Raw genomic sequence first — 576,716 nt, forward strand, 5'->3', positions numbered from 1 at the left:
CTGAGGTGACAGCTATTTTTTATATCATTTCATGTGCAATGGCTGCAACAATCATCTTAAAGGATATAAATTAATTAGTTTATCTTTTTACCTTAACTAATTCGTTGCACGAAATTGCTCCAATACAAATGGCTATAGTTTTAAGCCATTATTTAATTCCTCTCCGCTAGTTTTGTATATGCATATGAACATTTTATTAATTATTAAAAAAAAAAACCATGAGTGTTTTGAAAATTTGAATCCTTCTTGTGATGGTAGAAATAATTTTTTGCAAACGTTTTCCTTGGATATAATAAGTTTTTCCACAAAAAATTCGCCACGCACCATGTACTAATTAGTTATTATGCCAGCAGCTTCTTTTGTTGTGGGACTCGAGGAGCTTCCTCCCATTTAGGAATATGAGGGTTTCTTGGAGAAGTAGAATTGAGAATTTCGTATTCCATAAGCTCCCAGCGAAAGCATGTGCCTAATTTTAATTTTGTAACTGAATAGAATTCTTGTAGCTGGAGAATTAAACGAGGTTTAAGCATTAGTTAATTATGTTGTCTTCATTACCTAACTTCTGAAAAACGTCTAACTGAAATAGAAGTTTAAGTGAAGATGTGATCTTGTGAATTAAGAAGTTAGTTAGTTAGTCTATGAGTTATTTGAATACGTATTTTTGAAAAATTATGAAAAAATTGCGATTGCTTTAAAATGTTCTTCTGTGTATAGATTGGAAATATTTCAAATGTATGAGTAGCTATGATGTATTCAATAGGAAAAGAAACTTCAAACAGTTATTATGAGTTTTAACCTCACTTTTTGTCTCTCAACCACTGTTGATAATTTTTAAGCTTTCTCAAGCCCATCGCTTTGCTATAAAGTCCCGAAAAAGTACCAAATTTAAATGGAATTGTGGTTTCAATTGCGAACCCTGCCATTCTTCTATGAAGTAGCCTATGTGTATCATATGTTGCACAGGATGAGCTCTCCATTAATACAGTTTCAAGATTTTGTCACACTATGCAAAATAAACCATGTGAGTTTTTAGTGTGAATGATAAGGGTGATTGTTATAAAAACTCATAAAATTGTACTTCCGTTTCAGGAGTTATAAGGATCTCAAATATCGGATAAATATGGCACTTGAAACGGGAACTGGTCCAGTGTTTAATCGGGCAACCGTAACATAGCACGGGTCGAAACGAATCGAGGTTAAAAGACTAAAACCATTCGTTTGCGTACAACCCATGAAGATAAAGAGTGCATAACTCACACTTGATGGTGATCTGTGGAAAAACTAGTCCCCCCTATTCCTATTACGCAGCAACGAGTTATCAATTTCTCAAATCGTAACAACTGAAGGCACTACCGATTTTTAAAACATATAATCTTATATATCGTATTTTTTATATATAATAACTCGGTTTTGTAAAGCAAACCGAGCGAGGAATGTGAGACTTAAGATAAAGGTGGGTGGTGAAAAACTTGAGCAGGTTGAGCAGTTCAACTATTTAGGCAGTACGTTAGAGGAAAACGGATACAGTACTAAGGACATTAAGAAGAGGATTGCATTAGCAAATGAGGCGTTCATGAACAGGAAGGAGCTTCTGAGAGGATCGTTATGTAAGACTTAAAAGAAAAGGTTAGTGAAGAATTATATGTGGAGTGTAGCGCTCTACGGTGCGGAAACGTGGACATTGAGGAAAGACGACGAGAGAAGATTGGAGGCATTCGAGATGTGGGTATGGAGAAGAATGGAGAGGGTGAAATGGACGGAGACGAAAAGGAACGACGAAGTGCTGGATATGGTTGGCGAGGAGAGGCATCTTTTAGATGAGATTCAGAGGAGACAAAAGGTATGGATGGAGTTAGTGCTTAGCGGGGAGGGGATGTTGAAAAAGGTGTTAGAGGGTAGAATCTAGATTTAAACATTCAACTAAATGAAGGAACACATCTTTTTGATATTTACTGAAAACCCACCTCCACCAACGTTACCATTCCCGCGGACTCATGCCACCCCTTCCAACACAAGACAGCAGCGTTCCATCATTTAATCAATAGACTCATCAAAATTCCTCTAAATAAACAGAACTACAACAAGGAATGGAAAAGCATTCAACACATTGCAAAGGTTAATGGCTATCAACCAGCAGTAATTGACAACATCCTCAAAAAAGTGCGGAAGAAACAGGCCTTATCAATCCTCTCTCTCCCCCATCAACACCCCAAAAAATTGGTGCAGGATTCCCTTCCTAGGGAAAATTTCTCATTCCGTTACCTCTTGCTTCCCGAAAGAAAGATACAGAATCGCCTATTACACCCCCTCAACTCTCAAAATATTGCTGCCCAACTGCAAAGATCGCTTCCCACCAGAAAGAAGAAGTGGTATTTACTGCCTTAAGTGCGACGATTGTGGCATGAAATACATCGGCAGAACGGAGAGAAGTGTTAATATCAGAGTTAGTGAGCATCGCAACTGCTTCAAAAAGAAGAAAGATCAATCCAACTTCGCCAATCATTTAATAGATGGCAAACACAATAGTGATTTTAAGCCGGATATCCTACACTCAGAAGGAAACAGGAGGAGACTCGATGCCCTGGAAACGTTGGAGATTATACAACATTTAAAGAACAACACCCCCCTTGCCAACGAACAAGTGCTCCCCTCCCACTCCCCTCTCTTTTCCATCCCCATCAATGAACTCCTACAGTGACAACCTTTAAATTTTCAAGTGCCTATCCACCTGTGTGCCGTTAAACTTTCCAAGAACGAATACTAAGCAGTGCCTTTACCAAATTCCCCCAGTGACCCATGTCCTTCGGGGAAATCATTAACCCATACCAGCACCTTCCACAGCCGGATTCAACGACCTCCGATAGACTATTGTGATTTAGAAAACTCAATGTACCCTGCTAATCCTCTCTTTCTTCCCCAACACCGCCACCATCTTTAGCTCTCGTCTCCTCACCCACTTTAACCCCGCCCTCCCCTAGCTGGTCAGATCCTCACAGGAAAAACTCTCGTCCCAAATCAAGGCCCTTTCCCCCTTGCCCCCACCCTCTCTCCCTATTTCAGTCCGTGTTTAACCCTCACCCCCGCTTTTTCAACCAGTCCTTTTCCTTTCCAATAGATGTCCTCACAGTCACTTGTGTACTTTGTGTATAAATGTATGATGCATGCAAGATCAGTCACCTGACGATGTAACCAAGTTACGAAACCCGGGTCGTGCCCATAATTAAATAACAGTGAACCTTACAAAGTTTTATTTCCTTACTTCCAATATGGAGAGGTTTCACAAAGTAAAGCCTGAAGTTATTAGTTATACCATATTACTCGCTCCCACCACCAATAAGTACGACGAAAACCTTTAACAACATCTTGTTCGGTAGTGCTATTCTCTTTATCGTGTATAGAATTGCTTTATTTCCTCTTCAAGTTCATTCCCTACTGCAAATTTTGTTGAAATGAGACTCGCTCTTAATCAATGAATCTTTCCTGTTGTCACTCGATAGATCTTGGGTCTTCCATCATTGCTTTTGTCGTGAGAAATACCTGTGGTCTCCACAGCAGACTCTGGAGGAAAGGGTGAAGAGAAAAGAATGTGTTGCCGCCACCCCGGTTCATGCCCTTACACAATCTCTCAGGCGTCCCCTGATAACTGTGTGACAAGAAAACTTTTTCCTTTCTGCTTGCGAAATAAAAACGAGATGGAGGTAGATTCGCACTCGCTCATAGCGGCGCACTTCACATCTCGAGTGTTTGTCTCTCTCCTTCATCTCGATTGCCTGGGCGGAGACAAGTGCGGTGGCGAAAGGAGGTGGGCGAAGAGAGAAAGACCGCGGCAAGATAACCAACAAACCTCCCTGCTTGCACAACAACAGCACCTCGGTGAACTGTAGTGATGATATCTCGTCGTCACGTCCATGCTGCCTTTACATTTAATAGATATCCTATCACTCTTATTGCATCAAATACAATATCAATCTAATGCGATAATCGTCCGACCATACCTTGAATATGTAGCTAGAATATGGAATCCGGTGCAGAAAGACCTAATCCGTGAAATGAATAAAATACAAAGGAAAGCTGCGCGATTCGTCAAAAACGGGGCTGAGATTGCTTGAGAAATTGCGAATAAATATCTTTAGGAGTGCCACGGAGAACATAATCTTAGAGCCCCACTATATTTACCGGTCCGAAAGAAGCGATAAATTTAGAGAGAGATTTTGCTGAACGGATAGATATGGGAATTTGATTTTTTCCCGAACCATAAGTGACTTTAATGAATTTTAGTCGTAATTTTGTTTGAGCATTTGCTTTTTATATGTAGACGGTTGGTGTGCTAACACTCCTTGCCACACGCCTATTTAGGCGGCATTCGGGGTAGCATATAGATGTAGATGAAATATAAATTTCCAAGGCTTCACAGAGTCAGAGACGATTTTATAAAATGACATTTACCACTTCGTGTATGAATCCATTTCAGGTTTGACTTGGTGGAAGTTCGTTATACCCATATAAAAATAAAATGGTCATTTCATCAATTTAATTCAAAAGTCAACTACCGACCATGGTTTTACATATTACGTCATTTTCAAGGTTGAACTTGTAAATGACACAATATGATGAAACAATAGTCGGTAGTCGATTTTTGAATAAAAGTGTGGAAATTACTATTGCAGTTTCGCCATGAATAGTGCTTCTTATCTTGATATATTTTGACCACACTGATTTCATAAAAATATTTTGGAATTTGCATGTATCACAGGGCGTAGTAGATATTGTATTTAAATAAAGCCAGTCACTTAAAATTAGATTCTTCTAGAAATTAATCACGCGATAGCCACCGTTGAGGTGTACCTTTACGAAGTCACCCCTAAGTGCACGTGAAGTTCGAAAATTCCATCCAAGAAATATCATTTGCCTTGATAGAGATAATTTACTTTTTTCTTATGTTAAATCTTTTACTCATTTATGAGCACGTTCGTACTTTTCTCTTCTTCAGTTTTTTGAGCGTGTTATTTTCTCATTTAAACCCGTTTCTGTCCTAAGTAAGGTCCAAGTTTTTCATTATATCATGGATAATGAGATTTGCTGCTCAAAATCTCGGTTTCTGTTGAAGTCAATTTTCAATTCCATTTGCAGTCCTATTTTTTACGCATAGGATTACATCAATATGCGGGAGTTTGCATTATTTTCCATTAAAATGCAGTTTTCAGAATTTTTTTCGAGAATCTCGCTTAGTGAACGAAAATTGGCAGAGTTAAGAAATAAGGAACTCTTTTCTCGATTTTTTTTGCTGTATTTTTTCGTGTTGAGGTGGAACCTCCTTCAGGTGAAGCATCACACAGTATCGACCGGGCATGTTTCGTCTCAATGTTCTTGCTATTGATTGTTTAAAAATTCTGTCAAAATTTACCTTTCAATCCAAATTAGAAACTTTCTTCTTTGAGACGGTCAAAAAGTAGAATTTGCATATTTGAAGTTAGGGTAATTGTGAACCAGGGTAGAACTAAACCCTGACTACTTGAAGATAATGGAATAATCTTTGGTGAACCAACAAGTAGGGAAATCAGATTACTCGAGTAGATGTGATTTACTTCTTAAAAAATGCCATACCAAGGCTTGAGGCAGGTGTTAGGCTACCAGCCATTTACTTGTAAGAGAATAGAAAAAAGAAAAAATATTAGGTGGGCCTTACAAGAGTTATTTGAGTTCAGTATCTACCACATAGCTTTTACTCAAGTTGCTAATTGTACGGAAAGAGAGCGAATTCCTCAACATATTCTTTCGGAAAAATCTCTCTTACTCGATTTTTTCTTATACACTCTGAAGGAGATCTCTAGACTGCTCTTTAGTTTATGCCCATTACTGTTTACGCTCTTCACGTCTACCTATTTGGAGGACTCAGTCTTCGGTACATTTCCTCCAACTCTCGTGTGAACTCAAGCGATGGCGGTAAATAGACCTCCCGCGGTGACCTCAAGTCAGACCATAAGTTAACAAACTGGCGGACCCGAGGAGTCTCGTCCTATCTCGGCGATTTCAGAGCGCCCTCCATAGGCGAAACCACGAATCCTTGGACGGGACGCTGGAAACTGTGTCAGTGGAGGTAGGAATCTGCGGAATTACTGCTCGTTCCTACGCCAGCCCCTGTCGGCTGTTAATGGACCAGAATGCTCACTGAACACACATGGGCTCTCTTCCGTGAATGTTCGATTGTTTTGGTAACCACGGGGCGTTGCATTGCTGCAAGCATCGTTGCCTGTCCAAACTGAACTCATTGTTTTAAGGAGCCTGATAATATTTTTGACAGAATTTTATTTCCAGCGCTGTATTTATGAAGAATCGGCCAATTTAGTGGAATTTAGGATGTTTACCAGTAAAAAGTTCGGATAAATACTTCTTTTTGGAAGCTATTGACCCAAAAATTTCCGTTAAAAACTTCATAAAAAATTATGGAGTAGGTCGTCCTGTGAATAGAGTATGTGCACGTTTTTGGGAAGTGATCCTAAAAAAAAATTTAAACCTCTATTAGTCTAAATTCCGAGTCTAGGAATACAGAGGTACTTTTTAAGTGAGATATTCATTACTAAAATTTGCAAAATTAATGATGCGCTGAAACACCAGTCGGCCATATTCTCAAGGCTGTGACGTAATTTTGTTCGATGTGTTCTCAGGCATACCTTGTTCTTTAGGGTGAGCCCCTCTACAGCGTATACTGAGTTTGGAAAGAAGCCATGGAATGGCTTATGAACTAGATTAAAAGTGTGTACATGCCATCATATACTTCTTTTAACTCATTTATTTCTCGGTTACGCTGACGACAAGACTCTATCAACTTTTCTACCTTGAACTACCTAATCGTATTTCTTACTCCTCGGTTCTCGCATTTGCTTTCGTTTGCAGATTTATAGAGACATTAAAATTAAGAGACACTGAAACAGTGATGATCCTTGAAAATGGTACGACTTAATTCGTGAAAACTAAGTCACTAATAAGTAACTAACTATCTTAGTAACAGTACCCGTACTACTAACTAAAAAACGGAAAATTAATTTTCGATAAATAGTGATAGTTTGGGTATTCAAAATGTAATTTAATTCCAGACACAGTGATGCTAATATTTTCCAAATCGGATGTGAAATGAGCTCATTATTAGTTATCACAAGTCGGGACTAGTTTTTGGAAATGCACCGCGCGCAGGGATTCCTCGCTTAATGGATAGTCATAACAAGACACTTGTACCTTGAAAACCTATAAACTTATGCTGTGAAGAAATGTAAAATGAACCAATTTTAAATTGTAATAACAAATGCTTCGTGAAGCATTTGAAACCGAATGAATGAAAAGTAATCGTCTGATCTAACTATCAAACATTTGATTTCCAGCCCAAGAGATTTCCATTATTCATCCGGACCAAGTTTTCAATAATATTATTTTTAGATATACCTCACAAATGCTATTCATAAACCTCAACCAAGCAAATGTATATCTGACTGACATATCCCTGTTAGCGAAATGAAAATAACTTGTAGAAACATTGAGATAATCAGAACTCTGCTTTTGAATACATTGATTCTACGAAAGAACAAATACGTCGATAAAAGTGCGTTTTTTGAAGAAATTAAGACCAGATAACTGCTTAGACTGGACCAAAATGTAACTTCAGTTATTTGTGCTTACGTTTCAAACCTTAAATAGCCCAGAAGAAGAAGAACCCAGCTCAGTAGCGGCAAATAAATAACTATCTATAATAAATAACTATTATTCATATATATTATCCAGTCACCACGGGCCATAACTGAATATGGAAAATTATTTTTTTCGCGAGTCAGTAAGTTCAATGATAATAGAATAGAAAATAGTTAAATAGATAAATTAAATTAGATTATGATCGGTATTTGAAATGATAATAATACAAATATCGATAGTTATCTGCGTACCGGCACTTTTACTTCCGTAAACCTTCGAATCGTGCTAACGAACTTTTGGCCAATTACCTACTATAAACAATCTTACTTAAATCACTCAGATGTAATTTCCGATGAGGTTTCCCGTCGATTGCTCTTTATTATGAATGAGGCAACACAACAAAAAAGCTCCAGTTCAACATTAAAACTTCGTGCCGAGGCATGTAGGTATAGTGCAACATAATCAGCACGGTCAATCATTGAAGCATCCACCTTCGGGATATTATTTGAAGAAACCTTCACGAAACCATATCCATGATAAGCACTTAAACGTATTACCCTTTACACAGATCAGATCCACCAACTTTTTCCAATGCACACGTAGTTATTGTATCGTAAACACGATCATAACACGATAAACACCTTGCACGCTGATGAGATAGAACAGAATGACGTCACATACCGAGGAGCCAATAGATGAGCGTTTTCATCTGCCCAATATCGTTGCGAAAACAATGCATATTAAATATTAATAATTAAACAAACTAAGCAAAAATTAATGCTGTTAATCGAAAGTAATGATATTTACGAAGCACTTAATCGAATAAAATGCATTTCAATCGTATTCCTCCCGGTTGCACATGCTCTATTGAGGAGTGACATTTGAATAAAGTGAACGTTTTTTATACCCACTGTGCTGGAGAGGAGGGAGGTAATGAAAAAAGGAATGTTGTAAAATGAAGCCAAAATTTTGTGACTCTATTTCGCCTTTTATATTTTCAAGTCTACTCAAGATTTTGCCGATTTCGCACATAGACTTACATAGCTTTGACTCTGTGTATCTTTTAATTAGATAGCTATCTTTAGGCTCTAGTTGCAGCAAATACCTTCGCTGGTGCCGTTTTGCAAAGTCATACTTTTTTTACTTTGGAGGGTTAAAAAATTCCATTTTTATTTGATTAAGCACGGGGTAAAAAGCCTTCTCATCACTGCTGTAGATATCTCGCCTGTGTTGCTTTCTTTTAGAATGGTGTCAACGTTTTGCACGTTTACAACGTAGATAGAGCACCCAAGTATCCTTGAAAGTAACAGGCTTGACTTGACTAGGGTTTGATTTTACCTGGCACCGGATTAGACCACAATCCGGTCCACTTTTCCCCCGGGCCAGGGGTCCCATTGAAGAGTATAAAGCAGACGACGTAATTAATTATTAACCGTACAGCATACTTTTATTTCTGTCAATGGGTGTTTTAAAGATTTAATTAATATTGATAAAGTGAAAATTGTTTAGCAAATTGAAATGCAGCTCGCTTAAACAGAAACCCAATATGGATTGGATGCGTCATTAACGTGTCTAGCATTAAGTTTATGTTTGGGTATATTGTTTTGAGGAATCGAAGGATGAAATTTTGTGCATGTTTTTATGCATCGCCTAATATGAAAGACAAATTCATTCAAATGCATTCATATCCTAAGCAAACTTAGAGTGTCAGATTTAAAACTTTTTCGGACTGTCCTTTTTTTTATCACCATTTCATATTAATTACGTAATTATTTCCGAAAAATACGTTGGAAGCTTATACAAGCATAAGTCTCTGATTCATCTTTAAGTTAATAGCTTTTAAGTACGAAAAAAATATAACGTTATCTTAATTTTGGTTGCGGTACTCTAATTGCGGCTTTCTATTATCCCAATTATGGTCTGCTTCTCCATTAATTTTGGTAAAAAAGTAGCTAAATGATTCTTGCAATTGCTGTCAAACCTCAGTGACACAGATGGATGACTCACGCAGTTCATATTTCTGTGCTGCATACGTAAGGCGTGATTCAGTTTCGAAGTAAATTTCGTTCAAAGGAACGAAATGGCTTCGTGAGAGCTGCTGTTACTTGGAACATCAGTTACCACTCTCTTTGGATTTCACGGAATGCAGACGGAAACAAAGGCAATGCATCCTAGTCGAGGTAGTCACGCGTACCGCCGTCATATGTGGGTCTGAGCATCGCTTTATGATGTGCTATTAGCCTCAGAGGGTCCGTGATGCACGCGCTTTTGTAATTTGGGATGCAAAGTAGCGGCATATTCGTGCTAAATGTGATGCGCGCGTCAAGAAGCCTACCCATTTACGCCAAGGAATGACACACCTTCATATGAGGCCACCATAATGATGCATAGTGTCTGTAGGCATCAAAATATATATAGTGTCATGTAATTTAAATTATTTTAATAAAGAATTACTCGGTTTATATATTTAGTAAATCTCTCTCGCGCTACCTTGGTTTGACAAGGTTCTAACTGACCATCAGCTGGTTTTGAGAACTATATCCACTATATACACTAGTAATTATTACTTTAAGAAAATATGTTATTTATTTTATTTTTTTACAGGTTTATATGAGTAATAAAATAAGTAAAATGCCGTTAGAACCTTGTCACACCAAATATTGGTTTTTTCTCCTTGCAGTTGGAACTTTGTCACTGTTCTAAATCTGTTATTATTTTACATAGAGGAATGAAACCGGTGCAACACATAGAGAAACATAAACTTAGTTATCTTCAGTGAAAACACCAAATTTTGCAAAAATGTCAGTTAGAACCTTGTCTAACCAAGATAGCGCTCGGTTACTCTAAATAACACCAACTAGTCCCTTGGATAACGACTTCATAAGGCTGTTATATTTATTTGGAGAAGAAAAACTTTGAAATATTCAGGCGAACTTCAAAAGCCTCATTGTAACGACCAAAATCTCCACGCGTAATGTAACCATCACATGCAGATTCAATCTACCCAATTCCTTGTTGGAAATTGGATGAAAAAAGTAGCGGAGGGGGGTTTATCCGCGGATTTTGGTAAAGTCCCCGGATAAAACCAGGTTTGGGTTGATAAGTTTTACTGCGGTATTCACAAAAGGTTTTCATTTATCCTCAATGGAAAAACCTTGGCTCTATCCTTCTGGAATCCCTAACATGCCACATGTTGCCGATGAAGTCAGTAAGTCTTATCATCAAAGACTTGGACCGCATCAAACATCGCACCTCTCCTCTCTCTTCTGCAATCACCTAGTCTTGTAATATACATAATTCGTCCGTTTTACAACCTATGTCACCGGATCCATGTTGTTCACATCCGAGGTCTTTCTTTGCCGTTCTACCCTTTCACTTGTCCCATAGGATAATTTTCAACAGAGAGTCGTGCCTCATGGTTTGAATGATTAAGTTGTCCTCTCTTCTATCCTAGATTTTCAGAAGACCTCCCTTCTCAGAATTTCCAGGTTATTAATGCAATCCAACCATTTGATCTTCATCATTTTTTTGTAGCTTCGCATTTCGAAAGCCTTCAACCTTCACTTCTCTGTTGCTGTATTCGTCCTTGCGGATTTGGCCAATTGGGTTGTTGCATTTTATTCTCAATGGCTTACCTTTCCTCTTATTCTTTGTTGGGTTTCTATATGTAGATCGTATCGTTTTCGCCATTTTTCTGATATATCTCATACAACGCCGCGTTTGCTCTGAACAATAGACGATGCCGGTAGTAGCATTCATGGGAAATCATTTTGGTTTCAATGAAAAATACTTTTCTGTTGATTGAAGCTGTATTGATCGTGTTAAAAGGTTTAGTAAAAGTCATGGAAATTTTTTAATCTTGGTCTGAAAAATTATGAAAATTGACAAAGGAAAACCTTATAACCCTGTAATGAACGGCTGCTGTATGAAAATGAATTTTGATACTTCGTTGACTACTTTTTAAACGCCAATCGTTCTCTTTCGATATTCTCTCCAAGAAAGAAGGGCTTAACACATCACCAACCTAAGCATTTGGCTTAATTGGATTCGTTAGCGTTGAAGGAATTGCAGTTTTGGTTTTTTAACTTGCAATGATGAAATTAAGACGTATCTCCCTCTCTAGATCCCTTTGATATTCGTTATTATTCTGCAGTAAATGAATACCCTACATGAGAATCGTAATTTATTAACTCATTCCCGTTACGCTCTATGATTTCCCTTACCTGACGAGGAAAATATCCTCACATGCTTGCCTTTTTCTGGCGAATCGGTATAAGGAGTGATGATGTCTTCTTCGTATATGCGATGCCAGGATGAGAGGCGCCTACGAGCAATCCTATCACCCGGATGAGCTCCAGACTTTCTCTCTCGATTGCTTCGATTCGTCAAGGAAAGTCCCCACCTGATCCCCTGACTCAACCCATCCCCACGTGCTTTCGCTCATCTCCGGCGGACTTGGACCGCAAATGTTGCAATCCAATGTGGTTGCGATAAAGACGGAGGGATACCTCCCATGCATGTCTACCAGTGGCAGATCCAGGATAGGGGAAATAGGGATTGAGAAGAATAGAGTACGGTAGAGGTATGACATGGAATGGTATGGTAATTGGAGGGGGCTGCCAACAGCTAAGGTCATTTGCGTCATGAGGGAAGGGTATGGAAGGAAGGATGGAGAGAAACCCGGCGTCGGCATTAGCCTGCTCTTAACTGAAGGAGCAAAGGGGACCACGGCTCAACGTCCCGACGGATGGAGTATTGCGCTTGAAATGTCCTACACATAAAATTCAAGGAGGGGTAGTGCAGTCTCTGAAAATTCACTGCCACCTCCGGGATTTGAATCCGAGCCCGCCGGGTGGGAAGCCAACACAAGCCACCACACCAACCCGATCCCCAGAGGGGGCTAGCTGGAGGGCCCAAGGTGTAATTTCCCGGCAGTAGTGGGGGACCGAACAAAATTAACATTTTATGTAGTGTAAATTGGATACCCCTCTCTGGATCCGCCAGTGATCTCTACAGATAATTTTAAATAGCAAAAACATTGGTTGTATCGCTGATATCACCACATCTGTTTGATTGTATCATCCCGCATCCGTACTCGCATTTTGAGGAGATAGAAGTGGAGGTGAAGATAGAGGAAGAGGTAGAGATGGAGTGTGAGGTAGAGGTAGTATCGCATAGTAAAGAGGTTCACGCACGCAGCTTTCACACAGCCTCGACCACGAGCTAGTCTTCCACTGTGCGGCATCTAGTATAAAGGTTAATTCGTCAGTTGTAACATTTTTTAAATGCTAAAAAATAATAATGATGATAGTGACGACATATCATCAGCATGTTAATGGTGGCTGATTGGTGTGTTCAGTAATCGCGAATTCAGCGCTCATCCCATAAATCAACTGCGGCAAGATTTGGGAGAATATCACCATCTGCATTTGCAACCAAAGGAATACCCAGACAAATTTCAGGAATATATGAGGATGCCAATAGAAACGGGCCTTGAACGCACTAATCACGGAGAAGCCTCCCGATATAATTTATGACACACCGCTCAAAAAGACAGATTCGTTTATCTTTGAAAGCGGTCTCGCGCGACCTCGTGGTGAACCGTGAGGTACACCTCTACTTCGACCTGCTCACTGTGTGCGCCCATAACATGCAATGCATTTGTGCTACCTCGAGGTACTGCGACCTCTACCTCTACCTTTACGTCTACCTCTTACCTCCTCACTATGCGAATACCCAAGCGTTTCTGTGTGCCATCTACAGAGTTTTTCTTCGGATCCCTACGTGCATTGTAGTTTGGAGAGAGGAAATTCGACTGAAGTGTCAAAAACACTCAACTAATCGCCTAATTTTTGAAGTGGTCACGTGTTTATTTATTTTTTATAATATTTAAAATGACAAATGTTATAAAAATGATAAATCAATTTTCTAAAAGATATTTCAAGTATTTTCAATTATTTGGCATAAGATATGAAAACATACGAAAATTGCTTTGTTAATTTTATAGTCCGAAGACATTTAAGGTAGCGATGAAGGTTTTTAAGAAATGCTCTCTGGTTTACTGCCGGGTTGATAACAGGTAGTAAAGGCTGCTTGGGTGTTCCAACAGGTTATCTCCTCCATGGCTGACGTTTCGGGTATGAGTCGTACTCCATCCTTAGGGATGAATGTCGTGGCTCAAGTCTTTATCAGAAAGTATTTTTCAGTAAGAACACGTTCTAAGCCACGAATTTCAGACCTGAGGATTGAGTACGACTCGTACCCAGAAACGTCGGTAACCATGAATGAGATAAACCGGTGGAGTACCCGTGGAGCTTTCACTAGAAGCATACACCGGGAAAGCATCAAATCATTTTTCGCATCGACAACACTATGCCCTCTAACGTTTTACACTTTTGTGGTCGTCATGAAAGTCTTTGAGAATTACTTTCTGGTTTACAGCCAGGATTGATAGTGCGCACTACATCTTCTAGCGTTTCGAATTTTGAGTGTGGCACCGTCATTAAGGAATAAAGTGCCGAGGGTAAAGTTCAATATCGGTCTGAAATTTATCCTTAGATCCCTTTTTAAGATTAACCCCTGAGCATCGATCGCCGGGCATCAAGCCGCAGTTCAATGATGGTGATAGAATTGGAAGTTTTCCAGCATAATGTATTAGTTAAAAAAAGGTGTGTGACTGTTTTTACGCCGTTTGATGCATTGATTTATCTGGGGTAGAAAATCCGGAGCCTAATAAAGGATGCATAAAATGACGTCACGAAAATCTCGAGACGGTTCTTGTCAGTTGGTAACTACTTCTAAACGAGCAGAATTTGTAGTCCATCATTTAATTAACGGTTTTGGATGTCTATCCACAATTTCAAGAAATTATTCAGGCAATATTTTTCACGACCAAAGAATATTATATATCTTGGACAAATAATGTCTATATGCATAAGGTTACTTATTTAATATTTGCACATGTAATTTATCTCTGCATTCCGACAATTTTAACTAACTTTTACGAAGGTTGTAAAAATAATACATATTGCTTTCACGCTTGGCATTAAAAGCCAGCGTCCAGATGTTCTTTACGCATCAAGAAATATAGCTATTTGTTATGAAGTTACATCATTTACGGATGTTAGCAGAGTTAGCCAAACTCGCACTACCCGCTATCTCTCTCAAAATTGATATTCATTCTTGAATTTATATTTTTAATTATAATGCACTGGCCCGCATGTTTCGATGGCATACGCTTTTTCTTCTAGATTTTGTTCTAAATTTGATGTGTTCCGTGGTTATTTTAGATGTAGAGGTAATTTTTATTTTTACGGGGACTCTCAGTGGCTACACTGTGTGCCATTTTAATGCTTAGGTGCCCCCAAACTTATTTCCGATACTTAAAAACTGATATCAAATTGACCCAAGACTGTAGTCAGGAAAAAAAAACTTTTCGAAGAGTTTATTCGGAGGACGAATGAATATTGAGGTAGCTCCATTTGGAGTGGATACACCAGATACAGTTGATCCTATGCATTTCGAGTGGGGCTAGAAAACCCCCGACCGCTACTCTTCATTAAAATTTCTGAGAAACATAATCATCACATTTCATGTTCTAATTCACGGGAGATAAGTTGTCATACAAAATCCGAATACGATTGTGATTTAAGGTACATCATCACCTTTGTCGACAGGCAACAAGTCCATTGTTGTCATAGATGAATTAATGATTACTCTTGCCTACCTAAGAGTACATTTTTTCATAAGAGAATGATGAGAGTACATAGAATGATGTAGTTACATTTTAATCACTGTTGGATAATCTTTAAGGAGTTCTTTTGTATAGAAATTCCTTGGCGTAATCATTAAAAATACTTGATTTTTTGCAATGGTTTTCTGCCTGTAATACGTTGTGTTGGGATGTAGTAAAAAATCGCTTCATTCAGAGTGTTTCCATTTATGGATGAAGCGATTCGCTAATTTCTTAAACGTGAACTCAGGCTCATCTCTGTGGTCCTTTCCCAACTAACCAATCACGAAGTTATCCTCGGCACTCTTCTTGCCTGCGGTCACCAAGGATTTGATCGATGCCCATCACCTTTAAATCATTCCTTCGCATGCTCCAGCATTGATTTGAGCGGACTAGATCAGTTGGTGGGGTTGCCTGCCACCTAAACCACTCACCGCTCATTCCGAAGGGCCTCTGCCTCCCGCCGCTGAATAAACAGATGATCGATAAAAGACTCGCTTCCGCAATTAGCCAGGCGAGAAGGGGACAATCCGCCCGAGGGAAAGAGAGGCGAAATGCCTTGGAAACCGAGCGGGGTTCCCGCAGCTCAAATGCCGCGCTCCCTCGCAACAGCTCTACGGATATGATCGCTGGCGATATCTTCGAATTCCCCAAGTGGATACGCGCTGAATTTAGGTATTATATGTATGATGAAGAGTGAAGTCTAGTGTCTACTATGTCCGTTATATAGTCACAACTAGGTAACTTGATGCTTGGCTTCACATATATCGCAGTTAAATTTAATGGCATTAAAATTTTTGACCAGAATTAACAGTATGAGAACAAGCACTTTTGTCGAAATCAGCATTTTCCTTGGGAATGAATGGATTGGATTAGGAATGCATGATAATAGATTTTTCAATTTCAGTCGAAGCCGCGTGAGCAGAAGCGGAATATCGCTCTTTTTTGTGTTTACTCTTAGGTCTAGCAATGAATCATTTTAGGCTCTAATGCGTAAGAAATGCATCATGGGCATCAACTCAAGAAGGAATTTCTTAGGCATCAACATGGAAAGGTTTTTTTCCTTCTCCATCCCTGCGCTGACCAACATGATACTTTGAAAATGTACTATGCAAATTTGATGAAAGATATCGTCAACAATATCTATGCTGAAAGCTTCAGTTATTTAATTTCAGCTACAGTGAATAATTTCTTTATTCAGGAGCAGTGGATCTTGAGGGATTTAACTCCGTAACTCTACCGTTTCCCACGGCAATTTGGTAACCGGCAACTGTCATAAGTACCCAGCCTGACATTTCATGACATTTAGAGTGATTTTCCACTTCAGAAAGCATACTTTAGATGCTATTATTCTCGTAATTACATAAAGACGTGAGATTAGTTATACGAAGCATGGTGGGCAAACTTAAAAGGTATTAATTAATTATTATCGAATAAATTAAATAACATCACCTTATCTGGATATAAGAGGGTTAATTAACTAGTTACGGTCATTGATGATGGTGAATAGAAATACTAGATTTTAATTGAAATGCATTGGTGTATAAGCATTCGTAGTTAACTTAGGACGCTTACTTCTGTTACTTATTTCATTAGTAAATGGCATGATAAAATGCTTGTACCCCATGTGTTAGTAGTTGAGCATGATTAATTGATATTGCGGCTATTATTTAGCAATACAAAACTTTTAAATAAATTAACGAGTCTGTCGAAAATAATGTTTTATCACAATGAAGGAGTCGATATTACCCACGGGAGTATTATTTCTCTTAGATACGGCGCTTTTAAGGAAATTTATTTGATTAAACTCAAGCGTAGGTAAAATATCTAAAATATCTATGCTATTGTTGTCACTAATGTATGGTTTTTGGTTTAAATACATTTTTATTATTAGTGACGAACGAAGCATAATTTTAATGGTACCACAACTAACCTTTCTTTTTTGATGCACTTATCAGTTTCCTATTTCTGGTTCATTCGAGTAGACTTTTCAAGCATAGGAATGTGCATTAAAGAAGAATGGAAGACTAGAATACGAGATTCATCGAGCGAGATGGTTAAAGGGGGAAGCATCGATAAAACGGATTTGATGTGAAATGGGCTCCAAGACACTCGGCGCGATCACTTCTATAAAACAATGAGTCCACACTGCAGACTTCTATGCAGCCGTTACTTGATCCTAGGGCACAGATTTGGCGTCAAAGTATGTGTCTATTATAGTCTAATGAATTAAGCGAACTTATAGGCAACTGCAGTCGATAAGGGGGGTGAAATGATTAGAATTCATGGTAAAAGTGATGAATAATTTTGAATTGATATCTGAGCGTATATAATAAAACTGGTAAATATTTAACTATTCATTATTTAATGGACTTGCTAAGCAAACATTCCCTCAGTTTGCACTGAGTTGCTAACATTTTTATTAATTAGATTAATTTTATTGAAGAATACCAATGTTTTTCTCCTTCCATTGATACAAATTATCCAAATTACTCCCAGATCAGTTCATTCCTCCAAATATCTTAAATGAAACTTTAAATATGTTGTATACAATAAAATAACCTGTTTTTACCTGTCATTCTGCTGCCGCTGAAATTTGCAAACGCGCAAAAAATAAGTTTGTAAATACCATTGCTCAAAAGAATTTTGGACGCCGAAGCTTTTATTGAAGAGGTGTAGGGCATAGAAGGCTGGATGTTAAATTTTGTTGAATTGAAAAATAGATCAATTATAAATATAATATCCTCGGCATCATTGGTTACACAGCTTTAAAGATACATGTACTTGGTTGCTATTATGGATCAAAATATTTACCTTAGTTCTCATATTAATAAAATCATCAGCAAGATAAATTATACACTTTGCAAATTCAATTGCATGCACAGGATTATCACCATGATAATTATGAAACTCTTTAAAATTAACTTAATTACGGAACACCATTAGGAAGCTGACTATGGCTTTGTAACCGTGCTAAGTGACTGATCTTTGTATGAAAAAAGCATTTTTTTATTCTGGAAGAAATATAAATTTTTATGATATTAATATTACTTCAAATAAAGATAGTAGAAGTAGATGGATGATTTTTAAATATCTTTTACTGCATTAAAATATTTTTTTTGAACTGGTGCAAAAATCAGATTTATTGAAAAATTGAAATAGCTGTAAGAGCAGTATAAAATATATGGTTACAATGCAGTGCTACACTCATAGGAAAAAAGACCTGTAATAACGTGCACGAAAAACGTTTAATGAACTGCCATATAGTTATACATTTTTAAGAAATCAATGAAGAGGTCAAAATAAAAATAAAATATCCTCTGCTTGGAGAAGAAAAAAAAATTCAAATAAATATTATGGTTGACAAGTAAAATTACTGTTGTGGTATTATAGCTGTAAATAATAATTTTGTCCTTGCTGATAACGCAGAGATGAGTAGTCCATCGGGATATGTACTAATTGTAAGCCATATTGATTCTATTATCTCAATGTGTTTATTCAATTCTTGGAATTTTACTTATTCCTATATTGTGGAAGGCATAATGCTCTTTGCGTTCTTCTATATGGGCTAATTATCACGAACATTGAGAAAATTATTTAAATGACTATTATATTAGATATATTTCGAGGAAATTAACTTTTGACTCGCTTGAGGATAAATTGTACATTTTAGTATTAATTTTACTTGAAATATAATTGATAGATATTTAATATTGTGGATTAACATGAAATAGGTCAGTAATTTTGCTGAAGGATTTTCTCTTCGCTGATACGGGAATTCATTTAAATGACCGTTGCGCACAAAGACCATTATTATGGATGAGAAGCTCAAGAGCAAAGCCGATATTGTAGCTAAAGGGAAAGAGGAGAATTTAAAAGGGTAAAAGCGGATGATTAGGATGGAAGAAGGTCAAGTGGATTCAACTGAAACTGGCGGGAGGAGGGCAATTATTTAGGAAACTGATAAAAGGTGGATTATCTTATCTTTGACTTTCAAAACCGAAGGAAATTTAATGATTGAGAAAAGAGGTAATTGGTAGAAATGTATGCATCTCTTACTAAAGGGATTCCATTTCAAATGCCCAAAATTGTGCGTATCATAACTATTAATGGAAGTTTTTTCATGCTAGTTATCCAAATCCAATTGCCAAGTTTACTAGAATAGGTAACTCTGTTTGCGATAAAAGTTGTTACAAGGCGTAATTCCGCCATATTATTCTTTCCCTATTTACTTAAAGAGTAGTTAACTAATGGCAATTGCACAATGAATGATCTTATCAGTCCCAATAATAGAATTAGTCTTTCAATGCTGTTTTCTTTTAACATCTTTTTCAATCAATTTTATGCTGCAATAGTTTCCTAGTATTTAGATTTATGCAACCAATTTCATGCAAGCAGATTTTCTAAGGTTGGTGACCATGCAACATTAACTTCTCTTTACACTCATACAGGTGACTTTTCACCTTTTACGTATATAGCACTACACGGGCATTTAAAATAAAAATAAGATTGGCACTCGGAGTATGGTATCGAAATCGACTGAGGTCTCAAGGTTTCAAAGGAATCTTTCGTTAAATTTGGGCAATTATTACGACAACCATTATTTGGTGACGCAGAGTGCAACGTGTTCAACATAAGGTTGGATACTTACTTCAGCTCCAAGCCCTATGATCTTAAGGCATGGGATGTGGAGTTAATGGCCTTAAATGTGATACTTAAATTTTGCCCTTCTACCTTTCTTTTAAATGGAAATTAAACCTGCTCGAATTTAGAATTTCCTTTTAACCACTGGTCCTCCAGAGACCCCGGTTTATGAACGCTACTATTCCAAAACTCGTAATACGAGGTGTATGTTCAATTATCTATTTTATTTTAGACCTTCTTTAGGCCCAGCGCACACGGAGCGACTATTTTGTAACCTCAATTGGGAATCAGTTGCGTCTGCAACCGGTTTGCAACTGAAACAAAACTTTTGTCCGCACACGGCTGTAATGACAAAGGGCTGGTTGTAAATCAGTTTCGTCCATTGTGCAATCAGTGAAGTGTTTATTTAGTGCGTTACGTGTTGTTTTTTTTAGCCCTTGCCTTGGAAGTCAGTGCTTACTATCATAGGCGGATCTAGGGGGGAGGCACGGGGGCACGTGCCCCCCCCCAGACCCTTAAAAATATGCAAGATTTTCACTATAATTGCGTTCGTTTTGTATTACGAGGTATCTTTGTGCCCCCCCCCCCCAGAACAAAATCCTGGATACGGCCTTGCTTGTGCCCCCCCCCCCCAGAAAGAAATCCTGGATCTGCCCCTGCTTACTATAACTGAGTCAGGCGAAGATGACGCTGTGAACTATTATCAATACCAAAGACGTTAGATAGTTTGTATTTGTTCAGGAATTCATGCTTCTCTACTGCTCCAACGAGCTTCATGTTCACTTCTTGATCATTCATTCTGAGATCGACACTATACGGCCGTCAAAATACCACCAAAACACCACGTGGTCTCGTGCAACTGAAGCCTGCAACGCAACTGCAACCGCGGGCCCACGGTTGCATGTGACTGGTTTCAGACTGATTTGAGATCGTCAAAAACCAGTCGCGTCGTGTGCGCCTCCCCACTCAAATACATTGTCGAGGTCACAAAACAGTTGCGCGCGCAACTGGTTGGCAACGGTAATTGTAAAACAGTCACACCGTGTGCGCTGGGCCTTAAGGATATCATTTAACTTTGCTTGTTTTTGGCAATACTTTTTAATTGCAATTTAAAGCCAAGAGACACCTTGAAATGCATCACTTCCCTCAGGTCATTATGTTTGTAGGAATCTCACAATTCTTCACCAATTTAATATAAATTTATTTTTTTAAATTTTTATATTAATGCAATAACATTATAAAACAATCCTTTAGCTGAACTAGGTTTTCATCATCAATTTATCTTTTTTCGTGTTCAATGATATTAATTTTATTCTCAAAAATTAGTTTTATTTTCAATGAAAAATTTTATATTTTATTTAACCTGCGTTTTTCCTATTGTTACTCACTTAACATCGCGGGTTTTGGAATACAATCGTATTAAAAAAAATAGATTTCTGGTTGGACCTACATAAATGGCGTAGTCGAAATGAGCCATTGATCAAGGTCATAAACTCACTCCATAATAGGCTCATATTACTCAAAGACCTAGCCAGTGATATTAATTTATATTGTATAATCTCCGTCAATCACCGAGATGGCTTTAAAATATCATATTTACCTTTATTAACCCAGTTTTTATTCCTCATAACAGTGTTTTAAAGTTGGAAAAATTATTAGAAAGGAACGTCGAGGGATTATAATCACGCTTACACATAATGAAACCGCCGATGTCATATTTTTGTGTTTTATTTCTCTTGGTCACTTCGTGTTAATGACTCGCTTGATGCACTCAATCACTTTTATTTTTCAATTTGCATGCAAATTCGAGAACGCTGACTTTCACTGCACGAAATATTTTTCATAGCAATAAAATAAGCTCAGAATAGCGCTTCACCTCTCTCAACAATTCGCGCTGTGTATGTAATTAAAAGCGCTCCATTCTCTCAACAATTTTTGTTACATATTTTCGCGAAGTTTCCTCTGATTGGATGAGGCTCGTGCATTAATTTTGTTATTGTTGTCAAATTTGTTCCTTCTTGATTAATGAAAAGGCTTATTTTTCCCTTTTTTTCATCCGTCGCGTCGCCTACTTTTGGAGCTATTTCCGGCGATATAACGGCGGACATGACCCTTTCGTTGATAAGTCGGTAATGTCGCGAATTCATGCCGAAGGTTTCATTACTTCTCAGCTACTCCTCGATCTGTGGAATGGGTCTTGGTGATAAAAAAATGTTATCCATGCGTGAAATAAATATCGGCAATTGATTTAAGAGATGAAAAAAATTGAATCGTCAGAATGTGTCCTTTTACGATGCCTAATTTGATCCCTAAATACTAATCCCAAGTGCTACTTGAAGTCAAACATTGGGAGCGAGAATGATTCCCAACAATGAAGCGTTGACATGGTAAAGGTAGTAGGTCAGAAAAAATAGAAATTCGTTGTACATGCAAATGGCAATGCCATGGACAAGCTAGAAAGTCAATTGGCACAATATATATCAGTTCCAACGATCGACTAAGTTTGTACACCAGTGTACGTTTCACAATTTTGGCAAACCACTTTCTTATAAAATCGTATCCGGCTCGATTTTGTGGAAGTTCTTTATATCCATGATAAAAAGAAGAACACAATGGTAATTCCCACACATTTAATGTCACAACTCAGCAACCGACCATGGTTTCAACACGTAAGTGTCATTTTCAAGGTGAAAAATCCAGTACTCTCTCGGTATATATACCCAGGCCAAGGTAGGAGGTGGGGGCATGTGGAATTAGGTGTGGGGGAGTGGGAGGGGTGTTGGTCAGACTGGAAGAAGGTTCAAAGACAGAGTGAAGGAACATAGAAGAAGTTTTATATACAATGACGGGAAATCTTGTTTCGCTAATCATTTATGCCTCTGTAACCATTTTAGCAATTTTGACACACATATTTTACATTGTATTGACAAAGGGCTTACACTAGATTTTATGGAAAAATTCGAAATTGCCAATAGCCCGGATGGACTTTGTAATGATGTTTTATTTTGTACTGACTCTCCTTTGTTAAAATACATCCCCATGACGTCAAAACCCTGACCTTCACTTCGATCCACGCGATGTATGTTTTCGTCCTTCACTCACTTGTTCACCTAAACCGTTTCCCCTCCCACTCCCCCACACCTAATTCCATATGCCCCTACCTCCTACCTTGGCCTGGGTATATATACCGAGAGAGTACTGGATTTTTCACCTTGAAAATGACACTTACGTGTTGAAACCATGGTCAGTTGCTGAGTTGTGACATTAAATGTGTGGGAATTACCATTGTGTTCTTCTTTTTATCATGAAACCTTTCTTTCTTCTCCTGTATATTCACATTTAGTGACTTACTGTATTTCCCATGCAAGCGCTTCAATCATACTCTGATAATACTCATAACCTTTAATTAGCTCGTTTATATTTCATTTTTATTGCTAATGTCAGGGAGATAATATTCTTGGAGATAAGATTGTACCTATTGTAAGAGAAAAGAGTGAGTTATTTGGCATCATTAAGTGGATCATTTTGCTTATATCAAAAGAGATCGTATTACTCAAAAATGATCGTATATACTTAAAATCGTCTAGTATCAAAAGAGATCGTGTTATTGCACGATATCTTTTGAAAGTTTTTCTAAATTTCTAAATTTCCCAGGGGCTTCTAATGTAGGAAGTCGTGTAGAAATGTTCAGGAGACGTAGAAGAAACCGCGGAGTTCGTATGGGCTTAATCCTTCTTCTGGAAGAGACATGATACCTAATATTTGGAGACATGTTGCATGGTAATTTGCGCTTGTTTCTGCTCAGGCTGGGAGTGAGATATTTGCGCAGAGCGGAGGAGAGTGACGGGAGAGAGTCTGCGCGAAGGTGTATATTTGTTGGAGAAGGGCGAGCCGCAAATGCTACAGTAATTAATCGGAAGCTGCTGAAATTCGAAAGGGATATTAAAATTTGACATTTGGTCATTGAATGCGGAAACAAATTTTCCTTTTTTTCGTTCCTCAATGAGAATAAATTTTTAGGAAATGAAGAAAAAATTGTTATTGAATATCGAAACCACAGAAATATCTTTTATGAAATATACTTTTTGCTTTGAATAATGCATTATAAAATTAAACGGAATTATTGTTTTGCTAGGTTTGAATAAGTGTTTTTGTGTGTGTCTCTGGCAGTGTTATTATTCGTTATCATCATCATTTGCCAGCAGTTCGAGGATTAGTGTGACTCAGCTATCGACTCAGTAGTTCTTTCTACAAGCTTATTTTTAGCAATAAGATAGTCTTTTGTTTTATACCCTTCACCATCTGTTTTATCTACTTCATCCAACACCCTTCTAAAACGTTCTTCCCTTTCTTTGGCCCTTCAACCATCTTTTTCATCACATTATCGCATCTTATGTAGTCATTGCTAGGGAAAGAATTTTTTTCTCAAATCCCTGCATCTTATGCTAATATTGCATGTTGGCGTATTATTGGTTTTTCCTGGAATCCCGTTCCACTTGGACATTGACGATGAGAATTCTCCAGAAATCGGCTGACGGAACTTAGCCAATCATCGCCGGTAAAAGGTCCATGCCACCTCACCCCAAGGCCTCGAACCCTCAAGGAAGCAAGACCTCTCCTAATTTTCCCCTCCTCGATGTTACTCCCACTCGTGCCATACCTTCTCTTGCGATGCAACCCGGTTTTTAACTGGTGGTCAAACACGATTCAAGCAGAGTAAGTATAAGTATGTGTTTCTGCAGAGAGTAATCAACAAGCGGTAGCAGTTAAATTGTATTGTTATATATGAAAAAAGATTTGCAAACTTACCTCAATTGGTTAAAATACTTTAATGATCATAATAATGTGGCAATGAGGCTAAGATAGAATGAAGGAATGCAGATACAAAGGAAGACAGATAGATGACGGAATGCCAAAAAAAGTTAGACAACAATAATTGTACCAGTGTGCTCTTAAAACAGAGTTACCTATTTTTATTTAATCCTAGTGCGGGCGCGCTGGCGTATAAAGTATGCCAATCTTCGAAAACTAAGGATTTCAGCATTATACGTACATTCTGGTCTAGAGTGGCCTCGTTTATTCTTACAACGTACTTTGACTGTCTGTAGTACGAGTTTTCAAAGCTTTAAGTATTATAACTAATTTATTTTTAGATTGGCAAGAGGAACCGACACTTGTGGCATATAAAGTACGCCGCCCGACTGGCCGTGTACCTCATGCTTCGCTTTTCTTGAATGGCCCCAGGCATTCTTATAAAGAAGTTTTGACTGTCTATAGTGTGAGTTTTTAAAGCATAAAGTATTGTAGCAAAGTTTTTTTTCGGCAAGAGGAACCCGTCACCCGTGGTGCATAAATTACGCCGCGCAACCGGCCGTGTACCGCCTGTACCACCTGAGTACCTATATATCTGCATCACCTATAAATGTACAAGCTTGAACTAATTTCTACAAATAAAGATAAATTTTCACAAAAATCAAGTGTTAAAAATAAGTCACATACGGGTGTATGCCGCGTGTCGTGATGGAGAAAGCCCCGACGTTTCGCGACCGACTGCTGGTCACTTTTTCAAGGGAATAATGAATTATATGTGACTAATTTTTAATCATCATGAGCCGCGAAAGTTTCAATCAAGAAAATCAAGTGTTATCATATAAATGCATGTATCGTGGACTAAGTAAGCCACGCGCTCGGTCGTGTAAAAATATCGGGCGCGCCCGCTCGAGGGTTAAAATCCAATGTGTTTGGAAGAGAGACATAGAACTAATGCTATGGATACTTTATTTGGTTTTACTCCAGGCCAGGGTTTTCGCGCTATCGTGGTTTTAATTGCATTCTCTTCAGAGCATGGTAATAACTTCATAAAAAAGTCAGCACATTTATTAGACGGATACAGAGAGGGCGTGGAGATCACATGGATGCAAATGACGTTGGAAGAGTTCAACCTGGACGGTAATTGAACCGCGGATCCTCCAGTAATGTTTAGAGCAACATCTTATGAAAGTGCGTTTGAGATGTTGCGCGAGAGTTGATGCATATTTTTTTCCTGCTTGGGAAATCAAGTTTCACTTTCTGGAGTTATACGAAACGTTTGTTATAAAAGTCGATTTTTTGGGTATCAGGTCGTGTAAGGCTGGATTAAAAGGCAACAGATTCGCCCACTCCTGGAGACTTACTCAAATATTGGGCTTCTAGAAAAGCGATACCTACTTCTACCTATGATGATTTGGGAAGCCATTGAAATCATGAAGAACATTATGAACTCTAACCATGAAGTTAAGTAGAGAGGAAAGTTATAACCTGCCAACAGAAATATAGGCCAGCGAATTGGTCTTTAATATAGCAATCACGAAAAAATAACCAGTATAACTAAACATCTCGTTTAGGCTTTGGTGGATATTTCATGTCCACGCATGGAAACAATCAGCGATACCTACCGGAATGTCTGCGCGAATTTGTGCTTTTTATGATGGCCATGGGGTCAATGACGCAAGGTCAGTGTTCGCGAACATTCTACGTTTCGAACGGGGAAGCATCGAGCTGTTTGCAAATCATATCCCATATTTCTTTGTCGGTCGGAGCTAAATTAGAGAAGGGACGTTCGAAAAAATCTCAGCATCGTCTTAAGCGCGGTAATATATCTCGTGAACTTTTCCGTTTCTTTATTCTCTCGCGTCGGAGAAACGATGATCGTGATGTGGGCTTCTCCTCCCTAGATGGGCGACTCTCTTTCCTTTGCTTTGAGATTGATTGTGCATAATATTTCGAGAGGAAATGAGTTCGCTGCGCACGGCCATGCGGCATAAAGGAGGGAGAATGGTAAGGTTGACGAAACGAGTGAAGAAAAACATTCGAAGGGTTATTGGACACTTCCTGCTTGCGGAATTTGTAACAAATTACGAAAAAACGCAGTTTCGTTCCGCATAATTTTTTTAATTTGTAATTTACACATGGTACCTATGATATATAAATGCAAAAAGCGACCTCATAACTTCTGACAGGATTTTAGTCCGGCATGGAAATTTGAGGCAGGTATAGATTCGACTAAAAATAAATGCAATCAAAATAGCCTTGGTGTAACGCTACATTCATATCTCGTCTATTTCCAAGACATCATGGTTTTCTGCATTTTAAGCAGTAAGGTATTCTACCGTTGAATAATACTACTTCTTGTCGTATGAATTCCTTAATCCTAAGTTTTCTTTATAGAATTTTTCTTTGCTCTTCTTCCGCTCCTTCTCTTGATTTTTGCAGAGTAAGATGCATGAATAATCGAATCATAGGTATATAATAACTGGATATTTGAAATATCAACTGTTATATAAGCTTGGTCCTAGAGTAAATGTGCATTTGAATGCGTTATTGTTTCTTATTAACCTCTCGAAGCTGTCGTAAGTAATCACTGTTTTTGTCACTCTGGGAAATGCTGATGAGGAATTTTGCGAGACGATATTTTAGGCTTGCGTTAAGTCGATGAAATGAGCATTGGATTATAAATTTGTGTCGAAAGGGTCTCAGCGTTTTGAATCTTGGAGATTAACCTGTTTAATTTCAACTCTTCGGGACTTGAAAGCAACGATTTGATCCTTATAATTCCCTTCTCACGCCCACTCGTTCGATTTCATCTCGTTAGCTTGTGATGGGAAAGAGAAGAATGTAAACACACGAAGGAAAAGCGACTTCCCTAGATATTTTTTCTGGAATTATGGCCTTTTTGGCATTCGTTAGTGAATGGGCACTTGATTGTCTCACCATGGTTCCCCTTTACTGACCCGAATCATTTGATTTGAACAGTGAAAAAAGCTATAAGGTTGGCATAGTAAGCTGTACACATCCCAAGAATAGCCTCAAATTAAGGTATCTCTTCTATTTATCGGGGAAATAATTTTAGAATGAATTATTTCTCCCCTTAAATATCCAAATTAATTAATTGCAATAAAAGTTAGAAGGTATATATCGCTAAATTATGTAAGCTGTGAAATTTTTATAGTTTCTTCACTGCAGCAAATCGCGTACTAATATTTAAACAGCATACATGTTTGCTATAATTCCCTTTACTTACAATGGCTTTTACTTTCCACAAGTACCTTTTCCCTCTTCAACCTTTTCCATACCTCCTCCCGCAGAAATTTATTCCAGTTAATATTCCCAGCAATATAGCAAAACTGCATGCATATTAAATCTACGTATAAGAAATACTTGCTCAGGCTTCACTTATGGGAGAAAATTAATGTATTTGGAAATGATCTTTCTTAGTAGAGTTCCACAGATTGCTTTGTAATTTATAACCTTATTATTCATTCTTGAAGACATTGATAATGACTTAAGAGATTTAAACCGTATGTTGCTATATTGGAAACCTTCCGTGGAACATTGATAAAATTATTTCCAAATACTGTAGTCACCCTGTTAAATTACGCAGTGTGGTTGTATTTTTTTATAAAGGCATTATAAAAGAGCTATTTGGTGTTTTAAAGGTGGCTCCTTTTCATCATACGGGACAGCTTACCAGCGATAGCTCGCTTATATCACTGCGGATTATTTACTAGTCTCTCAATCTAATGGCTCAATAATTACCGTTTTAAAATATAGTTTTAAAGATGGTCCTTTTTCATTACACGGAAGAGCGTACCGATCGCTGGCTCGCTTGGATCACTGCGGAAGATTTACTGGTCTTTCAAAGTATTGGCTCTATAATTACCGTTCTGTCTCTATGCGATGCAGTTCATCTACCCCTTTTTGACTCTTCCGGCAGTCTAACGTGTCGGACGGGTTGCGGATAGGAATCTCTCCAATGGCGTTAACCGCTCACCCACGCGCATAACGGGGCGATGGAGGAGGGAGGGCCGGAGAAGAATGTGAGGAACGCGACGGAGCCGCGTGGCAAAGTGTTCCACGCCCACACTTCGGTGCGAAGCCTTTAACACGTCTCCTGCAGTATCCCCGGAATGGTATTAAGGCCCTCGGCTCGTTCTGGATGCCCCGGGCTTCTCATTCGAGAATGACAAGATATGCTTAATCCTCGGCCATGATGAACTATGTTGGCTCTTTCACATTTTTTTTAAATAGCCAACTATTATAGAGTTTAAAAAATAAATGGTCTTGTATTTTCCGTTTCTCGATCCAATTTTACTATTTTTTGGGACAATCGCGTTGAAAAATCAATGGCCCTTTTCATGTAATGTGTTGACGTCAGGAACTTCTGCCCTGTGGGTCGCAACTATTTCTCGGCCTCGCGTATTGGTATCGATTGGTTTGTTTTAGTTTATACTCTTTTGAGCAATTCCCTCCCTCAATGAGCTGCTCTCCCTGAGCGAGATGTTGAACCAGGAATCCATGAACGTCACCAGCTCATTAAAAGTGGGCTAAAAAGTTTACGTATTTTTATTTTAACTTCTGATAGAATGACTCAATGAGGATTTCATTTGTATTTATAATTTATCTTTATTTTAAGGACCGAATTCCTTTAATTAATCGCGATTTTAGATGTAAGTGAACGACCCCGAGAGAGGACATGGAAGGATACGCCCCATCGAACAACCTCCGTCGGTACCTTGGAAACAACCAATGTGCATTCACGCAACTATAGTATCCCAGGCCTACCTCTTTGTGCCGAAGTTTTAAAACTCGTCCGAATATTAGTGCTCAGTGACAAAAATCTATTGCATTGCAAATAACGTCACAAATATTTTTCGTGAAAATCACCTCTTATTCACTAAAGCGTCTTTCCCGATTCGTTATCGCTCTCAATGTTGAGAAATGATCATATCTCGGTAATCAATGTGCATTCAAACGATGGTTAAGGACTACCGCGGTACGGTCCATGGTTACGACCGCGTACACAGCTTTTGGATGCACGGTATTTGCTGGCCTAGTTAATGTTAACAATTGCCATTCAATCAAAATCCAAACGTGGCGTAACAACTACTGTTATTGGCCGAGTGTTATAATTGGATTTAACACCTACGGTGGATTTGACACCTATGATACGGTAGAAAAAGGATGGGACTTCCCATCCCGTGAGTCTTCGTGGAAAATGATCTCGTGAAATATTTATTTTTACATCACCTTCAGAGCAATCACTGGAACAAATACTCAAAATGGATAGAGGAAGAAATAATAGTGTTTTGCAGGCTTATGCTGTCGATCTCCTCCTCCTCATACCCAGTCACCCACCTACTGTAATCATGTGCAGGAAATTCCCTAAATGTCAAGTTTACGTTGCAAGAGAAACTCGGTAACCAACGCGCATTCAAACAATGGTTATGGGCTATCGGCGCTTCACTGAGTTTTTCGGGTTCACTAAGCTTATTCAAGGTCGTGTCATTCTTCCTTAACAGTTTATAATAGGATGTTTTTCGTATATTTGCGGGCGTATCCCTTCCGAATCCCGTATTTTCTCTTCGCACATATCTCTACACCTCCGTGGGTTCCTATTTAATTTATAACGTGTCTGTAGTCATTGTGGAAAACCATTAGGTGGTTCCCTGAATACATATTATGTGGGCAAAAGTAAATACCAAACTAACAATACTGTATAATGCTATTCCAAATTTCGTTTCCGTCCCTCTTTTCTCTTTAATTTCCATTCTCGGCTCTTTCTCTCTCGTCAGACCGTAACTCCAGGGGCATTTATTCTCCTGGGAGACTAGATCGCGATGCGTGCTAAAGTCGAGGAAAAAACATTCGAACGATTTTAAGCTAGGTTTTTTGCTTACATTCGTTTATTTCAGGAGTATTTAGTTTATCTTCGCTGCCCACTATCTACCGTTAAACGTTGCATTTAAAAAAAATTGCTTGCTAATTTCTAATTATGGGCACACAATGCCACATGGTTGCAAGTTCGTGCCCATAGCGTCACATTCTATAAGCTAAAGTCAGGATTTAAACAGTAGGGCACGCTCCCTGCCTACCTTTGGGTGTTCACTATAGACATTGTTCATGCATATGCATGTGTCATGACGTACCCACCCAAGGAAATACATAGAAGAGGTTTTAGATCTCTATTGCCTTTTCGACCGATTTGTAATCGGTTTTCAAAAATTCCCGCCGGGTGTTGATCAATGCAGTGCGATACATTAAATTCTTTATTAAATAACAATTCATTGAAAAGAGTGTTTGCATTCGCTAGGAATGGAATTAAAAAGTTATGAATGTGTTAGATCATATCATCACGGAAATTAAATTAATTAAATTTTGGTATTTAGTCTTAATTATGTATAGATTATTTCTTTGTGAAATTCGGATCGATATGCCCGTAGGCAATGTGAGTGGCAACGTCTGTATTATCATTTAAAAATTAGCGGTTGATAGCAGATTTAGAGTCCGAGTGGATTATTCTCTCTGGTAATATTCGTGAGCATACCTAAACGTGGTCAACTGAATGTGCACTGGAGGTGTGAAAATTCTACAGGAAAAAAAACCATTGCCTCCTGCTAATTCTACTGGCAAGGCATCTTCTTTCTCAGGCGGCAGAAAAACGACTTCGTCCTCTAAAGCCAACAAAGCTCAGCTATTGAAAGAGAGCGGTGGGCGTTACGTTTAATCCATGTACTATATTTTTGTGCATGAGGTCAATAATGCTCAATTAAATCTGCTCCCCGTAGTTATTCTTTATTCTATGTTGTACGTTATTCGATTTAAAAAAATAATTTGCTTTTAATTTTCACTTTAGTTTCAATTTGATTGAATGTATCATCTTTTCTTATTTTAACATAAACTCACGAGTCTTATTAGTAAATCAAAAGTTACTTGCGAATATCAAAAAATGTCAGTTCACTATCGGTCTCATCACGTATTGTATCACATTCAAAAATTATGCATTGAAACCGGGCGAGAAGTGGAATGAAAATGTAAGTGGAAAATTACGATTAATTTTTAATTTATCAATATTTCAGAATCCTACCAGTTTCATCCCAAAAATACTCTCTATTAGTTGCTGTACCTACTGTTCGTGACACAGGGATGTGTTAATGCGTGGTCTACGATGCGTAAACTCCGTTCGACCATTCGAAATCCATCGTTTTGAGTTCCATTTCCTGACCACAGCAATACGATTCATACCGAAGGCTTTCGTTTCGATCACTCCTATTTTTTTTAGCCTTAATTGACGTGTGTACGGCCGTAGAATCGAGGCTAACTTGATAATCTTTCATCCCTTGACCGCACTGAAAATTTTACTCGTTCTCGGTTATGCCATCTCGTGGCAGCCCTCCCGAAATCTAATTTTCAACGGCCAATGCCTGCTATGCCCGCGGCTCACAGACTTAACTTGATAATCTTCCATAACCCGCGTCGGCCTTGAGTATTTAGTTCCCGCTTCTCGTTGGACTGCTTGTCACTTATCTCCTTGGTTTTTGCCCAACGATAGTCTATTCTTCTCAATAGAATTGGCGTTAGGATATCTTCGTGACTTCGTAACGTGATCCTCTTTCGCAGGTACTTCATTTGACGCAACTGCCTAGACTCTCCTTTGGAGTTGAAGAATTGATGAAAGCTTTGCTATTCACAGCCTTTAAAAGTGGCATGACCTGACTCGCTATATTTTATCATAAAAAATCCTATTTCTTTCCATAATTGGAAACAATCGAGGAATTTATCGCCGCATTTCTTCATAAAACCAATTTTTACCAAGGAGTTTTATGAAATCGACTTTATGATTTCACAGCTATAGAAGCTATAGCTATTTTGGTCAGTGGAATATTTCACTAGATTGTCTGGATCGTTGTGACTATTGAAGGTGAAAAAAAGGTTTTAAACGAGGCCTTAAACTCATACTATCGTCAGCGTATTCTAAAAATTATTGTATTTAAATCACTGGAGCTCAAAGTTTTGTATCCACTAGATGGTAATATATCCCAAATGATGTTATTTTCTCTTCTACAAGTTCTCCGTTTAATCTTAATGCTTTAAAGAATAAAAATTTCAAATAGGTCTCTTATAAATTGTATATAAAATTGTTGGCGACTTACAGCGGTTTAAATACTTTCATAGGGTTACTTATAAACAACGGAACTCAATTACTAAATTCAAATTAAATTACCAACCTTTAATCAATGGTCAGACGCTGATTAGTAGAATCACTGAATCATGTGAACAAGAAATCATTAGAATCAACCTTCGAATTTTGTGAAAAAATAAAAGCGGATTTATTTGTACAAAAATATTTTATAAAACAATTTCTTTTGCCGTACTGAACAAGTGCTCTTTAAAAGAAGCATAGAAAATGCAAGGAAAATTTATTTCCCCTAAATTTAAATGCTTTTTAGCTTTTTAGCTAGAGTCGGTTAAAATTAGCGTGCCATGTTTAGAAGCTAGAAAAAAATTTAAAAAGCGTAAATTTAATTACATTTTGATCACATGCTGCGACATGAGTCTAAAGAGAAGCCAAAATCCGGAAGTGATCGACGCATTCCGCCATATTAGGCCTTGAAACCGTTCCTACAATTTAGTTGGGTGGTCTGAGCCATGCTCAAAATAGTAGGGAGAGAATCGGTATGCTTGTAGATAGAGCTGGTCCTACAAAGGAAGAGGTTCGTTTAAAAAAAACTTGGAGGTTGACTTCCCCCTAGTTACGCGTCATACAGGAAGAGTCGTTCCTCTAGGAACGTCTAAAAAAAGAGCCCTTGGTATTTAAAACCTCGATATTTTAGCAAACGACTTTACTCGATCCGTCAATTCTAGATTCAACTTTTGTTCAGCGTTATTTGCTCAATGATGATCACAGTGGGAGACCGGTTCACCGCCACTGATCTTCTGTGTATTCCATCTTCTTTTAAAGAAAACAGGGCAGAGGCCCTTCCTGAAGTCATAGTTCTACTTCTCATCATTGTTTCGCCCGCCACGAGAGCAGACTCGACCGTGTTTGCCCCCTCCGTAGCATCCACCCACGCGGACCCTCCCCCCGGATTCGTGAGAGAGGTTGTTGGGGGACGAGGAGGGGGGCGGAGGACTCGCCCTAAGTGGCCTGAAGTGCTGGAGGGGGTGGGGGGCTGTTTTGGCTAGTGGGGGATAGGGGCGGGAGGACTGCTGAGGAAAAGCAAAGCAAACAAAGGACGGGAAAGGTTATCTTTGTCTCTCTTTCGCACTCATCGCTTCCTCATGGTTTTCCACGTTGTCATGGAATCCACTTTCCATACTCACCGTGATTCTTTTTCTAAATTCTCCTTCTTCAGTTCCCGTACATTCTCATTGTAGCCTCCTTCCCGTAGTACAATGTTGCGCTCTCAACTTTGCTGTCCGAAATAAAGTTCTCTGCTCCGTAAACTCCGTAGAATACCTTTGAGGCTGTTTAAAGCTCCGAATTATTTCTACTTAAATTATGTGAACATTCATCGAGTAAAAAATATGCATTTTAAGTAAATGTATTTTCACTAATTTTTTAACATAGCATGTAGTAGATTTATCTAATTTTCACAGTGGGATAGTTCAGGATACGTAGATCACCTCTCACTGAAATAGGTTCTTCTTGCTAAAGTTTTTCATCGTAATGCAATTCATTGTATCTTTATCTTCTATTGTGACCCAGATATGTTCTAAGACTAATTGCTGGGCTGATGAAAGGCAAGTTCTGGCGTCATTTAGATCGAAGGTCTGAAGTTTTTCACGAATAATCTTGGGCGGAAGAAGTTGTTCACCTATTTAATTAGCGTTTTATAATCCATAGTTAACTGAACGTGGACTACTTCGGCTTGGAGGGGGGTAGAGGGAGGGCTGAGGAGGAAAAGTGAACCAAACAATGCACCGACAATGTTATCTTTGTGTCTCTTTCACTTTGTCTCCCTTCCTAGTGGTCTTCCTCGTTGTCATGAAATTCCCTTTTCTCTCTGCGATTCTTTACCTAAATTCTTCTTTCCCTATTCCAAAACCTCTCCATTGAAACCTCTTTTGATTGCTGTCCTCTGGTTTTCGCTCTGCGAAATTAGGGACTCTGCTCGGTAAATATATTTTACCCATTTAAAGTGAAAATATTTTCAAGTTTTTTGGTTTTATCATGGTGGAATTGCTCAATATTCATAATATATATGTTTTTCCAAAAGGTTTTCATCTTGATCTAATTATTTGAACCCTGTCTTTCTTTTGATGGCTTTCATTTGTTCGGAGGCGAATTTGTAAACGGATGAAAGGGATTTATTGGCTCAAATCGGCGCAAAAGTTATCCTTTGCGTTTTATCACAGAAGAGTTTCACGCTATAGGAACGCAAAATAGTGGAACATGTTTTGAGACTATACCTTAATTATTATTTTGAAAGGTATTTTCGCAAAATCTTGTGTGGAAGAAGTTACTTGACTGTTCTGTGGATGGATTGTAACGCACAGTGAATTGCTGCTGCTTTTTTCCATCCTTAGACCAGTGAAGGTGAAGATATTTTGCATTACACGAAAGGAACCATTGATTACCTTCTTTATTGTCTTCTTAATTTACTAAAACTCGAAATAATCTAATGGATACGATAAACATGTAATCTCCGATATTTTTTAATTCCTTTAAGGATATGATTTTGCGGGTTTAGCTCCGGACAGAGCTGGAACTAAGGAATTGCCCGTTTTGACTTACTTGCCGCACATAACAGGTAGCTTGGTCAATAATATTTATCTCCTTTATTCATACCCCGGCTTCACAAAGGCTATAGGATTCCGCGCAAGTTTTGAGAAGCTATTCTCAATTTGTTTTTCTGAAAAAACTTTCTTCCATCAACGTTTTCTTATCATACGATCATTTCTAGATGCCCATTTATTCTTTCCTGTTCATCTCCAGGAAATAAATTATGACAATTTTCTTATCCCATTAGAATTCTATTGAATAGCAATGAAATAATTTAATTTCAAGTGAATTTTATGCCCAATTTGATGAAAGTCCATTTTTATATAGATTACCAACACTTAGGCCGATTACTTTGCACAAAACGTATGCCAGCGTTATTCTTCTTTCTTAGCGTTAGAAGTCGACTGACATTCATTACATACTTCTTCAGGTCTTTATTTATTGTAATTTTTTCTTTGCTTTTTTACTGTTCGTGATTTAAAACGCTTCACGTACAATTTCTCGCGATATTATTTCCATTTTCAACATTTATTCAAAAAAGGTTTTAGACATTTTTACGTCTCCCTTCTGAGCTGGATATTGAGAATTTTTTTATCTATCTTGGAGTGAATCCCCCTGTCTTTGAATTGGCCATCGGCGGTCTTGTGTTCTACTAAGTTCTGTGTTACGTGGTAATGGAGGGCTATGAACACTCTGATGGCCGCTCATGTCGCTCCATGGGAGTGTATAAATATTACATAACAGGATAACTTGTCTATAATAATTTTGTTTGCCTATCTCGTAACTAATTTAGTTCACACAGGGACCTATCAAAACTGATTATCTGGGATTTTTTCCATTACTCATTAGTTTATAACCATGTGGTCTTAAATGTAAAAATGTAATATATTTAGTGACATATTGTGGAGAAAAATTTCCTCTAGCAGATTAACAGTATATTGAATTTGAAATCGTCGTCGTTCACAATGCTAGTTCGGAATAACTTTCTGAATTTGAGTCCAACTGCACAACAATTCCACGTGTGAATATATGCAGAATTATTGCTATTTTCCTCCTCCTCCGTCGACCACAACCTTTACCCTTCTCACACTCGCATTTTCGCCCGAAAGTCCCCGAGGAGCCTGCCTCATCAGCGTGCCTCCCCCTTCCTCCTGTATTTTTCTCCAGCTCCATGCCATCACCTCCCCAGCCACGTGGCCCGCACTCCCGTTCCTTCTCTTTTCGTCGTATTTTTGGAAGCAAACCCCTCCGCTACCCTCGCCAGGACGTCTCCACAACCCTCACCCCCACTTAGTCTCTCGGCGTCACATGTCACTCACCCCCACCCCCGGCCCCTTTCCCTGGAAGGGAGAACATCCTCCCTCGATTCTCCTATACTTCTCTTCCTCCTCCTAAGGCCTCAAACTTTTTCTCTCTTTGAGCCCAAGAAACTATTTTATTTGCCTATGGCCAAGCCTAAACTTTTGTTTGCCTCAGTGCTTTATTCAACCCTTGGTCAGGCGCAATATGCCCATTAAGTATGCAACGAAAACAAAACGTGATCGACTCTAAAGAAATTGCTCTTATATCTGAATTTAAACTAATAAATATGAATATTAGGACTATCTAACCTTCCTACGATGTCCTTGGCGTCGAGCGTCAATCCTTTAAACTTACTTAAGGCGAAGTCATACGTTAACCTTTTAGGTATTGAGGTAATGCCAATTTCTACGATTTTTTCCACAATTTTCCATAAAGTTGCAAGAAAATATAGATAATTTAGTGGATTTTGACAGTCTCTAGAAATTGAGAACATATATCATTCCATATATAATGCATTTAAATGCTATTAAAAAGTAAAATTAAATGTAAACTGATATGCAAAGTGGTCTGTTTAAATACATTTCAAATCAAAGATAATTGGTTGTAAAATTTGATCTTGAAAATCTCAGGACAATTTATTTTGACTAATTCCAGTCAGGCAGCATTTTTACCCTTTGACTTCTGGCTTTTTCCATCTATCACAGCATTCCTTTGTCCGCGTCATTTTTCTACCATGTGTTGCTATCCCTTTCTTTTATATCCTAGGTTGACAGAGGTATATTTCTCTTGTTGAATGGATTTCTATATCATCTAAAAACATGAGAAGGGCATATCAGTAGTATCACACTAAAAATCGTTCTCTACCAATTAACTACAACACCAATTCCAAGAACAGCATCACCCTGTACCGTTTACTTACGCAAAAATAAGGGAGGGGTGGTAGGTGATGTATTTTTAACTAATATTAATAAAGTGCATAGATATAGCCTAGAGTGTAGCTGTTGCTATCTAGTCACAGTCAAGTCAAAAGACTTCATGGTTAAATATTCATGGTTAAATAAAAACAAAGTACTATTCCACAACCTTATATTTTTGCAGTCTACTAGTTTCAACGTTACAACGTCATTATCAAGACTAACTGAGAAAAGCATACAACATCCAGCCTTATTTATCCAACAATAGTGTGAGGGAAGGAGGAGGGGGGGAACTAAATGAGGAGGAGCATTGAGCATTGTTGGTTGGATAGGAGGTTCAAAACAAAAAGTATAAAAGTCAAAAGACCCCTAATTAGTTAATGCATGCTTAGTGCTTATCTATTTGCGGTTAACTGGTAATTAAAATAACAAAAGATGCATTGTATGTGATAATTTATTTCTTATGCTCGGATATGTTTGTTTTTTTTTTGGCAATTAATATGTAACCCAGGGTAGATATATGCAACTACACTCACAGTTTTAGGGTTGCATTACCCAATAGAGGGTAATAACAAAATGTTCTGTTAAATTCTGGAAAGTGAAAAACTTACACATAAATTCATTTTTTTTTAATAATTAAAAATTGTTTTTTTTTAATATACGGAATTACTAAATATTTTAAATTTCAATATGTTTTATGAGTCACGCCCGAGACAATGAATTATTCAATTGAACTCTTCCCGAGAGAAATATTCTTCGCGGTGATGGCATTCTAATATCTTTCCTGCACTCTACGTCTTCAAAGGAGAATTTCTTTCGAAAAAGCAGTGTCCACGAAAAAAATTTAGGAAATATCAAGGTCACCGTCGTAAACAGGCCAAAATCCCTTGGATGCGAATAAAATTTCGCGTACTCACGATTACTATCAAAAGCAGCCTAAAATCCTTGCGAAAAGTGCTCCCGCCACGGTCCCATGCTAAAGACCTCGCTAATGATTCCATTCCTGCGTCTACACTCCCTGGGGACACTGATTCACTTTGAATACGAGACCCTGGAATGGCCATAGGAGCTTGGCAAAGTCCATTTTCTTTCATCGCAGATTTCAGTGGGCGGCAGATGCACGGGTCAGTGCTCGCGAATGGAATTCCTTTTTCCCGCTGAATATATTCTCTCTCCCGTAGCAAAAATTTCTCCGCTGCACGTCCTACGAGGGCATGTAAAACTAATATTTTACCCATTCCTTTTCTCGCGGTCTTTCTTTCAAGGCTAAGTCTCTAACGAAAAGCCGTGCAAATCCCGGGCCAGTATTTTTTTCCGCTGAATTTTCATTGAGGCCAGGGGATATCGCCTTACGCTAAAGAAGACGCCTACGGAATACTTATATTAAAAAAAAACTGTATTTATCCTTTCGCGATGTTTAAGGATCACTTTCATTCTCTCACAGTGTTTTAAATGAAAAATTGACTGTATTGCAGAATTATTTCAAAGTTTTGGTGTGGATTCATTAGCTCAGAAATTAGAAGTGTCATAGAAATGTCCCTAAATACCCTAATTTATTGATTAAAAAAATAATTAGTCATGACAGCGTCAAAGATGACTTGGAGCTGGATATGATCACGGTAATGTATGTATGTTAAAGAAAGAGGAGTAAATCCAGAAGTTGGCCGAACTAGCAGCAATCGTGAAGTCATGTCAATGCATTTCTATGTTATGGCAACGAAAATTGTGCAGGGGTTATAGTTCCCGATGAGTTTTCAGCATTTCGTCTTCAAAATTTATGCATCGCAAGTGAATTAAACATAATCCATTCAATTTGAATGTACCCGGATACGCTTTGTAGTGGTAATACCTCGATGTGTTTTCCTGATCATGATAAAATATTAACATGGTAGACATGTTTACAAAATCTGATTTTTTACTCCAATTATCAATCAGTCACCTCTATCATGCTCACAAAAATATGTGAATTTCGCAAAATGCAATTTAGTCCTTGCTTTGGCATAGCTCGCTGAAACTTGAATTAGGTAATTAATACTTATGTAGAATAAGTAATGTGTTTCTTCTAGTTATCAATCTAATTATTAATGATAATTATTGCTAATACATATAATAAATATTTGAATAATGATTCATCAATTATTAAAATTTATAGTATAATAGTCTATTGTTTAAATTTTCTGCTGAAGTATACCTATTTTCTATTTCTAACTGAGTATTTTTCTAACCTTCCCTGACACAAGTAGTTTTCTCATGCTGAAGTTGTTCGATCCTTCAAATTTTTTTTGTTGATAAATTTCATTTTTGAAAATTTATGCCGTCTATTATTCTGATAGACTAGTATATCAGGCATTTAATATTCCAAAATGCTCACTTTCTTCGATTATTCCTTAACTATGTTTTCCGGATATGGCGATAAAATTCGCTTATCTCGTTTTCTCCTTAGATCCCCAGGCCTCAATGATCTTTTATGTGTTATAGGACTGAGCTAGTTCTTTGATTTTATAGCATGGTCTAGTTTAGTTTCTCAGTGTAATGATCACTCAATCGCTGTTTATTTGTGAGTAATAAACGAAGAAAACTAGAACTTTGCGGTGTTTCATTAAGGGGCTTATACAGGCAAAAGCAAAGAGTCCAAGAAAAGCAACAATATGCTTCTCGAAAGGATCCTTGACTCAGAAGACAAACTTAAGCCATTAAACTTTTCTTTAATTACGAAATCAAAACATTCTTTCATTAAGAATCTTTGTCGTTACGTAGGTAATAAAATAACAGTGTCGGACAAAACTAAGCTTGCATTTATTTAATTATCGATATTTAGCCTTACTTTTGCGCTGCGATAGTCTTTTGATATCACACTATCACATTCGTTTCCCTTTTCTCGCATTACTCTGCTCGTCTTTAATTTATTGCCATCTAATTTTCCAGATAGTATTCAGACTACTCTATAGTTCCTCAAAGTATTTCCCCAAAGTTTAATATTATTTCAATCTTAGCTTTTGATCAAGTCAAGTTTTTTCTATAGCTATTGTATTCTTTAGATAAATTGCACATTGAATTACGTGTAATGTAAATTTTACGTGAAGTAAACAGCTTGATTAGCATTTTAAATTTTAATTTCAAGTCATATTGTATCAAAAAACTATTGGAATTTTTTAATTTTCGTCTTCTTTTGCTACGTCACATTTTCGGACATCGTTCTCAAACCGATGGAAACAGAAAAGGAAGCTATAAAAATTTAACCGTGTTAATTACCGAAGATTGTAATCAGCGCATGATAAAAGCAGTTTCTTCGTTACATTACGTGGAATTACGGAGCTAATGTTTTTCTTTTGATGCCGTTAAAAATAAGCATTACGACTACGCGTGCTTTGATTTGATATTGGAGTAACATGTTGCAGGGTCTTATATTTTGAATAGATAAGGTTTTCCGTGGCCACATTTTTCGGTTGAATTTCAGCTGCCAATGATATTCAAGAATTGAAATCTCTGATATACTTACCCAAGCTCCCCTTTAAGAGTCCGTCTAGTCCTTCCACGAGGCACCTTGGAGAACTCGCTTGACCGATTTACAGAATTCCAACGCGGTCCGAAAATGTTTCCGCCCGATGTGTTTTCTGGCATCGGTCCTCTGTACGATGCCAGAAAACACATCAGATGCTGTAATGAACCTAAAATACTCGTGTGAATTCTTTTAGCTTGATACATTTTTTGGGAATTAAATCCGACAAACTCCAAAGGAAGCATAATGTGTGGTTAGGCAAGCAGGTAAATAATAATTTTGTACAGCGGCGCGGAAATATGTATCTATCTTGTCTTCCCATCGGGTAAATGGTAGAATAGGGATTCCTTGTCAGGCTTGAATAGGCTCCAGTACTAAATACGTGGGAGTGGAGTTAGAAGAATGAATATCTTCAGGATTGCACCATTTATAACCTATGTACTATCTAAAATTGCAGTATTTCGACGATTTCGAGGTGAATATCAAGGTAGCCCAAGTTACCGTGACGAGACTTTATGACAAAATGGTATAAAGTTCTCAGGAATCAGTCGTTGTCAATTTAAACAAAACTTAATTGCAGAGTAATTATGAAAATTCGATCGTTTGTGTAAAAGCTTTCTCGTTTCATTAACGTTCTTTATCCATGATTATTTTTGAATTATTTTTGACTGCGTGTTTAACCATTTTTCTGTTCCTTATTTAAATTCCATTTAACCATTATCTTTCACCAGTAATTGCGATTAAAGGCGTTTGCAAAACTTTTGTTCAATTTTTAAAGATCATTGACTGGTTAAGTTTAAAATAGACGTTCTTATCGGAGTGGCGTTGACATTCGGTTTTAATTTCGTGCATGGCAAATCACGCTCGTCAGATACACTGCTGTTTATTCCGCTTGAATGCGCATGCTTACGTTTATTTAGCTTCTTGAATTCTTGTATGGACGTGATTCATAAAAGAGAAACGCCAGCAAAATATTCATTCACATAATATTTCATTATTTTATTCATTTCCCAGAATATTGACAGTTTTACTCTGTCATGGAACGCTGAATGTCCCCCTTCTGTTTGATACATTTGTCTTTCCCTCTTTAATTTTGTATTTGGCTAATTTGAAGTCAGTGTCAAAAGTATCATTAATTTATCCTAACCCATTACACAGTTGTGACCTTCTGTTCGCACTTAATTACTTGCTTAACTTTTGGCAGAAATACCAAACGAGCTGACACTATAGCGAACTTTTTCTTGCAAGCGTAAATGCTATCGTATGGGGAGATGTTTGGTATGCCCATTTGATTTTTAGATTCACTCCATCCCAGGGATAACAGTGTTCATGGGAAAGGAGATAAATCGTCCTATAAATCCCTGGAAGGAAGATGGAGACTGAACCTGTCAGCGTTCATCGTCTCGAGTGGCATTATATTCGCGTCCGTCCAAGGGTTGCCAGGAAAAAAAGTGAAATGACAATGCGCATATTTTAAGTGATGACTGCGTCGTTTTCCCCCCAGCTTCTTAATGCCTTTGTGCTCATTATTTTAGTTCAAGGGCGATTTTTTTAGGCTATGATGAACCCCCAAGGTCACGTCAATGACCTCTCGTTTAGAGATTCTTTAACGCCATCCTTTTATGCTTGGAAATAAGCTTCATGAAGTACCGTAGGCAGTGTGCCATAGTTAGAGTTGAAAGTGGATGAATTCAGCCGTTTAAGTTACAATATTATCGAATTTTAAACTGGCTTTGAATATTTTCGACTTATTTCGATTCGAATCAACTGATTTTGAATATTTTGTGACCAATATTGATTCTCCTGTCGCATGAATGTCTATCAGGATTTCCCTGGCTAAATACACGCGTTGGATATAAAATGCGTACTTACTTTTTATGCTAATAACTTTCAAATGCATTTTCAAGAAATGTTTCTTTATCTATGCTCAAAGTAAAAGTAAATAATTTTTGAAAATTAACTCTGATGTGCTTCACCGTGAATATATCTGTGAAAAATATCTGGTCTGATTTATCCTCCCTTTTAACACTTTCTCATCCAGAGCTGCTTCTAGGAGAAGTTAAATTTCAAGTCTTCACATTTTAGAAATTTGAAAATGTTCTACTAAGCCATTATTATTGAGGCAGGTAGATGTTTCACCATTTAACTTTAAAGCACAAAAGAACACGCAGTTTATATCTTTCCTGTATTTAGTTGAAATTCTATGCATTTTTTATGTAACTTAGAAGGAACATTTGGTTAAAATGGTTTAAGCTTTGCGACAGATCAACCACGTTTGTGTTATAAGCCTTCCTTTTCTTGGCTCCTCTTAGCTCCGAGATACTCTTCTCCACCCTTTATCAACCTCATAGGCCATCCTCTTCGATGTTCTTGCATATATCCCTCGCTCTGTTCCTCAGTCACTCAACCGTCGTCTCCCTCTCGCTGAATTCTCTATCCTCTCTTTTCCCATACTGAATATTTCCGTCCGCTTTCTCTTTAACTTATGAATGCACCAGTTGGGCGCATTAGGGCTCTCCGCAGGAATCGCTTACTCCCTTCCCTTTCCCCGCAAACGCATCAAATCCCTCCTTTCTCTTGTCTTCACCCAATGCTGTCTAGTCTTTACTCCCTCCCTTGGCGACAGTTGCCAAGTAGGCGGGACCTCTCCCGCCAATTATTCCTCCTTCGTAACTTCAGTCTTTTCTCCTGTGAAGCACAGACTGGGTAACATTTTTAGGCTTGTCTTTCATCAATCTTTTTCGTTTTTAGGTACTTCTTTATTTTACGTAATATTTTAGCTGCCGTCGCTTTTATAATAATTATTCACTTCATCTCGTAGAATGTCTCGCTCTAGGTATATGCCACATTTTGTACGTGAATATTGCGACGGATACGGCCGAAAAATATTATCGAATCCCAGCGTAAACAAAGTAGATTCGGTTTTCTGCGTGGTGGAATTTGACATATTCAAGTACTTCAGTGAGAAAACCATGCAGGGAAAAAACTCCAGGGGGTATATCTAGTGTCGTGAATGTTAGTCTTATAATGTTACCAAAAATCTGCCGAAAAGAGTAGGTTGCATGTACCCACATTAGTTTAATTATGCGTATAGATGTTTGAACTTAAAATGATCAATTATAAATCAATGAAGTTTATGTTAAGCTATTCACTCCGCATCAGCAGTTGCCAATACGTTTCCGGAATCTCGTATGTATATTAAAATTTTTAGCACCGTATTGACTATAATTGGAAAGGAAATGGTTTAACGAAATATAATATCAGATGAAATTATGAACTTTAAACAAATGTTTGTGTATCTATTATAAATAATAGTTTTCAATGAGAGCCACTATTTTTTTCTCAGCTGAACCTCAGCTTAACTAGTTGGTAATCGGAAACTCATTATGGCAATGCAGGAGAACCCATCTCCTTAAACCATAGTTTCTAGTCACCATATTTGTAATTAATGTTCTGTTTTGATCAACATGGAGACTATACCACGAGTTAAGCTAATATTGACATCATTGATGTGACAATTCCTGCACTTAGTAACAGAGACGGCTTATGATGCAGCTCCGTCCTTTTAAGTTAATTCATCCTTGAGGTGCCAGTTTTTTCGCCCGCATTCATTTGGCAGTAATCCACCTTTTTAACTCAAACTTTGTAAGCCGGCCGAACACATATGAGCGCGCAAATTGCTTTTTATTTAAGGAATTTCTCACCGGTTTCATCTCTTTTCCTCGCTCCTCGCTCCTTATTTTCCTCCGTTCCATTTCATTTTCCGCTTCTTCTCTACCTTCCAATTAGTGAACCACCTTGGTATCTCCCTGGATGAAAAATTTTGGGGAGGGAGGGTAGGAAGGTGGATTAGCTGGGGTAGGATGGTAGTTGACCCCCCCACATGTGGGCATCCCTTGCCCCCACTCTCGCCTCTTCACCTCGCATAACATCTCCGTTACCGAATCATCCAATCCATAAATCCTTTCTCCTCCTCATCCCTTTCCCTGTCTGACTCGACGTGGTGGAATTCCCTCCAAACCGAAATCAGTTTCTGGTGCGCCAGCTGTTCACCTCTATTATGGCGCATGCCAAATCTTTCATCAATCACTTTTTCGGCGATTATTGCTTCATTAAGAACTCGAAATGCACAATCTATTGAATATTGCCGTCATTGTGAGCATGAATATAAATAGCCCAGAAGTATTTTTTTAATTTTTACCTCTGTGTTATTCCATTAGCATTCTTGCTCGTATTCAAAAGGTTTGGCATCAAAAGGAACACAGAATTTCGTCCTTTTTTTTTAATCTCTCTTTCATGCTTAGCGATGATCATATTCATTTACCTTTAGTAACTCTGTGCAGTACTAATTTTTCACTCCAAAAGATATGCAACTCTTGTTCAAACGATGCAAATCGTTCGTAAGGATACGTCGAATTGCCTTTTCTTTGTAGATTCTATGAAAATAGAAAACCATTAAGGTCCTTCTTGCAGCGAGATCGGTTTCCGGAGTGAAAGCCTTCCCGAACTTTTGCGCGAAACTTTCTTTTATTTTCATCCCATTTCATGAGCCAAATTTGTAGGAATATTCGTGTTTTGAAAGGTGGAATAATTTCACGGATAAACGCTCTGAAATTTTATGCCTTTCACCTTTTCATTTCTCTTTGATAAATACTGTCATTTCAAATATTCACCTAAATTTCAGCTTTACACCTAAAGCAATTAGCCAAATAGCTATCCCTTTTTTGTTTCTAGACAGCAGTCAAAGTTCTTGAATGGATATGATAGATTTCACCTTTAAATATTTAAGTGGTGGCTTGAAATCAATTACGGAGAAAGGTAGCTCCATATTTTTTTATTTTTAATGTAAAGTAACAGCAAAATTTTCAAATAATTCTATAAAATAATATTTAATTTCAGTATCTGCAGAGTAGAGGCAACAAGCATGAAATTGTATTTCCGTCAATATTTTGAGAAAACGTTTTTTTGCAACATGGTAATATAGTCTCTGTAGCCGACTTTTACTTGTAACTTAGAGGTAAAAAGGATGATTTTACACGTTTTTAAATTCTTCGGGTAGACTCCTTTGCTTAAAACGATATTTTTATGACGCGAGAATTTATAAATTTAGTGGTTTTTGCTCTACTGGCCATTCAATGTGTAATATCATAGAGTAGAATTTTGTAGCAGACTTTAGTGTCAATTTAGTAGTAAGTGTTTGTATCCCTTTAATCTAAACTAATTTTATCTCTATATTAAGCGTTAATTTGTCGTTTCATCACTCATATTCATGCGCATATAACGCACTTTTGAAGTAATCACTACCCTTAAGGAGGCAATTATTTCAACATATTTACAATTACCTTATTGTGCTGCATAATCTATTCGGAATCCTTGAGCGTCGTATTAATGTATTTGTAAATATGCCTTCAGTACGCCTTCAAACGTTCACCCTTTTCAAACCAGTTGCCAATAGGCCATAAATTGGGACATATAATATGCGGTACATACTTTTTATTCCCAACCAAATTGGGAAAAAATGCCTGGGAAGAATAACATGGGGATATTCCTCTCTTTTCTGTCCTTTTTCAGTTTAGAAGTCCATCTGATTCTCTTCATATTATCTTTGTATATATGTTGATAAAATCCTTTATGGTGAAGATGCTTCGTAATCCATCCTTTGCTCCTAATCCATCCAACTAAGTTTCTTATCTCATTATCTTCCGCATGTTGCTCATGCTCGCCTTCTTCAGGAATATGTCCGCTTTCTATCTCAATATCTCGGGAATATCTCACGCCACGACTCCTTCATTCTCACCCTCTATCCTTTCGAGCGTCCATGGCAACGGCTGCCACCAGCCACTTATCCTTCTCCTCCTCACCGTCAGCTAACCTCCTGTCATCTCTCCACTGGTAATTACTCACCTCTGAACAAACGCCTCGCTCCCGAAGCTGTCCCTCCTCACCTTACTGCACTCTTCCTTCTGTCCAGCTGAACCTTCTTGCCCTCGCCCCTTCTCCTTCTTCTCTTGTCCTGCTTGATCTGCCTTCCTGAACCACTGGCACCCAGGGGTCTCTCCTCTTCATTTTCTTCCTTCTTCTTCCGTCTTCGAACCCCAACGAACTCGAAGTTCAATAAAAAAAACCTGCCTAATCTGTATCTTCATTTTGCTGCATGCCTCGAAATTATTTTTTACCCTGAAAGCCTTTTTTGGACGCAGGCAAGTTTAAATACGCAATGTATACCGTGTTGCATGCAGCATTGTTCTATATGTAACTAGTGGTATTTGCTCTTACTGACTATGCAGAAAACACTAGGCGAACACAGCGAACATATTTAGCCGACAGACCTAAGTGCATACATATTAGTTTGTACAATTAGGTCGCTGTTGAACGTAAAAAATAAGTTACTTTCAACATGAAAACATGCTTGCGAATTCCTATTAAGTTTTTTACGGAGCTGAAATTTATTTTTACTTTGAGTAAAGGAATTTTATGGTGCTGTGAATTAAAGCTATTCCCATCCATTTGGTGATAGCTCCCTCAGCTTGCGTTTCTGGAAAGAGAATTTGAGGGAAAGATTAAAGATTGTGTTTGAAGGAAAGGATGAAAAAGAAACACATGAAAAGAATTTTGAGTCGCAATCATCTTTTAAAAGCCTTTATTATTATCGCTTTCATGGAAATATTGAATGTTCTAAAATCGTTAGCTTTTAGAGATTTCAGCTTCCCTAATTTTAATAGATGAAAACGCAACAAAGATTTTGAGGAAGTTTCTTAGTTAATCGACAATTAGCTGCATTTATGGTAATATTATCGAAATTAAAATCTCGGGTGCAATGAGTTACTCATTGTTAATCAAGTTAGTTTGCCATTATTTAGGATTAAATATTTTTCATGAATCATCTCAGAAAAGTTTCTGGAAGTATGAGATACTATTTTAACATACGTAAACAAAGGAACGATCCTCATGCGTAGGTAAAGGGTGCTTGTTGCTCGGGTCAAGAGCCATAATCAGAAATTTCATTGGCCAAAGTTCGTTGAAAAGTGTTCAGAATATCATGCTTAAATAATCTATGATCATTTCGTGTGCTCTTTACATTTTACGCAATGGATAAATGGTGATTTAAGTGCAATTCTCAACGACGTCTAATACCAAGATGATAATTTGTACTGCCCAGTGGAGTGTAGGCGGTACTTTCAGGGTGCAAGCAGAAAGCCATGTTTTCAGTCATTACATTTTGATATCGTTGACTACATTTCACAAGCATAGATTTCTAACTACCTTTCGCTGATAGATGCTCTAAGGCTCTCTCTAATGCTTTAAGGCGTTACCGGGTACTCTTGAGGTGAGCACTGCAGTTGCGAACGGAGTTTCCTTATTTCAGGAAGAACTCATTCCACGTTTCTTGTAGTTCTTTTCCAACACTTTCTGATTTCTCTATCCTCATTTTTTCATTTCTCCTTTTTAATCCCGCCCTCATTTCCCACGCTGCCTCATCTCACGCCTTTCCGTTTCATTCGGCTCAACGGTGGCTCTCTCCCTCCTCCCGTCCTCCTCTTATCCCCTCCACTGTTACCAACCCTCACTCTCTCCGCGTGACGCACGAAAATTAATGAAATGTAAGAGGTGAGCAGTTTTGATTGGGTTACACTCAACGAAAAAATAATTGTCAAGAGAGGGTTTTTCATACGAACAGTAAGAAGTACGGCTAACTAAATGATGCTTTAAACAGCGCTAGAAAAAATTATGAGAATATAAAATACGCGAAAAATTTGAAAATAGATTCGAATTTTAAATAAGCACTAATTATTCCTGCCGTCCTGATGAGTTCACAGGTAGATGCCAATTTTATTCCCTTCTGATCTTCATATCATGGTAGCTTAGATATGGAAACTTTTCCTTCGAGACCAGTGCTATGACCTGAAGCAATAATTTCCCTGGTATTGAATGTCACTTTGATGGTGTCGACAGATTATATCTAAGAAGGTGGAAAAGAATTATATTTTTAAATTCAAGGAAGCGTGAATACCGTGACTACTTCATCAAAAATTTAGGCATAAAAATTCGTGAATAGGCTTCTTTCATCTTTACGTGTCTTCGCAGGTTTCTAAATCACCAGTACTACTAAATCACGAGTATAACCAGTAAAAGTGTTCCTTTTATTTGCGATAGGTTTTATAGGCACTTTGAAGGTCTTTTAGAATTGAGTTTGAATAATCGCAAAAGAATATCATTATGAGAAATAGAAATATCAGCAAATTTTATCGGAAAACTTTCGACAAAAAATTGTTGAGATGAGGGAGACATTGGAGAATATTACATTCGAAGGTAATTATTCTGGGTTGTTCATAGCTCTAAAAAAACGTTATGAAATTTTATGAGGTCTTATAATTGATTCCTTTCCCTTGGGCTACAACCTTGTCGCGGTGGAAAGGCTTGCGCGTTCCTATGACGTATATGCGTGTTTCGTGGATTTTGAAAAGCGTTTGATAGGGTGAACTGGGTGAAGTTAATGGATATTCTCAAGAGAATAGGTGTAGATTGGAGGGATAGACGACTGATTTGTAACCTGTATATGGCCCAGACTGCGCAAGTGAGGATAGCGGACGGAGAATCTGGGTGGGCAAGCATTGGCCGAGGTGTGAGGCAAGGCTGTCCTCTATCGCCGCTGCTCTTTAACGTGTACGCTGAAGAGATGGTAAGGGGAGCGTGGGATGAGTTAGAAGCTGGGATAAAAGTTGGAGGAATGATTTTCAAATCAGTGAGATTCGCGGATGTTCAGGCGCTGATTAGCCAGTCAGCGAGGGGGCTTCAGGCTCTAGTGGATGCGTTATACGAACGTTGCGAGGAGTATGGGATGAGGATTAATCACAAGAAAACTAAGGTTATGCGGTTTTGTAAAGCATCACGAGCGAGGAATGTGAGACTTAAGATAAAGGTAGGTGGTGAAAAACTTGAGCAGGTTGAGCAATTCAACTATTTAGGCAGTACGTTAGGGGAAAACGGATACAGTAGTAAGGACATCAGGAAGAGAATAGCATTAGCGAAGGAGGCGTTCATGAACAGGAAGGAGCTTCTGAGAGGATCGTTATGTAAGAGTTTAAAGAAAAGGTTAGTGAAGAGTTTGATTTGGAGTTTGGTCTCTACGGTGCGGAAACGTGGACACTGAGGAAAGAAGACGAGAGAAGATTGGAGGCATTCGAGATGTGGGTATGGAGAAGAATGGAGAGGGTGAAATGGACGGAGAGGAAAAGGAACGACGAAGTGCTGGATATGGTTGGCGAGGAGAGGCAGCTTTTAGATGAGATACGCAGGAGACAGAAGGTATGGATGGAGCTAGTGCTTAGCGGTGAGGGGATGTTGAAAATGGTGTTGGAGGGTAGAATGTTAGGGAAACGAGGGAGGGGAAGGAAAAGAATAGGATATTTAGATAGATTGAAAGAGAGTAGGCCTTACTGTGAATTTAATAAGGCAGTGCTGGATGGATAGGGAGGCTCCCAGATCACCTCTCGAATACTCCATGGAAACCTACCTTAATCGGTAGAATACTATAATAATAATAATATAATTGATTGAACTAATTGTACGAAAAGGAATAACTGGCGGTACTGCGTGGTAATTTTTATCGCTCAAGTTGACGTAATATTTAGTATAAATATTGGTAATTCATAGATGTAAATAAGCAGTAATAAATAGTATCGGTATTATTTAAAAATTTAAATGCTAAAATTTGTTGAATGTCAAAGAATAAACCTGGTTCTCACTGCCCAGGTTTTAATTTTGCTAATTTAAATTAAGATAAATGGTAAGAACGTTACTACTTCTTCCAGATTTCATGCATAGCAGTTCGCCAAAGCAGTGCAAAATAATTTTTTCGCATGCGTTCTTTAGTGAAACAATTCTTAGTCTTATTCAACCAATCAAATTCATTCTCCTTTCCTTTAATTAAGAGCTCGTAAATAATTTTTTAAAGGTGTTTGGACTTTGTTTCGAACAAATAAATTTTCTCCAATTTTTACCATCGCAATCCAGTTATACGTTCTTGTGTGCACCCTCTTCCTTCCCTTGGCACAAACCCTCCCTCTTATTCTCCATGACGCGCGAGAATTAATGAATTGAAAGGAGTGAGCAGTTTTGATAGGAAAACACTCGAGGGGAAAACAATTATTGCGATGAGAGAAACATTGGAGGAAAATTTGTCGGAGGAAAGTGTGCTCGTAAAAAGAGAGAGGAGGGGGGTGAATATTTATTTATTTTTTAAAAAGCAAGGCTCTTCGTAGAGAGTGACGGTGCGTTTAAGAGTGATTCAAGTGTTATTCGTCGTCTCTCCTCTTCTACCCATCCTCGTGTCCTTTCATTCACGTTTTCTCTCGCGTCCTTCCACGTGATTTCTTTCCTTCAATCCTTTACATCCATCCCTTCCTCCACTTGTTTTTTAAGCCTGAAGCCAACTCCTCCAAACCATCCTTCCAGACTCCTCCTTCAATTTTAACAACGCCCTCTCTCCTCATCCTCGCGTTCCCCGTCTCACCTCCAGCCCACGTCCTCCACTTCGAAACACCCCAAGCGCCTCCTCGTCCTCATTTGTTCTCCCGCACTTCCAACCCGATGGAGGGCGCGCGCGTTCCTGTCTCTCCCTCCTCATTTTTAAATGAATGCCTCATTTCATTCCCTCTCTTATGAGGAATATTTCGTAATTTTATTTTTTTATTTTGATATTTATATACTTATAACTTGTGATTTGTTTCGTTTCGTTTTCAAAAAACTCAGTCATTGCTCAACGGTTTATTCAACTCCATTGCGTGTATCCCTCCGAAAAGTTTATGTCTGTTTCACCCATTTTCTTCCTTTCTTGGGTCCAGGTTTTCTTTAAAAATGAGTACCATCTAAATTTCGAGATTAAATTCCATACTTTGAGAATAATTTTTTGTCATGAGGGATCTGTCTTGGGGAGATCCGCTTTGATCGTCCCATGTGATAATGCAGGCGTGAATAATATCATTGAACACAGGATATTTTAAAATTTCCCTTGAAATTAACTGAAAATTAGTTCGAGTAGTTTCTGTGGCTTAGTAATTATAGTGGGAAATCTGTCAGGTATGAGATCCTCAATGAAGCCTCTACATAGTCCCTGTCTATGTGTCTCTCAATCAATGAAACTTTGGGAAATGGTTGTTTATCTTAAATGGAAATCTGGGACATATTGATGATATGATGGCATGGCGGTAAAATGTAAATACATTACTATTGGTTTAACTTGGTAAAATGGACGCAAAAATTGATGAAATCATTCTCTTGAAAGTGTGAGGATTTACTACAACCCGAATTCTTTATTAGCGGATGAAAAAATTGTTGTATTTGGCGTAAATTTATTAATTCCTTCAATTTATGCCTCGATGGCACATCCTGAGCATTTAGATTTGCAGAGTTGAATACACATTACGATATGCAGGTTCTCTGCTCAGTCTGTTTTGAGAAAAATTTCTTCGTTTAATTTGATGGTTTCCTAGGGATCTTTCGCATTCAGTCTTGGTGGTAAGGCTTCTATTTACTTTATTTGTACAGCTACTGTAATATTTAACGGAATGGAATCCTAAGAACACATCCTGAGGGCAATTTTATGTTCATATCGTAGACTTGAATCACGGTGTCAAATTCACTTATATGAAGAGTGATCATTTTGCATATTGAGAAGAAATGAAAAGAGGAAAATACACGCAGTTGAGAGTTGTTTGTCAAAATGTTTTTTCGTTTTACATGCAAACTCAGCTTAACCGAATGATTACCCGGAGAATCAAAATGGAACCCTCCTAGCCACGCATCGGATATAGTTTTTATTGAATAATCGTTAACTAAATACATAAAATATATTTTCTGCACCAGAAAAATGACTTACTTTAAGTCGTGGAGTAAGATGGGGAGTCGTCCATTCTCTTGGGGAAAACTGACATTTCAAAAATATAAATTCTGTAATACTTTTCTCTAAATTTGTCACCATAATTTAACAACCTCCCAATTACTACCCCCCAAATTTGATAAATGTTTCTCTGGTTGTATTTTAGGAGTACAGCTGTTGTGGTCTTCCATTCTCGGAACATATCTCTCTTATTTTCCAATTAATTTTGCTTACATCTTTGTTCCCCTCCGAGAATTAGCTGTACCTGCTAATCCTTTCTGCGATTCAATTTCTCGTTTGTGACCAAAAGAAGTCAATCTCCTTGATTTCCTCGCTTGAAACTTGAACTCCTCTTTCTTTAACAAGGAAACCACCACATAGCCTGCCTTACTCTTTATTGGTCATTCTACGCTGAAATTCCTCTCGCTTCTATTTCTCCGAGTCATTGCAGAGCATGCTCTTTCAAAAGCAGTGTCTTCTTGGCGTGCTACTCGGACAACATTTGGATGCTTCACGCAACCGAAGAAAGAATTCCGTGTCTCAACACCGGCATATTGACTATTTCCTCTCTGGCGTGCAAGAAGATGAGGAAAGAGCCGACAAAGTTCGACCAGATCATCACCCCGGTCTTTTTTATCTCCAAAAATGTTAAAGGAGAGGATTTTCCAGTCGGCCAGCAGATGTGCTGTTACCCACCGCCTATTTAAATGATTTTTTTAGAAAGTGGCCACTCTCGACGCTAAACAGAGCAATCTAAATTTCATGGGGAAATAAACTAGAACCAAGGACTGTTAGCAATAATTTTTATTTGAGATGATATGGGTTATCAAGTCAATAACTTTTTCATGAAATTCATCTCAAAGTAAATCCTCAATTGCGAGCATCGGGAATAAATCTACTCTCACCGCCACACTGCGGAAATTATTAACCTATTGAAACCATCATAAACCTATTGAAAAGCGATTCTATTTGGTAGCTTCTTCAGGACAGAATGGGGTCTCCTCTGTCCAGTTTCTTTTGTTAAATACCCACTGAGTCATGTCTTTATTTACTCAGGTGTGAGTTAGTGGCATTCTCTCATGTGTGGAAAATATACTGGAAAAAAAAAACTAGTTCGCAGCCATATAACCTTAAAGGTCATTCTAATCCATATTAACCAATTAGATTAATATAATCAGAAGATTTCTCATATTTCCTCATGTTACTATCCATCATGGTGAATATGCTTCCCCAATCAAAAAAAAAATACATATACTATAAGCATAAAAGAAAAAACATTTCGTGTTATCTGCCATGGAACTATTAGCGGAATTTATTCAGCATTTACCTGCGTGGGTTAGAATGCGGGTTTAAATGAATTAATTTTGGGATATTGTGGTGTAGTATTTGCGTTTGGCACCATTGGTCGCAGTGCTGTTATTGGGTTAACAATCAAGGTTTATACTCCAAGAACCAAAGTGTATAAAATTTTAATTAAAACTCCAAAATATTCTCTTCTAACTGTGATTCGTCCACCGGCAGGCAAAAAAGCAGCCTCTCCATGTTTATTGCTTGGAAATTGCATGTGAAAATTCGAAGTGTTATTCAGTCTCTTATAAAGATTGGAAATATTCCTATTACCTCCAGAAAATTTGGCATTATGACAAAAAGGCGGATATAGATTTCGTTAATCCTAATAGTCTTGAAAGCCTATAACCCCACCTTATAGCCGAATTGATTTTGAGTAATTATCATACAATGATGTAATTTTATATTAATGACCTTACTTTTTTATGAAAATAGCGGTGATTTTCTGTCACATATCTGGATTAGTACCTACTAGAATAAAAATATAGACATTGAAAAATCTACATTATATGAGCCCTTAATTTAAATTTTCAACGTCGATGGATATGGTGTATGATGTTGAAGTGTTTTACAGCAGAATACGGTTAGGTATTTATTTAGGTTTTGCATTTGTGAACCTACACTTTAACCTTCCGTTGGTTCTGATGCGGCAGACATATTGTGAAAGCTTTATTATTATTTTTCTCAGCGACTTTGCGGTAAAATCTCATGCTTCCCCTTATAGCTGTTTATTTTTACATGCATTATTCAGCCTTTCCACTTACTTTATCTGCCCTCGCAATGGGAAGGTACACAAGTTTGACTCTTAGAAGCTCAATGTGTCGCAGCTCGTCACTGTCTCAACTCGTCTCAAGGAATGTATTTTCAATAGAAATTAATGTAAATAGTATGCCTATTATATACTATACATAGTTTACTTTTCGCCATTTTATTTAATAATTCCCAGGCAGAAGTAAACTTAAACCACCCTAAAGTGCGTTAAAATAGCATTCCAATTTGGAAAGGAGCACATTTGACGCTGCTAGGAGTTGGATAATAAGGACGCATATCTCTTTTTTAATCAGTAATTTTTATGATGACGGATGGCTCGTTTAAAAACTGTCATCTTCAAATTTTCAGGGTTTATAAATTACACAGCTCTCAACATTCTTTTGTATCTTTCCTATGGTATGGTATGGTATTTGGAGGAGGCGACCGACAGCTGAGGTCATTTTCGCCATGAGGGAAAGGGTAGGAAAGGAAGGGTGGAGAGAAACCTGGCGTCGGCATTAGCCTGCTCTTAACGAAAGGCGCCAAGGGAACCACGGCTTAACGTCCCATCCGACGGACGGAGTGTTGCGCTTGAGATGTCCTCCACATAACACTCAAGCAGGTATCGGGCAGTCTCTGAAAATTCTCTGCCGCTGCCGGGATTTGAACCCGGGCCCACCGGGTGGGAAGCCAATAGTCTAGCAACCACACCAACCCGATCCCCGTGTCTTTCTTACTTAATATTTATTCTTAAATATATCTTTCTTATATAAAAAGTACAAAAAATATTAAACAGGTTAAACTATACTTATCCTGAAAATTTCAAGGTGATAAAACTGTTTTTTTTTGTTGCGGATAATCCATCGCTAAAACTGACCAGTCGAGAGGGAGTGATGAGTCCACTTAAAGGAATTGTTACCAATCACCTAGAACATCGTGGGAGGGCTACATCATCCCCGAAACGTCTATGTTCCTTACTTTATAATGAGAAACATAGGCAATAATCATATTTTACTAGTGCGTTCCAAGAAAGGTTATTGCGCCTAAACTCAGCGTTTCAAATATTACGTCTGTGGGATGGTTAAGTGCGAGAATGGAAGGGAAGGGGTGGAAGCTGAGTAAGATGAGCCGCAGTTGGACCGGCAAGGCAAGGACACTAACCTCATGCGTACCTTCTGCGTGTGTGTGTGTGTGTGTGTGTGTGTGTACGTTTTAATACGCATTTGTGCGGCCCCTCGTCATTTTCCCCCATGCACTCATTCCCACTCTTTTAATTAATTCTCGCTCCTCGTTCACTTCTCGCGGTGGAAGATGAACGCCAACATGTTCCTCTTCATACTTTCTCTTCCACTATCCTTACGCTTCTGCCGCTCTCAATTTCATTCGCATTATTCATCTCTATATCAATCCTTTTCTTTCGGATTTTTTACTTACTCATCCATTTATGTATGATTTCGCTACACTAAGGCATTTTCAAAAGCGCCAGTAATCAAGTTAAGTTGATGTTGAGTTCACTCGATGACGTAGAACAATCCCATATAAAACGTCTCGAACGATATCTCACGGAAGAGGCTTAAGAGTGTTACTCGTATTGCTGACTTCATTACAATGGCTATAAATGCACATTCGATGTTCATGTTTTTATGCAGAAATCTATCTTCGTAGGAGGTAATTGGTAAATTGTCATATGAGATCGTTTTCTTCAGCTATCAAGTGAAATCGAAGTAAAGTTGACTTTATTATTGACAATTTTGAGAACATATTAAATGTTCTTCCCTTTGAAATTCAAATTACGCTGGAAACCAACTATAGTACATAATAAATTATATTACATAGCATTAATTGAAATTTTCCTGCCGTTTTTTGTTTCAAGTTTTGTTCTTTCTTCAACTCTTACCTTGGACCTGATATTAACCTTACTCTGTCTTGAGGTATTTTTTTTATTTTGGTTGCTTCTTTCTTGCTGCTTTTCGACAAATGAAAAGAAGGTGTATATTATCTCATCGGCCAAACAACTTTTTATTGCATATACATTTCATCCTTTTTAACTGAGGAAATGGAGGCTGATTTAAATAGCCTTTTCGAGGGGTTGATTCGTTCCCTTCGCTCTTCTAATCCGCATCTTGATAGAGTTTTAGAGGAATTAAACTCATTTAATTTGTTAGAGGATAGGAATTTAAGTTTTGTACTTTATTTTTGCAATAGGCGACATTATTTGCTATTTCGTTTAGAGGGTTTTATCAAATTTATTTAGCATAATTTTTTATGAACTTAGTTACTGCTTTGTGTACCTAATTCGCGCCACGGTCAAGGTAGATGTGCATAGATTATTTCCACTTTCACCCTTAAGTACCGACTATTTTCTCTCGTTTAAATAAATTTCTAAGGGATTTTGGTAAAAACATTCAGAATTTTAGTAACAAACGAAGTCAAACTGTTAATTTTTGGGTACATACGTTCATAAATGCAAGGGAGTTTTCGTTAGAAATCACGGTTTTCAAACTGCAACTAGGCCCTAACCAAGTTTGTGATTCAGTATTCTGTCTCATAATGCGCTTTCAAATAGCGTGTTGTACGCTCTAAAACTTTCCCAATGTACTTAGACCTTCTTAGACTTCACTTATAGTTCAGTCTAAGAAGTCCTACGAAACTATAATGCTACAACGGTGATGGCGTTCTCAGGCAGCTGGAAGGCCTTTGATATTTTATTTCCCTACTTAATCCTGCCCACACGTATCCCACATAAGACCATATAATATCTAATGAGCATTAATTTTCTTTATTTATTCCATGTCCTTCACTTGCGAAAAAGTGTAATTGAGTTTTAATTTAGTAATTTCGTACGAAATGAGCAAGCAATATTTCACGTGCTTAACAGACTTAAAAACTCGACCCATTAACGGTTAAAATATAAATAAATCTGTCTTGTTATTATGCGTGGTATCTATTACAGTTTTGTGCATCATATTTAAGTTAATACAATTTTTTCGTCTTTTGAGAGTTTAAATGTGAATTTTTAATGATAAGGGCTTTGAATCTGGGCTGGATGAAGGGCACTTGTGAATCAAGATTTGATGGTTATATAAAAAAATGCATCATAACTTTCAATAACAAATTTCAATATGCTCTTGTTTCATAAATTCAATACCTACGATAACCATGTTCTATTTTCTTTTCTGTATTTTCAGATTCAACGTCCGTGAAATTGCTTTCAAGAATCTATTTAAAGATAAGCAGATGGAAGAGCAATAATGTTTATCTGAGGAGTTCGTATGGGTTATGTGGTAAAAGTTTATCAACAGTGGTGAATGATACCATAGCGTTCGTCACCGTACGTGATTCTTTCTTCTAAGAAGTGAGAGGGAGGCCTTAAGTGTATCCGTGAGCTCACCCACCTCCATAAACCTCTCGGGCCCGAACCAGTCGAGCGAGGGCCTCTCCCGGCGGAGTGCCCTTCCGTTCCATGGGCGACCCTTGGCCGACCGCCGGGAGATCCTTCCGCCGTATGAAATGTACGGGGCGGTGGCCCACGGTGGTGGAGGAGGTGGCGGAGGGGTTGGGGGTCGGAGGCGGAGCAGCACCGCCGCGGGGACAAAAGCCGTGGCCGTGGTCCCTCCGAGGGCCAGCGTCACCCAGCCCACCACCCCCACCAACCCTTTGGGGCCCGTCACGTCCCCACAAGGCCCTCCTCCCGCTCCGCCCATCATCAATGTGGTCCCTCGATCCTCCACGCCATCCTCCTCGAGGTCTTCGTCGCGGTCTTCTTCGACCATCGCGGCCGAACCTCCTGCCCACCACCGCCAGCGGATGGGAAGCAGTCGGAGAGACTCGCTATTTCCGTTCGCACAGCGTTCCGGAAGGAGGGAGTCGGTGGCCGTGAGGCTGTTCACGTACGTCAAACACCAATTCAGCCAAGACAAGGGTGAGTGAACGACGAAGGAATACACTATTATAGCATGTTACTGATGATTTCAGTCTAAACTGTGTGAAACCTTTCCACCATGGCAAATGGAAGAATATACTTTGTTAGGTTTTCCAATATATCAACATGACGATGGATCTTTGCCATGGAACCCAAGTCATGCTTTTTCAAATATATCAGTAAACCTAACAAAGTTTATTTTTTGATTTTCCATGCTATTATAACGTCTGACTAATAGCTGTTTTATGCTGATATGTTTTATGTATCGGTGGAATATCGTTTGAATATATACGAGTGTTGTGGTGCCAAGGTGTTGTTTAGATCTGGAGGAGGGTATTGTTAATGCTGTTGGTTCCATTCGTGAACAATGCAACGAGGCAGTTATTTTTAAAAATTTCCGAAATTTACCATCGTGAAGCATCTAATTGGTACCATGTCATATTTAGAGGCAACGTATGGACTCTTTTCCACGGACTCGTGTGGTCCTGTTCCTGACATTCCCTTGAATTTGAATTATTGGTAGATACATGAATAAGTATGAAGGAATGATATTTTTTTATTGACGTCACTTTTTCAAAATATTTAGTGCTCAAATACTCTACCGTTTTTGTATTTTCATATATGAATGTATGTTTATGATTTTTCTGATTTTGCAAGGAGGGAATATTTACATGACTATTTAATGGCTCTAATGGAAGCCATTGGTTGCAGAAGCCCATTTGATTTAATGATTCCAACTTGCTCCTAATGGCTCGTAGCTCCCGTGCCGTCAAACTCAGTCTCTTCATATATTCTCGATCAATTGATCGAATAACAGCGAAGTACGTCTCATACCCGTTTAGGTCGCCAAGTGCTAAGAATATTGACCAGTGATTAATTTTTTATTTCCCTTCCACATTCTTAATGCCACAAATTGAAGGAATCGATGTGCATATGAACAAATTTTAACAAAATGAAGTAAACCTTAATATTAAGTATATTTATATTGCAGGACTGCGTGAATGAGTAAAATAAAGATAATTGGGACTAATCTGAGCTGAAGCAGCAACTGCAGCGTATGAAAGAATGTGTTATTAAGACTAAACGAATTCATGAGTAGAATATATTCCTGCATTGTCATTATTTCTTTATCTCTGTCTAGTGAAGTTGTTTGACTATATAAAAATGTTTACTTTTATATAGTTTATGCATTTATTTTCATTTAAAAGTACCCTATCCGGTAAGATAACTAATAAGACGGTATGTACATAAGTTTTTGTACATGTTTGCCGAAGCATTAAATTCCACATTTCCACAGATATATATATTCCTATATTATTGTATAATATTATCTATTATATATTGTACTATATTATCGTACTGATTCGGTTATGTCAGCCGTGGATGTAGGCAAACAATGTTACTTGATATTGATGCGGGTTGTATCAAGATGTGCGAAGGCGCTTCTTATTGAAACCTCTCGTGAGGATCGCGCAGCCTACTTTTATTTGACAGTAAACCTTATGTATCCCATGGATAACTCCATTAAATAGCGAATCAGTGGCTATAGTTTGATGGATCTGAAAGTCGTTTGAATTTCTCTCTTTGCAAGAATTGAAAATATATTAACTCCATATGCAGAACGGCAATAGTGGGCGCCATTCGAATTCTGGATTCCACTGCGCATCAAGACTGGTTCCTTAAAACTCATTTTTGTAGTTCCTCCGTAGTAGAAATTGCATTTAAGGAGAAGAGGGTAACATGGAAAGGATTTACCTATCTCTTAAACATTTCCGAGGGTTCTAAACCCTTTCACCCCAGCAAATTTTCTAATGAAATATGAGTTCTTAGTGGGATTTGCTTAAGAATAATTGTCACCTGAAAAAAAAATTGTATTTGAACCTAATTCCATTACTGTATGTCATCCTGACATCATCAAAAAATTTTATCCAAATACTGCTCTGCTTGAGCTGCATTTTCAATAATTTCCAATGATGATAAACAATTGATAGAATTTTTTAGTGTCCCCTAATTAATTTTTTTGAAATTTTTACAATAGGACGCGTATATTGCAATAGAATTTAAGCTGATAGAAAATTTTCCAAACTTTTGATATTTACATTCAAACTTCAATGAAGTTTTTACTAATTGCTCCTCGATATCTTAACACTCACTCTGAGGCATGTTAATGAGTTATCAAAGTATGGGTAATCTCCTTAAAAAACTAGCATCTATGAAGTAGTTTGAATAATATGAGCATGGAATAAGATAGTTATAAATCAAGCCATTAAAGTTTTAAGGAATGTTTTCGCTGAGAAAATATTTGAGTCATATTTTTATATATAATAGCATGCAGACCCATACATTCAAGTCGTTAATCAGTAACTACATAATGGCCAAGCCATAGTTACCTTAGTTTCCCATAACTACCAGAGTTACTAATAGTTAATAACTTCGTTTTTCGCGATTATAGCGTCAAAAAAGGTGTCTTCGCCTGTTGACAGGTCAATAGAATGGAATTGAATACTTAGAGATACCACAGCTTTTATTGAAACTCTACTGGAACTTAAAGAAGCAAGAATTCTTTTTTGAAGCTATCACAAGATACTTCGTACTTTTTCAGAATTTCAGAAATTTGGCGTGTATTTTTCATCTGGCTTATCTGAAACTAATTCTATTGCTTTCATTCAGCGAGAGAGTCATCGAATAAAGTTGCTTTGAGTTCTAAAATCACTTTATTTCATTGACATCAATATTTTCAGGTTGGTCATAGCTTATTGCTTAAAATATTCAGCATTGCTTCTTTCGGTATTCATTGACTCTTGCCGCACACCAATATATTGAGACAATTTTAAGAAAGCACTAGGCAGGGATCATGATTAAACCACTGACTATTTCTCTTAAAATAGAAATAATTTCGCGGTATTTAACAATACAATGCTTCTTCTGGTTTTTCTGAAGCCGTGCTCCGGTCTGCTCTCATTTTTATGCGTTAGTCACGCCGTTAACATTTATTCATTGGATTGTTTGTGATTGCTTTTCTGATGTTTTGTAGATGCTGAACATGTTTTTGTCGCTGGGTAAATTTGTGACTACGATTTAATGTGAGCTAAAATAATTTAATATTATAGTTTTTTATTATGTTGCCTCTTTCGGTTTTTATTTTAAACGTTCTTCCGCATTATGCATCTATATTTTCCTTAATAATTCAGATATAGATTTAGGCTAACTAGTTTATATCCTTATCCATCAATCTCACGTGAAGTTTCATTAATTTTAAATATTCTCAGTTTCAGACCCTTGAGAAGGAAACGCTTTCTGCATTTAGGTGCATCTTAGGTAGATGGATATTCAATGATTTTCGTAATAAATGTTTTATATATTCCAGATTATTTTAGTTTTAGTAATATACTGGAATAATTTTCAAGGGTACAAAACGCATCTACCTATTTCCACTGTAGTTCATGTCACCATGTATCAGGAGAAAAAGTGTCTACTGTGTTTTATGTGAGCTCTTCTTCGCACAATTTGGAAGGATGGCTTTCAATTAACTTTTTATGCCTTAACAATTACGTCATAGTTAATCATTTCAGTCGCTTTCTCTCATTTCTTACCTCTCGCCAGAATCCTGTTTTGTTTACTGTTATGCGCTCGTATCTGAGCAGGTATTAGAGGGAGTCCGTCCGGGCATTGTTAATCGCTTTACTTATTGTGCGTGCGCGATTTCAGGATTTTCCGGATCCCACGCTTGAGAGCTCACTGGCAAAAAAACATTAATTTCCCCGGGAAGGTCTCTCCCCTCTCCCTGCTTCCAGTCTGCGAGAGGGTTTTGAACTGTTTTGCAGGATCTACAGCAGGAAAGGTTTTCACCGGGCAATTTTGGCAAACAGCAAAAGGGGTGGGAAGGCAGATTTACGTTTCATTTCCAGTTTCCCGCCATCAAGTGACGTAAGGGTTTTATCCTCTTCATAACCAAGGGATACGGGTGCGATGCGAGCAGCCAGCTGAAATTGACTTCGGTGTTTTTTTTTTAACGATTTCGATCCCAGCTGTTAAGCTCACACTCAGGCGAGAGACGAAGAAATATATCCTCTTTGAATGGTATGTGGGAAATATATTTGGCAACAATGCCGCTAGATTGAATATCTTCTTGGTAATGCTGAGTAAATTATAAATATACATTATGAACTGGCGTAAGTCGATTCTCATTTTATAAATATAACTTAATGAAGCGAAACAAATCTCGTGTATAATTTCAATCAATCTGAAAATACTTCTTTTCGAATGAAAGCCACGTTGATGTAAAATATAAATTTGTACCCAGATTTTTATGAGGCATCTTACAAGTAATTTTTTCATAAAATGGAGACTTTTTCTCTATTCTACAATGGTATTGAATATCTGATTGAATATTAAATCAATGCGACAAATTTTTATGCATCTTCCGGTATCCAAGTTCATTGAGTTTAAGTGGCAAACTGAATTAAATAGATAGTACTTGATTAGTATTCTCAGTTTCGCAGATTTGTTAGAGTTATTTATTAATAAAGTAAAATCATTAATTAAATTATTGGAATCGTTTCTGAATTTAATGGCGCCATAACTTTTTGCGAAGGAAAGGATAAGCCTTCTTTTTGATAGCTTGATTCTTAAAGCCAAATAATATTGTATATTGTATTTTGAAGAAAGGCCATTTATAATTAGATGATTTTTAAATTTATTGGATTTACGGATATCAATTGATTATTTTAAAAGCGTATACATTTTTCAAATTGAATATAAATTTGAAATGTAAAATTTTATTTATCAAATTTAGAACGGAATAATGATTTTGGCAAACATCGCATGATATGAATAATAAATTCATTGTTGTGAACATGAATCCGTTGTTACAATAGATTCGTAAGACTTTCTGAACAGATAAGTAGAAAGTGCATCTAATTTATATTTTTTGAATTTACAGATGAGCGTTTCATTCTTAACTTTTTATAATTTTTTGCCTGCTATCCAGTTTTCATCTAACATCATCGTGTCTTATAATGATTGCCCCATTGAGTGATCTTTATCTCTACTCGTGACCTTTACCTCTTCTCTGCAAGTATTCCATGGTTTTTCTTTTTATTTTTACTTCAAAGTGTAAATATTTGGTAAAAGAGCTCTACTCAGGATGAAATTTGTGTGGCACATTAATAATTTTGCACTCTCTAGTGATAACGTTCATTGCACTCTCTAGTAATGTTTTAAATTTAAGTTTAAAGATTTATTTATCTTGAAAATAGCAATCCCAATATTTTTTTGGTGGCGGGATGATAGTTATCATTTGATCGTGAACCGTAATCTATTGCTTTTATCGTAATGGTTATTGTTTGAAAGGTAATAAATCTAAATTATATCGTTAAGCCTTGCAAAATGATAAAATCTCGTGTTCAATGATGGACTCACCGATTGATGGACATTAATTAGCTTGGTTTAAATATTCAAAAATAATAGAAAAGAGTAATTATTCTTCCTATATTTGACCATTCGTCACCCTGAATTTTGGGTATGTGTATTGCGCCTAGCCAATTATCAAAAGCCATGGATAATATTTTAGAATAGTTACTGTCCGAAAGCTCAATCCTTGCCTTATGGTAGCATAACAGATTTTTTTCTACGTGAGGGTAAACTTTTCGGAAGCAATTAATCAGGTTTATTAGTTATATTTTAATATGTGCTTCATAACGATAGAAACGGTTTGTAAATAATATAATAATAAATACTTCCCTTGACTAACTGACTTATATCGTACAGATTGATGTAATTATCCTTATGTATATACGATCTCAGAAAAATTACCTAATGATCAAATTTTAACATCCGGAGCATTTTATTAGAGGAATTTTGCTGGCTTTAGTTGATTCTTATCTTTGATTTTATCGTAATATTTGTAGTTGGAATAAACTGTGTACAATTGCTACCTCTAAAACAGTATTTCGTTGCTATTATCCGTGTAGAGGTTCCATATGGGTTTCCATATGATGCATGATGGCAGACACACCAAAAAGTAAAGGAATTGGCAGTGAATTAAGAGAAATTATTTTATCTCGTTTCCTTTTTGAGAAAACTAAATTAAACCTGGGCTTGCTATTTTAGGGGCGTAGATAGGAAGTAAAGCTAAGTGGGTTTTAGACTCACCTTATACTGGAGGGTTTAGGGAGTATGGAGTACCCGCCAGGGTAAGCGGGAGGTGCGGGAGACCTCCCCCAGAAAGACAAATGGTTCAAAATGGTAAATTTTACGGCTTCTAACGAGATCTGCACATAACTCAATTGCTTCCTTAAAAATAAGCGCCAAAGTTTGAGCAGTCTCTTTTCCAGCCTCATTTAACTTCTTTTTCACCGTCATTGCAGACTTAATCGCTGCCAAAAGATCATGATTTTCTTTCTGCAAATACATACATAAAGGAATTTAAATAATTCTGTAAATTTCAGTGATAACACAAACTCAATAACGAAGAGGCTGACCAAAAAGTCACATTTCTCAATAACGAACTGAAGAAGCTGAGCTTTGCTAGCTGTTTTTGATTCGGTTTTCATTTCATCCAGCGCTCTCAGCATAGGGTGGATTAATTCCACAAAAGAATCCACCCTTCCCCACCCTCTCGACCCACAAGCTGTCCAAATCGGTTCTGTGAATAGTTATATTTAAAGTCACCCGACCCCCTAATATTAGTTAAAAAATTGCGACATTAAAATATAAGAAAAATCTCTAAGCTCTGAAGGAGGGGGTTTGTCCCCTAAACTGTCCTCGCTGCGCTATTGAGCCATTGATTACGTATTAGAATGAAAAAAAGCAAGCCGTAACTATGTTATATTTCTGCGTAGTTACTATAAGGTTACTAGCTGACCCGGCGAACTTCGTAACGCCTAACAATCAATGAACTTACAGTTTAGTTACACCTTTTATAAATCAAGAGCGGCTATACCGTTTTTAATCATGTTTAATTTATTATAATAACATAAGGATACAGATTCAATAAAACTTCGTATATGAGTATCAAAATTCCCTGTCAGAAAGACATTTTCTTTATTGAATCTACATAGGGTGGATCGGAGCACGTTTACGCGGATTTTTTTCGATGAATTTTCTTACGTTTTATCTTAAGAAATTTTGGGCATTGTGGTTTTATAAAACAGGTAATGAAATAAAAATTATACGGAATCAGTTGTTGGCTATTTGCATTATTAACCGTAAAAAAAAGTTTTTAGGTCCAAGTCCGTTGCGTAAACTTGACCCATTCACGACAGGAACACGGAAATTACCGTTGTCAACAATTGCTTGGAGGTTTGTTTACTAACACGGTGGTGAAGAGTCAACTCGAGCTGGGCTTAAAATTAGCTCGAATTAAATTTTTAAAATGCAATTTCAATATTTTGAATATATTTAGTAATTAAAATGTTAAATTGTTACGAATTTCAGTTATTAAATTGGTAAAAATAAAACAAATAATCCAATTTATAATTTTGACCGAATAATCAATTGTTGTTGCGTTACTAACTCCTAAAAACATATTGTAAGAAAGAGATGAATTAATTTTGTGAAATTATCCTTTTTTAATGTCCTATATGTTATCCGGAGCTGAGACGAATCCAAAGAACCTAATATCATTAAAATCAGTGCAGCCGTTCTCGAGTTATAAGTGTTCTAACTAAAACGATTTTCGACTTTCTTTTATATATATTTTGATTTTTTAACGAAATTTATCACTACCCATTACCTCTGAGTTCAAAGCCAAACCGTTTCAACTGCGCTGAAAGTTCGAATGAAGCATAGTGTCTTCGCAGTGCTTTGCTGCACACACGTACAATTCGGACGTCGGAGTCGACAGCTGTCGATTTTTAAGTATATTTACGTTTACCGATATTATGTTCACTCACCTACTCCCGGAATATGATATTATATTTTGAGTTCCATTACGTCTACGCTTCCACTATGTCGCATTGATGCTTTTTAGATATCTAGTAATATCTATATGGCTTAAGTAGATAAACTAATTTCATATAGCATTTGAAATTTCTGTTCATACATAGGGTACATTTCAGCAAATCAGATCTACTCGCATTGTTGCATTAATCGTAGTTTAGCGTACATGATAGTGAACTTCTACAGTGATAATTTACATGTTTATTATTCATAGTGGTAGGATTCTTTCTAAACTCAATTATTCGTGGCTGTTGCATGAACTGACATTGATAGTTATAAAATGGTATATACTGGACAAAAAACTAATCTTAAATTAAACTCAAAGGCCTGGGGAAGGCATCTACCGCGGAGATTTTATTCACCTAGATAAGCTTATGCCAAATAAATAGTTTATGAACGGGTTTATTTCCTCTAGAATTATTTTCATTGCAGATTTTTATTGATGCCCTATCAAACCATAGATTACATAACGGTGTAAATTCTTTTGGCATGGGTCTCATTTTCTTGTCACAGGTGAGGTCATATTATTTGTAATAATTTTCATATCTTAGCTCTTATTTTCAACTTTGCCATAGATTATGTTCTTCACTTTCACTCATTACTTATGTATAGTATTTTTTCTCATTATTTAAGGAAGTCAAATTCATACTTTTGACTATTTTAAGTGCATATAGTGGGGAATTAAAGGTGCAAAGTCGCATGGAAACATTTCGACTTTCGCGGACTCAGTTCACCGCTTCGTAACTTCCAGTTAGTTGCTCCAAGACCTAGCAGGTGGCAGCAGGTGCCTCGAATTCTTGCGGTACCACTTCGATCAATGACTCCGAGGTGGCTCTCTTGCCATAATTTTTCTAGAATCGCGATGAGTTGGCATGAAGTTTAATGTTTCTTATGCTTGCAAGAATAAATTTTTGCCACATATTACAGGTTTTTTTGCATGACGTCATTTTTAATTGCACAATCCTATTTTTGTTTGTTTTTTTTATTATTTTTTTACGAATTATGTTACGTAATAGTTGTGTTAAGTATCAATATTTTCATTGCGAATAATATTATTGCAATACCGTTGATAAATATGGCACCGGCAAATAACTATTTAAAAAATTTACTTATAAGCTGCCACCTCCATTACCATCGCATCGCAGAAGCCTTCGCACCAATTTAATTATGATATTAAATGGAGGGACATTTAATGGATTTTTTACACATCGTATATTTATTGAAATCTTAGCTGTAAATTAAGCCATAAATAATGGTTAAAGCAATTTGGATGGTAAAATAAAAGGAATTATACGATTCAAGGGACGCTTTTTTTGCAAAAATGCGAAAAAATTGCAATACGCAGAGAAACGCACCAATATTTTTCCGAATTAAGGTCTCGCAGTATTTCATTTTGAGCACATATATACCAGTACAGAAATTCTCATCGAAACTAAAGCCCTAAGGAACAAATGTTTCTTTAATTGAGGTGGAATGACCCAACGGGCTCCTTTTTGCTTAGAAAACGAACGTTTCGGACTAGTTATGTGTCAGCAATACATTTTTTAGTTCAAATAAGGGGAATTGATGTAATTATCTTCTATAGTTGCTAAAAACAGCGGTTGAAATATACGGTTATCGTTTTCTCTTATAAAAACCGTACTCAATAGGGGTTTTGGAAAAGGTGAATTAATGGTTCGCGTTTAGCTGCCCTGGGTCTTAATATTTTGTTACGGTTTATAAAATGATAGGTAATTATTATTATTTATTTTCTCTTGTATTCTTGACCTTGTTTAATAAATTTCTTGGAGTTTTAGGTCATTGATCTAAAACTCCAAGAAATATTATTAAATGTAATAAAATGATAGGTACAGCCTCGTTTTCATCCCATTTATTGACACAAACATTGCATTCAACGGTTGGATGTTCATATTTGCAGCTTACAACTTCTCCGACGTAATTGCATTTGTTGTTGATGAGAAGGTACCCTAGGGAAATACGCCAACAATAATAATTCACCATAACAATAATTACTTGGGTTAGCCCGAATTCGAACCTAAATCTCCAAAATGCCGGACGGGGATGCTAATATTTACATCATCACGCCATTTTTTTCCTAGGCGAATCTCAGTCTGGATTTACCGAACGAGGTCCTATGCGGTGCTTTTTATTCTAAGCATTTCATGTAGGTAAGTATGCAGCAGTCCAGCAAGCAGTTCATGTAAGTGCAGAGAAGTTGAAATTACCAATTAAATCATAATTATGGTTAGATTCGTGAGGACAAATGTCTATACGTGAATTATTCGCAGTTCAGCCCTCTATTCTAAAATATAAGCTAATTGAAGAAAGATTCCGTGCTTTCCGGCGAATAGCCTTTGTGAAGAGTTCTCGGGATCGCCACCCGGGTCAGGAACTCCATAACTGCCGACGTTTCGATGTCCGACTCGGCCATCGTCCTCAGGGCTGTGAGCTAATTGAATGGAAGTTTTTTCATATTTTTCTCCTTTTTAGATCAGAAAATTTTTATAATATTCCGATGAAGCAGAAATAATTCGAATGCCATTAGGTTCTTTATAAGATCCTTCTAAATACTTTTGACTTCGAATTATGCGCTCTTTACTGATTTTTTCGTATTTTGTTGGACATTCTTCTTTTATTCATTCATTATTTGGTGGTATCTTCAGTGTGTCTCAGATAAATCAACACAAGCTCCTCAATCGCCTAAGGGAAATCAAGATAACTCAGCATTTGTACATTTATTCACGTAATTAATCATTCTTTCAAATGATAAGTTTATGGAATTCTAATGTCTCTTATTTGAATAAAATATAATATTTATATTCTTTATTCTCTCACCAGCATAATATTTCTCTTAGCGTTAATAAATTATTCAGTCCCCTTAATTGCATGGTAGGAGTTGGTAGGTGTTGCATTGGTAGGTGTTATGTCCTTCTGATTCAATGACTCTGAAAGTGTGCGTAGCAAGGTTTCCGGGTTGACCTCCGCGTCGATTCATCTTCAAGACGACAGTTTCGCCGGCGTTGCAGCTAGCTCTTGAAGATGAATCGACGCGGAGGTCAACCCGGAAACCTTGCTACGCATGCTGCACCACCCCGCGAAAGTCTCCATCAACGACTCCGAAAGTGGTTGCTTGAGTTTATCACATATCTGCTGTGAATGACATCCCCTTTCACACGTGTTTTGAGGTGGCTCGTGGGTTTTTATTCTAAGCATTCTAGGTAAGTATGCAGCAGTCCAGCAAGCAGTTCATGTAAGTGCAGAGAAGTTGAAATTACCAATAAAATCATAATTATGGTTAGATTATTTATTCCTATCAACAATTACGGAAGAATTGTTGTAATCATTTTGACTTTTAACCCCACATTGTTTAGGAACAGTCTCCAAATGCTTTTTAAACTGCTTTGAGTGGTGATGTGAATCCGAGCGCACAGCTACCTACCTTGTTTGTCTTTCGTCTCCACGTCCTCCGCACCTTTCCGCTGCGTATTGTGTTCTACTGTTCATTTTGACGGTATGCGGTGATCTAAAACGAAACCATTATTTATACAAAGGTTATCTCTATGAAGTAACTCCCTTATCGCTCAAACCTGCATTCTTTGTAATTTTCATTTCTGGAATGATTTCAAAGCTGGCTACCTTGGTTACTCAAATTTATTTCATTTAATGTACCACGTATGCTAGTTTTATAGTCGGTATATGCTATTCGGTATAACTGCCTTTATATCTTTTTTGTGAGTCATTTAAAATTCCAATGGCCATATTTATACAATCATCTCGGGATCTCCCTAGGGTATGCTTTTCCAAGTTAGCAGGTGGACATGAGACGACGTTTATTTCTGATTTTCGCGCAAAAGGTGTATGTGCGTGAAGGTGTAACCTTTATTCAAGTAATTAATCTCTGAGTTAAATAAAAAAGACATCTGGACCAGATCAGCAGGGTAGGTCTTTACGCTTAAATTTTACATTTTGAATTACTCCGCTTAACTCACTAATTATAAAAAATATAGGCTTGGAGTAATGGTCAGGGTAATGAAATACAAAAATGTTTGCCGACGTTTCCATATTTTCTTATATCTTCAACAGGGCTATGAATAATGGTTAAAATAAATTATTACATGAAGGAATACATGAATATGAAATATTACATATCTATACTCCAAGACTATCACATATTATTATTATTATTATAGTATTCTACCGATTAAGGTAGGTTTCCATGGAGTATTTGAGAAGCGATCTGGGAGCCTCCCTTTCCTTCCAGCACTGCCTTCTTTAATTCACTGTAAGGCCTACTCTCTTTCAATCTATCTAAAAAACCTATTCTTTTCCTTCCCCTCCCTCGTTTCCCCAACATTCTACCCTCCAACACCATTTTCAGCATCCCCTCACCACTAAGCACTAACTCCATCCATACCTTCTGTCTCCTGCGTATCTCATCTAAAAGCTGCCTCTCCTCGCCAACCATATCCAGCACTTCGTCGTTCCTTTTCCTCTCCGTCCATTTCACCCTCTCCATTCTTCTCCATACCCACATCTCGAATGCCTCCAATCTTCTCTCGTCTTCTTTACTCAGTGTCCACGTTTCCGCACCGTAGAGAGCTACACTCCAAATCAAACTCTTCACTAACCTTTTCTTTAAACTCTTACACAACGATCCTCTCAGAAGCTCCTTCCTGTTCATGAACGCCTCCTTCGCTAATGCTATTCTCTTCCTGATGTCCTTACTACTGTATCCGTTTTCCTCTAACGTACTGCCTAAATAGTTGAATTGCTCAACCTGCTCTAGTTTTTCACCATCCACCTTTATCTTGAGTCTCACATTCCTCGCTCGTGATGCTTTACTAAACCGCATAACCTTAGTTTTCTTGTGATTAATCCTCATCCCATACTCCTCGCAACGTTCGTATAACGCATCCACTAGAGCCTGAAGCCCCCTCGCTGACTGGCTGATCAACGCTTGGTCATCCGCGAATCTCACTGATTTGAACATCATTCCTCCCACTTTTATCCCAGCTTCTAACTCATCCCACGCTTCCCTTACCATCTCTTCAGCGTACACGTTAAAGAGCAGCGGCGATAGAGGACAGCCTTGCCTCACACCACGGCCAATGCTTGCCCACCCAGATTCTCCGTCCGCTACCCTCACTTGCGCAGTCTGGGCCATAAACAGATTACGAATTAGTCGTCTATCCCTCCAATCTACACCTATTCTCTTGAGAATATCCATTAGCTTCACCCAGTTCACCCTATCAAACGCTTTCTCAAAATCCACGAAACACACATATACGTCCTGGTCATATTCAAGCCTCCTCTCCACGAGGGACCTCATTATTGCTATTGCATCACGAGTTGACTTCCCTTTTCTGAAACCAAACTGATCTTCGCCCAAATATTCGTTTGCCCTCGCCTCCATTCGTCTGTTCAATATCCTCAGTACCACTTTCGCCGCATGCGATATTAGGCTGATAATCCTATAATCTCCGCATTCCATAGCTTTCTTCTTCTTCGGAAGCGGAATTAAAACCGTCTTCACGAAATCTTCCGGCCAACATCCCTCTTCGTAGATCCGGCGTATTAGTTCGAAAAACCTACTCTTACCTTCCTTCCCTTGATTCTTCAGAAGCTCACACGGGATATTGTCCACGCCTACTGCTTTCCTAGCCTTCATATCACGAAGTGCTCTCTCTATTTCCGAATCTAATATCCCCGGCCCAAGATTGTCCTCCTCCACTGCACTTTCCTCCTCTAGAGTCAATCTCTCTGGTCTGTTCATTCCGTCATACAGGTCCTCCACGTATTCCTTCCACCTACCCTGTACCTCTGCTCGCTCGGTTAGCATCCTCCCATCCTTAGCCTTAATTTTAGACATGGTTTGTCCTCTTTTGCCGCCCGATAGCGACTTAACTTTGGCGTACAACGCGCCTACTTCTCCATCCTTCTGGAACTTTTCCATTTCCTCGCACTGCCCTTTCCACCAAGCCTCCCTTGCCCTCTTAGTTTCACGTCGTAATCGATTATTCAATTCCCTATACATTCTTTTGCCCTGTTCTGTGTCCACGTTCTTCCACTTCCTTCTCTCCTCCATTTCTTTTACCATTGCCTCCGTTATCCACGGCTTCTTTATCCTTCTACTGTCCACGTAGCCAATTGACTTCTCCGCCGCTTTGACTATTCCCGTTTTAATATCTCCCCTTTTAATATTCCCATCTTTCCTCAACAGTCTTGGTGCTGTCAATGTCCCGCATACTAATGTCCACTAGTTCCTGATATTCTCTCCTCATGCTCCCTTTCAGGGCTTCTACGTTCCATTTCTTCGTCTTCCTAACTCTTATAAGTCTTTTGAATCTTACGTTGCATTTCATGAGCACTAGATTGTGGTCCGAATCCGCATCCGCTGCAGGGAAGCTGCGCGAGTTTTTCACACTATTCCTAAACCCCTGTCTTACCATAATGTAGTCTATTTGATATCTCTCCGCATCCCCTGGACTTTTCCACGTGTACCTTCGCCCTTTATGATGATTGAACCACGTGTTTGTGATGAATAATTTGTTTCTCCTACAAAATTCTGCTGCTTTCTCTCCCCTGTCGTTCCGTTTTCCTAGACCAAAATCTCCTATTTCGTTTCCATCCCTGCCTTCCCCGACTGAGGCGTTCCAGTCCCCCATTACTACCAGATTTTTCGTACCCGGTGTGTCTCTAATTATTTCCTCGAGCTGTTCATACACCTCATCTACTTCTTCCTCCCTATGATTGCTAGTGGGCATGTAAACTTGGACCACCACAAGGTTGGTGGGCCGCGCCTCAATTTCTACCACCAGAATCATATCGCTTACCTGGTCTATACCTACCACACGCTTACCCATCTTCCCGTTTAGTACTAAAGCTACCCCCCGCTGGCTTTCTTCCCCTCCACTATATATAACCCTATACCCATCACTCCAATAGTCCCCCCCATCCCTCCACCTCACCTCGCATAATCCTAAGATGTCTATCCTCCCTTTATTCATTTCCCTTTTGATATTTTCTAATTTCCCCGCCCTCATCATAGTCCTCATATTCCACGTCCCTACATTTACAGCCGACTTCTTCTTCTCCATCTTCTTGGTCTTCTTTTCTTCTTTCATCATTGCTGCTGCTGCTGCTGATGGTGATGATGATAAGTCTCTGCAAGGATTTCGCATGTTGGCGACCCCGAGGACCTTGCCGACCTCGTTGCCGTGCCCGACACCCGCTCTTTGCGGACGGGTCCCGGGCGATGAGATTCCGAGGCTCTTTTGGTTGTACACCATGTGTTCAGGGAAGACATAGTTGGTAGGGTTTCCCACTTCCATTCCAACAGTGTTTTTTACGTGACACCATCATGTGGACTACTTTTCGTCTGGCTCCTACCCTTCGACCTATCTGGCATGGGTGGCCCTACCGGGAATAATTTAGAATTAATCCCGCCAGTGCAGCTCTAGGGGTCATAGGAACGCGCAAGCCTTTCCACACTGACAAGGTTGTAGCCCAAGGGAAAGGACTGTCACATATATTATTACAAAAAGGTTTTTTTCTGTCATCCCGTATATGGTTTGTTAATATTGCACCTACACTTTTAAATGGAGTATGATTTTACGTTGTATCAACTCAATCTAAAATTTCACTATCTACAAATTGATTTGACTTATTTTTTTTACACCGGCCTCGTAAGGAAATTACAGTCTCAAATTCAAGGTTCACAATTCACCAAAAAATTTTACTTTAAAGTTTGGAATTTTACATGTCGATTACTTGCACGAGGTACATCGATTCCAGGCATATTTTTCATTCTAAACTTCAGAAAAGGTGTAAAAAACAAGTATAAATAGAGTGCACAGTAATACACCTTCTCTACTTAAAACTCAATTTCACGGTTTCCATAGTATACTTCCCTGATTTCCGAAAATTTCGCATAGGTTACCTAGTATTATTTATTATACATATTGAGGTCATTAAAAAACACAACTTTTTAACTCAATAATGAACCTAAGTTTCTTCTCATTTTTCTCTCCCAATTTCTTTGACTACGATCCCCCAGTGACGCTCCAACTTAACCCCTCCGTTTAAAATCTTAACATCACTAACGCCAAGACTATCAAAGGTACTCTCCTCATATGTCAAAATTCGTTGTTCATTTTTCGGTTCGATACCTACTTCTTAGCCGTTCTTCCCCTATCCCAGCCTATGAGTGTAAAAAAGGTATTAACAACACAACAGATAGTACCCATACTGGAAGAAATTGATTCTTCAAGGCCCTACTCTTTACTGGACAAGTTTAGGGATTGAGTAGTTAGGAATTGTCTTGAAGGGAGGTCATGAAGTAAGTGAGAGCATAAAATTAACAAAATTACACTAGAAAACATAAAACTCACACACATGTACAGGTGGACTCACTCACCTAACAGAATTCTTTTGGGAACTAATTTCCGCGTGGGTGTGAAGCTGACGCCAGTGACACCACTAAAAATACCGCACCAATAAAAATGCTGTTTCTGCGCTGATTATCCGTTTTAAACTTATATAACAATCCTAGGTGAAATGAAAATGTAGACTATCATCGAATTTTTTTCCATTTTTTTAAATGTAGAGTATATTAGCATTGATTTCTGCATTGATTTTTCGTAGACAGAAATTCCCAAAAGACTATTGTTCTAACTGGAATGCTTGGGAAGTCCTGGAATGTTTTTAGGTTAAAAATAAACTCTTTTTACGCTTAGCGCGCCAAATGGAAGAGAAGATTCGGACGCTAGCGTCAGGGGTCACGTCTGTCGGAGCGAAACTGAAATACGAATAACAAATGACTCTGTGAAGTGTATTTTTTCCCTCCCCTGCCAACGTGTTGCAGTGACGCATTGCGACTTGCCATTTAAAGGGATAGGCTAAATGGAATTTGCTTCGGCATCTACTCGTGGTTCAGCTCTACTCATCCAAAAAGGGAATTCAATATTTGAATATGTCTCCACTGAGTAATGATTCCAATGGCCATATGAATATTGATACCTTTTTTAGGGTAAATGATCTTCAAATTGATCTAAGTATTAGCTGTTTCATTTTATTAGATTACACTCTCAGGGAAAATTTTCGAAACCATAATATCATTCAAAATAATATTTTCTTCAAACTTACGCGCGCAGAAAATACGAATATTGGAAGTTGTCGATTGATCCTGAACTTTGAATCTCAATGAACGAAGTTACTGAAGTCCTAATATTTCTTTAATATTCCCATTAAGATACTTTTAAGATAACTTTACGAGAGATAACTTGGAATAATTTTCGTGCCACAATGCTGCTAGAATTTATTTTGTTTTTACACTATTGATGAGAATAATTTTAACTATATGAGAAGCGTGTTTCAAATCATGGTAAACATCACTTCTATCACTCGACATAACTTATGAGAATTATTTTTTCTCTGTGATAAGCTCAAACCAGTTTGATATCATGAACATATTTCTCAAAATTTGCCGGTGTCTCCAAAGCCATAATTTTAATGAGGTTAAACCGTAAAATTTCCTTTCATTGCATAAATTGATACTTTCAAAAATTTATTAAGCTTAACAGTGTCCTGAGCTCAAAGACCGTGAAAATAAATTTTTCATTGCGAGTAAAAATATTGTCTTGAATTTTTTTTTACCACAAAAATGAAGAATTCAACGCATTTTGTCCATTTTTGGCGTGCTATATTATCTTTTTAAGGTCACCACCCCAAAATCTGAGCTGTTCTAAAGCGAGGGAGAGCAGGAATTGCGTATTAATTATACTCGTGAACTCCGTAATTACTAACTGCGGACCCAAGGGTGAAGGGTGAGAATCATGGACCCAACGCTCGCGAGCTCGTTAAAATTTCCTCTCCCGAGTCCCCACTGTAAGGAGTTGTGTGGCTATGTGTGTATCTCCTACGGAACGCCAGGAAACGAAGCGGTGTATGTACCCGAGCTTTGCGTTGGAAGACGTGGACGGAGTGATCGCCAAGGAACGGGTGTATCTCCCGCCACTGGGAAGCGAACAAAAGCAGTCCACTGCCACTTTGCTTCGTTCCGGCGGTTCCGGCGTATGAATTCGTGTTCATGCAGGTACATAGTATACATTCGTGTCTGCCGCCACTTTGACGCCTGAAAAGGTTTCTCTCGCGCACCGCGACAGTCGTTTATTTAAGAAGCGTGAACAAGGCTAGGAAAGAAATCCGTGGCTGTCTTGGTAAGTGCGGCTTTTGAGGTAACGGAGCAGCAAATTCAACTGCAATCTTTAGACGAATATTTCGTAGGATTTGCTCCTTGGTGTTGGATTGTTGGCCACGTGGGACCAGTAATGAATTCAGTTGCTTTATCATGTGACTTCCTCCCTCACTACTGGTATTTTTTTCTCTCTTTTCGTCTATTCCTCACAGAAAACGTGGACTATCATCTTGAAATTTCCAGAGTTAGTAGAGTAAACTTTATTCAAGATATTACTGTATATTCAATGCTGAAATTACTATTGATAAAATACTGTGATAAGAAATATTCAAATTCGTTTTACAAAAAAATATTACCGAGAGTCTACTTATTGATACGCGTAAATTCAAAGACAATCGAGCGTTTTATGCGAAAATACGTCATCAAAAAATTGGTTTCGCTGGAGTAATGTGTTTTCCTCAGTCAAATATCGGGAGCGTGATAGATTATTGGGTAGACAGCATGACGGCCAGGTAAAAGGTCCATGGATCAAACCCCGAATGAATCCGTTGGATACCCCAAAAAAAATCCTAGAAGAGAGAGGTGGCCCACGGAAAGAAACTGCCCCCCCCACCCCACCCTGAATGTTTAAATTTCACCCTCCTCTTGTTTATTCGATGATTAGCTCAACTCTCATCTATTTAAACCAACCTCCTGGTTGAATTTTTGATTGAGGGAGTAAGGCATTTGTATCGTTTTATGCGCTTCTTGGTGTTGGAATGCAGGGGGGTTTTACTAGTGCTTACTACAATTCCAAAGGTCGAGTTACACAGTACATTAACTCGTTTGAGTCAGTTTCTAAATATATGAACCATTTTGGTGAAAGAGAACGGGAAATGTGCGATTGCATGACCTAAATTAGCACAGGCTCAATTTTTAGCTCAGGCGCACAAGGTTGCACGGAGCATTTTTGCGTTCATTCACGCGTTTATACATTTAGGCATTAGCTCGTACAGGTTAATGAACCGTGTTAATAGGCCTTAAGATTAATGAACTGCAGCTCTCCCTTTCCCAAGCCAATTCCTTCAGATACCTGATGCTCCTCGTTGCTGTGAACTTCTTAATATATCCTAAGTACTTTTTCCAGGCCTTCATGAGTAAATTATCTCACGGTTTTCCACACTTATGTGTTGGATTTTATTACATAGCCAAGCTACTGGCAGGAATGGCAAGTGAAACGAAACGAAAATGGTTTGTTTAGAACCGGAGGGAAACGATAACACGATGCCTGGATTTAATTTGGTTCCCGCACGAAATTAAAATCACCAAGGAGTTTAGTTTCGACACAGGACGAAACTTTTCTCCTGGGAACGAAACTAAATTAATCAAAACTCCGCTGTTCATAGTTAAGTTTCAATGTCAGAGGTTGAGTGGAGGGGATTAGAGGGAATAATTTCCACCCATTACGTTTGAAATACATGTAGAGAGGCTAAAGTATTGAGCTTAAAAATGGAATGGCCAGTTTTCGTTCACCGTTCTCCCGTTAGTGGTAAAAATATGAGTTCCTCATGCATGTAATGGCGGTAGGCGCAACCTCTACTTCAGTCAACCATACTTCGTACTCGGTGTGAATGTCGAAACTAAACTGTTCGAAGGTGAAGCAAGTGGTCACTTTGGTGTGAAACATAAGCTGTGTTTCGTTTCGACCCAGAGTTTTAGTTTAGTTTCGACCCGAAGTAGTTTTGACTCCGATTTTGTTTCGACCCTGAGTTTAGCTCCCCGAGTTTGAACCCATTTCGTTTCTACATTTCACTCCCGGGAACGAAACTATTGAAATTTTACTGGTTTTAGTCTTTCGTTTATTTTCAATAACCATCCCTTGCTATAGAGCCCTAATCTGATATGTGGTACACCACTGTCACCTTTCTCTTCCTTTTCTACTACACATCGTTTCTTGTCCCATTCGAACATTTTACTTCCAGCACCGCCCGCCTTACCAGATTTCGAAAGCTTCAAGTTTTTTTTCTGGTTAGCCTTGCCAAGTATCCAAGTTCCTTATCCATATACCACATTCAACATAAATGTCTCCATTCTAATGTTCTTGGGGCAAAATAGCTGGCTCTGATGCCATGAATGCCGTCATGAAGGATAGGAGGTTGAAGTTGATGCAAAAAGTAAGAAAGGTGAGATGCTCGAGTGAGGAGCCCACCACACCTCATTTGCATCCGGAGTGGTTTAGACTTGGAGAAATTCGAGAGTTCGATGATCACGATATGGTGTTCAAACTCCAATTTCCTTCGCGGCGGCGACGAAGCTTAGCTTCTGCCGGGAAATCAGTTGAGCCTCGCGAGTGCTTTCCGGAGTGGGTGTCAAGCAAATGGGTCTCCGGTGGAGAGGCTGAAATTTGACGAAATTCTAGTAACACCGCGGCTTCACTGAGCACGGAGATAAATATTTTACCGCGTAAAATCCTGGGAACATTTATAAAATTCATTATTCTATGCTGGCGGAAATTGCATTTCGCCTAATAGGGATGTCATAATATTTGCATAACTGTCAAACATGACCATCCTCATAAATCGATATTTTTGATTGGAGGTCAGGTAGTAAGGTAAATTATTATATATGAGGTTAATTCATATTCCGTTGGGGTTAAGTTCACTAACCACATTGATAATCTTTCTTGTACGGTTCCCTATTTAGTATCATGATGATTAACACGCTTCCATAGAAATTTTTAATTTTCGCATAAATTCAGATGTTATTTCTCACTTTTGTATGTTCGGAATCTATTCATCTTGTCTTATAATATCAGATATTTTATTGTGCTCTAGACAAAGTATGTATAAAGCTGGATTATAAATATTGTATTCTGTGTTTAGATACAAAATCTTACTGCTGTTTCAGTAATGTGCCCCTCTTGTCGGAGTTTTATTAAGTCACGTCAAATTGAAATAAAACATATTAACTTGAAGTAAGAGTGAAATTTTCATCGTAAGTAGTGGAATATTCGCAATGCGTGTGCTATTGCATTTGTGTTCCTAAAATAGTGTATGCCATTCGCTATTCTGCGGGTATTTCTTTGGATAGCATTATATGCTCTTTATGGAAATAATTATTCCCTCCTCGAAAAAACCGTTTATGTGAAAATTTTCCGTTAGTATTAATTTCTAAATTCTTATGACAGATGTAAAAATTACGGTTTTAGTGTATGTATCTTTGTACAAAGTCATTGTTATTCCCTCACATTTTCAGCATGAAACTTGCTAATAATTTTTACTATATTATGGTCAAATTAGTTCGTAATAATGCTAAAAAAAACAGGTATCTAGAAGGATACGCGATAGCACTTAGCTTAGCTGCGTTTGTGTTGCCATGAAGAAAGGGCAAATAATGGTTTAGGAATATTATGAACCCTTTAAGCAAAAAACTTGTTACCAGGTTTAAAAAATATATGTATACCCATGTGTTCCCAAATGAGGTTTTTCAGAAGGTACTGTCTGCAAGTTGATATGAAAGTTGTTATATACTGTATTAACCTACTTGTTGAAAGAAGAAAAGCTACGAAAATAATATGCTTTCTTTTATCTCATACTTTTTTACATTTTCAGAATTTCAAATGTTCTTCGTATTACTCTAGTGTAAGTATTAGTGATACGAGAGCGCTGTTTTCATTTAGCGCTATGATATTTGTGTGCTGTTGGATTCCATTCACCTTCTGCGTAAGCTTTATTCTCAGACGTGCCTTCATTCGAACAGGAAATTTGGGAAACCCTCTTGTGAAGTACAATATGTGTTTATTGCTTGTACCAAACGCAAAGTCCATTTCTGATTCAAAAACAGAATACGAAAAAATGAATCAGTGGAATAACCCGAAAAGAAGCGGATATATCCGCATTCTAGGTGCGTTACAACTGTTTATTGATTGCCATAGCAATTGAGGGTTACGTCTGCGATTCTAGAAAACTTATAAAGATGGTGCTCAGCTTCAGCGAATCCTTTCACTTGATCGCTTTCAATAACTCATTTCGCCGTTGCCATATCGTGAATATTTATGCCTGCTGTCTGCGATAAATTCTTTCATAGAAGGGGACTGTTATGTATAACGTGCAGTTTATGAGATTTTTTGCTTCCTCGAGATCCTCAGTGCCACATACTTCCAATACGATGTCATATTTTTTCATGAATTTATATTATAAGGCGATGAAGGTAGGGATATATAACGAAAGAGCGAAAAATTCAGGGATTGAATATCCAATGGTGAGAGTAACTAAAGGCAATAAAATATGTGCAAAATACGCTATTAAATATTTTAATGCCTGAGAGATATTGGAAAGGCAATGAGAAGAAACAATTTGATTTTTACAATATGAGGATGGCATGAGAAGAAGCTTGAGAGAATTCGATGTTCTCTCTTACGAAACGAAAAAAGTTTAGCATCAAAATAAGTGCCCTCAGCAAACGCTGTGGACGCTGATTGACGAGTTCTATTTTGGGCGTGTTTATTTTCAGATGGGTTGTCGACGTTTTGAAAATATCTAAAAAATTACAGTTAATATCCTTAATATTACAGCAAGTGGCAATTATAGATAGCGTTCGAAGAGTAATTTACCAATAATATCTTCTCAAAGTCACAATTTCCAAATTAAAACATTAGAGTTTAGTATATTCACAAAATTTCCATTCAGAAACAGCATAAAAGAAACTTAGAAGAAGCAACGTCTGATAATTCATCCATACGCCATTCTTATCGACTCTCGTGAGCATTTGCAAAAACATTTGGGTATTTTTTACTTTCTATATTTTTTTTTATTTTCAATCTTGAGTGGATGCCCTTTTTGCATTGATTACCTTAGGATATTGGATATTTTAAAACCATATCTGGCGAACGGTGCACATTATAAAATTTACCCTGATCGACACTTGCGCGAGTAATTAAAAAAAACAATAAAGGTACGAACTTACATCTTTGTATTAAGTTTTTAGGCATATGCGTTATTGAATACGAATTAGGTGACAATTTTTGGTAAATCCAATTGTTACGTCGCCATGGCGAGTTCTAACTGAGATAAATGAACTTCCAGTAATTTATTCTTATGTGGCCTGATTTGTTTTTGCACTTGACAGAATGCCATACATTAAGAAAGAAAAAATATTTGTAAAATTGGTAAAGATTTTTAATAACGTTGTAGATGTGGCATTTCTTAAAAGTATATATTGCATACTATGTCTTCCAAGAGTGGCTATATTTTGCCTCCTCTTCTAGCTTCGCGGGGCTAATATCATGGGGTTTATCGTCGGGAATAGTATCCATTTTGAGTGCAACTTTCCGTTAATTATTTTTGTTACACATTCATATCAAGCATTAAATATATTTGTTGAGGAGAAAGGGATTCCGCTGAAAAGAACTCCAAGTAGAGGAGCAAACAGTACGTATTCTAAGAAAATCCAGTTCATGAGATAACAGCGTTTGTAGTCATCGATTTCGTGAACGCTAGGGAAAGGAAATCGGTTGGTAGGTATGCATTACCACAGACCGGTATGGATAAGCGATATGAGGTTGGGAACCTTGGATGTAAAGTCCCTCTCCTAGTTTCCGCGAGTGAGCGGAGATGAGCGTTCCTGGAGATTGAGGACGGAATCGGAGGTAATGGAGCGAACCGCGAGAATTGCGCTTCTATTGTGCGCCGTGTAGATGTGCCTCTTGGATAGCAATTGGCACGACAGCCGTCCTTTAGCAATTAAAGGCTGTTTGGGGTGAATATCTAGCCACTCTGCCGTTAGTGTTTTGCGCGACATCCCCAATAAGAACTTCAAAGGTCTCGTTAATGATAACTCCTTGTGAGGAAGAGATCCTGGAGGTAGTTTGTGTTCCGGAACCTTATGAACTCCTCAGATTCGCACACGATGGCAAGTGTCTTTTCTATCCTCATCATTATAACTCATTGGGGCAAATTGGGAAGTGAATGCTCGTACTAAAGATGGCTCGCTCCTCATCTTTAAAGTAAGGAATCATAAAAATTATAACGATGGAATTTCTTTGATTAAAATTTCTTTGCGTGACTATACGGGGGTAAGGATTCTCGTATAGTAATGCGGCTTTTGAGTGAGCGACGTCAAAGGTAGATTTAGCGCGCCGTGGGATTCTAGCTCCGTTTAATGTGTTTCCATTTGACCTACTTCTATTCTAATCAATCGAATCAGAGACCTTGTGAATGTCTTAAGGCATAAAAAATATTCGCAACAAAGAAAATGGTTCCCGGTGATAGCTAGAATTTGGGTTTTCGTAATAATTTAATTAATGTTTCTATTCCCTATTATCTCTACTGTATTTAATATCGCTATTAATTAGAGATACTTCCACTATTTTGACATGTTCTTCTGATGGAAAAGCTCTTGGTGATGTTTTTTGCTGCTATTCTGTTTTCTTGTTAAACTCTCATCCTTGCGTTGAAGGCTTCTTTCATTTAAATATCCCCCGTCTTTCTTATGTGTGATTGAAGCCCTAGGATTTGTGTTCTTGACGGCTATATTTACCCTTTTCTCGTGCCAGTTATTTCGTATTTAAGCCACTTTACCTTTTTGCTCTGCCCCGAGTATCGTTACAAAACAGGTATTGCGCGAATTAGGATACGAACTGCTGGAGACTCGGGTACTGCGTGCAAGGCTTGAGAAATATTGAACAGATATCTTCCGCAATGACTCGGAGATTATAATTGTAAAGTATCACCCTAAAATCCGATTATTATTATTGTAGTATTCTACCGATTAAGGTAGGTTTCCATGGAGCACTAAAGAAGTAGTCTAGGAGCTTTCCTTTCCTTCCAGCACTGCCTTCATCAATTCACTGTAAGGCGTACTCCCTTTCAATCTATCTAAAAATCCTATTCTTTTCCTTCCCCTCCCTCGTTTCCCTAACATTCTACCCTCTAACACCTTTTTCAACATCCCCTTTCCGCTAAGTACTCGCTGCATCCATACCTTCTGTCTCCTCCGTATCTCATCTAAAAGTTGCCTCTCCTCACCCGCCATGTCCAGCACTTCGTCGTTCCTCCTCCTCTCTGTCCCTTTTACCTTCTCCATTCTTTTACTTACCACATCTCGATTCCCTCCAATCTTATTTCTTCCTCCTTCCTCTGTGTCCACGTTTGCGCACCGTAGAGAGCTACACTCCAAATCAAACTCTTCACTAACCTTTTCTTTAAACTCTTGCATAACGATCCTCTCAGAAGCTCCTTCCTGTTCATGAACGCCTCCTTTGCTAGTGCAATTCGCTTCCTGATGTCCTTGCTACTGTGTCCGTTTTCCTCTAATATGCTGCCCAAATAGTTAAATTTCTCTACCTGCTCAAGTCTTTCCCCACCTACTTTTATCTTGAGTCTCACATTCCTCGCTCGCGATACTCTGCAAAATTGCAATACCTTAGTCTTCTTGTGATTAATACTCATCCCATACTCCTCGGACCGCTCGTATAACGCATCCACTAGAGCCTGTAGTCCCCTCACTGACTGGCTAATCAGCTCCTGATCATCCGCGAACGTTACCGATTTCAACATCATCCCTCCCACCTTCACTCCAGCTTCCAACTTGTTCCACGATTCTCTTACCATCTCCTCAGCGTATACGTTAAAAACCGGAGGCGATAGAGGACAGCCTTGCCTGACACCTCGGCCAACATAAGATTTAACACTTTCCCGGCGAACAACATGTAAAAACTCTTCTCGAAATACCGCGCGGGTTAGATTATATGAGAGCACCGACGTTTCGGTAGCGAGTCGGTACCCGAAACGTCGGCGCTCTCATATAATCTAACCCGCGCGGTATCCCGAGAAGAGTTTTTACACCTCGGCCAATGCTTGCCCACCCAGATTCTCCGTCCGCTACCGACAACTTGCGCAGTCTGGGCCATATACAGTTTACCAATCAGTCGTGAATCCCTCCAATCTACTCCTATTCTATTGAAAATATCCATTAGAAACTATAAATTTTGTTGAATGCATATGTGTAGGAACCATAAACTAATTAAGTGAACGACAAGTTGAACTCTACTCAATCGCAGTCAAATCACTGCGGGTGCGAACATTGGCGGCGTTGATAGTTTTCAGTTGATACTCTAGGTCATATTAATATGGCCGGGAGCAGTTATCACATACGCAGACTTATTTTATGCCTTTCCACCATATGCATTTCTAGTGGGGGAGCTATAACACTGCGCGGGAGAAAAATGGTAGTGTAGAAAGAAGTATAAGTGATGAAGTGTATTTTAAGAACGCCATTAATGCTTAAATAATTTTTTAGTTTTTTAGTTACATGTGTCTAGATTATAATAAAATAATATGTTAGGCCTAGATCATATTTAAATAATGTGTTCATATTATACTTAAATGATGAATTTTTTTACAAATTCAGTGTCTCACGCAAAGTCTTACGTTTAAAATAGGCCATGAATTATGAATTTACGACAGCTTGGCATTGAAATTGACGGAGTTGTATGATTATGAGCACATTATGGAGTAAAAATGCGTAAAATGAAAATTCTCAGCTAAAGGTTTTGCCAAATCGACTCGGAATATTTAGCTTGAGGCAGAAGTAGGCCTATGCAGAAATATTCAACGAAATAGACGTTAGAATGAGACCTTAAGTGACGCGTTTGTTGAATTGATATTGGAATGGCCCATGGGCAGAGTTGTAAACGGAAATTATTGGGGAGGAAGTTAACATAAAACGTTCGGGGCGATTTAGCAGTATCGCTGGAACTAAATGAAGTCAGATTTTAAATGGAGGAGGTAAGTGGTCTTCCATACATTTTGGTACCTTTGAATTTACCACACTTACAATGGAGCACAAGAGATATTTATGATGCCGTAATGAAAATCACAACCGGAGGATATCGTAATTTATGTCATTCAATTTAGCGCGAGAAGATTCTTATTAATATTTTGAACTACTTACTCGAGTTCCCAGTGAGTTTCCGGTGACAATCAAATGCCTTAACCAATATTTCGCGCCGTAGTTTGTGCTATTGAGGCTAACTCTAATTCATTCCTTGTCAAGATTAAGATATTGATATGCAAGCGACCTGAGTTGGAATTGGGTGCAGTCCACTCCACAAAAGCTTCCGAGCTGTAAATTTTATAGTAAAACAAGGGTAAATTTGACAGAGGCAATAAAAACATTAATTATTCTCGTTCTATATCGGCGTGGCTGCACAAATGTGAATGCATTGTCCACACCCGGCACATTTTTATGAGGTCATTTGAGGAGAAATGGCATTTTGTGCCGAATTTATGACGGAAATACGGATTGCGTACGTACCTAAGTTTAATAAAAGCATCGTCAAAAGTTCTATAAAATTTTCCCTATTTCTGAAATTTCCTTGCCTTGACAATATTTCTTCTTTATTGTTTATATGTGCTTGATTTTTCGCTTTACTCTTATTAAAGTACGCGTTTCATATTATTCTGGAGAATAAATTCCTCACTGATATCAATTTTCATTCGTTTGGGCTGATCTAAGTGCTCCTTTTATTCCAAAATATTCTTGAAATTTAACTCTGGAAATCATGACTTTGAAAGTACTTCATTTTAAAATGATAAAAAATGCTGGTTATGACATCGAGTATCAAATATATGAGAGTGCTTATGAATAATTCGCCATTGCCTTTCACCCAAATGTATTTCAAAACATCGTCTTACATGGTTAGGTACCTTCTAATATTAATTTAACTTTTCTTTAATATTGCTTATGATAATTAAGAACCAGCGAAATTCATCCAGGTAAAGGCCTTTAATTAATCAACTAGGGGTGAATTTTCTCTCAAATTTATTTTTGACAATTTAAAATGTAACAAGGATGTAATTAAACTTTTTTTTTAAACATCGTTCCATTAAAATGTGTACCGCATAAAAATTTTTATCCTTCCCCTTAAGTTGAAATGTATATCATGATTACGTCATTACATGCGCATATGATAAATTTAAAATGTACGGAAAGAAATATATTTTATCCACTATCCCCTTCACTCATGTGCATAACCTTTAATAAGATTATTCAGTACATTAAGAGGAAGGTAATCCACCTCGCATTTCATTGGTTTAAGTTATCAACTTTATCCAGATGGCGCAATCATTTGATACATATTATTTTCGATAATACTCTTTCACTCTGCAGTGGCGCAAAAACGAGATACTTATTTTTTGGCGTTTATTTTTAGTGATGCAGTAAAATAATCGCGTAAAGGGCCTGAGTTTCCGTAATCGGAGAAAATCGGTCGGCAGTTAGGAGCCCGAGTATGGAATTCGCCCGAGGGCTATCGCGCGCAGCCGAATGGCTTTTCTTCTGACCGGATCGCCATCGATGTGGCTTTTTTTATTTTGCAGCAATGCCGTCCAGCTTTCACAGATTTTAGGAGAAAAATCAATGATGTCGACTGGACACGGGCAGGAAAACTAGAATTTTATTGGTATATGACCAAAGACTTAGTTCATGATTTTTCCTTTGCATTTGAATGCGAGCATTATTGACAGGGCCTCGGTAATTGCTCATTGTCATTTTTTACTGCATGATTTATTCCCTTAGGAATGTATCTGTATCATTCATAATTACCTAACCGTGAACTCAGTCATATAGCGCTTCAATCCTTAAGTTTGCATTGATTGTTGAGGGTACGTGTCTCACCTGAATAAGCCGCGGTCATGATTCTTTTAGAGTATAAGGGAGGAGTGGATGGGGGGGTGCTGGAAAGGAACTGGTCCTCCTGTCCTGAATCATTATCAATCATCTCACCCTTGGTTGGTCGAGGATGAGCTGTACCTGTACCATTCAAGGATTCGGGTTGAAATACTGAGTGAGCATCTATTCAGACTAGAATCGCCATAGACTAAAACGCGGAATTGGAGAATGAATTGAGCTCGAAGATACTTCTATGAGAAGTAGAGCAATTCGATAGCCTCTATTTCATTTACCGACTTATCTCCTGACATACTTGCTGCATTTCTTTTATAATATTCAACGTAAATTTAAACTATTCGAGTCACTTCCTGTGCTACATATCATCACTTTGTGGAAATTTTGATCGCAAAGGTTTATCAACTGCCTTAAAGCAATGAAATTTTATCTCCTTAGAGTTATTTCCCGGATACTAGCTCGTCATATGCGAGTTTTTATTTAACAAAACTAGAGCTTTGCCCAATGGCTATTAAGGACATTTTCAGCTATCGTAAGAGCTATAAGTAGCTTTGCTTGATATTGAAATTTATTAGTCAATGTTTTCTTAGTGGTTAAAAAGTTATTCTTACTATTTAGAAAGTTAAATATTCCGGTTTATTCGCTCATACTCCATGGATGAAAGAGTCCCATCAACTCTAAATTTATTGATTTTCCGTGTATTTCTTTCCACTATTGGTGGTTTCGTAATGCAATTAGTTTAATTCGCTTGTTCGAAGCCTGTTATCGAGTTCGTTGTTTTCATTTGCATGCTTTTTCTTCAGTTATTTATGAATCCAAATTTTATGACTACAAGGAGCCATTTTTAATGCCTATAGTGTAAAAGAATGAAATGGTGTTGCCTGAATTTTTATAGTTGGTGCTCTTAATTCATGTGTGACGTAATGGAGCGTTGCTGAGAAAATTTATTTTGGAGATTTTTCCCTGTTCCTTGATTTCGTATGACAGCATACCTTCTGGGACAAAGTGATAGCTGCTATTTGCACATAAATTCGCGGTGTAATATTTTGTGTATTCGCGTTTACTTTTTCCACTGTGCGTTTCTTTTTTTTTTTTCGTTTTTTAGGTGCTAGAAGCTGAACTAATATCTCAGAAATGGAGCTTGTCTGCCCACTAAGTGCTGTAAAAATGCTCGTCTTTTTTTGTAAATCTCAACAGAAGGTCAAAGTAAAAGGATGTATCGTAATTCCAGTTAGACTAAATTTTAGTCAATTTGCTAATTTTAAGTTAAGAACAGCGGCTTAGGGATGAAATCAAGGCGCTATTTATATTATAAATTATTAGAATCATTGCATTTACTACGTTCTCTTCTTGGTTTGAGGTAATATATATATCCATACTATTTGGTTTTAAATCACTTGGCCTCTCAAATAATAATTAGGAATTTTTAATTAAGCATCTTCCTTTGATAGGAAAAATCTCATGATTGAAGTAAAATTATTTGGAATGTGTAAGTGTATTAACTCCCATTTTCTGTGTGGTAAGAGTGGAGTAAATTGGTTCTATACCTACTTTCTGTGTGTGACTTGCGTGGATTAATCTAATTTTACGAGACGTGTTGTCTATGTGGCATTCTATTGCCACTTGCACTTACACCATCACATCTAAAAATGTATGTTATTGAGAAAAATGTTGTATAATATGTATTCATCGCAGATTTATCAATAATATTTATTTTCTAACTAATATATTCAGGCTTTACTTTGTGAAACCTCTCCATATTGGATGTAAGGAAATAAAACTTTGTAAGGTTCACTGTTATTTAATTATGGGCACGACCCGGGTTTCGTAACTTGGTTACATCGTCAGGTGACTGATCTTGCATGCATCATACATTTATACACAAAGTACACAAGTGACAGTGAGGACATCTATCGGAAAGGAAAAGTACTGGTTGAAAGGGCGGGGGTGAGGGTTAAACACGGAATGGAATAGTGAGAGGGGGGGGGGTAAAGGGAAAAAGGGGCAGCCTTGATTTGGGACGAGGGTTTTTCCTGTGAGGATAGGTATCTGACCAGCCAGGGGAGGACGGGGTTAAAATGGGTGAGGAGACGAGAGCTAAAGAAGGTGGCGGTGTTGGGGAAAAAAAGAGGATTAGCGGGGTACATTGAGTTTTCTAAATCACAATAGTCTATGGAAGGTCGTTGAGTCCGGCTGTGGAAGTTGCTGGTATGGGTTAATGATTTCCCCGAAGGACATGGGTCACTGGGGGAATTTTGGTAAAAGCACTGCGTAGTATTCGTTCTTGGAAATTTTAACGGCACACAGGTGGATAGGCACTTGAAAATTTAAATGTCCTCACTATCACTTGTGTACTTTGTGTATAAATGTATGATGCATGCAAGATCAGTCACCTGACGATGTAACCAAGTTACGAAACCCGGGTCGTGCCCATAATTAAATAACAGTGAACCTTACAAAGTTTTATTTCCTTACTTCCAATATTTATTTTCAATTAAAAAATGAAAAATTCTCTGTTGGGAAGCATGTAGAAATAACAGTTTTCGTGATATTAATTAGGAAACGTCGACCATTAACCTTGACGTATATAATTTTAGCTCCCTTCGAGCTGATTTATCTACGGACAATATTGATTTCTTCCACTCGCGTCAATTCTGTGAATTCGTGTTTATTTATTTACAAGCGCTGCGAGACTTGAGCGATTCTTGTTGGGATAAATATTTGTTATCGTCTGGCGATTTATATCTGAATCCATTAACGTTCTCTTTCCCTCCCAAATTAACTCGCGGGACTCACCAATCGCCGCCCAATAACGGCCAACAAAACCCCTTCCACCTTTATTCTCCCGCCTCCCCATCCACTCCCAACCCCCTTCCCATGTCCGGCGATATCGCCACCCTGTGTCCGTGTCCTCCCGCAGTAATCCCTTTTTTGCGCCTTTGCCCTCGTGCCTTTTGACCTCCCGTGGCCTTCGCGTCCCAAACTCCCTCGTCGTTCCATATTCCGGGCTCTCCCAAGACGCATTTTTTCCATCTTATCTCATATGTTAATTGTATTTCAATGCCTATCCTACGTTTCGCTCGTAGTCAGTACAGTCAGCGATGGCATAAAAGTGCATACTCTCATCCTAGTGACTACCCTTGACAACTTCAGACATAATTGCCACGTTTTTGCCTGAAAACATCTCTATTTCGCGTCATTTATTTCATGCATGGCGTAAAATGAGGTGGCGTGTGGCGGGTTGCCTACCCCACAAAACTACTTTCAGGGACAGGATAAAAGGTCATTTTCTCGATAATTTAAAGCAATAGAACTGACAAATTTGGTCTAAAATATCAAGGGCAGATCAATGTTACACTACATTGGAAAATTTGGTCTAAAATATCAAGGGCAGATCAATGTTACATTACATTGGAAAATTTGAGTGCTTGCTAAAGCCAGATTTAAATTATTTACATTTTTAACGTTTTTAGTTAAAAATTTCGAAATTTCAAGACAAAATGATGAACAGAAGATATTAACCGATTTTGAAAAAAAATCATACCTGTAAAACCCACCCGGGTACGCAACTTTTTCCGGGTATTACGATACGCTCCGAAAAAAAGTGGCAAAACGAGGCACCCTATTGTCTATGTTCCCTGAAAGAAATCCCTTCTCGTGTCTTCTTAATTTGGCGTAAATTGGTATGGCTAAATATATTTATAGCAAACTTTGCCTATTCCACACTGCTTTTTAAGGTATGATCCCGACCAGTTTGAGCCGTGTCATTATCTGAAGGAAATACTTAAATGTATTTCCTTTACAAAACAAAGCTATGTGGAAAGAAACTCCTATCAATAGGTAAATATGAGCAAGTGAGGATAGGGAAAAGACTAGTATTTATAGGACTCTTTTTCTTACTTTAACTATGCAAAATCTTGTAGCATATTATTTTGAGTTTGATAATAGTCCTTTTAGATACACAAAATCTGTTAGGAAAAATGACAACACGAATTTGTTCTTGCGATGCCCTGCTAACTCTCTTCGTTCATGATGCCTTAGCCACGGGTGACAGGAATGTTCAAGTTGACGCTACATAAAACCCTTCACAAAGGCCTTCGATAGTGTTTCGCGTTCATAGCTGATTCAACAGTCGGAATCATACGGTATAGATAAGCAGGTAATATTATTTTACAAAGTTTCCTTGTTAATCAATTGGCTAGGATTGAATCATTTATAACTCATGGTTTAAGTCCTTAAATTGAAATGAAAATATGATTGAAGAGGAATATTTGTCAGATTGCATTGAATTCATTCTTTTCATTCATTTGACTTTGCTTTCACTTACTCGCACCTGGCAAGAGAAATATTTCTAATAATATTTGGTTGATAACATATGGGTCTTAGTTTCCTTCTCTCCGCTATGCCAGATAGCATTTTACTGCTTCAAGCAAAGCAATAACACGGAGAATATGGCTCAAGTCTATACATTTAAGCTCTCCGTTGCTTGCAGACGAAAGTATGACGGTACCGTTCGAGTTTTAGGCTTTGCTGTTATCTTTAGCTGCACAGCGTATTGGATTTTCAAAGACATAAATGCCTTTGCAATTCTGAGGGAATAAAACTTGAAGAGTGCGACTGAGCTTAATCCAAAAGGAATATGTATTAACCGATATACGTTTTAAGGTTGTGGTTTGCAATTTTGCTTCGGCATGGCTTTGCACTACGAGAAATACTTAAAATTTCCCGCGCATGTGAAGTCTATAAAAGCGTTCGTGCTAAGAGAAAACAAAAAACCAATATAGAAGTGGTGGCCGCCGTAAAAAAATGGGACAGTGTTTTATTCCGTTCAGCAAAAGTAACATTTTCGAAGAAGAGTAAAAAAATTGATATTATTTTATACCGCATATAATGCACAGACATGGGCTGATAGTAATAAGGTCAATTTTTGACGTTCTTGGTAAAATAACAACTTTTAGATGAAGACCATCCTTACGTGGTCATGAGGAAATGCTTAACAATTTTGATGACACTCTAGGTAAACAATTTTCAAGCATACTTCAGTTTTTAGCTTATTTATAATTCATACTGAAATATCACTTACGAGGTATATATATATTAATAGTATTTGATTTATGCACCTATATAAATTTAAAGGGATGAGTAATTGAAATATAATACATTTCCTGTAATTGATAGCTTTCCAGCAGAAATCGTCTTTTAAATCGGGTTTTAGTAAAATTTTATCTTAAATATTTAAAATATGGTGAGATAGTCGATTCAGGGTATCAGAGAACAATAAAGAAAAATATTCTTGAAACCGCAGTTGGAGACACTTTTTTTTAGTTAGGGACGTTAGTGATGCTGTCATGAATCTATGGATAAAATTGGAGAAGAATTTTTCTGGAGACTGCAGGAGACCATTTTTCAATCATTCCATTCCCACCTCTTTGTAGGTTTTAGCGAGGTTAGGTTAGGTTGAATGAGGTGTTTCGGTCGTTTTTTTTTTCTAATAACTTAAGTTAATGCAAAACTAGAGTTTTTCTCTCTAAAGCAAAAAAGTACGGGATGCTGTTGTATTTATTTTTCCCTGAATTCATTTGATGGTGTTTTTTATCATTTTGATAATACTTTTTATTTATATTATTATTTTTATTGAGTAATGGAGGACTCTGAATGATAAAAACACCGAAGCATCAAGGCGATAACGTCAGCTTGGCCCTACTCCGCCAGGAACATTCGAAGGGAAGAAGTAGTAACCGCACGGTTGAGAATAGGGCATTGCACTTTGATTCATACCTTTCTCTTTACTGAAGATAAGCAATCCCCTCAGTGTGATGAATGTAGGTGCCCTTTAAGTATCCGACATATTCTGACAGAATGTGACAGATACCGTGACGTGCGGATACGGTTAAATATAGGGGGAGACCTTGAATCCCGTCTAGAAGACCAACCTACTAATTTAAATAGTACAGTTATGTTTCTCAAGGAAATGGGTTTGTTTAACGATATTTAAAAGTTCCTGTCTGTTTTATGTAAATAAATTGTGCAGTGACGATCCCTTTATTATACGGTTTGACTCATATGATTGAGTGGTGGTGCAGGATGACGTACCCGTCGACGCATCCTAACGCTCAATTCTACTACTACTGCTTTTTATTCATCAACATGAAGCTTCTTTAATAAACTATTCATCGTTACAACTAAAATAAATGCCCACTGCCCTGTCGAAAAGGAAGCGTTCGGGGAAGTGTCCGGGTAGTGTTGCGGGAGTGTTCAGGAAGCGTTTAACGGTACGTGAACGCTTCCCGGCAGCTTCCCGAACACTTCCTCAACACTACCTGACTGTCGACCCTTCGCTTGCCGAACACTTCCTCGCCACTTCGTGGTTGAAACACTTCCCGGACGTTTCCCCGACACTCCCGGAACGCTTCCGAAGCGTGGGAAACACTTCCTCGACGCTCGCTGGACGTTTCCCCGACACTCGACCGCGACCGTTGTCGACACTCCCCGAACGCTTCCGAAACACTTCCGCGGAAGCGTTCCAAGTGGGCCATAATCTGCTTCCCGAACACTTCCGCGACACCTCCTCAACGCTACCCCAACACTTGCCCGCCACTTCCCGAACACTCCGTCCGACGCTTCCCCAACACTTCCTCAACACTTCCGTTTCGCCTGGGTGTTCTTTCCACACTTTGTTTAATACTCTAAAACCGGTTTCAACATGTTCTACGTCATTCTTAAGCGCATCTGCCACCATGATCCGAACCATTGAGAATAACGTGGAACACGGTGAAACCGGTTGCCGAGTAATCTAAATGTGGAAAGTACAAAGTGCCTCTTTCTTTTAGCATGTATGACTTCCACAAAGTTAATCAATTCACCCACCACCACTTCATCTTCGTTACAAGTTAGGACACTAACTTGCGTGGCATTTGCGATAACTAAAAGAATCCACCCTCACCCGTGTCTTTCTATTTGAAATAAATTTAGATTGTCGCCCCAAAAAATAGTGCTAGCCTTTCAGAATTTTCACGGAACAAGAGCGATCTCTTATTTTTCCAATATGAAAATTTAACCCGGTAACACCTGAATTAAAAATTTCGCCAGAACTTTTTCGTAATATTCAATTTTAAAATCTGATTGATTAGATGCTAATTTTATACTTTTAGCACAAACAATCTTGAAGATACAGCCTGGTACAATTTGGTACCGTTAGGCCCCTTAAGGGATCAAAAAGTATAAATGCAAATGCAGAAAATGTTAAATATTTTCTATTTTTCACAAGAAGAAAGATTCATTCATCATTCATCCAAAATTACTCAAAAATGTCAAATCTTGCTTCAAAAAGCAAACTTATCTGAAAAACGTAATTATAAACATGGTTATTAGTTTAAAACTTTCAAAATCCCAAACAAATTACAATAAATAGCAAAAAAGGTTCGTTTAGTATTGCACTACCAGCTGGTACCATACGGTACCGCTAGGCGTTAACGGGTTAAGTAGAGGCAGGAGTGGTGGTGGTGAGCCTATATGGATGTATGAAAGGATCGACCCAAAGAATTTGCACGATGCCAAAATTTCCCTGGAAAGTAGATGTCCTTTTCGGGGAACTCCTTCCCCATTCCCACTCCAACTCGTCCTCCTCGACTACCCTAAAGTTACGGTCCTCTTGAAAGTTCATTCGCTCAAGTCGCCCGAAGGGTCCGAAGCCCCTCACACCGAAAAAAACATCATCCAGAACCATCGGGAACACAGGGCACTCGGCTTCGGCGTATTGTCCCCATATGTCTCCCCTTTCTCCCTCCCTGCCGATGGAGCCCTCACGGACGAGTGAACTCAGGCCTCACCGAGCCCCTGGCAGTGTGTTTCCCTTCCTAATCGAAGGATAAAACCGCAGACCCTAGGAGGCGAATATGGGGATTCGGGGAGGGTGAAGGGTATGAGAAATCCTCCCTTCGTAAAAATGTTTCAGCGTCCGAAAATGAGATGGGAAATAAGAGGGGAGGGGTCCTGTTGGCTTCATCCCTCCCCTGTGTCCTGCATCCTTTAAACTTTTCCAGCTCGCCTCCGTCCGCGCCATATTGCGAGATAACACGCCTCGTATTTTTTTCCACTGCCCCTGCTCTGTTCTGCCATACTGCTTCTCTTCATAAGCCATGTCTTCACCGCTTCGCCTTGAGGGCCACGGGTAGGAATTCGTTTCGAGACGGAATTGAGAGAACGGACTATCTTTTTGCCTATTGAGGGTAAAAGAAGCTGGAGTGCTGTGTGTGCGCCTGAAACCCAGTTATTTAGACCTCACTCTTGTTGGAGAAACTGAGACGTCTTGTCGTTGAAAATTTTATTATTTTTTTTGGAAAGTTCGCAAACTTTTTGAAAACGCGCATGCAATATGCATTGAATTCGGGATTTCTGCAGTGATATCCGTGAGGGTCGGTCTCTTGCAGATGTCATTCAAACGCGCTTCCTATTATTTTAGAAGACTGCATAATTGGTTTATATTTGAAGACGCCTTTGCTTGCTAATGCATACCTGTATTCAAATAAAAAATGTTTCCATTTCATTTCAATGTAATTGATGGAGAGTATGATAGGTTATATTGCCATTACGCCTTCTGTGTTTCCCCTATACTTCATCAGTTATGAATCCATGAGTCTTCTCGGCCTTCGCGGTATAGGCGGATTTAAGAGGGGCAGGTGTTTAAAAGACGCTTAAAAAATATACAACATTTTTAATACGGCTGCCATTACGTTTTTTTGTTCTGTGTACTACGGAGCCTCAATTATTTTGGTTCCATATTAATCACTTTCGTATTAAAATAAAGAGAATATTCCGTACAGTAATTGTTTTATTTTTTTTTAATCTCAAATATTAGAAGATCGTTTGCCTGCCACGCCTTTGTGCCCCCCTCAGAAAAAATCCTAGATCCGGCCTTGCTTTGCGGTAAATAGTAATACGTCATTTCATAAGCATTACCCTTTATAATGTCCACTCTTTCAATAGGTTTCTTTATACAGGATTCCGTAAATTTCCACCCTCTACATATCCATTATGTATATTTTATGTCTTTATTTTGTATTTTATAAGGTTAATTTTTTTCAGTATAGGTTTCCAGTGTAGGTACTTTATAGGAAATGCAAGAATGGAACTTTAATACGGTGAAAATATAGTTTTGTTGTGATCTCCTACTTCTCGAATAAAACGTGCCAATGATAATGTTGCTTTATTCAGGGGTATAGCGGCAAAATGGATGCAGCGTGCCTTCATGGAGTCACCCACAAATAAACCTAATGTGTGAAAATTCCTCAGGGGGAAAATTTTCATTTGCCATTTTACTTAACCGGTATTCGAACCCGAGTTCGAGTAAAATTTTACTTCTCCAAAAATTATATCCATTCTCAGTGAATTGATGCCACCGAATATGGGAGTAAAACTATTGCATCAGCTATAATATAGTTTTAAATATATTTGGCCTAGGGTTTCTTAAATTCTTAATGTGCCTCAGAAGGCTGACGCCATTTTTATTATCATCTTCATTCCAATGCCTTTGTACCCTAACGCCACGAGATATTTTATTTTTCTGACGTAAATGATATTTTATTTCGATTCTTTTCAACGTCCATGTTTTTTTTAAATACAATATTAGGTGCAGTCTTATGCATGAAAATGACGCACCTTTTAAGCCTATTGCAGGCTTTTTAACATGCTTATGACCATTTTGTTAGGTTTATAATGCGATGGCTAGTTTTCTTAGATGTGGAACAACATTCTCTTTTCAACTACCCTGGAATAGAAATCGTAATTATAATGAAAGTTACATCAAAGTTATCTGCTTTTATTTTATGTACTTAATTCAATCTATGTTGATCATCCGTAAGGCATGATGCAGTTTATAGTTTCAAAAATGGTACGATATCTAGTAAAAATGTAACACCTGCGAAAAACTATATATATTCCCAAAGAGTATTTTAAGTATTTCTAATATAATATGATAATATATATAATCTATAATAATAGGCCTAAGAGCTGTTTGTGGATTGTACTCAATGAAGAAATGAAACGGATAGCATTCGATTTGTTTCTATCCATAACAAGTTTTGCATCTTTAAGGGCTACCGTGAAACAGTGAAGTATCAATTTGAGGTTCAAAATGTGATAGATATTTTTAAGTTTTACCTAGTACCATGTTATAACGAATACTATATCAGGCCTTCATAATTTGATACTTAAGAGCAGGCTTTTTTATGAGGTGTCATTCCTATGTTATGTTTTCGTCAAGAGTGAAAATAAATTCAAGTATTAGCTGCTTCAATATGTTGCAGCTTTTTTACAAATATCTACTTATTGATTTCTATGCCTGTATTTCTGTAAAGTGTGCAGTTTTTGGAGATTATATGTTATAGAATATGCTTCTTTCTACTTCCCGCTCCTATCTTCTGGTATGTTGCATATTCCTCACGGTAATTGCGTTTCATTTTCCTCTGTAGGAGGCCTGGTTGCGAGTCTAATCATCGAAGAGTTTTTATTTAAAGTGCCCGCAAAGAGAAAAATCCCCAAATTCTATTTTTTATAACCGGGCCAGTGAAGTTGCCCATCCTGCCTTGATTCCTTCTCTTCTTGTCTTCTCCAAAACTCATATTCAACTCATCTCAGTCATTTTTTCCCGCCTGCCATTTCCTCAACCACCCAACAGCATCATCTACTCCTCCTACTCTCAGCGTCGTCTCCCATTATTCTCCATCAGTCATAGTACCGTTGCAATAGTTGGAGTCTTAACTATTGGAGTGCTTTGTCCTTCGTGGATACTTGTCGTCAAACGCTCGAAAGAAAGAATATTCACTGTCAAAATTATTTACTACAAAATAAACACGTTCCATGTACAATCATGTGGTTTTAGACGCCGTAAATTGTTTCAAACCGTTTTTATTCTGCATTTATACCGCTGAGGTGTCCTTTGTAACGAGTTAAAATGGAGTAATTTATCCACATTATGCTATGGATTCTCTTTTTTCGTCATATATACCTTAGTTAATGGCCTCGACGTCTCATGCAACGTACAATGGAAGGATAATTTTAATGTAATCTATCGGCGCCATTTTTTCGCGTATTTTACTTAATTATGGAATTAGTAAACACGAATAAATTTGCAGAAAAGTTTCTCGGGTTTTCCACCGGTTGATGTCGTCCATGTCTTTGGGAGACATGGACGACATCAACCGGTGGAAAACCCGAGAAACTTTTCTGCAACTGATACGCCGGGAAAACCTAAAATCATACGAATAAATTTCATTAAAGAATTTTCAAAATAGAACGAATAGTTAGAAAAAGGCAAGGTTAAATGTTTCACTATTTATTGGCGTATTTATTAAAGAATTATTTGACAACACCGATTGAATAAGTACATATACCTCTCTGCTCTCCCCTTTTCTATTGCCCCCAATCAAAGCAGTATTTGTTCGTGTAAATTTGTAATTTACTCGGGCACTTTTATTTGCAACTTATTGCGCAGTTAATTGAATTTTAATAGAAGATCGTATATTATTGGAGCTGCATGAATTATCGCATAAAATATCATAAATAAATTATCACTGAAGTGGTTACTGTGGCCCAAGTTTTTGCGTTATAAATTTCCTATGTAGCTTACCCATTTGTACAGTTATTTTGTGCAAACCATGTCAATAATGATTTTCTCTAGTTTGCAGCATAATATGATATAAGTCAATAAAGTATGTTAGCCTTTGCCCTTAAAATAGAATTGATGAAATAGTATTTTTATGCATTTAAATGGAATCGCCTAGGACTCTCAAGTCGTGTTAGATTTACACCTTATATGCGATGACATAAAACACATTTTATCGCCAAGCTCGGCGTTAGCGCTGGAATGGGATTCATCTTTTGGTGGTGGCGTCTTGGAATCTCATATTCTCTCGCGTTGTCATTGCTGATGGACAGCAAGGGCCTATCACCTATCGCCATTGAAGGTCGCTAAAAATGCCAATGAAAATTTAAGAGATTGGGTAACGTAGTGGTCTCGGAAGTGTTTCGATAAAGGCAAAGGTGTGTGGTTCGATTCCCGGTCCTGGGGTATATTTTTCTCAGGGAAAATAATGTGGATTACACCGCCATTCACGCAGTTTGAAGTAATCCTTAAAATTTTGATATATTGGGACATTTCTTGTGCTTTTGGGAACAAATATTGCCCTTAACTATATTTTCTCAAAAAAAAGTTCATTTAAGGTGAACATTTAACGGGTATTGTTTTATATCTTGTCTGTAATTTCGTTATAGTAACTGGACATCCGTATGGATGCCCAGGCCTTTCTTTTACTGACCTTTTCACCTTTTCTTTCATTTACTGACCCACTGATGACACTTAAGCTTTCATCATCGTGCTATTTGATGATGATAGAGATTGTAGAATTCATTACAGTCACATTCTCTACGATATTTTTCCGTGGCTATCAGGAGAACTTCTCCATTTTATACAATATGCAGCTCAAAAGAAAAGTGGTCAAAATGACCCCATCCCGTTCTTAAAAGCTCAGATGCAAGCTTTAGCTTGAGTTTATAAAATAAATAAAAAATATGAAAATATTTTGAGGAAAATTGCTTCAAAGTCTGAAATTATACTGAAATACCACCGATTCGTCAGTATATTCGTGCAGAAATGAAGGCTCCCTTTCTTCTAAATGTTAGAGAGAAAATAATTTTCTTTATATCATTTATAAGAATATTAACATATTCTGTTTGAAATTTAGAAAAAAAGTATTTTATAACTATCGTTGTTTATACCTGGTATACCTGCCGTGGCGCCAAGGGAGCGCTTTCCGTTTTGCCCATTTTGACACGTGATCTGACACCCCCATATGAGTGCAAGAATGGAAGTTCCACAGTTTTCCTTTCCTCCCTCGCTTAACATTAAATAACGTCTTTCTTTTTTTTTTTTGCTTTCCACGTTTCCCCAGTGCAACGCATTTCCCACCCCCTATCGCGGCAAGCCGTTCGTTCCCGTGATCCCCCGCGGCTCTCTCTGCGATCCATACAGCTCCGTCCACAGTGCTCTCGTTACTTCTTTTCAAAAACACTTTTTGACACGTTCAACTGTCTCCTCACCGTGGACGTACTATCTGAAGTTTTTCTCGCTCCTTGCAAATATATATCACTCCGTTGACAACTTTTTGCCCGTGAATTACTGCGTTTACATCACAACCGGAGGGGAAAATGCGGAATATATATTTTTTTAGTCTCTAGACCTCGGTGTTTCTACCTTAATCTGCATCTTATGCACGCTACGCATACTCCTATTTATGCCCTGTTTGTAATTTTTATCTTCTAATTTCAAATTCATGGTGTTACCCCAAGGCCGTCCGTTGCCAACTGGGTTTGCTCGCTCCCTGAATTTCACTTAGGCGTTGCCGTGGAGCGAGGGAATTAATTCCTAGATCTCCATGCACGGTTTGTGCCTCTGTATTTGTTCGTGTATGATTAATGCCTCTCCCGAGGACTTAACACCTTAGTGCTGTTTAAAGAATTGTATACCATTATGTCGTGGAGCGGAAGACTTCCCTCGTTCATCCGATTCCAAGAATTTTCTCCCACATAAAATGATCTTTCCTGTTCTGTCTTTTGGTTATCGCTGCAGGTAAATATATTTAAATGTGAAGTATCATTTCTATATCTCGATTAACTCAGAGCTACATTATGCTTAAATTTGTATTCGTTAATGTGTGGGTATAAATCCTGTCTTCATTGAGGTACGCTTTCGTATTCAACTGAATATTCAAAAGGATTATTTCATACTAATCCCATTGATTGTCCATTTTTATTGTTTTTCTTTACGCCTGCATCTTGAATAGAAAGCATACATTTAAGCATTAATTAATACAATTATCTTTCCAAATGTTTTACGAATTTGAAAAAATCTTTTTTTAAATTTTAATCACCGAACTAAGCATTGTTTTATTCATTGTATCGAAATCGTTATGATCGGAGTATAAAAATGGTTCAGTTTTACGACTTAATGTATTTAGATGTCTGCTTCAGGGAGTAATCCTGGTTCCATTCAATTTGGAGCTCTTATACACACGGTACAAAATGTAAATACATTTTTTATACCAAGATCACGGACTGAGACTGCTGGAGTTATTTTAAAAAAACATTATTAGTGATATTTTGCGTATTCTTGGTAAAAATTGTTACTAACTGGATTTAAAAATTAAAAGTACTACTGGTAGTTAGGGTCTGTTTGACTTCGGCCGATGTAATATGAATTTAGTAGGATGTACGCTAAAAGTCGGTCAATGGTAAGCTTTGAATATTAGACTCCTTCCCAAGGCTCAGTTCATATTCAGTTGGATATGGAAGAGAATACATCAATAGAAACAAACTTTATGCGAAAATCCCTCTTCGTTACGAATATCATAAGGGAAGCGTTATCTCTTTTTTTCACTTATTTTCTACTGATTAAGCATATAATAAACGATTTAATTCACTTTTGGTCGTACACAATTTATTAAAAAGCTATGATAGCCCCAGACAGGATATTTCTTCGCATTATTAACAGATCTTTTGAACTGAAACCATTGGTGGGAAGTCAAAAATTCGATCCGATAACTTACCCTATTAGCATAGCGCATGAACGTGTCTATATCTTTCATTTTTTTAATAACAGTATTCTCCTTAAGTTAGATAGAGGAATCAGTATGTTTGCAATTCCAATGATTAATACGATTGTAAAATTTTTAATCAGATTTCATAAGAATAATACCTACATAATTAAATTTTTATCCTGTTTCCGTGTTTTATATTAGAGAATGGCTTGTCTACTGTATTCCGTTCCATGTTGTTATAAGATGACCTGGTACTATAATAATTTAAATAGACTTCAAATATGCAAGATATTTGCGTTGGTATGAGTGGCTAAAATGAAGGATATAGCTTCAAATATACTTTTTCCTGAAGCAATAACGGTAATGCTAATCATACCAACATTAATACTTTCATATATTTCCATTCCTGCAAATTAAACTGCCTTCACTTCGTTTCCTCTATCTTCAGCGACTGGGTTCAAATTATTTGTTGTCACATATGCCTCACTGTCATGGCGATGTAAAAGGGAGGGGGAAAATTTCTTTTCCTAATAAAATACTACTCTTATGAAAGCAGGCTCATGCGATTCAGCTACTGCGGGACTGTTTTTGACTTTATGTTTGATATTTAATTAGCTACAGGGGAACGAAGGATAGACTTTCAAGAACATTCGCGAACTATTCAACTCCAATGGAAAAGTTCGCATATCATTGGATCACCATAATTGAAACTCGGCTCATGACGGCGTTAACGTAAAACTCTGGGATCACTTAAAAGAGCTAATATTTTCCCGATGGCACCCTTATCCCAATGCGGCAGTCTGTGAGTAATCATCACCCAATTTCAAGGTTAGGTATACCAAGATCGTCTGCTTTGCCGGTCTTCATGGGATAATTACTATCTTCATGGGATTTTTTTCTAATACATTGAATAAATTAATTGCATATCCTCGGATTTTCACTCTCTAAAGCGAGAAATTCTACCATTGTAATTATTAAAACTATATTTTATATTTCCGTTTTCCCCTTAGTTTTGGAGAATCGAGGTCATGATAGATGCCCCAGAGTTGGCTAGTACTATACAAAAATCATCCGCATTTAGCAAAATATGTATATTAAAGGATACAGGATTATTAAAACTTTTCTGTTTACTTCGTTGAACTTGACATTTAGTAGGCGAAAAATTTTCAGGATTATGAAATACTCTATATCTTGTGAGCATATAATCTTTTACGTCATATTCGGTACGCATTTTTTGTATTGTATAATTAAAATGGATTAAAAACGATTTTTTTCTGTTTATGATTACCAAAGTATTGTTTAGCTTAAATATATCTTCTTTGCGGATCAAATTTAAGGTTTTTTTACTTAACCAAGATAGATTGGGTTGAGAACTCTTTAACTAACTAACTTGAGAACTCTTCTTGTTTCTTCCGTTTGTTATGCATGTAAAATGTTTCAAAATATCTCTCATACCTAACACTTATTGATGGTCAAGTGATTTTTCATTAATGGGTTGGCAAATATAAGCGAAAGGGGACGTAAACCATATACATAAGGAAACATATTAAAATAAATGCATTGATTTTCCCTGAAATATAGAATTTTAAGTCTTGGTTTAACTGCTGCAAGGATAGAATCATCGTCCTCTTCCATATTTTATTTTCGTGCAAGGTCATAGTTTCCATAACTTTGCCCAGGGCCTGGCAAACATTCAACCGAGGATTCAGGGATTCCCCACCCTTTCCGCTTATTTCATCGATACATCTCTCTGGGACGATGTCCCTCTGGAAAAATATGATCTTGTCGTCTGGCGTGGAGGAGCGTGTTGTTGCTGAGGGACACTTCATTAACTGCGTTGTATTTTCGCTGCGGCGTCAGCGCAGGGCTTGGGAAAGGATATGAGTCTCGCGTGGTGCGGTCACTCTGGGTGGAAATATCAGCTGCCTGTAGCATGCTCCTCTCGCAATGGTTCGAGCCGCAGGAAAAAATATACATTCCTCCCCTCGCATTGATTTCTGCAAGCATTCTGGTTTATTTTAACTGGGTAGTAAATGCGGACTCTCTTAACTTTTGTCGTTTAATGCTGCTAATACCATTCAAAATATTCCCATAGAATTTGAAGCATGCCGTTTAAATTCATTAATTCGTTGCAAAATAGAGTCGATAATGAATTAAACCCATTGTGTTTTGCAGACTTTGGCATGAGTCTCTAAAGATGAAAATAAAAAGATACTATTTGGTGTTTTTAATTGAAAAAATACACACATTTTTCTAATTTAAATTATTTTTCTTGTTTTATTTAAATATTATTTAGATATTTATCTCTTCAAAGTTATTTATTTTTCGCGTTTGTTTACCTCACCGTAATTTCCAATTTAGGGTTCCAACATTGACGTTGACCATTAATCGAACATTCTGGTTTCCTTGGAATCCGATTTAAATTTTTTTTACGACGCTTTCGCTAGCTGATAGTGCTCTTTTTTATATCAATTGTGCTATTATATTCAAAATTATGAATCCACTCCAATAAAATTTTCGTACATACAAATCATGAGCATCCACTTACAAACCCGCCCACGAATTTGGCTAAATTTTTTACCTTAAATGCCCGTTAAATTTGGTTTGTCGGCAATAAATGAAACTATCAAATTAGGTTAAGCCGTAAACTACAGGTATATTACCACGATACGGATGACGCTGGCATTAGATGCTATATTAAATCGTGTTACTCAAAGAGGAAATTCAAAGACATGTGATCCATAAAAGACATAATTTCGATTTAATATTCAATAACAATAATGTTTTAGCCAAAAATTTCAGTAAAAAACTCCTCAAGACAATATATTTTACAGACACATTAATGCGCACTATTTTCCATCAAATGTTTGAACTCACAGCAAAGAAGAAAAAAAATGTTGGCTTTGAGTCGCCGGGATCGATTCTTTTATATATTTATTTTAGTGCTTTTTCACTTAAAACAATTATTGACTCAAATGAACGATTATTAAATATTCCGAAAGGCGAAGTTGAATTTGATTAGGCTACTTATTAACATTTTAAGTTACGTTAGATTATGGTCATATTTTTATAATATCATTAGTAAATAAATTGAAATACTATTGAAAAAGATATTTTCTCTAAAATTTGTAATTTATTCAATATGTAATTCAATATGTAGCTTCGCTAATATCATCGTACCATGTGACTCTAAGCCCACTTGATTGAAAGCATTCAATTTACTCATTATTCTAATCTCACTATTTACAATTCTCGTATATTGTTTTTTAAAGCATAGGCAAGTACTTCATATCTGTGTTTGTTTCATCGAGCTGATCTTTTAGATCTTGGTCTACGTATCGTTTCACGAATTCGAAATTTTTGTTGCTATTCCAGTTCTTCGCAATCTAAAAAAGACATTGAAATTCGATGAATCGTCATCGAACTTTATATGTATTGCGAATTGAAATCGGGATGTGATTCCTGTTTGATATTGTTTCGAACCGAAATTCGACTGACTTGAAAGTGTTACGGCGATGCACCCAATAAATACTTCGCATGCTTTGTCTTCGATGTATCGGAACTTTCATCTCATATTGAACTCCATGTAGAGGACCTTTTCCCTTCTGTGTCGAAGTATAGCTCTTCTACGGTCGGGAGCATCTCCGTGAGATTTCCTTTGTCGCCCCAGGGGGCGTTTCTCTGAGTTCCTTTTCACGGTCTCCGCTCACTCCATCCCTTTCAAACGCCCTCTCGCCCCGTATTTCGGCTTTCTACGTCTTTCCACGCTAGAGTTCTTACGCATTCGTCGCCACCAACGCGGTGCACACCCTTTTAACTCTTTTCGTCATCCGCGTGAGTACTGCGGTCATATTGCGATCAACATGTTTTCGCTTTTCGGACGAAATTATTTTAAGTTCCGCGCCAGCAAGTATTCTTTATAGAATTCACTCCGTTGTGCATTGGTCTTATGTATTGGATTTTTCATCTTAGCGCAATGTACGACTGGCTGATTCATCAATGCATATATTTATATCGTATTGTTCAAAATTTTTATCTTGATTTGAAAGCATTTTTTCGTGTGGTGCAGAAAAGATTAGCATCGCGTATGATACCTTCTTTTCTCAATAATACTTTCTCATATTATAATACTATACATAATGATTTTCAGTCACTAATTTTTATTGAAATTTCCCACGTATACGTCACCAGCACCGTCGAGTTAGAAGGTGAATAGGAAGAGGAGTTGTTATAAATTATTTGCGCGAATTCCTAAAAATCATTTTCCTTAAAAGATAACATTTCCGTAGAAATTCAAAGAAATTAAAATGATTATTTCTCCGCTGCTTTCTTCCCAATATAGACAAATATTTTTTATTATTTTATTCGGTCATGGGAATTCCCAAGGTGGAAACAATTGTAAATTACATTTTAAGCGACGTATCATCTCAATTGATATGGTCATTCCGGATAAAATATTTTTAAGAACTTGTCAATTTTTCATAGGTATACTTACGTATGTTGCCTATTACCATTAACTATATATACTGTAGAGATGTATTTTAATAGATAGCGAGCACTTGCGTGGACGAGGGAGGTACAGAAGATGGGTAAATTTTCATTTAATTATAAAAGTGCATTGCTAGATATGGTGGAGTACAATAAATAAAAATTTATGTCAGCGTATTGAAAGAAGTGAACATATAATACAGATTGCTATTGCCAATTTGTAATCAGTATTTGAGCGATATCATTAAAAGAAATTTTAGGTGCGCCTCAATGTTAGTCAGCTGTCATAAATGTTTACCAAGGTGACTGACGTATTGATTAATATTCGTATATTTCAGGACACATCTTGATGCTGGGCCTAATTTCTGGACGAGACCGAAAACATATTAGAGTCGATTTTTCTCGGGTTTTCAATCATATTCTGCTCATATTTCTAAGCTAAACAAAAAATGAGCAATCGCTTTGAGGGTGAAACATATTTTTAGCTAATAAATGTGTTTTATCTGACTATTTCTTCCAGAATTCAGATTAGGCAATGATTTTTTTAATTTTAAGGCTTGCTATTCAGGTCATAAGTCTGGATATTCAGGTCATGGTCTCTCCCATCGTTTATATTCATTAAGATTTCGTCGATGTTTATGATTTTTTTAAGAATATATGGTTCAACTCAAAATATTAAGGCAAATTTAGTTGGCCGGTATATTTTTTTACCGAGCGGCACGCAGTGAACGCAATGGAATCCTGTCGCGAATGAAACTAGGTCACCGTGTTTGCGAGGCGTGTAATAAAGCATGATTAAAAAGTCCGGATCTAAATCCTAATTCTATTTATCCGTATTAGTTGTCTGGCATGTTGCCGTTGCCTTATTTCGTGGGCATCTATTGGTTCAAGTACAATTAAAATGCTAATATGGCCTCGGAATCGGCATAGCAGATATAAATTATTGGTCGCGATCTGCTCAATGATCAAAATACTGGCTTAACCACTTCTTAAAGTTTCTTTGCATCGAGAATCATCATTTCTTGAACATTCAAATTCGTCGTTGCGTCCTATAAAAGCCCCTTAAGAATTTGAAGTGCAAAGAAATGATTGGTATTTCATGCATGGACTAGTTACTTTAATTTTTTATTGTAAACTTTGGTGCAAATATCTTTATATAGATGTCGTTCCAATGATTAATGTTCCTGAAAGTGCATCAACGCTCAACAATGAATGTATTTTTAATTCCAATATCTGTTGACACAGCAAAATTTGCGAACAGTATTTTGGCTCATCCAATAGTCCAGTTTGCTAAAATCTTAGCTGGTAAAACATTTTATTTATTTTATTTATTTCCATCACCCCATAAACAGCACAGTTACGGGCTTTACAATGGGGAATTAACAATTAACAATGGAGGATATTCACACTCGACCATGACCTGGGTAAGAGTAACTTACTCTGGCGGGACTCGAACCCGCGACACTCGGTTTGGCAGTCGAGAACTTTACCCCGCCGCCACCGAAATGTTTATATAAACCATATCTCCTGTTCTAAAATAACTGTAAAATTATTTATGTAAACCTTTGAGCACCTCTGATTGTCAGTTATTATATTATCGATTCATGGCACAGATTGCACAGGTGAGGATACCCGACCGAGAAACATGTTGAGCAGGCATTGGCCGAGGGGTGAGAAGCTGGTAATCGTCCTACCTGTTTAACGTATGTATATTCGAAGGAGAACATAAGGGAGGCGTGGGATGAATGAAAAATGTTGGCTTATGAGGAGGGAATGATTTTTAAATCAGTTAGGTTCACGGGATGGTCAGGCATTGTTTTTGTCAGTCAGTGAGATGGTTGTTTGAGCCAATTGGCAAACGGTACGAGGAAAATGGAATCAAAATGATCAAAATTATGCGGTTTTGTGAAGAAGGCTTTAGATAAAAGGAGGTGGCCACAAACTTGAGCGTATTAGGAGAAAACGGAAAAATTAAATATTACGGAAAGAGATTTACGTTTGCAAAGAAGAGGGTTTATGGCAAAGTGCTAATAAGAGTGTCGCAATTAAAGAGTATAAGGAATATACTGGTGAAGAATGAAGCGCTTTTCGTTGTGCGGAAATTTGGAAGCTGAGAAAAGTGGACAACAGAAGACCTAATGCCTTTTAGATGTGGGCGTGGATGAGAGTGGAGAAGATTAGGTGGACGATAAAGAGGAGGAATGTAGTGTGTAAAAGCTGGTAACGGTAGTCGTGAATACTTTTAGGCAAAAATATTTCCTTATTTCGTATTTATTATAGTGTACGTAACGTTTTTAATCCTCTTTCTTGCATAAATATCTATAGAGAGATTGAAATAAGATTAATAACCACATGCACGTATTACCTGGGTATCGTTTTTATCGAAAATTGATTATTTGATATAGGGTTCTGGCTCTCCAAATTTTAAAATAGACGGAAATCGTTTACCATATGCCTCTATGGCAAAATGATCCAACAAATTGTGGTTGTAATGTTTTACTAACTTCATGTACCTACATATATTTTTTTCTGATTATCTAAAGCCCCTATTATTATGAAAAAGTGTAGAAAGTGGAAACAGTTATTGAAGTAATTTTTTACAAGAGGATGTGAAAATGCTATTTCAATTGGTTAAATAATTGAGGTTACAGGTAGAGTTGGGTATCTTTGATTATATGATTTCAAAGAGTGTTTAAATTTTTGTGATTCATTAAGAAATCAATTGAATTTGTGGCGTTTTGAACGTATAGGACTTTTGGCCTTGGGGAATGTACGCCGTGGGTGCATGTAATGATCTTCATTAGATTTTCAGGGTAAATACTGGATAATACGGATATTAATTATGTGCTCTTTCAAGAGGAGTATTTCAATTTGATGTATAATACGACATCAACGTAGGCCATTTCGAGAGATAAATTGGATGTATTAAGATTTTGTTTTCAGTCCTATTCAGAATATTATTTTTCTTAGCTCCTGCAATTATGATATTACTCGGTTAAAAACAGAAGTTGGCTCATAATGGAATGAAAAAACTTTGTAAATTTCACATGAATTTTCACATGAAATTTACAAAGTTTTTTCATTCCATTATGAGGCAATTTCACGAAGTTACGCCGCAAACCATTCAACAGAAGTTGGCCATGATAGAGCTGAAATAATTTGAATTCAGATGGCCATACATTACGTATCAACGTTTGGAATGCAGATTTTTGATTTTCGAAGAAATACGGAAGGCACTAGGCCCTCAATATTTGCACATAGTGAAGTCACTGATGCCAACTGGTGGAAGAAAAGGCTTTCAGCACGCGTGCTGGTTATAATGAAATGAGGACGATAAGAAAAAATCGTGAGAGAAACCCATTTTCTAGATTACCATTGGTATTTGACCCATTTATCTGATCTTCCGCGGATAGACTCTTAATACGTCAGAATAGAAAGACTATAATGGCAGGTTTGTTCGTGACCTCTCACCGTTCTGAGGTGGCAGTGGCATGTGCGGGATATTAAAAAAAAATCAGCGAGACTTTCCCCATTCATTAACAGGTTATGGCCTTGAGATTCAGTGTTTTCGTCTTAGCATACATGCATAGAACATAGGGTAGTTTTTTCATTTCTTTAAGGATTCTTAGCGGTTTTTAAAGGTAGTTAAGTGCCTTATCTTCAAATAAATATGTTTGTCTCGTGGACGTAAACAAGCCATGTGATCTCAACTCATTTTTACTCAACCATTCAGCAAGACATTTTCAAGGGTGAAGCACCTCAGGCGATGCATGGCGCTAAAAACTATCATGATCCATAAATCAGCAATGAGGATGGATATTACTGATTTTCAGTAAATCATGGATTAGAAATAACTCTTCACCTTCTTCGTCTATTTTAATTGCTGGTTACTTTGAATGATGGAATCAAGCCTTTGTTCACTAGTTAACTCCTCCCCAAGTTCACTAAAACAGGGTTTATAGTATTAGCACCATTTTTTTCATAAAGAATCATCTTTAATACATAATATATATGAAAAATCCCAAGCACATAGAAAAGAGGAGCGAAGAATTTAAGGATATACGAAGTAATTCTTAAGTACAGTCTAACAGCCTAAAGAGATTTGAGTGAGTCGAGTGCGAAGTTAAATTATACTTACTACCTCATTTTATGCTTTGCTCTAACTGCTTTTGAATAAAGATAAAATTGTGATCCTCTTAAGGAGGTGATTAGGTTTTGTGGATTTTACGTGAAAGTCATTATCTTTATTATATATATATTTTTTTATTTTTATATCACGAGATGTGGGTCAAATGTAAATATTATTTATTTTTTCAAACTTTGCCTACGTTTCGGACATTATATTTGTCCATCCTCAGGGCTATAAAAATGATAATGTATGATACAAAATTAGTTAAATACAGGCAATTTTACAGTTGTTATACATTAAAATACATGGAAATACATATTCAAAATTTACCTTTAAGTCTGATGTTGTTTTTATTTATTTACAATTTGGTTGCTTGGATTTCTTTCTTTGTTGGTTATGTCATTTATTAAATTATGATAAATTTTGCTAAGGTAAGTAATGTCTGTTCTTTTATTGCAGCTTTTTTTATTTCTGGATATGTGGTACATTTCTTTGAATAATCTTTTTGATAAAACTGGTTCTGTATCTAAAATTTTGGCCTCTTCGAATTATCTTTATTCCAAAAGAAACATGGCTAGTTAGGTTGACGTGATCCACTGGATAATGTGAAAACATATATGCTAACTAAACTGAATACCATTGACTGCGAGAATGAATGTTGAGATCAAGTCGCGGTGGAACTTTAAAAATTGTCTACGGACATGTTAATGGTAAAAATTGTAAGTAAAACTAGACCAAACAAAAATGGCATTACATAAAATGAATTCCCATTTAACAGGTTGGTTAGTTTTCACATATGCATCGTGCTTCTTCATGGGGCGAAGGACGATAGGGCATCTTAGGATGGAATAAATAAAGATCAATTGATTTATTTACCCAGAATTCGAGCAAACCATTCAATTCTTTGTTTAGCTACTTAGCTATTAGCTATTTATGATGCATACTTCATCAACCGCGTTTGCTTATGCATTTTAATTTACTGAATTAGCTTTTATAATTAAGTTCATGCTGAAATTCAAGCAATTCAAAGAAATATACACGGATTAGCCATCAAAGCTTCTTTATATAATCACTCGCAATGTGCACTTTAAGTGAAAAACTTAAAGAGTGGAAAAAATCCGGTCAGCGGTAATTAATTTTCCAGTGATGAATTTTCGACATTCCTGTAAGAGGAAATTCATTACTTTCTAAGTACCTACACTTGGTGTAACTTTCAGGATATTTTCGATTAATATAATTATTGGGATATATTATATTCGAGTATACATTACATTGGAGAGTATATCCACCTTCACGTAGCGCACGTAACGTAGGAATTCTAGGGCAATGGAAGGTGAAAGGAATTATCTAGGTCGGTAATGCTGGTGGAGTCTCTTTACACACTTATGATCTCTATTATACCTTCCAAGTGTTCCCGTGTCTTCATCATTGTAGTGGTTCTTCCTGTATTTTAGACTGATCCCTTAGCATCGCCCCCTCTGGACCGTAGGGGTCGCACAATAGGCTTTATGCGCAGGACTCCTCGGTAACACAATGAGTAAGTGAAAACCACTGTTTCATCTCGACATCATATGGACCGAAATCAGATCAATAAACTCAGTATTTACAGGAGCATTATCAGATTAACGTTGGAAGTCCTGCTTCCAGCTTGTTCAACAATTTAAATTGCGAAAATTATGATTTTTTTTGCTAAAACGAAGAGTACATTCTGAAGAGTTCAAAGCTAATGCGAATGGTTTTATGCTAGGGCTTCAGGAGATAAAACACGGAATATATTGATAAATTAATAAAATTATGCGTTTATAACATCGTTTTCCTATCCAAAACTTATCTGTTTAAGGAAATAAATACATTAAACGTAATTATCAGTTTAAGTAACAAACAGCATAAAATATGCATGAGATTGAAAACTCAAAGATCTGACTGGAATTTTAAGTAGAATTCGTGTGATTATTTCAGCATGTAACCTGTTTGACGAACGGTTGGTTAAAATTTCATAAATTAAACTTTTTCTAACTCTTCTTAAATATAATAAAAATATGTTTCCTAAGCTAATGATTACCAAAATGAATACACTCTGTGAAGGAGTGTATACATCACGTGCTAGCGTGATTATTCGTTTGTGAAGTCATAAGAGGCATTAATAGCTGAGCAGTTTATTCTAAAAAAATATTGGCTTCAACATTTCAAAGCCCTTGAAAGCACAGTCTCATTATATGTGTACAAGTTTAATTATTTTTTCAGAAGTTTAAAGGAATTATTATTGCTTACTCGGAAAATATTATCCTCTATAATCTTTCATATTTTATACTCTAGGGGTTGCTGGAAATTAATTTAATGTCATTTATTAGGCCTTTTCTCAACCAATACATAAGCAAAATGAAGTCTTGAATTTTTATCCGTCAGATTAGTAGCAACGTATCAATCTCAAACTTTTAATGAGCCTAATTCCTTTCCTGGAAGTATGAAGTAATTAAAACTTCTTTTGCCACCATAATCATTCTAAGGGTGAAGTTGGAAGCAAGAATATAATTATTTTATATGTTCCTTTCCCATAATTCTCTGCAACCTTCTGGTAACCATTCGATGCGCAAAAATGTCACCAAGGTGGTGTAGCATCTTCCATAATGCAGGTTAGCGTAATAACGTTATAATTTAAACTTATTTATCTCTACCCTTGAGTTTCCAACCGTTTTTTTTCTGGCTCTTATTATTCCTTAATTCTACGAGCTCTTTTTTTTATCAAAACCCGCTACAGTTATAACACATTACTAGAATTTTGGTTAAAATAACGATTTCACTTATAATGTGTATTATGTCTCACGAGCTTAATTGATTGGCAAATAAAGTTGTTGTATCCATGAAATCCCCAGGAATTGACGTTCAATATTGGGTAAATTTTTGTAATTAGAATCACGGTATTGATTTTTTTTCGTTGATTTTCGACTTCCCCGTGCATAGCACAAAGTTATTATTACACGACACAAACATTCATGGCCTGGATGGGGTTAACCTACTCAGGTGGGATTCGAACCGACGACCTGAGGTTTGGCAGGCGAGAACTTTATCCCACCGCCTCTGAGGCCAGCTGATAAGTTCAGGGTAAAGGTATATCTAATTAAAGCTATTTAAGTATGCATACATTTCGTGTTAATTGCGGATGAGGAATAATTAAAGTCGTCGGCATATTTGCATAGTACCGTAGTCGTGTACTTTACCTGTTAACTTCCACCCCTATTATACTGGATTTTCTTATGAGCGCCAATTAGAGTGAATAAAATCTAGATTTCTGTAAGTTATATGACTCTGTTTCCCTCTTGTTATTCGCATTTCCTAAGTAAAACTTTTTTCCATGCTTAAAAATTCAATTTTGCATTAATTTTGGGTTGTAAATTACGCCTTCCCTCTCACTTGGGTTCTTATTAAAATACAAACCAAGAAACAGTAGCAGCTGAATGGCTATAAAATTATACAACTTAGCATACCTTTTCACTCAGAGTAGAGGAAAACCCCATCCTCAAATAAACACACGTGGTGAAGTAAGGGGCAAATCAAAAAAGTTTTTCGAGAGAAACTAGAGAATTCTTCATGTTTTACTCTGTTGTATTGATATATAGACTCCTTCGCTGAATTCAGCGAACCGTAGTATTTAGGTTTCCATTCCCGGTCTAGTCGCCTTAATTATGACTGTAAATTATTTCACTAGGTGATTGAAATTGTCACCTTTCTCCACAGCCAACCTCAGGGAATTAGAATCACATAAGTAACACACAGTGTACATTTGGTGAATTATATTTATGGATTTTAAGAGTATTTTTATAGAATAATTAACTTTCACTGACTCAGTGATTTAACCGTACGGTTGGCTTGGATAGATAAGGGTAAGGCTCACCCAATACTAGCTACAAGCGTGTGTGACCACGTATTCATGGTAGTTGGAGGTCATTTCCCTGGCCTACCGCGTACTTCTTTGGGAGTGTCGAAAGGCTTCACCGGGGATATTTTTTCCAATTGAAACTAAATAAAATAAATCTAATTACGAATAATTTTGGAAACGCATGTATAAATAGTTTGAAGATTGCAGTCGGTAGTTTTCATGGACTTTATTGTCTTCTTATTGCTTAGATTAGAACTACTCGAAATCAGTTGACAGTAATGTAATGTGTGACTTGGCACTGCGACTTATTATGATGTATTTGTGGAGGTTGTAAGGCCGTATCTGTAACATTTAGATAAAATATTTCAAGTGGTTTCCGATAATCCGCTTTCTCGCTTATCAGAAATTGTTCCCACTCATTCCTTTAAGGATAGGCGTCTGTCTTCTTGTCTGGAATTGATATTGCCACCTAGTGTATTGGACGAAATACCATAACACGCGAGAGATAAGGGTCAGAAATACATAAGTGACGGGGAGTCGGAAAGGTGTGTATTCAGCGTGCCCTTCCATCCCGACCGTCAGTAGTGTCTTGATCCGTCCCCCTTACCTCCCCTCCTCTCTTTCCCCTCCTCCACCATACGCTCACCCCTCCTCCTCCTCCTCTCCGGCTTATTCTACGTCCCCGTACCATTCAACAGTTTGTTCCTGACTATCGTGCGCTGCGGAGAGTATATTCGCCTTTCTAAACTCTTCATCTTCGCTGGCCTCTCAAATCCTCCCCCGCGGTTCGATCGTTGGTTTCTCTTGGATACGAAGACCAGCAACTCCTCGCCAAGTCCATCGTTTCAATTCACCTCGATTCCGAGCCTGAATAAATATTTCCATTTCTTTTCAACGTGCTACTTGCCCAGCCCCCTTCATCTATCTACAATTTTAAGGAGAAGACATCATTTTTTGTGCAAGGATCAGGAAAGAGTACATCCAAATTCGCTAACGAGAGCACCTCATGGAGGTATATTTCGTTGACGATGGACCTACATCATCAGCTTTTTTCGTGATTCGGTAACTTCGATTTGGTCTTCTGAACAAGTGGAAGATTCTACGGAGAAGAGGCATTGTTGTGCATCAGAATCAGACGTAAAGGTGGGGATTTTGGCGTGTAACAGGAGAGAAGAGCTGCCAGTACTTACCGCAAAGTTAACGACCTTTTCAGCCATAAACTTCTCATTCGGGTGCAATCCATCCCGCTTCGCACATTCTGCCACACGCCGTGACAAGAATCGTTCTCTTTTCAGTGCTCTAGAACATTAAATCTACCCAGTTTTTAACCTTTTATAGTCGGGAAGAGCAGGCGAGAAGTTACCTGAAGTTGTCATGTTTATATTTCCCACTGAAGGAAAGCTAGGTTAAGGAAGACAAAGAACGTCTCCTCCTACGGATTGGTAAAGATTTTTTTATCAAATTTGTCTACGTAATATTTCTTTTTCACTTTTCATAAGCTCTTTTTACATTCAGTTTGCTTGGATATTTCAAATGAGAATGCTTGCAGCAAGTGTGCTTGGTTTGGCTTACTAAAATTTTAGAACCGCTTCTAGGCGTGAAATATGCTTTCATCTTTTTTGACCTAGAAAAGTGATCTCTTCGCATGGGAGAAGAAAATGTTTTATTTTCCTGTTGCTCTGGTCGCAACGTTTTGCAATTAGTTATTCTTGAGCTATTTTTTAATCAAAAATTATGTGGCAAATTTAAAGAACGCCTAAGTTATCAAAACAGAGTGGTACTGAGCAAAAAAGTGAAGTATTCATAAAACAGAGATCTTAAGTACGTTGTAAGTTGTACGTTTAAGTTCGTACAGAGTAATTTGATTTCCAATGCTGTATTTTTAACTACGAGATTAACTATTATAGGGATTAAAATCTATCGTAAAGAGGTCTGACAAATTTCATGATGAAATTAATTTTCGATGAAAATTGAACTCTCTAGTGATACTTTTTTATGCTTACTTTTATATTTTATATCATCAGTTCTATCTATATTTACGGTCGTTTGGGATAAGCATGGTATGACTATTTGTGTTTTTTATGAAGCTTTTGTTCCCTATTTTTATTTGCGCTCTCTTACATATTCGAAACAATTCCACTTTCGTGTGATCTTTTTCCCTATTTTTCCATATCCATACAGTTAGTATACATGCCTCCCTATCTCTGTACAATTTCAAGTCTCTATGCCGGCAAAGGTGGAAGACGTAAAAATTTCCCGACGAATCAGAGCGACTTAATTTATGGGCCGAACCCGCTGGAACCCTGCGACCCTAAACAACATCCTGGCTCCGTTTTCCCTCCATTCTTCTTTCCTTCTCGTTTCGGTCTTTATCCCTTTTTCCAGTTCGACTGGCTGCTTTAACCCTTTTTCGGGTCGACATTATCCCTTCTCCGACCCATCCCATACCCAACCCTCTGCATTTTTCTCTGTTTTTCCTCCCATTCCCTATCACTCTATCTTTCCACCCTTATCCCCTGATCAGTTCCAGATCGAGAGAGGAAGGGAGAAAGGGGCTTGACCGTAAGTCTCGCGCACAGCAACTTAACATGGCTCAAATTAACTTTGTGGAATCGTGTTCGGGTTTACCACATGGCCAATCTAAAAAAGGATCGTGATAGCCTAGTGGGCAGAGAACTTGGCGGTTGATCAATGGGTCCTTTGCTCAAATCTTGGTTGAAGCCCTCAAACTTCTCAAATTAAATTCTTCAAAGTGCAAGGAGTCCCAGAGAAAAAACTTGCTCATCTAACCAGTGTATATGAAGTAACATGCCTCTGGCTGTGATTGGAATAACTTCTACCCTTACCTATCTTTCCAACCTTCGACTTGGCTTCGACTGAGCAACCAGGTTCTCGTACAGCTGTCGACGTTTTGCCAGCCAATTCGGCTTCCATTCTAAGGGTTGTTAGCCATGAATTTTAGTTTCATTTTTCGAATTTTAGTCCGCCCAACCCAACTTTCATAACTGAGTCACATTGTCAGGTAAATGATGTTGATATCCTGTACATACCAAAATCAAGTGCGGATGGAAGAAAGAGGTGAAGGGTGAGAATTATGAGTTTAGAAGAAGTTAAAATTTATGTCAGGTTAGAGGAAAATTTTCGTATTATTAATACAGTAAATTTTAAAAAGTGTCATTTTTAGTTTCCACTATGGAAGGTTTTTCATACAGTGTAGCCTTAAATTGTCTGTTATAATGTAACTTCAATCAAGGTAAATGCAGATCTACAGTAAATATTAAGAATTTAATTTCCTATCACCGAATGGAGAGTGTTTCACATCATTTTTACGGATTTGGATGGGAGCCTCAAAAGACTCGCAGACTGCGTATTGGGTTTTGAATTCTTTGAGCAACTAAAAACAAGTACATCTCACATTTACGAGTTAAAAATTATCGTAGAACTGAAACATATTTGCAATTACAAAATCAACGATAATATTAGATACTTTAATACGATAATAGAGATGCTTTACTGAAAGAACAGACAGGTATAGGAATTTATTTTCTCCCTCTAACAGTTAATAAATTGTTCTCATGTTTAATTCGGGCACTAAAATTGCTAGTGAAGACAACTATTTGTTTTAGAATTTCACTATAAATTCTATTGTCAAATATATAATACAGGAATGAAAGAAAAACCAAAGGCAAATAAAGAGATTCACCTAAAACTGTTTGGGGCTAGCAGAGAGCATAACCAATCTTTCAAAAAAATTATGTTGGAGGCCGCGATGGATGAAGCCTGCGTGCTAGTCTTAGATTCCTTGAGCAATGAAGAAAAGATATCTTTTAAAATGACACGGTGAACGTCTTATTGAACCTCTCTATATTTCTAGGTCTGATTAAAAAGATGAAATGACAGCTATATTTTGCCGAGCGTGTATTTATATAAATCCATTTTTTTCCCGACAAATCAAAGACACAGTAAAGACTGGGTCCTTCCCTACCAATCCTATATGACAAAAACGACCTAAGCTGTCGTTCACGTATTTCTTTGAAACGATAAAATCACAAATGTATTTTGCCTAGCGGGTTTGTATAGAAATTCGTTCTCCCCCGGCCAATAACAGACAGAAATAAATGCTGGGTTCTTCTACTCTTACGTTTTTCTACCTCTCGCCTACCCGTCTCGTTTGAAAATAACACCTAAGCTGTCAGTCATCTATTCCATTTGCCTGCATATGCTATATTTTGAATTGTAATAAGTTTCGCTACACCAATTGTAGTGAAAGAGCTGCTCACAAAATCGTGCGGGAGGGTGTAGGCAGAGAGTATGGCCTGCGTGAAAGGGGTAAGGGTGAGGAGATATGTTGGGGAAGGTCTGATCCTTGCGCCTGACCCATTTCTCCCAGCCGGTGGAACAGCTCCCCCTTCCCAACTCCGAGCCCCCACCCTCTCTATCCCTCATCCCACCACTGCCTCTCTAGATCCTTCATCCCCCTCCCCTCCAACAGCGTATCCCATGTCTCCTCATCCAATTTTTTTCCGGCCCCCTCCATCGCGCAATTATCTCACGCCATCCATTTGTTTTCTTCCCATTTCCTCGTCCATTTTCCTCCGCCGCTGACTCTGTTTACTGAGCTTAGGTTCCATACTCGTTCACATTTTCGAGAAAGATCAGCAACCAGAAAATGTTTCTTGACTTTCTGTCAGAATATTTTAGATTGTTTTATATCGGGAAGTGTTGATGCTTGAGTCAGTTAGAGAAGGAAGAAGATGCTGGGTGGTGGGGAAGGGGAAATAAAATTACGCATTAAATGGAGATGACAATTTAGTTTTCGACGAATGCAGTGTTGAAGAAAAAATACTCCATTATACATAATCCTGATAAAGTTATAAGATAATATTGAAACGTCGGCAAACATTTTACATTTCATTTCCCTGACCTGCACTCCAAGGCAATATTAATTGCTATGTATAACTTGGTCATGATGAAAAAATCTATTTAGAAAAAATGGAGTAATAAGATATTTGTCAACCATTCATCTAAAAGGTGTATCATTGATCAGTCATGACGAAATCATATAAAACCGTGCCTTGTGTCTTTTGAATGTCTTTCATTGAATATTTTTAGCGTACGCCTCTTCCACTTGACCTGCCCTGCATTCCAACTCACAGTGATTAGTTCAGGTAGTAATCAATAGTGATTAGTTTAGGTAGAACATCCCTTGTATTGAAGAATCTTATTATTTTAAATTTATACTTGTAGAGGAGATAGAAAAGTGCATTTCCACCTTTTGTACAATTTACCACGAATTTGTATAATGATAATCAAGTATTTTACTTAGAAAAACGAAATTTGCGTGAAAAGTCATATTTTCTCGCTATTTTATCGGGTATCAGGTAACTTCTCCCGTAGGGCATTTTAGACGATCCTCAAACCTTGATAGTATCTCATTTCTTTATTCAACTTTGCTCCTAGAAGGCATTTAGGATGCGGACATTTCTACGATGTCTTAGTATATTAACTGAATGGCGGGAGATGAATTTTATTGGTTAAGATGAATCGTACATAAATGATATAAGACATAATGCGTAATTCTATTGACTTCATAATTATGTAAATTTCAACAGGAAGCACCTCTTTTTATACACATCAGTCGATCATAAGGTACCCTCAGAGCAATGATGATACCCATGGAATGTTTTTCCATTAAATGGTAGAACACTTCAAGCTTAAACTTGAGTTCACTATTATGGAATTCAGGACAAAGGGGCGGAAGCACGAAATATTCTTTGGAAGTGAAAGATGCTGTCCTATAATATGGTGCTAATACCCGTGGTATAGTACGTCATTTCGAGCATTGGAACATCCGAATTTTCGGCATACTCCTGCTTGAAATTCATAGGCGGCCTGATGGGTTTGGCTATGAATGCAGACTGGACATTATTTTAGATACTTCTGCAGAGGTGGCTAGAGCTACTCGACCGAGCTTCTCCAAGACTTAAGATAAATCAGCCAGACTACAGAGCTTTTTTGCGCTTGAAAATTGATCTAGTAAACGATTGGTTAGTCAATCTGAAAATCCATGCACTTACGTGCATTCTTAGTTATAATATTTTAAGTTGAGTTACAGTTAAAGGTATTAAAAATGAAATTATGTGACAAATTGTTATTCCTTTAAAATTTGAATTCCCTGGAAATTTGCGTCTGCAAATTTTTAAATTTTTATTGAAATCACCAGGATGATATTATCTATTATCCCGTAATCCAAATACCGAAATAAACATGCCGTCTAATGGTTCGCCTACCGACTAATGTTCTTGAAATCCTCACGTAGTGATAATGAAGCCTGTGACATTACGACCTAAGGAGACGAACTTTGACCATCAAGAGATAGTGAAGGCAACTTATCGAGGAAACATTAAGACGAAATTGATGTAGACTCTCCCAAAATAGGACTTAACTGATGATTAGCAAAATAAAGCGTCGCTTTGCAGTGTGTCATAACGATATTCTATAGATAGATAGAAGTATTTGGGTCGCCTTCATAAGTGTTCTGTGTTCCTAAGTGAAGGTATTAGCTTTGAATAGAATGAACGAGAAATTTCAAGTGAATTGTTTTATCCCAAAGGGATAGGGGGCGTTCCATTCCCTGAGTCAATTGTGCCCTTTGAGGTTATTTGTTTGGGGTCATCCCCTTGGTCATACTTTATCTCCAGTACCTTCGGTCAGCATCCAAACAATCTACTAACTAGCTTAATACGCTCAACTCCTATCCCTATAAAATCATTCAAAATTTGGCAATGATAGGGCACTATTAAAAGGTGCTGAATAGGTTATGAGACCGCAATGAACTTGTTTACCATTATTTTTTCAATTTTGGATTGTGATAGAGTTTACCAGACTCGTGGCAGGGTGGTGAAGTCTTCGCCAGCCAAACATTAGGTCGGGAGTTCAAATTGCGCCAGGACAGGCTGCCCCTATCCAGAGCATGGTCGTTTGCTTGCATTAAAATTGTTAACATATTGAAGATCCCAATTTAAAAGGCCAAATACAGCTGTTTTCAGTGGTATGGGAACTAATATGGAATAATAAAAAAATAAACAGGCCCACATCTTTCCGTTTTTATATTCATCGCCTACTTCTCCAGCTATTCGCTGCAAAAAACCCCCGACCCTTTCGCAGATAAGTTGATGACGTAAGTCACCCAAACAGCGGCTTACCGCTTTTCCACTGCTCCTCGGAATCGCGCATCGATTTCTCGTGAGTCTTGCTTTTTAAAACTATAATGAGCCATTATTTCCGTTAATGATTGCGTTTCTCCGAACGAATCAATGAGTTAAAACTCCAATATGACTTCGCCAAATCATGGAATATGGGGGTTCTCCCTCGTATTTTTTTCGTTTTTATTTTTTTGTGAAAATAGCCGAATTAGGAAGAATTTTTTTGGCATGTTTTTCCCTCTCCTCTTCAGAATTATTAGTATAAATTACGATTTCATGTCTCTGTGAATGACCTCAATAATCGATCATTACTTTCTGAATGACTTAAGGCCAGGTTACACGTTAAATTAACCCGTACGAGTTAATGTCTAAATGTATGTACGCGTGAATGAACGCCAAAATGCACCGTGTAACCACCTAATCTGTGTGAATGCATGCACAGAAAACCTATTATAATTTGGTTCATGCATTTATACATGTTCCATTCCGGTCCACGAAAATCATTCATGCAAACATACATCAAATCGTACGGGTACCGCATAACGTGGCGTAAAGCAGCTGAAGGAAGTTCGGTTTTTTGAGAAAAGAGAAGATTGAGGCAAGGCGTCGTTGGTGCGGTGAAAAAGCTGTGATTTACATCGAATAACATAATTGCAGCACTTACACTCGCGATTATTCTCCTCTTTCGATCGTAACCTTGCCACATCCCATTAGTTAGCAATAGTTATTGACAAATATTGTTAGATCGTGATGAGGACCTCAAAAATCTATAGATTACTTTGAGAAAAACGTCCTGATGCGGAACTACTAATACTATTAATTGATCTATTAGAATTGATGTAGAAAACCGCTGATTGAAGTGCAGAGTAAAAAACAAGTATTCTATTAAAAATTCGCCGCTAGTCTTCAATGAAAATTATATCTGTCAGACGTGGGATATAGATAATAAGTCATTATTTTATCCTTGAAAGTTAATAACTTGCGCTGAACTTAGTGTTTCCTTGCATTCGACCATCTTCCTTAGATTTTCAGCTACCTTACCCAGCTATAATTGTCACCATCCATCATTGTCTACTCTTTTCCTCACCCAGTTATTTTTACCTCTTCCTTGTTCGTTATTTTTTGTCTGACCTTCGCAGTTTTCCTTTATTCCAGCATTTTTCTATTTATAAGTTTCTAAAATTATTCACCACCTTTCCTCAATGTTTATTAAACTTACTAGGTTTACAAATCGAGGATTGGAGAGCCATAGGCTTGCAGCTGTGTCATAATCTTACTTGATCCATCTCACTTTCCTAATAGGAATATAAGGCCGTCCTTTGACGAAGCAGATAATTTGGGATATTTGAGTACATGCCGATATCAAATTTTTAACGATATTAGTATAAAGTCTCGTTTTTTGTCATTTCCATTTTTATTTTAGCCACATTTATCTTTACCGCTTATGATTAAAAGTTTATTACGTCAAAAATAATTATGAACTTTTGTAAATATCAGACATAGGTATTAGTCCAACTGAGGAAGTGAGTTCAATACGAAATAAGGTCAGAAGGGAGGGGTTGATGCTGTTGAAATGGCGTGTTCAATAAGCCTTCCTCGACCTGTAGACGGTCTATAAAATTATCGAAAATTTTTTTGCAATTTGTTGTGAGGAGGAAAACCCCTTTCTTTTACCCTTCCGTTAATCTGACCATGCGTGCCCTGCTCTGGATACTACCTCATTTTTTAAAAAAATATATAAAAAGGTAAAATCGCGAACTTCGACGAGGACAAAACGGTCATTTGAGTGCTCACCCAAATGGAAGGACTTGTTTTTTCGCTATCCTCACTATATTCCTGCATATCCGTGCGGCTGTTTTGTTTCCCTTGGGCATCTCAATTCGCCGTGTGCACTCTTCGGTCGTAACGCTCTGGCATTGATTGCCTCCGATCGCAGCGTTTCCTTGCAGCTTCGATGCACGAGCGATTTATGCATTCCTCCCTCAATCCCCGTTCCCAGTCACTGCATGTTTTGCGGCCTCTATGCCGACGAGGCACTCTCAACTCCGCCGTCGTTCCCGCGTCCCCTACCTGGCCTCCCCCGAGCTGGTTTCTCAATTTCCTTAATTGATGTTTTATGCGACAGGATCTTTGAAGGGCTCAGCCGTATATTTTCTTAACCGTCTTGAGTGATCCTGTTCTATGAGCTGAGTTTTTTCCCTTCGAGTAATTTCAACTAGTTTTTCTGTGGACTATTTCCTCTTGTAATGGTATAATATTAGCGGTTAAGACATAATTTCCTGGAGACGCTCTAAAGCCAATTAAACCTCAGTTATTTTTTAAATGCCTCCTCATTATTAATCATTAAGCTGGGAAATAATTTATGTATTTTTACAAGAGTGAAATGACTAAAATGAAGAGACATAGTGGGTAATATTTTTTTATGTCTTTGATGAGAATACTTCGATGATTTTATTTTCCATCCGTTGTTAAAGGTTCCTGCTATCATTCAAAATATATTTTAATACCCACCAGATTATTTTTGAGCAGAATCTATCTCGTTGTTTTTATGCTTTCAATGATTTGTACATAAAATAGCCGAGAATTTGCGGGTTGGTGTAATTATTCTTTTAAAGCCTTAAACGTTTAAGGCTATCACCAACTGTGACTTTATTCAAAGCCGCAATTTATTAAAAATTCACCAATCGAGTCTTGGGCGATTGTTGTATGGCTTTTGCAAATTCAGTGCGAACCTAATGCGATAAAATTAATTTTTGCCAATACCCATCCAATAATTGCTAGATACTCAGCCCTTTGGTTGAAATTAAATGACAATGCATTTTGAGCTGAAACGTCACTATTTTTTTTAAATATTTGCGTCAAGTGTGGATGGCGCTGGAAGCTCAGCATGATTTTAAAATAGTTTACAGTCAATTTATACTTACCTGAGAATGATCCAGTATATCTTCTGATCCATATAAAGTTTGGTCAGTGCTTTGCGTTCTCCAATATTTATAGGATCAAGTTCTTATCGTGACTTCAATAGCTTGATTTATTATCCTTGCTTTTATCAGTCTAGTAAGCGATCTATCCTGACGAATTTGTGAGCAACAATGGACCATGTAGCGAAATACTCCCTAGTGATACCTCTGTGTAGAATATAGAGAATCTGGAACAGTGACTGGACCGCAGATTCTCTCGTCATGCGCCAAACGAGCTGACTGTATGGTGCGTAGATACCGACTCGTATGTCTTGATGTTTCTGATCTTTGTCAATGGGATACGAAACAAGCTCTCATAGAATGAAGCACTTAGTCCTGACAAGATATGTTGAACAAAGAGAGTCAAGGATCATTATGCTTTCCGTTGACAAGGTACATGTTTAGCTTCGTAAACCGAGCTAGTGGTCCTCCTAGCGTAAACTTTAAGTCGATATTGTCTCGTATGAATACTAGGTCACATCAATTTATTTTATAGGTTAATATTTAGCCATGATCAATCATTCTAAGGGGATCAGCGATGTCCCAACGTAGTGTCGTGTCACTGATAATTCAGAGACTCAACAAACAGTGCCCATTTTGAACTGCTTCACAGTCGAATTTGATGACTTCCAGCAATTAATGCATGACATACTTTTGCGACATTTTAAGTTATGTATTATGTACTTGAAGCATGCATTATTTCGCTATGTTTGCAACATGATGCGTGTACTTGTCGTTTGCTCTCAAAATTTGATAGCTGGGCATATTCATTAGCTTTTTTTCTTTATAACCTTTTCCTACACTGCCTCATAATTTTCAACCACTTGTCCAGTATGCAGTCTTTTTCAGGTCAATGACCGGCCATTGGGCCTTTATGTTGATTTTCTCATTCCTTTAAGCATTGTTTTTTCTTTCCATGACTATCAATCCGAATATCTTGAAAATGTGGAAAACAAGAATCTTGATAATCAAAATTGGGTTGATGTAGGCCAAGGGAAAGCACTAAATAAGTTTTGAAGGTGACATCGATCGCAGATATCTCCCCCTGATCCTGTCTGAATTCATCGCAATCTCCCAGTTTATTCCACCTAAGTGATTTAATTTTAAAATGGATTATCTGTTTTCAAAATTTCAAGTTTGAGTAATTTATCTGTAGCTTTTTTCTGTTACAAACTTAAGTGAATTATGTAAGCGTTGTTTCGTAACTTGACTATTTTCGACTACTCATTCCAAATAACGGCAGAAAGTTAATGCACTCGTAAAATTGAACGCTTGTACTGAGATTGACTTATAATTTTGCTTGCTGTTGATCATTTACGTTGAAGGATGGCTGATGTTGTACTAGATATAGAACTTGAGGGGCAAGATTCGCATTAAAATTAACATTTATTCAACTATTTACTCGCTAAAATTATTCACTTACTATATTAATCAACTAAGATAAACACAATACTGATTTTTCGTTAATTTTTAGAAATTTTTACCTCGGGAACAAAGCCTAGAAAGAAAGAAAGCGCATGAAAGATAATTATTTATTATGAGTGGGATTTTTGAGCCACTGACTTCTAGCCTCTTTTGACCAATAACTCTACTATATCCTCTGTAGTTTCACTCAACTAATGGTCTGATGCAACAAATGAGTTTTTATCTATCGTAGATAACTATAACCTTTTCATTGCAGATTTTATATTGTGCTAAGTGAATTACGAAGTACCAGTATTTGGGATTAATAATTGTAAAATAACTGCATTGCAAAATCAGGTTTTCAATTATTATCGTACTTTTATAGAATCAAAGTTCACCAACTCAAGGGTAAAATTTTCGTTTTCGAATGTATCAGAGTCCAAACATATTAAAATTTCTTCTAAGTTAAAATATAGTAGCTAACTGCGGAGAATATTGGTAGAAGAATCAATCAATGAAACGCAGGCATTACCCTATTTAGTTACTCTGTACATCGAGGCTATTCTACAGAGTGCAGGGAATTCTACGTAGTGCAGGGAATAGCTTATATAACCTTATATGTTTTGGTTAAATTATTCCCTGTAAAAAATACAGGGAATAACATATCCTACTCACAGATGGAAAATTACTCCTGTGACTCATGATCAAAATCCACGGGACTCATGAAAAGCAAATTTATAACGATGCGACTCCAGAACAAATCCTGTCGATTCAAATATATATCGATTCATTCGGGGTCGAAGTACCCCGTTGCTCAAATCTTTTGAATCGAATTATATCGAGTCTAATTTATTTCGATTCAATTTTTCAGAATTACAAAGGCGAAAAAACTCAAACGTAATGCCTTCGTTGTGCAATAAAATTAGAAACTAAGCGAATTATCGTTTTATTTTATTCTATTCATCGGATCATTACATGGAAGTTCAATGTCTATGTTAACAATCTTATCTTGGCCTATCCCGGTTATCCTGGCCTGGTGAGTTTGATGGTGAAGAATAGCTTTGCCGCCTCACATGTTTTGACTTAAAATTATCTACTGGAGGTCTTTTAGTGCTGTTAGCTTGTATTACTTCACTTTTTATTGCTGTTTCAGATCCTCTAAAATGGATGTCGTGGATTGTTCATAAATTTTTCTAACTATTCACGCTGTCTTTGAATAATGGTTTTTATCTCTAGAAACATGGTAATTCTAGAATGATTTAAATGTAACTGCGTTCCAATTTAACTTTTAATTTTTATGGTTTCATTCCTACAGTGTTTAGTTAGAGAGAAAAATTAAAATATCATTCCGATAAGTCATTATTTCAATCAGTTGATCTCTCAGAAAATCATATACTAATCGTGCTAAAATTTGGAGAAGAAGCCTGCTGCTACAAATAATTTGTCTCTTACTATTTAGTAAAATTCCGATTGGCTGCTCATCGTATTACCAAATCATAGCGTATCCTTGTGAGATTTATCTGATACCTTAGCCTGCCCATAGTCCTAATCTGCAGCAATATTTACGCTTCTCCTCACCAGCATGCGGCGGTCGTGTTTTGATCGCAGGGAGACTGCGGATCCACAGATGCACTCAACGGCCTCGCTTGTCTCTCTATGTGCTTCCATCATCCAAAGAGCTCTCTCTCTCTTCGTGTCTGCCTGTGGTTAGCAGGCGAACGAAAACAACCAATCAATCAGTTATCTCTCCTCCGCATGTCGGTCTTACCCTTCCCTTTCCTTTCCTGCTTCAACCACTTGTCCTCATTTTTCATTGCCCTGTCTGGTTAGTAGTCTAGGAGGTTTCGTATTGGAACTTTTAACTGAGTGTACCGAGTTCAAATCTAGTCGAAGCCTCTAAATATTCTCTCAAAAATCAACAATGAGATTTCTACTCTTCAAAAGTTCCTTCGCACTTCATTCACTATGAGTGTTATCCATGTCCGAGAATGGTAAATTCTATATTAGACGGAGAATATTTGTCCAGATAGTGAGGGAAAGACAAAATATAATTAATAGTTACAATGAAAGGGAGTAGGACTTCTTATGAACTGCAAATAGACATCAAACGCGGGAGGGGAGACTGGCATACACAACTCGTATAACGCTCCTGTTAAACCTACCAAGCCGTTAGAGCATCTTTTAATGCTTAAACTATATAATATATGGTTGAATTTTCTAAGTATGATTATTATGATATCAGTATGATTTATTCCTCTTAACCATTCTAATGGAATCTTTAGAGTACTTTCAGCATTTTTTATATGTTCGCATCCCTAAAATAAGTACTGAAACCGTAAGCTTTATTTATGTCATATCTTAGGTTCCCATGCTTGCAGGTAAAGGCTGCTCTCCCTTCCCGTAGTATGTGGTTATCCTGACTTAAGAAACAAATACATAATCCCTCACTATATAGTAGTTTACTCCATTTTATAAATCAGAATCGATTGCTTTAAATGCATTTTAACATGTTTAAAATAACTAAGTAAATTCCATTTGAGTTGGAAATACGATAAATGTAATAGAATTGTTCCGAGAAATTTTAACCATGATTATTTGGTTTTTAATAGTTATTCTACCGGGAAAGTAAGGCGAGCGAGTTATTTTCCGAAAGATTAGCATCCATTGAGCATTTCGTCGGCTTGGAACCCCGTGAAGTATTTATGCCTACTTTATCAATGAATGAATGACTAACAAATAATTTGGTTTCTGCAAACGATTCCTGGTTTAGTTATAAATCAACCGTCACATTTAGCACAGCATCTACCCATATGCTTCCGTCTAATAGAGTTTGAACATCCCTTATCTGATTAACACACGTTCTGTCCACCATCTATTTCCCGTATATTATACAACAGTATCCTCCTTTTCCCCGCTTCTTCTTCCGTTTTTCTTTCTTGCTTTAAAACTGCTCCACACCCCACGCCCACATCTCGAATACCACCAGCGTATTTTCATTATTCTTCCTTGACGAATATCACACACGCACCTTGTCTACATTTATAAATTTTAGAAATTTATAGCTGCGATTTTAGGCTGATGATTGTAATTACTCCGTGTTTTTATGTAATTTGCTATCACCATTTTGATTTATCAATGAAAGTATTTTTACTTGTTGCGAGAAACTCCCTTAGTTAAACAAATCGTAAGTGGGTTTGGGTAGATTAGGATAGATCGATTCGATTGTAAAGGAGTTTACTTTGTGATAAGTCTTCGTAAAAAGATAGGGGCAGAATGAATAATGGAAAAAGTAATAGGAATAGCCGTGGTAAAGATATGACTCATGAAAAGCGTGGTAACGATAGTGCACACTCCGCAGGAAGCTCATAACCTTCAAATTTAGACCAGTGCCTACTCAATTTAGATTTATTTCTCCTTACCATTGTAGCAGAATGTTATCGGACAAATTGATAAAAAATATTGGTTGGATAGAGTATCTTAAGAATAAGGGTAACGTGACTGTAAGCTTTTTCATATATACCTACGCTTTCGCAGAATGATAAACCGCAGCGATGACGTTGAAAGAAGGCTATGGATTGATTTTTCTTATTTTTTTTCTTTAACTCGGGCGAGAGTTGGGCCCCCATTTCTCTGCGGGTAAACAAGACGCCAAAATGCTCAAAGTCTTTTCCCTCGTGAAATATCAATGCGGATTGATCGCGTGGGTGTGAGATATGTGTTCATTTATACTTGTTTTCGGATTTTTGGGGATTGTGGGTAAAATAAATGAGGACTGCGGCGCCAATTCTCTCAACCATACATGGTCTGTCGCTCTATGCTCCCAATATCTTCCCGAAATCGCCTCAATCCCTTCCGCACACTTCCTCACCCCACTCCCTCTTGGTGTAACTCAATACTATATCGCTGTGCTGCTGGAGAGTGTTAGTGTTTGGGTTCGGGGGTGTTGGGTAAAGCTTAAAGTCGCGAACCCCGCCATTTGTTCCATTATCGTTTTCCGCCCCCCTCCTTGCTTCCGCCACCAATCTCCGCGCTCTGATGTTAGAGTGGCCAAGTGCTGCTAAAGTGTCTCTGTGGGGAGGTTGAATGTGAGTAACTTCCTTATCCCCTATTCTCTGATCCGATATTCTCTGAGCAATCTCCATTCTAAGAACCGTAATCCTTCAGTGATATTTGAAACTTTTCTGCGGTATCTTTTCAGGAAGAACTGACATAGATGCAGAATGGTTCTTGGAATTCCGTCCGTGTGAGGTGTTTCTTGCGTCACGACATGATGTCTTCATGTAAATGAATAAATACTTAGTAGACTGTTATGGTGTGAGCCTCTCACGGATTAGGAAGAGGAGGCCATTGATCATCGAGGGCCCTTGCCTCGAAATAGAGTTTGTGTGTTAATAAAAGAGTCCGTTTCACTACTTATAGCACACGATTTAAGTCCATTCTCAGTAGTGTATGGAATGCACTCAAAAAAAGAAACCTTTCAGTGCACCTCTTGCAGTGCCCAGCGATTGCATAATAAGAGTCATTCGTGGTAATATTTATTAATTTTTCTATATGGTGATTATTTTCTATCACTATTATACCTGTTATCCACATATAAAAGTGAATGAGACCATATTGCATCCACGCGCTTGCCGCGTCGCCGTACTTTCCGCCGCCGCGGGCCAGAACCGGAGTCGACCGCACGCTCGAAAAAACGATTTAAAATTCGGGTTTGCAAGTTGGTGCAAGGTTTTACTTTAGATTCACAATATAGAAGCTTCAAATAACGACATGATATAAGTTACTTAGTGTAAGTTAATGATAATACCTACTTTTTCTCTACGTTTATGTAAAAAAAGGGCTAAAAACAGGCTCCGCCATTTTGTTATATATCTATGGTTATTGATGAAACAAAATCTTTAAAAACCCTTCATATGAAATAAAAAGAAGTGTCAATTAAGATGGCATAACAGTTTTGTCGATAAAACTATTTATGAAACCACTGCACGAGGATAAAGTCGGCAATTTTCAGAAAAAATCGAGGGTCGTCGTTTTTCGCTAAATTTGTTCAACTTTGACCTCACATATATTGTTAACGTGAAAACATAGGAAAGAAATAATCTGGAAAGAAATGCACAATTTATTTGAGAATATGTATGCGAAGTTTCAACTTCCTAGCTCAAAAAAATTGATTTTGAGGTTTTGGCCAGCTTTTTTTGATTCTAGCCCACTGAGCGACGTCTAGGATGCCTAGGATACCGTTCGTGTAGCTCGCAGCATAGCAGCTATATTTTCAGGGATCGGTGCGCCATTGCGTGGTTTTCCTCTATAAGTTATTTTCATAATGTCCATTATTCTTGTATTCCCTGCCTCGTATTTTCATAATGTCCATTATTCTTGTATTGTAATTTTCTTTTGAGATTTTATTCCATAGCTTTGGGTTATAGTGTGCTGAGCGATTTCCGGCTTTGCAGAATGGCACAAAGATCAATGTCGTTCAGGTTCTTCAATTCTTGTCACTATGATCTCATAGACCTCCTCATTATAGACTTCACCGTACTTGAATGGAATTTGGAACATGCAATGGACCTTTAAATCAATGGAATATTAGCGCGAATCGACTGGATTATAACTTTTTTGAGCGGTATATGCATGATGCATCAGCGGTCATTCTCCAGTATTGGAATATATTCTCAGATATGGTGGAGACAAGACCTCAATAATTTTTTAATACGTTGTTTTATAAATGCGATGCTCAAAAAACTTAAAGTCCCTATTACTACTGCCTTAGGCTCGCCTTCAGTTGTGAGTGTGATTATTTTAATTCTACAATCAGTTAGGAATTACTTCCCATATCATGGGCACTTAAGGCCTATGTTTCTTTAACTTAATCTGCGCAACGCTGGACACTTTGGATGAGCTATTTTCCTGCAGCCCATTCATCTTGATAATGCTCTCGTCTCACTCCTCGTTTCGAATGGTTAAAATTTGCGCGTGATTAAAGTTCCTTCTCGATCGCAATGAGTGTTTTTAATGATATTTATTTATCCATTTCATGAAAATCGTTTATAGTTTAACCAACAAAAATTTGAAAGAAACTGGATGGTTTGATTCCAAACAAAAAACGTAACAATCAAAACTAAAATGTGCACCGAAATAAATATTGCGTTAGCGGAGTAGAGTCCTGGGGCTAAAGTGGAAAGTTTAAAGTGGAACTCTTAACAGCCTACACTGGCGTCTAACCTCTCTTCTCTCGGGGAAGCCACTTGTAGTTCTGCAGAATATGAGAATCTGTGTGGCCATTTCTTTGGCAAGCGACTTGGGTTTAATTAGTCCAAGTTGATCCCTGTAAACGGCACACAAAAGTGGCCGCATCAAGGAAGCTGGCTAAAAACTATAACTAATTGGTATGTTCAATAATGCCTTCTCGGTTTGGGTCGCGTCACCTAGAAGTGATATTTCTAAAAAAAACGTACCTAGGTTAGTGGTGAGAAAACAATTCTAAGCTCCTTCGGAAACGTAGTTTTTTATTCTGATATTTACTAATTATAGCATTGAATCGGGACAGCCTCCATAAATAAATTCTTTAGCATCCCACCTAAAACTTTATTTCCCCAGGTTGTCTTATTTTATTACTTTTTATTTCAATGTGTATGTCAATGCATAAAATGCTCTTTATAATTTAAAAATGGTCCATACTTTTTTATTGTTTATTTTTACAAAAATGTCTCGTATCTTGTCTGTGGTAGAAAGATTATTGATGAGCTCTTAAAATCTGTGGATGAATTGCCTGGGTGTATAATATGATTTATTTATTATTCCTTACGTCCTACTTAGTTTATTCAGCGAAGTATTAAACAGTTACACTTCTGTCATTTTGGAATTTAATATACTGGATGATGCGTACTTACATATTCGCCCAGATAATAACTGATTACACTCTACGTGACAAATTTTATTGTTCAAATGATCCGTTTTCCTTGATCTTTCCAAGTTAGGGAAAACTAAGGTAATTTGGAATGTTCATTTATATGGATGTAAGGACTAGTTTAAATTCATTTACTCAATTGTAAATAGATGCAAACACAAACACAGATGTACTATGAACTTCATACAACTCAGGTTTGATATCCTTCTGCGTCAACCCTTTAAAAACAAGTGTTTGATCACCGCAAGAAACTTACTTTTAACCATTTTTATAAACAAATGAAAGTTGCTGACTACAATTAGTAATAAAAATGAACTATGGGATGAATAAATATGAAGCTGTTACAGCTGACTATTCTCGCGTGCTGCATTCTGGTTGACATTAATTTTTTATAATAAGAGGTAAATTTCTTGGAGATTCTAAGGACTTACTCAACGACCCTCGAAGTTTCCCGGGACACATTGAATTACAGTATAAATACAGTATTGATACGCACTCCCCAGGCTTAATACCATCGTTGCCACAATAAAGCTACCGGTATCTATTAGCTGCACTGGTCGCATGAAATTAGCGTCATTATGCAGGCCGCCACGGATTCGAGACCCCTACACCGAAGTTACCAAAATATACACTATGCAAGAAGATTTCGTTGAAGATTGATTGGTTACCTGCACCTGGCGATAATTCTTGCTGCTTATCTTGGTTTGAATTTAGAGACCATTTTCTTATTCATGTTCATTATTTTAACTCCGCGGAACTTGAAATATCTTTTTTTTATCACGCCATAAATTTACGCTGCGCATTTTAATTGAGTGATAGACTTGAAAAACGGTATCTTGTGGGATTTAAAAGAAATACGATTTTACCGTGGTGTGCGGTTATGGGATTGAAAAGTATAATCTCTTCCAAGTTTAAGATAAATGATTTATCCATGTGGATTTTTTATGACTTAAAAAAAACGATTATGCTCTTTTTTAGTATCCGACCTTGATGCTTTCTCACCATCACCTTCTTGGACTTAAAATGTGTTATGTCAAAAGAATGCATAATATTTCCTCCTTCACCTTCTAATCTTCCCTTATCATCATCTCCCTTATCATCACCTCAGTGGTTTTTTCTCTTCCTCTCCTTGCCTGAGTTGCCTCTCTTGTAACACACACACACACACTGGGTTCCAACTCTTGCACGCTTAATCCTTATCGCTTTCTGAAACAGCCCCGGCAGTTCACAAGAGAGGGGAGGTGGTCTAAGAGGAGGAAGGGGAGTAGAAGGCCCGCGGAGTCTGGGCCTGTGCCAGGATTTATCCCTCCCCTGCCCCTTTCCTTTGACCCCACCTCGTCTAACGCCGCCAAAAACCCTTCCAATTTGCTACCCCCCGCTCCTCCCCTCCCACCTTCCCTCGCAGTCCGGCCTTACCATTGTTCCGCGCAAAATTCATTACCCTCAGCAACGTAACCTCGCCGTAAACCACCTTCTCCGCCCAGTATCTCTCTCTCTCTCCCCGTACGATTCATATCCGTTTGCCGGTTCCTGCTGGTCTCTCGTCGCCGTCCCAAGATGCACTGCTGTCGGTCCCAATGCAGTCACTGAATCACTGTCTCCCTTCTTTCTAACTGTATCTCACCGCCCCAATTCATTTATTAACAGTTGGCAGACCGCGGAGTTTGGAACTCTGTCATCGGAACGGTACTTTCCCGAATTTCGCTCAAACTAAGGCAGGTGAGAGGTTGATGGGTGGGCGGCGTTTGTAGCCCCATCTATACCCTGGATAATTTTGTTTGAGAGAGGTTGATGTTTGATCCCCGTGTCTTACTCGAGTCTTAAATATTTCTTCTCCCATCTTTTTCTGCGACAACTTGTACTTATGAGCGATTCAATGGTGTGATTTCATGGTCTTTCTCTATCTGTGTTGGCAGGGGCGGATCGAGGATTTTTTCTTTGGGGGCACGAGGGTCTGACAGGTCATCTGATATTCGAGATTAAAAAAAAAACACAGCAATTACCGTAGAAAATATTATTTTTATTTTAATGTGAAAGTTAGGAATATTATATTTAATGATCGAGGCTTCGTAACACACAAAATAAAACGAACGTAATGATAACAGCATTAAAAATCTTTTATATTTTTTAAGCGTATGGAGGGGGGCTCATGCCGCCGTACCTCTCCTAAATCCGCCTATGTGTGTTGGATATAATCCCTTTCGCTATTTGTGAGCGCAACTAGATCTGCACCTTGCCCTTGGAGGTTGCGTGGAAACTAGATGCAATTATAAATTGGACTTTATATCCACTACACTAAACCAGTACATCATATGCTATATTCTTACTTAATACCTGTTTCATTTTCTATATATATATATATAAGTAAAATGTATGTGATAAATGATTTAGTGACAGCCAATGTTTTTAATTACCATTCACAGAATAGGCTCTGGGAATTTCGATCAACAATATCTATATATGACCGCGGAATTCGGCTGTAAAGACAAAATATGCTCTCATTGAACGTCGAATCGAAGTTTTAATACCTAGCGAAAAGATATGCCTACGAATCTTATCTTGGCGTTCCGGTCCATTTAAGAGCTTGAATCTGGATAGGAAGGGGACACTGATGGAGCGATTCAATTCTCTTCATTTTCCGAATCGCTCCTCGTTCCCGATATCTATTCATTCGGCCCAAAGGATCCGGAAGGAGGAATGCCAAAGGAACCGCTTCTGGCCCGCTAGCTCGCCAAAAGCACGAGGCGTGTCCCTCGCACCATCCATAATTATGCCTCTCCGTCTCCCATTGCGAAAAAATCCTCCACATTCTCTTCTCATAAAATAGGTACATCCTCGCCATACTCCCAGGACTGATATCTTTCTGTTCGATTGAGCATTACAATTCTGAGGCGTGCGTGGAATGTGGTCGGATAGCTAAAAGGCAATTTTAGGAGTATTAAAATATATTAATAGGTTTATCGATCGATTATGCATCTTCATACCGTCTTCCAAACTTTTTGCAATTCTAATTTCCGATCCATCTGTTTTTCACCGTATTATTTGATATATTCGACATCGTTGCGATATGTTACTTAAAATTCAATCAAGGATATGTATTATCGTTTAAATATTCTATATGCATTTGTGATCTCTGCACTATGTCGAAGAAAATCTTTTGGGAACTTTGTGCCAGCTAAAACGCAATTTCTGTTGCCTAAAATATTTTAGTAGGTTTATGTGTATTAGGTCACTATTGCTTCTTCGTACCGTTAGCCTAACTTTTTGCAATTTTAATTTTATTTCATCTGGTTTGTGCCGTATGATTTAATCTTGGGACCCATTTTTTTCCAGCTCTTGCCTTTTGCCTTTCCATTCTCATCCACCTTACATTTTTTAGGGTCTACGGGGCCTTTCCTTGGCAGCGTAGCAAAAATTTTGCTAACAGAGTGCTTTTGCAGAAAATTACGAGCAAGTAGCGAATTTGCTGAAAAATTGTGACGCATCAGTAGACATAACATTGGTTAAGCAATTATTTTACCGTAATTAACCATCTGGTACTATTGCGAGGCTAGTAACTCCGGATGCATTAGCATTCTAAACATATGCACACATATTTGCGGCATGTTAATTGAAATTGAATCAAGGGTACGCACTATCGTTTCCAAAATTCTATGTGCATTGGTGATCCATGCACCTTGGGGAATATTACGCCACAAAATTCATCATTCAATTCAATAGTGGGTGAAAGAAGAGCGTAATAGGATATTTAATTCTGTCTCAAACATCATTAAAGTTACCTCTTTCACGTCATCATAGGAGGGTTAAGTCCGTAATTGCGTCTTCTTCGCACTAAATTTGAGAGCAGTCTGGAAAATGGTCTAGATCAAAATACTTATGCATTTTATCCTTTCAATGTCATTTTAAAAGTGCTCCATTGATCAATCAATCCTTGGCGGAAGGAAATCGGGGGGCATAAAAGAGACTGGCTGCCAGCCATCCCTTTTTGCGCCCGTTTATCGGGATAGTTCTCTCAAGAGGGTGCAACTGCTCTAAAAGCGATAGGCGACCTCAATTGAGGCGTTAAATAGGATGAAGGCGAATGTCCGTCCAGCATTGAATCTTATCACTGTTTAGGTGTAGGATAAATCCCTCAACGAACGATATTGGCAATGAAACTACACCATGTCCATCTTCATCCCAAAATGCCACAGAGTAAAATGAAAGGGCTTCACCAATTATGTATTAGCCATTTTATTCTAATTTTGAAAACGCCATGGCCCTCCGGACCTTGCCGGTTACTTATAATACTTTAACTCATTTGATGTAATGGATTAAGTATTTAATCTAATTATTCGTTGAAAATTTATTTGAGTTGCAATTGAATGCCATTGAATAGTAATACATGTATTGTTATCCTTCGTAATATTTCACTGAATAAGCATTTCAGGCATTTATAAAACACTCTTAATTGGAAATTATTACTTTTCCCTTCAAGTATCAATAGATAAGAAAACTATAAAAACTTGCAAAGGAAAGGGAGGTCCATGCAAAGGAAACTTTCAAGATATTAAGGAACCGAAATTGCAAGCGTTGTGTTCTTTTATATATGTTCCAGCTTTAAAAATTGCACTGTTTTTTTGTAAGTGCACGAAGAACTGTTGATAGAGTCTTTTTTTTTGGAGACTTGAATGTCTTTTCTTCATTGCGTAGCCAGGTTATATTCTCTGATCAGCATGCCTTTTTTCATTCAAGGGTGCATTGAAAAGATTAGGCCATAGATATGAAAATGATTCAGCGGATGATGAAGGTTGTACTGTTTAGAGGATTTAAGCAATTCCGACATTTGTAATAGGCAACTATAAAAATATTATGTTTTTGGCACTTAGCACATACCTAAGTTGTCAGTGACTTATCCTGTCTAACGTGGAAAAAGATTCAAAAATTGAAAATCCTGGTGCCTTTATCATGGCAAGTTGTTATATTGTTGGTGGAGATAAAATAAATAGAAATAGGTGGTGTTTTTGTTGGTATACTAACCATAAAATATTTTAAGAGTCTAAATATATCTTACCTTAATTTTTTGTTTACCCCTCCTTCTAAATAGTAAATTTCTGAATTAACTATCGCTTCGTGTACTTAGTTATTTCATCAGCAACTACAAATAAGTATTTATCCAACTGTCCCCTAGATAGGTTAAGAGGTTAATGGTTATTCGTAGTTATTCGAGAAAGTAGTTCCTTCAGAAATATATCCTGTGTGACCAAATGTGTTTCCCTTTTACATAGTGTGTGATCTCCCTCATTATTTCGTCTCATGTTTAAGGTTAGAGGACCAATCGGGTCTACGTCTGTTTCTAAACGTTCTAAATGAGGCCGTAGCATGTCAAAATTTCGTCGATTGGTTCATGGTATTCACGTAATGGGCCAATCTCTCATCCTACTGGACAAACCTGAACCTCAGATTAGGTTCAAATCAGTTGATCTGTCGCGCCAATTCTATACTGAAACTAGTGATCTCATGTTTATAATGTGACTGCTCCCATTGTGATTAGATTTCAAGGGAGACTTTTGGCGCACTAATGCCTTAAGATTTTGTCATCTTTATGCTATAACTGCTTCCAAATAATTGGAATTCCAATACTTTTTGTCTCCTGAATGTCGACTAATTTCCTTCGATCAATAGAATTATAATTTCGATTGTCATCGACCTATCGCATCTTTAGTTCTTTTACTTTTTGGGGATTTTATAAATTTGTTTTGGAAATGGATTGTTATATGGTATTTTTTACCGGTTAGGGTAGGATTACATATAACAGAGTACTGGTGGACTGACGAGAAATAGAGAGATGCGACTAGGCAGAGAAATGGAATGTAGTGCTAAGAGCGCCTCCATTGGCATATGAGGGAAATTCGTCAGTAGACAGAAAAAAGCAACAAGGAGCCACAATGAAGCATACGCATTCACAAAACACGACAATGCATGAAGCTACAATGTGACGATAAAACTCTTCTATTTTGATTTTCATTAGAGACGTGTTCTGGGTTCGAGAGCGTTTTTCTTGATGTGATTTGCTTGGCTTTTAGGTGAACAGCATGGGATTTTGAAGGGCCGTAAATTTAATTCTCGCTGAGCGTTTGAAGGCTTTGGCCGAATTAAAGTAATGGCTCAATCCCTTTATTTCTATGGTGAGTATCCTAGCCAGGATTAAATCGATTCGATGAAGGCACCGTTTTCAAGTGGCCTAGCAGAGGGACAGTGGGAGAAGGGAAGCTCAGGTTAGAAGGGGGAGCGAACGATTTAATGAATTTGCTGAGTTAGGCGTTGCTGGAAGTATTTTTTCACTTACTTGAGGGATAAGGTTCGAGAGAGGCGAACGTTTAATTCAATTCACTACCTTAGATTTCCACGGCACATAATGACTAAGCTGAAACAATGACATAATTTTGTTTTCCATTGAAATGCTGTTAAGTTAATTGAATCTTTCCTGAGTGACTTTATCGGATGCTTTTGAGAAAATAGAGTTTTTGAGAATTTTCGATGCTGTTGTAATTAAATGATTTTTTAACGGTATGCATTGTTTATATCAATATACACAATGAATTCAATTATTCTAAGAGCACGGTGTTTTACAAAGCATTCCACTAAATTGCTCGGCTAACTTGAGGGTATAAAAACTCCGTGCCTATTCGGATAATAGAAATGCTGAAAATTTTGTGTACGTTTTTTATTGTTGCCACTGCTTTTGAGAGTTTAAGTAAATTACGACTATCGTAGTATTTTTTCCTGCAACATATAATCAGTAATGTGAATAATTAAACTGAATAAAATCACCTTTATGATTATACATTTAAAAAAATATTTTTAATATATTTTATCGAGTAACCTTTTAGAGCTTTTGCTCGTGTGTTGCAGCTATCGCCTTGAATACTTGCAAGTAGTACCTAACTCATCTTTTATGAGTCTATACTTCTGTATTTTTTATGTGATAAATCCTGTGGAAAACGCCAAATTTATTTGATTGAATATTAACTTGATTTACCATTTGTAATGGGTAGAATGGAGAGAAACCTGGTGGCACAACTTTCGTGTTTCAGATGAGGTAAGTAACGAAGGGCTTATCTGAAGGGCGAATGGTTTACCATTGCTTGGAAATTTGTGCTGTAAAGGATAACATGTTAATCAACTATATGCATTTATAGGGATTAGCCGATTCGTTCTATCAACTCATCGATTCGAATTTTTACCAATACTTTTTGGCCTTAGGTGGTTTGACGTTCTCATGCAATGTGCAAATACGTGGTGAATTTAATGTAGCTATCTAAATAAGCCCGAATGCATTTTGCAAAATCATGCGATTACAGTAAAATTTATTCTATATTATTTAATAATTACTGATTTAAACCTTCACAAGTACTGAGGAAACACTATCTTTGAGAACAGAAACTTTAACTGGATTAAAAAGTACATTAAAATTCCAATAATTTAATGGCTTAAGTTTACTTTCCTAGCACGTGAAATGTTTCCTAGAGGAATAGCATAGCTTTTAAATAACGTATATATAAACAGGCTACCAAAGACTGATAAATAAGTAAGAGTCAATAAAATACGTTCAAATCTTAAAACGTGCATCTTAAATGTTAGTTTTTAGAGTGCATCTGTGACAGTAATCGATAAAACCGTGACTTTCTAGGGTGTTTACATGGTGTAAACTTCCATATTTGCCACTTTTCAAGATAAATTATAGTTGATAACGACACTTCATACATTTTATAAGAGAACATTTTTGTAATTCTTATGACCTCTTGATAATGATATACGTAGTTTTTATTTGCGCTTTGGCGCGAAACATTCGTGTTTCCTGAGGACTGGGTATGGCCACGCATATATATCTGTTAGTCTTAGTTCCCTAAATACACTTCAGCTACAAGGACTGTCATTGAAGTACCTCTCTGCTCTACTAAAGTTCTAATTGAAGTTATTCCTGGCCTTTGTACTCATTCAAAATACGGACTCTATAGTAGTTAGCAGATTTTTTCATAGATATACTACGTTGGCGTCGGCCTTTCTGGGCGTATTTAAACGAGTACATGCCGCACTTTTATGTTTACCTGAAAGCACGAATTATTTACTGAGACGCATATATACTCTTTACTTATTTACTTACTCTGAATCCTCTGCGATGATCAAAAGGTCTCAAAGAGCGCGGGTTTTAATGACGCAATTGCTTTTCATTCCCTCCTTTGCTGTAATATGGGAGACATTTCCCTTTTGAATTTCAATTAGACCATAGCATCCATTTGCTCTCGCACAATATACCGTTTATTATTCCCTTCTCATGCTTGTGTCTAGATATTATTTTCAAGAAGAATGGACCATGAATGTTTTGCACGTAGTGGAGTTTGTCATATCCACGGAAATATCATACGATACTGGGTATTTTTACTGATAAAACCAGAGTGTTAATTGCAAAGACTCATTATCCGCTGCAGCAACCGGATACTATTACCAATGTGTTAATGTGTTAGACATATCAACAAATCCCCGATGTAAATATGAAAATCCTCTCATTTGGGCGGAGATAAAGAGCTATACTTACTACATTTTCATAATATTCAACATCGTCTCCTTTCATGGATAGAAAATGCGAATGAATGTGTGTGAAGTGCCATTGGAAAAAATATGAAAGCTCAATGAAAATTATGGAGTGAGTCTCTTTTTCCACCCGCGACCGGTTAATTTGCGATGTAAGTTTTCCTGCTGCGAGTTCACGTGGCGTTCTTTGCGAGGATCTCTTTGTCTTGAAGGGATGCATTCTCTCAACCTCCTTCTTTTCCACCCCATAAGTGCTTTCTTTCCCTCACGAGAGTTCACCGTTAAACTCCACCGAGCCGAGCCGGTCGTTCCAACTGTCCCATGCATTTTCCTTATTAAATCATTCAACAAGTCGCTTCCTCCAGGCGTGCTGCCATTTTTTGCCTCTGCGTCGCTAAGCATCCGAGGCACAGCGGGATAGAGAGAGAGAGAGAGAGAGGGAGGGAGGAGGATGCGTCAAGGCTGACAATCTCAAATGCGCCTAACCGCAGTCTTGAGCTGCTACCTCGCCTCCTGCTTGCAAAAAAAAGGAAAAAGAAAAGTAGTATGTCTCTCAGCCTGCGGTTAAGGGGCGCGACCGTTTGCTCTGGATTTGTCAAAATGCTTTATGGGAGCATCTCTCTCTTGCTGGAACAGACGCTTTTTGTGCCTCCTTGGTGATGGAGTGTGCGCTAACGTACCCTCCTGATCTGACTTGCCTCGCGATAATTGTTTCCGATTCAACGAAATGTGTCTTTATGAATCCACTAATTGCGATTCTTTTGGTTGAATGTATATTTATTATGGTTATAAACGTAAAATGACAATTAAATAACATTAAATAATTGGGAACCCTTTTCCTTTTGAATATACTTCTTTGATTTGAGTGTAAATGTATTTAATTGAATAATCAATGTATTTCCCTTTCACGAGAAAAATGTTTTTTAGGCAACAAAGTTCACCAAGTACCACCAATACTCTGTAATTTACTCCATCATTGAGTCACCCAAAGGCCTTCAATGCCACTATAGTCCAAATAAGCAATAGTTTCACTTTGGCATCGTCATTTTTTTCATTGGATTATTTTAAAGTTTAAGATGATACGAGCGACGGAATTTCTTCATAAGTTATTAGATCATGCATATAGTAACCTATTTGTAGCATATAAAACGCTAGGGATTTATTTGCGTTCAACTAATTGGCAAAGAAAACGTTGCTCAATCTTACATAATTTACTCATCAATTCTTCTTTCTTATTCTTCATCAATTCTTTCATTCTTAATTTTATCTATAATGTTTATCGTAGAATCAGTACTTTACATAAAAATGTTTATTTTCCTTAAACTATCGTGGATATTACCGATAAGTTCTTAGGTAATTCTATTGAAGCTGCTTATATACTTCAGTAAAATTCAAATAAGGAATATTCATTGTAAAAAGGACTCAGCTTGCTCTTCTTCTGCCTCTTCAAACGTATAACCACTCGCCACTATTTCATAACATTTTAACTATATCTATTAATCTATATTTAATGGTACTAACTCATGATTAGATAATAGCAATAGCTCGTTTTTATTCTTATAAAAGTTTTCGTATAGTGATTAAATTATAAAATGATACGGAGCATTTATGCTTAAGGAAGGCGTTCTTTAAACAAAGTGGGGCATGCTACTATTTAGTAAGTAATGTAAGTTAGTTCACTTTGACTCTGATCTCTACTTGGCTGAGGACATACTTATCCATGGAAGTCTTTCTAAGTCCAACGCTTTCTTTAATATCCTCATTTTTTCTGGGTGGAAATCCTTTATTCAAGGAGTTATATAAGTTAAAAATTTGGTATTTATTCTTTCGAATCAAGGTTTCGTTACATAGTAAAGTTAACATGGTAGACACCACAGAGAAATTGAGTTGTACATACTTATTGGGTTACATTTTTGCTGTTATAGTATTCTAACGATTAAGGTAGGTTTCCATGGAGTACTAAAGAAGTAATCTGGGATCCTCCCTTTCCTTCCAGCACTGCCTTCTTCAATTCACTGTAAGGCCTACTTCCTTTCAATCTATCTGAAAATCCTATTCTTTTCCTTCCCCTCCCTCGTTTCCCTAACATTCTACCCTCTAACACCATTTTCAACATCCCCTCCCCGCTAAGCACTAACTCGATCCATACCTTCTGTCTCCTCCGTATCTCATCTAAAAGATGCCTCTCCTCATCCACCATGTCCAGCAAGCACTTCATCATTCCTCTTCTTGTCCGTCCATTTAACCTCCTCCATTCTTCTCCATACATGCCGGCCTCGGTGGCGGTGGGGTAAAGTCCTCGCCTGCCAAACCGTAGGTCGTGGGTTCGAATCCCGCCTGGGTAGGTGATCCCTATCCAGGGCATGGATGTTAGTGTTGTACTTTGTTAATATTGGAAACCCTCGTTGTATAAGGCCGTTATGTGCTGTTTACGGGGAATGTGATAAATAAATAAATAAATATAAATAAATAAAATACCCACATCTCGAATGCCTCCAATCTTCTCTCGTCCTCCAATTGCAAAAACAATTTAATTTTTGAAGTTATGAATAACCATTGAATTGTGCCAATTTGGTGCCCATCCTGCATCAGGACCGAGGTGATGGAATTTTCCATACTAAAAGGTATACTTGCAATTTTTTTAACGGTTTTCTAATTTATCAGTGTAGAATGTTTTATTTTGACTTATATTTTTCATTTATTATTTTTTCGCACCGTTTTTAGCACCTATTCTCTTAAGTTGGGTTACATATATGTTGAAAAATACATATTGGGTGAAATTGGAGTGAGAGGAAGAAATTTGAGGCGCTGCAGGGGGTGGTGGTAAGAGGAGGCAGCGGTTGAGCTCGCTGCTTGGATTTAGGCCTCACCCTGGATGGGAGAAGGGTTGGATCAGCGAGTAGGAAAGTGAAGGGGGAGGGGAGCGAAAGGAATATATGTGGTCATTAACCCATTATAACCCAGTGCTGCTTCTAAGTAACATCAAAAATGTACAGATTTTTAGCTCTATTCAGGAAAGATATGAACTTAGCATTCTTTTATGCTTTAAAGTTTCATCTCGAAACATGTATCTGCTACAATAATTATGATTGAGTAGAAAATTTTCACACTCTTAGAATGAGTTAGAATTTACAAGAAGAAATTTAATTTCTCCTTGAAGTAGCTCTGGGTTAGAAAGGATTAAAGAGGTCACAGTAGGTTAAAATTTCCAACTTCTCCATGGCGTCTAATCTGCGTACATTTTTCTCCTTTTTTATCGTTTCTTAGCCTCGTCATTTCACTCCTTAGTCACGCCTCCCATTTTCACTTTCCTTCGCCCTCTCTTTTCCCAAGTCAGTGCCACAGGGATTGTGATTATAAAGGATGTACAGTATTCATAAGAGGTTTTTGGTTTTTTAATCGGGTGCGTACCAATGGCCGAATTTTATACCCAAAATGAAAATATTTAAATTCGTATGATCTGGGTTCACTAAGAATCAAAAATAAATATAAATTGGTCAGAATGGTTTGCATATTGGAAAAATAGGCACCTGTAATTTATTATTGATATTTAGCATTCTGATCAAGTCGTTTTTTTCATTAGATTAATACCTCAAGTCATTCATAGATGTGGTTCTACCCTTTGATATATGATAATTTCGCAATCTCCAATGAATTATCTTGCTACATACACAGGATTTTGAATTGCGGGTTTTTATATTCCATTAGATCCTACGTACCAGCGTATTTATGGCAATTCATAAGTTTACCAGTGTCTGTTAAATGATGATTTAATGAAACGACTGATATTTAGTGTAAATTATATCCATAGCGGATTTTGCTTCCTGATGAAGACGGTAATTCTCAAATGGGCACCAATGGGCAAAGGACGTGAAAGATGATGAATGGTGATGGGTTCTCTTCCGTTTACTGGTCTAATTTGCTGCCTTGACTCCGTCGTCATGAACAGAATGAAAGACGACTACAATATTCGCATTCCTGTGTTCTGCACGTGCTGATCTATGCGAAATGCGTTTTAGGCTCAACTCACACTAATTATCATTATTTCACGAAAGTGTAATTCGTGTGCACATTATTATTTCACTACTTAATTGTTCTCTTGATACTTGTTTAAACTCACCGAAAAATCCGAGGATCGAATAGTAATCTATTCCTAAAGAAAATCATGAGGTTTAATGGGGTCTGGACTAGCTAGTAACATTCTGCAAACGCATGTACGAACAATTACTGAGTGTTAAAATATGCTCTGTCACGTGACTAATGTAAGGGATGTGCGTCACTTCTAGTTTTCGTTGCGTTTGTAAATGATTATAATATTTGAATAGTGAAAGTTGAATCCAAAATTGTGGAACCCGTGAACTATTTTAATGTTGAAACAATTTCGCGTGTTAATAAATTATATCAGAAATTCTCCCTCGTAAAGCTTTGAAAAAATGTCAAGGATGAGGTACGTTATTTAAGCTTACGCTCGGTAACGATGTTATTGAGTAGGTATTCCTTTTGTAGGGCTGGGTACGTACTGTTTACTTTCCACTCGTCTCTGCTAATGACGCAAGCGAGATGACGCCTCGGGGAAAATTTTTGGAAGGCTCATCCAACGCGTCATTTTAAATCATATCACTACGTAACAACTCTCCTTCTTGGAAACTCATTACTGTTTAAAACGTTTAATTCTTTCTGCGCATACATGATGCTTCAGAAAGCAGCGCTTATAAACGGTGTTGGATAATACTGCACGCTTCTCTCTGAAGATTCTTTTTCAAATCAATTGAAAGATTAATTAACTTATCATGTGTTTTAAAAACTTAATCTATTAGCTTAAAAGTAGAAAAAATCGGTATTTGAAGTTAACTCTTCGAAGTTTTTTAATGGATTTAACACTTAAAAAGGCCTGTTGACTGCGTCTATAATACCACTACCCGACTACTATTTCGTGAATTATTGGATTTATATCATAGATTGAAGTTTCATTTTTATAAGTCTATATTTAAGATACAGACATAAAGATATAGAACCAAACTAGCACTTTCCAATCACGTACAACACTGATAAAGATGTTTAAAGGACAAAATTTGTCGTGAAAATTATTCTCGTCGACCAAAAATAATACTCTAAAATTCCAATTTTCTCTTATAAAGTGGAATGATGCCATATTTTTACCATTCGGAATGGATTATTTTAACTTTAATTCACTGAAGAAATTTTTTTAGAATTAAAATATAAACCATGATCAGAATTTAATTTTTAAGTAGATATGACGGCTGTTTGCACCTATAATTTTTTATTTATTTCAATAAGTCCATTAAAGGCCTCTCAAATCATCTGGTTTGCTTCCAACTACTTTGCATCTGTGTTGAGTTGAAATTCGGCCGCATGCTGGTCATTACCCCTCGCTTATTTCGAGTATTCTGATTTTGATACATCCGCGTTTAAATTTTCCCGAAATGTTCTCGCTGATTTTTTCGTGCAGCTTTAAGGTTGCAAGGGTATATTTTATTCCGAAGAATCATATCCTACTTCGCAGAAATATTGCTGTTGGTAAATGTGCTGGATATTGACTTCGTGGAAAACAAGACGTCCATTGCACGCTTAACTGGGAATTGACTAGATGGAGTATGGTAGGTATGGTATTTGGAGGAGGCGACCGACAGCTGAGGTCATTAGGCCGAATGAGTTGGTACGGATGACGAAGTACTTTTTGTTTATTTAAGTGAATATTTTTCTTTTGATATAATCTTCTGTATTATATTCGGACGAAATTTATTCTATGTAATTTTGGCTAATTCATTCCACCATTTTAAGTTATTTCCCTCAGAGAAAATTCATGTTTGGTTGATGAAAAAAAGGAAGGTGTGTTGATTTAAATCGAAGTTACCAATGGGTAGATAGTAATTAGTTACTGGAGTTTACCCACTTTTGGTGCCTAGATCCATTAATTGAAACTATTGTTGAATAATATGTACTTATATAAATACAATTTTTCCCCTATTTTAAAGGCGTTTATGAGGAGAAGTTCCGTTGTGGCTATAATTTAATAAAAAAGTCTTATTGTCAAACAATTTCCTCAAGAATAGAGCTCAAGCTAATGATTGTGCTATGTTCAAAATATGATAAAAATATCATAGAATGGGGACATATTCATAGTGTTTTTTTTAATGGAACCTTACATCATTCTCAATGGATGAGATTGAATTGCAGACAATACGGCTCATCTGCTTTCATTTTCCTGGTGACGCCGTAATCCCTTCAAAGATTATTCTCCAAAATTATGTTATTTAAACGTAGCAGTTATTTTTTAATGTAAAGGTTAGTTTCATATCTTTTGATGCGAGACGGTTCACCTATAACATATATTGATAGAAAAACTATGCTAACTATAGATTAAAATAGCCGGAATTTGAGGAGTATCGTAATATCGGATATACTCATATTCCTCTGAAGATATATTAAGCGCCTTAGAAGTATTTTATGGTGAAAATAAAGACAATCTGAAACCAGACTGTAGACATGAGAGCTCTACTTTTCCATTTTCCAAGTGAGTTAGCTAATTTATGTTCCACTTTTTTACTCCATTCATGCTGAGGTTTGCAAGTAAGCTCATTGTTGCCAACCATGTAATTCTATTTTATTGTCCCAGATGCGATTCCCTACTTGTTGGCGCTAAGACAGTGGTGCAATTTTATGAATAGAAACTGTTATTGATAATAAATTGATTATTATAATAAGCCGGACCCATCTCTCAAAAGTATTGCATTTTAAATGCTGAAATATGAAACTAGATACTAATTAATAATATATTTGTCCATATCCGCAAACATATATATATGTTTATATTATAATGATTAAATTGATAACATCTGATACTTTTTGGCTTGTTAAAAAGTTTCACCTTGCCTATGTCACAGAATAGAGACCTCAGTATTCTGTGCCTATGTAATTCAAGTATGACGAAAATTATTTCATTAAAACTACCTCCGAGCTAAATTCCCTTCATCATTGTGTGCACCTAGCTGAACATTCTTTGCTTACTCAGTATGTATTTATCATGAAGTTTAGAGCAACATGTTTATCCCTTTGTTTGCTTCGACTAAATAAAGTTTTTTTTATGCCGGAGCTGTTTCATGGGTACACAGTACTCAAGCCTTGCGAATTTCGTTCCGCGCGCTCTCATTTATATTTTTCATATGTTTTGTTACGCCCCAGATGGTAAGTAAATAGCTATTTGAGAGTATTTGAACGTCATTTGGAGGAATTTGGCCTCGAAAAGGCAACATACATAATATTTAATAAGGCATATTGCAAATTAACAACTCATTTTTTATGGAATAGTTACACCAATATCTGAATTTAATTACACGAAGTTAAATTTTTGTTGCGTAAATGTTCTTCGCATGTTGAGACCCGGATACGTTTTTCATTTTGCTATTGAAAACAAATTCTTTAAAAACATCTTTAGTCACATAAAATTATTTTACCTATCCTACATTATGTACAAACTTCGAATTTATTATCGAAAAATGAAATGTGGTCTTTCTGGTCGCAGTTTTATGCCAGAATTTGATACAATTTTATTCATAACTCTTCTCTATAAGGATTGTTATGGCTTATAAGGTTTTGATTGCATATCAATATCATAATAGTGACTATAGTATAAGTTTGGTATATTTATTTGTCAACTTTACGACGTAAAAATATGTTAAAAGTAAAAGTGACAATTCAGCAAAATCACGGCGTGGATAATAAAAAAAAATCGAAAATGGAAATCCTTCCAAGAATATCACCATCTTATTTCATATTTTTAATATTTTTTACGTAATTATTATCATTATTATTATTTGTATTTTCAGTGTGAATTATTATTCCTTGTATCGTCAATGCTGTAAATTTACTGTCTAACAACCTATTATTTTATTATCCTATGGCTATTGTTCCGCTAACCATAAAGATGGCAAAAAAATCTATGGATACGTTGGCTACTCTCTCATATTCAAATTTATTCATGAGTCATACCTCCACAACTGGCCATAGTTCATGTATGAGCCAGCCGTTGTAAACAGTATAATAAATGTTTATTTAAGTAATAAGAGTTTAATACACCTGATTTAATTCCCTTTAACAGAGTAAATCGCCTATTTAAAACAAGCTTCTTTGATGGGGATTTTAATATCTTACGACTGAAACACTCTTTTAGCTAATCAATTAGTTTCTTGCCTGGGGTGTGCTATTGCAACTCTACTGAATATCCTGCCTCACCAATGCGTGTTCCACTGACCCTATCTCTCCTTTCCCCTCTCAGTACTGGTCATTGCTTGTTATTGCCACTCGTACTGGACACGTGGAACAGGATAGTGGGGCTTAATCCCTCGCAGTGCTCTGCCTCTGTCGTAATTTCGCGATTTCGACTCTCTTCTCTGCAGTCGGAAATATCCCTCTTCAGTCCGTTATTACAAGCTGGCCTTCATATGGAGGGCGCCAGCTATGGACGCTACTGCGTCCCAATATCGCGGACAAATGGACACAATATTGGGCTATCATCGCATTATCGCTGTCATTGGTTGCTCCATCTATTCTACGAGGTTACCATTCTTGGGTCTAAAAAATCTTAGGATAGTCGGAAATAATGTCCGTGTATATGAATATTAATTTAATTAACAATTCATTTAATATATACGAAATATTTCTGCGTAATATTTTTTGTGAATCACGATTATACTCGCTGCACGAGTTATACTTCTTTTATTTCAAAATATCTTCTTTCGGTATTCCTTTTTGTAATAACTTATCCATAGGACTCTTTTCCTGCGTAGAAATATAGCATGAATTTTTGCGGAAGTGTTTGGACTTTAAACATAGGTTGGAATCAATTAAAAGGGTTTAAAAGATGCACGGGATAAAAAGTCCACAACAAAAAGGAAATATTAATCATTTAGCCAATCTCCCATAATTTCAAAATAAAAAGTGCGAGAGTTGCAACCCCCTTTTCTTTAGTTAGCGACGTCAAATGACATTCGGCCGATAAACTCTTTCAGAGTGAACCGCTTATTTAAGGAAGGAATCCCTCGCGGGTGCGCAAACAAATGGGGAGTACGTGACGTCGATGGGTGAGGTCCAGGAGTAGCTGAGAGGCGATAACAAGCTGTCGGTGACGTCATCAACTCATATGCGAGGGCCGCCGATTTTTTGCTCGAGAGTTAGGTGAGATATTGAGAAACGAAAGTATACCAGACTCTTGGTTTTTCAAACTCTATCACAATCGAAGAAAAATGGCGAACTAACTTATTAATTAACTAGCTTCGTGAAGGAAAGTGATCCACATATTACTCCAACCTTTCTAAATCTCCGTCCCAAACTTTACCTCTGAAGTTCATTCTCTACTCTTCCGGTATCTGAACTTCCCATCCTACCCATCTTCTCATTCCCGTCAAAGCCACTCCGCCCCTTCGTTCCTCGTTTTGGCGCCGGCGCCACACGACTGGCGTATCGAGTTTGGACCTAAATACCAACCTAGGTCGCTGTTCTGCCGCTGGGTGGTAGCACCATCGCCCTTGCGGCGAACGAGACTGCTTGACTCGTCGCGCTATCTGGAGGACTAATCCGTCCCCACCTGGCAAGACTTCTGCGGAGACGAGTTGTGATATCCACGGCATCACCACGAGTAAGGGGCTATGATGGAAACTGTAAGGGCGGGAAGAGATTGGTGAAAAATTAGAGATATAGAAGCCAGTGGTCAAGTTTTATGGGCCTGGTGATAACTCGCCGCGTGATGTCGTCGTTATGGTTATCTTCATCAAATAGAATCCTCTGTTATTCATTTTGAACCAATGTTAAAACGGTGTGTCCTTAAATTTTGATACATGATCCGTAATTTTAAAATTGACTATTTTGAAGCCGTTATTAGTATCAGGGGTGCAGCCAGGAATTAAAGCTGGAGGGGGTTTAGGTGCACTAATACCGGGGTATGAGGTGGTGTGGAATACCCACCAGGATAAGCGATAGGTGCGAGATTATTAAATTGCGGAATTTTAAGATAAACGGTTCAAAATGGTGAGTTTTACGGCTTTCTCAGGGATATTTTATTAATCCTTACACTATTCTATTCTATTAGTAATATCAATCCAATTAAGAATAATGGCTTAAACTTAAAAAAATTTCTGAGCTCTGGGGGGGGGGGGTTTAGCCCCAAAAACCCCCCCCTCACTGCGCCACTGAATAGTATATACATGTCGTATTAAATGTCTCATATAATACAACTTTCTCATATAGTACTTAAATGATGGATAAAATTCCTTAAAATTAATTACCTACATTGGTATGACGAAAAAAATCAGTATCTTCCGTAAGTATAGGTTTTTTATTTGTGAGCATTTTCATAATATGACGCCTTTGGCTATTAATTTATTCTTACATTTTCCTATACACAGCGGCCTTATAGTGGAAATTTTATAAAGTGAATTATTGTGTTTAAGGTAATTTTCTAATGTGCATCTTCAATGAGACATGTTGGCAACTCGACGAACACAATATTAATAAAATAAATTGCTTATAAATACCCATTAATCCTCAACCCGGGCGTATATTTCTTGGAATATTGGAATTTATGACTCTAGTAAATATACTGGTAAAGAAATTTCGTAAATAGTGATGGTATTGGGCACATTGTATATTACATTAATTATGTGTGGTTCGTGTAGTCAATTTAACAGAATTTCATTAAACTTGAAAGTAAAAATAAATCTATTTTGCTTGTGAATGAAACACTAGTTGGTACCTATTCTTTGGCTGGTAATTTTTTCTTTGCTTTAATTGAGGAAAACCATGACTTGCTTTTTACTTTCATGTCACGTCATTGTAAATTATTACTTTTTATACTCGTAAAAGGTATAGTTTTCCTTAGGTTTTTTTCATTCGAAGGATTGGTTTCATGTTGGATAGAACTATGTTTGCAGATATACTACATTTATTCAGATTCAGAAATTTGTGCTTTCGAGTTTCGAACAAAAAATTCATGCGCTTACAAAACCGATAATTTTCTAGAGTAAAAAACGGATGAATTTTTTCTGTGACTCTACTATTACCATGTCCATGATATAAAAAAAAAACTTTCCTCACTTTAGTAGAATCATTTTTTAAGAAATATTCTGGTTATTTTTAACCAAGAAATATTTTTATTTCCGTAAATTTTAATTTTTTATTATTTATTATATGCTTTGTTTTTCCTTTAAGGGTTTACAGAGTAACTTACTGGATTCATGCAGAATGGAGGTGCGATAAAGCGTAACAGGATATGTTTTTGACGAATATATATTTTCCCTGGCCAAGTCAATATTCCCGTTAACCTACTACCGTGCAAACCTGTGAGCATCAGAAAATATTTTTAAAAGGTAACTATTTCACTTTTATTTTCTGATTTCTTAATTTCTTCATTTTTTTATTTATTTCCATTATCGATGTTTTATACTGTTTAATACTTATTTCTCTTTCTTATTATTTTAATATTTTTTCATCAATGCCAACGAATAGTTTTTTATAATTATTCTGACGGCTATGTTTGGTTTCATTATGGATCAGTGTTTGCGATTACATTTATTCTACACATTACTTGGTAACAATATTTTTAAAGATCTTAATTAAGATAATGATATTAAGATATTTGATGAATGAAAAAAACGTTATTAGCCACAAAATATAAAGGGTTAATATATGTTTTGGAATCACGTTTTTGCCATATTTTTTACCATTGATCAAGGCAGAATGAAATAACCTAGCTTAATTATTAATAGCCGAAGATTGTCATAAGGGAGAGTGAAAAATAAAGTAAATGAGAGGAAAATAAGTACATGATGTTCCTTAGTTAAAAATGTACAAACAAAAAAGGTTAATATGGAAATAAACGATTCCATTACACTTGGAGTTTGATTGAATGAGAGTGAGTATATTTGGGGACATTTTTCGTTATTTATGTGCTCTCAAACTTAAAATCACTTATTTTTATTGAAGAATTGAGACACATCTTCGTTTCTCCGAAGTATTATCTACGAACCACTGGCTACAGGCCTCATTATGTATAGCATATTTCATTATATTTAGCATATTTTAACATATAGCATATAACTCGTAATGTTTCGGAATACGAGCGAAAACGAATTCCATTTTCTGCTCCAAAATTTCCCTAAGTACGCGGGTGTTATTCTTTTCTCTTTTTAATTGGTGAAAACCTCAATGTACGGATGAATTGACCGCATAGTACATGTAAAATAATTGAAAATAAACAAAGGAATGTTTATTTTTAATTCTCGAAGATTTGGGCCCATATTCTATCCTGGGGCTACTAACTCTTTGTTATTTATTCTGCAGCCGCCTTCTCTCTTACAAAAGAGTTTCTTCCCTTGCCTTCACACACGCGCGAGTTTTCTTTTTTCCTTCAGAGACGGATCCTCTGCAGTAAAATTTTCCGTGCCACTTTGAGAGAAAAAATTCTTAGCACTTGACCTCTGACTTCTGCTGCTTCTTTCCTTTGCTCGCGGAGTTGAGCGAAGAGGAAGCCTGCGCTCAAGCTATGTTCATTTTTTCCTTTATTCCTCCCGCTACGCTGTACCATTCGTTATCTCTGTTCTCTTCTCCGTGCCTTACTCACCTTCCTCCTTTCTTTTGGTCTTCCCACTTTTTTGTTGTGTTTCCCGACTCGGTTGAATTCTATTCTTTTCTCACCCCGAAGGAGAGCGAGAACCGAATTCTCATCTTAACCGCTCAAATTTCAAGTATGATTTATATTCCCCGACCCGAGCGTGTCATCTGGTTCCTAGCGTTTCGGCAAGGTCTTCTGAGACTGCAAACTGAAGACGCAAGGCTTTAACTCGATTGCAGTTTAGCGTGGAAACGGTGCGCCGTTTCTGCACTTCCTTTGTTTGTCAGACGATTCGGGGTACTATATTTCGGCCCTGGTCGCTTTGTGTTCCCTGAAGTAGTTTGCCTCTGAATGCACCGTTGACTCAGAAATCCGAATTAACACCGTCTCAAATAAAATGACTTTTTACATTCAAATACCATCTTATTTTAAATAATTTTTGGAACGCTATTTCAGCTCCCCGAACATCCATCCATCAATGCCTTTGTTGATTTTACGTGAACTTCTTTTTATATTCAAATCCTCGTGGAGAGACAGCTAAAACTGCTGGCTAAAACATATTAATGTTTATTATTATATATTATACGAACATCATCAAGCAAATAGGCAAAAATAAATTAAGACTTCAACAAAACTTATGAATTTTAATTCTGTCTTCTCGCAATTTTAATTCTGTCTTCTCCTATTAATATGAAAAAATATCGAAGTAGATGGCCTTAGAAATAACACCAAAGATGAGATCGTCTTCAGTAAAGTTAGAGTAAATATATGATAAAATATGAACTATCACTACCAATCCCCTTTATCTTGCAATCCCTAACAATCCAATTATCTCGTTTTAAATTTAATTCAAATCCCGCACTTGGTTTATTTTATATCTTACGCATTTATTTTAATTCAATACTGAAGTAATTTTAATCGTATGCTCTGACCATATATATTTGTGCGCCTGAAGCTCTTCGTAAAATAATTGAAAGTGATATATATGTATCAAGTTTGCAGTGGTGCCTTTGATTATAAATTATGTTCTACCAGTTCTTAAAGTTCACTTCGAGAGCCTTATTACGGCTAGGCGTGGCTGCATTGGTGGATCGTTCGGTGTTCATTTCTTAAAATGCCTTCATTCTGGCATATTTGTTTTTGAAAACCAACACGCTACATGTGCGTAAATCCGACGGAAAATATGACTGATCTGAGTCGCAATGCATTGCTAATTATGGCGCATTACATTGCACTATTACACAAAGGCATGTGAATCACTGTTCTCCAAAGACATGGGTGGCAATAACTGTCACTATAAATCTGTTCTAAATGCCATTTGGCTCTAGTCCTGCAACACTGGCTATGCCTAATGAGCCAAAATAGACTTCGGAGCATTGAGCGGCTAGTAATTCATCTTATTCACGCTCTTATCTGAAGAAAATATGGACTTTTCTCGTACTTATAAGAAGTAATATTTAAGTCTTGAAATCGTTATTTGTTCGATATAAATGTACCTGCAAGTTAATGTTATCCCGGTTTTGAATTTTTTATGTCTACGCTGACCACTAAAAGAATATAACATTGCATCAGCTATTTTTCGAGACATTAATTTTTATTTTGAGTTTAAGTGAATACCCATTCGGAATTCTTTTTTACTGCCTTCCGTTGTAACATAGCATTATTTTTTCTATCAATTCTACTCAACCGTCATTTTAAACTTGTTTTATTTTTTCCCTCCATTCTGTGGAATTTCTGAAATATTCCAAAATGTAATATGCTCTGGCTTTTCGAATATTTTTTTTTGGATTTCAATAATACTGAATTAAACACATATCCGTACTTTAAAAAGGTGCACGCTATGTGGTATCGTTCAGAGTTCGAAATTTTTACGAGGCAGAATCATAAATTTATGCGTATTTTCAATTAATTTTGGGTCACCTACGAATTTATTGCATTTTTCAGAGCCGTACTCGTTTCCTGCTTCATTTGGTATTGTTATTATTTATTATTATCCCAGAGTTATTTCATATTTGCCCTTATCCGGATGCCCGTTTAATTATATATGTGCTCTGCAATGCACCACGCCGGCAGTCAGACAATGGCGCGTGTCACGGTGTTGCGCCGTTTGGTGCGAGCAGATTCAATGCGGACGTTAATTGGGCTAATCACTCCCCTTCCATCCCTTCGGCTGGAATTTCGCCCGTGTCGTTTAAACATCCGTCGTTCGACGGCGGATAGCACATTCTGACAAAAGACCGGCGTTTATGAATTACATATGACCAAGTATGCGAGCGGTATTTTCATAAATGCGGTTCATTTGTTTCGCCAGAGTTGAGCGCGTAGTCCTCATTGCCCGCAGTGAAAATAAATTCCTCTCCTCTGGCAGGAATATTCGTAAATTCTTTCGAATGATAAATTTGCTCGCAACTAGTGTAATGGCTCAGCTTCATGCCATGCACATAATTATCGTATTTTTGTTTGCAGCTGTTATGTACCTGTCTAATTTTCCTGAATTTGTTATCAATTTGGCATAATTATCTGTCACATTCATGTGTCATAAAGTTATTGAAGATTATAGATTAGAAATGCCCACTTAGAAATTCGAATTTACGTAGAATAGAATAAAAATTTAGATTTATTTTTTTACTCAGCATTCAATTTTTCAAAATTGATAATATCACTATTTGAAGGAAGAGTTCTCGGGTTTCCAGCCGGGTCCAAGGGTTTTTCTGCACCGACGTTTCGAAGGCTAAGTCGGCCATCGTCTTATAGCCTTCGAAACGTCGGTGCAGAAAAACCCTTGGACCCGGCTGGAAACCCGAAAACTCTTCCTCCAGTCTATTCGCCGGGAAAACCTTAGATCCTTCAATATCACTATTTAATCGTAGAAGAGGAGAGAGATGATGGTCTGATGATGAAAAAGAGGACGTTTATCAAAGCGTCATCATTTACACCACTCATTACCCGTTGCGAGGTTCAAAAAAGGTTTTTGAATTAACTTCCGCTTAAAAATCTTGATACCTTAAAGAAAGCTCAATACCTGCTTAGAATATTTAAAAGCCATTCTTACAAATGAACCAAATGTGTTCCATTTTTGAATTCAAATCATATAAGTTTATTCTGATGTTTATGAAACAAGTTTGTGGAATGTCAACCTGTGAGCAACTCATGGTAGCTTTTTCGCAAACGTGACCCGTAAAATTATGTATATTAGCTGTTACTCCTTCCTGGAAATTTTCTCGCATTTTTTTCATTATAATTAATAATCACTGGAATAAATTTAATACATCACTATCATGGGTTATTTTAGTTTTACTGGCAAACCTAAACATTTGGAAAACGAAAATTTATATCGCAAGTATTCTCGATATGGGATATAAAATTTTTCATCCTTACTGAATCATTTCAGTAATTTGGCAATATTTTGCTATTAGCTACTACAGCTGCTACTGAAAATTTTTTGATAGAATTTGTACGCAAGTTTCCGTCTAATTCTACTCTGTAAAAAAAGAAAAGGCTGTCTCATGTAAAAATTGTAATAGATGTATACAGTTAGGATGGAGTATAAGTGGAAATATATCTAATCAGGTGGTGAATTATAAATTATCGTGATATCAAATTCGGTTTCGAAGATTAATTAATTAGTTAACGATGTAGGATAATTCGATTTTGCCATTTATACTCAATTTTTTTCATCATCATGGGCTCAGGTGGTTTGATTTTACTTTTTCGCCATAGCTAAGTGGGATTATATTGAGTAGATGAGACTGAATTCGACCACTCATTAAAAATAATAGTTCAGGAGTTTTAATCCCATTCGGTGGATAGAGTGATTGTACAAGTCTATTTATTGTCCTCAGATTATTAGTCTTGGCCGGGATACGTACAAGTAGAATGAATACCTTTGAAGAAATGTCTCGCCGAAGTTTGAACAGATGAGTATAGTGATTTAAAAATGATCTGCGGAAAAGACAAAAAATTTACCTAAAACCTGTGAGATTTCAAAAGGTAAACGGACAATTTTGGCATGTTATTTCCTTCAAGTGTATCCAACGTTCTGCATAGTCATGCGCTCTGTGATTCTCTTTAAATGTGTTCCATTCAATATTTTTCAAATTTGAAAAAAAAAATTGGTTAAGAGATTCCCAGATATATTGGGGTATTTTAAATTCTTGACTTTTTGGATAAAAATCTCGCTATAAATACATATAGTGGTAGCTTACCCTTAAAGCTTCAATTTGATGATGCCATGTAATTCTCTCTTTTGTGTTCAGAATTTTTTCTCTCACTGTCGGTATAAAAAGACATTTTTGTGGCATTATGAACTTCCAGATTTTTCCCGAACAATTACTTTTTTCATCCAGTTTTACCATTTTTTCCTCTTTAATTATAATCCAATCATTTTAACTATATAACATTAAATTGAAGTGCTAGGCCATTTGATAATGAGTTAATTTTTTTAGTTTTGACAACTCTTCATGAATCTTGCGTAATGATATATGCTATTTTGTGAACACATGAGAAAAAATGTTATCATATCTAGAAAGCCATTTTCAAAATTTTCGGCACATTCACCGATCCTTCTACCCGAACGAATATAGATAGCTTTCTTCTGGAAGGAATTTTTGAATCAGTGTCTTGGGCGATTATTAATTTATATAGGCTGAGACACAAATCTGCAGATCAAGCGCTGTTATTATTCTTCCTCAGAGGATTATTTCATCTGTTGCTTCACATGCTATACATCATCCTACTTTTTATGATATGCCATCTGAAATCGATATTTTTTTGATTGAAAACAAATTGCTTTCGGGAATATGAATACATTTATCCTTTCGTACAGAGTCATCCATCATTTTGTGTTGACAAGCTTTTAGCATTTTCATCAAAGGTGTGTTTTCCATTTTGTGTCGATTTGCTCAAAGATCAATTGACCTCAGTTCCGGACCATGTCAACCTATGCATTCACGCAATATCGTTTTGAAACACTTTTATTGAAATTTATGAGGTTTTTGTCTCGAAAAATAAAGCAAGTTTTAAACTATATTTGTGTGCTTAGGCGTACGACTGAAAACATTACACATTAAACAATTTCTACTTATATTCTTACATGTGTAAATCTCGTGAAGTTTTTTAATGGCGATTCAAGTGTGCAATGCAAATTAGTTTTTCCTTACGCTGATTCTAAATGTAGAAAAATATTTTTAAATTGTGCACATTCATTAATTTTCGACTTCAAAGCATTTAATATTTTCTTGTCTTATCGGGGAATGCCATTTTTTATAACTTTTACTTATTACGATACAATTACTCGTTTTCAAAACACTGGAATGTTTTTTTGCGAGACGGGATATTGGTTTATTGAAGTGTTTTTTAATATAAGATCTCATCTATGGCCTACCGCCTTTGAAATGTGAACTTTGTTAAATACTCATAAATTATCTATGCTAGCTTATTTTTGCAATCAAGTCAGCGTAGAGTTAAACTATTGGGTCGGAAAACCTGTCCTGAGCAGTGAGCACGCCTATTGTGTAGTAGGATGAACATTGACGAGAAAAAAACGTGGACCAGTCCCGAAAACCTCGAATTAATAACTAATAAAAATTGTACGCATAGCATATATTAAAAGTGAAAAATCTGCTTTGAAAAAGCGATCTCCGAGAGCGGAACGTAGGCTCTCCGGACCGCTTCGTAAGCTGCTACGCTATTCAGGTTCTTTAATTTATGTGTATTAGGAATCATGGTTAGAATTTATCTAATGGCAATCAATACAAACTTCGTCGTCTCCCGTTCAATAGAATGGTTTGTATGTACCTACCCAATAGGTTCACGCATATTAATTTCGTCAGATCTAAGCTACTACATAGCCCCCATTGACCATTCCGCGTTTCAATAGGATTTCCTTATCGTACACCTTGCCAAACATCCTTCGCCATCTTTTCTGTCCGTCTCATCAAGTTGTCAGATTCATTTCCTATCCGCAACACAATCTATCCCTCCACTCATCTTAATAAGCGTGACTTCATTGGCAGCGCGGCATTTGAAATGCGTCCCTTTGGAATTGATTATTCTCGACCAATTGATTATACTAGGGAAAATCGTATCTCGGGAAAAATTATTTTATTACCCTTTTTAATGGCTTAACCCAGGCTTATTGCTCAGGATTTCTAAATACGGGATTCCAATATTCGCATTTTCATGTGGGCTTCTGTTGCAGTAATCGTCTAGGCATATGAAAATTTTTAATACAACTCGAATATATATAGCTACTTTCCCAAAACACTGATATTTTTGTTTATCAAGTGAGTCATGATGCCTAATAGAAAAATACTGGCTCGTATTTGCGTTACTCTTTGTGTTATGAGAAAATGAATGCAATCGAAGTTAAATCAGGCCAGCTACGTTGAAATGGCATCACAGCCGCAAACATAGCGTCTTAATGCTTGAGTTTGAGATTGAGCGAAGTTTATGGAAAGCTGGTTTTCGATGAGAAGGAAAGCTAATTTTTATGCATAACATGGCGATAAATATGGAAATTTGTATTTTTTCTTAGTAATACCTACACTGATAAAATTCCGTGAAGCCTGGCCAGCATAATTTGTTATCTCCTTTCACCTGTTGGTTAAGTCAGTCAGCTAATTGTAAGCCATAAGCAAAAGTGTTTTACCATTGTTACTACATTTAACTCGGAAATGTACGTAAGATATGTATTTTTCGCATTTCAATAATGGATTACGAATAAAAATTATACCACATGATGTATACGGTGTCCATATTTTGTACAGGTAACCGCAGAAATTGATGAGAGATATAACTACAGCCCCACTCCCATTTGTTCATTCAATTCTTCACGAACGCCAGTTGTTAATCTATGATCTGAAATAAGGTGTTTTTAATTAGCTCAGTTCTGTATTATTTCTAAAACCTATGTATTCATATGGAATTGCTAGAGATATGTATCGAAGCCGTTATGTGATATGACTTTGGAAAGACAGAGCTTGAACGAGACTGGAAGGAAAGAGCATCGTACGGGTATGAATGGGCCGACGAGAGGAAGACTATGAAATGAATTACATTACGAGGCAAAACCTGTGAACTGAGGACTTCAAAGGTATGAAATAAATAGGCCTTTAATATCTCTTCACAACATTAATTGGTTATAGTTTGTCCAGAAGGATAATATAAAAAAATTGGAAACTTGGTGAAGAGTTAGGTATGAATGATTTTAATGAGAAGTTATGTTTTATAAAGTTATTTCTAGCCTGAAATTTCTCAATTTAATATTCTTAAGCTTATTAAATGGGTGAATTTTCAAAAAATTGCTCTTCTAATAGACTTTTAAGTTTTCCCGCTCTGGAAACCAACTAAAAACAAAGTGTGAAGATCCAGCAAACTCAATTCAAATTGAATGTACTGGACGTGCATCGGCTTCTCCACCTTTTCTTTTTAATTATTATTTTTTTGATGTAGGAAATGTTAATATATACCTAACTTGTAGCTCCATTATAGGTATATATACTGTATATTATGTATTAGAAAAATTTACATATTATAAAAATAAAATTTGAAAGAATGCATTAGAAAAGCAGTATACTTAAACCTTTTATTTTAGAAATTATATGTTATAAAAATTGATCGAAAAGGAGTAGATGAATCAGGACTCTCCAGACGTCACCAACTCATTACGAATGGGCAGCAACTTTGACGTTTTCTTGTTTTAAAACTTAAAAAGAAATAAATTAATGGTAGCATTCTTCTTTCCGCCATAAATTACCTTCTCCTTCCATCTTCTTGATTCTTTTGATGAATTACGGCCACAGGTCTGGGTGAACTACACCATAGTTTCTTTCCTTTCTTTCTTCTTAGCCTTTCTGACGTGTTTTTGCGCCCTCTTGACGCGTTTTTTGACAGCCATTCGAGTCTGTCTTCTACATTGTTGAACCTACTTGCTGCTTCCAATCTGCATTGGAAAGTGTAATTTATCAACGGTGAAATCTTTTTCTTTTATTTCGTCTGCAGCGTGGCATGGCTGCTTTGGGCCCCGTTGGCGATAGCGGTTCCGCTCGTCCTCCTGCTATGGGCGCTAGACCGGAAATTGTTTCCTATAGCGATTGATCTTCATCTGTCACAGCTGTCATCGAGCGCTGTTTATTTTGTTATTGCTTCCTCGCCTTGGCCTCTTCCATTTAATTTTATTTTAAAAGTTTCTTTTTTTTTATTCTAGCGCGTCGGAAAAATCGATGGAAACGCGTGCGTTGCATCGCGAGCCCCGCCTCCTCTGACACACGGACGGCCAAAGAGCATGCGCCCAACGACAGCACACCAAGTCCTCTTCCGCTGGTGCCCTCAATGCCACACGCGAACATGAATATATACATGCATACAACCAAGGAGACTAGATTGAGGAGGTACCAGTCCGCCCTGCAGGAGCTCATGTTGACACTCGGGCGACATTTTAATCGTTTGTCAAAAACGTCCGCACAGAGGCAATGAGTGAAGGGCGATCCATATATTCTCCATACTGAGTGTTTCAGGAGCTTCGCTGATGGCATACCGAACTGAATTTAACGGGGAAATACCTGATTTAAAATTAAGACTTTACATAAAAATTTATTTATTTGTGATGATATTACATGCTAAATTAATATATTTTCACTGCATATTCATCGTGGGTGAAAATGCTCTGTCACAAATAGTGTTTCAATAGTAATCTGCAATACTTCAGAAGGTGGCGGGGAGAAAATTTTCAGAATTTGTTTCCTTTAAACATGGGGTGTTAACTCATTAACCAAAACTAACGTAAATGGCCGCTTGGAGTCATTGTGACCAGAGTTGAGTTTATTGCGATTTACAAATATTTTTCTAAATATATTGGTGACATTTTACTGCTACTCACTAAGTAAGTTTTTCAAATAATTTGAATTTGAAAATTGTGCAGATTATGCCTTGAGATAGAGATAATTTTTTGCTAAGTGAATGGTGGCCTATTTTTTTTATGCAATAAACCGTACGTGAATGCGAACATCCCAGTGAAGTCATTGATCTCCAGTTCCTCACTAGTGTGCTTAGCTGAATCTTTATCGGTGATAAAATTCATTAAGAATTTTCTGATAAGTATAAATTAAAATTTTTAAAATTATTATTCTTAGCTTGACCTCTGAAATTCCATCACTTAGCAATTCCAATTACAGATCTAAAAATTTTGAGAATTATCCTCGGCCCAAGTGTGGTCTGACATCCCTAAAACCTATGAAAATATCGTAAAATATAATTCACCGCTAAATTGGATTACTTGAGTCGATAAGATAAATATATGACTACGCTCACATTTTGGTAGAATTCCAGCCGTACCTTTTGACGGGACTTGAGGAAGTAAACATTCCATATGGGCGTTTAATGAAGTGTCCCCTGGAGTTCGCGCGTTTCGAAGTTCTGATCTCGGCTTAGTGTTTTGAAAATGGATTATTGAATTCAGCCGCCAACTCAGTTTCTGCTTCGCCTTCGTTTGAATTTGAGGCGATAAAGCGATGTGGTCGGAGGAAAAGATTTAGCAAAATCTAAATACTTGAATGCTTACGGCTTGTTCGAAATTCAGAAAATTCAATTTAGCAAAGGTCAAGGTTTGCGTTTTCATTTTTCACTACGTGGCTTCAAGTTTAGGTATTGAGTACCTCCGTTAGTTCTAGCACCGGAATGTGGATCGGGAAGAACTTACTTCCAACTGCCCATGCTGCAATAAAATAGAACTCTTCGGTCATTTTGATTTTCATTCTTTCCTTCATGCACGGCAATAAAATAATTGGTATCCCTTTTAGTTTGAAAGAATCAATCAACGTGGACTGTGGTGACTCCCTGCCAAAACGAATAGAGGCACACTGCATTGTTTAAAATGTCTCAATCATTGACCATGGTCATAATTGAACCTTAAAGCGTTCAATACAGCTATCGGATTTAGTTTTGTGTCTAAATTTCACTAGAATCCGTTGCTTAAATGGAAAATTGCTTATTGAGGAATATTCTGAGTCCAGTTATCGTGTTTTTTCCTATCTAACTTTTGTTTGGTTTTACGTAAAAGTGTTAATGGCAGATTTTACCCCTCTCCTTACTCCTTCTCCTCGTATTCCTCCTTCAAACCGTATACATTTTAAAATTCTAAATTATAGTTTCACTCTACTGCTTATTTGGCTCTCGTTGAAAATCATTTCATAACCTTGAGTTTAAGATAGTTACTACGTAATCTGAGATGGAATATCCTTAGCATTTGAGACTAAACTGTGTTTATGATATTCAGGCTGTTGAATGACGGTTTTCTCAAACAAATTTTTGTTTAAAGACCTCTGTATTATTCTCCTTAGTGAAGGAGTGGCGTTTGAAACAAATGACACCAAATTATTCGGAAGAAATGTATTCATTGACTGTTTCTTGTGTCTTTTAAGTGACTCCGTATGTTATCTTTGTATTCATTGAAGTACATTTAATCAAATGTTTCTATGAGGCAAGAAATTGTAAAATCATATCAATTCCAGTGAATTTTCCATAAATTACAGTCACTTGATGCATGGCTATTTGTCATTTTGTCTCACATAACCCGAAATATCTTGGCCGTCTGGCATTAGGAATGAAATTGTCTCCCATGAGTAGCAGGGAGAAACTCTACTGCATTTTCTGAATGGTGAATCTCTCATCATACATAATATCCTGGGGCACCATTTTGCTCTGTTATAAAGCAGGTTGTGGGAATGTGGAGATACTAATTAATTCTATCACCGCTGTTTGGACTTTTCACAGCGTACCCTCAAAGCGTCATAAAAGGAGCGTGTCCGGGGGTATTTCTCAAATTCCATGTTTTTACAGGGAACGCGGATAGTTGCCAAGGCAAGCCACGAGAAAATTCTCTTTAGTAGGATTGTGTCCCGTTAATTTTCAAATTTAATAAAGTAATAGCCAAATAGAAAGGAGAATTTTGAGCTCTATGGCCTACTTTGTGGAAATCCGATTCAAATGGAATAATTATCTCCCCCCTTTTTTCCTTGCCTATTTAAGCTAGTTGGTCCATCCGCCCTAAATATGTTAGGTAGCCCTAGATTTTTTATTATGTATGTGTGGGTGTGTATATGTGAACATAATCAGGTATCCTTAACACGGTACTTTCAACCCTAGTAGGGCATGTGGTGCAGAAAATGTTGGGAACAAAACAGCAGTGAACAATAAACTCATAACTTTACAATTGATTTGTTAAAGGCCGCATTGCATTGGACCATTTTTGTGATATTAATTAAGCCGTAAAAGCTCACTTCCCTATCTATAATTGGATGCATTAAATTGACAGCAGAATCGAAAGAAAAATCTCCCGAGAAGTACGGAGAAGTAATGCATCATGCCATGAACATGGGAATAAGAATCATACGACATTTTAAAAACCGGCACGAAAGAGGGAGGTATGGAGAATTTTAATATATAGAAACCCAATCGTGTCTGTATCAACTATTAATTAATGAGTGCCATTGAAGCAAAGTTCTGTTTTATGTAATTAAAAGTTTTATATACGTCGCAGTTAATCTGATAGGTTTTATTGCATCAACGAAATCCTGAGCGTCATTAGTCTGCTCGGGAATTAGAGTTGCTAGAGTTACGAGTACGGGATGTCTAGAAACCTGGCGAAAGAGGTGCAATTAACGGGTTCGCTACTAGCGACGTTCCGTTGGATGGCGTATCAGTGTGTGGGGAGGATAGGGCGAGCGGTAGAGGCGTGCTAAATTAGTTGTAGCCGTGATTGCGTGGAGCGTGTATATATATACGCTAGGGAGCTTGTGAACAGCGCTTAGAGAATGGCGATGCTAGAGAAGGATGTGGTGTAGATGATTGGGTCTCGCCGCTGCGATGCACATATAGGAAAGCGCTCACGGAATCCTTCATCCTAGATACAACAGCCTCCAAACTTCCTCGCTACCAACTACCTTTTAAGTCTCCCATGCCCCCCCCCCCTTTATCTCCTATCGGAAAGAACGAAACTGGGTCATTAGCTGTACGCTCATTACATTCACGAACGATCACACGCGGATAGTGTACTCTGTTGCCAAGCAAAGGAGTGGGCTCGATGCGTACGACCTTGGAGGCGGTAACGAATTTGGGATGGTGACTGGAGGAGGGTGGATTGACAAGGTGTTAGACGAGTTACGTTTGAAAAATACCTTATCTTAGTTACTTTCTTCTTCTGGCAGAGACAAGGGGGTATCATTAGTGTCTGATTAGAGGATCCAAAATGTCAAAAGATGGGCACAAGTAAGGGTAAGAAAATTGCTTGAAGAAATGATCACGTGCTTTGACGGGAATTAAAGATAGTGTCCCCCAAATTAATGCTAAATACCCTTCTATTTAAGGTAATGAGATATCTTTTTCCTTCAAAGAACAGTTTTTCTGTTGTCTTGGTAGCTTAAATGTAGCAACTAACGCTAATTCTAGGGAACCGGCCTCGATTTCTCGTTGGGATAAATTATTTTTTCACCGCGAGAATTTTGCACTATGCGTGCTTTTGTGGGTCACTACATATAGTACATTGCTAAAACCCCGTTTTTATATGTATGTTTGAATAAGGCAATATAAAGTTATAGTTACCCTTACCATGTTAATAAATGCTATTGGGTCCTTCTATAAAACTAATCTCTAGATTGTCTCATGTTTAAATAATCGAAGACCGTCCATTATGAAAAAGTCTTAAGTTTTGAATATGCTAGCTCTAGATGTATCCTATGGAAGCAATGATAAAGCTACGTATCCCTATTTACTTGATCACGTGTATTTTTAACGGAGCAGGTTATTTTCTTGGAATTATTTGAAGTTAGGGAATTTAATAATTTCCACCCGCATTAAAGTCAACTTTCAATAAAATACTACACCAATAAACTCAGATTTGATGGTAATATATTATATTTAACACTAAAATGACTTTAATAAGATTAAGGTAGATTTACACGTTGCATTTTATGAATCACCCCACATTTTCCTTCGCCCCTAATTGAACCTATCGCTTCGATACTCGTTTGGACTGATTCAGTTCCTTTCTTTTGCCTTAAAATTTTACTCTTTTCCGTCTCAGATTACCTAACATTAATCCCTCTGACGAGTTCTTTTTGCATCACCTGCCCGCTTTTTGTTCGATCCATCCAAACCTTCCGTCTCCTCCGAATCTCATCTGATAGTTTATTCGCCCACAATGTCCAGCATGTTATCATTTGCCTTTTTCTACGTCCACTGCAACTTCCACATTCTCCTTTACAATATTGGGCAAAGCTACTTTAGGCTGTTATCAGTCTCTTTTAAGGCCATTTTGAAAACTAAGTGGATATTGCTTTATTTTGCTGTACATTATACAAATAACTTGTTTCATGTACAGCAAAATGTGCAGTAAGTAAGCTAAAGTAAGAACATGTTAACGCAGTCACGCGCAATGGTGCAAGGTTATACCGATATATGAAGGATAAAATTTGGTATGAAGAAATCATTTGTATTAGCTGGGTTTCGCGCCCGGATATTCTGATTACCTGTATACACATAGGCCGGTAAACCCAATCTGAGATTCACCCAGGAAGAAGATGGCTTTGAGGTGCAACTGGCAGCATTTGTGACTTGTAATCGCGATATTCGAGTTCGAATCCCGGTTAAGCCAAATGATTTTTTCATGGCGAATTTTATCCTTGGTGTAAATTTTATTTAGTCCTGAAAATTACGCTGTTTTCGAAAGCAGTCAGAAATACCAAAAGTTTTTGGGAACTGTTGTAGTGCATTTTTTTAGTCATATTTAATTAACTTTAATTACCTTCAAAATTTTCATCTTAATCAGACACCTATATGTCATATCTTATAACAATCTGCAACAAAATCTAGGAAACCACCACTCCCATCTTTTCTCCCACCATTCATATTTCCGCTTTTTTACAACCAAACAATTCCTGGTTTTTGTAATGTTTTTTACGTGCTTAATGGTCACAAACTTCCTTGTGCTGTCAATACTGTAAAGTCATTAAAATTTTAAGTGTGGTAGTAGACAAAAAAATGCGACCTGAAACACTAGGAAGAATGTCCAGTTTGAATAACGTAGTTATTATTCTTAAAGGTTTATGTCACAATTATGGAAGATAGAGCAAAGATATTTAATATTTAGAGGATCATTAATATTTTCTCTAAGACTTTAGATGAAAATTAGGGGATAAATTCCCTTTTGAAATTGGAATCCATTTTTGACAGCATTGGAACGTCAAGGGATCTGATTCTGTAAAAGAGCCACTAGACTATTGGAAAAGAAAGAAGCCTTTGATTCAATTCTCTTTGTTCGATTACTGCTTGAAAATGCAATTAATAATCGTATCTTTGTTACAATAGCGATGATTCTGCGCTTCAACTACGTTTTTCAAAGCCCATTTGGATTTTCAAGTTTTATTCTGAAACGGTATTCTTGCGAAAATTCCTAATGAAGCCCATTCTTATCCCAGGCACTGCACATTTTGGCTATATTTTTTAGTGAATGCATCCCTTTCACAGTCAACCCTGAGATTCTTTTTAGGTGCTTTAGCATCACTATGACTATGCTCAGTAATAATTGTAGACCAGGAGCTCACATTTTCGGCCCATGGACTTAATTATTTTAATACCAGAGTGCGGTAAGTTATCGTATCTGAAGTTTTTTTTGTTCAGTTTTTAAAGCTGCCAAACAGTAGCTATTTCATTGGTATTCTTAATATTTTTATTTAATTTTTTTCTAAATTAATATTTTTTTCTCGAAAAAATTATCATTTTTGATAACCTGTTACGAGAGCCAGTGTAACATTCCATTTCAGCTCAACCTTCTTTCGCAATGAGCTATATCATTTGCTTCTTATGACAACTCACTCTTATAATTTCTTTTTTAGCTTTAAAAATGATGTAGTAACGAATTCTCCCACTGGATTCAAAACAAGTAGCCTTAGATCTAGATGGTTAATACTGTCTTTCCTATACACAGGGCTTAAGTTGGTGTTACAACTGTTCGCTTCAGTTATGTACTTATGATATATAGATATAAGGATATATATTCATAAATATTCGTCTATCTGTATGTCCCTTTTCACGGTAGTTTTTCGATCAGTTTATCTAATTCTTGCCTCCTTACACCAAACAAAGGATATTTTGCCAAGAATAGATGAATATTTTTACGCTTGAAAAAAACTTTAAGTGAAGCTATCGGTGGATAAATACTCCTGAAAACAATTTATTAATTTGGTGTAATACGCCAGATGAACTAATGGATGAACACATATTTTCTTGTCACATAACTGAATATATCTCCACGGTGAGACGAGCCATTGACCCCCTTGGAAACCTGACCTAGACCCGCCTGCCTCGTTATCGTTACCCTACCGTTTTCTTAAAGACCTCACTAGGTCTACAATCGTGGGAGGGAAATGGAGATGCGTGCATTATTTTCGCCTCCATTTCGGCCGAATGGCGGGAAAATTTTCAAACCCTGTTTTGTACCTCCTGTGTGCCCTTTCCATCTCCTTATTTGCTTTTTTCCTCTTTCGTTCCGGAATATTCCCTTCATCTGCGCCACCTCCCTTTCTTTTATCCGCTCCCTTTCTTCATTCTGATTTGATCAGTATCTCTCTGACTTCCTCCCCTAATTCCACCTCCGCCCTGTATCTCCTCTTTCAAACGGAAAAGCGAATTAAGAGAATTAGACTCGATTACGCCATCGAATTGTATTGTCTCTCTCGAGTCAAGTCACAAAGGATCCAGTATCGAATCCATCCTCTGTCTTTGTCTCAAAGCTGCCTTCGCTGACAGGCTACATTTTCCTCCTCGTGGGCTGCAGTCCGTTGAGGTACCTCGGCAATTTAAAACTGAAACAAAACAAGGCGATATGCGCAAGCACTTTGCCAGATTGGCAAAGCCACTTGTTTAAGCTAGATTTTTAGCATATTATTCATCTACTTACTTACAATCATCACTTGGATTTTTATCTATTTTGTGTCAAATATTGTTAGCGAAAAACGCCAAAGAGTATAATTTTAATGCTTGCATGAAAGTAACTATTTTTTGTTGAATTGACCTTCCTTTTTCGTGCTGTTGAATCTATAATGTGGCATATCTAACTTCTGGAGCGGTCCCATTTGTAATTTATCCGATTAAGACGTCTCTATATCAAGTTGTTCTCATAGTTAAAGGACGAGGAAATGCTTTAAACCTCAGCATTATTTTCGCTACATTTAAGCATCAGTTTTTTGCATTTTTGTTGCATTTTCTTTACTAATGTTTTTTCGGTTGTAATCATTCATTCTTTGCGTCTGATCAATATTTTTCACGTGAACTTTATTGCGTCACAATTATCGGAAGAATTTACATTTACTTGAAATTTCGGGATAAGTTTTCTTTTTTATATATTACTTTATTTACAATATTTAATAATTTTTGATAATTGACACTTGACTTTATAATATTTGATAAATTATTCCTAATTCTAAAGTTTCAATGACTTTCAGTGAATGGTTTTAATACAAATGATCTCTAGGAGTGACATATATTTAATTCACAGCGTACCTCTTCTTTACCCTTTCCTGGATTAAAGCACTGAAATTCGGTATGTTAAAGCTAAATAGAGTGAGTTGACATTTTATGGGGTGAAATACAGCGCGTCGTTGGCATCAAGTTACGAATGCACCTAAAGACTTGCCTGGTACTGAAATTAATTCAGGATCTCTCCAGTTTTTTTGCGTTTTGCTTCCGTAAATGTAAATTTACTTCTTTTGCGGTGGACTAGCACCAGAAAGAGATAAATGGAGTTTGTGTAATTGCAAGAAGGAATGAAAGGGCTTCTGTGTCGGCAGTATATAGAGAAGTAGAAATATGAATAGGATCTCAGAAAGGCCGGACGGTTTGTCAAGAAGAGTAGATCTCGACAAAAGTTACTTAAAAAATTGAGACCGAGGGTTGATTCAGAGTGTTCCATAGCCAATCCAATCAGAAATCAAAGTATACGATGTGTCACACTGATGAAAAGGGATTATAAACTCGTTGCATGGGCCAGGAGATGGATATTTATTATTGTGACACGGACATTATATGATTCTACTCTGGATCTAAGATGGGATATCTATAATATTTAAGCCTCTATAGTAGAAATTTTGTTTTTAATTTTAGTTATTTCCACCTGCTGCATCATATAACCATGCCCCCCTCTATATGCAAGATTAGGATAGATATGAGATGTTCATAAGAATATTAAAAGCAATGAATTAGGGATAAATTTGAGACTGTAATTGAGTATTTTTGACAATTAACTTTCGTTTTTAATGTAAAAACCTTGAATTATTATCCTAATACAAGTTATTCCTATGGATACCTGCCGACTCATCCTTACTTCTTAACTAAACACTACATTTCCCTACGTATGATGAGAAATAAAAAGCTAGAGAATTTTTGGTGTGTAGAAATTAGCTAGATGTAAGTGTGAATAATTGGATGTGTGTGATAAAAATGATTTCGTGAGCGTAATAGATATTTTCATTCAACGCTGTGGTGCCTTCACGAACATCTGGGTGTGAGAGCGGATCTCCTTGCTGCGGAAACGTGAAAATTCGTTATTTTCGCCGCAGTACGACGTGAATGTGTGCCTTTATTTTAATTTTGTGTCACTTTCACGCGAAAATACCTGCCCGTTTAATTGGGTTCCCGTTTACACTGGTGCGCGCTCCATCCTTATTTAAGTGGCTAAATATGTGGCCACTTTTTATCTCTTTTCCGTATCCCGTCTCGCATTGTTCGGGTTATGTCCTGTACTACTACTTCCTCTACTTCTCCTCTCCCTGTCACATCGCCGTGTGCCCGGGGGTCCTCACCCTCCTCCCTCCGGTCCCCCCCCCCGGCAACTCACTGTGTCCGCGCGGATTTCCTCCCTCCCCTCGCTTCGGGTTGAAGTGTGGCCAAGTGCCTCCGCTGCATCGATTGCGAGGACGACGAGTGAGGCTTTACTCGTTTCCCATACTCTCTTCATTTCCTTCACTCCTGTTTCCACTTCCTCCATTTGCGAAAATATACTAGTAAAATATCACAACTCTTAGTAGTTGCATCTCTCTTGCTCGACCAATTTGTGCTTACCTCAGAGATAGGGGACAGATCTATCGTCTAAAATGTGGTTTCAAATATGATCTACTGGATGTTGGTGGTGGTTCTCGGGTATTGCTGTGTAGGTAACATTTTCACTCAACGCTTCACTCCTCCTACTGGAAGCGTTATCAAGAGATAAAAGTGTAAATGATATTGATAAAAGAAGCTGTGAAAGTCTTCATACGAAAATGATCTACTGGAGTATTCCCGTTGATGGTAATGTTGAATTTTGAGAATTGACAAATTATATTTTCAAAGAGTTGATTCAAAGAGATACCCATTGTACTTTATCCAGTTGAGATCTCCCTACACCAAGTTGTTCTCATAGCGAAAGACCGAGGACAAGTTTAAAATCGCTGCATCATTCTCATTTATTCGACATCAATTTTCCACATTTTTTGTTTCATTTTCTTCGCTTATTTAATTTAGTTTGTAATCAGACGATTTGCAAAATTTATGTAGTCATACAATCATATTTAATTTGTCGTCAATAAATATTTTAAGAAGAAATTCGTATAATTTTTAACTTTGTTATAATGAAAATATTTACAAAATTTCTCCTGACTCTACCTGTGTGTTATAAAACTACTTTTTCAGAAAATAATTTCATTTGAAAGAAACTGATATAAACTAGCGCGAGAATTCGGAAGGGTAAACATTGAGAGGGTGCGCTTCTCCCGTTAGACCGCCTTTCCACCCCTGATGAATGAAAAGTTACGCATCGCATTGAGTTTTACAGGATACATAGTGTATAGAGCCTTATCAATAAATGTTGCATATCTAATAATGTCTAGTAATGTTTGTCTCGTTTGTTTTCTCGAGTTAATATTTTACTCTTGAGATAGATTTGAATATCAACAAGTACATATATACGACGATGCTGGTATTCAGAATTAAAAACATATACCTTTCAGAGACACCTCGTGGGTAAAAACTAATACTAGAGTTAAAGAAGTTGTAAATGAATTTTTGTGGCTGTGGAAAGAAAGGTCTTCAATCGGAGTTCGAATTTTTTACGTTTTATTTTTCTCATGTAAATACAATAGATTTAAAAATGTTATCTCCATGTAAGGGAAGAGAACTTGGAAATTCATGTAACGTTTACATTTATATTGATAAGGTATCCCGTATTTTCCAAAATTGACTTTGCGTTTGATTGAAATTATGCATACGCTGTGTTAAAGGAGAATTCTTCTGAGTGTGACTCAAGTAGTTCTGCTGCAGGGTATTCATTTTTTATCTGTATTATACTATGCATTTTACTCTGCACTCTAATACTCTGAATTTCCTGAAAATTCTGCTGATAATAGCCTTAGAAGGTAGCTAGTAAACTATAAATATGACAGGAAAAATGACATAATATAGTTGGTCAAGCCGGATCGATGTTTTCTCATGAGGGGATTCAACCAAATACGAAAAACATTCATTTCTGAAGAATATTGTAAAATATTATATACTAATTTTACTTGTGCGACTAACGGAAAGGAAATTTGGAATTTTCACGCTAAGTATTTTGGATATCAGAATTTTTTCTTGCGCTTAAAAGACAAGGGTATTCTGAGCATAGAAAAATTCGTATTTCCAATAGAATATGAAAACAGTTAAGATAATTCAAACTTAAAAAAAAATATATATATATACAGTTAAGATAGTTTTCATCATGTGAGTAAAACTTTGAAACACCGCTAAAAAGCTTTATCTTAATTTATTAAAAAATGAATGCTGCCATTGATGTCAAATCACATTACACCGAAATAGGGCAAAGTTCGGCTCATAATGTGTTTGATTTTAACAATGTTTGCCTTAAGTTGTCCAGCTTGTGAACACATATTTTAATTTTTAGAGTCAGTTGATTATGCTAAATCATGACCCCTATTAAAAAAAAAATTGAAAAGTGATAATTTTTAGTTTTTCTCTCTATCTACTTAAAGCATACATTTGTACCACAACGCATTTAATCGATTTTCAGTGCTCTCAAAAATGGAAATTGATGTATTTCTAGAACTGAAATACATATTTGTCACAAATCAGCGTAAAAAATGGAATAGCATTGTAAATTTTGAAATTCTAAAACAGAAAGTAAATTCGCTTCGCTAATCCATTTTTCACCTTTCCTTCCCATTTTAATTTCTCTTGCTTCTTGTCGGTCTTATGGCATGGTACGCTGGCATAGGTGCTTAAGTTGATAGAGAAATATGATTATTGTAACATATTAAAAATCTCTTTGGAGGTGGGATAACAGTATTGTATATTTTTCGTTGGGGATGGACAATTTTTTCAAGGTGTCATGATAATATTTATACAACAACCTTAAATGATAGTTTTATTGGAAATAAATCCGCATTTGAGATTTGACACCCGTCTCTATTATACAAATCTCTATTTCTATTTTTAATGATTCTAATACTTAATATTTCTATAACATGATTTATTGAGAATATTTACATATTTTACTAGATAAACTTTGAAATTCCATTGCATTTATTTATTCTCTTGTAGTTGAAAAATGTACTCTCTAGAATCATGATTGGAATTCGTCTCCCTGCCGCTAGAAATCGCTTTGTGATAGATTTCCCCTCTATCAATCAAATTTCGAACTTTTCTATTGAGCGCATAACTTTCTTTGGCCCAAGTAATCGTGGTGAGCCGTGAGTCATTTGCAGAGATTTATTACGGCTATGATGGAGATTTTTTTGGTACATCGATCAATAATGTTACTCTTTCTCAATAACTCTGTTAGTTCAACCTGCCTCCTTCAGGCAGCTCTCTGGTTGCCTCTTTCATTTCCTTCTGCCTTTGAATTTATTTTTCAATTGTCCTTTATCCGTAAAAATAATCAAATACATGAATTCAACGAGGGCAATCCACAAAACAATATTATTCGAACCTCTAAGAAATTATTTATTTGCCACTTGATCATTTATTAAGAATCAGATCATTGCAGTGATATTTATAATATTATTGGATAGAATAATAACAGTTTAAACTCGTGCATTCAACTTCGAGTGATATAACCGCCAATAAATAACTAATTTTCATTAGAGTCATTTTTATCTCCTTACTTCTCTGGCAAATATACGAATCAGAAATTACTTACAGCTTGACATGGCTTTATATTCAGTGGCTTTATTTTTTATTGCCTCAGTCACAAATTTATCTTTCAGTCTCCTTTATAGATTATACACAACTTCAATAGCAAAATCACCCATGTCTTGATGCCTTTGTGCCTTCCCTCTAAATTTTGATCTCCAATTCGCTGCCTCTGTTGGTTTCTATATCACCTATCGGTATTATTCTATGATTAGGTTTCTGTTTATATTTCTCTATACATCACGACTTTTTCCTTATTCTAAAAATCCTTTTCCTTCGCTCTCCAGCTATGAAACGGATTGAATGACAGAATACACTTTCATGTAAGATGTTCTAGCTGCCCTTTTTCCTTTTTGAATGAATAAATGTCTTATTTGAGTGTTTATACAGTAGTTTCTGAGTTTTAGATTCAACTTCTGTATTCAAAACATTTATCGACATTATATATTCATCAATAGTTTGAGAAATGTTGCTTACAATTAGATTATGAGCAACAGCTATATTGCAAGAAAATCTTATGCATTTTGAATAGCTCTGCTCTTTTTCATCAGCATAAATTATGGTATTTAAAGAATTAATTTAAAAAATGCATGCTGCCAACGTTTCTTTCTTGGGTTTATAAGAGATTTTTGGTTTTAATGAAAGGATTTGGATATCCCTTCATTTTCCGTAGTGAAATGTGATATTATTTAAATATATTCACTGCCATGGTTGTGTTTCTACAACTCGCAAAGTTTTGCTGATACTTTGTATAGGCATTGCATGTCATGAATCCTCTTCAGCCGTATTGTGAGCTACTTCAAATGCCTTTTTTTTTTAATTTGTCGATAATTATGAGCCATGATTTTCGAGGATTGCACAAAATTTTAAATAGCGAGCCGATGTTATGTGTTTTGGCCTAAAATGGCTTCTTAGATGACCTGGGCATTATGCAGTTTTATGTAAGGCTATATGAAACAGTTTATATGAATACTAAGGCTATGGAATTTCATAGAAGAACATTTTTCTCCTCATAGATGTTAAAACGAGTCGATAAACTAAGTGACGTCTTGTTTCCGAAAAATGCATCGCAGATTGTACGATTTAATAACTAATTTCTAACTAAATAGCCAAGGGAAAATTAAGTGTAGAGACTGTGGAGGCTAGAGCGTGTGCTTTTTGAAGGTCAGAGTCCAAATTTTAACCTTCAAATGTGGCAAAAATGCTCCTCTGATTGATTCAGAGGTCCTAAAACGGCGTCACAGCGCTGACGGATGACAAAGATGCTTGCAATATAATTGTGTATTTTTTTTATTTTTGGTGCGAAGAGGGTTGCAAGTACGTGAAGCTAATTGCAGTACTTCATAAATAAAATATTTGGTATTCCTCCTTGTCCTTTTTTATTCTATTTTCACCAGTCTATTTTCATTTTTTTAATCCTAGCGCTCTCAGAATCTTTAACTTCTCGCTGTGGCTTTGCCCTAACTCTGCAAGTAATGAGGAAGGTAACAAAACAAGACGAAATAAATTTAAAGAAAAGAAGAGCACTCCGTTTTTCGGAGTGTACTCCCACAGGATCGCCTGCTTCCTCTTTTGTGTACTACTCACTCGTCGCTGTGGTAACGAGGGCGCACTAAAAATAACGCACGCTGCCAGGGAAACCGGAATGACAAAAGTCACCGCCTTCACGCGACTTCACTATTTTCATCGCGGCTAAACCATTGTTTTTATACACAAATTCGACACCTCATATGTCAAACTTTAAATCAAACTTGGTTAATAAAAGCTTTTAGAGAATAAATAGGTCATGTTTCTCTCAATAACGTCGATCATGATTTGAGCACAAGTTTCCACCCACCTTTTCTCTTTTCTTTTGTCTCTCAGTTCTCACTTTTAACCCACTCTTTTCATGGAGTTAAAAAAATTGACATTTGCACAAAAATTTGGAACAGTTATTTCAAAGTAATTAAGCAGTTCGAACTTTTAAATCCGGACAGTAGAGTTCGGAGTTTAAATCTCGCTCTTTGTTCACCCAATTGAAATTTTAACGAAGGTGTTTTCTGCTCGTGAAAACTTCGATAGTAGCTAATTTAAGGTGTCACAGGGGAAGATACACTTCTTCCTCTAGTTAAAGTGGATTTTTTCACTTCAATGGCGTAATTTGTGATGAAACTTATCGTATTTACCTTCGGGTTAAACAACTGAAAAGAGCGATGGAGTACAGAATTCTAAAGGAAATATCGAGTTACTGATGAGAATCGTTTTTCGCATGAGTCACTGGTTATTGTGTTTTATCTTCATGATTTAGATTTTTTGAATTTCATTTATATTGCATAGATATCTTGAATATCCATGCTGTTTTTCCCGCTTTGTCAATTGCTCGACTGTCAAAGTTCATTGCTTCATCGTGGCCTTATTACCCGCATTCTTTTTTCTAATATTCTTGATTGTTAACGTCATTTATATGTAATAGTTCTTCACCTACTTTCATCTTTGTACATCAATTATAATGATCCTGTCAAGCACTACTTCGGACGAACAGAGACGTTTCACACCTTTTGCCCGAATTAGTCTAGGAACCGTTAGTTGCTTGGAGGCTACGTAATATGCTTAGATGACTTGAGCTATTAAGAACAAATATACTTCAGAATGATACGGAGAACATTATTTTAGACCCTCACTTAAGCTCTAATACAAGGGAGAGATTTTTCTGAAGTCAAGTGTACATCAAATAGTTTTTCCCCCCAACAACAAAGGGCTTTCGTATATGCTTGATGAGACTCAGTATTCATAGACACATATCTCCATCGCGATTCCCTTTTACTTGACCTTACGTTTAACCTTATGACTTACCCTACCCCCATTAAATGATAACTTGTGGGGTAGTATGTAGATGTAATGAAATAATTTCTTGTTTCGGAGAAAATGATTAACTAGTTAGTAATTCCTATTTTCACTCATTATTTATTCTTAACATAATATAATCTTCTTTGCGTTACCATTAAATTTACTTCGGGGAAGTAGAGAGAAATGACAGGGAAAATTTTCAGAGGAGAAGCAAGCTTTGCATGTGTTTTTATTTACGCGCCGTTACTTTTTCTGGATGAACTGGTGCCACTGTCGTCATACCAAACAGAGATGCAAATTTTGGGTCGAATGCCAAGAGGTGATAATCCGTTGGGTGGGTACGATGTTTGTCCTGGCAAAAATGCAGTAGTAACCCTTAATATCCTCGTAGTTTGGATTCATAAATGTGTCTACTGACGAATAGCATGGAACTCTATCTTTTCCTAAAGGCTATCCCAAACCCTTCACTACCCATGTTCTCAATTCAGAATCGGTCCAATGTTGAATACCATGAGACATCAATAGTCCTTTTTTGAAATATGTAATGGAATTCACTGTATAATAAAACTCTTAATATTGTAAGGATTGATAGATTTCTCATTTACTCGGGAGTTATTCAAACATAATTGAACTTTACAAAGGCTACGAAGCGTATTTCCCTGCTATTCGCTAATGTCTACTGTGCCTTTTGAGTTCATTTAGCAACGTACTGATATTGATGGCTGACGAAATAATTGAAAATCTGTGAACTCCACAAAACTTTCTGTTTGGAAAACCGAACGCAGGAATGTTGAAACCAATCGAGGTATGCTAAAAAAGAAGTTGTGTGTAATTTAAAATGTTTTGCTCGATTCATACAGTCATGCGTTTGAAGTTCCTTAAAGTTTACTTGAAAAAAATTGAGGAATAACGAATATCCTTTTGAAAATTCATAACTTTTGCTCTTTTGATTTAATTTTCCATTCATAAGAGATGAATGAAACTTTTATGAAATTATAAGTACATTGAAAAGTCTGAATTGAAGTCTTAACGTTGTCTGTTATGATGCGTAATTGATGACGTTATGACATTCATTGATAAGTCTTATGTTTTTCTGGTATTTTTTTATTTGACTTTGTTAAGGGGACTCGGTGTGGGTATTTTGAATTTCATCTTGGTATCTTGATTTTTGGAACCATGTATGTGCGTGATGTTTGGCAATAGTCTCATAGTTCACCTTTTTACCCTTTCTTATCGGAAGGGAATTTCAAAACAAAATTCCCAAGAGTCGGATTCATCGGATGGAAAATGAATAACTCGATCGCCTACTTTTATTGGCGTTCCGATACTCAGAACACGCGTTTGGTGAAGTTTGGCAAGAAAAAACGCCGTAGGTTAAAATCTAATCGATGATCTCAAATGGGAACCCAAGGTCAAAGTAAGTTGTGTCAATAAAGGTAGATATTTTCTTTTACCTTTCCTCCCGCTATCTTCGGAGAACATTCTCATGGAGTGAATTTTTTTCGTTGTGTTTTCTCGATATGATCCATTAACTCAGTACAGATATGAATTTCAAGTCTCGGATCGATATGGAATGAGTTTTTGATCACCTAGGTTGTTCATTCCTGATTGGAGGTCAAAAAACCGTTCCCCTTTAACGTTATATATTTTATATTTTGCGGCCACATCTTCTTATTGAATGATGTGTTCATGGCGGTGGTGTAACAACGGGGGGAGGGGGTTTCCGGGTCCCCCCCCTTTGGGACTCTAAAATATTTTCTTCATCCAAGTAATATACTTTATTTTAATAAATATTCGTACAAAATTACTGTTCTTGAGTCCTAAAAATAACGTTTTCAACATCAAAAATCCCAAACTTTTCGGGATAAAACCCCTTTTGCCTTATTGTGCTTTCCATACACTCTTGGAAGGGTGCCGATATCTCCGATGACCCCCCATTTCAAAATCCTGTCTACTCCACTGGTCCTTGGTTCCACGAGTTGAACTAATGACTTACGATGGCCGCCAGCCCTTCTCAAAGCCTACTAGTATGGTTAAGACATTAACTGCAAAGAAATGTTCACTGTAGGGATTTCCTGTAACTCCTCATTATCATTCAGGTAAACGAAAGATTAGTTTATTATTTAAGTGATTACATGCGCAGACCAATCCACCATATTTTTTCTGAAAAAACGCATCCATTATAAGACGTAATCAAGCTTTTACGAGCATAAGGTGAGAATTTGTTTACATCACCATGTATCCATTCCAATACATATTCCAGTTCTTATCTCGTTTTGAGAAGATGACATATATTGACTTATTTGTTTACTGCTGTCAATAATAGTTCCCGGGTAAGTTTTCTCATTATGAAGTATATACTGTAGCTATTGTCATCGTCAGCATAAGGCGCAAGCCAAATTTATGTATACTCCCCGAATTCACAAGTAGCAATCAAGAAACTACCCCTACTTGTGGAAAATGTCAAAGCCTAAATGCTTACCCCTGAAAATTTATTGATTTTCTTATTAGAAATAAAATCAACTTATATTCGTTATCTTCTATGTATTTTGAGATAAAAATGTCTAAAACCCTTCATGAGCATACCAATAAATATGGGCGAAAATATGTTTGTGAACAAGTCCTTCATTTTCGGCAATCGCCAGCAAAAATCATACTCCATCCTCTTATGTATCAGTAAGATTCTCAAATTCAACAATCATTAATCAACGAAATTCTAGATGAAAAGAAGGATTAACCAATTTTAAAATATATTTATCACGATATTGTGACACTGGCAATTATATCGCTATGCTCACCTTTTCGCATTTTTTTCTATACATTTATTAATCATAAAATGAACTAGTCTTAACGCCTTTGGTAGGATATTTTTATTTGGCTTATAAATCATTCATGGGTTGTCAGATACATTTCAGTACGCATTTCCTAACCTGAATAGTTTTTACTTAGCCATAGAGTTTCTCAATGCCTCGCAATCGTTTTTATTAAATTTCCTTTTTTGATCAAAATCATCCTTTTGGTAAAGCGGAAAGTCTACTGATTCCCACTCCAAATATTTCCGAAATATGAATCGTTTGCTTATGATATGTTCATAGCAGACTTTTAGTACTCAACGACCTGTATATTAAAAATCTCTTAGATGTTCCACTGGTTTTCTACTTGGAGTGATATTTCTATATCTCTCCATGTGATGAATGGATTTTTTGCTGAAATGAGCGATTATAAAAATTAATAAAAAAATAATATTAATCATAAAAAAGTTTTTATGAGATACATTACAAAAGAATAGTTTTTCATTTTATCTCGATCTATATGTTGAGCACTTCCATTGGAATAGCTTGGAAATAATAATTTTCATTTGATATATTAATTTTCTTTTTCTGAAATTACCTCTTATCCTAAATAAATTGAATTTTTTACCCCCTTGCCTTGTTTCTTTCCCTACGTGTACACTGTATCCAAGTGATGTAACGCTTTAATTTGATTTTTGAAAAATAAATTAATTTTTGTTTGTCATCAAAGTTTTGACTTCCCTTCCATTTCGTTGATTCAAATTTTTATGTCTTATAATTGCCAAAAATTTACTTCGCATTAACTGTTTTGAATGACCACTTTATATTAACTTATAGGTGTGTAGGTTATGTGATTTCCGAGGTAATTTTGAATGAAACCTTTTGCAAGCGTCATTTTACATTAAATAGTGATTAGCATTTTAATCACCTTGTTATTTTTATGCATCCCTTCTCATTAGCTTCATCGCTAGACCCTGTTAATTCATCACTAACCCTATTTATTCATCGCGGGTTTTATGGATGCGATGATCTCATCCCTACATCTCTAGATGAATTAATCCACCTACATCTCCACATTCTACCCACAGTTGCTAATTTCCCTACAAAGTTACGAAATCCACTTTTTAATTATTAAACTTGCCATGAATTCCTGAAGCTACCAAGGCTTGATTCATGAGTGCAGCAGGATTAAATTAATGACTCTTTTTTCCTTCAATTTTCACCGTCGCTAAAAATTCATTTGAAATGCATTTGTTAGTGAAAAGGACTCGTATGCTCGGTGAGCGAAAATAAAAATGATGAGTGTTAGACCTTTCGCAGGACCTCAGCTTTTATCAAGAATAATGGAAATCGGAGGTCTACCAGTGGCTTAAAATTTGAAACAAATAATAAATATTCAAGTATATTCTCACATTTACATATGATTCAATCTCATTTAATGAACGTTATTACGTAGTTCTCCACGAAAACTGTATTTTTTCACCATGAATTGATGTCTTAACGACGAGAGTTGAATATTGCTGATATTCCATGCTGGTAACGTTTAACTTGACCTCTATAGCATTTGTTGAAGAACTTTTTGTTTATTTTGTGAAAAATAGATTCATACTACGCGTCTGGCTGTCAAATCATATATTAATCATGTTTCACAAATAAATGTATAGAAGATATTTAATGAAAATTAAAGTATTACACCGGTTTAGGTAGGTTGATATGGAGCGTATTGCAAGTCTCGACCTGTTCCCTTAAATAAAAAAATATTACAAATGATCGACACCAAAGCCGAAAATTATAACCTCCTTTTTTTCTATAATCGGTATTACTCAGGATATTAGCCGTCAATAAAAAGTGTTTAAGTATTTGTACATTAAAAAACTGAATCTTTAGTAGGCAAAGAATTCAAAGAAAGATGAACAAACGTTGCTTTCTAGCAGGTGTGCAAAGAAAGAGGTCTTCTCATGTTTATTCCTTTTCAACCCTTTTTCCTTGTTTGACGTTTCCGTGCTCAGTATTTACAATCCTATGTGTTGTGCTTGTTATCGTCCCAGGTTCCCATCGAAACCGATAAACGGTCACGATCATTTCAAGTTTCTCTTGGCATGGGGGTTCTCCAAAAAATTTCTTCCCTCAGCTTATCCTCACATTTCTACATCCACCTCTCTAATTATCTCCGGTTTTACCGAAAGTAAAATATCATTCTGCTCCACATTCATGCCTTTTTTCTAGTCATCTTTCTTATTTTACTGAGCTTGTCGGCAATTTATGGTGATAAACAGCTCAAAACGAGCCAATTTAGAAAAATAGGTATGGTCGTTCATTATTTTGTCTTTCATTTGCACTCGCTTCTTAATATCGGGTGTTTGCCGCATATAATACAGAGTCCTTGATTCTTTCCTTGTTTTCTGTGTCTACGAATACTTACACATTACGCGATAGTTAAATACTTTCCCACATCTCTGTACGTTGGACATGAGTCATTAGTGGAAACCATGTTTCAGTGTATTGTGTTGAATAGGGGTATATGACAGTTGGTACACTATTCCCCAGGTCAGCGGCTGTCTCATTAATGCGAAATCTATAATAAATATTCATAATATGATGAAATGCAGCAAAGTACACTCATTGAGTTATTAATAATATAGTAATTATATTATTACAGCCTACCCTTCGAGCTTTCAATAGAGACCATTCCACCAAAAGAGAGATCTACTTACAGAGGGAAGTTTATATAGGAGCAAAGAAACGATTTATTAGAACCTACATTGGGAGTATGCTCCTATACGAAAGTGAGGCATGGACAATGACAGGCGGAGAAAGTAAAGATAGAGGCCTTCGAAATATGGTGCTACAGAAGAATGATGAGAATCAAATGGATCCACCGAGTTAGTAATGAGGAAGTCCTAAGAAGAGTAGGAGTGATGAGAAGCCTCATGAAAACCTTAATAAGAAGACGGTACAAACTTATGAAGCAACCACATCTTGAGACATGACGGACTGAAGAAGATAATTTTCGGAGGACAAGAGGATGGCAAGAACGAAAAATTAAGTATACGGACAAAATATATGGAACAAATAAAGAAGGATGTGAAAGAGAAGAAATACTAAGGGGTGAAAAGATTAGCTGATCAGAGAATTGAGTTAAGAGCTGCGTTAAAAAATTTGGATTGTTGATCTGTGATACTAATATTATTACATGTTTATTAAACAACAACATTATCAAAATATCGTGCTCAATTTATTTGAAATTCATTGAGTAAATTAATTTATGGTTATCTCAGCCTCTACGCGTTAGAGTGACGCATAAATTGTAAGAAATCAACTTTCGTCTTCTGTTTCGCTTCTGAGTATCGTGATCATTTCGTTCCAATCTTAGTATTTGTTTAATTTACCAATCATAAATTAATGTTATTAAAATATTGAAAATCATATATTTACCTCTTTTTACTTCCTATTTTTATTATTTTTACATTTTCCATAAATACTCCTCAACTACTCCATGCTGTTTCAACTTCTAGCCTATTTTCAAGTTTTTTCATCAGTCTTCTTCTCAGCGGCATTTTTATTAACTAACTCTCCTTATTTTGTAAAAAGGGTAATAATTTTGATCTTTTCTCCAATATTAGCCTTTCCCTCCCACAAATCAGATTCTTTTATCTGTTTTTCTCCAACAACTGTCTTACATTTGTAAGAGGGTATACCCTGTACAAATGAAACATAGTTGGATTGTAAACTAACTTTCTAAACATCTATATGATTTCAGCCTTAATTGTCTTTGGATTATCTCTTTAATGAATATTTTGACGCATTTAATTTAGTTTTCCATTAACAGATCAATACAGCTATAAATTTCCTGCATAAATTGATACGTAATATAAACATTTCGTATAAATTTCCTGCAGGAAATGATACATAGTATAAATATTTCCCTCTTCTGCGTGTCTCGTGACCCGGATATAAAGCATTAAAGAGGTATTGCAGTCACCGTGGCAACTGATTTTAATCGGATGAGAAGTTTCTTCTTTTATTTTATCTTTTTCCACGCCTCTATCCTTCTTTTTGTCTTCTCTTCTCTTGATATTCCTTTTCTCTCCCTTTTCAGAAACCTCCCCCCCCTTACCCCGTTTCCTTCACCTTACCTCCATCTCTGTCTCTTGACTCATCCTTATTCATTATTCATTGCTCTCAGTATCTTGTCTTTTTTTCACTATTTTTTCAGTAGCCCACCGACTTTCTCCCGTCTGTTTATACCCTCTTTTCTCCTCCTCCTTCACTGTCTGCCGCTCTTGCTGGGTGTAGGTGAGAGGAGGCAGGCAGTTGCCAATCCCTACTCCTCCTTGTTCTTTTCGTCTGGCAGCGTGCTTTCCGTCTTTCACCGCTCGTCTGACATCCAACCTCCTTGTCAATCTCGGTCCCTATCCCTATCTCTCCTATTATCCTTGTTATTTCTTTTCTCGTGGCGTCCCTGGTCCTTTTCTTGATTGTACCTTTATCCTTTACATGTCTGCCCGCCACCCCCAATCCGGGGCTGGGCAAAATACAGGCCGAGGAGTATTTTAAATAAAAAATACCACTCCGAATGTACCGGGTGTTTCTAAATGAATATCGGGGTTTAAACGTTTTCTAACATTTATTACATTTAACTTACAGCTATGTATCATACAGCAAATGTTAGAGTTACTCGAATAGTTTTCTATGTTAGCCCACAAATGTTGAATGTGTGCTGTGTTCGTCATATGGCACACATCAAGACGAAATGCGAGTTCGTCCCAAGCGCCTCTCGAGTAATTGTTGCAACAGCTCCCTCAATCATGTTTGGAATGGTCAGCTTGCAGTGGAGGCACGGATTTTATTACCACCTGGAGAATCACAACCGAACTTAGTATGGAACACACGTTGTACAGTAACTACAGATTCTATTTTTTTCAAAATGTAAAAGACATAAATCTTACTGTTCATTGGTCGCCATCTTCGCTACTAGCGCTTTCTAACGGATTGCGGCAGAAAAAGTGAGTGCACATGCTCATTGTTGCCAACAAAAAAACTGTTTGAGTTGCTCTTTTATTTGATGTATCATTCACCGCTGTAAGTTTAGTGTAATAAATATTATAAAGAGTGAAAACTCCGATATTCATTTATAAACACCCTGTATTTGAAATTAAAAAAATCCCTAAAAATGCATTTGAAATACTAAATACAATTGACTCGGGTGTTTGAAAAACAAACTAAAAAATAGTTTTTTAAATATCTTTTAAAATACAAAATACATTTGTATGGAAACTAAGAGATATTAAGAAAATATAACTTGCCTTGGCACGTTATGGGTATTTGAAAACACGAAGAAAATTATTCTAACGAAAGCTATGTAATTTCTAAAGCATAATGCTACAGAAGGTTTATCAGAGCTACTTCAAAAGTATTTCACAAATGTATTTTTTATTTTAGAATGGGAAAATACCGAAAATCTCTATTTGGAATACAAAATTTAAGATAAATTCAGGTTGTATATTTGAAATACCAAATACAAATTACAAATATATTTCAAATACGTGTCTTAAAATAATTGAATTTAAATTTTCCGCCAAGCCCTGCCCCCATCTAACTCTAGCCTCGTACTTATGCCATCTTTATCTCAAGTATCTTTGGACTTCCTTTAATAGAACCTTTTTGATTTCCATCTGTTCCACGATTGTGTTTTATTAAGCTTTGGTTTAGCGGATAATTGCATGATATGTTTGAACCCTTGGAACTAGTCTTAAACCCGTACGTTACCATCGACGCCGGGTTTTCATCAACCCTTTAGTATCGGGTTACCATATTTTACCTTACTTTTAGTAAAGAATATACGTCAACCATTGCTCAATTCTTAACTTTTATTTGACTCATAACCTCAATACTATTAAAAAGATCACATAAAGCATTTGTAGCAAATTAATGATGATTGAAAAATACGTAATTATAGGACGAGCTGAAATGTTTAGTATTTTTTGTAACAGAATAGTTTATTGCATAAATGCATGAATAAAATTGCTTTCTTTGAAAGTTAAAACATAAGCAAAAAAAGAATAGTATCACATATTTATGTAAAGTACAATGTCATACAGTTTTACAAAAATACAAGAAAAACCTTCATCCTCTCATAAATTACAACTCAAAACTCGTTTTTTAGTCCCGCTTAACCATATTGGCATGTCAGCAGGTTCCATATTGTTTAAATAAAAGTTAAATCCATTCGTTTGGTTGTAGTCATAATGCAAAAAAATTAAAATATTTTTCCAAAGTTTACTTTCCGAGAGTAATAATGAGTTGGAGTTCCTCCGAACGATGTGTTAATTCCTGAAGAATTCGTTAAGTAAAATTACTCAACATAATTGTGCGAGTATGTCTTCGATATTTAATCATTTACGGCTTCAAAATTTCAAAAAATTATATTTTTGTACACGTATTATGTGCTTTCAGTCTTTTCAGCCACGTCAAGCATCAATCCTCCATGTCAAACTCTACCTACCTCTCCTTTAATCCTTTTCCTCCCTTTTTTCCTGGTACTTTTTTAAACGCATTCCCTCTCTAGACTCCCCTCCTACCTTTTCGTGCAGAACAGTTTCCCTTAGCCTGGTCTCGTCTACTGGCTGATGTCTACACGCCCTCCTTATTCTAAGACTCTATAGACCTGCATTTGAGGTGCCCATTTCCTCGACAATAGGATGATTACTTCAAATTTCATGCAAAATATAAAACCGTGATGTAAGAAACTTGACCCATGCGAAGAAAATATCACGAAAACTGATTTTACTGCCAATGGAAAAGCATTCACCAGTATTCATATAAATGTTCAGTTAATGATTTAGTGAATAAAATGTTGCATATTATTAGGATAATATTATTTCTATGAAGTAAAATGTTGATTTTTCCAATATTTAATTGTCTATTACTATTATTTTGCTTGTCATTACTACTAATTCATAATTCACGTAATTTTTTGTTTTTTTCAACCATGTTTTAGTTTTGAGGATTATTTTTATAATGAAATGTATTATCAGGACATGCTAGATACCAATGTTGTAAAGAAGTGCGGTAAAACCTATTGCAGTACAAATCTTTTAACCTATTTTTTAGCCATAGTTAAATATTCATTCAGTTTCTACCATAAATATGTGCTAATAGGCACTTTATTTCTCATGTAGAGTAATGTTCTACTTTTCAGTTTCATTACTCGAAGAGGAACTTAAGGATTCGAGCGATATTCACATCAAAGCTATAGTTGGCATAAGGAATTCTAATTATATCCCGGAGGAATGCCTCCAGTTGGATTCCCTTTGCAGTTTTTTACACCATTAATCTTGTCTTTTCAAGTGATCGCAGCCGTAGACTTATAGCTTTATTGATTTTTATCGTGATTCTCCCAAGTTCACGCACCTAGAAAGACGTGAACTAGGTCAGACGAGTTTTATATCCTTCTTCTTTTAACGATTGTGTATGCTTACAATTCAAATCCACTTGAAATTATTCTTGGATGTTGATAATATGTCTTGCAGATTTTAGTTTGCTTTAGGAAATAATCCTCCAGCTCATTAACAAAATCCTGGCGAGTAAAGTAAGTATAATGAACTTATAAACATGATCTAACCTAGTTAGGAAGGAATGCAGTTAGGACAGAAGTAAGTATTGTAATAATTATCGGGCCCTACTAAAGGGAATAGAAGGGCATGAGACCATAAGATGTGATTTTTTACTACATTGAATTCCCTCGGTATTCGAAGCACTATTTAGAAAAGACGAAAACTGTGTATGGGCTCCTAATATATTTAAAACGCATCTGCGTAGTCATCTGGCATAGAATGGCATTATCAAAGCTGGGCAACTTGGTAACAGTGTACGCTTAATATGATCTCGAGTTAGTGAAATCTAACAACTGTTTGTGGCTGTGGTAGGAGCAATGTGGAAATGACTATTCGATGTTCGCTTAAATCTAAATAAATTATAAGGAAGGTGGAACAAGATGAAAGGAAAAAATAAAGAAGGAAGAAAATAATACGAGCAGTAGACGCTAGATGCGGTGTTTTGTTGTGCAATTGAGGTACGCAGTGTAGATTTTACATAAATCGGCCAAGATGCGTTTTTTGATCAATGTACTGAGTATTTTTTTAGGTTCTTGAGGAGTTTCATATGAGTAGTGAGCTACTATGGTATCGTTTCCTAAACCTCATGCATTAGCATCTCGTTATCATGTTAATTTGGTGTGAAGTATTCATTTTTAAAACCATATCTGTGTCATTATCTTAGCCGTGGATTTTAACAGTGGAGTGCATTTCTACATTTATGAAAGATTTCTATCCCACGCCGCTGAGAGATTTCTATCGCACGCCCATGGCGAGCCAAATGCGGGCGCATTTAATTTTTTCCTCTGAGTGGATAAAATTTGAATATATACTGTGAGGAAAATTAATTATATCAATTAGCTGCAAAAGTTGAAAAATAGAGACTAATTTCATTGCTCACCAAGTAGCTAAAAACTCTGTCACAATGAGCAATTTTAAGTAAAGGAAAGGACAGAAAGGGAATTGATTTTATGGATAGAATGAGAAGGGTTATATTTTATTGCAAATTAAAGTGAGCGACAGACGGGGGTTATTTTTTAAATATTACTTCAAAAACCTACCGTAACCGGCAACATTCTTTATTAGCAAGTGTAGTTTACTAATTGAAGTCTTCCTAGCCCAATATAATTGTAGTATTGTATTCTAGCATGCAAATTACGATTATGTCGAAATTATCAACTACATATATAGCACTGCATACATTATATCGAATAGAGTATGTATGAATCATTTGTACAGGTATAAATACTCAATTCATTCGATATTGCCTGAACGGTGGCTTTCGAGAGGCTCCTGAGAATTTCAAGTCGGCGCGCTACGAAATGAGGTGGCAGAGTGGGAATTCTGTACCTTACGCCCGACGCTCCTCGTGTGTTCCCACACTCAGCGGGAAACCAAGGCAACTCGCAGAGCACGCCCGCGTCTCCACGGCAACCCACGCCTCCCGTCTCTCCCCCTTCCCCTTCCCCATCTGCTTCATATTCAGCCAAGTCTCGGAGCGCTCCGCTGTTTGAGAAACGATTGAAAATGCTCGGGAAATCACAGGTGTATAGCATTCCGCTTTTCATCGTTCGATCCTTACGACTGGCGTGAGCTCGTAAAAAATGATGCGTCGCGGAGATGATATTCAAACTCACGTGGCCCTACTCTCCTGCTTTGCCGTAGAAGGCTTCGTGTATATTTTTTGATACTTCATCCTGCGATGCGAAGAAACTTCGATATTCCGCGAGACGCTGGAATGGGAATCGCTGTGTTCATTTTTTTAGTTACCTACATACTGGTTTCTACTCTATTCAGAGGTTTTAGCCTCCCTCAGGACCACCTCATGTTGCTATAGCGCATTCATTGCATGAGATACTGAGGTGGCTAAAAAATATTAAGCCCAAAAATCTCCGTTAGACCAGTGCAATTGAAAAGGTGTGTTTTATGAGCATTTAAAGTCATATAATTTTTATCAATCATAGATATTCCGCCTTCGTGCATCCCTCAAAATCACACACAGTGAGGAAATATATCACTAGGCTTCATTCAATTTAGCTTTCCTTCCATTCCAGTACTTTGCTCTATACGTAACGTGCGGTGACGACTAGCCTGAAATATAAACTGGTGAACTGGAAAACAACAGAATTGCTCTCTAGTTGAAAACGTTAGTAAATTGGCTAAATTAATGGCTAAGCTCGATTGTAACGTCACCCTTAAACGGCAGGAATAACTATAACATCTAAAAAAAAGTGACTCGGCGTTAATTGCTGATAAATAGGTACTTCTTTACTGTTAGTGATGCTTTATTTTAGCCTTCCCATGTATGCAACTAAATTCAAGGCATTTCTCGTGTAGCGCAATTTTAGAAGTTGCAATATCCGTTTCATGGTCCAGTGTTCCATCTCCGAAATTTACGGTGATGATGGTACCTCCAGCTAATATTTTTCAGTGCTCCTTAATTCAGATAAAGTATGGCAAGCCATTTATTTGTATATGATATCCTCATCTAATAATTGTAATTATGTGATGCACTTGCAAGTCATAGAATCTGACATATGAGTTCAAGCTTTGTCCTTCACTGTATTCATACTGATGGATATAGAGTATCAACATCACCTCTCATTAACAGTATACTTGCAGCATCAGCATATGGGACTTAATCAAGTTCATATTTAATTATCACGGATAGAGGATCATATGTTTTCCTGAAATCGTGCTAAAACGTATGAGTCACATGGGTAAAATATTGTTGTTGTTTTTTGTTTCCGCTCTTAACTCTTCATATTTTATATGCTGCCTTTATATATGCTGCCTTTATATTCTTGATATATTGCCATTTAGTGAGTAAATAGTGCTTATTATTACGCCAAAATTCGGCATCATAGATGCCTCTTTTCGTCATGCCTTCGCCTCATAGTTATGAGGAACATAAAATTTAGTTTTTACATTTGCTTTAATCATTCTGTACTTGCCGTGAGCGATGAAGCTCTCATGAATTTACCATCCCCCCCTTTTCGTTGTGGACTTCTTCAACACGAAGCAGCTGTCCATCTCTTGTCTGCCACAGTTCTTCCCTACCTTTCAGAACTCATGCTGGTAGGTTGTGCATCCATGGCAGCTTTGTATATCAATGTCAGTCTCCCTTTCCTCTTGACTCTTTGAAATTCATTCCTCGTCTTATTTCATCAAGTCCCATCGTTCAACGCTTTTCTGATCATAGTGTCAAAGTCTGAATCATAACACCGCTCATAGACTTTTATGTGCATTTGTTCATGCTGATTAGTGGGATGGGTTTGTCTGAACTTCTCGCAATATTTTATTTTTTCCACTCGGTTTTTAAATAGGGATTTGACATGGAGTATTTTGTCTTCCAACCGAGTCTTTGTTTTGTATATACCTTAATCTTACTTAAATACCAACTAGCCATTAAGCATCTTACGGATTTAGACATATATTCTTGGTTGTTCCTGATTACACCCATTAGCTCTAGATACTTTCTTGTGATTGATTGCATTGAGTGTACTCTTTTATCTTTGATCTGCGTGTAATGGTCGCGTTTTGATGAAATATTTAATCACTGTTTTTTTTCGGTCAACGTGTAAGCGTTTTAAACATTTTATGCCTCGGACTGACTTTGCTATGCCTTTTTGATCTATTCTGCGAAATTATTTCTATTTTTCTCCTATGATTAATTGTTCTAGCATTTGCTTATGGAACAGGCTTAACTTTCACGTTTAACTATATTATCTATTGGCACTACCTGCCATTTTTAGTAGTCTCTTTCCAATAAAAAGTATCATCCATAAATCCTAAATGCCTTCAGTTTCCTGCAAGAAGTACCATTTCCTTTTTTATTATTCCTTTATTTTAGTTAACACCAGAATATGTCATTAACCGTGGAAACCATGCCCCTGATTTAAATAAATAAGTTCGTGATGGAAAAACAAAGTTTAAGTTTTTTTATTCAAGATGTTCGGTATCAGACTATTTCATTGATGCCGGGGAGAATATTTATTCTTACAGATTTCATAATGCAGCCTCACGGTATTGAAAGCATATGAAGAAAATAACTATTTGGCTGTTAAAATATCCTAAAAGCTACCTAATAGATGCACCGTAGTAGATCTTTCATGAATTTTCATCTCCGAGCAGCCCTTTACGGAGGTTAGTTTAGTTATAAGACTGAATTCACGGCATATCGATGCGTTTTTAATTGAAATTTAGTCTTCTGTGATTATTGTTTCTTTTTGACTTATATCCTAGCATTTTATGGTGGATCTCCATCAACGCCATTAATCTATTATGGTCTCAGTCGCGTAACTACCAACCCTCTTCGATGTGGTAGCCTATAGAGGGGTTCTGCCATCGATGTAATTTAGGCAATCATGCGGGAATTATAGGTTGTCTCATCGTTTGAGGATCTCCTCGGTGTAATAGGACTACACCCCTTATTTCCGGGTCGCGAGCTACCCGTCTCTGACCTCGGATACCTGCCTATTAAGGCGTTTATTAGTTTATCGAGTGGTGATTCGGATACGCTTTTATGGATGAGAATAATTCATTAAATTATCGATATCTTGGCAAACGGAATTACCGTTTTGCCCACCATTTGACCTTGCATCGCTGTCAGTTACCATCAGCTTAGTGATTATGGTGGGGGTTTATTAATTTCTAATCGGTAGCATTTAAGCATATCATAATAAAAAAAGTGTGTAAAAATTATCTTAATTCGATGAAAGAGCTTTCCTACCTATCCAAAAATGTTAACTAAACCGGAAATATTTTTGCGAATAAGAATATTTAAGTAAATACACCTATTTTTATCTATTTTACTCTTTAATATGTATGCTCATCGTGCTTTTTATGTAATGTTTGCGGAATAAGCTACATTTAATTTAAAATGATATTATGTCTTAAATTTCATCATTTTAGTATTAAAAGAATGGGTTCCAATCAAGTGTGAATGCCTATACGTTGGAACAGAAGTGTCAATATTGTTCAGTGGAACTTTATCTCATGGGAAAGAAGCGCTATTTTTAAAAGTCATTTTTCATTCCCTGGTACTATATTTTACTGCTCTCCACTCACACTCAAACGGTCGAGTCTAGCACGAAATTTGCATTAGGTGAGGGAAAGCATTTGAAACCTGGGAAGCTATGGAGCGCTCTGATGAACGGAAAAGAGATTTTGTATTTTTTCGTGTTTGCTTTGATTAATGGATTTATGCTGACGAGCGATCGTTTTAAATTTATCGAATTTTTTTGTATACGTGGTGTATGAAGCCATTAATATCTCTGGCCATCGAAATCTGCTGACTTAGTGCTGATGTGTTTGCTTTCTCTTGCATTCCACCATTCATCTCGCAATTTTTCATGTTTTTACACTCGGCTGAGCAATGATGGCAAAGTAAATTCTAGATCCACCCCTGCTCTGAGGCTTCATATGATTTCTCAAAGCCCCCACGCTCTAGCGTTTCAAATCTTTTCTCCCCTCCGCTGGCTTTTCAATTTTTCTGAGAGAGAACTGGGAATATTTCTTTTTTCAATATTTCAATTTGTAAAATTACATTTTCCGGAAAATACCCAATTTTTTAAAGTGCACTTGAATACACATAGAAAAAAATGCATCACATTTATCAGCGCCTTATTCACCATTTTTATGCGACGGTATTGACTTGCACCATACATTTATTGTGGAATTAGGCTGATTCACATAAAATGGGCCACTCTAGAGAGAGAAAATGATATTTTTGGGACGTTGGTGGATCCATCTTCAGCAGAAGCCGAAATAGGAATTAGCCTCCGTCTTCTTTCTCCCTAAATACGTGGTTAAGGTGAGAAGATGAAATGGGTTAATTACTTTGCTCTTTTTTGGCAAATGAATAGGAATTTAGTGTGTATACGTAGATTCTATTTTATTTTTTGGTTGTGGGTCAGATTTTGTAGTATACAAAACTACTACATCGCATCGAAATATTATTATCATTTATAAGTGACTCCACATTTGGTCTGAAAAATAATGGCTTAGGTTAAAAGATTATTTAACGGTTACAATTGCAAACGCCTCCTATTTATTCATGAAATATCGGCTGGATGTAAAATTTTCGTTGAAAATCTTTTTATTTTATTAACTAAGTTAATCTTTCTTGCTAAAATTTATATTAGTTAAAACCAAACGAAGAGAACAATCAAAATCCACTCCTCTTTAATTTCCACGGTTTTGGAGCATCATGTTCTACGGCTGAAAATTTAGAAATTAATATTTATTTAGCAATGTTGTTGTATGTTCACAGGTTTTAAATGTATGTTCAAAGTATAATCATTTTACTATTTATTATTTAAAATCACATTTTCAGTAAGTTAAATGACAAAATCGTCTACTACTAAACCAACTTTGAGCTAATATAAGTCACTTGCAAAATTTACGCAATTGAATTCGAAGGTAGCCAAGAGTCTTATCTGGGAAGATTTTTGCAATGCTGATCATATTGTGTTAAAATGATATCTATTTTTTCTTGCAATAAGGTTCTTCCCATTTGGTGAGTCTTGGTTCAAATCCCGGCAATGAAAGAGATTTTTCAGAGACTGTCCGATCCCTACTTGAGAGCGTTGTGGCGGGATCTTCAAGTACAACAGTTCGTCCGTCGAATTTCCTGGGGGGGACCGACTAGCACGTCTAACTAGCCGTCTACTAATCGCTACGATTGGGCACCGAAAGGCTTATTACGGAAACAATCGCTATTTTTAGGCGCCTTTCGTAAAAAGAAGGCTATTCCAACTCTAGATTTCTCTTCGCCATTCTTTCCTTTTCGTTGTCGATGGCATAAGTTTCGGTCGTTTCCTTTGAACACATACCCAATTAACTTTAAGCCAGCTCGGTAATGTTGTTGAATTAAATCTTTTGTAATTTAAATGTAATAGTTGTGATTTTCCTACCCTTTCTCAAACGCGGTCCTCGGCGTAGGAATGGAAGTCGTATTATTCCTTTTTTGTGGATCGTTCGACCGGTCTGGGCATAGGGTATAGTAAAAGAGAGTATCCGTGAAAGTGAAATGTGCCCATTCAAAGAGGAGCATAGAATAAAATCATGATTGGCATCAAAGTGGAAGCACGTTTGACGGTAAAGGAAGGCTGGTCAACTTCAAAATTTATGGAGGGGATTCATCAAACGACTGCTGTAATCGATCACTGTTGATTTTTGTTTCGGTGCTTATTTTGGCGCTTTGAACTCGACATTTCTTGTGGAGTTACATTTATTTAAACTTTATCTATGGAAAAACTATGTTTTTTCCCAGCCGAAAGGGAATTAAATATTATAATGAAAAATTAAGGTGCACTTTTCTCTAATTTTTCTCAAAGTTAAAAATTAGTCATCCATTTTGAATTGGTTTCAGTGAAGTACGAAGCATTCAACCAGTTTTCATCAACTTTCGAAAAACTTATCAGCAAATGTCGAACCATGTCTGTTCACCTGTAAAACATTGCTACAAAATTGAACGTGATTTTTAGATTATCTTTTATGATGTTCTTGTATGCATCATCAATGAAATGCAAGCAAATATAAGTAGTATATATTTACTCGTTGTATCGAAGAAATAATCCGATCTGAACCATATTGGGTAATGATAAATTTTTGACCCATCCAGAGAGCAACTTTCAAACGACACATATTTTTGACGTTGTGGCAAAGATGATCTTGAATTTAAATGGGAAAATATTTTATGTAATTATACTTGGCGACGTAGCTAATGATTTGTGTCTCAAAAGTTTCCTTAATTTGGCATAGAGAATGTTTACTCGAGCTCGTTCAAACTATAGATATGTAATGAGGCAGTCCAACGCAACTTATCTCAATTTCTTTCTTAACACCCAATCTCTATAACGACATTTCGGCATTTGATATGAAGATAGTTCTGTTGTTTGAATGTTTTAAGACTTCAACGTCTATACTACAGCATCTCCACTTACAACCAACTCTCGTCTGCTCCACATCTCCTTAGTTCGCTAAATCTCTAAAGGTAGTTTTAAATGCCCCGGCATAGGGAAAGGATTTTCCGAATATTTTGTACACCGGAACTCCTACACTCACATATGGACACCTTTTTTGGTATACTTCTTCTTTCAACATTTGTCTTTTGTCCTATCTCTAACTTTCAGAATGAATGCTAACTTCTAAAACTAGAACTAATAAGTTGCTACACTAAATGGGACCGCAAAAATGGTAATATTAGCAGAGATACAAAATACAGAGAGGGAAAATAGATAAAGTACATATGCATAGCTTCGGAAGGTGCTGACTCATAGAGCTACCGTGGTTGGGGAAAATTGTCTTAAAATATCCGTATAATCGTATAAGTATTATTGATTACGCAAATGTTTTTTTAACAATCACGCTTAGTTACTTTTTAATCTTGAAATGTTGCATTTTTTAATCATGGAGCTTACCAACTCAATCTAATATTCCCCTAGATTTTCTCTTATTATAGTGGCTACCACACAAAGATAAAGCGGACGGATACCTTGAGATACGTAGTATAAAATGTTACATCTCGGTCAATGTAGGAGTGAAACCCGCTCCAAACATTGGGATTGTTTTTTTATTGAACGGAAATAAGGTTTTTCCACTTCTATTGGGGAAGACAGTCATTTTACAACTTCATTTCTACGTTGAGATGAACATACTATTTCTTCTCCCATCTCACTCGCGTTGCCAAAGCTACACGAAAATGGACCAGAACCATTGGTCGACCTATTATCAACAGACGCAAATAAAGGTCACTACATTCGTTCCGCTGCCATCTCACTCGTAAAAACCCTTTTTCATTGGATTCCCACGAGCCCCTTGCTTGTACGGGAACGCCGGGCCTGAATTGCTTTCTCTCGCAATTTTGAGGAATGCCCCCAGTACGTTCCCGTGTGGGAAATGACAGGCTGTCATTCACACTTGCGTCTTTCCTTATCGGCCGCAAAACAAGACTACGAGTCACTTCTCCTTTATTCTATCATCGAATGGATAAATTTTATTAGATATGCGCTCGTGTAGCAAATTAATTCCCGGATAAGGACGAATGCCAACATTTAAGTTCATGGAACACGATTTACTTGGTTCCTTACTTTCATACGAAATCTTGATTTTGCTAAAATCTCCATCCTGACTCATTCTCTCTAAAATCTTCATCACAAATTCTTTCGAATTGAACCAGTGACTTCTTAACTTTATTGATTTTGGGAAGCCTTTCGTTTTAACTACCATAATCAGTTTCTTATAGCAATGATTCATGCCTACGCTACGAAAAGTAATTGAGTGTGAGTGTAGTTACTATTTTCTGCTTGCGTCATTAATTAATAAGGCGATCTTAAATTTTGAGTGACTATTGCTTAAGTCCAACATCAGTTTGAACTCACTTTATCTGCTGTTTTAAATGTGCCATCTGCGGATTTTTGGTCAGTTAAAATTGTCTGTTAATCTTACAAATACTTAATTTAATTTTCTTTAACATAAGTGATTTTACTATCAGCATCGAGTCCAATTTTGTGCGTCAATCGCTGCCCAAACTAGTGTTTCCCTCTGGCGGCCCGTTGACAAAGTGGCCTGCAATTCGCCTGAGGCGGTTATGTTACTGGAATTGCTGGGGCGTTTATAGGTGGTTGGGGTGATTATTGGGACATTATGGAGGAGTGGAGAGGAGGGAAGCTCATCTCGCCTTGTGCCGAGAGCACTTGGCACGGAGGCACTAACGCGGGGAATACGCTAATGCTGCCCTCTTGTGCCAATATGTAAGGATCGGCATGAGTGAACGCGACGGGTCATGTTTGGCGGGAGGAGAGCTTGGTAATTTGCGATGATCCCTCTCTCGAGGTAAAGTGAAGATGAGCCAATGTTGGGGAACGCTACGATCAATCGATTGTGGCCGCAAATTTCTGCGGCGGTAGGCTTGATTGTATATTTCCTCAATTGGATAGTTCTCACACGCCTTTTTGTTTCCGCATCAATTTTCGTTCCCGTGGGAATTCTCGCCAATTTCCAATCGATTATGGGGGATGGATTATCTGCTCCGTTACTAACACCCATTTTATTCTTGTAGGGAAATATTGCAACCATCCTAATTTAATTTGCGCATTTAGCTCTAACCCGCTAGTTTTCTTCTTAAGGCACCTATCATCGTTTTGTTTTCCGGGCGCAGATGCCTTAAGATAGCCTGGACACCTATGGTTAGCGAAAATATTTCAGAAAAAAGGAATAATAAAAATTCCGCTTTTAGTGGGAAATAAAATACCAAAATTCGATGTTTCTTTAATTTTTATATTGAATGTTTACTAAATAGTATTACCTAATGTGCCAGGAGCAACGCTTGACACAATGATTTGATAAAATCCTTATCGTCATGACGTCGGAGATTATTAAGTTCCCGGTCCTGACTCCAGTGCTTTGACGATGCGTATTTCAGTATAGCACACAGTGCACCGTCGGCCGGATGGGCTTTATGTTTTTCCTGTTAGCGCCTTTCATTTAGGGCAGTCGAATGATGACCCAAGGTGTATGGGGGGATATAAGTGGGGGTTAAAGGTCCGGCAGTAGCGGGGGTCGGAAAAAATTACCATTCTATCTAGAGTAAATTGGATACCCAAGGGGGAGGGGGGCTATAGCCCCATTAGCACCCCGTATAGATCCACGGAGAGACCTGCTTACAGCGGGAAACTTAAATATGGAAGTAAAGAAACAATTTATAAGAACCTACATCTGGAGTATGCTCCTATACGGAAACAGGCATGGACAATGACCGCAGCGGAGAAAGCAAGGATAGAGGCCTTTGAAATGTGGTGCTACAGAAGAATGATGAAAATCAAATGGATCGACCGAGTTAGTAACGAGGAAGTCCTAAGAAGGGTAGGAGAGAAGAGAAGCCTCATGAAAACCTTAATAAGAAGACGGAACAACCTTATAGGCCACATCTTGAGACATGATGGCCTGTTGAAGACAATCGTCGAAGGGCAAGTGGAAGGCAAGAATGGAAAAGGAAGAACTCAAACAAACTATATGGAACAAGTAAAGAGAGATGTGAAAGAGAAGAAATACGTAGGTTTGAAAAGATTAGCTGATAGGAGAATAGAGTGGAGAGCTGCGTCAAACCAATCCTAGGATTGTTGACCAATGATGATGATAGATCCACCACTGCATTAGCATTTATATGGTTGCGTTGAGTATAAATGCTCTTCCTCTCCGTGGAACTATATGCATAAAGCCGTAGAACTTGATTGAATGATTTTTACGTGTCAGTTGAATTTTATAGCCGAACGGTGACCTCCATGAAGTACCTATCTATGCCCCTCCTTGGTTTCGAGTGTCGTTTTTCGAAGGGACTTAAAATAGGAAATGCTGAAGGAACTCAAAATGGAAATAAGATACTCAATAAAATATTTCCTTCATTCACTCTCCCAGTTCCAGTTAATTGCTCTTTCAGATATCCTATGCCAACTTCCATGATATATTTGAACCCTCTTTCCTCACTGGGGCTAGTCGTTAGAGTTATAAAAATATGACTAAGCCATAAGATCGACTTGAATAGCCTAGCTAATAGAATGATGAGGAAGCAGATATTCGTGAGCGTATATTCCCGTCTATGTTTCAATATCGGCCATTGGTGTGCTTCCGATCCCATGGATTTAAAACGATTTTGGAAGCAATCCGCCAGGCAGTAACTTCATCCGATACTTCCATCCGTTCCATCTCATGCTTCCGTTCATTAAAATTTGGGAGATTTTCGATTATCCGGCTGCGTTCAGCCATTGACCCGAACTGCCTTTGATGAGTCACCTACTGATCTTTAGGATTGCGTAGAGAATGAACTCTCTTTCTCTCCGTGGAACTTGTTGTACAAAGCCATAGAATTTGGAGGAATGATATCCACCGTTACCTCTTTTGGTTGAAATTCACAATTCCCAGGCGCAGTTTATTTTCCTGAATTTTAGTGGAAACTTGTTTCTATGTTTTGCTGTCAGTGTGGAATCTATCATTTTAGCCACGTTTATGTCTTCCTTTCTTTTTGCCATGAAGCAATTTTGATCAAAGGAAAAGATAGGCTTTATACCTGATAAATCTTTTCATAGTTTGTGTTATTTCAAAATTATATTTTCATATTAAGTCTCTTGTTTTTTTGATGCCTAAGTTTTCCAGTCGGAGAGGGGTGAAAGCCCTTTTAAATAATCTCCAAAATATCATGGCTTTCCATTACAGGGAAAGAGCTTACAGGGAAGTTTGGAAACTTTGTTTCATGAATTATGGCGGAACAATCTTTCCTCCTTCACAATGTCTTCTTCCGCTTATACCTGAGCTTCTCGTATTTTGTTTTGATTCCCAGAGGCTATTGCCCACCTGAGGCACCGTTATTATTCTCTCTCCCACTTTTCCACGTCTTCCCTTTATTCAGATCTCCTATTATCTTGAAAATTTCGTTTTTCCATAGAAAACTAATCAATTAATATTCTCGTGTGGCATTCGGTACCGAGTACCAGAAAACCTTGAAATTATATTTTTAAATGAAAAAAACATTAGTGTTTGCACCGCTAGAAATCTGATCAAAGGATTTTGTGTTCACATCCAGGGTGCACAGTCTGCAAACTCCCCAAAAATATTTGTTCTGAATAAAGCACTTAAATTTTTTTTCACATTTCACAGATTTTTTGTCGATTAAATCTTAAATCTTCCTTTCTTAGTGGATTACATTCTTTTGATTTTAAATTACTAATGAATAAATAAAAGTGTCAATAATTACCGTGGGTGTGAGAGTAGAAAAGATTCAGAAAAACTATAACATCGAAATGTGTTTTCTCATTTTTACTTTTTGAGCATTTGATGAATTTTCTCATAACATAAATTTACAAATTTGGAAGGTGAAGGAGGTAGTCAATTAATTTTCCGCTTGAGTTGCTCACAAAATCCAGTGGACTACTTACGTTGGCGAGGGAGCCATATCCTTGATTTCAGTTAGAAATTGCATTGATAAATGTGATTTGTTTCACAAGGATCCTCTTTTTCTCTTTTACCGTTCTTTGCATTTTTGGGTTCATTCTTGACTCACGTCTATTTTTGTTGAGATCTATCTTTGAATGTATCACCATGTGAAGTCGTCATCAGTAAAAAAAACGATACCCACCGAATGCAACGAATAACTCCGTTAAAAAAAGCGTTGTGATTTGTGTTTTGCCTTTTAATGCTGAAAGTACTTTTCCATGGAGTCGTAAAACCTTACCGTGAAATGAGATTTAAATGGATCCCAGGTCATGTCTTTTTATCTCCTGTTCTTTAATCACTTGCGGTTAGTTGCAGTTCAAATTAGCTAACCATAAGTAGATTATACAACAATCGGAGCGAGATTCACTATTTTTCGCCAACTTATTGTTATGTTTTTTTCTATAAGTTGATGCCCGCTAATAATTTCTATATAAATCTATCCAACTATCGTTGTAATATCTACATCATAAACCCCCAGTGGGTTTAGGACAGTGGTTTAGGCTATTATGCAATATGTGAAGGGTTGAACATTAATCTACTCTAATTTGGTATTTAATATTTTATTAAATTTTTTATGCATTCATAAAATATTTATGCAAGCAACTGAATAACAACAACATAAAGAATGCTAATAATATATACCATAGACAACATCAAATGTATTTATTAATGGCAAACAACTTTGGTGCTTGGAACCTACTAGTGGTTAGAAAGCCAGTTGATGATGAAAATATTTCTCCAGATTCTATTTAAGGAGTATTACGTGGATGGATGCCAACCTTCACTACGCTATTTGTCGACTGAATAAATTTAAGGATATAACGGCTTACTTGGTATCAGCAGCATTCTTGTATCAATTTATGGAGAAGACATTGGCGGAATCATTTAGCAGCCTTTCACAGTACCATCATCGCCGGAAGGAATATATTTATCAAAGAGCTACGCTGAGGGCAGAAGATGTTTTGTGAAAGCGTTCACGTACACTAAGAATATAAGTCTCCCCGCAACGAGTGTATAATTCATCACTTGGGCAAGCATTGGGCTTCTCTTTTCCTCCTCCTCCTATCCTGTTAGATCGATAGATCGAATCGTCACGTGCTTCAACTTCTCTCTCGCTCCCTTCATGCATTTACCACTCTCAGGGATGCCAGGACTCACCCGATGCCGAATCCACACGCATCCCTTCCCAACGCTTAGCTTTCCACAGTTGTCGCATCATTTCCTAGATCCTCGAGAACGAGTAAAGAATTTAATATACATATTTTATGTTTAATAAAATTTTTTCGGCTATGCCACCGCGTCAATTTTTGTGTGGCCCCAACGTTTCCAGACGGATGCTGGTCGCTTTCTCAAGGGATTCTGGTGAGGTAGGAATTTATATCCATATATAGAAGGTATCCGTCTCAGGCGGTGGAGGGAGGAGAGCGGGTTGTTTGTAGTTGTTGATAGTTTTTCCGGATTACGGATTGCCAAGTGTGACTTATTTTAAGGTCGATGACCCTCTTCTCCTCTTTAGGTATTCCCACCTCATCAGAATCCCTTGAGAAAGCGACCGGCATCGGTCGGTAAACGTTGGGGCGACCCAAAAATTGACGCGGTGACATAGCCAAAATGCTTTTATTTAACATGACAAGCACCCGTGAAAGTTTTACCAAAGAATTTAATACATTTTTTCAAGCAGGGGCGGATCCAGGATTTCTTTCTGGGGAGGGGGACAAGCAAGACCTTATCCAGGATTTTGTTCTGGGGGGGGCACAAGAATACATCGTTATACAAAAGGAACGCAATGATAATAGGACCGTATTAAAACATTTTGCATATTTTTTAAGAGTTTAGGGGGGGGGGCACGTGCTCCCGTGCCCCCCCTAGATCTGTCTATGAGTTCAACAGTATTTGAAATTTATAATGCAACATAACAAGTGTGACAATGATAAAAATAAATTGTCTGATTACCATGATAACCCGATTTCTACCTCCTAAGGGCGCGTATGGTGATAATTGAATTCCATTCGTGAGGAACATTAAGAAGAAAATAATATTTAAATAGGTATTCTTCAATATTTGGTAATTCACCAGTTATTTTATTTATTCCCATACCACCGAAAACAAACATGTATGGCCTTGTACATCGGGATCTTCGACATGTTAACAATTGTAAGGTACACGAGCAACAATGCCCAGGAAATCGACATCCCGCAACATCTTGTTTTGGCAGAAGAGGGTTTTTTGGCAGGCCGCCGCCACCGAGGCCGGCAAGTTGGGTGAAAACAACAGCAAGGCATGTGGTTTTTGTGCCCAGTGTTCGATCTTATCCTGCGCCATCCTTCTGCTCCATAGTGTAGTACCTGCTCTTGAATCATCGCCCGTTTTACTGCGATTAGTCATTCTAGATCCATCGTGCACGACTTTTAAGTATATTTACTTTGGTTTTAGTTTAACTCCCTGAGCACCTTGAATTGATAGTCCAACTCAGACAATGAAATCCTCGCTTGATTTACCTTAAAAGTGTGACCATATAAAAGAAAAAGTGATTAATTTTCTGAAGAAGACATTCAACGGAAGAAAAATACTGCAGATGTCATTTTCTACTTAAAATTATATTAAATTCCGGGAGGGCAGGTAGTTGTCATCAAATTATCTTCTTATTTTACGGAATGGGAATCCGAATTGAAAATCTGCAATTACGGCCGACCTTCATATTTTTTCCATTACCAATGGAAAATGGAATTGATTAGTGTGAAAGTAATCGATTTCAGGGAAGCCTTCTGATCATTAATCACATCCAATAGGCAGGTTTGGGTTCAATTATTGCTAAACGATTTAATTAAGGCTGAGTAAGGCCCATTGGATGATATCATTTCCAGGGCATGGATTTTATGAAATCAATTCAATATTTGTAAAATTTTCTTCGACAAATTTATTGTCCTTCGGCAATTTTACCCATAATAATAATAATGCTGGGTATGATTTTTATTCCTGTATTTTCTCCTAAATATGACTAGATATTAATGCATGTATATCATCAAATTGCCAAAAATACTTCTTTAGAGTAGTTGACTGCTTAGCAGTGCTTCCTTTAGGGTGTGGATATTCGTACAGCTACTCTTTATTTTTGAAAGTTTCGTTGCGGGAATGCAGCGTTCTTATTCACTATTTAATTGTTACTTCCTTATTTATGTTGCTGCATGTTTGCATTCACGTTGCACGCTGTGTTCCCATGCCTGTGGCTCAGAAACTTTTCTTATTGGGGCCAAGAACTAAACCTTTTAAGACATTTTTCTCGGAATGTATTAAGTATTTGTAAGCAATCAAGAACCGGGTATAGTCCAACCACAAGATATTCATTTATTATCGAGGGTTTTTACTTAATTCTCCAATTCTTTCTACTGCTTCCCCCTTCTACCCAACGATACTTGGATGTGATCAATTAACATCTTCCAATTCTTGGTTTTACGTGGTTAAATGATTCTCATGCTAAAAATATCTCTAAAGTAATGATCTCGATATATCAATTTGGAAAAATATAATCCTGTGCGACAAGAATGACCTTGTTGGAGGTCAATACACAGTCTGTAGTTCAATATCTTGTGTATTGACTATATCAAGTGATGGATTTACTTACCAAGGTACAGCAACTTACTCTATTTCGTTTCTCTCCACTTTTGTGTTGACCTTTAGTGCTGGAGAAGAGTGAGAACTTAGGAAAGGGTAAAGAGACTGCATTAAATGATTATCTGGTTCGGAGAAAGATTCAACATTCAACGTGGGGAAGGAAGGTAAAGATAAAGAGAAAGAAAGCATACGGATACAGGAATAAGGAACGAAACGGGTATTCAAGGCTGTTGCACTTCCCTAAGGAGTTGTTATGGTTACACCATTAATACGAAGGTGAAGAGGAGGGAAAGTGAAAGTATCGAATAAGGAAGACAGTGCCGGAGTGTTTAGCTATTTTCGTATATCTCCGGGTGGAAGGCTGAACTTAGTCTTCCTGTGTGACGGTGTTTGCTTCTTGTGTTTGATTGTGGAACTGTTGCCTGAGTACGCAAGAGTCTGAAGTTTTAAGAAAGCCTGGGTTCCTAGGATCAGTGGTACTGGAACTCTTATTGATCTTTACACCCAGTTCTTCAAAGAGAAGGAGGTAAAGGATCCGTTAGAGCAGTTCTTCAAGAAAATTTGCATTGGCGATGGTCGGTGGAAAGAAGAAAGGTGAGTGTTGGTTAGGAACTATCATATCTACTTGTAATTTTTCCCATAAGTCTTATTATATTCATAAAACCGATTCATCTAGCTATTCCCGGAAACAATTATATTTGTGCAGTTATAAATGATTTTCAGTGCTCCTGATCGATTGGTATTTTAGACTTCAATGTTCTTGATCTCTTGAAACCGACGCCAGCGTCTTTGAAGGACTGCTTTCATTTATAAACTTCGTTGTTTTTATTAGTGAAGAATCATCTAATTTTTGATGCTGGCGATTTGCTGTTCTTGATGGCAGGGCAAGAAGTCTATCTATGGAGTTATTAATTCGTTATCGCTCGCTGCGATATCGGAAAAAGCTTTAATCGAAAAAATAAGGTGCTAAACTTTATGCTTAAGGAATATCAAGCAAAGATATTTCCCTTTCTTCCATTTATACAGAAAACTTGTTTAATAGAAGGTGGTGTAGATTAATTTCAACAGCTCGTCTCAAACGTTATTACCTTAGTGAATTTGCTTTTGGAATTGTAATATGTATTGATGACTTTCTGGCTATACAGATATTCGAAAGATATAGTTAATCGAAAAAAGAAATGTTTTTTTTTAGCATCTTTGTGAGATTGAGATTTAATATAGAAAATAAACTCTCTTTACATTTTCATGGCTAATGTGAAAAAATATTTTGGATCCTTGAGTTTGAAATCGAAATTTTTCTAGTGAACGATTTTAACTTTTCAAAATTACTTTATGTGCGTATTATTCAGGCTCTCTTCAGATATGTAAAGCTACAGAAAATATATTCTCCCTCATTCTAACATCAAATGGATAAATTTTGCTGGATATGCGCTCGTATTATTTATATCTATATTCTTTCAAATGCAATGAATTAGGGAAGCATGAATTCCGCACTGGAAAATTTTGTACGACGAAATCGTGAGATACCTTTCCTCGTTCCTCCTGTTATGTATCATTTGTCTAGGTCAAAGTGTTGGCAAAAAATTTGGAAGGTCACAAATGCAATCTTTTATTTGGATAGTTAAACTGAGAAATGAAGGAATTTTCGGTGTTTTGGGTGTACTTCACTCGTTTTAACAGGTGTCTAAAGTATAATAGGAGTCAAATACAACTTCACATGAAATTCGACCCTGTACCAACCTTCGAGGTTCCTTCCAAAAATATGGAATGCATTGTGTGGGTTATCTTTCCTCTCTGCGCACAGAACTCGCACATTTTAACGGTGGATAAGGTCGTGTGTGGAGGCTTTTGAAGTCTCGTGGAGACCTGCATTCGCAGTCAGGCGTTGCTTGCACTGGAGCTTCGAGACAATCGTCCCGCATGTCGGCGCGCGTTTTGATTTTGTAAGCTGACGTGGGAATAGCGCGCGTTTGCAGCCAGAAACAAACATTGCACCGCTTTGCTTTCCGATTATGCGACGGAGCGATGTATAAGCGCGGCCTCGGGGTGCACCGTTGCGTCTGCCCGGGCAAAACTTGGCTCCGAAGACAAGAGAGTGAAAATGTGGGAGGGCGCGAATTATATGCCCTTACTTGCATGTTTGGACCTTTGCCAAAATCCCTACGGACCCTCAGTTTGCGGTTTTATGCTCAAGTTCTAGACTTGCTACCTCAACGCCACACCTTCTGAAAAAATCCTTCGTGCCATTTCTTTCTCGCTTCGGTATTCATTACTGAGTTGGCCTGATTTGCAATTCAAGCTTTGTTACACGGAGAATAGTGGAGAGAGGGCTCGAAGGTTTTCAAAGTGTTGAACTGGTCGTGGGATTACAACGCAGACTTTGGAGCCACCATGGGCGCGCTCTCATGAACGCTGAGTAGCCGCCCAAAGGAATATATGGTGGCGTCTTTGGTTTTGAAGTTCGGAGGAGAGTAACACCGTCCAGAAAAAAGTGACAATAGTTGAAACCCGTTCTATCTTGTTTATCTATAAATTTTCTTTGTATTGATTGCCTTAATTCGAGGACATCATGCTTAAGAAGGAGACAAGAAAATGTTACGTCTCATCTCGGCACGAAGTGAAAATTACGCTAATTTAAATTACCAATTTAAAATTCCAGGTATTTTCTGTAATCAGATTCATATTAGGGTTGATGGAAGGGATGCGGAAGTAATTAATTCCTCCCTAATGGTTGAAAATTCCCCTAAAATTACCAATATGTTGAAAACATAATTCTGTAATAAAATTGGCCAATATGATTACAGTAGCCCTTTTGACATGAAATGGTCAATGTAAACATTTTTGCCTCATGCCGAGATGCTCAGCTAAGCTTTGCAGATAGCAGAAAACACTAAATGTTTAATTTACTGAGTAGTTTCATTGACATTTTGTCAGCTGTCGTTTGTGCTAAACCTTGAGGCGCTATTTATAAAGTTGAAAATAATTTTCAGATGCATAAATTTATGATTTGAAAAAATGGAAGTATGACTTAAAGTCTTAGTTAAAAATGCAAAAATACTCTGGTTATAAAGTTTAGTATTTGCTTTATTGCATATTTTTTACGTATTAACCGTTTTTCTGCGGAGAATACCTGAGAAATGGCCCGATATCAAAGGGTTGAATTGTTTAATGGGATTTCAATGCACATCTATCATGAAAGCGTGGCAGTGTTTTACGAACTGAAGCCTGATTTACCTTTAATTATTTTTAATTGATCGCCATAATTAAGGGGATGAGATATCAAGGGGTATATAAGTGATTATTTTTTCTGAGAAAAGCTAAGTACACAAATCAATAGAATATATACACAAAAACTTGGCGATCAAAGGTTATGAGTAAGCCTTCGTTTTAAGCTGAAATTGAGTGAAAAAGCAAATGCACTAACTATGCAATAATGCAATGCAACTAATGCAATAACTAGCCGATCTCGTTAGTTTTCTTTACCAAATTTCTGTACCGAACTCTGTTTAGAAAAATAATTACTCGTACCCTTAGCTTCTCTCAACCTGAATTCAAAGACAGCATTTTCCCGACTGGGGAAAGGAAATTTTGATTCTTCAACTCAGTACGGAGTAAAAAATACGAGGCTTTAATTTCGTTGTATTAAATACATAAGGTATTTTCTGGTTTCAAATATTTTTTTCATGTCAAAGTTGAAGCATGGGATACTAAAAAAATATTTCTCTTTATCCGTTGAAAACTCTTGTAATAAGTTGCCAGTTTGTATATAATTCTATTTTATTTTTTTTGGGTATTACAACGTTTATTACATGATTAAAATGGTGGAGATACAGTTAACCAATTCTGCGACTCTGAACCCTATGTTTTCGTCATGTTCGCGACGAAAGTATTGGAGGACTCATGCAGGGACTTTTTTTGCAGGAATGGCGTTGATTGTGGCCTGTGATGCATTGTGCTTTTGGCATCTCGCGATGAGATACACCTCTCCCGACTCTTTAACCAGCAACGCATGAGCAAACTCCTTTGTTACTCGACCACTCCTCTGCCAAACAAGATCCCGGGAAGTCTCAACTCCGTCATGGACTGTGCACCGGGGAGGAGCCCCATATGCGTGTGCCCGCGACTGTCACTTGTTTTTCCTCGTTATGACAGCGACGCTGTGGTTGCCACGACTATGGATCGTCGTGACATTCCTCTGTGAATTTCATGATAGTGCGCTCGCTAGCTTTTCTATCTCCGTTTGGAGATAAGTTAGATGTGGAGTCAGAGATTATATACTCGTAAATGCTGGCAAGCATGAAGTTATGCTTCAGACGGCCCGACGAGGCACGGAGTTATATGCGAACGTTTCTTTGTGACAAAAGAAAAACAAGGCTTTCCAAACTATGGACAATTTTTAACGTCGGCGATGTTTTATTTTTCAATATATTTTGTGAAATCTCATGCGGAGCGGACTACCCTTTATTTCCACGGACATCCGCATATCCTCTTTATATTTCCTAGTCCATTAATAAATTGCCTCTTGGTGACTCGCTTCCCCGTTGCTAATCGTAACCTAGTACTGCCATTAGTCCTGAATTATAGCTGGAAACCTAGAATAGCTCTGTTTGTGCTCCTTCTAAAGCATTTGAAAACTTTTCTGAGTGCTCTAAATTGGACAATTCTCGTAAATATAAAGCGCTAGAACCCATTTACCAAAGCTACAGCAAACAATTGGTATTTGACAGCGCTAACATATTCTAATTTAAACTGAATTTTGAGTTTAACAGTAAGAGAGATAGAAATGCGGCCTATGAAAAGAATTATATCTTAAAAGGAAAACATTAGGTCTACTAGATCGTGTAACTTCATTTTTAACCGGTTACATTTTCCATAGTGAGTTCGTTGAAGGTATTAACAGCGTCAAGAAAAATCCTAAATCCTCGTGTATTTATAAGAGAGGAAACGAAACTATGTCCTTCATGTGAACGTTATGAAGGCAGTAATTTTTACCACCTATAAATTCTCGAACTTCTCACCACTAAGCTGATAAAGCGATCATTTTTTTCCCAATTTGTGGCTATATTTCTTTCCGATATCTCTGAGGAAATAATCGACTCTTTTTTGCCTCCATATGCTCCATTGGATTAGATTATTTGGAAGTGATGGCTGTAATAGACGATCAAAAAAATATCCAGTTATTAAGGGTAAACTTTGCGTTAAATGAGCAATTTGCGAGTATTCCGAAAAAGTTACGACGCCATAAAGCATTCGTCCATTGGGCTGAATTCGATGCGTATATGTACATGAGCATTTATATATCAAGGGTTCGCAAAAAAAATCGTAAAGATGTCGGGGATGCACAAGAATTCAATTACACCCATGGAAAGGGGGGGATACGGTTTTGCTGAAGGCGAGATCCATTCTAAAAGTCTTTTGGATCCCTTCCAAAGACTCGTAAATCCTGATAAATCACCACTCGAGCAGTATTAAAATGGCCCCGCGATCTCCGTAATCTGGTCGCTTTCGCTGAAAGGATTTATCGCCTCGGCAAACTTTACCCCCATTTTAATATGTTTTGGAACCCTGTTTAAATGTATACGCGTTGAGAATACGAGGATACGTGAATATAAATGGGTGTCGTCCCGGATAAGTTTCATTGAGTAATTATTTGTGTGTATTTGGCTTTTAGCTTTCTGCAATCTAGTGACATTCCAATATGAAGCATTGCTTAGATTTATGTATAGCTGTGTTTGTGTATTTTTGTCTTAATTGTGGGAGTCCGTTGATCAGATAGGCATACGTACGATGGAAAGGAAGATCACTTTTAACCATTAATTGATATAAGATTCATCAGTATGAAATTTCGTAGGAATTTGCAAACCTTTGACCGACATATAACAGGAAATTATTTATGCATACCTAAGTAATTCTGTTAGATATGGATGCTGAATGAAGAACTTTTCCTCGAAGAGTGAAATCAAAGCCAAAAATCGAATTTGATTGGAATTTCTAACCCGGATCTCTCAGTTGAGCAAGCTGCCAATTTATACCGCTAAGACGTCATTATTGGAAGCGAATTTCGGAGAGAACTGGACATGCTGTAGTTGGTCTTGGTCTCACACATTAGCCCAGGCGATGAATACGCGCAATTGAGCGACTTACGTAGGAATTAACCCATCGCAGAAGCTCATGAATTTTGAATGGCGTTTTTAAATCACCGTTTCCGCAAATTACTATGCATGCAGCATAATATATTCTATTACGTAAACATCTAAGGAAGAAATATGATAATGGAATCCTTTGATTTGACCTTGATTGGGATTCGTAGCTCAATATCTATGTTCTGCTACCAACAGTTGCACCTTTTTGCGTTCTTGATTGCGTGCGAACTGAGTCACATATCAATGCGATGCCTCAGTCTATAAGAATAAAGTGATTATAGGCCTTATAACTCATTAACCCTTTTTCTGTATGTTAACGGTTTTGAAATCCGCGATGTGTAAATGATATTGAGGTTCCGGCTATTGAGAGTGTTCGTATTTTAGGGCATCAGTTTTCCCCGCACGGTTCAATTAACTAGCGCCATGTTTTTTTTTACCCAACTTTACTGAAGGATTACATTCCACTTTATTAAGAGCGAGAAATTAAAAAATATATTATCCTGGAAATTTCTCTTCCGTGCGTCCTTTTCTTCCTTTCACGTTTGTCCTTAAGCTATTCATCATTTTGTTTTAAATATGAGTGCTATTATGTAAGCCTGGGAGCGGAATGGAATGTTAGACGGCTTGGAAAGAGCAGAGTAAGAGAGGAGATTTGAAGGTTTACTTTACAATTCTGTTATAAATGCGTCTCTTTAAAAGAGAAATGAGTACATGCCATGCGGTTTTTACAAGGAGAAACTATTTTAGTGTCACAGAACTGTAGCGATGTTTGATATTCAATCATATTACTCACTGTAATTTCATAATAATTTCATTGGGGAAATGAAAGATCATGTAAGTGCAGCTGAAATTGTAATATATCGATACCGCGGAAAACGGAAAGCTATAAAGTAATATGATCCTGTACAACTAAGTTTTTAATTGGAAAACAAAATTCTAACGGGGTTTTTATTGGTCACGTAAAAATTACATGGCGTCATTGGGGTCACTGAATAGCAGCCAGGGTAGTGAAGTGCTGCAAGTTGCTGACGTTGATTGGAAAGTGGCGAGGGACGAAAATTTTGTGTTTCCTCACCCATATCTGAGAAAGAGTGAATCAGTTTGAAATGTCACCCTCCAATGCTTGAATATGTGGTCGCTCTTAGTAACTCAGATTTTCAATTTGAAGTTGGTTTGGATAAATGAGGGTAGATCTCGCCCCATTATAAGCTACATCAGTTTAAATAAAATTCTTAGAAAACGTAAGATATTTTATTTCTTTAGAAAGTTTATTTAATGAAATCCGGGCTGATGGCTGCTATTTTTCCTATGGTCTCCTTATTCCCACTAGGATTCTTTTTCGGAGGTGTACAAAGGATTCACCCAAAATCCAGTGTTGGGTGAATCCTTTGCATTTGAACCCAAAATCCAGTCAGTAGCAAAAAAAATACCTTTTTGTTTATCATACTGCGAGAAAAGGTAGTAATGCATCATCATTGCACTGATACATATCTTATTTCATTTCATTTATAAATAAATATGAATGATCACATTCGTATTCGCCCTCCTTCCTTTTTTGCATCGATGCAACAGGAAGAACTATCTATGTATTTCAAAATTTACTGCAAGCTTCTCACACTAAACGGTAATTACAAGCCTACCAAAGCCGCGGATATAGAATATGCATTGCTAAGTAAAATTCGTCCAGCCAATTCCTAGATCCAAACTGAATAACTACCTGAGGGAGTTTCTGCAATCATCTCACATTTTTCAATGAATGCAACTCCAACCGAAGCGGCAGATGAAGACTACGCATTCCCATACGTGACATTCGTGCAGCTAATTCCAGAAATGAAATTCAAAAATTAAAGTTCCTTCGCGATTTCGTGCATTTTCGTACACTTCACTTCCACCAAAATCATCCACTCACTCAGCACGGGGATTTATTTCGGGCAAAACCTCGATGTTGCAGGTGTTTTGTGTGTGTGTGTGTGCGTGTGTTTCCTTGTCTCATTTCCTCGTTGCAGGTGGAGGAACCCATCTCCGAAATGGAGCTGCGGCCCTCGCTTCCTCTCCTCTGTAATCTCTTAATTTCCGCTCCCACTTTGTTTCGCCCAAAGACGCACTCTCGCAAACATTTTAACCCTCAACGGTCCGATTCGGAAACACTTCCTTCTCATGAGGGGAGAATAAGATTCCCCGACTGTCATGAAACGTTTGTTGTTCTATTCCTCTGAACTTGCATAGTGACAATTACAATCCTAGGATCGGTATACTACTTACAGCATGTATTTACCCATTCGTACTCGTCGCCGACTTAAGTTTCGAAGCCTATTTTGTTCAACTCAAGAGTCACTACGACCCGTAGTACGATCTTATAAAAAGGCAGACGATGAATAAATTTCCATCTTGAAGGACGCCTTGTTTTAAGCATTTCAAAATGTTTAAATAATGCCGATTAAGGATGGGTTATGGACTTGATTCCTTTGATACCCGCCGCTACATGGCTAATTTACAAGGAGAAGGATGGGATTACAACTTTCAAGGGATACATACAGGCAAAGTTTTTAGAAGAATGACTAGTCGATTCATCTATTAGATTACGATTATAGATTACTTTCAGGGCTTTTGTAAGTGCAGCTTCATGGTATCACGACATGACTTCGGTGTGTCATACTGAAACCAACACTTTCCTATTTCATATTTCTTCCCCTCTTTATGAGCTTAAATTTTACTATCTCTACAGTGGTCCGCGAGGCCGGAGTCATTCATGATGCGCTAGTCACCTATGTAGCTACCGTAGGGTTGGCACAACTCCTTTAATTTTCCTCCGACTAGTTTGATATTCCCCCGATACATATAATAGGCATTGCACTCTTTACTGTTAGTTCAATCTGCCCTTCATTTTGTTTCTCGCATATTGTTTGGATAGCTGGAGTCCCCAGTGTAGTAGGTCAAATACTAGTTGATGATATCCTTCAAGCACATCTTCATCAAACATAACTGCATTCATTTCAATAGGCAAGTCCATTCTTAAAATCAAGTGTTGCATTAAACAGGCGATTCCCGCTATTCTGTTACGCTGCAGTTTTATCACTGAATTTTTTACCAGGGTATTTCTTGGTGAATGTAAGCGGACGGTAACTTGTGCCGTTTTTTATTTGGCCTACTAGGGAAACATATCTCAAATTACCTAAGCAGTTTTTTTATTCACATGCAAGTTTTCAAGTTAATCAATTGTCCGGTAATCTAGGTAATGGCAGAAGTAGCGGCTTAATTGACTTCGAGCGAAAAAACATCGGTTCCTGATAGCTGTTCATTGCATGATTCTGTATTTTTTAAGCGGAAAAAAAAACTCTAAATGGAATCTGCAATCAGTTGAAATTGCGGCTCTCTTGTACTCGTAAGCAAAGTAGTTCAATGGGAAGTAATCCAAATATAGCTGGTATGCGATCAATGGATTTGTGGGAAACATTGTTGGCTTAAGAGTGACGTCATTTGCCATGTGACCCATGGGATTAACTTGCAAAAACCTTGGAATTCAGTGACGTATACGAAGTTTGGGATAAAATTTGGCTTTTCGGGATTTTATCTTTATATTATTTTATGTCGACCGATTTAGCGAAGCATTTAGTTAATTAATTTTAACCGTTATTAGCAAGTGCAGCTTCGTATCGGTTAGCAAGGGTGGATCCAGGATTTTTTATGGGGGAGGAACTAGGGTGATACAGGCAAACGAACTTCTCATACTTGAGATTAAAAATAGATGCAACAATTACTTCACGAAATATCCCATTTATTTTAATATGAATGTTATTAATATGAAATTATATGATTAAGGCTCTGTTATGGAAAAAACAAAACGAACCTAATGATTACCGTTTTAAAAATTTTGTCGATTTTTTAAGCGTCTGGGGAGTACGTGCCCCTGTGCCCCTCTATCCCTCACCCTAAATCCGCCTATGACGGTTAGGAATAAAATGTGAGCGCGATGAATAGAAACTGTCTGAATATTATTGATTTCTTATGCATTTTAATCTACTAGACAATTAAAAAAGTAAGTTCTGTCAGGTGAAAAATTAGTATTAGTGAGCATTGGGTTTTAGGCCATGGTTATTTAGCGATTACACACACTGAATTTAATGTGTAAACTCCCATTAACGATAATATCATTTCGATTTTGACATTTTTTTGTCTCTAGAATGGTTTTATTATATATTTTGGGATTGAAGTCCTGTATGGTAATTTAAACACAAATTAGTACGATTTGTTGCATTTTACAACCTTGCGAAGTATCTTCGAGTCTTTGAATAATTTAGTCGGAAGTCTTACAGAATATGGACACTCAAGAGTACTAATTTAGTGACCGAACTTGATAAATATCTGCACCGAGACCTGGAGGTAATATTTTGGAATGGAATGGCTTCGTTAAGGTTCCATATTACTTTAATAAAGTGTGTATCCTAAATGTGTGTATCCAGTAATCCTTGTTTCTTATAATCGACTAAAAATTAGAAGAGAAAGTAGTGTTTCAAAATAAAACATAATCATTTGACATTAGGCCTGGCAATTTTTACCTCATTCACCTCATTTAGAGTCATTTTCTCAAATCAATCTTAATTCAATAAATTCTAAAGAACAATCTAATTTCGACGATATGGGTAACTGTAGTACATAGGGATAGTTTGATGTTATCTTGCTACTTTTCTCTTTTTATGCCCTAACTCATTTAAATTGGATCCGAAAACTCTAAGGCTATGGTATGTTGCTAGAAAAAATTTATAATTTTCATTTTAGTGTACAAGGATTTCATTTCTATTAATTTTAAACTCTTTCAAACAAGATTGATTACCCTATTGTCAGTGTTATCAATAAAATATGATTATTTGCATCCCCATATCTAAACCTTGACGTGCACTTAAATGCTTGAAAAAATATTTCTCTGTATGACAAGCGATTTTATCCCTGCTTCACAAATCAGAATCGCCACCAAAAGGTGGGTCACATCTGACTCCGTCGGTATTCATGTGAGAGCGTTTTTCTTAATATTTTTGCTGTGATAGGTCATTATCTCCTATCATCCAAATAGTGCAATGTGAAATTAAGTCAACGACTAAAAATTAAATACCTTGTTTTAAATTAGGTCAATAAATCATTCGCGAGGGGAATGGCCTTAGCGGAATCTCTTATCCATTTCCCCATAATCTAAAAGACTCACAATAATGAATGAGATAATTAATACATATTGTTATGTAAAATATAATGGAATGCCGATGATTAAATTATTCTAATCTAACCTTACATTAAATATTGGCCCCCACCACTATTATTGATCCATAATCTTAAGTTAGTACTAAACAGAGTACGTGGAAAAGATAGGATGCAATTCACCCGGATGTATGAAATGGATGTCAGTGAACTGTACTGACAGTTGCGATTGCTTCTTGTCACCAGGGCGACGCTTTGAATTGAGGCCATACTTATGTCAATAGTTGTTAATGGTAGTCCCTTCAGGGATGAATGTTACATTGTGGCCCAAAATCCACACCCCGCTGGAAATGATGATTTCTATACGCCACTGTGTGCCATTGAAGGGTATCGCGAGACAATATTTTACCCTTTAATGTAATACGTCAAGCTAATGCTTTTCCACGAAAAAATTGTCTATAAATCTGTACCTCGGAGATATAAGGCACTATGTCCGTTTTCATAATTTTTCAGTAGTCCAGTTTTAAGTTTTTTTATTTAACCAGTAATTATTGTAAGGTTAGGTTACTATAATAGTAACATCGTGATATAAAAATTTAGTAAAATTTTTAACTAGCCTTCTAGTAATTACTATTTTATGTTTTTTTTAAATCTAATGCTGCTCTCCTGAAAATTTAGGAAAACGGACGCATTATCCTTTACCTCCGAGGTAGAGAAATATAAACTGTCTTTTAGGATGCAAAACTCTACTAGGTGAAAAGTGATGTATTTCTTACTCTTTCAACATTCTACTCCCTTTTCTGACCCTCCTTATCGCTCACTGAAAGTTTCCTTTCGGAATACCACTTCCTTTTTTGAGAGGGAAAAAAGGATATCGTTAATGCTGGTGCCGTTTTTATTCCGGCTTAGCGTTCAAATGAACGAGAAGACCGCACGCAGGAAGGCGAAGCCGAGGAGATTATGGGGCAATGGAAGAGAGATTCCTCCGCGGACTCGTTAAGTATTGAAAAGTTTATCGCGTCCATTCCCGCCTCCCTTCCCCCCCCCCTCCTCAACCCCCAACTCCCTCTTCCTGCTTCCGTCGACTGCGAGAAACGGCGTTCATTTTTTTCCACTTTTTCTACTCAAGGTATCGGTCCTCTTGGATCCGAATCGGCTTTGCCGCCGTTTGCCTCCCTTACCGCTGCGACATCCACTACATATTCCGCTACCTTCTTCCTTCAAACCTATCCTTACTTTCAAGGAGACGTAATAGCTTCGGACTCATTGAGAATAGTGCATGTTTTAGCGCTGTTTTAGGACTTATTTCATTTAATATCCTTCTTAGCTTATGTTTATTCTATTCTTACATAATCTATCGATTCTTCTCATATGCTGTTTTTGTGAAGCATCGATCATATAATGTATAAAATTCGGCTTGAGATTCTGGAATTTTATCATGAAATAATTACTCCTTTACCCTTCTCTCTTTTTATTTTGACGCATCAAATCTTTTTTTCTGCGAAGCATCGTGATCGGAAATCTAGTGAAAATATCATGGCATCCCAAAGCACTGCATAGAACAAGTGACTTTTTAGTAAAAAGTTTTTACACAGTCGCGCATGCCTGAGATTCACTTTGAAAGAGAATAGCTTGGTGGTGTGACTGGAAGTATTTCTGACCGACAATCGAAAGATGCGGGCTCTAATGGTGGCTACGCCAAATTATTTTTTCATGTCGAATCTCATCCTTTGAGCGTAACTACATATTTTGGCATAATTTACCATTTTGGCAAATTGCCTTCAAGTGATATTATAACGCATCTAATTGTAAGTTACTTTGCGTAGATTCACAAAAATAAGAACAAAACTTTGAAACGAATTTATATACAATATTTCTTACCTTGTCTGTCTCATAAATAAGGCAAAGGATAAGAACCAATGTATCCTTTGTTTAAATTTTCTCCTTCTGCCATCTACCAAAGAAGTCCTCATAAGTTTCTATAGTTAATAACTTTTCTTGTCGTTTAGTGGGTGTACCAGAGTGAACTGCTGAAGAATCTGGCGAGGATGGTATAAGAAGGTTTTACAAAATGTTACGCAGATTTTTGAGAATGGGTCTTGACCGCAGGATTCGGTGACAACAGTTTCAATACCGCAACTCAAAAATAAGTGAGCTGTAGAATTCCGAACACTAGTTTTGCACGCGGCGTAAGTGTAAGTAAGCCTCTAGAAAATATACGCAAAAGTAAGAAGATTTGGATGGAGCGAGTTCTGAGCCGGGAGGGTATGTTGAAAACAGTGTTTGAGGAAATAATGCTGAATGAAGGAAGAATAAGATTCTTTAGATAAAATAAATGAACCAAATATAAGATTTTTTAGGTATAATACATAAACCTATTATACGTTTTTTGATGAAATGAAAGAGATGAGATCCTATTGTGAATTGAAAATGGTAAATCAAGCAGGTAGTGGAGACTGACGGAATATTTCGCAAATACTTCATGAAAACCTACCGTAATGGGTAACCACGCTAACATTTTTTCCCTTTTCGCTTTGGCGGGCATATAGCGAGGAAGTATTTCTAATCACCCACCCATATTTGAGGTCAGGGTTCGGGGCTTGAGGGAAAATCCAATGCGGGAGGGAAAAGGCAAAGAGTAAGGCGCCTATGACCTACCCTTTGACGTCATTTTGTTCTTGAATTATTTCGTCGAGGATAAGAGGCGTCGGTGGTCCAGGGAGATGATGTGTGCGAGTCCGTGTTCGCGATCGTGTGTATTCTGTAGTACCAACCGATCTTTTTTTTGGACCGGGAGAGGTCGGATCGACTCGGAGTAGGAGCAAGTCGTCTGGATAAGGAAGGGAGGAGGAATTTGGTTTGTGCGTGAAGGCAAGGTGTGCCCTTGTCCAGAAAGGATTCACGTGAATTATGAAGGCGGCATCCCTTTTCGGAGCTCTCCCTCCTCCTCGCCGGTCAGATCGTGTATTTGTGATGCGGTCACGGTCTTCGGGCCGGACGGTCGACTATCCCCGCACCCTTCAGTTTGCTCCTCGGCTCTCCCCTGCTCTGTACCCCTTCCATCAGTCTCCCATCAATGCTACCCTCTCCACTGCATCGCGAGAACGGACATTTTTCAAATATTTATTCGGTCTTATCTTAGCGGCACACTCCGGGCCATCTTGAGAGGCCAGGCCTTGGAGTAATTTTTTCAAGGGTTATAGAGATGAATTTTGCAATGTCCTCTTAAGGGGCTTATAGTAAATAGCACAGCGATAATACCTCACTATATGCCCACCAAAGGGAAAAAAAAGAAAAAATGGATAACATTAATACCATAAAAATATGTATACCATACATAAGTGGATTGACCGTTAATTACGTGAGGTGACATTGACGATTTTTGGACCCCAACTCTCCAGTAGTGAGAAGTCGTGAGATTTAACTCTACCCCTTCTAATCTCACGTTAGTTTGTAACAGGTTACAGGTATACTCACGGTAATGATGCTGTAGAGTTAAAACGCGTCGTGCTCCATAAAAATTCAGAGTGGTCATTGCAAAATCTTTTCTTTATTAATCCTCTTAACTTGTTCCACAACATCACGCCTGACACCGTTGAATCAAAATTTTTCATGCTATATTTTGTTCATAACTCTTATCCGTGTATTTTACTAGTTGATAGCTGTTAAATTAATACTTCATTCCTATTAAAATGTTTATTTCTGAAAAGTACGCTTTGCTTGTCCTACCTTGCCTTCAAGTCTACACATATCTAAGATTACTTACGCTATGGGATTCACAGGAAGACTCTAACCCATTTTCCCCCATTCAATGAAATTAAAAATTTGTTATCAAATCTTTGTTTTTTTAACGATTTAATTTGATAATATTATTTGATGGATTAAAGTTGACCCTATCTTGGGTTTTTGGTTGTCGACCATGTCTTTAACCTACATAGACAATTTATTTGCAAATTTCGTTTGTAAATAATGGTACATATAAGGCAATCCCTTAATTAGAAATGCAGTGAAATCATGGCCTTGAGAACTTGATTTTGTGTGGTGCAAATCTTCAACCATTATTTCATTTACTCTTCAATTATCAAGTAGATATTATTATTATCACTGCCCTCTTCATACCATCTCGAGAATTCGACCAGAGTTTTTGTCGCATAGTAAAATGTTCAGCCTGATTTTTTTTACATGTCTCCATTCTATTTTTTCACCTTGTTGATATCAGGGTAATTCACAGAAAATCGGTGGAAACTAACCTACATAGGTTATTTCAGAGTTGAATTAAACTATTTAAATGCTTCTGTCGTATTTTTGTGACATCAACTTACACATTTCTCACCAGATACTTAGGTCACCTCGGCTACAAGGTACTTACACAGTGTACTCACCCAATTATCTTCCATCCTGTGGTATTGTTATTTGATCATAAAATTTATTCAAATCATGAATTGTGAGTATCATAAATGATGTTTTTTTTACTGTAGAAAAGTGAATTTGACTTCTTCTTTGACGATAATATACTTAAAATAATGTTTCTTGAGCTCTATATTTTGTTATTATCTAGCTGAGGGGTTCTGGTTGGTGGTCACTTACATAGTGGGCCAAGGTTCAAGGCTCAGCCTTGGCATAGTGATTTAACGCTTGATTGCTTTGTGTAGGACATTTCAGGTTAAGCAGGTCGTCCGTCGGATGGGATGGTAAGCCTTGGTCCCCATAGCAATTTTCATTGATTGCAGCCTAATGCCAACGACAGATTTCTCTACACCATTTTCTTCCTCTCCTTCTCTAAGACGTACATGGCTTGAGCTTCTTGTTACGTTTCAGTTTCTTAGTTTCTTGTCATAACATCATCTACCAATTTATATAATCATCGTCTTCATATGAACCTTCTAATGAGACTTTAAATGTTCCTCTTTTAAATTGAAGGACCCCCACAAGTGTCCTTATCTTTTTTTTGAAATTTTCTGCGTGACATATCATCGAATTAGATTCAATTCCAGATCTCATTTTTTCAATTAGTCTAAGACAATTACCGCTAAATAGGTACTATAAGGGTTAGGCTTATTTCTGTGTTATATTTGTAAGAAAACATGGATCCCTGTCTATCTACCAAATACTGCTCTTCTTTATACATGCACCAAGTACGACATCGTCGTCATCCAAAATCTTTTCAACTCCTCTTCAGTTTGTTATCTTGTGAAACAGCCAGTCTCTTTAAATACCACCTACAGAAAGTAGGGGGTGCGTGTTGGACATAAGGTAGAGTTTTAGGGTAATGATTGAGGGGTATCCGGTTCGATTCCAGGGTGGATATATCTTTTTTAATATAAACATCTTTTGAGTACGTAGTGGCACAGGATAAGACTCCTTCTAACGTCAGTGTGCGACACGCACCTGAGGCTACTCCGGTGAAAACTTTACCCTCTCTTAGCCCAACCAGCCCAAAGGGCAGTATTGATTATCAGTGAATAGTTGAGCCCAAGGATGAATACTTGTTTGCCCGAAATTTCTGAATTTAAGTCGCTGTTTTTATTTGCCCGATCTTATTAACCCATGATCCCACGATATTGGCCTTATTCTCCAGCGTAGTTGTGCTGAGAGTAAGTATGGAAGGCTTTACGGCAAATTGGAATCCGTTCTCATTTGAATATATGCATCGATAGCTTCGGGAATAGTTTGCAGGATTAGGAGCTTACATTTCAGAGGTTGCAGAGTCGAGAGCGCTCTAGCTGTAAATCTCAATTACCATGGAGCCCCAAGCCTTCCGTGTCCTTTGCAAATGCATCCAATTACTGCGTATGGGTACCAGTGACTTCCATAAATTGAGCCAGCTATGCGATGCGCCCTTACCTGCCGGGCATTTTGTGTCTTCATAGTTTAGCATGAAATACCGCCGCACATTCCCGGGTTTCTAGGATCAACGAGGACACCAAGCGTGTAAGAAATAGTTAGACAGATGATTTATTTGTGCAGGAAATAACTCTTAGACTACCTAAAAGCATATTTTTACAGCTTTTCCTGATTTCAGGTTTAAAGAATGTAATTTACAGAGAAAAATACTACAAATTCAATATTTAAAAACAATTGACGTGTTAGTAAACATTAAAAAAAAAAATTAGTGAAATTGTGTTCTGTTAATAATTACTTATCCGACTGGAGGTTATGTAAAAAATTAGGCCTTGGGCCCATATTTTGCTTGTCCAATTACGATATGTCTTGTTAGCGTTAAGTGTAGCATGATGGAGCCGTAATCCTCGCAGAAGGTTATTTGAAAGTTATAATACACCAAAGCTGTTTAGAATAACATTTATTGTTAGTTAAACTCCTCCCCTATAACAATAATAATCCATTTGCTCCTGTTTTATACTATAGAATTTTTTTTATAAATTACAAAACTGACCTTAAGTGTACTTTAATAATGCTTAAACTGAGCCTCTAATTGGCGAAAGTGAATTTTTTCCAATGACGGAAAATCCAAATGCCAAGATGGAATTTGTATTTCCGATCATTGGACATATTCAGTGTACTCTGAATAATAGCTAGCCAGCCACTGGATTAATTCTTTAGAACTGTAGTGAGTATACAGCTCTTTGTGACAAGGCTGACATTATCTTGTTTAACTCAACGTGAAAAATTTTTTATGATTCCTGTCAATCAAAGAACTTGCGTTAACTTGTCATATTCCACTGTAGCATATTCGTTAAATGTAATTACATGTAGCAAGATAACATTAAAGGGTGTTCGCGTATCAGTCAGACATTTGTGCTGTCTGAAATGCGAAGCCGCTTCTCACAGAAATTTTGGCTTGTGCTACACTTCTAAGCCATCTGAGTTTCCTCATGAGTGGATTTTATTGGTCATCCGAGCACCGTAGTTATGAGCAATATTTTAGCAGCATTGAGGTAAGGAATATATAAATTTCCCTAAATGGTTCATAAATCATTATTTTTCTTTTGAGATGATACTGTATTTATGTAACGCTGATTATTTCTCGCAAGAGAAAAGGAGCAGCCTCACCATGTATGTGTAGATTGTATGTAAGTAGAAAATGCTTGAATTACGTCTTGTATAGAGTAAACGTTACCCTGACAATGAATTAGAGGCCGGTGGCATTTAAACGGCTTGGCAAGATTTTTTTTCACTTGAAAGTGAAAACGCCCTATTCTCGTGACCATGACGCATCGTGGTTAATAATTTCATCCCTCAATTTTGCAGTAAGTTTGAAAATCGGAAGCTGCACGTTCTAAAAGGTGGGCTGGGATAGTGAATGCATGAAGCCGATCTCTGCTGATCTCTGCTCCGTCGGCCGCGAATAAAATTTCGTGTGGTTTTGGTCGTCCATATTTAATCGGTCCCCTGATTATTTATTTAAAATGCGGCTTTCAGGTGCTCGACCGCTTGTAAATCTCTGTCCGGTGGCGCTGAAACGTGTGCTTTCAACGAATGTCGACGCCATGACAGGCTAACAGGGAAATATCATTGCTGTATGTAGTAGAAAGGATATGAGTTTATAGTTCAGAAGCTGAAAAATCAAATTCCTAGGATATTAAAATTATTTTGTTACGTTCCACGCAGAAATTAATTTTTCGACTATGGTTTATGCGCAATTCTGTAACTATTTGGGGTCAAAAGCATGAAATGCCACAAATCTTAACTTGGAGAGATTATAGTGAGAAAGACCATGTGTACTTTGTAGTCCTCGTTAGGAGTGTGGGTAGGGTGAGGGAGAGCGATTGAAAATAAAGGCGAACTCGAAAGCAAGGAGGGCTATGACTTTAGTGTATTGAACTTGAGTTGAATACATAAGGAGGTACAGTGCAATAATTTTTATCTTGCAATTTACAACTCCGTGACCATTCGAATTTTTTTTTTTAATGGAGAGATATTTTATATATTAGCAAAAGCGGTGTGTACGCATTAAATTTCAACTCTGGAAACTGAACGCGACAAAAAAACCTTGTTCGGTAAACCCTGCTTGAAATATGCCTTGGGAGAAGGTGGGATGGTGTAATTTGTAACATATCTGTCGGTTGCAAGCCTAATAATTTTTTAATAGAAAATTGCATCCTTGATGTAAGTAAAAAATTGAATTTTTGATTTTCAGGCACTGTGCGAAAATAATTAAGCTAGAAACAAGTCTCAAATGAACTTATTGAAAGATATTTTATCTGAAGGGCATTCACCTCTTCTGAAATTTTAGCATCATTAAATATCTTTGACTTGTTCTTTGCTTTTTCGACATCGCTAACCATGGTATTACAGTCTCCTTCCTTTTCCCAACCCGTAACAAGGGCTGTTCACCACCCATGGCCTTTTTCCCCCCTTTGACCGTTCAACTTTAAGGGTTCATGAGAAATTGTCCTCTATGTTTCCTGCACGTTGATGGTGACATAATTTTGTCGACACGATGTTCGGAAATCATGTGTCAGTTTCTGTGATACCAAGTGATTTTTATTTTTCCATTTCGATGTTCCGCAAAATAAAGCCTCCAACGCTAAACAATCAAAGCTTTTTTACATCCTTATCGTATTGATGAATTTCCCTGCCTCGGCAGCAATGGGCTGCAATTAAAGATTGTGCATTATTTATGCTATGTCGGCGTCGATCTATTGTAATACGATCTCGGTTAGTGATTCGTGCCATGCTTTATTCCAGCTTTACACAATGGGGCATTCATCGCAATATATAGCTGGCTTATATTGATGGCGCATTGCGAGCTAAATAACTGGGTCAAACTTGAAGCACGACTAATGAATAGTAAGTAATATTTACCTTCTCGATAGGACCAATATAAAATGCGAAGGAAAAACGCAGGCCGCCATTTGGATAAGAAAATTGTGTAAATTAGAATTTTTCAATAAACGTTTTATTTGATGAAATATCTTCATGGCTTATTTTTGTTTTTAATCAACCTTTTTGTGGACTTTTCAATGTATTTAAAAAAATAATATATTTGCCAAATAACAACTTCCATGCGCAATTTTAGAGATATTTAGTACTTCAAAGCCCTTACCTCAGTATTCATTATGATTCATCATTTACTTGCGGTGTAAAGACCTTAATATTTTAATAACAAAAAAAGTTTTCATAAATAATTATTACTCATGGATCATAAGTGGCTATTCAATGAAGCGCCCTAAATTTTATCTCCCTTGCAATTGGAGGTGTTTCATTTTTTTCTCCCCTGAAGGTAAACTATATTTTGTCCATATCGTCCCTGTTATGAAAAATGTTGCAATTAATGTGGGAGGAAATGTATAAAAGAGGATGATGGAATTTTAGAACTGTGAATTTTTTGAAGCTTTGAACAGTGAAATTTTTAAGCTGTGAACGTAACTATTACTTTTGAAGAGTGATATATATTATTTACATGAGGTTTTACATTCTTTTTGTTAAGAAAACCTCACCTGCAAACCATAATCGCGTAATCAAGTTCAAAGAACCCTCTTGCTATGAGATTTCGGCTACATGTTTCAAGCCTCATTTTTATTCCGGTGTCCAATTAGTTACTTTCGAAAAGATTTTAATTCAGTATGAACGTTATGTTTAGACTTCAGTGTTAACATCAAAATGTTGAAACCTGAATTTTTCAAACGAACTCATGTCCGCTCTCACAGCTTTCCATAAAAGACACTATTTTGAGGAAAAGCTTGGTCTCAGATTCGATGAATGCGAGAATTGAAACACGTAACTTCATTCCTAAGAATAATGTATTTTTATCACTACCAGAACACCGCGGTGAGCTTTTGTTTGCATTCAGCGCCTCTCACGCCTGGATGTAGAACGACCATTCCAGGTTTTATTTTTATTTCCTTTTGTCCCCGCGACTAAAATCGATGTATCGGGGTTGATTTCACCCACTGTATTTTTTTTATTTTTCCGAATATTCTCACGTTTCTTCTTTGTTCCTTCCATTCCGGACCCTCATTAAAAACTGCCCGAGGCGACTGGGCAGTTCCTTCATCCTCAGAACGCGTGGACTTTATGGAGCTTACCTTTGATACGAATGTCTCCTTAACAACCCATGCTTTTCAACCCACCGGTGGGTCATCCTATTTCAGCGCTTTCATTCACTTCCAGTGATTCAGTGTTCGGTGCTAAGGACCGCTGTCAAAGAGGTTGGCAAAATAAATGCCGTTTCAGTAGTTTTTATGTACTAATATTAAATACTGAACCGTTTTGAACCATATCTCCCATATGCTAAAACGTCGATACTTTGTTATAAGCACGGTGCTATGAGGAGGATTATGAAATTCTGATGAAGTGGGTGGTCACTTGAAAGAAAATAAATTCCCCAAGGCCGTACTCTTTGCTGGGCAAAGGTGGGGGTGGGAAGTTACAATGCTGACAGTGGGGTATTACACGAAAATTAAGCTAAAACACTATGAAACAAAGCAATCGCACAGCTCACTCACTCACCTAGATCTTTCTTTCACCGAGTAGATCTTTCTTGGGCACTTACAACCCTTCTACCCATCTCTAACTTCCGTGTGTTTGACGGTCACTGTCGTAAGCTAGAGCTTCACAAACCTGTGTGAGTGAGTGCGTGTGTCCCACGCAGACATTTGTTCCCTTGAGCAAATACACGAGGTGCGTGAGTGTGAGCGTGATTGTCCTGTGTGTGTAATTGAGACCTACGCGGTAATTTGTTCCTTAGAACAAATCTGCTAGGTGAGTGAGTGAGCTGCGCGATTGTTTTGTTTCATAGTGTTTTAGCTTAATTTTCGTGTATAACCCCACTGTCAGCCTTGTAACTTCCCAACCCCCATCTTTGCCCAGCAAAGAGTACGCCGTTGAGGAATTTATTTTCTTTCAACTGTTCAACGGCCGTAGATCGTTCAATCACCTATATGGGTAGTCACTTGCCAAGACTTAAGTATTTTAGCGGTAAAGATAGGTTAGCATGGATCATTTCCGACAATCTTCTAATGACAATAGTTTTGAAAATAAGACAGGAAATGCTTCCAATAAACGTGTGAGAGACACTGGTTGAACTGGTTAAATAAAAATTATTCTTAATGTATCGATTATATAAAATTCCATAATTACCATTCTCTCAGAATTACGGGGGGCGGTTGAATGAACGAATAAGAGTCTAAATTGCAAAACACTTTTTTGAAACTATTACATACTTTATTGAGACGCGCATTTTTCCGTCTGAAAGCCCCCGGAAGCCTATCAGACCTCGCTGATGTCTAACATCCTGCGGCATGAGATGCGAATTGATGATGAAATCTTCCGACCGTGTAATCTGATCGCCCAAGCATGAGGCAATATACCGCAACTTCCGACGAAGGCGCGCTTGTTGAATATCATATCACATCACGCGGAGCGAAGGTCCGTCTCTTCTCCGGCCAATCCCCTTGCCGCTACGAAATGGAAAGAAGGCGTTTAGGGCGGAGGAACTTCACCTGAAGTTGCCGGAAGTTAATACCCGGCCTTACCCGCAACGGTTCAAAATACGCTTAGGTTGACGACAAAGGATGTTCTCGGTGTGCGAAGGCATTACGGCTTTTGATGAAATTCGGCTCTTCTTTTACTTTTGGATGGAAGCGACTGGCTTACGATGCGTTCCACAACACAAGAGATAAAATAGGGCGATCAAAAAAGGCCATTAAAAAGCAATATAGGTCTTAAAACTTGTCTTATTTTTTATTGTCCTGAAACACCGTGTTAACTCTCCAGTTGTTTGCACAGCAATGATGTGTGCTACCGTCGAAATTTCATCCCTTATTTTTTATTTAATTATTTGAAACTTATTTCACTATTCCAATTGTTTTCTCAGTCGTAGGTTCTAATTTATTTTAAAGAATTATCTTTTTTATAATGGCTGCTATTAAAATCTATGACGTATACTGATACAAATACTTTTTAGCGTGAAATGGGTAGTTAATAACACCTCGCTTCCAGGCTACACCAGTGCACATTTAGGGTGATTTATCTCAGCCCATTCTTAGAACATTCTTTTCGCGATTGTTCTTGTTAATCACGGTAAAAATATTTTAAACAGAAACATTTGTTGAAAAACATTACGTTTTTGGATTATAGACCGATTGGTTTTCTTATTGTATGTATGTATTCAATCTCTTTTTGGCGAGAGTCATTGTATGAGACAAGGGTAACGTGAAATATGAAAAACATTTATATTTTACTGTGTTGAAAAATTAAAATTTTGAAAGTGCTGGCATTGGTCAACAAGGTTTTATTTACATGGAGTCAGCCATTTTAGATTTGATTGTTTTTCACGCTTGATTCCAATACTGTGGGCGTCTTACCCCATCCTAATGCCTTCCGAAAAGACCTTCGTCGAAAATTTCCCATTATGCAGGCATTAACGTGAAGAAGAGATGAGAAGAACTTTCATACTCCTGAAAACTTATAACGGAAGTTATAATGACGTCCCTATTAGAGGAAGGTAGTCGCTCTTTTCTCTACCCTTGTTTCCAATGTGAACAGGGTAATTTCGATACTCATAATTTAGCAGTTACAAAGTGTAGAGTCGAAATCTGGCCTTGTTCATGTTTTCCAGAGTATACTTACGAGAGATATTATGACAGAAATTAATAACAGTGAATGTGTCATTTTTGCTAATTTTAATAACATTTAAACGATCTTGGGATGACACCACGCTTAGCAGTTTGAAGCCAATAAAAAAAAACATTTTACATTTCTCTGGCTAAGATAGTATGTTTGATAACGGAAATGGTATTTTTGCTTGCTCATGTTGCTTTTTTAATGAATGGCCAAAATATTTTCTTATGTCTATTTCTATGTACTGCAATTACCTAATTTTCCACTGATAGTGAAATTTAGTTTATGAAAGTTATTGAAGCCCTAAATGCTTGTAAGACATTAGTATTAAAACACCCTGTTTTATCCTCATCACATATTAATGAGTTCAATGTTAAAGTTCAAGTTCCTCTACAGGGAAACAGCCTTGCAGCCTAATGAGCAAGGATTGTGCCCATGTAAATTTGCCTGATTTGCAATTTTGTATCCAAAGTCACTTAATACCCATCTGAATAATTTCACCGTACTTGATATCAATTGACAGGTTCTGCTATCGAGAATATTCTTTGATAGTTATCGTCACCACTATCCTCAGCCTCATTTAGGAATTCATTTCAAGTTAAGTGCTGGCGAGATGTTGAGAGAGTCATTTTGTTGCTGGAATTAAGGTTATCGTTCAAATTTTAAGTAAATTCTCCTATAAAGGACTAACAAATTACAAGGCTGACTGAATCATTTCAACGGATCAATTAAGTGATCAAATTTTTTGTTAGGCTGCAAGGCTGTAATGCATTACAAGATAGAAAACTCGTGGAATAGATATCCTTTTATCACATGTTTCCCTGTTGGTAGCATTGAAATAATTGACATGTAATGAGGACAAAACAGGGGTTATTCTCTGTTTCTGATGGTTCTGGTGCTTCAACTTATCATTAGTCATTCAAAAACTAAATAGGAAAGTCAAATCTTATTTGCTAATTATCAATGGTATCTTAGTTGACGTGTTTACAATTAAGATTTATATTGATTTATGGGGTGCTTCATAAACTGATTCAAAAGTTTTAAAAGTACAGATATACAGCGCGAATTCTCGCTTTTACTCAGAAATGTTCAGAAATATTTTTTGTAAATGTAATCCTACAATAAAGAAACGGATTGCAATAAAGTCAGGAATCTTAAACATGACTTCAGAAATAAAAATCGATGTTACATGAGAATAATTAACTACCAGGGGAAAAAATAACCAAGGACTTATATTATTAAATGCTTTTGAAAAACCATAGTTATTTAGTCTTAAAACTTGCTTACTTGGCACGTTTAGGAGGAAATAATGTTCAGGCGAGTGAAGATTAAACGCATTTTTCGAAGACATTCTAAAATTAAATTCATTACGATTGATAAGGGCAGGTATCATTTGTAAATGTTTATCAATTTTTTCCTATTCAAGTATTCTATTATAATGTATCAAAACCGCAGTCCAATAGTTTTATGGTTATAATTTGATATAAGTTTGCCAGAGCAGACTGATTCTGTGCCACATTTCAATGAACTACAGTGCTATTTTTACTTTAAATGAAATAAAATAACTATGTTTTATTCCACACTTTATTTTAAATCGTACGACCGGTTTCAACACTTAGTGTTATCATCAGGTACAATTAGATGGGTGGCACGCTCTTAAATAGGTAAACGTGGGTGGAAGGGGGGGGGGGGGCGGATCAAAAAAGGGGGGGCGGGTGGGAAGGAACCTTTTGAGAACCCCTCCTCCCTTTATCCCCCCCTTTCTTCCTTGTCGTTTATCCCATGCAAGCGAGCCCAAGGCCTCCCCCACTCCTTTCTTCAAAAATCAGCTTTACCCGCCATCAATGTTCCGCCCCCCCCTTTTTTGACCCCCCCCCCCCTTCCACCCACGTTTACCTATTTAAGAGCGTGCCACCCATCTAATTGTACCTGATGATAACACTAATTGTAAGTGTAAAACCGGTCGTACGATTTAAAATAAAGTGTGGAATAAAACAGTTATTTTATTTCATTTAACATGAAGCAATTCCACAAAGTAACGCCTGAGACCGTGTCTTGTATTTTTACTTGTCTTGTTCGCGGCACTTAGATCGCTATGTAAACTGTGTGAAGTTGAATACTCGGGTGACCGCGCTTATGCCTTCATGGGTAGGAACATAATTTTACCTTGTGTATTTTCTCTTAGTTAATAAATAGCCTAATTGTCCATTATCCTATAAAATCTAAAATAGGCATTGGTCTCTTGAAGCATGTATGATAAGGATACTTTTTATACTCAAATATGGTATAAATTTGCTTTAGCATTGCTTCTCCCGTGCTAAAAGATTCGTGCCGTGTTTTATGCATTTATCATAGTCTAAAAATGTTTTCTTTTCTTACAGGTGAGTTAACAGAATATTTCACACTATTCTAGTGCATGATGTTTCGGGTGAGTCAATTTCTTTTCGCTGAAAAGCATCTCAATATTATTTGCATGCTTGCATATAATTTATTATTTGGTTATCCAGGGTGGGTCAATGGTAAAATATTCTTTCCTCTCTGCTCGCTGAGCTTTGAAAAAATGACTGAAGTGAGATGGTGACCCTTCAGGAAATATACTTTGTGCTATATGAGAAACTAGCCCGCAGCGCACTCGCAATTAGCCCTTGAAGCTGACATGACGTCTCTAGCATATATATGTTTACCCGTGGAATGCGGTATACAGGATGTCCCATTTATCTTGACCACCCGAAATAACTTTTTGTCCAGATGTAAATTCAAAAATGTGTCATGTAAATGTTCATTAGCCGTCAGGGGGACATTAATTAGCATGGTTGGCTTCCTTGTAGCTTTGTTATTTACAAAGATACGAAAAGCGGTATATCTTTTGAAATGGCACCCTATATTTTTTATTAGGCAATTCATTTCCTCCATTTAAAAAAGACATACCGCTGTTCATATCTTTGTAAATAACAAAGCTATCAGGAAGGCAGTCATGTTGATTAATGTCTCCCTGATGGGTAATGAACATTTGCTTGACACATATTTTTGAATTTGCATATGGACATAAAGTTACTTCGGGTGGTCAAGATAAATGGGACACCCTATATTTTAAAAAAATCCAGGATTGTAAATCGTATATAGCCGAATTTCATCCTATCCCTCACATCTATGGTAATCATTACAAGTTCTCAATTTTTGTGGTCATACTAGAGTAGTAGAGGGAGCTTTCCTGACCGGTAGTGCATTGAGCTACATATTTTATGGGCCCGGGTTCGAATCCCGGGCAAAACTTTCAGATATCTACCTCAAAACACAATCCTCGTGGTGCGTGCTGGATTAGGGTAAGTAACTGTCCCACTACCATCTATTTTCACTCGCCTAGTTCTGTGGTTTACTGTCATCCATTGAATTCAATTTTAGAGTCGAATCATGGAGGGAAGGGATTTTAGACAGTATGATAGCTCGACTTAATAGGATATAATTGTGTGGAGAGGAGCATTGTGTTAAGAAGTGTAGGGAAGTAAGATGAGTTTGGTGTTGGATGGAGAATGAATAGCTGTAGGCATTGATATGTCTATGCAGGTACAGAGTGAGGAGGGGTCTTGGGGGTTTAAGATCCTCCTTTTCATGTGCTTAGGAAACCACTAGTCTAGTAAATGCAACTATATTGAAAATGGAGTGTCATCATCCTATAACGCTCCATTTTTCAATACAGTTACGTTTCATAGTTTCTGCAAATAGCGAACGGTGAATTTAAATGTTAGAACTATGCAAACGAAAAATATAGCTGACTAATTTAAATGCGTGGATTTCCGAATCGTGCAAATTGACAACAAAGTCGGTCTAGACAACCCGCATAACTTCCAAGCATCCCCCGAAGTAAAGTTCTACTACGTGTCTATCAGCGTACCGGTATCCCAACAAGCCCACTTGAATTTCTCGGCTACGTCTGACAACAATGCAGCATTTTCAGTGATAGAACTTGATGTGTATACATAGGACTGGTGTCTGTGATCATATGCGATAGGACGACCCACTCGCAATCACCCCTCAATGCACTCCTCATGTGTGCGCCAATATCGCGTATGTCGTTGGCTAATGCACCTGCCTCTGACCCCGCAGATGTCGTCCCTGACTTGGCCACCCCTCGGTCACGGCCCTCCCCTTCCCCACCCCTCACTACCCGTCGATTCGGTGGTTTCCGCTCCATTAGTATCCCACCTTGGTGCGTCCTCGCCGCCATCTCATCGCGCGGGCTAATGTTGGTACGGAGTGCGGAAGAGACCCTAAAGAACTCGATCAGCCGACTCAAACGGAATAAATGGGCTGGAGTCGGGTTAAAAAAAAACCTATATTTTCCTTGCAGTTATAAATCATCGCCTATAATACCATGTTTAAATTGATAATTTATTATTTGTAGATTTTATATACTAATGGCTAAGTTCTAACAACACGTAACTTAAAAATAGCAAATTTTCAGGAGAGCAAAAGAAACGATTTATATTTTTAATTGTAAACAGAAATTAAAAACTAAAAATTCATAAAACTGAAAAAGAAGCATACATTTGCAAACAAAGAGTGGTTTTTTTTGCCTAAATCTTATTTTTTTAATGTCATTACACTTTTTTTAAGATACCTGTCTCAAACCGGCCAAATTTTGAGATACGTGTTGTTAAAACTTAGCCATCGATATATATTTTATATGATAGAGGATGTCTATTTGTCCGCTATGCGTTTCCAAAAGGACACCACGGATTGCCACCTATGTTTCCACGTAGGTGCATCTCATGCTCTACCAACCCCGAAGTGCTACTTTCGATTGCTTTCAACACGTCCTTTTATCCTTTATTTATTTCCGTTTGTTGCGTCACGTTATACAACGTCTGCTTCTGTCGTTGCACATCCTGTCAGGTAGGCACACCTCTCGACGAGATCAAAGAGAAAACGTAAAAATCCTGCAAAAATGTGACCACGAATTCTAAGTTACAAGTTCTAAGCTCGCAGTTTCCCACTGTTCTAGATACTATCCTTCCCGAGTAACGCCGGGTGTCCTGCTAGTTATATAAGTATAATGTGTAACTACATTTAAAAATATTAAATAGAGCTTTTTTATTGAATGCATTCAATGTAATTTCATAGTTAGATGTGTAATCAACCACTAATAGTAATTTTGGTTTAAGTCATGGTTTTTAAAAATAATAATAATTATTTTTTCACATTTGAAATAATATTTACAAATGCTAAAAGCTGTTTTTATTGAGTCGATTTTACAATCTATATAATTAAAATGAATATTGGATGAAAATGAGGCTTTTTATTCCAAATCATTTTTGGGGTCAAATGACCTCTAGCCGTCCTATAGATAGCGCGAAACTCCCGTCCTCCTAGTGTTAAACTATTTTGTGTCCTCTTTGTGGTGTTGGCCAGAAAATTATAAACCTTTACTCAGAATAATGCCTACATTTAAGTGAATATATTTTCCGCCATCAGGGCTATATTGTTTTCTGAAAAACGCATTTGAATTACTTTTATAAATCTGTAGCTTGAGTTGGTTTAAAATAAAAAATAATAATCCACTGGATTTATTCTGAAGTTTAGAAGAGATTTTATATTTCCTGATGAAGGCTGCATAGAGGACATGGCATAATTGTTTTCTTTCCTCGATTCCTTCGTTGTCCCTTTGAATACGCAGCGAGTGTAAAAACACATTTGTGGTGCATTTTGGTTTAACCAATGTTGCTGCGTCATTACCGGTAGAGTCAATAATACTTATTTTTATATTAGAAAGGATAATGTACGCATTATTTGGAGAAAAAAGAGTTTTTAATTTTTTTGGTCTTCAAAATCATCGCCTAAAATAAAGTGCAAATATTATTTGGTGAGTTTTCTATGATCCTTCGTTCTAACTCTCCCAAAATCGTAGCATAAAATCACTGTAAAATATTCTAATAGCTTCCGTTAAAAACTTTGCTGATTTCGCGTCTTAATCTATTTCAGCGGAATAAGTTTAACTCTTAAATATAATTTAGTTTCATAATTTTTGGTCGAAAATGCTAACATTGAAATGTATACACGCTCGGAAGGAGAATCACAGTGGAGATTTGTTATCAACACGCTATGAGTTCTTAAAGTTAGCCGCAAAACATTTTCCTTGATCAAGATAAATGAGCAGCTTCAAACTCCTAAATTTGAGGGTAGCTGAAGTGCAGAGTACCAACAAAGTAGCTATGGTTCCATATTTTTTATGAACTCACGGTACACAACTGCTACCATTTAACAGTGACGTGGAGGAATTTGATAGTACTTCAGGAAGTACTTTATAGCTACTGCTTTCATAAAATTTTGGTCATATTGTGGTGTTTTTTAAAATTACATTGAGAATTTCATTTACTAGTAATAAGGACTGTAACCGTCTTTATTTTTTATCCGTCCATTAAGTTGTAAATGTAAATTTATAAGTAATTTATTTTTATATTTTCTATCCTAGGTTCTTAAATCAGTATATTCTTACCCTAAAATATTCTCTGTGCTGTAACTCGCAGTTTTTCAGTGTTTTTTTTTCATCCTTTGTCGATAGTTGATCTGAGGTTTTAGGCTTAAGAGTTGTACGATGGGGGTTTATGGGATGGAGTCGTGTCTACTTCATCATAGTCACCCATTGATGAAAGGGTCCATTTGTCAACACGGCGAGAATAGTGGTCACCATCATTCAAGCCGGGCCAGGAGTCGTACTTCCTGCCCGTGATGGGCTTCAATGATGCCGGGGATGGCTGCGTGGGGGTAAAAGGGGTTGGGGTGATGATGATAAGCCTGTGTGGGGATATGCGTCTGGAAAGGAGGGGTGAAATTGGGTGAATATACGTTCAGTTTAGCGCTTACCCCACCAACTTTCACCCCCTCGTGTCTTCACAGGCCCAGATTGTGCCCATAATTGATTGATTGCCTCGCGACGATGTTCACGCCGCATTAAAATGCCATTTGTCTTTCTTTACCTCGCGGACCTGGAACGAAAATTCCCCGCCAGTTTGCGCAATATGTCTGCGGTGTCGTTGGGATATATTTCTTTCAGCGAAAGATCGTGGGATGGCGGAGGGAGAGAGATTCTTTAAGCCAACACCCGTAAATTCTTGGTCATGCAATTTCTTAGACTCAAATTCAAGGCAGTGCGCTATCCTAACCTTTTTTTGGTTAGAACCCCTCATCATCATCTCTGGTCAACAATCCTAAGATTGGTTTTTACGCAGCTCTTTACTTAATTCTTCTATCAGCTAATCTTTTCACACCTACGTATTTCTTCTCTTTCACATCTTTCTATACCTGCTCCATATATTTTGTCCAAGGTCTTCCTTTTCCGTCATTGCCATCCACTTGTCCTTCGAAGATTGTCTTCATCAGGCCATCATGTCTCAAGATGTGGCCTATAAAGTTGTTCCGTCTTCTTATTAAGGTTTCCATGAGGCTTCTCTTCTCTCCTAATCTTCTTAGGACTTCCTCACTACTAACTCGGTCGATCCATTTGATCCTCATCATTCTTCTGTAGTGCCACATTTCGAAGTCCTCTATCCTTGCTTTCTCCACTGCTGCCATTGTCCATGCCTCAATTTCATACTGTTTCCTTGCTTCCATATTTAAGTTCCCCGCTGTAAGAAGGTTTATTTCTATAAAATACTCCAATCAGTCTTTCGGCATTCGGATGGGGGTGAAGTCAGCCTGCGGGATGTAATTTTCGAAGTAACAGCGGATTTATTTCATTGAAATAATTTCGCCGCAAAATATAGCATCACCTTAGGTTAATCGAGTGACCTGAAAAATGAACAGAAACGGCAATGTATTTATGGAATTAAAACTGGGGATATTTTTTCTTCACTAATAAATTTCACCTGGTATCATATTTATTTCAAAAGTGCTAATTTCCATTGGCTTACGTAATCTCTGGGTACCAAATATATAGTAAAAAATATAATTCTGTGGAACGGATCGCCAGGTCGGATGAATGTACGACAGCTTAATAATAATTTCAAGGTGGAATATACTCAAGAACTATGTAAAATATGGGAGTTCACAATGAGGCAGTTATTCATTTTCTGATATGATGTTAGTGCTTTTTCTTTTTCTATGTCGTTTTTTTATTGTTTATAATAAAAAACGCTGTACCTCTGAATTAATATTCATGTCATTGGGTCATTTTACATCCATACTATACTCTTTCCCCGTCCATTCCAATGTCATTTAGTTGATCTAGTCTTGGTTACAGGTTGTGTTTCTCTAACACTGCAGGATTTCTTTTTTGAATCGGTAACCATTTAATGCATGGTACAAAGAAAATATAGTTATTTCCGACTAAAGCATGATAGGCAGCCTTTACCCTAGTTCTTTACTGCCTATCATACTTTTCATCCCAATTTGGATCAACAAAATCAGTAAATTGAATTGCTGTCAGGTTATAATTCAAGCGAAAATTTTTAAAACAACGTAATATGTCGGTATACCATATCCCTGTCCAATGAATGGATCATTCTACTTTATTTATGCCGGGAGGTCTGTCCTATGCTTCTTCCGTAAAATAAAGGACTCCTCAGATCTGCAAGAACCGCCACTTTTTGGCTTTAGTTGAATGGTCGCCAATATGTTAGTGATTACATATCCAACAATTGAGCAGAAATACGGTAACTACGGTAGCACAATATGGTAAAAGTGAAATTTATAGCTTCTGCCTGACAAGCCCAGCAAGCAGTTTTCCGGACCTGATGGCCCCTTTTCTCTCCCTGCTGCGGGTCTTTTATGTGAATAACGCCGTAAACGGTATTTAATCACACAGAAAAATATTCAGTGGCCAAAATAGGATAAAATTTCCATGGAGTAAGCTAAGTCACTTATCATAAAAATTTAAAAAGAAAACGCCAACATACACATCTGACAAATAACGTGAAAAAAATATGTGGTAACGGAAGGTGTCATTTTTACCCCTGTCGCACTTCTATTGTTAATTTTAATAGTTTCAAATGCTATTGAAATACAAGTTTGCTATGGTATAAGCTTGAAATATCTACATAGATATTTTTCTGTGGTTTATTATAATTTTCACTGTCAAATATTTTAATTTCTGTGAAACATTATGTCCATAACACTAGTACCTGATGTTGAATTTTGCAGTAATAGACCTGCGAATAAATAAATCTTATAGAATTATTGAATATATTCCTACGGTGATAATAAGAAATGCCACAGTGAAGCCAACTCTCTTTAACCATATGCAAGAAAAAAATATAAAAGAGGAATACCAGGATACTTCCAAATGAATGTCATTAAATATGTTTATATTCTAGTGTTATTCAAATAGGTGATCGGAGGTTACTAACAGTCAGAAGTCCTCGAAAAAAGGATTTTCTTTGCATTTCCTAATGGCTTTAGGCTGCACTACTTGCATTCTTTCGCATTAGATGGCTGAAGGAGACGCATTAAGAACAACGGAGACTCCTTTCTTGGCCTCCGTTGGATGTGCATTAGTGTCCCGTCTCCCAATAGTGCCGTCCGAATTAATGGGATTCCTGAGAAAGCGCACGGATGGTGTGGGAGGGCTTTTAGCGTCGGCAGATGGAGGCCATCAGCGGACGAAGGCTCACATGGGAGTCTGTTGTGGAGCTGGAGCTGTTTGAAACCACGTGGTGCGACTTCCGAGTATCTAATTGTCGTAAGAAAGTTTTGCGATGAGCCAATTTTTCTTATGGAGATGAGTGAAAGGAAGATTAAATATGAAGGATGGGATAAATGCTGTTAAATGCATAGTAGGTACTTATTAATTTGATTTTTCAGACGTATTAAAAAAGTTCTGGAGCGTTTCATTGTAGTACTTTTTCCTCGGCCAAATATTCAAAATAAAACAAATATGTTTGTAGACTGCTGATTTGGAACATGAAATATGAGACCGAGAGAACTTGTCGTTGAATTTTCCAATTTCCATGAAGCAGCCGTTGCGAACATATTTTGCATGCGAGTCAATTAAATCCATCTATCAACTTTTATTACTATGTCGTTGCGTTATTTTTATTGGAGATGAGTTCTACAACTGATCATTTGTTGTCATCTAAAAATTTAAAAATTTCATATTTCTCTGATAGTGCATTGGTTGCACTTTCTTGACCTCCAAACTGAATCGTTCATGGCTTTTACTAACATCAACTTCTAATTGTAATCTAGGGAATCTAGGGGGTTTGTTTACGCAGTGATGAATTTGAATTTTTATTTTGATGATTGTTAACAAGTATCATGCCACTTAATATTTGAAATTGTATGTTTTTTGGCCGGCGTAATGGCGAATAGGCTTTAAGGCTAAGTTATATCGGTAAGTTAGGTAAAATACAACATTTTTATTACGTCGTTGATACATTAAAGGTAATAGGATCCTCTTTTCATTCCAATTTTCATGGTCCCGCAGTTTGTCTGTCGTCACCTCAGAAATTAACCATGTTAAAATGATCGTTACGGAACAGAAAAAAAGCTTAAGCAATAATTGAAGTGCCGCTAATTAATTTTTTGATCACATTATTCGGTGTAAACTTCTATATTTGTCTCTCAAGGCCTCGGAAGTATTGCAATTTTTATTGTTTCAAAAAACCTTATGCTTGATCTTTTTGCTGATGAAATTTTCATGGCGATAGTAGAATTATACCTTCGCTAATTATAATCAGTGTGATTCCCAGTAATTCAATATGGCGCGTAATATGCTTTAAAGTGGAGTGAGTGAAATATTTATTGGCATTCGATGAATTCTTTTGCGCGTCGGAGAAGTAATGACGTTATGAATTGGTATTGATTAAACTCACGCAGTCCAAATCCAATCTAATTTTTGCAAATTTAGTGGTTTTTGCCTGCTGATGACATTTCAACTCGTGCCGTGGCTAAATTCATCCTTTTGATGAATATTAAATCATTCACGCAAACCTAATTAAATATCAGGTACGTTTTTCACGTTATAACCTCGTATCCAAAATTAATTTCACCGTTTCCTTCGGAGAAATTTCGGTAGTTGATGTAAATAAGAGCAGTGCAGGAAGGGTACATTATACGGGTGAATATTTGAAGAGCGTCAATTTTATACTGTTTTTAGTGGGGCTACGTCCCCATATCATTACCAAATTACACGCGATGCATCATTGCGATGAATACGATTCCCCAAAAAGGCTTGACTCGAAGTTAGATTAATATTTCAGCATTCTGTTTTTGAGTAATGTAGAGGTCTTTGATAATTAAAATTGCTTTTTTGGATTGATTATTTATCCGGAAAGAATTCCTAAACTCAAATGTACGATGTAAAAGTTGGTCTACCGTATAGTTCTCGACCCTGCTTTTTACAATTACGGGGGAAGATATTTGTTCATTTTTAAATGTGTACTTTCGAAAGTGTTCTTTAAATTCCTTAGTCTGCAACAGGAAGGTGAATTTCTAAAAAATGTATTTATAAATGCTTTCGGAAGAACAAGTGAACCGAATAATTCATTTCGGCAAAGGGATTTTTTAGTCGCGGGAGTTATTTGTATGTGAGCAAGAAAAACATACCCCTTCCAGTAGTATGTACTTGTAGTAAAGCAACATAAACTTATTAATGATGTCATATACATTTGAATATGGCTTTTATAGACAAGTAATTTTTAACAATAATACTAACTATTTTCTGTCAGCTACTAAGCTTATTTTATGGCAAAATGTTGAGTCATCATTTTCCAAAGCTGTAGAATCTGCAATCGTTCAATAGCTTTTTTTATTCTTTTTGAGAGCCACAGAAAGGTGTAAATCAATATTTTATTTTTCGTTGGAAATGAAACGGCAATTTTCCTCTTATAAATTTGTTGTTTGTTTTACCTTCTACCTCCGAGAGGAATTTAGTTTGTGATATCATCATGAATTCAAGAATCACTCTTATTGATATCCAATTGTTAATGATGGAAATGCCTAAACAGCCAAGTGCATATTGTGTACATTTATACTCGGTTTGCAAAGGATTTAAAATTTTCTGAGTTCCTTGAAAACAATTGAAAAGTGAAAATAAAGCATCAAAAAATCGTAATTTTAATAGGTACATGTTAATCTCAGTTTGTAATTTTGATATACTTAGTACAACAAAATGATTTTGACAAATTTATGTGCAATTTTTACGAACAGGTTTACATTTATAGACAATATTTCGCTGAATCGTCCATAACTCAACTTAAAATATGCTACTTTTAAAATTTTAAAAGTAAATCTTGACTAACCTTGATGAGTTCAAGCCTGTTATTAATGTTATTTGACCTGAAATCAGAAAATTGGAGATGTAATTGTCCCTTCCCTCGCAGCGGTTTGGCGAGTTCTTCATAGCGCAAGGTCGTCAGAAATTTGAAATATCAGTAGAATTCCCTAGCTGAATTCTGTAGCAAACTTAATCATACGTTCATCCTATACTTTCGAAGGAGAAAAAAAAATAGTTTTTCCTGCCTGTTTAGGCCGTTCATTATGAGAACCAAAAATATTATTATTGACATACCCTAATAAATAATGCCTCAACTTGTGATATTAAATTATTGGTACTTTGTTGATGCCTGATTTTTTTATCATTCAGGCATGGGCATTAAACGGTGCGTGCTAGTGTCTTGGGATAGTTCGTGTATCCAATTCCGGAGTCACGTCTTCTTTCCTTCCCTCATATATATATATCTGTAAATGCAGGCGCATGTCGTCAGCCAACGTTTTCCAATTATCTCAGGCCAACTCTATCCATCCGTGCCCTCGAGCAATATGAAGCCGGGGTGTGTGACCTGCAAAATTGCATTCCTTTTCCTCTGCAAGCCTATTCTCCGGTTAAATCTGCGTCCATAGCCTTCGTAATAGGAACGATGGCACTATAAATTAGACAAAATATAACCCTTCCGAGCTGTCAACATTTGGACGTGATTTAATCCAAGAAGAAACATCCGGGTTTGAATGCAATACCGTTGATCATATTTTTTAAATATAGTGTAGGTCCTGTTTTTTCAGCAGTTGAATACGATAGTGGTAGAAGTTAAATCTAAAAAATAAATAGCAGTAAACTTAAAGTCGCCTTTTAGAGGCAGACGCAAAGCTATTTTAAATTACCATATTGAGCGGTGGTAGGAAATTATTTAAGAACAATGAAAGATGAATAGTCGTTAATCCGTACTAAAGGAAAGGGAACTGTTATTTAAAATGTTTTTTTTCCATAAAGGATGGAAGTTTTCACACTTTTTTCTTGTATGAAAAGGGAACTACGCTAATTTTCTGTACACAATTCCCAACAAGAATGAGACGAATTCAATGGCATAAGTGCAGCATGTGAGAATTTGCATATTTCCATTTATAATACGCATTTTGTTTTGAGAGGACTCCATTTATGGATGTACTTGTTATTTGTTGACCAATCCTATGAAAACATCGCCCAGGGGGAAAGGTCCGTCGAGAATGCTCTTAGCTCCTGCAAGTACGCACTATCATTCGTAACTTCGAGTCATTCGAGTGTAGTTATGTTGCCGATATTGTTTCCAGAGATTCAGTGATGAAATGGCCAATTATGGTATGTATTTGTTTTTAATATATTGGGTCAACTATGAGCGATAGTAAAATAATAACTTATAATCTGAAATATGTTTACTTCAATTGACGCGAATCTGGTTACTTAATGGGTATTTTTGCTAAAGAATGTGCCTTTTTACCAATGTATTATACAATCCTTACCTTTTTGAAGAAATCCTGTGAATAAAAAGTATAATGAATTAAAAAACATTGTGATAAATTTTCATGGATCTAAATAAGTTAATGGATGAAGACGATACATCGTGGAATTTTACGTACATTATAAATGTTAAAAGAAGTTACTTTGTATTGTCCAAATAGATATTTTATTGCTCCGATCGATTTCAACAACATTTAGTTATTTTCAAGGATTGGGAGCGGACTTTTCATTGTTAGAGTTGGCTCACTATCCTGACATATTGTCGTTAAAATCGATCGATGTAATTACAAAGTAATGTGGAAAGTACAAAGCAGTTTCATTCAATATGTTTTCTCATAGACCGTTTCGTAAATTTTCTGATGAATAAAAGGCTGTCAATTTAATGATCATGAAAGGTGGAATATTACGTGGGACAGTGGGAAAATAGATAAAAGAACTAATGGGAAATTAGGTGTAAAAATTAGTAGCGCGATGAAAAGCATACTTTACAAGGGATACCGTTGCACACTGCCTCGACATTTTGGCGTCGAAGCAAGGAGTACAATAAGTAAATAATGGGCTGAAAGGTAAGGCGTGTGTACAGCTATTTATAGTCCCACAATGATATATGGGATAACTCGACAAAAAGCATTTTGATATCGCTGGGTGAGATAACGGGGCTAATATCAGCGTGTTATGCTTCACGACAAAATTGCCTGATGTATATTCGCATTGAATAATACGCAGTGCTGAAATCGTCGCTAATTAATTAACAGCCCTCACGTTCCGATGGATTCCTGAGCTGCTTATAAATCTGCACCGCTCGAAAGGGTGGTGGGGGGGGGGGGAGAGTTTTCCCTTCGGCTGTGCACTTGTGGCGCAGGCCTTGTCAATCGGTCGCCGACCTCAGATAATTAATGGAGGGAGCGCGTTGAGGAAATAATAAAAAAAAAAGAAGATCGAAAACGGCGGAATTTGTTGGCGCCGCCGGCGAGCGACGCATAGCGCCGCGGAGTTTTGCCCTTTTTTGTTTCTCGGCGGCGGTAACAGCAGCAGCGCCTCTCGTGGTAATGGTGGGGGCAGGATGTCCTGTGTCTTGCTCCCCACTTAATCCTCGTCTCCCGCTACGAAAATCTATCCCCCCACTCCCCCAAGCATCCCTAACATTCTCCACCCAATTCTCTCCCCTCCCCTTTGCTTCCCTCAGACGTAATCTCGCCGGCAGCGTCGAGATTCCCGGAGGAAATTGCGACCCGGAAGGCATCGGCCACTTTTATTGAAAGCCGCGGTTAGGCGCTCGTGATCCTGAATGAAGAAAGAAATCACGCTGTGACGTGAAGCGTGGCGCCGCTTGCAATATATATTTTTTTATATCAAGATATTGGAAAAGATTTAACAAAACTTATTTGAATAAGTAAAGTGGCAAGTAGCAGCAATCTTTTGTCTTCTTCTCTTGGATGCAATAGAAATAGAATACTTAAGAGTGAATGTATTTTCGTATTACATAAATGTGTTGATCCTGCTATGTACCATTTTATTTTAGGAATTTAAAACACTAAGGTATATCAACGTTTTCATGTTCCAATTATTTTATAATTTTTTATGCGTTAGAAGCAGGTTTTACGCATTAGCGATGCTACAAATTTTTTCTTCGTTTCCTATCAATTGGATTTCGATCCTTCAACGAGAATATACATAAATAGTAGTGCAGCTACTGTTGTTTGGTGGAAATGGAACGATTTTCAACATGGACCCTGCACTTTAAGTATTTTTGAGGTAAAATATAAGTATTTTTGAAGAAAAAGAATCCGGAAAAAGTTCGTGACGCTGCTATCTTTCCGTGATAGCATCGGTTTCCTTTCTGATGTCATGATATTCTTCGGCCAAGTTTTTACGACGGAAATCCAAACACGTCCCATTGTCATCCCCTTTTCACCATTCCAGTCGCAGACTTTTAGTGATTCGTTTGACTTCAGCTGAGTGCAAGAAAATATGCCAGGTGTGAAGAAAGCAGGGTGGAAGAGGAAATATGCGGTCAAATTTTTTAAACAGAGCTAGAATGAATATTTCAAAGGCTTCAAGTAAAGACAATCTTATGTGCCTCCATTCAGTTGACCACTGTTGTGTTACTAACGGGGTCCGCAAGCTGTCCCCGACTTGCATGGTGAAATGAGGAAAACGATGTTTGTTATTTACACCTTCAGAATTTAGCCTTAGAACGATATGCCATTAGAAAGGCAGATTTTCTAACATTAGTAACCATGAACATTATATTTGAGGATTCTCCATTCGATCTCTAATTGTTTAACCACCCACCACGCATTTGAACGGATCACAGAAGATGATGACGGACAGAAAAATCCGAATAAGAAATAAGATATAATATGAGCTGTAAACCAAAATTTACATTTGCGATGATTTAATAATTAAAATTCATGACTTTTCAATACTATTGCTATCGTGATTATAATTATTACTATACAGTTAAGTTTTAGAATACATGGATCGTCCTCTCCACGAAGCCACGTCGTGGATGTTTTGAAAACAGATGAAAAATTCACGCAAAAAGGCAACTAGAATCAAGCTTCAAAGGTATGGACTGGTGCCTCCTCTTTGTAGCTCCCTTGATGGAGCCTCTAACATTTTAGAATTATTTTCCTCCGTAATTCTTTTAATAGATAGAGTAAGGAATATAGAAATGAAATTTGAAGATTCTTAAAGCGAAGCTTATGGCGTGTTACTGTCAAGAGACGACAGAACTGTGAAGGGACCCGTCATTCTCTTTGTTCGTGGAGGAAAGGATTTGAGCTAGAACATACTTCAGGTGGGCTAATCAGAGGTTCCCGGAATCAAATCCGGATGATACCTCTTGCCATGTCCTCCCAAAATCCTCTCAATGCGATTTTCTGACCGTTGGAGCGTGGTGAGAAGTTGCAGGTGGCCGAGGTAATGAAACTGCCCACCTACGGAAGAGTTTCTGCGCGCAATAGGCTTATCACGAGTGTTGTCTATCCTCATATACCAAGCTGACCTTTGATCACAAACAATGAGTGCGGCTAATTAGTTCAGGCTGCTTGGTGAGTCAGCTAGTTGATGGAAATTCTTTAAAATGCATTAATTATGTCTTGGACATGTGATAAGCACGTCTACTCATCCTTGGCTCTTTAAGTATTGGCCCGTATGAATTAAGCCCCTCACTGCTGGCACAGCAGCATTAAAAAGTCTAAGGAAATCCAAAACTCTGACAGTGTGCCTGTCCTTACACCCGCTCATGCTCACTACCCCACATATCAGCATTCTGTAATTTTTAATTTCTCAATGAAGTTATCCCACATGTTAAGTTAGGTTTACATCGTTCATTTTTCAATGACCTTCCCCCTCCCAAATTGGCTTTCCCATTTTTTTTCAAGGCATAGCTTATTCCCTTCCAATCCATCTATTAATCCTATTCTCTTACCTCCTCTCCACTTACTTAACCCTCCAGCAGGCGCGCCATATTCTCTGACACCAGCGGGCGCGCGTGGCACTCAGTGCCACACTTGGTTTTCTGCTGATATTAATTACAAAAAATCGAATTAAGAAGCGTACATTCATTATCTTGTTTTTTCATCGAACTTTACATAGTTTTGACATACAGTACAGATTTTTAAACACTTATAATTCCAAATTTTTTATCACATTTTTTTAAAGCAATGCCTAAAACTCAGTTTTTATGCCTTAAGGTTTTTCACGTCATTTATGTACACTTTTTTCAGGTAGTAACTGTTTCACAGTGCTTTCGGCAAGAAAAGTTATTACACCTCCCATATTTGATTGTCGTTGATATGTTCTTTGCACGGCCACACTACGCACTTTCCGCGTTTCTTACTTGCTGTCTCGCTCACCTCTTCAACTTGCAAGTCTTCATTTTGATAACTTGACTAGAATATTTTAATGTCAGCTGGTAGAGTTAATATGTTTAATCTGTTTTTCAAGTGTGCGTTCATCAATGTGTACGATAAGGTTTTCAGGAATGTCCTCCTGCAATGTTCATTTGTGGGACTTTTTGCCCTATATAATATGTGAGAATTGATTCCTGCGATGTCCAAAAATCTATAAAATAAAACTAATGGCCACCTTTTATGTCCTTATATGGGTAATGTCTTTCTGAAACCCGTAGAGAGATGACCTTACAGCGCGCGTCTTGTTTGGCAAAAATTCAGGCAGAAAATCTCTTTTATTTTTTTTTTCAGCGTGCCAATGGTTGTACTGTTTTTTGTGAGGAGATGCTTGGCAAGCGGATAACTAGTATACCAGTTATCTGTGGTAAGATTATGATTAGTTGCCTCAATTGATCTTACAAGCCTCTTGACAACGTCTACTGGTGAGTTTGACACTAAATATGGACCGTTCATCTGCTTCCCGCAATACACTTCGAGATTTCTGGTGAGGAATGTTTTGGCATCACACATAGCATAAAACTTTATCCCGTATTTCGCGGGTTTGCTCAATATATATTGAATGAAACTTCAACGGAATCTAAATGGTTGCAGCATTTCGTCAATTGTCACAAATTCACTCATTTTATATGTTTTTTGACAATTTCCTATGAACGAGTTTATTATTGTTCGGATTCCAGCTAATTTATCCGTTTGTTTTCGGAAATCCCTACTTGCCCTGTCGTCAAATCTTACTGATCGCTAAATAAACAAAAATCGCTTGTAACTCATAGCTGCCCTTATAATTTGAATTCCTGATCCATCTTCACTCCACAAGTCTAAATAATTTGCACGAAAACCTTTTTTCATGCCAATTAGAAAAAGTATACTCAGCACAGCCATAAATTCTGTTCTTGTCGTTTCCTTACAATCCCTATCCCTTGAATAGTGGACAAGAGCAATTTTAGTTTGAATGTACTCGTTTGTTTGCATCATAATTTCATCAATCATGTCTATATCTATATATTTTCGAAAAGCCGCAGCCTTATCAGGTGTATTTCTTGCACAGAGTTTTGTCCTTGGTAGGGTTTTCATAATGTTTTTGCGCTTGATCTTCGTAGCACCGCAAGAAGAAGTTTTTTTCCACTTGCAAGATTTATCAACTTTTCCAAAAAAATAATAATTCTCACCATCAATATCACAATCTTCAGCAGTTGTAGGTTCTTCCACGTCACCATCAGACGTAGCTTCATCAGAGTCTCTGCCGTTATCACGAGGGGAAATATTCTCCTCCTCATCTGTGTCATCGCTTTCCTCAATGCCTACTTCCTGTTCCTCGTCCGACAGCTCTTGTAGTACACTCAGATAGTCTTCATCTGTAATGAATCTTCGTGCCCTAAGCAGTGTGATAATTAGCTTTTGATTTTTTCTACATCGAAATCCCATAAAAGGACAACAAAATATCCTATGGAAATTATTCCTAAAAATGTACTCACATCATAGGGCTCAAGTTGGAGAAAATGCCACAGGTCAATTTCTCTCCACAAACAGCTGCATCTACACACCATACACTTAGCTGTTAGCTAAACCTGATTCAGAGAGGGAATGGTGAAAACTCGTGTGTTCCCACCAACAAACCTCACGCTACATCGTACAGAAATAAACAATGTTGATCAATAAATGCCACTACGGGATAGTAATAAATCACCAGGCGCGCGTTGCACAGAGTGCAACAAAGACGACCAGTTCATCTACTTATTAGTTTTATTTCGAAATTCGAGAAGCCACGCGCTTGAATCAATAACAGAAATCTTCATAGTGATACACAGAAGGAATAATTGGTTCGTTTGGTTCACTGACCAACTACTATTAATAACGTGAGACCGAAACGGCACAATGTTGCACTTTGTGCCACAGCGCGCCCGCTGGAGGGTTAAAATCGTTTCCTGTGAAGAGATTTTTAACACCCCCTTCACGCTTAATACTCGCTTTGCAAAGACCCTCTGCCTCTCTTCTAAAATTTTCCTCTCCTCACCCATCATCCTCGTGGTGCGTCAAACGTGGTCCAACACTTCCTCGTTTCCCTTTCCATTGTCATTTACGCTCACAAATCGAACGCCTCCTATCTATCGTCATCCTCTTTCCCCTAAGCCTAAGTTACCGTATTGCTATCCTCTCAGTAGCTATATTGTTTAATTTTCTGATGATTACTCTTACTACAATAAAATTTACCGAGCAAACGCGCCCTTAAGTTGTTGAGGAATATTTTTTTAAGACTCCATTTGGGGTCTAAGGGTGAGAATTAGATATGTTAATTTTTTCTCTATGTTGGAAACCGTCTTGTGTAGGTATTTTTGAAAAAATTATCTGTAGAATTATGCATGGTAAATTCCATATATCAGTGGAATTCCTATAAAAAAGAGACTGATATTTAATAAGGCAATACAATTGCTCGTAATCTAAGCCTTTATCTCTGAAATTTTCCATGCCTGTTAAATGGTGGCATAATCGATAAACATTCTTCCCCTGATATATTTTCCCATCACCGTTCATCTTTTTATATGGGCAATGTCTCAGAAAGTGGAAAAATATTTCTCAGTTCTCAAATTCCATTTCCGTGCTCAGATATCTTCTATAATATTTCTACTGTATAGATACTTTTTTCACAACTTATACGCTACCAAACTCTACAAATGAGGTACCAAAATGCACAGAATTTATCAGAGAACATGCGACGGCATATCTAAAAAAAAATACAAAAACCGGTAAATATTCCTGACGTTAACGGCGCACAAACTGATACATTTGTTCATTTGCAACAATATCTCGTATTCTTTAAATAACTTTTATCAAAATGCGGCTGATTCCACATTCAAGTCTCCTGTTGATACGTAAGTATGAGTCATCATGTGCGTTTAACAGAAGATAGTGTAATTACTTCCAATGTTGTGTTTAAAGAGGTCCTCTAACCTCAATTTGTACATAAGACCCTGTCTTTTTTTTCTACAATTTAAAATTAGAAACGCGCCTATCCCTCTGTGGACCTGCATTGAAAAGAGCGGGGGAAGCCCGCTGGGAGCGGGCGCAGCACGCTCGTATATGTTATATTCAATTATCGCCAATTTTGGACCTCTTTCTCCGACCATTAATGTAATTGAATCTCATGTGTAATGCATCTTCGATCCGTCGCTTGCCGCCGTGTTGCTAGGCAATTTCGATTCTTCTTCGATGGTTTTCACCGCATTTCCGATTCCTTCTCGATCGTTTGCCTTCCGTTTCCATCAACTGCATATTTAACGGGTGAGGAGTGCTTTCCGGACCCCGAGGGATTTTCCCTTGCGGCCACCGCCGGGCCTCATCTCGGCGGAATAAGAGCCGTTTGCTGGGACCCACTCCGCCGCATCATTGTGGTGTTGCGCTGCACTGCCAATCGAAACGGACCTGCTCCAAATTCGTGGTTCGGTATCAATTTTACTGCGGAAAATATGTAACTGGTTGATTTTAGCATAATTTATGTTTCGAAATAAAAGGTAGCTGCTTTTTTCCACTATTATTTCATTCATACGACGCGTTTCGGCCCACAGAGCCATCATCGTCACGCCTTGTACCAGATCGCGACGTTCGCATTAAATACTTGTGAAAAAGTCCTACAATATTTTATTTCAATATGTCGAAATCCCACAATCACACCGATGCGTTTCGGCTCGCAGAGCCATCATCGTCACGCCTTGTACCAGATTGCGTTGTTCTCATTGAATACTTGTGAAAAAGTGCTACTATCTTTTATTTCAATATGTAGAAATTCCACAATATCACGCCTGAATTGGTTGAGCGGTAATTGGGTATGTGCACATGGTACAAAACTTACCAATTAGACTAGTTATGTCGCTTAAGTTTGACAAGACCTATGGAATACAGAATTAAATGACTAGGAGTAATGTCAGCAGGAAATGGAGGGAAGAGAAGGAAGTAAGAATATGGGAAAACAGAAAAATGATTATCATAAGCTAAGTTTCCCAAATCTTTGTATGTTTCATCAGATCAATTTTTTGTGTTTTTAGCTATTAAGCATAGGAAATGTTAAGATTGGCGTGGAGTTAATAAAATGCAGAAGTTAAAGCGGGGAGACTGTTTGTTTGAATAGATAATTTTCGCGGAATACCAGGCTCGTTAACTTTTGTCAACGAGAAGGTTATGAAGAAAGATGTACCGTGGTGGATGCGTAAGATATACAGTGCAAGGAAAATGGCATCAAAATTATTCAAAAGGAGAAGAAATTTACGCTGTTTTATAAAGCATCGTGCGCAATATTATGAGGCTTAAAGTGAAATTATAGAGGGGCTCCATCCCTTTACTGCTACACCAGGTCAGCATACAAGAGGAAATCGGAAATATGAATAATGATATCATGAAGATTGCGCATGCAAAATAGGCCTTAATGAATGGAAAAGAGAAATAGAAGTCTAAATGAGTCTATAGAAGCGTTCAAAATGTGGGTTTCAAGGAGAATGGAGGAGGCGAACGGGTTGGAGAGGGAGAGAAGTGACGAAATGCTAGATACGGTGGTCGAGGAGAGTAAGTTCAACTGATACAAGCGTGATATATTGGAAGTTCAACTCATTGAAACGAAAGGTACTTTTTCACGATAATTCAATGCGTGCCACGCGTCTCGACTCACAGAGCTATTATCACAGACCCGTCATATTGTACCAGATTCTAGCTTTATAAGCCGAAACGCGTCGTACGTTTAATTATTGAGGAAAAGTACAACTACCTTCCATTTCAACGAAGAAAGGAAAATTAATAGAAAAGATGCGGAGAAGCAGAGGGCTTGGATCGAGTATATCCTGAGCGAGGAGGTTGGTTGACCGGTGAAGAGAATACGAACTATAGAAAGAATGAAACAGAAATGACGTCAATGAAAATCGAAGAAAGAAGTCGATTTGGGGAGAAGGTACAGATGAAGCGATCCGTAAACTTCTCCTTGTTTACTTACCTCGACCAGAACAATACCTTTAGCAATTATTTCAATTATTTCTTTCACCCATTTGTATCATGTTTATTCAAAAGAAATTATACAATGCCCGTTTTTAGGTGGAGTGGTATTTCATATCCTTTAGCCTCTCAGAAAGGAGTGAAGAGAAACCATTTCCTTCCCCTATCAGCTAACTTCACGTGCTGTACAATCTGCATAACTGATGATTGCAGTCAATATGATTTTTTCCGTGTCCGTGATATTTTGCGTCTGGATTACTAGACTGAATCACGTCCGGTTTATATTTCGTCGGACTTCTCCAACGCATGCTTAATACAGCAATCATACAGGGTTTCCACTTATCTTGGCTCTCCTTTGTCAATTAAACCCAAAATCTACAGTTTTGGTTGCTTGATCGTTTAAGAATTGCATGGTAAATAGATAAAATTGGAGTGAGAAATGCTTTCCCCGGATAGAACGTGCGATGGAAGAGGGTAAATTTAAATTTATGGTTACCGAATAATTACCTCCCCAAAAATAAGAGTTAATTACCTGAGGTAAATAAGAGATGCATGGAAAAATAGTTGGCAAAGATGCAGGCTTTAGAACGCAGATTCATGCTGTAATTTACTGCAGCAACAGCAATGAGGATGCATTTAAGCGTTGGTTACGTTTGTTAGGTACCTAAAGTGGAGCGTCACACAACAGCGGTAGCTGGCAATGTTTAGAAAGTTTGCTTTGACTCCCGACCAAGTCACAGAGGATAGCACGGGAAAAGGATTTGTCAACGCTAACTTCCCACGCCCCTGCGGCGTGTCTTTTTGCTTTTATTTTTCACTCCTCACTGGGACCGAGGGAAACCTTGCCTTTTCTCTCCTCCGCCGTCTGCAAATGGGCTCACCCCACTCATTTGCCCACCGTCATGCAAAAAGAAACGAGAAGACGGCATCGCTTGTTTCCCCAAAGGTGGCAGCACCGTGGCTGGCCTCTAATGTAAGGGGGCGCCCACCACTTTGTAGCGCCACCCACGCCACGTCCCTTTCTCGAAATAATACCGTTTTCTCTCTCCTTCTCCCTTTCCCTTTTTAATATTCCTTTCACACTTCTGACTGCGAGCCGTCGGTTCTACAGCCTCTATAATGATATTGGTGCGACAGCAGCGTCAGCCTGAAAAGCCTTAAAAGTAATGAGAGTTATGCTGCTCTTCGCATTTGGAGCGGAAAATGGGTTTCTAATGCGTAAATAAGAAATTGCAAATAGCATCGCTCTATGCTAGCAAATTTTCGAAATGCGATGAAAAAAAGAATTTATGAACAAAGTAGAAGCGTTTAAGTTTAAGGATCAAGGATCTGTAGCACGAATATTACAGAAGAGAATCCTAAAGTCGGCCTCTAAATGTTTTGTCAACCAACGCGCATTTAAATGAGTTTGCAGAAGTCGCCACTCGCGTCGCTGACGGACAAATCGATCCGAGTTTTACAGAGAAATAAGATAAAATTAGGGGTGTTAATCGAAATTTTTATACATAATGATGTGATTTATCAATTTCATTACTCTTCAATGCCATTCCTTGCAATTGCAAATACCATACTGAAAAAAAAATATTGAAAAAAAGTGGATCGCATTGAACTCATCACCGCGCCGCGGATATTGCTGAAAGCTGATTAAAATGCGGCCGAAATGGCAACAGAAATCAGCCTTCTATGGGATGGAATTGGGCTTATTCTATGCAGTCCCCTTGATCAGAGTGATCTGTTTTTGAAGGTTTTTTATACAAAGGATTTAAGATGATTTTTTCCTACCTAGGAGCACTACCAGGTTCTTTCTCAGCATTCCTTTCTCGGTATTCCTTTTCTCAAATCTTGAGAGCGAAAGCGGGAATGAAAGAGAAATCTGCGGGAATTCCCTTTGCCCGGCTGCGGGCACTATTTTTCTCCGCGATTGCAGCGTGCTCGTTTAACCTGATAAATCGCCGACAACTCACTCGTGGCGCGGGCGGTTAGGCCGCCTGACCTCGGCGGCGTCTCGTCCTAGGTTGGGCTGGTAAAATTGTCCCCCACGAGGAGAAAGCCGTATTCGGGTGAAGCCGAGCGTCAATTCTGTGAACAGGCCGTTGCTGTTTTCCTGGGAGCCGCTCTTGCGTACCAGTGTAGTACATGTACCGTGTATTTCGGTCCTCATAGTTCTTTAGACAATTTCCAAAAGCATTCATGGTAATATACCATCTCCTTGACCAACTTATAGGTATAGAAAATATGACATATTGCTATTTGTATTACTTTAGGATTAATTAAAAAAGAAATAGGCAGCTTTATTGTGATCTGAAGTATTTTTCCAAAACAATTATCTTTAGTTGCATCTTAAAATCTATTAAAATTTTCTTGTCATTTTTTCTCCCTCTCTTCAACTTTACTAATGCAAAAAAAATATTTGCATCCTTACGAAATGAACCACGTAAACCGTTAGGTACATTTTATGGATAAGTTTACTTTACACCTACCTATATCTGTTATGAAGTTGTTTGCACCATGGATTCCCTTTCTCATTCCTGCTTTCCCTACACCATGAGTTGGTTCTAAAAAAAATGAAAATTAGTCTTTCACTATAATGATACTAATTGTTAATTACCGTCAAAGAAATGATGGCGTTCAATTTTTTCATTGAAATATAATTTACAACAAGGAATTTGTATACTTTAAAATGCTTTTGGTCATAATTTTTGGGGAGTGAAACGACTTCTAAAATGTAGAGACTATTACGATGTAGTTATCAGTTCTCAAGAGTGGGGAAGCGTTACCTTGCACTTCTATGGACCTATTCAATCAGAGTATTTAATTAGAAATAAAATTTAATCAGCACCCAAGACACATCCACCGCTGCCCAGTTCAACATATTGATAATTTAACACAGGTGCTACTGTATCAATCGAGTCCTTCTTCCGTAAATATTTTTAGTTTGGCAAGTGCAAATTCTCACTTAGACTTTCAATATTTCTTAAAAGAAACATCTGACATATATTTCTGTTTTTAACCCATATTTGTGCACTAATTTACATTCATACCTCTTTTATATTTCTCATTTCCCTTTTTAGCCTGCCAAGTAATCATTAGCTTATTTCCCTTACTCTGTATATATTCGTGGTGTAACTGTGACGTGTGCATAAATACTTAGGAAAATTTTGACCATGTAGCTTGTTTCGAGTTGTGACCCTTTAAAGATCGATTTCAAGAGTTCGAGTTCCACAATTGGAATCGGAATGACGGTTCTGTGGTAAATGATCACTTGATCTTTCTATCGCGTTTTCCACTTGTCTGGATACATATTAATTACCGCCAAAGCATTGCGCTCTGAAAAGCTGATTGCCATTAATAGAGGTACCGCAGCCTTTTAACAAACGAGAACCGCAGTGCCTGATAAAATGTAATGACTCTGAATCGATGGTGAAGTCATTTCCTCCCGTCGTAACAGTTTGTCCCCCAAAATTAGTGAATTTATCCAATTTCACTTTAAAAATGTGGCACTTTTTTCAAGTGGCAAAGGATTTTGTGTGGACAGGTTCTCTATCATTTTAGGTCACTAAGTCTCCATTTTCACCAATTCTTTGGACTCATTACGAATTGATTTGACATAAATCTTTTCAAAACCTTCGGACACCTCCCGAATCAAAATCCTCGAAGAGCGAGGTGCTCCAGGGATAGGAACTGCCCCCTCCCACCCCCCCCCATACCCTTAATATGCGAAACATACACGTCTTTGGTGAGCGCTACCCTCACTTATTCAAATCAACCTCCGGGTTTAATCACTGACTGATTGAAAAATTTCCAGTTGTTTTTAATTGATGATTTTATTTGATTGCTCTTCTTTTCCTCCTCTATTGAAATCATTTTCTCTTGTACCAGTGAGAATAGGCTTTATTTCAGCTGCAGAACACAAAGGCTACCTACTCATGAGTTATAACATTAATTTCCCTTGGCGTGCTAAATTATGTATCCATTTTTATCACATTTTTACATTGTTATTCTCTTCCACCCGTAATTGCATAAATTGGTTTACCAGTATTGTTATCATTTTTTTGAAATTGTGTCTTGTTCATGGACGATCGACTAACAATTATACTGGGCGAAGAAATTTTTGGAAATTCCTGTTCTAAATACTATAATTTTTAATTGGTTTCATATTGGAACATATTATTGTATAGATGAAATATGCGAGTAATGTATTTCATATTTTCGGGGTTTCGGTGAGAATTTAATTTAAAGCTATCCTATATTCAGGAGACTTGCGAGGCCCGTGTGCAAGTAAGTGTAATTTATATCTGACGTTTTACGAATGTACCTATCACTTTTCTGTATACTTTCTAAGAGCTAACTCAATCCCACATTCTCTCCTTCATCCCTTTTGCCTCTGCAGGGCCAAAAGGGTGACGCTACGGTGAAATAGGGTAACACTTAATCTTTTATTTATTACTACGGTTTAAATAAGATTCTAATCCGAGTCCATGCCCCCATTCAACGTTGCCTGCCTATACCCCCTGCCTTCTTTTCTTAAATCATCTCCACATATGCCTTACCGTCGAGAATTTCTCATTCTATGTCACCTATATGCTCTTATCCCATCTTCGCCGCTTCTCTTCTGTATTTCCTTTCCTACATTGCATAGTTGAATATCATGTCTATAACTGAATATCCACCCCTGTTTTTGTAGTGCATGTAGCTTTTACCCCCTATTTACTTATATCCCGTACCTATATCATTTGTTGGCATTTTTCCTGACCGTGGCAGTTTTCCAGACCTATAAAGACCTTTAACCATTACCCATTTCAGTCTATTTCTTTACTCTTCTATATTTCACTCTCACGCTTTCAATTCTCTTGGTAAATATAATAAAAATTAGATTCATTTTTTTTAAATTGTCCATTAAGAGCATATTATGGTTATAACATACAACAGAGTTAATAATATACAAATAACAAAATTTATAATTAGAATCTATAAGGATAGATGGATACAGTACAGTGAAAAAATAATGTAAAAGTATTAGAAGTACAAAAGGAAGCTATACGCTTTCAAGCGTTTTCTGTAAGTCGAAAAAATCTTTGCTTGAAAACAGACAAAGGCAGAGAATATTTCAAATCCTTTAAAATACTGTTCCACAAACGTGCTTCGACAACAGAGAAAGATTTTTCGAAGGTGGTAGTTTTGTTTTGAAGAATATCAAGAATTTATAAGGATTTATTATTAACAGTCATTTTCCTTTAATGTGTAATAGCAAAATATCTATAATACTGTTTGGAATAAAAAGTGGTACAAATATACCTTTTATAAAAACGATTTTATTTATGATACTTGGCATGGCATCATATTTTGAAATGATCCTTCCTCAGTGGTTGGACTTCCATAACTATATTCTTGTATTTCATCACTTTTATGACCTTCAATCACAGTTTAATTCGGAAATGGAGTTTTTGAAGCATTTAAAGCCTAAATCTACCTCGAGCATCTTGGATCATTTTCTCAGTCAAATATGTCTTCCCGGTGTGCTTTAAGAGGATTCTTTGTCAAAACATACACTTCTTTTAAGTGAATGGATGATTTTTATGCCTCCCAGTAATTGTTGCACCTTTTGTACCCTTGCAATAGACTCTGCAAACTTGGCTATTAGGTTATAAATCGCCATCGAATCCTAATTGTAAAAGAAAATCATTTTTACCAAGAAGGTTTAAGGAAAATTTTTTCAAATGGGTATTTCCTCCTCCATACGTAAATAAATGGGTATAAGTTATATTTGTTTCACTTTTTATTCCAATCATTTCATAGATATTTTGCTAATTACACATTAAAGGAGAATGATTTTCAATAATAATTAATAAGGATACATTTCTAGGGGTGAAAATTAGCGATAAACGATCGATCGTAGCTATGGTGATGGGAAGTAGGGACGAACATAGGGTGGACCTGAAGAAGGGAAGGAGAAACGGGAGAGGTTGCAAGAGAGGGACCTCATTATGGAAAATATCGAAGGATAGTTCACAAACTCGTTCCTGAGGAAATTTGATAGCCTTCGGTCGAAGGCCTTTGAGAATTAGTGATGGAGAAAGGCGCGGCGGTTTGTTCAATGTAGAGGAAGGCTTTGAGGGAGAACCGTGCGATGAAGTGGAAGGTGGCTGTTATGGGAGATGTTGGCGTGGGAGAATGTTGATGGGCTATGAAGCGGCGCCCAAGGGCTCTTCGCCTGGAACAGGTGAACTCGCTAGACCAGCAGCAGACTTGGTAGACATATGAAAATATGCAGAATTCCCCTACAAATTCAAGTACATCCCCTTAGAATATTCAGTGCACTAACTTGAGAACATCTACGGGGCGTACTGTGGAACCGGAGCATACATACCTACGACCATAGCGCCCGTAAACCAATGCATTTGCCTACGAACTATGGAGAATATTGTAAGGTGTACCCCGGTGTAGAGCTGAAGTCTGCATTGCAGTTATTCAGCAAATTAGGGATAAAAATAGTTATTATTTTGAATATATATACTTTAGAATCATGGGCGTACCCAGAATCAAAATTGGGGGGCAAAACTAGCCGTTCAAGTTGTAACTTTTTTTGCACAGAAAAAGTCAATGAAACCAAAGTTTTAAGGAAATTGCGACAGCAATTTATTAGTTTTTGTAATTATTTGCTTGAAAAAATAATGATTTTTACTTAAGTTCCATTTTTTATACTAATATCATTTTTCTTCAAATGGAAAATTTGTTCTTAACTTTTTTTTTAACTAAATTTATTTTCGCTTCTGGGGGGGCAGTTGCCCCTTCCTACCTTGCGCTGGATACGCCCATGCTTAGGATTCCAATCCAATTTGGTATGTACAAGTCTTACTTTAATTTCCGTCTGCACTTGATGATGAATTTCTGTATATATTATTGACTGTTTAAAGTGATATTTGCGTTTCTTAAATACTCATGTCGTCTAATGGAAATGTGGAGGAATTAGATTGGTTACGCAATCGAGAATGAAATTCATGCACGAAAAACTTAAATTTCCGTTTACTGTCGGCCTCGGTGGCGTCGGGATTAAGTCCAGTGGTCGCGGGTTCGAGTCCCGTCAGGGTGCGTTTCCTCTTTCCAGGGCATAGTTGTTCTTTTACGTGTATTTGTTAAATTTGTTGAGCACTCCGATGTAAAATGGCCAATATAGACATGAGCTGTATTCGGTGGTGTGGGAATAAAATAAAACCAAAATAAAACAAAAATAAAAAATAAATTGCACGCAGTATTAATGCATCAAAAGTCTGAAAAGATATTTAATAGGTTTTCCTCGCTTGAATTTTACTCACTCTTCTGCATAAAAATTGGAAGTTCTTGCATTCTACCGTTAAACATGCGAGTCATTAATAAAGTGCCCGTACATTTGCCTGTGCCACCCGTGTTTTTTTTAATAAGGGCAGGAATTGCTACATAGGAAGCCTTTCAACTGTACCTGCCGTAATATTCATGGCTATGTCATGAAGTTTACCCGTATGCCTAAAATCTTGGCCTCGTCTCCCGGAAACTGGTGAACTTTAAGTACGCTTAGTGCATCCCAAAGTTAATTGGAATCAAGCCTTTGAGAAATAGTAGACTAGAGAGGGGCATTTTATTTTAAATTATATAGACAGACGAGCCAATGTGTGATTAAAAAATGTAACATAATAGTCGTATTAAGAAATTTTTTAAGGGGTAATCAATAATGCTGGCAGCAACTCATTTTGAAGTTGAAAATTTAACACTAACTTTTATTAACTTAACTAACATTTATTAATCGTCCATCAAATAGGTCATTCCATATGCGTTCAACACGTCGTACAATCCTGACCTCTCCGTTTATTTACAAATTTTATGCATGTAGTGACTTTTGTGAGTAATGATAAAATACAACTATATTTAGCTCTACAACAATTAATAATGGGGTAAATGAACATCAAAGTTTGGAATATGGTTTGATTTGATCGTGTCAACTACTTTTTGCAGTGGACATGGTCAAATACTCTACGCCTCTTCTGGTGAAACCCACCATCCTCCGTGTGAAGAGGTTTTAGTGGAGCACCACCAATCATAAATTTTGAACGGAGTTTTTAGACGACTTCAAAGTGCAACTGAAGGTTGGCAACAAATCAGAGGGCAACAGCAATAGGGTGGTTTCCTGTTATTTTTTGTTGCCTAAATCGAAATATTATTACTACTGGAGTACTAATTTCCCGCTTTTAGATTTTTAAATGACGATATATATTTTTCGCGATTAAATGAAAAGTGAAAATTTTCAAGCGCGAAAACGCGACGGCTAAGTATGAATGCTGGGAAAACCCACTGTGACGTCATTTTGGTTCCCGGCCCCGCCGTGTGAGGTAACCTTGCGGCGAGGATACATGCGCCGCTACGATGCAGGCTGCTAGCAGGTAGCAAAGTACCCTGCTAGCAGGTAGAACTTGGCTTAAATAAGGATTATTAATACCCTATGAAACGAAGGAAACATTCCGACCATAGGCAGTTTTAATAGATGATTATAAAGAGAAGTTTCCCTGAGCTCTCTGCCTCATGCTTGCATTGGTTATCTCAGACGATGTAAAACTCCGTATAGAAACTAGGTCCCTGTGACGTCACGAGGAGTGGCATCGAATGGGCGCCAATCTGGCCTTTTTCAAATGCGGTTAAAATTGACCATTGCCATTCGTCTAAACTGGGATTTTTACAACCAAATAGTGTGTATATTATGAATATGCTAATGGTGGGTAAGGAATCGCAATCAATGCCTTTCGTTTTCTTTCATGAAGGAAACTACCCTATTCTTCCACCCATCTAACTCTATCCATGGTCACCGAATAATCAAGGTTAATATCAACCTTTGACCAATTGATTCCCTGTTAAGGTAAGGTTGTATCTTCCCATGAATTTGTTTGAAATATTTCGTATTATGTATGCTAACAAAGCATTGTTAATAAAAAGGCAACCACTTTTTTTCAAGAGCATTTTTATGGAGATAAGGAAGCAGCATACGAAAACATTTATCTGGTGAATATTGTAGGCATGAAAACCATCGATCATTGAAAAAGCAGTCCAACAAATACTCCAAAACCTTCGAGACCTGGTTTAGGCGACAGGTGCTGAAGATCAAATGAATGGATTATTTGACAAACAAGTACAAGTACTGAAGAATGAGAGGATACCGGGAACTGTGGGTCATTTTATGCCTAAGACTGACCCCGTAAATAGGTGTCAAGGGGACTGCGGTTTAGCATCCTATCCTACGGACGGAGTGCTGTATTTGAAGTTCCCACCAAATAAAAATTCAGGCAGGGATGAAATAAATTCTTTGAATAAAAACAAGTGTTTGAAAAATCTTCGCCAGCGTCGGGATTTCAACCTTGGACCCAATGTGTGGGAAGTCAACACTATAGCCACCACACTAACCAGAACACCTTGGTTTACTCTTCTTGGGATTGTTGCGCTGCGAATGAATGACCAATTCCACTCCTCCATTGTGGGGGTGGATGGAGTGGTCCTAATGTAACGGGGGCAATACGAATGAGAGAGAGATAGGACGCCTGTTGTGATAGTGGGTGGATGGGAGAGATAGACGAGAAGACGGCTGCACGCGTTCTATTCGTGGAGCGGCTTCGGCGCTATTAGTGGGTCCACGCCGACCGTCCCGATGCCAATCTAGATTGTGCCCGCTTGTCCAAGTTCGCGGCGGTGGAATAGTTCGGGGTCGCCACCTTGGGCCCATCACCTGCAGCCGAAACTTTCATCGCCACGAGCAATTGGGCTCATTTGCGGCTTTCTGCGCGAGAGGCCGACGCCACAAAAAATCTTTGTTTCATTGCATCCCTCAAAAATTTGTATTTATTTCGAGGATGAGTATAATTTACCATGTCACAAGGCTAGTATTACAATGCCTAATTGGAGCCGGTTCATCATATATTCCAGATTTTACCGTTGCGATCGATAGAAATTGGTGTTATGTCCATTTTATGTTTTGAAAGTAGGTCATTTCGAGAGCTACATAAAAAATAAACACCCCTAAATTTCTTGAACGAAAAGATCATTTCGTATTTTTTTCACTAATATTTTACTGCGATGTATTTTCTGCAGCTGAAAATTCCATCTTCATGGGTAATTAGATATCCTCCTCAAAAAATCTCTACATCATTACCTTCTTTATCATTCATTTTTGTTTTTTTTTTTATCGAGAGTATTATTTTCCGTTCCTATGATTAGATTTCACAATGCCTTATTAGGCCAACGTATTAAGTAACGCCATTTTTAATCCCTAGGGTGAATGAAAATTTGCGTTAGCGTCATTCAACGTAAACTCAGGGCAAAAAAATCCTCTCCCTACACTATTGCAACTCCCTCAAAAAAGGCCCTGCACTATTACAACTGATTTCGTTTACTATAGTCGAAAATGCTTAGGCTGCACTGAAAATTTTAACGTGTAAGGCCGCACGAGAGGTTTTACACACCGTGTCTGTTTTAATGTGACTGAATCGTCGCGTTTTACCTCTTAAAATCTAGGAATAATTTTATTTTTTACAAGTTATCTTTTTTGTGGATTGAATGGCGGCCTACGAACGGTACTTTTCAATGATTCTGCCATAAATTTGTGAAAGGAGGAGAGGCAAATCACCAAATACTAAGATTTTTTTTAATCTAAGGTTTCATTTTATTGTTTTTATATAATAATAATAATATATGGTTTATTACAAGGATACAATGATAATTGTTTTATATAAATAAATACATTTGATAGTTACATTTTCAAATAATAGTTTAACATAAGTGTAAGAAAAATAGTCATTTGTAACGTATAATCAAAATAATAGTTGCAACATTTAAAATTTGACAAGAAATACAAAATTTCTGGGATACATCATATTGTCATTTTATAAAATGGATGACTTAATTATAGATTGCCTTTATTAGCATATACAAACTTGGTCCTTCCAAGCCATATGGCTTGTCAGAAGGTTCCATTTATCCTGCAAAGTGCCAACATAGAAAGCATAGCATTTATATAACATTACAAGTTACAACTTCACATACATTGTGATGCTATACCCTCTAAAAGAGTGTCAGCGAAAGCAGTATAAGATCAAACTTTTAGCTTAAGCATGTTATATTCCAATGATGAATTCTTTATTTAATTAAAGTTTGCTTATTAATTTTTAGCTTAGTGTGAGGAAAAATGCTATTTTATTTTTCGCAAAATATGAAAAAAATATGAAAAAAATATGCTAATTCAAATCAGATACTATTAATCATGGTATCATTTATCCAACTACTCCACGAATGTACTTCCTACAATCATACTATTATGAAAAGACAAGCCCTCTTATGCTTAATTGATGCTACCTTAAGGGTCATGAATTTTTTAAATCATAGTCTCAGGTCATCAATCAGCTCTTTATGGTGAGTAGATCTCTGTTCTTAAATTTAGATATCACTTTTGTTTACTTTTGATTTTATATCAGACCGGAAAGCCAAAGATAACCCCCCTTCTAGCACTTCAATGGATTTGTATTCAGCTAGTTTTCCAGCTTCGCTATTTGAAATTAGTCCCAAATGATTATCAATTTCATTTTAGAATAAAACAGTGCCTTTACTTTACTTAAGCATTGGAATGGATTGAAATGTCTATTGTTTTTTATAAAAATTAAAAAATATGGTTGAAATATTGATAAGCTTTTTAACCTCGAAATTTTGAAAAGATCAATTGGGTGAAGCATTTTTCTCCTCGCCAACTAAAAAGAGTATAAGAGATCAACATCCTAACTTCAGCAGCAATTCCTTGGCATTCTGTCGCTTAAATTTTAAGAAAACATTTGTTTATTCCATGCCAAAAGTATCACCCGTTATTATGCACTCTATCAAAGTTTGGGAAGAAGATGAATTTACAGAAATTATTTTCTCTCCTGTAAACTGTAATTTTTCGGGTTTGAATAAATTCTGATGCAACAGCTGAACTGTCGTGGCAACTCCTTCGACAGAGAGCTATCGTAAATATTCATTTATTCAATAGTAAAAAATAAACAATGCAACCAAAAAAATGCATACCTCCTCCCTCACTAAAAATGCACAGAAATAAAAATAAGATGAAATGTTATTCTCGACGCACGCCAATAATTTTTTTTGAGTGTGGACAAAATCGGCCCCAACTGCATTCTCGTCTTCGGGAAGGTTTTGGTCATCAGATGCGCGGAAACAGGGAAGGGGTGGGGAAAGTGAACGGAGGGAAGGGATGCCGAATGGACGAAGACCTTAAGCGAGGGAAGAGGGTGAGGGGCGCCTCCGATGGCGACCGTGGGAACTTCCCTGTTCCTACCCTCTCTCTCTCTCGAGCATGAGCAAATATATACGTATATATTTCTCCTCCTCAGCGGCCCGTCTCTTCGCAGTGGTGGGGATAGAGGGCGAGTGCGTGGTGAGTGAAGGGGAAGGGGATGTATGGAGGGGGATGCGATTTGGAGGGGGAGGTGTGTGGGTGGACGAAAGAGTGGAAAGGGGAGGCGATAACCCTTCCCCTCCGTCCTTCCCCTCCTATCTTCCCCTCCGCTTCTCGCACTCCCGACGTGCAGTCCTCGGCTCGCAGACACCACAGACGGTGTTGGGTGTGCGGAGCGGGTAAAACGGTAGCGCTAAACTTTCGCGGATAACCCGCCCACGCACAATCTCTTGACGGAAGAGAGAGAGAGGAAAAAAAAAACAATTGAACGTGGGAAAGCGAAACCCTCATCTTCCTCCCGTCCTGGCCGCCGCTGCATCCGATCCGTTGCCTCGGCGACCGCTAAACAATCCCCCCCTTTCCCTCTTTACGCCGTGCCATCTGTACACCCACACTCCCTCCACTCCTGGTTACCCTGACAACGGAGAGATATACATGATACAAGTTAGCGCTCTCGTGTCGAGAGGAAAAGATTGATATGCGGCCCTAAACGCCGATCGTCGTACCAAGTGTTGACGTTTTTTTTATAGTTTTCCTCCCCAAAAAAGTGCCCCCAATTTCGATCAATCCCTTTTAGTGTGTACATACGCTCTTCCTTTTGCTGTGTTTCCGTGGTGGCGGTTGCTACGGAGGTGTCGGTGTGGTTGTTGTCTTCGTCGTCGCCGGTGGAATTGTCGCGGGGTAACCGAAGGTGAAAGACGATAGATCGTCGAGGATACGGCCGTCGGAGATTATGGGTACGTCGAGTGCAGCGGAGGGATATATTTGGAAATAAGAGTTCTGTTCTGCGATGGAATGGTGGTGCACGTGGGACCACGTGCAGCGGAAATGAATCGTGTCCCGGCAAATAAAAGACTTTCCATTCTTATTTTGGCATGCGCTTTGCACTTCTCTTCTTTCTTTTTTTTCTCATATCTTACCTATCCTCAATCTCTTCCACATCTAAGCCTAGGGGAAAGGAAAATTCCTGCTCTCTATCAAGAGGAGTCATATTCCGTGTGGTAACTTCTCTAATTGTCGTTCCAAGGACGAATATTTGCGATACGTCGAAATTTCGCGTGGTTGAAGGGGTAGAATTTTGTTGACGACTAGTAACTTCGCTGGTTACAGTCAGTGCTTTATTTTTAACAAGTTTACAGGCTCTGCAGTTATCAAGGTCATTGTTAAATTATCTTGATAATACTTCCAAATCACGCTATGATAAAATGATGATAGCATGAAAATGAAGCGTGGAATCCTTTAATTGGAATTGATTTTCCTGTCACAGAATTCCTGATATTAAAATCTTAAACCTTACAGTTATAAATGTTTCTTTGTTAAACTTTAGGTATATTTGAAAATGGTTAAAACTGGTGAAACTCCTCTAACTACTTTTTCAAAATTAGACTTTTTTTCGGCTGTCTTCGGAAGTCTTAATTTACTTGTTCCAAAATGTATTTCAAGGAGTCATGATGTCAGACGGTTCTCTTATTATCATAGAGTGTTCTCTTCTCTCAACCGTTGCATAATCTGTTTATATGTACTATGATTGGCAAAAGGAAATATTTGAATGTACATGGAGATGTTTCTTTTTATAAGAAGTATTTACTTTATTTAAGACTTGCAATCGCAACTATAGCAACAACGCTAAAGGTTGAATCGGCTTGATATACACAATTGCGTATCATACTATCCTAAAGTGAGAATTCAAGTTTTTGAATGAACAATTATGTCATACTATCAGTAGAGTTAATTCCAGATTGAATTTCCTGCTCCCCGACCTTTTCGTTTGAATTGAACAGTTGTTTTGATCTAGTTTTCTCTCATATTAACCCATCTGAATCAAATAATCTTTATTGCTCTCACACTGAATTCAATAATTGATTTTTCCTTTCTATCAACTTGCACTCAATTGATGTAGACAATGGCTTTCTTCATCTGCAACAAAAACACCAATTGCCCTGATTTTTCACTTCTATATTCATGCGTCATATATTTTTGCCTGCTTCGAAGAGTTATTCCATTTAAATCGCAGCATATATTCACTAACAATGTGGTCAGTAATTGAAACCTGCGTCCACTTACGATGAACATTGTTTAATTGTCTTCACTATTTTTTTATGGATATATCTATTGAGTCTTGTGACATGCTGGTCTTTGTAAATGGCTTTACAGAATGCCCCATGTATCTCATTCGCATGTTTCTCTTGACTATAGTCGCATTAGTGTCCGTAGGAATGGCTTGATGCTCTGAGTTTTTCCATTTAACATTACCCTGCTAATCTTCATTGAATTGCATTCATTTACTACTTACAAGATGTGTCTTTTTAATGTCTTTAGCAATGTTCTTCCATGGTGAATCCGTTGATATGATGTGACCTATTTCGCCAATTTCATTGTTAAAACCTTTCTTTTTTCTATCTACCCTTTACCGTCGGTTCACTTTATCTAACCATTGCGGCTAAAAAAAATTATGTCGTTTGTTAAATTTTCACCTATAGGTTTGAAGGAGTGTCACATCAATCATAAATCACTGTTTTTTGTGATCTTATTAATGATAAACCTAAAATTACATATGTGCAGTTCTTGCAAAATAATAAACTACCTCAGATTCTGGACTTGATGCCACAAAAAGGCTAGCGCATGTATAGTTTGCACCATTTGTCTACTCTGATTGGGGATATACAAGGTAAACGTGATGAGAATGATCATTTTCTTAAGGTAAAACAAATTATGAAAATTAGTTTGATATTTAGCTACCAAAGTTTTACTTCTCCATTTTATCACAAATGATTGCTTCAGAGAAAAGTGTTCCGAATTATACTATCGAACTAAATTGAATTTATTTGCATTACTCATGGTCTTCATCATAGTTATTCATAGCAATAGCTTAACATTTATTTTTTATACATATCGACGTTTTACGCTGCCGTGTATTCCAACGATCAATTTACTTACTTCAGATTTACGTGGTCCTTTTAATTTAATTACGCGAGAAATGTTATTATGGTAAAGTTTTATCAATTCTGCGGTCTCAAGTTATTTTCCACCAGTCATTGTTCTAACTTTCCGTAGCTAAAATTCTGCTTTAAATTGTATATTTGTTTTAGAAATGAAGCCAAAATTTTAATTCAATTCCGTATTCTTAAGCGTATTTAGATTCATTAACTCTTTATTTCGTTCACTTACCCTAATTTATTGATTTTTGTAATAAATTATTATTATATGATACAATGATATTTTAAAGTCGGTAGTCAATATATTAAAGCAATTACATCATTTTCTGGACCAACAGATGATCATTAAGAAATTTTCAAAGTGATTGATTCTACTGAGATCGGAGAGAAATGTTTATTGAATATATCCAATGATATGGAGCTATCAATCAGTGGAATGCAATGTGTTAAAAATATTTTGATATTTTGGGGTTTTCGAGGAAAAAATAAATGTTAATGATAACAGATAACGGATTAACTTGGATTTAGAGCTAAAGTGAAGTTTTTTTAATTGAAAAAATTAGTATTATCACTTTTTCACCTTTTCAAATAATTTTCCCATCGTTAATCTACTTCGTAACTTTACGGAGTTTAAATATGAGATCCGTGCAGGTATGTCCTTGCTCAGAAAAGTATGTTTTTTGCTATGAATCAATAATAAATTTCCGTACCATTATCTTTTCAGTAGTATACAGCTATTTTTCCCTTGGAATCAAGAACAAATCTATAATTTGACTCGATGAGTGCAGTTAAAGATTTTTTATTCCTGCTGTTAATATGTGTTTATATGGTGGTTAAAATGGTATTTCCTCCATCGCATTAATGAGTATATGAACGATTTCGTATATGATTATTTCGACTTGATTTGTTTTCCTAGCATTGCAAGCCTATGTTTTTTATGTCTTCTTTTGATGGAACACAATGATGGCCAGTGCCCCCATCTAAAGTTGCCCGTGTCTCGTGTCCAAACGCAATGACCCTAACTGTCACGTGGACAAATCATTTTCTCCATCTCTCAGCTGTCACATAATCCTTTTAACAATATGAATTCTTTCCTCGTTTCCAACTCTACCCGTCACTCCTCCCTTCCCGTGCTCACCTCGCTCCTGGGAGGCCAACTGAAGCGCATAGAGAGCTAGAAGGATTAAGGTAATTAAATTCCAGCCCCCGAATACGCGGAATAATGAGAAAAAATGAGTTCATATGCCTAAAATTGCAATTATACGGAAAAGCGTGCCCCGTCTTATTTCGCAAAATAATTTACTTACCGCATAATTCCGGAATTAAAACGGATATTCCTTTTAATTTCTGTGCATTTACGCCGGTGCCGCGCAAGCTGTTCTTTACATTAGTAGGGCTTGTTGGAATACTGTCCATTTAGGAGAATACGAAACGAATTCTTCATTTTTAATATTTTTTGTGTCCTGTTTTCTTAAGTTCAGAAAGTTGATGCAATGCGGTATTCTTTTCTCCTTCCTCCTCTTGCCATGTTCCAACTGCTCTATTTGGGCTTGTTTAGTAATTATGCATATCAGTTAATTTACCTAATTAGCAGATATCAGTAATGGCCAGCATTGCATTAACTTTCAAATGTTATTTTGATATACCCTGGTTCTTCTAACAACAGTTTTACTACTTTATAATATTCATTTAAGGCTGCTATTATTTACATTATATTTCAATATCGATGTACGGAGTCTTCCACCGAAATCGCAGGACTCTCGTGTTCACTGTAGATATTTACTCTAAGTCTACTCTTGCACATCTAGGATTTGCGAAATTAAACAAGAGGTTAAATGCTAATGTATTAAGGCTCAGCAAAAGCCCTTAAACCATTGCTTTGTACAATTGAATGGTTTTTCATGTAACGGAATCAAATTCGAATCCCTCATTAGCGACCAATATAATCACTCTTTCATTTTTTTAATCTTCTTTAGCTTCTTTTTGAATCATAAGTCATACTGCCTTCTTGAACTTGCGTTTCGCAGTCTCCATTACTTGATCCTTTAAAATCACTTTATTTCTGAAATATCAAATTCCATGGATTTTGTCTTCTTGGTCAAGAGTAAAGTCACGGTTTTGTAGATTTCCGATTTCCTCGGAAATTCGACTAAGAGCCTGTTACTAGTGTACAGCTTTTTTCATGGATAGAATTTTTTCCTCCAATAATTTTTCCTTTCTATTTACAGTCTAGGAATATTTTTTGAAAACAATATCTTACTTTCTCTGCAATTACAGCCGTGTTGTATTGGTAGGATTATTCTTAATTTGAGCAAACATCTCGATGGAAGTACGTATTTGCATATCCAAACGGTCATTCAGCTCTATTCTTCAGTTAGGAAAGAAGAATTAACAAATAAGTCAAAGAATGATACCCGGAAACTTCCCGAGTTTTAAGTCGCACTAATGACTCTATGTCCAACACATTGATATATTGCTGTAATTCATTGAAAAACCCATAAACAGTTACGTCTAACAAACTGAGAACATGAAAGCCGTTGGAAAACTAATTAAGATTTTGTATGTGTGTATGATGATTTATGTTTATGAATTGACTATAACATGTACCTATCTATGATCTTAGATTTTCCCGGCGTATCAGGTGCAGAAAAGTTTCTCGGGTTTTCCACCGGTTGGTGTTCTCCATGTCTCCCGACGTTTCGAGCAGCAACTTGCTATTCATCCTCAAGGGATCTTTTGAATGATCCGAAGATCCCCTGAGGATGAACAGCAAAGCGCTGCTCGAAACGTCGGGAGACATGGAGAATATCAACCGGTGGAAAACTCAAGAAACCTATCTGCACATGTACTAATCCATTCGTATTCCATTGACGCAATTATTAGAATCAGGTCTTTATCTTATATCAATGGGCCGAGTGCATTGAATTGGTCTTCAAACCATAGCTTGTTGTGGAAATTTTCAGCTTATTTCCCCGAAACCTCTTTTCTTCTGTTAAATATACCCCAATCAGGCGTTTTTTTAACCCCCATATCTTCCATTGAGTAAGAGCTGGTATCTTAAAAAGACGAGAAGGCAAAGGCATCTCTCCCTTCAAGAAAAATGCTATGCTAATTCTGCTGTGACCCTGGGAAGCATATTCTTGGATTCAAAGTGGATTAACATAGCGGAACAATTGCCAAAATTTCTTATGCCGAAATTTGAGAAAGATAGAGCTCTTATTTTATCTCGCTGCCTGCCCCAAGATTTCTTATGGTTATCAAAAATCAGCGTGATCACTTATATTTGAGCTTATTTTCACGGTAACAGGCTTTGTCTGTAGAATTTATCCTGGAATTTTCGAAAATGGGAATTTATTCTGGAACGAATTCAGCTTGCTGGGTAAGTTCGATACCTCTTAGTTCGCAATCCATTTCAATGTTGGCCTGAATTAACGTAAATAAAAATGTTTTTCTTATTATGTATGTACTTGAAAGCCGTGAAATTTTAATTATTTAATCTAAATTTTACAATCTGACTATTTAAATAGCAATCAATGTTTTCATTTACTTACAAATGTGGATTTAAAAACAATCACTCCTAACGGTAAAGTCAAACATGAGATGTGATTAGGAATCACTGTGTCGTGAAGTAACAAAAATGAAACTTCAACTTGAAGAAATGTAGACTTGTGAAGCTCCTGATAATCAGCCAAAGGTCACATGGAGTGAGCAAAACGAGGATGTGATAATCATACAGTAATATCGTTAAGTCTTTAAAAATTTGCAATTATCATGTCAGTAACGAAGTCACCCTTTGCGGAAGTCAAGGGAAAAACACGAGTTATCGGAGACTTGGCTGATAAGTTCCTCTTTTATTGATAAAATTACAAATATTTTGCGATAAAAAATCTCTTCAGGGGGTAGATTTAATATTATTCAATCTTTCTTGGGACATTCCCTAGATTTAATGCTTAGTATGGCACCCTTCCCTTAATTATTGTTTTTAATCATAATTGCATCGTGGTTCATCTCCCAATGAGTGGTCTATGACAAGTATTATTCATTATTTCGCAGCGGAGCATAACTAACTGGTGCAGGTTCTATTTGGGACTCAAATTTCCTTGGCGAAGTTTTCCGCGTGTGATAATTTTTATGTTCTGTCAAATCCTTGTTTTTTGGGTAAGAAGCCACTTCAGGGTATAACACAGACATTTTTACTGTCCATTATACTACAAGTAAATGGCATTTTAGTGCACAGATAATGTACTCCCGTACAGATACATCTTAGATGACTTATTGCCAGAGATTTTTTTCTCTATATGCAAGATTTGTTTCTCTGTAGATTTTTATTCCACAAGCCGGTTTTTCGGGGGGGATTTTGCTGTCTCTTTATTCTGTCCTCCGGTTCATCTATTTCTCTCCGTGTCATGAATCCCAGATTCTTTGCGGGTAAAACTTTCATCAATCTGCGGAGGGATTTGTCGGGGATAAGCTTGACGGAATGAGAAAGCAGATGCTGATGAAGGGATCTTAATGGTGCGCGAAATAATTTTGAATATGTAGTGTGGTGCACAAAATGTGAACGAAAATCCCTAAAAAATAAATAGCCCTTTATTACGGTCGATACCCACCGTTACAGGTGATATGAACGACTTAATAAAATTTTCTTGCTGTCTTAAAATATTGATCCCACATTTGGGTAAATCGAAGCTCAGTTGGGAGAGGAGCCAAACGTAAGATAATGTATCAAATTGGTAGAAATAAAGGCTGAATAAATTACGCGGTCGCTGTATTGTATCGAAAATTATTATGGAAAGAAAAGGATTAAAAGAATGAATTATTTTAAAACATCGATTTTGAAAATAATGGGGAATATTTCGAGCAACTGTAAAAAAAATGCACGGATGTATAGTCTTGAATTTGGCTTTTTACTTTCTTTGGGAAGTTATATTTAAATTAATTTTGAATTTAAATTCATGTATGCAAAGGTAGTCAACTATCTCGTCATTTCAATAGGAATTTGAGAAAAAAGTATAACAAATTATAAATGTAAGGATGAGGTGGTTGAAGAAGAGTAATGTTCAAGGATATTATTAAATGCTCAATCCATTATGATGATGGCTTATGAATGAAATTAGAACAAATAGAAGTAAAAACCTGGGAACGCTTTGCGGCTAAAAGTGAAGAAATTGATTAGATGCACTACAAAATTTCAAACGATAGTTTTTAAATATTGATCCGTTATTTTTCTGGAGAATCAACTGGGTTTTTACCCAAACGGATGTTTTGATTTAAGTTCTCTGAGGCAACCAAAAGTAGTAGCAGCCGCCACAATTTTACAATTATGTCTTTTAATTCAACTTTAGTATTTAGCAATGTTTTTTTAGCGCTATTCAGTGAAAAAAATAGTTTTTTTTAAGATCAAATGAATCTTTTTTTAATTTCTCCTCACGTCCCCAAAGGCTTGCGGAGAATAAAGCTAGATAATAGCCAAAATAGTCAGCAGATGTGGGAAAGTGGCGGATATTAAAAATTTAGAGAAAATCTCCCGAAGGTCTCAAATTATCCGGTAATATTTAGTAAAATCTATTTATTAAAATAATTTTAAAACAAATTTAATCTATGGACTAACAAAGCAGTGTAAGCAGGTATGCATTTTTTCCTTGAATAGAAATTACTAAATTTTCATCCTGGATTGTAAGTCAATCCTTTTAGTACGCACTTGTTTTATGGCATTAAATTATCACGCTGGAGGGTAGGGGAATGGTATTATTTTAAATATTCTTTGGTATTAGAAAAAACAAATCTGCAAAAGAAACTCTTCCGCCGGTGCGCATATGGTATTCTATAGTGCGTCTCCCCTTTTAAATTAAGTGTTCCCCCATCACCCCTACTTGACATGCCCAAGGGTTCCGTCACGGCCCTTTGGTGGCCCCTTGCTCTCTGACCATTTCATTTAACCCTAATTTCCGTCATCCCCCTCACTCTCTCATCCCTCCTTTCCGGTCATTACAACCCTTTTCCTGTGCGCGTGCCCATTTACCCGTTCCAAATTCCAGCGCTCATCACCTTTCGACTTATCCTGAGTCAATATTTTCGCTCTCGTTGGCATTTCATTTCGCTCTGAGCTCAAAACGCCAAATTAATATTTACGCTTTCCTTCGAATGTCACAATCAAAAACCTAGCCTTTCCCAATGCCTCGTCCCTTCGAAAGGAGAGAAAGAGGAAAATTTTGTGGCAGTCAAATGCCCGTGTCTCGACAAGCTTGTCTTTGCTCTCCTTATATTCTTGAGGAAGTTAGCCATTTCTGTAACTGTTTCTCACGCTACTTACATGTTGAACTCATAGGTTGAGCTGACTTTATTGGAATACTCCTGTATTGAAACGGCGGCCTGTAATTACATTTTGCTAGGATTTAGTTTTCCCTGAGCTAAGATTTATTATTTGGCTAAGATATACCAACACTGTTTCATTTACGATAGAGCGTGGTATAGGAATGTGTTTAATAAAATAAAGCTCATGTTTTTCAAGACACTTGAGTTATCATCACTTGCGTGAACTTCTGATATAATGGGTTTGGTAAGTCAATCGCAAAATAAAATAGTAACACTTATTTTCGATTCCTTAATCCTAATCTTAATATGAATTGATAATATGAATTACATTACATGGGTGACTTCCTGCTTTTCAGCAATATGAGAAATTTTATTGGGAGTTGCCTCATTTTTTAAACATTTTAAACAATCGTGATGAAAAAGACTTTGATAGGCTTAATAGATTTTTTGTTTTCAAATTATCTTTCTAATTAATAATGATAGTGGCATACCTAAGAAAGGATATTTTTGAGAACGATTACTCCGATCCTTCATGTAATCCTCGACACATAATAAGTCCGTTGGAAACAAATATTTTCGTTAAAAATATATATAATTCAAGGCTCAAAAACCTTTGTGTCGGGTTAAAATTTAAAAAAAACTAATAATACAGTTTCAAATATAAAATATTGCTGTGCTTGAACATTTGTAGACAAACCCTTGCGCTTAGGTAGGTTTCCATTTCTGTAGGTCAATACACTTTAGTTTTGGAAAACACACCATGTGCAGGAAATGAAGAAAAACTGTTTATCTGTTTTGTATACTAATTGATTTAGTTTAAATCTCCTACAGGTATCTTATTATCAATGTTGTCATAAGTTATATCACATCAATTGATGTTATTTTTCCTTATTTTTCTACGCGTCGTCTCATGGTGAAAAGGTAGTTCAAAGCCAGTATATTCCCCTTATGCAGCTTGTATGTACTATTTTTCCTTAATAAAAGCTCAATAGTCAATGAAAGCCTTAATTCAGTTTTATAGGTTTAACAGTGGCTTTGAATCAAGAGCGTAAACAACTGGTGTCCTTATGCTGTTGTAATGCTGAAATTCCCTCTATTGAGAGGGATCTCTACTACTCTTAATTGCTTGCGGTTCTTTAGGCATCGGAGAAACTCAGCGACAGTATAATATCTCTTCCAATTGTAATTAGGACACTGTTCTGGTCTGAATCCTCATCATCAAAATTGGTGCATTATGCGTGTGAACTTTGACCCTAAAATGGAGCCCCAAAGGATTCGGCGGGTAAATTATTTGTACATTGCAATTAATACTGTCATTTCCTCTGTGCTACTATCCTTACCACCTATCCTTATTTTTTTTGACATCTATCGTGCGTGAGATTCTATCAATGATTGTTTCGAGGCAAAAATTGTTCATTTATTTCATGCCTTTGTTATTGTACCATTTGTTGGCCGGCATCAAAATTACTTTCGTCACACAGTAACCATATTCATATGATCATAGTATGAAATTACGTGAAATCGCCACACGTCATTGATGATGACTTGATTTTTTATACTTTGAAGGATTGGCTATATTCTATTTTTAAATTTTAAAGCATAAATTGTATTAACCATTTTTTTAAGTGTTACCAAAGTCATTCACTCTATCTATCGCCGTTCTTCATTTGCTGATAATTAATTTTACAGCAGTCAGTTTATTTTCACCAAAGGTCTGTTTAGATATAGTTCAATTTACACGTTAAATTTTATTTACCTCCGTGATAGGTGTAATGATGATATTCCAAAATATCAAACAAGGAAAGATCTTTGACGTACTTCAAGATTGATATAAACCTAGGAAATGTCACGTTGGTTCCCATCCCTCATTTATTAAAATCTGTTATAAACGAAACTATGAGATTCACTACATGTTGACGTAGGCTCAACTATTTCATCCTTAAGAATTACAAAATAATTTCTGGTTTCAGTGCTTTTTTCCCGCCTGAGAATAACTTAAGCAATTAAACGGCTTACCTCAGTTTTAACATACTATGAAGTCTTTTTAAAGTGCAATATTTACTTGCCTGTCAATATAACGTCTCCGACTAAAGAAAATATATTCTATTCGGAATTGTATTGATTCAAATCCTACATCTTCTATAATGCTCTCTATATTTAGATTTAAAATATTCAATAGATGTTATCCGTGAAGCATATAACGCCCTCTTCGATATCTTGTTTTATTATCAACCCTGGAATCTTTGCTTACTGATTCCGTCTCTCCAAGGGACATTGGCAATGAAAATTGACCTCAAAATAAGCCATCGAGTTTGTGGAAATATAAAAACTATGGCAAATAATGATTAACCACGCTTCAATCTGCAGTGATCTCTTTCCTCTGAATATGTATTTCAAATTTGGTCGGTATCGTAATCAGGGTGTTGCTCTCCGTTTTGCAAGCAAGATAAATTTTGCAAGACTAAGGTAAATTTATGGTAAGAATCGAATTATTTATTGACCATAGCGGAATTGGAATTAAAATTTCTTCTTCAAACTGAAAAAAATATTTTTAAATTCACAAATTCAATTTAAAATAGTATTCTAAATCCATTATATTCATAATGTTACTGAAAGCGCAATATCTTTTCTAATCCTCTTTTTTAGACAATATTATATTATCGAATATGTATTACGTGAATACCATACACTGACCTTGCTACGCCAGAAGGTAATAAAAATTGTAATGAAACCGGTCGTGCAGTTTAAATATATGTGGAAAATTACATGTTAATTTTTATTTATTAATTTTTAAGATAGGCATACAAATATTTAGGTTATGAATTCAAGGAATGCGATATTTGTAGTCACAGCTTTTCGCTGTGGCTGGATTTGTAGATACGCGCTACTTCGTTGTGCGATTCTTTTAGATTCAAGCTGTTCCGGTTAGGAAGAAGAGTTCTGCATGTGAAAGGTTTTATTGGTGCTGAAGTCAGTACGGTTTTTTCGAAAGTCAGAGGTTGAAATTTTGGTATCGAAAGGTTTGGTAGCACTGCAGCCTTCATAGTACGAATTAAAAAATGCGGAATGGAAATCTATCTCGATGAAAGCAAACTTATTTCAGTATTTTATTTTTCGAGATCATGCATTTTTAAATTTAGACAAATATGCGTTTCGTACGCTTGACGTCAAGAGAGAAAATGTTTTAAAAATGTATCGAGAAAATGAAAAATTTGGAGAAACTCAAAAGCGAATGAGTGTTTTAAGAATTTATTTTTGTTATTTATTCATAAATTTTTGGCGTGTTGGGTGTTATCGATTGTTTTAGACCAAGTAGTAGGGTAAAAGCGTTGAATTGCGGGAAAGAAAAATGATAGGCTCCTGGTATGTCCACTGGGAATTTACCATCTGCTAGGATTTATTTCGCATTTTACAAATCTTTCAGGTCTTTTACCTCTCCTACTCGGGACTAGTGATGGAGCAATGTCGGTCAAAATTGATTTTTCGAGCAATCGATATTTAGTATCGATGTATAAAATCAATATTTAATCGAAATGAAAGGCTTAATTTTTCAACATAAATCGAAATTTGAACCAAAAGAGCGGATAATCAAAAAAATCTACGATTCTTACTTTTAAAATTATAAAAAACACATGTTAATTATTTACTTCCTCGTAAAACACTATACACACATTTTAGTGGTAGAAAAAATATACTCAGAATACATGCTTGAAGTATAAATAGAAAAAAAATACAAATGCACTCGCATTAGAGTTTTGGAATCATCGCTTGTAAACACTCGGATTCCCTATTTTTTTTAGAAAGAGTTTGGATCGAAATCTGAAGTTCATGGCTCGATCTCGATTTCCTCAATCTTAATATTTTAAAACTTGATTTTTTATTTTAATCGTAATCAATTTTTTCATCGCCACTTTGGACTTCCCTCATCTTTTCTCTGAAAAGTCTATTCCCCCATCCGGTTAAGCCGTTTGCGTTTATTTTCCTGAAATAGTTTCTCTGATTTTTTTAATGAGTAAAACGTCTTTACCGCACTCAGTAGTGGACTGGTTAATCCTCTCTTGAATAATTGTCGGCATAGACCTCAAATACAATTGCGTAACACCTTCCAATTCAGACGAGATCTTCCCCGGGGTATTTCCCCTGTATTCCCTCCGCACCAACAAGAAATATTCGCTTGGTGAACTATCTTGGTCCTTTTTGAAGCTATGTCTAGAAGTTCTCGTTCATCTTCATTTAATATCCGTTATTCTGTCATTGTCTATTTTTTGAGTATCATTATACCAAATTTATCTATTCTCCTTCATTGTCCTTCTTGCTTCAGCTATATTTTTTTTGATAACCCATTCTTCACTTCAATGCATTTTTTCTCCTCCTTTTTGAACATTTTTCACGCTTCAGAACCTTCTTGGAGCACTGGAAATATCATTAAAGATCACTCTCCATGGTGATAAAACCCGACGCGTCGGTTAGTTTTAAAGATGAGGTTTTTGCCTGATTATACAAATATTATCTGTTGCATGATGTTTCCATGCTTCTGGGTTTCACCGCGTGGATTTTCTTTGCGACGACAGTTTCTCCGGTATTCCAACCGGCGTCTTTAGGTCGATGTCGGGAATCAATTTTTGGCGACTTATATAGTGCATTCTTGGCACCAATTTTTTCAACCTGGATGCTGATTGGTCCACCTTTGTTTTTCTCGTATGACCCTCTTCCACGAGTTGTGGAGAGGGTAGCCGTCTTCTCTATTCATGTTTTCAGATGTCTTGAATATTTTGATAGCCTCCTTTATTAGCTTGGGATAATATCTATTTTCTTTTGCAACACTGGTTGCTTCGTCAAACAGTATCTGGTGTCCGGGTTCACTCCAAGCATGCTCTGCAATAGCGGAGAGCTAAAATTGCTTATTTCTTGTGGCTCTTCTGTGTTCCTGGATGCGCACCATAATTGATCTACACGTCTCTCCTATGTAGTCTTTGCCACATGAACATGGCATCTTATAGACCTTCTTGAATTTCGTGCGGCAAAACGTCTTTTGGACCCGGTAGGACATCTCCAGTCTTGGTGACACCAGTGAATCTTGCTACGACGTGGTGCTGTCGTAGAACTATGCATCAAAACTACGCATCAAAATTATCTGTTGCAAGTCTAAAGATTTCAATAAGCAAGTTTTAAGCGGTTTTGTATTCGTATCGTTTCGTATTCTCATTCCGATAAAATCACAGTCAAATATTGGAATTCGAATTTCTATAATTTGTCACAATTAATTCATTCTTTGAATTGATGAGCTCATACTGATAGCTTTAATTTACCTATGAGGCAAATAGACGTGGAAGCCAAGTCGTTAGAAACTTCACATGAAAAGTGAGTGTGTATTAATTTCTAACTCCCTAACATCTCAAGCATTACGTGAATGCTATGATTTTTTCATTGAATTTCGAAGGTATTAGATTACGTGTACTTCATAAAGTGCAATAGTGCGCGTTATGCATAAAAGTTGCCTGGAAGGTACATAATGAAAGATGTCTTCAAGCATTAAAATATTTAATGAGGGAAATGATTATATTGCCTGGTATTTCTATGATGCCGAAAATATTTATTTCAATTATCCAAATTCTACATGCGTCCTGCGCGTAATATTACACGTTTCGGAGATATGCAGATAATAAGCAAAAGTTTGATCTGCACTTTATGAGTGAGTGCGATTTTCACTTGAAAATTAGGAGTAATATGTATCTTAATGCACGCTTTGCGATTTAAACTGAAGGTTCTGGTGTCTAGATCTACATAATATCCCTCAAGCCGCCTAAAAGGCGTGTGGCAGGGGGTGTTAGGACACTAACCATTTACAAATAAAAAGAAAGTACTCTAAGGAAATTACAAATAGCATTTATTGAAATCCTTTATTTTCGGGGGAAAAACGAATTCGCACATCTATCCGTTCGGCAAAACATCTCTTAATTTATCGCTTCTGTCGGACCTGGAAATACAGTGCGGCTCTAATATTATGTTCTCCGAGTCGCTCTTAAAGATATAGGTGTCGTTACTATCTTGTGGGCTGAGGATCGAGGAATCCACCTCCAAAAGGGCGAACAAGAGGAATGATACTCTCCCGCTTTAATTTTAAGTCGAGCCCTTTCTCATTCCTTGGCGCCATACCCTCGCTCTTTTTGCCCAAATTATTATTTCTACATGCTCGCTCTTAAAGGTCGATCCCTTCTCCCCTCGTTGTCCCTCAGGGCCATTATTTCTTCCTCGCACTGTGTGCTGGCACCCCCACGAAACAATTCTTATTTCCTACTGCTCGACCTCAGGCGCGCTGCCATTCCTTTTTACCCCTCGCAGCGCCCACTCCATCTTTCACGGCAAATGAGGAGGGTGCGAATTTTTGGGTCTGCATCGCCACTCCGTCCCTTTATACGACGTTCCTTAGCCTCGAAATTTTAATAATCCTCTGCGCACACTTTCCCCGTCATCACTATTTGATGATAACGACCCTTTTTCGGGCCTTCTTATCCTCTCGCCGGTTCAGCAGTTGCTCGGTGAGATATTTTCAAATTTTCATGTATTTTAGTCGCCATGTTGTATGGAAAGATAAGAAAGCTTGCCGCATTAAGATATGTTGTACCCACTTTTGAAGGAGTGAGAACTGGCGTCACTATAGGCGGGCTGTCAGCAAATTTGGTAACGGGATCCAAGGTTTAATTCCCCTGCTGAAAAATCCTGGTATTTTAAATGGATGGTAAAAAAGGTGTAGTAAAATGACATAAAACTCACCGTGAAAATAGACTTCTTTATTTTGGTTGCGAGACTAAGAGAGATTAAACACTGCGAGAATTTTTACTTTGTATCCAAATGAGGCACCCGTATTTGTACCAAACACTTTTCGATTAGTGACTCGCGCTCTGCAACGCAACCCGTTACCAACCGGTAAATCAAAGGACTAGATGATGAAAAATATTGTAAGTTTTCAGTTTAAGGCGGTATATCCCATATCAATATCATCTATGTCCATTAATTCAAAACTTGGAGAATTAACACATCACAATAAAAGAACCCAATACTTTAAAATTCACTGCTAGTGCTGTAGCCGCCAATGCACAACGCTCTGCCCTTATACTACGGTTTAGCAGGCAATTGGTTATAAAATATTGTAAACATAGCATTCGGCCATTTGAAAAAAAACTTAGAATAACTCTCTGTATGCCAACACTTAATTGTTTAGTCAAAATACTCTACGCTTAACCCTACACTGTCTACAATATTTGTAAAAATACAAAGGGAATCATTCGCATTATATCTGCCATTGATTTTGGTCATTTTTATCCTGTAAAACGTTAAAACTAGCGATGGGTGTAGATTATTGAATCGAATCATCACGACGAAATCCATTGGTAATCACAGCGCGAATGATTTTCCTCGTCTTTTACCAAAACCTTTTTCAAAGTCTACGCTCGCACAGGTCAAACGGTATTATCGTTATATTGTTCACCCGTAATACGTGACTCTGACGTTCCAAGCCAGGTGCCTCACCGATTTCTATGCTTCCTTTCCTGACGAACCCCATGCCGGGCGTCGATCCTTCCTCTTTCTCTGCTCCCCCATCAGTCTCCCTTTAATTTTCATGCACGCGCCTCTGCAACCCCTCTTGATGTCCCGATGCCTTTTATCTCCCCGACGCCAAACTCGCGCGAAAAGAGAGGAACTGTTTTAAGTATGTAGAGTGCCGGAGAGCACCTCGTCTGAGACATCTCCTCGGGGCTCTTCATCAACATCTTATCCCTCCGCTGCCTCCCTTCTTCGCTAGCTTTGCTTCGCTTCATCGCCTCTGGAGCATTCGTATCAAACGTCCTTTGCGACCCATGCCTGGCCGTTAAACCCTTGCCGCTTCGTACTGCAGGGGGGAAGCGTTGAGGAGTGCAGATATCTCTGTTATTTACGCCTATCGTACAGAAACACTCCTTTATCCACGCAATCCCCGTCATCACATCCCCTTCTTAACCGCATATTACCCGCATAAATTCCGTGCGAAACGTTTAAATCCAATTATTTTCTTTTTAGTATCTTCTCCTCGAGCGCACCTAATACAGTGTATCTTGAGAATTCTGTGAATCCCTTTGAGCACAAATTTTATCGCATTGAGTTATGTTTTCGCCTCACGGCTAACTCGACAATCACGAAATATAGTGGAGTCGATGAAACATTTTTCATTGACGCTACACGTAAGCAAAATCCTGCTTAACTATAAAATAAGATACCATTGGAAAATTAAAATTAAGATTTTTATTTATTTGTACTTTCCTTGTTCTTTCTAGTGCTGTAACAGCTTCAGATGGATCACTTATGGAGCCAAATGGTATAAGAAAAATGCCTATATGAAAGCATTTCTGAGCGCATTTGCGGCTGAATTATTTTCGATGCAAATGGAAGTTTTAGAATTCTGATATTGCCATGTTTTATTTTTTAGTTTTAACAAAAGGGGGACCAAGTATCGAAAAAATCACCTTGAATTTTAGGCTTCATATAAATTTTGTATTATATTGCACTCTTATAAACCGGTTGGTGACGTGTCATCTGTCTGCAAAAATCATTTTCTGTTGGCTTCATTTAGTAATGAAAAAGAATTTTACTTCTGCCCGTATTCTATTCTCTAAACACTGTGGGTTAAAGTCTAGGTGAAGAAACAGAAGACAGAATAAATGGATCGGCCTAAATGTTTAAATGTCATAAAGTCTCATTTTATTGCGCCTACATTGCGCAAAATACGGCTATTGGTGACTTAAATGCAAACTAACTCTCGCTGGGCTTAGGGGCAGTAAAGTGAGCGAGGTATCCACTGTTTTATCATGCCGTGGAGGTACCCGGATATCCTTTCAACACGTTTACTACTCCTCTTACTTCCACCCCAGACGTCGGTATCTGAATTAAGCGATATGGAGTAGTTTAGAGGCTATAAAATGACTTGCAAAGACTCAGTATTTCGTGTAAACCCATTTTCACTCTCCCGCATTATGTAAATATGTGTCATGCAACTAATATGAATATTGATTAAAAATAATAAAATACTACCTTTTGCGATGTATCGAGGGAGGTTCAATGTGGAAAGGGATAGACTAGGGCCAATAAATTAAGCCTACCGTAATTCATAGGATACTTAATAAGTAATTGGATCCAAACTCAGTTTTGAATAATGTGTCTGGCCGATGAAATTAAGTAATTATAGTTGATGTTTCTATTTGTCTACGATTTATGTCTTACCTAAATTGAAAGCTCTAGATGAAAAAAGGCATCAGAAATGCTGCGAAAAATTGACGTTACAGTTTGATCTCGGTGAAATTCATGAAATATCTGCAACTACAAAACTTTCATGGCAGGAATCATAGGAGAAAATGTAGTTATTTCTGAGATAACGAGTGTTTTTCGGTTTTTAATTTACTTATTTTGGCCGGATAATTTGTGAATTTTTATCCCATATTTAAATGACCATGGTATTGTCGGACTTTAATGAAAATGATAGCTGCTGTTAAAGTCGTAACCGATGTTCTGAGGTTTTTTTTCGCATGCGGACTACAGTTGACAAGTTTTTCAAACCAAGTTAGCTGTTGCAATTTATGCGGATCTTAGCAATGCATATTTTATGCCAACTTTTCATTTTACGGTAAACTGGTCATTTCTCTATTTCTATTCCCCCATATTTCTTCGTTCGTTTTTTCTTCCTGCCGAGGAAGATATGCATTTATTTCGAGTTAAAACTGTTACCATCCGTCGAACGCCTTTCACTCCTGAAGCGAATAAAAATCAAATTGAACGGAATTCCCTGTTTTCCCATCCATTTCGATTTGCGGTTTTCGGAGCTTCGAGATGTCTGAAAGTTTTAAACCCGCAACCATTTACCGACGAAAGGGTTTACCTCAGTTTCCAAGTGACGTGAAAAGTTTATGGGACTTAAAAGCCCTGTTCTTTAAATTAATTCGGTCACAGTTGTTTCGATGCGTCTGCAAAAGCAATTTTCTCTCACGTATCCACGGAAACCATCGAGTTGAGCAATTTTCTCTCACATATCAACGGAAACCAACCGTTAGTAACAGGTCTTCGTGTATTATTGCGTGGTGGAATGATTTGTTAGAGTGGAAATGGGATCTCGTACGATAAAAGAATATACCTGATTGAGAAAGTTGTATTTTGATTAAGGAGACTGGGAGCCAACCCCGCAATAAATGGAAAAATTAAGTACATTCACGTATCATAATGAATTTTATGGGCCAGCACATCACATTCATGTGACCATATTTGAAATGCATGGTATGGATTTTGTTATATGAGATCGTTGTAAAATTGTAGTAGTTAGGTAAAAAAAGGTTCTTCAGGTTATATTACTTTATTAACATCCACTAAATTTCTATTAAATTAAGTTTCTTTACGATTTTATTCCAACTTTTCATTATTCAGGCAGGTGAGTAATCTTTAATCCCTTTCTAACCCAGAGCTTCTGGGAAAAATCAAATTTCACGATTTTTCATCTTGAAAACTTGAAAATTTTGGACTCATTTATAATTATCTTGGAAGATAAACATTTCGTCATTAACCCGTTAACTCCTAGCGGTACCAAATGGTACCCGGCTGGTAGTGCAGTGCTAAACGTAACTTTTTTTACATTTATCGTAATTTATTGGGATTTTTGAGAGTTTTAAATTAATAAAAATATTTTCAACAACATTTTTCCGAAAATTTTGCTATTTTAAAGCCGTAATTAACGCATTTAGAGCCGTTCGAAATTTGTGAATTATCAACTAGCCCAAAATAAAACGGAATTTTTAGAACAAGCATTTCGATTATCTTTGCTTACGCCATTTGTACTGCTAATACAAAGGTTTTGTTGTGAAATTATGATTTTTATGACATGTATATCTTATATAAAGTATGGTTATTTGATGTGAGCCTAATATTTGGGATGTAATGATGCAAAACATTTTGGTGGTACCACATGGTGCCGCTATAGGTGGTCACTTATAGCGGTACCATAAGGCGTAACTATTAGTGGCAAAAGAATACATTTTGCACTGGCTCCGAATTTCATTGATATTTAGATGCATGATCACCACAAAAATCGCAGAAACTTTTTAATTCAGACGCTACCGGGTTAAAATGTACTTCACAATATAATTCGTAGTTTAGATATTTCCTAAATAGAGATGAAAATGTATACATTTATGATGTCGAAAAGAAACAACATTGGGTTATAATGGGTTAAAGAAGAGTAATGGCCAAAAATAAGAGAAAAAATGGTCCATTAAGCCCCTAAGAAAGCAGTTAAATATTTCTTGAATAGTATCCGTGTCCGACCATACTTTTTCTCAGTGATTGCGAGAGATGACATCTCTTTCGTGGCTGGTTTTTTCTAGCTGTGGGGTGACCACTGTGATCTTCGCCCAAATGGTCATTTTTTGCAATCTGTGCCAGTTTCACAAGACATTTAAGTAAAAATTGCAAAATTAGATTATTCATTTATGAATTTTCAACATTTCCACCAAGTTACTCCGAAGCAATCAATTTTTAAATTATCCCTACTGCTGTGAAGTGATTTACTTTAAGCTTTGAACGAGAAATAAAATGTTGCACATCGATTTGAGTCATGACTGTCGCAGAGTATACGAATGAAATGAGCAACGGTTCGGATGAAAGATTCCGTTGGCGGATGTGCTGAAAGGCTATTGATGAAAATTCACCTCTAAGCTTCGTCTAAATGAAGTTTTCGAGCTATGAGCTTGCGTTTGTTAAACCATCCGCTAAAATGGTCGCCGACGTTGATTTCAAAAGCAATTAATCATTCGCTTTAATTTGGGCTAGTGCTAACGTTGTTAGCGCGGTATCCATCCACCTCCCGGGTCGTTAAGATGAATGAGCACTTAATTTATCGCGCGGTTGACGTGACCAAAGAGGCCAAAGGTTTGCCATTTATAGCAACGTATCAGCCTCAAATCACTCTCCGCTCATGTCAAATCAATGCTCTCGTCTACTCTTTTGTGTGACGCGCGTGTTTGTGTAATTCGCGGAAGGCTGGGAGAGGAGAAATGGATGTCGGAGCAACACATTATAGAGGGACGGGAGTTGTTTTTCGTCCTATCGGCTTCAGGAATCGTCGAAAAAATCCACATGCAAGTTCACCAATTTCATTTAATTAAAGCGGGAGGAGTAATCATGTATTCAATCATTACTGCTCTCTCAACTTTTACTGACGAAATAGTCCTACATGTATCGCTCTTTCTATCACATTCTTTAATTTCCGGGTATTCCGTAATTTATTTTAAGGTCCCTCTTTCCTCTAACTACTAAAGTGTGCAAAAAGATTACCATTACTAATAACTACTCAAAATGTTGTGAACTGACTGAGAGAAACTATTTTGCAATTACCTCTGCGTAATCTACCGTTTGATCTCGGTGCATTCGGTAATTTACTTTCCAAACAATTTTGACCCTGTTCTTGCACCATTTCAAACAATATTTAACAGCTTTTTCAGAGGCTTAATGGACCATTTTTGCACTTAGTTTTGGCCATCACTCTTTTTTTTCACCTGCCTGAATAGTAAAAATTTAGAATGAAATCGTTCATGATATCTGTTTTTAATTTAATGAGATTTCGAAAGGCGCATACGAAGCCATGTATATCTCTTTTAGCATCTAAAAAGTTGCTTTCATTTCATGCATTGATTTGACCATCGTATTTTTAATGTAGTTGGCAAAATTGAGTGGACTCATCTATGCGTATAGATTATGGCAGCTTCGAAACAACAATTGAAAAATCATTTCCGACCGTTCCATTCGGCTCCAAAAGATCACCATTTGGCCGCCTAATGGAGTCCATTTAGCGCACTTTCGGAAGCTAATTGAAGTGTTTGGAGTGTTCCAATAGCATACCCATTAGTATTATCTTCCTTCCTTGTTCTAAATCTGGTGATTTACGAATCTTTGATCATTAAATGTCACGACTTTTGTGTTTTTCCTCCATTGCGCGGAGTCGGTCGGTTTTCGCCGATCCCGTTGAAATGACAGAAAATGCTCTCGGCGATAATTTTGTCGGATATTTAAATATGTCTTAAATCATTAATTATATTAATTGTGGTTTCCATTTTTTAGTGTTCTGTTGGTTACCTGCCATACATACATTGTATTTGTAATATTTTGCATTTTACTGCTTCCAAAAACTTTGAATCGATGTGGAAACCCAATTTAGTGATTTCGCTTATTCAAAGCCAAAATAATGTGTTCAAAATAAGATTTTAATGAGTGCAACTTGCATAGTTGTTTTTTCTCTATTTTTTTTATTAATTAATTCTTGATCATTCATGTAAAATAAATCCCATTTCTTTAAGTGCTAAAATATCTTCGAACAGTGGTGTGTTAAATAGTTAATTTTTAGTGCAGTATTTATTATTTATAGGATTTCCTTGATATAAATAAAGTTTGAAGTACATTCAAACATTGATGGGTTAAAAACAGCTAAATAGCTTAGAGTTTAGCTTAAGGAAGGTGAGGTGCAACTTGCGAAGTCAAAGGAGTTAATTTGACGGAAGGATTTTGTTCGCTACGAAAGGAGTATTATAAACCTTAGTAAAAGCAGACAATGTGGAGGCGCTGATTTAAATATCGGTCAGCTAAAGTAGAGATTTTGTGGCAAATGTTATACCTAAGTGCGTGCATATCTTGCGCCTCTTTTCGTCACAAGTGATTTTAGTGCTTTGAGAATTAGCTTACAGTAAATAAACGCGAATATGAGTGCTTTATACTGAAATATATTTTATTGCCATGCATACGGTAGTGATATTTTGCAATTGACCAAAATTGAAAAATGATTTTACTTGCTTATATATTTATCCCACGTAATAACTCATTTATAAACTATCACGTTCATCAATTCACGTTGTTTCCACTGGAAGAAAGCTACACCATCTGCTTGCTATTGAGATTTTATATCACATAATTGTGTAACTTAACGTCTGATGTTAATAATTCATGTTTTGGATATATTCCTTGCTTTTTGTCCCATATGAATAGATAATATTTCAGAATCCCATGCCTTTCATCTGCTTTTACTTTGAAGTCCTTACTTCTACGCCATCGCTTGATAAAGTATTTGCTCACCATGAATTTCGGTAGGAATTTCCCGTTTGAAGGATTATTCCTCTCTTTTCTTCATTGTCTTTGCCTATGATTAATCATTTATCTTTGTTTCTTTAGAGATCGCTAGCAATCGATACCTAAATGGCATGTCTATCAGAACACACTAAACACGTCGACCGCGTTCCATAAGGGAAGTTTTATCTGCTTTTACTTTGAAGTCCTTACTTCTATGCCATCGCTTGATAAAGTATTTGCTCACCATGAATTTCTCTCGGAAGGTGTAAGTTTTAAGGAAGACAGATAGGAGGAGCAACTAGTACCGGATAGTTTGGTATCCATTCAATTTTATCTATTTCTTTTTCTGCCCGATACTGAATGTTGAACAAAAAGCGGCTTCAGAGCCACCGAACGGGATTATTTTTTGTCGTCAAGAGAGATGTGTGGATGCTAGCAAAGGAGGATACATTGACTGACTGTGGCGTGCTACGTCCAATAGTTAATCAATCAGTCCTTGGGCCGTAGCGGCGACTTATCTATACCTCTACGCTGACCGGCGATATCCAAAGACTTGATCATCAATTCTCGTCTCTCTTTCGTTGCCATTGGATATAAAATCTCACTCTTTGTTAGTGAAATCGATCCCATACTGTTTATATTGTGCAACCCGAAAATGTCCCTTTTTTTCAATTGATTGAACGGTAAATTTCTATACGCGACGAACGAGTACCGTAGCTATTAGAAGATTTCCAGGAAAGACAGGGGGTGTAAAATATGAATGAAGCGTTGATTAAGGTGCGATGAAATGCTGAAAAACATGATAGAGCGAATAAAATTGTTTTTGCGAGGTAGAAAGAGGAAAAAATCACTTTATATTCATTCAAGTCTCCCATATTATTTAGTAAAATATTTATAAATTCATCCCTGTTAAATATAATTCAATATCTCCTTAACTCGAAATACTGAATGTTTAATATGTCATGTAATGGGTAATGTATATTTCGATTTATCGCAACAGAATATTTTGTACCACCGTGTTAAGTTATCTGACCTGATATTACTACACAAGTCATGCTTCATTTTATCAATGTTTAATTCACCTGCTATGCATTTTATTCTTCTTTATGCTAATTTCAGGAAGGAATTTGTTCCAACTCACTGTACTCCTAGAGGTGAGAATTCATAACATTGAAATCGTTAAATTGATTACTTTACTCTTTCTTGTGCACTATCACTTAAAATCTTGGCGAAGTAAGATCCCAGTCATGTTTAAAAGTTGCCATTAATTAATCATAAATTATAATACGGATAGAATGAAGAGATATTAGTTTCATACAAAATTGCATTGCGGTATCAGGGAAATTCTTTAATTTGGCGTGTAACAAGGGGACGCAGCTAAAAAAAGCATTGATAGAATGAAGGTGTGGATGGAACGATTGAAAGGCAGGGAAAGAATACTGAAGGCCATGTTTGAGGGAAATATGCTAGGTGGCTAGGAAAGGAAAGCAAGAGAACAGGGTTCATGGATAGAATGAAGAGTTATAGCCTAACGATGAATCAAAAAAATAATTATTACGAAAATGATATCGAGAAGGCATAGTTTATGTGTATAATTTGTTACTAGCCTTAAACCTTATAATAGGGGAGACTAGGGAGCACTGGGACAAATTTTGAAATACAACTTTTTGTGAAAATATTAGCGGCCTAAATTAATTTTTTAGCTATCCTTTGTTGTCTTGACCCTTCTAAATTCCATAGAAAATTCCTTCAGAAATAATAATCAGTGAGTACTTCGGAACTAAGCATTTTCTGAACATATGACATTTTTCCCAGTCCTCCCTTAATCCGGAAGTGATGGGACACTAATGTAAATGTGCAAAAATGGTGAGAAAAATAAATGATTTATTCAAATACATAAATAGTGGATATTGTAATTATTTATGACCATATTTATACGATTTATGGTAGTAGGAGTTAATTTAAACAAAGATTTAACTCTTTCAGTGGCTTTAAACAAAATTAGAGCATTCATTTTCAGAACAATATATTTTTTCTCTGTGAAACAAATGTCTTCTTGTTGAGAAGAAAAATTTTAAATTAGCTCCCCATTTTCGCATGAATTTTACATTATATCCATCATCATGCTCATTACTACGACCTTTTCCTGTGTAGTACGACTGAGGAAAACCATTTCACAAATCAGATTACTTTGAGAAATTACACTGTCACTGTCCTTGGAAGCAAATGTTTTCAGTGTATTTCTTAATAGTGCAGATTTTGATGAATTCTTTACTTTTGCTACCTCTCTAACATTTCTGCCCTCATAACACACCATATTCACAGCTTCCAGAATGGTAAAAATTGGCACTGGTACCAGATCTGGATTTCTTCACTGGTACCATTCTGGATCACTTATGAGGTATAATTACCTAATTCTAAAAATTAAAAAGCCTTTAAAAAATAAGACTTAGAAATATAACAGTGCTTGGAAGGAGTGGGACAATGTCCCATTCCTCCCACATATCTGATGTCCCAGACCTCCCTTATTTTGTATTTCACATGTATTTTTTGGCATTAAGAAGCAACAAGACGTTGTTAAAATTATCAGTTATGCACCCAAAGGACATGCATTTTCATCGGTGCTTCCAGCGAGAGACAGTCATAATTAAAATAATAGAACTTTAAAGTTAAAGCATCTCACGAAAGTTACCAAAAATTGGTGTGAAAACCAATACCCTCTTCTTTATTGACATTCAGAGAAGTGGGCCAGGAGCCATTTTAGAAGGAAATGCAGCTACTGCTTGTCATGCATGTGAGAAGAGCAAGAGCTAAAAAACTTTAATTAAGAGAGGGAAATTTTAACTGCCCCATAACTCTCACTGTCCCATTCCTCCCTTGTTTTCCCTACCTCTAATTATGATTTGAAACTCATTAACGTGTAAAATTGTAGCCAATTTATGTAAAACCTCATCAAAATAGTACCAATCTACTTTATGAACAAATATCCTCATAGTACGAATGCAAGAGTAGACCATTCCCTTAACTTATGATTACCAGTACATTCTTCCTGTACAAAACGCTGAACTGCAATGCTCTTTACAACTGCTTGGCGGTGTACTATAACTCTTAATGACCAAACACAGTTCACAAACTTCGTAAAAATGAGGCATGAGCTCTGAGACCACTTTACATCCCGAATCCAATTACGGGCGTGTTTAATCGGAGTGCTTCAATTTGCTAAATCACCTGCGCTACCTTTCACACTGCGTCGCCATTCATGCTACCAAACCTCTCTGCCGAAAGGACGAAGGTCTAGTTGAAAGAGAGCACGCAAGGGAGGAATGGGACAGACGGAATTAATTTTGGCGTAACGATTCATTTGCGCTCTAAACGTCGATATAATTGCCAGCTTTCAGGAAACACGAAAGATTTTGTTTTGATTTGGGTCGGTTTATGCCAGAGGATTTATATGCTAAAATGAAATATCAGGAATTTTGTCAGCCGCTTTTTAAAATGTAACTTTCTTGCTATTATAGCATGCGTGTTTCTGGATAACTGTATTTTTATTTCAAACGGTTTGAAATCATTGATATTCGCGCGCTCGAACAAGGGCTTTGTGTACCTGATACATTTACGTGGATAAAAAGAAGTTAACTAGCTGACATCCACAGTCGTCAGAGTGTCAACACAAACTTTCAGACCCTTGAATGAAGCCTGATCTGGGCATCAAATAAAACATGCTTTATTACGGAGGCTTCCGTGGTGATAAATTGATAATTGTTTTAAGAGTAATGCCGAGTTAATCCACTTTTGGTGGACGACAGTTTCAGGCACATTCCAGCTCCTATCTTCGGGTACAAATCCTAAAATATAATATATACTAATATTTTTTTCCGTTAACTTTCGGACCCAAAGACGGGAGCTGGAATGCGCTAGAAACTGCCGTCTACCAAATATGAGTCGACGCGGCATTAACCCAAAAAAAAAAAAAATTATCAATAGCAAGCTCTGCTACGCGTCGGGAATTGTCCTGCAAATTCCGGTATTGATCTTAGTTTTCTCGACCAGACGCGCGCCCGGAGGGTGCGAAAAACTTCAATTGACAATGGCCCTCAGTAGTCCAGGACTACACCTGGCATAGATGATCAGATTAGCCTGTACTCCGGCTTTCAGTGCAATAGTGGTTCCTTGTGTGCATTTGAGACCACTCGAAGCACTCTATTCGTTTAATAGAAGGGTGTGCTTGCTTTTATGTTGGACCTGGGACAGTGCACTTGCGGGGCTTCCATTTTCCCGAGCCATTCACGAAGCATTCCTTCCTTTGCCAGACTAACAACTGAAACGCCACGCTAACGCACAGTGCCTCGATCGTTGATTAACTCCCACTCAGAACTATTGCGAGTTCATTTGTGATAATAGAACAATCTCTTTGATTCGCTGCCGTGTAAGGACCAGTGTAATCAAAAGAATCAGTGGAAGTTGATCGCTCTGCAGTGAATGCACAGTAGAAATCTTCCTTCGTAAACTTTTAGGTTTTATGTTTAAAATTGTTTTTTGCACCATAAGCATAATTTATTTATAGATTTATATATTACATATTACCACAGGTTGGCTATTGCCTGGTGGCAGCATTATATTTATAAAAAATTAATGACTATTCTACCTATCTAGTAACAAAGAAACATGTAAATTAAGAGAAAATACACCCATATTATAAAACATGCATTAATTCTAATATTGTCCAACTCACAAATAAAGATTGACACAAATATTCCACTTTCAAACTCTCCATAGTAAACCACAATGTCATCAACCAAAAAACGATGTGCACATATTCTTAAATATTTTGGTACTTGCGGGATCTTAAATGTATCATATTTTTTCTATACAAAAGATCTTAAAAATATCTTCAAGTCGCGACTTCCATGATGCATTGTTGGTTCATTCCACTCCTTCATTCCCCCATGAGGGAAGGATTTTTCTTGCCTGAAAGCATAAGCCTAATTAGAAATTGTCTGAAATTCCTTGGTATGTACTGCTTTTTCCCCTAATTCCATGTGTATGAATCGAATTGTTTATAAATTACACGAAAAATCCAGCTTCCAATACTTAATGTCGATCTACACAGGGGAATTTTGAGGGATGTACTTTTGCTCCGAGCTTAGAACGGTAAATTCAGTGATCATATTTGCTTTTGAGACAAAAAATGGTAAAATACAAGCTATTTTATGACGCGGATCATTATTGACTTGTCTTGAAGGTGTGTATTTTTGTTATCTGATTGGCTTAAACTTAATAATTCATTTTTTCATAAGCGTGACAAGCGTTTACCTTTAAAGGCCTCCATAATTGTTGAATAATTCATTATCCAAGGAGCTGTCTCATGTGTCTCAGCTGTCTACTATTCCTACAAGTTCCACATTTTTCCTTTTTCCTGAAGTCCTCAATAATGGAGAGGTGTATCTATTTCCACTTCTTTATAGCACCTTCCTAGTTCAAAATAGGTAAAGTCTGTCATATTTCTAACCAATTTGTATAATCTGATAGCATTTGGAACAAAATTCCGTCAACCTCGGTTTCCTTTTTCCATTATCCTCCTCAGAATCACTAAAAATTTGGAAAAGAATCATTGGAAAAGACCGACAGGCTTGCATCGTGCACATCAAGCATCCAGCCCCGCATCAATCTTCCTGACCTGTTAACTGTTGTCCTATCCAATTTTACTTGACCAGTTTTCCAGCAAAATGATGCAGGGATGGCTTTTAGGATCTTTGTAGCACCTCCATAGTTCATGTATACTAAGGGTTTATCGAAAAATCCAATAATCAATCTCAACTTATCAAATTAAAACTCATTTGATGACGAAGGGCAACAATTTATTATGAATATTTGCGAACTGCCGCAAACGGAGACATTTAGCGGTTATCGCCGAATTAAAAAAATGAGCATCGAATTTCCAATAGTATCCACAGTGCCTAAGTCATTAACTATGACCGTTAGAATAGAGGTAGGACGTTTTCCGTAAAGTTTCATAAGAGATTGTTGTCCTGCGTCGTCAAGTGGATTTTGCGTCATGTTAACTTGACTATTGGTGGTTTGAGGTACAGCCTAATAATACCATAGGCGTATTAATTGGGTGGGGTGCGGCACGGGGACAGTTCCCACCAGACGCTTAAAAATTATGCGAGATATTTAATACGGTTATCATTACGTTTGTTTTGTTTTGTGTATTACGGAGCCTTAATTTCATGTTGGTAACTTTCATATTAAAATAAAGAGAATATTTCGTACAGTAATTGTTGTACGTTGCTGTTAATCTCACAAATGATAAGATCGTTTGACTGTCAGACCCTTCCCCCCCCCCCCCCCCCCCAAAAAAAAAAATTCTGGATCCACCTTTGCTTCCATCTTAGTTCTAACAAGCTCTTTTAACCTGAGAACCATTTGACCAAATCAGCCACGGTGTCACTATTGGCATCAACCTCCTTAAAATCATAGAACTTTGGGGAGGAATTAGTGGAAAAGACGGCCATGCTTACATCCTGCACATTCAGCATCCGGCCCCATATCCATCTTCCTGACCTCTAGACTCTTCCCACGCCTCGAAAACTTACCCCTCTTAACCCACCCTCCTTCCCCTTTCTCTGCTCCGTGTCCTCGTTCCGCGCTCCACCCTTCTGTTGTTCACTGTTGTCTTCTTTTTCTGGCTCCATTCCTCACATTTTTAGAATAAGAAGTTTCCACTTCTCCAAAAAAAATAAAAAGCCTTCCCGACTTCCAAAACTTTTGTGTATTATTTTCCTCCCTTTATTTTCCAAGTTCCACAACACCTTCCTTCCCTCTATTCCTGAATCTTGCCCCCAGGGTTCCCCATCCCCTCCCCGCCTACATCTCCTGGCCTTCAGCGCGCCCTCTGGAGTCCTCCCCCTCCGCGAATGCATCGTCGTACTTGGAAGGTCGACTCTAGGAGCACGTTACCACCCGGAGGGAAGCTGCTATTAATAAGCGTGAGAATCATTTCAGGGCACACTTACGTAGGTGACGAAACTTCGAGAGAGAAACCTCCATTGAAACAGGATACGAGTCATTGTGGCGAATACTCGCAAAGCGGCAATGAGATTGCCGCATATTATAAAGTAATACTTAGCAGCAATTTTTTTCAAAGAATTTAATTTTCTCTTGACCGGGTTCAAAGCAGGGATGGTTATTGAAACTAAACGAAAGACTAAAACCAGTAAAATTTCAATAGTTTCGTTCCCGGGAGCGAGAGGTAGAAACGATATGAAATGGATTTAAACCCGCGGGGAGCTAAATTTGGATGGAAACTAAATCGGAGTCAAAACTACTTAGGGGGTCGAAACTAAACTAAACCTCTAGGACGAAACGAAACTCAGATAATGTTTCGCACCGGAGGGACCACGTGCTTCACCTTCGAGCAGTTAAGTTTCGGTGGTATGGTATGGTATTTGGAGGAGGCGACCGACAGCTGAGGTCATTTGCGCCATAAGGGAAGGATGGGTAAGGAAGGGTGGAGAGAAACACGGCGTCGGCATTAGCCTGCTCTTAACGAAAAGCGCCAAGGGGACCACGGTTTACGTCCCATCCGACGGACGGAGTGTTGCGCTTGAAATTTCCTCTACACGACATTCACGACATTCAAGGGATCGGGCAGTCTCTGAAAATTCTCTGCCACCGCCGGAATATGAACCCGAGCCCGCTGGATGGGAAGCCAATATTCTAGCTAACGCACCGACCCGATCCCCTTAATTTTCGACCCACACACCGAGTCCCAAGTATGGTTGAATAGATGCGCATATTGTCTGTGGCCGACGTCAGTATTTAGCTATATTTATGCAGTTATTATGTAATTAATGTGCCGAAACGTTGTTTACGTAGCGTTATTATGGGAGTCATGAATCGTGGGGAAGTATCGTGATGATTTGTGCTCAGGCGATAGTCCAGGAAATGAAGCATTTTGGCTTGCAATTTTTTCAAACTGAATCGATTTTCTTGAAATTTTCATAATAAGTAGGGAATATACCAAGAATGAAAATCTATATCATGCCGACGGGCGCTTTTACCCTGGGGGTGGTTTCCACCCCATCTCGGGGGTGGAAATTTTTAATTATATTTTGACCACAGGAATCGATAGAAAAATACATTCTAAGAATAAAATGTTCTTTCAATTTTTTGCGTAAAATAAATATTTTTCAAGTTATTTGCGATTGAAAGTAACAGTTTTTTGACGAAAAAATCAACGATTTTAATCGATTATAGGCAAATAACTTGAAAAGTATTTATTTTATTAGGAAATTGTGAATTACAAAACTGTAGCTTGTAAAAAATTTAATAAAAATCTTATTTTAGATTTCCTTTATGACCTATTCGGACCGAGCTACAACTTGTTGATGGTTATATATTGTTTGTCATACGCTAAATTTGAAAGATTCAATACTAAATAGCGGGAAAAATGTAATTTTCGAGGAAAAATTATGTAATATGTTTTAAAGTGTTTTTAAAAAACTTTCTTATAATGAGAAAAAATATTTTTTATCATGAAATTTGAGCGAGTTATGATTAAAAATAAGATCAGTCCCTACTTTTTTGTACGAAAAAATCAGTGAAAACAACTCCTTATTACCACGCTAGACAAAATTGATCAATGCCCTTCAGTATTTCTCTTTATTTAAGTATTGTTAATTGATCCTAGAAGTTTTTTTAATTTACAACTCTAAATTTTGAAAAAATTGAAGGAAAAAGTGAAAAGTCATTTTTTACAATTTCGTTAAAAATGCTCTTTTTTTCAAAATAACTCCAAAAAAGCTGGAGATATGAAAAAAATGCACGAGTAATAAATTGTAGCTCCTTTATTTTCAAATATTTTGGTGTGTTTTAATTTTCTATATAATAAATATTTGGTGAGATATTGATAATTAAAACTTCTATTTCCAAGGGAGCTCCACCTTATTTAAACCCTTAAATCCCTCCCCTTTCAAAATTAATGACTCGAAAAAAATTTAATTCGCATGACCTTGTAGTCAGTAAAAACCCTACGAAATACAATTTAAATGAACTTTCTATCATAAAAAATAAAGGAGCTATGTTTGAAATACCAATCAAATTTATTTTCGAAAAATTCGAAATCCACAATTCAGAGCATAATATTCCTCATAATCAGCATATTCTTCGTGTATTTTACGTTATAAGCTAACGATACACTCAAATTTGCTACAAAATATACACACATACCCATAAGATGTATATATACATACACATATGTGAGTATGTGTGCTCTCGCTCACAGTGACCTGTGAGCATGCATGTGGTGGGAAGACTGGAAGCCATACAGTCTCCGTTTGATTGTGTTTCATGTAATGTCTACATAAATGTACATTTATTTGTTTATGTTACCATGACGAAGTTTGTTCTGTTTATCCTATTGTTATACCTTTTCTGTGCTGTGATTAAAATCATGAGAGAAAAAAGTGAATGCATAATGAAAGGAGTAAGAAAGTGAATAACAAGATACAATGTGATACATAATTTTTATTTTTAGGGTAAATAATTTTTTTTGCATTAACCCCCAGTAAGGGTTGATGATTATGGGTTGAAACGCCTTAAAATTCTTTTCCAAACAAAAAAAATAATTATACAAATAATTTAAACTAAATTTTACCCGTATTTAGCTTTAAAATATAATTTTTTAAGTTCCAACTTTTAGGGGTAGTTTTCACCCCTAAAAAATAAAACGCGCCCTTCGGCATAGTATAGATTTTGAAGAAGGGGGTATGATTAGTCTAATTTCAAATATTTTTGCAAATCGATTCGGTTTGAAAAACATTTTTAAAGGAGGTATGATTAGTATAAACACAAATTTTTATGCAAATCGATTCAGTTTGAAAATTATTTTTTACATTAACCCCCAATAAGGGTTGATTATTATGGGTTGAAACACCTTAAAATTATTTTTCAAACATAAAAAAATAATTATACATATAATTTGAACTAAATTTTACACGTATTTAGCTTTAAAAAATAATTTTTTAAGTTACAGCTTTTAGGGGTAGTTTTCACCCCTAAAAAATAAAACGCGCCCTTCGGCATAGTATAGATTTTGAAGAAGGGGGTATGATTAGTCTAATTTCAAATATTTTTGCAAATCGATTCGGTTTGAAAAACATTTTTAAAGGAGGTATGATTAGTATAAACACAAATTTTTATGCAAATCCATTCAGTTTGAAAATTATTTTTTACATTAACCCCCAATAAGGGTTGATTATTATGGGTTGAAACACCTTAAAATTATTTTTCAAACATAAAAAAATAATTATACATATAATTTGAACTAAATTTTACACGTATTTAGCTTTAAAAAATAATTTTTTAAGTTACAGCTTTTAGGGGTAGTTTTCACCCCTAAAAAATAAAAAGCGCCCTTCGGCATAATATAGAATTTGAAGTAGGGGGTATAATTAGTCTAATCCCAAATTTTGGTGCAAATCGATTCAGTTTGAAAAAATTGCAAGGTTTTTCACTTTTATGAGCTTCATTTCCTGGACTACGAGTGCTTTTACCGTTTGCCCCGGTGGCTCCTCGCAGCACCGCGCATTCGCCCGTGTCAACGGCGTCGTCTCTCGTGCAAGGCAAACACGCGAGCAACGCACGCCGCCGTCTGTCTCCCTCGCTCGCATCATCCCACGGGCGGCGAGGCTGCGCGAATCAATTCTCGCGGAATACGACAACATGGCTCGGTGTATTCAGAGATATGAAAAAAAAGAGCTGAGCTACTATTCCGCCGAGAACATGTGACGCTTCCTCTTATTTTGGGAAATGGTTATTCTTTCCTCCTAGTATTTTTTTTAAATCATTATTTCTCCTTATAATATATGCCATGTATAAGCATGAATATTGCGTTATTATTACATAATTTTTGAGACTTATTTAATGGGAGACATTGATTTATTTCATGCTGCAACATCATCAATACAGTTCAAACCTGAGATTGGCATAAATTTCCATTGGGAAAAATATCCCTGGACTGGGAAAAGTACCACGTACCTTTGGTTTTCTTGCCACTATGCAGACTACTACTTTATTTAGGTTTTTAGTTTTCCATAGAAATTACCGGTTCGAAGTCCAGGGAAATTAACCGTTTAAGTTTAAGGGAATTTCACTGCCCATAACACGGCAGGGTGGAAGTATACCAACACCCTTAAATTTGTTTGGGGCCACTCTTCGCTCAATGATCTTTTCTTCTCATATTTATGTATTTCTTCTCTTTTCCGCCCATGACTGATTGTCTAGTACACCTCAAGCTGCGGCCTTCGTTTCATTTTCTTATTCATAGGTAATCATCTCTATTAGATCAACATGTCTAAGGATTTTGCCAAGTTGTTTTTTCTTGAGAGAATTGCATTAGCGAAGGAAGCATTCATAAACAGGAAGGAGCTTCTGAGAGGATCGTTGTGTAAGAGTTTAAAAAAAAGATTAGTGAAGAGTTTGATCTGGAGTGTAGCTCTCTACGGTGCGGAAACGTGGACACTGAGGAAAGAAGACGAGAGAAGATTGGAGGAATTCGAGATGTGGGTATGGAGAAGAATGGAGAGGGTGAAATGGACGGAGAGGAAAAGGAACGACGAAGTGCTAGATTTGGTTGGCGAGGAGAGGCAGCTTTTAGATGAGATACGCAGGAGACAGAAGGTATGGATGGAGTTAGTGCTTAGCGGTGAGGGGATGTTGAAAATGGTTTTAGAGGGTAGAATTTTAGGGAAACGAGGGAGGGGAAGGAAAAGAATAGGATTTTTAGATAGATTAAAAGAGAGTAGGCCTTACAGTGAATTAAATAAGGTAGTGCTGGAAGGAAAGGGAGGCTCCCAGCTCACTTCTTGAATACTCCATGAAAACCTACCTTAATCGGTAGAATACTAATAATAATAATAATAATTTTTCTTGGGGCTTTTTCTCGGCACTGTAGGACAGATATCTCCTTTTACACTCTTCTAAGACCTTCCTTTTTGCTCCGTCGGTCGATCAATTGGGTATTAATCAAACTGCAGCACTGCCAAGTTTCAAATGCTGCTTCTCTTGACTTCTCTGCGACTGCCATTCTCCTGTTGTCACTGACATGCCATGCAGTCACGAACAAAATTGCATATTGTATGCCACATGTTTGTCCGAATGTATATTTACCAGTGCATTTCTCACATAAATATACGGCCAAGTTTTATTAATACGACTTTATCGTGTGATTATAAATAGTTATTATTCCAAACTTGATCGTACATTTGGAGTGAGTTTCGTGTCCACAAAAATGTTAAAGTATATTTTTTTTATTTTATGAATGCTTCTGTAATTTCTTTAATTAGCATTCCATAAGATTTCCTCGCTGTTTCCCGTTATTCATACTTTTATCCTCCATGTTTGTCGCATTCATCATGTTATGCCTCATCTTGCCTCGTGTCTTCATTTGTTGCGCACGAATGTGATACAGAACATTTGGAATATCCTTATGGAATATTTTTGGGTAGTCACCGTCAAATTATAAAAAAAATAGGTTTCCAGAGGTTTTTCTATTTTATTTTGAAATGTAAAATACGGAAGTTTGAACGGAATTTTGTTCAAACTCTGTTTAACACCGTAATCACAGCAATTTCCTCCGCAGATTTGAAATTTAAGCTTTTTTTCCGTCAGAACCTCAACTTGCGCTGTTATAATTGTTTGCAGGATTTGTGCCCGTTGAGAACCGTATGAATAACATGGGAACCGCGCTCATGAAGTACTTTTAATTCCACGTGGATGACTCCTTACTCGCTGGTTGGGAGGGGCAGGCATCCAGGCATCCGCTAAACGGCATGCACATGTATCTCGTTCACGTGAATTTCTGTTCCACAGTCTTCTCCTATGGAAAATGCGATAAATACACAAGTTCGCCGCGGTGTCGCTCTTCGCTTGTTTTCTGCATCGAGCCGTGTCGCCGTACGCATGTGATCACGCCACGGCTGCACAAAATTCACCATGTGACTAACATTCACTATTCAAAAATGAAGTATAGGAAATAATTTCGTTTAAATTAAAGTTCTGAAGGGCGATCGACGCAATTGTTTTAGTCCCGCAACAGCGGTGTGCAAAGAGAAATTTTCCTTCCTCGATCCGATTTCTCGTGCTGAGCCTGAAGTAGCTGTGGAAAATTTGTACTAACGAGGCGAGGCTTTAAAGTAAAAAATAAGCCTGTTCAGAATTCCCACTCATGATTAACTAAGCGATAACGAAACAATACTCTCTAAACTTTCCGCTGCTGAAACATGGAATGAAGTAGTTTCCCGAAGTTCAAAATAAAAATTGATTAACTCTGTCCTCGAGCCATTAAAGAAATGAATTTTTCACTATGGAACTGTATTTCACATTTTTATCCACAGTTATTTTTTGATGAACTAATAAAAAATTGTATTCCTCTCACTCTATTTTATTACATATCATTGAGTAGTTTCGATGCTTAAAGGGCATTTTCAACAGGGTTCAAGAGATTGGGTTGAAGGGTATAAAATAAAAATATTGAGATTCGGTCATAGAAAAACGAATGCGCAGCAATTTAACTCTCAATACGTTCCTGCATTTGAGGTCAAGTGGTAAGGATAAATTTACTTTAAAACCTCTAAAATTAATACTGTCGAATATAGAAAGTGTACCGCAATTCTACGCAGATTGCGGTGTAGCTGGTGATATCCGTACCCTCACATGTGTAAGGCTCACTCAGTTTTTTAGATCATTCTTAACCATTCAAATAAATTTTTATCGCACATTTTTTATCTTAACCGGCAATAGAAACTTTGCTAAAATTTATTTTATTCTGTTCAAACGGAAAAAAACATCTTTCTGCTTAGAATTTCCCACCTCTTTCCTGAAACTTCAACTCCTACAGAGTAACGACCAGTGGCAAATTGTTTATGAGTTGCATACTTCGAAGAAGTAGCAAGAATTTTTTCAGAGCGCATGAAGACAGGAAAAGTTTCCTTCGGCTGCCATGCCTTCCGGTTCCAGTAACTACATCTCCAATCAATGACTTCCAGCGGCATCGGATGACGGTGGTGGAATAAAGAAATAATCAAAAGAGAAGAGCAACCTTTCTTTTAATGACGGCCTCTCCTATTTCCTGCGCAATATAAATTTGCGTGTCCTCGCTTACTCTTTGTATCCACGTGTCAGTTGTCCTAGCTCTTTCTCTTCTCAAGGCGTTTAGTTGAAGTAAGAAGAACCCCGAGTTAGATTTTTAATCTCGCTATCAAGCTTTTCTTATTTACATGCCTTATTATTAAGTAATCTAATACATTCCGGTCAATTGAGGCACATCAGAAGCCATACCCAGTAACTACGTCTCCTCGTTTCCGAGATTTCGGAATCGAACTTTCCGTTTCCGACTCCGACTCCGTTTTTGTCACACGGAAACGCTTGTGTAGTATCCACTATGCTAAATTTACTCCATTTTTGAAAAGCATTATTGCCTTATAAGGCTTTAACGCTTTCAATTGGTTTTGCCTGTGACTTTAATTAATTCCTAAATCCGTGCATAATCATCCATTGCCCGTAATTTTTAATAAACATGCCGTGCCAGTATTGCAAATCACTTGAGACTTCTTACTAACTTATACAGCACCACTTTCGCGTTAAAAATATTCCATAAGTTACCATCTGGCACATCACTCACTGGTGATTTTCAGAGACCTTCCGTCATTTCGTCCCCTCTCGGTCGAGTTTCTGTGATGGAAATTTCGGATGGACCTCAGTGGATAGCTCATTCCGAAATTATGACGTCTTTCTGTGAACCAACCACGAACTATCCGAGATATTGCCTTAGTGGATAGGGCACCAGGACCGATACATTTTGTCCCAGTTTAGATGGTGGCTCATTGTTCTGTTCTTAGCTATTATCAAAGTTTTCTATCAGTTATAGATTGTTTACATGAAGCAATTTTGCAGATTAACCCAGCATCAATCCCCTCCTATCTCAACTTGGATTCTACTCTTCAATCTCCAATGAGGCCCTTTTGATTCGATCTATAAATCCTATTCTCTTCCTTTCCCTCCCTCGCTTATCTCACATTCTACCCGTAAGAAATGTTTTAACATACCCTCTCTTCTTAGTGTTCCCTCAAATAAAACCTTCCATCTCCTCCTTGTCTTATATAGAAGCTTCCTCTCCTCACTCACCACTTCGTTGTTCCTCCATCTCCCCGCTCTCTTCACCTTCTATATTCTTCTCCCTGCCCTCATCTCGATCGCCTTCACTCTGTTTTCGTCTTCCTTCCGTAGTATTCCGTAAATATTTATGCATGGTCATTCATAATCAGAAAAATTAATTTAATAAATTGATGTACTGTTTTATATCTTAATTAAACTACAGATATGTAAAAATTCTCAGATATAACATATCCATCTGAAATTTTGGGAATTAATATCAGTTTATACAAATTTCTCTCTGCCTTCATGTGTCTTCAGAACGTTTTGTTGTAACTTCTATGGGTGGTTAGAGGTACAATGAAAGAAGATACGAGTTCAGGATTATCTCAGAGCAATGGGATTAAGTATAAAATCGGTTTTAAGTGTTTAAAAAGTAGCAAATCTTAAAGTCAGTTTTTTGCAAATACAGCCTATTCACGGACCATTTAAACGGCTTTTTGAAACAATTAAGTAAATAAAATATTTTATTTCCTCAATCAGGTTCTTCTTTTGTGGATTTGTCCCAAGTATGCGATTGATTCTGATTACCAGTCACCCAATCAACCGATATCTTTTTATTTAAAATAGTCCATCTCTGAGGAAGTGTAAACTTTGCTGCTTCCTCATATTCCAAGGAAAGATAACTTTCTTTATTATACTTATGCGCATTACAGTCAGTCATCTTCACGAATAAACTGCAAAACACTGTAAATCATACAGGTAAATACTAACAGCTGATAAAATAGTATTTTAAGCACAAACATTACTTCTAGCAATTACCTTTTCGCATCACTGACGTTCCTCTCAAGGAAATCCTTAAGCCTCTCTTGATATGTGCTCAATTCATTTCTCTTTTATGAAAGTATCTTCGAGACGCTTCTATGGCTTTAAGTGCTCAACAAGTTTTCCTCTTCGACCTCGCAACGCTTTCATTAAACATCTTCTGTTAACTGGTGTTGTACTCGCTTCTTCTTGTCACTGTAAAAAAGTCATTCTCTTCCTTTATGATACCATATATATTTTATGCTCCACCCATAAAAGACCTAACTTCTTGCTGCTGCTATCTTTTGAGCCCAATGACCCTAAGGACATCCTCAAACTCGTTACAACTAAGTGGTGGTTCTTGACTTTCCTCTCAATGTGCATTTAAGCTCTTGTCGGACACGCAGAGTATAGTTTTTTTTCTGGTGTATTCACCGTGTTCTACTTCATTCCTGAAGAAAATTTAACACACATTCTCATTTAGCGCTACTTTTTGTGCATTTCTAGAGTGATCTCCAAGTGAAGCAACCTCATCAAGTTTTCGCTGAAGCCTCTCCCCACTCTGACCCTCAGACAAATCTTCACGCATGAAAACCCCTATCAACTTGACTCTCGATTGGATGATAATATAACTTGAGAATTGAATTATTCTTTTAACTTTGTTAATTTATCGTGAGGGGAACTTAGGAGCGCTTAAACCAGTGGAAGTTTAAAAAAAAAATATTTACACTTTTATTCAATTTCATGCACATTCTGACCAAAAACCGCTGGTAAAATTCAGATTCTCGTATTTGCGTTTGAATGCTTTCCATGATGTTTTTTGGTGAATGCTCTGTAAAAATTAGGGTTTCATCTTTTTCTGCTACACGTTCGAATATTTAGTCCAGCGGGAAATGTGCATGAAATCTCCATTGATATGCAAATAATACTTCATCAATGAGAATGCATCGAACCAAGGAGTGACGTAACGAATGGAGTTAAAATAAATGAAATTATTTTCCACAAAAGGCGCTCCATTGTAAGAAACTCAATTTATGAAAATGTAACTTAAACGCATTAAGCGAGAAAATTATAAACGAGGAAACTTTTTCTCCAAGATCCTGCCAAGAATTACATTCGATACTTAAGTTATGATGGACGAGGGTGTCTATGGACAATTATTTCTTCAGCAGGATTATGTTGGCGCATAATTGCTTGGACAAACGATACTTTTTAGGGTCCTTCGCGTAAATTTAGCTGAAAATGTGAGTCAGTGTAACCAAAAAGATTATTCACACTACCCAAAATTAAACAAAAATCATGACAAAATGGGCGCTACTGTGCTTCATCAGAATAAAGATAAAGACAGTATGTGAAAGCATTCGTGCAAGCAGTGCCGATCTACGGATCAAAACTCTGGAACATTGGCGAATCTGGCAAGAAAAGACTTGAAGAACTTTCAGAAATAGTAATGGTAGAGGATGCTGAAGATCATACGGAGACGAATAGATGGTGAAAAATAAGATGTAACGAAGAAAAAGAGATAAAAGAGAACTGTGGAGCTTCATACGTCAAAGAAAAACCTAATGGGCAGGCTATGTCTCGAGTCATTTTATGAGAAATATTAATGAGACAAAAATTGAAGGAAATGTTACCCGATGAAGGCCAGGAGAAATTGCGTGGAGCAGATAATGAATAACACAAGAGGGAAGATCATCAGGGAACTGAACAGCTAGCTGGCAAATGAAAGGTATTGAAGGCTGAAGTATACCAATCGTAGGATTACGGTACTAACATTCAAACTACTAATACTGCGGTCAGTCTACATAGAAGCTTTGATCTAATTTGAGGTCGATGGGAAGTTTTTTTTAACAATGAACTCGTGGGTTTAAAACCGTAATTTTTTTCTCGGCGTCAAGACTGCATCCTCTCTCCTTCTCATTACGACTGACCCTTTTTAAATTGAAATAATAATGAATGAAAAAAAGGGCGTAGCCATAATTAACTTTACCCCTTCCCTGTCGCTATTTCTCCAGTCTAGGCTCTTGTGTCCACAACTAACCCATTCCTCCCGTCCACTGTTCCCCTGGGTTTACAGCCCAAAACAAACATTCGATTAAGCTCTCCACAAACAATCCAAAGGCTGGATGGACATTTCACCTGGTTTGCGCACCTGAAGGTCTACACGAGCTGCATTGCTCTCTGGCTGATGAATAAAAAAAGCGAAATAACATTAAAAAAAAGGCATTGCCATTGTCTGAGAGAATAAAGATAAACAAAAGCTTTCTCAGTAAAAAAAAATGGCTCTCGTTTCCCAGCACCTTGAAGGAGAGTAAAAAAAATCGAGTTGAGTTGTTCCGAGTTCATTAATTCCATTGCGCAACGGCGCCACCTCGCGGACCTTCCCGCAACCTCTCTCTTCCTGGCTTCTCTCAAAACAACTCCCGTGGTTACGCCCCTCTCCCCCCGCCCCCTCGCTCAACCCTCGAGACAACGAACTTTCTCGCTAGTTACCGCGTAAACAAACACGTACCTACCAGATCCACGCTTAAATAAACATCAAGGGAATCCCAGGCCGATGCTTCTCCTCCATCACCCACGCAAACCCAGCATCAAATGGAATTGGAGGAGCGCGGGAAAGAATGGAAAATAGCACCATTAGCTCGCCGCCTCTGTTATCGCTCCTCTCTCCAAACAAATGAGCACGTCACTGCGTTACGTGGGCAAAACAAGATGTTTCCCCAGTTAACCTGTTAACATTCACTTCGCATCGAAATACGTAAGGAATAGTACCCAAATAGCCGAGGGCAAATATTCATCTAATCAAGCACTATTCGAAAGGCAGTCTTTAAGCAAATAAAACGAAAATAGGCACAGAAAACAATAAAAGTCAGTTTTCCGGCGGAAGTTTCATTATCAATGATTTTTAAATAACCTAAGTATTTACGCATATTAAATACTAGAATCATAAGCAAGCTGGTATAAATATTTAATAGTTTTAAGAACGTTGAATAAGAGCCGATAAAATATTGACTAGAATTGTATTGATTCGCGTGCATTGACTCTAGAAAAATAGTGACTGCACATAGGTCTTGATGCATGGGGAAGGTAATAAACTAATTAGTAGGGAATACTAAAATAGTTGTGATATAAATTGTTATCATTTTTTTATATTTATTTTTCTTGTTGTCGTTAGCTAGTATTCGTAGTCAAACCCGGATTTACGCCATTCTGCAGCTAAAAGTAGAGCCTTTGTAATCCTCAGCGGGTATTATTTTTTGTTTTAACTGTGATATGTTACTATTATCTCCAATAATTACCTTTGCAAACCGTATAAGTGACTTACAATTAGATGACCGGGCTCATTCCCTCGGATAAGAAATCAAAGCTTAAAAAGAACTCTTTTGATTTAAGGAAGAGATAAGTTAGGAAAAAGTACTCATCCTCTTTCAGCTTTTGTCACTACTCAAAGAATGCAAAAGTTGCCACCAATTTTTCATGAGCCTGTGACGCCATTAGTATTCCGGTTCGTTAATTCGTTCAGGGAAAGCTGCTCATTTTGAGAGGGAATTGCTCTCTAGAGAATAAACATAAACGAACCACGTGACTTCGATGCGTGACGCCTAGCAGTAGTGGTGACCCGCTCGGCAGAAGTTCATGACATCATCAACTTATCTTTGAATGCATTAAGGATGTCAATTTTTCGACACAAATATCCAGAGATGTAGATATTATATCGAGATACAGAAAAATACATAAATATGGGTCTCTTTATTGTTTAACTGCTTTCATAGCCGATAGTGTAAAAAATGATCAACTAGTGCATTCTCCGGTTTGTGAGGAGTTGCATTCAAGCTCACCTTTTAAGTAAAACCGTTTTTTTTGTAAATTTTTTTAAATTTTATCATGTCACGGAAAATTTCTTGAATAGTCATTTATTTAATTCACTCATTCAGTCAATCTTTAAATCATTTTTGATAAAGAAATGGCTAAATCAAGGTTTCGTAAGGTTATTCATCTAGTCCAGTTGAATATGCAACTAAGTAGGGTACCTAAAAAAGTTGAAGGTTTGCAAAGTGGCACTTCCATTTTAAAATGGAAATGGATGAAAGAAATATGTAAAAATAATTTCCTACACTATCGGACAGTATTCGATCCTGACGAAAGCCATTCGAACCTTAGAAGCTTCCATCACATTCATACGTTGCATAACTTCCAGGGCCCAGGTGGGTTTAAAATCAGCAAGTAAATAAACGTTAAATAAATACTAGTTAGTCTCTCAACACATTCAGAGACGCTGGGAATAGCAAAAAATGTGAAAAAAAAGTTCATTCCACTTTTATCTTGCGGGCAATACTAGTCTGAATGCTAAAATTGTCTATGAAAATTACTTTTCATTCACGTGCGAGATAACTAACTAGGATATACTTTAAATAAAACACATTTTGTATCCATGTAAGAGCAATTCATTATCCCAACTTTCGAAGTTTTTACTTCATGAAATTGTAGTCTTTGAATAGAAACACTAAAACTAGCCCAAGTATTGGCTTAAAATTTATACGGTGTTTTTTTTTTATTTGCATAAGAAAAAGTATATTCATAAAATACTTCAATTTTCCGTGATTTATTTCACCAAGTTCAACTCATTGTTAATTGTTCATTTTGTTTACTGATTTTCTGCCCCTTAGTTTTTTAGCTTTCATTGCAGAATTAAATTGTATTCGAAAATTTTCAAAATTATTTTTTTCTCTCCAACATTTCTTCATTCAATTAACATTCCGTCATTGTGAATCACTGCTGAGAATAAGGCAAAAGGGAACTCCTTGTCCTCTCCATTCTGAAATGCTCCCCCATGCACGCATGGTGGATGGTCCGCCTGAAAGCAATATCACCCACACGTTTGGGTTCTTTCTTCTATACGTTTTGTTTTTGGTTGCGGCAACGTTTCCTCCCGGTTAAACCTCGTCTGTTTAACAAAGCGCTGAATTTCTAGTTTCATCCAACCAAATCTCGAGACGTGGAACTCTTGCTTTTGCAATAAATGACTGCTTTATAAGGAGGGAGGGAAGTGATGGAGTTGCTGATATCACTGTAGAACTCCAGTGCGCCTTCCAAATCCTCATTTCCACGCGAAAAAAAGAAAAGGTACTCCGAAACAAGTGCGCAAGATCTTTCGACTCGGATAAATTCTCCGCGAAAACGTCGACTGAATTCGTTCCGCTTGAGGTTCTTCAAAATTTCTCTCGCGAAAATAAAATTGCGAATTGAACATCCCTCGGATTACTGTTCGCCAACTTCCTCCCGGTTGGAAGTGGAGTATTTGCTCTCATGAATGTGTTTAGAGGTTGCAAAGAGAAAAGAGGTGAATTCATTCTTTGCGAGAATATTTAGGTCTCGGTTTCACCGGAATTGAGGGAGGAAAACACGGCCGAGGCAATTTATGGAGAAAACTCTCGCGTGAACGTAGTAAGATCACATTTTCTAACGGCTTGTGTCCTTGCTCCACCCTCGCAGGCATTTATCTCGTCCTGGTTTGCATAAACGCGGTGAGGACTGCGATAAGCTAGCTTTGAAATAATGAGGGTTCCCGCTCTCGCTGTGAGCCAAGTGCGGGGAAGGCAGCCGACGTAATTGAGTGGTAAGACTTGGTCCGAAAAGCGCTATTTTTAGTGGAGGAACTACGTTGTCACTGTCGAAAGTTCAAATGTCGTATTTTTGGAAGCGAGTTTCAAGTGACAAGTCACTTTATGTCTTTCGTCGATCGTGCTCGAGAGCTCTGTTTACAAATACTAGGTCATATTTGGAAAGAAAAATAATTTGCAGTTGAGTTTAATAAGATAGTTAGATCATATCTGTACTGGTATTCAATTGCCTCTTTTTTTCGGATTCTGTGTCATTTATCGGCACAAAATAGTATCTGTCTTTCGTCATCACGTTCAAAATCAGTTCTCATCCTTTTTAACGTTTACTTCAGCTATTCCTGTATCTCACTGATATTAGTAACCCCTCACGCAGTTCGCCAGAGGCGAGTGTTTACCTAAAACTTTGGTGACGCACTGGCTAACAGACTGTACATATTTATGAGTCATCTACACACTGTGAGCAGGGGCGCAGCTAAGAATTAAGGATAGGGGGGGTTTTAGGCTCAACTACTACTTTGAGGTGTGGGGGTATTACATACCCCCCTGGGTAAGTGGGAGTAGCGGGGGCCCTCCTCCACAAAATTTTAAGATTAATGGTTCAAAATGACTAGATTTACCGGTTTTTGAGAGATATTTGATTAATACCAGCACTATTCTATAAGTAATATTAATCCATTTAGTAAAATGGATTAAACTTAAAAATTTCTCTAAGCTCTGGGAGGGGTTTTATCCCCCAAAACCCCCCCTTGCTGCGCGACTGACTGTGAGTTTCTTGTCGTCCTCAGCTGTTTGATTTTGGTGCTATACAATGGAGAAATTATGCTTCGTTTTCTTCGGAGTAATCACTGTTTGAATTTCTTGGCATACCTCTCCCCTCATTAGTATATGGTGGAGCATATTTTGTATACGTCTTATTCTATCGTTTTGTTATACATCTTAAATTAAAAATGCTACCCCAATATTTCATCCTACCCGTGTGTTCTTCCTTCGATCCTGTTTTTACCAACGGATTTTTCTCCAAAAAATGGCTTTTTATAATCATTCCTCGGCGTAGTTATTGAATAATTATGCAATTAATTTATGGTTCATTAAGTTAAATATTTAGAGGTTTTAAGGTGAATTTATGACTAAATCATGGTTTGCAGGACGCCATTTCTCCAATCTGGTCGTTTATACAAGTAAATAGTCTATAGGAAATGCATGTAGGTATATGCAAGTCTACGTCCTGGAAAAAACTGAAGTTCTACAAGTCGAGGACACATTTCCATTTTCCAATGCGAATGCATAAAAATTCCATTCTTAGCGCATAAGCATGCTTGCCAGCGAATGATATAGTGGTGGAGTCTTGATTCATCAGCCTCACCGGGTGATTCTAGTCCGGCCGACTGTGTGAGCATGATTTATGCATGCGCCATGATGTTGCCTAAGCGTCGACTCCGATCGCCGTGAATTACATCCGCGTCCCATCAGCTGAGTGCGCGGGGCCTTTGCTCATTTCGACCCTCCTTGCTTTAATAACCTCCCACCATACAGACAGCGTATCCTAGGCGACTGACACACTCCCAAGTGATGTTCGCAGGGGAGTGTAACCAAATCCTCGCGCGCATTCGACCTCCTCGTCGCTTGGATATCCAACGATACTTGAAGGATTATATTTGCAAGTAAGGGCTAAATTAGTCTCACAGAATCTACGTTTTTCATTGAAAAATCTCCCTTGTCTTTCGTCTCAACTGACATTTTTTTAGTTGCACGTGTTGGCTTTTTCATATCGTCATAGGTTTTAAAAAATTACGATTAATTGCAGTTTTATTTTTAAAAAAATACGGCTCTCCTTATTGCAGATAGAATAGCACAAGTTATGACTGCGTTTCGAATTATTCCTTGAGTGCTTTGTTATGACTTCAAGTAATATATTATTCTATGTGTAATTCATACCTGAAAATTAAATCTCATAATGTGATATTTTGGCTGAAGCTGGTTGAAATGTGAATCAATAAATTTCACTGAAATTCCTATACCACGTAGATATTTACCCGTCGCTGAAAATCTAAACTTACGGCCAAATACCGCACTCTTGCTCCCGTTGAGCATTCAGCCTTTTGTTAAATATTTATTTTGCTCAGGTAAACAATTGAAAGTTGGAAGCAAATGCGAATGTCTCCAGAGAAATCGTGATGGTTTGAACACTATCATCGAGTATTGGTTCGGTCCTTTTTTATTTTGAGTTTAATTTAACCTAGTTAAATTGCGGAAATTGTTTCTTGCTAAAAGTTAAATAATGCTTTAAATAAAAATGATTGCAACTCGATAACATGAAGCGTAAGATATGGTGGGTGGTAATTATGATGATATTCCTATTTTCGTGACTATTAAGTCGCAACCTGATTTCAGCATTAATAGGAACAGTAGTAATAAAGTTTTATTGATTGCTCTACTGATCTATAGTTCTATTTTTCTGTAGAACTATTTTTAATTTATTAAAAATCAATTATTTATGAATGAAATAGTGCTAAGACTTTAATCATAATTTTTATTACACTATTCTAATTATTCCTTGGATATTTTGTTACGGCTTCAAACAATATCTTATTCAGTGAGTAATTTAGGCGTGAATCTTCACATACATGTTGTCAAATGCTAACTGAAGCTGCTCTATAAGTCAATAAATAAATTTCAATGATACGCCAATGCCTTGTAGATGCTTCTCATTTGCTTTAAATCCAAATTTACGGCCAAGTATCCTGCTGCTGCACCCTTCGAAATTTTGGTCTTTTGTGAAACATCCATTTCGTTTAAAAGTCAGTATCTGAGACCAATGAGTTACTTGGGAAAGAGAAAAGAGCAAAATCGATTCAATATTTTCATTTTCTAATTATTTTGAGAAATATTTTTAATAATTTAAAGAAAGGTATATTTTTATCGATCAGCGTTCTTGGAAAAAATTGCTTATGACTCAGATTCTAACATTGAATTAATTAATGGATTTTATTTTCCAATACAATGAGAAAGATTAATGTTTTGGTATCGCAATCTAAGTTCTTTTGGCTTTAGGTGCGTATTACATGGTACTTAATTCGCCTGTGGTAGATTGAAAACGGAATACCTAGTGTATATAACTGCTCAGGGAGGCGTAATTGAAAAATAGAGCGGTCCCAAGAGAGTAATAGGGCAATTACGACGACGATGAACTCCACTTTTCGTATACCGATGTTATTTTCCAACGGAAACCACGTCCAACTCCGTCCTTTATGAATATTTAATCACATTTCAACATTCTCATTTCCCCACTAGTGTCTTTAGAAATGAGATATATATACTAAACTTTGTAAACTCTAAATCAATAAGAAGATAAATTCTTGATAAAAAGAAGAACACAATGGTAATTTCCACACTTTTAATATTACAACTCAGCACCGACCATGGTTTCAACACATAAGTGTCATTATCAAGGTCTTATGTGTTGAAACCATGGTCGGTGCTGAGTTGTAATATTAAAAGTGTGGAAATTACCATTGTGTTCTTCTTTTTATCATGGATATTAAGAAATTCCACAAAATCGAGCCGGATACGATTTTATGCGAAGATAAATTCTATCTCCACTTCCACAAATGTACCATTAACATATATCTTAACCTATCTATTATCTACCTTCATATTTATTTTATTTCTTCGACCATAATAGAGGTAACTATATCCTATGTAAACCATTCTCTCAAAGGTTAGAAAAAACATGCATCAATGTCCGTAAAAAAACAGAATTAGTTATGCTCATAGATGCAAAGTACTATTTGACGTAAATTTTGCATTTTATTTCTCTCATACCTCCCACCTTTTTATGCTTCAAGTGGACAAGCCCCTGAGCGGATAAGGCAATAAAATCGTGCGATGTTGCACTGATATTGATTACATCCCCCCGTATGTTTTAATATGATTCTTGCCTTTTATATTCTGTCAGGTTATAATGGCGTATAAATAATCCTTTTTCATTTTAAAAATTTTCTACATTAATAAATACTTAAAAGGCAAGTATGTACCCAGAAATATAGGTCTGTAAACGTATTTTTTGTATTTCTCATGGTTAGCCGGTCGAAAAATAGGTCAAACTTTTTTTGGCTACTGTTGCCAATGAAATGTGGCATTGAGGGCAGTTTTGTTGCTGCAAAAAGAGAGTAAGTTTTTATTTAATTTTATTATTTAAGTAGTGATAATGCGTCTTCTTTACATTTATCTTTGCACGTCTAGAAAGTAGTTCATGGCTCTACGATGATTTTTCAATCTTCAATGCGCTTTAAAATTTTCTATTTGCATAGAAATATTTACGGTAAAGTTGGAATTCACCATGAAAATAGAATTTTTTCTCTTCTCATATTGACCTCATTAACTATTTTAATGCTAAAATAATTCTTGGAGTATAGGTCAAACATTGTTATTATTATTGTTATTTTATTTGACCTATACTCCAGGAATTATTTTAGCGCAAATAGAATTGAGAATTGTCCGGGATTGAATCCAAACCGACTACAGCAATGTGATTGAAAAGTAATTACACATAAGTTAAATTATATTGGAGTTTCCGAGTCCTTGCTTGTTGTTCGATTAAAATGATTTGCAAATTCCATGAACTTACCCCTGAGATAACTACAGTTACTCCCCAAGCCTTTTTCCTCCAAGATGAATTCCAAACTTGATTTCAATTTTAGACGGTCGGAGAACCTGAAGTAACTTGTTTGAGGAACTGAAATTCACCCTAGCATTTAGGTGGATCGGTGTTGTGACTTGTAGCTCGCCTGACCGGCGATCGGGGAGCCCGGACTCGAATCCCGGTGAAGCCAAATAGTATATATTTTTCGTAAATTCTTATCTATGCAAATATATGTGCGCCTATCCACATGAATAGGTTTAATGATACCGTTTAAATACAGAATCGAGATAATATTGAGCTGATTTTCGTTTTGAAAATTAATCGATGCACATGACGATGGGTCACATGAGAGCGCTGAAACTTATGAATGGTTAACAGTGTGACTATGTTGGTTCAGATGAAATCGCATTACGCCGAAATCCAATCACAATTCCCTAAATTTTGAATCGCCTTGTTTCTATTTTGCGCATAGTCCCGCATTGCGAAAAGATGCGCTCTCACAAGTATTGCAGTGATATTGTCCGATTGGTTTTTGTCTCATTCAATGATTTTACTTACCCAGTTTCTAAGGATAAAATGTGATTTCTATGGATGTACACAAACCTTTTGGAGTTTCTCACTTCAATCAGAGGTTTTATTCATTTCGGTTGGTATCTTTTCAGATGAACGCTTCCAGTCATCGATAAAGAACACGGTCTACAACTGCCGTGAAATATTCAGTGAAAATGATATTCGTTGAAGTGTTGCGATATTTAAATCATTCAAACTTCATTTACGGTCCCAAACATACCGTGAAAAATTGTTCTCGTGAGACAACTTTCAGGGGGAATAATTCATCTCGCCCTTTCCCAGTGAATGGACTAGATTTTTCTAGATATATTGGCAGGGTGTGTTGATCCATGATTACCGACGTTCCTGGGATCAACTCTATCACCTCCTCCTCATTACAAATTCTTTCTCTTTCGACATTTAATCTGAATCTCCTGAATTATTTAACTGTTGCAAACATAGCGTTTGTATTTATCTTTACATCGAATGTTTTCTCATGAAACAATTAAATTCGATGGATATAACGTCCAAAGTCCATCCGGGCTATTGGCAATTTCAAATTTTTCCATAAAATCTAATTTAAGCCCTTTTTCAATACAATGTAAAATATCTATGATATAGTAATGATGTTTTATTTTGTACTGTCTCACCTTTGTTAAAGTTAAGCGTCCCCATGACGTCAAACCCTGACCTTCACTCACGCTCTTCTTGTTGTGTGTCTTCTGGTTTCAGCTTTCATTCATTTGTTCACCTAAACTCTTCCCCCTCCCACTCCCCTCACTCCAATTCCATATGCCCCCATCTCCTACCTTGGCCTGGGTATAAATACTGAGAGAGTGTTGGTTGGATTTCCTTGATAATGACACAAATTTTGAAAACATGGTCGGTCGTTGAATGCTAAATTAAATAGTGTGGAAATTACCATTTGTGTTTTTATCGTTGGAGGTTTATATTTTTCCGTATAATTTTAGCAACTGACATAAGAGCTCATGAAAGAATACCGGGAAACACCCCCACTGTGGTGAAGCCAGAGTCTCCGTAGGTTTTTTTTTAAGTTAAGGGGTGTCTCACGAGGAAAACGTACAAGATAATTGAGCCATCAGGGATATAGTAGTCTAGAGGAAAACGCAATTTCAGGGTTGTGGAGCCATTCCCTTCCCCTAAGCCACCTGGTACTTCGAGTTATTATTCCGGGCGTTCCAAGGATTTGAGTATGGGACACCGGTCAGTTATCAAATGGTGACTACCCATGAGACTACAACGCTCCCCCAAAAGCTACGTAGGCGTCAAAGTATCCGAAGAACTTGGATCAAATTAGTATTGTTAACTGTCCTCCCCCCTTGTGTGAAACATTTAACGCCTTGAGAAATCCAGGAATGGGAATACCGAAGATCTTTCAGTATTTAAACCATCAGTGTCACGGCTTCCGTTTCATCCGAAAACGTATTGAATCTCACCTATTGTGAAATAGCTTGCTGTACAGTTTCGAGAAACATATACTTTCATAAAAATCACAGATGCATAGATACTGATACGAACTAGATCTTATGTTGAGACTGAAGGTCAAGAAATATCTTATGGGACTGAAGGTCCACCATTAACTCGAATCTTTACGCATTTTCTGTTTATGTTGCAGGGTGAACGAGAAAAAGTACATTTTTTTTATTCTCTGCTGCTATCAACGTCAAAAACTTGTTCATAAAACGAGACAGGCTCCATACGTAGAACATGATAATTTTTTTACTTACTTCTGTGCTTGTATTTTGTAGCTATTTTTAGAGGGAATCGACCTTTTATCTACATTATCCTATTCGGCTGTGCCATTCTACTAAAAATTTATTTCTTGCTTCGTTCAATGTTGGTTAATCAACTTCCTACGAATAAAACTTCTTTCACCTCTTTTGTTTACCAGGTTTAATTTTGGCCCCAGTCTTCTCATTTTTCCTGCAAACTAATATCTTAGCCTTCTTTTTCATGATTTTCAACTTATACCTGATCATTGTCCTTTCCATATTTATAAAAGTCTTCTTCAAATCATTCTCTGTCTTTTCTATGACTGTTATGTAGTCAGCAATCCGCAGCATATTAATTCTTTCTCCGTAAATATTGACACCTGGAGCCTTCTCTTTTATTTCGTGGACGGTTTCATTGACGTGAACATTAGAGATTGTGGCGGACGGTGCACACCCTGGGCTCACTACTTTCCCTATTCTAAATTCCTCCCCGATGAGTCCAGACTGTATCACGGATGCTTGGTTTTGATCTAAACTATGCATAATTCTTTAATCATTGTAAAGCACTCCAGTTTCTTTCAAAATTCTAAATCGAATTCCATTCCACATTTTCATAGGCTTATTCTAAGTCGATAAATGGTACGTCTGTTTGTTCTTCTCTGTTAGCCAAATTTGCTTTCCTTGTGTCATTGCTTTTGCTGGATCCGAATCTGTCCTCATACAAGAATTCTTCTGCTCTTCGTCCAATTCTCCTACAGATGATTCTCGTCAGTATCTTTGACGCATGTGTTGCCAGACTCATGGTCCTGTAATCGTCCCACTTCTTTGCTCTCTTCTTTTTGGGAATAGGAATGATGATAACCCACACGAAGTCACCTGATATATCTCCTGTTGAGTACAGTTTGCAGATGATTTAGTAAAGTTAAGCTAAAATGTTCTCATATGGTTGGTTGGTTTATTTTTAATCGGTTTGGTTCGGTTTTCCTTATGAGCTTTTCGTTCAATAAAAAGTAAACAGCTGAAACGAGAAGTCGACTATGCGTTGGACCAACGCCGGTGTGCACGCAGCAGATTTGAATTTGATGAATCATGACTTTCAATATGAACTCTTTGACTATTTAGGCAATGGAAATTAAAATAATCGTTATAGTAATGACCATACACCTTGAAAATTGAAAATAAACGTTTACTCTTACGAACATGCTCAATTTTTTCCTTCTAGTTCCGCAAAGTACACATCCTTAATTTCGTGGGATCGTCAAGCAGAAAATATTGGTCTTTAAATATTCTGTTAATAAATTGTGCATGAAATAATGCGGATCTGTAGGAAAAATAAATTGAAAAATATGCTGATCGAATCTGCTGTTATTTTTCAAATAATTAAGGCTCAATATACCAATTTTGTTTCCATACATTGAATTGGAGCACCACCACGCGCGTAGGAAACAGTTTATTTTCTAAACCGAGAACCGGCTTGCGATATCATGAATCGCTCAGGCCTTCCATGGCAGCATTCGACGACCGCAAGCCACCTACGGTTCAGCAAAAAAGCAGTAGCAGCAGTGAGATATATCTACGTGAAGCGGTACACATCGCTGAGTGTATCGAATAATGCCTTTTGTGCATCCGCGGCAGTGTAAAGCACAAAAAAATGCGTCCATTTAATGACCTTGCACAAGCAGCAAAAAGTGGTCTCACATTTTTATTGACGTTTTTCTCCAAATTGATGGATTTTAATAGCATTAGCATGCTAAGTAAGCCTATTTAAATTTAAAAATATGGATAGGAAGAAAACTAAATTCTGATGGATGTTTATTTTTTGCAGATTGTAACGATTTGTCTTATATGCTTCAAAGTGAGTGAAAGATGTCCCTAAATAATGCTAATATGACGTCTGTGCGCATTTTCTTCGTAGCACATTGAGTAAAAAGTATTTATTGGAAGTTTTTAACTAATTCTTGTGAAGAAAAATTGTAATAATTTAGATTCAGTCGAAATGGAGGGAAACAAGTAGAAAAATCGAAAATTCCTGAAAATTTGCGTTAAAACTCACTTTTTTCACGTATTAAAAAGCCTCGTTGTAAGGCAAAAATATTTTGTCTTCCATAAATTCATTGCAAAAGACTTAGAATGCCACCTCTGCGGAAGTAATTTGCAACTTTATGCCTTTTTCAATTCACCCCAGTAAGCAAACCTCGCGGGAGGAACAGACAGGTCTCTTTCTCCTCCTCACTTGGGTCAATTACTACCCCTCTAACTACCAGCCCCAATTCCGCTCCGAGAGTGGCTGGAAATGAAGAGGGGGTGAATGGAAAAAATAAAACACGGCCATGCGCCGCGATTTCTCACATCCAAAGTCCTCCGCTTTCCTCGTGGGCGCGCATTCTGTGAACTCGAACTAAATACATCACTTTGGCGGGAGTAACCGCTCGTTCGCTTGCCATTAGTTTTCTCTCATTACGCGTGCAATGCAGAAAACATGAGCATGTTTTTTTGAAGTGAAAACTTCTCATGTCGCGTTGAGCACTTTTGTAGATGGTAAAAGACATTGGACTCGCGTCACCGTCACCGCTACTACACATATGTATAATTATGTAAATTCTGAATATACACCCTGTATATACAGAATATTCGTATAGTATACTCGCTATATACACAGTACTTGTGGAGGGGTACAAACCATAACACTCGCATCACCGTCACCGTCACCGCTACTACATACATGTATAATTGTGTATATTCTGCATATACACAGTATACTCACTATATACGCAGTACTTGTGGAGGGGTAAGAACCATTAGACCCGCATCACCGTCACCTGTCCATACGCGTGCAGGAGAGTGTACTCGATACAAAAATGGTGAATGTTAGTACAATTTAACTCAATTTCTTTTAATACGTTTAATTTCAGTAGCTTTTCCGAATGTTGTTCCATAAAATTAATTTATAAACGTGAAGTGTTTACAAATATATATTGTATAAATGTAAACTTAGGAATTATTCCTTATAATCAAAAATGCTCACGTTATTTCAGGTTTTCACTTCTGTCGGCACTCCCGGAGTGCAGCTTTTTTTGTATTTATAAAACTTTACTCATTTTCAATCATTCTTGATGGACTGTCGCCTCAAGGACCCTGGAAATTCTTTTGGATAATTTTTTGTTCAAGTTCGATAAATTGGAAGGAATGTAAATCTATGATATCAGAAACTTCAACTGTTTTGATGGCCAAAAATCAATCTTTTTCGTTCCTTAAGGTGGTTTTACACTATCAAATCAAGTTAAATTCCGCTCAAGGCTCGTGGAACAAGTTTTCTCGAATGGATATGACGTAATTTCAATCGACATGGCCACGGTTATCTTGGCTTGAATACTTCATATCCCTTCGTTTCCATCAAATTCGTTCATGATGAAGGACACAAATGGTAATTTTCACACTTTTTAATTCAACACTCAACAACCGACCATGGTTTCAACACATTGTGCCATTTTCATCACAGCGTCATTTCAATCCCTTGAAAATAACACAATGTGTTGAAACCATGGTCGGTTGTTGAGTGTTGAATTAAAAAGTGTGGAAATTACCACACTTTTTAATTCAACACTCATATTTATTGCGAACTTCCACAAAATCAAGCCTGAAACGATTTAATAAATCAAATTCGTCTTGTCTTGAACTTTTTCAGTTTTTATTGAATCTATAATGGTGTTGAAGCGTTTCCACCAGGCGTTTCTTACCTTCCCAGCGCTACCTTGGAAATGGGATGAGTAGGTATTGATATCATGACCGCTTGTGAGATAAACGCCGTTGAAGTCCCCATTAAGTTTTTAGAGGAGCTAAGGTGTTTAGTATTAAGTTAGGTCCCATGATTACCGTACGAAGCAGAAGTTCGGCAATGCAAGAAATTCTTACAAATACGTTATCGGTGCATATAATTATGATTACGTTTGTCTCCGTCACGATTTAAGTTATTTTCTCCGCCGATCATGTTGACTATCGTTATTCAAACAAATTCAAGCTTCAACAACGGAGTGAAAGGCCATTCAAATCGATTCAAGATATATTTAGCAATCGCTAATGAATCTCCAGCTCGAATGGTCTTGAATCTCATTTTAGCATTCAAGACGGCTTGTTCCACGTTCATTGTTCATAATATCTTCAGTAGTGTGACAAATCCTTTAAAATTGGATGGGTTTTACGTTGATGTATCTCATACCACTATTTAAGTCCTTGGTCTAAAAGGTAACCTATAAGCTGATAAAGGGTTGCATTACAGGAATAAATTTTGTACCACGTTGCACTCGCAAAGGCTTTTTCGTATCTACGAAATTTGGAGTCGTTTTGAAATTTTCTGAGGCAGTGTATTTCACAAGAGAGCAAGGTTTTTATGTTCGAATCTTGGTCATTTCACATCATATTTTCGCGTTACATTCAGGGGGGGGTGTAATTTCCCATACCAACCGTGCTAAAACTTGTCCATCTTATGGTCACCTGTGCAACGACCGTCCGCTAGATGGCAGCGCGGACGGTCACCCTAGTTACACTTCGCACGCAAAGGGAATTCCACGGAAAAATGCGTTTCCATTATATTTTCTACTTCCACTGGAAAAACGAGGAAGACATACTTCCACATGTTTTTTGATATTACTGTGGCAATTGCGACGACTGCCATAACCTAGTTATGTTACACCTTTACGGATATCAACATTTTTAACACTCACCGAAGCTCGTTAGCTCAAATTCAATTACGTTCATCATCAATTTACTACTTATAGGCGTGATCGGAATAATTAATTACGAAAGTTTAAGCTATGAGATATCTCGATTCAGGTCTGTATGGCAATTTACCTCAGTGACCTCATCAGGAATGCATTTCTATATTCTATATCAATCCCTTGGTAACGGAAATTTTAGAATAACTTAAGTGAGAAAGTCTATGTTCAAATTTATTTAGAAACAAGGCAAATCATGGAGAAGTAAATGGTATGAGTTTTTCCCGTAATGATACAAATTCAATTGGAAAAATATAATTTTCTCGTACAATTTTCTATGTGAGTAATGCTTTGCTATATGCAGTATTTATTTCAACCATACACTTTTTATAGGGCAACTGTCTGTGCTGCCATCTGGTGCAAAAAATTAGCAATGGCGACAACTACGCGGACACAAATTTCTACGAGGCTCAGCCATTATGTGAGTTCATGATTAATATAGTCATCGGCAGTAGTACTCGGAAAACTGCCGGTGAGCGGTCTGAAAAATAGCCCCTCATAATACATCTCCGACACTTAGGACCTGAAAAGGCTTTCTGGATTACAAGTGAAACTTTTGTCTGTCAGGATTATTGAGTGTAAAATACCGATAAAAAATACATCCTCCAATACAAGTGAAGCGAATTTAAATCGAAACTTGAAGCACGTACGTGGTGGAAGGGCTCCATCTTATTAATGAAAGACACTTTGTTTCTTCCAAAATTTTATAAAAATTACTATTTTATTACCGATTTCGGCTATTACACCATTATCAAATAGATGGTATTTGATAATGGTGAAATAGGCGAAACAGGTAATAAAATATAAATTATTATAAACTTGTGGAGGAAACAAAGTGTCTTTCATTATTAACAACTGAAGCGTATTAAACTATTAAACTGTAAGTACAGGACCCACAGGTTAACTTAAAAAAGGCAGGCGTTAATAGCGGATAAAAGGAGGCTTGAGAATTGGTAATAAACTAAAGACTTGAGAGAGAGCTTTCAAAATTCAAATAAGCATGCGAAAAAGTACATTCCTTTCCTATAAAATGCCATTTTATGTGCAGATCCAAATATACTTATTAACACCGCGAATTTGAGTAATATACTTTGGGTCAAGGAGCATTGAACTAACGTTCCATTCCAACACATTCCAGAGTACTACTCTCACGAACATCGTGCTGAATGAGAACACTTTCACATCGCTACCGTGCAAATTTTGTCACCTCTCGCAAGCTTTTAAAGATCCTCCACCTCTTAGCAGCTCCGACTTACTCACAAGCCTACCTTCCCGGAATGCGCCAAATACTCTTCTCCCGAATACACAAACGAGCTTTATCAGTTTGAATTCTTCATATCCGTGCTTGTGGTCGTAGCATTACGCAGCCACAGATGCAGTTTTACGGGTTGCTCGCGTACATTTCGACGGGTTCGACATTTTATGATAGTACAAATAGATTCGGATCAAGTTCTGTTCTGCTTCCATCCAATATTTTTAATCATTAATCTTGCATCATTTAAAAATCTACAGAATTTTTGGGCGGTCTGGCACATAACCAGGTGGCTTTAGTGGCTACTCATCCCCCAGTTACCCATGAGGAGAGTACTAGCCCAGGGACACGGATCTTCTGGCCCTGCGTTTTTCATAAAATCACATTCCCCAATTTCTGCCACCAAATAACGCTGGAGAAGCAAATCCATATTTCATTGTCCTTTGCAATAGGATTGATATTCAATTTAGCCATAAAGTAACGGAAAGGTTTACCGCATGAATATGAGGAATAAAAATAAGAGAGTGTAATATCTCCATTATTTTTGTGACGTACAAATAAACACAGCTGCACGGTTAGATTGACTGCCGGGCCTCCAGGTAGGTAGAATGAGTGCAGACAGTCCCATCTATAAATACAACAAAGATGGCCATATTTTCATCATTATAAATGAAACCTTTGACTCATTATAATTCATAGTTTTTTGAGGCGTGCGATCTGAGCACCAATTACTAAAATAGGCACCCAAGCCCTCCTCGAAGCCGAAATTTCCGGTTAGTTGGCTGCATGCGATTGGTACTATACTCAGCGGTAGCGATATCACAAGTTTGGGTCGTGATATCAACGAGAAAAATTATGCTCCTTTAGAAGCTTAACCACCAAGTTTTTAATTTCAGGATCAAATATTCAAGGGAAGCAGATGTCTTAAACTAATAAGAAGAAGAAGTTCTACAGATACAGATGGCGGAAGTTCGACATATTTAAGTAAAACATGGTAGCACTTTTCCACAATATTGAGGAAAACTTTCAGCATCTTTTATTGAAACAATAAGAAGAATGTATAATCTCTTTTAAAAAAAGTGGAGGAAGAGACAGGCTTAAAATTGTTTGACTGCTTAAGTGAGCGCAAAGAGCTTATTGGCTCTCAGGTTCTTCTAAATTTCATTCCATCCAATTCTCCTAACACCGTGGTTATCCTAAGTACATGTTTATAAGTTTTTCTTTGAAATTGCTTTTAAAGTTCATCTTCACTCCGCAAAATTTCACCTCAAGCCAGCTCACGCTTCACCTAAACATTTAAGAAGCTGATGTTCCTTGTTCGCCACTATTTCGTGGTAAAAGTGTTGGCTGCGTATTTATCTTCCACATTCATTGGTGAGGTTCCATCATCTGTTTCTTCCTTCATTTTCTCTTCCTCGCCTCTCTTCCCTTCACCTTTGTCCCCACGAGAGAGACGTCCTCCGCCGTGGAGCATGCCGGGACGTCGTCTTGCAAGGGAATGAGTCGGATTCTGCATTCTTAATGGAGCCGTGGTGGCTCTTTCTCCCCCCTGGCGACTCATCCGCCTGCCTCGCTACCTGAGACAGAAATCCCGAGGCGTTACTGGAGGCCTGCATTTGGATGGAAGGAACAGAGAGAGAGAGAGAAGGGAATGAGAGAGTACGAGTTTTTTGGGCTTGGGAGGGAAAAGGGAGATATGGGAAGGGTGTAGGATCAACGGTATTCCCTAGGCACTAATGGAGCGTAACCCTGCATATGTGGCTTCAGGGTACACCCACAAGCATCTACCTGTATGCGTGAGTTCACCCGTAACTCTCCAGAAGGACTTCTCCTGCAAGATTAACTCTTTCTGAGAAGGCCCCTACTCGTACCAGGGTTTCATGTGATTGAATTGTGTACATTAAGTTTTCCTATTCTATTTTTTTAAACCTTTGATATAAGAGGTTTTGATATGTTTATCTCATTGAATTAAAACAAAATGTTATTTACTTCTTATTCGTCAGAAGGACTTCTCTTGGAAGATTTACTCTTTTGCGAAGGTCCCCACTCGTACTAGGATTTCATCAGGATTGAATTGTGCACATTAAGTATTCCTATTTGATTTTATTAAACCTTTAAAATACGAGGTTTTGATGCGTTTATCTCATCGAATTGAAACAAATTCTTAATAATTACTTATGTTTCTGATGATACGAAGACTAAAATGGGTTGTTTTGGTAATGACTATACAGAATTCAAAGGGCCCGTAAACCTTTTTGTTCTCACCATGATTTTGTGGTAGGAGTGCTAGTTTCCTGCTTGTTCTCAAAGTTTATCCCGGTGAAACGGAGAGGGGGTAGTAAGAGGAAAGGGAGATTGCGATGCTGGTGAACTGGAGATGTGAGATGGAGAAATCGGAAGCATTTGGAATCAAGGGTTTACTCAAGACACTAATTCAGTGCGGCCTCGCATATGAGACCAGGGCAGCTCCACCTGCGCCTCTTCCTAACCTTCGTGGTTTTACTCCTAATTCGTCAGCAGGACTTTTGTCGTTCTTTTTCAAGTTTTTCTCCTATAAAAAGGGCCCTAAACACATATTTTCAGGTTTTCTGCGTGATTGAATCCATTATATTTATTTTCATTTCTTGCTTTTCTAAAACGGCTATTATGGTCAGTTCTCCAATACATATATGTTTATCCTCGAAATTCCTTCATTTTCTTGCTTTTCATTTTAGTAATGGGGATTTTTATGCGCTTAGCTCGTAGTTCTTTTAAAATATTCTTTAGAGCCCATGATAATTCTTTTCGGATTATTGGTACATGGAATTATTTCTTCAGTGATTCATCAGATTCAATGGCCCCTTACATTGACTGTAGCTGTCTAAATGTTTTGGTAGTTGTATATTTATGTTCAAAATTGATTCGGGTAGAAGAAAATGAGGGAGGAAAGCCGATGCTTGGGAGTTAAGAGAGGAAATAGGAACAAATAACGGATTATTCCCTGAGGCACTAATGCTGCACAACTTTGCATGGGTTTGTGGCGTCTAAGCAGCCTCATCTACTTCTCCGCCTATCTTCAAAGCCTTACTCCTCATTCGTCAGCAGGACTTCTATTGAAATATTAACCATTTTTGGAAAAACTCCACGCATGTAATAGTATTCATTTTGCTTGGATTATGCTCTTCCTTCAGTTTTGATATGAGATGTTTTCAAACCATTAATATCGAGGGTTTTGATGAGGTCATTTCAATAAATTAGAAATAAAATCTGAAAATATTAATTAAATTTGGCAAAGCACCAATTTCCATTTTTTTTGTTATTAATTTGTTTAAGGAGTTCGCTTTATTTATTTTCTGTACATTCCACAATTTTTTGGTATGAGCGCTACGTATATGTTTATTCTCAGAATTTATGGAAGCAGGCGCAACAGCTAGAAAGAGGGAAAAGGGAAGCCGGTGATTGAGGGTGTAAGAAGGAGAAAGAGAAATTGAGAGGGTAAGGGATCGAGGGATTTCCCCGGGCACTAATGCAACCCAACCTCGAATGTGTGGCGTCAGGGTAGCCCGATCTACATCCATATACCCCTCTCTCCGTCGTCTTACTCCTGATTTAGTCAGCAGAACTTACCGCGTAATATTCACTCCTCGGGAAACGTTCACGTTGCATCTGAGGGTTTTCTACCTGATTGAATTTACCACTAGTTACTATTTCCTTTTTTACTTCTGTTTAGACGTTTAAATTCAGTGTTTTCGATATGCATATCTTGTTACCTATACATTTTGTCTAACCAATGTCATTTTTCTTATCAATTAGTCCTGATTTCATTTTAAGATGATACGTGTTAAATTTCTTGCCATAAAGGCAAAGTATATTTTAAAAATATTTTCATTCGTTTTTAATACCATTTTAAAAGAATTATTCGTAGATTAAAGGTGCAAACCACTTGTAGAAATATATATCTCTTAAATACTGTCATTTTCTGGACAAATTGGTAAGTTTATTACTGAGCTAGCCGCATTTTATGCGCTATTTTGCAGCATCAAAACGCTTAGACCGTGGTAATCTTGAATAAATAATCAACTTGTTGACCTTAAGATCATGTATGATGTTTGGCACGATGTGTTGGGAGGTCCAATATAAGTGAAAATGGACATTGCAATATTTCCACTGAGTTTTATTTATAAATAAATAATATAAATAAAGGAAAATATAAAAAATACTGTTTTCTATAATCATCTCTCAGAAGCAAGGACAAGTATGCGCAGGAAACGTTCAATGCCACTTTTCATCGGGCTCAAGGTCAACAAATACGTAAAATTGGGCACTGCAATATTTCCAAATATATTAATTATAAATAATACTCAGTGGAAATATTGCAGTGCCCAATTTTACTTATTTTTTGACCTTGATCCCGATGAAAAGTGGCATTGAATGTTTCCTGCGCATACTTGTCGTTGCTTCTGAGAGGTGATGATAGAAAATAGTTTTGTTTTCCTTATATCTACTTTTCCAGTTGATTTTTAAAGCCAAGTGCCTAATACTTCTTGATACAGAATTCTATGCATTTTTTCTCGTTTTGCTATCACTTAATTATTACGACATGAACATGGACATAATCTCATGTCTTTCGAATTATCACCTCTAAGTAATATGCGTCTTGGGGTGGATAAATAAGAGATCATCACACCTCAATCGACCAAAATTTAATACAGCAAGGCAATAAATGTAAGTAACTACTTTTTACACGTAGCTGGGTCATTATTTGGTTCCTGCGAATAAAATTCGGACACACAATTTGGAAGCTGTTAGATGACGGTTATGAAGAATTCAAAATGAAGTTGCATAATCCTTGAACGCTCCCTTCTGAAATTCTTCTCGGAGTCATATTTCCATCCACTCCACCCGCGCATGCATCCGTCAGAATCCATTTCCTGCTCGTGAGTACGTGTGAGCACGGACGTGAGTTTTATGTGACGAGACTTTAGTTTTTTCCCGGTAGAGGATGTGCGGATCGATTGCGCGCGGCTGTCTGTACGTCTCTCTCTCTCCCTATCCGAGATCTTGACCTCTTACCTCGACGGAGGGAGTGCTTCCCCTTCATTATTTTTTTGTGCCTAAACACTTCAGGTGTCGCACCGTGACAGCTGTGCTCAGCGATCGACTTGGATCAGAGGAAGTCATCACAGTTTCGTGTGAAGAACCCTGGATGAGTCGTTGGGTTTCTTGTGCCCATTTCTGATTGGCCAAAGGGTTGATTTATTGCGGTGTCTTCAGTGCAAGCATGGCACGTGCGGATTCTCCAATCCCATTTCCAGTTGGTTGAGCAAATTGTCGGAGAACGCGATGGCTGTTGACGCAGAATTTATGTTTGGAAACGAATAACTAAATAACAAAGATGAGCACGGAAATATAAAGTGAGCCATCTTTTGTCATTCAATTATTCGTTTTCAGACAAAGATTTTACTTCCAGAAACGCATATTTATGGCACTTAATATCCGCGATTGTTAGGAAAAATGTAAGTACCCGTTTCTAAAGGATTATAGATAGGAACATACACACTTTGAGAACCCATTATACAGAGAAAACTTTGTTAATGCAACCAAACATTAGTCTACGTTATATATTTATTTTACGCTTTAAATACTGCTAGTTTTAACTATGCCTTGTATAAAAATGGAATGTATTACATATAAATAGATGTAAAATGCGAGATGCAAGTTGTAGAACACCAAATTTGTTGCTTGGTTCATATGAGAATGAAATCATAGGTATACCTTTTTATTCCTGGTACCTACTGTAGGTTCATTGTTATAATAATTCACGTTATCTATTCAACCTTTCAGCCGTCTAGAGGGTTCGCAATCTTACGCGCCATCGACTTCGGCGCATCTTGGAACTATGGTCGACATCTCTCCTCGTTTGTAACTTACGCCCGCTCATCAAATATCTCCGACCAATTCCCTTTACTGCTCCTCCTGGTACGGGCATTGTCGGACTTTCGAGAAAACGCCTGCTGCGAGAGGCTCTAACATTGCCTCGCTTAACATTACGTCAGTTCCGCCGCCGATTATGACTCACAGGAGACCTCATACAGCCGCCGCTTATTCACCTGCCGGTCTTTTGAAGTATTCTCGCGCCCGCCCTGCGTCGTTTGCAACGCTCCGCATGGGAGGACAAAGAAAGGGAAGTGGTCGTTGAGTGAATTATGTGAGGCCGACGAAGGATTTCCCAGAAGAGAGAGATGCCTCTCCTCGCAACAATGTTTGGCATTTTTCTCGGGGTCGCACGTTCTTATAAAGATGACCCGTGGCGCGAGAAGGGACTCTTAAATATTTTATCTGCATTGAGAAGGTGGAAATTTTATGACATCTCTGCACATAATGATAAAAATGCTAAGGACCCAGGTTTTCAAGAAGATATAAATTTCTATCGTACTTGGAGGATCTCTTCCTTTTGTTAGACTTCTCTCATCCGCAGACACTCGTTCTCTTCTACCTGACGTTCGTCAAATTCGGCAAGTCTTTTGATATTCGCGAGTCTTATTTACTCTACGAGGGTGTATCAATATAAAAATTAATGAACATATTGAGTGAAAATATTTTAATGAAATGCTCGGAAAAACCTTTCTTAGTACACAATATACATTCTGAATTAGGCTTACATAATATCTCTTCATCTTATCGTTTTTCATGTAAGCACTATTTCTATTTGTTTCACCTTTTATTCACCACTAATCGCAATACCTGGTCGAAAAAGTCTCTGGCTCCAGTGAATAACTCCGAAAAGGTTGCCTTTTCTGCCTGTCATATTGACAGTCCATCCTATCTTAATTCGGTTCGTCTTTGCGATCCGATCTTTATCTCCTTTTACACCCTTATCTTATGAGCCTGATATAAGTATGGAATAGAATTTGAAATACCCAAAGGACGGAGAGTAGGAAAAGGAGTTAAAATGTGACGAAGAGAGAGAACTTCTGGAAGAGGTGGTCACGTTCACCGTCAAGAACTTGTCGCCAATTCTTCCAAGAGTAGGTCGCATAATATTGGAGGATTCAGAGCCATTAAGTCATTAAAATAATTATGGCGTTGACCCAGGCGGAGTTTGAATGAAGGTTTGACTGTCTCTCAGATTCCCTCCATTTGTTTGCTGGTGTGATGACAAATGTTTCACCCGCTATCCTCAGATCAAATTCTATGAAGACAATATAAACCAATTAGTGCGAATTAACCGACGTCAGGCGAAACTTTATGGCCATATCAAAAGATACCACGTGAATCTTATTATGAATAGAATCGTCTGAATTAAAAAAGCATCATGGAGCATCAAAATAAACACTGATATTAACATCTTCGATAAAATAGCATACATGTCAAAGCATCCTTTTTTTACATTTATTTTTGAAAGCCTTAATGTCACTAGGTCAGGATTGAAACAACTTTCCAGGTAAATCTTTAGGTTTCAGGTAACGGGTGATTCTACATGTTCAATGCAATAATTGTACTGTTTAGGAGTGAACTTTATTGTAAAAGAGAAAAGATGCTTCGGCAGAATTGTTGGCAATCAATAGAGATCTTTATATCTTCTGCAGAACCGCCTTGGCTGGATCATTTGGAAGCATATGCCAAATTTTGGACCAATCTGACCTCTCAGAAGTTACATGGTAATGAACTTACATAAATGACAAGGAATTTGGTGATGATGGAGATTTTTTTCCTCGGAAATTGTGCGAAACAATTGTTATCTTATGTCATCATCATCATCATCATCACTGGTCAACAATCCTAGGATTGGTTTGACGCAGCTCTCCACTCAGTTCTCCTATCAGCTAATCTTTTCACACCCCCGTATTTCTTCTCTTTCACATCTCTCTTTACTTGTTCCATATATTTTGTTCGAGGTCTTCCTTTTCCATTCTTGCCTTCCACTTGTTCTTCGACGATTGTCTTCATCAGGCCATCATGTCTCAAGATGTGGCCTATAAGGTTGTTCCGTCTTCTTATTAAGGTTTTCATGAGGCTTCTCTTCTCTCCTACCCTTCTTAGGACTTCCTCGTTACTAACTCGGTCGATCCATTTGATTTTCATCATTCTTCTGTAGCACCACATTTCAAAGGCCTCTATCCTTGCTTTCTCCGCTGCGGTCATTCTCCATGCTTCACTTCCGTATAGGAGCATACTCCAGATGTAGGTTCTTATAAATTGTTTCTTTACATCCATATTTAAGTTTCCCGCTGTAAGCAGGTCTCTCTTTTGGTGGAAAGCTCTCTTCGCCTGGGCTACTCTGCTGATAATTTCTTTCTTGCTTCTCCCGTCACTGGTTATCTTGCTTCCCAAATAGCAGAATACATCCACCTCTATCAGTTTTTGCCTCCCTATTTTAATGTTGGTCTTGACTTCTTCTCTTCTGCTGCATACTAAGATCTTGGTTTTCTTCGTGCTTATTTTCAGTTGATATCTACTAATTACCCTACCCATAGTAACCAGAATATTTTTCAAATCCTTCTCTGTTTCTGCTATAACGGCTAAGGCATCGGCAAATCTTAGCATGCTAATTTTTTCTCCATGGATATTCACTCCCAATTCCTTTTCTTTGATTTCATTAATGTTGCCTTATGTAAGGGAACTAAAATGAGACTATATATCTTCATCTTTAGCATTGGACTTATTACACTTGATCTCGCATTGAGTAATACTTTATGATTATTAATTTAAGTGCTTTTCTGCGTCTAAAACTGGCCTTTCTATTGGTGGTAAAACAAGCAAATTGTATGTGCTTTAAAAAAAGAGGAAAAGTTTATCGTACAAAAATTATATGCATCCATATGTATTTTCTTTCATCTCAATGAATTTCATCTTATTTTCTGAAGGATTTTTCTATTAATTTTACTGAGCTTGTTACCAAGTGATAAATTAATTTTTGTAAATATTCTCCAAAAATCTTTTACCCCCGTCTCAATCATATTTTCAGGGAAAATAGAGCCTTGTAAATGGCCACTGCCATGAGAATGATGCCGACAACCCCGAGAAGAGGTTAAATCTATCGAATTCCTCGTCTTCCTCTCCAAGAGTAGCTCTTATCTCCCTTTTAATCTACGACTCGTAGCCTTGCGCTCTCCTCTTTTCTCACTGTCGAGCTTCACTCCATTTTTCTTGCTTGTTTTTACGAAGTGTAGCTCGTTGAAAGAAAAAAGAAGTACGGCATCCCACGGACCGTTGGGAGAGTGTCGTCTTATTATTATCCTTCGCTTCCCATCAGCCACGAGCCAACCCTTCCTCCTTCGGCGACCCTTCGGCGGAGGCGTAAAATTTTGAAGAGTGCCTCACAGGCGCACTCGAAAAGGTCCATAAAACCCTTGGGATCCTCTCCTTCCTCCATTAAAGATCAATTAAGGGAAAGCTCGGACGCCCGCTTCTGGTATCATGAGGTCACGGTCCTATAGCCTTGTAAACGTCCCACCAGCAAGCAGGCATAAAAGGCAATCGACAAGCAACATTTTCTTTTTTTGGTTCATTGAGTGGCTCACAAGGGTTATACTAGCTACTGTTTAACCTCCTCTCAGTCCTTGGAAATATCCAGTGGCGGATCTAAGGGAGCTATAGCCACAGGACCCTTTGAGTCGAAACATACTCTAGTTAAAATTGCAATTTTTGGAAGTTACCTCTTTTTTACAAAATTATTTAGTAATGTATTTTCCGGTAAATTTACGCGCCAAAACGAATTAAAATACAAATTAGTTAGGGCCTGTTTTAAAGGGTTTTGGTACAAATAAAACGACCTACTACAAGTGCTTAGTATCGTATTTTTTCGTCAAACAATGCAGCTAAAACCACCGCTTTTAAGTCTTGAAATTCCTAATTTCCAGAATCTCCAAAACCCCCTTTTGACTGGGAGGAAATTCCCAGAATTTCCGGTTTGACCCCCCTTATATCCACCACTGGCTAGGCGGCAACCCCCACAGGCCCCACGCCTGCTCCCCCCCTACCGTTATTTTTGGAATGAATTTAATGTTTTCTGGTTAACAAAAAATATTAGCAATTTCTGTTATTTATGCCTCTGTGTGTTGCTTTCATCGGTAGTAAAGCACAGAACTAGTTACAATAACGACATTTTACTTGGCCAAGCGGGAAAACATTTAGAAGTCGATGTATTGTATACAATACGCTAGGATCGAGGAGATCAATAGGGATATAGTCTTTAATCAATACTCAATGGTGTGTACGTCAACTTCATATTCCTCGCTGCAATTATTAAGGCATGAAAAGTCTTAAGTTCTGTCCGTTCTATGAATTTGGACTATCTTATACATAGGTACCTAAGCTGTTTTCATCGTATGGAATTGTTTACCTCGAAAAAATGACTGAAATCATATCTGTCGTTGGTCTCTTCAAGTTACTGGCAAAGGTTTAGGCTTTAGCGTCGATGAATTTTAAACTTCAGTGTTAATTCCGTTGGCTACATATTCACCCTATGCTTTTAGCAAAATCTTTGCACTCCACAGGTGGCAGTAGCTGAAGAAAGTATCATTTATCAGAAGAAATTTTTGAATCTACTATATCCAATAGCGCAAACAGTAGCCAGGCCTACTAGACTTAAGAGTTTCTCTGTGTAACTAGATTTCATTTAGTGCAGGTCTTGAATTTTCCATTCTTCATTTATAAGTTTTCCTCAATGAAAGTGGCTGAATTGATATCTGTCGTTGGCCTCCAAGTTTTTGACAAAGTTTTATGCTTTAGCGTCTATGAATTTCAAACTTCATGGTTTTTTTCGTTGGCTACATCTTCATCCTGCAGTTTTAGTAAGCGCTTGGTACTCCACAGGTGGCTGTAGCTAAAGATAAGAAACATTTATCTGAAGGAGTTTTTGAATATAGTATTTCGAATAGCGCAAACAGTATAATAAGATTTCGTCTAGCGCAGGTTTTGAGTTTTACATTCTAGTTATAAAATCAGGCTGATAATTCATCATTAAACTCTTCCACGCATGCCCATATTATACCCTGGCATTTTACGACCTATTGCAACACCTCACTCACCTTGTCTCGCCACAGTTTGCATAAAAATTCCACGTGTGCAAAAAAAGTAACTATCATCCATTAAAATTGAAATGAAGCACTGCGTTTGTATCCGTTCTTCTGACCTCTTCTTCCCTACTCATAAATTTAGGTCGTAAAACTTCTTAAGTGAGCATATTCCGTCGTTATACTTCATGCCAGACATTTATGGATCTCAGTTCAACATGATAAAGACTTTTTAAGCATCCTTGGCGTGCTTATTTTCCCACAAAAATAATGAAATGTTTGATGGAGCATTATTATTCTTGTTCTTGTCATAGGCTATAGAACAAAAGCATAAAAATTTTCTGTTTTCGAAAATTGTGTAACATCCTAAGCCCACTTTATCAGCTGTGTGGTCTCCAGTCAATCACTGCCAAAGTTTGCAGAACTGATGAAGCTCAGCTTTAGATTTTGTCTTTTTGTGTTTTCTTCCCTCCAGGGTTTTCTGCCAGTCATACGCCTGCTGAGTAAGCTCCTCGCCTCCAAATTAAATGACGTCCCACGCTGTTCAGAATTTTGACAGCCTCTGCTTTCAGCGGGGAATTCTAACACTCCCTCACTGAATTAGGTCTTGCCTGAGATAAAGCTGTTTCAAATTCCGGAAAGATAACCTATGGTGCTCCACTGCTCCATGGAATGCAAAATATTTTTACAACCGCCAAATCTCACAGTTTGGCTAAAGTGAGAGAACACGTAAGCGCCATTGGGAATTAATAGAAGTTGAATTTATTTTTTTATTTGCATTTCATTTCTCGATAAATCGTTTCGATGCGCTTTTGTAAATCCCATTATATTGTTTCAACCGCAATCTTTCAAATAAATTTCCTTTTTTCCTCTCAAAATCTCACTTCCGTTTTTAAGCCATCCGGGTCTCATAATCTTTACATAACTGCTTATAATATTTTTTCCGGAAATTGGACACTATTATTCTCTAGTCTTCCTTTGACTAGACATCTTTTCTTTGCTCCAATTCTTTAAATTTACTAACCACAGCATGTCAGATCATTGTGATCCCTCTTTATTCATTATCTATGTTTGGACTGATGTCATTTTTCAAGTTGAAAGGTAAGTCATGCATATATGCATTGAGAATATATTATCGAAATCTAAGCAATTGACAAGGTGAAATTAAGGAAAGTGTAGAACAATTCGGTATAAATGATTTTTTAAATAACGAAGGATTGAAAACGGTGCAAGGCCAAAGATTTCACGTTGTGAATGAACTTAAACAGCACTATACGGTGTCTGATATTATGCCATTTAAAGGAGCCAAAACCATTATAATAGCACAATAGGGTTGTGTAGTATCCAATTTTAAAATATAGCTGTAAGCCATTGTGCTTGAGCTAAAGTTACAGGTCACATCGGTTCTCAATCTGTTACGATAGAGGGGCAAGAAAACACTGAGGGACAATACTCCCGAAAAAACCATTACAGATACGCGCTGTCAAAAAATATTATCTATTCTTACTTTTTTAATTTAGGTAACTCTTTTTGTATCACATTTTGAGCAAGATTCGTAGCTAAAACGGACAGCGATGTACTCGTGTTCACGTTTGCGCAAGAAAATTAAATTTGTTGGTTTAATGTTTGATGATTCTGGTTCTGGGATTAATCGCCCATCTGAGCGTGAAGACAAATGCACACAAATGGATTGCGGTCCTATTATCGGTTGAATTCCCGGAAATATGACTCCCACAGGGCAGAGAAATAAAAAATTGTTTGCCCTCCGGTGTTTTACTGACCCGCTTTCAACGCTACCCTTGGGTCAAACTGCGCATTTGGGTGGCATAAAAACTTTCTCGATATTTTCAATATCTCGTTGTTACCAATTCACGCTCCATTGAAGAGACTAATTTCCATTTGAAATTCATCCCACCACATTGTGTATATTTTTCTGTTCGGCTCTGAAACGATTTTGATTTTAATTTATTTTCAGTTGGATCCGTTGTCAAACTAAATTTTTTAAAGTGGCTTTTCCAATAGAAATTTAATTTTTTCATGAGTAACTTGTTTTCTAGTATTTCATTATATGCTAACGGGGTAGTGGGTTTTAAATTGCTTGTATTTCTATCAGAGTGAGGATTTTTTTTATTGTTTTTAAACGTGGGGTTTTACGATTTGAATAGCGTGCAGATTAAAAGTAAAAAAATATCGAGAATCCATCTTTCATGGAATTTTGTTTATGCCCTCATTTTTTCCGTGAGACTTATGTTAGAGTCATTGAAGCTTTACATTTGGCAATTCTAAGCTTTTGTGGAGTAGGAAAAATACATCCGATTGAATCAGTGGCGTAACTAGGAATATGCTTTGGGGGGGGGTGGGATGGCCTAGGGTGGCGACCCCCCCCTCCCCTCACCCCCATGGCAACTGGGGGTTTAGGAAAAAAATGGCATGCCTGGAAACACATTTCACATCATTTTGGCACTTCAAATTCAACTTTAAGCAGATTCTGTTATTATATTTGAAAACTAGACATTGGTTTTAAATATTTTTTTATTTATCCGAGGCTTTTGGGGGGGATCTATCTCCTCATCCCCCCATAGTTACGCCACTGAATTGAATAAGTGGTTCGATTTATGTATTCATTAAATTCAAGTATATATTATCGGTTACATGCAAATGAAACGACATTCCTCTCGATTTAATTTAGGATTAATTTCGCCATCGAATAATTTATATTTTAGTACCTACAATCTCCGGCCGCTGGAGGAAATGTTCACACTGAATAAATGCTCTGCTATGTACAATACATCTATTCGTTCTGGATCCACATTCTGATATACATTATGTATCTATCTTATAGATTCTGCAATTGATTATTATTCTGAGTGTACCAACCTCGAGCCATTGCATCTGCGATTATTCTGACGCTATAATTTTGGCATTCATATGCTTTGATTTAGTTATTTGCGTACCCCTTATACTTTACTAAGACCTTACATGGTACTTCTATGGTATTTGTCAAATTTTGACTGGCATTCCTAGCCCTTTTCATTCATATCGATTGGCAGTCATCTTTATGTATAGATATTTCTTATACTCTTATGCTATCTTATAGATTACTTTTGACTTATAATTACAGATTGATTGCTGATATTTTGCTATTGATTACTCCTCATAGGAGCTGCAATAAACTTTTATTCTGGCTTATGAGTAGAGCCAATACTTTTTCAAAATGCCTACTGTAATCATAATAAAATGTGCCTGGAAAAGAAGTAGAATTTAACGTATTAGATGTGATTGAGCAGGAGGAATGGCCCTTTTTTCCATCTATTAGACACTGATGCTTAAAATTAATTTTTAGCAATTATATGTCTAAAATGATTGCGTGTTCCTAAATTGAGAATTTATAGTACTTACCCAATTCAGTGTCGAAAATTATCTTTCGACGGATAGCGTCATCCTGTGGTGACGGAATCCCAACGCTACGACGAGCATATTTGCATAACTGTACTATTTCACTTTTTGAATTTTTACCTTGTTTTGTGCATATTAACCTTCCTGTCATTCTTTACCACTAATTCTAAGGCAATCTATTGTCGATATATCTTCGAGTTATAGAGTTCTGGTTGAAACAAAGAATCATCAGGAACATACATGAATTTGTGAATTCTTAAAAGTTCTTGATTATAAAAAATATCTTTTGTGAATGTATAACTCACTATTTCTTATGCTCGGGCGCATTCGGTATATATCTCAAAGTTTTGGGTCACCATATTATTTTCCCACATTTTCTTACTTAAGTTCGGCATGAGCCAGTAAACACCTGATTTAAATTGTCGTCTCAACTTTTGGTTGCACCCACCTTCATCACTCTTGTTTATATTTACTTATTTAAGTATTCACCGCCAATGTTAAATTAGCCTTTGGGACGTCCTATCTTTCGCAACCTCAACTCTCCTCATCAAGCTATACCGTTGAAGTGAGGAAGTCAAGATGAACTGCGGCGCTATGGCGTGCTGGCAGGAAGAGAAGGGCAGTTGCCTCTCATTCTTCCTTGGAGGAGACAAAGGAGCGGCGCGGCGCGTGTTTTCGGAATTCTTAATTAACCGAAATAGATGGCCGTGTCATCATCTTCTCCTACTCTCATCAACCCCCTTTGACTGGGGCGGGTAGGTTTCGTCTTAATGAAGGAGCGAGTGAGGAGACCTCTTCCTATCCTTGGTTGAATCAACTCACACACACACATCGCGTATCCAGGCTGTGGGTCACCCCTGAATCCCTGAAACCCTTAACCCACCCTCCGAGGAGACCGTGTGAAAAAGTAAAGGGAGAAAGAAATGGGGGAACTTTTTTTCTCTTTCTATACACCTTTTGGAAGCAAATTGGTTGAAAGGGTGCTTTTTTTCTATTTCATCTTTTTTCTGACATGCCGTGACGAAGTTTCTCGTCTCAATTTCATTATGGGAGGTAAAGCGTGCGCCGTATCGATAGCTCACAGCCTACGTGGGAACTTGAGTGATGGGAAAAAAAATCATCTCTCGCAATTAAGGGTGAAATTGAAGTCGGACCCGGAACATCCCTTTCCATGCCTTTCGCCTTTCTCTTTTTCAATATCGCGTCTTCCACCGCGTTTTCCCGTCCTTTCAACTTACCAATCTCCAGCTGTGCATCGCTCAGTCGATACACGCAATAACTTTCCCGAAAGAAGCCTTCATCTCCAAAGGTTTTGAAAGTGAGTTAATTCCATCCTATCTTTCTTCAGCTCCGCGCCTTGCCTCAGGGAATAATGTATGGGTGGAAATTGCGCCACGAAACGCACTTTTAAAAAGCTCATGACGGGCTCCTGATAAGTTTTAAGATTGAAGTGAACGTGTCAGAAGTTAGAGAGATGAATATCCTTCCAAGAAATGATTGAGGTTACTAAATTGGCCCTAGGATGGTATTACGATGGAGAACTTTTTAAATTGTGAATTTGCGCGTAAGAAATTACGAAACGCCTGGGGCTTGCGGAAGTCATTTTGAAGCCTTGGCGGAAATTAAGGCTTATGTGCACATTACCTTTATTCTCAGGGCGCTCACCTATTTTTTCTGAAGGTTCGTCAAGGAGGAAATATGTTTTGATTTCATCAAGATTTGATGGATTAGTATCTTCCTTCTTTTCCAATAATATGTTTACTTAAGCTTTAAATAATGTGGTTACTTCTTCTTCTCCAACCTTTTTCCTGGGCCATTGCCTATTTCTTTAAGTATATTTTCTTCAGTCTACATCCAGGTTATCGCCATCTCTTTTCTTTGGTCAACCATCACTTATTTTCCTTTTGAATCATTGTCTCATACCACTTTCACTATCCTCGGTTGGGCCATTTTGTAGTACGCATTCATTCCATTCAACCTCTCTTCAACGAATTAATGTATAATTAATTTCCACGACGCGCCTTACTCATATCGACTCACTCCTTTCTTTGTCCAATAATGTGCTGTCAACAATCCACCGCACAATATTCATACCTAGGTTTTTTTAGCAGCCTTCTGGGTTTGAAAGTATCAGGTCTTAGCTCTCCTGCCTATATTAGGACTGGTCATTCAACATCATTACATATTCTTTTCCTTTCCTAATGTGTTTTTATCGCCAAATTGTTTAATAATATACTTACTAATACGTTAAATTTGAAACATTTTCGTAAATTTGTGAGTTTTATTGTACCGTAATGCGAGCTTTCTATAAAATACGCTATAATACTGCTTATCTGATAAGCCTGTGCAGCATGAATATGTTCGTTAATATCACTTCTGCGTTGCATTGACGCGAATGGTTTAAAAATCTCTAATTCAATTGTTTTGCGTACTTGTTTGCAAAATAAAAACGATCCTGGTAAAGGAAAAAAATATTATGCAAGGTACACGTTTGAGTTCACTAACGCTTAGGGCACAAAACCGATGTAATCCCAGTTTAGTGTTGATATTTATTCAAGACGCCTAAGACTACGTCGAGAAGTCGTCCTTTTCTGTTATTCAGCCCTCCTCATTTATAGGATGCCTTGAACATTGCTGCTCGGGTGGACGACTCTATATCTCAAGACCGTTGAATTATGGAATAATTCTCCTCGATTCAGACTCTCGAAAAGCTCCCTCCATGGTGAGTATTTTTGTATACGTGCCTATAAAAATAACACCCTGAGGAGATATTTTTTTAACGTTAACATGCGACTTATTACCATCTGTTGCCGTGAGGTCGCCAATTGATACCCCGGCCATGCTTCTTCCTGATGTCCTTGTTTTCTTATTCCAAGCAGCCCACCCTCCGAAATGTATGGTTGGATAGCGCTTGAATATTTTATACGAGTCGCGCTTCTTCTACTCTTTCAAGATTCTCAAAAAAAGTGGGTTCTTGCTATATAGCGATTCGCGAGTCGCGTGTTGAATTTTATTTTTAATCCCTTAACCTCCATCCTACCGTTATGGCCCAGCAATTTCCAAGTTCCTCGTCGTAACTCGCCTCACATTAAATGGATACCCTGAAAACCGTCCCAAAATGATAGACCACGGTCGCTGCTATCAAAGCTCCGTGGAATTAAATACTCCCTATCGTCCCAGCAGTTCTCCCTCTGCCGAATCTAAGTGATATCTTAACTTTTTCTCTACGCTTGAGTGCCACCGAAATGATTCTCTTGAACAACACAGACATCAATTTCAGACACCTATCACCTTCGCTATTTTTTTATTTCCAAGATTGTGATGTTTGCATGAAAGAAGATGCGTTAACATTTATGTAGATTAACGTTGTAAGTCGTCGTGTCGTGTTATCAAGAGTCCTCAATTAAACTAAAGAAATTAATTAAAGTTACAATTTATTTAATTTATATTATTTTCTTTTATTTTCTGTCGCCTCTAACTTACCTCAAAATTTATGTCATCAGTTATTTCTTCTTCTTCTTCCTTCATCATTTCTTTATTCCTCACTTTTTTCGGTCAGTGATTTATTTCCTTTCAGTTCCATGTTCAGATTCCAATCGCCTAAGTCCTATCCTTCTCTTTCTTTGCAAGGTCCCAAAGAATTGTTTTATTTACATTTTTAAGTAAAATGTACGCAGCGCTATTATGTGCCCTCGATAACCATTCTAAAAAGTTCTAACTGTTTTTTATTAGAGGTATCATATAAATATACTTTAAATTAGAGTTCTAACGTGAGTATTGGGTTAAGATTATGGCTGAATACCATTTTTCGTCCTTACATAGTGGTTTGTGGGCGACTTTGAATTCTGGATAAAATTTCTGCATAAAATTCAACGCAATATCGAGGATAAGCAATAGTTTGAATTCATCGCAGGAATAATTCGCGAAGTTGCTCCCGAAATTAAAAATCTTTTGCCATCAAGTTTAGAGGTCTTCCGTTCTTTTACTAAGGAAGAAGTAGGCTAATTGGACTCATGAAATAATTGGGGAAAGATTCTTTGCCTTCCCCCTTAAATGATATGGTGAGTTGATTATCTGATGGAGTCGATGGTGAAGTTTGAGTTGGCCACTCAAAGACTAGCAGATTTCCGGAGTGAATCTCTGTAGGTTAAGTGAAGCACGGTGGAGTGAGGGCAGTTCCATTTATTCGCCGTCTCAGGGCGACGAGTCATTTGCGGAAATTTAGGGCATTGGATAAGGAAGGGATACGCCAGTCCTCCCACATGCGAGTTAAAACGTTTCCATGGCCATTTCATGCAGGATATTTATGGAGAGCCCGTGGATCTGCCTATAAGATGGATGTTAATACATATTCTTACGGCAAATTTTTCTCACGTAAACCTTTCTTCATCTATTTTCCCCTGGTAAAAAAAATTGCATGCAGGCGTGCCATAAAAACGTATCAATAAGTATCTTTTTGTGTCTGTACTCTCTAAGTATAATATCTCGCCTTCTTTACGTTCCGATCGGTACGAATCCTGGAAGTAGAAAAAAAGAGATACCTTTTAATTCAAGAATATCAGCGCAAAATAAGGTGCATTCGACGCAGGTAGAAATGTAAAGTAATAAGGTGAGAAAAACCATACTTAATTAGCAGTAATAGTACTTCTTGAACTTATATGCAGGGATAGAAAATAATATTTTAATCTCCAACGAACTGGCTCAAGAAGATTATAGTGCGGGAACAAATATTAAGGGATAGCTTCGTAGTGAGTGTACATCGTAATTTTTCTTCCGTTTGTTTGTGGTGTGAATAATACACCGATTTGAAAAAGCAAAAGATACGCGGCATCGATCTCTCCCTTAATACGACCCATCCCTTTTGTTCGATTGGTCTTAATTTTCTTCATTCCTTGGCGTTAGACTTCTTCAAGAAGTTAGTGTATTTCAACTGTTAAAGCTTTGCCACAGCAAAAGTATTATTTTCCAATGCTGAGATAAACTGCGTTATTTGAAAAGAAAAATGCTGCAATTTCAAGACGATAAGAGTAATTATAGAACAAATTTTTCATCAAAATCACACATTTGAACTCTTAGCTGTTAAAGGAAGGGAAAGTCTTTTGGGTTGCCGAGGATAATATTTTTTCCTGGGCTGAAAATTGATCCGCGGGCCATGTAATTATCAATTCAAGTCGAGGAACCTAGATATCGCAGTAGTTTACGTAGTGAGCTACGGCTAGTTAGCGTAGTGAGCCAAAGGTCTCTAGTTCTTTTCCCGATCTGAGGGAATTTGTGAGAAGGATAACCCGTGGAGAGGGAGTGATTGGTCTTATTATCTACTGTCTACAGAAGAATCAAAAATTCATGGTTTCAGGAATTTAACTTGTTTCAATTCCGCTGCAAATATTAGTTCAGATTAAATTAAAAATTGAGATTTATTATCGTTCCCGATTACAATCTATTTTAATTATCTTTATTGAAATCAAGTGAAAATCCCGTACAATTAACTTTGGTGCATCTTGAAATGGTGACGCGTTTTGGAAGGAAAATGTGCTTTTCTTGGAAGAGATTTCGTGCGAGGGATTGAAAACTAATTTTTTGTTCTATATTTTAGCATGGTAAATATTTTTATCATGTTACCTAATTATTCTATAGTTAATACTGTCCCAGTACTGTTATAGTTAATTCTATCCCATTTTCTTGAAATAAATCCATTGGTATTGGCAAATTGAGCTATTAAATATTTCCTAACGTGGTTTACTTTTTATTTCGGTTTTCCTGTGCGCATTGACTTTTTAAAATTTAGATAATAAATATTTACTGGTTATTTGAGCTAAGGGATGAAATAATTTTAATAACTTCAGAGTTATAAAATTAAATAATCAGGCGCATGATAGGCAAATATTATTTACTACAGTAGTAATACTCTCGGGTCTGTAAAAAGAGTCGTGTTGAAAATGCTTAAGCCGAGAATGTCATTCGGTGCGCTGTATTTCATCTCCCCGTTCAAGGAGTCCACCCAAGAGGCTGAGAAAGAGGAAAGATATAAAATTGGGACTTCTCGGAATGGATGAGAGGACTTGCGCTCCACCGACTTTTACTCCTTACGATCAAAGTGCCGTTCACTTGGAGAAAATAGCAGCCAGTGTCGCTCCTTTTGAATTCGTCGCCGTTCAGGGTCATGAATATCTGGCGAGCTGAGCATGAAAGAGTGGCTTCCTTTGATCCCTTACTCGCTTATAGAGGCGATAATCTGTCAATACAGTTCGGAAATTTCTCAAATATATTTAGGCTCAAGTCGTCTAGCGTGGTTTACTTTTTATTTAGGTTTTCCGGTACGCATTGTTTTTTTTTTAATTTCTCTGCATGCTCATATGCTCCAATTTAGTCTATCACATATTCGAACGATTAGGAAATAGATGTCCTGATGAATACATAATAAAAATAGCGTTTAAAGATCTTGTGGGTTTAAAAATGGACGCCATTACTTTGTGTAAAACTTGTGGTATTGAGAGATTGGAAGTTTACTATGGACCATAAAGAATTAGTAGCTTTGGCTTATTTTCTATCTTGGATTTTTTTAGGATACAAATAATTTTTTGTTTTTTTTTCCTCGTGGGTACCTAGGCAACCATTTTTTATACGACTGTGGAGGCTTGTCATCTTCATAATTTACTACTCGGGCTAAATTTTGTACCAAGAGGGATTATATTGGCACAAGCGTTGAGCGTAGTAGCTTGAATCAGCAGGTACGTAGTTGAAGGTATAAACGCTTTTTATGCAATGCCTATCATCACGCAAACTATATTTGCATAATATTTCGAAATCTAACACCCTCTAGATTTTTATTTAACAGAATCGAAGTATTTGTGGCCCATCTATATATTTATACTATTTTTGAAAATGAAATTTAATTTTTACAATTCGTGTTGTCACTACTGTTCTCGATGCCATTCCAAATCGTGTCTCTGGCAATCGATTTTTTTAAATCTCGAGGTAAGAAATTTGCCGGTAATTTTTTGTGAATCGGGTGGTAAATTAATATCTCCGCCCGTATTAATTACAATTAAGTTATGAATAAAGACTTTAATTTTAAGGGGCCTTTGATCGAGAATAAAATTTATCTTTTGGCTATATGCGTAATTTCTTGTTTCCATTTTATATTTTTTGGCTTTGAAGAGCAGCATGCAAGCCCTTGCAGACCATGCAGATAATAATTGTACCCGGATTGATTGTAGATGGATCCCCACATTGAGCCTAATTAGTTTGATCTCAATGGCAGTATGAAATCAGAAATCAGCTTTTATATTTTTCTTCGAAAACCGCGGAAGTTGAGCCGTAACTTCTAAAAGATACAAGCGATACTAGTAAAATAAGTCCCATCAAACACAAATACGAACGTAATTCTCGTTTATGATCAGGTACGCTACAAAAAAATTTACCTCTCCCTTTTTTGATTGAACTATAAGGATTCCTGCATGATCAAATATAGTGTTTTAATGTCTCTTAAAAATCTATTTTTTGGAATATTATATGAAAATACATATTAGAGAGGTACTTCATACAGATGAAGTGATCCCATGCGTTAATATTTAGAGCATTATTTCCACTAACATACGCTCACTTTTCTAAACCGCAGGAGGGAGAACTGAATCCGGTACTATTCGGTACGCTATTCTGTTGGTCCTTTGCAGAAAATCCGCCCGGTGACTTTCGAACACCCTTAGGACTACCCTATCAGGCCTAAGGGTCAACTGAATAGCTAAAAAAAAATTCGCGTGATCGGAGTGAAGGTGAAGGATAGGAAGGATGAAGAAAGTGAGCTGCCTTTCGAGAAAAAAAATCCATGGCAACCGAGAGACCCTTCTAGGATGAGCGTAGGCGTGAATTTTGGCCACCCGAGGACGGAGTGCCGTATTTTGGAAGCGTATATTTCTCAAGACTCCAAGACTGGACACCGTTCTGCTTTTTGAAGGACATGGTATCACGTTCAGAGGCTGCTCTCCATAAGACCTTCTCAAAGGCTCTCGGTTAGAAATAGGGAAATTTCACTCGTCCATTGAGCGAAGAAATAAACTATTTCAGCTCATTGCGACCAGTTTCTTAAAAGAATTTTACAAATTTTACCTCAAAATACATTGCTGGTTATGCTACGTTTTTACTTCAATCATTTCTTGATTTTGTATATGGGGTGTTATCGTTCGCTTCTTGTGTAATTTTTTATTTGGTCTTTAGGTCGCTATTATATTTCGTATACTATTTATTTTTATACAGATCGATAAACGCTAAAATTGTTGAAGCAATCATAGGTATCTATTTTTGCAACTTAGCAATCTAAGCCGTCGAGTAAATTTACTGTCCCCGGAGATTTTCTCGTAAGCATCGGCTTTTTTTCGTTGGGATTAGGGTAAACTTCAACTTTCTATCCAGACTACCGTTGTAATCCAAGTTGTCTATTATTTACCATCCAGTTTTCTCTAATTTTAGAGCAAACCTCGTCATGATATCGGGAAATTCAACGAAATACTTTTTCACTCGATGATAATAAAAGGGTAACGGGTGTTGAGCGGTGTGTATAGATACGTTTTTGAGAGCGGAAGTCCGTGCTGTTAATTATCGGTTCGAAGGTTGGTGGTGTTATTTATTTTTTCCCGCTCACAGAATCCTATAGCCCAGACTCTTCACATCCGGAGAGGAGGTTATTCTGGAAAAGAAACGATCTCGGCGAAAAACTAATATGCTCCCATAACGAACCACTCGGCTGTTTGGAGCGGGCTGTCCCTCGAGAGAAACACAACCGTGCCGTGCCGTTGGGAATCGCCTGGAGCGCCGCAACCGCCGATGAACTGAAAATTTATGGACAAATGAGAAGCGCGGTGCGGGAAATCGGCCTTCATCCCCATCCCCGCTCCTGTTGACGTAACTAATTTTGAAATTTTCCATGCAGCGGTTTTGTCCCTCGCTGCGAATCACGGCACGAATTTGAATTTCAATCTATTGATGGACTAAATTGGTTTTATTTCGAATTCTAGTAACGCGCTGAATAATTACTAGCACGCATAGACTGAGGTCGAAAATAGGTTGATTCTCGAGCGATTGGTAATTTTCCAATGCTGCATTGTTTTGGAACGGCCTAATAACTATTGTCATTGATTTAAAGCCAGAAACGGAATAGTTTATTTTTCTTAAAAAAAATAGTGATTACCAGCAGTATAAATTGTGTGCCGGTTGTTGACGTCATTTAGGCTAAAACGACATTGAAAGAGCTAACTTTTTTTAATATGCAGAGCTACGTTAACACGTAATCAAGCGTATTTCTGTTCGTTTTTAGCTTTTTCGTTGTGATTTCGTAACATTTTATGAAGCCATGAAATTCCATTCATTGTTTCTTTAGCATTTTATTACCGTCTCTATCTATAAAAACCTGTTTGGTAATTAGTTATCAGTTTTTATTCAATATTTAGCCTTTTTAATTTTGTTTCCTTTTAGAATTTAGTTGAACTAATTTAACTACACACTTTAAGTTCATAAGTGTTGTTAATTTCTAGTGATCAAAACCACTTTAAAATTAGGTTAAAGGGAAAATAATTCAATATTTACCTTCGTGTGACTTAAATAAAGTAATTTTACGTGTTGATATAATATTACCCGTACCTGAAAGTTATCGCAAAAGTCATGCATACAGTTTCGGGTCCTGATAGCATCCGTGTATCTTGGTCTAGAAATTTATTGAGTGTATAATATTTTAGCAGTATAACTTTACGCTACGGTTGATATAATTGTATGATAATGAATTTTCTTTATCAAATCATTCTGATTTCGCAGCCTGGTATGAAAGGAATTCTGAACTTTTCAATTATTTTTCAAAATTAAAATTAGAATCTTCATAATTTTTTTACAACTGCGATATTGTGTGAAATGTATTTTGTAACTTTATTGGACAGCAGGAATAGATCAGCTTCTAAAATAATCCTAATTTCTCTCTTTCCCTTTTTGCAGAAGACGAATTGGACGAGTTCAACATCCACGTGGTTCGTCACCGACCGGAAGAACTCAACAAGCTCGCCAACTCGACGAAGTTCACGCGGAAGGAAATACAGCTGATATACAGGGGATTCAAGCAGGTGAGCAAACTCATGTGTCTGGAATTCCACAGTGGAAAGAGGGTTATAGATGTTCTATGCTAGAGGTATAGATATATGTTATTTTGTAAATATGTGGAGTGAAAAGTATGTACTCGAGAAGCTTGACACGACTATAATAGTATGAGGGAGTACATTATAAGTAAGAGACGCAAAAGTTAACTTATATCGTTACAAATAATCCAATCAACTTTTACCTAATTTTTTTTCTTTATTACAACACCTATTTTGGTTGATATAAATTCACCAATAAATTCATCAACTTTACTTGAAATGCTAAATATAATTCTCATGGATCTTGTGTGAATCACTATTAGATAATAGGTTTATAAGTTCTCAAATGAGATATTTCAGCTATTATTGTGTGTGTGTCACTGAAATAGTGTTTATGCATTAGTTACGAGTTGCTGAGGATATTTTAGGTCTACAGGTGAAGGTTTTTTTGTTGTCGATGCAGCGGCCAAATTGTTGGTCATTTTTGTAGTCAAAATTCCAAATTGACGATAAAAATTAAACTTTAGCAACGGTTTAATTCTTCTAATAGTTAATGCCTCTAATAATTAAAGGAAAGTTGTCTTTAAAAAAAATAGCTAGTTTAAAATAATTTCCCGCAAAGCTTCAACCCAGTGAAAATATATATTTGCTGCTCTGCTACTGTTATCTCTATCAATTTTCATCTCATATCATTTTGCGAAGCAAATCATTTCTTCAAACCAGGAAAATATCTTAGAGAGTGCAATTATGATGAATGCATTGTTCCGAGTTTTCCAGCCGCGCATCACGTTTATGAAAGCCAACAGTTTCGAAAGTCATCCTGCGTTCAGGTCCAAGGTAAGAAGCGTTGGTTTTTGGCCCCCATAGGCCAAAAATCAACGCCTCCGCTCGCCGTCTTTCCGCTGAGTGCTGATTGATAAGCAACCCCTTCCTCAAATTTCTGATTGGGTAGCCGTGGTGTCTGTTACTGCTATCGGTCTCATGGATTTCCAAGGTTTTCCTTGTAACGTTTCATATTTAATTGTTGATGTTGTTGTTGATGGGAAGTAGTTGAGAGTGTTTGAGGGGTGATTGTCGAGGAAAGAGAAAAAGGGAAAGTTTTTTGAAGTAATGAGGCCAAAAGGAACTCTTTATAAAATAAAATAAAGAAAATTTGGAACAAATCAAGCGTCTGATGTTGCACCCTAATCTGCCTTGGATAGTAGTGGCTCTTTAACCACTATTTTTGCTCCTTCAACATCAATCTTATGTCCTGCTTCTCTCCTAATCTGTTCTGTTATAGCTGAAAAATTATGCAATATACATGCATGTATTTTGTTCCGGAAAGCACATTTGCATACGGTCATCATACGTTGTTTGTCTAAGCTCATAATATGTATGCATCGGAGATATTTTTGGCCTCCTTCTTGCGAGTTTTTTTACAAAATTTTTCCAGAGGATAAGAATAAATGGGATTTTTATTCACCTTATCAACCTGTAGCCTTCATAAGAGATCTCAGAGTTCAGAGATGTTCCGAGTGGGAGCGGGAATGGAAGATGCTTTTACTGGATGAGGAGCGTTCCCACGCTTTACTTACGCGGTTAATGGAAACCTCTTGCCCTTGGGTGGTCCCGTGATGTCTAGACACCAAACTTCAGAACAGCACGGGCACTCTCAATTTTCCTACTCGCACGCATCGTTGATGACAGTAACTGTAATGGAATGAGGAAGTCTCATAAACAGCGGATCTCTTTTGTGATTTAGAATGGCAGGCAATTTGAAAAAAGGCCTTATTACTTGTAAGCAGTGGTTTTGAAATATTTCGTAGTGTAAAGAGCAGCGTTTTGGCAATTTTAATAACCAAATGTCTTTGGATCGGGATTTTCTCTGTTAAAACACTATATCAGGAAATCACGCACTTTATTACACTGTGATTATTTATGATTATCTACTACATTTTGTGGTTAACTGAGGAGATGGCCTGGCCCCCATTAGAAGGTTGTGTGAAATTGGTACCATTTCTGGTGTCTTTGTAGATTGGTTGTCTTTAGGAAAATTTTATTGTTTTCATTGGCTGCGCGCGTGCGCATACATGCGCGTGCCTTTATATTGACATATTAACCTCTCTTCTTTTTTATAGATGCATTACTTTAAAAAATATATATTATATTTTCCTTTAAATTTTAGAAGTTGTTATATTCTAAATTATTAGAGTGATTTTCACTGTTGAAAATTTATGGATCTATCAGCTTGATAAGGGTTTTGGTTGCTGATTAATCAACAGCTAACTCTATCGTCTTCTTCTACATTTGAGACACTATTTGAATCACTCGGAGAATAGATTGATGGTTAATCGAGTCCCTTATCAATATTTCGAGAATGATAGTGATGATAGTCGTTTATGTGTTATCAGCAAAAAGAGTGAGTGATCCGATGAAAAACCAAAACGAATCCGCCTATTTATTACGTCTTTGACCTTTAAGTACTAATGTGAAATAATATGCAGCAGAACAAAAACAGGGAAAACGTTTCTCAAGACAGTTTACGTGAAGATTACCTACGCTGATAATGATAATTATTTCGGCACCCAACGAAACGCTCTCAATATTATTCGCCACAATTCTGCCTCGTTACGTCATGTCAGGAATTGTGTAGGAAGTCACGTGCAGGAAAATTATACAGCAGGCAGTTTAGATGTTCTTTAAGGCGAATCAACATCCGGCTAGCTGCAAAAGCTCTCCGAAAGAGAGGGTGGGACCACAAACCAGACTGCTGTAAAGTGAGTGGGGGTAAGTCTTGATGGAGACGTCAGCAGCAAGGAGAGAGGAATTGGCACGGCCAATTGAGACCCTTATCCTTCGCCCATCTCTTCTCCCATTCAAAGCCACACGCCTTTACGCTACAAACTCCACGCCGTATACTCCTTAAATGTTTTGAAGGAGATATGTTGGAGTTGGACGTTTAAATTTTTAGTAGCTGAAAGCTTGAACTTAAATGAATTCATTCGCGAATACACCGAAATCTTAGTTCAAGAAATCTTTTGATATGATCATCATCATCATGGGTCACCTATGGTAAGATTGGTTTGAAACACTTCTCCACTCACAATCAGCTCTTCCATCAGCTGATCTGATCCTCTGAAGTCTTTCTTTCATGTTTTCGTCATCCAATGGTCTCTTGACGATTATTTTCGCCAAGCCATCATGCCGTAATATATGGCTGATTTTGTTATTACATCTCCGCATTAAGGTTTTCATCATGCTCTTCTTCTATCCCACTCTTCGTATAAATTAATCATTGCTAACTAGATCGATACATTTGATTTTTTCTTCTGTGGCATCATATATTGAATGCATTCACAATTGATTTTTCTACTCCATGTCATTTTTATTGCCTTTCTGCCTTCTAGATGTATAAAATAGCAAAATTATAATTTGGAAAACTGAACTCGAAACTGTTAAGTTGAAGATTGTTTACGGTGTTAGTAATGACGATTCCGTCGCCCAACATGATCCCCGCTAAATCATTTGCCACACTTTGTGTGTTTAGCACTTTTCAGTGTGTCGGAATCGGCAGCCAGGGTAACCATTCAGTGGTCGATTCGCATTTTTCTTAAAATAAGTCAACGTATAAAATAAAAATGTACGAGATAGAATCACTATAATTATAGGTCCCGCAATAAAAGATAAATTAAGAGGTATATTTAGAATAGAAATTAATATTGGAATTCTAATTTCCCCGAAGAATAGGGGACTTTAATAAATTCAAGATGAGATTCTGTGCGCGCATCTCCTTTACTTTTTACCTTTCTTCATTGTTTTTGTTAACGGCTGATGTAGTAACAACCCCCGCCACACGCCTATTGGCGTGGCTCATGTAGATAGAGATGATCATCCAGCCAGCCGCGAGTAGTATGCGAGAGGAGTGGGTGTTGAGACCAAAAACCAGTCTCCTGTAAACTGAGTGAAGGTAACTTTAGACGGCGGCATCAGAAGCGTGGAGAGAGAGGAATTGACTTGGTCAATTGGGACCCGCATCTCCCTGCATCCACAGCCCCGCTACAATCCCCCCCCCCCTCTCTTACCCCCCTGAGAGTCGGAGGTTGGGGGGTTGTAAAAGGGTTTCTCGCCTCCTCCTTCTCCTCCTCCCCCTCATCGCCCAATTTCTCCTTCGCCGCTCTCTCTGCCACTCGTAAATCTTTAACTAACCTCTATTCCCTGCCCCTGATCCGAGGAAACCCGCCGATGGATTAGCTTTTTTCGGGAGCTCTCCGGGCATTAAGGTCAAAAGCCGTGTCCCCGCGGATATGAAGTAGGATTTTCTTCCCGAGACACATTCAACTGGCAGTTGGTAGTGACATGGCTCTCTACTCTTTCCTAAAATAGAAATATCCATACCTGGCTGCCTTTTTTCACGAGGTTCCAATCCATTTTCTGCTCTGCAATGCTCATGATCTAGTTATTTAACCGTGTAGTTATCTTGAAAGAGATTATTTGTATAGTAAGATTATTCCAAATATTCCCAGTATCAGTGGAAAATCAATTAATATACGGCCAACTTGCAGAGTAACATCGGATGGCACAAGTCCGTGTCTTCTTGATTGTATTACTGCGAGATAGCATTTAAAAATGGGAGATATTAATGGAACACGGCGGTTCTGGCATTAGATGGCATTTAAACTTTGCTTCCTGATTGATATCTTTTTTAAACATTCACTTGTTTGGTCAGTCTTAAGTACTTAGAAATTTTAAGACGTAATTATTAGGCATATACCAAATTTTCAGAGTAATTCATATATATTACGGTAGCTACACATATTTTCATTCTATATACTAAATAATATATTAATTATTCAATTTTATTATATTATAGCGTAGACTTTTCACTAGATTTTTTACTTAGATTCCCGGAATGTATCGATATATTCGTGGCATTACATTCCATAATACATAAACATTTTTAGCTTCTTAGAAGACTCAACAGATTCGTATTGAAACAGCAATATCTTTATGCTGATAGTGTTGAGAAAGTTTGTATTACATACTCTTAGGCATTTGAAAAAGTTTTGCCGTGATCTTTATGACTTGAGATCACAGAGAGCATCAAAAATGCTCCATCAATTCTGATGATAGATGCACAGTCACACGCTCACTAATTTTCATTTCAATTTTGTATTGATGAGGTCATCACTATTGAAGTGAAGGTGGTGGTATAAGGTGAAATGTGCACTAATCATCATGTCATCATGTAGATGTAGTGTGGTATAGATCATTTCAAATTTCAAAAAGAATTAAATGTCCATCACATACTACATTAAATTGTAGTTTTATTAATTTGCATCAATTTCCTGTTCAAAATGGGCTTTTGACGAAGCAACATTTTTATCCTATTTCCAGAAGAGCAAGTCTTCCGCGTAACTTTTTTCTTTGTCTCGGATTACTTCGCAGCTTTCTCCGTCCCACGGATAACCCTTTTTGTCCATTTACCCAATTATATTATGGGGCTAATTCAATCTTTAGAACTTTATACGTATTTTTTCTTCCTGTACACTAATGCAAATATTTCACAGGCAGTCCAGCAAAGTATTGTTTCTTTCATTATAACTATTCTTCAGAATATCGAGTAGCTATGAGAGAAAGGGATGAAATCATAGCAAAATGTATGATAATAAGATTGATATTTTTGGTCTAACAAATTGCTAAAGCAAAGGTATCGAACGTAGCCTAACCTCAGACGTATTAAATGATACATTATTTCCAAGAATATATAACTACCTCTTGAAGTGGAATACAGTAAACAGAGAGTAATCCTCTAACCTTGAAAGCTGGGGAAAATTAATAAACACTCCTCCCCTTTTAATAACTTGGGCGTGGCCTCTAAAGGGCACTTTAACTTTTGAAGTAATATTTTTTTAACGCCAGGTGTTAAGATTTGTTTGGGTACGGGCAATTTATCACCCATTAATACGAGTTCATTGCCAAAGAATGGAGGTAGACTCAAAACTTAATCGCATGAAAGCCTTTGTCCCGCGGTCTTTGGGAATTTGGAATCCTGGCAGGCGGGCATTCATGTGATACAAAGGCGGATCGCGGGAGTCTCGATACACGATTTGTCGATTAGAGGCTGCAAGGTGGAGAGCTGTGCAAGAGAGAGAGATAGAGAGCTTTAGTGGGCATGGATGGAATGGCCAGAGCGGGAAGGCGGCAATGTGAGGACGTTCGGCCTGTACCCGTATAATGCATTTGTGCTGACAGTCCCATCCGAGTATCTCGTGAGCGAGTGTTCTTTATATTGAAGATAGTAACCTTCAGGTCACATTGCTCTTTGTCTCCAGAAATTTATATGAGTTGAATGATAATTAAATAATAAGGTAGACAAGAATACAAATACAACAATTTACTCAGAGGTAAGGAAATAAAGGGATAGGAACATGTAATAGAAAAGGGACGAGGACAACGGTGCAGTGGTAGATGGAAAACGCCAGAAAGGAGAGGGTAAAAATGCTGCCTGACTATCCTATGATTTCTGGCTTTTTCCATTTACCACTGCACCGTTGTCCTCGTCCTTTTTTTATATGTTCCTATCCCTTTATTTCTTTACCTCTGAATTTATTTGAATGCTTACGCTTAAGGCGTCGGGTAAATGAATGAAGTTATATAATAATTTAGATATTTATTTCCCTGCCCATCAAATTACACCGAAATACATAGTCTCATCTATAATCCATCATGGTATCATGTGTCGATATATAAGGTATGAAAGTGTGTGAACAACTCAGAAACCATCACAATATACAATAAGTATGTAATAAGTGGGAATAATTGTTAAATAAAATTATACTAATTTTTTTAGAAAAATGGAGGAAAATAAGCATGTGTATTATGTGGGCATATTTGCTCAGACATCAGAAGAAACGGAATCCATGCTACTTGAATAATTTGAAATCTCTAGTCTAAGTTATAAAAATGCTCATCTAAAAGGCTCGTCTCACCTTTTTTACACGTTTTTTTTTCCTAAGTTGCTTCGTCTGCCTGTTTGTCTGTTTCATTGATAGAATCTTGTTCATTGATTTTCAACCCACTTTCCATTGTCGGATCGGCGGTTTGGAATTTCGCTCACTTACTTACTTCCATTATGCTCTAATTAACTTAATTTCTATTTTAAAAAATTTCTCAATAGATGGCGTTAGTTTCTATGGAGGCATTCGAAATTGAAAGTAGTCGGGAGTGAACTTATCCACGCCTTCAGCGTCCGATTTCACCCGCATAAATCTTTTGGCAAATGTTGCTGTAATAACTCTGGTTTAAACGATTTCAGAATTCACCATAAAAGAATAAAAATAAAATTTAAAAGAAATCCAAAAGAGTTTTTTTAAAAATATTAAATACCTCTATAAATTAAAATAAAGATTTGTAAAATTCGAATAACAAATCATAGTTTGCCAGCCTTTCTTGTCAGTTCCAAGTACTCATATTCATAATCGTATCTAAAACTTAGAAAGGCCTCGGGTATGATATGTGCGGCGAATCGAGTGAGCGGCACCGCTCTGATATCGGGACTCATTCAGTTGCGAGTTAATCTGTTAAGAATGGCTACTTAAGGTTTGAGCGGCGCCGCTCATAGTTCAGACCGATCTCTTTTTCAAAGCCTATCACTTATTCCATCCTTCAGTATAGTTAAAAATGTCAGAGGAGAAACATCAAATTGGCGATCTTCCATCCAAGTAAAGGAAGACTGAAGTTAAACTAAGTAATAATTTCTAATTAGTGAGGTGGATTCCAGAGAATGTGGAATCACCAACATAACAACTTCAAAAACTGTACACTGGGCAGAGAAGTATGCTCTTTTTTAACAGCTAATTATCTGATTACTCATCACTGTTTGCAATATTCAAATTCATTGGCACTACAACGGGGAAATTTGAGGAGCGTTAAGATAATTGCCGCTATTGTAGCCACCGCTGCCGCTCACGTGCCGTTCAGGCTGTCGCTCGCCGCTCGTATAATACCCGAGGTCTTATTCTCCGAGTGACGAAAAGCTTATTTCTTTACTTATTAGAGAATTTTATGCTGTTTTTGTTAATCTTGTTTATTAATATTTTTTATTTTACTGTTATTAATAGGGAACTTTGTCTATTGTGGCCCCTTGACCGCGTCGCTGCTGGTGCCTTTGGGTGACCACGCAGCCTCTGGTAGCGGGGCCTTGGACCTAGCTATTACCGATGACTGGGCAATGCCCAGTCATCGGTACCTTCTAGAGCGGGGAGGGTGCGCCGGCGGCCTTCACCCTTATTCATCATTTTAGTCACAGCTGTCGGACAATACCGGAATAGAAATGCATAACCTAAGTTCCCAAACCTTCATAGCCACTCGAGAGGCGTCTTCAAGACCGTAGTCTCCTTTCCTGCGTGAGCAGGTCTAAAAGTATTTCATAACTTCTCTAAAAGTTGGTAACATCGATTTGTTTAACGCCGACGAGGCGCCAAATAAGGGATAAGTCGTCTCACTACGCATCGCTTTTTACCTTCTACCATCTTCTGATTTATATTATCAAAGATAAACGACCTCCTAGCAGCATGCGCGGGATGAATTTTGCTGTATTAGAGGCGTGGGAGGGGGAGAAGCGAGCGTGGAGGGGAAGGGATCGGCCTGCGGCACTGGTATCCGCGACGCTGCGTGGGCGTTGGAATATTTTCTTCGCGGACGCGGACTCAAATTAGGCATTTTGTGGCTAAAGGGTGGCAGATACGTCAAAATGCACGAAATGTTTGCCCTAGAAGGGCAGTAACTCGGCAAAATCTATAGGGAATGACCATAAAATATTGTATTTTTCGAATTTTGACCCTCCCCCCCTAAATTGCATTTGAGCGAGGGTCAGGGGTTCACGTACAGGTCTCAAATTTTTCAGGCCTTATTTTTGATCGGTCCCACAACTTTTTTTCATTGGGCCAGATGGATTTGAAAAAAATCGATTTTTGCGATCCGCCCTACTGGGCATGCGACGCCCGGGTCCGAGGGAGGAAGAGGAATCAACCTTCCCCCCCACCCACCCCCGCAGTCCTTACTTCTTCCACTCAATCCAATGGTGTGCAAGGCGCATTCAGCGGTGTATCACATTCTCTATCCACTTTGCGCTCTCAATCGGATCGGAATGAAACGATTTGCAGCGCTCTCTGGACCACGGACACTAATTCTCCGTAATTCAACCCCACCTCATAGGTTTACTATGCAAGCAAAATTAAACAAGGATAGCTTTTAGGAATCCCTATAGAGTTGGAAAGGCTCAACTTATTGCAACTTTATCTTACAAGGTTAGATACCCAAGTATCAACACCAGATCGCGTAAAAACCCAGCAGTGAAATGCAAATTAAATTTCAAGAAATACGTGGATTTTTCTCCTTCTCAAATTCAAGTAAATATGGAAAGTTATATCAAGTATATATGGTACATAAATAACTAGTGAAACGTCTATATTTATTGGAAATAAATAAATAAAACTTTTTAAGGTTCACTATGTATTAATTATGAGCACGACCCGGGTTTCGTAACTTGGTTACATCGTCAGGTGACGGATCTTACATGCATCTTATATTTATCCACGCATATGACGGTGAGGACATCTGTCGGAAAGGGAAAGGACTGGTTTAGAGGGCGGGGGTGGGTGCTAAGCACGGAATGGAATGGGGGAGAAGGGGGAGCCTTGATATGAGAAGAGGGTTTTTCTGTGAGGATAGGTATCTGACCAAATCAAGGCTGCCCCTACCCCCCACCCATTCCATTCCGTGCTTAACCCCCACCCCCGCCGTCTTTACACGCAATTCCACTTAACTATTCCGACATATGGAAAAAGAATTGATAGAAAAACCTGCGCACGAAAAAAACATGTTAACTTGCTGCCTATATTGCTGGAAAAAGGTGCTGTGGTATTAGTAATAGTGATATGATGCATAAAGGCAGGGCAATGTGCTGTGATTAGACCATTTAGCCATTATTTATTATAGGATGAAATTGGCATCGGGATCTGTTGCGTGGAGAAATTATTTGCATATAAGACACGGTCTCAGGCGTTATTTTGTGGAATTGCCTGATGTTAAATGAAATAAAATAACTATGTTTTATTCCACCTTTATTTTAAATCGTACGACCCGGGTTTCAACATCTAGTGTTGATACCACTAGATGTTGATACCACTATATACTTGATAGTACCTGATGATAACACTAGCTGTTGAAACCCGGGTCGTACTATTTAAAATAATGTGTGGAATAAAACATAGTTATTTTATTTCATTTAAATTATTTGCAATTTATGGTTAAGATAAGAGTATTCCCTATTTAGCAATAATTTCTCCCTGCAATTCCTAGTTTTAAAAACTTCGTTATAATTTTTTTACTTCCTTTATTTTCGGGATTTGGTTGACGTAACGACCTCTCTCAGTCAAAACTCGTAAGGAGAAGTAAAAGGTGAATTTTCATCTGTCTAAATGGATTTTTTTATCGATGAATTAACCATGAAAGAAATCAATTTGCTTGCGTAAACAAATGGAAATGATGAATTTGTATTGGTAACCTAATTCTCTACATTTAATGGGCATTAATTGCAGGGCACTCCAAAGTGAATTGACATGCAGTTAATACCTTTATCCTGAAGCCAAAAGCGAGCATTTTTTCTGTCAATATATACCGCTGCCTTATGTAAACGCAAACAGTCTTGTATTCAAAGTGATGTCGTCCCATCGAAATTTCGTGTATGGTTTTTCGCATCATTTGATTACAAACTTTAGTTTCCTCACTTACCAATCAAAAGCTTCCCTGATGTTTATTCTGCTGATGGAAATGTGGGTACTGCGTAAGTAATCAAAGGATAATCTCATTCGGATATTCGTATTTTGACATTGTGCAATCATGAGCGATCGGCAATGGTGACGTACGTTTTCAAATTAGGTGAAACAAATATTATTAATATCATATTTTCTCTGATTACACAAATAAATGTGTCCACTTCCGATTGGATCAGCAAAATTTGAACTAATTATTATTTTCATTTAAAAGGGAATTAGATAGGTTTGATTTTAATTATGGCTTTTACAGAGGAAATAATCGCATTACTTATTTCATTCAGTTGCTCGGTGATTCCAAACGAAGGTTAGTACTTATGCAAATATATACATTTACTCTGACTTAAGCTGACCTCTTGAAAGCTCAGCGATACCAAAATGGGTTGAAAATATTGACTTAAAATTTCTCCTCGTTGGAAGATAGAATGATTAAAGGAGATCAACTGTATTTACGAAAAAAATATTATTATTATTGTAGTATTCTACCGATTTAGGTAGGTTTTCATGGAATATTCAAGAAGTGATCTGGGAGCCTCCCTTTCCTTCCAACACTACCTTCTTTCATTCACAGTAAGGCCTACTCTCTTTCAATCTATCTAAAAATCGTATTCTTTTCCTTCCCCTCCCTCGTTTCCCTAACATTCTACCCTCTAACACCATTTTCAACATCCCCTCACCGCTAAGCACTAACTCCATCCATACCTTCTGTCTCCTCCGTATTTCATCTAAAAGCTGCCTCTCCTCGCCAACCATATCCAGCACTTCGTCGTTCCTTTTCCTCTCCGTCCATTTCACCCTCTCCATTCTTCTCCATACCCACATCTCGAATGCCTCCAATCTTCTCTCGTCTTCTTTCCTCAGTGTCCACGTTTCCGCACCGTAGAGAGCTACACTCCAGATCAAACTCTTCACTAACCTTTTCTTTAAACTCTTACACAACGATCCTCTCAGAAGCTCCTTCCTGTTCATGAACGCCTCCTTTGCTAATGCAATTCTCTTCCTTATGTCCTTAGCACTGTATCCGTTTTCCTCTAACGTACTGCCTAAATACTCAATATAAATAAATTGTTCAACCTGCTCAAGTTTTTCACCGCCCACCTTTATCTTGAATCTCACATTCCTCGCTCGTGATGCTTTACAAAACCGCATTACCTTAGTTTTCTTATGATTAATCCTCATCCCATACTCCTCGCAACGCTCGTCTAACGCATCCACTAGAGCCTGAAGCCCCCTCGCTGACTGGCTAATCAGCGCCTGATCATCCGCGAATCTCACTGATTTGAACATCATTCCTTCCACTTTTATTCCAGCTTCTAACTCATCCCACGCTTCCCTTACCATCTCTTCAGCGTACACGTTAAAGAGCAGCGGCGATAAAGGGCAGCCTTGCCTTACACCTCGGCCAATGCTTGCCCACCCAGTCCGTCCGCTACCCTCACTTGCGCAGTCTGGGCCATATAAAGATTACGAACCAGTCGTCTAAATTAATAGAAATTGATATTATTGTTTTGAATGAAAATGTTTCATCCTCAGTTTTTGTTTCTCTAGATTTTCTGTTGACAATGTTTTTGATCTATAGTTCATTCTTGATGTAAACCACAAGGAAATCGACTTCCTTCGATTACGAATTCTCTTTCATACATTGATAGGTTTGTGTATATGATGTGTTTTAGGATTTATTTTCCATCGTTAAACATTTGATTTGGATTACTCTTTAAACAAGAATAGGTGACTGAGGTGATTCAGTGACTAACCGAGTCACTGAATCAACCCCACGGTTGATTGAAGTGATTAGGGTAGAGCTTACCCTAGACCAAGCCTGAGGCGTGTGAATTGTACGCATTCAGGGTAGGACTACAATGTCCTTTCTCTGAGCCACCCAGCCCTTGGAGGATTTTGTTTAGGGGTGGCTGAAGGCTTCATTTGGGATTTGAATCGGGAACTCTCAGTTCCCACGCGCTCTATCCACTAGGCTAATTCAACCTTAATATGATGGTAAATATAATATCACATTAGAACTGCAAAGTGCGCCTAAATAACGGAGTTGATTCGGTTTAGACCAGGTGTAATTTTGTTAGAGCTGAACCTAATGAAGTTCTATTTCGGGCAGATTAATTTCTTCGTAAGAATTTTTGCAGCTCTTAAGTCCTAAATTTATATTTACTTCGGATACTTACCTGTCTTTTGGTGCCCTAAATGAAGTGAGGCGTTATTGTTGTTCACTGCAACCACACAGGTGCGGATCCAGGATTTCTTTCTGGGGGGGGGGGGGGGCACAAGCAAGGCCAAATCCAGGATTTTGTCTGGGGGGTGCACAAGGCTATCTCGTAATACAAAACGAACGCAATTATAATGGGATCGTATTAAAAATCTTGCATATTTTTGAGGGTCTGGGGGGGGGGGGCACGTGCCCCCATGCACCCCCCTGGATCCGCTTATGCAACCACAAGAGGTTTTTTTATAGTTGGCCGTTAAACTCGTCCTCATTCATATGTGACATGCTTCATGTTGATAAGAATCCGTAACCGCTCACACTCATTTTATATTCAAGTTTCGCATGTAATTAGAGCATTTTTTTCCTTTAAACTTGGATTTATTTCCTGTATTTTAACATTTTGTCATATTTTTGACAAAGTCTATGATACATACTAACTTTATATTGCACTGATCATGATTTTAACCGAGCCAAAGGAATAAAATTGTTCACTGGCTGAAGTATTCATCATCGTATGGTATAATGTGTCAGCAGCACCGGACGCACGTTCCAGCATTGTCGGTCCTCAAAACTGTTCCACTGGCTGTGGACAAGTTTCATTCCAGTGGCTGGAAGGCCTTGGATTTCCTTGCATTTTAGCTAGCACCATCGTCTTTAGAGTAGCTGGTTTCCTCTAAAAAGCATGGAATAAGTATAAAAGATGTGACGGGGAACCAATTATGACGTGGGTAGAAGGACTTCCTTATAATGACATGAAATAACCATAACAAATGTGACGACGAACCAATGATGATGTGAGTAAAAGAACTTTGGAAGTCTTCCCACGCTTTGCGGCGCTAGGGTAATTTTTCACCCTACCGAGAGAATTTTTCTCTCCGCAGTCAACCTACTCAGATTCGTCTGCAATACCGTCGTGCATATTAAAAAAGAACCTTAATGTTGGTACCCATTCTCTTCATCCACGTGTAGCTCCCTCCATCCGGCCGTCTGGGAGGATTTCGTCTTTTCAAGTGACTCATCAGTCACTCGAGCTGTCTACTTCATCTTCATGCCTCCGCTCTCCCGAAACGCATTCATGTAGCCGTCTCAATTGCTCCTCCTCTCTCTCATCTGACGCTCACGTGTTCCTGAACTCAGAGCTGGGAAACATATCCTTCAATGAAATTTTTATTTCACCGCTGGAATTCGTGACTTGAATTAACCCATTATGACCCAATGTTGCTTAGAAAATGTATATATTTTCATCTCTATTCAGGAAATGTTTAAACTACGTGTTCTTTAGTGCTTCAATTTTTTATTGTAAAATACGTAGCTGCCACAACAATTATGATTGAGTAGAAAATTTTCAGTTTTTTTAATGAGAGGTCTTGAATTTTAATTTCTCTTTAGCAGCTCTGGGTTAGATAGGAATAAAATTGCAGATGGGCAAAGGAGTTTTGAATAGATGATATCTCTATCTTTCGGGGTTTCACCGCCGGGGTTTTTTCATATTTTCTTGTGCATAAAGACGCCATTGTTATTAATATCATCAAAATAAATATGTGTTTCTTATCAAACAAGCGGAGGAAATAATTACGTTCCTACCTGGAAACGGCATCGTTATTCATATTATTTCCCATCCTCAAACATTCGCGTTTACTCTCAACTGATTCATTTTTACGAATATACGTTTCAAATGAACACGAGCCGCTCTTAATCCCTTGATCCTGTTCAGCATATAAATTGTCTTCCTTGCGTTGACTCATGCGAGAAAATCACAGAGGTATTTTATCTTTCTGGCCATATGAAGAAAAATTCGGCGTAAATAGAAACAAATTATAAAAATATTCAGTATAAAAAAATGAATAAGTCATATTAAGGGAGCAAAAATATATATTTAGTACATCTTGATATTATTTTGTCCCTTAAAACAATTCATGACCCCAGAAATGTACAAAAATATCTGAGTGGTAAAATTCGTTGTTCTGATCCCTGTCCCTTTTTTTACTATTGCTACTGAAATGTTGCGCTTAGGCATCCAGACTTTCACAGTGACGTTCATGTGTGGGCTAAGAGAGGGAGAAGAATAGGGTTAAAATGTAGGGCGCAAGAATAATGGCCTCATTAGGGATGAAGGGGCAAGTTTTCCTTGTGGAGGCGGATAGGCCGGGGTGATTTCCAACATTTTCTTTGTAAATATAGTTTGGTAAGTAAAATACTTCAACAGTTGTAATGACGAATTTATTATACTGTACTGCTAAAATCCAAATATCATTCAATTTTTAATTACCGCCTCTTGTCTTTGATGTAGTGATAAATTTTATGGAACTTTGGGGCCCAAATAATTCAGGTCATTGTTAATGGCTGAAGTCACATTAGCACTACGATGTCTCTGCTTATACGGTGCTATGTGTCGTAATTTTTGTGCACGGTTATACTCTTACGTATCTTCTTAATGCGTGGCATATCATTGCGCAATCTGACGTATGTACGAAGGCGCAGTCAAAATTGCGTCATGCAAAGCGGTGAATTGCTAGAACGCATGGGTGCGAGATGGCAAAATAGCACCAGCTATAATTCCGAGCTCGCATTCTCGCAATTTCAAAAATGCTTTAGGCCGTTTTACACGGAGCACGGAATTGCGCAGGTAAGAGCTGCATTAATTTCAAAATGGCGTGGAATTGCGTGAATGCATGAATGAAATTAGAACAGGGGCTGTTTTGCCGTCTCGCATCCACGCATTCTCGCATGTGTTCTAGCAATTCACCGCTTTACACGACGCAATTTTGATTGCGCATTCGCACGTACGTCAGATTGCGCAATTCCATGTACCGTGTAAAACGGCCTTTTCAGTGCTAACCTGCGAAATGACATGCCCCGTGTGAAACGGCCTTTGGAGCATTATGCTCTATACTTCTATGTGATCTATATTATTATATATGTAATCAATGGGTTTGAGTAGGAGTCTCCATGGTTTTGATCGAGAATGAACCTCGCCGTTCCCCGCATGAAGAGATACTCATTACTCCGATGCGGCCAGTCCAGTCCGGGTCCCATCCCACGGCGCTCTAAATACGAGCATGCCACACTCGTCTGTTATTCTCTTTATCCTCGATGGTGAAATCCCTCCTCTCTACCCATCCCCCGCGATTGCACTGGTCGCTACGTTTATGTTTTGGAGAGAGAGAAGGCTTTGGAGGATTTAGCCGCCCATGGGGAGATGAAGGCTGACTTGGACTTGGCAATTTTGCATCCATTGCCTCTTCACAGTGATTATGGCCAGGCCGTGGAACAACTTGAAAAAAAAAGTCACTGCTCCTGGTCATCTGCTCTCAAGTCACGTAAACGATGGGTCACTCTGGGTGCAGTGTCGATCAAATCATTACGGCTACATGAATATTTGGCTGCATTCAAAGACTTCGCCGTGACCGTATCCCTTTATTTCTTCGTCGTTCTGAACATTTGAATGTGCATTATGAAGTAAATCTCCCGTGCAGATCAAGGAGGTGATGATGTTTCATGATAATTCCAAAGTATGACTTTGTATTGGATAGCCACAAATATCCTTCGTAACCTCATAGTTCTTTCCGAGACGTTGAAAAAATACTTTATGTATAGTTAAAGATCTGGCGAAATATTTCTTATAACTTTTAATGCCATTTTTATCGCCTTAATTGAGTAACACCGTTTTAGGCTTAAACGTATGCATTAAAAAAATTGCTTAAATGCTGATTAAATCCCAGGGAGTATGTTTTCTTTGAACTCTTCAATTACCCTACATCTGTATCGTTGGCCATCAATTATAAAGAGATATGAAGTCCCATTTCACCTTCCTGCATCGTTATTAATGAAAACGAGCTTTGATAAAGGAGGCTTGTGAAGTGCATTGTTAGGCTGTTTAAGGGTTCGTGTTTTTTCCCACCATCTCAAAGGGGTGTTCTTTATGTTATTTGACACTTCTTCGATTTTAATTTTCAAGTTCAGTTTGTATCCTTGAAAGTGATATTGATAATGTGAGTATTATAACCTCTCGCAATTTTTCGGTCGTTGCTGGCTCAACGTTTTGGCATTTCGTCACGATTATGGAAGTAACAACAAAGTATGAAATTGCCACACAACGTTTATTTAATATAACCAGATTTGACATTCATTGTGTCATTCCTACGGGTACAAAGGGGAGATTTACCCCCTATAAATACATCTCATGTACGCATAAAATGCAGCGGTCGATATATTAAGTGTAATAATCGAAATGAAGCGAAAAGAAGCTTTGAGGAGACCAGTGAAGATAATGAAGGCATTGCTTCAGTGGTGAGGCTGACTTGGGAATTGAAATTTTGCGCCCGTTGCCTAGTCGCAGTGATAAAAGCTCGGCTGTGAAGCTTCAAAAAAATACCACTGCCTCCGGTCATGCACTGCCAAGTCACGTAATCCTCGGGCCTCATTGAATTGGTTGAATTCACTGCGTTTAAATCATTTCGGCCTCATCAGTACGTGACCACATTCAAAGGTTTAGGTGAGAATGCAACTCTAATTTGCTTTTATTGTGAACGTGTGAATATATTATTGAGGTGAACCTCGCCCGCGAATTGCACTGGTCAAAAATGCTCACGGCTTGAATTGAAAAGACTCTAATAGGAATACTCTATTTCTAAAAGTACCAAATACTCGTTCAATCTCATAGGACTTTACTTGATGATAAGAAAAATTGAAGTTCTTACATCTATTATTATTCTTACATCTTAATTAAGTTCTTACATCTTTTATTTATAACGCACAACTTTTTCTTTCTCGCTCGCATTTTGTATAGCATTTTTGGCGTATTGATCACTTAAAACTTATCGCTTAACATAGTTCTTAAAATTTTAGTGAATAAATAGAAAACATTTTAAAATTATGATAACTTAGAATAAATGAGATAAACTTTTCAGACTTGCGAAAGAGGAAAACGTTGTCAAATATCTCCTAAAAATCTTCCACATATCTCTTATTGTTATTAGTTTAACTTTCATCCCTAGTAATGAGGTATGTACCTCTGTCTCGAAACAGACTCTCTTTAAGACTCTCATTTAGACTCTCAAGAGCAGCTTTGGGGCTAATATTACCCCTCAAGATATGGCTTCCTTTCCTTATAAAGCTTTTTGCCACCTAATGCCCAAATTTTGATTAAGGGCAAGCATGTGGTATCAAGTTAGATTGAATATTCTTATGATGATATATAGCAAAAATAATCCTCGGTAATGATGAGTAATGTAATTTTTCATGGCAAACAGAAGGATTTTGGCTTTAAATCATTCCGCTATGGATATCATGTCGTGACAGTCGTGAATGTCCGTCCTTAATGTGAACAGTAGCTTAGATGAAGATTTCGGCTGCTTCACGGTTTTACGCGAATGATTGATAAAAGAACCTGAAGGTAGATATCATAATAACAATTATTAACTAAAACGCCTTATTATCATGTGGATATCTTTATTCATTATGTGGAAAAAATCATTCTCTTTTGTTCTTTAAATTATTTTACATTATCGTTGGATCATCGTAATTATTTTGCATAGTTTAAGAGAAATAATTCTATATATTTTGACAGTGCAGGGCGTTGTTAGATAATCTTGGCGTCGTTAATGTGAATGTATGGTGAATATTGATTTTTTTATGTCTCCATAACGTTTTCGTATGGAATCGTGGAATTTGAGCTTCTGAAGTAAGAGTGTTACCTTTCCGGGTTGAATATAAGGAATCCCTACGTTAGCCTAAGCATTGCCCTCACCCCTCAAATATTTTAATGACTTACGACTTGCTTGTCACATTGTTTGCTATGGTGATGCAACAAATGTTGTCCATATCTTGATGGCGCTAGAAATGTCATTTGAAGTATCAGTGGTCTACTTGGAATATGAAAGAGAGTTAACATTTTATTTTGGAAGAATTTTGGTCGGTAGTTGATTAATTAGTCCAATATTTTTAGCGAATCTTTAAAATGAAATCATTCTCACATTGCATTACATTTTTCCTTATTAATTCTCTATTTTCTCCTTATTTATTTTCTTTGTGTGTTCAGATGAGCTTTTTTATTCTTTTACATACACGCTGGTGTTCTATTCAAAAATTAAGCCATACCATAGAGCCGTAGATTCCCCTTGAACTGAAATGCATTCGTGTCGTAACTACATGACAATTAGAGCGAGAGATTCTCGTGCCATGTTTAATCACTTTGATGCACATCTGTCTAAGGCAATGCTGGATTTATCTTCACGATTCCTCCTCTCCTTTAAACGGCTTGCACGAACTTCACAACCGTCTCATCCGTTAGGGGTCGAGCAATTGGAGTTCTCGGGTGTCATTCCCAGCAAACACAGCCACCGAGGTGAATGCTGGGAAATTAGAGTGACTAGAATGGATTTTGCATGTCTCGCCGTAATTAATGGTTATGGTTAGGTTTCCATGGCTTTTCCATCTGGTTTAGGCTTCCATAATGGCCTATGTTTCCTAAGAAATATTTTTTGACACCAGGAAAGGCTGACATCGCCGCAGGTCTCTTATCAAGAATTTAAAGTGTCTCTTCATCATTTTTGAAGGTTCTCATGTACTCGTAGTTTGCATGGCACTTTTCAGTTCTCTCATTTTTCCTAAGAAGAAATAACCAGCACCATTTTTCGACTAAACCACAAATCTGTCGTAATAAACTTCCAGGTCACACAGTGGTCCCAGAAAGCGTTAAATAAAGCACCTGATGGCATTGATAACGCCAAAATAAATTCTACGTGCAAGAAGAATCAGCGGCATATATTTGTTGCGCAACATTCCTTGTCCTCGCCCATTTTTCCTGGACATATAATTTTCGTGGCTAAGGTTTCGACTGCAATGAAGATGCAATTTTAAGAGTTGAAATTGGAAGGCAGGGGGAAGTCACCAATTTACAGCAATCACTATGAACTTATGCTCATGTGTACCGATGTAAAACAGCGATTATGAATATATACGTATTCAGTGTATATCCTTACGTGGAATAGCTATTAACAACAGTTTGAGAATTTTCAATGTAATTATTTGTGACAGCAAACATTTCAATTTTAAATTTGTAACAGTAGGTTAGATGAAGATTTGATTAAAGGTTGTACCTGAGAAATAATTAGCCAATGGTTGACGTCTTTTGTGTAAATATTAATTTGGTGAGCGATTGGCTTTTTGATGCATCGCAATTGGTTTTTCAAGTTTAATTTTGATAGAATTTCCGTTTCTTATTAATTATGATCTTTTGAGACTCGTGGTTCTTTTTTCTCTACAATGTTACCTCTCACAATTACGATACCATTATCGCTACGGAAGCTTAATCGTGATTAATGACAAACATGATAACAAGTAGCATAGGTAATCCTAGATATACAGTGAAAAGCAAAACTCTCACCCTGCTGAAATCTTTTAACATTGAAACATCTGGATACATGTACTCAACCAGAAACCTCAATGGTGTTTAGCAGGGTGTAAGTTTCTTAGATCTTATCACTCTATAAAATACATTGTTTTGCAGAGCTTTACTCAAATGATTGCGCGTACTTATATAAGCTACCTTCGTGCATTCAACTTAGATTAATTTTGTTCACTCTAGGCTTACAGCATACCTAATAAATTGAGAAATAATAGGCTTCCCCTTTCTGCTGTGTCCTTCAACAAGCCCTTTCATCTCGCTTTCGCGAACCATCCCGATGTAGCTCTGTAGATCCCTTGAAAACATAGGCAAATTAACGTTAATCAAATGTAGTATGCAAATTAATCCCCGATTATGTGTGCATCTAAGTTCACATCAGCCAATATTTTATACTTCTCTCAGTAAAATATCAATGATAAAGTCAAAGGCGAGTTTAATTTTCATAGGAAATTAATGCTGGTTTTCAAATTTTATTAAGAGTGGTTCTTTTGGGTTAATGGCATTATCTTGCATAAAGCTTTGCCTAATTTATTGTTTTTTTTTCATCGGCAATTTCTCGTAAACGAAAGGCTTTGTAATTGTTGCTCGCTCTTATTTCGCGTGCATATTCTTTTGATTATTCGTCGTTTTAAAATGCTTTTCTGCATTTTAAAAACTAAATTTTATGCATTCTGAAATGCAGTTCATGGAGTGTAACTGTTATATACCATTGAAATTATCAAAGTTTTATGCAATCAGAAAAAAGACTCTTACTATATCTAATTCAATTTATTTAATGGGAAAATATACTGGGAAGGCTTGCATTAAGTCGTATAGATATTTAAATCACCTTATTCAGCTGTGCTCAAGAAGAGATTATGACTCCAATCCCTCCTCCCTGTGTTAGTCTCCCTCCTCCTTCCCCAACAATTGCTCGCCATCATGCGGGTACACCGCCGAATATTGCACGGCCCGCATACGTGATGGGATGGTAGGGTGGACATGAAAATTGGTCCATTCTCGCCCTCCCCCCCTCTCCCCCCCTTATCTCCATCCCCTTCCGCTGCGCTCGGAAAGTCAATCCGGACGATCTGAATCCACAATTGATCCACCAATAACTCCACTCAGTGCTTCGCTCCCCTTGCTACCCTCCTCGACCTCGTTGCTTCGAATGAAGATTATTCAGACGTCAGTCCATTCAATGCTCCCCCCCGTGTTCTGGTGGATGTTTCCTCAGAAAAAAAAACAAACATATTTCTCGTGTCCCTTGTCAAATCTAACTGGAAAAGATGGACGTGTGCCTACTCCGTAAGAGAACGAGATTGCGATCGTAAATCCGTCGCATGACTTGCGGCATGAAGGGGTTTCGAACTGTCATTTCAACAAATTTATTTAGGTAAACCATCCAATAGTCTACTGGGAGGTTGGGGGTTTTAAACTCAAGGTTTCATTTTTGCAAACATTTTTTGTTCAAATCTCCTAATGGGTGATATAGCTTGGTGAGGCAATCAGACTGATTGTCGAAAAGTTCACTTTGTGGAAGTCCATAAATATTAATACAATAGATATATAGTTACATTAGATACATAGTGATATATAGATACGATAGTTGTCTCAATTATTACTGATGAGCCAATACATCATAATCTTCATGGATGAAAGTCATTGATTTGATGCTGCTCTCCTTTCATCTTTCCCATCAGCTCGTGTTTTCATACTTCCCATTCCTTCTCCTTCTTGTAACTGATAATTTTTTTGTATCACTCATTCAATTTTTTCCTTCGCCATTCTTCTCGTCCTCCTCGTTACAAAAAGTAAATTTCGATAACTGTTGTCATCAGGCCGTAATGCCTAATGATGTGGCCGATTAAGTTATTCTGTATTCATCTTAGATTTCCCTCTTTACCCGCTCTACTTAAAACTTCGGTCTTACCATTCCTCTTTATCGTTCTGTTGCAGTATAATAGAGATAAAGGTAATGGCTTATTTTTTTTAATTCATCTTGCTTATGACAGTTTGCTTTTCGGAATAGCAATTTGGGTTTCGATGTGTTGATCAAAGTTTATGGGAAGAGCATGCATTGGATTATGGGTAAGTTGAGGATGCAGGAGCTTCAGCAGTCACTGTTGTCTGGGTAGCATACTCAAGGAAGGCGAAATATTAATCTTATAAGTACTTCGTTATCTTATCTTTAAGTCGTTTTAGAGAACAACCCAGATTTATTATACAGAGAAGTGTGACTGGTACGAGAATAAGAGGTCATACTCTTAAGTTATGGCTAAATTTTTACTATAGAATTATATACATCGATAATATTTACAGCTTTAAGCCACCAATTCATCATACTTAGTGTATTTCATATGTCTATGCATACAGCACCCAGGTTCAGTCACCATCATCCGTAAAAAGGACGTTTTAAGAGTATTTCTGCCCTTCTTCAACTGTGTCTTTGACCAAACGGGGCTATAAAGCATATTTGCCTCATCACATCGAGCCTATTTTCACTAAACAGGCCGCTGATAATCTAATTTTATTTGAAAATTTACTTCACAGAAGTTTTTCATTAATTATTAGATCGATTCTTTCTCGTTGTGGACACGATTTGATTGGTAGATATAACGTTATAAGTTATTTTTTTTATGTTTTATTGTTTTTTTATACGGAGCATTATAAAATGGCGTAAATCATTTGCAATATGAGCTATATTGAGTATGAATAATCCACAACTGCCAGCCGCCATCGAATTAATTACCTACTAAGCAATACTTCATTTTCCTAGGCAATAAAAATTAGCAACTCGACATATGCTGTCACTTCCACCTTCCATAATGATAGAATGCCCTAGGTATATCCATTTTATTTACTCAGGGCTGAGCATCAATTCTTCTGGTAAATATTGCGCCTTTGCATGTAGTTTGGTTGAGGTCCTCCGTGCTAACATCTTCCTTCAGTGAAAGTCTATTCATGCGAGGATATCCACTACTCGGAGTATCCCTGTAAACTTCAAAGGGATTCGACGAGGAACCAAGGGATTGTGTGACGAACTGAAATAGATGGATATCTGGAGGACCTCTGTGTGTTGTCAATATCTTCTTTCATTCTCTTTCCTTCCAGTAGTGACCTTGAAAACAATAATCGATGGATGAACTTTTTGAAACTAGTTCACCCTTTTCTGTCCATCTTTCCTTGATACGCAAGACATTTTTTCATGATGTTTCAATGTATATCCCATGCGTGAGGTGTGAGTAAATCTCTCTAGATAAACCTTCTCATAATCTTCTCGGCACCAATATGCTTACTTTGACCTCGGAGCTTTTTTATATCATGCAATGGATCTTGTGTTGCATGCTTCCGACTTTCGATGAAAGATGGCAATCCGGAGTCCTTAAAGATCTTGTAATTTGAAAATAACCGAGTTTTGATATTTAAGCCTTAGTATTCATGCAAGTCTCTCAATCACATGAGTAAAAAATTTTAAATATCGACTCGGATATCAGTAGGTTTTGGTGTCTTTGACTTTTTGGACATAGTATGTTCGTGAAGTTACTTAACTTCTATAGGAAAACTCTCTAAATTTTTTCATTTTATTTGTGAATTTTTAGCTAATACATTAATGTGATAGATATCATTTACTTTAAATTATACGGAGCATTTTAAAATTGCGTAAATCCTTTGCAATATGAGATATATTGGGTATGAATGATGCACACCTGCCAGCCCCCAGCGAATTAGTTACCTACTAAGCAATTAATAATGAAAAACACTTAGTTACTTCCACAAAATTCACAATTTCTATTTTATTACCGGTTTCGGCTATTACACCATTTTCAAATACATGTATGGTGTATACATGTATGTATGAAAATGGTGTAAGAGCCGAAACCGGTAATAAAATAGAAATTGTGAATTTTTCAAATACATGTATTTGAAAATGGTGTAATAGCCGAAACCGGTAATAAAATAGAAATTGTGAATTTTGTGGAAGTAACAAAATGTTTTTCATTATTAATATGGAGCCCTTCCACCACGTAAATGCTTCAAGTTTCGATTTAATCTACTTAGCAATATTTTATTTTCTTAGGTAATAAAAATTAGCAACCATACATATGCTATCACTTCCATCTTCCGCGATGAGAGAATGCCCTAGGCATATCCATTTTATTTTCCACTGAATATCGATAATGCAAACCGCTTGCGGCAATGTTGTGCTTCCTCCACCGGAAAGAACGTGGAAGAGAAACAATTTCAGCTAGTAGTATCCTCCAGGCACCGTGTCAATGGTTGTATTTGCGCTCGGCTCATTTGATTTATTTCCTTCCGTTCCATTCTCGGTCCTTCCAATTTTCCTCGGCGAGGAATGGAGTGCAAATAAAAAGAGGGAACCTGATACGAAATCGATTGACAAAGAAATAGCTTCTGTCTTTTCGATTTCCTTCTCACCTGTTCCCTCTGAAAATATTGGAAAAAGCGAATTTAAGTATACCGGGACTAGCCACGGTGATAACTTTTACGGGAGTCACCCGCAATGCACAATTGTGCGAAAAATCCACAGAGAAAAAATCATTCGCCTTGACCGGGATTCGAACCCGGATCCCTCGATTTCCGGCCGAGTGCTTTAGCCAGTTAAGCTACGTTTAAAAAGCATTTATTGCTTACTTTGGCACAGTACAATATATAAAAATTTACATATTTACATATTTTTTAAATATGCTTTAAAATCACTTACAGTTATACAAATATTTAGAATAGTTATATGGCACACCTTTATACATGCATTTTTATAAATATTTATATAAAAAAGAGAGTGAAGATATACATAGGCAGCACTATATAATAAGAAAAAGAAAGAGAGAAATGAGCCAAAGCAGAGATCACTTACTTTTTTTTTAATTAAAAAACATTTTGCAGCCACTCCTTCTGTTCCTTTGTAATATTTACAGTTTTGTTTAGAAATCTCACTTTTTCAATTAAACTATACCTGATGTCTCCTCTATAGTGTTTGCTAAAAACATAAGCAGCCACAAGTTCAGTTAAAATCTTTTTCTTCGTGCATGGGAAGAGTTGGAAATTCAATTTTAATAGATCCTCATCGTTAATTCTTCCCGTGCCGAAAGCATCGAATTCTTTATATATGTTTTTCAACGTTTGCCAAAATACATCGTGCTTTTCTTGACAACCAAGAACAGTGTGCGGTATGTCGTCATGCCTCCCACAATCCGGACACTCGTCCTCTGCTCGTAGACCTAGTCTCTTTCTCATGGCATTAGTCACCAGGCAGTCCGAACATATGCTGAACATTATGCCCGCCTCCCTCGCACCACTTCCCAGCCTGGAGTAATTTTCCCAGGTTCTGCTTGACCTTGTGTAAGGAGTCGTTTCCAGCTCCTCCTTTAGCACGCGCTCGTATATTTGTTTAGTGGACTGCAGAGTATTGTTAAATGCATATTTGTCCCCGAAATTATTTGCTTCGTGCACGATTTTCTTGAAGTACCTCAGCCCCCTTGTTTTTTCCATGGAGTTAACCAATAAACGTTTTCTTTCGTTATCATCTGCGTGTAAGATCTTAGCGATATTTTTAATAGCTATTATCCGTGCCTTTATTGCTGTGTTGATTAGGTTTAGACCACCCAGTTTTGGGGGCGCGTATAGCCTTTTCCTTGCAACTTTTTGAAGGAAGCCGCTCCAAATAAATTTGTTCGTCATCTTTATAACGCTAGCGTTTACTCTTTCAGGCATTGGCCAGACGTGAGCCACATACCATAGGTTTGGGAATAGAACTTCGTTGAGTAGTTTTATTTTTGATGTAATCTGCGTGTTGTATTCCGCATAGCCAAATATGGTTTTCCGAATTTTTGCGGTTGCCATGTCCCAATTTTTATTAATGGTGGCGGCAAGGTCTTTCTCCCACCATAGCCCTAATATATTTTGGCCATCGACTTTGTTCCAACCTTTTGTATCAGAAAACTCTATCCCTTTAACATGGATGAGAGCAGATTTGGACATGTTAATTCTCATGCCTATTGAGGTGTATTTTTCCATTATTCCACTTATTCTGTCTAGTTCTAAATTATTTTTTACAAAGACAGTGATATCATCGGCATATATACAGGATGCGTAACTTTTTCCACACCTCCTGATTCCGATGCTGTGTTTCAAGTCTATTATAAGTGGCTCCATTGCCAAAGAAAACAGCAACATAGACAACGGACACCCCTGTCGGACTGAGTTTTTAATCATAAAATGATCGGATAATTTGTTCCCTATTTTAATTTGAGATGTAATCTCATGATAAAGCGTTTTAATCATGCTTATAATTCCTTCTGGAAAATGTTTTTCTCTCATAATCTTAAAAATCCATTCTGTTCTGATGTTGTCAAAAGCCTTTTCTAGGTCAATAGTTAAAATATATAGTGAGTTTTCCTCTTCTGGCATGCTACTTAGAATAATGTCCCGGATTAAAATACAAGCGTCAATTGAGGATTTCCCTTCTCCCACTCCAAACTGATTCTCTAGGCCTGCGCCATTCATTATCATGGTCATTTTTTGGACGACAATATGGGCTAATATCTTATAGTCTGTATTTAACAGAGAGATTGGCCGAAATTCAGTAAGGTGCTTCGCGTTTCTCTTTTTGGGAACCAGTGTGATTAATGCATTTTTCATCCGCTCACACATTTCCCCATTTTTTAAGATGGCGTTAAAGACTGCACATAGAATAGGTTTCATTTGTTCCCAAAATGTGAGATAGAACTCATTAGGCAGACCGTCCTCCCCTGGAGCCTTTCCCTTTTTCAGCTTTAGCTTCACATCGTCTATTTCGTTTACTGTGATCGTTGCCTCGAAGCTCTTCGTGTTTTCGGGGTTGAGCTTGGGGAGGGGGGGGATAGGCGGCCCATCTCCGTCTTCCCATACCCCGTACTGATTATAAAGTCGACTGTAAAAGCTCGTCGCCTCCTCGAGCCGCTTTTCGGAGTCAACTAGCCCTCCCACTTCACCTCCACTCGCATTTTTGATTAATATCCGTATTTGTTCCAAAGTCAGAGCTTCTGATTCACTCGTATCGTACCCTCTCTCCCATTCCCTCGGGGCAAGCTTTTCCACCTCCCGTCTGTAAATTTCTTTTTTTAGTTCTTTAATTTCGAAATTTACACTGGGTGTCCTGCAATTTGAATCTATCAGCTGTTGAAGCACCTCTCTATAAAATGCTATTCCTTCATTTTTCTCTCTATAATAATCACTAGTTAGTTTTTTAAGTTTTTTTATAATACCTGCTTTAAATATCTGTTCCCACCAGGTTAAAATGTCTTTTTCGCTAAGAGCGTGGTTTGAGAGCCTTAATATTTCATATTCAACCTTTTTACAGAATGTTACATCTTTTAGTAAGTTGGTATTTACGCGCCAAATTTGTTCCTTCTTATTGTATGTCCTCTGTGTAACAAGGTCCAGTTTAATTTTAATGTGAATTGCGTGGTGATCTGAAATGGCAATAGGGGTCGTACTATATTGAATTAAATCATTTTTTAGTTTCTGTGATATAAATATGTAGTCGATTCTGGTTTTCGAGTGTGTACCTATTCTGGTAAATTGTAATCTGTTTTGAGCTGTATTTTTACCGGTGTCTATTGCGTCCATATTGCTGACTAGAATTTTAAATGTCTTGTTTATTGGGTATCGTATTTGCGTATTGTTTGCCGAGCTGTCCTCCCTCCTATATATAGCGTTGAAATCTCCCCCCATTATAGCCTTGTCCTTGAAAAGGCATGCGTAAGGCAGAATTTCGCTTGCCAGGAACTCTCGCATGTCCTTCCACATCCCACCTCCTGCAGGGGCATATACGTTAATAAAGTGCGTGTCCCCGATTTGCAGTGCAGTTATCCTCCCGGAGGCATGACGACGCACATTCGTTACCTCTAAAGACTTTTTAGTTAAAATTGCTGTACCTAGAGAGGAGCCATCAGTATTGCCAAATATACAATAATGTTTGCTCTGCCAAGCAGTCGATTCTTTGTATTCTTGGATGAAGATGACGTCTGCTTTTAGATCATTGTACATAAAATTCTTAATAACATTGATTTTTAAGTTATTCGTAATACTGGCCACATTCAGTGACGCCACCGTTATCTCTCGTTTACTTGGAGAGGTACTCATTGTTGTATTTGAAAAAAGTTCTTTCTAATGTTGGGGAAACAAATAGAGACCGTTTGCATGACAGCTTCGGTATTTAAAGAAAAATATTCAAGAGAAAAAATGTTCAAATTTATAAAGTAAGGAATGAAAGTAAAGTCTGGCCCTCGGCATGGTTCATATAAAACAACTCTGATTATCAAAGCAAGGGTTATTTGACAATTTAAAAGCATAGTTATAATCAAAGCAAAGCAAGAGCTATTTAAATTAATTAACGTTAGATTTACAAAGACTTTGGAGGAATTATTATCCATAATTTTTTATTTTTTTTTAATTGGACGATTTTTTTTTATTCCTTTTTGTGCTCACCACCCTGGATTCTGATGCCTCGTTTTCTAAGCCTGTCATTCCACTTCTTTTTCTTTTTCTGTGTGAGGTCCTTCCCAAATAGTTTTTTCGCGACTGCGGCTGCAGTTCTATTCGTTTCGTCATCCTCTGAGGGGGTGAGGGCCGCGTTATCACTAGAGCCCATCTCCTCGTCGTCTCGCTGCGACCACAGCCTGCTTGGACCTGGTTGTGTAAGAAAGGAAGAAAACACTCCCTCCCCTCCCACCCCCCCAACGGCCGAGGACGTTTTTTCTTCTTCCAGCACTTTCATATTGTCATCACAACCTCCCTCCCTCAAATCCATGATTTCGGTCGAAACCACAGTGCCTGAGGCATTCATTAAAACATTTCCTCCCTCCCCTTCACTTATGATTTCCACAATTTTACTATCGGGTTTTCCCCCCTTCACTACAACATTTCTCTCCAACACTACTGCTTCTTCCGTGTCCGTCTCGGTTGAGGAAACAAGCACATTGCTGTCGTTGTTTATGCCGTTGGATATATTTTTCTTACGTTGCCTATTTCTCTTTTTCTCCTTTTTCTTCACTTCCACCCCCTCTGTTGCACTCACAGCACTTTCGCCGTTATTTTGCGAAACATTGCCCCCACTTTCAACCGATTTGGGCGTCTCCTCCGCCACTTGTACTACCCCCCCGTCTTCTACTGGGATGTCCATCCTCTCCTCGTCGTTCTCATCTTCTCCCCCCCCCCCAGAATTTTTAAGTGCATTAGCGTATGACGGTCCCGCCTTCGTTTTGGGGCACTGTAGCCTCAAATGATCTTCACTCCCGCATCTTGAGCACGTTAACTTTTGCCCGTCGTAATGAATGACAGCGCGTTCACCTTCAATACTAATGACACTTGGTATATTTTCAGTGAGGGACATCTTAACGGTCCTAGTGCCCGTCAAAGTGCCCTGGTGTAACCCATCGCCGGCCCACCTATTTTCCACATACGCGAATATTTTTCCATATTTGGACAATGCAGCTTCCACTTGCTCACGTGACACCTCGAAGGGTAGTTGACACACTTTAACGTACGTATATCTCTCGGAAATATACTCGCACCACCAAGAGAACCTTTGGGGGCCCTTGGTCGGGAACTGGAATTTTTCACCCGCTTTCACCATAATCCTTTCGAAGGTAGTCTCTTGCTTGACTTTGACGAAGATCGACTTCCTTGCCGGACCCAGCCTGATTCCGTATATTTCCTCTGTCTTCAGCCCGAGGTCTCCACCGAGCAGTTGGTGGACCTCAAGGACTGATGGCGCCTCACTCACACTCTCTATGTTGACACGGAGAGTGTTCTTCTTCTCAACTGGCATTGTGACGGCTCGCTCTGCGTACACCGACACGAAACACTGTCCGCACACCCCTGGTACAGGGGTGCGAACCCACAAAAAACAAAGCTTTTGCCTTCAACCGAAAGGCAAAGCACTCCACCGGGAACGCAAAAACCACGTTCCCGGCGATCAAGGGCTCGATCGCCGGGAAAAAAAACCTCGGTCGCTGACTCACAGATAGCTCCGAAACACGTCCACTCCGTCCAGCTACCGAGGCGTCATTCTTCCCTGTGGAAATTTGTGGACTATACAATACAGGGACAAGGTGGTATGGACTGCTGAGCATATTATGCGACGAGCAGTCCAAATCGTGCGCACGGCGCCATAGCCGGCGGTATAGTCCACAAATTTCTCCTGGGAAGAATGACGCCTCGGTAGCCTTCGTAGACGGACGTGTTTCTACCGAGCTCTTGTTTAACGGGAACGCGAAAGCTCGACCGGCGAGCGAGACCTCGTTCGCCGGCACTCCTTCGGCTTCGGCCCCCGCTCAGGCGCCCAGTCCCAGCCATGGCGACTGAACGACGAAGCACCCTTCTTCTCACGACGGAGGAAAAGGACGATTTTCCCTCACCACTGGAGGTCTACATTTTCTTAACGGAAACGCTGGGCCTCGTGGATGAAGATATCTATGGAATTCAATTTGGTTTTAACAGAAGAATGGTTTTTGTGAAACTACATACCGAAGAAAGAATGCAGATAATCATGGAAGATGGACCGAGACGTCTGCCCTTTCCATCAAGAGGAAACGGAGAGAACTAAGTGCTCCATTGAGAGCACAGCCGGAACACCTGTCCAAGTAAAAATCATTGGTCTCCCCTTTGAGATTGGATTGATGGAGATATCGAAGGAATTATCCCAATATGGAAAGGTTCAAAGAATTTGGGAGAGTACATGGGGAAGCCACCGCATGCAAAGGTTCTACACAGGTACGAGATTAGCCCGCATGGTGATAGACAGCAACATACCTTCTTTTATTAAGGTTTCCGGACAACGTGCTCTCATAATATACGAGGGACAGAAGCGTACGTGCGCAAGATGCGGTCAAGTCGGCCACGAGAGGAAAAACTGCCCACGGAACACCAGCGGAAGAAGTTACGCAGAGGCAATGGCTGCCCCACTCTCCTCTGCACAGTTTCTGGATGAAAAGTCCTTGGAAGAGGCAGCACGAGGCCTTATCGCACTTGAGACCGCACCGAGAGACGAATTTCCGGCCTTACCCACGAGGCCCCATTGGACCAGACAGTCCGAATCGGACCATGGATCCCCGGATCGGAAGCGACAAGCGCGTGAGGCTTGCTCGGCATTGCAGGACGCCCCCGAGACCTCGACACCCCCTCCTGCAGCTGTGGCCGACATTTCCCCCTCCCACACTTCGACACCCCCTCCCGCCGCAGTCGACTGCCCCCCTGGCTCTCCCAAGCCGGTAACGCAGCACGAACGGGAAGAAGACGCCATGACGGAAAATAGTGGCGTAATTGTGGCCTCCGAACTCCCCCAAGTCACGATCATCAGCGAGGACCTATTCCGGACAATGGAGGAGAAGACCGCTAGCCAGCCTGCGGCATCACAGGACATTGATACCCTGACTCTCACACCTGAGGATTCGGAAATCAACATTTCTGTTTCACTCTCCCCAATCAGCGACAACCCGACCATAGAAACCCTTTCTCTTCCAATACCACCTTCGACATCCTACTCCTTGTCCCCTACGCCTGAAGACATGTCCACTGAGCACCAACATGCGAACTCTGACTCCTCCCTGTTTTGCCCACCCGAGCTGAGACCAAGCGTCACCAGAAGCCGTTTCTTCATCCCTGTCTCCGAGACAGCGTCGGAGACGAGTGCGGATGAGGAGACCTTGGATGGGGCGCAGTTTAGACAAGAGACATCGGCACCGAAGAGCCCCAGGCGACCTGGGAAACGGCGAGGGGAAGCAGGCCGTCGGAAACCACGGCGCCAGGGCGACACAAGTGAAAAAAATAAAGAGAGTAAGTAACACCCCGCCTCACAACCACCATGCGCTGTCTGACTTTAAATATTGCCAGGATTTCAAACCCGATCAAAGTAAAACTCCTCTCGTCCTTTATTCAAAATTTGAAGCCTGATATCGTCTTGCTACAGGAGACGACTTTTGATTTTGTCTGGCCGGACCCAAACTTTCAGATATTTTCTAATAACCTAGGGACTAACTTAGGTATTGTCACACTTGTCCACAATAATATCTCCTGTCACCACATTCGGCGTCACCCCTCAGGACGTATTTTATCACTCGTTGCCGCAGGAACCCATTTTATCAATGTTTATGCCCCATCCGGGGAAGGAAATAGACATGCACGTGACCGTTTTTTCGAAGACGATCTACTGTCATACTTAACAACCTTCACTGGGAAGGCTGTAATGGGGGGAGATTTTAATTCGATATACAGACGCGAAGACTCGGACACGAACCGCGAAAAAATCACTTACCGGCCGAGCCACTCTCTCGCGCGGCTCATCCAAAGCACGCGTGCCTCTGACGCCTCTCTCCTTCCCGACGCCCGCCCCGCCCCTTTCACGAGAGCAGGACGCAAGTCTCGCACTCGAATTGACTATTTCTTCCTTTCCTCTTCCATCAAACCCCTATTCATTTCCATCCAAACTCTACCTGTAAGCACCTCGGATCACTGCGCTCTAGTGCTCGACCTTAACCTCACTGATACGCCTTGTACTGCGCGGCATCCCCCCTCTCCATATTGGAGAATGGATGTAGGCATCCTTGGGGAAGAAAACATTCGATTAGCCATTGGAGATCGAATCACAGGCCTAATATCCTCCATCCGCCCCATGACAGACATAACGAATTGGTGGGAAAAGGTCTTCAAACCTAAAATAGCGAGTTACATAAAGAAACTACAGAGGCAAAGGTCGAAGGAGATCAATTTCACACTTTTTTTTTATAGAAGTGCATTGAATGACCTGATGCAAGCACCAGAAAAACATGCTACCTTTCAAAAACTTGCTACGTCATTGAAAACAGCTATTTTTAATTTAGAACTAAGAAAATATGCCCCACGGTGCTGGCAGCGGGAATTAAACCCCGACACATGGGGTCCCCTTACACTTGCTGACCTCCAACGCACTGTAAGATTACAACAAACCCAGACACACTCGCCTCGCCTCTCAAACAACAAAGATGGCCTTCTCCGGGAAGCCACCGCACACCTCACGAACACCTTCCAACGCTACCCCCCTTGGAGTGAGGCGGACATGCCCCCTTTGCCAAATCTTCCAACCCTCCCGCTCGAAGCGCAAGACACACTCACCGGCGGCATCGCTGAGGAGGAGCTCGATGCCGTAATAAAATCGCTACCAAAAGGAAAAGCGCCAGGCATGGATGGATTACCCTTTGAATTCTATGTAACTTTTTGGAATATACTTGGGAAAACATTAAAAAATGTTCTCAATCAGTCATTGACTGATGGAACTTTGACTCCGAGCCAAAGATGCGCCGTCATTAGCCTCCTTCCAAAGTCGGGGCGCCCAAAATCATTCCTCGACTACAGGCCGATAGCGCTCCTCAACAGCGACTATAAAATATTGGCGCATGTGCTTAAAAACCGCATGATTGAAGTTACGGACCATATTTTGTCTCCGTTACAATTTGCCATCTCAAGGCAACGAAACATAATAGATGCCACCTTACTCATCCGAGACATAATTCTATCCGCATCCGAAATGGAAAAAGACCCTTGCTCCATACTTGCTGTAGACCTCAAGAAGGCCTTTGATTTTGTTCGCGTTCCATATATTATTGAAATAATGAAACGCATGCTCTTTCCTGATAAATTCATTGGGTTCATCAGCACCCTATATTCAAACGTGAATGCCAGAATTAAAATAAACAATGCCCTCACCCCCGTTGTTGAAATAAGGAATTCCGTGAGACAGGGTTGTCCGCTATCTATGCTATTATTCGCCATTGCGATGGACCCGGTCATTCGCACACTAGAAGCAGCGAACATAGGCATCACGTGTGGAGGTTTTCGTCATACAGCTATTCTATATGCTGATGACATCAGCATATTTGTAAATTCAGACGAGCAGCTGGTGACTGCAAAAGAGATAATTCAAAGATATCAATCCGGCGGGTTAATCATCAATGAGAAAAAATCAAAATTCCTCCATATCAGCGGGCCACGACCAGTATTGCCAGCACCCTGGGCGGAGGTGTCTCCATTTGTGAAGATATTAGGCCTATGGTGGGGCGCTAACCCAGAAGATATGCTCACTCGAAACTGGGAAGTGGTGGAGCGGGCCGTACGTCAAGGAGTGGGAATGTACACACTCAGCTCGCTGCCTCTCACGGGCCGTGTCCGCGCAGTTGAGCAGGTAATAACGCCCAAGATATGGTATATGGCTCACGTTTGGCCCCTCCCCAACAAGACTCATGCCATCATAGTAAAATCTACGAACGCTATGATTTGGTATAAACATATGCGGAAGGTCTCCCGCTCGCAGCTCTACGGTCCGTTTGATCGCGGAGGGCTAAAATTGACGGACGTAGCGTTAAAATGCGATATACTGCTAGCGAAGACACACATACGAATTCTCGCGGGATCGGACAATCCGAGGAAAACCTTAATGAAAAATGCATGGGCAAAAGCTGATAATCTCATTACTTTCCGAAAAGCCTCTACAAACATTAAAAAGTTAGTCGAAATTCTTCGTGCGGGGGAATCATTTACTACGAAAATTATTTACGAGAGAGCATTGGGAATTAAATACCCGCACTTTACTCGTCCACCGTCTAATTCGTGGTGGAACTGGGCTGATAGTGGGAAAGATGCTAGACTCATTAGTACGATGTACTGCGTGATAGCCGACCTGTTGCCTATAAGACAACACCTCCACCGTATGCGTCTTGCCGCATCCCCAAACTGCCCACTGTGTGGGCAAGAGGACACCAACAGCCATCATATTCTTGGCTGCAATGAACCCCCTATGGAATGGCTAGTCTTAAGGAGAATCCTCAGAACTTGGGACACTTTCGGTGCCGGTCCAGATAGTGACGATAGGCTTATTTCCCTCAATTTTCGACTTTTCCCTTCCTATAAAAACAAAATCCTTTCCACATTGATATCCAAATTTGTTTATCTAAGACTGCATGGTGGGGATGTGGGCGGGGGTCTCTCAATGCTGCTCAGCAACCTTCCCCTCCGCGGCGCTCCACCGTCTACACGACCCTGGCTCCTGCGACTCTTGAAGGCGAGGGAGTGAGTGAAGTGACTGGACGTCGCCCTGATTGCTCGGCGTACTCTTTGATGTGGGAGCACACCAGGGCAGTGACAGCTGTATGCGGAGAGGACCTTGAGCAATAGACTTCCGAAAGGCAACAGCACTCTTCAAAATGTTCTAATTGTTCTAATGTTTTTTTTAAATGTTTTTTTTTTGTCTTTAAAAATAACCAAATGAACTTTGAAATAACTCTGTACATCCATCTTGAAAATAAATGCAATTTAATCGTAGCTTAACTGGCTAAAGCACTCGGCCGGAAATCGAGGGTTCCGGGTTCGAATCCCGGTCAAGGCGAATGATTTTTTCTCTGTGGATTTTTCGCACAATTGGAAAAAGCGTTTTCATGTAGTCATGTGTCTCTCGTCGATCTCATTTTTATGAACAAATGATGTTATTCTCGATTATTTTCATATATTTACGGATTCGTTGGCATCCCGTCCGTAAGCAGTAGTACAGATCAAACATTTCACCTTGTTCCATCAGCCTGTATCATACTAACTGAATTTTGTGGAAAAGAATTTTCTTTCTCAATTATTGCCTACTATTCTACTTAATTTCCTGCATTCTTTCACGTTTATATTTCTTTCTTGAAACTTTAAAGTTCAATTTTTTTTTAAATATCCGAAATGTTAATCATGAAATTGACCAGAACCAGTGGAGTACATGCAGTTGTATAAATATTTACAAATTTTTAAATTAAAATTATTAAGTTGCACGAAGATAACAAATTATTATCATTATGTGAAGCCAATATTTATTTTACTGTGAGGTTATTTACTATTTCACCAATAGGTATATTGTTTGAGCGTCCATCTTTAATGTACACCCAATGGAATCAATTCATATCGATTTCAATCATTTGAAATACCAACGTTGTGGATCCCTCTATACCATGAAGCCTTGAGTATTGAAGAATAATTTTGCCTTATAAATAGGGAAATATGGCTGTTATCATGCCAAAACATGCATAATCAGTCACCAATTTGCTAAATTATTGAAGTTTTTATTTTAATTTCACTTTGCCTTTGATGACCGAGTAATATTTATATCTGAAAGCATCATATTCTTATCATAGATCCGATTAGCAAGGGTGCTAGTTTGCGAGGTATTTTGCCTCAATTTACATTCCTCGTTTAGTCTAGGGCCATTTCCGCAAATATTATTATTATGTGTTTGTAGGAAAACGTTCTTCGCCATTTTCAGTATTTTTTACCCATATATAATCGTTATTTCCTGCATTCATAATCGTTTATATTGACATTAACGTTAAATTTAATTTTTGATCAAAGTAATTTGGACTGTGCTATAAATCCCAGTTTACAAATATTTACAAATATTATTTGCCCAACCAATGATTACTTCTCCTGTTTCAACACTCTTTGAGGAATGAGTATATTGCATTCGTTTAACTAAAAATTAATAAAACAGCAATTTTCTTTTTTCGTTGATGTTAAATGTTATTAATATTAGAAAGTATTAATTATTTAGGGTAGAAGAAGGGAAAATTGAGGCTGAAACATTTTTAATGAAATGGTTTGATGCCCTTCCATTGTTTTGTCCATTTTACAAGTATTTTGTTTATGTCAATTTTTCCCTGAAGGAAAAGAAGTGATGCATGTACTACACCTAAATGCCTACAAGCTATAATGTGGATTTTTCTTAAAATATGTGTGTATTTGGAAGTGAAAACACCTACAACACCTTTTCATGGTATCCTTCATAACGAGGTTCATCAAGCATAATTTGGAAATGAGAAGGAAATTGCGATATTTCAAACGTGAGTAATGGGCAGAAGAGTGAGACGAGGCATCAGTTAATTCAAGGAGTTGAAAAACTTCTGCACCTATCCATATTCAGTCGTTTGACGTAAATACAACGCATTGAAATTAGAGACCAATATTCCGGAAGCAATAGTTTAGACTTATATTTATTTTATTCACTTGAAAATAAGTAATCAGGAATTTCTACCTTCTATAATTTCCAATATATTTTCAATATTATACATCAAAAATCTTCTTCATAAAACTTTCTCAGCCGTTGAGCATGATTTTGTTGCGAGCTTATCCTTGGTGCTTGGTAATTATAGAAGTCTAGAAAATATATAGGTTACCGTATTCTGTAATTTGTGCAATAGATCTGAATTAAAAAATATTTTATTTGTTTCAATCCAATCCATGTTTTGGTGGCATTTCCAAGTTTTTAATTTCAAATAAGTAGCTCGTTAGCAAAATTTTACTTCAGTAGTTTTTCTCTTAGGCATAATAATACTTTACTCTGTAGGAATGATCCGTTGCAAGTCTTATTTAAACGTATAATGAATGCTGCGTGAGTTATAAAACGTTAGGATTGATAATTATTACTATTATAAGTTCAAGAAATGTGAATTATTTTCTCTGTGCATGTAAATTGATGTGTTTATTGCTAATAGATATTTTATTTGTGCTATTAGTCAATTTAGACTGTAGATAAAATGGAAATTTTGAAAGTTCCGAAATTTTGTGAAGGGTAAATTGTGATTTGCCTACTTAATTCAATAACCAGTAGTTTTATTTACAGCCGGTTAATTATGATTCAGGCCGCTCACGCATGGTTGCCTTAGTCCCATGTTTTTCCTCTGTGTTAACATTTCGAGCAACAGACGTCGCAGATATGGAAGCATCACGCTTTGCGTCCTTGCAAAAGCAGACATCAATTCAGCAAGCACTCCGGAGCATGCTTTCAAAAGGGATGCTATTTATGTCATCTTTCATGTTCTAAATAATTTCTGGCTTCATTCTTCCACCATCGCGTAAGTGACAATTATCCTCAGAAAGGTTTAGCGCTGTTTTTAAAGGTAATTCGCTTCATCACTCTGTTTTCACGTGCACGTCCATTCGTGAACAATTATCCTGCAAATTTCTGCAATACTATGCGGTACTATTAGGTATGTTCACGGAATAGGGTATATGGAAGTGGAAGGAAAAGTGGAAGATACTTCAGTGTAATTTCAATATTTTGTTTTTTAGGTTAATTTGATTTAAGTTTAAATAAGTTCAGACGGTGCCTTTTATACAGCTCTTGCTTACTTTTTCAGTAAGATTTTGTGATTACGTGTGGTGGCAAAACAAAAAAATTAGATTGTACATCCATGGAAAATAGAAGGAATAAGGTAATCCGAGAGTGGATATTTTTGTCTGCTATTCTTCATTCAAGTCTATCGTTATTGTTGGCTCTTCATCTTGCCTTTTTTTCAATTTGGAGATGCGATTACAATTAAAATGTATTACCCTCACGCGAATAGATTGAGATCTCTTGTTGTATCACTATATTTTTGAGTAAAAAGCATGATGAGCTTCTATATTTTTTATTTTGCGAACGATCCAAGGTTCAAACACCTGATGGGGATTACAGTTTATAAATCACCATCACAAAACATCATCTAGAATCTCAAGTAAAGAAAAGCTTTTCTGTGACATTACTCATTTACACACTACTCTTTGTCTTTGATATGGTGCTTAAAGTTTTTTTACGATTTTTCCATGGCATAAAGTCGGTGTCTATCAAATTTAGCAACGCTTAGGGCTCACCAGTTCCATTTCGCCATAGCAATTGTAGTAGATAGCTGGACAATATATGTGCAAATTACATTTCCTTATAGCAAATATTACTGAACATTTTATAAATCATATCGCGCCACATTATGAATGAAACTATTTAGTATAAATGGAATTTTTGTTCATTAAAGCCGCAAACTTTTATCATCGTATAATTAAATACCCTAAATCCGTGAAATTAATGTTCTGTAATTTTCGGAAATAAAACTGTTCTGTTATATTTTCGTGATACTGTTATTGCAAATTATAGACTGCCTTTTCGACTATTTAAGGAGAGGTAATGATGGAATTCTAAAATACAATGTACTGACTTGAGTGGTGCAGAAAAAAATGTGCCTTAGTAGTTAGGCATGGTTTTGTAAATATTTCCGTTTCAGAAATAATATGTTTGCTATGGTACAACCCCATCCTATCCAGTAGTGAAATGACCATGGCTTTCCAATGGATTAGCGTCATCATTCAATCTAACAATGACTTGGTAATTTCATATTTTTAAGCTAAGTGGTTTAATGGTATATTTCAAATTATTTTAATCAGTATTTGTGTTATCTTTTACTCCCATCATATTTATATGAAAAATTTGTTTATTGATATCAAATAAGTTTATACCGTTGAAAATTTTTGTGGTAGTCTTAACTCCTTTTGTTCAACAAGAATATTCAGGGTAGAGGAGGGAGTTCCTGTAAACAGATCACGAAGACAGAAGTCATTTTCACAAAAAATGGGCGCTTTTAGCTCCAATTCTCTGTTAGCTTCGCAGCGACATCTGTGGGTTCCAGGGGGAGGGAGATATTAGCGACAAAGTGCGGCCGCATTGAGACCGCAACTTTTGGCTGTCCGGGTTAGCGATATGTGGGCTCAAAGGATTGCCAAAAGGGTGTGAGGAGAGGGGAAAGTTGGGATTGGGATGGTAACTGCTGTTCAGGGTTGTGATTTCAAGAGGGTGGCAGATTGAATGCGGTGGAGAGCGTCAAGAGGACAGAGTTGAGTGCTCTTGATTGGCCACGTTTCAACTCGTGAATCTCATAACTTTATGTTCGGGATCGCCAGCTATGATCAGCGAGTAGAGAAATATAACGCTTACGAAACACACATTTTAGAGCTCTACAACGGGATTCTAACAACTCGACCCACACACTTCCAACAAAATGATATAATTTCCATCTAGTCAATACCTAACATTATTGGCGTTATCAATTTCTTAAAGAAGATTTATTTAACAACAATAGCGAGGTTAGCCGGAGCTGACGACTATTTTTTTTATCATTGGCTGAAATCTTTTATCTTTAAGGCAGTTGCTTTGCTCAACATTGCCCATAATAAAGTGTAGTAGCTGTGGCAGTAAATATATATTTGCTCTTTAACCGCAATTTTCTTTTTATATAATTTATATCGTATTTATTAACTCTGCTTAACAACTCCTTTATTCACTGTACAAGCAATACTTAATACAAAAGTTCCCTTATTCAGTCTGAGTTACAGATTTTAGGGTAATTCTGAGCATTTTAATTGTTATTAGAATCTATTGTATTGGCTTTGAGACAATCAAAGTTTCCAAGTAGTTAATTCAATGACGCCCAGTTAATGATAATTCGGATAGTGACGTAAGTTTATTACCGTGAAGCTGCTATGGTCAGGCTTTCATCAAAATAAATTCCTAAAATTCAATGGGCTTGATTCCAAAGCCTTCATTACAACAATTTCTCTTCATTTTATCTCCTTACCACCAGGAATACTTAACTCCCTCATAGGGTTAAACCACCAACTATCCCAGGCTCATTTTTATTCGTAATCAATTTTACTCCGTTTCCTCCTCTTCACTAATTACTCTTCTCAATCTACGGTCTAATCAGTTTAAATACGAAGCGTTTTATCGCACATATCTTAAAAATACAATTTTGATACGAAAGTCACGGCCTACGTTGGTTAACTTAGATTGCTTTATTTTTTTATTTTTGCTTAAGTATATCCCTCTCTGCTTATTTTTAGTGTCGCACGTATGATTATTTTAGAACTGGAATGGTGCATTCTCATATGAAAACATTTCATCAATGCCCTTCCCGAAAAGTTTTGTGTTCCGGATATTTAAAATTCAGATTCCATAAACAGTAGTGGAAATAAAAATAGTATTAGAGTACACACATGAGTGCTGGCAAGTATCATTTCAAAAATGCCTTCTTATCCCCAACACAGAGCCAAGACTATATTTGTGTATTTTGGCTAAAAATAACCCCCTTTTGTTATCGCCATGAACGGCTCAATATCGTGAGCAAATTCTTGCGAACTTAATGAATACTTTCTGAAAACATTCTTACGTAACAATGGAATGGGTGGTGTCTTTCATTTTTGAAACAGACATTCGTCACAATAACCGATTTTTTACCTCAATTTACTTATGTGAGAATTTTTCTTGCAGAAGTATTTCAATTAAGTCGACGTGATTCATATTGTCAGCTAAATTTTATACTCTCACTCCCGCCTCCTCGTTTTCTTACCAGCTTCTTAGACAATTTTGTTTTCTCTAATTCTTTCATAACCTTCTGATCAAAAGCCTCAGAATCGCCTCCATATCACCTGGTACACTGTCGACGACGCACCGACGTTGCAGCATTAAAGTCTTTTCTAACCTTTTCATCCATGTTTACTTGTCTTTAGAAATTTCATGTCAAAAATGCATTTTCTCAGTTAATACATCGGCTTAATAATTTTCTCCGAAGAGGTTCTTATCGAATAATGAAATACATTGTATGTTTCATTTTTAAAATATATATTTGTCAGAATAACTCTTTTCGCTATCCGTCGTCGAGCATGTTTCTGATTATTTTCCAAGATAACACAGGAAAACCCATCGCACTTAGCGCTCTGTTGCTACGAAAATCCAACTCTGCATTCTTAATCCTTTGATGATTACTCCTAGCTTTAAAGGAATTACGAGCTACTGTAGGCGCTACTCATTTCAGACGACCTTCTACGCTGCAGTGTACTCTGTGGCTCTATTTTCGTCTGCTATGTTGATCTGAACTAATCCTTCGCTTTCCGTATTAGAAAATGAAAAAGCGGGATTCCAAGTTAACGTTCATAGCTGAAGGTCCATAGTACAAAATAAAGATTTCTCACTCACCAACCGATGCATCCTGCCATTTATCCATTAACAATTTTCTTTCCCCTATTTCTCGTTTTCTCCTTTTATTTGCCTTGCTATTGCCTTTTTATCTCTTTCATTCTCTAAATCCACTATCCACCTTCTTTTTAATCAACAATCTCTTCTCAACCAAAACTATTTACGTAGTAAAAATATATGTAACATTTCAAAAAAATACTGCAATTTAAAGCACAATCACATTTTTTAGAAATAATTAAGGGTAAGAATCAATTCTCCCTCAACAACAGTTTTCTTCTGCGGCTTTTCATGCAATTTAATCTATATTTTCCCTTTATGCCGCTGGAGACAAAAGCGAAATCTCCGTAGCTTTTGGTTCTCATTCTTCTTCTTTTATGCATTCTTTTCACCTCATTGTGGTAGAATCAAACTTCTTATAATGGAGCATTGCCCCTCATGGCATTTAGAGAAGAGATGAAGTAGGATAAAGCATCGTATAAGCTCATGTTTCCCTGAAAGTAATGTAGGGAAGGATGAGTGAAGAGAAATCAGCCAATGGCGAAAACTAAATCCTAAAAAACTGTCTTTGGAGCCAAGGCTTTACGTCTCCTTCAACAGTGTAGTGCGAATGCTGAAATAAAATTAGCATTCAAACTGTGTTCCATCTTGTCCCACGGGATGTTAGACGCCGCAAGGGGATGAGAGCATAGCCATTGCAACAATCCAATCTGTGATAAGATTTCATCTCATGATTCTCAGACCGCCGAATTTTTACCGTATAGCTTAAGGAAATTTTTATTCGGAGTTTTTTCCTTAATAAAATGACATTTTTCCTATTCTGGGTATAATAGGTCTGTATGAAGTTCCCAGATTACTTTGCAGATTACAATGACATAACAGAAACCCGGTCGTAGCCAATCTTTGGTTTACACGTTAATCAAATAAAAGGAACTAAACCATGTAATAAGGAAAGGGTACACCTCAGGGTACCTCATCATGCCCAAACATTTGGGCACAACTTCTACATGGTCAGAAAGCATTGGCAATGCATAAAATATTCCGCACATTACACGTACATATACAGAAAAAATATTGTTCTTGTTGCTGAAGTACGAAGACTTAAGCATATGGGATAAGATAACTTTGCCTTTAGTACCACCCGCAATCTGAAGCAATTCGTCACAGCGCAGATGTCGCTTGCACATGTGTTCCTGTGACCCTTGGATGCAAGACCCTTAGCATGTGCAGGAAGTTCCACCTCCCACCACGCCACCTCTTCGCCCCCAAGCTGGTCTCCTTCTGTCCCGCTGTAGTTGCTTCCCGACAATTATGTTCCCTGCCTACCAAACTGACCGCACCCCCACTCGCATTGCCCACAACAGAGAAAGCTTTTCTTCCCGGAGACGGATACCTTGTCATCCGCAGTCCCCAAAAGAGCCGCAAAACCAAGAAACGCTGTAATTTGGCACGAGGATCCGTTGCCTGCGTTGTTATCTTCTACGTTTGCATGTGCCTATTATACCACAAGCCGTTGCATGGAGATAAGAACAGGGTTTTCTCTGGGTTATTTATTTCCCCAATGATATTTAACTCATTTTAAAGCTAAGGAATGTTATTTCAACTAAAAAGTTTTATTAAGTTTTCCTAACATTGATAACTTGGAATGTTTTACAAAATGTAATTGAAATACTCAAAACTAAAATATAACCTTCTAACACATAAGCATTTTAAGTTTACCCGCAAGGGCATTCATTTCAGCTATTATATCCTGAAGTACAGGCTATTTTTCAGTACTTAATTGTAATTTGTGCTGCATACACTTTAGGATGTATTAGGAAATAACCGAAATCATTTTCCTGATTTGCGGCGTGCGGCAACCTTTCCCACGTTTCTTGTATGTGATCGGAAACCTTCAATTGCCATTTTCGTGTAAAAATGACAATTTTATCTTTTATTCACTCCCAATGGGATAAATTTCAACGTCTTTTCATTGTAAAATGATATCTTTCGTGTATCATCTCCTACAAATAATACCTCCAAGGGAAAAATGATCGCTGTGTGGGGTGCGCCACGGGAAGAAACCGGCTTAACCTACCCTAAATGTATGAAATCGATGCAGCTTTGTATTAGTCTGGGGTGAACTTAACGAAAAAAATTAATCATTTTTATTTGTTATTTTCAGGAATGTCCCACGGGTATGGTGGACGAAGATTCGTTCAAGAATATATTTTCACAGTTCTTCCCTCAAGGTGGTAAGTCTCAAAACACTTTTATGGCTATTTTTTACGATCTTTTTTGTCTTGAATGAATCCTCTCTCAGGTAAAAAGTGCATAAATAATAATTTTGATAACTATGCTTAATAATTACCAGTAAGGTAGAGTATTTTTCACACATTGAAGTCAACTATCTTCCATTTCAATATGTCGAATTTCCACTTTATCACGCCTGAATCAGTTGACCTTATTTTTCACATCGTTGTTTATTTTAGTCACATTATTTTGCGAATCATAATGAGTCAATAATAATTGAATAATGAGTAAAATTTAATATGCATTAATTTACATCAAGCAAGTATCCAAAAGCCATATTGCACGTATCATCCAATTGCATATATTTTTTGACGAATATCACCACAAAAATAGTGAATTAATATTCATTGTGTCCTAATAACCCCCATTATGACTTAGTGAAGCGTTGACATAGCAAAGATAGAAAGTCAGATGAAATCAAAAGTGCGGTTTTTCATGGAGAAAGTTGGATAGTACATGCACATGCCAATGGTGTGGACAAGATAGAAAGTCAATTGGTGTAATATATCAGTTGGAACGGTTAACGAAGTTTGAACATTTACGAGGGACATTTTTTTTCAAGCTACGATGGGTCATGAACAGAAGACAAAACTATCGATTCAAAATTATTTTGCTGCTAAATATTGAGCACACTTGTGGTGTCCCTTCGACATAATCGCCTAGAAGATTGAGGAATTGGCCGTGCCTGTGAACGAGCTTTACCATACCTTCTTCATAAGACGTTGCCGCCAATGACGTCCAATGAATTTTGCCTTTGTCATGAAGCTCACCGTCCGTTTGAAAAGGCTTCCCTCCTAGCCACATCTTCATTTCAGCGTAAAGATGGAAGTCACACGACTCTAGGTCGGCGTTGTACGGTTGGTGATCGAAAACTTCTCATTAAAATTTTTCAATGAGCAGTTGAGCTACACCAGCGCTGAGATGACGGTCGTTGTCATGGATCAGAGTACTTTTATAAGTCAGCATGTCTCTTCTTTTGTTTTGAATGGGAATGGAAGTAATTTTTCACACTGTTTCATACTCAATCCGTGGTGTATTTTTTCTTTAATCTCTTTTATCGGCATATGCTGAAGACATATGGCGAGTTTTCCGGCTGTCGCTCCAAATTTTACTCTTGTCGGGAAAAACAATTGAGGCAGTGTAGTTAATATGATAACTACTTACCTTAAACTACCAACTTACGGTCAGAAATTACTTGAGTGTGAGGTGCGAAGAACGCGCAGTTGCCCTATTGGCGCAGTACCCGCCTGTCGCTTGTATGATGTTTTTGCTGAGCAATCAGAGGTTGAAAAAAACGTCCTTCTTGCATAAGTTGTATCGTATATACAATGTTGGCGGACTGTCTCTCTTTCTGTCGTCTCCTATTAAATTCACATTTAGTGACGTACAACCTTTCCCATGTCAACCGTTTAATTAATTTTATGCCATTGGTTGAAAGGATATTCCAGTTGTGAGCTAACTTGTAACTGATGAAAGTTGATTTTCATCCATTATTTCACTCGATAGTATTTTGTTATTTTGAAATAAACTAATCCAAAAGCTGTGTTTGGACGTAATCCCATTTCTTTCCAGCTTATCCTATCGAGCTTTTGAAAATAAGCTATCATTTTCATGTGCCTTAAATGTCTTTTCGGAAGTGGAACACCCATCTTGCCGGGCGAATTGACTGCCTAAAATCTTCTTCTCCTTTCCTCGTTAATTCATGTAAATCATTGCTATCATTTTAATCTTAAGTCGGTATTCATTTTGAAGATATACGAGCTCAAAATATGAATATTTCTACTGGCGAAAATGTTGTCTTCATCGTAACCTTTACTCTTTTTACCTTTCACGAATATCTATACTTAAAGTACCTCGCCAGTATTTTTTTTACGAAAATCCATAGTTATCTTTGAAACCGTAATGTATATTTTTCATTGATGAATTGAAATACTTAGATAATACCACCTATCGATCCATTTGATTATCCTGTGTTTAATCCATAATGATGCAATAGGTAAGGCTTTCAATTCTAAATTCACAGAAAAACAAAAAGTGGCGATATCTAGGTTTCAGTAGAATGTCACTTACCCAATTATGTATCTGAAATTTGTGGTATATATCAAAGTAAAAAACTTAATAAAATGTATACCCTTTATTCCTCTTTATGCAATACTAAATATGCCTGCATACAGTAAACCACGTCTCCTGAGTACAAATAGACACATGTTAATCCATAACAGAAAACCTGGTACATTGTACATATTTGATAAAAACTAGGTACATTATCATTGGTGAAAATCGACACTTGAATGGGTTTCTCTAATGAAAAATTCTATTTGTTTTGATTCTTGAGTTTTTGTATGAGAATTTTTTCCCTCGTTTTAGTATGACGTTGATAATTTTAAAATATTTACCATGGCTAATTTTAATTTACTTAAATTTCTGCCTTCGATTTTCTCGTTGTGCTTGTGTTAATAATGCTTCAAATGCATTTTACCACCCCTGACCTGCTTCGCCAACGTCCTCAACCTCGCCGAATGCATGGTCAATTTCAGCAGCACTCTGCACTACTTTTTCTATTAAGCGACCGCGAGTCATTGGGTCGCCACCGGAAATAGAGAATATCGGCCTCTGGCGGTACCTTTCCTATCTGGCTTTTTTTACTGACTTAGAAGCCATCATTTATACCGCATCTAATTAATAACTTGATCGTAATTGAACTAATCCATGCCTTCACACAATAATGACTGGAAAACAGCAATTTATTTTATAAACTCAAAGACTTCAACTACCGAGGAAATCGCAAAATTTTAATAAAACACACCAGTCACAGAAACGTAACACGTATCCCTATTCACCTGATGAACCCTCCTGTGGTCTCTCTCCATCGGCTATTGAATTCGCGACAAATGCCAAATTGCTTCCTTTCTCTCTCTCTCTCTGTCCTCTCCCGCATCCATTGTGATGGGTACGGTATTGTTTGTTAATTATTTACGATTTATCATTTCACAGAGCCTGACATTGATGAAATCGTTCCCGCATTCCCGATTTAAAAAATTTGAAATAAAATTTGTGGGTTCTTCCGAAATATATTGCCAACTCGAATCAAGTATTCACTTACTACAGTCAAATACCTATGATGAAATTGTACTTTAATTGGGCATTCAAATTTGTTTCCGACCTTATCCTCGCATCGGAAGTGACATACCTACTCATGACTTCACATGATTATCAGTTTTTTATTAGAGTCAAGTTTTCATCAATAAAATTTGCATATTGCAACCAGTTTTACCTCAGTTTAACGGTAAAAATACGGCATCATGAAGAAAATAATAATGTTATTCTTGTATAAAAATTCACCCTTGGTCACCCTTACAGTTACTTACGAAATCTTATTGGAAAGTTATCGGAGACATAAGTTCCAAGAACACATTTATAGCCTCCGAAAATGTGTGCCGTAGGTATTCCCTCCAAGAATGGACGAAGAATCGGGCCAACCCCGAGCAGAATCTCTTCCTTGCGCTCCACCTCACAGTAGGCCGTATATTGCACGACTTATAGCTCGAGACATTGGATGACGGGAGGCGGCTCATGCTAAACTTAACACTTCGACCGAGAGTTATTCCACAAGCCGGAAATAGACCTTGGTCTTGCCCTGTACGACATGCACGCCCTTTGAGTCCGGCCCACCACATTATCCCCTTGCCCGGCTTCTGGCAGTGCTGCCTCACAGAGACAATCGCCTCAGGCTGCACAGTTGTGAGGGGGTGTAGAGGCGGAGTGCCCTTCTCCACTATAATGGAACACTGAGCGCCCTCTGCAACTGAAAATATCGAGGACACACCATGCCCAGGACATTTTAGAGGAGGATATTCCTCACCATTCGGACCTTATGTCTTGGCCTCGCGCCATTGTCAATTTGAAATTGAAAATTGATCCTTTTATTTAGACGTCTCTCCATCTATAACCAAATCATGATGCATAGCCTTATTGATAAAGAAAAGCCTCTTGAAATAATTCAAATTACCAATTTTAATTACTAAATGTTTTTATTATTTTTTATAAATTACTAACTGCTCCGTAAACAGTACATAAAGGACATTACAACGGAGGATTAACAAAGCACACACAAACATTCATGCCCTGGAAAAGGACCACCTACCTAGGGGGGATGCGAACCCACGACCTATGGCTTGGTGGGCGAGGACCTTACCCCACCTCCATCGAGGCCGGAAAACATAAACGTAAGATTTATTTTTAAAATATTAACCGCATTCTACTTTATAAATGATGCAATAAGGCTACAGAGATTGATTATATCAAATTTATGGATGATAATATTCTAAATTAGGTTTAATTTTAAAGTTAAAATACGGATGGACCATCCTAAGCCAGCATTTTCGTGACGCCCTTTCATCTATGGTTGCTATGTCTCAAGAAAATTTATTCTAAGCTAAACCAAAGCATAATGTAACTGTTGATTAATCGCCGACTAGTGCACTCAATCGTTTAAGGTTTTCTGCTCAGCAAACTATTTATTACTGTGTGTTTTCAGGTGATTTATGGAATGCAAATTATTTCTCTTGAAAATTTTTATTTTTAGTTGTTCCCAATACTATGGCATTATTTCCAAAAATCGTGATACGCTTTAATTATATTTTTGGGAATATTTTTTTGTTTATAAAATATTCTTGTAAGGATTTATTCTAAAAATAACGCTTCTAACCCAAATTTTTAATTAAGCTTGAATTTTTCTTGGTATGTGGTCGTTTTTTTTGCAAAAAAATAAATGCTGAAAAAGCGATAGAAAAAGGACGCGATTTGATGCTCGTTGCTGAACGAATTTTTTTCAGAAAGCCGCCATAAGTTTCTTTTTTCATGTCATTGAAAAATTCGAAACCAACCTTGCTGTTCTTCTTTCCAACCACCACTGGATCATTCCCTTAGGCCCCTCCTCATCCCACCCAGCATCCATCCTGGAAGCTATACCACCCGCGATGGTCTGCCTTGTTGACGCGAGTCATTTTTCACGATGATGCACGGTGGCCGGCCGCGCGCCGGTAGTTGCCCGAGCGGCCGTTCAACATTGCCCGTCGCCCCGGGGCACTCTCGCCTCATACCCTCACTCCCTCCGCCTGGGTCTCCTTCCCGTCTCCTCCCTCCCCTCGCGTACGTGAGTGTCCCATTCGGTTTTGTGCGCTTAATTCTTTTGATCTCAGTCTTCCCTCGGAAGAATGGATCCCGCCTCGATAGTCCTTCCCTTTTCATATCCTTTTTATGTTTTTTTCTATTTTCATTTATTTCCATCTCAATAACGTTCCACTGCGACGATCCGCATGCACAGAATGAACCTTCGCAAAATTCCAATATCCGCACAGCCTTTGGTTGGTAGGAAAAGTTTGGAGTGGAAAAACCTACGCTCGAATTATTAATTGCCTTTCAGCTTGCTGTGAGTGGTGACATGAGAATGCTCATATACATTGATTCGTATTGACGGATGTTATTTTGATGCTATAAACACCGACTATACTTCGATGTTGCTTCTCTATTTCCGTTCCTTCTCCTCGCGTTTAGTTCCTCCATATTCTGTACTACTAAAACTATCTACTACCATCTATCTACAACTATCAACTAGTAGTTGATACCTTTGCCTATTATTGATTTTAGAAGTGCGTGGTAATTGTTAGATACTTTTTATATGACCTTAGCCCTTGAACGTAATTGCATGAAATTGACCTATTTCCTTGCTCCATAGTGATCGATTTATTGCATGTTTTCAAAATATAACGAGGAAGACTGCTTGAACCAAGCAGAGATTTTCATGTAACATCTCTGTTTCATTTTGTGGATAGTTTCACGATGGAAAAAAATCTAGTGACATGCCAAAATAAATTTTATCTTTCTCTTCGCAAAGAAGACATTTTTTATAATGTTAATAAATGATGAATTTGAATGATCTATGTATTGAATGTGTTTGTATATGTACAAAAATCGCTATTAATTATGCGAAATCAATTTTTTGGCAAATAATTTAGAAAAAACAACAGGAATTAATTTCACTCAATGTTTTCATGTAGAAATTTGATGTATCATTTTCATACCCACTCATGTCAGTTAAATAAATGCTATTTTTCATTTTTTGAAATAAATTTTTGCCGTAAAATCCCCGTTTGAAACAATGAGCTGCAAGATTACAAATTATATTACATAACGTTTGCAGAGTGGGAACTATTTTAGTGTAGATGATCATTCAACTGCGATTTTTGGAATGACAAATCGAAACAGATATATTACTTGGTATCGTACGAGTTACAAGCAGAAAAGATAAAATTACGATATATTTGTTACATTTTGAATTTTTAATCTCTTTTGAGATTGTACAACAATTTTTAAAATTAAAATTCTCAGTCGATTTTACGCTAGTTTTCAGTTAATTATCGCTCAAATCGATCTTCTGTCGCTGGAACCTTTAAAAATCATTTACATGCGCGTTGATTTTGTTTATATACCTTGATACAAAATAATCGGTGATTATTTAGATTTTTTCTATAGCATTTCTGTAAATGGCAAAGATAATTATCATTAGGCATTTCAATACGACTTGGCCGAATAATAATCAAACTGCTGGGGGACTCAGTGAAAGAAATAAAGTCGTTTCACTTGGAAAATCAATGAAAGTAATCAAATAGAAATTTGGTAAATAGACGAATATGCTACGAGAAAAAAAAAGGATTCGTGGAATTTTCAGTGTTCAGAAGAGCAGACTGCGGCCGAGTCAATAGTGCTTATTATAATTTCAAATACTTGAGCGGAGATCACACTGCATGACCACTCTCTGCGCCAATTGTCGACTCTGTGCGGTTTCGCTAGACCATTTACCAGGGAAAATTATAGGTTCCAACGTACTTTTCGACATTTACACCACACGTGAGCCTCAAGGATTCTCTTTGGAATCATGAATTTCTCTGGCCGAAGGGATTGTTAAATTCCGCCTCACTGCTTTTGAAAATAATTTCCCTTGGAGAGTAATACCTCCGCTGTAATATGCTTTGAATCTACTTTCATGTTTTGATGCATATGTCTGGTATTGAAATATATTATCCTTAAATAATGGTATTTATCGTTTGTTAAAATTGATTGCATTTAGGATGCTGCAGTCAATTGAATAATTAGGTAGGGAATAAGAGAAAGGGTTGTTCATCGTTGAAGTAATTGCGGGTCATTTATAATGAAATGAGACCTCAATTACTCGTCCACGTGCAATTATCACTTTTGCGCATTCATCGTTCAAGCATTGATTTCACCCTAAATAAATTAATCACAATTTCTCTGTCGTCTAGCGAGAGTTTCGTTTGTCCCAGTGGGCTAACTTTTGTACTTCATGACTGATATAGCCAATAAATCATAAATAAAGCACTTAATTGACTATTGATGACTCAACTTCGTATTGATTCCATCAGATTATGTTTTTAATTACTCTTCAAACTTCGCATTGTCACGTTAATTTTAAGTTATTTTGATTAATATAAAGATCTGGATGTAAGGGTGAATACCTTGTCTTGCAATAATACAGCATTTGTTTTATTATTCACTCGTTGGTTTAACAAAGTCTTTAGCAAGCTTTATTTACATTAACTGATAAGTTGAGGTATTTAAAGCCTCGAGTAGTAAACATGCCGTCGTGTTATCGTATCATATTGAATGCATAATGGAAAGCCCAAGCAGCCTACGATACGAAACTAAAACTAATTAGAAGGGATCTAAATCAAACTGCTTTGTACCACTGTGCAAAGTTACAGTAAAAACAATTCAATACAATTTTAAATAATTGGTTCCTGAGACTTTTTTTTAATGCCTTCTTTATTGTCATTTTCACCATATCAATAAAAATACATTAATAAATGCCACGCAAACGGGTTCTGTGACGTCAGAACACATTTATTGCTTCTCCAATGTCGATTCGAAAAAAATGCTGCTTTAATTGAATGCATTAATTTCTGTACGCAACAAACAAATATTTTACGCTGGCATCTGACTCTCTTAAGTAATGAAGTTTCACAGTAAAATAACTCATCGCCCAACTCGGGCACTTAAAAATACTTAATTCCCCTTTAAAAAAAGTGTTTGAAATTTTCGAAATATCTTTCGCCATTTTTTAATTTAATCGGAAACAGAAAGATCACATCGCTGGGTATAATTATTGGCCCTTCATCGCGCTGCTTTTGCATGGGTGAAGAATGGTATTACTGGAAGTTTTCCGTTCATGTTATTATGCCGGCTTCGGTGGAGGCAGTGTAAAATCCCCGCCTGCCAAACGAGAGGTCGCGGGTTCGAGTCACGACTGGGTATATTGCCCCTATTCAGGGCATGGTTATTCTTGAACGTGTACTTGTTAAAAGTTGTTGAAAAGCGCCGATGTAAAGGTCAAATTGAGCTGTTGTCGGTGGTATGAATTACTTTAAAAATAAATTAATTTTAAAAACTGTCACTAGAGATCCTTTCTTTTAGATTTTCGTTGTATGTGCCAGCCTAGCCCATTTTAAAGGCTAACTTTCATATCTGTATTTTTTTAAGTGCCATAATCTAAAATAAATAGACGAAAATATTTTTTTTTTTTTTTTTTTTTTTTTTTTTTACTTTGAATGTAGTTTGCACGAAATGTGGTCAAACGCTTTAGAAATTATAAAATATAAGCTCTTAGCCAAGTTTTTTCTCTAGCCGAGCCTGTCCACAGCAAGTCACAGCTCTTTGCTTTCAAACTTAACGTTTTGAGGGAATAATATTCAGCGGTGACCTTTCAGCCTTCTCTCGCTTTCGTCAAAGGATATCCAGCCGTTTAAAGGATTTATTATTCCAGCGTAGGCAGTTAACAGGAGTCAGGATAGGACTGCAAATTATTCATTGTTAAGCTGCGCAGGAAATGGCAAAGACAGGCTCTTTTCGCTTAGGGCGAAGTCTAATTTCACCGTTAATCTCTAAATCCGCGCTTTTTCAGTTCGGCCGCTGCCCAGTGGTCGTAATCTACGGCTATGAGCTCGGCATCGAGTCAACAGCCTTTAGCCTAATGATGAATTACCCTCCGTCCCTCTAACGCATAGGAACGACACAATCCAAATTTATTGGTGCTATGGCTCTATCGTACAGATCATATAAGTACCCACGGAAATTAATTTATCATGCATATGCAAAATATCGAGTGAGGCTGGTTATGTTGGTTCTCCATTTAGCCGTTACTAAACTGGGCACACTTATCAAACTTGTATTTGTAAACGAGTAATCCATATATCTGAGCAGAAGTTTACGTATGTATGGGTTGGGATACAAATAAACAATTATTATTACAGTATTTTACCGATTAAGGTAGGTTTCCATGGAGTACTAAAGAAGTGATCTGGGAGCCTCCCTTTCCTTCCAGCGCTACCTTCTTCAATTCACTGTAAGGCCTACTCCCTATCAATCTATCTAAAAAAAATCCTATTCTTTTCCTCCCCTCCCTCGTTTCGCTAACATTCTACCCTCTAACACCATTTTCAACAACCCCTCCCCACTAAGGATTCGCTCCATCCATACCTTCTGTCTCCTCCTTATCTTATCTAAAAGCTGCCTTTCCTCGCCAACCATATCCATACTGGTTAAAAATAATTGATGTAATCAACATTATTGCAATAGTGTAAATTGAATAACTATTTTATTTTAACAATCGGTACGTGGAAAATCAAAGATTAAAATACTTGTAAATGGCACTAATTGCACTTTTTATGTGTATGAAGTTTAAAATGTGTTTTTATTAGATACGATCTTATTTGTGGCATGTATTATAAACATATTGAGATGCCATATTGACCACAAATCAATGCCCCAAGGAACCAGCTCTAAAGTGCTTCCTTTTAAATATTTTCATGCATTAAAAAAAAAATAATGGCTTTTCATCGATGTATTTGCAAATGATTTGATTGATAAGCAATTAATTGACAATAGCAAAATAATCTCCATTTAAAGCTTAAAAAAAGGTTTATTGCTTTCGTCATTTATATGTGGAATTTGCAAATCCCGACGGAATTGAAAATTTCCTACCCAAATGGCCAACTCATTGCAGTGTACATACGTTTTGAAAGTTAGTGACTTCTTGCTAATCATTTTCACCCTAATAAATCATTGGAATCTTGCATTAGGAATTAGTCAAAAAATCTTGGAAATAACTTCCTAGGCAGGCTTCCGAAGTATTTTTTCGTAATTAATGTATATTAAAAGATTTTTATAATAAGATTCTATTTTCTCTGCATAAAGTGGAGGAACGCTACTAATGTTATGGAAAATGTTATTTCATAAATCATCTTTCATTTCAGATGCCAGCCAATATGCCCATTACGTCTTCAATACTATTAAGCACGGCCAGACTGGAAAGATAAGCTTTGAGGTGAGTATAAGGTTCTAACTTATATGTCTTACTTGGATAATATTGCACGCTAGGAAGTGTGTTGTTGAGAAGACGCCAGAAACACATATGATAGGGTGAGAAGCCAAGGGGTACAAGTGATTTCTTTCCCAAACGGAGTTAGGTACAGAAATTGATAGAAGTAATATCCTAAAACTCGGTTGCCAAGGGATACGAGTGAGAGTCTGTTCTGTGCAAATATCGAGTGGCAAATCAAATGCACTACGAAATATCTAGATAATTGATCTCGTTTGTTTTCTTTATCTAAATTTCTGTATATAACTCTGTTTAGAAAAGAAAATCACTTGTGCCCCTTGGCTTCTCACCCCCTTCACATATTAACTTCATCTTGTATTTAGGGCTATTTTGTATCTAGAGCTATGCTTCTCCATCAAAAACTAGTCATTAATTTGCATGCTTATCCAACTTTTATAAAAATATACATTTTTTGTGAGTAAAGATTGTTACGGTGATTGCTTTATGATTCATATTTATCTGATTTTGTCCTCACCATATTTACATTACAATGTTGTGGAACTTTTTTTAGTCGCTTTTATCCCCATTCTTTTTGGAAACTAATTGTTTATACTTTTCCCACAAAACAGCAGCGGAGGTTAATATTTTGAGCCGCGTATTCGGATTTGCGTCAATTTTAACGATATTTGTGTATTTTTCATTGCTTCATTTATATTTCATTTATTCCAGCGATATTTTCTTGAAAATATGATATATCTGTCTTTTTTTAGCGCAGAAGACCCTTTTTTCGTCGCCAATACTCAAATGAAAATATTTTCACCAATTTTATAATAAAAACACCTTATCTAACAATATGTATATTTATTTTTGTTTCAGTTATATGACGCTTGCGTTAAATACTCTTCTAATTGAATTCTCTCCAAATAGCCCAATAAAATAATTTTTAATGCATCAAATTAAGCATTAAAATATGCGGCATGTTGCAGCACATCATATGATAAAATACGCTAATCTCCGCCACAGCCTTTTCATACTTAACTTCAAGTATGAATTACAATGCGATGACGTTCCTGAATTATAAATTCTCTTCAGAACAGTAAATGGACTATTCTACTCTCTCTCCACCACTTTGAAAATTTTGTGCCCTTTGAGAGCAATTTAGTTTTCTCGGTAATAAAGTCAATACCTCTAGAGTATTTGCGGAGATCATAGTTACTGGCGAAATAATTATAGGTTAAATTTCTATTTTTAATTATTCAACGCCGGTGGTTATGATGGATGGTGTTCTGCAGTGTCTTTGGTGAGATCATTCATAATTATTTGCTTAAGCTTCAGGAAGCATTAATACACGATAATACTTTTCATTAATGGACACCGCAAATATCCTGTTTCATGATACGAAGCGACGCTGTATATTCATTTAATGAGTGTGATTTCTGCCACTGATCGGATGATTTTTTTTTTTTTCAAATTTAACTCTGTGATTGATGTTTGCGAACGTTATTTGCGTGCAAATTTTAGGCAATGTTTACAACTTCAGCTCTCTGCCCACGAATTAATCTGCGATTCTGAAAATATTTCAGCTGGTAATTCTGGCTTTTTCGGAAATAATCACATGCACTCGTCTCTGTCTCATTTTAATCAACAGTAATCTGATGTTTGAAATTGCATATTAAATCTTAATTTATTTTCATCCCGTTTACAGTTCAAGTGATGAGTTGAGGACGAAGCTCTAGCCGCTCTGTCCATGTAAATAGGGCTTGTTAATTATTCACCAGCGGCAGCATTGCAGTTTTTCTCAACGTGAACCTTCAGTTCTTTATAATTTAGCTTAGATTTTATAGGTATACAGACGTGCCAGCTTTTCTTCATTTCCATGCCCATTACTGCTAGCTAGCATTATATTGTGAGTCAGCAATTATCAAAATTTGGTTAATAATTAAAACTCAGGGTTATTATAGCGACTATGACAAGTAGTGGTTTATGATAAATATGTATGATTTCCACTTCTATCTCATAATTAACCTCTATTGTTATTTTTAAGAAAAAATTAGTATTTTTATGCTCTTATCTTCACCTTTTTGGCCTAATTAAAGTCGTTTGATTGATTTAAACTGTATTGATTCATTTGAACTGTAAATTAATTTTCCCTTGAATATTTACTTCTTCTCCGATTATCTTTTGTCTTTCATCGCGTTCCTCGATCAGATGATGTCATTAAGTCGGATGTTTGACCACTCTTCAGTTTGTCACACTCGTTAAATTTTATACCTCGCTAAGATACTAAATTTCTATGTCGTACATGCATCTTGCTTACATTATAATTTAGAGGTACAACATTATGACAAAACAAGACTTAAAAAGGAATTTTTCTAATAGCTCTCCATTGTTTTGAAAGCGCTCTACCTGTTATGGTAGGTTAAAATGAATATTAATCAAGAAAAAGTTGAACGAATTTTTTCCTCCATTGAATCGTCGATTTTTAAAAGCAATGCCATTTACCTCTCTGAGGATTCATCACTGACGATTCTGCATTTCTTTCCATAGAATCAATCATTATGATGAATAGTCCCTTCTAGTATATGTCGATTTTTCTACATTTACGTGATATTACGCACGTCAAGGAATTTGAGTTATCAAGGGATTAAGTATTTGAATTTGGCATACATAAAGCCACATGTATCATAATCGTAGGTACTTCCTCATATGAGTCTTATCTCATGCGTGGTAAGCGCCTGTTCCACTTAGGGTACACTATTGTTTTACCAAAAAAGTTAGACCCATAACTTTTACTCTAAATATCCCACTACTACGAAAGAAAAAGAAAGAAAACACTACACGCAAAAGAAAATTCTTGAATATCTATTTTTTAATATAAGTGAAAGAATCATTTCGCGAAATCAACAATTATAGCCCGGTGAAATTATCCCAAAAAAATAGGGGTACCCTTACATTAATTCCCAACAAGCTTATAATTTACAGGAATGTTAAGAATCACACTCTTATGAAATTCTGAAAATTTCTAATCGATTCCTTGTGTGCAAAAAATTTTATTCAAGGTCAAAGGTCAGAGAAATTAATTGCTTTTTTTGGCCAAACGGTTAGTTTTACGATAAAAACTATGAAGATCAAAATTGTAGATTAAGTAATTATCTACAAAATTGCCATTTCATTTTTTCCTCTAAGATTTACCATTGCTGAGAAAAAGCCATTCGAAATTTTTCTGAAGCTGTATTCTCCGTAATATGCATGACTATATTGTTGTGCTCTCTTAACATTATTGGACGCGTAACACGCGTATTGGTTACTAGCTCTCGCATGTCCATCCGCCAACAATCGGAATAAAGGGTTTAGTATTCTGCATAATACGCCCACGTTTCCTCGCCATCTGTGTGGCAGTGTACGAGGCGCATTTCTTCGAGTGTGGTTTTCCCAGTATGCTTAATCCACGGTCTATTTTACTGGTAAATGAGGTCTTATTGAGCTTCTTCTTCTTATTATTAATTATTTCTTCTTCCATCTTTGTCTTCTTCTTCCTCTTCCCCCCGAGTAATGTAAATTTTTGTAGTCGATGTAAATTGTTGTAGCAGCGATGCATCAGCTGTTTCGTTGATGATGTTGGTATTTTCTTCTGTTGAAAGTTTAACGTTTAAATACGACTAGCCTTGACTACTGATGCATGCCGTTGAAAAAAATATGCTCAATTTTTTGCAGCTACAGAACTGCAACCTTTCTTGCAGTTGCAAAAAATGGTGTTAAGGAACTTCTCTAGTGCAGGCGGGAGTATAACATGGATTGGCTCCAGTACATTGTGAATTGCCTTCCAACCCTATTCTCCTGGATCCAGTTTATTGCCAAGCCACACTTGAACCTGGTAATATACTCGATAGAAATGTTGCTGGGCAGAAGCTGAGGTTTGAGGAAGACAAGCTACTTGCACGCGTTTTTTACTACGTGATTGTTTAACAAAGGATAATTAACGATTCTTATCAACGCAGGTGACTTATACTGGAGCTCCATAGACTGACAGAAGAAAGCGAATTCCGTGAGCGATTAGAGAATTAAAAATGCGTATGAGTCACTTTGAGGCGTCGATGAAAAAAACTGCTAGCCCCAGTCGTACCTTTTACTTGAATGAGCTAGGCTAGCAGCAGTCATAATACTATTACAAATCTTAGTACATACTAATTTCGAATTTTATAAATTTAACCTTTTATCTTTTAAAATAATTTGCTTTAAAATTTGTCAATTACTCCGGAATAAGATATTTATATATTCACAAATGCGATCTGGAGGAGGATAATGAGAATATCGATGGCTACCGATTGAATATCTTCCTTGATGAATGCTGTCGCAGCTTTCAGGATCTTATATAGCTCTTCTTTTCTTGATTTAATAGATGGTTATGATTATCAATTAAGCATATAAATGTTAGTTTTCCGGGTTTTTCAGTGACGTTACTTCCGTATTTTAACTTTAAACGCAGTTTAACAGTTCTATGTATGTATGTTCTATGTTCTTCCAATGTTAACTTACAGTCGTCACTACTTTCGATGTATGCATATATTTCTCCCATGATGAAATTCAATGCTTCATTTCTGGGAGACCAGTTTTACTCCCAGTGAACAGTTTAAAAAAAAAAAACTTAGCAATCATGATGATAACTAGCCTCATCAGCAACTAAATTATGTTTAAGCCTTGTGCAAGCGATAATAGTTTTTGACTTATTCTCACAACGAGACTGAGCTATATTCAGAATAGATTCTTTGAATGAAAGTATAGTAACTTTACAAATTCTACGCATAAATGTCTGTGCTCGTTTCCTATTATATTCTTCATTCCGTTCATCGACGCAAAAGACGCAATGATTTTTAAACAAAAAGTTTATCAACTTCCGCGTGCTCTGGTACGATGAGGACTTACTTTTAATGTACTGGCTTGATCCTATACATGTTGTCTTAACGAAACGAATAATGAGTAATATTACCTACAAGAGTGACGAAATGCCGAGAGCAACATTAGAACCTTAACTTGCGTATTTCTATCTTAAATGGAAGCAGCAATGTAAAAACCTATGAATGGAATGCATTAAAACCCTGAAACGTGTCCTTATTCGCATTGAATTTGATGGAAATTAATTTTGCAATAGAAATAAACAGTATGAATACAAACACTGTCGTTATAGTGACCCATCAGGGTAACCATATTGATCACGCACTCTAGCTTTATCCCATTTCAATCTTGGCCACATGCTCAGAAGCCGGTGCGTGCTATGTTATATATCTCCTCAGAGTTGCCTTCCCGAGACTCATACGCCCATCTGCGAGGATCATTTCGTCAGGGATGACACCCGAATGAATACGCCGTAGGCGGGGTATTTTTATCAGCCTCTGCGTCCGTTCACATCGCGTCGCATAAAACACAAGACCATTTCTTATTTCATTCAGTAATAAAGGCGAACGTGGTAACTTGTAGGGTAGAGTGCTTGGCTGCTGATAGAAGGGTTCCGCGTTCAAATTCCGGATGAAACCTTGGATCAACCCGAAATGCGAGTAAAATCTTTGAAGGGAGAAGTAGCCCAGGGAAGGTAACGGGCCCCCCAACCCTGAATGTGTGGTATATATACGCCTGTTGCTGAGTCTGGGGTGAGCTAAATTCTTGCCTATCTAAACTAACTTTCGGGCTGTATCACTGGGTGAATGTGTCAGCGACAAATAATGATAACAAAGATAAAAGCGTGTAAGAACTCCACATCAGATAATTATTGGTAGGTCTTCAAATCATGAAGATGGCCCTCAAAAGGGAGTTGAATATTAACAGCCAGGGAAATTTTCACTTTCTCAAAAAATAATTTATGAGGACTACCAAAGTATCTGGTTCTTTTGTTTCCCGGTGGGATCTCTGAGCCAAAATTGCAATCATTAGAATAATTTGATACATGGAAGGAAAAGGTCAGTTACAAACGAAAACATTTTTCCGTATTCAGTTACATAAATTTAAATAGAAAAAGGTCATTAGAGTTCCATTTCATTAAGTTGTTCCGGGAAAATCGCTTTTTACTTGTTTACAAGTAAGCGATTCTTTCCCTCAAAGTAGTTCTTTCCCTCAAGTATATAAACAAGAACGTATCACACGAGACCGATGTGCTAGACCGAGGAGTAGCTGAGGTGACTTGGTGATCTTGGTGACTTGGTTACTTATGCTCATGCAGAGATGCACTTAATTGAGAATTTGGTCACTAAGAAATGTTTCATAAAATCTTTAATAACTTCCCTACAGTAGCATAAATAATTTTGAAGATAGCGCATCTTGCAGCTGTCCCAGAAGTGCCTAGCAATTGGTCGTATAAATTCTGGGTGAACATTAAGAATTAATTTTCTGCGTCGTCATTACGATTTCATTTGCAGGAAAATGATTTTTTTCATGAGTGATTGTGAGTAGATGGTTCTCTCCACATGAGCGCATAACGTCCCCAACTTAATTACGAAAGAATCCATTGCTACAAATTTAAAAACTTTATACACTCATTATGATCATAAAATTTTGATTTTCCTGTGTTCTTGTCTTCGTCTGTGAGATTTTTCCCTCCGTCACGCGTATAGACAGAAAGATAGCCAGGAGCCAGGCTTTTAGGTTGAAAATTTTCCCCTTCTAGCGACCACATATCTTTTTCGGGAACAACTAGCCCAGGAGCATGTATTCTCTCACTTTCTCCCGCATATAAAATTTTGCAGACTTAGATCATATTTTCAGATTCGAAATTCGCTCAATCAGATAATATTAGCTACTACTGCCATTGCCCTAAAGATTCAATTTTGTTCGAAATATCAGGCGAACTTTGAAAACAAACTCCTGCGAAGAAAAAGTCACGATTACTACGGCCGTTTCTGCAAAGGCCAACGATGGGTATACATTTTATTTTTATGCAAACGAAATTTATAGCTCATTAAATAGAATTTATGATTTTCCGGTTCGTGGAAATTGAAAAAAATAATGCCAGAAAAGGCAACCTGCATACCACCTAAGCATCTCCCGAAGCAAATGTCTGGCCACGTTCCTGCGAATAGGTGGCACCCATCTGCAGGTATTATTTGGCCGGGGATGTTGCCCGGATGAAGGCACTGTAGCCGGTGTATTTTTATCGCCGTCTGCGCCGGGTCACATCCGCCTGGCATGGTCCGCGTGGCGGCGGTCGAAGCGTGATGCGTTGACGTGCGAATGGATGGCTGTTAATCAATCTCACTGGCGAACTCGCTGGCAACGGGTCAAAGGGCATCTTCTTCCGGATCGGAGTGTTAGCAGAGAGAGACAGGTATAGATCTATATTCATGGTTCTCAGGGGAAAACTTTACAATGCACTTAAAACAGATGTGGGAAGGAATGAAAATTTTATGAACTGTTCGTACCTAGGGCATGTTTTCGAAATCCTATGTTAATTTAGCTGTAGGACCCTAAATCATTTTAATATTGCACATTTTGCATTTATCATAGAAACACCAAAAAAATAGGTTGATAGATTCTGGATGAAATTGTTAATTTTTTCACATCGTTATTCAGATTTCATCAGTAGGAAAATGATTCTTGTTTCACCTTAGCCGAAATTTGTATATCGATGATCGAATATTAAAATTATGGACACAGCATTAAAAGGTATTCAAATTAACTTCCATCTAAATCATCTCTTGAATTAAATTCAACTGTTGAAGCAATATGTTTTCCTGTTAAGGAAAATGTTCTCACTTGCGGTTAGCCTCTAGAAATTTGCATCCAATGGTACCAAAGCAAAATTTTGTCCTGTTAAATTACTCGTTCTTCTTTTAAGGTCTCGCTCAATTATTACTACTAAATCATAATAATTTTCGCTCTCGCTTTTCATGACCTGACACTGAGACTATGCATTGGATACTAAAAGACTATGGCCGCTTGTACATTTTATTGTAATATGTACTAAGAATGGTCTTCCCTACCTCCTCCTGAAAGGTCTCCTGCTGAACTATTCACTGTAATTGTAGATACTAGTTTAAACGATTCTTGTGATGGATTACAAGTAGGTACATAAGTATAGGCTACATTATTAACATTAATTCTTTCATTCCTGAGAGCCTTTTAACGGCCCTTTAGGCACGTATAGATCATAATTTTCAGAAAAAACAAACTCAAGTAGCACATTAATAAACAAAGAAATTGAAATGCAAATTTAATTATATACACTCTTTAGGGACTTTTGAAATACCTCTATCACGATAGACTTTCCATTAAAGTGAAAAAAGATACTGTTTTACATTTTTCTGGTGTTAGTGAGTAAGCGTAATGCATTACACATTTTTATTTTAACTCGCAGAGTTTTATTTGGACGTTTGGTTTACTTGCGTTAAGAATTTGGCTTATACGCAGAGAAAAGAGGAAGAATTCATTATTTACAATGAGATAAAAATCAAATAAATTCTATGTCCTTTTCCGTCGAAAACAGCACAAATGTGGCCTTTTATATGACGGGAAATATTCAACAATTAATAAGCGATCACAAAGACCCTTATCCTGAATATCGTTTACCTACCCAGCTAGGGACTCAAATTCGTGATCTTCGGTTTGGCAGGAGAGAATTTTACCCCGCCGCCATCGATGTCAACAAAATATTTGTCTCCAGATAGAGTCGAACCAGCATTGGTATAAAATGACTGCTCTAGCGATATTGAAACCACTATGCCAACATTTAATTAACATACTAATAGCCTGGGTAAATTTATACTTAACCCTTCCTAACCCAGACCTTCATCTGGGAGAAATTAAATTTCAAGACTTTTCATTTTACAGAAGTGAAAACTTTCTCCCCGATTATAATTATTGTGGCAGCTACATATTTCGCCAGTAAACTCTACACCACATAAGATCACGTGGTTTAAATCATTTATGAATTGAGCTGAAAATATATACATTTTTGATGTTACTGAAGGACTTTTCCCTAAAAAATGAAAGATGATGGGGTGAGTTTTAACTTCCCACATCGCGATTTAGGCCTGATAATATTACGAAATTAAAGCAGAATATAATTTTCTCTCAGGTGGATTACCAAGCTGAGAAATTCCACATGAATTTATTGAGAATGAATTAGGTCTTGATGTTACGTTTCAGAGTCAGATTTATTCATTTACAAATTACCATTTCAGTGATAATTAGCAATTTTAGAAGATAAAGGACAAGGCATATGATAATTTGTATGTTGAGAGCTTTCAGGTATTGAAGCGACATTGGGTTACAATGGGTTAAACGCCCTTCCACAGGTGTATGCTGTATCCCAGCGCGTACCCCTCGCTTCGCAGCTGGAAGAAGGTTGGTTCTTTCCCTCCGATACGGATTCGCTCAGCACCCCTTTCTCGCTATACGCTCCTTTTCCAACCCCTCCAAGTGGCTTGTTTATCCCCCCCTCCACCCCCGCCTCCTCCATCCTTCACCCTGTCCGCCCACCACCCCTCCCTCTGTCTCTTCACCCCTTAAATCTTCCCCTCCCCTCCCTCACCCACCCCCACCTACCATCCCCACCCCTTCCACTCCCGAACGCTACGATATATCGATCTTGGCGCCGTAGGGTAGGGGGGTGAGATGAGCAAAGGGGTTGGGGGAGGTTTTTGGTGGAGGCATGGAGAAAGAGCAGAAGGTATTTCGGAGGTTCGCACGTCTCCGAGTTATTTATTAATATCTACCTGTTGTATTCGTGCGTGTCCATACACATGAGTGGTTTGTTATGGTGGTGGTGATGGAAATGGCTCGAGTTGACCGCTTCATTCCTTCCCCAGAGGAAATATCATGGGACAAACAGAAATTTGGTGTGATACTGAGGAAAATTTACCGTCTCCAACGTTTTGTGACCCGGAATCTTGAATATTTCTCTGGGAGAATTTTGATTAATAAAATGCTTCCGTAATGATTTTTTTCATACCTCAACATTGCATTCATAAAAATCATATTTTAAAAGTTGAGTTTAAATCTGTAGCTTCCTCCATAATATAAAATTTCAATCGTAATTTTCTCAAACGATTCGCCATAACAGCTTGCTCTTCAAATTCATTAGCTATCTAAATTAACCTTAAAGTTGTGTTGCGGATGAGTTTCCAATACTTTCGTTACTTCTCTGATACTGATTTGGTGTCTTGTTTAACATCCTTCAAAGCTTAGGTAAATTTTTCGGTACAGATAACAGACTCATGCCAAGTCTAAAGTTATGTGCAATTATATATATATCGTAAGTACCACTTTTAACTTGGCCCAAACTCGTCATCTAATCTAATGCTATAGTTACAATTTAAATAAATTTAGCAGAAGAGATGACGGAGTTCATTGAGATACTCATATTACTGATCAAAGAAGTGAAAGCGTAAAACTTGTGGATGTACCTTGTAGATGCTGTCTTACCCATGTTTCCTTCTTGCGATGGTGAAGAAATTTTTTATCTTTCGGATGTTTTGGGAAAAATGTTACAATTTTTCCGCATGTTTTGGTACCTCTTAATGCTACCCATTTTTCCTGATAAATTTTCTCTAATAGTAAAATGAATACCTTATTAAATACCAAACTATTTTAGAAAAGCCAGGCAAGTTGAAGATAGTAATCAATATTTTAAGTTCCACCTTTTCTCGGTCAGCCGTTTATTCAAAGAAAATGTGAAAGTGTACATGCAGTAAACCAAAGGCATAGCCTCTACTTAGTTTACATAGTTTACTTTCAATTTGAAGTACCTACACAAGCAATAGCAAATGAACGCATATTGTTTTCCAAGATTGTTGTCTAAGTTGAAGTGAGATAAAATGGATATTTGGGTTTCAAACCTCTTGAGAGAGTCCATCTTTATGGGATGATGGTATAACTGGTGAAAGCGAGTTGATTTGCCGAATAGCGTGTCAAATTTTGATTTCCACGCCTTTGTTTATTATTTTTCTATGTCCCTAAGTTCGCCAGGTAAATTTTTTAAATAATAATCATTCCAAAACGTGTTTAGATAACCAAAAGGTGATACTTTGAGTGAAATACTTGAGTTTATGTAGCAACGTATCGAGTAGAGACGATGTGGGATAATATCTTAATATTATAACACTTTATTGATCTTTTGAGACTAAAAAATCCAGATGTTCAACGCTTGGAAAATATCATGGTGATTGGTATCGATAGCAGCCACTCAGTATTCTTACGTGATTCTCATATCTATCCGTTTGTGAAAAAAAGTCTTCGAAGGAGGGAAGATAGAATGGGTGAAAAAATTTACTAGACAAAATATAGACCTGTGTTTTAGTTGGGTACAACGCAGAATTGGAAGATATACAGGTTAAATGTTAGTGGAAGAATTAACTATGATGATATAATGTTAAAAAGGAGCCGTTTTTCTTTTATGGGATGATGAAACTGAATGAGCATTCTGAGATTATGAATAAAATTCCATTTGAGTAGGTACTATTTGATTTTAAAAGGTAATTTCATTAAAATCATATAGTAATGGTATTTTTCGCAAATTATAAAATTAATCAGCAATACCTAATGATTATTGAGATTGAATTCCTAGGTGGGAAAAAAATTTTTAACAAAGAGTGGATAAAGATGAAAATAGTCTTTCCCGATATATGATACGTGAAGGTAGGTTGGAACTGGAGAATTAACTTGTTGGAAAGCAAGGAGTTGATAAAGTAAAAAGTTAATAGATTCCCGATGCAATTTTATCTATGAAAAGTGTCTATATTTGGAATATCTCTGCAAAAAACATCCAAATCACGGAGTTGATAAAGTAAAAAATTAATAGATTCCCGATGCAATTTTATCTATGAAAAGTGTCTATATTTGGAATATCTCTGCAATAAACATCCAAATAGTGTCCTTACTTATTTCCAATTGACTAGCGAAAACAATTTTTGAATGAAGGAAACAGACTTCAGGGATGGAATGATAGGATGCCGTAATAGATCAATAGATGTAAATCAAATTGAAATACATGGATGACTAAAATCCTTGGAAAATCTATTAACATGTAATGCTTGCCCTAGGTCGTTTGTTCACTCTCAATTTCAACGGGAGCAATTTTTTTCGCTACCGATGGACAAAGAGTCGAGGGTCGATATCTTTAATGAAAATAGCGGTTGTAGAAAGGCATCCCTTCAAGTTGGAGGAAGAAATTTTATCAGAAAGTCTGGTAATCAAGCTGTAAAAGTATGCTTCTGATAATACGGCCACCGTGGAAACGTACTGCAGCCAATAGGTTCCTTATATTGGTTGGAGATGCACTTACAATTAGTTTATTTACTATCTCTGGGTGAGAAAAAGGTCAAATGAAGGTCAGAGGTAATAATGGGATGAAACATACTCTAGGAACTTAATAACTAAGGGAGAAGGGCTTAGAAGAAAGCTTGTCTAGCGTGCTTAACTTTTAACGTAAGTGTATTAATTTTGAAGCATTTGACTTACCATATATTTTAGTGCTTCCTTTTTGTGTAGTGTTGAGCAAAGCATGTCTTTTTATGCAGGGGAACTTTTTAGAATCCACAGATGTACCGAGTCACCTCCCTGAATTTAGGGAAATAAAGGGAAGAAAGTATTTTAGGGAAATGGGGGAAGATTTAAAATATTTCGAGCATTGGAAAGAAATTGTGTGCTAAATAGTTTTTCAAGCATAGTTCGCATATTATGGTTTCCGCAACAATCTGCCACAGCCGGTGGATTCGCTATGATTGACATCGAAGGCAGAGAGTTGATTCGCTGTCGCAGAGCGAGGGAACGCTCTGAACGCGCTGGGCCGGGCATTCCACAGGTTACACCACATTGGCATTGCGAGAAGGGGGTGAGGGGAGGAGGGGAGGGGGGAAAGGGAGGTTGTGGTTCCAGCATTCGCCACCGGGAGAGACTCGCAACCTCTTCAGCTGGGAAGAGGAAGGAGGAAGGGTGGAAGAGCACGGGGCTTGCTTCTCGGAGGAATCCGTGCGGAGGAGGATGGAGCTAGCGTGCGCCAGCTGCCCCGGTCGCCGGCCGCGTCTCGCTTTCTCACCTTTAAGGGAGGTCGGGGTCAAAGTGGGCGGGTTTTCCCTCCCTCCCTCCCACGCCGCCTATCGGATAAATACGTGCGATAGTGGCAAATCCATTGCTGCCCGAAAATACACCGCGATGAGTCGAAATTCCACGAGAAACGTCCGAAAATTTGTTGCGTCTGGTACTTTTTCCACGATCTCAGAATACCACGAAACTCTAAATAAGCGGCGGATCACTGTGATTGCTAGAGCAAGGATTTCTTGTTTTTTCAGTGAAATCTAGCTTTGTTTTTGTTATACCTGGTCCTTATTTTCTAATATATCCTTACTTGAAAAGTCACCTTAAGCGGTAGACCTCTAGGATTGACTACGAATAAAGAACGTTGTGACTGGTGACGTAGTAATAACCTCTGGTTCCCTGATAGGTCATCGTAAGTGGTAGTTGGCTGTGGTTTATAACCATTAGGTACCTTGTGGCTGAATTTGAATGTTATGATCCTGTGGGCAAAGTACTTAAATACTTATCGAAGAGTCCCGAGTTCAAAACAGAATAAAGCGCTCAGTTTGTCTGAGGACAGCAAACCTCGAGATATGATGTGGTATCAGGGCTCTACTAAACTACCCGACCTATCCAGAATGTGTGATATATTTTTCCTTGTTCACAACCACTGAACTTGGCGTTACTATGGAGTTGAAAACTCAAAAAGAGCTTTCTGTCCGTAGGTTCACAACTTAAAATGGCGTAACTCGACTTAGAATAGCAACAAGTTGATAAGAGTTCACATTTATCCATAAATTAACTATTCCCAAAAGGGATAGTGTTGTTTATCGAGAGGATAATAATTAAATCCTCTAAAATAGATTTCACGATTGATGAACCGTTTGTGCTTTGATTGAAGGAATATGCTATCAGTGGGTCTATTTAAATCAAATTACGCGAAGTTGAGTAGTTGTGAACTGACATTTATTCAGGCCCGAAGTGAATTCTATCCTTGCCTAAACACACAAACTGGGTACTGATTACCTTTTGTGTTTTGGTAGGAATTTACAAGTCTCCTCCTGAATGTATATTTTCCGAAGTGTCTTCATGAGACCAGCTAGTATCAGCGATATCTTCAGCTAAAAACACCTGGAGGACAATTAGTGAAACTATTATATGCTAAAAATGTGCGCAACCGTAACCCGGAGAACTTGGCCGGAAGATCCTTGCGGTGCTTTCCGAGGGAATCTCATGAACAGATCATTTTAATGGATAACATTGGAGTGAAATTTTCACGACAGACGTTTCGACGGCTACCTCTGACATATTTTTATAGCATTGGACAACGGAGTCTAATAAATCACCTCACAAATGTTTTCTTCTACCTAACTACCTTTCTTCTTTCCTAACAACCGGTCTTCCAGCTCTTCACTTTTCACCGAAACTTGGCAGTAGTACGTAGACTGATAGTGGAATAAGATACGGGTGTGGAAGGAGAATAATCAACAAAAATGTCAAAAAAAGGTACCTCAATCGATCTAACGTGACCAATGTGGCTGCACCGAAATATTTGGAGTAAATTGGAATAATCCAATGGAAAACATCCATTCAGAACTTTTTTTAATTCTTATCAATGATAATAAAAAAGACCATCAAACTGCTCTAGAAAGAGAATATTTCTTTACCTCAGTATATTTGAGAAATCACCCATAGTAAGAGGGATAGATAGTTATATGAACGTCCACTTCTCTGAACATAAGGAATGAAAATAGTAGTAATGTTCAGCGTCGAAACTTCTCCTAATTATCATTCTTACTGGTTATCAATAAAATATACTATGGATGAAACGGTTAATTAAGCTCTACGGACTTGAATACGGAATAGAATATGAATACTACTGTTGAAAGAACTATAGTTGTGTTCATGAGTGATTTTTCAGCTGAAGCGGTGATTCAGAAGCAAATTCGTGGGATGAATGAAAATCAATAGAAATAATTAGAAACATTATTTATCCTCCTATCAGATCAAAATATCCTAGACTTCAAGCATTGAGTGAAGGTAATTTTAAAATATAAAAAAATGAATCCACTGTACTGAACCCAATGCATTTTGACGGCAAGAGAGGGCCCTAAGGACCAGTTCTAACAAATAAGATTGTGTGTAAACCCTCCCTTTGAAATAAGGCATTAATGCGCTTTGACACTTTAATGGCGATAATATGATGCGGCAATTCATGAAATGCAGACTGACTTAGACTTCTTTTTATTTATATAATTGATCTTTGGTAACAATGTTCACATTCGGCTCTCGTCCTGTGAAGAAGAAATAAAATGCTCCATAACCATACATGTTCCTGCGAGACGCTATAAAAACCCTTATACATGAACTTTCAAACAATTTGTGATACATTTCTAAAGAATACCTCCACATATACCTGCCGATGCAGAAAAAAATACTATTGGAAAAAGAAAAACAGTCATCTTAGCGAGCACGACGATTAATGTCAAGATCTGAGGAACTATTGCTATCCTTTGAAGTACGAGGAAAGAATGGCACCTCTCTGTTATACAGTATATTTCCATCATCGTCTTCTTGTGAATCCTTCGGCAATTGTGTATATGTATAAATGTGGTCATAGGAGTCACAAACTACTGATAAAAACAAGTGAAATCAGTATTTTTAAGGAAATTGATAATCATTCTAGTCGTTACCCTTCAAAGACAATAAAGTAAGCTGATAGTGACGGCTATGCATTGAAGTGATTGTTTCCATCATAAAATGAACATACTTCCCAATTTACTTACTTTTTATTTCCATTTTGTACCACATAGTAAACATTTAATATACTAGTTGTCATCTATATCACGGATGACTTGGCTGGGTCCTTTTTACCTCGTGTATCTCTTAGTTTATGCCCGTATCCCTCGCGACCATATATAAAGGAGGAAAGCGAGAGCATCCTAAGACATTTGTCTTATTGTGGTAGTCCCAGTGGGGGAAAAGATTTAGGAGATAATCATCTGGGAAGAAGGAAAGTCTGATTCTCCGAGGTGAAACTGATTTCGATTTCGTTTCTGCGCCATCTTCCATTTCAGGGTTGGCTTGTTCTGTAGCCACTTTAATTTCCGCAAGCCAAGGGGTGAAACAGATGGTCGAGGGTCCTCAAGGAAATTGTTTCTAGTGGATAGCATTTCACGATCTTTGAGTGCGATCATCTGATACTGAGGCTACAAATTCGCTCGTTAGAGGATTGCACGACGTGATAAAATAGACATTGTTTCATTAGCATGATGTAAGTCATCAACGACGTCTTCATAAAATAGACATTCTCCATGATTTTTACGCATAATTATCGTTACCTTTTCGATCATAAAGTGTTTACACGTTTTAAAACAAGGCCATTTTGATGTACATCTTGTCTAAGCGGTATAACACTTACAAAAGACTCATCTCGCGCCATTAGTAAACTAGATCATTCAACCTTCACTACCACGATACAAACCAACAAGGATATCGCGATGGTGTGGAGGATAGGGTGCTGGGTTCACATCCCGTGGGTTCAGGTTCTAATCCTAGTGGTTAAGGAGATTATTCAGATACTCATTCCTTGGATACTTTGTGGAGGACACTCCGCCCGATGGGCATTTAGTCATGGTCACCTTGGCGCTTTGCTTGCAGAGCAGGCTAATGTCGACGCCGGGTTTCTTTATATTCCCTTCCCTATTCTCATGGCGCAAATGACATGATCTGTCAGTAGCCTCTTCCAAATACCATACATGCAAACCAACATTTCATTACTAATTCTTGCCTTATATATATTACTGGAAACGAATTTTCCCATTGATTAAGTCTCCATAGATTAATAAATCCCCAGGATTTGATGGAGTCGGTGCTAAAAACCTCAATATCTTTGGACGCCGTAATTAAAACATATCTTTATCAACTGGCGAGTTTCAATAACAATTAAAGATATCAGTATTCCAGATTTTTTTAAGGAATTCCTTTCGTAACACAGCCTTCTCATTAAGAATACGTTGTTCTCTTTTTAGCCAACGTTTCGCACTTGTACGCTGACTCATCTTTTAAACTTTTTGTTTTCTCACTCAGCGAAATCAATTACTTGAGAATCTTAAGTGCGAAATATAGGCTTAAAGAGCGCAACATATTAATTAGAAGGCTGTGTCGATGAATTTTGTTTCTTTCTCGAAGGAAATAGGAACCCTACCAATACCATTAAATTTATGGACAAGAATTCTATAAATAACATCTTAAATAGATATTTATTTATTTTATAGAGTTTAGAAAGCATTTATAGCATTGAGGATATATTTTCATTACAAAATATGAATTGAAATGTTTTAAATTGCAATAAACCTTATTTTTTCAATTGAAATATAACTAATTACACTGTAAGTACTTAGGCGACTTAGGGATTTTTATCTTTCACATTTCCGAAGTACGCTGTCAAAAAAGAAGATATTTTGTGAAATTCTTTATTTTTTCATTGTAATATCTCATAAACCGTTGTTTGTATTACATTGAAGCTCACATATTTTCACTTTCACATCAAATGATGATGGTTTACCTAATTTTTTCACACTCGGTTACCTTAGGCATCATAAGTTGTTCTTGTCGAATGGGCGAGGAATGGTCCACTAAGTAAATATACCCTCAGTATACCACGGTTTTTATATTTGTTCATCCGTTAATAGCTCATATGTGCTGTTTGAAAGAGAACATACATATGAGAAAAACTCTGGAACAATGCCAAGTAAAAATATTTATTTAATTTGCCTTTTTGACCGTATTTTAAGGACACCTTAGAACCAAATAACCAAGAAGTGTATGTCCAATATGCATTTCCAAGTTGAATTGGTGATAATATCGTTCTTTGGCATTAATAATATGCATAATTTTTCAATGAAGGAATAAAGGAAAAGCAAATTCTACGATGATTCTTCCATATTTTTGTCGAATCATTACTACAAAAGGCTTCCTGGAGACGTCTTTAAAACAGTTATACTACATTTGAGTGTAGTTTTAAAATTATTAATTTCTTTCAGATAAATAGTACATATTTTTTCGATTGTTGTCATTAATTAGCATCTTTTTTTTAACTCTTACTGGTTTAATTCACGATAATACATAAAAAAGAAAACTTTATATGGGGTTTTATCACTTTTTTTATCACTTATTTTAATTTTTAGGTTTTAAATACCAAAATCATTTCAACTATAACCATTTTCTCTATACCATTGATCTCTTGCTGTACAGAATTTGTTGATAGCGCTGAAGAATCCGTAGCAATTTTTTTCTTGTTGGTGACATAATATTTGGATTGCATATCAATCTGCGGATAAAATAATAATCACTCCTGATATGTTAGCCCTTGTATTGCTGAGCAGATAAAGTACGCCTCATGTCACTCAATGAGGAAACTCTCCTCCGCCACCTGTCTTTCAGGATATCCTTTCTCATAAAGTGCGGCAGATTATTAACTTCTCTTTGAGGAAGCAAACTCTGTGAACCTGATTACGTTGAAACTTTTGTAAATTCATTTTTTAATAAAATTTTTAGGCGTAACTTGGTGTTACTGAGTAAAAAAATCTATTTTTTAAATCAATGATAACCTACAAAATTATATCCACATATTCATATCATAAATGTTGGAATTTTGATCCATTTTATGAATTTTATGTCCAATTGAGGATAATCTATTTTTTAAAGTTTGAAATAATATTTTTTAACTTTAACATTTTTGGCTGTTTTTTTCATTTGTTTCTGATAAATGTCTAAGAAAATGTTTTCCCATTGCATATAAGTGTTTTCAATGAAAACATTACTATTGTAATCTTACCACTTAAAGCACAGGGTAAACGGTTTTTTTTGCATAAACACCGAGCCAATAGCCAAATCTCGTTAGCTAAAATTTTGGTTTCTAATGGGATTGTATTCGGGATGAATTTAAACACACTTTTCAAATTAAAAAGTTGTCGCTAGAAAATACCCACTTTTTTCTAGGCAACTGTGCTATGGTTTTATATAAATGTGCTATTATGACTGTAGCTTGGCTTATATCGGTAAACATATACGAAATTTAAGTGAGATACTAATTGTTAGTTTTCACGTCTTTTTTAATATTCATTGTTATAGTTAATATTCTTATGTAGGTAGTAGTCCATTCACTTGTAAGATTTTCAAAATTTTATTCTCCCTAGCTGAAAAACCTTATCCCAAGAAAATAGTTGAACATTGTATTTTCGTGATCGTTTTCGTTCTAAGATCTGGGAACAATGTCGTAGTGCTGGTTGATTTGGCAGATATTTGCACTCGTAGGGACGCTTTACCGCATTAATTAAATTAGAAAATTAAACCTTTATATAGATAATTGAAACGCGTCGGTCTGCAGGGTAAATAAATTTTTTGAAGGATTGCCATGGGTCTCTAATCAGCGTCCAGACAGTGGAAAGAGAGTATTTGTCATTATCATTGGGAGTACGGAAGTGGACAACTCAAAGGTTTTAATCAGTTTTTTTTGCAAGAAATTAAAAAATTTAAAACTACACTGAATTGTAGTGTAAATGTTTTAAAGATGTCTCCAGGAAGCCTTTTACAGTAACGATTCGACAAAAATATGGAAGAATCGTCGTAGAATTTGCTTTTCCTTTATTCCTTCATTGAAAAATTATGCATATTATTAATGCCAAAAAACGATATTATCACCAATACAACTTGAAAACGCACATTGAACATACACTTCTTGGTTACTTGGTTCTAATATTAATATTTAATTATTAATTCGGAAGCCTTGGATGAGAGATGTATTCCATTTTCGCTTGGAAAGCCGTCTTTCGTATTTTTAGGGAATAAAATCCAGCGGCACAAAGGTCTTCCCCCGGGCGCGACGCAGTATTCATTTTGCTCCGCGAGGCGTTGAAAGACTTGTTACCCTAAGGTGAAATCCATGCGGGAGGGCCGTGCCACCGCGGCGCATCTCGACGTTCCTCTGTTTCTTCATCACTATCTTAATGCATGTCGCGAATTTCCTTGACTCCATACGGGGCAGTAAAGACAATAAGGGCCGGGGTGAACGATATTTAATGGTCGCATGTCGCAAATGCCACCGCTTTATTAGCTCTAGATTTTCACAACTTTTCCGTGAATCGTAAAAACTTGAAATAATGTGTTAGAAAGTACGATGTATGATTGTGAGGAAATAAAATCGATATTTAAACAGATATTTTTTTAATATTGGCATCGTGCATTTTTGGCTTCATTTTTCTTGGCACGACTGAAGGAGCTTTTTAACCCTCTGTTTTCTTGAGAATCTATACCATTATGGTGATTAGTTGATAAATAACTGCCAGCCGAATCGAAAAATTTATTGCATATATTGGAAAATTTGGAGGGAGAGCGTTTTAGATCATTCACATTTTTTTCCCGAAATCTCACTTTTTTAGCTAACTAAACCCTCCTATTTGCAGTAAACAGCTCGTATATATTTCCATTCATCCAGCACCAATTCCCATGCATCCGTATCGCTACTTTACAAGGTTTGCGGATTATTTGGGATCTCAAAAATCCACATTTTTCTCCACAAACGTGAACATAATCAATGAAGTTAAGCGTGCTGTTCTAATGTAAATGCAAAACAAAATTATACAGTGAAAATCATTGCGTCAACTAAAACAAACTTTAAACTTTGCTGCTCGAGGTTTTTGCGGGAATTATTCATTGATGACTCTTGACCACTCTAATTGGTTTTGCGGCACATGGAAAAAAATAACGACTTCGTGAGTTCCTGTTTTGCCACATTTGGATGATAAATACGTCCTTGATGAGTTTCCCGTTCAACTTTGTGACAAAACTGAGATCGGATATGATTAATGCATTCCGAGATTACTTCGGAAATCTTTTGCGAACGTTTTTTTAGTTTTGGAACTCTTTTGTGGAAACGTCTAACCGACGAACGTTCTTTGATTCCTTTCAAAAATTTTCGAGATGGCAATGTGGAGGGAATAATAGAGATTAAGTTGATGACAGCAGGGAAATGATTTGTACTTGCCATGCATTCAAAAAGTCACCCTGAGAAATTCGCGCTTCTTCTGAATGTAAAGATTACTTGATTAAACCTGCTATTAAGTTCAAACAACGTTTTATCATAAATTCCAAGAAAATAGTGGAATAATAAATTTGAATTTAAATTCCATACTTGCTTTTACAATATTTATTACAATGTAAGTAAATTCCTGCTAGGCTCAATGAATTCCGTCTAACACTTAATACGTGAACAAAATATTTGTTTTATCACTGCTCTCTCTATTAAATTTCAAAATTGTCCCCTAATGCTATTTACTTTTAAACCTATATACACATATTTTATCCCAAGAGGTAATGCGAAAAATCTCCTCTGTGTTTTACTTCTTTCAGGATTTTTTGCAAATATCTTCCCTGATTGCTTCATTTACCTGTTTTTTTCTTATTTCTATTGGTGTATAGGCGTATTTAAAATGCCATGTTTTCTTTTTCGTGCGAATTTGAGGTCTGTCTTTAGCTTGAAACGATCAGTCGAATAATTTATAACAGATCTTTAAGTAAAAATGTCACTTTACTGAGCATATTTTGAATTATTTAAAAATCAGTCGCACTCATAATTAAAAGCAACACCTAGGTGTAACGCATGTAGGTATCCATAAAAATGCGAAGTGAGTATAATTGAAAAAAAGCCGAGTTTTTACGCGTCAGTCGTTAAAATGCAAATGGAAGGTACGTCAATCTTCTTTGATAAGGGAATTTGAATAAAGTATTTCCAATTTATCTCCATTTGTTTTAAATGAAAACGATTTTGCTAAAATTGAACTTCACAGCGTTTGCGACTGCAAATCGACTCCACTTCATCATGGACCATTTACGCTTCCCCTTTTTATAACAAAAATTGTATTAAGTATTATATCATCAGAAAACGAGGATGAGTCCTATAGGCAATAGGTCGTAATTAAGCTGTGTTATGTGCTTAAGGCTGGAGATAGAGCATTTTATTACGCTTTTAAAATTTGTATTTCCATTTGTTCTTTTTATAATCGTACACATTTTATTCTCTAGAAAAAAAGGTTTTATACCAGAATTTTTTTCTTTCAGCCATGATGCGATGCTTATCCGGCGCATTTCTACCAAATGTAATCAATATTTAAAGCTGTTACGCCAAAAATGATTTTAGAGTTAATTTAACTTGATTTTGGCCAAGCCTAAAGAAGTCCTCGGGTATAAGCAAATAATATAGCCTCTCTATCATGTTTTCTGCTTTTATTTCATTTTTCACGGTAGTACAAGCGATACAATGATAAATAAATGAAAAAATATAATTTTTTTCGCTATTTTTTTTTACCGTTGTGTACCGCATGCCTCTTTCGATGAATCATAGACAACAGTGTAATACCTTTCAATGAATTGAAGTACATAAAAACTAAGACAAATGCTTGTTTGTTTTATAATATTTCTGGATATCAAGTAATTTAACTAGTTTTATACCAACCCAACTCCTGTTGGCTGCTAATACTGGTCAAACACATAAGTTTTTAGCATTTAATGATAGTGCCTGAGAAAGTTTAGTAATCCGATGTTTGTGTGTTTTATAAATATTGTTTTTGGACAAAAAATGGTTTTAAATTAATAGATTTGGAATTCACTGATTATAATTCCTCATGTCTATCAAATTATGCTTCATTAAACCTGAACCTTCGGCTAATCCCTCTGTAAAAGTTAAGTTGGGGGTTGGAAATGAGATATTATTAATACTCGTTGAAAGAAGATTGAAATCCGTAGTTCTTTCCACTCAGCTTCTTGAGGAGATAAGTGCTGATATTCAGACTCTTGCCTCATCATCGGAAAGTCATCATGAGCAGTCATCACTCCGGAGATTGTCTTGGATCTACACTCTTCGCTCAACTCCTCCTCCTTTCACCGAACTGTGACTTTCTCGAATGATTAATCACTCTATGTTCCTTTCATTATGCGACTAATGCATTCTATCATCAGCCTTTCTCGGAACATCTTCCCATTCATCTTGCTATTGCCGTTCTAAACTGGAACTGCCAGTGTACGTTTTTTTCTCATTAACAAGATTTTTTTCCAGTAGTTTACTCAAAAATTGAGTAATTTTCTGCCCAAGGTAAACCTAAATAGGCCTTAATGTCAAAAAATATTTGTTGCCAAAAATAGCTTATTATTTTTAGTTAGTCTTCGACAAGATAAAATCCCGAAATAACTCTATATACTTAAATACAGATATCAATGTTCTAGCCATCATGCGTAGAGCTGACAAGCCTTAGGTGACGACCATTTTAAAACGGTATAAATCCATTTTTTTTCCTTTAAGAACTACAGATGAAACTCTGAAGTCATTTTTGTAGATGTGGATGATACCTGGGATAGAAAATTTAAAGTTGATGATTGCTGTGCGTACCTATTTCAGTGCTTTAATCAGTAGTTTGCAACCGGTGGAAGTCTGCGGGTCACTCATCATGAAATTAAGTCACACATAGGATCACTCCTAAGCCTCTGCAATATAGATGTTTTTACCCATCTCTAACGCCTAACCCAGTCTTTAAGAAAATCAAAGGTTGATTAGGTAAAATAGAGTTAGAAAATTAATAAAATATTATTTTATTCCTCTATTTATTTCTCAATATTCCTCAATTTATATTCCTCTATTTAACAAATACTGTAAAAGAGTACAAAATTGAGTTTAAAATACGTGCTATAAATAATGAAAAGTAAAACTTGGTAATTCGACATGAATTTACTAAAGGACGACCAATGGTTCGGCGTGGTGCGTCATCATCTGGAGACTTTGAATAGCAGACAGAATATCTAGTTACACTAATTTGACTTCTAAAGAAAAACTTAATGACCTGAGGTGTAGGTTAAGGGGTGGGGAGGGGAATTCTCAGGGGTGAGATTAGGTCAAGGAGGTGTGTGGTGAGTTTAAGAGCATAGAGTCAAGAAGGAAGGTAGGATAAGGAAATTCTATACTCACATTGTCCTCAAGGAAGGGAAGGTAGCGGTGGTGACGCGTGGATCAGGTGGGAGGGAAGAGGGGAAATCCCGCTACAGTGGCCCCGACTCCATGGGGCCTGAGGGTGCCCGAGCCCCCTCAAAAATTCATTATGGATTTGAGGAAAAAATTTGTCAGGCTTGTAGAATTTCCCCGTAGTGTCCAGATATCGAGATTAGAGTTATCAGAGTCCTAATGCTGATCATGTGAATCTTCTAAAATGCTTAAAATACTTAAAAACTGAAAACTCACTACTTATAAAACTTCCCGGGGCAAGATCCCCGGTTTGGGCCCCCCAATATTTTTTGTTAGTCGGCATCCCTGTTCCGCTGCGTCCATAAAAACATTGTAATCTGAGGCAGCTGGGGAGGCAAGGTAGGAAAAGGGTATGTCTTCTAGAAAATGTACCAGGTGATGACGTGCCACGTTGAAATTTATGCCATCCTGTCTTAAATATACGTAGAATTACAAAGTTTTTCTTTTCATCACGTTAAGTCAATGCTTTGAAGTCATGCCCTGGACAACAATTTGTATGGTATTTACTTCTACCAGTGGCGGATCTATGGGGGGTGATCACTCTCGAACGTGATTATAAATGTGGACTGTATATTACGTCTTATATTGTTAAAATCAAAGTCGAACCGTGCCGGCGCATACCACTCACCGCTGCTGTCCCCGTCGGGGGCGGGACATGGCTCCGTCTCCTCGGGTTGCTCTCCGACCATGCGCTTATGGAGTTCACAGGACGACTGCACAATTCACTCACGTTCTCGGAGTGACAAAAAAAACAAAAACAAAACTTAAACCCGACTACGCGTGGTATCGCCAATAGGTGGCGAGGCTCGACTTTGTATGGGAAATTCACAACCAAACAGGGGGGCTACGAGGGCTAGGTCACCCCCTTGGATATCCAATTTACACTAGAAAGAATGGTAATTTTTGTTCGGACCCCTACTACTGCTGGGAGTTTACCCCATACTTGCCCCCCCTTGTCGCTATCCTGGATCCGCCACTGACTTCTACCATGTGACGCCACCAGCCGTTATAGTTTTAAGAACACAACGAGAATATTAAACCCGGTGTCGTTCAATGTACCCATTACTGGCAACTTTTACTTTTCTTTTCTGGCCTCTATTGGTTTCGGCGAAACAAATTTTAGTGGTTTACTGGCAGGCCACCCAGCGTTGCTGGCAAAGTTTAGTATCCAGGGAAGTGGGAAACTTGGAACTTGGATTTTATGATCATATAGGATTTTTATGTTTTCTCTTTCTGCGTGTCGAGAGGTTAGCCTTCCTGGCAGTATTTTCTACCGCAGAGATTGTATATTGTGACGTAACAAACAGTTATGAGAAAACCACGCAAAGAACGCGTCGGACATAACCAGAGGTACCACCGCGCAGTGGCGCAGCGAGGGGGGAGGGTTGGGGTAAAAAGCCCCCCGCAGAGCTCTGAGAAATTTGTTATGTAAAATTTTAATGTGAAAAATTCTGCAATTAATATTAGGGGAACGGATGACTCACAAACAAAACATCAAACTATTCACACAGCCGTAAAACTCACCATGTTGAACCATTTATCTTAAAACTTTTCTGGGGGATGGCTCCCACTTACTCCGGCGCGTATCCCATACCCCTCAGATCCTTCCGTATTAGTTGCACCTTGACTTAATTCCTACCTGCACCCCTGCCACTACGGGGTTTGTGATCATGAGATGTACCTATGTACTAACTTTGGTCGCAATTCGTGTAACCACATGGAAACGCACAGCGGACAGGCAAACAAACATCCTCTTTTATATAAATAGATTGTCATTTGGACAGCTCGAGCGTGAAGATTAATATGATGACCTCCCTCTAACTCCTCAAGTCTCTCAGGTCTCTCCTAGGGCTATTGAGGACGAAAAGCGATGGTTATATGGCGCATAATGGGAAACCAACCGACTTCTTTCCCCTCCGTTTCAACTCCGTTGGGTCCAAGTGCGCCCTTCTCTCTTTCATACATTTAGAGCCACTTGTCCGCGTGGCTGTGCTCAGATAAGCGGGAAATGAAGAGAGCGGAGGTGGAGGTTGCCTTCCCTCGGAAATTGCCGCTCAGCGGCGTCCCTTGACGACCGTTCCGCGTCGCCCAGCACGCTGAGTAGGAGGCAACCTTTAGATGAGTTGGTGTAAGAGGGGAGGATCCCATCTCCCCCTCATAAAGAGGAGTCGTCTGCATTTATTTTCCGACGCGGAAGTGACGGAGGATAGCACGTTGCCAATGGGTGCACTGGGGGATTCAGCTCCCCCCTAATTTTTATCCTATGTGAGGACTACCCTCGATACATTGACTAGCTGGGTCATTCCATGTCAACTCAACCAATTTTAGGGGGTTCCCACGCCCACCATCTCAGCTTTTGATTATTTTTTCCGTGTTGTTATTTTCAACCTTAGTTAAGAAAAATCCAAAATATTAAAGAATCTTTGCAAGTATTTTCCAAGATATGAGTGTTTTAAGTCAATGAGGCACACACAAAAATTCTGCCCACCGGTCAAATTCTACAAAGCTACCGTATTTGTGCCCCTGTAAAACCTAAACCAAATGAACAAAGCTGGTAAAAATTCTAGAACCTATAAATATGCTGCTAAAGTTTTCAAAAATGTTATCAAAATTTACTTGAAAACTTTTCTTCTGTAAATGTTCCAAATTTGAACTTTTGACAAATTTTGACAAAAAACGACATTTTCAGAGAGGTAAAAATCACATGTATCACATGAAAGCCATAAAAATCTCTGTAGGCATGGTTAAGACCACCAGCTTTAAAATAGAGTGAGATTCGAGGCGATTTTTAATTTATTTGTTGATAAATCTAATCTCTGCTCTGCTCTAAAACAGCTCTGTTTCTCTGTGGAGATAGCTAGTCCAGGGACATCTATCCTGTGATGCTCCATTTGTCGATATAGTTACATTTCCTAAAGTCTCCTAATACTCAATATTGAATTTAACTTTGAACATTATGAAAAGAAATGTATAGTTGATTTAATGGAATTAATGGTTTTTCGATGCGTGCGAATTGACACAAAATATCAGTGTTTGGCAACCCGCATGACTGCCATGCACCCCCGAAGCACTCAGCCCACGTGCCTACCAAAGCGAAGCAGAGGAGAGCGTTAAAAGCGCGAATATTTTAAAAGAGAATTCCCACCTTTCATTTAAATGGGCTTAGATAAGTTTGTAGATAAATTGACGCGGCTTTATACTCCACTCTCTCATCAGCTGATACAGCTAGTTGCTTTAGCCTATCAGGATTAACCTGGAGGAATCCTACCGCATTATTAGATTTTAAGTCACGGAAAATGTTCTACAAATGCTTTAATTTCACTTCATGATTGGTTTCAATATATTTTTTATAATATCGGGAGATTTCTTCTCTTAACACTTTCTTCGCCGCGGAGATTGTTTATTTAAGGACACAATGCTACACTTGAGAGGGTTCTTAAATGTGGAGTTTCCGTGGCGAAAATTTTTATTTTTTAGAAGAAATAATTACTCAATGTAATACGAAATATTTTGAAACCAGTTTTAAGTAAAATTAAAGTATTTATGAAAACATTTCCAGTTAACTTTTGGCTTTATACTAATAGCCAATCTTTTCGCTGGTAATTATTTCTTCTCCGTCTCAAACTTCATCATCTATTCCGCGCATTACATCCAAGGTATTGCTTTTCCGTTCTTGTCTTTCATTTATCCTTCTGCAATTTTATCCATTAGGAAGATAATTTTATCCATGCCTTAAGATACGGTAGATTTAGTTGTTCCGCATCCTTAGTTTTCCTCTCTTCGAACGCTTCTTAGGGCTTCCACATTGCTCACTCATACGATCCATTTGATCCTAACATTCTTTTACATCAGCATGTTTCTAATACCTCCAACCGTAATTTCCCCGCTGATATCATTACCTATGCCTTACTGCCATAAATACTCCATACGTAGACTCCGATGATTAGTTTCTTCTTTACTTCTGGGCTTAAATTTCCGGCTGTAAGTGATTCTTTAATATATGAAATGCTCTATTTTCTGGGATACTATAATTATAATCTCTCTTGATTCTTCCAACTCTGGTTACTCTGGTTCCCAAATATTAGATTTCAGTCATCTCTTCTAGTTTTTAGGTCCCAATTTTAATTTTAGGCTCGTCTTCTTCTATTCTGTTCCATACTGAATGGCTACAGTGAAATTTAAAAAATTAAGAAAACACCATATCACTAGTATATGAATAGGAAATATTATGTAACTTTTAGCTGCGGGCAATATGTAGCTCGAGCGCTATAATCGTATTGAAAAGAACTTGGTTTTAGTCCCAAAAAAATTAATACAGTAACCAACCGGGGTTTTTAGCACCTAGTGCCCTCTACTTGGTGACTGTATAGTAAAAGGGCGTAGGAGTTGAAACTAAGGTTGAAAATTTTATCAATTTTTTCTTACTAAAACCAAGTTATTTTAACTATGAATATCATAAACTTCCACAAAATTATGCCTGAACTTAATACTTATGTTAAAAAGCATAAATTTTCCCTATTTCGGCAGGGGATAAGGCTCTTCATATAAGCCCCTACCTTTCTTCACTCCTCTACGAGTCTCGATAAAATGAGACTTTAATTCGGCCGAGGGTATTTAAATTGTATGGGAGGGGGGAGGGGGAAGATGCGTGTTTCAGTTAGTTGTGTTGCCGTTTTCCCCCTTCAATCCTTCGTCTCCATCCGCGCATGCTCCCTCTCCCGTTTTCCCGCATTTCCCCCTCCTCTCCACAGATGGCTCTGGCGAGCGTAGAGGGGGGGGATGGGCAGCCGCGGGAGGGGGGGAACTACCGCAACGCACACTTGTTGGTGCGATTCGGGTACATATGCATTTATCGTTTCGGGGTAAGTTCAGGTGTGTGTAGTATATATGTGACTGGCTCCGTGTATATAGGTTGGCGAGCGTGGGGATCAACAGGAGGGACATTAAGTGGGAGTTGGGGGCACCGTAGCTACAGCTTCTTCACCCCCCCCCACCACCTTCCTTTCTATATTTATAGAGGAAGTGGGAATTTCGGTTCATTTTGATGATTCGATTCTTGTGATTCATGGTAATGATTCGGTTCTTCAAATCTTTCTTAAGATGAAGCATTAATCCCGCTCAACCGGTCATATTTTTTCTCCTGTTCCCGATGCATTATTTCATTGTACGCTATCATCTTAAAATTTTATGGTTTATGCAGCTGAACTTTGTCAAATACGTGCATCTGAAGGATAAAAAATTAGCTTCAGAGGAAATTCTAAAATAAAAACCTTAGTAAGTATTTGACATATCATAGTATTTTCGGGCTCGATGAAGGTGGGGTAATGTACTTTCCTTTTGAACTGGAGGTCGTGGGTACAAGTCCCGCCTGGGTAGGTTATCCCAATCCAGGCCATGGCTGTTTTTGAACGTCCATTGTTGTTAATCGTTAGAATCCTCCGACGCAAAGGCCACCAACGTGATGCTTTCGGGGCGGTGAAGATAAATTTTAAAAATACACGCAAACATTAACAAGGAGTCTAATGCATGATCCCTGAAAAAAAAACATGCATTTAATGCAACAGGACATAGGCTGGTCGAAGGGAAGTGTCGTGATATGTCGTGTTCTTTTAAGAAATGATTGAAAAACCGAATTTTAATGAAATTAAAACTTTGTTAACAAAAAATCCCAAACTTTTTGTGCATGGCCTTTTTTATCGGTGTATCACCTTTTATTGGGGGATAAACCTACCCCCATCCCCAAGAGCTCAGAGAATTTTTTAAGTTTCATCTATTTTACGCAATTGAATTAATATTACTTATGGAATAGTGTAAGGATTAATTGAATATCCCTCAGATAGCTGTCACTAGAGTATATAAGCAGAATAGCCCTCACAATTTTGAGCCATTTAATGATATTTATCTTACTTTTTCTGGCGGAGGGCCCCACCTCCTACTTACCATGGTGGGTATTCCATTCCCCCCAGACTCCCGTTATTCATTGCGCCTAAAACCCCCCCAGCCTTAATTCCTAGCTGCGTCCCTGCTAAGGTTATTGGGATCGACTCGTCAGGGAAGCAGTTGAGATCCGCCTCCACAAAAATAACAACAACAAGGACTAAGGTGTCACCCTTAGCAAGATTTGGAGCCCATTAAAAAAAAGGGCAGCATTGGTTAGTCGAGACACCAACATTCAACCATTATCCAGTTGATACAGAATCATATAAATATCCGGATAAGACATAACTGTGGCATCTTACCTCATCTTTTCTTTACCAATTGCCTCTCTCCAACTAAAGTTTTTCATTTTGAATTGGAAACCGGGATTCAATTCCTTCGGTCTCGTTCACTAATCGTTCATTTTTGACCAGTTCACTCATGAACGACTCCGCTCTACGTCTATAGCTACCCCTTTTCCTCTCTTCAGGGATTCCGGGCACGCTCGAGGTGGAAGTTAGGAGGCAGGGTCTAGAGCGAGAGGGGGGAGGAAGGAACGGGAGACCCCTGCACGCTGGTGGCTCGACGCTGGCAGTTGCGACGGACCTATGCCTATTTTTTTGCGTGCCCCCTCCGGTTGAATGGAGGGGACCTTGGTCCTGAACAGGCTTTTGCTTTACGGAGGGAAAAAAATTATGGCTTCCCAAATGAGAAATGTGGAAGGGTGCAGGGAGAAAATTACGACGGAAATCCCTTCGAAGTGCCTCGATTATACGACCCTTATCGCCTCGATTATTCCTCTTCCTTCTCATCACCTTGGCAATTAAGAAGCTAACCAAAAATGAATGAAACTATCGGCTGACGAAGTAGCAAAAAAAAAACAGAATAATAATGGATCTTGTCAGATGTGTAAGTGGAATGGAAAGGAAAACTAATAGCATGTGAACGCAATAAATACTTAAGAGGACGTCATCGTATTTTGTCTTTTTCGTTGTCAAATTCCTCATTGAAAACTTACTCACTCAGTCTAAAATTTGTATCGATATAAAAGCATAAGGACAAAAGGACCTCGCTACCAAAATTAATGATGTGGCAGTATGGAGTTGGAATTAAATTTTGAAAACTGGATGATTATGAACTCTTGGGAGAAAGGTAGAGATAGATCTCTTCAAGAAGATATACGGTGTGGTACTACAGTTTTACGGTATTCAAATTTCAAATACCTAGTTCGTAAAATACTTAGGAGTTAATATTACTCCAGCTATTGTACAAAATTTATCCATTATAGTTTGATGCTAAGGCGCCAACCTCCGTTCTAATAATTGACCTAGTTATCTGCTTCGAGCATGATGAAGTGCAGATGCGTCAACGTGGCTCAGGATAGTGTAATTGACGTGTAATCATAGAAAGGAATGCCTTGTAGGGAAAGCCTTGGAACACTCCAATGAGGTATCACCATTCCAAGTGGTGCTTCTCACGTGCGATTGCGACGTTTGAACCGAGGTCGATCACGTTATTAAGGTTCTATGTATTATATTCGTTGCAATAAATGGAATAATATTAATTAACTGTGTAAGAGCAGGTGTAGGTGGTATATGTTTAAATCACCTTCCCACGTTGAATCTGTTTCTTCAACTCAGCATAAAGCTATATATTTTCATTCTGTGATAATGTATAGTTAATTTTGCGATCTTATGGACCTTTTAGCATTTTTACGGTAGAAAGCGCGAAACTTTTCCGCGTTTAAGCAAATCAATTTCAATTTCACCAAAAAAGGAGGAGAACTTCCTCGTAAAGTTTTACTTTAAGGATGAAAGATAAATGTTCCAACCATTTATAGTTTTTCTTGATTGCTCGCTACGTTTTATTATGGAATTTTTAAGATAATATTTGTCGCCAAAATATGATCCGCTCAGACCAAATAAAAAATTTAGCTATAATAAAAATCTTTTTCGTTTTTTGTGCCTCTTTCGTATTTGCTCAGCAAACGTGAAAATAAATATTAGCACCTGAATTTGGTAAACTATTATTGATTTTGTCTTATTTTAGGTGACGGACCCTATAAAATATTTTTATATAGTTTCATCTAGAGTGTCTTGAAACTTTTCCGCGTTATAAGTGTTAGTTGACAAATAAATTTCAAATATTCATCTGGCTTTCGAGAGAAGGAGAGAGAGATAAAAAGACCATAAGATAAACAAAAATACCATTAATGGCCTCTTGGCAGTCTTGGTCAAATTTTAAATGTTAAATGGGCTTCTCAGCAACAGCTTACTCTCCTTGTGATCAGATTTATACAAAAGTCCATGCCCCTATTCATGCTCCCGAAATATATGAATCATTTTTCTCTCTGAATCTCAAGAATTTTTATACATTTCACACAAATATATTGCAAAGAAAGTTGTTTTCTTTTTCATGCTCCAGTTTTGGTCATAAAAAAAACTTAATATATTACCTTATAATGCGACTTGAGTAGTTTTCGGGTTAATGACGAACTTTCAGAGACAAATACGACTAAATGGCCTCGCTGAGATAGCCGTGTGAAAAGCGAATTTTTTTTCGTTCGAATAGGTATCACGAAAGATCGCAGTGAAAAACTAAGGACGGGTACATATGTTTCGCGCTGCCCGGTGCAGTGTGGTGGGTAATAGTGGTGTGATCGACTCTCTCTCAAGGTCAGCTAGTGGCTGGACCACCCCCCCTGCCTGCTATCCCCTCTGTGTCTACGTCCGGGTTCGGGCATGAGTTCGAAAACGCTGACCACCGGATAAGCTGGCCTAAAGCTATATCGTTCAATCACTCAGTGTGTCAACGCTATAGCTGGTTTGGATAGGTTAGAAGATAGGCCCCTATTAGCCGAGGCAACCAGACGCGCCACCGGTGGCGCGTCCGGTGGAACTGGTCAGTCGTGGGGCATATAATCAAATGAGTCCTATTAGCCGAGGCAACCAGACGCGCCACCAGACTTTCCACCGAAACCAGTCGCCTGAGCCCCGCAACCGCGCCTTCCACCTTGGGCTGCCTCGGCTAAAATGGGTCTTAGGCCCCTATTAGCCGAGGCAACCAGACGCGCAACCGGTGGCGAGTCCGGTGGCGCGTCTGGTTGCCTCGGCTAATAGGGGCCTAAGCAACCCAAGGTGGAAGGCGCGGTTGCGGGGCTCAGGTGACTGGAAAGTCTGGTGGCGCGTCTGGTTGCCTCGGCTAATAGGACTCATTTTATTCTATGCCCCACGACTCTACAGCTCCACCGGACGCGCAACCGGTTGTGCGTCTGGTTGCCTCGGCTAATAGGGGCCTTATTCTTGAACTTTTAGACATAAAAAATAGTATATAAAACCTAAATGAAAAGATTATTTAGCAAGCACAAAACTCATATTATTGTGAGTAATGTAAAAATGATTATTAAAATATACTAAATAACCTCTTTAAAAATCATATTAATGTGAGTAAAGTAAAAATAACAATTAAAATATAACAGATAACCTCGTCAAAAAAAACAAAAACTAGTAGAAAATAACGAATAAGGAAATGGGATAGTTCAATTTCTCAGTACAAATAAATACTGTATATTTACATTCATCTAGATTCTTAGGAAAATAAGCTTTAATAAAATGGCATGCAAAAAAATTATCAAAATAGTATAGCTCACTATAGACTTGGCCACAGGCACTTGGCCACTTGTGCATTTCACATATTTAGGAAAGAGGGAGGGGGCAATTTCCCTTCTTAAGGCCACCTCGCACTCGATTCTCACCCAAGTTTTGGATCTGGGTCCCGTCAATCAGAAGCCAAGCGCTTTGCTCACTGAAATATCACGACTCTAAAAGTTATACATTTTCTTAATGTGCTACATAGAGACCGTTTAATATACATCTTAATAATAATTTAATTTTCCGTCTCGCGATTGAGCATTAGCTCAAATATTTTTCTCTGCCCTTAGGAGCTAAAACTCATATAATTATTCGACAAATAGGGTTGTTTCCTATTTTTTTAATTGCCTAAATCGAAAGATTATTATTCCTGGAGCACGTATTTTACACTTTCATATATTTAAATGACGATATCAATTTTTCGCGATTAAATGAAAAGTGAAAAATTTCAAGGGCGCGAAAACGCGACGGCTGAGCATGAATGCTGGGAAAAGTCCGTGTGACGTCATTCTGGTTCCAGCTGCCGCCATGTGAGGCCACCTTGGTGCGAGGCTATGAGCGCCGATACGATGCAGGCTGCTAGCAGGTAGCAGAGTACCCTGCTTGCAGATAGCACTTGGCTTAAATAAGGATTATTAACACTATCAAACGAAGGAAATTTTCCAACCATAGGCAAATTTAATAGGTGTTTATTAGGAAATGTTTCCCCGAGCTCTGTGCCACATGCATTCGTTGGTAATCTCAGACGATGTAAAACTCCTGACTCCTAATAGAATAGAATCCAGGTCCCTGTGACGTCACGTGTAGTGGCATCGCATGGGCCCCAATCTGGCCTTTTTCAAATGAGGTTAAAATTGACCATTAATATTAGTATAAACTGGGATTTCTAAAACCATATAATTTGTATATTATGAATACACTAATGTTGGGTAACGAATCGCAATCAATGCCTTTCGTTTTCTTTGATGAAGGAAACTACCCTATTATCCTACTGTTTATAGAGACCACTCCCTTCCCCGGTGTAATATTTGCTTTCATCTGATTTCGTTTTAATGTTGTTTTTTTATTTTATTTACGGCTTCAGGTTTACCTTGTAGCCGCTGTAGCATTTCGCCCAGATGTAGTTTTTAATTTTTCTAATTATATGTGATTTCGGTTTGATAAAGAAAATTATATGGATACGGTTTCGTGGATTACTGAATTTATTTGAGTTAGAAAAAAATGAGATAATTTTGTAAAGTAGGCCATTAGCATCGCAGTTGATGGGCATCAGCGTAATCCAGCCTCTGGAACGAGACAAAGCGACGAGGGTGTTTTTTTTATAATGCGAAAAAGAAGACCGAGACAGGTAAATTCAGAAATCCAAGGCGGATTTTCGAGCCGTCCTGGAATTTCTGTTTATCACCTGACTAAGGAATCCCTTTCTTTACTCGTTAATCCGAGGTTCTCTCATTATAGAAATTTAAAAGCCGTCGTAAATTTAGTCCTCTTATTTAGAGATTATATATTTTATCCGGTGAATAATATTTCCATTCCTTGTCTGCGCTTGTTTGAAAATGTCGTCTCGTTATTATGAGTTCAGGAATGGCATTAAATTTATTTTTTAGAAAATGGTCCATATGTTCAACTAGAATAAATCACGACTGGTATCTTAAAATGCTCCAGCATTTTTGGACGAGTAACTTTTGATACTGATTCGCGGACGATTACAACTGCGGTAAATGTAGCTGGTTATATATTTTTCTTTTTTCGGATTTATTGAAAAACACACTTGATTTGGTATAAGTGTTCCATTATTTCAGTAAACAGACATATAAGTCAAACAGTACAGAATTATTTTGCAATTAATATCAACTTAAGCCTCAAAAGTAAATGGATATCTGCATTGACCTAACGGTTCCTTTCGACTTTACAATTTTTTACTATCTTGACAAGTATTTTCAGTCGGCATTTTTTGATGTGTTAATTTTTTTCGTGTCTTATATAAAACTATATTATCGTACAAATATAAAATAATTATTTTTTTTACCTTTTCCCACTAAAAGAACGCAATCGACTTCTCTACTAGGGCACTACGAGTTATCCCCGGCGTAACGTAGAAGTTCCTGTTCCTGGAGAAATGAAAAACCATTCTATGAGAAAAAGATGGTTTAAGATTCTGTATATTTCTTCGCAAATTGGCATCCAATCCACTTGCGTATCGACATCCCAGATAAAATAGATATGATTGATATTTTCATTTCTTTCTCTGCCATCTCTCTAATTTGAGCCGTTCGCTGCTGAATGTAGAATTTCTAATCAATATTTTTCTTCTATTTAAACTCAATCTATCCATTTATGGCACTCTTTTTGTATCCTGAGCAACATTTAACAAACAATAAATAGTTATGGTACCTTTTCACACGATTTATTCAAGACGACCGGTTTCGTTGCAGAGGCGACATCATCAGGTACAGAAATCGTTATTTTTACAGTTATTTTGTCGTTGTTTATTTGGTTGCTATTTCTGGCAGAACGTGATTAATTGACGCTTTTATTGACCCCGTATCAATTTCATATTGTGTCGGAGTTGGGATTGCAATCAATTTTAATTCGTTTTTTTTTTCGTATCAAACGGGGGTCCGTTATTCGGCTGGGCTCTTAGCTTGTGCAGACTTTAAGCTTTAAAGTAATACAAATGAACGAAAAAATATTTTATCGTGCATTAAGTGAACATAAAAAGTAATTTAGTCCGTAAACAACTGCAAAATAGCTGTAAAAATAACTATTTCTGTACCTGATGATGTCGCCTCTGCGACGAAACCGGTCGTCTTGAATAAATCGTGTGTAAAGTACCATAACTATTTATTGTTTACAATGGATTTTCACAAAGTGAAGCCTGAAACAATCTAGTTTAACATTTAATAACCCTATTTTCATCTCTAAACTCGTTTTTTTTTTCTTTTATTCTTTTTGCCTAAAATCCGCTCAACCAATCATGCTTTGAGCGACCTCTTGATCCTTTACAAGTTGTTTTCTTTTTGCCAGGCACTGAAACGCTGAGTGTCGTGGTATCCATATTCGCATCCCATTTTTGTTTCCTCTAATTTTGTAGCTCTTGAAACCCCTTGAGACCATGAATGGAAGGAAATTTGCAGCAAAGAGTGTTGATTTGCCTTCCGGTCTTATACTTGCAGCGCGATACCGTGCGCTCGAGGTAATAAAAAGGGAGACGAGAAGATGGTTGTAAGGTGTTTAAAAAAATCTCCCTTCTTTTTAGAGTACTAAGTCTCAATGTACACAAAAGCAGAAAGCAAAGTCTCTTTTTTAGATGTCCTTGAGGCTTGTTTTTTTTTATCCTTCTCTCGTGCCCAGCGTCGAGTTCCTAGCTTGCTTCTCTAATGGGTATAATCCATTCGAGGAATTTACGTACGTATTTTTTCCCTAAGGCTTTCATAGGGCTCCCATTAGTTATTCGCGCCTTCATGAGGGCAAACATATTTCCTTAACCTGCCTCTTCATCCGTTGTGTGTTTTATTTTCAATTTTATCATCGTCACTAAGCCGTTTATCTTTATCAGCACATTAATAATTATTTTTCTCGGAAAAATTCTTTGATGCCATGTTCTTAGAGGGAGATATGTGATCAAGGCCCCTTTCAGACGTGACGGCTTTTCGCCGGCCGCCGTCCACGGCACGGCACAATGCCTTTAAATAACCATAGTGAGCAATGGGTGTCTTCAGACGAGTCGAATCACGCCGTGGACGACACGACGCCGTGGACGGCCGCCGTGGTATCCACGGCTCCCATTTCAATCCGGCCCGGCGTACGCCGTCCACGGCGTGAAATAAACACTGTGGTGTATTGGACTGTTCAGACGCGTCGACTTATGCCGTCCGCCGCGTAGTTCTATAGAATTCAGAGTAGCGTGATCGGCGAAGAAATGCGGACATGAATAATATTTCATCGTTCCCATATTTTAAATTGTGTTTTTGAGCGAGATGGGAGATTTTATAGTGGACGTTGACGCTTTTCTACCAAATCCAAGTCATGCAATTACGTGTGCGATATGTCCAACAGCTATCAACCTATCTAGAGCTAATCATTCATTTAAATGGAGAAATAGAGAAAAAAGGCTAAAATATGTGTATTCTATTAAGTAAATAATAAGACTAACGATGTACGCAAAAATAGTCTATATGACTTTATGTACATATCAATTGTAAATTACACCGAGTCTAGACATTCCATACGATCGGGGAGCTGCCGCGGCCTGCGCGCGCGGCAAAAACATCGATTTTTATTGTTAGTTGATTCTAATGGTCGTATTTGATTTCTCTTGATGGACACTCTAAAACGTTTGATGTAATTTAATGTATATATCTTGAGATAGCACGGTGATCCTTTTTTTATAATCCCAAATAAACACAAAATTTCGACGAAAAACAGTCCTACAATTTGTATCGTATCGACGATAAATATCGATAATTATAACGAAGAAATTAGGTTATATGAAATGTAAATTGAAGGTGGCACTAAATAAACTATATCTTATACGTAATTAACTTGCAAAAATTTCACTTTCCAACGTCCGTCGAGCACGGTATTCCCCGTGGACAGCTGAAAGCTCCGAACTGTGCCGCACGTTCGAAAAATCGATCTTAATTTCGGCGTCGCGGGTGGTCGCTTTCTCCTTTTGGTATCACTCTCTATAGGTTTTGTTGCATATGTGGTGTAAATATCTCGAGGTAACTCGGTGATCCTTTTTTTATAATCCTACATGGACATAAAAGTGGAGCCTGAGGAAAAGAGGAGCCTAGTAATTTAAACTTTTTTAAAGGAAATCTACCAAGCATGCATAACCTCAAGGATGCGGAAACAGTTAACTACCAAATCGAGGTATTGAACATTCTGGAGAGGATACAGCAGTTGCGAGCAGTTTCTTCTCCTCTAGCAGGATCAATTCATTCTCCGACATCACTTAATTCTACGCCGTCAAACCAGTCAACTTATTCTGTGAGAGAAGTGGTATAGTGTTTTGGGATTTGGGATGCAGCGAAAGGTTTCAACTTTATCAATATTTTATGTATTTTGTAAAAATTCTTTGTATTTTTTTTCTTCCTGTTTGATTTTTTTAATTATTTGAAAGTACTGGAAAAAATTTCTGATAGATATTGCTTTGAGAAGTAAACAATAAAAAATTCTAAAATCGGACTGAATGAAAAAATCACTATGATGCACTCCCCAGCTCACATGAAAGTGTTAAGATCCAATACATTATCTTTCTTTAGTAATGAAATTTTATGTTTCCTTTGTCTAAAAGCAATTTTATGAAAAATAATGCTTAAATAAATAATTTTAAAAAGAAATTAAATAATAATAACCAATCAAATGAGTTACTCATTGGCTAGTTACAGATTTCATATTTGTATCGAGGTTCCCTAAACTAAATTTTATATATAAGCAGCATAGATAAAATTTATATCAGCAGTATAGATAAACAATTAAAATAATAATTTATATTATTATTTTAAAATTCGCTCCTATTCATGATAACGACTCAAGAACTATTGAATAAATGTCGCTGATGGCCGTGCCGATTGCTTGCCGTACTGTTCTCTGTATTTAAAAGCGCGCCGCGCCGTGAACGGCGACCGGCGGAAAGTCGTCTCATCTGAAGCTGTCTGAATTTCACGGTGCGGTGCCGTGGACGGCGGCCGTCCACGGCACCGCACCGTGAAATTCAGACAGCTTCAGATGAGACGACTTTCCGCCGGTCGCCGTTCACGGCGCGCCGTGAAATACAGATAACAGTACGGCAAGCAACCGGCACGACCATCAGCGACATTTATTCACTAGTTCTTGAGTCGTTATCATGGATAGGTGCGAATTTTAAAATAATAATTTATATTATTATTTTAAAATTCGCTCCTATTCATGATAACGACTCAAGAACTATTGAATAAATGTCGCTGATGGCCGTGCCGATTGCTTGCCGTACTGTTCTCTGTATTTAAAAGCGCGCCGCGCCGTGAACGGCGACCGGCGGAAAGTCGTCTCATCTGAAGCTGTCTGAATTTCACGGTGCGGTGCCGTGGACGGCGGCCGTCCACGGCACCGCACCGTGAAATTCAGACAGCTTCAGATGAGACGACTTTCCGCCGGTCGCCGTTCACGGCGCGCCGTGAAATACAGATAACAGTACGGCAAGCAACCGGCACGACCATCAGCGACATTTATTCACTAGTTCTTGAGTCGTTATCATGGATAGGTGCGAATTTTAAAATAATAATTTAAATTATTATAAAATATCTATGCTGCTGATATATTAACTTTAGTTTAGGGAACCTCGATACAAATATGAAATCTGTAACTAGTCAATGAGTAACTCATTTGATAGGTTATTATCATTCAATTTCTTTTTAAAGGTATTTATACTAGCATTATTTTTCATAATATTATTTTTAGACATAGGAAACATAAAATATCATTACTAAAGAAAGAAAATGTAATAGCTCTTAACACTTTCATGTGAAATGGGGAGTACATCATAATGATTTTTTCATTCAGTCCGATTTTAGAATTTTTTATTGTTTACTTCTCAAAACATTATTTATCAGAAATTCTTTCCAGTGCTTTTAAATATTTAAAGAAATCAAACAGGAAGAAAAAACAAAAATCAAAGAATTTTTACAAAATACACAAAATATTGATTAAGTTGAAACCTTTCGCTGCATCCCAAATCCCAAAACAATACCACATCTCTCACAGAATAAGTTGACTAGTTTGACGGCGTAGAATTAAGTGATGCTGGAGATAGACTTGATCCTGCTAGAGGAGAAGAAACTGCTCGCGACTGCTATATCCTCTGCAGAATGTGCAATACCTCTATGTGGAAGTTAACTGTTTCCGCATCCTTGAGGTTATGCAGGCTTGGTAGAATTCCTTTAATGAAGTTTAAATTAAAAACTATCCTCAGGCTCCACTTTTAAGTTCATTTAGGACTATAAAAAAAGGATCGCTGAGTCACCTAGAGATATTTACACCATATGTACAACAAAACCTATAGAGAATGATGCCAACAGAAGAATTACGACCGCCCGCGACGCCGAAATTAAGATCGATTTTTCGAACGTGCGGCACAGTTCGGAGCTTTCTGCTGGCCACGGGCAATACCGTGCTCGACGGACGTTGGAAAGTGAATTTTTAGCAAGTGAATTATGTATAAGATATAATTTAATTAGTGCCACATTTAAATTACATTTCATATAACCTAATTTCTCGCTGTCTTGCGATATTTATCGTCGATACGATACAAATTGGAGGACTCTTGTTTTTCGTCGAAATTTTGTGTTTATTTGGGATTATAAGAGAAGGATCACAGTGTTACCACAAGATATTTACGTTAAATTACATCAAACGTTTTAGAGTAGGTATCCATCCAAAGAAATCAACTACGACCATTAGAATCAAGCAAAATAAAAATCGATGTTTTTGCCGCGCGCGCAGTCCGCGGCAGCTCCCCGATGGTATGGAATATCGTGACTCGGCGTAATTTACAATTGATACGTACATATAGTCATATAGAAAATTTTTGCTTATATCGTTAGTCTTATTATTTACTTAATAGAATACACATATTTTAGCATTTTTCTCTATTTCTCCATTTAAATAAATGATTAGCTCTAGATAGGTTGATAGCTGTTGGACATATCGCACACGTAATTGCATGACTTGGATTCGGTAGAAAAATGTTCCCTTCCACTTCCATGCTACAGAATGTCATAACAATCGTCTAACAACAAGAGTTTATTCGTCAGTCCAATCGGTAAGCCTCGGGATTACTTTGTAATTATCTGTGCGGTGTTCGATATTAATGGTATACTTACCATATTTGTCCATTTTTTCGGCATTCATGATGTTGAATTCAGGGTCCAGCTCCAGAAATACTTCACTCCGTGCTGCACTACTTTCTGTCGTGGATTTATATCCTTCCAAACTCTTATCCTATAGAATGGGTCTATCCGTAACAAGAGAAATGAGGAGTTCAGCATCCGCTACAATATCTCCCATCTCGTTCAAAAACACAATTTTAAATATGGGAACGATGAAATATTATTCATGTCCGTATTTCTTCGCTGATCACGCTACTCTGAATTCTATAGGACTACACGGCGGACGGCGGAAGTCGACGCGTCTGAACAGTCCAATACACCACAGTGTTTATTTCACGCCGTGGACGGCGTACGCCGGGCCGGATTGAAATGGGAGCCGTGGACACCACGGCGGCCGTCCACGGCGCGGTGCCGTCCACGGCACGGTGCCGTCCACGGCGCGATTCGACTCGTCTGAAGACATCCATAGCTACCTATGGTTATTTAAAGGCATGGCGCCGTGCCGTGGACGGCGGCCGGCAAAAAGCCGTCCCGTCTGAAAGGGGCCTGAGAATAATTTTTGTATCACCATCATATTTCATGATAGTTTGAAATTAAATTTGATTCCCTAAGTTAAGAGCTAAATATGTGGGATAAAATACTTTTCACAATACAGATAATTTTACACTGTTAAAAGGATGGTAAGAACCGTTTATCCTAGATAAGCGCCCATCCGCGAGACGCTATAATTCTATTAAAAACACAAACGTAAAAAACGAGGCCATACATCTATAACCGTGATGCTCAGAATAAATCGGTCTATGTTTCCATAGCATCCTTAAACTTTGGGTTTTCAAATGAGCCTTTGCGTTCCGACCAATATTTTTTAATAATACAATTTCATTGGAGTACTTGAATGAATTACTGTCCTGGCGTTATTTTTTAATTCATTATTTTAAAGTTATTGAATTAAATCATTGTAAACTTCATCCATGTAGAAAAAAGTTACGTGAGGCATTTATAGATTCCTTCTAGCCTTAGGTGGTCTATATTGATATATACTCTTCTTTGCGTATTTTAATTCGTTTTTTTTTATTTTTCGTACCAAAGGGGGTCAGTTCTTCGGCTGGGCTCTTTGCTTGTGCAGACTTTAAGCTTTAAATGTATACAAATGAACGAAAAATTATTTTATCGTGCATTAAATGAACATAAAAAGTAATTTAGTCCGTAAATAAATTGTTATTATAATTTCTAGAAGATATGAATGTGTGTCTTTCTTGCAAAGTAAACAGTGTAGTGGGAAATTTGCAGAGGTTTATCCTATGTAATATTTTACGGTTGGAACGGAGAATTAGGAACAGATCTAAGGAGCACGTAATGATTCGTGGATATCCAACCGTCTGCTAAGCAAGTGATTAATTGACGCTTTTATTGACCTCGTATCAATTTCATATAGTTTCGGAGTTGGGGTTGCAATCAAGAAGCTGTGTCCTGCATTTTTTCCGTGTTAGCCAGATCAGAAAAGAAGAGAGAGTCCCCGGCTGGCCTCAGTGCACATTCCATGCTTATTATCTTCGTAGTTGGTAAGAGCCAACGTGACCTTCTGCAAGCGTGTTCGTTATTCTTTATGAAATAAAAACTCGATGCTCAAGTTCCACGCTGATATTTTATTTTCGACTATGATTTATACAAGATTTAATACGTCGTATAAGGTACAAAAAAAATAGAACTCCTTTCCTTGAATACCATTAAATTAGAAAAATCAGATAATTCAGGGTATTTAAGGAAAGGAATTTAATGCTTTTGCAAGTTGATGATCACATTAGACCAACCATAGTCTAAAATTAAAAAAAATAGGGTGGATCGTACCAGGTGGATTTTCATTTCGTTTTTTTTTTCGTGGATCCCAAAAATAAAGTCGCAAACGTGAAACGGTGTTCTGTAACTATCTTGGTGAATTATATCTGATCCCTCGACTTCGAACGAACAGTGGACTAAGAGAGGGGAAATGGCAGGAAGGCATCTTTTTAGACTACCCATGAGCTTCTTAAGTTTCTGTTTGAAACTTTCTCCCATTGATGGGCTTATCATGTTTTTATCGGAACAGGGCGCTTTTCTGAACTTAGGTGTACTTAACTTCAACCCTTACCAATCCTACCTTCAGCAAGAAGATGGAAGGGTCACTTGTTTAACAGCTTTGAGTGAGGATAGTGCTCTTTCAATCATAGCTTAAAGTTTTGATGAAAACGGACAGCAATCTCTACAATATTTTTGAGCCCTTAGTGAGAAAAATGTTTTAATTACAAGTTTAAATTAATCGAAGCGCTTCCAATCAAATTCAACATATTAGTTTCCGAATTTAATATGAATAAAAGTTTATAAATTTGTGAGTAAAAAAAGTACCGATAAAATCTTTAACAAAAAATTTGGTTTCCGATCAGATCGGGAAATTTTACTGCTATCCCTGAGTTCAGGCAACCCAAACAGCATAACGCATTTGCTCATTGCCTACGAGTCTGAGCAACACAGCCAAGCTGTTCCTAAAAAAACTTTTAATCTAAAATGATATTCATTGTAGCCCGCTCACTGGAAGCCTACCTTCAAGTTTTTTCTATACCAACGCTGGAAAGGTTTCACTCATACTTTGCCTTTATACCAGGGATGGCAAGTGATACGAAACGAAAAATGTTTCATTTCGACCCGGAGGGGAATGAAAATACGAGGCCGAGGTTCAGTTTCGTTCCTGCAGAAAATGAAAATCACCAAGGAGTTCAGTTTCAATCCAGGACGAAACTTTACTCCCGGGAATGAAACTAAATTGACTGAAACTCCACAGCTCATAGTTAATAAGTTCCGATCCCAGAAGTTGAGTGAAGGAGGTAAGAGGGAATAGTTTCGACCAATTACATTAGACATATGTGTGGAGAGGTTAAAATATTGAGCTTAAAAATTGAATGGCCAGTTTGCGTTCAATTTTCTCCTGTTAGTGGTAAAAATATGAGTGCCCCATGCATCTAATGGCAGTTGGCCGAACCTCTACTTCATTCAACCATACTTCGTACTCGGTAAGTGGGTCAAAACTAAATTGTTCGAAGATAAAGTATTTGGTACCTTTGGTGCGAAGCATTATCTACGTTCATTCCATTCCAGAGTTTTAGTTTAGTTTCGACCCGAAGTAGTTTTGACTCCGATTTCATTTCGACCCCGAGTGTAGCTCCCCACAGTGGCGCAGCGAGGGGGGGATTTTGGGGGATGAAACCCCCCCCCCAGAGCTCACAGAAATTTTTAAGTTAAATCTATTTTACTTAATTGGATTAATATTGCTTATAGAATAGTGTGAGGATTAATAAAATACCCCTCAGAAGACCGTAAAAATCACTGTTTTGAACCATTTATCTTATTTTTCCGGCGGAAGGCCTCCGCACCTCCCGCTTCCTGTGGTGGGTTTGCAATACCTCCAAGCCCCCCAGTATTAGTTACGCCTGAACCCCCCCCCCCCCTAGCCTTAATTCCTAGCTGCGCCCCTGGCTCCCCCAGTTTAAATCTATTTTGTTTCATTTCTCCATTTTGCTCCTGGGAACGAAACATTGAAATTTTACTGGTTTTGACTTTCGTTTAGTTTCTATTGCCATCCGTGATTTATACTTCACCGGCCATATTCCCCTTAGTGCATATTATCCTGTTTATTTTATGCTGAAGAGGTAGATCCTTCAAACCATCACAGCAACCAGTTCCCGGTATAAGTGGCGGGGAGATCTGTCTTGGACAAGGAATGAAGTTTTGCTTCAGAATGTTGGTGTATTGCCCTGGTTGGCTGGTTTACATGATTCAAAAAGCAAGAACTCACGTTACTGGCAATAATTCTATGCCATCATTATGAAACAAACCTCAATTATTTTACATACATGAAAACAATAATAATGCCTTGTAATTCAAGCCTACCAATGAAACATGACAGAAAGCCATACAAAAGAGATCTTTTGATAAACACATTTGAGACTCCCCTATTTTTTTATAGGGGACTTAGAGAGATGTATGTAAACAGTGGGATGGAAGAGAAGATGAGATGGACAGAGAGGTAAGGAAGTAGGAAGTGAGAGAGACAGTGGTTGAGGAGAGGCATTATAGGAGATACAAGGAGGAGACAGGAGGTTTGTACGGAGATACAGTAAACTCTTGATTTTACGAAGTTTTCGATTATACGAAGTGATATTGCGGTCCCGGTGAAAAGCCTATGCTAAATACATGGCGCTATTCGATTATACGAAGTTTCGATTATACGAAATTTTTTGAATTTACGAACCTCGGCTCGGTCCCTAGGAGCAAATGGCATTCGTTTATACGAACTACGGCGAAAAATTTGTCAACAAAACTAGTAACGCCGGCGTAAGTAGCTAAAAAATCAGCGCTTCCAACTGTGGTCCATTAAAAGTGCGAAATCGTAAATGATAATGCAACTTTGGAGAGAAATGGGTCGCCAAAAACCTCACTGTGGGAATTTAGGGGGAGTAGGAGTTCAGTTAAAATATCGCGGCTGACATTATGCCCCTATTTACGTGCCTGTTCGTAAACATAGCATCGACAATAATTCGTAGTTTAACATGTCAGGAAGGTCGCGCGGAGTATTTTGTACACCCCTAATTAACCCTTTGCACTGCTGTGAACGTACTTCGAAGACTACTTGACTACTTTTCGCCGAAGCACTTCGAAGGGTCCCTAATCCGGGACCCTTTCCTCGACGAGCTCACCCTCGCTGACCCCTGAAACTGGGCTATTTTTTAATGCATTACCTGACGCAACCCTGGGTTTCAAAGGGCAAAGGTGCCATGGGGGGAAAAAGAGTAAAGTGCGTGTTACTGTGGGGCTGTGCGTCAACCAAACGGGCACGGACAAAATAAGCCCGTTGTCATTGGGAAATTTGAAAGGCCACGGTGCTTAAAACATGTAAAATTGGAAGCCCTCCCCGTTTTTTACCATGCAAATAAAAACAGCTGGATGACCCGAGAAATTTTCCAGCAAACGGTTATACGTCTACAGAGAAAAATTGCTGGAAAGAACAGCAAAATTGTTTTAATAATGGATAATTCCACCGTTCATAAATACGTGGAAGATCTAAAATTGGCTAATGTTCGAGTCCTCTTTTTACCCCCGAACTCGACTAGCAAGTCCCAGCCCTTGGACCAAGGCATTATCCAGGATTTTAAAGTCCTATACCGGAAGAAGCTTGAGCGGTATTACTCGCGATGGATCGGTATGTATACATTCATCTATTTTGCTCATCTATGCGCGTTTGGATATCGATTTAGATATTTTTATTCATGATTATCATTCTTTCAAATCTATTTGCTACTTTTATAAATGGGAACAGAAAGTAATAACATCCCGAAATGGACGTTGATACATGCAATCCGCGCCATAATATCTTTTCGTGTATATATTGGCCTTTGTGAATGAACAACTTAAATATCTTAAGTACTGGGCTCTATTTACCGCCAATTTATATTTCAGGCTTCTCGTAATGAAGACGCACTTCCAAGTCTAACCATGAACTTTCTTCTCACGCGCTTCCCCGTTCTCCCATGCTGGGGTTCTGTCTTTCCAAAGCCGTCCCTTCCCTCCTGCCGCCTTTGGCTGATCTTGCTGACACCCACCTTACGCATCCCAAACCCCTCCTTCCCCAGCATTTTCCATTCACTCCCTCCCTAAGGAGACTGTGCTTGTGTGCGTCGCAAAAAAATACGGCCCCCAAAAGTAGACCGAGGCAGAGCTGAAGGCCATTTCCCCACCCTTCTTTGTCCTGCCCCCTTCACCAGTCCTTGTGCTGACCACACTTCTTCCCTCAGGCAATCCCCATCCCACTCTTATTCACCCCACCCACTGGGAACGTTCCCCGATTGTGGAGAAGGGCATGGTTCATCTTTACCTGCAACGGGGGGAAGTTATTAACCGGAGAGAGGCGGAAGAAGTATCTTCCACTATCGGGAAAATGGTGCCGCGCTTATAATTGTCTCTCTTCTTCTCAGCTGACTTTTCAATTGAAATTCATTTCTTTGCTCTTTCCACACTATATTTATTTACGATTATGGCGCGACTATTTTTAGTGCTAAAACTAAAAAAATCTTTTCTCTATGTCAATGATCCTTTGCCTAACTTTCAATACGGCGGAGAAAGGAACACGAAAACTAAATGAGGTGACGGTACAGGTTTTTGCGTGTCATTTTTTGGGAATTCACGCTAGCGAACCAATACTTAACCACGTTGAGAAATGATAAAACGTCTCTTGTAGGAAAACAATCAATGTGGATAATAACGTTTCTATCTATATTTCTCCGATACTGTAAGATGTTTCTCCTGTCGTTTTCCGGTTGGAACCTTGCTCCTGTCGGCATAAAAGGAGAGAAACATACTATATGAACAGGTCACCTCACACCCGGTATGAAGAATACAGTCCTGATGAAGAATTAAGTCTTTTATGGCAACGTCTGCGAAGTCGTTGCCATAAACAGTAGTCGGACGGAGAACTCAAACAGAATTTACTTCAAATATTCGCCAGAAGATAATCACATCCTACGTTATTTATGATCGTAATTGAGTCTCAGTGAAAATAGAGCACATTCTGCTGAAAATACGAAGTAACTCGAAATATTAACTTACGAAGGTTATTTTGGAAACGGGCTAAGACCCTTGTTTTTCTTTTTTTCTCGTCACTGAGCGATAGAGGGCGACATAAATGGCGGTTAGGCCGGCTGCCGCTAAAATTCCGTGGGTGTCAGAAACAAATATCTATCTTTTGCATACTTAATAGTAGCTATTGGCTCCTAACCACAAATTTATTACTGTTAATTCTTATAATAAACATTGCAATTCATTATTTGATTACGTTTTCTAAACTGGTCGGGAATTTCTTTAGCGATCGTTGATGTTGAAGTATGAACTAGAAATGGGAATTTTATGGTGGTATTTAACGATTTTTCACATCATAAATCGAACTAAAGACAAAAAACGGCGGAAGAAACAAAAGTGAACATTTTTTTCGTGACTTATGAAAAAGGTTTGAATTTACGAAACTCGATTTTACGAAGTGCCAATTTTCCGGTCCCACTGACTTCGTAAAATCAAGAGTTTACTGTAGTAATATGTAGGTGAGGAGCAGGGGTGCCGACTTACAAAAAATATTGGGGGGCCCAAACCAGGGACCTTGCCCCGGTAAATTTTATAAGCAGTGAATTTTAGGTTTTTAAGCATTTTAGAAGAGTCATATGATCAACATTGGAACCCTGATCACTCTAATATCGATACCTGGACACTTCGGGGAAGATCAACAAGCCTGAAACATTTTTTTCTCACATCTGTAACAAACTTTTGGGGGGGCTCGGGCACCCTCAGGCCCCATGGAGTCGGTGCCACTGGTGGGAGTTAATGCTGAAAACTGCTTTAGAGGTGAGAATGTTAGGTAACAAGGGAAGTGGGAGAAAAAGAATAGAATTTAAAGATGAAAGAATGATAGAAAATAGGCTTTAATTGAAATTGAAGAGGAGCCTCAATATGGGTACAGGGCACAGGCCATGGTGACTGACAAAATGCTCCATACGAATCTTCCTTATATAGTAAGTAAGTATATAGTATATAGAAAGTAAGGAAATTATTTAGAAGGAAAATCATTTGACTAGACCAGGATTTGAATCTTAACTTCCCAAATTCACAACAGTCATTCTACCATTTTAACTGCCAAAGTATTTTCCTGCAGAGCTTTGTTGGCTAAAGAGGACGATATGGTTTATTCTGCGATTATACAATTCCACAGGGCAGAATTTTTGTGGGAATAGCACCACAATCCTAGGGCTATAGCTAGGACTCAGAACACTTGGTTATTCACCAGAGATACAAATGTAAATAATTTTGCCCTTTAAGATCACTTGCAAGCAGAGGTGGATCCAGAGAGGGGCTATCCAATGTACAATAGATAAAATAGCAATTATGTTTGGACCCCCACTAATGCTGGAAGATTATCAGCCAGGTTCCCCTTGTCCCTGTCCTGAAATCGGCACTGCTTGCAGGTGACCCTTTAAAGGTACACATCTGGCTCGTCTGTGGTTATTTCTTGAATAATCCTTTTCCTAGTTCATGACCTGTAAAATAATAATAATACAGTAAAACCTCTTTACATTGTAATGGAGGGGACCAAAATTTGGGCAATTTGATGTATGGAGGTTCACTATAGAGAGGTTTTAGTGATAGGCACCATTTTTTCATATCCTTTGGAAATGAAAGGCACTGCTTCTTTTAAACCATTATATTTATGTGTTTAAATAAACATGCATGCATCAGTGAACATATATTTATTATTTAATAATTACAGAAAGGGTACGCTATCGCATGATTTTTACCATGATTCCAGAGAAAATGATCTGATCTCTCTCAATTCAACAGTCACTTTAAATGATTGGGATAGTTGGATACCTTTTATATTATTTACTGTTAGGTATGCTCTCATATTGAACAAAATTGCCACAACTAATGATTAACGTGAAAATTACAGCATAATAAGGTATATAAGAAAAAAAAGAGTGAAAAATTTATTGCTGAAAATGTCATTCCATGTACGTAATCACGGCAGCATGGTCTGTTGTTGTCTCGGTACGTTTTGCTGAGGTAGTTAGGCCATCTCGGGGGCATCTCCTTGGTATGATAAGTGGAGGTTTTACGATATAAAGAGGTTCACTACAAAGAGGTTTGCCCATAAATTTACATGTAAATCAGATGGGACCGTAGGGGTGGTATGATGTATGGAGGTTTATGATGTAAAGAGGTTCACTACATAGAGGTTTTACTGTAATGTGTAATACTAATCAGCAATGTCTTTTTATTTCACTCATTTGTTGCTGTGCGTAACTTTTCTTCTATCTCTTTTATAAAAAAAACTAGGACTTTCTGGGCATCCTGTCCAAGGTTTCACGTGGCAGTGTCCAAGAAAAACTGCAATGGGTGTTTGGCCTTTATGACCAGAACGGTGATGGCCTCATCACCCAGAATGAAATGCTGGATGTAGTTTCCTCAATCTATGAGATGCTCGGCCGATCGACAGACCCAGTTGTTGAAGAGGGCTCTGCAAGAGAGCACGTGGAGAAAATATTTCATGTAAGTTAACTTATTTTTCCAAAATTTTCATTAAATTTCTCTTTTTTACAGAAAGCTTTATGAAATATGGTCATGAAAAAAATTAAATAATTTTAGTTCATATAGAATGAGAGTAATAGTTACCTCAGACATATTTATATGAGAATTTTCTCCAATAGAGACATTCTTTTACTCATTTGGCGTTGCAATCCAAAGATTGATATACATACTGTTGCCCTTGATTTCTCCATTTCTCAAGACAGCTCCTTTTGTTTCTGAGGATCTCCAACATAGAACCAGTAAAGTCAAAATATTAAAAATGGAACTCGCCTGCTTGCAAAAAACATTACCTTTGTTGGCAATTTTATTTCTCTCATCATTGCTGTGGCTCCAGATGGCCAGTCCTCAAGTCCCTGTCCCTGCAAAAGTAATAAAAGAAGATTCCACAGCATCCGGCTATTAGCTAATGCCATTTTCATAAGGTGAAAACCACACTTAAGGTTTCACTGTCTCTTGATAAGTTCATGATGTTACCCACTCCTGTAGAGCAAGTCAGTGGCACAGTGGCGTAGCAAGGAGGGGGTTTTGGGGGATAAAACCCCCCCAGAACTCAGAGAAATTTTTTAGTTAAATCCATTTTACTTACTTGGATTGATATTACTTATAGAATAGTGACAGGATTAATAAAATATCCCTCAGAAAGCCGTAAAACTCAACATTTTGAACCATTTATCTTAAAATTCCACTATTTACTAATCTTGCACCTACCGCTTATCCTGGTGGGTATTCCATACCCCCACACACCTCAGTATTAGTTGCACCTTAACCCCCCCAGCCTTAATTCCTAGCTGCACCCCTGCAGTGGCGAATACATAAGGAGGAGCATGCCCCCCATTGTGGGGCCGCCCGCATTACCTAAAATTGTGGATTTCTCCATTTTCCGGGTTATCGCCGCGTTTCGTTGTCAGGGGTGATGACAGTTTCGTCAGGATTCCACCACACGTCTTCAGGTCGGAGTGGTGCTTTCGGTGTTTTTGCCGCGTATATATAGCTCTCCCTCCTCCTATATGTACGCGGCAAAAACACCGAAAGCACCACTTCGACCCGAAGACGCCTGGTGGAATCCTGGCGAAACTGTTACGTCACCTCCGACAACGAAACGCGGCGATAACCTGGAAAATGGAGAAATCCACAAATTCTTTACGCCACGGAAGACACCGAGACAACATTACCTAAAATTGCATGACCATTATTGTGACTTTTTTATATCATAAGATGACATTATCTTGAGTGTGTGTATTATCATTTTAAATAAAACTTTCTTGAGCTTTGTATGTGGCATTTATTTGCCATTACAACAAAAGTAAAGGTAGCTCAAGATATCCCTTGAGTTTTTCTGTATCCACCACTGGATCAAGTCACCACCTCTCAGCTACTCCTCCCTCTCCTCATATTAGCTATGTGTTGCTTGCTGTTTCTTATACCCTTATTAGCAATTCCTTCCCCCAATGATGGGCTCTCTCTGAGTGAGTTTATGAACCAGAGCTGCAATGACGTCACTAACTCATGAAAAACCGGTGTAACTTATTTTTCCTGCCAGCTATCAAATACTTATGATGAATTGCAATAGTCAGTCTGAGTGAACTACCCAATCATGGTGTGTATTATCAGGATTAGTATTCTTGATAATTAAATTCTTCTTGTTTTTCTTTCTTTCAGCAAATAGACACAAATAAAGATGGCGTGGTTACAATTGATGAATTGGTGGAATGGTGTTCAAGGGATGAGACCATACTCCAGTCTTTGGAAACGCTGGACACAGTGTTGTGATCAAGAATGGATGCTATTCTACCACTTCACTGTTCCTTTGTCTACTTCCCAATCCTGTCTCCATTTCATGGTAATGAATGAATCACCGAGGACATATATATATCTATGAAAATCATCGTTATTTTGGCTTCTTGTCTTCCTCCCCATATGCACCCCATGTTGCAGCACAGGAGCCATCCAAAGGAAAAGGGAAAAAATTGATCTATCAATTTCTTACATCACCTTAGGTGCTTTTTCTGATATAATAACAATGATCACAAAAAAATCTTTTCGAAAGAAAAATATTTTGTAATTTCTCACTTGTATTTTTCTGGTATAGTTATATTCATAAATAGCAATATATAAATTTACTATGTAAATAGCTTTCATCTCCACCGAAAGTGTGAATGAGTGAGCAGATATGACTACTACTTTCAAAGGCATTATTGTCTATTGGGCTTAGTAGTGACTGTAATGGCATGTGCATTTGTAGAGTTTGTTAGATTGTTTACCCAAGAGGGCAGTCCTTTCCTTGATGACGGAGTCTTCCTGGAACCCATGCCTACGTCAAAATTGTGCTTTCTCACAACAATGGCGTATTTTATTTTGTCTTGTGCGTATGAATTGCATTGCATATGTTTCTGAAGCCTAACGGTCCCTTGGTAAGATAATGTTAAATTTTAATAATTTTATCTTTTTTGACAATTGAATATATAATAGAATTATGAAAGTGTTATTGTTTCAGCTATCAGTGGATGAAAAAATATAGGGTGTGGATGTATTCAAATTGTATTATACCTCCACTTGAAAAAAAGCCTGTTGCAAATTATTTTGCACTGCATAAGACTGCTTGAAAAGACACCATGTGCAAGTCACACAGTTGTTTAACATTATAATCCATAGTGTTCAAATCAATGAATTACATAGTTAAATCATTGTGTCATGCACTGATAGGGAGAGGAAATTTTTTTTCACGGCCTCATCTGTTTATGAAATTACTCCAGAGGACTCATTTTCTGGTTTTCTTAAGTTTCTCATCTCATTCTAACATGTACAGTAACAGTATGGGCCTCTTCTGGGTTTTTTTTAAGTCCTCCGTTGCAGAATTTGTCATTTGCCTATTCCTACCTCTTAGAGTCAGAAAAGAGAGTTTGGCAATTAATTTATTTCAAATCAAAGAACTGATCTCAAATTGGATGCCCACATTCAGTCACAGAAATAGTACACACATTAATTTTGCACACTTTTCTTATTTCATTGAGTGTGTAGGGTAAGAGAAGATTCGTACTTCTTTAAGCCTTGCACTCAAGATACAAATTAAAATATGCATGAAGTTGTTTAGCTGTACATTATTATTTGGACAAAGTCTGTTATACTACTTAAGTCCTTGTGGAAGCACAAATATGCCTTAATCAGCCATAATTGATGATGTAACTTTTGCATGCTTATTCATAGAATTTATTTTTTTTACCAAATCATATGTGTATAAATTCGCTTTCATTAGAAATGGTAAAAGATGCAACAAGGATTAGCAAAATATAACTAATAACTTCAGGCTTTACTTTGTGAAACCTCTCCATATTGGAATTAAGGAAATAAAACTTTGTAAGGTTCACTGATTGTTTAATTAAGGGCACGACCCGGGTTTCGTAACTTAGTTACATCGTCAGGTGACTGACGATGACTGAGTCACCTGACGATGTAACTAAGTTACGAAACCCGGGTCGTGCCCTTAATTAAACAATCAGTGAACCTTACAAAGGATTAGCAAATTCAGTTTACTTTTTATTAATTAATGACACCAGTCGATTAGGTTTTCAGTTCTATACATTAATCATCCCATTACCTTTAAAAATATGAGAACATGAGGCATTACATATCCATGGGAGTTTAATGGTATTTTAATGAGATGAGAATTACCTAGAGAAAATGTTCATAAGTTCTCATAAACCATCATCGTGCATTTTATTCTTTCATCGCATTTGTAGATGTCAATTTTGCCTTCCCGAAATACATATTTAAAATGTGTACTACCTTATTCGATTATATATCTATGTATTCTAAACGCACCACAATTAATATTTCATCTTGAAAACTATGAGGAGATATCTTTAGTAGGTACCACTTATTATGCAATAATATGCCCTTTCAGCTTGAATTAGTTATGTACTAATTTAATCCCTAAATTTAATCGATATTGATGACAAACAAAGCTTAGGAAAATGCATTATATATATTATAGTTATTAAGTACTCATTATAACCTCATAAAAGTTATGAATGACATAGAAATTCAAAGATGTTTTTGACTCGTGCTATTTCCTAATTTACTTTCTGCTTTCTCCAAACTTTTTCCAGTTCATTTGTTTGCTTTTCTCATTTTGGGCATTATTTCACAGCCTCAGCCAGAACAACATTATAGGGGTTTCACCTGTTGATAGTATATATTTTGGGGAAGTTCAGTTGGTGGTTGTATGTAGGTTTAAGATTTGTGTCTCCTGTGCATTAAGGAGGGCTAGAACTCCTTGAATCCCCACTGACTACAACCTTGCTATTTTTCAATTCTTTTCTGTGGCAGTTTTTTTCAAACATGAATTACACCCCCCTCCCCCAAAGCCTCAGAGAATATTATAGCATACATGCTAAATTTTTCCCTGCTGTGATTATTTCCCACGGAATCACGAGTGAAAACCAAATTTTAAATGCCATAATGATGTAAAATGTATTTCCAGGCATGTCATTTTTCAAAAATTTTCCCGTTGCCTGAGGGAAAGGGGGAGTCTCCCCCAGGCCTCTCCATCCCCCCCACCCCCCCAAAGCATATATATATACTTAGTTATGCCACTGAATTACATAATTATCCATCTGGCTACTTTTATTTTGGGCATTGGCTCAGATCAAATTAGGTGTTTCTATTTACAGTTATTCTTGCTTTGTTTGCCTGATATTTCAGAAAAATGCGATGGTGGTTGGCGTAACATGGTGAAACTCCTTCATGATGCACAAAGGTTAAGAAAAGACTTCGCTGTTTCACAAAATAAAATATATTTTGTGGCCAGATGATGATACGCTGTATCGAAACCGGTCGCAAATATATTTTATTTTGTGAAACAGCGAAGTCTTTTCTTAACCTGATATTTCAGGTATGTTTCCCCATTGAAGATATGTACACAGGAAATTCAGAGATTGCAAGTTTTTCTTTAATTTTGGATGCCTATTCTTGTTGTTTATGTGTACACTCTTTTTATTGCTAAGGATTTGATTTTTCTTATGAGATTTATCTTTCCTCCAATAGATGACAATATTTTTCCAAATTACATAATAGGGTTTTCTTCACTATAAAGATATGTATTTCATACAATTAGTTTTTACTCTTGAGAATTTGATAGCCATGTATCATAACTTTCAGGTAAAGTAATCATAGTTACATGCTACCATTATTTGCTAGGAAGTATTTGCAATGGGGCAGATTTGGGATAACAGCATTTTTGGGTTTTGCAACTGGTTTGGTTAGAAGACAAAGAACATACATGAAACCAGAGTGAACAACATAATCAATACCATATATTGCAATAAGAAGAATAAGGCCTGATGAGATGCATTAATCTCATCCATTCCCCTCTATTTGTAATTCTGAATAGACATAGTTTCTACCAACTGTACCTGTCCATAGTAGGCATCGAACTATAATAATTTAAAATATGTATGTACATATTTTTACAGAGTAAAACCTTCAGATTTTTCATTATAATCCACTAGTGTCTCATTAGTATCTCTTGAGGTCATTAGAGCCAGTTGCTGATAGTAAAATATGTTTCTGCATACCTTAAAGCTGAGTAACAATTGTAAATTTGGCAAGGTTTCCTACCAACTGTTGATTAAGACCACTTGAGTATTTCCATTTGGTCACTTCTTTTGTTGCTTTTCATGGTTCGATAAATGAGTCATTTCTCATGTTCGGAGCTAAATGTCTGGGTATGATGATAAAGAACCACTTATTCTTTGAACTGTCTACACAGAATATAGGAAATGACCAAGTGGAATGCCTGAGTAGAATTCATTACTACCCATTGTAGACTTCTCATTTGTACTGTCTTTCAATAGACTAAGGGGTTAAATTACAATCTTCACCAATGTCCTTAAATTGGCAAAATTTTAGAACATGATTTCTGCATGACTCTTACGGCATGATCAATGGTGAATTGCCTTGGAAATCCTGTGCATTTTTGACTTATCATTTTAAATCATAGATTAAATAACATTTAAGAATTCTCTTGTGCAAAATTACTTTTTTTATTGTACAGTTTACAGTAAGAAAGCATGTTTATAGGCAAGAATTCAAAGAAATTTTATCTATTGGCAGTACCTATGTTATGCTTTGGGAATTGTAGCTTGACATTGTATGTACATAGATTACATCAGTAGGAACATAAGAAAATGCAATTTTTGTTCAACACAAAGAGACATTCCATTTGCAAACATTGGGAAACAGTTTCATATCTTTGGAGAAGTTTCACGGAAACAATTATTTCAATTTTAACGAGAGTACTTTACTAAACTGGGACCTTTATACAATACCAATCTTATAGAAGCATCTCAATGTCACCCAAAAAGTGCCAGAAGACATTACCAATTACACTTTGGATTTTGAGAAATAGGTAACCATGTACCTTGTAATGAACTCATATTAACTTATCTCACGCCACTATCTAAAAAAAAAAAATTGGTTTGGATTTTTTCCATTCATTCTTGAACATATCATGCAAATATGTGCTACGTATTCCTGATTACACACATACATACTTTTTAGGTAGGTACCCACCATCCAACTCTTTCTATGATAATTAACAAATCATGTTTCACATGAGTGATATTTCCAGGCCTTTATGACAAATAGTGTTGTACAATAGGGATAAGATGTAAATAATTTGGTGTCATTGGATCATTATTTTGTTATATAGCATTATTTAAAATGTGAATTTTAAAAACCTCTTCATTTCATCCATAATTTTAAGGGAGAAAACTAAATGATAGTCTTCTCTAGTAATGAGTTCACAGTAGATATGTAAGTACACGTGAATTCTTCCAAAATTTATATGCATTTCTGGTATTTCCTTGAAATAATGTTATTGTCACCTTCCAACTTTAGCTTGGAAATGTAAATATCAACCTATACTAACTTCATCGGTATACCTTAATAATGAAACCATTATGGTATGATTTGGTACACCTTTATAATTCAAAAACTTGTAGATAAAAAGCTATTCTTAAGTAGGGGTTGACCAAGCTTATTGTGGGCATGAAATGGAAGAAGTTTAATGAATAAAGTTTAATTATATACATGCATACATGTACTCCATTTTGCCCTCTGAGAGACCAAACTACCCTCATAAGCACAATAGTTTGGACCACTACACTACTTAGCATTTAGTGATAAGATTTCAATAATTGTTATCTACTTTTAAATTGATTCTGTGATACGAGTGTATGCATTGTTTTTTACCTCTCTCTTAGAGTACTACTTACTAATCAAATTTTTGTAGACTAATAACCATGTATGTAGTGAATTCCCTGTTCAAATCTTATTATCTTTCATATGTCTTTTAGTGATAAGAATCACTTCTTCCAGCTCCTTTGAAGACCGAGTACTCTTAGTAAAAATGCATTGGATTATTTTTCTCATTTATCACATGACCTACTTAATGAGTAGAAAATATGCTAATCATGACTGATCATATTTTGGAAGTACCAATTCTCATAAACTAATATGTAGCCTCTAAGTTGATATCTCTGTTGGCCTATTTTTCTCTGAAAGCCCCAACTGCAATGGGGATTTACTGGTCTTTATTGTAGAGTGGGAGGCTAAAACTGTCATTAACTACAGATTATGTCATTTTATTGTACATTGTTGGTCTGCATTTCATTGAATAAAAATGGATTAACTTTCTTGACTTCTTTTAGTATTAATTCCCAAGAGAATTTTACCTTTCAACCATGACTCTTCTTATAACAACCATAACTCTCCACATAATAACCATAACTCTTAGTCATGGTGGCTGTTTAAGTGGTCCATCAGTGGTAATAAGTACATTGGCATATCTATCCCAAGTGAGTAGAAGTCCACTTAAAATGTTGGGAAATATCTACCAACTATAAGTAGATGTCCACAATACATTTGTGGATTCACTTGCACAGAATGTGGATATTCACTTTGTAGGTAGATCCCAATACAAATCAACCGACAAAATTATAGTTGATATCCACAATTCTAGTCGATGATTTGGCATAAATGCTGAACTAAAACTAATGGTTACCCACACATAATTAAGGGTATCTTCAAAAGGCAAAAGTAGACCTAGTAACGAATGTGGATGTGATGACTCTATAGATACATCCACTAAAATTTAAGTAGGTGCCTTAAACGTCACTACTAGTCCACTAATTGTGTACTTTTCTAGCCTACACACTTCTTTAAGCACAGAGAGTCCTGTACTCAGAATTAGAATGTTATTGGCCTTAAGAATGACTTCTCATCATTGTGACTAACCATTTGAAAATTAATTTGAAGGTATTACGGGCCCAAAAGTGATTGCAATGTCCCTGATTATATGTACTTAATTGTGCTCTTTAGCATTGAGGAAAAATATGCACTCGTAAAATACCATGGATCATGAAGTTGGTTCATAGATTTTTATAAAAGTATAGAAATGCACAATAAAAAGTATTCATCGTTCTAAAACCATCACTCCTGTATTCCCCACTGTAGTACCACATCACTTCTTACAGCCCCAACATATCTATTCTCCCTTTCTACACCTGCTTTTGATATTTTCTATGTCCCTTGCCCTCATCATTATCCTGCCATTTCATGCCCCATTGCAAATAATTTTCTGCAAGGGTTTTGCATTAAACAGACCTTAAGGACACTATCAACCTTGCTACCTTGAATGATATCTCCCCCAAGGACTAGGTCCCATTTGTGATCCATATTTTCATTGAGGAAATAATTGGTAGAGGAATTGCTTTTTGTATGGCATTGTCAAATGGACTAACTTTCCTCTCGCTTCAATTCTTCAAACTACATACATATCACATATGGGTGGCACACCCACAAGTGTAGCTGTAGAGATCACTGATATGTACATACAACTCTTCACTATTTGATAGCCTTACAATTTATACATCACAGGTAAAACTAGATATTATATTTGAAAATGAGTACAGCAGAACCATTCTACAATGAAATTTTGCAAGTATGAACATTTTCCTGCTATTCTACAAAAATTTAGATGCCAAAGTATAGGGAAGCTTTGTTATTACGAAATTTTTACAATTATGAGCGAGGTCTAACCTGGTCAGTTTCCATTATATTTGTAGTTTGTTGCAGTGAATAGCAATGAGTGGAGGATAGAATATGCTTAGGGAAAACTAAACTTGGTGAGGAATTCATACCTAGACCTATTTTCCAAAGATACCAACCACAGTTCCAACCTGCAACACTGTGTCTGCTTATGATGGGAATATCTCAAAATTTACTTATTAAAGGTTATACACATGTGTATTCTTTAATACTTATTTGGTGTTTCCTACTGATTATGATGCAATTTTTTGTAAAAATTACACCTGGTTGTAGATGCCATTGAATTATAGTCACACAGCTACAGTTAACTACAATGAATGACTTTACAGACAACACTGAATAATTGCTCAGCAAGTGAGCTCAATATATTCTGTGATCCTTGGGGGATTTCCAGTTGCTATATGCCGTAAATACATGCTGGAACTCAAAGTTGCTTGCTGGGCAGTCTGGTGGTACATCAGATTAGCAATAGGACAGATAATGTTCACAGAAGCCACAGTCCAGGATTTTCTGTAATGGGGAAGTTGCTTATCCCTCTTCATGCTATCCTTCTTCCTGGGGTACTGGTGTCCTCTTTCTTTCTGGGGTCCTCTTTCTTTCGCATGTTTATGTGTATCGCTACTGATGTGCTTTAACAAAATGTCACATCTTTCAAATTCAAATCTTTTATCGCAAACTTTGCACAGTAATACTTTGTCTTTCACATAAAATCCTTCTGAGCATAATTCACTTGCCCCGGAGTGAGCGGTATCACTAGCTTTAGGCATTTTAAAATTCCTTTCCTTCGTTCAATATTTAAAGCTGGAACCACGATAAAAAAAAGTCCAACCGCAAAACACAACCACTCACGATGTTGTTTTCAAACTGATTGCTGGGTAGCTACGGTATAACCATAGTACTGTATAACTTACAAATTGGCCAAAATATTTCATGTCGTGGGTTCCTTTTCGATACTCCTCACCCACGTGAGATTAGATGTGGCCAATGTTGAAATAATTTGTTTTGCATTGAAGCTCGGAGGAGAAGCTCCATTCGCTAATAAGGAACCCCCTCTCCTCCTATCCTTTCTTCCTTCCCTTTCCCCAACTGCTAGTGCTTCATGCTTTCAAATAACCATATGTGTCTATGGATGTCTTCAACCCTTTTACGGCCAGCCCATTTCAGGTGGGATGTACGAAGACTGCCAAGGCTATTTTCCAGAATTAGCAACATTTCAGATTTAAAAATTTTTCAGCTACTTAATTTTATTTGATACGTCTAGATTTTTTTCCCAATTCTTAAGATATATTTACATCTTATAACCATAGATAGATTATGGGGGTTCATTATCTGTTCACTTTATCTTTGTGGGTGAGCTGGTGTGGCTTAACCGAGTTGGGGTGAGAGGAGGGAAAGTTTATCTACACGTGACTTTCCCTCTGCCAATCAGCAGACAGTAGGCGTGGCCAAACACTGTAATTTCAGTCGCTCTCAGACCTCCGTCGTGTCAACTTCGTGAATCTGCTAGCCGTGTTGCCAAATCTCGCGCATTCTCTTGGTGCTCTTCGATTCTTCCATTTACATCCAACTTATAACTTACTGTTCCTTATTCTTCCACTTCAATCCTTTTCCATCTCCTTTCCTGAACATTTTTATTCACCTTTTGCATTCCCATCAGCACCGACTCCCTCCCTCCACCTATTCCCTCCCAGTGCTTTTCCGATCCCTTTCTTACCAAACTCTAACCCTTTTCCTCAACTCCGTACTTACTTTTGGGTATTACAACCTATATAGTTTTGTATACCTCTGATTTAAAAGAGTAACATCTGAGCGTGTTTATAGAAGGCTCCGAAAGTGACTTCGAAAATGAAGACACTGACGGGAGGGAAGACGAGGAGGTTGACTTATTAGCCACACCACTCCAGAAATAAGTTACAAAATAAATTATTTAATAAATTACCCGTCGTGCTACTTGTCATACTCCATTCTTTTTGCATCCTCATGCTCATGAATTCCCTTGCGATCCCTGTTTATCAGAATGTTACGCCTACGTATGTCTTTCACCAGCGGTCTCGCATTTAGCGGGCAATATCCTGACTTCTGAGATGGGATTATCCTCAATCCCCTCTAAATAAGTAGGTATACATTGTATGCATTGTTTTGCCGCCGGGCCCAAAATATCTGTGGCCACGTATGAGTCACACCTTTTCAGTGAGACACTAGGGTGGCTATGTACATTTGGCAACGTTAAGGTTGCTCCTGCTCTCTCTCTCTCGGTACTACCCCTTCCCCTTCAGCGAGGCCCTTCGATAGTGTCCGGGATCTCACAAAAGCACACCCGCAGAGATAAAATGAACAGATAATAAATAAATTACAGCCGTTGAAAAGGCCACAATCACAAAAAAAGTGAAATAATTTGGGCTGATAAATCGGCCCCTGGCAGTTTTCGCTCAACCACCTCGGTCAATATATCAGCCCAGGAGCAATAAATGGGTTGAACTGATCAAATCGCGCTGTTGACGGCCGCAATGGTCAATATGGCACCCATTTCAATCCGGCCCGGCGATGCACCATCTATGGCGTGAAATACAGGTAGTGCTACATTGAGGCCGCTTTCTGGCGAAATGACTTTTGGTCGGCTGCCGTTCACATCATGATGCCGTGAATTTCAGACCGCTTTTAGACAAGACGACTCTCTGCCACGCTGTGGGCCGTGTCGTGAACGGCGGCCCATTCCCAGCCAGCGGCCATGTTTAAGTCAACAGAATTGTTACATTATACTACACTCAAGGTTTTTCAGCAACAAGTTGTCGAATAACGCTGTCTAATGCATCGCGATGAATTACCAGAATTACTGCTCGGCATTGACGTGTGCCAGGTGCGTGAGCTTGTATTTCCGCTCTTCCACGGCCGCGTTATATTTCTTTCAGCACTTTTTAATCCATAATATCTAATTCTTCAGGTGAGAAAGCGCCTCAATCTATATATTTCTGGATTGATACATGGGAATTGAAGAGAGAGGCTGTGATAAATTTAACGGCAAATTCTGAGGGAGAAATCAGTATGGTGCACGATATTATGCGGATGCGTTATGCGTGAGACTTAACAAGTCAATTGGCCTTGGAATCTTAAAGAGATAGAGCAAATGAATGTCGGCAGGGTTAAACAATGAAGGCTTAGGCTTTAATAAATTATAACTCAGTAGATGCGACTTTCTCGCTAATTCACCCAAAATCACAAATTCATTTTTATTTACCGATTTTGCATTATTTCGCGATATCGCATCTCGTGAATTTCACGGACCTCTACTTATGCCATATCGACTAAGTACTATTGAATTTTTTACAATTCACCCTTTCTCTAACTCACTGACATTGAAAAATCAACACTATTACACCCAAAATTTTGCGAATAATTGAACCCTGCATAAAATTTCCCTGACAATGATTCAATAAGTTTTTAACCAGTTTCAGTAAAAAATAACACATTCACATCTTTCTGTTAATTATGTCATTGAAAAGATGCCTAATCTAGACACCAAAATATGAATAATAATTACAAACTACTTCCTGGAACTTTATTAAAAAAATAAATAGCTTCACATCACTTGCACATATGTAGTTTCACTGTCACTGCTTGCTATCAATCCATTCACGCTAGAAAAGGACAAAAATCATGTCAATGATTTTGTCACAAAACAAGGCTAAGTTCAAATGCCAGTAACTTCATAAAAGTTATAACAAGATTAGTCACCAACCATTCATCCATTTGAATCACCTTCATCATCAGCCATTCAGGTGACCTCCAACACACAAGAGCAAGTCCTGAGAAAAACGCTGACTCAAGGAATGAAAATCACAATCAACTGGATTCATTTTCCTGGGCTTTTATTTCTTCTTCAAGTCTCTTCCTTTCCTGCGCTTGCCTCATCCTCCGCAACACAAGGCTCTCAAAATCATCCACAGTTGATGGAGCACCTCCCTAAAGGTAGTGGTATGTTATATGAACATCTCACAATCATATGAACAGCAGATAATAATATGAATACCATAAATCAAACTGACGGTACTTTCCCGTACAGTTTTACTCGAGTACGACACATTTCAACTTTTACTTCATCCAAGTACATATTTCAATTTCCGATAGCATCAATAGGAAATATACATAACGACAATGGAATAAGCAATCTCAAGCCGAGAAATTACTTTGTTGCTTTTATTTTGTAATGTCTGCTGCGGCTCACTGTAATAAGTGACGACTTATTTTCATGAACCTCCATTGGATCATATTTTCTAGACTCTACCATGCCGCATCACCTCAATCTCATCAAAAATTACACTTTTAATCGTATTTTCATATCATCCTACTAAGGTGCATTTTCAAGACCTACATGAATACTGCAAACAAGTGCATGGAAGTCATAAAAATCAAAGTGCTATGGAGAATAATTAATGTTAACATTTTAATGTTTTTTCATTACTTCCAATCGGAAGAAGTGGAATATTGGTCTTTTTTTTTTAATGAAAGATAATTTTAAATAAAAAAGAATTGAAGGAAAGCACTGCACAAAATTTGATTGATTAATAGGCCAGAGAGAGTTAAATAATAAATCTTAAGTTCAGCTTATTCAATAAGACTAGAAAAAAATTTCTATATATGTACATCCAACAGGAATGACATTGCAATTGGATGTATCAATCTCATACTAACATGACAATGCAGGAAAAATTATCAATGAGGAAGAAACTTGCAGCCAACTTACTGATGAAAATGCTGGGAAGGTAGAAACTTTGCTGGGGTGAAACGATGAGAAAGATGTAACAACACTAGGAAAATGAGATTTCTCTTGGGTAACTGATTCCTCTGTAAGTTTTTCCGATAATACATCTGGTTCTTCCACTTCCTCTGCATTCTTCCTTGGTATTAAGAATTCGATAGTGAGAGGGTTTTCCAGAAAACCTTTTTCTTTTTGGAGAGCTGCTTCGGCTGAAGTTGAATTGTCAAACTCAATAATTCCAGAACCTATAATAGCGACAACAACACAAGCAATTCAATCGAGTATGCATTTAAATTTCCACATGACAGCGCTTTACTCATCAAAACAAAATGAAAAGTTCAAAATTGAAATCTCAAAAAAATACAGGATTCATAGAATGTCAACATGATCAGCTGGGGACCAATTTGTCAAGATGGGAGTAATATGCCTTTCAAACAGCCTGATAAAAGTAACACATTTTTGGTTAAACATACAAATTCTACCGAAGTGCACTTCAAAGTAAAAGAGCAATGAATTTAAGGACATGGAATGTTGGGAAATTGATAATGGGGAGTGAGATAGAATTTCACAATTAGAGTGCTGGAGATTGGTTCATCCCTGACTTGATGAATTGATTGAAGAACTGCCCCCTAAATGTAATCCTCCTATGTGGATGATATGTATGTCATTTATTCATTGTTCATCACATTGTGCCAAGTGCTGTATCCTAGGCAATAATTTTATTTATGATACGCCATTGTTTTTTCTTGTTGACTAGGATGAGTTCAGCGTCTAGGACTCACTTTGTCATTAAAGTCATGTGGAAAAACATTGTGCATGGCATCCTTGTGCCTATAAAATAACAAAGAGCTGTGAAGCTGCAGAACCAGGGCAGGATGCTTTGGTTGAGGTGATGGCAAAAAATGGAGAAATTTGGAAATGGACTACAAGTAATACCCTAGATGAAGTCATTATTGAACCAATAAGGATAGTTGAAAGTGTTTGAAATAACAATGATGGGCAGGATACGAACAATAGGTAATATTTCACTAATCAATTTTCAATGTCTTTTCAAACTGAGACAAGCAACAGTGGATTTTTTAATGAATGGATAACCACCAATAGTACTGAGTACATAATATCCATTGATAAGAAAATTTAATTTATATTTTTTCTATAGCAGTAGCATTATTTGGTCTAGATTTCAAAATAATATAACCTTACCATAAAACATCTATGGGGTCACACTGGATTCCTGAGCTTCACTTTAAATTAGACCTACATCAAAACTGTCCAAAAGTCATCCTCAATTATAGATCGATTTTGTGTCAACTTCAGATTCAATTTGGTACTTCAATGCTCAAATCGTCATTCATTATATTCCATGAATTGATAAAGGCAGGGTAGTGCTTCTGTGAGTAAACCAGATAGCTCATAATTTTTGCATAACATACCGAAAACACAAGAAAACCAAAATCGCCTAAGTAACCCTTTTGCCCTTCCGCAATTCACAAAAAAGGGCCGAGTGATGTAAGATAATAAATGGAAATTTCATGTAAGTTTAAATTATATTTGTTCACTTAACTGTGATGTTCAAGTCATCAGTCATCAACAGAGGAATCACCTCAATGAGGATAATATATTCATTCATAAGAATTCATTCATAAATCCATTGTTAGTTAATACGTCTGTAACTCTCATTCTACATTTATGGTAGTTATTCTGCTAAATTACAGACACACAACATACAATATAAAATGCTGAAAAGTTTATTTAAATTTTAATTTAGGCTATGAATCCCTCCATAACCCTTTGAGCTGAAAAAAATAATGGCAAATATGGCCAGATAACAAACCTTTTTTGGAGGGTTTCTTTTTCTGCTTCGATGCAATAACAATTGCTGTTATAGGACCATATTTAGTGAAAATAGTCCTAAGGCTTTCCTCATCATAGACAGGTTTTCCATTTTCAATATCCCACCGAAGTCTAAGACGGCAATCATTCACTTTAGCATCCTCAGGTTCAAAGATGGGGCGGAAGTTTGCATGAAAATTCTTTTTCAAGTTCTTCCACTCTTCTTCAACTTGCTTATTGACACGTTCTATTTCTTCTTTTAATTCTCTTGACCCTTGTTTACGTAGTCGTTCAACTTCAGCCTAGTAAAATGGAACACTCAGTCTTAAGGCCTGTTTACACGATACACTAACATGTACCAATTAATGTCTGTTTGCATGAATGATTTTGTGGAACAGTATGGAACATGTACGAATGCATGAACCAAATTAGAACAGGTTCTATTTTCTGTTCATGCATTCGCACAAGCTGGGTGGTTACACGATACATTTTTGTGTTCATTCTCGCGTTCATACATTTTTACACTAACTCGCACAGGTTAATGTACTGTGTAAACAGGCCTTTAGGCATAAATTGGTGACATAAGCAGTTAGCAATGGAATTAAAAAATTGAAGCCTGGTTGCCCGATTGGTACATAAGCCCATAAAAATTTCCTGTAATTTTACTTTTTACCGAATACAAGCATGACTGCCATAATGAACACTGAAATTCACCATATGATCATCCAAATTGTGAGACTGCATAAACATAAAATAAAACCCATTCTTATTAGGTTATGCATCTGTATGAGAGTTATATTCTACTGAAAATCTTGAGAATTAATGTTAATTTGAAACTGTATGCATAACATTTACTCAAGTAAGTTGTAATTGCAAGAAATTTTACATGTAATTTGTTTAGAAACTCCTGGAAAAAAGAGAAGTTTACTCTAAACAACATGAAGGCTATAGTGACTTGAGTGATAAGACTAACAGTGGTTAATTATGCCTGAGGCTAGCAGGAAACCGGTACTACATCTATTAAAATTATCTATCTTGGTGAGCATAGGCACCAGCTTTAATATCTGCTAGCCATACTGGCAGAAATTGAGGTGTGGCCCACCAACCTTGTGGTGGTCCAAGATTACATGCCCACTGGCAATCATATGGAGGAAGAAGTAGATGAGGTGTATGAACAGCTCGAGGAAATAATCAGAGACACACCGGGTAAGAAAAATCTGGTAGTGATGGGGGATTGGAATGCTTCAGTCAGGGAAGGGAGGGATGGAAATGAAATAGGAGAATTTGGATTAGGAATTTGGAATGACAGGGGAGAGAAAGCAGTAGAATTTTGCAGGAGAAACAAGGTATTCACCACAAACACGTGGTTCAATCATCATAAAGGGTGAAGGTACACATGGAAAAGTCCAGGGGATGTGGGGAGATATCAAATGGACTACATTATGGTAAGACAGAGGTTTAGGAATAGTGTTAAAAACTCGCTCAGCTTCCCAGCAGCAGATGCGGATTCAGACCACAATTTAGTACTTATGAAATACAACGTCAGATTCAAAAGACTTATGAAAGTTAAGAAGGCAAAAAAATGGAATTTAGAAGCTCTGAAGGGGAGTATGAGGAGAGAATATCAGGAACTTGTTTAAAATAGCACCTGGGAGATTGAAAGTACAAAAACTGTTGAGGAAAGATGGGATAATATTAAAACGGGAATAGTAGTCAAAGCGGCGGAGAAGTCAATTGGTTACGTTGACAGTAGAAGGATAAAGAAGCCGTGGATAACGGAGAATATGATAGGGGAAATGGAAGAGAGGAGGAAGTGGAAGAACGTGTACACAGAGCAGGGCAAAAGGAAGTATAGGGAACTAAATAATAGATTACGACGTGAAACTAAGAGGGCAAGGGAGGCTTGATGGAAAAGACAGTGTGAGGAAATGGAAAAGTTTCAGAAGGAAGGAGAGGTAGAGGTATGACAAAGTTAAGTTGTTATCGGGCGGCAAAAGAAGGCAAACCATGCCTAAAATTAAGGCTAAAGATAGAAGGATGCTAAGCGGTACAGAGAAGAGGTACAGAGTAGATGGAAGGAATACGTGGAGGATCTCTATGAAGGAAGGACCATACCGAAGAGATTGACTTTAGAGGATGAAAGTGAATTGGAGGAAGATAATCTTGGGCCGGGAATATTAGATTCGGAGATAGAGAAAGCACTTCGTGATATGAAGGTCAGGAAAGCAGTATGCGTGGACAATATCCAATGTGAGCTTCTGAAGAATCTAGGGAAGGATAGTAAGAAAAGGTTTTTCAAACTAGTGCGCAGGATCTATGACGAGGGATGTTGGCAGGAGCATTTCGTGAACACGGTATTAATTCCACTACCAAAAAAGAAGAAAGCTGTGGAATGCGGAGATTACAGGACCATTAGCCTAATATTGCACGTGGCAAAAGTGGTACTAAGGATATTGAACAGACAAATGGAAGCGAGGGCAAATGAGTATTTGGGCGAAGATCAGTTTGGTTTCAGAAAAGGGAAGTCAACTCGTGATGCAATAGCAGTAATGAGGTCCCTCGTCAAGAGGAACTACAATATGAGCAGGACGTGTATGTCTGCTTAGTGGATTTTGAAAAAGCTTTCGATAGAGTGAACTAGGAAAAGTTATTGGATATTCTTAAGAAAATAGGTGTAGATAGGAGAGAAAGGCGACTGATTCGTAATTTGTATATGGCCCAGACTGCGCAAGTGAGAGTAGCGGACGGAGAACCTGGGTGGGCAAGAATGGGACGAGGAGTGAGGCAAGGCTGTCCTTTGCCGCTGCTCTTTAACGTGTACACTGAAGAGATGGTAAGGGAAGTGTGGGATGAGTTAGAAGCTGGAATAAAAGTGGGAGGCATGATGTTCAAATCAGTGAGATTCGCGGATGATCAAGCGTTGATAAGCCAGTCAGTGAGGGGGCTTCAGGCTCTAGTGGATGCGTTATACGAGCGTTGCGAGGAGTATGGGATGAGGATTAATCACAAGAAAACTAAGGTTATGCGGTTTTGTAAAGCATCACGAGTGAGGAATGTGAGACTCAAGATAAAAGTGGGTGGTGAAAAACTTGAGCAGGATGAGCAGTTCAACTATTTAGGCAGTACGTTAGAGGAAAACGGATAAAGTAGTAAGGACATTAGGAAGAGAATTGCATTAGCAAAGGAGGTGTTCATGAACAGGAAGGAGCTTCTGAGAGGATCGTTATGTAAGAGTTTAAAGAAAAGGTTAGTGAAGAGTTTGGTCTGGAGTGTAGCTCTCTACGGTGCGGAAACGTGGACACTGAGGAAAGAAGACGAGAGAAGATTGGAGGCATTCGAGATGTGGGTATGGAGAAGAATGGAGAGGGTGAAATGGATGGAGAGGAAAAGGAACGACGAAGTGCTGGATATGGTTGGCGAGGAGAGGCAGCTTTTAGATGAGATACGGAGGAGACAGAAGGTATGGATGGAGTTAGTGCTTAGCGGTGAGGGGATGTTGAAAATGGTGTTAGAGGGTAGAATGTTAGGGAAACGAGGGAGGGGAAGGAAGAGAATAGGATTTTTAGATAGATTGAAAGAGAGTAGGCCTTACAGTGAATTAAAGAAGGTAGTGCTGGAAGGAAAGGCAGGCTCCCAGCTCACTTCTTGAATACTCCATGAAAATCTACCTTAATCGGTAGAATACTATAATAATAATAATTTTTTAATTGTTTGTTTTTAACGCAGAATTTACCAAATTCTAACGAATAAGTTATAAGCTGGAAACGCGACATTTTGAGTGATTGTGAGGAAAAAGTTATTCTTGATGGAATAGTGAATTGTTGGCGAAAGAATTACATCCCATGACTATTTTGAGAAGCAGGAAACCAGAGCTTTTTTCTTCCTGACGCAGAATAAGCTGCTTTTTTCTTCTTTCTCTTACATATATATTATTTTCCATACTAAATCCCTTTCATTTTTTGCGCACTGGTCCCGCAACTGTCAAATTATTGCTTGGAATTTTATCTGCTTGTGGAATATTATTGAGCCAACGGTTCAAATTATATTCCTCCCGTTTCTGATACAAAAGAAAACATTCGCTTTACCACCTCTTTCGGAGTGTGATCCACAAAAATGGACCCTCTGGTTGCCACCCTGAGTAGGTATATCTCCAAGTTCAAATACAATTGAATTTTCCAATACAAAAATTTTGTTGCTATATTTTGCGGGGTTGGAAGGTAAATATTGCATATATGAACATCTTCTTTGAAAAGGAACCAATTGCTCATAATCTTTTTCCCATGGCCCAATTCTATAATGTTGCCATTTATTGCGAGCAAACATCTCAAATATGTATGTACATCTCTACTTGGTGCTAGTTTGTCACTTTTCATTTTCTTTACTCTAGTGATCATGTTGTTGAAACGAAGAGATAAAGGGGAATCGAGAAATATGTCATGGCTCATGGAGGAATATCATATTTCCACTCCTAATCCTCTGTGGTTCCAAAAATCTAAAAAATTCTGTTACTCAGTCTTATTTGCCCCGGATAAAAGAAAAATACCAATCGGGAATTCTAACTCTTCCCAGTATGTTTCACTATCTCTTTTACGAGAATAATTTTCAGTGAATTTCTCTACCTATATGTTAGTGCAATTTACAATTTTCTCTACCATTCGTTCAATGAACATCAGACGAAAACAAACTATTTGTATTTTGAATCCAATTTTTTTTGCCAATAAGACCACTCCTCACAGTTAAAATGCTACACTTTTATGTTCTTATGTTTGGTTTTGATTCCTGCGTATTCCATATTTTAACTCCATGCTTCCCAACATGCAAAAGGTCCCTTCCCTTATACAACAGTTCTTAATCTCTGCACTTTCGTTCAGTGTAAGTGTCATGCGCACACCCATCTCTTTTTCATTAGAATTTTCATCAGAATCAATCTTCTTCCCTCAAAGATTCATTCAAAAGACAAAGTATATTGGCTCTTTCTTTTACACTAGAGGTAGCTGACATCTAGTATGAATTGAAAACGATGAATGTAAGTACCTATTATAAGGCGAATTTTCAATGGTAAATTCACAGAAACACGTAAATAATGATTTTTGTGAATAAATACTGCACTAAACGAAGTCTTCAAGAAATCACTGCTAAAACATCGCATTTTCTACAAAGGTTGACGCCAGAAACAAATAATTCCTCCTCCAAATTTTCAATCAAAAGTCAAAGTATATCAGCTTTTTCCTTTTTTCGGAAAGACTGCAGGAATCCATATTGTACTTAATAAGCGTGCGATAGTATTACATGATTGATTTTTTGTGGCTCACTTTGAGAAAAATCACTGTAACATTATTAGAAATTACTAACTTTCTATTTGTTTACATGAATTTAAGCAAACAGATCTACCAATATGTAAATATTTATTGATGTAAACGTAAAAAGACAACTTTCATAGTCAGTTTCGGAAAGAGTAGCAATCAAATCTGATGAAAATGGCTGAAAAAAAATTTAAGGTGACTAAAAATATAAGGCAGCGAAGCGTAATGAGAACGGTCGCGTGGGGCGTCTGGCACACCCCACTCTGCAGAGCTTTGACAAAAGTAATTTTTCTTAAAAACTTGCATTGATTTTATAACCATATTTTACAGGTATCCTCAGAAAGCTTAAAAAAACAGCTAGAGGCGGTTACAGATCATTGTAGTCACAATTGCAAGAAAAAATAGCGCTTATATTAGGCTGGGGTGACTGGGACACCCCTCGCGACCACTGGCGGGATAAAGCCTGAAACGCATGATCATTTTTTCTGTCCCTAAGAATTATAGCTCAGCAATAAGTTATCAAGGACCAAAAGAGTGATTGCTTGACCCATTATTTTTTTAATCATACTGTCCCTTTATCCATTGCTTATTCTATCACTTCCTGTATTTACAACTGTCTTTCAATTAAAAGGCTAGCGTGGCATTATGATTGCTGTTAGCAGTCATGCATCCTGTTTAGCTGAGGGATGGTACCAACGATGGTTTCAACTACGAAAAATGGGACAGGTTAAGTGATGAAAAAAGGGGTGGGAGTTCCATCCTAGAGCCATTGTGGAAAATGATCGTGTGAAATGCTCATTTTTTGCACCATCATTGGAGCGGTCCTTGGGGGTGTGCCTTGGAAGGGATGGAAAAAATGATCGTGTGATTCAGGCTCAAGATAACTTGAATGGCAATTATCACCCAAACATTGAGCTTTAAGCAAACAATAAAACCTTACTCATCACCAAAGACATAGAAATAATATAATATGCCACAAATATAATCTTTTAATTATAAAATTGAACTACATTCGATCAACAATGTCCCTCATAGCAGAAATACATCTCGGATACGTCTCGAACATCGCATCTTACTTCTCAGAGACATTCTGAGAGCTTCAGAGACATCTCTGAGACTTCTCTGAGATGTCATTATGTTCAAAAAAATAGTCTCTGAGATGTCTCAGGTAAGTCTCTGAGATGTCTCGTGAGACTTTGTACTATGGTATGCTTAAAAATGTAGGCAAAAAATAATTAAATGCAAATTATACAGCTATGGCCTACTTATCTCAATCATTTTTAGCGACAATTTTTGATGGATGACCTTTTGAAAATAAGAAACACATATTAAATGTCGTGATTTTAATAATAACTGCATAATTGCACCGAAAAATATGTATGGAAGGCATTGATGGCGGTTAAATACGCTTTAAAAAAATTCCTGAACTTCTCACGATTACATCTCTGAGACATCTCGGAGACATTCGTGATATTCGAGACCATAGTGAGACGTCTCTGAGAGGTTCGTTGCTATGTGGGGTAATATTTCTTTCCCCGAGACTAGGCCTTGACAAGGCATCAGGAAAGTACTTCAATGGCAAATATTTATCTCCGGCCACAAAATTAAATAACAATATTTACCTCATCATTGTAGGTAATATCTTTAATGCACAAATGAGTTATTAAAAATATTCCTTTACTTACTGATAAAGGGAAACTATGGACAGTGTTGGCAAAACTACAATCAACATGCTACAGCCTTGGATAGAATTCGAGAGTCTGAAATGTCATCATCATGAAGAATAAAATGAATAAATGTTCCTTAAGATATGATTCATTTTTATGAGTGTTAAACCCAAATAGGGTAAGAAGGGCGCCACTACCAGGCCTGATTACGCGATACCTTAATTTCATTAACTTGCTTTTAATTAGCGTATAGTCCTATTTTGTAAAAGATACGACCATTTTCACACCCATACTTACCAACAATTTCTCTTCGTCGGACTTCGTCTTTGAAAACTCCGGTTCCACAAGCACAACTGATGGCCCTTTCATAGAAGCTTGCTCTCTGGCTTCCAAGTCCTCTTTCAACTTCTTCCTTCTCGCATCCAGCTGGTTATGGCGAGCTTTGGCTATTTTCTTCGCATTAAAGACTTTATCATAAGCAGCCCTGGCTGAAGCATCTATCAAGATTTCCAGAGCTTTGGATAAGGTATGAAAGCGTTCTGCTGCCTTGGCATCATCGGGATTTTTATCGGGATGACAAGACAATGCCTTTTTACGGTAAGCTGTTTTTATCTTGTAAGAATAATATTCAAAATTAGTTTAAATAAATACCAGATAGAGACTGATTTTTTTCTAAACCTGTTACTGCACTTACTTCTTTCGAGGTACAATTTTGATCTATTCCAAGTAACTCGTAGAGGTCCATCTCTGTCACTTTTATATCACCCATATTGCTTACAGTACTCCTTTCTGTAGCTAGAGGGTCATCAGAAATAATATAAAGGAATCTAATTTTGCTTTTCAGTTCACACAAACTCGGCTGATTGTTTACATTCGGTTGAGTCTATTACCATTCCGCTACATATATCGCAAAAGCATTAGACTATCGATATTCATTCAATCGAGAGTTTTGCACAAGTGGAATCGTGGAATGAAGTGGAACATGGAATCCGTCGCCCCCATCCCCTCATCTCGACTTTCTCGCCACGACCCACGACCACAAGACCACACAAGACCACAACGACTGCCGCCTTCACCTCGATTCGCCTGTTCACCGTTGTCGCTGTTTTTGTAATGGTCTGGGACAGTCTGGGATTGGGAAGCACGTGTGTGTTGATCTGATTCTAATAGCCGTGGTGTTGAGTGTTAGGTGTTGATGTAGGACATCGTATTGTTTCTTTGCTATTTTTGAAGCTCTCTAAAGCAAAATGAGGCGAAATAGAGGTGATGATTGGGATCCTATGTCAGAAGCGTATTTTGACGGCCGCTTCAACAGTTACCATGAAGGTCCTGGAGCTGATTTAGGTCCAGCCCTCCAGCCTTACGCTCGGTTAGTTTATTGAATTTTCCTATAATAATCTCATAAAATTACATTGGAATTTCTATGCATTTTATTATCAACTTACAGACGATCACTCAACCAGAAGCCTCTATGTAAAATCTACGTCCACCGTGTTCCGCACTATGTTCGTGAGGTAATGTATTTTGTATTTTGAAGGAATTTCAAGCGTTGAGGTGATGTGTTAACGGATTGATCTTGTTTCAGGATGCCTTGAAGCACATTTTTAGTCGGTTTGGGAATGTGATATCATTTTACATGAAAGAGGCCACCGGGAACTTCACTTGGGCGCTTGTGGAATACGAGAATTTAAGGTTTTTCTGTTTACCGTTGTTGGTCATATTTTCTCTCCCGTATGACGTCGGATTGACAATAGCATTTTCTACCGTATTGCAGTGAAGGGAGTGAGGCTATCTCATGCTTAAATGGCCAGCAGCCTTTAAATTTGGCCGTCCAATTTGCGAAGTCCGACGAAGAAAAACTTCGACGAAAAAAGGAACAAGAGGAAGAATCTCTTATATCGAATATAACTGTTCCCATTGGAGTACCATATAGCGTGCCCGTATTGGAGTCTCCGTATCCACGGTAAGTCCGACTTATTTTATTCTCTAGACGTGAAGTTGAAACAGACTGTTTGAAATGTCTCTAAGATGTGCCATATAACCCTTGAAATCTTTGAGGGGCATAGAATGAAATCTCCGAAAAGCTGTGATGTCGTTATTTCTTAGAAACTGTGTCAATTTTTCTTGTGAGGTATGAAGGCCTAACATCACCTTACGTACAATACTGCTATTCTAGAATAAGCCTCGTATCGTGTTGTTAATAGACTTTGAACCAAAGCAATTCATATCTCTTGAAAAATATTGGAAGGGCTGTGGTTTCAGGTTGCAAAATTAGTTCTATTGGCAATCTAATGAGATACACATGTCATATTCCCTTTGCTAATGAATGTCAACCTGTTAAATATTTGAATCAAGTTCACGAAAAATATTGAAACAGTTAAAGTGAGGTAGGAAATTTTTTTTCGGCATTGGCCTCAGCAATCTAAACAAAAGGGTATTTATTTTATGCTGCTTGTAGTAGGTAATGGCATACCAGGATGTTATTTTTAATGGTATTTTGGTGACAATTTTTTCACATGCTATTCGGGGAATAATATTGCTGTTGGTGATTTTGTAACAATTTTGAACTTAGACTTTATCACTAGCTTGAAATCTTAGTTTTAATCACTCCTCATAGGGCAAGAGTCATTCATTGAATTCAAATCGGACATTAAATGGGGTTTGCTGCCCAAAGTAGCGGAGCAAGGCTTGTGTATATAACCACTGTCGAACTCTTCAGTATTATTATTTGTACTTTCACACTCCAGGGAATTTGCATTTAGAATGTCCTAGGGAGCATACCTATATTTTTAGTCGGAGTTAAAGGTTAGAGGAGAAGTAGGTAGTGACATCTACTATTGAGAATTCACTGTTCACCTACAATAAATTGTCCAAATGGATTAAATTTCACTCCTTGTTGTGCATATGTCGTTGCTTGGAAATGTGTTTTTATATTTTAAGCTTCAGTGCTTGATATTTTCGGTTCACAATTATTTTAATGTTACCTGGAAAACATAAATTTGTTTAGAGTACAAATTGTTAATACAGTGGAGCCCATTATAAAAACCTGCTTACCATAAAATTCTGTTTTTTAAATGATGTGAAAGTCATTCCTCGTCACAAAAGGCCTTTTCGCCATGTAAAAAATCTACTTTTTTCGAAGGCTTACGGGAAGGAGTCCTGCTTATTACAAACTTTGACTTGTGGCAAGATATATTTTATTGACTTCAAGATGGCCACCAGTGAGAGAGCACAAAAAGCTTCCCCTCCATCACTCAGGCACCCCATTCGTCCAAGCTTCAGCAATTCCTTGGTCTGCAATTGTGGTACCACTACTACTGCTAGTGATTCTCTCTGGAGATATAAACCTTAACACTGGCCTCTCTAATGCTTTCCAATTGCACATGTGCTACCAACATGTGAGCAGTATAAAGAACAAATTATCTATCATTGATTCTCATGCACAAGAATTCTCTCAGTTTGATATTATTGCACATCCTGAGACCTGGTTTGGTCCTGCTGTTGGCAATTTCCATCTCTAATTCCCGCTCAGTGTACCATCTGGATCAACTTTCCAGAGGCAGTGGAGTTCTCCTTGTCATCAACATGCAGTTCCCCTCTAAAAGATACATGTTTCAGGTACCTTAGCCTTTCAAATTTCTCAATTACAATGGGCTTGATTTGTCCGAGCCCATTGGGTGGATGCAGAGCCCCTCAGTAACGCGCACTTTACTCTTTTTTTCCCCATGGCACCTTTACCCTTTGAAACCCAGTGTTGCATCGGGTAATGCATTAAAAATAGCCTAGTTTCATAAAAATTGTAGCGATCTTTGGGACTACATTCTTGAAATACCATCTCTATCGATGTACCATTTATCATTAATTTTGAGTGTTAACAGACCCTTCTTCCCCACTTGTCTTCAGAGATACAAGGTTAAATGTTGCTTTAAAATTGGTTTACCAGCAGCCAGAACATCTAAAAGTGTCTATTTTCTTTTGCAAGGTTATATATTCGGCCTTTTCTTGCAATATAGGGCCACTAATGGGAAGCTTTTGCCCACTGCACTTACAAAAGAAGGTGTATAGCTCCTCTTCAACCTCCACGAAGGAAAAAGTGCAGATTCTTCCTTTGCAGGGAAACACCCGACCCGACTCTTTCTTTTAGTTTGCCACTATTGGCTATAATTATCGACAAAGTCAACAGTGGGATTCCAAACTTTTCCGCGATCTCACTTTTACCGAATCTCCTTGCCTCTACCTCTACCTATGATTCAACTACGTAGGGTTTCAGTGTGTAAGAAATACCCTGCATGACCTTCCTCACGTGTTAAACTACGAAGTATTGTTCAATGGTGTCAGGCTCAACTTGTTGTATGTTCATTTTAAGATGCTGAGAACTGTAACAATATCTAATTATTTTTGACCAGGAATGCTAGAGAAGAAATCTACCATTAGTACACACACCCCCTCCCTCTCTTGTTAGCCACCCGTGCCCAATACAGTCAACCCTTGCCTTACTAACTTAACTGGGCAAAAGAAAGTTGAATTGGTACGTTCTAATGTAACTCAATTATTCTTCTTAATTATACACGATGTTGTTGTCTCTTTTAACGTATTTATTCATCTGCACTGGTAACTTATCAGTAACTTTTTACCCTTGACAACCCTTTGCTTATTTATAAATTTCAACACACTCCCTTGTAGATTTAAATTAACATTTCGTTAAAACAATTACTCGAACTCATTCCCTTGTTAATTAATAAATACAACTCTTGGATTCATTAATTTAGAAAAGACCCATTCTAGAGCTCAATGTCTTCAATCGAACCCTTGACAACGGATTCGTCATGATGTCCGCTACTTGCTTCTCAGTTGGAACTTGCTGAATGCCCAGCTTGCCCTCTGCAACCTTTTCTCGAACGAAAAAATGCTTTATTGCTATATGCTTCGTTCTTTTATGGAATTCTGGATTCTCGGCCAGTTTAACTGCTGCTGAGTTACATATCCACTTGCAAAATGGGGAGTGATTTCAATGGTTGAATTTGTCTGAAAAGTCTCGTCAGCCAAATAATTTCCTTTGCTACTACAATCTCAGCTTCTGTTGTTCAAGTAGCAACCATTGGCTGTCTTTGACTTAGCCACGAAATAGCTCCTCCAGCGTGAGATACAACTACTGTAGTCGATCTGCCTATTTTGACACACCCTCCAAAGTCTGCATCACTGTAACATTCTAAAATGCCTTTGTTTGCTTTAGAACTGTAAGTAATACCCAAATCAAGCGTCCCTGCTAGGTATCAGAAGGCCCTCTTCACTCTTGTGACATCTTCTGATGATGGATTTTCTTACGACCTTGAGATAAATCCAACAATGTACGCCAAATCTGGTCTGGTTCCAGTCATGAAGTACATTAATGCACCTACTGCTTGTCGGTAAGGAAACTTGTTTACCTCTGTCTCCTCTTCTTTCCCTGATTTTGAAATCAGTTGACTTTTCAAAATCGGTGTTGACATTGATTTGAATCTGCAAAGTTGAATCTTTGCAAAACCTTGATTGCTTGGGATTGATTATCTTCTTTTTGGATCTCAAGCCCCAGGAAATAATCAGCTTCCTTCGATGCAATCTTGAAATCCTCTGGTAGTTGTTTCAGAAAACTCTCTTAAGTCTTGTTTGTGAGTTGCTGCAATGAATCCATCATCTACATAAATAACAATGATGAGCTTCCTTCCATTCTTTTCTTTAGTAAATAGACATGGATCTGCTTCACTCACTTGGAATCCCAGTTTCCTTAAGAAACCTCCAAAACGTTTGTTCCAGCACCTTGGGGATTGTTTCAAACCATAAAGGCTCCTCTTCAAACGACAAACGTTTCCATTATTGTCATTGTAGACCTCTGGTTGACACATGTAAACTTCCTCTTCTAATTCTCCGTACAGGAACGCAGTTGAGACGTCGAATTGAGCTGATAGCATCTCCTCGCTCGCAACTATGCTCAAAATCGACCTGATCGTCCCCATCTTTGCCACAGGACTGTAGGTTTGATTAAAATTAATTCCCGGACGTTGACTGCAGCCTTTGGCAACTAATCTTGCTTTGAACTTGTCAATGCTTCCATCTGGTTTCATCTTTAAACGAAAAAGCCATTTGCAGGGAATTGCTTTTTCTCCTTATGGCAAATTTGTCAGCTCCCATATTTCATACTTAAGCAATGAATCCATTTTGCTGTCCATGGCCTTCTTCCACTGAACACATTCTCGGCTGTTCGAAGCTTCTGTGATGGTCTCTGGATCAATATTCTCCATAACAAACTCCGCAACAATCATGATGCACTCTGCGTAAGAAAGGCTTTTTCTCAATGAGTAACGATCCCTCAGTCTTCCTAGCATTCCTGGTCGCTCAGCTTCTTCACTTGGAGGCTCATTTCTTGAGTCTTGTGATTCTCCTTAGTCTTCGCTGTCTTGATCCTCATAATCTTCACAGTCTTGCTGTTGAACCGGTTGTTGCGGCTGTTCATTGCGAACTTCTTCTTGAGCTTGCCCTTCTTCAGAATCGTCTTGTGGTTCCTTCAAATTGACGTCTCGAAGAGGTAACTTTACTCTCTCTGTGCATTCGGTAAACTTCTCTTGAAATTTGACGTCTCTGGACATAATTATTCTGTCTCTCTCTTTAACATAGACTCTGTATCTCTCCTCTCTGTCATATCCAACAAGATATCATTTTACCGCTTTCACTTCCATCTTCTTCCTCTTCTGAACGGGAATATGGACAAAACACGTCGATCCGATGATTCGAAGGTGTTTTATCCTTTATTTTTCTCCAAACCATAACGCATAAGGACTGCAACCTTCCACTGATGATTTGCCAGTCCTGTTAAGTATATAAACTGCAGTACTTACTAATTCAGTCCAAATAGCTTTTGGAAACTGAACCTCTGGATTAGAGTACTTAAAGGTCCTAGCCATCTCCACAATTGTCCGATTCTCACGCTTGGTGCCACCTTTTTGCTCTGGTGTGTACGGTGCTGTCAGCCTAAGCGTGATTCCTTCTGTTTGAAGAATTCTTTTGACCTCCTCATTGTCAAACTCCTTTCCATTATCGAACAAGAACTCTTTAATGATGTGCCCTTGGTTCTTTGCGTGTGCAATCATCACCTTGAGAACATCTTTGACATCTGACTTTTCCTTAACGATGTATCCATAACGATATTTTGTGTAACTATCCTTAAACACTAATAAATATCGTCTTTTTTGAAATGAATCATCAAATGGACCTCATACATCACCTGGCATCAGCTCTCCAGGCCTTGAAGTCTTCTTCCTTGTGCCAAATGTCAAGCGATAAGCTTTACCATAAATGCATGGCTCACACAGATCCATTTTTGAAGACACCTTGATTCCCAATTCCTTTTCAAGCATCTGTTTCACATGCTGCTTGTCTTGGTGTACCCATCTCTTGGGATACAGCTGCAGTGTCGAATTTTCTGCTTCATCACTTTTAACCCATTCTTTTTTCCCGGGAACAACTGGTTCAATGGCTGCCTTGTACAGAGTTCTGCCTTTCTTGCGACTTCCGCACAGCACTACTTTTCCATTAACTTCCAACCAGCACTTAGTTTTCGTGGAATGAAATTTGCTAATTTCATTCCTATCTTGGGCAGCTAAAACAGAAAACAGGTTTCTAGAAATATTTGGAACGCACCAAGTGTTTCTTAGAGTCATCTTCAAGGTCTTTTCTTCAGTGAAAGATAGAATTTCAATGGTGCCTTTCCCGATGGCCCTGAGAACTTAATTTCCAGTGGCCTTAATGATGCAGGGACTTTGAAATTCCTGGAACTCGACAAACAGATCGGGACAATGAATCACATGCTTCGTCGCTCCGTTGTTGATCCACCATCCTGATGGAACCGTCTCGACTTTAAACATATCTTCGCTAATAACCCTCAGGGCTACATTGTTGTCCACGGCATTGCTCTGAGGAGCGCTCTTTGGTAGCCATCAGCAATCCACTTCTTACAATTCTTAACCCAATAGCCCTTCTTGAAGCAATGATTGCAGCAGTCCTCTTTTCTTGAATCTTTGTTACCCGGACTGAAATTACTTTCCCTCTTCTGTCAGTCCTTCTTGACCTAAAGTGTCTCCTGGGAATTTTCTTTGTAGGGTTTTTTCTTGCAATTCCTCCCGAACATGCACAACTGGCTAGTGAGTTCCTCAATAGATTTGACATAGTCCTTTGTCAACAGCATGCAACTTGATTTGAAAGTCTCAAATGTGCTCGGCAAAATGTGCAAAATTTTACTCATTAAAATCATCTCTGGCGTGACGTTCTCACCCTTTATCTTTAAACCATTATTTGTCTCGTTCCACAGGCTCTTTAACTTTGCGATGTGTGTTGATACATCCTCTCCTGATGTCCAAACAAAAGCAAAGAAATCAGTGCAAATTTGAAATAATTGGTCCTTACTTGATGCTTCGAAGAGTTGTTTCAATGCCACCCAAGTCTCATACGCAGTTTCCTTGTCCATAATTTTTTGATAGACCTCATCTGTCACTGAGCTTGCAATCATTGACTTAGCATAGTTGTTTGCCTTACGGTACAAATCAGACTTTATCTTGTGTTCCTTGATTTGTTTATCCGTCCCATCTTCAGCCAACGCACCTGGTTTCTCAAATTTGTTTCAATGATGTAAAGAGCACCTTCATGGTAATCAAGCAAATCACAAACTTTCCTCTTCCACAGTGCCCAGTCTCTCTCACCGGCCACTGGCTTGATATGTTTTGCTAAATCCATATTTTTCACTTTTGACGAGCCCATAACCTAATGTAACTCAATTATTCTTCCTAATTATACACGATGTTGTTGTGTCCTTTAACTTATTTATTCATCTGCACTGGTAACTTATCAACAAATTTTTACCCTTGACAACCCTTTGCTTATTTATAAACTTCAACACGTTCATTTGAACATCTCTAGTGTGGAATTCTTTAGAAGTTGGAAGAGGCAAAATACTCTGACATGGTGAAAGGGAGAAGTTTTCTCGGTCAATTTGGATGATAGCTCTTTTTCTGGACGCTTTCAAACATATTTTCCTTCCGTTCAACGTTATGAAACAATTGCCGTGATGTACTGCAGTAAGCTTGGTTCCTAGTTCAATACAAAGTTCATTAGTGCAGGCCCGCATCTAACAAAGTTCAGTGACAACAAAGTAAACTTCCGGCCCTCTCAACTTCATTACCTATGTATAGGCTCCGCTTTACTCAAAAAACTTGCGGTTTGTTTCGGTTTATTTTCACTGGTGTAATAATATATATATACAGGTATTTTGATGCTTAGTCTTACACAAGCAATCGAATAACTTTTACAAATATACATGTAAGCAATGCTTTGCAATTTTTTATCTGTCTTGCCTATGATTTTTTAAATTTGTCATTTCCTCTGATTAAAGAAAGTACATACTACCAAAACTTAATATTTCTGTGCTGTTTTCTTACTACAATCGGAAAGAGACAGTAATTTTTGAAGAATGCAAACGCACAAGCTATCAAAACATCCACCATTAACTTTATCAAAACTTTTATCAGAAAAAGTCTTTAAGAATCTTTTCCTGTTTCAAATTCAAGGATTTCATATGCAAGCCGGCACAAGCAAACTTCTGCCCCATTTACTAGGTATGGTATTTTCTTTTCACATTGATTTTTTTATGGCCTGGTAGAATGTGCAAGGTATTGTAACTACAATGCATTAGTCTAGTTACTGTGAGAGCAACGCACATGCTGTCCCATGGCTTATAGAAAGTGTTAAGCAATGCTGAACCAATGCTAATACCACTTGGAATGAAATTTAATCCTTGTTATCATTCTGTAATTGTATAATGTAATATTAAATAACCAAACGAGTGATTAACAATGAAATTTTCAAGTGATGACGATGGAATAGACAGTAAACTTCTTGGCATGATAACACAGCAGCCCAGGGATTGCTCTGAATGCTCCTCCTGTCCTCAGAACAATTTTTATGGAGGCCCATGCACAGTACATTTTGTTATTTTATCACATGCATTGTTGAATGCAGTCAAGTTTTCAAGCTGTGGTTGGGGGTGTGTCTGGCATTGTTTTTTTGCATGCAGTGCTGATTGTATTGTCAGTTTGGCCCATTTAGCTTAGATCTTGAGCTCTATTGGAGCTGCCCCTACCACTGTATATGTACGAGCGTGCTGCGCCCGCTCCCAGCGGGCTTCTCCCGCTCTTTTCAATGCAGGTCCACAGAGGGATAGTCGCTTTTCTAATTTTAAAATGTAGAAAAAAAAAAGGCAGGGTCTTATGTACAAATTTAATTGGAATTTTCGTGTACAAATTGAGGTCAGAGGACCTCTTTAAACACAACATTGGAAGTAATTACACTATCCTCTGTTAAACGCACATGATGACTCATACTTACGTATCAACAGGAGACTTGAATGTGGAATCAGCCGCATTTTGATAAAAGTTATTTAAAGAATGCGATATTCACCTAACTTGACTAATACCTTTAACTTAATAGACATTTCATTGACTTTTCCGCATGCATGCAAAATATTTTCTAGCAAGTAGTTCGCACCTATTTGTTTTACATGACTTTGCTTAGTTTTTACCTCTAAGTCTGTTTTAGTGATAGTATTTTAAGTTATATAATCACCCCTGCAGTTATTTGCAAGCTTTTAGTAACTTACCTCCCCAGCATAACCATTCAATGACCTCAGAAGCATTTATGTGGAGTATTAGTATGTGTTCTTTAAATTTAATTGAGCCTGTGGAAGTCTGTCTTTCTTTTAGATCATGCATAACCAGTTGTTCTTGCATATTAATATTTCTTGATGGATTTTGGCAGTGTACCTCTGTTTAGTTTGATTACATGGAAAATATTTTTCTTTTTCAGGCCTAGGGGTAGGGGACGTGGTGTACCTTTCCATCCTCGCCCTTCTGTAGAGGATGTTTATTCTCACAGGGGCCACACTCCCCGGGAAATGCTCAGTTATGACTTGGAAGAAGAAGAAGAGGGTGATTATGTGACACAAAACTCATTCACACCTGGCATGTTCAACCCATACAGGGGAGGAGCTTATGATATGCACAATGCTTTTCTCATGAATGGAGTGTCTGTGAAAGGACGTGGCCGTAATTTTTCCCTGGGGCGCGGAGTTATGGCTCCCAGGTATTGTGAATGATTTCTTAAATATGAAAACATTGGGCTCTATTATCATTGCAAACCAGAGTTTTGCTACTATGGTAAATTAACCAAATTGCTATAATGCAAGATTTTTAATGCTTTAAAATTGTGAATTTAAGTATTAGTCCTAACAAAAATGAAATAAGGTACTATGAAGTTTGATGGGTGTGCAATGGTATGCATAAATTATATTGCAAATTGAAATTTTGTCCTTTTAACCTGCACCATTACATCTTGGAACTTTTTAATGTTTCCATGCTCTAGCTATATCATAGCAGTTAATTCGTTTTTTTTCCTTCCAATAGGAGAGAAGCAGTGGCGAGGCATGCACGAAGATCTGTGTATGACTTGGAGTATGAGGAAGATGAAGCGGTATGATTTTTATTTTCACTTCTTTAAGGTTTCTTGCTTAGTGCAGTTTTTCATGTGATTGCAATGTGATCAGCACTATGGCAAAGACGAGATCCAAAAAATATGGAAGAAATATCATATTATTATGACCCAAGGAAAATCTGGGGGGAAATTTGAAGGAGCTCAGAAATTTTCAGCCATACATGGTTATACATAACGACATCTTTGCAAAGCATATTTTCAATCCTTTTGTCTAATTATTAAATCCAATTGTTTCCCAAAATAGTGTATTTTAGTGATTACAAGTGAGCCCTAATGTGGAAAACTTTAACAGAAGGGATCAGGGACTTTCTGGAGTAACAGTTTTTTTGTGTCTTGGATTACTTTGTAGTGAACAATTTTTAAACTATACAATCGGCTTTATACCCCTGTATGACTGCATGTGTGCTATCAAGAAAATTGCGGCACATCAATTTTCTCTGCAACTCTCCCTTTTTTTCCTAGGAAAAATTGTCACTCTTTGTAGAGTAACGCTAGTAGCTATTCAAGTTTCGATGTTTATTTATTTGAGCAAAAATCTCCTGAGGTACATTATGAGGCATTTTTGGGCAGTGTACTGCAGTGCAATACAGTGGAACCTCGATCTGTCGTTTTTCAGGGGGATGGATGAAAAGAACGATGAATGCGGGAAAACGATCAATGCGGGAATGGTTGTCCGGGTTGCCTATGTCCCAGGATCAGCAGGATTTTTGCGAATTATGACATTCGTTAATGGATTCAAACGACATTTCAGCTGATTACAGGAATATTATTACACTATCGAAACACTTAGGTCATATTGTTGATTCGACTTATCTACGTCGTTATTAGCCGTAAACAACACGTTGTAAACACTTCGTCTCATTTTCGTCAAACGATAGATGCGGGAAAATTATACGACGGGACCGCGATCGTCAAACGATAAATGCGGGAAAACGATACTTCGGGGAACGATAGATGCGGGAAAAAATTACATTGTCTTTATGGAACTTAATTCGGGACCAGGAGCGGCGAACGATGAATGCGGGAACAATAAATCGGGGTTCCACTGTAGTATTTTCCCTTGCCTGATAGGTGTGGGCCTAGAATAGAAAACGCATGCTGTTGTGGCTATCTTGGAATAACCAGAAAATTAATTACACACATCAAAGAATGTATGTACCTACTCCTCTTTGGATGACTGCTGAATTCAAACAAACTGGTTATTTTAATGACTATTGTTGCCCTTGTTTAAATGACATGACGTAAATCCAAATAGCAAATGTCAGTAAAGCATTCAAATTAATAGATAGTACTTCCTTAGTTCTTGATTAAAATTTTTCACTAAAGAGTATTTTTGTCATATTGAATGTTTGCTAGGCGTATTCCGAGTGTAGCTCTTGCTTTGAACATATTGATAAATCTTTGTTTTGATCAATCAATGTCAGTTAGTTCCATAGGAAAGATGCTTTTCCCTTTCAAAGTTTGGCAATTAAATGTCAAGGCGCCAATTTGTTTCTCGCAGCCATAGCTAGTGAATAACGCATTTAATCAGGTATTAATATATGTGGTAATCAATTTCTTGTGGTTCCTTAAATCATGACAATGGCAATTATTTTTTCTAGGCTAATTATAGCATTGGAAAATGTTGCTACTGCAATGATCCTTCTACCCTCACCTGTGGAGTATGTGGTGCATGGTATTGCTCTCCTGAATGCCAAAAAGAGGACTGGCCATACCATAGGGGAATCTGTGACTGCTTGTGAGTAAAATATTTGGTACTAAGGCTGAAACCCTAAATCTCACTTTTTATGCTCATTTCTACTCTCAGGATACCAGTTTCCTAGTATTATTTTTCTTTGATTCAGCTGCTATAAGGTTACTAAGGAGAAAACATTGTTGATTGCTATTTTCTAGTCGCTCCTAAAGGCCTGTTTACACGGTACATTAACCCTTACAAGTTAATGTCTAAATGCTTAAATGCATGAATGAACACGAAAATGCTCAGTGTTATCACCCAACTTGGGCTAATGCATGTACAGAAAATAGAACCTATTCTAATTAGGTTCATGTTCCATTCATTTGTACGCGTTCTGTTCTGGTCCACAAAAGTCATTCATGCAAACAGATATTAACTCGTATGTGTAAATGTAACATGTAAATAGGTGTTAAAGAAACAGAAACATCCTCAGCAAATTTCATTGAAATCTTCTGGTGGTGGGTTTAGAATTGTGTGTTTTGATTTTGAAGTATATAATGGAGTATCAACATCACAAAAGGCAATCGAAAAAGGAAATATCTCCTTAAGTAACAGAGTTTTCAAAAACGTGCTATTCGTATGAGGTGGGGTCCGTATGGGGTAATAACCTTTCAAAAGTGGATGCTTTCAAAAAAAGATGCAATGGAAGCTCAACATATTAATCAGTAGAAGGCAATACAGCTATATTATTAAAAAAGTTTCTGTTGTCTATTGTTGACCAATTGTAACAACTGAAAAAATAACAGGTTGTAGATTATCTACGTAACCCTACCCACTTCCAACATTCCCAATGAACTTCATACTTGTGTTTGGGTGTCCCTCACTTTGCCTTTAATACATTTTTGAATTATATTTTGCATCAATTGGTTGGCTAGTAATAATAATATTGACATTTTTGTAATTTGTGCAGCATAAGAATCGCCTTTTTGTCGGGACCAGCGATTTGCTTTGTAATAATATTGTTCGTATTAACGAGAGTCTAGTTGTAACTAGAAAACTTGGTGCCAATCAATTACAGCTGAAAAAACTAGAATACCTTCAAAAATGCCGTGTTTGGTCTCATTCTTTTTAAAATCTCATGCATGTCATCCAATGGCCGAAGTTATCTAGACCCAGAAAGTCACTCACCTAGCATTTGTCCTCCAGAAATAGAGAATTGAAGCAGGTAGGCCGAAAAAGGTCAGTTGGTGAGACGGGGTAGGCATGAATTACGCTTCAATAGTTCTCATACAAATTGATATTTTCCTTCAACGGCAATGATTTATAGTCTGTGTGATCTTGGAAACTAAAAAATGTCAGTGGCAGCAGGGGCTGATGGATGGCCGAGGGTGGCTTTCTTAAATCTTCGATGTAGTAACTTTTGGCATGGTTATTATCCGACGACCCTGAGATTCCCCTGATGATTGTTCAATCTCTGGAGAAGAGTAACACAATGCGTCTATCATATTTTGCCTTAAAATTCTCCATGGCTGAAATTCTGTTGCACAGCCCTTACAAGAGATGGAGAGACAAGTGTCCGTTTGCATCAGTGCATGCAAAGACAGGATCAAATCTCTTTCCACTCTGTCTTATGGGACACTGCATTCACTTAAGCAGTAACTAAAAATTTCAATTCTAGATCCGATGTCTTCAGCAAATTTGAATCTGAAGTATCTGGTGAAGGGCAATATCCACACAAATATGGATCCGATCTGACCATTCCTAATTACTATTACTATTTTTTAAATGGTCCTCAGTTGTCTTTATGATGAATTATTCCTTCTATTTTCAGCCACTTTTCCAGATTTGTATTTCTGCTTTTTTTTAAGCTATAGCTTCTCTTTGGATTGCAATCTTCATTTTTCTTTACAGCAAGAAAGCCATGAACCTTGGAGAAGAAAGTCAATGCAAGGATGTAAATGACCCCAAAGCCATATGTAATGGAGGTGAACCAGAAATCATGAAGACTCCACCAGGAAAGGCTCAGGTAGAAAATAGGGAGAATCGCTCCACAGCACCTAAATCTTCTCCGAAAGGTGCTATCCAGTGTGAGTCTCGGCATGAAGAGTATGACAAGGCAAAAGCAGAAAAGAGTTCTCCTGGGTATTCGGGGGGGTACAGGGGGAATAGGGCCACTCATGACAAGATCTCGGATGACACCTCGGGTTCCTCATTCAAGGGGAAACCTTCGGACGTGGGTGGTAGGGAGAGCCAGGATCACCACAGAGGCAGGGACGAGTGGGAGAAGAAGAAAGAATCATACGAGGAGCACTCGCACCAGGAGAGGAGGGATTATGGAGGTGGTGGTGACCAGAGGGGTGGCCGAGGGGGAGGAGACAGGGGCCGGGGCAGGTTTGGCGATGGGAATCGTGGGAGAACTGATGGGCATGGGGACCGGGGTAGGTCGGGTGAAGGGGGGGATGGGTACCGTGGGAGAATGGATGGTAGTGGGGATGGGCGGCAGAGGGAGTCAGGGGGAAGCTACCGTGGGGGTAGGGGTGAGGACAGGGGGAGGGGTGGACGAGGTGGAAGGGGTGGGCGAGGAGGAGGAGGTGGTTTCCAGGGCCAAGGAGGCGGATGGGGACGTGACAGAGAGCAGTCCCAAGTCCAGAGACCCAAGGTGACAGAAGACGAGGAGGACTGGGAATCTAGTCCGGTGAGTAATATCTTGTTTGCTAAATATAGGACGGGAGAAGGAATTAACGGAGTGCACAGTGACACAAAATTGAGCTGGTTCTAATACAGAAATTTGGGTGGGTTACTGGCAAGCCTGTCATTGATAGTGGCTTGGAAGCTTTTTCATGAAATTCTTTGACAGTAGTGCATTTTCGTAGTATATTCTATGAGAACTATTTGGTAGTTCTGCATTTTCTGATTTTTTGCTCGGAAATAACTATGATTCATTCACATACATACGAGATGTGGATCAACTTCCCTGTCTTTAATCATCAAATGTGATCGATTGGAATATGCTCTGACAACAGGCTCAATCCATAGAATTTCATGGCACAATGTAGGGTTATGTTCCCACTATATGCTAATAAGATGGCAATGTGACAGAGGGTTTCCCTGAAAGCCATTTATGTTTCAGTGATGGAACTAGCTCCATTTCCGGTAACACTATTCACTGTGCAGTTTGAACTCTTCCTCTATATTTGGTATCGAATATGGACATGGGCTTTAAATATTAACCAGATATTACTAGCCAGATGCGTAATCTTAATAGAGTCACCCACATATGCACGTGAAGTGCATAATTCCTAGAGAGAGAATTGTTTGACATAAGCCTTGTGCTGCCCCAGGTATCAGTGGCTTCACACATGTCCCCTTACTGTCAGATTAGTTTCCATGCAAGTCATCAAGTGCTAGCAGTGCATTCATCCAGCTGTCACGTATGTAAAACTTGGGTTGACATGGTTGTAAGGTAACTTGATGGGTTATATTTGTAAACTTTCTTATTAAGTGGACAACAAGGGGAGGTATAGTCAGTACGGGAGAGGTGGGAAGATGCCCGGGGCTGGCTTTGTTATTCAAATCTCAAGGGGTTTTCCTTGAATAATCACCATAGTGAATGGCCTAACCCACAAAGTTCTGGCTAAAGGGTCAGTACTGTGGAGCTATGTGGGACAAACATGCCACACTGCATGCAAACTTACTGACAATAAAACTTACTATTCCATTGCCTTGGTTTGCCTTCTTTTACTTTTATGATTATTAAAATTCTTTGTGGTATAATTTCTTTAATATTTTTTGGCCAATTCAAAATATGAATAAAACTTATAAAATACCACATTATTTCTAAAATGGCAGTATCCAGAAATCTGTTAAAACTGGAGCCTTGAAAACTTTTGAAATATATCTTAATGTTGTATTTCGACTTTTATAGTCACCCAAGATTTCAATATTTAATGTTTTTTGTTGAACATACCTCTGAGAAATACTATGTTAACTGACTTGTTTCTGGTGTTAAGACCAGAGGCAAGTCAGTTAACATGGTGGTGATGTAAGAAGCTGCAAGAAGCTCATGTTGGTGCCCCTTTTACCTCTTTAGGAAGAGCGGACCACATACTGTGCAACCTCGATAAAACGTGACCCCACAGTGCTCTAATGAACACTCGCTAAAGCAAATTGTCGCTTTACCGGAGGTGGAGCAAATAATGGCCAATAAACCTATTGTCAACACATTTATAGGAACAGGATTGGTGTGGTGACGGAGACATTTCATTCCAATAAACTTAACCATAAATCCAGATGAAAGGAGATTTTTTTTGCATCACTTAATTTCCTTACCTTAATAACTAAGCAGCCATTCAATGTTTGAGTGCCGCACTGAATAGAAATCATGCAAAGCATTGCTTTGTCAATACTATCCCAATGCACCGCCGATGAAGCCAAATGCACTAAGTGCATTTACATGATCATTCTATTATTTTGGTATTTCCCTCTGAAAATTCAAAAATTACTGATAAAACTGTATCAAGGTAATTTAGTACAGTACACTCCCGATTATCCAGTCTAATAAAGGAGAGAGACGGCAGGAATAATCGGAAAACACGGATAATCCAAAATTTCTCTTAAATTTTTTGTAATGTTCAAAATTTACGTAAAACAAACAATATATTATTATTTAAGCAGTTATTCTTTTATTAAAGAGTGCTTCCCAGACTCATTGAGAGTTTTCTTCACCAGTTTGCGATCTTTTTAGCGGCGATAACATGGTTGCACTCGTATTATTAATGCTCCATGTTAGGCCTGGTTTCGAAAACCACACATTCGTGGCTGTGTGATCATGGATACAGAAAAGTGGTTTGCACAAATGCTTCAAAACCACTGCTCGACATCCAACTCACCGCGCCACAAGGTCACATCTCGCACAAGTTACCGGGTTGCACTGCTGTTATTCAAATTCAAAAGACAATTATTTGTGGTCAAGGACTACGGTCGTACGCTGTGAGGCTTGGACAATAGGCACACGGTGCTCCTGTGAATGCAGCTAGCGCGTGATCGCTTCCATTTTACGAAGGGGATTCTAACGCAAATAATAAGCCTGGTGTATCCTGGAATTAATGCCGTGATTCCGATGATTTTTCGTCCGAGTTTTTTTTAAAAAGATCGTGGAAAAAATTGAGCGAGCGTGAAAATCATACACGGATAATCCGCAACCCGGATAAACCGCAGCCGGACAATCGGGAGTCTGCTGTACCTCAAATACTTCCATTGGTGTATACTTATTTTTTTCTGTGCTTTTATGCAGAAGTTATGTGAAGTAACGCGTCGCATTTGTTTCTGCAGACAAAAACGGAGGGAGATATTAGAACGCTCCTTGGAAGAATTTTTCTATCATCCAATGTAATATCTTCATTATACACGTTAAAAAAATCTGCTAGGCATGCATAATGATGTCATTAACGTTCCTGTTAATTAAAAAAAAAGTTGTATTATGAGTGTTAAGCCTGCGACGTCGTTGAAATCATATGCTGAGCCTATCCACGGCACTGCAATGAAAACAATTTGAATTAAAATTGGTGCATAAGAAAAGAAATTAACTTGATATTATTTCACAAAAAATATAATGCAGATATTAGCTGATGTCCCTATAGTAAAAAATAGCAAGCTGCAAGAAACTGCAACTAATATAACATGCATGGGTAATACAGTAATTCTCTCAACTATACGAAGTCAGTGGGACTGGGAAGTAGGCACTTCGTAATATGTATCGAGTTTTGTAATTTCAAAAGTTTTTAATGTGTCATGATAAAATGTGTGCTTTTGTTCCCACTTTCCTTTTTCTGTTTTTAGTGGCCTTGTTCAATTTTTTTTGTGGCTATTTAAGATTATTTAAAATTATCTTTCTCATTGATTTTATGCTGTGAAAGATCATTATAAATCACACGACCCTAAACTTCCCATTCTTTATTGTTAAATATCAACTATCTTAGCTCTAAAGAAATTCCTAACCATTTTAGAAAATGTAATCAAATAACATCTTTAAAATTTTTGCATAAGTATTGTAGCTAAGAATTTTGTGGTCAGTAGCAAATAGCAACTATTATCAACGCATGAGATAGATATTTGTTTCCAACGCCTACGAAATCGTAACGGTAGCCCGCCTAGCCACCATTTTTGATGCCCTCTATCGCTCAGTGGCTAGAAAAAAAAATAGCCCGTTTCCTAAATTTACCATCGTAGGTTAATATTTGTAGTTTCTTCCGTATGGTCAGGTGAATGCACAATCTTTTTAATTAGTTATTTTCATTGTGACTCAGTTACGATCTAAAAATGAATTTTGGCAATTGGTATTATACTTTTATTGCATCAAAATATTAGCAATGTCCACGTAATTCAAAAAAGAATGAGACCAAACTCGATGTATTTGCTAACGTATTTGAATAAATAAAAGATCGTACATAGCACTTTACCACATAATGTTTTACTGCTTACAACGAGTTTCGGCTCACTGAGCCATCATCTAGTACAAGACACTGCAAAACATTTGAAAATCACTTTTATACCCTTGAGAAAGGGGTTGGGGAGGATTTGATATCTTTGAAGAAGGGAATGGGAACACCCTCTTCAAAGATGCTTCTCGGCAGTTGATGCGGCATTTTTTCCAAAAACAGTATATCAGGTTATTATCAGTAATGAATTTACGAGGATATTTTGTTTCTCCCTATTAGAAATCCGAATTCATCTGCTCATCTGGCGCTACGCTACTTAGAAATAAGTGTGTAAGTTGCCTTCTCCTTATGACAAAAAATTTCATGGTGCAGTCATATGGTCATGCTTCACCCTTCAAAGTATGCTCTGTGTACGCCATATTCAATAGCATCAGTTCTGAACTTCACCTCGTACAAGTGGATCCGTACTTTACATGGTGGGTTGACTTCAAACCAGCGAGTGTTTTCTGTGTGGGTTTAATATAGTTAGGTTTCATTTTTATTAGTTTTATTTTTTTGTCTTCGGACCATGGCCCTGCTGAAGAAGCAAGGGAGAACTTTAAAAGATGGACTGAAAATAATTGAAGATGAGAAAGAAAAGCATCTGGGCTAGAAGGGCGTGAATATTGCATAACGCATCGAGTTATCTGCTAGCACATGACGGTGGGTTGAATTAAAAAAGAAGTGGGATGAAGCCAAGGATAAGGTGTACGTGCCGCTGACGATTAATGGAACATGGTTTATGCGTTACACAATGCCTCAATTATATCAAAAATATATTTATTAGACAGGAACATTTTTAATAATAGACTATTTTTGGCCTTTGTGATCCATCTCACAACCAATTACTGCGCCAGTGAAAGCGGTTATTTTAGGCGTAACATGCACATTGTTCTCATAAATGTGTGTACTTAAAATGGCATTTGATGGATAAGAATTTTGACATCGGACAGAAATCCATAATAGCAGTGCAAATGCCAAGCGGAGTGCAAACATTTTTTAATGAGGTGGCGTGTTCCTTTAGTATATTTGATAAATAAATTAGTTGAATCAACAGTATGAACTTAGTGTTTCGATAAATTACTAATATTCCTGTGATCTGCTAAAATCTTGTTTGAATCCTTTCACGAATATCATAATTACTCGCAAAAAAATCCTGTTTCCTGGGACATGAGCAACCTAGCCAAACATTCCCAAATTTATCGTTTTCCTAGATTCATAATTTTTTCGTCCATCTCCCTGAAAAATGATAGATTGAGGTTCCTCTGTATTTTTTAATGGAAGTCTTCAGAGAGATTAGAGACAATTTTATAATCGCAGTACCTCATACATGGTAGGTATCAACGGCATTGATGATGATGGAGAAGTTTTCAAATGAATCATTGGCAGAGAGGTAGAATGAGCACCTTACCCGGACAGAAACCCAAGAAGAATTTATTTTGATCATTATTTAGTTTTTTCTTTCTCCCTTCCACGATAGTATTTATTTCTGTTTATTGCCTATTTCTAGTGCTAAAACTAAAAAAATCTTTTTTCTATATCAATGTTACATACAGTAGACTCTCGTTAATACGAACAACGTTGTTACGAAGTTCTCGTTATTACGAATCACACCGTTGGTCCCGTCGAAAAGGCCTATCCAAGCTATAGTAAAAGAAACGTTATTACGAAATTTTCGTTTTTACGAAATTACGAACCTATGTCCCGGTCCCGGCGGTTACAATATGAGCTTTATTACGAAGTTGCACGCACAAGTCACGGTATTTAGGTGGATATTCACTACACTTAAGTTTCAATAATTGCGCCACGTTTAAGTTATTCTCGTTTACTGTGCCTAAGAGCGTCAATTATGGTTCTTTATTTAGTTTACACGCAACATCATATAACTAGCTTCATTCCTGTGTAGTCAGGGTGCCCTACTCATAACCGTTCGTAAATAGGATGTACAGTCAGACATCTTCCTATGCACATTCGATTTACGAATTTTCAGAGATACGAGCATTCAAAATTTTCAAATTTCACATTTGGCGCCTTTCGATTTGGCCGATACTACGCGGTGTGGCGCTGGGAAACTCTCACTGTGATCATGATCTGAATAAGGTATCAATGAAAATGGTGTGAATTTAGGAACTGTTCAACGTTTCGCCCGTTCTTCGTCACTGCGGGGAGCTATTTTTTCGGCTCCGAATGCATCGCAGGCCCCGCTAGATCAGTTCGCCACAAGCGTGAGTAAGCGCATACGTGTAATGCAGTGTTGCATCCCGCAGGATAACCTTACTCTGCGATAAATTACATACAGTCCGGCTGGCGAGGGTTGTCCGATTACGGCACAATAGGATGGGCGGATAATCCTGCGCCAGCACGGTTTAAAGCCAACCGCTGTCCCCCAAACGCACCTCACACCCTCTCCTAGTCATACAACGTTGTCAAATGCATAAACGAACACCGAAATAAGCCTGATCCACCAAAATAAGCCCATTCTTCGAATCACAGAACAAGTGATTATTCCTCTAGGTCCTTCACGCTCGTCGTCCCTTCCGGATCTTTTCTTCACGGAACACTTTGTAAGCGTTTCCCTTTCTTACCTGGCAGCCTTGCCCCCTCCCCGGACCTAGACCATTTTGTCTGTAATTGGACAACTCTCGGTGGCCGGACTGTAATTTTATCAACCTAGGAACAAGGTCTGAATATCGGAGTTCATGTATTCGGGAAGATATCAACCCTCGATTGCGTCATGGCGCAGTATTCTGGTGAAAAACTGAAACGCATTTTCCTGTCTATATAGATTTCCGCGTAATTTAATCGCGTTTATAATACACTATTCCTTTCGACAATTCCTAAAAGAAACGTTCTTACGAACTTCGTTATTACAAACCTCCGATTTTTCGGTCCCGTGAACTTCGTAATAACGAGAGTCTACTGTAATTTGAAATATGGTGAAGAATGAAATCTGAAAATTAAAAAAGGGCAACGTCTTGAGGTATAATTGTCAAGAGGTCAACGTAAACCAACATTGCAAAATTTTAAATCTACCCGATATTTAGAAAATAATCAGCCCAAAAAACACAACGTATTTCTGCCACATTTAAGTTTTTTAACCATGTTGGTAGTAGGTTGACAAAACTAAAAAATAAGCTCATAATTTTAGATTGACGTCAGGTTTTGGCTCAATCTTTTCTAATATTAAGCAGATTGCTAATTTTTAATGCTATGAGCATAAAACCGTCAATTTAAAAAAGTAGGTGTTTTGTTTAGTTTTCCGCAATATGCGTCTCATGCTTCTTAACTTGGCTAAAATGATTAGGGTCAACTACGGAATTGACGAGGCAGGTAGCCCGGCTTTATCTTAGCGTGAATGGAATGGGAGGGCATGCTAATCCGCCAAGTCTCACGGGAGTAAGGAGAGACTGAAAATATGTCAAGAAGTGGAAAAACACGTGTCGTAGCCTGTAAAATGAATGTGGATAACTAAGTTTTCCTCATCATTTCCCCAGCAATGAAAAATACTTCTGGCCTCTCTCCAGTTTGAAACTTACCCCAGTTGTTGAATGAAATAAAATTACTTTGTTTTATTCCACACTTTATAATAATAATAAATAATAATAACATAAAGTGTGGAATAAAACAAAGTTATTTTATTTCATTCAATAATGAAGCAATTCCACAAAATAACGCCTGAGACCGTGTCCTATATTACCCTAGTTGTCGTTAGAGATGAACCATGCACTTCTTCACAGTCAGAGGACATTCCAAGTGGGTGTGGTAAATGAGAGTGGGATGAATGCTGCCTGGTTGAGGAGGTGGGGTCAGGATAGAGAGAGGTGCAGCGGGTGGGAGGAAGAGGGGTTGGTAAAGGGCCTTTAGCCTTGCTTGAGACTACGTTTGGGGGCAGTGTTTTTTTACAATGCATTCAAGCTCCATCAATGAGGATGGGTGGGAAATGCCAGGGTAGGGAAGAAATGCAAGTGGAGGAAGGTTTGGGATGCGTAAGTTGGGTGCAAGGAAGATCACCAAAAGGTGGTAGGAGAGAGTGAACAAAGGTTTTGGAAAGAAAGATTTCTCAGTATGGGAGAATGGATAGGAGTGCTATAAGAAAGTTCATGGCTAGAGTTGGAAGGGCCTCTTCATTACGAGTAGCCTGCAAAATTAATTGGTGGTCAACAGAGCCCAATATTTAAGACACTCCTCCTCACTTTCATCTTTGTTATCACTGCTGTCATGTCTAGTCCAGGCCGCTGCTTCTACTTTACTGTTTGCTGCTTAGACACAGACTGAAGCCCTTCGCAAATTCTCTTATGAATTTAGTTCTAGCCCATACCTTACAATTCAGCGCTTCCAAGACAAAAGACAGGCAGACATCTCCTCGCTCGTGGGTAATTAGCAAAGTAAGTATGTGAAAACTTAATAATAATAATAATAATATTTATTTATCACCGTTGGCAAAATACAATGCATGGCTGCGTCAAGATTTGCATTAAAAAAAAGATGCAATATAAAAGTACAAAAGACATTAGGAGATGCGTTTACCATAAGCATATATATATACAATAAAAATACAGAAAAGGGAAAAACAGCACAAAAATATATTTCAATATCACATGTCTTTATGAGAGTCTTCAAGGTATTCAGAGACACTGTAGTAGCACTTTCTGAATAGAATATTTTTAACCCTCCACTTAAACACGGCAGGTGAAGAGAGGGATTTAATTTCCTCAGGGATGTGATTAAAAATTGTGGAGGCAGAGTGGTAGGGGCCTTTCAGGCAGAGAGAACTTGAGTATTGTTGAGTGTATATTATTTCTAGAGCGGGTAGAGTAATTGTGGTAAGAGGCATTAGCAGGAAATTTGTCCCGGTTGGAGTGTATGAAGCAAGCACATGTCAAAATATATAAAGAAGGGAGTGTGAGAATTTTTGCATTGGAAAAAAGAGGTTTACTGGGGGTACGTATAGAGACTTGAAACATTGCCTTGATGGCTTTACTACATCTTCCCATCTGGTCGTTGACAACTGCAGTATTTTCCCAGACCTTTCTGCCAAACCGAATTTGATGTTTTCTCTAAAATGAAACTTTAAAATGAAAAATATTTCCTGTATCATTGAGTGACTTAATTCTCTTCCTTCCTCTATAGTATTTCCAACTGTAGATGTGAAAAGTGGTGTGACGAGGTCGCTTATTTACCAGCAAGAATGTTGAAATTTGAGCAATTTTATGGTCTTGCAGCATTTTCTTTGTATGATTCAATTACGTAGGGTTTAAGTAGGAGTGTAAGAAATACCCCACGCAACCTTCCTCACATGTTAAACTGCAAGGTATTGTCGATGCGATGTTTACGAGTATGCACATAAATAGGGAAATTGTGTCAGCTGCAATATTTTTACTGAAATCTTACTGCTTCTCTATGCCTACCATAAGTTTTTTAGGCGAACCCTTTCCCTACAAAGTTGCACTATCATTAAGATTTTACACTTTGATTCACCACAGTCGGGAGCACTGATTTTTTTTGCTGTTTTCGCCGTAGTAACTAGTTTTTTTGACAAGTTTTTTGCCATAGTTCGTAAGAATGAATTCCATTTGCTGGGGACCAAGCCCAATGTTCGTAATTTCAAAACATTTCTTATTATCAAAACTTCGCATTATCGAATAGCATCATTTTTTTTGTTGGGACCACAATGTCACTTTGTATCATCGAAAATTTCGTAATATCCTGCTTCGTATAATTGAGAGTTTACTGTATTAATGATGGTAAGTAATAAGGGTCGTTAACTCTCAACGATGACTGATAACATGATGAAATATATCACTGTGATGGAGCCTCGGACCCTGGTCCCCACTTTGGGAGTTAACAACGTGTAACGCTGCACTATCACTCCTAGCTGGTAACAAGTTGATTTTGGCCCACTTGGTAATGTATTAAGAATCAGTTCAGGAATTTTGTTGCATTCCATGCTTGTAAACTGTCGGAATAATGTGATCATTGATTCATTCAAAACATTCCTCACCATTTCTTTTTATTACAGGCTGAACCCGCTCCATCCTCGCAGACTACTGCTGGTGTTGAATCAAGAATCACATCTCCTCCCGGACAAGCAGTTGCAGAAAGAAATGTCCCCGCCGTCATGCACAAGTGTGAGGAGACCGTTGATTTACCCCTTGAGAAATTCATTAAGGTAATTTTTTTTTAATTGGTGCTCTTTTGCAACATAGTGAAAAGGCTAATGCAAATTTATCATTTTATGTATTTTACAAGATAGTTAATATTGTAGCAATGTGTGACTAATTTAAGTTTTTATCCGAAAAGCCGTAAAAGTTTGTAATGAGGAGGGCTATTTCTCTCTGAAAGTGTGATCTTCAAAGTTTGCAAGTTTTCTTCTTTGAATAAGTGTAGTCATGTCTGAAGATAATGTACCTTGTCTCTTGAAATACTTGCAAAGTTTATTTATGCAACTTCATTTATTTCTATATTTTTTTAAATACCTTAATTCACTTCTTAGCACTCCCTCACAACTCTGTTGGTCGAACCATTTTGTTTCCCATCTGTCTTCGGTTTCACCACATTTTGAAAGCATTCACTCTTTAACTTCTCTGCACTTGTCGTCAACCAAGCCTTGCTCCCGTAGAGGAACATGCTACATATTTAGCATCTGATAAATTGTTTCCTTACTTCTTTGCTTGCTCTTCTATGCTATTTTCAGCTGTAAGGAAATTCTTCTTTTTGTAGAAAGCTCTCCTCATCTATGCTGTGCTACTGACTATTTCTTGCTCGCCTCGTCTATCTTTAGTTGTTCAGTTTCCTAGGTAACAAAACACTTTCACCCTGTCGAGATTTTGTTCTCCTAGCCTACTCTCTTTTTCTGCATGCTAAGATTTGAGTTTTCTTTTTGCTGAGTTTTAGCTCATACCTGACCATTTTCCTTTCCATATTTGTCATACTCTTTGTCAAATCATTTTCTGTCTCAGTTATGACTGTTATGTCAGCATTAATTGCAAGATTCAGTTTCTTGGTAGTTAATATTTCCAGTACACACACAGTGCTTTCAAATTCCTCAAGCATTAAGAAAAGAAGGTGGCAAACTGCATCACTCTCTTACACTGTTGCTCCCATTACCTTTAATTCCCAGACAAGCTCGTCAAATTTTAGAAAGTGCTCTTTGAGGCTTGAACACATGTCTTATTTCAGTAGTAGCAGTGTCTTCCTCAGTTATAGTTGCAATAAATTTTTTCCTCTAAAAGTTTTCGTGCACACAGCTTTCAAAGGCCAATCATCCTTAATCAATTCAAGATGACATGTGAAAAATGTGGTATATCCCTATAAAATCTATCGAAATACGTATATTAATATTGTCTCTCTGGTATTTTCCACATTACGTAGTAAAATGTATATTGTAAAGTTATATTTATGCATTCTTGATTATCTGTGTTTTTCGATTATTCGGGCCTCACCTAACATAGATATGAAAAACCTGAGATAATTTATGAAGTATGTATGTTTATTTTTTTTTATTCTCTAGGTTACTGTGAATGGTGTCATATCCCATGATTCATATTGGGTTACGTGTGAAGATCTAAACGAGAAAGCCTCGAGCATTTATAAACTGTTATTGGAGGAACAGAAGAAGCCCATTGATAATTCTTACGTGCCGCGCATTGGTTCCTTATGCATCGCTCCTTTTGAGGGCCTTCCGTGAGTACTGTTTGTTTTTTCTTGAATTTTGTTACTCATTACATATTGTTGCAGGGTTCCCACTCAACCGTGAAAACCTTAAAACCGTGAATAAGCCGTTAGTTTCGTCTGCCGTGAAAAAACCTGGAAATAGCCGTGAATTTTGTCGTAAAACCTTAAAAACCTCTCAAACTTGATTGTAGATCTATGATTGACTGATCAAAAGCAAAATCGACATGTCGATCATTATTTCAAGGTCAGTCACTCGCAGACACTGTCCACGCATTTATCTGCACACGTACAGTAAAACCCCGTATTTGCGTTATCGGAATTTACGTTTTCCCGCAAATTGCAAGTTTTTTTCTGGGTCCCGTCATATTTCCTATCTCTCCAATGTAAATAGAACCCTGTATTTACGCCGTGTTTTTTTCGTTTTCCCGCCATGTGCATCACGACGTGCCGACTAAAAAAAATTTTTTTGCGTAGTAAAACAATTAATCGCGCATATCAGCCCTTAAAACTGTCTTTTGGCTTCCTTTCGCGCATTTTTATTTAAAAATCTAAGAGAGAAAGACCGAATGAGAACTATTTTCGGGAAAAATTTGAATGTGGCGGGACAGAACGCCACTAACGTCGGAAAGTTGAACTACGTCCTCTCGTTTTCTGTCAGCGGCGAAAAGATTCACGATATGAAAGTAGGTGTATTGAGCCGTAGCCTACGTTATTCATATATATAACGTAGGCTACGATTGAGCAATCGAGCTATGTATTAATTATAATGCAAGAACTCCTGAAGGAATGTTGACAATAATCATGTAGTCGATAATTTGATACGAGAGTTTGCAAGGGAACCAGACGTGATAAATGCCGGAACGATATAACTTGACCGACATCTGGGATCATTTGCGCTGACTTCATTCAACAGTTGCGTAGCAATTATGGGTTAATTAAATACTTTTTAAAAACTTATTTAAACTTGAATTATCCCATTCAAATAGCAGTGTATCGCAAACTATTGTAAATTTTAAAAATTATGAAGTCCCATGGCAGTTTGTACTACGCACTTGATCGCCGAGGAGTATAGGTCAGATACTCGTGTGTTGCCGATCGGCAACTCGAGTTACCCTCAACTCGTACGGGAAATAGAATTGATCCGGCTTGAACATGGAAATTCGAGGTGAAAAACGGACAATTTTAATTGACGAGAAAATGAAAATTATAGAGATAGTTGATTCCCACACCAGAACCCGCATCGATTCAAACGATGGCGACTCGAATGTTGGGACTTGGCAATGCGTTCGGATTCCCAGTCTCAACATTCAATACCGAGGTGAAAAATCGCGATGCCATTGTAAAATATGCAAACCAGTGCGGACATTTATCAAAAAAAGAGAATATATGCGAAGAATTCCAGCTCCAGATCAAAATCCTGGATACGGCATTGCTTGTGCCCCCCAGAAAGAAATCCTGGATCCGCCCCTGATGGTCATCATTATGTTCGCTTTGTTTTGTGTATTACTCAAGGAGGCTCAATCATTTAATTCAATAAGAATAAATTTGATATAAAAATAAAGAGAATTTTGTAAAGTCTTTGTTATATCTTGTTTTTAATCTAAATTAAGACAAGATATTTTGCCTGTCAGGCCCTCTAGTGCCCCTCCCAGAAAAAAATCCTGGATCTGTCCCTGTCTACATTCATACATATCCCGTTCCGGTCCACAAAAATCATTCATGCAAGCAGAAATTAACTCGTACGTGTTAATGTATCGTGTAAACAGGACCAAAGGCCCTTGAGAAAAAAGTATTTCCCCAAAAGATTGGGAATCGAAGATTCCATGGCATCTATAATGGTTGGTTGGACAGATTCAAAAATAGGTACAGTCTTGTATATAAGATGGTGAGTGGTGAAAGCAAAGATGTTAACATAGAGACAGCAACTCAGTGGAAAGAATCTGAATATATCAGAGTTCTGGAAGGTTACAGCCCAAAAGATGTTTTCATTGCAGACAAAACAGGATTATTTTTTAATTTTTGCTGCCAGCAAAAACACTGTGCTTCAGAGGGAAACAGTGTTATGGCATAATGCTTAGTGAACAATTAAAAAATTAACATTTCCAAAGCCAGTATATGAATAAAAGTGAAAATTCTCTATTTCCCACGATTTGCATTTTCCCGCAATTTACACTTTTTTTCTTGGGTCCCTAGAAAAGTGTAAATAAGGGGTTTTACTGTATATTCGAAACGCAATTATTGGTCCTTGTGTCATGAGGATACACAGACCTTAAGCCTGTGATTGGAAGACCGGTAGCTAAAATTTTCATTAATCCTGGCGAAAAATTGATTTCCCTGCCACCCTCCATTTCCCACTCACAACCTTTAGCCAGCTCTTAAATTTTGGCAAAGATTGGCGACGTCATAAGAGCACTTTCATTGCTGCGTTAGCATTCATGGCGTTTATCGCGTTTGCTAAATTTTTAGTAGTTAAAAGTGCGACCGGCTATTGTTGCGTGATGAATATTTCTTCCTAAAATGGCTTACCAAAAGATCTTGAATCTGGCAAAATTTAGACCGTGAAAACCTGGAAAAAACTGTGAATTTTATAATTTATTTTGAGTGGGAACCATGTGTTGGTTAGATGTGGTGCTGGTTGCCAATGATATTTTCCATGGCTTTTTTAAATACAATCTACTGGTAAACTTTGACTAATGTAGAAGAAAACTGCAATCTACCCTTGCTTGTCCTCACTCCCTATCTGAATTTCCTTCTTCAATAGGTCTTCATTGGTGTTATTACCCTTCCAATGTGTCGATGAATCCTGTTCTATTCTTGCTCCCTACCTTGCTCTCAAAATTCTTTATCTCTGTAACAAAGGCAAGAAAGGCAAACTATAACATTGATGTTATCACTGTTATATCATTGATGTTATAATGTGAACTAAAGCGGTCATATTTGCTTCTGACAGTATCCTGCCCCACCTCATCCAACCTATATGGAAGGCCTTCACTGATTGCCTGGCTTTATAACGGCCTAGTGCCAACTTACGGCTGAGTGACAATGGAATTGATGATACAGTAGACTCTTGTTATTACGAAGTTCACGGGACCGTAAAACCGTAGGTTTGTAATTACAAGTTCGTTTGAACGTTATTTTAGGAATCGTCATACATGATAAACGCAATTAAAGTACCCAGAAATATTTATATACAGGAAAATTTGATTCAGTTTCTTGACAGAAAAAAGTGGCATGACGTAATCGAGGGTTGATATCTTCCGGATTACAGTAAGTCCAGTATACGTACTGGATGGGTTCCAATACCTTGTTCCTAAAGTTGATAAATCTACGGTCCAGCCACCGAGAGTTGTCCGATGACAGGCAGAATGGTCTAGGCCAGGAAGGGGGTAAGGTTGCCAGGTAGGAAAGGGAAACGCCTACAAAGGGTTCCGTGAAGAAAGGAGCCGGAAGGGACAACGAGTGTGAAGGACCAAGGGGTAGAATCACTTGTTTTGGTGATTCGAAGAAAGGGCATATTTTGTGGATCAGGCTTATTTTGGTGTCCTTTATGCGTTTGACAACTTTGTATGACTACGCAATGGTGTGAGGTGGGTTTGGGGGACAGCAATTGGCTGTAAACCGTGCTGGCACAGGGTTATCCGCCCCTCTTATTATGCCATCATCGGACAACTCTCGCTGGCCGAACTGTATGCTAGGCATCGTGGAGTACGGTTATCTTGTGGAATGCAACACTGCATAACAAGTGTGAGCTGACTTACAGTTGTGACGAACTGATCTGGCTGGGCGTGCAACGCAACCGGAGCCGAAAAAATCGCTCTCCCAGCAAGGAAGAACGGGCGAAACGCTGAACAGTTCCTAACTTTACACCGGATTCATTGATACTTTGTTCAGATTATGCCCAGAGTGCGAGTTCCTCTATGCCGCACCACGTAGCAACAGCCAAATGAAAAGGCGCCAGATTCAAATTTTGAAATTTTTGAAATCTGGTATGTCTGAAAGTTCGTAAATCAAATGTGCGTAAGAAGAGGACTGACTGTACATCAAATTTACGAGCTGTAATGAGACGGTCACCATGATTCCTCAGGAATGAAGCTTATATGACATCGTGTGGATGGTGAAGAAAGAACCATAATTGATGCTCTTGGTCACAGTACCCGAGGGGAACGTAAGCATGGTGCGATTATTAAAACTTAGCGCAGTGAATATCCACCTAAATATATACCATTGCTTATGCGTGGAACTTTGTAATAAAGTTCATTTTGTCACCGCCAGGACCGGGACTGAGGTTCGTAATTTCCTAAAAACGAAAATTTCGTGATGACGTTTCTTTTCCTATTGCTTGGATAGGCCTTTTCGTCGGCACCAACGATTTTCTTTGTTACAATGAGAACTTTGTAATAATGTTGTTTGTATTAACAAGAGTCTACCGTAATTTATTTTCCTTTCTTTCCTCATTCATTTGTCCTTTTTTCTCTCCCCTATTGGTTTTATTGCTAACTATTTGTGTGCAGTAATGCAGCACCCGTATTTATTTACACCCTATGTTATTCTTAAGGTTTCGTGGCAGAGTGAAGGGTATTGTGGGCTCCGTAGCAACCATCTTTTTTATTGACTATGGGAATACTGCAGAATGTGAAGTAGCTGAACTACGGCCGTTGCCAAAGGAAGCCTTGGAGTTGAAGTCTTTGGTAATTATATTTTAGAATCTTCACTTTCATTTCAATAAGTAATACCATATAAATGAAGCAAATACCTTGTGTAACAGCATGTGTTGATTGCCAAATCTGATTTAACTCACCTAATTGAAATACTTGAATTTCACTCTCCTCTTCTCTGTGAAGTTTTTTATGCACAATTACGAGTAAGTAGGAGTTTTAATTTATGGATAATATCAGGTGTAGGTCCTTACTAGTTCTAATGTGTGGATATGTAGCTAGCAAGTATCCCCATTCAATAGTGCTGATGTTTTAGCCTGTTAAACAAGTTGTCTCTCTGTTCAAACACGTCTACATTTTATCAATTTGATTGTATGCATGTACAGTGAAAACAGGTGATGAAGTGTGTGCTCAGTTCTTTTTAAGATGAGCAACCTGATTCTTTTGCTAAATGATGGAAAAAACTGGTTCAAGTTCATATTGCCATAATTTTTAACATTTTCTTGGACGAAAGAGGTGTACTTAAATTCTGCCAGCAAAAATGCCTAGTGATATAGAAAATTGGTAGCGTTAACTGTCAACATTAAATATGGATTATTTTGCTGTTTAGTCATTCCTCTCATATGTGTGATAATTCATTGTGGGTCTTTAACACGTTGCGTACCGGGGTATTCAAATACTTAGGAGCGCCGAGATTGGAAACATGTGCCTATTAGGGTGTAATGCCTTTGGTTTAAACATGGTTAAAAAGCTAATGTTTAGAATATAACTTCATCCAATCGAACGTTATGATGCATCAACTCATTATGAATAACGGACAACAACTGAAAACTATGAACTAAACTACTAACGAATATGTATTGTACGCTTTAAAATTTTTTAGGTCTACGCACCTAAATGATGAGAATCTTCGTCATCCGTCCGGAACGTTCGGGAAAAAAATGACGAGAATTCTCGCCATCCGTACGCAACGTGTTAATATGAGCAGAAATTGTTCAATTTATTCTAAAGTACAAATTATTTGGAAAGTCTACTTGCTGTTATTATGCAGTCAATGAATATCGAGTGTTAAAAAAGATTAGAAATGTTGTCTCCAGACACAACTTTGGTATGCCTTAGATTATCATTATGTATTGCTGGAGTGGATGACATTTTATTTGCAATTTACAGGCTGTGCAAATTGTTCTGTCTCCGGAGTCATCTCAGTCATTCAGAAACCTACCTGTGGAATCTACTATTACAGTAAAAGCTATCAAAAAGGTAAGCAGTTTGATTTTATTGGTGGGAGTTTGTTGATTCCTAGTTTGCTTAACATATTTTTCTAATTTATCTGGAACTTGAAATGATATTGAAAATACTGGGTTCTGAAATTTTCACCCAGCTGCCTTCCAACATTTTGTCTGTAATGTTTTGTGTATTTCATGTGTGTGTTTTTGTTGCTTCATGACTAAAGTGATTCATTATATCCAGTTTGCTGTATAAATTTTGACACTGCACATTTACTTTTTCTTGTTCCATTTTAGAATAAAAATGGAGTGTTATTGGTTGTCCCCAAGGATGATGAAAAAAGTTCAAATACACCTGACTTACGTGGTGCAGCTGCAGTAACCTCAAGGGCGGCACCCAGAAGGTGAGAAATGTTTGTTGTTTCTTTACTATGAACCACATTTGTAAAGGTAACTCTGGAGAATAGGAAATTTTCAATAGTGGTGAAGTGAAATCGATGGTGGAAAAGCACTAAAACATTGAATATTGTTGAAATTGTAGTTTTTAGGCATGGTCGGATCAGATACTTCAGATCCAAATATCCACGTATATTGCCCTTCATCAAATATATTATATCCAAAGTTGTGGAACACATTGTATCTGGATCCGAAATTTTAAATTAAAGCTTCAGTGAATGTAACGCCCATTGCAGTGGAAAAGAGTTCAAATTCTCTCTTAGAATGCACCAATACACTGCGATGCTTGTCCTACTCGTGAACCATTTTATATAGAAGCTCTTGCAGCTCTCCACAGTGGAAAATTTTAATGCAAAATTTGGCAGGCACATAGCGTGAATCTCCTCAAGATTGAACAACCATAAGGAGAGGCTCAGTACTGTAGGATGATAATCACCACTACAGTTACTACTTCACAGATTTCACAAATGAATGAGACCAAACTAGGTGCATTTCTGACTTTATTTTGGTTTTTTATTATGTGCTCCAATTGATTGACATAGAGCTTTTTAATTACTACGACGCTAGACTTAACTCAAAACCAAGAGGACTGCATTGAGGAGGCCCAATTCCATCCCATAGAAAGCTGATTGCTTTTGCCAATTTGATCACATATTAAGTTGTTTTAAAAAATGTCCATGGCACGGTGATGAGTACATGCGATCCACTTTCAACCAATATTTTGCAGTATAATGTTCATCATTGTGAGGAGTAGCATTAAAAAGTAACAAATAGATCACGACATCATGTGTTTAAATTTTGATTAATACCCCTAATTATACCTTATTTCCCTGTGAAACTCTGATCAATTTGTCCATCAGAGACATGCGTGGCAACTATCTTCTATATTATATTATATCAACTATCTTCTATCTTTATATATCTACTGTTTAGATACCTTTTTCTCAACTTATACGCAACCAAACTCTACAAATGAGGTACCAAAATGCACAGAATTTATCAGAGAACATGCGACGGCATATCTTACTTCCTAAATATTGCTATTGTTTCCTAAAATTGGTTTTTAAATAATAAAAAAAAACAACCGGTAAATATTCCTGATGTCAACGGCGCACAAACTGATACATCTGTTCATTTGCAACAATATCTCGCATTCTTTATCAAAATGCAGCTGATTCCACATTCAAGTCTGTAAGTATGAGTCATCATGTGCGTTTAACAGAGGATAGTGTAATTACTTCCAATGTTGTGTTTAAAGAGGTCCTCTGACCTCAATTTGTACATGAACATTCCAATTAAATTTGTACATAAGACCCTGTCTTTTTTTCTACATTTTAAAATTAGAAACGCGCCTATCCCTCTGTGGACCTGCATTGAAAAGAGCGGGAGAAGCCCGCTGGGAGCGGGCGCATCACGCTTGTTGTAAACCTATTTAAATGTGTGGTGGGTGACAGCACTTGCCAACTTGAGGATCATCTATTGTAATATTAGTGCTCAAAACTGTCTAAACAGCACAATTGTCAAAGAAACAAGTGTTTAATGGGCACACTCCCACAAATGAGACAGACTGGAAACTCAAACTGTGTATATCAAATAGCTCGCGCTGGCTTTGCCTTGAAGCCTACGACATCACAAAGTTGTAAGATTGGATGTGTTGGTCCCCTGGCTCCTTCGCTTGTTGCTTGAAAGACAGAGGGAGCTCGTTCCTTCCCCTCCACTACTCTACGTGCTTATGCTGCCTGAACCCTCACTGAGCGGTCGTCTCATTCTTTTAAAGTTAGCAGCAGTTGTGTTTATATCACTCTTTATTGTGTTGCAGGTTGTGCTGTTACAATTTAATTTAATGATAGAAAAATCTTCCATAGTGTGGCAAGATTTTTTGTTTCGATAGGGATAGTCATTATATTCCATGTATATGCACTGTGGCATGAAACTATGGCAAGGAAGTACAAAATCCTCTCACCACTACTGTAGCATCTGCTGCTGAAACACAAGTCAGTATGTGATTAGAAAGTGAAAAAATTTGAGGGATACGTGGGTGAGGAAAATTTGAAAATACATATTGTGAAATGTGTATGACAATCAAAATAGCATTCGTTCTATTGTATACAAGTACAGTAGAACTTGTTTAGTATGTTTCTGAAGGGACCACAAAAAATGAACGTACTAACCAGGAAAACGTGCTAACGAGGAAAGTAAATAAAAGCAGTCAGAGTAATTGCAATCTGTGGAATAGTTGTCATAATTACAATTACTGTCGGTAGTTCTCGTAGGATCCCTGTCCTGAACTATTTTCACATTTAAAAGCATGAAAATGAGCGCTACATTGAAAAACAATACCATGTGAATAAAAATCACTATGTTTCATAGGTATCCTGAAGACAATTACATGAAAACGGCGTATATCTCCCGTGATTTATAGAAACAAATATCTTATATTTGTAGAAAGAGGACAAGTGAACCTAAGTCATTTCTTCTTTCTCACAGCGTACCCGGAGATTATAACGACAACCCTGAGTATGTCAACTGGTTGTTTTTAAACATCATAAAAATTGGGCAAAATTTTATTGACCTTAAATTACGGCCACAGCCATGCCGAGCCATACACATTTGATTCTGAAATAATACCATATCGATTGTTATATCGATCGATATATTGATTAATAACACACAAGATTATTAGATTACTACATCATTACAAGAAGATTTTTATATTATACAGTTGAAATTTACGTAAAAATTTGTCTAATGTCGTCTGCTTTCGTGCCGAGATCAAGTATTTTTACGCTAAGCTTTGTGTGGAGGTCCAGAGCATTGTCCGCTCCCACAACAGTAGTGAAGTAAATACATATGTACTCCATAGCCTCGACGTCGAGACTATGGAGTCCGTGCAGTACTGCTTTAGATAAAGTGGGAATTGGATAGGACTCATTTCCTTCCTCAGCATCGCCTTCATCACTTCCATCTTCATTTTCTTTCAACTCCTGTTCGTGAATTGACATGGTTTGGCAAACAGTGAGATCATCATCACACTCTCAACACTCGTTGAAATCCATCTCTCCAGCAATCTGACGCCACTCTTCTAGGGGAAAAGGAGTAATTTCTGCGTCTGTAGTGTGATCTGCTATTTCACACTCAAGGCAAATAAATGGAACCATCGAATGGCACGTTCGAACTTCGCGCTTGTTTGCACCATTTAAGAAGAACATCTTCCAATTCCGGATATTTCCCATCACGAACGCACTTTCACTTGTTGTCACGCTGACTAATGATTTTTTTCACGGTTTCTTACAATGGTTCTTAATGTGGATGCAGGAGTGTTTCATCTTCGCGCTAACTCCACTCGCTTTACTAGTGGATCTCTGTCCACTTCCTCGAGAATTTCAATCTTTTCTAAAGTTGTAATCTGCTTCACTATTAGTTTTCTCTCCCTTTCAATTGTAATTTAAATGCCCTCGCTATGACAACTGATGCAATGGCAATAACTGCCCATTCGCGAATTATGTGTACAGTGGGCACTCTAAAGGCAACAGAAGGTGAGGAGCTGGGTTGGGGAAAATTGGGGCATCTCATTGGCTGTTCATGACCCTTAAGAAGATACCGGAGAACGAATTGCAGATTGCATCACGGCAAGCAATTGAGCACACTAACCAGGAAAGTGCAAATTTTTGAAGCGTACTAATCTAATACTTTTACCTGTATTTTGTTCGGATGGTGCCGAGACCAAGATAAATGCTGTACTAAGGAGGAACGTACTAACCAAGTTCCACTGTAATTAAGGATGTGAAGGAGGAAAATTACTTCAATTGTGACAGAATAATCAGCTGATCAGAGTATTGGATGGAGGCTGCATCAAACCAATGTCAGTTAGCGATCAGTTGTTGACCAGTAATGGTGGATGGAAAAGAGGTTTGATGCATAGCCAAATTTTGACATGAGAGCATATTACTGATTATGACCCATCTGCTTAATAAAATTCATCACCAGCTGGAGATCTCACCTTGTGGTCAATTTCCTTCTTCTCTCATTGTTACGATCAAGTTTGTTTCATATCAATGTAATCAGGGAAAAGTTAAGGGATTTGAAATGGGTCAGGGGAAAGATACGGAATTGTTCATGTTGTCACGTAAAACCTTTGTTATGAAGCTCTAATCAAAAGAACTGCCTCATTGACGGCTGGCTGAAGGCTTGTCTTTTTGACATGGAAAGATATGGTAGATTTTCCTTTGGAAATGCATTAATTATGTTTTTAAAAGAATGCTTCTTCTTATTCTGTACAAAATTCTCTATCTTATTAACTCATCTTATTCGAAAATATAATGTTGGAAGGGTTTGTGTGAAAAAGTCTAGGTAAATGAATATTTTTGTCGGGGCTGAGTAGTGGATATTATTTTGAATATGGTGGTCTTGTAACAACCCTTATACTTAATATGGGTTAACAACTTCATCAAGATGGGTTTGCCTTTGAGAGAAATGCCTAATGGCTATGTGCTGTCCATACCAACTGTGGGAAACATTTGTTTTCTTGTGCATAATTTCTGCTTGGCTTTAGCTTTGCCCTTAAATAATGTAAAAGTTACCAAAAGGTGTGCTGTGTTTTTTCAAGGTGTGATGGGTCCTTCAGTTTTGAAGATGGAGGGGGCTTATTGATTATTGTGTAAACCTAATGCAGTTTCAAAATGCTCGATGCATTTTTTGTGGCAATGCTTTAACCTCCATATTTTTTAGAATTATTGGAAAATATTAGATTTTTGGGTTTCTTTCAGTTGCGCCTGTAAATTTTGGTGATTATTTAGCTGGTAGGTTTTTATCTTATGGTGACTTTATATATTGGTGACAATTTTGAGAATGTGTCCCACATTAAATTCCTTGGTGCATACTTATGTAGTAATATGTCCTATGAGATGAATATTGACTTCTTAGCCAACAAACTAAGTTCAATCTGCTATCTATTAAGACACCTTAGGAACTCTGTTGAATTAAATATTCTTCTTACATTGTATTACGGTATCTTTTATTCTCGAATATCATACAATATAATTTTTTGGGGCTCATCCCCTCATGCCTCCAAGGTGTTCACATTACAAAAACGTGCAATTAGAATCATTGCAAAAAAACCTTTTGATGCTCCCTCCAAGCCTATTTTTAAAGCACATAACATTCTTCCACTCCCGTGTGTATATTTATTATCAATTTTAATTTTTGTACGTTATAATCTTGATTTGTTTATGCTCAATTGTGATGTTCACAAATATGAAACTAGGAATTGTAATAACCTTCATTATCATTCCATTAGGACTAACAGATCAAAGCTGGGCCCACGTGAGCTGGGCCTCAGAATTTATAATAAACTTCCTGCGCATTTGAAATCAATTCAGTCAATGGAGTCATTCAAAAGGAAGTTAAAATCTTTTCTTCATGAGAAGAATTATTATTCTGTTAACGAATACCTATTTGATTCCTCCAATTAAGCATTAATATCCTGTGAACATACAATTATTTATAATCTATTATATATATATATATATATATAAATCCCGCTATCATTTTGGCACCCGTTAATGAGCAAGTGGCATTCAATCTGGCGTCCGAGTGTAATTTGGCGGCCGTATACCGGACGCCGGATTACAAACGTGTAAAAACAGCTGGAATTGACTAATTACATCATGTAGACCCTATTTCCGAAAATTAGTATGGACGCCAATTTGTTAGCAATATGTGCAAATTTCATATATTATTAGTTCGGTATAATTCCGGGCCGAGCGGCGCTGACCGCGGTGAATACCGTGCCCCCGAATATCTCCGTACAGTCTAAGCAGCAAGTGGCGTCCACTGCTTGGCAACACCGCTCTGCCTGGTTCTGCTATGAATTTCTCTTGCCCAAGCCTCTTCGAGGAGTTCTGATCCCTCGGCTGACTGCGCGTAAGCCGAGTGCGCGTCATCCCGCGCTACCGCTCCAGTTTTTACTTGGTCCAAAGTCAGTTAAAAGGACTTGCGCTGTGGTAACTTCAATAACAACATTACTGCTATCACGGTATTTTAATTGGCACCTAAATAATTCTTTAGGGGGATTTGAGTAAAATAAATAAAGATTAGTGTATGAGGAAAGCCGTCTTTTCAGTATTAATATTTTGCGCTGAAAATCAAGAGAAATAACGAACGCGACTGATTTTACTATCCCCTGAGAATATGATTGGATAGCTATGTTCTTAATCATATAACCACTCGCATATTTTCTTGATTACAATAAAAAAAAAGAAGGCCTAATGGCTGAGGGAGGAGGCAGGGAAGGAGAGACTCACAATCTGCAGGACATCGCATGTCGTATGAATCGAAGAACTAACGCTATATTCTTGGGAACGCAAAATAAGAGCGATTATCAGACGAAGGGAAGGCAGGAAGCTTGAAAAAATAAATGAAAGTCAAAGAGCAAAGGAAGGGGGCAGGGGAGGAGTGACTCATGATTTTGAGGTTCCCGTATGTCGTATGCATCGAAAAAGCAACGCTATATTCGTGGGAACGTGAAATATGAGCGGTTCGCAGACTAAGGGAAGGCAGGACGATTGAAAAATAAAAGAAGGCCTAAGAGCAGAGGGAGGGGGCAGTAGAGGAGAGACTCGAGAGCTCGAGGTTTCCGTGAGTCATATGCGTCGAAAAACAAACGCTATATTCGTGGGAACGTGAAATATGAGCGCTTCCCAGACGAAAGGAAAGCAGGACGATAGAAAAAAAAATAAAGCCAAAAAGCGAGGGAAGGTTGCAGAGGAGGAGTGACTCGGGATCTCAAATCTATTTTTATTTCGATGGAAGGGGGCAGAGCGGGAGGACGTAGGGGAAAATGTGGGTGCGTGGAAGGGGTTCCCCGAAACTGGTACAAAATATTTATTTTATTTTATGCAATGGTTTTGAGGTTTATTGGGTAATTCATGTCCATTTTGTACAAGTACCTACGCATAATACTCATGTGTTTTGAGTGAGAAGCAAATTGGGTGAATATCAATTTAAAAATTAATGAGATACGAGAACAAATTTAACACGTAGATCTTAAAAAACATTAGTGATTCATTTTATTTATATGTCAGCGTCAGTAACATGGTCAGATTATGTAGTAATTCCATATGGCGCATCTACAGTTTTATCTACCACTCTACAGGTTTGGGTGTTCGACGATTTTTGTCAAATATTCTGGAATTATGCTCCAACGTAACCACTTGTAAGAGCTGTTGGTTCCTTAACGTACGTAGAAAAACCCACGAGACTTGAAATTACAATCCATTAATCATAGAAACTTGTCCCGCTGTTATTTTTGCTCCGGATACTTGTTCTGTAGGAATAATGATCTCGTCACTAACGTCAGATTTTCTCTGTTAGCATTTGTATTTCGATATAAAATAATTGGCGAGAATTACAAACATTCGCTTTTGTCATTGTTACAATGGTAGTAGATCTACAAGCCAAAGTAATTCCGGGGTGGCTGTGAACCGAAGTGCTTTCTTCGTGAGGCATTGGTTCTTAGTCGTTTTACTAACTCATTCTTTGGAATAGTTAAACATTTCTTCCCACGGCTCCGCAACCCTTTGGCCAAGACTAACGCATCATATACATAAGAGAACGAAATTTATTCAGCTGGAAATAGAAATATATTTTGAAAAATAAGAGCCTCATTCCCTGAGGATCTCATCCGCATTTGATGATGCATCTTATTTTATTATTAGAAAATGGATTATTTGGAAAATCAAGCTGGTTTTTTCTAGAACATGGTACCCCAAAGGTACTATTAATCTCACTTATAGCGGATTCAATTTATTGGCGAATTTAATGAATTTGTCGTGTACAAAAAGAGCAAATTAGCAACATTTCACTCGTAATAATGAAAGTACTCTCGAAGATGGAACTTAAATTAGTTTTTAATTGGTTTAAGATTCCAAAGGTATAATTCTACATGGGCCTGAAAAATTCGGAAAGAATAATTTTATTACGCACGTACGGCAAATTTGATTCATTTATTTCATTTTCCCGCAGAATGTCAGTTGCAACATTCATAAGAAACATACGCAAATAATATCAAGTAGACCTCACTATTCACCATCAGGTATTATCACCAAACTTAAAAATAATGTATTTTTAACACCTCATGATTTTAATTACAATCATTGTTGAAATATTCATACAAAATAAGATAAAGGGATAAGTTAAACAATAGGTTGAACTGGGGGAAAATAGGGTAAAATTGTCACTTTAATCCTGCTAATAGTTCCAGTTTCAAAAATTCTTATTGACCAGGTTCTACGATTAAAGTTTCGATGGCATTTAAAATGCATCTTTTGTAATCCTAGCCGGCCTACCGAACTAATTTATCTCGTCACCTTAGCAGAATAACAATAGTTAATTTACTTAGATCATCAATTAAGCGAAGAGCTAGTGGAAATGAGTTTTTAGAAAGAAATACGGATTGAGACGTAATTTTTTCCGTCATAGGTTATCGGGCGATTGACTTCCAGGTATAGGTTCTAAGCTCAAGCCTTCAAGGTCATCGGTATTCACGGGGGAGAAATGGAGCGGTGCCCTCGTTCCGTATGAATAGCATCAAAACATAGAGGGGTCCGCTAGTGAGTCTCAAACACAATGGCTTCATTCCCTTCCAGCAGTCGTAGGCTCTCTGCGTCTCAGGAATACAGTGCAGCAGTAGAAGGTGATTTTGATAGAGCCTTACGGAGTAAAAACCAAGAGAACAATGGCAAAAAAGTTAGAATTCGGGCAGAAAAATCAAGAAGATATCAAGGAAAACCATAAAACTAGAAAATAAATTGAAAGAGGTAAATTGCTTTGAAAATGGAGAGCGTCAAAGCGATATTGCGCGGAAGGTTAAACTCCCGATGCCTTATTCTGAAAAAAGACGAAGTTAAAACATCAGTGACCTCAGCCCCACCCACTTTAACCAAGCGCTCAGTACATATGGAAAGTTCATTTTGAATTAGTACGAAAAGGCAAGGTTGGTAATCGCTCCGAGACATTTAGTGAAAACTCCGGCTGGTTTCAGTGTTTTATGCGGCAAGTAGGTATTTTCAGTGCGGCGATATCAGGTGAATCTGCGAGTGTTGATTGCGGAGTCGCCGCAACATTTTCTGATTAACTCCAAGCTGTGATTGAAAGTGGCTTCTTTCTTCCTCAATTAGTTTTTAGTGCTGACGAGACGATATTGTTTCGGAAAAAAATGCAATCTCGTTCATTCATTTTCAGGGAAGGACAACTAGGTCAGATTTCAAGGCATTTAAAGACAATTTCACGTTGCTGCTAATGCCTAATGGGACTTCAAATTAAAGCCAGCTCTGATTTTACATTCACAAACTCCGCGAGCAATGAAATGGTATTCAACTTAGCAATAGCCTGGTATTTGGATGAGCGAAAAAGGGGCCTTGATGAAGCATTAATTGTTTCTAGGTTGGTTTGAAAATTTGTCAACTGCCGGCAATGTGTTATGAACCCATGAGATAGCAGAGGTTAGCCCACCCGAACAACAGGAGGGAATTTCTAAAGCTCGTACGGATTTTTTTTACCCGAACAAAAGTCTTTGAATGCATGCCTACTATCTTAAAAGCTATTTTAAATTATAAATGTTTTTATGAAAAAGTTTTTCTAAGTCTGTTAATAGGAATATATATGGTTTAGAGGAAATTCAATACCCAACGCGTATGCCACCAGGAACGCATCCCCATCCTCCCATTGTTAAAACGCTCTCATATAACGCAATTTCGTACAGCGCAAAGACCCCAAGGAACGCATCCCTTGCGCTATACGAGGCATGGGTGTAATGAAGGTTATTTTCGTTTCCTTCGCAGGTAAGGTTTAAAAGTCACTGCAACACAATAATCTGTTTTGCACAAATTTTAAAAATATCACTCAGCCACTTCCTTACCGAAAGAAATGCTCTTACAAGCAGTTGATGATCTGTACCCCTTTTCCCTCTCCTTTCTCAACGATTTTCGCCAATATATTAGGTGAACGCGATTTGTTCAATATTTTTGCTAATGACGTCCAAAGCCATTTTTTCCATAACGTTTATTGCATTGACAAATTCCTTTTCCTCAGCAGCAGAGAAATAGGAAGTCAAAACCCATCACCCTTACTTGGGCGTTGAGATGTGTGTCATTTCCCAGGGTTCCAGAGACATGTCGTTGTACAGTACTCCTAGGAATTCGGTAAAACAAGGCTGCCCACGAGTAGTTTTGTTCCCGATTTTACATCGTTTAAAGAATTTTCAAGACCTTCAATCGAGTAGGTTAGTTCAGCGCCCTCCTGAGTTTTCCTTGTACTTACCGCCATTATCTACAGTTGAGCAAAAAGATTACGTCGAAGGAATATTTAAGCATTTGATTAGTGAGGTTAATTTATATAATAAGTATCTCCGTGTCATTTTCATTCATATTAACTATTGAAGTAACTTGGTCCATGAAGCACCAGTTACTCCAGCAATTAAAAACTTTTGAGGTAACTGGAACACCCCTATTACAAAACCCACAGAAAGTATAAGGGTGAGAACAACGTATTCGTGAACAGAATCAACCTTCACGTTTATCCTAAAGTTGTTAATAGTTTGGAATTACACACAACATCAAAAAGAAATCCAGAAAATCTAACAGAGACAACAGGTTGTTGCTATGAAAAATCTCCACACTAAAATTCCACAGCAGCCCAAAATCACAAAATAGCTGCAAATGAGGTAAGGCATTTTTTTCAAGGATCAAAAGAACAAGTAGGTGAGCCAACCTGATAAACTTAAAATTACCATAATTACGCAAATAATCAACCCATGCCCAGTTACCCCGAAGCACCTTATATCCTGAACAATGCATAACATTTTTGGCGTTTCGTTACTTTCTTTTTTTCTTACATAGGAGGCCGTCTGCTTCCTGCCTTCTTAAATGGTTATATCTGTAATAACCATTGATATAAAACGATACATGTGGCAAATTAATTTTTAGGAAAATACGTAGTAAAGTCAAAAAGTCGTATAATGTAATAAAAGAGTAATTTTAAAAAGCGCTGGATACTGTCAAAAGTATTAAATAATTACTAGCAAGACCCCTATAGGAGTAGCAAATTACAGCTGGAGCCAGTAAAAAGTAAATAAAATGAGTAAAATACAGCTTATGAAAGGCGTTAATTCACTCTATCTATAGCGGAATATAAATAAAAAGTTGTTTTCTCATATAAAAGAATTATTTTAACTCGTCCTACTGAATGGATAACCATGAAGGCAATATCGCAAAACAAAATCAAAGTCACCACGCTAAAATACGAAAGCACTTTCATAAGATAGAATCAGAATCATCATTTACACGTGAATAGAATCGCTTTAAATATTGTCGCCACAAAAACGTTCTTTGGGTACGTCTGGGACATTTCCCAACGCCCAGGATACGATAAAGTCCATCTTTACGAAAGGAGCAAACGTGGTAAAATGCCGTCGACGCTGATATGCCAACGAACGTACCCATTGGAATAGCTTTCCGTGCACATGAAATTATTGGAATCCGCCAGCAAAATGAGCGATTTGTGAAATTTGCTTTCATTTAAATGTAATATGATATTTAAGGCCGTTTTATAGGAGGTACTTCCTCGCGACTCCAATGGATTAATATAAGAACGGGACATCAACGAGCCGCAACATATCTTTTTTGATATACACTTGAACCTTGTAAATGGGAGATGGAGTTTTTTCTAGCCTCTATGCTAGCGAATACGTATCGTTCAAGATGGTGAAGCCATTATTTTTCTCGGGGTATAATCGTACGACCTGTCAGAAGGATGCTATCAAAATTTTCTTTCGTAATAGCTTTCACTTACACCGATGACTTTCCAAAAATTGATATTCAACACTCAGTATGAACACATGTAATAATATATCGGAGACCAAGTGAAAACGTACAAATCCGAATTTAAAACTATTCCTTATTAAAAATACTCCTCCAAAACCGAAGATTTGACTCCATTACTTTCCTAGAGGGGAAATGACGAAACACTTCCACTATATAATTTCCATCCAAGAGAGAGGTATGAAATGGTCAGAGAATGGGAAAGAGGTTGCAACAAAACAAAGAAGGAAAGGAAGGGAAAACCTCTGGAGACTAACGTAGCATTGCTGAAGGATAATCTGACAGAAGGGGGGACAACATCTGGAGAAATTGATCTAGCCTTAAATTATCGTGAGAAATCATGGAATCTTTTGAAAAAACTTTGCATAAGTACACTCATTTAAATAATAATTCCATTTAAATTGACGTTCAATCGACACTGCACTCATTTTAGCCTCACGTATTCACTCTTCACTCATTATCTGGGGTTCCTCTCGCAATTTCCTCAGATTTCCTTATTCAATCGTTCAAATGGAATTATTGTTGAGTTGGTCAATAATTAGTAATCCACAATACTAACACAGACTTACGTAAAATCCCTTTTCAGGAATTTCTGAGGACCTAATTACCCCCCTTTTCTGTAATTTTGAGGGCCGTATCGAGTGTACTTAAAGTAAATGATACGGTTTTCTCAGCTTGTTGTCTGAAAACAGCTACATTATTAGCTAAAATTCTATTTTTCCCTTGATATTTCCGTACCAGAAGGTGCCCCTGGCGAGTTTGCTTCCCGCATCACTTTTGCCTATTTTTAATTGATATTGTCATCCTAAGCAAGATTGTGGCATATATCATCCAATATAAGCTTGATTGCATCTTTACAACACGCCGTTGACAAAAACCTTCCTTAATTTTATAATACTTAAGACTGCCGATTTTTGGCCAGCTTTTTTCGATTTTAGCCCAATGTGCGTCGTGTCCTTGGCTTTATAAAAACCAAGGGTTTTGATATGCTTCTTCCCAAATGGATTTTCATTAATTCATTGTAATGCCTAAATTTGGCTAACTTTTAGAATCCTAGTTTCACGAAGTTCACTCCTATCATGACTTTAATCTTTTTTTACAGTGATATTATGTTCAGTTAACAGTAGTTAATAGTTAATTGGAATTAATTCACCCAATTAATGCAATAACAGCTATATACTACAAAAATAACAAGCAAGAGCGAGGTTTCTAAGATAAACATATTTGGCAACAGCGCAGGAAGCCAAAAAGGTACCGCGGTGGTGGTAAATATACAAAATGGATTTCAAAATGATGATCAAATGTAAAAAATATACTCCGGACGCCATAATGATTGGATATGAAATGATGCCAAATTGTAACCTGTCTGTATGGATTCAAGATGCACGTTTATCTCCTGCAAATATATAATTTTCGTAAAACAAAATAGTACACGAGGTAGGAAATCACTCGGTTGTTCAACATACACGATAATATAGCAATATATATAACTATTTCTGGTGGACGCCAAAACGTTGCAGAGTGTAAGGAAGGCAAAATGATAGCGGGATGTATATATATATATATATATATATATATATATATATAAATATGTGGCCGATCGAGGCGAACGAACAAAAATTGTACTACTAAAACATAGACACACGTAAAAAAAAGGGACACTCACAAATAAACGTTCAGACGTTTCAGCGGATATTTGTGAGTGTCCCTTTTTTTTACGTGTGTCTATGTTTTAGTAGTACAATTTTTGTTCGTTCGCCTCGATCGGCCACATATTTATATTATCGCTTAGTGCGCTTTCATCAAGATTTTATATATATATATATATATATGCATTTTTTTCCTTTCATGACGTGTCTTATATCTTTTGCTGTAAGGTCTCTAGACAAAATAAATTATTATTATTATTATTTTCTTTCATTTTTCTCCCAGCTTGGAGTTGCCCCGTCCAATTCATGAATTACTACAGGATGGCGGATCTGCAGTCTGTGAAGTAAAGCAAGTTATTGAAAGTGGAGAGAGTGGCAAGGCATTGGTGTCATTGGTTTTTGCGGACGTTAGGGAAAGTTGGGTTGAAGTCCTTCAAAACCTTCCTGATAAATGTGATGTGATGGAAAAAGATTTGAATTTCAAGTAAGTGGAGGGTAAACTATTATTGTAAGGAATGGGCTCATTGATCTTTTGAAAAATTTGTGAATAATGCATTGCATTTTGTGATTGCAGACCATCTGTTGGGGATATGGTTGTTGCTAATGTTGAGTATTTAGGGTGGAGGAGAGGTGTCATTGTTGGGAGAGATGCCTCAGGATGGAAAGTTGTTGTTTTCGATGAAGGCGTTGAAGAAACGGTGAAGGAAGTACAGCCAGTACCTGAACATTTTAAAAACATTCCTTATTTTACTGTGGAGTGTCATGTGATAAAATCTTTTGTTGATAAGGAAAAATTGAAGTCTGAATTCTTGACGGTAAGTAGATGTTTTCAGCCTGGCATGCTTAGTAGTGCAAATTGTACCGTTGTATACATGGGTAGTCTCTACCCGAGGTGTGTCTAGTTACAGGCAGCATTTTTTTTTTGGTGGCAAATTTTTACCGTTGCAAATTATTGTGGAAATGTGAAAAACAAATTTAATGTAATACCATATGACATGGCCTGCAGTAAATTTTTGGCTTATTTAAGAATTTTTACCTCTTTAGAACTAATGAGAAAAATTCAGTCACTGACATCCCCAATTTTGCCATCTCCTTCATAATACTTAGAACAAATACCGGTGAGTGGCTGGACATAATTTGGTTCATTATTGTGATATCAACTGTTTTGAAGACCCTAGAAAATGCACACTTCCAAGACAACACATTTGATTTGGAAAATTATTGCCTGGGGGATTTTGCAGAATGGCTCCCCCTTTTAGGTGGTGGTTATGAAGTCACTTAATTTATCACTCACATCACAACTGGCCCAGACAAATCATCTTCTGCCATGGCAAAAATGCATGGTATTTTGTCAGGTACGAAGAGGGTTTTAATGATGCCAAGTTTAAATGAATGAATTGTCTTCAGAGATCAATATTTATACACCCATGCCTCACTTAGCGCTAGGGATCCGTTCCTCAGGGTCTTTGCTCTAATCAAATTTGCATTATACGAGAGCATTTAAACATTGCGAAGATAGGAATATGTTCCCAGTAGCGTAAGTGTTGGGTATCGAATTATCTATAAACCATATACCGTATTTATCTGAATATAGTCCCCCCTTTTTTTCCAAAAATGTCCATGGTAAAAGTTAAGGGGGGACTACATTCAAACCCATTTTTTTTTTAAATATTCCTGAAACTCAAGCCTCAAAATTAAGGGGGGGGTGTATTCGGAGAAATATGGTTTATAGCCTATTAATAGCCTTAGAAGACCTTATTTATGTAAACATTTATAGTTTAAATATCTTTAAAGGTAGTAGGCATGCATTAAAAGAAGATTTTTCTCATTGAAAAAAAATATGTACGTGCTTTTGAAATTCCCACCTTTTGAGTGGGTGGGCTAACATCTAGGAAAAATGTCTATCACAGGGGTTCATAATGCATTTCTGGCAATCGACGAATTTTAAAACCAGTCTAAAAACAATTCTTGTGTCACTCAGGCCCTTTTGTTGCTCATCCAAATGACAGACAAACGCTACTTTGAATACCATTTCATTGCTCGAGGAGTTAATGAATGATAAGTCAGTACTGGCTTTAATTTGAAGTCCCCTGAGGCATTAGCATCAAGCAGCAACATGAAAGTGTCTTTATTGCCTTGAAACATAACTCAGGTTTTTCTTCCCTGTAAATGAATGAATGAGATTGCATTCTCTTCTAAAACAATTCCGTCTGGTCAACATTGAAAACTAGTTGAGGGGGAAAGGAGCCACTCTCAATCACAGATAGGAGTTTATCATAAAATGTTGTGACGACTGTGCTATCAGCACTAGCAGATTTACCTGATATCATTGGCCTAAAACCAAGAAAGTTCAGAGCTTCAGAATCAATACATACTTCAGCAGAACCTCTTCTGAGAAAGTTTTTGACAGCTTGGGATTCTCTCTACAAAAACTTAGATTCATCAGTTATTTACTTCCCGTAGTACTTAGTGCATTTGTGTTGGGAAATTGGAAAATATTATATATTGTGGCTTCAAATCTGCAATTAATGCCTCATTTCTTTCTAGGAGGGAGCTCAACTCAAAGTGAAAGCACTCTCGAAAAGGACTGTTGGTTCGAGTACAGAAGTGATGTGTAACATAATGAGTGCCGATAATACACATTTGTGTTCAGCTAAATTATTACCATGGAAACCTGAGATTAAAAATAGCAGTTCTCCTAGTTCCAGTGAAGCTCCTCCTAAGTCTCCAGACTCTTCTGGGGATTCATTTCGGAATAGCAGACCATCTTCTGCTGCTGGAAGAGCCTCAGATGAAAGACCGACTGGTGCAGTTGCGAGACCTACACCTGAAAGAAATTCTCCACCTCGGAGTGTGTTGTTGAAAGATGGAGACACGGTGAAGATTTCTCATTTATTTAATTTGACTGCCATCTATTTGCAAAAGTGTGATCCCAAGAGTGAAGCGGAATTCCAAGAGTTGAATCATTCGGTGGCCGAGGCCTGCAGACCTGTTGGTAAGTCAATCGAATTTTTATACTGGATAAGCTACTGTGAATGTGGGCCATCATGTGAGTTTTCACTTTGAATTCACTCACTTCTTATTATTTTCCCAGAAATAATTGTGATGCATTTTTTTTTAAGATAAGCTAAGATTTTCTGTAGATAGTAGTGCCTACTAACAATGGACACAAAATTTGCATGCATGAGCCAAGGCCAGCTCTAGCAATAATACGCACTCAACAAGTAAGCGGGTTAGTTGTTACTGGTGATGCTTCTGGAATGTTTTTATGGATTGAAACAAGGAAAACATTTTTGGGGTTGGAGTGCAGGGCCCCTGGCTATGTGCCTATATAATTATAAATATGACAATGAATATGAATTTGACTAAGTTTCATAGGCTTATACCTGTTACAGGTGTCCCTACATTACAGAAGGCTAGGCATCAAGTTTATGCAACTTTTCAAGTAAAATTTGATGCAATCAGCATTTGAATATTCGAGTATGGCATTAGCGTGTACGACAAGTAAAGTTAAGATGATTTTTGGTCACTTGATAAAGGTGTTGTAAATCGTGCAAGACTCGAGATATTCTTCCTTAATCGCGACAATTTTCCTCTGGAGTTTCTATTGCTCCAATTTTTTTATCTATACCAACATTTTGCTGATTATTAGTGGTATGATGAGTGTCTGGAGCTCAGCAGCATGTGCTGGGATTAGGCAACTTGCTACAGTAGAAGCCCAGTTTAACGAGTGCTCAAAATGCCTCGGAAATTACTTGCTTAACCAATTGCTTGTTGTATCCAAAGGTGTTGAATAAACCCAACGAAGTCTCCTAATCGTTTGTATTTGCAATATTTCTTTTGTTTTTGGTGGTAATAAACGAAGTTAAACAGGTAAAGAGTCAATTAAATTAAAAAAGAAGAACTTTGTGCTTTCACATTAATATTTATTCATGACCATGGTTTCAACGTTAGACGTAATCATCAGGTAAAGAGTCATTATCAGGCACGTTCTAGTTGAGTATCAACATATTTAAAGAAATGGGGGATTTTCAATTTTATAAAATATTAATTCCCCCAGTTTCGGTGATTTCATTCCCGTTCTTATATTTTTTGGTTGCCAAAGAAAGGTGTAAAATCTGCATAACTAGTTGGAATCAATATGTTTGGTATGCGGTGGAAGTTTTTTTGGATAATTTTGCTAATATGTAGATCATGCCGATAATATTAGTATTGTTGAGTTTTCGAATGTCTAACCAGTATGTTAGTCAGTTGGGAAAATTGGCCAATAAGTTCACTGAAATACGGCATTATTCAATGGTTGAAGATGTTTCTCTCCATTGGCAATTTAGTCACCTTAACTTTCATCTTTTACACCGCACCGTTTATGGGCTGTCCTGCAGACCTTTGTTGACAAAACCACTTGAATAGTGCAGATTCCATTTCAAGATGTTCCTCTTGCAACAAATATTTTTGGCTTCTTGGTATTCCTAGTTCGGGCTCTGCTACATGAATTTTATCTTTGATTTTTAATATTGTGAACAATGTAAATGACGAGGCACCGAACCGCCTCCTGATATGTCTTTGAAGTCCTGTTACTTTCGCACTCATCTGTAATTTTAATTTAGGTTTAAAGTCCAAAGATTTACATTTCCCGGACATGATGCACTTGTGCTAACCACCTGACACTACTACACCCTTGAGACTAAGTAAGCTCTGCCCCTCCAACCGAGTAAACTCCACCCCATACACCCTAACTCTCTGTTGCCATGTGATTGGGCGCATTCTGTAAACAGGTGTTAGAAGGTGTAGAAGTTTTTCAATCGGTCTCTTCTGGTGGTGACTGGAACTGTGATATTCCAATCACTTTGTTATCTGTGACTGCTACATATCAGTAACAGTGATTCTTAACTGTGATTGCAAACACCAACGAGTATCACTCTTAAAAGTAAGCCGTGATTTGTGGTGCTGCTATTCCTGCTACTTTGTCCAATTCCAATGAATGAGCTCTCCGCAAAAGAATAAAAAATTATTGAAAACTGGAAAACTAGGCAAAATAATTTTTTTGAGAGAATAGTTCTGATGCTGAGTTTTTATTTCGATAATTAAGCAAATTTGACATGGTAAAGGAATTGATAAGTGGCAAGTGTGTTGATTCAGTCTTTTAAACCCTTCTGCAGGCATGTGTAATTCTTTTAGAGACTTGACGATATGTAGATGAAATTGAGATCAGAATTATCTTCAATACTGAGGTTGTTCTGCGCAAAGTCGAAAGACAGCAGCATAAAATCAAGATTAGCAGTATCTTTGGGGCTGGGGTTATGCTTTGCAAAATCAAAAAACTGCGTAAAATCAAGAGAAGATGAAAAATCGAAGTTTCACCATTGCAATTCCCTATGCTTTCTGGCCGGGCTTGAGTGTTGCTGTGTAAAAACGAGTCTTGATGTTACAATCAAAGTGCGGAAAATCGAAGTTTTACTGCATGTAAATATGCTTGAACATTTTTCATGCCCATCAAGGATTTTAATGTCAAATTCTGGAAAGTACTGGAGCTGTCTACGTCCTGATGATACCATTAATAAATAGCAAATGTTGGCAAGGATAGAACATTTTAAAATGAGAAATTGAAGTGATAAGAACTCCAGATGAAAAGTCTCAATTAAGGCTGAATATCTTGAATCTTGCTAGGTTTTCAAGAACTTTTTCAAATTCTCACTCTACCTTGATTGACTTAAAAAATCCCAGTGCTCCAAGCCCTAGTTCATACAATTTTCAAAGCCATTTATTAATTTTTGTCCCACCAATTTGGTCTCCAGGAGGGATGAGGCCGCTTGAAGAAGTTCCTGCAAAAGGATCATTGGTGGCCTGTCTGTTCAGAGAAGACAATAACATTTATCGGGCCATAGTAAATGCTGCCGAAAGTCCAGACAAAATACGAGTATCATACATTGATTTTGGCAATCCAGACGTTGTTAAGCTGCAACAGATTACCAAGCTGCCTGACCACTTGAAAAAGGTAAAAATATACTTGCATGTCATTGATTATCCTGTGTGAAATCCTGATCTTGTTAAGTACTGTTAATTCTTGATTATTCCTGCTAATGAATGTGAGGGTAGGTCCAAATAATTGAAAAACACATACAATTGAGCACGTGATGAATTTTGTATTGATGTATTACTTTTAAACAGAGATGGGTCAGTTCCAATACCCAGTTCTTGGTACTGCCAGTTCTTGGGTGGTCGAACCGATATCGAGAACCGATCGCATAAAGTCGGTACTTGAGAACCGGCTCGAAAGGTGGTAAAAATTTGAATTTGGTGCTCAAAGCAGAAATTGTCAGCAGCATATTCAAGGCCGAAAAAGTGAGAAAAAGATTAAAAAACACATATATTACTTTCCGATTGCATGGCATCCACGTTTTTTTTTTCTTTTTTTCTGTAGGTCTCTATGGATGTTTTCAAACAAGTCAAATCTGTTGACAGCACGGCGCCCATTTCAATTGGGCCCGTGTGATGTGCCGTCGACGGTGCTACATTGAGGCCACTTTCAGAGGAAACGACTACCATGAACGGTGGCCGGCAGAAAACCGTTTCGTCTGAAAGTGGTCTTAAAATTGAATCATGTACATATGCAGTAATTCTTCAACATATGAGCAAGACGCATTCCAAGAGCTTGTTCCTAAGTGGATAAACCCATGGAAAATCTAAAAAATTTGTGGTTATCCTGAATGTATTACTGCATTACAATTTTGCGTCAACTCAGGCCGCAGTTTATCCATGGTGTCGCTGTACGGGTGTGTCGAGCAGTTTATTGTTGAGGTTATAAGAACTGTGAAGCATGCGAATAAGTTGTCAGTAAAAGTAACAATTTAAGCTCCATCACATAATACGATCCGGATGCTATGCAGTATGTAAACTGTGCTGCAAGCATTCATGCAGCCCTTCTAAATCACATCGACTTCTACTGTTTTCTGTGAATGACTGCAGACAATATTTCTTCCAAAAAAAAAGAATAGATTAGACCCAGAACGGGTAAGAATGTTGAATTTTTTAAATCAAAACGTGGAGAAAGAAGCAGTGTCTGGCAGGTGTAATGTGACATATTGGTTGATTATGCATTCTTTAACAAAATGTCATTTAAACTTTTTTGTTCGGCAAATAAAATTGTGGAGACGATACCAAGTTTTTTTTTACAGAGCTTTCCTGCTTATTTACATCTTTAGTGAAATTATGTATTTTCATTCACGTCTTATAGTTGCTCATTTATATTTGCCATTAATTCAGATAATAAGAGTTCATCCTTGGAACAGAGTATGGAGAACCAGACCAGTACCGAGAACCAAAAAAATTTAAGAACTGACTCATCCTTTCTTTGAAATGTAGAAAATGTTTTTGATACATACTTCTACATATGTTTTAAGGTACACTATATTGAAATAAATTGACATTCATTAGGGTTTTATTTTTTATGCCTTTCAAAATCCTTCCAATTTTTTTTTTGGAAGGAGATAATAGGCCGAGTAATTGGTTGCAGGATAATCAAGAGTTGAATGTACTATAAATTATGTGCTTTAGTGTGATCAGTCATCATGCTTGAATGGCGTTTTTGGTGACTGATTGCAAACTAAAGCCATTAACTTGAAATTTTAGAGTTTTTGTAGACCCAGGTCAACATTTGCTTGCATGTCAAATTTTAAAATTTTACCTTGGTATTTTCTCACATGGAATTTTTTATTTTTGAGAAACAAGAACATTTTTGCAAAGGTTACTCTATGCATCTTGAAAATTTTAAGACGATAGCACATGTTAGAAATGAGTTGTACCTCACCAAAATATGACCGGTTCAGAATGAGGATTGTATCCTTTTGATCAACATCCGACGATGATTTTCTGGAGCTATTTTCTCCTGGAAATTTGAACTATCTGTATGTGTAAGTGAAAGTTTGAATGATTTTTTTTAATGAGTGCTTGCATTAAAAAAATTACAGGCATTAGTTTCTATTTCTTATTGTGTATTCATGTCAGAGTTTGTTAGTCTTAGTGCTTTGGATTTTTAACAGAAAACTCTCTTTATCCCGAAAGATTCCAGCTCAGTCTGTAAGGATAGGACTGAAGGGGCCTTTTGGTGAGCAGCTCAACCAGCAAATGACTGCCCTCATGAGTGATCTTATTACTAAGGAAGAACATCTTAAGTTTGTGAGTATTTCTTTATTCGCATCTACATCCATGGATTACCCTGCAAGCTGCCTCAAATGGCATGTGGTGGGGGATGTTAGAACACAAGCTGTTAACTAATAAAACAGAAGTGCTCGAACGATGTTCTGCCTAGTATTTACTCATGTCTTTAATTGTGTGGGAGAAAAAGGAATTCCTAGGCCTATCCATTTGGCACATTATCACTCTTAATTAATCACTTTCCCTCCTCTTCTCACTTGAGAAAGATGGGCTGCGTCCCATAGAAAATTTCCCCGTAAGTTCCCCACTTTTATTTTATTTTTCGTTTTTCTATCAATCTCTAAGTTTTTTTTGTGTGCCCACCCTAGGGCAAGAAGAAGTTCCTTTATATGATCTGTTATTATTTACGCATATTGTCTATAACTTTATATTGCTTTCCAGAATCGTTAAGAGCTTTCTCTCCCTGACCGCGATCTTTTTCGCGGTGGTAACATGATTGTACTCGTATTCCTACTGCTACAGGTAATACATGGTTTCTGAAAACCATGCACCCGTGGCTGCGAGGTCACATGGTCAGGAAAGTGGTTTGCACGAATGCTTCGAAACCACTGCACGACGTCAGAAACTGCACTGAAAGGCATCATGCCGAGTTGTCGCGTCTCACACAAGTTGCCCGGGATACAACTGCTGCGGGATGCGGATCATTAATCACAGAGCTTGATCCCGCACCTCGATGCATTTGCTCAGATTAAGTTCTAGTCTCCACGCTTGATCTTCATTTAAATCCAGAATTCTAGAATTTCAGAGTCAAAGTGATCACTAATTTCTCAATATATGGCAAATATATGTACATATTTTCAATATTTATCAGCAAATAAATGTATTCTACTGCTAATTTGGGAGCAGAGTTCATTTTGAACAAAAGGAAGCTGATTATGCTTCCTTGTGTGACACTTGATGTCACTTTAACTGCATCAGAGATAACTCCATCAATAATGACTTTTTCCTTGTGATCACACAGAAAGTCACGTTTCCCCCCTACTGTTTCATTTAACCCGCATGGCTGTAACTTGTATGTTTTTTGTGAGGTACTGTGTCAAAAGTTTTCTGAAAATCTAGAAATAATGTGTTAACTTGTCCTTTCGATTCTCCAGTTTTAAAGGCGGTTTTACATGGGACACGGAATTGCGCAGGTTAGAGCTGCATTAATTTCTAAAGTGACGTGGAATTGAGCGAATGCATTGAACGAAATTAGAGCGGGCTATTTTGCCATCTCGCATCCACATATTCTCGCATGTGTTCTAGCAATTCACTGCTTTACACGATGCAATTTTGATTGAGCCTTCGCACGTATGTCAGATTGCACAATTCCGTGTACCATGTAAAACAGCTTTAAGAATGTTGTGAATTTATGGCACGAGCTGTGTTTTGTTTCATCTGCCTTTCCGGAAACCATTCTGAGAACCAAGTATGAAGACATAAATGGCCAGGAAAGATATGATATATTGCTATTATGCATGCATGATATTGTATGATAAAATCGATAGAAAGATCTGTATTGACAAAAAGAACTTTTTTATTGGTTAAGACTTTTTCTATTACATACTTATTTTTACTAAAGTTCCATAATTTAAATAGGTAGTTCCCAAGTATAATTTTGTTGTATAAATCCTATTTTTAATGTGTATGTAAAATTCCCATTTTATGTTTCTTCACTAGGCTTGTCCTGATGGCAATATGAGGTATTGTGTGCTACACATGAGGAATGGTGCAAGCTTGAATGACAAACTAAATGAAATGTGGGAAAAGAAGACTCCAACTAAGCCCTCTACTCCACTTGCAGGTGAAGTACCCTGTGCCCTTACTAGTTATCATTGTGATTGAATTCAGTTGTGAGTTTTCATTTACAGTAGATAATTATCTGAGAATTGTGCATTATATATAGTTAATCTGATATGAAAATGCTAGAATGGGCATCGCTAATATTTTGACTACCACTGTTACTAGAGTCTTCTGTGAGTCCTCAATAGTCTGTAAGATTTGCTTGCTGTAATGAACAATATTTCAAGGCCCTCATATTACCGTATTTCTCCAAATATAGCCCCCCACCTCTTCTTGGCTTCTCTATGAACATTTAGTGTCACCATTCTGAAATTTCTCTAGTATGATAACCCTGCGGCTTAGTGCCAGAAATGCTAGCATTTCGACCAAGATGTGCAACAATGTGTATGGAATGGGTAATGTTGTTCAGGAATGCAAAGTTATGTTTCTCTTTAAGTAACACATCATCTGTGGTGTTGCTCGTGAGTAAACAAGATTATTAGGCTTCATTTTCTTTCCTCCAAATGAGTAATTGCATCCTGGAAACAAAGCAGACCCTACTGAAAAGGATTTAATGCTCCTTTACTGAAAAACCTTAGATATAAAACTATTTTTGGTTCTCCACTGAAAGTTTCGTAAGTGAGGTTCTACTGTAGTTGCTAATTGGCCCATGGCAAGAGATGAATATCTAACCCAAATCAATAGACCCGAAGTATCCCATATTTCATTATCATGAAGCATGCTAATAACCTTAGTCAGAATTTCTTTTTTCTTCAAGAAAAATACGTGTACAGGAGTATAATGCAGCTGCTGCATTTTCGTCCCGTGTCTTTAATTTTCTTGAAGTCTTTGCTCATCATAATCATCAACATAATCTGCAAATTGCCTCATATGCCTAACCAGCCTCTATGAAATCATTTTTTCCCCCAGTCCTATCGATCTCATTGTATGGAGGTTTTACTGTACAAGTTCTGATGAGTCTCTCTGTCTTTAATAATGCATCTGGAGAGTTGTGTTTACTATGGTGTTATTCAATGAATTTTATGTATGCTCATCCATGGACTATCGAACATAGGCATGTAGGTTATTGGATCTCCTGCTGCAGGAACATTTTCATTTAATTTTCTATTCTTGTTATTTGATTTTTAATCTTTTGGATATAACTGAAAAAATCTATTATCTTCATTTATCTGGTAAAACATCACATTGTTTTTTTTTATGAAAGTGTCAGTAACGTGACTTAGACTTTATAGCCATTAAACTTTTGTTTATACTTAATTCTTGTATTTTAAAATATCTTGTGGGAATTCTAGTTGAGAAAGTGTTCCAGCATGCGGACCTAGAGGAGGACGTGCTTCCTGTGCCATCGGATGGAGAAAGTTTTGTGAGGATAAAATTGATTGCTTTGAATGTTCCTGGAAAAGCTGTGCTGGTAGTTTGTCGCAGTGATCATCCTCTTCTACGCGTTGTTTACGAGGATTTCCAGAACAAAATTTGCGAGTACTGTGAAAGCCTGCCTAAAAACCCATACGTGCCAAGGGCTGGTGAAATTTGCTTTGCCAAGTTTTCAGGTAATGTATAAAATCAATCAAGTTATTGCTTCAGTGACACTGTTTTTGTTTCGGAAATTTGTTTACTTGGATGGATGATAAATGAATATTTATTTTGTTACAGCTGATGACAGTTGGTACCGAGCACAATGCATGGATGCTAATTCTGAGGGATCTACAGTGTTTTTTCTTGAATTTGGGAATGTGGAAGAAGTTAAGCATAAAGATGTCAGGAAAATGGTCAAGGATTTCATGGATATGCCATTAGTGGCAATTGTGTGTACTTACAAGGGTTAGTATCCTGAGATAATGAATTGTGTGTGCCATTTCTTTTCCATAGTTATTTAGAAGGATTATTGAAATAATTTTACAGCAAGGTACTACAGTAGAACTTCTTTAGTACGTTTTTGAAGGGACCACAAAAAATGAACGTGCTATCCTGGAAAACGTGATAACCAGTGAAGTAAATAATAGAAATTGGGGTTATTGCAATCTGTGGAAAAGTTGTCATAACTACAATTACTGTCTGAAGTTCTTGTAGGATCGCTTTCCTGATCGTGCGAAAGATCCACAGAGAAAAAATCATTCGCCTTGACCGGGATTCGAACCCAGATCCCCCGATTTCTGATCGAGTGCTTTAGCCAGTTAAGCTACCGAGGTGTCATTCTTCCCTGTGGATATTTGCGGACACTACTGGACAAGGTGTTGCTGGACTGCAGGGCATATGATGCCACTAGCAGTCCCAAGTCGTGCGCACAGTGCCACAGCCGGAGAGCAGGCCCGGGCATAGAACACATAGAGGTGTTCACTCTTGACTAGTTTATCACCGTGGCTAGTCCCGGTATACTTAAAAAAAAAACTCGCTTTCCTGAACTCTTTTCAAATTTTAAATCAAGAAAATTAGCACTAAACTGCCATAAAAAAAGTGAACGAAAATCACAATGTTTTCATAGATTTTTCATAGACAATAACATAAAAAAAGTCATCATTCTCCCGTGATTTGTCGTATATGTTTTAATAGGACAAGTTTAGCGGGGTCACTTTTTCATTAGGAGAGATTACTCATAGAAAATTATGATCAACCTGAGTATTGTAATGACTGCTCTGCCTTTTCCCCACCTGTCGCCGACTTCCGTTCATCACACGCTGTTGATGACTCGAAATCCCACGGTATGAGCGACCGCTCTCCTGTGGGGGTGGAGGTGATGTGTCGGCATGCTCGAGGCAACGACGGTTGGACGATCGGGGAGGCACGTGGAGGAGGCGGCAGTCGGTTTGTAGAGCGGAATAAAGCATATCATAGAATGTACTACTCCTTAACTCATCATCCCGTTCCCTTGATGCATCTCCGACGAACTCCCAATAGTCAATCGATTTACAGTATATCAATTGGTTGTTTTAAAAAATCATAATAATTGTGCTGCATTTTCTTTACCATTGATCCCGGCAAAAGCCATACACAATTGTGCTCGTAATAAACCCATATCGATTGATATCGATATTTATAAGACGAATAATAAGACATTTAAAGATTATTATTAGCAAATTTTTATATTTTACAGTTGAAATGCTCTTTATAAAATTGTGAATGTAGTCTGCTTTCTATTTCTTGTACCGAGATGGAGTATTTTTGCCTTAAGTTTCGCGTGGCGATCAGAAGCATCTTCTGCTCCTGCAATACTTGACTAGTAATGACGCGCATACTCTTGGTGTTGAGAACTGCATTTGGATGCTTCACAGTCGTAGAAAGAGAGATGTGGGATGAATGCAAGAAGATCAATGGCTGATAATAATTAAGGAACTAATGAACTCAGAGGTTTACACAATCTGTAAATACTAGGAAATGACTTGCTGGTTGCTTCATGGCAAATAATTGAGCGTAATAACCAGAAAAGCACCACTATTTCAAGCATACTAACCAAATAGTTTTACGTGTATTTCACTCGGATGGACCGGGTCCGGGAGAAATCGTCGTACTAAAGGGGAAAACATGCTAAGGAGGAACATACCTACCTAAGTTCCACTGTATTGCATTTAAGAAAAATGTATTTCATTAAATGGTCACATATTTATTATAAAAACTACACTTCTTAAAAATTCTAAATGTCTTTTTCATCATAGAGTATGGAAGTACAGTAGAAGCTCGGTTTAACGAGTGCTTATTATCCCTCGGAAATCCATGCTAAACTGAGCGCTCGTTGGATCCACAACGTGGATACAACGAGCACTCAGTTTAAAGTATGTAAAATGGGAGTGCACAGAGCATACTCAAGGCAGTAAATCACATTGGTGCTTGGACATAACTGGCTTTAGGTGTGGTTGATCTCATATGCATTTTATATTTTTAGTTTAATTAGCGGTTAATACAAAACATGGTAGTTAGTGTTTGCTCAGTGGTACATCGCCCTTGAGAAATATCCGTCGTAAAACTGAGCGTACTCAGTGGAAGGAACTTTTTGACCTCGCCACATCAGATTTATTTTCCATGTAAAGCATAGGCTGTTTGGCAATGCAATCACTATCACTCCCTTAAACCCAATTCTTGTAAAATGTCTTACTCGCTAAACCGGGCATCCACTGTATGTGGCATAAGTATGACATTATTTCTGTGTAAAAGTAGTTTGTGATTTCTTATTAAGTTTTTCTCTTTTAAAGTATGCCTAATCCATATTTTTTTTAACAATTACATTTTTAGCTAAGTATGTTAATGCTCCATAGCTCTAGTTTTTGTATCTTGCTCAATAAATTTCAAGAAAAAGTAGTACCATAGCATGGGGATGTATTATTTACCAATTATTTTTTTTCCAGGATTTTCAGATGCTACAATAAGTAATGAGGCGGAAAACAGGTTGAAGGAGCTTATTCAGCCAATGGGCCAGTATGACGCTAGGGTGTGGAAGAGGAGTGATGATCAGGATACTTTAGTGGATTTCCCAGAGATAACAGAGAAATTGATTGCTGAGGGACACTTGAGTGCATCTGAGTTTTTGGGCTAATGTTGTGTTGTGGTGCCCGATTCATGGACATTCCTCTTGTGGGATAGCAGAGTGTACACCCAATGTGAAGCCATATGGTGTTATTTAGAGGAACGTACAAAGTGCATATATTTTTTTATCTACACTCTAAGTGGTTGCCTTAATGAAGTACCGCGGAATATCATTTGACCGGTGCTTACAGTGATATTTATGTTGTGTTCTTGTATTTTCAATTTTATTTTGTGACTGTGTAGTTAACATAATACTCCTTGATGAAGAAACAAATCTGGTTCTTGTCTTCGTCACATTGCAAAAAAGACACTCATTGCCCTTTTTTTTTTTAAAAAAAAATAAGTCAAACATTTGTGATTTGGCATCTTCATCTATTTTAGTGATAGTCTCCTGTGCAGAAACATCACGTATCTTCAACTGTTCATGACATCCAAGATTCAATAAAAGACTTTCTAAAATAGTTAAATATGACTAACAATTATTTAAAATCCATTCAGTTCTGAGGAATGTTGGCCCAGGAGATTGTTATTAACACTCTCACTGCTGGTAAAAGTTTGGAGTTCATCTTCAATGGCGAATATATTATTTCGCTAATTTCATGTTTATAAGACTGATTACTATACAATTATATACTACATATTATCATATATCTGCAAAGAAAAACATTTTTAGTAAAAAAAATTTTGACTTCTTATGCAGTCATATCGCCTGGCTTATAATTTTACGTAAGCAACCTGCAGTACATATATGTAGTTTATTCCTTCATATGTCTGCGCTAAAGTTATTTTCTGCAAAATATTATTGATTTCGATCACAAAAAAGTATTTGAGAGCAACCAAGAAAGACACAATTTTATAGGCTGACTGTAATTGCCGTGGACTCTAATATACATTGTATAATACATATTGTTTTTCTTCTAAAAATGCGTATTGAAATACTTTCATGCTTGAATTGTGCAACTAACTTCCTGGAAAATAGTTCTTTTCCAACTATAGCACCCGTGAAAGACAGACAACCATTATAAAAATTTGTAACAAATGCGGCATTGCTTATGCTACCTCTTTTTTCCAACACCCATTGGAAGGAAGTCGGGGAGGTGCATTTGCATGTACATATATAGGGGTTGAGGGTCATGAACCACAAGATCACGGATGAAGTCCTAGATCTCATTGAAGAATGGAGAAAATATAAGAATGCAAATACTCCGGAAGGACAGGCTTGTTTTCTATGATGAAGGAAACTACCTTATTGGATAAATATTACTTAAGGAATAGCAAGAATTATTAAAAGATCCCTCAGAAAGCCATAAAACTCATCATTTTGAACCATTTATAAATACTTAAATATTATATTGTGACGAAAAGCCTTGTCACGGCTTATTCCGCATTCGTGTCCTGCCCTTTTCCCTGTTCAAGTTGGCGTGCGATCGTAGCAAGTAGTGAGCGACCTCTTTTTCTCGTCTGGTATCATTTAGTATGTCTTTTTTTATGTTCAAATGGGTATTTAAGGCCCGGTATTGGGTGAACTTGGGGGGATTCCGCAGAAAGCGGGAGACATTCTGCTAAAGAGTGTGAGAATAATCTCCAGCGGAAAGGTTGGGCAGAGACTGACCAAGTGTGGGTCAGGTGACGGAGACCAGAGGTGACACGGTGAACGTGCCGAGGGGGTGCAGAAAGAACGAGGCTGCTGCAGACGGGCATACGGCATCTCGGAGGTCAGGGAACGCAACAACGGAGAAGGCGTGCCGGAGAGGAGAGCGCAGAGTGCAGTCGAGGAACGGGAAAGTGTCCTCGCCGCGTCAAGACATCACGACAACATCCGAGGATCCACGGGATGCAGTTCCCCGCGGTTGACGGATTGTGATGCGGCGACCAGGATTCGGACCTGCCATTTGATACTTAGGTACTCTAAACCCTCTCCAGGGACACGGAAATAATCCCGATCCTCTCCCGCTCCAGCCAGCCCATATGCCCTCGAAGAAAGTCCCCAGTGTGCATGTGTGTCGTCATAATAACCTAGTGGTCTCGCAGATAAACTCACGTCATTCTTTCCCAGTCCAAAGACCGTCTCCATTGTATCACGTTTCTCCCGTTCTCGTCATTCCATTAGGATCGACGTCAGATTCATTTTGATAAAACAGAACGTGGAGCCTGTAATTTTTAAAGTAAAGCAACGAACTTTATCTAAACCTGTCTTAAAATGAAGTTCAGTGGATTTGGTCGCAATTTGAGAAAGATAACGAGTGCCCGTGTCATGTCGATTCTTGAAATGTTCAGTGTCATTTTTGCACTTATTCCAGTAGTCATCTCATCCCTCATATATTAGGTGTAAGATTTCTTTCTTTTTGTTTCTTGCGTATTCATCATTTTTGGCATATTCGTTTCGTTTTTGCAGTGATATGTATGTCATTTATGTCTTGCCTAAGTCCGCATCACTCCATCTCTCATTAGTGTTTAAGAATTAAATTGTTCATTTTTTTTGTTTAATAAATGTGTATGATATTCAAACGCTGTGTACGAGGTCCTTAATCTCCTTGCTGCACCATTGCATTCAAAGCTGCGTCCTTATTCTGAGTTCCCATCTTGACCGCGAGCCGCAGAACCCACGTAACTTTAAGAACTTAGATTATTATTATTATTATTGCATAAGTTACAATTTGGCAACTGGCCAGGTGGTAACATGTATATACAAAAAAGAAAAACACAACATCCCCACAAAGTCACATATCAACTAGACAGTTGTACAAATTTTAAAATTTAATTAAAATTTCTAAAAAAATTAATACTTTCTCAGCTTTTTCTTAAATATTTTTACATTACTAGGAAATGGCTCAAATAACTCTGCAGGCAATCTGTTCCAATCTTCAATTGTTTTATTCAGGTATGAAAATTTTTTAACATTGGTCCTCTGCGCCCGGCATTTGATTTTGAACTGATGATCGTTCCTACCAATGAAATTAGGTTTTCCCACTTCATTGCTTAATTCCCTCCATGCTTTATCCCCTTTGTATATTTTATACATACCGCAGAGTCGGTTTCTTTTTCTCCTACTTTCCAAAGATTCCCACCCCAGTATTTTTAACATGCCTGATACGCTCTCTATCCTCCGATGCCTACCCAAAACGTATCGAGCCACTTTTCTTTGAACTCTCTCCAAGGCCTTTATATGTCCCACCTCATAGGGATCCCACACCATTGAGGCATACTCTAGGATAGGCCTAACCAGTGTTTTATACGCCATTTCCTTCGTGCGAAACTTGCTTCCCTTTAGATTTCTCATCACCTAGTGCAGTTTGTTGAAGGCTTTCTTAGCAGTATATTGAACGTTCAGCCCCCAATTCAAATCTTTAGGCAGGTGGACACCTAAGTATTTACAGTTGTCACACCTAGGAATAGGGTTACCTAAGAACTGATAGTCCCTTTTGGTAGAATTTATCTTGTTGCTGAAGGATATAAGCTTACATTTACTTACGTTTATATCCCTCCCGTTCTGAGTCACCCAATCTGCCATTTTATTAATGTCCACTTGCAGAGTTTCATGATCCCTCTCTCCTCCGATCTGTTTATAAATAATGGAATCGTCGGCAAAAAGTCTAACATGCGAGTTAATTTTGTTTGGAAGGTCCTTTATATAAATTAAAAACTAAGGTTGGCCCAAGAACACTACCTTGAGGCACCCCCGATGTAACCATTGTTTCATCGGAACTCATATCCCCAACTTGTACTCTTTGAGTTCGACCTTTCAGAAAGTCCTCAACCCACAGGATCACCCGTTTGTATATTTGCTGGGGTAATTGTCTCATCTTTAGTATGAGTCGATTGTGTTCGACTTTATCGAAGGCTTTAGACAGGTCTACTACAACGGCGTCCACTTCCAAACCCGCATCCATGGAGTCGGCCATTTCTTGACAGAACCCTAAGAGTTGGGTTTGACATGAGTGTCCTTTTCTAAAACCATGTTGTCATTCGAATAACCAGTTTTCACTTTCCCACAAATCCCGGAGGTACTCGGCAATTATATTTTCAATTAATGTACAAACCACTGAAGTCAAGCTTACTGGCCTATAATTCTCAACAAGTTTTTTGTCACCACCTTTAAATATGGGCTTTATGTTAGCCTTCTTCCAGTCCTTGGGTAGGGTATTGTTGTTCATAGTTACATTGAATAAATGAAGAATATAACCCGTCACAGCACTCCCTCCCAGTTTCAGTAAATCGATTGAAATTCCATCTGGTCCTATTGATTTATTTGGCCTCATTTTTTTGAATTTGTTATATATTTCTGAGTTGGTAGTGGAATAGGGTTCTGTGTGTTCGTCATCCCCGACCGTTCCCAAGAAACCAGTGAAATATCTGAATTATCTATTCTATTCATTGCACTCGCAAAAACATTAGAATACCAGTTGCTGAACTCATTAGCCTTCTCTTTATCATCTGTAACTAAGGACCCCTTTTTGTTTAATAAAACTGTGATGTTATCCCTGCTCCCCTTCCTCCTTCTCAAATATTTATAAAATTTATTACTGTTGTCTTTAGAGATAATATTCCGCAAAAACGTTTCTTTGGCTAATTTCTTTTCCTTATTTAATAAGCGGATTATCATTTTATACTTGGTAGATAACTCTGGACTCCGATCCCGTTTTTTGTGAATCACTCTTATTTTTCTCTTCAGTGATCTAATTGTACGGTTGTAGTACTCTGGGTCGGTATTTTCTTTGATTCTTTTATTCGGAACGAAGGTATTTAGGCCTTCATTCATTATCTGCTTAAATGTCTCCCAAATTTCCTCAACACTCTGTCCCTTGCTTATCCATTCAGAGAACCTCTCCCTTAAAAATAACTGGAATCCTTCTCTATCCCCTCTCCCAAACTGCCATATTATCTTTTCCTTATCTGGTTCTTTAAACTGAGCCTTGGCCCAGTTGAGTTGTACGCACACCGCCGAATGGTCGCTTATTCCCGGAGAGACAATTACTTCACCCGCCAACCCTTCTGGCCTCACCAGCATGACGTCGAGTATGTTTGCCCCACGGGTGGGTTTTTTCACCACCTGCACAAAGCCCTCTTCATTTACAAGGCGACTAGCAAATTCCTGGGCCTTACCGCCCCCTACCACGACAGCGTCGCCAGCCCAGTGAATTCCCGGAGGGTTTAAATCCCCTGCAATTATTGTATGATCCTCCGGACTTTCCGAGCATGCATCCGCTAAAACCTCCACCGCATGCATCCCTTCGTTTGGGCTTCTATAGATAGCAGTAATTTTTAGGGTTTTCTGACCAATTTTACCTTTAACACTTACAGGCATCATCTCACAATCATCTCTTATCCATTCCAGTGTGCTCACTAGTTTGTTTATTACGCAGATAAATATTCCTCCCCCTCTCCCATCCCTATCTCTCCTATAGGGTACAAAATTATCATAATCAAAAGATCATAATCTTTGTTCGACGATGCACGATAAGCAGGCGTGTATCGTTACAATACATAATAAATATATTAAATATAATAAATACTTAAAAATTTTCAGGGGGAGGGCACCCGCACTTCCCCTATTCCATAGCCCCAGTATTAGTTGCTCTTAAAGCCCTCCATTGTCTTAATCCCTAGTTGTGTGGCTGTCAGCAGATGTATGGTAGGTAGTCGCAACAAGGGAAAATATTGGTATGGCTGTTATACATATGTACCTACTTATTTCATATTATGCCAATGCCTTAAATCTCGATTTGCCCTTTCTCATCCTAATCTCTAATGTTTTTCCATCTTGGCTTTCTTCCTCCTAGGTGTCTCTTGTTTATATTATTTATATGCTGTTTCATATTCCACAATCTTCCTTTTGTCTTTATGTTTTCACAGCAGTTTTTGATCCATTTGTTTTCGTCTTTTTCTTCACAGTGACCGTTCGATCACTTTGCCTCTTATGGAGGCTTTCTTATATTTCATTTCCTGTCTTATTAATTATTGTAGTGACCAAGTCTGCAACAAGCCAAGGGGAAGAGAGGGGTAGAGAGGTTTGAACCCCCCTGAAATGTTTGGAAGGTGCACTCCTGAAATGTATTCTATGTAAGGATGAGTTGGTTCCTAAATTTTTTCGGTTCTCGGTACCAGTCCGGTTCTACCCCCTCGGTTCTCGATACTCGGTTCCAAGGATGAAATCTTATTATCTGAATCAATGGCAAATTTAAATGAACAACCGCAAGAAGTGAATGAAAACAATTTCACTAAAGACGTAAATTAGCAGGAAATCTATGTAGAAAAAAACTTAAGACCGTCTCCATAATTATATTTGCCAAGCAAGAAAGTTTAAATTACACATTGTTAAAGAATTCATGATTGACCAATATATGTCACATTACATCAGGCAGCCACTGGTTCTTTCTCCAGGTTTTGATTCAACATTTTTATCCTTCTAGGTCTAATCTATTCTTTTTTTGGCATAAATATTGTCATGATCTGGCGTTCACTGATAACAGTAGTGGTCGATGTTGATTTAGAAATGGCCTCACAGAATATGCTTGGAGCACAGTTTACACATCATCTGGATCAATAGGGAAATTCCCTCGATTTCTGACGACATCATCCGTTTATTTGTTCTAACTTGTGAGTCAGTTCAAATTATATTCTCTATTCTGCAATGTAGCTTAAATTGTTACTGAAATTGACAACTTATGCTTCGCATGCTTCACTATGAAAGTTCTTATAGCCTCCACAATAAACTGCTCAACACGCTGGTACAGTAACATCATGGATAAACTGAGCGGCCTTGAGCTAACACAAAAACGTAATGCAGTGTTGCATTCTGCAGGATAGCAACACCTTTCGATGCCTTGCATAGGTTTATCAACTTACGAACAAGTTCTCGAAACATATCTTGCTCATATGTCGAAGAATTACTGTACATATATGTACATGATTCAATCGTAAGACCACTTTCACACAAAACAATTTTCCGCCGGCTGCCGTTCACGGCACGACACACTGCATTGCAGGGAGTCGTCTTGTCTGAAAGTCGCCTGAATTTCACATTCCGGTGAAAAGTCGTTCCATCTGAAAGCGGTATTTCAAGCCGTAGAGGGCTCATTGCTGGGCCGGAGTGATATGGGTGCCATGCCGTCAACGGCGCAATTCGACTTGTTTGAAGGCATCCATAGAGACCAATGGAAAGTTGAAAGAACGGTGGCAGGTGAAAAGTCAGCTCTTTTGAAAGCGGCCGGGGCTACGGAAATGTTGCCATGTTGGCGAGAGCAACAAACTGACGAACCCTTAAATGCACGTGTTAGCTAGCAATTCTCAAAAGAAAAAAAAAACATGGACGCCATGCAATCGCAAAGTAATATTTGAGTTTTTAATTTTTTGTACACTTTTTGGCCTTGAATACGCTGCGGACCATTTCGGCTTTGGGTGCCAAATTTAAATCCTCGCGACCATTCCGAGCCGGTTCCAAAGTACCAACTTTATGCGATCGGTTCTCGATACCGGTCAAAGGTCAAAAACCGGGAACCGGAACAGACCTATCTCTAATTCTATGCATGCGGATTCAGAATTTTTTTCTTGGGGTGGCACCAGGGTCTGACGTTAAACTGTCATTTCATATTTAAGATTTAAAAACTACATGCACCAATTTCACTATGAAATATTCTCATAATTTTATTGTAAAAGTTATTAATTTGTGAATATTTACAACTTTAACATTAAAATATAATTTTATTAATAGCTGTGTTAAAAATCTCGTTTATTTTTCAGTAGCCTGGGGGTGGGGGGGGACAAGTGCAAATCCGCCTATGATGCAACGCATTCTTTCAGAACTCCCAAAAAGTTGTATTGCTCCGGCCATACTAATAAAGGGTGTCCAGGGACAGGGAAAATCAGTAATTATGCATGAATTTTAAGTGTCTGGAATTATGCATGAATTATTCAAGAATTTTTGCTCCAGCCGGGAATTTCAACATCTTTTGTTTCAAATTTATTTCAGATAAAAATTTTCTGGCTTAAAATTTGTCCGTCGTAATTTTAAGTGCAGTGTCTTGGTAGAATTTTACAGCCGCATCAAAACGTGGAATGTCAGACAAGACAATTAATCGAAATGTATGTATAGCTCCCTTAACTCAAGTAAGATTCAATAATACAAAGAATAGAATGCCAGGTGACGTCAGCATCTACTTTTGAGGTCAAAGCAGCTTGTGTTGAATAATTTTAAATACAATGTGTGCTAACTATTCTATTATTCATTGTCCTTGTAAAAACATTAATACATATAATGTAAAATTATTGCATTAATTTTGGATGTTTAAAATTCTTATCTGTCGCAGTAATTACGTAAGCATTATTCCTTCCATCAGTATTTTTCGAGGTAAGAAAAAGTTGCTATGGGAAGGGTTCTATTGTTTCCTAATACATATTTGAGGTAGGAGAATTTCCCTATCATTTTTCTCGCATAGAGCTAACAGGAAGTCTACTGCTTAACACCATTTTTGTATTTGAGGGTGAATTATATTGAATTTTTAGAGGAAAATTAGTTTCTACTAACAGCGGTCTCATCCTTTTTGCACTCACTTAGCCTATTATAACCAAATTAACTCTGGGGGGGGGGAGTCCAAAACCAGGGGTGGAAATTTTTCAAAAAATGAGTATGTACTAAGTCGAGGGTATGTCTTGAACTAATTTTAACCATTTTCATAATCGAAAAAACTTCATTTTCACAAAGAAATCTTTTAATTCTTTATATTAAAAGCTTTTTTTGTGAATTATCTATTGTATTTCAATGTTTTTTCTTTTATGAGGCAAAGTAGACTCCACCCCTTGCTAAGCCACTAATATCTACACTGCCTTGATTGTCCTCTCTCATAATCTCCCTTGTAAGAACAAGAGAGCCAAAAGGCATTTAGCCACACTTGAATAATATGTACATATGTGGGTCTTCATCCATGTTTTGGTCTTTCGGCCCATGAGTTGTGGTAACATAGGTATGATCGTGCTTTTATTTCATCTCTGCAGGATAAGGAGAATTGATAGTATGCCAAGAATAACCATTTGGAGTGGAAACACTTGTCAGTAGGGAATGGATGAGACCCATCAGAATAGCAGGTCAGGTCTGCTGGTTAAAGTGCTGACGTCAGGGTGAGGAGTGCAGATTGAAGAATTTAATTGTCAGTAGGTACAGGGTTAAATGAGATACTTGAGTATTTTATATTCACATTTATTTGCACCAACATGAATATATACAGGGTAATGGTTTAACTATGTACAAGGTAGTCGGAAAGTGAAGTTAAATGTAAGTTTTATTGTGGCAATTGCTTTCATCTCTGAATACATTCACCTCCCTGTCATTTTTATCATTTTGTCATAGATTTCATAAATAATCACATGTTTTTCTTGTGTGTGCTGATCAAATAAATATCAATGCTTTGTTGTTTTTCACATAGACCAACCTGGTCATCAAAAAGCAACTTTTGAATCCCAAAGTAACCTTTGCATCTCAAAATAGTTGAATCAGCCTGACACAACTCTTTGTTTCCACTGATCTCAGGAAAACACGAAGAGAAGGAATCTGGTGGACGAACATGCAAAATAAATACTGCTAGGTAACATCGGCAGAAAAGTTTCGATGGACTTGCTGCTTTCCACTTAATGCTATAGCACTTGTCTGCCGACTTTTAAAAAAATCATGGTGCTTAACCATGTGGTCCGCTTACCACCCCACTGTGGGAGGTTCTTAATGTCTTTGGAACCATGGCATCCCTGAATACTGAGTGAGGATTTCCTTGAAACAATTTCCGAGGTGCATCCTGGAGCTATTCACCCTCAGACTAGGAGTGAAACTTAGTTTCCCTTGTCCCAGCACTGTTCCTGTATCATGCACCAAACCTGGTCAGTTCTGAGACATTTCTCATTCAGTGGAGGAATGACTTCATTTTTTGGTTGTCTCTGCAGTTGGACAGGACAGCCTTCCTTCCTCCAGACAAGGAAACACATTCACCGTGCTGAGCTCAAATCTATTAATCTAAATCTCTCGTTCAGTAAGTACACTACAGCCTGCTGATTTCCAGTGTTTCAATGGGGACGTGTTGGCGATGTCCATTGATTTGCTCAATTGTGGCCAGGGAGTTGTCGTACGCAGCATGTTCCAGGTCGTGCTTGGGCTTAGGTGCTGGAGGCTCCATGAGGAACATGGTGAACAGGAACATGACGGAACCTAAAAGAAAAGAATAAGGATAGATTTATTATTTTGTAGTATTTATTTAGTACCTGCATGTTCATCAAGTATTATAAATCTTAAAATGTCTGTAATGGTAGTTGCAATCTTTAATTCATCACTTGTTGTCATGAGCTTGGGGATCTCTTGATGGTGAACGGTAGCTTTTTATAGCAACATCAAACCATTATACCACCAAATCAAATGTTTACGCATGCTGTGTAAAAATGGAATGTTTCAGTGGCTTTGAAATGGCATTTCAAGTCTTTCTTGAAAGTATATCTTGGTTTGACTTTCAATCAGTGTTTAATCTTACAACTGTCATAACATTGAATATATCAACTTATGTAGGTTGAACTCAATGACCTTGGCGGTAGCAGGCTTAACATCCTTGACGACCAATGCAAAGACTAGGGGCCTATTACGTAACTTTTACTCGGAGCTAGAGCTATCTGTAACTCCGCCCGGATTTGTTTTGATTTGTAGCTCCAACCCTATTACGTACCGGCAGGAGTTACGAGAAGTCTCCGAAAGAATGCGGAGCTACAGTGGCTATGGAAAATTCGGAAAGCAAATCTCCAGAAATGAGTCAACCAATAGGAGCTTAGGTATCCGATAGTAAATGTTTCTGAGCAGACGGGTTTAACGTGAATTTCGGAATGGAGTCCCAAACTTGTATTTCGTAAGTTAACGTGAAATAATTAATATAAACTACATTGTTGAAATGTTTATACTTTAAAGCTTATTCATATACAGTTATATGTCATCCATTGTATACAGTCATTCATTTATCGTCGAATCCAAACCTATTCTCTGCCCATGTTGCTATTATGGCAATGAATACAATTTTAGATACCGGCAAAGGTCGGAGAAAATGAGCAGGAAGCAGTATGTGGTGCTCACTAATTTTATGAGTGACCACAGAAGCTTTGCCCTTGGCGTATTCCAAGGAATAAACGGGGAGGCAACAATAAATAAAATGTGGGGTGACAAACCTTAATATTTCATCGACAATTAACAAAAATGTGCTACTGAGATTGACAGATGCCTACAAAGAACGAAAATATTTTCACACACACCGACATGTTTTTTTTAATACCAATAATAAAAATAAAAATGCCTTATGAAAACTCCAGCCCGATTTCCTTCGCTTCTCATCTGTCATTTGTTGATGTCTGCTGTCGGAATCTGAAAGATAAGGCAATGGATCGACCAATAAACATATATTGGGGAAGGATGATGAGGGTGTTTGCGGAGTATGTAAGAAGGAGGCATCTGACATATGAAATGAGACGAATAAGGGTTTCCCACAATCCGATCGAATTAGATGAAGACCATTTTCCAATGTTTTTCAGAGTGTCGAAACACATTTTTCAATATCTCTGCCGGTCTCTGGGACCCACACTAAGGAAACGCAGAATATCTCAGACGCAGAATAAGAAGATTCAACATTACACACGCCCATAGTGATATAATGAAAACTCTTCAATAATATTTATCTGTTTTTCCACGCTTAGTGATATTCTGCGTTTCCTTAGTGTGAGTCCCAGAGACCGGCAGAGATATTGAAAAGTGTTTTTCGACACTCTGAAAAACATTCGGAAATGGTCTTCATCTAATTCGATCGGATTGTGGGAACCCCTTATTCGTCTCATTTCTAATGTCAGATACCTCCTTCTTCTTACATATATGTATACTCCGCAAACACCCTCGTCATCCTTCGCCAAATATATGTTTATTGGTCCATCCATTGCCAAATCCTTCAGATTCCGACCTTCCGACGGCAGAAATTTTGTTGAGAAAGTTGAGAACCGAAGGAAATCGGGCTGGAGTTATCATAAGGACGGGTCAGAAGCCTGCGTTATTCCAGCCCCGAGATAGCTCCAGTTCGCAACTCCTATCGGAGTTATTTTGACTACTGTAATCGCAAATTGAGCTATGGCAGCCATCATAACTCTTATAGCTCCATAGCTCCGGAGTTATGACTTACGTAATAAGCCCCTAAAGTGGGAATGCCTTCTGGGTAGCCAATTCTATTCCCAGAGGATGGATGTTGGATTTTAATCATGAGTTTATTGCAAGAGAGGGCAATATTGTCCCAAATATCATTGAAATTAAGACACCACATTATTATTATTATGTGTATAAGTAATAGTAAAGGGCGTGACTTTGTGGAAATCCTTTATTGTAGGAGTTGAAGGATTAAAAACTTTGCTTTTTCCACATGGTGATTTATTTTGTCCGACCATGGTTTCGACCAGGTGAACACCTTGAAAATGTTGAATGAATGAAACCGCTGTAGTGAAACCACATTTTTGACATGGTCATACCACAGAGTAAATCACCATGTAAAAAAGCAAAGTTTTCATTCTTTCAACTCCAATTACAGTCGGATCCGGATTTAAGGTCTTCGCATTTTACGTTTTTCCGCATTTAGCGTTTATTTTTTTGGGTCCCGATTCATTCCCTATTAGGGCAATGTAAAAATTATCCGTATTTAGTGTTTCCGCATTTTGCGTTTTTCCGCATTTATGGTCGTAAAAATTTGTCCCGCTCATGATTTTTTTGCCCGATTTAACGTTTTTTCATGACGGTTCATCCAAATCTTCGAATTTATGCTCATCAACAAGAACAGTCTCATGAAAATTTACCAAGAGTCGATAGAATCTATAGAGCGTTCCACGGCTGCTATTATGGATAAGCGTTGCAAAAAATAGCATACGCTATTCTGCGGGTCATTATAGCAACGACCCCGTATTATGAATGAAGCGTAGTAATAATTTTGTTCGGAATAGCGGCATGCTATTTCTTGCGCGAGCTATTTGGAAGCTCCGCCTCTTCCCGTATGAAAAACTTTCTGAACAGTTTGCGTAACCAATGAGGGAGAAGATATTTTATATATTTTTTGTATTTTACGGAATACTGACTTGAAATTATAAATAATTGCTTTATTTACATTTAAAAATTATATTAAACCTTGGAAATATATAATACGCTTTGAAAATCTCATTTAAGAAATCAGCTGTTTGTTGTGGTTGTGATAATTTCCCAATGGCTTCAGACAGGTGGGTTAGGTCATAATTTCGTTGTTATAATGATGATTTATCGGACATAAATATTCAATGATTTACCTATATCCGATCGGTCCTTTACCGTGAGATATATGCTATGCGAAATAATCATTGAAAGCTAAATATGTTTGATTTTCTTCGTAAATGTGTTAGGCTTCGAAGTCTGTTTGTTGCATATCAGAAGTAATATGTATCAACTTTTATTGTATTGCTCGTGACGATATCGTTTTACTGTATGAACTAGAAGCTTTCGTTTCTAATGTTATCTATATATTATTATGACTCCCTAATTTCAGTGTTCATTCTCTGTTTAGGAAATGAAGTAGGTGGCAACGTCACAGCTGTGCTTTCATGTATTATGATGGAATAGTATCGATATTTCAGCTGCATATTTGGAAAAAGCAGAGGGAGGTGATGGTGAATTTGAGGATGGATGGAACAGCTGTGAAAAAGTGAATCTAGCAATAGTGAATCGTGTGGAAAGTGCTGTTGTGTCTGTTATCATTGTTTTCGTATCAGCTGATTTTATTATGTGCTCACTGAAATTTTTGATAGACCCTGAACTGTGCCGATAAACTGAAACTTAATTGTGTGAATAACTTACTTGTCTATGGAGGAAACAATTTGTATTCAATTTCACATGATATATATTGCATTAATGATGTAGTGCATGGATATTCCATTAAACGTTTGTGGTGAATCATATTTGTTCGGAAACTTTATTGGTGTTCGGAGAAATCCTTTGTTTTCAAGCAAGTAATTCAAGTCGACTGCCCGTGTTTATAATTTAGTAAATTTTTAGTTTTAATTGTAGAAGGCAGCGAATAGTGGGGAAAACAATTTCGACTCGTTGCATGTATTTGTATATACTGTCCAATTGAGGAAATGAACGGCTGATCAAAGTATATGGTATTATTATGGTAATATATGGTTTTCATTGAAAGCTATAACTATTAATATATTTGGCGAGTTAGTGTGTTAACACAAGCTTGAAATTTTTCAAGAATCGACCTGATAGCCTACATTGAGGATATTTTTAGTAGCAAGTCAAGTGATGAAATAAAATTATGAATTGTAAATATGAATAAAACACGTAAAATTTGGGCTTATGGTAGTAATTCTTTGCATTAATTGTTATTGTTTTCGTACTGTCGATGAAGCAAGCTTGTGCTTCATATATTAAGCTCGAATGTTAATTCCTAACCAAATCACTTAACTAGTTAAATATTCATCACTTATGCTACTATTATTTAATTAAAATAAAGCTGATATCATTTTATTTTTGGCTATTATTCCATTTTTCAATGCTTGATTAGGTTACTTTAACCTCAGAAAAACAATTCGACATCGCAATGCGCACGTTTTCTGGTTGCAATACCGAATTGCTCGGCATCGAAGACCGCGTAATATTATAGCAAGCCTACCGGTTGCAATTCGCCGTTCATAATAGTAAATAGCAACGGGCCTATGCTATTCTGAGAATTACGTCTTCCGGTGTAGTAAAAACACGAATTGCAACCGTTCGTAATACCAAATAGCATAGGCGTTGCAATACGCTATATTATAGCAACATCGGTTGCAATAATGAAGAATAGCATAATGCTATTCCATCCATAATAGCAGCCCACATTTAGTTGACAGTATGGGCTCTTATGGAGAATCGTTTCCCATGTTAATCTCCATAAGGCCAGGAGCGCGGTGTTGTCAACAACAGCACGAAAATTAATGTTGCGTTATGCACTGATTAAAAATTTTATTCTAATGTAGAAAAAGGTGCTGCATTCATTGGCGCCAATAGTTTTTCGATAAAAATTATAACAAAAGCTATAAAAAACATTTCCGTAAATTTCCGTCAGAAACGTGTATTTTTTTACTTTATCTTCTTCTCGCAATTTCTGCCTGACCGTTGACTGTATTGAATTGAATTTTTTTGCAAAAAATTCTTCACACTATTTTCTGCTTGAAGATCTTCACCAATTGTACAAATATTGAGTTTTAATGTTGTTATGCCGACGTAACACACTTTAGGACAAGAAAATTTTGATTTTTGCAAGGTAAAAAGTAGTCGCTTACTAACTTACGTTTCTTACGTCGTAGGTCCCTATATGCTGCGTACCAAATGTGGAGAAAACTACAAGGTTGTTTTTGGTGAAAAAATCATTGACTTACATCAATTCTGAAGCGAGTTACAAGGTTTTGATCTTAAGAAAAAATATTACGGTGCCGCTGGGCGGGCTTCTTGCTTTTTCTTGCGCGCAGAGGGAAAATTCTCGGGCGGAAAAGGAGTTTTTTGTCAATGCATACTATGAAATGTATTTATGTATTCGTTTGATATCCTAAACAGAGAATACCTACTTATACGTCGTAACAGCAGTGTTTTTATCTGAATACATTGATACACGAAAGTAAGCAAGCGGCTTGGAAGTAAGACTCTTTCACCTTGGGTGTTTAGGTCCCATCGGGGAAACCAAGAAAAAGAATATCTCATAATCTGTACCAAACACTACCCCATCCAGTGCACGCATTTACAAAAGGGGGCTTGGGTTTTTTCTGAGTTCCTTTCATAGGGTACCATAAAACCTGCCCCAAAAGCGACCCAGGCCGAAGGGGCCGAGGGAAGAATTTACGAAGGCGTTCAGTTTGTCATTGCATTTTTTTGGAGTGAACAAGTGTTGTGTGGTGTATTGAACTTGAGAATTGTGAAGTGTGTTTTACACTTATCTCTGCTGTAACACGCCCAATCAATATGTCCGATACAAAGAAGAGGAGAAAAGGTGAGAAGCTCATAAGCCACGAAAGACAGTTGGTGCTCAAAGTCTTCTCGTACATAAGGAAATCTCTCAGCATTAGTGAGGCCTGCCGAGAAGCTTCGAAGGCTACTGGGTGCTAGGAGTTCACTATTTACAGAGTGAGAAAGGAAAGCTCCCGTGGTCCATTGGTAACTCCTTCAAAAACTAAAGAAATTAGACAGCCTTACAAAAATTCGAGGGCAGTGATTTTCGACGGTTTGGTGAGATCGGGAATTAGAAGGAAGGTACATGAATCCTTCGTGAAAATTATTCCTCCGACTTTAAAATCCATCTGAAACCCGGTGAATATGGATAGTATTCTCCCAGATTACAAAAGGACAACACTATATCGTCTTCTTTTGGACATAGGCTTCGTGTACGAACGCAGGGGGAAAAGAATCATCCTTATCGAAAGGGATGATATTATTCGTTGGTGGCACAATTAATTATTATTTAAGGCAGCTAAAAAAATATCGTCGCGAACACAGGACGAGAGTATTAACAGGCGAAAGTTGGATTAATGTTGGACAAATAGTGAACATTAGTTTGCGAAACAAACAATTAGAAAATCCGCGTCAAGCTTTCCTTGCTGGACTAAATACTGGGCTTGGCCCCCACTTCCCGAGGATGTCGATTTGCAATTATACACGCAGGAACGGAAAATGGGTTCATATACCAGAGAACGCTTCTTCGACTGCTTTCTTCCGCGAGCGCAGCGCTGCGACCTTCAACTCGCAAGTTGGGTGATTTGTCTTCTCGTAACGTTTCGCTCCCCTTCTGATCCAAACACCAGGCACTTTTTGTATCAGATCCGATCTAATGGAGCAAAGTCATCCCTTAATAACCTCGAACTACCTTATCCTTCACTTCTTGAACTTGACTTCGATGTTACGTGACGACTGATGACACGAGTTATCCTCCGAGGGCCGCTACAATAATGGTTTTCTCGTTATGTTTTCAATTGATGGCTTATGCCCCTTTCAACTCTACTCCCTACGGGCAGTCGATTATTAGCCCAATATTTTTTCAGTCGGCTACTTTCTCTGTTCAAAAGAGGAGGCCCAATATCAATTGCGCAGTTCACTAGAAGATTCTTTCTATAATCCATTCCAAGGTCAGTTTCCACGGAGGAACAGAGGAAGTGTCTCCCCTGTCATGACCGTGAGTGAGAGCATTCTTTCCCTACGGAAAAACATTATTTTACATCGTAATTTAGATATCCCGGAGCCAATTTATCGACATGCGGCTGGTTGATATCGCTGTCGATTCAAAAATATTTATCTGGTGCTAATTAATGTCAAAAGAGAATGACAATCGGAGTTTTGACGAACTATCACGGTCCATGACTCTAAATAAATCGTTCATGCTGGAAAAAAAATCACCGCATACTCACGGTAGAATAGATGAGCGTGGAAAAATACGAAAATCCGGCAGGTTTGGTGGTTGACTTCGACATCATAACCCTGACGAAATTGCCAAACTCCAGAGGCACTGACAATTTTTCGGATGAAATCCAGTTCTGTTGAAGATTAAACCTTTTCACTTAACAGAGTTTAGCTAATCGTTATCCAAGGTCCAACCAAATTTTATTAAAAGCTGCCGAGAAACAAGGCGAGTCGGAGTCAAGACGATCAGCGCGCCGCGTAAGCAACTTCTCCCGGCTCCATTCGACCTGCATAAGGCCGCGGATATATGACAACGAATCTGGTGTTATCATCGAGTTGAATCACCATCGACTTGTACGCATACTAAAATAAGATTCTACTTTTTTGGATGACCTCGAAATCCAAAATGTGCGCATAGGAGGCTTTTTAAAGGCTCATAAATCCCTTGTTTCGCCGAGGCAACAGAAAACGTTAAGTTGGCAAAATTCCAGAAAACCTCCCTTTTACTAGATATTCGGTAGTTGAGAATTCGGGATTAGCGATCTTCTGCTGTCCCTTTATTTCACTCATTCCTCATGATTTTTCAAGTACCTACTTACACCTTTTCTTATTATATTAGAAATGCTACATATAGTCACCTACATGTCACTTCTACAGAAAAAATTCTAAATTTCATCGAGACCTCTGAAATATGCATAAAAATGGAATCACTAATGTCCATAATAATAATCTATGTGGGAATGCTTTTAAGTTGATGTTTATTAGAATTTTCTTAAAATATTTCATTAAAACAATTGTCATCCTCTCATTACTTATTTGTACTACCCATTTTTTTTAGCTGATTCCTGAAAAGTATTATCCAACCTTCATAGGGCAGAGAACATTTAATTAAAGATTTTTTTGCTGCATTCAGCTCATTTTAGTTACTTAAAATAATATTTTTATTCATAAAAAGCCATTCCAATCATTACAGACCCTAAAACCTGAAAAAAATGGCAGGTCCTCATTTAGTGTTTATCCGCATTTAGTGTTTTAAATTTTGTCCCCCCTGAAAAACCTTAAATCAGGATTCTACTGTATTATGCAACAACAATATCTAATGGTGTAGATAAGCATAGTGAGCTTTTCTACAGGGAGAAGGTTATGAAATCATGAAAGTGAGAGACTGGATCCTTATTCAATATAACAAAGCTGTGGCTGAACTTATTCTTCTATTTCAGTTTTTTACTTCGTAGCTATCAAATATATGACTTAAAATTGCAACGTTTTCACTATGAGTACAATGAAAGCCAATATTTTCTAAATTTGTGAATATTAAAATATTTTCAGAGGTAAAAAAGAACTTGGTCTATGCTGGCAGGGTTGCACAAGGCTTTTGCATGAGAAAACTGCATGTTTTTGGAAACTTACTCAGAAGGTATGCACCAACATAGAAGATCCAAAGAGATTCCCGGTAGCCAATGGCTTTGGAGACTGGTTCCACGAGGATGGGCAAGTTGCCTCCAATGTTGTTCATGATGAAAAGGAAGACACCAACTGCTGTAGACCTTACAGAGAGTGGTACAACCTCAACCAGGATGGCAAAAAGGATTCCAAACCACATTTCAGCTGTTGGCAAAAGAGGTAATCATAAATAGCATTTTTGTACACCTTGGTTTCTCATTATGACTATAATTATAATGATCACTGTGGTAATGAAGGCTTATTTCTGTTCTTAGCTGTTGAAATGTAGCTTCCTCGAGCAGCTGATTGATAAAAGAAATCTTATTTTGTGACCCATTATGTATTAACTTGCCTAAATGCTTTTTTATCATTTCTATCATCAAATTAATGTTAAGCCCCATTAAGATTTTTAAAGCACCCCAGATCTCTGTTGTCAATTTTATGGTGTTGAATTATCTCTTTTGCAATTCAGTTAACTTTTCAGCATTTTGAATAGCCTCACACTCATTTGAGTACTCCTTTGATAACGTTAGTAATTTGAATAGATAGTTAGTGATTTTAATATACATAGTCCTGATTACAGATTTTGATTTCCATATTATTTGCTTCATAGTATCACATTCAAATTCATTTGAGCAAAAATACCATTTTTAGCATAAATTGTTCAATTTGAATATGGAATACTTACCAAAGAAATATGAGATCCCCAGGGTAACCATGGCTCCAACTGGATCACAGTAGACACTTCCAAAAGCCAGTGGGGTAGCAATGAGCTGTTGAAAGAGGTATAAAATGTGTAAACTTCATTTTGAAGAAAGTTTATCTTTTTAACCCTCTTACAATTTGTGCAGTAAGCCAATACCTCAGCTTGCTAGAAAAACCTATTGCTCCACTTATTCACTCTGCAACAATTGTATTAATTTTTCAAAGATTTGAAATAAATTCAACATTATAACTGCATTTATTTAATTATATTTAAATTGAAAAATTCAAATAGGTACATATATGAAACAAATCCATAGTTTTTCCCAATGTTGAGCTCTTTCTCCATTTCTCTCCCATAACCCTGAGAAAGACCACTGAGAGGGTTAAGCTAGCAATTATTTTCCAATTTGTATCAAAATATAATGATGATGAAACTTGGATCTTATCAAAACATGAAAGATGCTTATGTACCATGATTAAAAAAAATATGTTATTAGAAAATGCAATTTTATAGGGAATCTTTTCAGCCATTCAAATTTTATTTCTTTTTTAGTGTTTAAATCACTTGTCAAAGTATGAAATATGTCCTTGCATGTCAAAGTATGAAATATGTCCTTGCAATTCTCTCATGTTGACTCTCTTTTGAATATGCTACCTTTTGATTGCTATTATGTACTGTGTAAATAATGCTGTTAATATTAGGAGTGGTGAACTCACCTGGCTGAGAGCAAGGATGGCAACTCGTGACCTGATGCCCATTTTTTCCACAAATTTATCAGACACCACTCCTCCAACGACCACTCCAATGCTTCCAATGACAATGGTCACAGCAAACAGCCACCATCCAAGATCGTACTCCGGATAGTACATCAGGTAGTACAAGTCACAGTTATAAGCAAAGCAGAGACCACCTGAGAAATTAAAAAAAACAATTAGCTAGACATCTAAATGATCATGTTGATAAATGATGTGGGATGAAAGTTCATGATTTTTTGCACATCACCAATGGCGTTGATTTAGCATTCCTTCTTTGCTGCAAAGCCACCTCACGCAATTTATTATTGCTGAGCTTGTGAAAAATATGTGTCCAATTCATTTCCTATTGAGGCCAAGTTTTGATGATAAATTTTTATCTCTATTGGTTTAAGTTTGCAGCTAGTGCTGTCCTAAACAAGGATATCTATCTATACATTTCGAATAAGACGTAATTGGATCTGTGAAAGATTTTGTATTGAAAGACAGAATTGACAGAATGGAAAGGAGTAGCCCTTCCCTCGAGTTGTATGAGGTGGTTCAATTTGAGGCGGGGCAATTCTATGAGATGAATCGCTTTACACAAACATAACTTAATCAGTGGAATACCTTGAGTGATAATAAGAATTCATTCCTCACCTGTGTGTCTGATTGAGGCAGCAAGGCAGAGGAGGATGATCCTTGGCTGTAGGAGGACCTTCCAAGCACTCTCGTCCTCTTTCTTTTGCTCGGCAGCAGTGTTCACGATGTTGCCGTTGGCGTTATTAGCCTGAGCCTCTTTCTGCTTAACCTCTTCTTCTCCAATATTCTGTCGCTCGGGTTCCCTAAGAGTGAATGCTGTGAGGAAGGCGATGAGCAGACCGACAATACCTCCTCCATAATAGGTCACTCTCCACCCCTTTAAATAAAAAAAGAAAATATTTGTGAGTTACTCCTTTCAGTTGTTGGAATTACTTCATTTAAGAAATTGTTGAAACAAACAATCCTGCCTTATAAATATGTACTGGTATATGAAGTTCCTTTAGGATGAAATATTGATTCAACTTGGGTAGACTGAGCATTTTCCACAAAGCAATTTTGCCTGTAATACTGCAGCATAATATTATGCAAGATTTAGAGACTTGTTATGGAATCATTTTATGTTGCCTATTGTTCAAGCTTTAATGAGAACCGCATTTGAATTTGAAATCACTACATTGCACTTGAAAAATGTGACCTCAGCTACAGGTAAATGAATAAAAAGGCTCTCTCTTGATCTCCAGTAGTTGAGCTGGCTCTTGTAAAATTACATTGCATTACCTAAATGCTATTTATTATATTAAGTGTCTCTGTACCATAAATGTGTTTCGCTCCAGTCTGCAGTTTGCTAGTGTAAGTGGTGAATGAATCCATAGCATTTATGTATTCATCAAGGCATAGATTATACATACGTTATAGATACAAGATGCAAACATTATAGATGCAAGGCATATTTATCTATTTTAAAATTGTATTGAAATATTTATTTCAAGTTTCATGTCTTCTAATTTGTGTGCTATATTAAGTATGAAATTTCTTACCAATCCCCAAGCGTCCAGCTTTGGTACATAGCGACCAATGGGAAAAGCAACTCCATATCCACCATATATTCCCCAATTGAAGATTGAAAGAGCAAGAGCTCGATATTCCTGTGAATTAGAAGATAATTTTATGAAACTCTGTTGCTAGATGAGAGAGAAATTTCCACTATTACATAGTATAGAATGCATAAAGAGCCATTTGAAATTATTTGTTTTTGCATCATTTATGTCCATGTCATGACAATAAGATGATTTAAAAATTTTTTTCTCTTATCAAATTGAAAATTGAAACAGACTGTTTCTTGTGAATGAATCCTCAATATCAATGAGTGCTCCATGCAGTGCAGGAAACTTTTTTAATTTAAAAATGGCTATTAGAAATTTGTGAATTGTTGAGGATGATGAAGTTATCAGGTTATGTGGAGGATAGAAGAGAGAAAGGAGTTGATACTTACAGCAGAGAATATATCTGATAAGATTCCAGCAGACATAGGGTTGCATCCAGCCTCCCTGAAATATGAAAAAAAAATATTTAATTTTTAATTTCTATGTTACTATGTCAAATATTTTGAAGAATACTGATAAATAGTCAGGCCTAAAGTATGGGTATCTTTATTCTTGTGATTGCATTGCAGGTCTTTGGAAGAATGCATTGGTCATAATGTGTATAAAGTGAGGTTTGAAAAATTTGTTGTACTTTTCACTCATAATGTCAATTGTTGTACATATATGATGGAATTAAGCCTGTTTTGAAGAGAGACATACAGATGTATGCCGCGTGATGTAACGGAAATTGCCCTGACGTTTTGTGACTGACTGCTGGTCACCTCTTCAAGGGAATGGTGCTGGAGATTTGTTCTGCTGCCTTTTTATTCCAGGAAAAAAGGCATGAGAACCAAACTCCTACACCATTCCCTGGAAGAAGTGACCAGCAGTTGATCACGAAACGTCGGGGCAATTTCCGTTACATCACGTGGAATATATCTGTATATCTCTCTTTAATCACCATGAGCTGCAAAAGGTCGCAAAATCAAGAAATAAGCCTGTTTTGTTTCTTTTTTTAGTAATCTAGCCATCAAGTGCAAAATAATGTTACTTACCCAGCGGCAAGCACCATCCGAAGAATAACCAATTGCCAGTATTCGTTCACAGCACCCATCAAAATTATGGCGATACTGAAAACTGTTGTGCAAATAGAAAGCAAAAATACCCTGGAAAGAGAAAAATTCAGGTATTAAAAATGTGAATATTATAACATCTTATAAAAAACGTAGCCCAAGAAAAGCAGGTATGCTATACCTCAAGATATTGTTGCATATACATACATAAAAGGCTTGAATTTTTTGGAATTCAAAACACAATGCAGAAAATTTGCATTGTTTAGTTTCTGCTATAAAAAGGTACATATCCATTTTATGCATTCTTTTTTTATTTTAGACTGTTACAATCGTAAATTTCTCAAATTTATATATATTTGTATCTTTTTTAAATGGTAGGCGTTTTAATTCTTTATTTGGTTGCCAAATATATTCATTAGTTCTGAACTTGCCCGTCGGCTCACCTGTTATATCTGTCGGCGCATATTCCTAAGATTACTCCAACGACAGTGTACACTGCGATGAAACTCGGTCCGGCTAAGACCTGGTAATCCAAACCGAGACCGTTGTAGTCCCACTCGCAGTACGCCGTCCCATTTAGGATCAACTCCGCACATCTGAAATAAAAGGATAAGATGATTATTTCACATACGAACATTACTTTAGAGGATTCTCAACTTGGCCTCTTAAAGTGTCGTCTCCCACCACGCATTTCAATGGGTTGTCAAAGCGAACTGGATTTCACTTTGAAACAGTGGCATAACTATGGGGGGGACGAGGGGATTTATCCCCCCCAAAGCCTCAGAGAGATCAAAAAATTATTTAAAAATCTTGTCTGGATTTTATATATAATAACTGCCTCTGCTTAAAGTTAAGTTTTAATTGTCAAAATGATGTAAAAAGCATTTTCAAGCATGTTATTTTACAAAAATTTTCCTGAACTCCCAGTTTCTTGGGGGGGTAGCCCCCACAAATCCTCCCATTTCCCCCCAAAACCCCCGCATCCCCCCACAAAGCAGATTCCTAGATTCGCTACTGCTGAGAAATAAGATATGATCAGGGTTGTTGACCAAGGTTTATATTCCTTATAATTATTTCTATTTCATCGATAACTTTTCAGTGCTATTCCTTGATATTGCTAATATCAATCTTCAGAATATTTTAAAAAGTGGATCGTTCTGCACTCATCGCCACTCTGCGGACATTTTTGGAAACCGAATAAAATAGTGACCGAAGTGGCAAAGAAATCTACCTTCTCTGGGATGGAGTGCGGTCTCCTCAAGTTGTCCCTTTGCTTTCACGAATGTCGAATTGACTGCTACCTCAATTTTCGAATACATCGGTAAACACGAATTGATGATGATATTATTATCCTTTATAAGGCTAACCTAATTTCTTTTTTACTGCGGGAAACCGGAGAAATAAATGCGATCAAGATAATTTTGATGCTGCAATTATGGTCGACTTTATTCTTAAGTGTGGATAATTTCAGCGAAAAAATTACCTTCTGACTATCATATTACGTGGTAAATACCTGTATTTATTCGGGGTCATAGAGATGTTTGAAAAGTAAAAAACGTGTATTTTTAGTAAATTTGGCGGATTTTGCGTGGTTTTTCGGGTGGACTGATGGGTTTATTGAGCTCCCCAACTTAATTAATTCCTATTTTTATGGCCAAATATGACCTCCAAATTTTTTTCTCGCGATAGCTCATAATTGGACGTCATTTATCATCTACAAGGACAGAGAATACCATCGATGACCTAGAATATCAAGCAAGGAAAATGCATCCTGTGGAGAAGCGATGACTTTGCTATGAGGAGATGGATTTGAATCGGAGTTATCATTAAATTTCAACTTTATTCCATTCATTGCTATCATTTTACTTGAAATAAGATGTGATGTTGATGACTTTGGCGCCGCGAAAATTTTTATTTCTGCCACAAAATCATTTTATTTTATGAAAAAACACACTTATGAATAATTACGATGCATATGTCAGCTAGTTTTATTTGTTCCCAGCATTTTGTTAGATTGTCATCGCTGATTTATCAAGAGTGATACGGTTTTTTTCTGCGGTGAAGTATACATAAACACTAGTTTAATAATCATAAATTGTTTTACGGGTGTTTGCTGTCGTAGTGCTTCTTACACTCTCCTCGGGTTTTCACCGCGTCGCTATGAATTTAAACGAATTGAGCTGGAAACCGCTACAAACCCGGAGATTATGCGCTAGGCTTGGTCTTTCTTGAGCAATTAAGAATAGATATCTTTAAGGGCGACACGGAGAACATCATGTTAGGAACTCGCAATATTTCCATGTCCGACAGAAACGATAAATAAAGCGAGATATTTCACCGAACGGATATGTAAAGTATTTTTTTTCCTCTGAACAATTAAGGACTTTAAATGCTAGGCGGAACTTAAGTTGCGCTGCGTTAAGTTAAACTGCGCGTACGAATTCGTATGCGCATTTCACGTAAACGGCTGGTGTCCGTACACCCCTCATCACACGCCTATCGTGGGGGCTTGCGGGGTAGTAAGTGGATATAGTTGATAGTCAAAGTTTTGTAAATAATTTTTATGGAGATTTCTACGAAGTTCAGAAATTTTTTTTCTTGGCTAATTTTTTCAAATCCAATCTTTCTTCAATCATAGCTTCTCATCTATTCTAAACTTTAGTTAATGGGGAAGTGAATCTTGACACTTACGCTTCAGTCGTGTTGGCCGTGTCGCAAGGAATTGGAATGTCCCCGTGTCCAAAGCCAGCCGTGGCGTTCAACTGGCAGCTGTGGTCACCGTAGTCCAAATCCTTGGCCGTTGCCTTGCTCGTGACGCCGATCAGGAAGTGACCCAACTCGGCCACAACGTAACCCAGAGTCACGATGCACAAGACGTAGGGGTTGTAGAGGAAGGCCAATTTCTTCAGTACGGGCAGCATGGTGACGGCTTGTGTCGAACTTCAGTCCCCAAACTCAGTTATCCTGCTGAGGCGATAAGAACAAACAGGGTGTATGTTAATATCAGAATGAATTACAGAGCTCAGGACATCACCCTTGGAGCCGACGCACCACCATAAAATCGACAAAAAGATGTAGGCATCTATAATAATTAATAGTTAGAATACTGATGTTTTTTTTAAATATATTATACATACAACCTCTCATATATGTATGACAAGTTCATTATTCAGGAATGGATAAGCGCACAGACAGCGTAAAAAAAACATTGAGTGTGTCTTAGTGAGTACTTCAATTACGAGGCGAAGAAGCGCTGCCGGGTCATTAGTAACTTAGAAAAACAAAAACCTATTCAGCAATTAGCACAACTTGAACTTTGAGAATTGAATAATATTCAGCTGTTGACCCTCTGAAGGAGAAACCTTTGTGTTTGAAAAAGTCTGGATAGGCTGAAACTGGAAATGTATGTCTCTTTCGCCAGAAATACGTTTTGTCATCCATCCACGGCAATTTAATTGTGAACAGGTCGGAGTGAACGACCCTGTAACCGTAAGTATTCTTTTTTCTAGCTTACGAAAAGTGGAATTGCATATTAGGGAGTCGATAGGGTAGGAAAAAAAAGAGCATTCGCCAACTTTAATGATCCCCTTCGGGTTGGAAAAGCGTCCGTTCACCTTCTCCGGATACATGTGTGTTTTCGGAGTCGGGTATAAAAAATGATCGGAGGGGAATCCCCACGGGAAGAACCAGAAAGAAGAAGAAACATCTGGAACGGACAGCTTCCGATTTGGTATCGAAACTGAGGGGAGGGGTGGGATGCGGGAATTCTTTCTGACGCACTTTGCCCGCCACTGAAATTTGGGAAGCCCACCTTCCTTGGCTTCCTTTTTTTTGACCTTCAACTTCCCAGCTTTCTGTTGTAAGTGAGGGAGGCTGGCTCCATATATTCATTCCCCCCCCTCCTGATCCCCCTTTGCTACCTGTTGCTCTCTACAACGTGAGACTCGATAGTTTTTTTCCGGACTTTTTGATGATGAATTTTTGAGATGCTCCTAGAACACTTTTCCACGGGAAATCATGTTCTCTGACTTAAATCTCTCTCGAGAAATTGCTTATGGTGACAATAGGAAGAGTCATTCCTGTATTCGCAGTGTCATCGCGTTATCCCATTTTGTCTTTCATGAAAAGTTAAAATTTGGGAGGGAGGTATTCGAAGGCTCAAGTACCTACATCTAAAACTAATCAGATATTTCGATAGATTTTCATGAACTCATATTAGTGGAAATATTCACAGGAATCCCATTAGTATTCCACTGTGGTTTTAGTTGTGTTTCAGCTGAAATTTTTAGGGAAAAATGAGATAGATAAAAATAATAAATATCGATTATGTATGGAGCTACTAAGTAGGTCGTACCTCTTATTTCTCGTTTTAATGCGCTAACGAGCTGCACAGATTTATTAATGGGAATCAGATTCATTTATATTTTGGTCGGTAAACAACCATATTTCAAATATTAAATTAACTTACTCCAGGTAAATCGACCCATTTTGTATTATTTTTTCTATATAGCAAGAATGACTTAACTTCATTCCGTGGAGAAAAGGTCTGTCACAATTGCAAACGCATATTATCGTTTGGGGTAAAATTTATACGAATAAGTTCACTGCTCGGCTTGAAAGTCAAATTTTTCGGAGTACAGAAATGATATCATTTCGATCGCGTGTTGGGAATCCCACCGTTATCTCCAAAATTCACGTAATCATTCGCGTGTTGAATGCCACGCTTACCCGCCGACGCAAAAGGTGTTTGCCATTACTCTGAGAATACCATGGACTAGTGAGATGATATCATTTTAACGGAAGCCAGCGATTAAAAATTGAGAATTAACCCGATTGTGTGGGAAAGGCACCAGTTCAGTCCGTTCAAATCGTTTTGCGGAACACATTTTCACGACAAAGAGTTCGCACCGCGGGCGACTTACAACGTAATTTCATCCAGATTATCGTTCTGCCGAACGATTTAATGGAAGGCTTTGGCGGCATAAATTGCATGGCTATCCGAAAGGCATTCATTTTCCCCGGCTCCCAGCGTTGAATTTTCTTTTCGTGGGTATTAGAGAGTGGGGATTGGGGAACAAAGGAGCAAAGAATAGGCGGGCCACGGGGAGGAGACTCAGGGCCAATGGCAAGGTCTTTTCCCAGCAGAAAAGTGTTGTCGGAGCAAACAGGGCATTCAATACGAACTTTTGATGTCTTCTGACCGCGTAAAATAGAGGGACGATTTTTTAAACGGAGCCGTAAATTGATATCTCTCTTATATTTTTTCTCTTCTCAGTTCGGAGTCGGATGCATGGGAATTCGATGCCTATCTAAGCTAACTCAGCCGCAATATCATGTAAAACTATATCATAGTGTGCGTACAGAAACTCGTGCCAAATATTTCTCTGCCCAATGTTTTTTTATTGACCATGTTCCAATAAGTGTAGCCGAATGCAGCTGAATGGGTTAAGGTCGAAAAGGCTAATCGACGATGCTGTCTTACATTGTTTTCATGGCCGCCGGTTAATGACGTAGAGGAATCAAATATCAGGATTTTTGGAGATATTTTAAACTTCCATTAGGTCCTTACTATCTGATATATTTATATTTTTTCCTGAAGCCTTTTTCTCAGAAATTCTCTTCAACCAGTCTTCTACCTACATCCTGCAGTTGTAAGTTGAAGTTTAAATTTATCCATTCAAATATCATACTATCAATGACAGTTGACTTAAAAATGTTGGGGAAATAATGAGTGATAGGCTGCTAAACTCAACCAAGCTGCTAATGTGTGGCAATATAACTTAAATACTACTGTACATTAACATGGTCCAGATTCAAATGCATGAAATGCAGTTGTGTTAATGGAGGTACCAAATTACACTCCAATTTAAATATTGAATTCGTAAGGAATTATGTTGCTTTGAAATATCACTTATGATCGTGGAGTATATGAAAAACTTTTGACTCGTGAGTTTGCGCTGATAACGGTTCAGCTCTACGAAGTAGCTTTTCCTCCATGCCATCGATACAAGTCTTCAGTAGTACATGTCACGGTCTAATTGAATGCACTTTTTCGTCTACCTTGGTGGGAAAATTTTTCAGGTTAGTTTTTCATATAGTCTGTGCTCAATGAATGCAATGCCTCTAAAGTCACGCTAAGTATATCAGAAAACCTTTTATTGCTCTGGAAAGGTGCACGCTTGTCCACGAAATGAAGGCTATTCGGTGACTTTTACTTATCGAGCATCATAAAATTTTCTGGCGGAATCGGTAACCACTTACGGCCTTTCAGTTACTCAGTCGCGCGTGATAGTTGAATTCTGGTCTCGTTATTGATCGCCAATCGACGATCACGCTTTCGAAAGTCTTTGGATCGATCTGAAACTGATACGTGTGCCTTTGAATGCAAGGGGAAAAAATAAGTCCCCAAGGATTAAATTAATGCAAAGCGCTGTGAACATTTCCTCCAGGTCGTGTGTAGTCTTGTTTTATAAATATATCGCGTTGCTCTCCTACCCATTTGAAATGTTATCATACCTGCTACCTCACATGGAAACGAGCTCATGTCATACTGGAGTGATAATTTTATACCCGCCCCAATTACAAGTGATGATTTAGGTGGTTGTCGGCAACTACGGCCCTCGAGCCTTCCTCATCTATCTAAGTGCCAGATAGCGACGATGAAACATAACACTTAATACATGGAGAACTCAGCGGTTAATTAATTAATAATCTCTAACCTGTTTTCTTGGCTATATGCAAATGTACTTTGTTTGATATTTAAATTAAAGGATACATAACAGACAGATTTAAATGGTATCTTAATTAGAAGAGACTTATGCGTGAGAAATGGACAAAGAGCTGAAAAGAACACAATTTTAATTGCCACTGATGATCAAGGTGAGGATTCATGGTCTCCAGCAAGGTTAGAGGTTGAAACGAGTTTTGAATGTCAAAATCCACGTATGTATATGTTCCAGCATTCTACCGCTACATTTGCAGCTCACTGGATACAAGGTCGGGGTAAAAAATAAACAGTTGTCATGCGAATGGACTTTTGATGGGAACAAGGTATTTGTTTAAGGTAAAAAAATGCTGCTTATATGTAAAGTATGAGAATTGCGCTGATTCATCAAAAGATCGCAGGTTCGATTTAAGTGCTAATGGTCATTACATTACTTTTAATTAGTTTATTTTTATTCCAATCATTGTCAATCTAGTAAGTCACATCTGGAGTGAAAAAGTCGGGAAAACAGTGAGAAATAAGCCTTCTCTAGGTTCACCTTGAAGTAAGTTCACAGTTTTAGGCATTGACTCTTCGCCTATCAATCTGTAATTCAAGTAGCTTCTGAATTGATTAGTAATTTTACCTTGAACTTACACATTGGTATTGACTTCTTTCGTATTCTAATATTACCTCTTCATAAAGCCTCTTGTTACTCCAAGCCTTCATATGATTAGTTGTAAGCAATTTTTCTATGGAAAGAAATAATATAGCGAATTATTTTTGCCTTAGAAAGAGAACCAAACGATACCAATAATTCTGATGATAAAACGTTTGACCAGGCTGTCGTACCGCGAAGAATTAATTCACTCTATCCGCCAGGAGAACACCAAAACCTGCGTGTGAAAGTGAATCTTTTCATTTAATTCAGGAAACGATGTTTTAAATAACTGTATATGAAGATTATCATTTCTGTGGAGAAATTCACTTTTAACCTAATTTCTGCTACATTTATGTACTCTTGATCATCCATTCCGAATTACCCTAATCGAGAAATATTGAATCCAATCCTATTTTCCTCCTCAGGTAATAGCCACACTTGCCGATATAATCTGTTTTTTCTCAACTGAACGATTAAAATTAATGATTAGGACTGCAGCTAGAGCAAACCTAGGTTTAAAATCATATTTCTTTTTCATCGGCGGTAAAACATGTTTATTGACGCCTTATTCACCAAGGGAATCTGATCGGACTTGTCCACCCACTTAATTATAGCTGTCCAAAATCCTTCGTTGTCATACCGCATCGCTGAATCAAATAGAAAAGAAGACTTTGGAGAAAAAAGAACTTTTGTTGTTGGAGGGGAAACGGCGGGAGTTGGCGGAGCGTGACGCTCTTTGGTGGGAGGCAGCCGCGGCGGTCAAGGCGATCCAGGCGGCGGCTGGTCAGTGATTCCTTGCCGGGCTCCCCTCCCCTTCCTCCTCTCATCTCTCCTTTTTTTTTCTTCCTAACAACCTCTCCACTCTCCCTCTCAGCGCTGTTGGTGGAAGGCAGAGTTGGAAATTCTAAGCGGGAGGCGTCCGGAAGATATGAAGAGAAAAAAGCTCTCGGAGACTTCAACGACCGAAAGGGATTACTGCTGGAGGCGTCCGGAAGGAATGGAACGAAAAAAAAACTTGGAGACTTCAACGACCGAAAGGGAACATGCACGTATCTGGGCTTAGTGCTGCCTCGAATATTTATCTGGTTTTCCCTTGGACTGTGAGCTGTCGCGATTTTTTTTGTTCTTTTCTTTTCACGATCCCAAGTTTGGGCTCTGCCTTTGCATTTGGAAAATCTCCATTTACATCACTAAAGTCCTTGCTTCAGTCCTTCGAGTGCCACTTTGTTTTTTTTAAGCTAACAACGCATGGAGTACCGCTATCATGGTCACTGATCTTATCTCGATTACAAATATCTTCAACTATCTTACGCGAGTTTACGTTTATGTGTTTACTCAAAGGGGTCAAGGATCTCAATTTTTACCTAATTACTGCTAATGTATTCTACTACTCTTACTACTAATGTAACTCGTATTAGTAACTATGGTTAGAACTCTCTTGCCAACCCTTCTACTGGAAATGCTTGGGATGATCCTTGATGATGATTTCCAGTGCCTAAAATAATGTCGTAAACTGGAGAGGAATTGAGTGCATCGTTGTGGAGGCTCCATATGATCCTAAACATTTGACAAACACTCCAGATTTCCATCAGATTTATTCCATCACCGGTTTCATTTCCCTTGCGGGCGGAAACACCAGTAGACAGGATTAAATCCAGTGAGTTTGTGTCTTTAATTAGTTAATCATTTTAGTACCTCGCGTCCCTCAAAGTAGCGCCTGAATCATTTAAATTGAATCGATCTTATAAGTGGTGATAGAAATTATAGAGCGACGTCTCATGATAATAGTGAAATCATGTCTGAAGTTAATTTTTCTTCTATTGTTTTTTGAGGCACTCCATGCCCCAATCATTTACTGAGCTCATTTTAGTGTTCATTTGTCGTTTGTCTCATTGAGACGCAACATGGTATTTAACCATAAGGATTTCTTTGGGCACGAATCAGCTTCTGAAAATTTAAATAAAATTTTGCGTAGCGTGGCAACTTAGGATCTTTTCAGGCGATATCTCGTGGGTTTTTTTTAAAGCTTTTTCAGGAACGGAAACGAGGGTGTATCACTCAGCGTAGGATGGGCGTGTGGGGAGGTCAGCGGAGCGAAAACCTCGCGTCTTGGCAGCGTCTTGAGTCTCCTTCGGAAGGCGTTAGGTTTTTTTTTACGAAGGAGACGGCGGCGGCCATTTATTCAGAATGAGAGGCGAGGGCAGCGTCTTATCAAACAAGGGCCGCGACTGCACAAGGCACAGGTCCTTGGTGGCCAGATAGGGTTTAACTGTGCGCATTAGGGTGTCAAAGAGCCGCCACAAAAATGATAAAAACGAAACTGACCCAAATTATGTATGACGTAATAGCTAAAACCGATGCTTTGACTATGGCGGATTACGATAATGACTTATACTTGGACCAATTAGTTTTACTATGCGAAGGAATGGACTACCCATGACAGCAACTTGAAGTTAGAAAGGAGTGATGGTTAAAATACACAAGAAGTTAATAACAAATTCAGGTTAAGGTAGCTGGCGAAGAGTTATAAAACTAATACATGAGGGTGTAACTGAAGTATATTGAATAGGGTGGGACGTGGTCAAAAAGGTTTCTAATGGAAAATATCCTTTGAAAAGGGATTTATCAGATTGCAAACTGAAGAAATATCTTGGCTTTGAACGCATTGATGAACTCTTCGGTGAGAAGATGAAAAATAGTTGAAATGCATTATTTTTGTGTTAAATTCTGAAAGTAAAATCCCTGATTATTGGAATTGTATTTACTTATGATTTTTAAAAAAGTGCGGAAACAGTATTACGATCTTGCGAGTAGGTCGGATATTGACAAAAGGATCGCGGGACACTTACCAACAGATGTCCACAGCGTTGTCCAGTTCGTCTTTAGAAGCGGTTTGAATGACACTACACCAGTTGGAAGTGACTCTTGTGATCGAATGTGACAAGTTCTCAGTTACGAGGGTGCGTTAGCTGGGGTAGCTATGGATCGGAGGGGAAGCGAGTTTGTTTATTTCCCCGTGGAAGCAGGGAGTTGAGCGCGGAATAGACAGTTCCTGAGGCCAAGGCGTTCAAGTCAAAGATGGCGTCACTGGGTGACTATTTTCAGCGGCGCGGTCTGTCTTGCTCGAAATGCCTACTGCCGAATGATTTTTCCACGGAGATCGTGGAAAAAAGCTTTGCTATGGTATATATGATCGCGCGTGTTATTATTTACTCAAGCCTGCCTGCCCCTAGCGCAAGAAGCTCTACTTTTTAAAGAAAAATGGAATTTTGTCAGTTATATATGTATATTACGTTTCTACAATTTACGCACGGAAAAAAGTTGATGTTTTAAGTTTTTTTTTAGTAGTTAAGAGTTGTTTTTACGGTGGATAATTGTTCATTGTGGAGAGCACAAACTTTGTACGTGATACATTTCCAACCTGTCGCCTGAGCAGCAAAGAAATTCGCATAATTGCTAAAGCCCAAATCACACTATCATTTTCTCCGTCCCTTACGAGCTGTACCTCCAGCTATTGCTCCAATGATGGCGGAAAAATGACGTTTTCACGCAATCGCTTACGGCGAAGGGATAGGATTATTCCATCACTCGGCACGTCCCTTTTTCCGTCACAGATATAATCGCTGGTATCGTCTTTCAGTAAATAAGAACGCATCGCAGCTAAACGCGATTGTAACGCCACACTTGGGTTATGATTAAATGAAAATTGTAAATACGGAAAGTAACGGAATAAGCGATGGAATAAAGGATGGTGAGAATGACCGTGTGATTCATAAAGTGATGGGCGGAGCGATTACTCTTTTGGTCCCTGGCAAGATGGAGCTGGATCTATCACTCTATTGGTCCGGAAAAATGATCGTACGATTCAGCCTTAAGGGGCGAAATTTTGCCCGGACCAACTATCCAACATCGAACCTCTGGCTTTCGGGGCCACTGTGGAGATTGCTACGCCATCAGCGTTCCTTAATTTTATTTCATTACATAATAAGGAACTTATATATAGGATCTATATCATTGTGGTCCACGCGGTGACCTTAAGAGCCAAAGATCCGTGGCTCAATTCTCGATTTGGGGACAATTTCTTCCTTTAGCAATCAACGCGAAAATTCTCCGCCGTTTACGATTCCCTAACCAGGTTTGAAGTGTATTTCGATGCAATGCTGTGTTCTTAACTTTGAATACCTTTCAAGGTTTCCGGAAAAGATTAGAGGAGGGCATTGTCTTTCTTGAGATGGAAGCAACACCTTCCTAGTCTTCTCTGGAATACCGGCTGGATTCTCGGTTGCTACGACTGATTTCTCGACTCGAAGGCGACTGGAAAGGGTCGGCGGAAGAGACCTTGAGGGACTCGGGAGTGAAAGAGGCGGACCGCGGCCTCGAGCTAGTGGGTGGATGTATGCTGCGAAGGGAGATTGGGAGGACTTGCTATAAAGATGGATGGCCGTGGGCCGAAAAAGACCCCCCACCCCCGACTCATGATGCAAGATTTTTTTTAATTTTAGCATTCCCTTCTTAACCTTGAACCCTCCACCTTCGAACGCAGCATGGTCAAAGTCCCAGCTCGAGAGAAACCTCTTTGATACGGGCAATGCACTCCCTTTTGTGAACAACTTAAAACTTTTACGCTTTTGTCTCTTTCAAAGACGCCGGCGTTGTTCTTTGAAAATACGTTTCTTATGTAAATATTTGCTTATTTTGTCATTTTCGATTTTCATTTTTCCTGATTTATTTAAGAAGAGAAAAATTTTCTTCCGATTTCCCAACGTTTCGCCAAGAAAATATCGGCGAATGATCTTACTGCATAACTAGCGAAAATAAAACCAGCTAAATTGTTACAAGCAAATGGTAAAACTATTACGTTGCTGCGATTTATCTGGGAAACTTTTTTGTAAATTCTTGGCTTGATGTTGTGGGCAAAAAGCGGGGGAAATTATTATTTACTCTCTATACGTATTGCACAATCATTATTTGCATTAAAATTCCGTTTTTATTATGCGATATGAGCTTGTTGCTGGGAGGAAATATTAAGGTTGAAATTTTTTAGTCGAACGCGGCGTAGGCTGATGGGGAGAGGGGTTAAAATCCGTGATCGAGGAGAAGCTACTGAGCGAGTTAGAGCGGTGTATCAGGTTGACGAGTAAGGCATTGAAGTTGAATGGATTTGTGGGCTTGGCGAAGGGAGAAGGCTGTGTACTTGGCTAAAGAAATAAAAATAATTATTGAAGCTCTGCTACTGAGAGCTTTAACTTGCGTGTGTTAGTTCTTATACGAACTTCCTTTTCCATCTAAATCTATGTTGCTCCGCAAAAAAAGGAGTTGCACGTTGGAGACATGACTACTGAGTCCTACCTAGTAACTGCTAAGTAATTGCTCGGGGAAATAAGGGATTTCTATGCATAACTGTTCGGAAAAAAACATTTCTCTTATTATATCATTGTTTCTTCTGGGCCTGGGAATATGTGAGGTTCTAAGGTGATGCTGTTCATTTGGCTCTGATAGATATTTCTTCTTGACTGCTCATGCAATCTAAGATTACCACCTCCGAGACTTAAGTGGCTACCAGCTTAATTCGCGTGGAAGCAGTGTAACTCTCTCTATTCGCTGTTTTTATGGAATGTTATGACTGTACTATTCGTATTTACCGAGATATATCTAAATAAAAATAGTAATACTGTACTATTGGCTGTTTCGAAGATATTTCATAGCTACATTCGCATCCCCACAGCTATGATTGACTCATTCAGGTCTTTCGGCCTCGAAGAGGTGAAGTCAATATGTGGAAGTCCTATATTTTTCTTTCCGGCACACTGAAATGCGCTGGAGTGAAAAAACGTCGGTGTTCTTACACGCATCATATGGGAAGCCTTGAGCAGCATGCAACAAGCGGTGGTGACCCTTCATATGGCTTCCCACCCCGAAGGCCTTCATTCGAATTTCTGGTTTTTATAATGCGTGGGAAACATGCAATGCATGTATTGGAGCCACCAGCCATTTTTGGCGCTCGTCCTTTGTCACCATTTCCCCGTTTCTCAAATTTTAAAAGGTTACGTTTGGTACAATGCTTAGGTAATATTTTTTATATTTTAGGTACAGGAAAATGTTGACAAAGATCTAATTTGTATGACCTGAAAATTTAAGTTCGATAAGGTAAGTTTCACAACTAGTAATTCTTCGCGAAGATGAGAAACTTTCAGAAATTGCCTGCGTGCAGATAGTGCGTAGTGTTATTCGCAGAAGCCGTAAAATGCATACAGAAATCACGATGCAGCGATACATTTTGACGGCGTCGCTCGTCCTTGCTCTTTTAGAATTTTCGTGCTGTTATCAGTCGGACGATTCTGCAGTCCGCGCTCCTGGTTGACTGACCCTGTTCAAACTTACGGGTGTTGAGGGAGCCAAGTGATTCCTTTGCTCCGAGCAGCAGATTGCCTGAGCGCATAGCCGTGTATTACTGCGTTTTTCTTTCGCTCTAGGTCAGAAAACCTCGTGGTGACGAGACATTCTCTTGTGTTTTCCCGACGAACAGCGTTTTAGACGGCTAATCGTTTCTCAACACGCGTTACTAATATCAATTATTACTCGGTGGGAAACCCGAGAAGACTTCCTAGAGCTCGTGGTGAAGATTGAGAAGCGCGCAGGAAGATTGCGTGCTTTCCTCGCATAGATTTGGATAGAGGTAAGTGCGTTGTAGCATTCGTATTTAATAGTTTTACTTTGAAGCCCCAATATCGAATCCTGATGATATATAAGTGTTAATTCTCCATTTTACGAAGTATTAAAATTTAAACAGGTTAGATATATATCATTCTCCTTGACCTGGTTTCAATTCGAGATATCCCGATTTCACGCCAACTTCTTTGACCAGTTAACCTACCAAGTTGTCCTTTCCCCTTGCGGATTGATATAAATGAAGATGATATTTCCCCTGCAGAATTTTTACTCTTTCGGTTCCATAGGTAGTCTGTAACCGTTTGGACTTATGAGTGTTAAGTAATAGTGGGATACTTGATTTGGAAGAACTGATATGGAGCAGTTCTTTGTATCCGTTTAGTAAATCAGTTGATGATTGATGATTGCAAAGTGCTCACGGTTCCCTCAATTTTGTCATTTCACTCGGTTTGATTTCCCATTTGCAAAAGCTGATGTGTCTACAAATAAAATTACCGTGCATCTTAGCATTAAGATGGTTTGAAATGTGCCATTGGTGCGGAAGAAATAGCTTATTTTTCAGCGACTACTTATTGTGCTTACTTACTTGCAGAGTACTGGGAGAAGGAAAGAGATGAAAAATTCGTCTCCAATTTCAGTTAAAGCTACCCTGGAGAGCAAGGTTTTCATTGTGTATTTGTACTATTTTTCATCCCATGGTGGTTAGATATTCGAAATAATGACGAGAAAGTCGTAGGCGTCTCATCAACTTCATAAGGGATTGCGTGCCATTAATTTTGGACGACCATATTTTCCGATGTCGAAAGAAGTGTATTAACTCCTGCCAATATTAACAAGCTGTCTCATTCCCATCAAGGAGTTACAATGCCTTCGATGGATCAGACGTTCTTCATTATCTTTTATGTCCTTCTTTTAATATTTTTTGCCACGTCACTTTCTTTACCCACCTCCAGTCATATTCCATGTTGCTGAGGTGTAATCAAAATACTTCAATCTGTCTTTTGAACTATCATCACTTTAAGCGCAATTCTCCTTCCGATTGATTTTATCGTCCTTTCCACTTCGTCCCGGCAATATTATCGCTTTCCACCTGCTTCACGAACGCTCAATTACGTCAGCGGCGCTCTCCCGACCTTTCTAACTCTTCCGCGTCTATCAAGATTGGGTGAGAATTCAGTCGTTCGTCCTTCAGCGGTGACCCAATCAAGCAAGCGTTAAGTGGTCCTTAAATATTTCGAGTATTCGGAACTTCGGGTCGCCAGGCGACCGATGTTGACGAAAAACAAACATCTCTTTCAAGTCCTTTTTATTTCGCGAAGGAATTTCAGTGCCTGCGGTGAGCGTATACAACGCGTGTTTTCCATGATAGCATGACGGTGATCGAAACGAGAGAACTTGACTTGTCTTTTCCTATATTCGTCGCTTTCCGTGTGGCTGTCTTTATTTGTTGCCGTTGCTATGGTGCGATATTTATTTACTTTCGCTTTCGTACTCCACATGCGTGAGTGATTGAAGACTTTCGCCATTTATTTTCGCTTTTTGTGCACGTGTGTTCTTCCGTGGTGTTCCGAGCAGGTGTAGAAAAAGCTATTCATGTGCCTCTTTTCCCTTTCAACGACTGCAGTTGGTTAGAATGAATGGACAGAAATATATCTCTTCCACAACTCTAAACTATTTTTACCCCATGATATACGTCCGTACATCTTTTGGCGAAAAAATTTAAGTACAAAATTTACCTACGAGAGCAGATTTTCCATAAGTGCTTCTATATTATGTTAAAATTTTAGATTAGGTTGCCCGGTTAGGAAAATTCGTTGTAATGAAGGGAAATCCGTTGTGTCGTCATCATTTTTTTCATTTTCACACTGTGGCTTGATTTTTAAATTACGTTGTAAAATCCCGGGAGTATCCGACGTGTTTCCTTCCATTCTAACTTGTAGATGATGTTATTGCTTGCGAAACTCATCTTTAGATGACAAGTAATGTGGCAATAGTCCAATAACGAGGAAGACATCTGCCAATGGCTATGGACGTCTTCTCCTGCGCTATACATTTTGTAGTGACATTGGGATTAGGTTTTACAAAATAATTTACTTATGTGCTATATGTTTGTTGCTAGCATCACAAATATTTATAGTATCTATTTACAAACATTGGAATTTTGAAGCATACTTTTTTTGGATCCAATATTATTCGCGAAGATTTTCCCAATGACTGGAATTATTCGTTTCCATTATTATTCGACGAGGACGGATTTAAGCTTACATAACATCGGTGCGGGAGTGAATCTCCTTCAACACTCCATTTTAAAGGTCATGCGTGTTGCTTAATTGCCGGTACGAGTGCTTGCGTGGGTGAAAACAGCCGCCTGGAAGCATTTGTCTTCGATACTTGCTCTCCCGTTAGATCGGGAAGGACGCTCTCGGAAGAAGGAACGCATTGTCGAGAGAGTGGAGCAAGAACAACCAGATGTCTGTTCCCCAAAGAGAAGGAAGGCGTGAGGAGGCTC

At 37.7% G+C, this 576,716-nt stretch overlaps 4 protein-coding genes across 7 annotated transcripts in view; 2 read left to right on the top strand and 2 right to left on the bottom strand.

Moving 5' to 3' along the window:
* Positions 1-58,928: 58,928 nt before the first annotated feature.
* On the top strand, positions 58,929-456,070 carry LOC124155628 (Kv channel-interacting protein 4-like). Of its 2 annotated transcripts, none has more exons than XM_046529620.1 (6): positions 58,929-59,209; positions 346,982-347,106; positions 391,540-391,609; positions 401,996-402,066; positions 452,475-452,687; positions 454,386-456,070. In XM_046529620.1, the coding sequence occupies exons 1-6, from the start codon at positions 59,095-59,097 to the stop codon at positions 454,494-454,496; spliced, it is 705 nt and encodes a 234-aa protein (XP_046385576.1). In that variant the 5' UTR covers positions 58,929-59,094; the 3' UTR covers positions 454,497-456,070. The 2 variants fall into 2 exon arrangements, with proteins under 2 accessions (XP_046385576.1, XP_046385577.1); XM_046529621.1 differs by lacking the exon at positions 58,929-59,209 and adding an exon at positions 264,850-265,440.
* A 9,306-nt stretch (positions 456,071-465,376) lies between these two features.
* Positions 465,377-476,280, bottom strand: LOC124155629 (dnaJ homolog subfamily C member 17). Of its 2 annotated transcripts, XR_006864213.1 has the most exons (6): positions 476,088-476,280; positions 475,691-476,005; positions 468,425-468,725; positions 466,576-466,835; positions 465,571-465,794; positions 465,377-465,469 (listed from the first exon to the last, which is right to left on the bottom strand). XR_006864213.1 is itself a non-coding variant. In XM_046529622.1 (5 exons), the coding sequence occupies exons 1-5, from the start codon at positions 476,160-476,162 to the stop codon at positions 465,675-465,677; spliced, it is 1,071 nt and encodes a 356-aa protein (XP_046385578.1). In that variant the 5' UTR covers positions 476,163-476,280; the 3' UTR covers positions 465,377-465,674. The 2 variants fall into 2 exon arrangements, 1 of the variants encoding a protein (XP_046385578.1); XM_046529622.1 differs by having other exon boundaries at positions 465,377-465,794.
* A 186-nt stretch (positions 476,281-476,466) lies between these two features.
* LOC124155158 lies at positions 476,467-537,629 on the top strand. Its single transcript, XM_046528874.1, has 23 exons — positions 476,467-476,762; positions 476,841-476,907; positions 476,979-477,085; positions 477,168-477,356; positions 484,987-485,034; positions 486,281-486,556; positions 486,877-486,943; positions 488,566-488,702; positions 490,551-491,334; positions 501,135-501,284; positions 502,626-502,798; positions 507,345-507,477; positions 508,615-508,704; positions 508,968-509,074; positions 522,935-523,135; positions 523,226-523,466; positions 525,199-525,646; positions 528,447-528,646; positions 530,713-530,826; positions 532,525-532,648; positions 533,940-534,197; positions 534,301-534,468; positions 536,985-537,629. Exons 1-23 carry the CDS (start codon positions 476,641-476,643, stop codon positions 537,170-537,172), a joined length of 4,392 nt encoding a protein of 1,463 aa, XP_046384830.1. The 5' UTR covers positions 476,467-476,640; the 3' UTR covers positions 537,173-537,629.
* Positions 537,630-546,339: 8,710 nt separating this feature from the next.
* Positions 546,340-576,716, bottom strand: part of LOC124155631 (putative metabolite transport protein HI_1104) — a 42,505-nt gene continuing 12,128 nt past the window's right edge. Inside the window, exons 2-11 of one of the 2 annotated variants that reach the window (XM_046529624.1) lie at positions 562,866-563,138; positions 560,618-560,770; positions 560,157-560,267; positions 559,512-559,566; positions 559,057-559,164; positions 558,137-558,395; positions 557,462-557,655; positions 556,728-556,812; positions 556,007-556,204; positions 546,340-547,351 (exon numbers count right to left, since the gene is read on the bottom strand). In XM_046529624.1, the coding sequence (XP_046385580.1) occupies positions 547,185-547,351; positions 556,007-556,204; positions 556,728-556,812; positions 557,462-557,655; positions 558,137-558,395; positions 559,057-559,164; positions 559,512-559,566; positions 560,157-560,267; positions 560,618-560,770; positions 562,866-563,095 (1,560 nt within the window). In that variant the 5' untranslated portion in view covers positions 563,096-563,138 and the 3' untranslated portion in view covers positions 546,340-547,184. Of the gene's footprint in view, positions 547,352-556,006; positions 556,205-556,727; positions 556,813-557,461; positions 557,656-558,136; positions 558,396-559,056; positions 559,165-559,511; positions 559,567-560,156; positions 560,268-560,617; positions 560,771-562,865; positions 563,142-576,716 lie in introns of both variants that reach the window. The other variant, XM_046529623.1, reaches the window with a different exon arrangement.

The sequence above is a fragment of the Ischnura elegans genome, chromosome 3, assembly GCF_921293095.1.
Source record: "Ischnura elegans chromosome 3, ioIscEleg1.1, whole genome shotgun sequence".
NCBI lineage: Eukaryota > Metazoa > Arthropoda > Insecta > Odonata > Coenagrionidae > Ischnura > Ischnura elegans.

Excerpts from the sequence above, each read along its gene's own strand:
- LOC124155158 (XM_046528874.1), top strand. The coding sequence starts at position 476,641 with ATGAGGCGAAATAGAGGTGATGATTGGGATCCTATGTCAGAAGCGTAT. Across the intron at positions 486,944-488,565 it reads AGTATGAGGAAGATGAAGCG|GCTAATTATAGCATTGGAAA; the intron begins GTATGATTTTTA and ends TATTTTTTCTAG. Across the intron at positions 502,799-507,344 it reads GCTCCTTTTGAGGGCCTTCC|GTTTCGTGGCAGAGTGAAGG; the intron begins GTGAGTACTGTT and ends GTTATTCTTAAG.
- LOC124155629 (XM_046529622.1), bottom strand. The coding sequence starts at position 476,162 with ATGGGTGATATAAAAGTGACAGAGATGGACCTCTACGAGTTACTTGGA. Across the intron at positions 466,836-468,424 it reads AAAGAAACCCTCCAAAAAAG|GTTCTGGAATTATTGAGTTT; the intron begins GTTTGTTATCTG and ends TCGCTATTATAG. Across the intron at positions 465,795-466,575 it reads CCTTCCCAGCATTTTCATCA|GGAGGTGCTCCATCAACTGT; the intron begins GTAAGTTGGCTG and ends CACTACCTTTAG.
- LOC124155628 (XM_046529620.1), top strand. The coding sequence starts at position 59,095 with ATGGGAAGCAGTCGGAGAGACTCGCTATTTCCGTTCGCACAGCGTTCC. Across the intron at positions 59,210-346,981 it reads CCAATTCAGCCAAGACAAGG|AAGACGAATTGGACGAGTTC; the intron begins GTGAGTGAACGA and ends CCCTTTTTGCAG. Across the intron at positions 402,067-452,474 it reads CTGGAAAGATAAGCTTTGAG|GACTTTCTGGGCATCCTGTC; the intron begins GTGAGTATAAGG and ends AAAAAAAACTAG.